General features: G+C 46.7%; 15 protein-coding genes and 1 long non-coding RNA gene across 35 annotated transcripts; 7 read left to right on the top strand and 9 right to left on the bottom strand.

Annotated features, from left to right (window-relative positions):
• Positions 1-1,310: 1,310 nt before the first annotated feature.
• Positions 1,311-124,110, top strand: TAOK3 (TAO kinase 3). Of its 6 annotated transcripts, none has more exons than XM_035099363.2 (21): positions 1,311-1,497; positions 33,871-33,981; positions 36,963-37,174; positions 41,101-41,172; positions 43,875-43,976; positions 45,675-45,720; positions 46,830-46,926; positions 48,892-49,005; positions 53,030-53,121; positions 56,588-56,681; positions 59,395-59,476; positions 60,853-61,020; positions 67,075-67,281; positions 79,618-79,752; positions 99,866-100,102; positions 104,645-104,773; positions 110,707-110,910; positions 117,137-117,376; positions 118,422-118,634; positions 120,612-120,794; positions 123,237-124,110. In XM_035099363.2, exons 3-21 carry the CDS (start codon positions 37,055-37,057, stop codon positions 123,396-123,398), a joined length of 2,697 nt encoding a protein of 898 aa, XP_034955254.1. In that variant the 5' UTR covers positions 1,311-1,497; positions 33,871-33,981; positions 36,963-37,054; the 3' UTR covers positions 123,399-124,110. The 6 variants fall into 6 exon arrangements, with proteins under 6 accessions (XP_034955254.1, XP_034955258.1, XP_060125968.1 ...); XM_060269985.1 differs by lacking the exon at positions 1,311-1,497 and adding an exon at positions 2,727-3,769; XM_035099365.2 differs by lacking the exon at positions 1,311-1,497 and adding an exon at positions 16,493-18,691.
• A 3,650-nt stretch (positions 124,111-127,760) lies between these two features.
• Positions 127,761-145,732, bottom strand: LOC118076506 (phosphatidylethanolamine-binding protein 1). Its single transcript, XM_035099311.2, has 4 exons — positions 145,500-145,732; positions 134,611-134,720; positions 134,132-134,232; positions 127,761-128,636 (listed from the first exon to the last, which is right to left on the bottom strand). Exons 1-4 carry the CDS (start codon positions 145,632-145,634, stop codon positions 128,419-128,421), a joined length of 564 nt encoding a protein of 187 aa, XP_034955202.1. The 5' UTR covers positions 145,635-145,732; the 3' UTR covers positions 127,761-128,418.
• A 4,828-nt stretch (positions 145,733-150,560) lies between these two features.
• DTX1 (deltex E3 ubiquitin ligase 1) lies at positions 150,561-204,556 on the top strand. 2 transcript variants are annotated; one of them, XM_035099297.2, is made up of 10 exons: positions 150,561-150,645; positions 151,475-152,747; positions 178,029-178,710; positions 189,363-189,424; positions 192,807-192,968; positions 193,567-193,628; positions 195,057-195,215; positions 195,935-196,096; positions 197,232-197,321; positions 198,775-204,556. In XM_035099297.2, the coding sequence occupies exons 2-10, from the start codon at positions 152,489-152,491 to the stop codon at positions 198,997-198,999; spliced, it is 1,863 nt and encodes a 620-aa protein (XP_034955188.1). In that variant the 5' UTR covers positions 150,561-150,645; positions 151,475-152,488; the 3' UTR covers positions 199,000-204,556. The 2 variants fall into 2 exon arrangements, with proteins under 2 accessions (XP_034955188.1, XP_034955189.1); XM_035099298.2 differs by lacking the exon at positions 150,561-150,645 and adding an exon at positions 150,958-151,045.
• A 7,754-nt stretch (positions 204,557-212,310) lies between these two features.
• RASAL1 (RAS protein activator like 1) lies at positions 212,311-274,801 on the bottom strand. Of its 3 annotated transcripts, XM_060269282.1 has the most exons (21): positions 274,401-274,801; positions 262,913-262,969; positions 258,405-258,518; positions 255,200-255,261; positions 253,735-253,864; positions 250,188-250,269; positions 248,302-248,439; positions 246,183-246,271; positions 243,508-243,625; positions 242,133-242,289; positions 241,632-241,696; positions 238,725-238,837; positions 234,983-235,175; positions 233,853-233,990; positions 232,564-232,708; positions 230,883-231,058; positions 228,577-228,714; positions 225,717-225,852; positions 224,907-225,027; positions 219,267-219,331; positions 215,133-215,594 (listed from the first exon to the last, which is right to left on the bottom strand). In XM_060269282.1, exons 1-21 carry the CDS (start codon positions 274,463-274,465, stop codon positions 215,458-215,460), a joined length of 2,439 nt encoding a protein of 812 aa, XP_060125265.1. In that variant the 5' UTR covers positions 274,466-274,801; the 3' UTR covers positions 215,133-215,457. The 3 variants fall into 3 exon arrangements, with proteins under 3 accessions (XP_060125264.1, XP_060125265.1, XP_060125263.1); XM_060269281.1 differs by lacking the exons at positions 262,913-262,969; positions 274,401-274,801 and adding an exon at positions 212,311-213,008 and having other exon boundaries at positions 215,458-215,594; positions 258,405-258,992; XM_060269280.1 differs by lacking the exons at positions 262,913-262,969; positions 274,401-274,801 and having other exon boundaries at positions 258,405-258,992.
• Positions 274,802-279,590: 4,789 nt separating this feature from the next.
• CFAP73 (cilia and flagella associated protein 73) lies at positions 279,591-292,072 on the top strand. 3 transcript variants are annotated; one of them, XM_060269979.1, is made up of 8 exons: positions 279,591-279,799; positions 280,900-281,005; positions 282,358-282,462; positions 282,567-282,767; positions 285,742-285,963; positions 287,399-287,557; positions 289,352-289,489; positions 292,006-292,069. In XM_060269979.1, the coding sequence occupies exons 1-8, from the start codon at positions 279,741-279,743 to the stop codon at positions 292,021-292,023; spliced, it is 1,008 nt and encodes a 335-aa protein (XP_060125962.1). In that variant the 5' UTR covers positions 279,591-279,740; the 3' UTR covers positions 292,024-292,069. The 3 variants fall into 3 exon arrangements, with proteins under 3 accessions (XP_060125962.1, XP_060125963.1, XP_034954415.1); XM_060269980.1 differs by lacking the exon at positions 289,352-289,489 and having other exon boundaries at positions 292,006-292,072; XM_035098524.2 differs by lacking the exon at positions 292,006-292,069 and having other exon boundaries at positions 289,352-290,011.
• On the bottom strand, positions 291,974-317,598 carry DDX54 (DEAD-box helicase 54). Its single transcript, XM_035098505.2, has 20 exons — positions 317,458-317,598; positions 316,802-316,928; positions 316,485-316,555; positions 315,504-315,692; positions 313,552-313,601; positions 312,344-312,385; positions 310,763-310,858; positions 308,917-309,038; positions 307,353-307,414; positions 305,786-305,917; positions 304,502-304,712; positions 303,979-304,113; positions 302,404-302,625; positions 302,198-302,271; positions 301,849-302,049; positions 299,584-299,726; positions 296,893-297,006; positions 294,261-294,365; positions 293,116-293,213; positions 291,974-292,319 (listed from the first exon to the last, which is right to left on the bottom strand). Exons 1-20 carry the CDS (start codon positions 317,533-317,535, stop codon positions 292,078-292,080), a joined length of 2,514 nt encoding a protein of 837 aa, XP_034954396.1. The 5' UTR covers positions 317,536-317,598; the 3' UTR covers positions 291,974-292,077.
• A 1,321-nt stretch (positions 317,599-318,919) lies between these two features.
• RITA1 (RBPJ interacting and tubulin associated 1) lies at positions 318,920-324,610 on the top strand. 3 transcript variants are annotated; one of them, XM_035098509.2, is made up of 3 exons: positions 318,920-319,209; positions 321,164-321,554; positions 322,736-324,610. In XM_035098509.2, exons 2-3 carry the CDS (start codon positions 321,268-321,270, stop codon positions 323,268-323,270), a joined length of 822 nt encoding a protein of 273 aa, XP_034954400.1. In that variant the 5' UTR covers positions 318,920-319,209; positions 321,164-321,267; the 3' UTR covers positions 323,271-324,610. The 3 variants fall into 3 exon arrangements, with proteins under 3 accessions (XP_034954400.1, XP_034954397.1, XP_060125436.1); XM_035098506.2 differs by having other exon boundaries at positions 321,193-321,554; XM_060269453.1 differs by having other exon boundaries at positions 318,920-321,554.
• A 32-nt stretch (positions 324,611-324,642) lies between these two features.
• On the bottom strand, positions 324,643-332,951 carry IQCD (IQ motif containing D). Its single transcript, XM_035098411.2, has 5 exons — positions 332,764-332,951; positions 329,433-330,221; positions 327,857-328,090; positions 326,014-326,085; positions 324,643-325,049 (listed from the first exon to the last, which is right to left on the bottom strand). The coding sequence occupies exons 2-5, from the start codon at positions 330,114-330,116 to the stop codon at positions 324,780-324,782; spliced, it is 1,260 nt and encodes a 419-aa protein (XP_034954302.1). The 5' UTR covers positions 330,117-330,221; positions 332,764-332,951; the 3' UTR covers positions 324,643-324,779.
• Positions 332,952-333,934: 983 nt separating this feature from the next.
• TPCN1 (two pore segment channel 1) lies at positions 333,935-389,368 on the top strand. 6 transcript variants are annotated; one of them, XM_035098071.2, is made up of 28 exons: positions 333,935-334,126; positions 335,768-336,224; positions 346,416-346,540; positions 349,973-350,149; positions 351,284-351,397; positions 353,644-353,774; positions 354,808-354,896; positions 356,279-356,313; positions 356,723-356,781; positions 357,356-357,455; positions 360,304-360,420; positions 361,877-362,001; positions 364,451-364,499; positions 365,134-365,197; positions 367,383-367,427; positions 369,164-369,220; positions 369,333-369,383; positions 372,780-372,852; positions 373,697-373,804; positions 374,695-374,766; positions 375,545-375,634; positions 378,028-378,143; positions 380,337-380,383; positions 383,256-383,324; positions 384,428-384,512; positions 385,301-385,437; positions 387,377-387,457; positions 388,697-389,368. In XM_035098071.2, the coding sequence occupies exons 2-28, from the start codon at positions 336,128-336,130 to the stop codon at positions 388,817-388,819; spliced, it is 2,436 nt and encodes an 811-aa protein (XP_034953962.1). In that variant the 5' UTR covers positions 333,935-334,126; positions 335,768-336,127; the 3' UTR covers positions 388,820-389,368. The 6 variants fall into 6 exon arrangements, with proteins under 6 accessions (XP_034953962.1, XP_060125620.1, XP_060125619.1 ...); XM_060269637.1 differs by lacking the exon at positions 333,935-334,126 and adding an exon at positions 334,159-334,989; XM_060269636.1 differs by lacking the exon at positions 333,935-334,126 and adding an exon at positions 334,159-334,976.
• Positions 389,369-392,817: 3,449 nt separating this feature from the next.
• SLC8B1 (solute carrier family 8 member B1) lies at positions 392,818-428,464 on the bottom strand. 2 transcript variants are annotated; one of them, XM_060269640.1, is made up of 16 exons: positions 428,389-428,464; positions 422,745-423,179; positions 419,364-419,516; positions 417,400-417,452; positions 416,739-416,797; positions 415,303-415,407; positions 414,821-414,988; positions 412,539-412,646; positions 411,867-411,923; positions 410,638-410,768; positions 408,721-408,862; positions 407,031-407,152; positions 405,625-405,778; positions 403,734-403,814; positions 402,247-402,311; positions 392,818-401,740 (listed from the first exon to the last, which is right to left on the bottom strand). In XM_060269640.1, the coding sequence occupies exons 2-16, from the start codon at positions 422,904-422,906 to the stop codon at positions 401,543-401,545; spliced, it is 1,758 nt and encodes a 585-aa protein (XP_060125623.1). In that variant the 5' UTR covers positions 422,907-423,179; positions 428,389-428,464; the 3' UTR covers positions 392,818-401,542. The 2 variants fall into 2 exon arrangements, with proteins under 2 accessions (XP_060125623.1, XP_060125625.1); XM_060269642.1 differs by lacking the exon at positions 428,389-428,464 and adding an exon at positions 424,859-425,281.
• Positions 428,465-436,615: 8,151 nt separating this feature from the next.
• On the top strand, positions 436,616-461,953 carry PLBD2 (phospholipase B domain containing 2). 2 transcript variants are annotated; one of them, XM_035098403.2, is made up of 12 exons: positions 436,616-436,871; positions 438,667-438,760; positions 439,814-439,972; positions 441,811-441,911; positions 445,845-446,059; positions 448,221-448,315; positions 449,615-449,775; positions 451,138-451,233; positions 453,860-453,931; positions 455,657-455,809; positions 456,676-456,838; positions 460,161-461,953. In XM_035098403.2, the coding sequence occupies exons 1-12, from the start codon at positions 436,669-436,671 to the stop codon at positions 460,326-460,328; spliced, it is 1,680 nt and encodes a 559-aa protein (XP_034954294.2). In that variant the 5' UTR covers positions 436,616-436,668; the 3' UTR covers positions 460,329-461,953. The 2 variants fall into 2 exon arrangements, with proteins under 2 accessions (XP_034954294.2, XP_060125261.1); XM_060269278.1 differs by having other exon boundaries at positions 436,747-436,875.
• A 2,220-nt stretch (positions 461,954-464,173) lies between these two features.
• On the bottom strand, positions 464,174-472,577 carry LOC118075967 (L-serine dehydratase/L-threonine deaminase-like). Its single transcript, XM_035098404.2, has 9 exons — positions 472,519-472,577; positions 471,230-471,556; positions 470,396-470,557; positions 469,349-469,388; positions 467,831-467,967; positions 467,594-467,685; positions 467,021-467,251; positions 465,758-465,882; positions 464,174-464,535 (listed from the first exon to the last, which is right to left on the bottom strand). Exons 3-9 carry the CDS (start codon positions 470,546-470,548, stop codon positions 464,234-464,236), a joined length of 1,080 nt encoding a protein of 359 aa, XP_034954295.2. The 5' UTR covers positions 470,549-470,557; positions 471,230-471,556; positions 472,519-472,577; the 3' UTR covers positions 464,174-464,233.
• Positions 472,578-477,073: 4,496 nt separating this feature from the next.
• LOC118076200 (L-serine dehydratase/L-threonine deaminase) lies at positions 477,074-486,435 on the bottom strand. The gene is made up of 7 exons (XM_035098824.2): positions 486,283-486,435; positions 484,752-484,791; positions 483,319-483,455; positions 483,116-483,207; positions 480,442-480,672; positions 478,868-478,992; positions 477,074-477,369 (listed from the first exon to the last, which is right to left on the bottom strand). The coding sequence occupies exons 1-7, from the start codon at positions 486,433-486,435 to the stop codon at positions 477,074-477,076; spliced, it is 1,074 nt and encodes a 357-aa protein (XP_034954715.1).
• An 11,306-nt stretch (positions 486,436-497,741) lies between these two features.
• Positions 497,742-515,678, top strand: LOC118076381 (serine dehydratase-like). Its single transcript, XM_035099092.2, has 8 exons — positions 497,742-497,944; positions 501,665-501,853; positions 503,150-503,189; positions 504,748-504,887; positions 505,882-505,970; positions 508,080-508,307; positions 511,174-511,298; positions 513,619-515,678. The coding sequence occupies exons 2-8, from the start codon at positions 501,674-501,676 to the stop codon at positions 513,810-513,812; spliced, it is 996 nt and encodes a 331-aa protein (XP_034954983.1). The 5' UTR covers positions 497,742-497,944; positions 501,665-501,673; the 3' UTR covers positions 513,813-515,678.
• LOC132591318 (uncharacterized) lies at positions 508,301-513,725 on the bottom strand. The gene is made up of 3 exons (XR_009556905.1): positions 513,589-513,725; positions 511,148-512,473; positions 508,301-510,310 (listed from the first exon to the last, which is right to left on the bottom strand). It is a non-coding gene; the product is annotated as an uncharacterized LOC132591318 (long non-coding RNA).
• A 20,184-nt stretch (positions 515,679-535,862) lies between the features above and the next one.
• Positions 535,863-554,340, bottom strand: LHX5 (LIM homeobox 5). The gene is made up of 5 exons (XM_035098715.1): positions 554,168-554,340; positions 550,840-551,063; positions 547,477-547,754; positions 542,184-542,349; positions 535,863-536,221 (listed from the first exon to the last, which is right to left on the bottom strand). The coding sequence occupies exons 1-5, from the start codon at positions 554,338-554,340 to the stop codon at positions 535,863-535,865; spliced, it is 1,200 nt and encodes a 399-aa protein (XP_034954606.1).
• Between the last annotated feature and the right edge of the window lie 16,974 nt (positions 554,341-571,314).

Below are 571,314 nucleotides of genomic sequence, written 5' to 3' on the forward strand. Positions count from 1 at the left end.
AGACAGGAAGCTAGAATTAAGTCACATTCTGAAGAGCTAACACACGTTACAAAAAATACATGAAGTTTATCCTCTTCTAGCCCAGGAACTATTTATTTATATTATTTCCTATATCATTTTATTGCAAGAAGAAAACCTCACAGCAAGTTTGCAGGGAACTTTTAAGAGTAGTGAAAAGTGATACTTAAGTCCTAGGAGGTTTGCAGCCTAGTGTGTCAGTATTTAATTAGAGCCAGTGTGGTGTAGTGGTTAAAGTGTTGGGCTAAATAAAACCTGGAAGGACAGGTTTCAAATCCCGCTCAGCCATGAAATTTACTTGGTGACCTTGGGCTAGTCACTAGCTCTTGCTCTAGTCTACCTCGCGGGGCTGTTGTGATGATAAAATAAGGCGGAGAAGAACCATGTACTCCACCTTGAGCTCCCTGGAGGAAACTGGGATGGATATACATATACAGCACATATACATAGCCTGTTCGGATTGAAGAGCTTTCCATCTGTTCAATATATGATTTCTATTCCGGTGGGGAGTTTCCCGTCCACAAAGTGTAGGATCATGGCAATGAAAATAATGAATAGAGTTGGGGCAATAACACAACCCTGTTTAACACCTGATCCCACTGTGAATGGTTCACTTTGAGAGCCATTGTTATCTGCAATTGTTGCTGTCATATTATCATGGAGGAGCCGAATGATGTTTACAAATTTATCTGGGCAGCCAACTTTCAGAAGGACAGTCCACAGGACATTACGATTTACAGTGTCGAAAGCCTTAGGTCAATAAACGCCATATACAGGGGTTGGTTTTGCTCTCTGCATTTTTCATGAAGCTGTCCAGCGGTGAAAATCATGTCCACTGTCCCCCTAGAAGGCCGAAAACCGTTTTGGGATTCAGGAAGGGTCACCTCGGATATTGTTACCAGAGGGTTTTCTAAGATCCTTGCAAGAATTTTGCCGGCCGCAGCTAATTGAGAGATGCCTCGATAGTTTCCACAATCAGTTCTGTCACTTTTTTAAAAAGAGATTGATAATCTTACTCGGCTACGAGTGATCGCCAAAAAAGAAGACATATACATATGCATACACATATATACAGTATATTATAAATAAATCCTAAACCAGTTCAATTCTTCCCAGCCCATCCTGAACCTCCTCTCAAACGCAACCAACCGCTATTGCCCGTCCCACGGGAAAGAACTTTCCATTCCCCTCTACTGGAATGCGGAAGTGCGTTCCGGATCCTCATTGGCCCTGCGCCGGCCCTACTCCGCCCCCTTCCCCGCCCCCACGAGGAGGGTAGGCCGAACGAGCCGACGGCCGACGACGTTAGCCCGACGACAGCGAAGGCGACGAGGCCAGGCTCACCCCGAGGTCGGCCAGCCTGCGAAGTCGAGCGCCGAGGCGATCGAACGCGGTTGGCCGCGCCTGACGAGAGGAGCAGGAACCGCACCTCAGGCGGAGAAGCGGTGACGGCAGCGGCGGCAGCAGGAGCCGAGCGAGGTGGGTTCAAGCGCGCCGGTCGCCCCGTCCCTTTCTCTTCCCTCCCCCACCCGCTCAGGCTGGGGTTGGCTCAGCGGGGGTTGCCGGGGCCGGAGGGCGCCGAAGAACTTTTCCGCGTCCGGAGGAGTCGGGCTCTCTTGACCGGGGAGAGCTGCTGATTTCCCCTCAGGCGTCGGTGGCAGCGGGCGGGGAGGAAGCCTGAGGGGGCGAGGAAGAGAGTCGGGCGTGGAGAAGAAGCTTAGGGGGAGGAGAAGCGCTCCCCGGGGGAAGGGGGGACCCCGCACCTCTTTCTCTCCCCTTCCTCCCCCCCTCACTATCGGGGAGGAAAATCTTCCGAGGGGGTGGAAGTGAAGGCAGCAGCAGCAGCGGAGAACCGGACTCTGAGGGGAGTTTAGAAAAGAAGCGCTTCGAGAGCGGGAAAGGAGGCAGCTGTGGAGAAACGACGTGGAGGGAGGGGGAAGCGACGGAGATTGGGGGGGGGAGTGTCAGGTGGAAAAAGCGGGCGCAAAAAAGTTCTGTGGTCCCTCCCCATATGTTATTTTTATTTACTTATTTATTTATTTATATTCCCCTTCTCCAGTAAAGGGGGGTTGGAGAGCAGCTGGAGGGGAAGGATATATGGGGTGGGACCCCAGGATGATTTTTTGCATAGGAGCCAACTGCTAGGGGCTGAGGTCGCTTTACACACACACCCCGCTAAAATATTTGACCCCCCCCCAAGTTAATGGGCATTGTCATTCAAATGGTGTGTGTGTGTGCCATGTCCTGTGATCAATTATGCAGGGCAGGGCTTACCTGCCCCCCAACCAATATTTTATTCAGGTTGGCTCACCTGGTGTGGAGTGTGGGGTGTGTGGAGGGCCAGAGGGTGATGGTAGGGGGAAGAGGGCCAGAAGGGAAGATGGCAAATGAGAAGACAGGAAGGAAGGGGAGGCGGATAGCCAGAGACTTGAATGGGGGAAGTTGTGCATGAGGGGTGGGAGAATAAGGGGAACATTTGGTGGGGGAGAAATTGGGAAGGGTATGTGCGGGGTGGGACCCTAGGACTTTGGGGAGGGGAATCAGAGGGACAAATGATCTGAGGGCAGGGTGGGGTGCTAGGATGGGGAAGGCAGGGAGGAGAGAGGCCCACAGGGGACACTGGTGGGAGAATAAGTTGGGAAACACAAAAGAGGGAGAGAGAAATGACAGGGTGTATGTGAGGTGGGAAGGTGTATGTGAGGTGGATTTATGAGCAATTGGAGGGGAAAGCAGGCCAGCGGGGAGGGTGACATTGGAGAGAGGAAGGCTGCAAAGGCAGGAGGGACAGACACACACTATTGGGAGTTAGGAGATGTGATCAAGTGGGAGAATGCAAAAGGAGCAAGTTGGAGGAAGGCAACGAGAGACATGGGTTGGGGGGGGGTCAGTGCTTTCTTGTAGAAAAAGAGGTGCCAGTACTCACCATGAAGTTGTTACATTAAGTGCCACACTTTTAACCAGTGTTTTTCATTTAGAAAAAAGGTGCTGGTGCTACATACCCTTGTACCCCCAGAAAAACAACAACACTGGTGCAGGTCATAAGTGGGGTGGGACATGGGGGTGGTATGAGTTGTTAGAGGGAAGAAGGGAGCATATGTGAACACCATCAGCTGAAAAGGAAAGTGTCACTGGAGAGGGTGGGAGAAGAGAGGAGGAATTGTGTGATTGGGAGAGAGATAATGGTAGGGAAAACAAGTTTGGGGATGAGAGAGTACTAAGAGAAGGAAAGAGTCTGGAGGAGAAACAACATCTTCCTCATTATTGTTAAATTGGTTGCCTGCCTTTCACCAACAAGTTACAGGGCGGGTTACAACAATTTAAAATTCAAATAATTAAAACGGAGTATAGTCACAGGAATAGAGTGGGACCTGAAAACACATGTCTCAGGTGTCAAATGCCAGCACAGAGAAGTGTGCCATCAACCTTCATTGATAGGTGTATAGTGAAGAAACCAGATGCACCTCTGTGGGGAGGGAATTCCACAATTTTGCAGCTGCCATAGAGAAGGTCATTAAGGTCAGCTGTCCTTTGGGAAGACTATTTGAAAGGTGGCTGAGAAATAATTTGAAATATAAGTATGATTTTAAAAATGATAATAATGAAAGGAAATCTTCTCCCAATACAGTAGGGTGAGAAAATGTCAGGTGATAGAGGAACCTGTTGGAAGGTTGAGAGGAGATACAGGTTGGAAGGAAGTTGAAGAGAAGGAAGTTGAAGAGAAGAGAGACAGAAAGGGATGAAAAGTGGATGGGTATGTATGTGAGATGGACCTGCAGGTGGGATGAAAGAGGGTTAAAGAATTTGGAGGGGAGTGTGCCAGATAGAAGTCCTCCTTAATGCTGTAGGAATGGAGGTAATGTCAGGTGAAAGGGAAACCTGGGGGGGGATGAGGGGTGGGTGGGTCAGTGATAGAGCACATGCTTCACATGCAGAAGGTTTCAGGTTCAAGCCCCAGCATCTCCAGGTTGGGCTGGGAAGGGGTCTCTGCCCAAAGCCCTGGAGAGCTGCTATCAGCCAGTGTGGACACTGCTGAGCCAGGTGGACTGATAGCCAGACTCCATAAGGCAGCTTCCTAGAGCAGGGTTTCCCAAACTTGTAGTCCAAAAACAGCTGGAAACCCAACTCCCATCATTCTTAGATAGCAGGACCAGTGGTCAGGGATGACACGAATTGTAATCCAAAAACAGCTGGAGACACAAGCCTGCCCTGGAAGTAGATGTGGGGACTTTCTACTTTCTCCCTGGTAACAGTGTCAGATGAGAAGGGCATGAGGTGGAAGAAGGAGTTGAGGAGAGGCAGAGGTAGGGAGAGATGTGTGTACTTGGACCTTGCTTGAAGAAAAACAAAAGAAGGGAGGAGGGCAATTTAGGAGATGTAACAATATGTATGCCTTCAACAGTGAGACAGCCCATTATGAGGGGTCCTCGGTGCAAAAGAGAAGGGTTGGTTAAGGGGGCAACCCCCAGTGCAAGAAGGGGTGAAGAAACAAAGAGTGTTGAATAGCTTCAGAAGAGGGAGCGAAATGTGAGGAGTCAGGGATGGGCGGAGTGGTGTCAGGTGTGAAGGGAGCCCAAAAATAGTTTGAGGGCAGATGTAGCTTTGGCAGCAACAATGTAAGTGTGGCAACTCGGTGTGGGGTGCAGATGAGAGGAAATAATTTTTTGGGGGGGGGCAGTGTGAGGGAGCAGCCAAGCAGGAGTAACAGCTTGGGGAGAGGTGGAAAGCTGTACATGAGTATGCAACAAGCCTGTTTAAGGTGTGTTTGTGTTAGATGACATCTTGGATCCTGTGAATCAGCTGTGAAAGGTTGCAGGAGCAAATTGATATGTAGTTAACATCAAAACACCCACGTTACATAGCTAACTTGGAGTATAACATTAGGTAAAGATGTAAACTACTTATACTTGTGGGCGTGGAATGACACTGTGAAGTTTGGATAAGAAGGATGAAGGAAGGGCAGCAGTGACACGGTGTGTGGAGAGTTAGAGAGTGAAAGAAGTTGTGCTCAGTTGCAGGGAACTGGTGCTCTACAGGGAGGGGAGGTACTGTATTGACAGTAAAGCAAATCTGGGTTAGTTACCTTAGTTAGTGGTGGTCAGTGAGAGATGTAAACCATGGGTGTGCAGTTTGTTTTAAAAGCTTTGGCCATGAGAGCAGTTTTCATGCCATAGCTTAACTTTAGTCTGGAGGTAAAAGTGGTAATGCAGTGAGTTTCCGATGGGTTGAAGGTATATTGCAGCTTTACTAAGTACCATGCTCATCTCTTTAAACATAGACCTAGAAATGCTCTTGCAGAAGGAAAGTAGGGCTTGTTTATTTACATGCTACTCCCATCACTTGTAGCCTGTATACCGTACTATTACAAAGTACAGTGGTGCTTCGCTAGACGAATTTAATTCGTTCCACGGGTCTTTTCTTATAACGAAAAATTCGTCTAGCGAATCCCATAGGAATGCATTGAATTTTTTTTTTGCCCATAGGAACGCATTAATTGAATTTCAATGCATTCCTATGGGAAACCGTGATTCACTAGACAAATTTTTCGTAAAACGAATTCGTCTAGTGAGGCAACCTCCACTAGAAAAAACCTTTCGTTAAGCGGAAATTTCATTAAGCAGGGCATTCGTTAAGCGAGGCACCACTGTACCTGTTTTGTGTTGCATTAGAAGTATGGCAAGTAATTAAAGCATCAGGACTTTAATCCCATGTATTTACTTTTCTATATTGGCTTCATTTCATAAGAAGACAGATTATTCTAGAACTAACTCTGTGGTCATTTCCCTGTGTATTAGTGAGGCTCCATTTCAGCTGTCCACATTTTTGTTCAAATAATTCTGTGTATGGCTCTTCGGCCATCCTGCTTTGTTGCTAGCACTTCCTCCTTTTCTTGGTGCTATGTATTATGATCACTTAATATTGGATACAGCTATTTATTTCTTAGGTTTCCCCCTCCCTTTTGATCCTGGAATAGTTTGCTAGTAATCCATAGGCAACTGGTTGTATAACAACTTGTGTTTAGACTTCCATGATTTGCAGTGGAAGGAATGTGGTTGCATGTAGACGACATCAAAACTGGGATTCCTGTAGATAACTCTTTTTTTTTTTTTGCTTTAACTGTCCAAACTATTTCTGTGACAAAGCCTTGATGAAAGAGTATAGTGAGGATAAAAAATGGCAGCTTGGGGGAGTTGCAGTATGACCTCCTGAGGCTTCCTATTTGGTCCTTGGCATAGCTTGTAAGAATCCCCCTTTCATTACTCACTTTGCCCACTTCTGCCACCGTACACAAGCAAATAACACTTCAAACTCCTCGTTCCTAATGGTAACAACCCCTATGGCATTATATTTTTACCTTTGCTGAAAATTGCCCTGGACTCCTTCTGAAGAAAGGGCAATTAAATGCATGTTCCTTAGGTGTCTACATAAAATGTAGGCAAAATGCAGTCCAAGTGTCAGCTGTTCAGTAATCCATGGTTAATGGTATATCAGGAATGCAGAGATTGCTACCACATTTCTCCTTTTCTATCTTGCAAGTGGGAACAGCTAACCGTAACCCCAAGGTTTGTGACTTGTTTTGCTAAAACAAACTATGATGGGAAAACGAAGAACAAACTTTAGCTTCACACTGTGGTTTGTTTGCAGCAAACCATGGCCCCCCTGTTAGAATTTAATGGCAAGCCAGGGTCATAGTTAGTTGGTTGCACTAGAGGAGGACTACAGTGGGAACCATTTACACAGGCATCCACTAACTCTGGCTTATTTTCACATGTGAATGCAGCCGGTGACAGTGTCTTTTGTACTTCAGCTGCTCACTCCTGTGCCAAAATCCAATGAAAAGGGAGTGAGTAGAGCAATTGGGCACTAGGAAATGAACTCTGCCAAAGTTTTGCTCTTGAATTGGGGAGGAAGAGGTCAAAGAGCTCTCTGATTGTGGCTTGGTGAAAGTGGAAGTGAGCAGTAGTTAGAGCCGGTGTTACTGTCCTTCAAGAACTTTTCAAAATATAGCAATAGTTATGCTGACCAAGGAAGTACAGGGTTCTGTGAATGGTCATTCTAACCAACTTTTATTGGGCTTCACCATAGCTTTTGGTTTGCCATATATTGCTCTTATAAATTGCAGATGTTATTATTTTCCAAAATACCCATGCATTTTTACTTACCGTAGTCTTCTAATAAATTAGCTGCATGGGTGCTGCCCCCAAATAGGGGAATGGGCATTTGATATTGGATTGTGTAGTGGCTGAACTTTCCTCCTATTTAAAAAGAAATTAGCTGATTGGAATTGACAAGTTATCTAGACAAATGGGTGCAATTTGCCCAAAGTAGACTGGGTTGCAGGATCTCGTAATGAACTGTGAAAGGCAGAACAGTGACTGGGAAGAACTTTCCTATGTTTCCTCATTTATGAAATGACTGCCTACTTTGCAGCAACTCTTAAATAGTGTAGGGTCTTTAAATGGGTAGTCTACTGATAATGCAAAAGCGCTGAGTTACAGTTATGTGTATGGTTGATTACCGTATATTCCTGCATATAAGACGACCCCCAACTTTTCCAGTTAAAATATAAAGTTTGGGATATACTCGCCGTATAATAAATACGACCCAGCGTATAAGACGACCCCTGACTTTTGAGAAGATTTTGCTGGGTTAAAAAGTAGTCTTATATGCAGTAGTCTTATACAGTATGTCTATGCTTGATAAGAAAACGTGCAGGCAGATGTTCTCATGAAGTTACTCTTTGCATCACTTCGTTTCTTCATTGCAGCGGCACAGCCAGCATTTCATCTATAGATTTATAATCATTTGTTCTTAGCTGGCAAATGAGCAGCACAGAGACTTTTCATCCAGTACAGTAGGGCACAGTTTTCCAACGTGCTCGCAACTGCAACAGCTTACGGTTTCTAACAAGTCCTAGATTACAAACACCAAGTATCCTGTTCCTTTAAAAAGAGCTAAAAGCTGGCTCATTGTGGTAGCTGAGATTATGAACTACCAAGTCTCTCTCTTCTCAAATCATGCTCACCTTGCGCATGAGCTAGTCACTAGGTGGCCACAAGAAAACCCTGTCATTCAGGCTCATTTCCCTCTATAGGAATGATAATACTGTCTGCTTTATCTGAGCAGTTCTTTCAAGAGACCTGTCCTATTTTTTAGCACATATGTTCCTCCCTGTGCTTAGGTCATGATGGCCCAACTTTTCATACCAAGTGGGCCGCAAGAGAACTTTGACACAGAACTTGTTCCACATCAGGGGGCAGGAGGAGCAAGGCCAAAATTTGACGCCCCCACCATCAACTCTCGGTCTGGGGCTGGGAGAGGGTGTCAAATGTTGCTGAGGGTCTCCAAAAAAAGAAAGGCTTCCCTCAGACTGCTCATTGGACCACCCTGTCATATGTCATTGAATGAAGCCTTGCTTTTTGTTACTAAGGTAGGATCACAGAGGATATCACAACAAGAAGGCCTTCTCATTTGTTGACCCTGAGCTGCACCTTCCACTTGCAGGCATCCCATTGCTAACCAGTTTCCTTTTCTCCTAGGCATTTGTGCTTATAACTGGATTAAATTTATGCTGTTGTTCTGATGTTTTGAGTGTGTGCAGACTCACTGTTTTTAGGTTCTTTTTAATCATTGTGTTTACTTTACTTTTATTTCGGTAGGCTTGAAGTGCTTCTTAGTTTGAAAGGTGACACTTGTCTTTATAAATCCTGAAATGTACTATATAGATGCTAGATTTTTAATCTAATCAATGTTTATTGTGTTGGCAGAATTGATCCTGAATTGTCCATGTGCCATTTAAGTGCACCAAGACCCTATTGTATGTTTCAGTATTGAAAACTGTGGCTACCATTGCATTGAAATCTGAAGGGTATTGGTTAGTGTTGGAACACTGGAGTTGAATTAACTTTCATGCCTTCCTTTTTGTGTGTGTGAAGGAAGTTGTCTATAATGGGGAAAGAAGAGTGATAGAAACTATGCACAAGTTTGCATGAATGAGATAAAAATCCTTAAAATTTGTATGTGTATAGACCACTTCCTGTGTGTGGCTACAGAACAGTATTTTGGGGTAGTGTGAAGGTGGATTCTTTAGTTTATCCCTTTGCAGTTATGTAAGTAATAAGGACTGTGCTTCAGTTCAGGAAATATAAAAGGTTTCTTCCTTTTTTTTCTTTAAAGAAGGAAGCATCTGTGTGAGCGAGCTGATGTTCATGATGGCTTTTAGTTGCTTCTGTATCTGAACTTGTGTAACTGGTAGTGACTTGTGATGGGAGAGTAGAAGAGGAAGGGAAATGGAAGTCATGTGACTGGCAAATAGCTGCTGGCTGCTTGAGAACCTATGGAGGGAGGTTGGTGAAGAGCTGGTTGAGTCAGGCCCATAGTTGGAACTGTTTTGATTGGAAGCAATTTTTGCACTAATTTACCAGAAAGGATAAACTTACATGCACATTAGCAGTCCAATATGTGTTATTTAAATTTGAAAAAAATAATAATTTTTGGAAAATGCAAATTGCAAAAATGCCCAATGCTTCCAGAACAGTGGTGGATAAGAACAGTTGTAATTCTTACTGTGAGTAATTCGGTAGACTGCTTACTGCATGTCTCTCCTCGTATCTTTTCCTTTTAACCCTTGTACTCCTAATTGCTGTTTTTAAAAAGAGAGGAATATGTAATATCCCCAAGCTTAGAGTCAGGCCTTCACCTCATCTCTTGATTCCCTACCATACGGCGGCTACTTTGAGTTTGGGGGTTGTATACTGTCAGTTCCACAGTTGGAGCAGTAGTTTCAAGAGGGTTGCATAAATATTCAACAGTATTACAGGATCTTGTCATAAGTGTCTCATCTTATTACAGGAACCTCTTGTCATGGAAGTGTCTCATCTTAGTTTTAGGATTAAAATATGAAAGGCTATTTTCTACCACCTCCTTGTTGCCCATCTTTTGAGGGAAGACTGTACACTTGTGGTGCAGGGAGAGAGGAAATAATCTTCATGAGCAATATACTGACAACACCACATTCTTTTTGCTTGCTTGATGGTATGATCAGGGTGATCAGCCATGATTGTTGGAAACCAGCCATTGTGGGTCAACAGTCACAGATTTTTAAAATGCTTTTTTGTGGCCTCTGTCCGAGAGGGTGGTTGCATATGACTGAAATCTAAGTACTGTAGGGATGAGTTTAAGAAACAGCCTTCTAAGCTCATGATTAAAAAGAAAACAAACACTTGAGTTGGATCCTTAGCTAGGCCTTGATCAAACCAGAGCCCTCATACTCCTTACCATTCACAGTGATTAATGTTGTGCATTTCTATTCACCAATTAAACAGGTCAGGTGATATTCCCTGAGACTTAATAGAATCATAGAATTGTAGAGTTGGAAGGCATCACAAGGGTCATCTAGTCTAACCCCCTGAAATACAGGATTCTTTTGCCCAATGTGGAACTTGAACCCACAACCTTGAGATTAAGAGTCTTGTGCTCTACCAACTGAGCTATCCAGTTCCTCTGTGTTTATGCGGGAAGGTGGGTGGAGCATGGCTATGTTTTGCTCCTGCTTACTCCACCCCTGACTGACCCAAAACTTGTACTCTCTGCTGCTTAGTAGCTCCTGGCTCAGTTGCATCTTAAACAGAATGGAGTTATTCATCCTTACCAAAAAGCTGTTCATCATTGCCATTTTAAAATGACATAGATGTACATGAAGCACCCCCACACATAAATTTGGAGAGGTTGGCTGGGCAGAGGCTTGCTGCAGCTCATGGCTTCATTGATAGTCAGACAGGAGGTGAGGGAATCTGGTCAGTAGTAAGTCACTCACCAAGGCTTGTCAGTGCCAAGTAGGGGATGGGCAAGGGCAAGGCTAAAGTTCCTAGCTTATTCCAGAGAACCCAGCAGCTGAGTCCCCTTATAGATCATCCATGGAACAAGCTTCATCCAGAAGTTTTTATAGGGGTCAGGAATGATTGTTTGACCTGCTCTTGCCTTATTACCCAAAAGAGGCTCAAGTTCAGAGACAGTAGTGGCAAAATGCTTGTAATATTCATCATTCTTATGCTCCGTGCCTGAGCATATTTACGTACTTACACATAAGGATTAGATCTGTTTTTAAGATGTTTTGTTGCTCTCTTATAACCAAAGTGAAAATCTTCTTTATTATTGAAATTGCTTCTTAACAGAAGGATGACTGTGGTACTAAAACATTTAGTGAAAGGTTTTGTGACAGGGTGGAGCTCTACCACTGACTCTTGGGATTGGGCTGCCTTCCTGGTTTGCACATGGGTGCAGTGTTCATGTGCTTGTATTTCTAACAGGGTGAGCTCACACTGTGTGCATGAAGAATTCATTACTCAACTTGTAGAGGTAGGGAAATGTCAGATTTAATGTAGAAGGGCTTACAAAACACTTTTGGCAGAGCCATAATGGAAAGCTTTCAAACTGGAAAAAGGCAGCCTTAGTACTGTACAAATTCCCTTTTAACCTGTTAGTTTTTAGATATGCTCTCTAGTTTAACAAATCCAGAAAATATTTTAAAAACCTGCAGTTGTATATTGTGTCCCTTAGAGTGTGTTCATACCACCCAGTTTTCTTTCCAGGAATAAGTGGTCATGCTCTTTTCATCCCTTCTCATCTCATAGCATTCTGCTATTGGTTTTTGTGGGTGGACATTTTGCACCACTAAAGGAAAAAAAATATACCTATAACTACTACTGGAAAACACATTGTTTATTGCAGATTGCTCTTTAGGGCTGATTCCAATGCTGTATGTTTTGAAGTGAATCTTTAGGCGCAATAGCTGGTCTTAATACTTCAAGGTATCTTCCATAGAAAGATAACTTCAGCTACACCCACAAAAAGCAGCAGGTGAGTTATTTGTGAGCAAGTGCCCTAGCCTGATGTGTGAAGCAGAAAACTGGGTTGTTAACTCCCGACTAATTATGAATAAATAAAGTTATGAATAAATAAAAACCCAGTGCATTAAAATGAACTCATCACAGCAATCTGCATGAAAAGCTGCTGCAGATCTTTTAACTGGGAAGGGCTTTGGTTCAAGTACCAGCCTGGGGTCTGGATATGGCTCTTCAATAGATTTCTCAGCATACTTCCTAAGCTTTAATTCCCATGAATCTTTAGGGAAATCTATAGCAGTTCAATTAGTAAGTTCGGGGGCCCCTTTAGTTTAGGGGGGAAAGTGATCAAGGTGGCAATGGCAAGGTGGTGTGTAAAATTATTCATGGTATGGCAAAGGTGGAAAGGGAGAAGTCGTGCCTTTCATTATACCCTCCCTTCAAAGAGTACATGCTCTGCATATTTCTCCTCCAACACAAGATGGTTGTAAGTTTCTTTCGACAAGATAAAGTGACTAACAACATTAATGGATGACGATGACGACACCACCACCACCTACACAGCAACACTGTGAGATAAGTCAGGCTAAGAAAGAGCAACTGGCCCAAGGTCATGACCGGAGATTTATACCTAGGTTTCTGCAGTTCTATACATGTAACCACTAAGGTAAAAGGTAAAGATAAAGGACCCCTGGACAGTTAAGTCCAGTCAAATGTGGCTATGGGGTGCGGCACTCATCTCACTTTTCAGGCCAAGGGAGCGAGCGTTTGTCTACAGACAGCTTTCCAGGTCATGTGGCTAGCATGACTAACCCTCTTCTGGCTCAATGGGACACTGTGACAAGTGCCAGAATGCACCGGAAACACCATGTAACCACTAGGCCGCACTGATCTATTTTCCTTATGTGTTTAACCTTAAGGGTTCACACACCTGCTTTCTAGTGTTGCCACGCTTTCTCAGAGCTGCAAAGGGGGCCCGGGTTCAGATCTCCACTCAACCATGTCACATACTGTGTGACCTTGGGACAAATACTGTCTCTCAGCCTAGCCTACCTTGTAGGACTATGAGTATAAAGAAGAGGGGGCAGAACTAAGTACACTGCCGTGAGCTGATTGGAGAAATTGTATTATTATTTAAACCATTTCTATCTGTCTCTATGGTGGTTTTATGTGGGGGTGTTGCTGTTAGTTTTGCAGTGTTTCAAGATAGATTCACAGTAGTGTAGTCAGTGCTGAATCATCCTGACGTGATGCACTCTCTGTACATAATACAATAAAATATATACTGGGGGTGGGTAGGGGGTTATTGATGTTGTTTGTTACTGTGTTACATTTCTTTCTGTTTTTGTATTGTAAACTGCCCTGTGATCCTCAGATGAAGGGCATTATAGAAATTTAATAAATACAGAAATGTAGGCCAGTGAGTGTGGTTCTGTTGCAAAAGAAAATCAACATGGAGCCGTGTTTTGATTTTATATCGTAGGAAAATATATTTCATGTATGACATCCAGAGAACTGTGGTTATGAGCCAGTCTAGAAACACCATTAATAAACATACCATAAACAAACCATAAATAAAAAGAAATTTTCTTGTATTCTTAAATGAGTTTAAGTAGAAAGCTTTAATAGACTTTTTGCTGCATTTATCAGACAGAGAGCAACAAAACTGGCACGAAGCAGCCTGAGAAGATTTTTCCATTTATTTGTACTTCTGACATGTTTAATCTGCTTATGTGGAGATGAACGATGGCTCTCATTTGGCAAAGGTGTGGTTGCAATGTACTGAAAGCTAGTTTGGAATTTTATGCTGTACCTAAAACACTGTTTCATGGCTTACTGGTACAGCACATGTTTTGTATGCATCAAACCACTTCCAATTAAAATTACCTTGGGTAATTTTAGGGTGGGGAAACATCTCTTAGGCAAGAGATGAAGAACTTGTGGCCCTCCCCAAGTTGTTGGACTGCAATACTCATCAGCCCTAGCAGGCATGGTCAATGGACTACTGCAATGCGCTCTACGTGGGGCTACCTTTGAAGGTGACCTGGAAACTGCAATTAATGCAGAATGTGGCAGCTAGACTGGTGACTGGGAGTGGCCACCGAGACCATATAACACTGGTCCTAAGAGACCTACATTGGCTCCCAGTACGTTTCTGAGCACAATTCAAAGTGTTGGTGCTGACCTTTAAAGCCCTAAACGGCCTCGGTCCTGTATACCTGAAGGAGTGTCTCCACCCCCATTGTTTAGCCCGGACACTGAGATCCAGCGCCGAGGGCCTTCTGGCGGTTCCCTAACTGCGAGAAGCAAAGCTACAGGGAACCAGGCAGAGGACCTTTTCGGTAGTGGTGCCCGCCCTGTGGAACGCCCTCCCATCGGAGGTCAAGGAGATAAACAACTACCTGAAAATGCCTAAAGGCAGCCCTGTTTAAGGAAGTTTTTAATCTGTGATATTTTAATGTATTTTGCTATTTGTTGGAAGCCCCCCAGAGTGGTGGGGGAAACCCAGCCAGATGGGCGGGGTATAAATTAATAATAATAATAATAATAATGTTCAGAAATGATGGGAATTGTAGTCCAGCAGCTTCTGAAGGACCTCAGGTTCCACATCCCTCTCTAAATCTTGGAAAACAGCTTCCAATCAGAGGAAAATGGTATTAGGCTGGACTGATCTGAGTCAAGTTTTTAATTGGTGCATGAACAACCTGGTGTGCAGTTTCCTTGATACCCAAAAGCAAGTAGTTGATTCCCCTGTATTCTTGGCTAAAATTTATTTCCCAACTGTTCTGAATGGATTATTCATTTATCAGAGGTGATCTACCTCAAGGCAATTTGAGGTGGCTTACTTAGGTAGTGGTTTTTTTTGTGGGAAGCAGTGGGGGATGCACAGAACTGACCCGTAATGCTGCACAATCGCATATACTGGGAAGTTTTTACCTCCTCCTCCTCCTTTGGCGATCACTCATAGCCGAGTAAGATTGTCTTCCATGAAAACAGTCTTAACAGTCAGTCCGTTAGTGATTGTGGAGGCCAATTCTGTATCCACAGTTCCTTCCACAGTGGGGACATAGGTTTCCAGGTAGGAGTTGATCACGGTGAGGATTTACCAAACGTACCTTCCTCTTAGCTAATTTCTTCTTTTCACCCTGAGTCTGTGCTTCAAAGTCTATGACACCTTTGGAAAATGCCATTCTCCAATTGGCGCACTCACAGGCCAGTGTTTCCCAGTTATCAGTGCCAATACAGTACTACATTTTTTTTTAGATTTGCCTTGAGAGCATCTTTAAACCTCTTTTCTGGTCCACTATGTTTCGCTTTCCATTCTTAAGTTGGTAATAGAGTAGTTGCCTTCGAACTGACCTGTAATGCGGCACAATCACATCTACCGCATCTTATGGTATCTACAGCTGCATTGAAATGAATAGGAGCTGCAGAAGAACTCTGAATGTTTGTTTCAAAGGCCATTCAATAAAACACTGAAAGCATTCTTCTTTGTTCTCGTAAGCTTAGATATTAGGTCAACTTGGTCACAGCATTAATTACCCTCTTGCAAATAAGTACACAAAATACTGCACACTTTTTTTTGCTAGCTAGCTAGCTTACATTTGTGTATTAAGACGAGGCAGGATGGTTTAGAAAACAGCTTTAGGCTGCAGTTTTATTCAGTGTTGCTTGCTTGTTCCTAGTCTTCTGAATTTTATTATTCTTTGAAGTTTTAGTTATTTGATTATTTGAATAATTGTCATGATACATTTTAGCTGAATTGGTTATTTATGATTCTGTAATAATTTTTTTGAACCACATGATGGGACATACTTTGTTTTCAAGCCTTGCTTCCAGGACAGGGTGACTATTGACTGTTTCAAGTGTATTCATTTGTAAGGTGGTTTCTTTCTGTACACAGACTTTGGCAAATATAGAGAGAGGAGTGACATTTTTATCTTTAAGCCTCTGGAACTAGTGCCCTCCAGATGTTGTAGAGACTACAGCTTCCCATCAGCCCTGGCCTGCATGATCAATAGTGGTGGGAGTTTTAGTCCAACAACATCTAGAAGGCACCAGGTTAGGGAAGGCAGATGTATATTGTATAATCTAAGAGCTGAAAATATATACTGTACAGTAGAATCATAGAATCATAGAATCATAGAGTTGGAAGAGACCACAAGGGCCATCCAGTCCAACCCCCTGCCAAGCAGGAAACACCATCAAAGCATTCCTGACAGATGGCTGTCAAGCCTCTGCTTAAAGACCTCCAAAGAAGGAGACTCCACCACACTCCTTGGCAGCAAATTCCACTGCCGAACAGCTCTTACTGTCAGGAAGTTCTTCCTAATGTTTAGGTGGAATTTTCTTTCTTGTAGTTTGAATCCGTTGCTCCGTGTCCGCTTCTCTGGAGCAGCAGAAAACAACCTTTCTCCCTCCTCTATATGACATCCTTTTATATATTTGAACATGGTTATCATATCACCCCTTAACCTTCTCTTCTCCAGGCTAAACATACCCAGCTCCCTAAGCCGTTCCTCATAAGGCATCGTTTCCAGGCCTTTGACCATTTTGGTTGCCCTCTTCTGGACACGTTCCAGCTTATCAGTATCCTTCTTGAACTGTGGTGCCCAGAACTGGACACAGTACTCCAGGTGAGGTCTGACCAGAGCAGAATACAGTGGTACTATTACTTCCCTTGATCTAGATGCTATACTCCTATTGATGCAGCCCAGAATTGCATTGGCTTTTTTAGCTGCTGCATCACACTGCTGACTCATGTCAAGTTTGTGGTCTACCAAGACTCCTAGATCCTTTTCACATGTAGTTCCTAAAAGGCACAAATTCCTAAAAGTAGTTCCTAAAAGGCACAAATTCTGCTTCTCGCATACTAGGGATGGATGTGGATGGTCTAAAAAAAAATACAAAAACATACGCCTTCAAATATGCGAAAAATGGATTGCAAAGATGCTGCAAACTCCAATAGCATAAGGGCCTCCTCTGTCCTTTATGAATCCCCCTTTCTCTAGTCTCTAAGCCAGGCATCCCCAAACTGTGGCCCTCCAGATGTTTTGGCCTACAACTCCCATGATCCCTAGCTAACAGGGCCAGTGGTCGGGGTAGATGGGAATTGTAGTCCAAAACATCTGGAGGGCTGAAGTTTGGGGATGCCTGGTCTAAGCACTTCCAGCAAATTGTTCTCACCTCTGCAGGTGGTTTCTTTGCCAGGGCTTGTCTAAAGTAAGGTTACCAGATGTCCCCGTTTTCCGGGGACAGTCCCCAGATTTACAAATCAGTCCCCATACAAAATCCATGGTCCCCAAACTCATTGAAAAAAATCTGGTAACCTTAGTCTAAAGGGCAATAAAGACTGAACCTTGGCCTGGTGTCCATGAAGTATATTTCAAAAGTACTCCTTTCTCAACATTCACACAGGCATACCCATTACCTTCTTCACTACACTTACCTAGTTGGTTTCTTGTTCCCGGTTCTTCAGAGCTGCATGAGCAAATCTGAGCTATAAAAAGAACTTTATATGCCCCTGCATACCAAAATAAGCTACCCAGGTGGCACACTCACGCTGCTAGGAAACTGCTTGCTATGAGATTCCCCAGCATACTTTTTGACCCTTTTCTTGTGTTGGTGAAAGGCAGTCTCACTTGTGGTAGCCAAAGAGCTCATTTTATCAGATACACACACACACACCCCAGTTATTTTGCATATTTGTTGGCAAAGATTGGTGCGCAAAAGGAGACTTGGGTCACATCTACTCCATACATTTAACACACACTGCTTTCCCCGAAGAATCCTGAGTACTGTAGTTTGTTAAGTGTTCTGGAAATGGTAGGTTTGTGAGGGGTGAACCCCAGCTTCCAAGATTCTTTGGGGGAATCCATGTATCATGTGGATGTGACCTTCATGCAAAAAGAAAAGCATCAGGCTGATCTGATGCCAGGGCATCTCAAAGGCAACAGCCTCCCAATGCTGTGGATGTGTCATTCAGAGTGGTTCACATTTGTTTGGGGGTGCTATTGCCCATTGGTTCTCTCCCTTTGCAGATGTCCTCTGGGGTCTCACCAGTATAGCGGTTAAAGTGTTGTGTGTTGGAATAGAACTGAGTTTGAATCCTTGCTCAGCCATGGTGATGGCTGAAAGGTGCAAAGAGGGAACAGGGAAGCTGACATCGAGGCAGTCCTAGAATTGTAGGGTTGAAAGAGACCCAAAGGATCATTGAGTTCAAACGCCTGCAATGCAGGAATCCTGCCCACAAGCATCCATGGGTGGACTCAAACCACCAACCTTCTGGTTGACTCAGAAGTCCATAATCTAATCTGTTCATTTCTTTTACATCAAAGAGTCTGATAAATGAAATCTAAAGATCAATTTGGGTTTAGGTTTACTCTTTCAAAAGTTCCATAGCTTTTTCTCGTTTTACAAGAGAGTTTACCACATAGGGCAAACATGCCACAAAGGCCTAAGTTTGGCTTTTTAATGTTGCGTTATAGGATGAAGCATACTTGGGGGAAATGAAGTGTTTCTGCCCAGCTACATACAGTGGGAATTGCAGCCGGCTGGTTATTTTTAGCATCTGGAGTTATCTCATTGCAAGCATGAGTCTTTGTGGTTGCAGATGCTTGGAGTGCATGGGGGTGGCTGGTTTTTTCCCTCCCCCTTGCTGGTTCTCTTTGTGCCACTCAGATCTTGTAAAGCAGAGCGATTACTTAGAGATGGCTGGGCAGGAGTGAGGGCTTTACATTCTTCTGCAGAATGAGAATGATGTGGACTTCCTGTGTTACTTTACAATTTTTTTGAGGGGGGTGTTGTTCAATGAATTCTCCCTCTGAGAACAGGTAAGTCTCTCGTGCAATGACTGAGATATTGCTTATGATGTGTATCTTTGCTGTATGGTAAATAAATGTGATGCAAGTATAGCTACTGTTACTTCCTGCATAGGAACGACTCAGTTCCTGCAGTCACCCCCTATTTTGTCTTTCTTCCAGTTTTGACACATACCTGCTCTGTTTTATAGCAAGGAAATACAAAATTGGGCCACTTTCTTTTGGGGCTTACAGGATCTGAATTGTATCAAGGAATATGGTTTTAGTGGTGCTCAGGTTTGTTTTCTTAAAAAAATTAGCCAAGTTTCTAGCCCCCATGATTTTGAAAAGACATGCTTTGAAAGCATTTGGGCTGCTCAAAGGTTATACTTTTCAAGGAGGCAGCACTGCTGCCTGCCTCTCTCGCCTAAATATTGTATTTGCAGCTTTTTATTTTAGGACAAATCTTGCTAACAAACTAAATTTCTCCAGATGTTCCAATTTATTGCATAACCCATTTTTCATACCTTGTATTGGTTCTTTTCTGGACTTAATACGAGTGCAAATACTTGAGTTGTGTTGATCCACTATTTGGGTGTTATATCTCTGGACAGATATGTCTTTAAAGATCAGATGCCACAGTCCAACAGTGGGAGAGGGCTTGTGGACTTCCTGGAGGTATCTGGCTGGCCACCGTTGGCAACAGGATGCCAGACTATATTGGCCCTTGATCAGCAGAGCTGTTGCGGTCTCATGCGTGTTTAGTTGCAATATGTGAACAAAACTGTGTTCCAAACATCCCTCCCAGTTGCTAAAGCTATGTGTGGCTTTTGTGTGCCACACAGAGGGGAGAAGATACTGCTTCTTTCATTTCTGCAAGATGTGTATCCAGAGCTTCCTGTTGCCATGCTCACAGGGCATGCTCTGTATTTGCAGGATCCATGCACTCCCATACTGTGTCTGTTTCTTTTTACTGGCCCAGAGAATCTCTGCTGTCTTTCTCTGGGAGTTGGAACACTTCAATTTTGCAAAATGAATCTTGGAAAGTTTCTGTAGTCTTCAAAAAATTGCAGTATAATCACTTTCTCCTTCTAGATATTAACAATACAGCAAACGTAACTCTTATAAATAAGTTTGCTAGTGTTTAGTAACAATTTGTATAACCATAGTGTTCAGGCAAATTTTGGGAAGACATTGCTCTTGACTGCTAGCAAAGTAGTTCCAAGCTAGGACACATTGACTTTTTCCTAGAAGTATCCTAAAATGGGTCTGGATAAGCTAAATGGCAGCAAGGTTTGAGTTGGTACTTCTAATGTCCAGAATGGGGCAACATTTGATCAGGGCCAAAGTGTGTGTGTGTGTGTGTGTGTGTGTGTGTGTGTGTGTGAGAGAGAGAGAGAGAGAGAGAGAGAGAGAGAGAGAGAGAGAGAGAGAGAGAGAGAGAGAGAGAATATACCTTCAGAGATCCTGCAGTGCCAGTCATATGGATCTGAGATAGGATTGTTATATGTGACTCTTTAGGAAAACCATTATGCTATAGTAAACAGAGCATGTCTTATGGTGGTGATTCAATTGCTTTGAAGCAAAACTTCCACTGAAGAGAACTGCTGGTTTCCCCCCTTTTCCTGTTACCAGGGATCTCAAAATCCCTCTGTGCTTCATGCATACATATTTTTCTCTCTTTCTTTAAAATAATTAGTAAATATATAAGATTTTTATTTGAACCATTTTTATCCCACTCTTTAGCCAAAAGGCTTCCGAAGTGACTTACGCAACAGTGGAATGAGGAAATGTTTTAGTCCCTTCAGTAATGTTACCCATGGCAGAGCAGGCTGAGACTGAGAGGGTACCTGAACCCAAAGCTGCTGCATTATAAGTGTGGCCACTTATATCTCACTTAAAAATACAGCACTGCCCCTCGGCTTATGAAAGTAGGGGAACATCTACGGGTCCAGCAAGGTTGTCAATCTCAGCATTCATCCCATGATTTGTGTACAAAGATCTTTCCAGTGGATTTCAGGGTAGAATTGTTGGTGAAAGATCCAAGCCATTTCATAGTCTGTCAATGGAGTTGGCATGTATAGAAACATACAGGATGTGGTGGTCAAAATTCCAAGGACTCAAAGGGGATATACTGTAAAACCATTGGTCCATCTAGCTCAGTATTGCCTATAATCACTGCCAGCATCTCTCATGATTTTCAGACCAGAGAGTTTTCCAGCCCTTCCTGGAGATGCCAGGGATTTAACCTGTAACCTTTTTCATGCAGAGCTTGTGCTTTGTCACTCTCCAATGGATCCACCAATATAGATTCAAATAAACCCATTTGGGAATATTAATGATGATGCTTTAGGATTAACATAAATAAAGGAGGGTGGATCAGAATGATAGACATGAAGGTTAGGGAAATAAAATTAACTTTCTGGATGGACAAATGTAAGTTGGCAAAGGGTGTGCACTGGTTTTAGTCTCCATAGGAATCTTCTCAAGAGCCTGCAAAAATAAGCAGTAGGTAATTAAGAGATCTCATAAAACACATGGGGCGCAAAAGTGCATTCATTTTGCCGAGCCCTGTAATGATGGCTTCAGGGCCTGCCATCTGCTCATATTTGTGGCGGTAATTTGCAAAAGCATGTCCAAACTGGGTTTCACTAAATCTTTCATAGTGGTCAGTATTCCTAAGAACTTGATTTTCTGCAGTTGCTTTCTAAAAGACATAGGCTTGTTTTGTGGCAAGATGTTCGTGCACCTGTCCATCCTGTTTTCTGAGGTGGTGGGGTGGGTAGGGGCAAATGTTGGATTATTTAAAACAACTAAGCATCTGGAGGGCACTAGGTTGGTGAAGAGTGGCCTAGGATAAAGTACTACTCAGCTGGCTCCATTTATGCTGTTATGGTCAAGGGCATCATGGAATCTAGTACTGTATTACCCTTAGAGGCCGAATGCTTTATTTGCTCTGTGACGGGCTGTTTTTCCAAGCAGATGCTTCCAGAGAGCTGTCTGCACTAACCTCGGGTCTTTTTCCTCAGCGGTTATAGTGAATTGTAAAGTTCAGCAGTGTGCATGAGTAGCTTTCATTAATTCTCCCTATGTATGCACTATATTACATTTGTCAAGAAGAAATTCCTAGCACTGTGCTCTCAATTCTCCCAGCTGTCAGTTTTTGTTCTTCCTCACAATTTTCTGTAATGCTTCCTAGTGTTTCCTCCTTCTTCGTCACACGTATATTGGTTTTGTTTCCCAGAGATGGATGGCTGCAGACAGGTTTTTCAGCACTCCTGTCTTGAAATTTCGGGGAATATTTGTGTTAAAAATATAATCGGTTTCTTAACTAACAGCCATGCTGCTTCTAAAGAATCATGGGAGTTGTAGTTTGAAATACTGCAGAGCGTTCTACTTCAGAGACCATACCCTAGAGAACTTCAATTCCCAGAGGGCCTTGGGAAATAGGGCATGCCTTTTGAACCAAATTCTGTGGCGTGGAGATGCCCCGTACTGCAGCACTAGGGATTTAATTGGATGCCTCATACATAACAAATGCACACACTTTTAACCCACACTCAGCTGTGTGTATTTTATCCTTCTCAATACAGCATTCATCATATGCTTTATTATACCACATCCTTTTGTGCTTGCTTGACCAAATCTATATATGAAGATACTGGAATGCTATATTAAAATACTGTTAGCAGCTTAGCCTATGGGGCAGGGGTGAAAAATTCAACATTATTTTGAAGTTATATAGTATATTTAAAGGTTGGTTCTTTAGTCACTTTTTCCTTATCACCAATTATTTAATGGACACTTGATCAGAAAGTTATCCACTTCTGGACTCCAAACTGGATTTTTAAGCTACGGTCCATGGAAGAACAATACATTAAGATCTGGTTTTGCTGTCCATCTTAGTAGTTTATCTTTCCTCTTGCTATTGGACTTTAAATATGCAAAATGCTAGCAGCCTTTAAAAATACAACATCAAGACTCTGGATATTAAAAGATTGCCCTGAAATCTCAAACGAATACTGGTTCTCACTTACATTCTCTAAAATTGCAGCTTATTTGTCAATTGTGATTCCTACCTAAAGCAAAATTCTAAGTAAATGTGTGTGTACCTGCTTGTGTGAATTTAGGGGGAAGGATAAAAGCTTTGATGAAATGAGCAAAATGATTCATGGTGCATCCAGATACAGTGGTGCCTTGCTTAACGAATGCCCTGCTTAACGAAATTTCCGCTTAACGAAAGGATTTTTCGAGCGGAGGTTGCCTCGCTAGACGAATTCGTTTTACGAAAAATTCGTCTAGCGAATCGTGGTTTCCCATAGGAATGCATTGAAATTCAATTAATGCGTTCCTATAGGCAAACAAAAAACAAAAAAAAACACCAATGCCTTCCTATGGGATTCCCTAGACGAATTTTTCGTTATAAGAAAAGACCCGTGGAACGAATTAAATTCGTCTAGCGAGGCACCACTGTACCTCTAATTGGGGTGATGGCTCTGCTCTGCCTCCACAGTTAGAGGCAGCAATGCTTCTGAATACCAGTTGCTAGAAACAACAGGAGGGGCAAGTGCTCTTGTGCTCAAACTTCCTTGTAGACTTCCCATTGGGGCTTCTGGGCCATTGACCTGATCCAGCAGGCTCTTCTTATGTTCTTATGTGATGTATAGGACCAGAAAACAAGGTGCATTGGCATTAGTAAGAGTAAGCTGGTTATCTGAGGAGGCTACAAATGCTGGGGGCGGGCGGGCAGAGAGAGGAGGTGAATGTTGAGGGACAGAGCTGTGTGTCCCACATGGCCTGCCCCATACCCCCAAAGCTATCCTGCTATCCTTGGCTGTAGTGAAGGATGCAGCCCTGTTACCAGTGTTGAAGTAGGATTCAACTGCCAGTCAGCTTTCTGTTCATTGTACAGGAGGCACCCTGTTGCCCTTTGACTGAGGCAGGAAAATGTCTTGGCCTGGTCATAAGGCATTTTATAGATTTTTCAGCATTAATACAATATCATTTTTACAACAAGACAGGTGGTGGTGGTGTTTCCATTAGTCCCTTTTTACCTAAACGAAATATCCCAGAGAGACTTGCAAGATAACAGATAAAACAATCAGAACCAGACAGTTTAAAACAGTGTATGATGCAAAATACCTAAAATGCTCAGCCGACAGCATAATAGCACCCACCCCACTAAAAGATGTGCATGACCTTAGAGGCCAGGTTAGCCACCCAAGGCCTATATAGTATTATATTTAACTGAAGATGGAATCAGTACCTCAGCCAATGCATTGCTGACCTCAAGGCTGGATTACTGTAGTGCGCTGTATGTGGGACTTCTCTGGAGTCTGGTTTGGAAGCTCCAGGTGGTGCAGAATGCAGCGGCCAGGCTGCTGTTGGAAGCTTCTGGCTGAGGACATGCGGCGTCATTGTTAAAACAGTTGCACTGGCGTTCACTTACGTACTACCAAGCCAGGTTGAAGGCTATTGTATTAATTTAGTTCTAGGGTTCAGGGATTGCCGTAACCCTTTTATCCCAGTTTGGTCACCAATATCATCTGTTTTCTGGTTTTTATTGCTGTAAACTGCTTTGATGTCTTTTAAAAATGACACATAAATAAATATAAATAAATGGTATCTGCAGAGTGCCCTCTGCTGCAGAGCACATTGATCCATTGGGTGGGTAGGGGATGAGGCTTTTTTTTTTTTTTTTAAAATGTATCCTAGTAACTTACGTTTATGTAACTTAAAGTGAGGCTTAGTTTTTCTACCTTGTTTTGCTCATTTGGTTGCTGTATCTGCCCGTTCTCTCTTCCTACCCCCACCCCCAATTAATTCACATTAAAAGCAAGGATCCACAGTTGTGTGCTAATTGTATTGTTGATGCCATAAGTCCCCCCCCCCCAAACAAACTATCCAAAATGATAATGGAAAGGATCATAACGGAGAACTCTCCACTTTGTGCCGATAATACTGCATAACCACCACACCCTTAAGGCTCAGCCAGAGAATGCAGGCTCTGGGAGAAGAAGAATGAATAAATTGCCTGTTAACAATAATTTACTTTCCAGCTCCACATTCTTCTCTGCTTGTGTATATATGCCATTTAGCATTCTGTTTAAAATCCCCAGTGGGGATAGGGAATGAGGTTTCAGAAGTAGTGCTGCTCTTGTCTGTGCCCTGGTACACACTTTCCCCATTAAAGAAATAGGGCTGGGCTGGCATTCTGACCCCTTTTTTTGGTTTGCCATGGAACATTAGGGGATTGCCTTAGCTAGTCTCCTACTCTTAGGATTTCGCTTTCCTCTCCCTGCTTGTCTTCTATTTCGTGAAGTGAGGCATGGCAACGATGAGTCATAGGAAAGATGATAAAGTAAATATGGTGTTCCGACCCTCTGTGCTGGTCATATACCCCAGTGAGCACTTAGAAGTGTGACTAATCTATGTGGGCATTCACTGTGGGTTTGGGAAAGCCAGGAAAGCTTACCTGTATTCAGAACACAACTCCATGCACTAATTGATACATTAGATATTAAATTAACCTGTTTATTTGTGTGTAAAATATGTAGGCCTGGAATAGTACAACGATAAGGAAATGTTTCCCAACTGTCCTGTGGAGCGTGAAGAGTTAGCTCATCACATGGGACTGATGATCTTTGTTTCCAGCTGCCAAAAAGCATGTACACAAAAATTAATGCTTTCCTGATATTTCCAATGTAAGTAATTATGGAAGGTGCCACAGATGTGGCTGGAGGTCCCCCCCCCATAAAGTTTGGGCCTGTACTTGCACCTCTTGTCAGAAAGAAAGTGATGCCTGATTTGAAAATATTAGAAGTAACCCAGTGTTGCTTTAGAACCTGCTACCGATAGTTTCATTGTAATGGGACTATTTATATATGATCTTAACTTGAGCTAAATCTTCATTATAGGCAATGACAGTGTCCTTTTTAAAAATGGGGCAGAAACTTCTCAGTATAACTTGAAAATGCCCTTTTGTAATATTTAATTTATTTTTGTAAATAGTATAGGTGTTTAGACACATTTTAGCATTTGGTTTATTTTTAAATATTTTTATTGAAGAAAACTTTCTTTAAACAATACAAATTACCAATCACATAGCCAATTACAATTTCTCCCCTTTTCCCCCTCCCATCCCTCCCTCTCCCACCCTCTAAGGATTTCCTTCAGCTCCCCTCTCTTTGTTTGTACATATTGTTTTGTGCGAGTTATAAAATTGTACATATCATTACCTTATCTATCATATGTTCTACTAATGAATTGTGGATATTTGTTCAAAACCTGCCAAGGAGTCAAAATCCTTTTGTTGTCTTTTTAAATAGTTTGTAAAAAGTTCCCATCCTTCTTTGAAGTCAAGGTTGTCCTTCTCACATAGTTTGCATGCCATCTTTGCCAACTCCGCATAACTCATAAGTTTTTCTTGTCTTTGTTCTGTCGTTGGGATTTCCTCATTCTTCCATCTTTGTGCTAACAAGACTGTTGCCACTGTTGTAGCATACATAAATAAGTTTTTTATTTTCCTTGGCAGGTCTTGTCCTAGAATCCCTAACAAAAATGCTTCTGATTGTTGTTGTTGTTTTACAAATGTCATTTTAAACATCTTTTTCAATTCATTATATATCGTCTCCCAGAATTTTTTAACTTCTCTACATTCCCACCACATAGGATATAAAGAACCTTCTTTTTGTTTACATTTCCAACATATGTTTGATCCGGTTTTATACATTTTTGCCATTTTAACTGGTGTAATATACCATCTATATGTCATTTTCATGTAGTTTTCCTTCAAAAGAGAACAACCAGTTTCAAATTTCAAATTCACCTTCCACAATTTTTTCCCAATCCTCAAATTGTATGTTGTGTCCTATATCTTGCGCCCATTTAATCATGACTGATTTGACCTCTTTGTCTTTCGTTTCACATTCTAGCAGAATATTGTATGCTTTCTTCAATAGTTTCACCACTTCTACCGGTATAATCTGGAGATTGTATAGTTAAACGCTTTTTTAAAATCCTCCTTGAACATCTCATTTAACTGTAATGCAGCCATCTCTGAAAATGTTCTTTAATTTCTTCATAGTCTTTTAATTTCCATTTTCCTTCTTGGTCTTCCAATAGATCTCTATATGTAAGCCACTTTCCCTTTTTGCCAAGCAGTTTGAGTAACGAAGCTTCTATTGGTGATAACCACCAAGGTGTTTTTTTGTTCTATTAAATCATTACAATGGTACCTCGGTTTGCGGCTGCAATCCGTTCGGTGGAGGCTTTCACTTGTTGAGGCGTTTGCTCGCTGAAGGCACGCTTTTGTGCGTGCGCGAAGCGCCGATAGAGTGTTTCTGTGTGCGCTGCGCAGATCGCTTCTGCGCATTCGACGCTGCGGAACCCTGATGTAAACACTTCTGGGTCCACAGTGTTCGCTCATCGAAGCATTTGTAAACGGAGGTAGTCGTAAACTGAGGTTCCACTGTATACCTTTCCCAAACTCTCATTAATGATTTCCTAATTATATGGTTATAAAATCATCTATGTACTCTCCCTTTCCCATACCATAGGTATGCATGCCATCCATATCTATTGTCATATCTTTCCAAATCTAATGCTTCTTCCTTTTCCAGTTTTATCCAGTCTCTAATCGAAACCAAACATGCAGCCTCATAATATAATTTTAAGGTCTGGGAGGGTGAAGCCTCCTCTTTCTTTTGTATCTGTAAGTATCTTATGTTTAATCCTTGGCCTCCCCCCCCCCCCGACAAATTTGGAAATATCATTTTGCCATCTTTTGAGGCAATCATCCTTAACCATTACTGTGACTGTCTGAAAAAGAAAGAGCATTTTCGGCAGCACATTCATTTTTATTGCCACAATTCTTCCTAATAGAGAAAGGTTCATTCTACTCTATATTTCTAAATTCCTTTTTATCTCACACCATACTTTTTCATAATTATCTTTATACACATTTATATTTCTTGTTTTTAACCAAATCCCTAGATATTTTACTTTTTATGGATTTCTATCTCAATGGTTTATTTTAATTCATACTTTGAGTGCTTGCTTATTACAAACACACAAAAGAAGCTCAAAAAGCAAAGGTTGCCATGTTGGTCCACAACAACAACAACAACAACAACAACAACAACAAATGCAATAGCCACATTAGAGCAATAACTTTCTTTCTTTTCTTTTTTAAAAGACCAAAATAGTGTGTAAGCTTTCAAGTCCTCCAGAACCCTTCATCAGGCTACATGGAGAAAACAGAGAAATAGGGGAGAGGGAAATTGGCTGACATTGAAGTGTTACAATATTATGACAATGTCACCTGAATTTGGCAGAGGTTTAAAGTTGTTTTCTTTTCAAAATGGGCGTTATTTTTCCCTGCATGCTCTGTATGATAGCTTTTGTTTCATTAGCCGCAGTCTTTGGTCTAAGGAAGTAAAGCAAACAGAGGTCGACACAGGCTAACATTGATAGTTTCTTTGTTTGGTTATTCAAATAAGGTAGGCTGGCATTATAAGTTTCAGCTAGAGCTGATTCTCATCATGCTCTCAACTGCTGTACCAGTGTCAGTGAGGCCAACCCTATCTTGGTTTGTTTTTAAGACTTAGACTTTCAGAATGGTCTTGGAACCTACCCATTTAATGGTTGCTACCGTAAGTAGCGGATGGTGCTGTGGTCTAAACCACAGAGCCTAGGGCTTGCCAATCAGAAGGTTAGCGGTTCGAATCCGCGCAATGGGGTGAGCTCCTGTTGCTCGGTCCCTGCTCCTGCCAACCTAGCAGTTCGAAAGCACATCAAAGTGCAAGTAGATAAATAGGTACCGGTCCGGCGAGAAGGTAAACGGCGTTTCCGTGCGCTGCTCTGGTTTGCCAGAAGCAGCTTAGTCATGCTGGCCATATGACCCGGAAGCTGTACGCCAGCTCCCTCAGCCAATAAAGCGAGATAAGTGCCGCAACCCCAGAGTCGTCCACGACTGGGACCTAATGGTCAGGGGTCCCTTTACCTTTAAGTAGCAACAACCACCAGTAGCTGAAGCAGATTTCATTTTTATCCAACCCAATAACAGCAGAAAGGAGGGTGGGAAAGTATGAAATGGCTTAATTTGAAATCCATTTCTAGTCTACCACTCCTTAAGGCCCCCAGTGCACAACCTTTCCCACAACAAACAATATTTTGGCACCATCCAACTAAAGTTAAGCATTTAGTTCCATTGATTTCCCCCTCCCTTCCATTAGAGACAAGGGGACAAAAGGGCTCTTAAGTTTGACTGGATTGTGTACCTATAAAATACACTCACTGTGGAGAAGGAAATAGATGGATAAGATTGTCATGGCCTTGTTTTAATACTGTAACTATTGAATGTAGTACAGAAGTTCCTTAAGACTTCTTGAAAAGAAACCAGTTTCTGAAAAAACTGCCTTTTTTTGCAAGGTATCCTTCCCATTCATTTAACTGTCCCTGCCTTCAATGATAGAAATATGAGAAACTTTCCAAATAAATGTGTTTTTCAGTGACCTTCTACTGGGTGTAACTCTTTCACACTTGACTCATCTATGAGTCTCTTTTTTACTCTTAGCTTGCAATTCAAAGTGACTTAACAGTTGTAGATATTCCACTAATACATAGATATTCCAGTAATACGTGCATAAGAAGTAAATTGGCAAAATATATCTTGGGAAAGGATCCCAATGTTCTCTTGCAGATATTAACAGGATCATTTGTTGGAGGGTGGGAGTCATGTTCCGATGAGGTGCTGCACTGGAGAAAACGACTGCAAACTTGTGATGCAGTATTAATGATTCCTAAATACAACTTGGCCTTGAAATCTTTACATGTTCATGGGGTGATAAGAGAGAATCTCTGGGAAAAATAGAAGGAATACCCTCCACCTCATCACATACTTCATTGCAGGATTTATATTTCTGATTGGTGGAGTTCATCTTTCCCTTTGAGTAGTGGATGGATCTCAACCTGCATTCTGGGCAACACTGGGGTTCCTCAGGTGGCTATCAAGGATTTCTCAATAAGAATATTGCTCATGGCCAAATTCCCCTCTGGAGACAGCTTCCCCTCCAATGTGTGTCAACAAGGTAGTGTTTTGGGTGTTCTGTGGTATGCTCCCAGTAGCTAACCAAAATTTTGTGCTCACTATTGATTTTTTGCCCTCCAAGTTAGGAGGAACTCCCACTGTCATTTCACATTCAGAAAGCATATTTTTACCCTTCAAGTATTATTTTTAAAAGATTTTTAGAACAATGTACAAAACAGAAATAAAAGATGGATTATAACTAAAATAAGTGATAAGCAACACCTGTATATGTCTTCTAAGGCATGTCATGTCAACACAATGAACTACTGCCACTAGCTGTGAGGATAGAACAGGATTTTTTTAGAATGGACCACTTGATAATAAACCAATCAGGTTTCCGTTTAGTTAACAAATTGGCCATGTCCTTGCTTTGTTTGAAGTAGGCTCTGAATCACCTTTGAAGTATTGGCTCTTCTGATCAGAATATTCATGCATTGCAGGGGGTTGGACTAGATGATCCTTGAGAGTCCCTTGCAACTCTTATGATTCAATGAATATTTGTTACCGGAAAGAACACAAGGGAAGTGCCATATTGCAGTGATCAGCAACCATTTTGGGCCCGTGGGTCCATTTTCAAACTGGATAAACTGTCTTGGGCATTACATACCCCACAACTTATTCTATTGGCTACAAGAAAATGCTTCTTTCAAACCTGATTTCAGCAGGCCGATTTTGAATTGGTTAATTTGATGGCTTTGTTTTAATTTTAAATGGGATACTTTATCATATTGAATGCTTTTGAGAACTGCTAGGCTGAAAAGCAAGGGTACAGATTGAAATGATAAATATTGCAGCCTTCAAAACTAAGGACTTATCTTAAAGTAGAAGATGCTGATAACTAGAAACAGGGTTGGTTTTTTTGTACTGCATTTTTCTACCAGGAGACCTGTCCAACCCCAAAATTATGTTTCTCTTGAGAAAAACATCATATCCCACCCTTCAAATGCATCTGCGTCACTCAGAGCAGCTTTACAACAATCACAACTTAAAAAATCCCTTTAAAAAAAAAATCAGCCAAAAATGGATATAGGCTTCGCAGATAGACTATCATCTGAGAATGCTTTTATGACATAAGAATAATCTGTCTGGCAAGGTAGTCTCTTGCCATAATAGGAAAACTTTTACCAGCCAGCAAAAAAGCTTAAGAGGGCCAAGTGCATCTTGTCAGGTATTCCACGATTTTGGCTTGGCCACTGAAAAAGCCGTTTCTCCTGCAATTTGCAAGGTGTTTATAGTCAGGAAAATGCTCTGCAAGTGTCTTTTCTGTGGGTGGGTTGAATATGCTGCTTTCATACCATGCAAGTGTGTACTATTCTTCAGCCTGCCCTGATCCCACTGCTGATTCAAATGGCTGATGAGTATTGGTCTGATCCATGAATAGCTGTCATCTTCTAGGGAGGGTAGGGGCTATGTTGAAGGGAACATTTCTGAGTTTCCTGAATGCACTATGGTTGTGTGCTACAGCGCTGAGCCAGGAGTGTGGGCAGCTGCCATCTGTGGATGCATCCTTAGTCATGCTGTCAGATGCTTTGCAGTCTTCAAACAATTGTCCTTCAATAGACATAACAACAGCAGCATTATTTGGCTGGGGCAAGGCTTTACATGGAAACAGATGCTCAGGTTTATTATGGGCCAGTAAATTAAAAATTGCAAATCAGCAGTAAGTGTAAGGATACTGATAATAAGTAGCATTTTAGAGTGTTTGAAGTGCTTCGTGTGTATTCAGCAATTTTCAGAACAGCCCTGACCTGAAAGGTGTGGTCCCCTTTTGCAAGTGGAAAATTGAAGCTGAGAGAATAGCAGCTTGCTGAAGCTGGCAAGTGAGTTTGTTGCTGAAAAATATTTGGCTCTCAGTAGTTTGGAATTGTCACTGGAAGGGCTTTTTCATATGTTACAGCTGAGTGGGCATTTTGTGTATTCACCAGTACCGTGTGAAAGAGGCGCTTGCCTTTATTGCACTAGTACACAGTTGGCACCTTCTCCCAGTGACAAAAAGGCTTGTTAACAGGACACTCTGCATGTGTGCATGGTTCAAGTTAATTGTGGAATATGAAGCCCTGCAAGTAGGTAAAGTCTCTTGCAGGTACTTTAGCTCCCCCAACCTGTCTCCTGCTAACCACTCTCTTAGCACCCACATCTGTGATTATTTTCTTTCATTGAAAAAGACAATTTAACTCAAATATAGCCTCAGTTATATCTCCATGCCAGACAGAAAATAGTGCCCAAAAGCATTTTCTACCCTGCCTCTCTTATTCAACAAATATTCGGATCAGCTTACAAAAGAAAGAAGCTCATAACTTACATTAAGCCTTGTTTACTTACTAGACCTTACAAGTCCATCCATAACTGCTCATTTTCACTGCTGCTGATGTGCAAAGCAGCCAGGGATTGATGTCCAACTGGCCAGGGATTGTTGGAGACAAAACTATTATCTGTCACACTGCTGGATGTCAGCGGAGTTGACGCCTTGGGTAAAGGAATGCCGCAACAAATAAATTTTTAAGTGTTTGTCTGTTGTGCAAAATTACCTAAATAACAGAGCCCTGAGGACCCAAAAGAGAAGACTTGGAGGGCTGCATTTGTCCCCTGGAACTGAGGTTCCTCAATCATTGTGATGATCAGCTGATAAGACCTTCCTGTCCGTGATGCAGCCTATGGTTAGTGACCAGTAGAGGGAGGGCCTCTTCTGTGGTGGTGCTGGAAGTATGGAAACTCCTTCCCTCTGAGCTTAGATGAGTATCTGCATAATAATAATAATAATTTTTATTTATACCCCGCCCTCCCCTGCCAAAGCCGGGCTCAGAGCGGCTAACACCAAATATAAAACAACTGATTAAAATAAAACTCAAACAACAAGACTACATACATCAAAATTAAGTTAAAAATTAAAAATGCAGCCTCATAAAAGGGAAAAAGAAAGGGAGATTGGGGGAGGGAATCAGATTGGCTCCAGGCCAAATGCCAGGTGGAACAACTGTGTCTTACAGGCCCTGCGGAAAGAAATCAGGTCCCACAGGGCCCTGGTCTCAGGAGACAGAGCATTCCACCAGGTTGGGGCCAGTGTTGAGAAGGCCCTGGTTCTAGTAGAGGCTAATCTGATTTACTTCGGGCCCAGGACCTCTAAAGTATTGTGGTGTTTATGGACCTTAAGCTCTTCCATGGGGCATACCAGGAGAGACGGTCCCGTAAGTACGAGGGTCCTATGCTGTAAAGGGCTTTAAAGGTCAAAACCAGCACCTTAAATCTGACCCTGTACTCCACCGGGAGCCCATGCAGTTGGAAAAGCACTGGGTGGATATGCTCCCATGGCAGGGACCGTGTGAGGAGCCTCCCTGCAGCATTCTTTAAAAGCACACACACTTGTGTGCCTAGGCCTTGATCTCGATAAGTTGTTTTAACTCTGCCCTAGTCTTTCAGTTGCATTTTCTCCCTGTATTTTTATGTTTTGATAAGTATTTTAATATTGTTGTACCCTGTCTATAGACTCAACGTGGGACATAGTGGTGGGCAGGTGTATGCAGAGGCTTTAGCTAGAAGGGGAAATAATAATAATATAATAATTTATTATTTATACCCCGCCCATCTGGCTGGGTTCCCCCAGCCACTCTGGGCAGCTTCCAACAAAATATTAAAATACACAAATCCACCAAACATTAAAAGCTTCCCTAAACAGTGCCATTTTCAGTAATATTGTTTTCAGGGCTCCTTTTTAATGTTCTTTATCTATGTAAGTACAGTACATATAGTTCTCACATGGAGGCCAGCAAAATAGTTTTTGTTGAAAATATGTGTAGGCTTGGAGGCTTGAGGTTACTATATTCTTCAGTGCTGTGAAGGCCAGCCCCTCCCTCCAGGCTCCTGCTTCACTGTTAACAGGAAGGTAAGTAATTGCTGCCTTGTGTTTTGATGACAGGTGAGGATAAAGTTTTGCCTTGTTTTCTGGAAGATGTGTCAGTTGAGACCCAAAGAGTGGGAGGGCAAATATCAGGGAAATGGTTAATTGGCACCAGCTGCAATTGGGTCAAAAATGGTCTGGGAGCCAGCTCTGCAGACCAGGAACTGCTCATTTGTAGAATGTATTTATCTGTTTTAATTATGTACTTCTGTTTCCCACACTCCTCAGGTTGGAAGGCAAGAGTATATAGAGCCCAGAGACACAACAGAAAAGGAGACCTAGCGTTTCTACTGAAATGAGCCGGGACCATAGAGTATGCTTATTGCTATAGTTACCCAGGTATGCTGAATTGCCTCTTTTGCAACCTATCTCTGTGATAGACCCTAAGATCTGGACACTTCCTCAGTCCCCTAGCTCCATAATGGATGAGACTGACAATGCTGCATGTTTAAAAATAACGAGACCATCTGTGACCAAAAATCATAAATTTTACAGACCCTACAACTGCCATCCATCCAACTTCTAGGCTCAAAATGTTTTATAATATAAATTGTCTTTAGATCCCCACCCCCCGGTTGCCCTCATTTTCCATACATGTTCAAAACTCTTGTTCAAAACTGGCAGCTAGAAATCAAAGGGTTCTGAGCAACCTGCTGGATTTTCCAGAATAAATATGGTTTGTATTGCTTGCTTTGTTTCAATTTTCTTTGTTATTTAATTTTATTAGCTGCTTAGATTTTCACTATGGAGCAGTGCAGAAATATAATGAATAAATAGTAATTAAATGGGTACAGCTGTAAACAAGTGTACTTTACAAAAAAATATTATTATTTTACGCCTGATAGACAATACAGTACAGGGTAGAGAGCAGTGTGATATTCTGGAAAGATAGTATAATATGGTTGTGTTAGTATAATATGGTTGTTAGTATAATATGGTTGTGGCAACAGTAATCCGGTGGGGGGGATGTTTATCTGTTGTTTGTGCAATAGGCTTGTTTAGAATGAAGTTAATGGTACAAGTACATAGCAGTGTTTTTCAGTTAAGTTTCCCGTCAGTCCAACCCTAGAAGAGTCACCTGCCATATGCCGTTCTTAGTAGTGGTTCCCATCTCAGTCAAGCTAGCATTATTTGTTGTCTCATACAAAAGTTCTCACGGCGACATATACCGTGGCTGCTTGGGTTGTGAACATGATCCGTGCGGGAGGCAATTCGGCACTTCTGCGCATGCACAAAGCGCGAATTAGCGTTTCTGCGCACGTGCAGAAACCCGGAAGTAACCCATTCCGGTACTTCTGGGTTCAGCGCGGAGCACAACCCAAAAAGACGCAACCTGAAGCGGCTGTAACCCAAGGTATGACTGTAGACTGTTAAAAACAACCATCAAGTTTAACAATAAACAGCAGAGCTCCAAAATATATAACAGAAACAGCAATAAGCATGACTTTCACATTTCCTCAAATGGCTGGAATAAATTATACATAACCCAGCACCAAAAGGGTGGTAATGTTAGCGCCATGAAGGCCCCATCCTTTTAACACTGCATCCATGTATCCCATGAGACACCCTAACAAAACATGGTAGAAGAGGGATCTAGATGGTTCTGGTTTTCTGTAACCGCACAGTGAAAAGTGGATAATTTATTATTACTGTTACTAAATTGCTAGATGACTTGCAATGGCTCTGCAAGGCTTTCTGGCTTTCAGTTGTTTGTTACAAAAAGACATTTCTCTTCTTTTCTAGGCTTTCAGAAGTACAGGTGTATATTTGTGCATTTTCAGGTCATCCCCAGTATGTAGCTTATGAGGTGCTGTAGGTAAGGCGCTTCTCCCTGAGCCACCATTTTGCATAGCTTCACAGCAACCATTTTGCACCTAGCTAGTTGGTGGCCCGACTGCAAAACCATTTCAGTAAAAGCTGAAGTACCAGTAGATCTTGATGTCTGCTTACCCCTTTGGTAGAGGATGGCCAGATGGTAGGACCATGATAAAGAAAAGGGGTGGTGGCAGCCTCAGTGAGGGGGCAGGGGGAAGACACAGAGGGGTTGTGTGCCCCACAGACCCACTATCTGTCTTTTTAATGTATATAATTTGCCCTGTCTTTGGGGCTTTGGAGCACTTGTCAGCAACTTATATTCATCACTTTCCCCAAAGTGTGTTTGTTTTCCTAAGTGCCTGGCCAGTTTACCTGGCTTTAGAAACTTATCCTTCCTGGAGTTTCTGATTCAAATGCTTATCAGATTTATACCAGGTTAGTTGCCCCAGTTCAGTGGTGTGATCTCACTTTGCCCAGCTCTAATTAAGCCTTTTTTAAAATCCTTGTATCCTGCAGTCTTTTAAAATGTTGATTGGTTCCGTGTCCCAAGGTGGAAGGATTACAATCCTTCTTCCCCGCAACCCTGATCTTTTTTTGTTTGTTAACTTATACACTTGTAAGGAGGAAAAAAACACTTCCCTAACATTTTAAGAGATTCTGCACAGTAGCAGTGGGGTTCTCCCCCCCCCCCCCTAAGCACATGTGTCTTAAGGACTTGCTGTTTGAGTGGCACTTGGACTATTATTAATAGAGGATTATATCATGAAAAGGTTTGTTTGGAAATAAAACAACCCCATCTTCTACAAAATATGCTTTTTAAACCACAAGAGCACTACTTGGAGCAGCAACAGAAATATTTAAGGCCAGGGGAGTGGACATTTGAATATCCTCATTCCTTCCACTTTTTCAGTCACCACTGCTGCTGGATAGAGCCATGAACCAGCTGCCTAAGAGGAAGTGCCCTAATTTCAGACACAAAACTTGGGGGAGGGGGGCTATTTTCCCATGTGGTCACTGTGGAACATTTATAAAAGCCACAGTTGGGAACAGGGTGTCTCCGTCATTGCTGCCTTCCCCACCCCAAAAAACACCTTTGTATGGGTGGAGTTGTTTTTATTAAGCTGCCATGAAGGCCTGTTTTCAGGCAGGAAAGCAGGATACAAATATTTCAGATTTAAATAAACAAACCGAATGCTCTTAGAAACATCTGTTTAACAGTTAAACAGAACTGCCCAGGGATGGGGAACCTACGGCTCTCCAGAGATTGTTTGACTCCAACTCCCATCAGCCACAGCCATTGCTGCCGATAGTCAAGGATGATAGCAGTTGGGAGTCCAACAATGTGTGGAGTGCCACAGGTTCCCCATCCTTGTCTTTGGGGAACATGGAGAAATTATGTCCTTAAAAGTTGCTTTCTCAAATCTGCAGAGAAGGCACCTGAGTTAAACAAATTTAAATACTTCCAGTGATTTCAGTTGTCTACAAATTTCCTCCCCGCCCCCCAGGTTCTGAATTGTTACCTACGGACTCCATTGTCAATGAGGGAAGAAACTGACTGGGAACTGGAGGTGGGAACAAGGTCCTAATACTCTTCACCATGCGCAAAGGGGTGCCAAAAGACCCAGATGCAGCTGACTTGTTCTACAAAGATGATCCTCAGGAACTATTTGTGGGTTTACATGAAATTGGACATGGAAGTTTTGGAGCAGTTTACTTTGTAAGTAGCTTTTGCTTAATATCCTATTCTCTGTGAAACAAAGTAAAGATCTCTTTTCATAGCAATAAGCATGTTTCACTTGAGGAAAAGGGTTTTTCTTCATAGTCAAAGCTATTTATACCCTTCTCCACAATCCCAAAATGTCATCCATTATGCAAATAAAGAAAATGTATACAGTTTTATTTCTAGGTTTTATTGTTGCTTGTTTGCTTTGCTGTTTTTTTATACATACACAAATGTGTGTGGGTGTAATATGATTTTGGCAGTAACTCAATGGCTATATAATACGCAGCCTTGGCCAATATGCACATGGGAACTCTGGCCTCTGCTTCTCTGTTGCAGAGTGATGGATCCCATTCACAAGGGAGAAATGGTGTATGGAGGTGTACGCTTAACCTTAAAAGTAGAGAAGGAAAAGCAGGGAGACTGTGGTGCATGGAAGGAGGATTTAGCAGATAACACACCTTCCATTTCTCACCTGTACAACTACTTCCTCTTGCTGATTCACCATAGGGAAGCATTTAATAAGGAATTCCAGGACCCATGTTTGTTGCCAGGCTTACAGCTTGGCGCTTGAGCCACTGAGTTTACAAAATATTCCAGATGGCCACCCAAAAAGCAGACAAGAGCAGCATCTCCATCTGACCGAAAGATACCTTGGCTTCTGATGATGAGTCCTCATGAAGGATGAACACAAATTTACACTGTGTGTGTGTGTGTGTGTGTGTGTGTGTGTGTGTGTGTGTGATCTCCTAATTGCAAATAAGAAGTGTGGGCTATCTGGTGAGTTCCTGGCAGAGATTAGATTTGGATTAGGGACCTCACTGAGCTCCTCATTTAAGTAATAAAAATAAATACAAATATTATTAAAACAGAGGTGGCTAACCTGTGGCCCCCTCAGGTGTTTTTGGACTATTATGCCATGGTACATCTGCATCAGCACAACCTGGATGCCTTCATCTGCCCTAGCTGGAACAAAACATGTCTCTCCCGTATCAGTCTCCACAGCCACAGCAGGCGCTGTAACTCCGAAGTGTTTGACCTCATCCCTAAAGGTACACTCTTCCATTGTCTCCTGAGACAGACGGATGCCAACCGTTGCCTTCAGTCCCTCAGCCAGCATGATTAATTGATGGGAGTTGTGGCCCTTCGAACACTTTTGAACTACAAGCTAGCTACCTCTGCTTTTAAAGAGAGCTACGCATCACAACGCAGTCTGTTTTGTATGCTTCCAGATGCAAAAGATGGCTGCTTATGTGCTATCTAATGAAGCTGACCCAGTTTTATAAATGAAGTAGATTGAACTTATTAGTTTCTCTCTGTTACGGCAGTGATGTAGCATTCCTTGAAAACGAGGCAGTTCCACTTAAAGCAGCCTGCCGCACAGCATTACTTACAGTCTGTCTGAGCCTGTTATTTAACTGCAAGATGTCTCAGGCTGTGGATTAGTCCTTCAAGGAAAGTAGAGAGAGCCCTGCTGCTTTAATCATTTAAAGCTCCACCAGACAACACCATGGAAGAGTGTTCTGCGGGGAGCAATTCTCCTCCTCCCAGCCAAGGAGATCACACCAAGCGGTCTATAGCCACACCTTTGTCAGCTTCTTCTGGAGCTAGGCACTGCTTATTTTAAGCAGCCGGTGTGGAAAAAGAAACACCAGATGTTACTGGCATTGCAGAAAGTACTTTGGGAGGCTGTCAACTAAAGCTTCATTTTTTTTATTAGCAGAATAATACAGAACCACTGACTCACTTGAACCAATAAATAGCACTTTTGAAACATAAGCTGTTAACTTTCCAACGTTCTGTTTTATTTGAATTTCTGCTTGACGGCATAGGATGGGTGTCAACTAAGAATTGCAGCAAGACTCATTTTCATTTTCTTTAATTAAATCATCTTCCTGTCCCTTTTTAATAACACCACCCCCAACATTTGGTGTGCTGAGAATATTGAACTGAGGACAGCAAGGCTCTCTATCCACATTAAAGGTTGCCAGCAGGAAGAGCCACAGGCTCGCTGTCCAGTGTAACAGTGCAACTGTGCAGAATGAGGTAGTGCTGCCTCAGTGGCTCTTGGCTGGCGATGCAGGATGCCTTTCACCTGACCCTAAAAAAGCCTGGGATTCTTACCTGTCTGTTCATTCTGAGCAACGTTTCATTGGCGGAGACCAAGAATTACATAGAGTTAAGAGAGAGCAGTGAGGTTGCCCGCTTTGCTGATAACACCAAAGTATTCGGGGTGGTAAAAACAAAAATACCATAGGATTGTGAAGAACTCTGAAAGAACCTCTCCAAAAGCAGGTAATAAAATGGCAAAGACAGTTCAGTGAAATGGTGAGGGAAGTGAGCAAAAAAGAAAGAAAGAAGAAGTCCTGTCTTCATATATTCATTGATGGGATCTGAGCTGGCAGTGACTGACCAGTAAAGGGATCTTGGGGTCATGGTGGATAGCACAATAAAATGATTGATCCAGAGCACCACAGCTTTGAAAAAAGGTGAATTCTGTGCTGGGGATAATTAGGAAAGGGGTCAAATAAAAAACAGTTGGAGTTGTAATATCTCTGTTCAGATCTGTGGTGTGACAGCACATGTGATGCTGTGTACAGTTGTAGATGTTGTAAAGTGAGCAAAGGTGCAGAAAAGGGTAACCAAAATGATCAGAGGTCTGGAACAACTCCCCTGTAAGGAAAACTGGCAACTGCTTTCTGTTATTATTTGGAATGTTAAAAAAATGCAGTGTAGACAAAGTGGATAGCTTTTCTTTCTTGTAATAGCAAAACCTGGGGTCATCCAATGATGCTGAATGTTTAATGATTTAAGACAAACAGAAGGAGCACTTTGCATGGTGCATAGTTAAGCTGTGGAATCTGCTGTGGAATTCAGAGTCACAAATATGTGGGGGCTACCAACTTGGTTGGCTTTAAAGGGGGTTAGACAAATCCATGGTGGATGACACCATCAGTAGCTGTGAGTTGTGATGGCACCATGCCTCTGAGGACCAGTTGCTGGGGGATAATAGCTGGAGAGGTTCTTTCCTCCTTTTATGCTTCCCAGAGGCATCCAGCTAGCCATTGTTAGAAACAAGATGCTGCTTGGCATGCCAGTCTGTTTGCCCTACTTCCTACTGCCAACTCTGATGCCGCCCAACAACTTAACCCCAGTTTCCAAGAGGTTTCTGCAGCACTATGGAAGGGTGTCAGGGCTGGCACAGAGTTTGTCGAGTCTTCGCAGGGAAGGGTGTTTCACAACTGCTGGAAAAACTTTTGAGCATTGTCCTTACCCTTCAGATGACATAACCAAGAATGTTCATTTTAGCTGATCTTAATTATTGGAGCACAAGAGAGGATGGCGTGGTCTTTGTGGATTTGAGGGCAAACTGCTGACTCTTGAACAGCGTCTAGCCTACCGTGGAATGTCAAATGTTTGTGCAGGAAATGGTACTGACCATGCCAAAAGCAACGGGTGAGAGACATGTGCCACTTCTCAAGCCTGCTACTGCCCATCCTTGCACAGTGGCACAGAGGGGTATGGGTCTGCTGCCACTTGTGCTTCCCCACCCAACGAAGCAGCTTAGTGATAGAGTGTATGGTCCTTCTCAAGGTTGTTCTAAGGCTACATGGGAGAGAACAGTAGGAGATGTCAAGGTTAATATTTCAGTACTGTTTGAAAGATGCTGGGCTTTGGCAAGTGGTACTGCCATCTGCATTGATTCTGTGGAATGCCATTCAGGAGGCTGATAGTTTAGCAGACCTGTGCAGAATCTTGTGTTGCTGACACCTAGCATGACTCCTAATGCAGTACTAACAATTCTTTGTGATGAAGTGTCTCTCCTTGATCAATTGGCTTCGTTGAGTTTAGGGGGGGGGAATGAGTAAAAAGTCTTACCTCTTTATTTCTTTCTCCTCCTTTACCCCCCCCCCAATTTCCAGGCCACCAACGCCCGCACGAATGAGGTGGTGGCAATCAAGAAGATGTCCTACAGTGGGAAGCAAACAAATGAGGTAAAAAGGACAAAAACAACTCTGCAAATGCCTCTGTGTTACAACAGCGAAGCAGGCTGTTCCGTTGTGTGTTGCTGTGGGTTTTTAAAAATCAATTCATATTTTTAATGCCAAATTAGGCTTTGGAGTGGTTTACAAATATGCTACCTACTTCTACAGAAAGACACTTTGAAAATAAAATAAAACTGGACCAGCATTTACTTGTTAATAAAGTGAAGTGGGAATGTAGACCACGCAGGGAAACTGTAGCATGCCAGGTGTTGTTTGACTGCAGGTCCCATCAGCCCCAGCCAGCATGGCCAGTGGTCAGAGATGATCAAAGTTGTAGTCCAGCAGCTTTTGGAGGGCCACAGATTCCGCTTTTCCTCAGTGTAAGCTACTTGCAACACTAGAAATTTGAAAGTGTACTAAACGAGTGTACTAAGCTAGAAATCTCTGGAGACCTTCATGTGAAGGTTTGAAAGCCACTCCTTCCTTACTTTTCCACACCACCTAGCAATGCAACTCCTACTCTACTCAGCACTTGTATGGTGTTCCCCATCACCTTCATTATATTACGCTATTATCCTGCTATTCCTTCTGTAAGCTCAGAGTAGACTTTCCAGGTTCTCCCCACTTCCCCCAATTGTGGCTAGGGTTGCCAGACTCAATAGAGGAAAGGACTTCTGTGCCTTTAATTGCCCTGCTCTCTTTTGAGTCTGGAAACCTTAAAGAGAAACCAGCAGACCCTTTGTTTAATTTCCAAGCAAAGGGTCTGCTGATTTCTCTTTAAGGTTTCCAGACTCAAAAGAGAGCAGGGCAATTAAAGGCACAGAGGTCCTGTCCTCTATTGAGTCTGGCAACCCTAATTGTGGCTAGGGTCGCTGAAACATGGTAACTAGCACTAGATCACCTGGTTTACTTCATAGCTCAAGGGGGATTTGAATCTGGGTCTCCCTGGTCATAGTCCAACACTTCACAGCACAACCTCTTTTACTCCTGGGCTCTCTTCCATCCGGTCTCCTCAAGTTCCCTGATCTCTACTACCATGTAATTGCTCGTCCACCTAGATCCTGCATGCAGGTTTCCTTCAGCCTTATGTAAGCTGCTGTGCAGATCTCCAACATTCCCACCCAGAAATTGGAATTTCTGTCACCATTCTGTGGTACTTCTGCACCTTTTGAGTCGCGTTTGGTTTAACTTACTTTCATTTTGGTGCTTAATATTGCACATTGAGATGTGCTTTCAGGACTCTCCCTATTCCTATGACAGTAATTTGTTTTTTGACTGTTTTTAATACTGAATATTGGTGAAGGGTGGGCAATAAATTTAATAACAGCAATAATACTGTTCCTCAGTCCAGTGATTTAATTTTGTTCGTTTGTTCTTACATCTTGCCCTTTCTCTCTTAAGCAGGTTGCGGCCATAAAACAATACTAAACAAATCTAAAAATCAAATTAAAAAACTTAAAAATGTACAATGAAATATTCTATGTATAACAGCCAGCAATATTTATACATGTTTCATGTTACACTATGTTTCAAAGGCCTGTTGACACCTGAATGATACCAGTATGGGGAACAACTAGATCCTTGTAAAAAGGGAATTTCTACTAGCCAACTCCTCAAATTCAGTAGTCATGTAATGTAATAAAATGCTCCTAAGTGCCCATCCATTCTTGTGACCAAAGCAGGCAATAAATAATAATAGTAATAGTAATAGTAATAATAATAATAATAATAATAATAATAATAATAATAATAATAATTTATTTATACCTCACCCATCTGTCTGGGTTTCCCCAGTCTCTCTGGGCGGCTTCCAACAGAAAAATAAAACACAGTAATCTATTAAACATTAAAAGCCTCCCTGAACAGGGCTGCCTTCAGATGTCTTCTAAAAGTCTGGTAGTTGTTTTCCTCTTTGACATCTGTTGGGAGGGCGTTCCACAGGGCGGGTGCCACCACTGAGAAGGGCCTCTGCCTAGTTCCCTGCAACTTGGCTTCTCGCAACGAGTATTCAGAACCACACAACTTGTATAACATTATTTAGATTTTTGCTAAACCTCTAAATATACAGTATCATGTATCTTTGCTTAATGTGCATATTTTGTTTTGACTGCAGTATTTGCATGACTTAATCTGATTGCCCTCTAGTAACTATTAGCCTTGCAAAGAGGCCACTTGGCCTGTACATCTTCAGCAGATGCACGCTTACAAACTTTTGTTTCAACTTACCATACTTGTGTTGCTAACAAACAAACGAGGGGTGGGGAGCTGAGGTTCTTAGAAATCCAAGTTCTTCCCAGGTGTAGAACTCCATGTGAAATTGCCTCTGATTCCAGCTCACCTTGGAGATGTTCTTATTTTGCTATATGGAGAAATTATTATTTCATTATTTATTCAAACCCTTTATACCTCTCCCTTCAGCCAAAAAGGCTCTAGGGTGGTTTGCAGATTAAGAAAATCAAGACAGTCCATGCCCTCAAGCTTATCAAATTAAAAAGGAAAGGGAAAGGGGGATTGAAAGAAAGGGAGGAGGAAATAAGCAATTTTGGGTACTTAGTCCTTTGTTACAAGTTCTTCCAGTGGATGGCTGGGATCAAACAGTTCAAGGAGAGCAGGAACCAACAGTTGCTCATCTGTCACATTCTCTTTCCCCCTCTTTTCTCAAGTTTGATCTAAAGACTGAGTTTCTTCTTTTTTTTAAAAAAAAAAAACAGAAATGGCAGGATATTATCAAGGAAGTCAGATTTCTACGACAGCTGAAGCACCCCAACACCATAGAATACAAGGGTTGTTACTTGAAAGAAAACACTGCCTGGGTGAGTGAAAGCTTTGCTTGGATTTCACGTCCTATGGGCTGTGAAGAAGCTGTTTTTCCCTGGATGCAATGCTGAATTGTTTCAATCATCCCACACTGCCACTTATTCTTTAAAGGCCTGATCCCAACATTGTTATATTGAATGGAAACTGAAAATGTTTACAGTTATTGGGGGTTCGCAGCTGGGTTGCCTTGTCTTGGCGCACTGTTTGTGCTGCTGCTTAAGGACAGACATGTGTTTCTAAATACAATGGTTGCTCATTAGAGAACTAGGACCAGCCTCATGGATGCTCCGAGGACCTCCAGAGTGCTTAGGAAGGCTTGCCTGCCCTTAATGCTTTGTATCATCATAGCATATGCAAACTATTGTTACACACCACCCCAATGTCTGAGTGGAGAGATACTCCCGTGGATCCAATGCTTAGTCAGGGTTCAGTTTCTTTGAAAGAAAGGCAGCATAGTCTGTAATGTCTTTAGAACATATGGCTTTTATTTACACACCTACGTACAACCTGAGCATTGGGGGGGGGGGCGCCCCTCATAGCATTAACACCAGATCTCACTTCTCCATTAGTCACAGCTTCTGTGATTCTATGTCTCTCTTCCCCAGCTTCCACCTTACTCTAGCCTAGCCCCAGTTTGGCCTATTGTTCTCCATCACTTAACTATAGCTATTACAACCTAGCTCAATCTTTTCGATGTTGATCAGGGTACTTAAGTTGCTAATTAAAGTAATTGTCTTACAAAGTTCAGCAACCTATTCCACTAGATTCTAACCCTCACTGGATGCAGGATCCCCAAAACTGGAATGGACTTAGGGCATCATCCAGACCGATGCCCACCTCCTATATGTTTACATATAGCAAACAAAAAACAAACAAAAAGCAGCTGTTGTGAATTGCCTAGGGAGGGATTTCTTTCTCTGGGGGCCAGATTAAATGGCCCTCAAGTCACGTGGTCCTCTGACCTGTCAGTACCACTTTAGGCTACAGGTGAGGTGGTGCACATTTGAATGTTCTATGTGGATGGAAAGATTTCAGCACATAGAAATACAACATGTGGGGGAGAAGGCAAAACTGAAGCTTTTTGACAGCATGTGTATTGGGGGGAACACTCAAATATGGAGCATTCTCTGTGCAGCCTCATAGTACAATACTCATATGCTTTCTGCTAACTGTATAATCAATTCCTAATTCCTGCCTTGCTCCCACTGTGTGTTGACCCCATAATCCCCCAGTAATGGTAAATAAATTGTCGTGTTCTGTTGTCTTCACCTACTTGAAGCCTGATACAGTACTGTACATGGGATTGGGGGGGGGAGTTGGCTACTGTAGCCATTGCATACCAAAATTAACATGTATATCTTGGAACAGCTCTCAGTCTTGCTAAACTTTGGTCAAAAACTGGAACTCTCGGTTTTCTGGGTCACTGCAAACTCTTGGCGTAATACATTGCAAACTTAAAGTTGTTTTAAACCATTTTAGCTGTCATGGCTTTTGCCCAAACAATCCTGGGAATTGTAGCTTGAGGAAATTGCTGTGCTGAGACTTCATATGAAAAACATTACCTTGCACAAAACATTTCCCAGGCTCCACAGTCCTCAGTGTAGATACACGCCTTACACTATGCTCTTATATTGCTTGGTGAATTATCATTCCTTCTCTATTTTAATGGCTGCATTTATTTCTGTTTCTTGCAGTTAGTAATGGAGTACTGCTTAGGATCTGCTTCAGATTTGTTGGAAGGTAAGCCTTGAAATATTCCTACCATGCTTCTTTGACAGCACAGCTTTGCTTTTAGTGGTGGCAGTTACCTACCCTACAGAGCATTTCATAGGTGATTCACAGTTCAGTCTAATTCTTTCCTGTTTAATATATGGGTGGTATCTATCACGTGTGATGCATCACATCTGACTGGCTGTTGCTTTTCAGTATTCCAATATTAGGATCACAATCCTGGGTCTGCATGCAGTTGGGTTAAAGTAAGCCAAGTATGTCAATCCATCACTTGTATTCTCATTTCCTCGATTCTTGGTTAGGAATTTACTGTGGTGGAAGGCAAATTCAAAACTGGAGAGAGGTGAGCCTGGGCACCAGCTACGGAGAGGAGGAAGGATTACAAGCCCTGTTCTCCCTCCTTCCTGTGGCCTGCTTCCAAATTCCATTGTCACATATCCTGCACATCCATAGGCATACTTTGTCTCTTAGACTGGCAGCCAGGAAGCCAAATAGCACCATTCAATAGGCCAGATTTAGCCCAGGAGCCACTAACTCTTATCCTAGGTAGGTGTGCTTGCACATTTTAATTTCTTAAGTAACTACAGTTGCAAGAAAATCGTATGGAGAAAATCACTCTGGTTTTCTACCCTGATCTCTTTCTTTCTTGCAGTGGAGATAAATATGTAAAGGTGTACAAAATATGATGACGGAAACATGTGAAGGGAGGGTGAAGCAAAGTGCATTTCATTTCTACACCTGGGTGGGTTTCGAGGAAAAAGCTTGATGGAAGAGATATGGCACAACATTAGTGTTCTAGGAGGGAGTTCCAGGCATAAGGAGCATCAGGGAGAATGGGTGGAGTTGTTTCAGAAACAGTTTTGGCAACTGAGGCTGGTAGAGTCAGAGGAGAGATGATTGTAAGCAGGAAGATAATGGCAGGGGGATAGGAGATGTCTGTTTTTCAGTTGCTTCTGCTTTGATCACCATCTCAGGTATTTGTCCTCCTGCTTAGAAGAGGGTTTTTGTTTGTGTTGACCCTATTGCTCTGCTAGCAATAGTATAGACAGTGCTTCCTACCCTAGCATTGCATAAAACTCATTTTTGTCCAATTTCTCTCCCCCCACCCCACCCTCCAGTTCACAAGAAGCCACTTCAGGAAGTGGAGATTGCTGCCATTACCGATGGTGCCTTGCAGGGGCTGGCCTACCTGCATTCTCATTTTAAGATACATAGGTAAAAGCATGCAGTTCTTTTCCTTTTTAAAAATGTATCACTACTTTTCTTTGCTTTGATTCATCTGATTGGGGGAAGTGGTATTCAGACTGGTTCAAATGGGTTTGTTTGCCTCCTTCCCTAACAAAGGATTGTACTCACTATCTGGGAGCACGTATAGATACAGGTTTTGTCTTTGGATACCCAAGAGGTATCTGTAGCATGAAGCACCTTTCATAAGCTAAGGTTGGTGTGCCAGCGGTGACCCCTCCTGGCCAAAGAAAGGCAACTGCTGGTGTTTGATCACTGGTAACATTCGGAGCAGACTACCACTTTGCCTTATATAGCTTTGAAAGCTACTCCAGTTGGTCCAAAATACGGCTGCTGACTGGGGCCAGCTGAATTGGGAATGCATCTTGGCAATTCCTTAGTAACTTTCATAGGCCACTGATTCACCTCCAAGGTTTAAAGCCCTATACGGCTTGGGACATAGATATCTAAAGGGCCACTTGCTCTTACGCAAATCTGCTCGAAGTTAAAGTCGTCTTCCAAGCCCCTTCTCTTTGTGGACCCACCTTCAGTTGTTAAGTAGTTGGCACCAGGAAGAGGGCTGCCTTGTTTGTAGTGCTCTACGTATGAATGTTTTCCCTGGGACTGGCCCTCATATCATTCTTGCACATTGCAAAGTCCTGATTTACCAGGGCCCTTCACAATGTATTACATTATTTTTATAATATTTTTTCCTGCCCTTCACCATAAGGTCCCAGTGCAGATTACAAGGACAGAATATGTGATTTCCAAAAAACCCCACACCCAGTTAAAACCATAATAATAATAATAATAATAATAATAATAATAATAATAATAATAATAATAAAGCACATAGAACTGCTCACAATGGAGCAGAACAACATAAATTCAGTAAAATATTGCTTTAGATGTGTTTTTTTGCTAGCGATGTATTTTTATTTTTTCTTGTTCTCATTTGTTCATTGTAAACTTTCTGAGAGTTGTGAAACTGAAGGGCAGGGTACAATTTCTTTTCTTTTTTTTAAAGGGGGCTTATAATATTGTGGGAAATAATAATAATAATGGTATAGTTAGCAGACTACAAAGTTATTATGCAAAAGGAAATGTGACTCACAGATTTATTTATTTTTGCTGGATATATAGAGACATGTATTATTTTATGTAAGTTGAGAAAACCTAACCCAACAAGGTGATTTGTTCCAGAATTTATAGAATCAAAACGAAAAAGTAATTTTAATAACATATTGAGGATTGTGTTCACTACATCAGAGGTAGCCAACATGGTACCCTTCAGATGTTGTTAGACTCCAGCTATTATTCCCATCAAGAGTGGCCAATGATCAGAGCTTATGGGAGACCTGCAACATCTGGAGGGCAACACATTGGTACTACTTGTAGCCTGATTTCGTTGTGAGCTGATGGCATCTTGCTAACTGATGTTTGCAGAGGCCTTGCACTATACATGTAATACATAAATTGTCAATACGAATAGAATTGAACCCATAGATTAGTAGAAATGCCTCATCCAACAGGGCCCAATTTTGATTTCCCCTCCTCTTTCCTCTTTAATGTTCTGTCACCTATCAAACTAATCTCAGCCTAAACTCTTCCATGCTAGAAGATGTGGTAATCCATCTGTTCTCATAGAACCAAAGAGTTTTCCTCTCATGCAGCTTACTCTATTTGCTCGTGTCCAGACTCGGCCTACGATGAACTGCTTAAGAAGAAAACTTGGCTGCAGCTCTGCCAGTTACTTGTACTAAGACATCATTGGGGTTGCCTATTACCTGTATCTCACCTTGGCACCAAAGCTTCAATAAAGGAAGAGTATCCTTGGGTTTGGGGGCTGGATGAGAAGCACTGAAAACAGACCTCCAAGCTGCAGGGTGTTTATTTCATATTAAACAGAAACCCTCTTTGAAACAATGATTGTGGTTTCCTTCTTCTATTCAAAAGGGATATTAAAGCAGGAAACATTCTCCTAACTGAGCCAGGTCAGGTGAAGCTAGCTGATTTTGGGTCCGCATCCATAGCCTCTCCTGCCAATTCCTTTGTGGGGACACCTTACTGGTAAGTGAAACTGGAGTGAAACTTTCTGTTTAGTCTTTCGTGGGATGCTTTATATGTGAGTGAGACTGTGTATTCAAACACACAGACAGACACAAACACACACACACACACACTGATCCAGTTTGTAACTACAATTCTGACCATTTAGATAAATCTATCCCCCCCCCCCAAAAAAAAACTATACCATACAATGTGCTACTCAATTTTGAGTTGATGGGGAAATGCATTTTCAGGGAGAAGCACAGCAGCTGTTTCAAACAATGAGCACAGGGGGAATAACACTCACGCAGTTGTCACTGGCTCTTACAGGTGTTGCAAGACTACAGGTGTCTGCAGTACTATTGAAGCCACTTCCTCCACAATAGTGAAATCAGTACCTTTATGATCACCCTTATTATCTCATACATGGGAAAATCTCCCAGAAATTTCTCCAGCACAAATTTCATTGCTTACAGTGCTGCTGGTTCACATCTACCAGCTTTGACCTTCCAATGGATGGTGCCCTCCACTTGCCCTTTGCTTGTACCCACTCTTCTGCTCTTAGTGGCAGCTAAATCTACAACCTGGAACTACAGCATTGCCTTTCTTTGTAGGGTTTCCTCTGTGTGGGAAAGGCTCTGCTGCTCCAGGCTCCATCTGCCCATGAGGCAGCTTCTGTGAGTTGAGAGCAAGGCCTTTTGGCTGTAGCACCAGAGTGATTGGACTCAATCCTGCCAGATCAAAATCAGACACTGGGGACCTGCCAGGTGTTGGATGATGTGAGCAACAGTCCAACAACATCTGGAGGGCCATGGTGTCCCTATCTCTGTTTTGGGTGGTAGGCTTTTCTGGCCTAAATCTTCTGAAATAGGCTCTCTCTGCTTTTTGAATGTTCTAAATTTACAGGATATCAAAACTGTTTTGGGTGCTTGGAAGAGGAAATAAGGGGTTAAATGTATAATAAACATTAGTATGTTCAAAATGCTCCATATGCTGCCGTGGCCCAGTATCTTCATCTCCAAAGTGTAGATGCTAAGAGAGGCTAAGAGTGGCTTGCCCCAACTCGGTCCTGGACACACTGACCAGATGCTTGGAGGCTGTGGCTGGATGGCTTCGTGGGAGCCGTCTGAAATTAAATCATTCGAAGACAGAGGTCCTCTGGCTGGGTCGGGATGGCATAGGGTTGGGGGGCCAACTCCCTTCTCTTGCGGAGGCTCAGTTAGTGCCAGTGCCTTCCATTAAGAGTTTGGGTGTAATCCTTGACACCTCCCTTTACATGGAGGCGCAGGTTGCAGCAACGGTCAAGGCGACATTTTTCCATCTTCGCCACATCAAGCAGTTGGTCCCTTACCTTTCCCGCCCCACCCTGGCCGCAGTGATCCATGCGACGGTCACCTCCAGGCTTGACTACTGTAACTCACTCTATGCGGGGCTGCCCTTGAAGCTGTCCCAGAAACTCCAGCGTGTGCAGAATGCTGCAGCAAGGCTCCTCACAGGGTCCTTGCCATGGGAGCATATTCACCCAGGGCTCTGCCAGCTGCACTGGCTCCCGGTGGAGTATCAGGTCAGGTTTAAGGTGCTGGTTTTGACCTTTAAAGCCCTATGTGGCCTAGGACCCTCATACTTATGGGACCGTCTCTCCTGGGATGTCCCGCAGAGGATCCTAAGGTCCATGAATAATAATAGCTTAAGGGTCCCGGGCCCTAAAGATGCCGGATTATCTTCCGCCAGGGCTTTTTCAGTGATGGCTCCGACCTGGTGGAATGCTCTGTCCCACGAGACCAGGGCCCTGCAGGACTTGATCTCCTTCCACAGGGCCTATAAGACAGAGCTATTCCGCCTGGCCTTCAATTTGAATTAGCCTGATCCTCCATTCCCTTTTCCCTTTCCTTTTTCTATGAAGAAACACTTCTGGGACCCCACATTTAAACTCTTTACTGGTCTCCTTGCTGGCCCTAGCAGGACCAACTTGGCCAGTTAGCCCTGGCGATCACTTGATATTTACTAAACTGGGTTTCCCCCCCCCCAAAAAAAGAAAGACACTGAATTTTATTGACATGGATACTACATTTATGTTGTATTTTATGCTGTTTTTAAGCTGCCTTAAGTTGCTTTTAATCAATGTTTATATTTGCTGTTAGCCGCCCTGAGCCCGGTTTTCAAATCGGGAAGGGCGGGGTATAAATAAAATTATTATTATTATTATTATTATTATTATTATTATTATTATTATTGCCTAAAGCAATAACAGCTAAGCCTAACTATGGTTTAAAGGTGAAATTCCAGTATGCTGGTGCACGGGGAGAAAACCATGTCTGCTTTGCTCCTTCTCCGCTCTGTTGTTGTTGTTTAGTCGTGTCCGACTCTTCGTGACCCAATTCCTGTGCTCCTATAATACCAATAATTAAGCCGTGTTTTGGCTTACTGTTATGCTTGAATCCAGCCTCATGGTTTGGAGAGACACAAACAAACCATGAGCTGTAAGCAAAGTTTCTTATTGGTTTACAGATCCTGGTTTGTTTGGAGAGAGACAAACCATGAGCCCAGGCACAGATGTAGCACTAAGCCAAACCATAGCTTACTTCCTGATAGCATAGGAACAAGGGAGAAGCGAAACAGCTGCAATTTTCTCCTCGTGCACCTGCATGCCACACGGTAATCTTCTAAGTCGTAGTTAAGCCCAACAGTGGTTTCAGGTGACATGGAAATGAGGCAACTCACAGTTACATGAGCAGCTCCACTTGGCTGGGGACCGTCAGAGTTGGGCTTTCCTTGTCCCTTGGAATGTGTCCAGGTCAGTGCCAGATTTACGTATAAACTAAACAAGCTATAGCTTAGGGCCCCACTCTCTTGGGGCCCCCAAAAAAATTTAAAGGAGAAAAATACTGGATGTGGATTTTAAGCTAGAGCTTAATAATTATTTCACTATTAATATACTTCTTAATTGTATTTCAGTACAATTACTTTGATAAAATACGTATTTTGTTATGTGCAAAAGGCTTTGGATACCTATTAGGTCCATAAATTACCATATAGCATATATTCAAAACAAAAACCAGCGACAATTTGTTGTTGACAAAGGACAGCTGGACATATAAAGGGCCCCATTCCCTTCAGTAGCTTAGGGCCTCATCAAACCTAAATCCGGCCCTGGTCCAGGTGACTTTCTGCTCTCCATCTCTTGCTTTGTTAATTGCCTGCAAAACTAGAATCTAACCAAGGACACCTCTTGCATGGACAAATATTAAGCAACTCCTTGGTGAGCTGCTGTGGACACGCAGAAACAGATGGGGTCCAAGCACAACATGAAGCTGTGTTTGGGTTGGGGGCACATAGACTGCAGGAGCTCTATGTGTGCATTCTATGTGTATGTGTATGTATGTGTGTATGTGTGTATGTATGTATGTATGTATGTATGTATGTATGTATGTATGTATGTATGTGTTCCCTCTCCAAAGCCAGCAGTGTAGTTGTGTTCCTAGTGTGGATTTCCCTGCTGTCTTGCCTTGTTACCCCCCCTTTTTTATCTTAGACCCCGCCTTTCCCCACTGTGCTCCAGATCCCCTTGTTTCTTTCATAGCTGCACTCCCAGGCTGAGCATCTCCAGGAAAACACTGTTGGTGTATCAATGAGAAAACTCACCGTCTCTGGTGAGACTGAAATTGATGCCTTAGGACCCTTTCAGCCCCTGCTGGCTGACTCCAGGTACAATGCCACTGAGGTTGGTGTGGGTCGCCCATCTGCCAGCATGTTGCAGACTCATTAGGTTGTCCTTTTTCTTTCTCCTTTGTTTTGCTCTGCTCATACTCCCTTAACCATCACCTCTGGAGGAAGTTTATTTTTTCTCTAAGCAGGCTAGTGTTATTCCCCCCCCCCCCCCAGCATGGCTTAGTTTTGCTCCATGCTGATTATTTTACGTTCCGGGGCTGTTGTGCTGGTGATGATAACTTGGAGGGTGTGTGGGGAATTGTACACCCCCCTTGTGGTGTGTTTTTTTTTACTTTTGTGTTGCATAATCTGCACTCTTTGTATCCTTGCATGGTAGGATGGCCCCTGAAGTAATCCTAGCTATGGATGAAGGACAGTATGATGGAAAGGTAGATGTTTGGTCCCTTGGAATCACATGCATAGAGTTAGGTGAGTAACATGGCCACATTCTCCATATCTTCAACCTCTCTGGTACCTTGTAAAGATTCTCATCACCAAATGAAACAGGCAGCCTATTTCTTCCACACTTCGATTCAGTAGGGTTTCCAGGAGTCAGATTCAGCCCATGGGCTCTCAAGTGGCTATGATTATACTATGATTATACTGTGGCATTTCTGTTGTTCCTGGGGGTGTGGAGACTAAGACAGGGATATAATGCTAGTCATTTTGCTACAGTAGCCAGAGCAAACAAAGTGAGTTCTGAACCATGGAAATTGTAATTGGGGGCAACATGGCTTCTGCATTCACACTGTGGGCACATGTACTTTGATGCCAGTTGTAGAACTTAGCATCTTGAGTAACTCTGCTTACTTTCTGTGCACTCAATATCCAGTCCATGGTAAATTCTTAGAAGCTGGAGAAGGATCTTAAAAAGACTTGTAGCAGTTATCATTAGAGGCTGGAGCTTTGGGGAAGCTGCAGAGCCGCTTGCCTCCTCCCCATGCTTTGTAAATTATACCAAATATGCTAATTTACTTCCTTTGTACAATTTAGGTTTGCTTGTTGCATTGTGCAGATTGTCTGGCTGCAAAATTTATGGGTTGCTTGGTTAGCTAATTATTGCAAATCTCTCTCGATCCTGACTATGAACAGGAAAAAACCAAATATAAGCAGGCATATAAACAGGATTTTCGCCAAACTTTTAGGGTCATCAGCCCAGTCCTATGGAATGCTCTTCCAATAGGGATTCATCAGGCGCCATGCATTTTAACCTTTAAAGGTTTGTTGAAAACTTCTCTATGCTGCCAGGCTTAAGCAAACAATTGAGATAAAACATTTTCTGTAATTGTATGACTTCAAATCTTTACATGGTTTTTATAGCATAGATATTTGTTGCAAACAAACACTTAGTTGTGCGCTAAGTCAGGAGAGATGTATCAGGACCATGTGTGTGCTGCCATTGGTGTGGGCACACAGCATACTTTGTTCACCATTAATTTGCTGGAAACCACCCAGGGTGGCTGGGGCAACCCAGTCAGATGGGTGGCATTATTATTATTATTTTATGTATATTACAGTCAGTAGACCACAAATAAAATAAAAACATTCAGTACACCGGAATCTCAAAGCAAAACACACAACTTACTCTTTGTAGAACTTCAGTTTCTCTTTATACAACCCCACCAAGCAAATATATATACCTTATGGCTTAAGAAGAGCTTATTTGTTTTATTGGTTAAAACAAAAATATACCTTACCTTTCAACTTGAAAAAATTCCACAGTGAGGTTCCAAAAATGAAGGCTACCAAAAAACACAATTCAGTAAAGCAAAGCAAAATTTCACAACCTACAACAATGTAATGACAATCAGGAGGAGTATTAGAAGAGACCGAAATAAAACTGCAGTATCACAAGCACCTAGGAAAGTAAAAATAAGAATAATGTATTGATGCCTGAAAACATTCCTTTTGGAATTCCTGTGTTATGTGTAGGGCTTCTTTTGAGAACTGACTTCAGTTGGCGCAGAATATGGCTATGGGACTGCTAAATTGGATAGGCCCCTCTGAACCTATGATGCCAGCATTTTATCAGCTTCTCTCACTCTCCCAGTCTGTTTCTGGGAGTCCAATTCTAACTGCTGCCTTTGACCTTTTAAGGCCTTTCACAGCAGAACCTGAAGGTATCTGAAGGATTGCCTCTTCCCACGTGTACCTACTGGGACTGTGAAATCCATAATCCAAGGACCTTCTTGAGGTGCCTGCACTAAGTGGGGGCAGTGGGCAGCTATGAATGAAAGGGTCTTTTCTATAGAGGCACCTCAGCTGTGGAATGTCTCCCGCAGAGAGAGGCCCATCTGGACCTGATTTATTTATTTATTTGGCACCAAATGCTTCTTTATTTTCCCATATCTTTTAAGTCTAATGGTTCCTATGGCCCTTAAACCTCAGAGCTCAAAACAGGATTTTCTTTTTCAGTTCTTTATTTTTGTCCTTTTTTTTTACTTGAGGTTGTTTTAACATTTGCATCTCATTTTATTCTATGAAGTGTTCATTTTTATTGTAGTCCTTAATTTGTTCATACTCTGCTGCGTTTTTATAGGGAGGCCCCTGTGTCTGTCTATAAAAATAAAATAAAAGAAGAAACAAGAATTGGGGAGAAGGAATTCCACAGGCCCACACGGTGCTGCTGTAAAAAAGGCCCTGTCCCAGGTTGCTGCCTTCTTGGCTTTGAAAGACAGGCACACCTGGAGTAGGGCCTCAAAGGGTTGCGTGGGCAATACTTAGTGAAATCTCAGCAGCAAATGTGCTAGCAGGGGAACATGAGTGGTACTATCAGTAGACAGGAGTCCCAGCATGGTTTATATCTGTGACTGATGGAAGCCCAATAAATAAATTATATACCGTACTTTTCCGTGTATACAAGGTTTTTTTTTTACTCTAAAATTATGTTCAAAAACTTGCCTCGTCTTATACATGGATAGTGAATGGGGTGGGCGGGTGATTGGCTGCAGTTATAAGCAGGAGCTGCTAGAAATGATGCTTTGGATTGGCTGCTGCTGCTCTAATTGGGTTGGTGATTGGCTTCTGCAGCAAGCACTGCTGTTGATTGGTTGTCGCTGCTGTGATTGGCGGCAGCTGTTCTGGGACGGGCGTGATTGCCAGCGGACAGCTTTTCTCACTTGGGTAAGATTTTTTTTGCTGGGGAAGGGTCCGTTTGCGATTGGCTGTCACTGTGGCAAATGGGTGATTGTCAGCTGCTGGTGATTTTTAGCATCAATGCTGCATGTGAGTGATTTTTGGCAATCTCCCCCCCGCCCCCAGCTGTAAAACTCTGGGCAATCATCTGCAAAAAAGCTCAACAACTCTGAGCCACCCCCCCCCCATTTTCTTAAATTTGAGTCGCCCAAAATAGGGGGGTGTCTTATAGATGGGGGTGTCTTATAGACGGAAAAGTATGGTAAATTAAGGAATTGTATGCATCTAGCATCTATACAGATCACAGAATTAAATTTCACTTGATATATTTTTTAAAGGATTACCTCGGTACAATTTCTTAAACTAAGGATAGAGGCTAAAAAAACCTTGCTATCCCCATTACTGTAGAGTCTGGACAATACACCGATGGGCTAATTTTCATCCGCTTGGTTGCAGAATGCCCCTAGTAGAAGCCTTCCCACTCCTCACTTTTAAAATATATATATAGTTTTTCCAGTATATAACAATTTCAAAAAAAATATACAAAAACAAAATCCCTGCTCTGCCTTCCAGAACAGATCAATCTAGTTAAATCTGCCCCCAAGTCCAATCTGTGATTTTGGTAGTTGCCATTTTTTCAGGGCTATCAGTAAAAATGTTCATGAAAGTATGCAGTATTTCAACACAATTGTCTTCCTCGACATGTGGGGACTTGTGTACTCTATTTTTTTCTCACTACTTCCTTTCCCTCTCGTTGCAGCGGAACGGAAACCACCCCTTTTCAATATGAATGCTATGAGTGCCTTATATCACATAGCCCAGAACGACTCCCCTACCCTACAGTCAAATGAATGGTAAGAGATGCCATCTGCAGTCTACTCCTGATTTTGAAGATTCTTACTTACTTATTCATTCGTTTATTTAGAGCACATGTACCCTACTCCTTAGCCAAAAAGGCTCCCAGCGTGACTTAACAATTAAAACAAGGCAGTCCCTGCCCCTGCAGGTTTACAATCTGGAAGAGCATGACACACAAGGGGAAAGGGATAGGGAGGAAGAGTGGGATGGGGAGAGATCAAACTCGGGCACTGTTTCTTAAACAGTTGTTCTTATAATAACCAGCTTGCAGGGCCAGGATTCAGCAAATCTGATGGCATTAGCCCTACTTCCCAACTCGCCTGCTAAGGCAGTTTGATGGAATGGCTTCTTCCCAAGTGAAGCTTGAGAGAGGGGAGGCCTGATGAAGCTGGCTTGTCATAGCAGAGCTGATGGAGTGAGCTCTGCTCCCCATCTTTCCCATTGGTGGAATGGCTGCTCCCAAATTCTTGGTACTCCAGCCACCATTTCTACTGGTTTGAAAGATGAGATCCTGTTCCTGCCTGGTATGTGACAATGAACACGAGCCAGTGGATAAAAGTGTTGATGAGGATGCGGAGGAAACACGGCTTGGTGTCTTCACATTTTATGTGCCAGTCATGCTTGCCTCAAATTGATGTTTCCTGCAGCAAATGCGTGGATCATGAATGACAGAATCATATATTAAAATTCCAGTCTATGTTTGTGCACGGGCTGAGGAGCCCCCAGAAAACTATATTCTGTCCAGTGGAGGCTGGTCCATTAGGGTGAATGGATCACTGCCTGTCATTTGCTACACAATTCTTTTAACTGGAGACCACACAGATGGAACCAGGACCTTCTGTGGGGATGGCGTGTGCTGTACCACTCAGCTGTGCTGCATCCCTGTGGGCCACACCTTTTGTTCATTTTACATGTTGACTGTAAGAAATAGTGCACCCGTAGCAAATTCAAATTGCCACTTCTTTCAATTGAAGGAGAAAATGCAAATATGATAATCCACAATATATATGTATGCTAACCCCTAGCCCAGAGGCCTGTTTCACCCCGCTCAAGGCAGCAGCAAAAAAGATCAAGGAAATTAAGGAAGACCCAGTGCTGAGGTGGACAGAGCCCTGATAAGGATGTAAATTGCCTCCTCCTTGGTCATCAGAGTGATGGATCAGCTATGGCAGGGGTCAGCAACCTAAGGCCCATGGGCCGGAAGCGAACCACGGAGGTCGTTTGACCAGCCCACGAGCCGCCCCCAAACCAAGCTACCCACTCTCTCTCGTGCTGCGCTAAACCGGCACAGCGCGGTGCGGGGACTCGCTTCCGCGGCGCCGAAAACCGCATCTCTGCAGATGCAGACACCAAAAATTGCGAGTGCACGCGCTCATGCATGTGCAATCCGCCCCACAGAGGGATCTCCGGGGGACCAATCCAGCCCAGGCAAGATAAACCTTGCTGACCCCTGAGCTATGGGGTGGGAGCTGTGTGTGTTTGTGGTCACACCACCTTCTGGCCTTGGGCTGAAAAAAGCTTAGCCATCCCAGTTAAACTTAAAAAATAACAACACACACACATTACAACAAAGAGTAAAAGACATATAATCATATATTATAATTTGTTCCAGAACATTGCAAATGTTGTCCATTTTCCAGGAAATGTACTTGCCTGTTGTTCGTGATGCGTCTTCGTGTAATTGTCAGTTACAGTGAAACGTCTTGTGCTCAAAGTTCTGCCTTTCCATTCTGAAACCGAATGAGTGTTTCCAAATAACTTGCCATGCAATTGCTGCACATAGTGTGGAGTGTCTCTCCGGGAATATTTGGCCCTCTATCTTAATACTAATAAAAATTTGTACAGCAAGCTGAATGCATCTGAAATGAATACCATGCTGTGAATCAGATTGGCGTGTTTGGTCAGTTACTGCCTTTATTCGACAGCTTTTAAATATACAGGTAGGTAGCCGTGTTGGTATGACATAGTCGAAACAGAATAAAAAAAAATTCCTTCCAGTAGCACCTTAGAGACCAACTAAGTTTGTCAGTGGTATGAGCTTTTGTGTGCATCTGAAGAAGTGTGCATGCACATGAAAGTTCATACCAATGACAAACTTAGTGGGTCTCTAAGGTGCTACTGGAAGGAATTTATTTTTTTTAGCTTTTAAAGATCTGTGTGCTATCAATATTGTGACCTCATCTTGTGCTTGGGAGAGGTCAGGTAGCAGGGTCTTAATACAAGAGCTTCTACTTGAGGCTGATGCTTCAGTTGCACCATGTGCTCGGCAAGCTTCCCCACGGTGGCTATTCTGTGCAGCAGCTATAACATTGGAAAGCCACTCAGGCTACCGAAAACCGCGCTGGAGACTGTGCGCTTTTAAATTGGCATTTGGAAGGAAACTTTTTCCTGTACTATTCAAGACTTCAGCATACAGTTCATTTTTTCGTTCAAAAGCCCCATGAGAGAGATTAGATTAGGCTGACGGTTGTTTGCCAGCAACTGCCCACTAAAACCTCCTGGCTGCCCAGTGATTTAAACCTGTGTTCCTCACACCTGAAATCCAGTATTCCTTTTATTTGTTGCACCACACTTGACTGTACTGAGTAAAACTTGTGGTCTGGGGAGTGATGGCGGGGTGACAGGCTTTGATGGCTTTCTTTGTCTTGCTTTCCCCTTACCTCCCCAAATCTAAATTTATTCTCGTGTCTTCTCTGTTCCTATACTCAGGACGAACTCTTTTAGGGGATTTGTTGATTACTGCTTGCAGAAAATACCTCAGGAAAGACCATCGTCGGCAGAACTATTGCGGGTAACTTTTCGGATTTCTGTTAGGCTGCATGTGAACTTTCTGTAGTGTGAAGGGGGAAATTAAGGACAGTTTCCGTGTGGCTTGATTTGGGTCTGGTAGGTGCTGTGCAGGAAAACGCCCAACTTGCATATTCAGGATTCCTTTGGTGTAGCCTTCCTCAGCCTGACGCCCGCCATTTGTTTTGGATTACAACTTCCGTCCCCCTGACCATTATTACCTGGGCTAATTGGAAATGCGTTCCAAAACATATGGAGGGCACCAAGTTGGGGGGGTGAGTTGTTTTAGAGAGGACCTGCCTTCTCGCTTAACCCTCAAGTGCGCCCCCAAAAACACTTTAAAAAAAAAAAAAAGAGTCAGTTTTGCTGCAGGTATAAACCCATCATAAAATGTACTCTCTTATGCAATAGTTGGATCTCTTCCCTCAATCCAGTAGGATGCTGCAACTACCAATAAACAGGCTGAAGTTGTTTAAGGTTGGAGATGAGTTTAGAGCAGGCATCCCCAAACTTCGGCCCTCCAGATGTTTTGGACTAAAATTCCCATCATCCCTGACCACTGGTCCTGTTAGCTAGGGATCATGGGAGTTGTAGGCCAAAACATCCGGAGGGCCGCAGTTTGGGGATGCCTGGTTTAGAGGGAGAGAAGGCAGATATGTGCCATGGTGCTTGAGATGAGTTGCAGGTGAGGGTAGATTGGAGGACTGAAGGGGGTGACTTAAAGGGTCCAGCATATCCACTTTACTGCTCAGTAGCAAAGTGTGTCCCCAATCAGCACTACATGGTTGTGGATCCACTCTGCTTAGCTGAAATCCCTGGTTGTCATTTAACCTAATATGCCAGTGGTGCTGTAAAGGGCTGTCATGAAGGGTGGTCTATTGGAGCTGATTGGTCTCCAATTAGTATGTCTTAATGATACTCACTGTAAGTGGGCTGGGAAAGGTCATAGTGGCAATTGAGAAATTCTGGGAATTATTTGTGCCTCTTTGGGGAGCTTTTCCTTTCTTCTTATTTTATTTTACAACCACTTCCTTTTTGAAAACACAGGGGAAAAACACTATTATTTATTTCTGGAATTCAGGTGTGCAGGAAAGCTCACCATAATGCCTTCTACCCTGTACACACTTTTTTTAAAAATATGGGGTATCACTTTATTTTATTTTTACAGGAACTTTATTTTTCAACCACAGTTAGTCACTCCAACTTAATGTTCTTAACTGAAATATTAAAAGGTGACCTTCGCAATGTGCACAATTTTTATTTTTATTTAAGTTTAATTTATTTATTTTTAAATTTTTATCTTGCTGAGAACACGTGTGCCGTTTTTGTGGGGTTTTACCTTTTCTGACCTAGAGTGCTTCTGTCTCCTTCTAAAACCAGCATGAGTTTGTTCGCTGTGAGCGACCGCCACGGGTTCTAATAGACTTGATTCAAAGAACGAAGGACGCAGTGCGAGAACTGGATAACCTTCAGTACCGGAAAATGAAGAAAATCCTTTTCCAAGAGGCCCACAATGGCCCTCTGAATGAGTCTCAGGAAGAGGAGGAGGTATCAAGTTTATCTTTCCCGGTGATTTGTAATAATGACTCCTGTACCACACATGGCCCTCCCCAACCCCCTTTTCACAAGCATGACTTGCTGAATTTTGTTGTGAACAGGAATCAATTGTATCTTATTTCTGGGCCATGATATTTTCCTCTTGGTTTCTGAAATTAAGTGTCTGAAGAGGGTGGTGTATGCTGCCAGGTCTATGGAAACAGAATAATTTGAAGTCTCACCCATTAGTCTGAGGAGGTAGCAGACCCCCAAAGCACCTTTATTCTCAACAAAGGATTGCCCACCTTTCTATTCTGCTCTAAAGTACATGAGACATAGGGTCAACTCCGTCTGAATGTGTTAACTTTATTGAGAAAACTAAGCAAGAGCAAGGCAGGCTACAGTGTATATCGAAGGATGGGTCCAACAGACTGATAAGTAGATTGATAACTCTGTAGATGAGACTGGAAGTTGGTTAAGTGGGAAAGATCCAATGAAGACATATCATGTCTCTGCTAAACTGTCAGACGCTATAATGCTTCTCAACACCAGTTGTTGGATGTCGCAGGAGGGGAGAGTCCTGTTGTGCTTGAGGGCTTCCCATGGGGACTTCTGGTTTGCGACTGTGAGAACGGGATGTTGCACCAGATGGACCACTGGCCTGATCTAGTGGTTTCTTATGCCCTTAAACTGGTCAGGCCATGCACAAAAGTATGGCGAGAGCTCCTCAGCTCCATCTGGTGTTTGAGTCACCACAGGCCCATTGTCCTAATCTTACTGGACTCGCTGTATTTTGAGGCAATGGCCCCTGCTTGCCTACCATAGGACAGAATGTGGGGGACCTTAGACCTGGTGGCTGAATGCAGTCCTCATCTTATTGGCCCTTGGAACTATTTCCTAGACCCACACCCCTCACCATCTCTTTGCTGCATCTTTGTCTGACTAGAATGTGTCCTTGAACTATGATGATACTTCTTTTGCACCTGGGTGGAGAAAGGTATATGTAAAAAGCCTCAGGTTTTTGTGTGGCTAGGATGTAGCCTGTTGTCAGAGTCACTTCTGTTGCTCTGCTCACTTTTCTGCTCTGGCATGCAGCGCCTGGAAGGTTGCCCATGAGCCAGCGCAACCCTCAGGGTGAAACATGTGCCTGGCCCTTGTCTGTAGAACAAAAAAGGGCAACTGTTAGCCTATGGACTGCTTCTGCTCCCTTCTCATGGAAGAAAAGGAGACTCTGAAGTAATCTGCCCATTTTCCAGTGCTAAGAGTTTCTCCAGACTGGGGGAGAAGTGGCTGTCAAATTCTTTAGACTGTGAGAGGCTAGGTTTTTCTGAGGCTGAGCCCACTTGGGAGAGGAGGTGATGTTATAACCTTGGGCCTCCTGACTCCCCAGCTGAAGAAACAGGCCATTGCTGCTATTGAATAAAAGTACCTCTGCTCTCAAAGAACTTCTGAAATCTAGTAAGAAGGATGAGTCCCCAAAGTAGAGGAATTGGGCAAAAACAATCATTCAGTACAAGCAGTGTTGCTACTTGATTCCAGGGGTGCTTTCAACAATGATGGGAGCTTTGTGCGTGTTTGTGAATTGTTAAGTTACTTTCATGGCCTAAATTTGAAAAGGCAGAAGTTTAAAAGTTGGATATGCAATAGTAGGAGCATTTTAACTTGGCCCAGCACAGAATTAAACACCTTCTAAAACGAAAGTTTTAGGGAGTTGATAAGGCTCTTCGGAAGCCTATACAGTACTAGGGAAGTTTAACCTTAGGCCATTTAATTATCAAGACAGCGGTCCTGAGTATAGAAGTAAATTTTGCCATACAGCATTTAATGGTCAGGCTCTGTTTATAAAGTCAGCACCAAAGCAAGCAAGCCACGGCCTAATGTTTATATTTTTTATAAAAAAAAATTTGGAGCATTTCTAAACTGCTTACCATTTTAAAATCTTCCAGGCTGTGTATAATATAAAAACAAAATGCATTAAAACAAAAATGCAGCCTTAAAATCAATAAAACAGTATAAAAACATCAGAGCAAGTAAAAGGAGATTCAGGGGAATTTGTGCACATAAATTGGGACCCAAATCTTAGGGGTCAGGGAAATCCTGAGCAAAATGATAAGCCTTTACAAGATGTCTGAAACAACTGATGGCAGCTGCTTTGCATATGACAGAGGAAAGAGCACTGCATAGTAGAGGAATGGCAGCAGAATATGCCTGTTTGCAGGTCACCACCCTGTGATATTCTGTAGGGTGTGATACCATGAGTAGAATTTCTCAGAAGATCTAAGAGATCTTACAGGTCTATATATACAGGGGTAGACGGTCTCGCAGGTAACTGAAACCTAAATGCGCTGAGGCATACAAAACCTAGACAGATGTGGTGCCAATGTGGAAAACGTATAAAAAACAATTGTTTCCCATTACAGGTGAAACTGTCAGCAAACTTATTACCGTGCTGTGATTAAGTTAGGCATGGTTACTACTATCCATTTATATGCTTGCTGCCAAAACTACACTTGCAGGCTTGTTTGTGGGGCAGGGGGTTGGACCAAGACTCTCTTAGTAACCACTAGATATATATTTTTCTAGTTCTCAGCCCAACGTATAGGTGCTTTGCTTGTGAGCAGGCACCTTCTCTGTCCCCACTTCTCCCTCCCCCCAAAAGATCCTGAAACATAGAACTACAACACTGAAAGGCACTCGGTGGACCAACTAACTATGCACCATCACCAGGTTGTATACCTAAACCATCTCCAATAGGTGCTGGGCCAGTCTTTTCTTGAAAACATTAAAGGAAACAAACTCTGTAGTCTTTTATGAAGAATATGGATGGAGACGGTGGGTCAGTCAGTCTTAATGCTTGCTCATAATATTTGGTCACTCATTGATGATGAGCAACAGTAGCAGGAACTTGTGAATCACTTCCACCCCCCTGAAAGCTCCCAATTCCATGGTCTCCTACACAGCCAGACGCAACCCAGCCCTCAAGAAGTTTCATGTTGTCACTGAAATCTGGCTACAATCAGAGCATTTCTTTCCAGATCATTAATCTACTGGGAGACAACACTTTCCCCCATCCCCTATAACACTGGAGATGTCATTTGTTTGCATTGCGTCAGGAGGATTATGATGAGACGAAGGGTTAAACTCTCCTTACTACATTGTAGTCCTGATCCTGATCGAGCTTTCCGTGGCTGCTGCTTTAGCAAAGAGAAAAACAAGCATGCAGTTGCTTAATTACATGTTTTAATGTAACGTGTGGTTTGGTCCTCAGGAAAAGGCCAGCGAAGGTGTTCAGTTCAAGCATTCAAACTCAAGAGTGGCCTACAAACTCAATTCATGTCAGCGGTAGGGAACTTCAGGCATGCGGACTGAATGCAGCCCTCAAGACAGCTCTGGCTGCCTCTTGTCACTCCCCAGTTTATACCTCACTCCACACCCTCAACCGCTTTTGCCTGGCTGGTACAGTATGTGTCCCTGAACTGTGATCCTGCCTCTTGCTTAATAGGATGGAGGGGAGTGGTCTATGGGCAGAATCCTCTGGCTCTTGCTCTTGTACGGCCGGAGCATCACCTGTGGTTCAAAGAAAAGACTCTTGGCCATTTCTCTGACAAAAGGTTGCCAGTGAGCAAATGCACCCCTCAGACTGAAAAGGGCTTCCTTCCCTCCCTAGATTTATATTGCACATGGCAGGGACGTAGAGAGGGCTGAAGTGGTAGAAGGCAGATTGCGGAGAAGCATCAATAAACCATTGTCTTATTACGAGTTGCCCTCACCCAAGACATACCTTTGGAATGGTCCAAACATTATTGATCTTCAGGCCTCCAAACAATATCTGTGTGCTGCACATGAAATTGAGCGTTACTGGGCATGTCAGAGCACCCCAGTGCAGTCAGTACACATGTGACTGTTTCAGCTGTACAAGTCTAATTTTCCCCCCTAAGGCTGCATAACGACTTAAAACTGTTGACGCTCTTCAGATAATATATTTGTGAGTTAACATTTTTCCCAGGGCTCTGTAAATATTGGAGGAAATGCTCCCATCTGTGACCACCGCTTCCTCCCCACCCTGTGGCACATGATGTGCAGAATCTTAAAGGTATATATATATATATATATATATATAGGGGGTGAACTTTCTGAAATTTGCAGGAAGGGAACTTCTGCAAAAAAATATGTTGAAAAAATGACAATTATGTGCTTAGCAGGAAATGGAAAGCTAAGGTTGCCTGTGTGCATTTTCTTTAAAATATAATTTCCTTTAGACCTGTAACTTTTTTTTTGTACTTTTATGCATTGTTTTCTCTGTTACAGGCTCGCACATGCCAGCTCTTTAAGAAACACACACCCAGATTTCATGTAGGGCTGCTCTAAGTATTCACCAGTTCCAGTACTAGTACTGAAACCAGCAGTTTCTGCAGAGTAGATTCCTCACTCCCAAGAAAATGAGATTGCGTGAACATTCACCTTTCTCTGTACCCCCTTGCTTTCCCCCCAATTTTGTTGAGTTCTGTTTCTCCTTGCGGGTATTCACCCACCCCTGGATTAAATACAGGTATATATCACAGTGCTACTACATGTGATGATTAAGGCGATGGATTTTAGTAAATAAAACCTGCAGGTTTGGTTCCCTGATGGCAGGGAATTGGAGGCAATTGAAAATGAAGGTAAGCTAGGACAATTTCTGAAAATATGCAACTGTTTGGCAAAGAGTGCTTAAACTAATGCAAAGTGGGGTTTTTGGCACTACAAGAATCTTAAATTTACAAATGAAATCTGGAATCTTAGATTTCCAAATGAAATAAATAAACTAGCTCACTAATCATCATATGTCAAGTAAGGTAGGTACTTTTAGGATCAGAGTTGTAGTTTTCCCTTCGTTTTTTTCTCCCAGAAAAATTGGGGGGGGGGGAACCAAGGTGGTGAATCCAGAGAAAGATTCCTGCCAGCATCCTCTTTTCTGCTTTAGACCCTGCATCCCAGATCTCTGAAACCAATAAAGGTTAGGCCTCACCATTGGGATTTTTCAAATGGTAGACAAGTACAAGAATGAAAAACTGGGAGCACTGTTCATTTAAAGCCCATAGCAAATTGCTATGATACTGCAGCTTGAAATATGAAGAGTTATGTCCTCACTGCCAGTTCTTGACTTTGTTGGTCGGTACTCAATACTGTGACCTATTTGTTATTTGATGCTGTTTGAGGATACCTTATATGCAAACATCTGTATTTAACAAAAGAGGGGCATCCTACCAAGTTGTTCCTATTTGGTAGCAATGATTGTTAGGTCCAGTGTTTTCCATCTCATCTCATCTCATTCCATTCCAACCCTTACCTTTCCCCTTCCTCCATTTTATTAGTGTTTTAAAAAACAGTAACAATAACTTGCATGCCTACATATTCGCTATGTAGACCTATTTCCAACTTCCAATTATGCATGCATTTGCCCTCTGCAATCTCTTAGGAAAAGGATTTCCTCACCATTGCCTTTTCTTTTAGGTCTTGCCCATGCTTGTATGCACAAATTTAACCATGTATATCAGGGGTGCACATTTGTGCACATGCTTTTACAGACTTGATCAGACCTCCCCACCATGCACAGTGTTGAAAGAACAAACTAGGAAGGCCATCTGTGCTTTTAGACTCCACTGTGTAGAACCTACAGGGATGACAAGGCAGCATTCTTGGGGCACAACAAGGCCACAGTGCATTAAGAAATAAAAGCCTGAGGTTTTCAGTTCAGGTGTGGCAGTGACACAGCTTTGCTTTGGGGTAACTGCACTGTGCGGTGGCGTAGCCACAAGACTTTTTAAAAAGAGCAAGAATGACAAAAAGATTCAGTGGGCGGGAAAGATTTTCTGGAAAGTGTGTATTAGGAAGGGTACCTCCTCTGTGCAAACTGCCTCAATGCCACCATCACATCTGATGAGAGAGAGAAATTACTAATGAAATATGAAAACAATCCTTCCTGCACACTTGCCACTGAAGAAGTGTGTGTTGGAGTCTTTCCTCCTTTGGTGCATATACTTCTCTCTCTCTTTTTTTTTAACCCTCCTGCCCCTTGTCTTATAGGAGAGTGAGCATGGGACAAACCTGAATAGGAAGATGGACAGTCTGGGCAGCAACCACTCTATCCCCAGCATGTCTGTGGGCACAGGCAGTCAGAACAGCAGTGTCAACAGCATACAGGAGGTCATGGATGAGAGCAGCTCTGAGCTGGTCATGATGCATGACGACGAGAGCACCATTAATTCCACTTCCTCTGTTGTGCACAAGAAGGTATGTTCGCTGGTGCTCTCTCTCCCCAGTCTCAGGCAATCTCTGCTTTATTGCTCTTGCTGCTTCAGGTCTGTGAAGGTACTATAAGTTAACTGGCAGCGTGTTTCTCAAAGAGCTGAAGGGAGGAGGTTCTGTGCCCTTTGCAGGATTTAGGGCCGCTCCCAGTGTTTTCTGAAACACATTTTTTGAAAGTGCGTGTATCATAGTGCCCAGAAAATGAATGGAGGCTCGCATTTTTTTTGTAGTGTTTGGAAAGTGAAACACACGTGTAAGATGCGAGTACCTTTAAAAAAAAGTTAATCCTCTTAAGATGGTAGTGAGGAGATACCTCTGAGACAAAGAATTGACTTGTCCTTTTAAGAAAATTCTGTTTAATCTCTTCCCCTGCTTTTGCACCTCGGCACTGCATGTATACCTTTGTCCTTGCCTATAACTCCACCACCACCACCACCACCTTGTGTTCTAAACATCTGTCTTCCCCCAAGTGGTTTGCATGTTGGTTGAAATGGTCACATCCACCAAACTAATCTGATAACTTCAGTAACTTCCACCCAAATCCAGACCTGCGCTTGGATTTCCCCCTCAACAGGTTAACCGTGAACTGGGTCACTCCCAGAAGGTATGTTCTTGGAGGGCTAAAATATGCATGCTTGCTTCTCCTGTTTTCCTACATTACTATACACATTGTCACCTGGTCTCACTTGGCCATCGGAAACGATATATTCAGGAGCCTGTGACCCAAGGCAAAAAGAAGGCGTTAGCATTGAGACTTCCATTGGAATAATATTTTTAGACTCGCTCAGCAGCAATTGCAACTGCACAGTGGTGAAATGAAGACGGTGTGCCTCTCTTCCTCTTTGAAAGAGTTTGAAAATTGTCTGTTGTCAGGTGATGCATCTATAAATCCTGGCACGGTAGCCATGCAGCCCACTTTTGGGCCCAAGCGGATAAGGAGACAAAGGGAAAGGCACTGCATGCAGGAACAGAAGGACAGAAGACCTTAAGTGTACACTGAAGATAACTTATTGCCCATTTGCAGATATTGCAGCCCTACCTTAGAGGCCCCTCTGATTCAGTACTTCCGAAGAGAAACCCAAACTCTTAAACATAATATTTTGAGATGGTTTAAAAGATGCTTCTGTTTCTGTTTGAAAGTGCAAAAATGGTGTCTCCCTTGTGGAAGAGTTTTAATACTTCAGTAGACATACATTGACACAGTAGACATACATTGTCTTCTGTGCACCCTTAAGAAGGAAAGGAAGAGCAGCACAGAAGAACCTGCAGCACCACAAAACTTAAGTGCATTACAATAATGGTCCTAATCCAGAAACAGTCAGAGATACCATAACCCATTGATTTAACTGAGAGTTGAGCATCTTTGGTTGGCCCTGCTTGTCCATTTGCCTGCTGAAAGTTTGCAAAGTAGAACAGAATACAAGCATTTAATGAAATTTGAATTAATAACGTTAACACCTTTTTAAAGAAGGGAGACAGGAAAGAAAATTATACCTGAGGGACAGTCAGACATCTGAAGAAGGAAGATTAGTAATTTGTGAATTCAGTTGTCTTCATATAGACTAGGAATGTGCCTGTTCCAGTCATGGAGAAAGCTCTTGATAAATTTGCTCACCAAAGACTTTTGAGTAACCTTAGCAGTCATGGAATAAGAAGAGAGATCCTTTTCATGGAACATTAGATCTTTAGGAAACCAAAAGCAGAGAGTAGGAAAAAAATTATATTTCTCCCAGATCTACATTGGGACCTGTCCTATTTCACATGTTCATAAGTGATCTTATGAAGTGCTTGGCAGGGGGTTGGACTGGATGGCCCTTGTGGTCTCTTCCAACTCTATGATTCTATGATCTGGAGATAGGCTGAGCAGCAAGATAGCCAAGTCTACTAATGATAACCAAAATTGTCCAGCACAGTTAAAATAAATTGTGAGGAAGTCTGAAACGATTTTTCCATATTGGGTGAATGGGCACTAAAATGGCAAGTGCATTTCATTGTAAAGTGAAACACATTACAAAAAACCCACCCCAAACTCACATATACACTGATGTAATCCAAACCAGAGCAAGACCTAGGACTCACTGTGCACCAGTTGTGGAAAAGGCGAGTTCAATTCTAGGGGTCATTAAGAAAGGGATTGAAAATAAAACTGTCAGTATTTCATTACCATTGCACAAATCTGTATTGTGACCACACTTGGTATATTGTCAATAGTTCTGGTCACCTCAGCTCAAAAAAGATATTGTAGAGCTGCAGAAGGTTCAGAAAAGGGCGACTCAGATGATCAAGGGGCAGGGCCAGTTCCCCTGTGAGGAAAGGTTGCAACATTTGGTAATTCATAGTTCAGAGAAAATGGGAGTAAATGCATAGGTGAGGTTCTTCCTGGTTATGATCAGTCCACATCACCCAAGAAATTTAAATTTGAGACAAATGGAGTCTGAGATTGCCCTGACTATTAAACAGCAAGGGAGACATTTCTACATCAGAATGCCAGTTTAGGCTTACCTCCGTTCTCCAATCCCTTTCCCTTACACTGAATCTGCCTTTTCACTGCTACAACACACTGAGCTGACATTTCTGGTGGGTTTTCTGCTCTGTCTCAAGATCTCTTTGGTGCCAGACCAATTTAGACTTAATCAGAGGTGCTTTGTTCTTGATTATATATGTGTGTATATGTGTGTACATAAAACCACACAGCATCAGTAAAGAATGGTGCGGTATAAATTGCTGCTTACCCCCTTTCAAAACACACACACACACACACACACAAACACAAACGTAGGACACACACAGGTAAGACACACACAGCCCAGCTTGCTTGCTTGCTTGCTGTGTGCTGATTTTAAATGGAAAATGTTGAGGTTTTATAGGAGTGCACATCTTCTCACATCTGAAATAGGTTTGGTACCTAGCTTAGTTGTTTGGGACTTGATGGCAAACTCTGTTCCTCTTAAGCTTAGGCTGAGACAAGGTTGGATGCAAGCAAGGTTAGAGCAAGGCAAGGTAGAATAAATGATAGAGCACCTGTTTTGTATACACAAGGCCAGGTTAACATCTTGTTGTCCTGAGGCACCACTGTTCTGAAACCGGAGAGCCACTACCAGTCAGTAGGCTACACTGAGCTAGATGGGCCAGGGGTCTGACTAGATAGGATGCAGCTCCCCATGTTTCAAAAGTAAAGGTATGGCAGTAGAAAGGTGAAGGAAAGAAGTGTGGCCACAGAACAGGTGCAGCAAGGCGGAGACTGACCCAGGAACTTTTTAAAAGTTTGCACCATCTGAGCAGCTAACACTGAAATGCTGGAATGTAAAATGGTTGGGGAACAGACCTCCCTCTTTCCACAAAGCCTCCTAACTGCTTAGGCATCAGCTTTAGCTGTATACCTTATCGAGTGGCAGATGACAGCTTGAACTTTGCTCCCTCTCATAGCAATTGGAGATTTAGAATCAAGATGCTCTCTGTCAGTGCTTTGGCATCCAAGGGGTCTGTGCTGTTTTCCTGAAGCTCGCATGAGCGGCATCAAGGAATAGTTGCCAAAGCTAGTTAAACCCACTACCTGAGATCCCAGTTTCTCATCCCCCTAGGGCTCAGGATTGCTCCATGGAAGAGAGTCAAGTAGATATAAAGACAACCATTCTGAGAAGAAGCCTAGAGGATATAGGACTTAGGGTGGTTCCATAAATGTTCCTATCAGAAGGCTGTGTGAGAGAGATGTATTCATGATTTTGTTTCTTTGTGAAATCCAGGCTGAACAGAGGCAACAATCTTCTGGTGCTTCTGGTGAGGTCTTGTAATATTTACTCCCTTCACTTTGGCCTCCTCTGCCCACTCACCCCACCCCAATCGTGCATGAGCCGGGGGGAAAGACGTATATGCCCTTCAGTCCTTAAGGGTGCTTATTTATTCTGGGGAAAATATCCCATTCTTGAACATGCAGGCTTCCTTGTTCGGTTTAGAGGTGACGGCTCAGTATCGTACAATGACATTTGTCTATTAAGAGCGGAAATGGTACAAAAGAACGTAGGTATTGTAGAATTGCATATTAAAGAAAAGCAGCAAGACTGAATTCATGTTCACATTCCCAAATAAACTTTAAGATACTAGAAAATAAGGAAAAGGAATGACCATGTGGGAAAGGTAGAAAATTATAAGTATCTAGGAACAATAATTAAAAATATCTAGAAACAATCACAAAATGCAGCCAAATAACCAAAGAATATATTAATTATCAGAGCCAATGTATGCCTAAATAAGACAATGTCATCAAGGATCACTCAAGCAAATTGGAAATGCCAGCTTTATTATTGTACAACTGTTCAACCAGTCTTCCAGTACAAATGTGAATTCTGGACACACAGGTTTTAAAGGCTATTTTGAAAGTGCTAAGGAAAACATTTTATGAAGCAAAAGAGCCATCTGGAGAAGAAGACATAATGAACAGTTTGTGGAATTCATATGCAAGGTAAGACCATAAGGAAGCGAAATGGCAGAACACGATGTGGACCTGTGAGAAGAAGGTACTTTTCATCATGGAAGAATAGGGTAGCACAAGACTCCAGAGTCTCTTGACACCAGCAATGCAGAAAGCAACAAACTGACCTGGAATGAATGGGTGCAAATTCTGTGAGCTGGAAAGAGTTTGTGCCAAGGTGAGAGGAGATGTAAGGTTGGTCATCGGGTGCCTTTGAGGTTTGTGAGCCCAGAAGAGAAACCACCACCCAATATGTATCAGTCCTTTCAATCCACATGTCTATGGCATAGGGGTTGCCTTTCCAATGGTGTCAGCAATTTCCTTCCTCCTGAGGCTTTCCAAGCTTCTAAATGTGTTATTTTGTTAGAAGGAAATCAGTAGAGTGGCCAGAGCATGGGCAGCCAACTTGCACAACCAGTGCAAACTTATCATTCCATATAGGAAATTATTTCAAAGGCAGATTCAACTACAACACCACAAATTAGTTTATATAAGGAACAGAAGATACCCTGCATTAAAGGGTTTATTGTGTCAGAAAAGGTGCCTTGCAGTCCCAACCCTGAAGTAGTGTACTCTTTCCAGTGGGAAAAAAACCAAACAGATGAAGGTATTTTAGAGCCTCATACCTTTGACTAATGGTCTTCAAAAGATAGTTACAACTCAGGTTTTGGGGCCGGTTTTGAACCCTGTCCAAAAAAGCGTGTCATACCACTACTGTACAAGCTCTCATTTTCATTCACTTGTGACTGGAGAAATAACATCTACACTGCAAGGATATTAAATGTGGAGATACACGTTAGCACACCACCCACCGAGCCTCTTGTTCAGCAACTTGTGGATGTGTTGAACAGGTATTTGAGGCAGTCCTTTGACACAGGTGTGTTAGTGGATGCTGCCAGAATGTATTAATCTGCTGGACCTTAGAAGGAGAACCTACTAATAGTACATGCACATTTGATGAGAACGTACTTCCTGAGTCTGTAGCAGGGATGGGGAACCTGCCGCCCTCCAGTGCTGGGCTCCATCTTTTATCATGCTCACCTAGTATGGTAAGGGATGATGGGAGTGCAGTCAAACAACACCTGAAGAGCCACAGGTTCTCCAGGTCCCCTGCTCTAGAATAAGTCTTCAACTTCACTTGCAGACTACTTTGTGGACAGCTATCACATCAGGGAACTCTTAGTCCAACTAAGCCTGCTTTGCTTATTCTGTAGTTCCGTCCACCTGCAGAATAATATGAGCAGAAGTCTCTGTCCCAAGGATATCACAGAGTCTAAATTTAGACTCTGGTGTTGGCGAGGCGGACAGGAGGAAGCAGCTTAGGGTATCAAGGGATGAATATGGCCAAATACAGTTACTGTGTGGTTAGCCCACATCCCCAACTGAAACGAAGCCTGAGGAATTGAGTTAAATGCTTCATAAATGAGAGCAACAGATGGTCTATGGTTGGTTGCATAGGGATATAGTTTACTTGGAAGAAACAAGCAAAGGGCTAAACTTTCACATATCTGTTTGGGAAGGGGTGCATTAAATAGCCATGGGGCCCAATTTGATTTGACACCATGGTGGGGAGTTGTGGTTAATCCTTCTCTTCCACCCTGCCTCAAAATAAAAATTCCCTCCCACAACAAATGGCTTCTGCGGAGAGGGGGTGTTTTTGAGGAGAACTACAGCATATGGGGTAAAGGGTTAAACTGCCCCCCCATGTGCATCACTCCTAATTGTAGTTGCCCCCATTCACAGCTACCATTTAACACCCTCCCCCTTTAAAAAAACACACACCAATGCACACACTTACAGATATACGAAATGTACTTGTGAATGTTGCATATTGCCCAGTTTGGTTTTATGTCTGATTAAAAATGGAAGATTACTTTTATTTATTTTTTAAGTCTCACTTGGAGCCAGTGTATAGCTTTCAGCTAGCTTAGAGTGAAAATAACCGGTTAGAGAAGGAAGAAGAAAGGGATCTAAATGTGGGCTTGATAAATAATCAAGTTGTCATAGGCTATTGGTTATTAGCATTTGGGTCAGGTTAGGGGGAAGCAACTTGCATCTCTCGAGTTGCAAGGGGTTTGGGTGGTGCAACAGAGGAAGCTGAATTACTGGATCCAGTTGAAAAACCAGAAAGCGTAGAGCTAACAAAAGTCTAGTAAATGAGTTACTTGCATGCTCACGAATAAAGTGTTCAAAGTTGTTTGTTTGTTTGTTTGTTTGTTGGAAGCCGCCCAGAGTGGCTGGGGAAACCCAGCCAGATGGGCGGGGTATAAATAATAAATTATTATTATTTAATTTATTTCTGTCCCACGCTTCCCAAAGGAGCCCAGGGCAGTGAATTATGTGTCACCTGATAGAACTGTTTGTGGAGGGGGTGGGCTGTGTTTGTGAACAGTATCATTCATGGAGGGTATCTATGCCCTGGACTCCTTTGGGAGGAAAGGAGGGATATAAATTAAATAAATAATAGGTCCCTGTCCTGGATTACCCAGACCTCTTTCTGAGGCAGGAGGCTCTTCTGTGGGCGCAGGAGTACAAGGCAGAACAAGGGACAGGTTCTGTGACAAGTTCAGACTTGCTGAGCAAGGAGCTATAATCAGCAACTGCATCTTTTCTAGCCCCTGAAGTCCCATGTAAGCTTGTGCTCGAGGGCACGGTTAGTGGCCACCTTGTGGTGTAGGTTTGCTAAACTCCAAGGCAGAGCTCTGCCTCCTTATATCACTGCTACTTTTCAGCTAGGGGATGGGACTTGAGCAGTCAGTGACTTGCTTGACTTCTTGGGTGATTGGTTAAGCAGGGTGCTACTGAAACAAAGGTTCCATTACCTAGGTCGCCTTACCGAGAGCTCTCCCAGGTTCTCCTGAACATGGCTATTTTCACCTTTTTTGGAACTTGTTTCCTAGTGTGACCTGTTGCCTGTTAACCATTGCTAGATGCCATTGCCATTCCAGACCCATTCTGGTCTTGCTCAGCTCCCAACAGGTTCTGAACCCAACAGCTTCAAGACAATTAGTGAGCACAGACCATGGAACTGGAAACAGCTTTTGTTAGCCATGGTTAGAATTCGTTGGTAAGATAGAATTATGTTTATATGAACAGGAGGATTGTTAGGGAAGGGAGGTGTTAGAACATTTGATTTGCATGCACATGTTCAACCTCTGCCATCTCCAGTAGGGTTGGGAGAGACTCCTGTCTGAAATCCTCAGGAGGTGCTGCCAGTCAGAGTCGATAATACTTAGCTGTCTGTCTCGGCATAGCTGTGTCCCCTCCTGCCCACACATATATATTGATGGTTAAAAATTACCAATGTTCTAGGAGGCTCCCAGACACATGTAGAGTTCTGCAGAAGGATAGGGATACTCAATGAGATACTATATGCTTGCATTTTGAAGCAGCCCTTACATTTTGAACCTTGCATCAAGGATTGGGGCTAAAGTCTCTGAACAAAAAAAAATCAATGTAGGCATGAAGGATCTTTTTGATGATAGGCTTGTTATGGGCTTCCAGTCTCTGGCATGGTTATACTATCATGGGATAGAGATTTATTTATTTATTTGCCCACTGGGATCATAACAATTTTTTCTTGAAGTTAAATATTTAATCTTGATACATGATTAGAAGCTAGTTTCATTTAAGTTAATGCAACCATTATCCTCCTCCAATAAAATGCAGATTTGGCCTCTCAAACTTTGGCCAAATACTGTTTTCCTTTATCCTTAACAAATTGGGGTGTGGGTTGCGCTCTGTGATGGAGCATATACATCATATGCAGAGGGTCCTAAGTTCAAACCCTGACATCTCCAGTTAGGGCAGGAGGGAGAGCCTTTGCCAGGCATTGCAGACAAATGCTGTGTTGGATGGACCAGTGGTCTATGTCTCAGTATAGTGCAGCTTACTGTGGTCCTACCAATAAATCCCACATGCATAAAACTTACCTGCCAGTGGTGAAGATGTAGAATAAAGCCAACTTCAATCAAGTAGCCTTTGTAGGTTGCTTATTTCTCGCACAAGTGAACCCGTCCATCACACCAGTGGATGAAGTTTGCACATCCACGTAAGAGGAATCTTTTGCATGATAATGGATATGAAGTTGGAGTCCCTGCTCAGCCTCCAAATACAGTTGATGAGATTTTCCAAGTTCCTTTGAATTTTAATGTGTACCTTAAAAAAAATTATTTATTTATTTTTTACAAAATTTCCTTGTTTGGAAAGCAGCCCTGTTTAGTTCAAATTATAGTTCCTCAAAAAAGTTGCTGCTTATACATTCGAGTTACGTGCCAGATGCATCTTACCCTATTTGTATTAACAGCTATGGTCTGAAAGATGCACTTCATCACTTGTCAGTCAAGGAGAATCTTGGTCAGTTTTTCCTAGGATAAACATTGCATCCTTCCTGCAAGCATAGACTCTTCCGCACTAGAAAACCATAAAGTGGCAATGTTGGACACATCGTGAGTCAATTCCTCTTGCTGGAAATGGGAATCCTTCCTCAAGCTTCCTTATTCAAAGAACTGGTTGTACTTGGATATGCTGAAGAAGCTACCCGGATAGTATTCCAGCCATGTTTGTGTAACTTGCTGTTAAGCAACCTCCACTGATGATGCTTCTGCACCACCTTAGGACTTCTCATTTAGTGATCCGCTACACTTACAGAGCTAAGAAAAAAGAGCAGAAAATGGAAGAGGTCCTCCTGGATACAGCCTCTAGAAAAGGTTCTGCAGACAATAACAATTATAACAACCACACAGTGTTATTTTCATCCCGTACAAACACACTGGCCTGTTGATTGGCTGTGTTTGCAATTCAGGCAGATAGGAAACAATGGCTTTAAACCATTATCAGTGAGTTTCAAGGATGTGCTCGCTCGACTTCTGAACATCTCTCCTGCATAGTCCAATGAAGAGACCTTACTCCTTCCTGTATTTATGTCCCGCAAGCATCCTCACAAGAGCCATTTAGACTTACGTGGATGGACAGCAGACTTGCCCTTGTTCCATCCCGTTGGCTTTTTTGAATGTTATACAGAACTTAAATCCGATGACAAGTCTCCTGGGAAATGGTAAGAGGTCCTGATCCTTGTTCATGTGCCCCATGTCAATTAGGAGGGACGGGGAAACGGGAGCAGACCCACATGCGACAAGTGCTCTGTCTGATACCATTTTGCTTCCGATTCACGGTTAATTTGGAATTGAAACACGATGGAACTGCCCTGGTAACTTCTGGGTGGTTTTGTTAGGACAGCCTTCTCCACCCTGCTACCCTCGAGAAGTTGCTGGGCTCCCAGCTCTCATCAGCCCTTGCCAGCATTGCCAAAATCTGGTGGTGGTTATGGAAGTTGCAGTCCAAAACATCTGGCAAGCACCAGGTTGGGGGTACAGGTTGATTCTCAAAGTCTGGAGCATGCATAATTAGGGTTGCACTTACTCGGAAGGTACAAAAGAGATATTTAGTACAGACTGATTTGGAACGGGGTCCACATGGATGTGAGAAGAAGGAGGAGAAATGCAAGTATATGCTGAAAGGGATGGGGAAGAAGTGACAGACAGAGCCTTCTGGATATAGCAAAGCATTCGCTAACCCATTAACACTGGCAATTAATTGCGTTCCTTTACAAAAAGCCAGCTCTGTCTACGACCATTTCTCTGTTTTGAAGATCAGTCTTTAGGACCTGGATGACTTGCCCAGAGTGCCTCTGGGGCCTTGCTTACATGACACATCAACATGCAGTAATACTTCTTGAATGTCCATTGCCCAGTGATTTGGTGGGGGTGTTCCAATTCTTATTGCTTTATATAGCATCAACACTATGTAATAAATGAAAATGGTCATTCGGAACATGTTTAGATTCAGGAGGATAATCGGGACCTGGAGTAACTTGAAAGAGTCACCAGATCCTGGTAGCAAGTAGAGTGGGTTTTTCATGCCGTTCTGAATTAATCGCCTGTGGTTTGCTTGCTTGATCTTGAAGGGGGCATACCCTAGCACAATCAGTCTCTGATCACACCTAAAAATAAGAGGAGAGCCAGTTCTTTTGATGGAGCTTACTGATCCATAGGAAGCTGTGGGTGACCCATGCTGGTTAGCAAGGGTATGTGGCCAAACTCCCTTGAAGTACTGCGTGTGCATGTAGGGCAGGCAGAGTAATACCCCTGAAGTAGCATCCTGATTCTTGCTTTTAAAAATAAATAGTCTTAGGACTTATGGGCTGCCTTAAACCTGGTCTCCAGTCGGTGCCCTGGTTCTGTATTATTTGTTATGTTCATTAGAACCAATTCCTTGGTTTTACAGTCCCTTTGCACATAATAAGAATGAAAATCCAGTGGCACTGACTTCCGACTTCTGAAAAAGCGGAAAGTTCATTTTATACTTTTCTGGATGCCACTGGAAATGGGATGTCTGTCTAGATGGGCTTGGTCTTATTTCTGTTGGGCCTTCCAGATGTTGTTGGACTCCAGCTTCCGTCAACTCTGGCCAGTGGTCAGAGATGATGGGAGTCCGAACCCGACAACATCTCGAGGGCCACAGGTTCTCCACCCTTGCTTTCGGGTTCTTAGTATGCCACACCCTGCTTCTTGGAGCTACTCTAGATGGCAGGATGAATCCAACCAGACTTCTTCCTTACTGAAAAATGTTGGGGGGGGGGGAAATTAGAGTTTCGCTAGCTTGGAGGCTGGCAGCTTAAAAGTAGCCTTTTCTTTATTCTAAATTGCAATAACAGGGTTCTCTTTTTAGTGGTCTGTTTAAATCTGGGCATATATAATAATTTATAAGTAGTAGATGATAATATATAGCCTGAAATGACACAGTGTGTAGGCCACTGATTTATTCCCATTATGCAGACGAGTTACTGAGGCCGAGAGGTAGCACAGCACTGAAGGCCATCCAACATAGTCCACAGATGATCTGAAATTCAAACTCCCATGTCCCAGATCCAAGACACAGACATTTGCCACTGGAAGAAGAATGCAATTTCTCAAATGACATATGCATCCATTTTATTTATTTATTTATTTATTTATTTATTTATTTATTTATTTATTTATTTATTTAAAAATGTGTGAGGCAGTATGACACTTAAAACACGAATTCTGGCCATCGTGTCATTGTTTCCTGAAGCTCTGGGTCACAGGAGAGAAGAAAAAACTTAGCAAAGATCATTTGTATTAAACTGTGTTCTGTCTCTTTAAATGTAAAAAAAAAAAATCCTTTCCAAGGCTATGGAGAGAAAATGCTAGAACCGTGCACGATCATGACTAGAAAGCAGGATCCCTGAGTGGTCACAGAGTCTTTCCAGCACAAGACACACAGAGAGAGGCTGGTCTCATCCATCCTGCATCTATTTAGACAGAAATGCTTCTTCTTCAGAGCAGATAGCAAGTCCAGAGGAAAATCCAGGCTGGAAAAGGGAATGTGGCAGATCCTTGCTTCTGTGTTCAAAGGGAGCAGCAGCAGCACCACCAGCAGCAGCAGCAGCATCTTTGCTAGCCATGGAAACCATGTTTTTAAAGGGATTATTTGGGTGCAGTGTTTTAAGCAAGCCCTTCTGAGGACTCTGACTGCTCTGCAGCGCTTTGTGTTTTTGATTCTCTTTTTTGCACATATGTAATTCTGGAGGTTAAAAAAAAAATCTGCCAGGGATTCAGAAGGCATCCCACTAGCGATCAGCTGACATTCCTAACTGAAGGCTGCAATGTGTTGCTTATTCATTTTGTACTGTGAGAGCTGCAGGGACTAGCAGAGAGCCAAACTATGCATTTCAAACAGCAGGGCTTGTGCAAAAAGAGGGGTGAAAGAGAGGCAGCCGGCGAAGAAAGAGCACAACTGGACTTTCTCCTTGTTTTCATCCATTTCTGCAGGATCATGTATTCATAAGGGATGAGGTGGGCCACGGGGAGCGCAGGCCTGAGCTGCGGCCTACCCACTCAGTCCAGAATCGGGCCCTCCACTACCGGAACCGAGAACGCTTTGCCACAATCAAATCAGCATCTTTGGTAAGCAGCCACCACACCCCTTGCCCTGCTATCCTTTTTTTTTCCTCCCCTCCTCGTTCTGATGTGACTGTGTCAGTCTGGGGAAGGGGTCAAGAATTCTCTCCCAACGCCCTCTTTCTCTCTCTCTCTCTCTTTTTCTATCTTTTTGTTGGCATAGCAACTAGATATTGAGGGAGAGAGAGAGGTGGGTTTTTTATTTATTTAAAGAAAAAAAATCCTTTGCAGAATATTTTGAAAATATCTCTTAGCAATTTGGGATTTATTTGCAGCAGCTTGAAATTTAAACGTGGCTTTTGGAAGGAAGAGGTGCTTTTCTTTCTTTTCTTTTTTCCCTCTGATTGGTTTGTTCCAAATTGCATCCATTTTTGTTGAGTATAATTTCTGTCTGTCTGGGAGGAGGAGGAGGAGGGGTGGGGGGTGGGGAACGACTGAGTGACTGGAGATATTGATGATTATAATTTTAATGAGTGCTGATGGTTTGACCAGTGGAAGGAACCACTGCCGCCTCTCATGGCGAATTGCTTAGCTGTTTGCATTCATTCATTCTCATTCATTCATTTTACGGCTAACTGCATTGTTCCCATTTGACACTATAAAGGACCGGGCAACTCCTATAAAATGACAGAGGGCTGGGTTTTTTCCCCTCTTTTCCCTTCTTTCTTTTTTACTGAAGGGTGCAAGAAAAAGCAGGCAAGAGGAGATGGTGGCGGTGGTTCAGCCAGCATTTGTACTATTGCAAATGTGATTGCTAGTGATGTCTTTGTAGTAGCGAAAGGGGTGTGTGCTTGTAGAGAGTGAGGTCTCTGCCTCCTCCCCCATCCTTTCCTTTTCACACACACACACACTCCCTCTCTCCCTATAACACACACACACAGCTGGAAATTGGCAGCAGTATCCCAAGAGTGGATGGAGGAGGGGTTGTGATGCTTCACAAACCAGAAACGATCTCCTACATGTAAAATGATAGAAATATTTGGTATTTCGGCCAAATCAGTATTAGAGGTCACATGGGCAGAGAGATTTACAGGGTGCCCAGCATTTGGCCGTTGCATTTGCTGCCTGCCATTATGACATCATCCTGAGCCAGCCCAGAAATTACAATGGATAACCCTCCCCCCCCCCGCTTTTTTTTTGTCTTGCCTCGTAGCTGAATGATTTTTCTCCTTTGCCATTTCCCTGAGTCCTCTCCATAGCACATTTGCCCCCTCCCTCATGCTCCCCCTCGCTCCGATCTTCAGGACACATCAAAAGTGGTTCTTTTTAGCTCTAGACAATGGTGGTTTGAGAACGAATTTGCAGTGGTAGAGGCTTCATATCTCCCCCACCCCTTGTGCTGAAGCAGTCGAGTTTGAATTATTGCTCATGCTCACTGCTGGCATGGATCTCAGGAGGGGTGTGTGTGTGTGTGTGTGTGTGTGTGTGTGTGTGTGTGTGTGGTTCCCCCACCCCAGTGTGGCAAGGGAAACTGCTCCCTCCGGATCTTACAGGTTGACCCGATTGTACGGGCATGGAAGGATCGTCTTCAGGGCGGCAACATGCCTCACGCCTCATCCAAGCGGAGGCCTTGGGTGTTCTCTCCTTTGGTAGCGAATCTTGTGGCATCTAATTATACCAGTGCATCCCTTGCCTTGTAGAAATGGATACAGTCCTGTTGTAACTTAGCGCAGTCATTCAGTTCCCTCATTCTCAATCTCTTGCTAAAATACTACTCAGTCCAAAGCATGACTCTTTGGGGCGGAGGGAATTCTGATGCTAGCGGTATATCAGTATCTCACGAATTTCACTTTTGCATATCCGTGTCTAAAATGTGGCGGATGTCAAGACTGACAACCCCAAATGCAACAGTCCAAAAATCTCCCAAGATGACACTAGTAAAAGTTGGCAGTTGCCGAAATACGTTTTGCCAGCATTCGCTAGTATAGGTCCTCAATGTGGGGACCTATTTTGGGAATTCACAACACCCATTTGTTCACAAGTGAGTGTTGGCTTTCGCCAAATCTTGCCCCCTCCCATTGCAGCTCATAAACGGTCAAGTACCACACTAATCATTAAGCAGTAGTTACAACCCCTGGGAGACCTGGAGGAGCATTACTATGACCCATGGTACCTGTCTGCCAAGAGGGGTAAGGGAATAGTATGATACACAGAACCAGCTACCACTCGTGTTTTCCCTCTGGCTCCTCCTGTGTCTGCCATTGGTGTATCCAGTTATCACCACTGGTAAACTTACAATGCCCCCCCTCCCTTTTACTCCTTGAAAGTAAAGGCATGGCCAAGGAAAATGAAATCTCACCAGTATTCTTTCCCCCTCATTCTTGCCACCAGTGGTGTTTTAAATGCATGCAAAAGTTGTACCTGCTACAAAATGTTCCAGTGTATTCTCACCATCTAACAGGAGTGCTCCTGTTCAGGATTGGCCATTTAATCAGCCATGCCCACATCCAGAATATTATAAGCTGCAAGGGGATGAAACAAGCTGTTTTGTACACCACCACTCCAGGTTTTCCCTTCCCTTCCTCTCCACCCTGCTTTTGACACTCAACAGTCCATGGTTCCTGGAGAACACTGAGTATTGTCAGTCCCAACTAGGGTGCTATTTGGGAATTGGGGGTTACCTGTTTTGTTTTTAGGGTTGCATCCAATATTAGCCTTACTCTGTGCAGACCTATTGAAATTAATGGATATGACTAACTCAGGCCCATTAATTTCTGTGCTTTGAGTAATACTAAGTTGAATACAACCCTCAATGCTTTGGAGATACTTCTAGGTTTCCCCACCAATACCCTGCATGTTGGTCCCACCCTCTCAGTTCTCAATGGCCACCTTTTGTCTCCCAGTCCTGTCAGCACTCATCGACTGAGTTTGCTGTTAAAGGAGAAGGGAGTATAAACTAGCCAGGAAAGCAGAACTAAACCTGAGCTGGGAGAAACAAAGGGAAATGCCACATCTCCACTTAAGAACAGAAGAAGAGCCTGCTGGATCAGGCCAGTGGCTCATCTAGTCCAACATCCTGTTCTCACAGTTGCCAAACATGCCGCTTTGGAAACCCACAAGAGGACCCAAGCACAAGAGCAGTTTCCCCTCCTGTGGTTTCCAGCCACTGGCATTCAGATGCATTGCTGCCTCATACCATGGAGGCAAAGCATAGTCACCATGGAGGCAAAGCATAGTCACCATGGCTAGCAGCCCTTGATAGCCTTCTTCTCCATGACTTCGCCCAATCCTCTCTTAAAGCCATCCAGGTTGGTGGCCATCACTGCCTCCAGTGAGAGCGAGTTCCGTAGTCTTAACTATGTGCTGGTGAAAAATACACTTCTTTCATCTGTCCCGAGCCTTCAACATTCAGCTTCATTCAAGGTCCACAAGTTCTAGTGTTATGAGACAAGGAGAAAAACTTCGTGCCGTGCATAGTTTTGTAAACTTCCATCATGTCCCCTCTTTCTTGCCTTTTATCTGTGCTTAAAAATACCCCCCTGCAAATTCCCACTTTGAGAACCAATAACCCAGTCCAGTAGCCATCGCCTTCCCAAGTGCCAGGGACTGGCAGGATGCCCTCGAGTGTGTACTGGGGGGAATGGGGCTGGAGTCTGACTCAGGAGTGGGGGGAGTGGTCTGCGGGGACCCGTACCAGCCAGGAGGCAAGAATCAGAGGCAGGAGGAGGAAGAGGCAAGCCAGGCAAGTGAAGTGCCGGGTGCTTCCCCTGCACCACAGTCTCCCAGAACCAGGAGATCATTGAAGCAACAAGAGCAGAAACAGCTTCCATGCAGGCATAGTCTCTGGCTATGTACCCACAGCCCATAGGGCGAAGGTACATCAACTGGTGGAGGGGGAGTGGTCCCCAGTTGTTGCAACTGCTCCTTAAAGCACATTCCTGGGAATAGCTACCTAGACACTAGATTGGTTTGCATAGGTTTCCAGAGCTGTAGAAGCAAGTGTTATGTTTGACCATGAAGAGTTAACTCTCTGTGGTATGCATTCCTTGGCTGGGAAGTGCCCTTGACACCAAGGTTTCCGATTGGAGGCTCCCTCCCTGAGATTGAGTCTTGGCAAATGCAATATAACATGCAAGCACTGTTTTTATCTAGCTGCACTATGTGGCTCCTCCTCCTCCTTCATGGAGCCCTCTATTGTCTTGCATGTCCTGCACCAGATAGAGCAGGAGTGGGGAACCTTGGGTCCTATAGGTGTTGCTGAACTACAGCTCCCATCAGCCACAGCAAGCATGGCCAATGGGCAAGCATGATGGAAGTTGCAGTTCAGCAACATCTGAGCACCAAAGGTGCCCCACACCAGAGCTCTAACTAATTTCCAGTTATAACCTGCCATATCCTAAAACCGTGGGGCAACTTGCAAACGTTTTAACACTGCCTTCTATTTAGATTACGCCACCCCTTTCTTATCCTTCCTTTCTCATTCCTTTAACTTGGTGTGTATGTGTGTGTGTGTGTTTTAACATTAAAAAAACATTATTGGAAATGGTGTCACAGACATGAAGAAATCACCACCGTTTTGAATACAAACTGAGGTTTCCTGGCTTGTCATTAGCTGGTAGAGAAATGGGGTGTGTGGATCTAGTAGTAGTATATGAACATTTTGACATTTGTATTCATGTCATCAGTGCAAATGCATCTTAAATATAAGGACTGGCAAGCAGCAGCATGTCTTCAGTCTACAGTGCTGGATTCTATCCAAGCTACCTGCTTAGAGGCTAACTGCCCAATGATGACACATAGGTACCCCTCAGAGCACATTGGCCAGGTAGAATCTGCTGTATACACACTGGGCAAAGGACCTGCCAGCTGCTTCTCTCCCCCTTCAGTTGCATGATTACCTGAGAGGCCTCTCTGTGTCAGGCCCATTCCCAATGAGAGGGTTTTCAGTTGGCCATGCAAGACACGAAGCTGCCCTTCCATGGCATGATGAGGTTGTGTTGGGGCCTCAGTGTCACCCACGGGCAGCCAGTTCACCACCTCTTATTCTGACCCTTCCAGAGCCAGATGAACCTCTGTTCACATACAAGGCAGGCAACCTATAACATATTAGCCACCTGTGCATCTCCTGGGGCAGTACTGGATGTGTAGCTTCACAACTCCACGAAGAAGGTCTCGTGCTTAGCTGTAGTCATGGTAGGGTAGGCCTTGACCTTTTAACAATTCTATGGGCATTTTGATTATTGGCTTCTCGCCCTTAACCGCATTTCAGGGATTTAGCTGAGGTTCCCTCCATGCCCAAGGTAGTGGGGAGACTACACAATGTTCATAAAAGGTACCGTTAACCTTCAGGCTGCCTCAACTGACCATGGCCAGTTCTGTAGCCATGTATTGGTTCACTGGGGGTTAGATTTGCGGCAGCATGGAACTTTGCTTAGCTGCAACTTAATCCTGTGCTCTTCATGGCTAAGTCAGACTGAGTACGTATTTGGAGAGTGACCAGAATGTGAGAAGAGTCCAGACATAACACACACACACACACACACACACACACACACACACACACACACATACATACATACTTGATTGCCCAAGGCTGCTTCTGGGAAAATGTGGGTGGAAGGCCAATCAGGTGTATTCAACACCACCCGAGTTTAACCAGTGTGTCAAATTTCTGGAGTGGTGTCTCTAACTTCTGGGATTTCCCTTCTGTCTTATTTCCACGTGCATTATTAACTTGTGTCATTCCTTAGCTGTATGTTTCTGTTCCGTCACTTTGCGGGCGGGGGGGGGGGATGCAAAAAAAAAAGTGGCATGAAAAAAGCCCACATGTTCTGCTTTCATAAAGGGAGCATTGCACAAGCAGCAGGGAACAAGGACATAGAATCATAGAATTGTAGACTTGGAAGGGACTCCAAGGGTCATCATCTTGGTTGCCCTTCTCTGCACACGTTCCAGCTTGTCAATATCCTCCTTAAATTGTGGTGCCTGCATGTGTGTCTAGATGACATACCTACCAGCCTAGATGGCTTCAAAAGAGGATTTGTCGAATTCATGGAGGAGAGGGCTATTGGTGGCTACTAGACACAGTGGCTGTGCTCTGCTTCCACAGTTAGAGGCAGCAATGCTTCCGTACACCAGTTGCTGGAAACCCCAGGTGGGGCAAAGAGTGCTGTTGTTCTCAGGCCCTGCTTGTGGGCTTCCCATAGGGGGTAGACTCATAGAATTGTAGAATTGGAAGGGACCCCGATGATCATCTGGTCCAGCCTCCTGCAATGCAGGAATCTCGACTAAAGCATCCATGACAGATGTTCACCCAACCTCTGCTTAAGGGGCCATTGGCTTGATCCAGCAATTTCTTATGGTCTTGGGGTCATCAACTGTGCACACACACACAAATACAGGTCTGTGCATCATTTAATACAGTATATAATTATCTAGAGCAGAGGTTTTCAATCTTTTTGAGTCCACGGCTCCCTTGACCAACTACATTCTTTTTTTTGGCACCCCTGTGGGGCTCAGGATCCCAGTTTTGTCACCCCTTGCATGCAATGCTGGCAGCCTCCCACCCTTTTTCAAACACCCTTCCTTGTGGAGCATTCCCTCAGCCTCCTCTCCCCTGCTGCTGCTCCCTCCCCTGGTCGCTGAGCTGCCCCCGCCCCAAAGAGATTCGCCTGTGGAGCTTGTAGCCAGGGCTGCTGCAATAAATAGCTATGCAAGCCTTTGAGAGGCAATGAGATGTGAGGGCATCAGTGGAGGGAGGGGAGGAAAGAGGGACAGAGGCCAGTGCTGCCCATGGCACCCCTGACCATCATTCAAGGTGCCCCAGGGTGCCACAGCACACTGGTTGAAAACCACTAATCTAGAGGCCAGGCCAAGCCAGGCAGTGTGCTCAGAGCCATAGGCTGGGACAGGACTGCAACACCAACCCCCAGTACTTGTTTGATGTCCCTTTCATGCGAATAACATGTGAAAGAGGCTAAAATTGCATGGCAAGGAGGTACAAATCTTTAACACCCCAATCTCTCCAGTGCTAGAATAGTGTCTCCCAATTGTCTTCTGCCTTGATGGGGGTGTATCGGACACTCCCATTCTTTGTCATCGTTCCTTCTAATACCAACCTTTGCTTAGCACCATGCCCATTGGGAGTGTATAAAGGGCTGCATACTCAGGGCAATCCCCAAGTATGATTTATATATATATATATATATATATATATATATATATATATATATATATATATATATGGTTTCAAGAGAGACTGATGTTAAGTGGCTTCCAAGATCTATAGAAGGCACGGAACATAGTTGGCTGCGTGCTGCTTATCAGCCCCCGCTCCCATGCAGGCTGCGGCTGATGGAAGTTGTAGTCCCAAAGATCTGGGTGGGGAAAGCAGATCTATGCATTTAGAATAAACTGCTGAGGATGTCAGCTGCGGGGGCGGGGATGGAAGAAGGGAATTGGCTTGTTTTAACTCATCACAGCTTACAGCTTAGGGTATCCTCCCCCAAATTGGTGCCCTCTAGATAGTGCCTGGCGTGCTATGGTCCATGGGGTCACGAAGAGTCGGACACGACTAAACGACTAAACAACAAAGATAGCTAACATCATATATCCTTTTAAATGTGTTGGGGGAGAAGGGTTTTTGGTTTGGTTTGTTCTTGTTTTTATAATGTATTTTTTTGTCTTTATATATTTTTTATGCTATGACCCACCCTGAGATCTATGGATAAAGGGTGGTATACACATTTTATAAATATAATGATGGTGTTTTGGACTACACCTCCTGTCATCCCAGACCATTGGGCAAGATGGGATGTGTAGTCCAGAGCATCTGGGGAAGACTAACTTAGGGGATTAATAATAATAATAGTAATAACAATTCCCCAGCCACTCCTGGGCATACATACCATGAGGATCTCATCACCCCACATTTCCTTTTCCTACTACTGGTATCTAGAAACATCCCTCCATACCAGCACTGTATAGCACAAGTGGGGATGGAAGAATCTTATCCATTTGGGATTCTCCCAGTTTCTCATTTTTCCAGTCTCAAGTTCAGTTTACCACACCCCATTTCCACTTCAGTTTGCATGTTTTTTTCATAGTCTGTACAAAAAATCCTGCGCCTCTTTCTTTGCAGTTTTGCGCAATGCATACATTTTTTGCAAGCAAATTTCCCCAATATATTTTTGTATGTTATTTTCACCAATGCATGCTTTTTTCTTTTTGCCCTTTTTCCTAATGGACACATTTTTTTGGGTGGAGAACTGCATTGCAAGTGTGATTTTCAAAGAATAGCTTCACATACTGGTTTGGTGAGGGATGGTGCAAAATGAATTGCTCCCACATCCCTAAGAACAGGTGGGGAGAGATTTGAGGATGTTGGGGGGGGGGATGAGTACTGAAGTGCTTCCCCCCCCCTTATGTTCTTCTTGAAACCTTCCCCTCCCCCTTTCTGGAAGCATTACAAGGCTCTTATTCTGAGCTAGTTGGAGCCCTGAACAGGAGCTCTCCTATTAGAGATGAGGAATACATTGCACTGTGTTCTTGTCCCTTCTAATAGAGAATTTGGCAGCCTCGTGTCTAGTCAGTTTTGGAAGTAAAATCCCCACCCCACCCACAAGTGTCCTTCCCCCCCCCAAAAAAAGCCCCCAACTCCTCCAGCCCATGGACAGTGCTGCAAAGGTTCTGTTCCCCATGTCTCTATTCTGAACCCCACCCGTGGCCTTAAACAAGCAGTTTTCAGACTGAATCCCATCCCAGCTGAATAACAATTCAAGCTCCCCATGAGCCATCTCCAATGAGCTACCACCCTACATTAGCCACCCATGGGAGACGGGGTGGGGAGGTAAAAACCTTTTAGTAGCCCCTGTGAAAATGTCTGCCCACACTGGACCTACTCAGACCACTTATTGCTCTTCCAGGAGCTGATGGTGAGAACTCATTGCTCTGGGTTTCTCCTCCCTTGCTCTTGCAGTGTTAATTCCCTTTGCTCTGCAGTTTTGCTACAGCTTTAGCCACTCCCAATTTAGTTTCTGTTTCGTTGGCTTTTTGGCTCTTTGCATTGTGAAAGGAGCTCTGTTGCAAAGGTCCCACTACTGTATCTGGTTTGTGCACAGGCGATCAAGGTAGGGACCCTGGCAACCACCAGAACAAGATGCCACCATTAAATCAAGGCATGGGTAAGGTTCCATGTTCAGTTCCCTGCATCTCCGCTTAAAGGGTTGTGTGCGATCAGCGCTGAAAGAGATCTCTGTCTGGGACCCTGGAAAGGGTGGACAGTGCTGAATGGGAGGCACTATTAGGTCTGGCTCCGTAAAAAGGGAGCTCCTTGTATTGTTTGGCTTCAAAAAGCCCCGTGTTCTTTTAAAGCTCTGGCCCAGCCATTCCTCTTCTCTCTCCATGAATCATTCTTTCACTTCTTTCCATATTAGGTTTTAAAATCCATTCCTGCTGTTCCCTTAGGGACATCAATGATGATAGCAGTATCATAGTAAAGTTTAAATGAGGTATTTGTGTCTGTCCTCACAAAAGAGGTCACCAAAGGAGGGAGAGAGAGAGAGAGACTCCTATCTGAACTAACCACCTCAGAGTCTGTAAGCGATGTGTGTCCAAGAGAAAGAGTTTGTTTGGGCAAATTCATTGCGCTGTTCCTGGGATCACGACAGCAGTACACACTTATACAGTGTGAGAGTGTTTTCAAAGCCCTGTAACATAGGTCAGTATTAGTACCCCCTCGTTGTAGGTGGGGAGCTGAAGCAGAGAGAATTCCTTGCCCGGAGCCCACCTGGCAGAGCTGAGATGCAGAAGAAGGGCTTCCTGATTCAGGTCACACACTTACTGTGGCTTTCCTTAAAGAATCCCGGGAACTGTAGTTTGTTAAGGGTGCTGACCTCGCAGGGCTACTGTTCCCAGCACTCTTACCAAACTACAGTTTCCAGGATTCTCCATGATGCTTAAAGTGATATGAAAGCGCTTTAAATGTCCAGTGTGGGTGTGACCTCAGCTCAGTCTCTTAACCACTACGCTAGACCTCTTCACCATCAGCTGCCATGTAACACTGAATCCTAAGGAAACCCAGGGTGCGAAGTGACTGACGGATAGGTAATATTGCTGTAAAAGTAATCCTGTGATTGGAGACTGGAAGAAAGGTCATGTGGGGTAGGTGTAATAGCTTGGTGATCCTGACCGGAGTTCTAGGCAAATTTTAGTAGGCACTATAATTAACCACGTGGTCTTGCAAAACTCAGCATGCTTTGGGTGTGCCCGCCACCTCAGTAAGGAGAGGTTTCTCAGCCATTTTCAGCTTGGGCCTTTCTTCTAAATTTGCCCCACTTTCTGTCCTTGCCCCCTCAACTAGTTCTACCTAGTGTGTCCTGGCAGGAAGCATGGAAACATCATCATGGGTGTGTCCCGCTGCTGTGCATAACTATCTACGTACCAGGGCAAAGTCAGGTGCAAAGGGAGGTCCTCTGGATAAAAGATCAGCTCTTACCAACTGCCCAATGTCTGTCCTGCTCACTCTGCAGTTGAACTCAGCAGGGAGTGGCAAAAGAGACTTAATGCTCCCAATAGTTCTGGCCATTAAAATCCCTTGAGGTAGCCTCTTGTGCAAGTCCCCTGTGTGGGAAAGGTCATGGGTTTCCTGGTGCTTAGTTGCTCTGCCTGGGGCTTTGGTGGAGAGGTTGACTAGCAACGAATAGGGCTTGCAGTGAGGGAGAGAGAGCCCCATTGGAGGCTCCTTGTGTGGGACTGGAAAGGGAGGTGGGAGGCAGGAGACTGCCTAGCAGCAGGGGAGACTGTTGACAAGACCCTCTACTTGTTTGGAGGTTCAGGCAGGTGAAATTTGGAGGACCCACTTTACCCAGGAAGGTGAATAGGCTTAGTGGTTGAGCACCTGCCTTGCATGCAGAAGGTCCCAGGTTCAATCCCCAGCAGGTAGGGCTGAGAATGTCCCCCATCCAGCAGCAACTGTCCAGGGTTTCAGTCAGGGTAGGCAATACTAACACACATGGACCACCAATCTGACTTAGAATAAGGCCGCTTTCAGTGTTCCTATGTAAGGAATGAAACATTCATTCATTGCTTTTTCATTCATTCCCATACAAAGACCCACTTGTACTCTTAGCCCTGTCAAAAATCTTTATCCCATTGATCGCAGCTTCACATGTTCCATTGGGCTGGGAACGATCCTCTGCCCCAAACCCTCTGCCCCAGTGCGAGCAGAAAACACTGAGCTAGATGGACCAGTCATCTGTCTTGGCATGAGGCGCCTCTGTGCTCCTTGGGGTGATGCTGATGGGCTTGGCAGCTGCTTGGTTTTCAGCTGTCATTCTAGAGTTCCATCGTTTTCATGCTCGCCCCACCCTCCACAATCCTTGCAGATCTCTCACAGCTTCTCAATGGGGTTCTGCTCCACAATTTGAGAGCAGCTTGATTTAGTGCCTTTAAGCAAGTACTATCTTTTGTTTCCTGGAAAGGCACAGATCCCAGGTAAGGATCCTCTGCTGAGGAAACTGCCCTCTCCTTGCTCCTCCAGTTCCTCTGCTGGTGAGCAGAGGCACCAGAGAACTGATGGACCATGGGATCATCTCCCCTCGACTTATCTCCATACCCAGGGCTGCCTTCTTTGACTTTTCTCTGTGAATGTTGCTGAGCAGCCTTGCTACCCAGAGAGTCAGTAAACACTGTTGGGATCTGAGATGAAATTAGCAACGGGGAGACTTGCCCGACTCCCATCCTTTAATTAATCTAAAAATGCTGGATTAATTAAAAGGATGTCTCAAAATTAATCCACTGATTTCCTGGGCTAATTGAAGAGTGGTAAGGCCAGCAGGCCCCACTGCATGCCCCATGATGGCACTGAGCTCATGAATTAGTCTCAAGACCTCTGCGCACCCCTCCCAGCATGAGTCAGGTGTGCCTCTTCCCCCTGTGCTGTACTGCTTGCTGGAGGCTGGAATAGCAGTGGGTGGGGCCCAGTGTGCACCAGGAAGCGCACATGATGTGCTGAGGCCTCAGGTACTCCCACAGATCCCTTTTGACCCCTCCCTCATCCAGCATACATAGCACAATGAGGGAGGCCTTGTGTGTGCCAAAAACATGGCCTCAGGGGCCCTTGGATGTGTCTGTGTGTGAGTGATGCACCCGGAGTGGCAACACATCATGCAAACTACAACTCCCTGTTATGCCAGATGGCTTCGATGCATCATCAGTGTGTGGGAGCATCTGAGGCCATTGCGTATCATGTTTCCCTCCTGGTGCATGTTGGACCTTTACTGCCAATGCTGCTCACCCTCCAATAAGTGCAAATCTGATCCATTCTGGGTGGGGGTGAGGTGCACAGAGGCTGCAGGTTCCCTTAGCATGTACATTGATGTCATTTGGGTGTGCTGTGGCGCCTAGGGACTTTCCCAGTCATCAGTTGATAAAGATGGCTAGCCAGCAGTAAACCCAGCAAAGACTTGAGAGAGTTTATAGGGTTTGTTTTTTTAATAAAAAAAACCTTGAATATGCATTGCTGGTGTGATGCAGTGGCACAGAAGACCAGTGCTATTTTAGGTTATGTTAATAGGAGCATTTTTCCCTCCAGACTTGGAAAGTAATAACAAGACCTTACTCAGCACCGCATACACCTCATCTGGAGTAATGCGTTCAGTTTAAGGAGGGTATACAAATGGGTAACAGATTTGGAGAGGGGCACTGATGATGATAAAGGCTCTGGAATGCACATCCTTTGAGGACAGGCTTGAAGGAACTAAGCACACAAAACTTAAGAGTCCTGATTAATAGTGGCTGAAGCGTTGTGTCTAGGAGAGTCTTGGTGGGTCCAGTTTAAATTTGTGCTTTTCTTTAAGGCAGGTCCTGCTCTTCTGATGTTGGACTCCAGCTCCCATCAGCTGCAGCAACTGGAGGGTGCCATATTGGCTACCTCTGGTCTAAGGTCCAGTTGTCCAGAAGGTGTTTAGGGGTTGAACGAGAGTTTCAAGCCAGAGAATAAGCAAGGACAAGGAGACGTGGTCATGACCTTGGTTGTGAATGATAGCCAGGACTCAGGCACAGGAGGAGGATAAACTGGCTGGAAGGGAAGTAGCCCAAGCTGTCAAGGGGCTTGAACCTAGACCCAGAGTCCATCACCACATTAGAGCCCCTTCAACCAGATCCCTCAAACCGGGACTCCCAGACAACATCCCCCGAGCCAGCTTGCTTTGAGGAGCTGGTCCCCTTACACCAGGGACCTCACGCTCCCCAGGACCTGCTCAGTACATCAGATAAAGGACAAGGGAGAAGCTCACTGAGTGGCAATGGGGTGCTCCAGACCAGAGAGCTTAGAGGTGGTAGCCTGGCCCAAATAAAAGGCCTCAGTTGAGATACAGTCCTATTTAGGCATTTATTTACAAATGTGGGAAGGAGCCAGCAGGAACTCCAGAGCCAGCCTTGCCTCCTTGATGCAAAACAAGAGCAGTAGCATTGTCCTCCAGCCTGCTTGTGGCCAGATTACAGTGGTGCCTCGCTTAACGAATGCCCTGCTTAACGAAATTTCCGCTTAACGAAAGGATTTTTCGAGCGGAGGTTGCCTCGCTAGACGAATTCGTTTTATGAAAAATTCGTCTAGCGAATCATGGTTTCCCATAGGAATGCATTGAAATTCAATTAATGCGTTCCTATGGGCAAAAAAAAATCAAAAAAAAATTCAATGCATTCCTATGGGATTCGCTAGACGAATTTTTCGTTATAAGAAAAGACCCGTGGAATGAATTAAATTCGTCTAGCGAAGCACCACTGTAATCTGAACGGAGCCATTTCCATAAACATGGGATTTCCTCCACAGGCACAGGAACCCTAGCCAATCTGGGTTGCAGTGGAGGAAATCCCACACACATTGAAGCATCTCTCTTCAGATTGAACCCACATATTGCCTGGTGGCATGTGTGCCATCCATGAGAGGGTGAGGCTGCCTCTACACACCCTTCACACATCCATAAGCGAATGCCTGGGTAGGGATATGCTCCCTGAGCAGATTGTGGGCTCGGAGCTATCCAAGGTCCTGCAGCTTCAGATCAACCCTTTCTGTGGCCTGCCAGAGTGGGCCACTCTCAGGTGTACATGCCACTTGTGGCTAGGGCAGGATGAAAATGATCGTTGCCTAGGAAATGCTTCATCTTAAGCAGGAAGCCTTTATTAACCTTTTCTGTTGTGAAGAGCTTGCTACCAGCCCGGTGGATGGAACCAGTACAGTATATGGGGATCCTATGCTGTCTAGCACAGGGGTTGGGTACCTTTTTCATCTCCAGGGCCATGTTCCATTCCTGGCAACCTTCTTGGGGGACCACAGATCAGTGGCATGCAGGGCCAGAGGCAAGAGTGGCCAGAGCAACAACTGTGAATTTCCCCTTTGTCCAGTAGGATAGTTTCTAGGCACACTTCCACACCCTTCTTATTTCCTCCATCCAGGCAAGCAAGAGACATGATCAGAGTTGAAAGACACATTCCAGCCAGCCCAAATGTGTTTAAGGGAGGTGCAAAGCAGAACCAGGGGGCGTGGCCTGTGAAAAGGTCCGAGGGCAATGCTTGGGAAGCACCGTGCAAAATCATTTTGTGAGCTCTGTGCTTGGCACTGTGTAGGGCTGGCAAAAGTCCTGTGCAGATTGGTTCTCCAGTGCCAGCCTACCAGCTAGCTGTCAGGCACTCAGGGAGCAGCTCACAACAGGGCTTTGCGGCCACTGCCAGTTTGCCGTGCTTGCAAAGACCCAGCCACACCCTGCCTTTACCTGCCTCACACCCAGCATCATATATGACAGGCATCCCCAAACTTCGGCCCTCCAGATGTTTTGGACTACAATTCCCATCTTCCCCGACCACTGGTCCTGTTAGCTAGGGATCGTGGGAGTTGTAGGCCAAAACATCTGGAGGGCTGCAGTTTGGGGGTGCCTGATATATGACATCAATTATAGCGCAGGTGGGCGTGGCTCGCCTAAAACAGGGAGGCCTGCAGACCCATGGGCTGGAAATGCTTTAGGGGCTGGAGATGTAAGATTACAAAATCTTTTAGAAAATATTCCAAGGGTGGATTTTGGAAGTCTTAGAAAAGGACCTGGAAAAAGTGCAAACGAAGTAATATTTTTTTAAAAAAGGAAGTGAAGCCCTATGTGACTTTTAAGGTAGCTCCATTTCTTCACAAGAGCATTTCTCTCCATTCCAGTGGTGTTGTACACAAATTTCCCAGAGGATCATGACTGTCATAAATTAGAATGTACTCCCTGGACTCACTGTCACTGTGGGAAGACCAGTTTGCAAGGCACTAATAAACTAATAAAAGTGTAGGTTTGATCAGTCCATCCTGGGGTGAAACAGTCCTCAGGCTGCTGCCATTCTGAGACCACACCACAACTTACTACATTTTTAACCTTCCTGCCATGTTACGTAGGCATAGCCTACGCTTTTAACCTGCCATGCATGTTATGCTCCAGCAGAGTGTGTTATGCTTGGATCTGGAAAATCTCTGGTATGGACTCACCGAGTAGCCTTGGGCACATGGCAATTAGTTCTTGGCTTGGGTCAAGCCCCAGGCACCTGAGTCCCAGGACCTATGGCAGAAATATCCAGTCTTGACTGGGTCAAAGTCAGGCATGTTGTACAAAACAGGCAGGGGTCAAGTTAATGAGCCCTACACAAGTATCGGAGTCATCCAAGGTATTAGTCATGGACAGGAAGCAATAGCTTTGGCAGTGTCATCCCATTAGAGCTGAACTGCTCAGACCAAGGGAGCCAACACTTCACAGGACCTGACTGGCCAGAATTGACACTTGGACAGTACGCAGTCTCGCTGGCACTGCAGCCTAAATAGCTGAAGTTCAATCTACCAGGTTGCTAGGGGCACAGAAGACAAGACATCAGCTGGCTGCAGGTAGCAGCAGTGGAGCACACACTGAGTGCCTTGCATCTTATCACTGTCTCTCAGCCTCAATTTTCCAGGGGTAAAAATGGGAACATGAATGGCTTCTAGAGAATATCCACAAGGAATATTGTCAGTGCCACATGCAGTATTAGGAAAACTTATGTTAAAAATATACCTGCAAACTTTGAATGGGTAGATTAATACATTTAGGCTTCATTTAATGAATTGGTGAGAGGAAATTTTAGTTGCTGGTGCTGAGAGTTCAGAACACATGTTTATTTTTAGTAATGCACACTTCTTACTACAGCCAAGGATGAGAAATTAAAAATGATTGAAGTGCCCTTTCCTTTTAAAAAAGGGTGGTAACTGTTGATATCACTCTAAAAGTTATCTCACACTTTTTCACTCTCCTACAAAGTGCAAGTTAGTAACAGTGCACATTTACTTAAATTTAATTGGTTTAAAAAAAGAGAGAGTGACTATCAATAAATTGAGAATCCATTATAAAAGTAATACAAAATAAATGCAGTAGTATCAATAGTAGTATCTGGCCAGGTCTTCAAGCCATAGTCATTTCAGTACCAGCTGAACTGCAAAACAGTTTGAAACCCACCCCACACCCACCCCCCATGTCACAGCCTTCAAAAAGGACTTGTTTATCTTGGCTATTAGGCAGTTGGTGAGATAAGAGTTTAGAGCTGGAGGAAGAAAGACTTCCTGTGTATTTAAAGGGCAAAGAATGTGCACAGGTGTCCATAAGCTTTTTTTTTTTTTAGTATGAAGCGAATAAATAGGTGGGTGAGCTTGAAATGAGCCTGTTTTGCAGACTGAACATTAGCAGTTATAGGGACTTACTCTGCATGGCTCCCTAGATTGTTTCCTTAGCCTCTTCCAGTGCTTCTCAGTATTGGGCCATAGCAGCCTTCTGCAACCTTGACTCCTTGGGTGTTAGTTTGTCCAAAAATGCCATCATCCCTGACCATTGGTACCCAACAACGTCAGAGGACCCAAGGTTAAAGAAGGCTGGGCTCTGGGGTGGGTGTATGCCGGAAAATAAGGGCCTCATGAGCCTGCCGCCCCCCGCATTAGGATCATCCAGACAGAACCACCTCCAGGTTCCACCAGCCATGAGGATTAACAAAAGGGTGTGTGAATCCTATTTCCAAGGAGACTTATTGAGTGCTGAGGTCTTTTCTGCAGCAGCTGGAGTCCTTTGCATGTGCCCGGGCCATTTTAAGCATCTCTTTAGACTTACAACTTGCAGTTTTAATTCTCTTTAAAGCCACAACATTTTAGCTGCTCTACTGTTTAAATGACCATATTGTTTTGTTCATTTTTATTGTTCTAATGTTGAGCTAAATTGTTTTGTTAGCCACTCTGGGCATCCTTCGGACTGGAAGAGCGTGATGCAAATATTCCAAATAAGGAAACTGTTGTGGCTTTGGGGGTTTAGACACCATTTTGGATTTCACTAAGTGTGTGGGCAGGGGGTTGCAGGACTCATGGTATGCTTCCAGGTGCCCTGTTATTCAGGAGTATATTGAAGGGTGAAATGTGTATTTTGAAAACACTTACTGTAACTATAGCAATGACAGATCCAGGGATTTGGCCAAGGATATAGCTGCTCCCTGGAAATAATCATATGTAGTCTGAAATATAGGGGAGGGAGGAACTTCCACTCCCAACTTCCTGAAGGATTGGTGCCTTTTATTTGTGGGGAGCAACATCTCCATAGGAAGACCAAAAGCATTTTAACTCTCTTCCTTTTCCTCCCTCTGATCACTTTTTCATGACCCCTCTCAGATGTATGATGGCCAAATCTGTTGGGTATACTTCAGTTCCTACCCTTGCTCTTGCCTCCATCCCTTCTCTGCAGATTTTAATTTTTTATCCACTTTACATTAAATTGATATGCCTGCTTTCGGTGGGCTGAGTTATACCTGCAAAGTTAAAGAAGCTATTGAGTGCACCCCTAACTAAATTGAAATTGGCTCATAGTAGGCCACTCTTTTAAAATTCTCTCTCTGGGGGAACAGAGTTGGCATACCTGGTTGGATAGCGGTACAGACATGGTTCAGAAGAAGCCGTAGTCAAACCCTCCAGCTTTCTTCAGCCTCTTGAGTTGTTTACACATTCAGCAGGTGTGTTGGAAAAGCCAGTAACCTCTGGCTCCTACAAGGTTTTGGGCACGTTTCATTTCATTCCCCCCAAAAGAAGTGATCATGTAAACAGAAATCTGAGAGGTGTAATTCACAGTTTCACAGAAACCAACCATATCCTGCACATGAACCAAGGTCGGTCCTGCTAGAAGTATGTTCAGCCCACAAGTTTGTCTTTGGTGCCAGAGCTGAGCTCAGTCCTTTCTTGGTTTTCTGCAGTTTCCTTCATTTCAGCAGGATAAAGGGGGTGGGGGTGCTTTTTGTTGGTTGCTGTTGCAAATCATCAGTAAATCCTGATCTACCTCCTGCTCATTCCTGCCACGCAGTTTCCTAACATTATGGCTGCTGTAACCCCAACTAGTGACCTTGAGGAAGGTGTTGTATCCATGAGCCTGGCTAGCAACCAATGCTGACCTAGAAAATGTAGGATTGGAGTGATCAAAGCAACCCTTAGGACCTGAAACCCCATCTAGTGCTGAGCAGAGGACATAATGCAGAGTAGAATGACCCCAAATCTTCTTCCATTTCATAAGGACTTAAGATACCAAAGGTCCAGAACACTTGCAAAGACAGCTGTTGAGAAGATGTGTCACCAGTTATTCAAGGTCCTCTCTTCTCACTCACTGTAGAGGAGGCAAAAATGCTGAACAAGTGCTAGACTCCAGGCCAAATCCCTACCACCTTAAGAGATCCACTCTTCATTAAGGGTGTGTGGCTTAAGGACCTGCACAATGAAACAGAGTTCAGGCTAGATCCACTTTAGAGGTTGTTGCTACAAGTGTTCTACTTGGGAGCTATCCCTAGTCTTGCAGATAAGGGTGCCCAAGTCTTCCATTTGCTTTCCCTGTCAAGACAAGGACAATGCACACTTACACAGCAGAAGCACTGAAGAAAAGTGGGATGCGATTCTGAGTAGGATAGCAATGTAAATTGTCCACTGTAGAAAAAGCCCACAGGCCAATGAAAACCAGAGTTCCACAAATCTCATGGAAACTGGGCACTGGAGAAGATAGAGGACTAAAAGTAGCAAGGAAGAGGCATTGCACATGCCAGAGTGTAAATAGCAGTGACCTGAAGTCCTCTGATTGTTCTGACCTAAGATATGAGTGTGAAACATTTTGGCCGATGGTACGACTGTCAGTTTTAGCCCATCAGAAATTTAGGAAGGTTTTGTTTCTTCTCTTTGTAAGGTTCCCCTCTCAAACAGGTCCTGGGAAAGTCATACTCAGCCCTAGCCCAGGAGTGGAGGAAGAATATTTTCATCATTAGTCAAGTAATGGTGGAAGAGCAGACATTTTGAGATCAGGGCAGGAGCTCTTGGATTTTCAAACGTCTGTGTGTGGAGCTGAATGCACCTGGGTCTTGAGTTTGGTCTGAAATGTCATCCGTCTTGACATCATTCTGGGCTGCCAATGGAGACTTGTTGGCATCTCCTGGTAGCTCACAGTGGTTCTATCTCTCCTGAAATCATATTGAAGATAACATATTTCAAATTGTATAGAGGGAGGTTCCTGGGTCATGTCCTTGACCTGTCATGGTTGCACCTGCTTCCCCAATTGTCAACTAAAGAGGCAAAAGATGGGTGCGGATGAGCAACATCTGCAACAATGGAATTTGGCAACAAGCCGTTTGGAAAATGTGTGTGTGATTGTTTTGGCCCAACCAACTCCCTTGTCAAAACAGCTCTCTGACAAAGCTAGTTGCTTACCAGTAACAGAGGCTTCAAGGCCCAATCCTTTTCACCTTGGTTGGGTTTATACAACATGTGGTGGACTCTCCTTCAATGGAGGCTTTCAAATAGAGGTTGGATAGCCATCTGTCAATGATTCTTTAGCTGTGGTTCTTGCTTTTCTGGGGGTTGGACCAGATGACCCTGTGGTCCCTTCCAACTCTATGATTCTGTGGTTCTACAACATTGTAAAAAGTCTTTCCATTTGCAGCCACCTCTCTGAATAAATCGCTATCTGCTTTGCTTCTGGGCTACTTGAATCGTCTGGAATATCTGATATGGTCTTGCAAGCATGGGGTGTCGTCAGTGTTTTAGAGCACTTCTGGGCTACCTCCCCTGTCAAGCCGAAGATAATAGATGTGTGTCCATTTTTGTCTCCTTTGGTGGCCTTAGGTTACAAGGCAGATCCATGAGCATGAGCAGGAGAACGAGTTGCGGGAACAGATGTCAGGTTATAAGCGGATGCGGCGCCAGCACCAGAAGCAGCTGATCGCCCTGGAGAACAAGCTGAAGGCTGAAATGGACGAGCACCGCCTCAAGCTGCAGAAAGAGGTGGAAACTCATGCCAACAACTCGTCCATTGAGCTGGAGAAACTGGCCAAGAAGCAAGTGGCCGTCATAGAAAAGGAGGTGAGTCAGGGCATTCTAAAAACGTGTGGGGTTTTGTTTGTTTTTTGGAGGGTGCAGAAGACTGGGTGCAGATATATAATGTCAGTGATAATCTTGCAGGATGTGATGGCAGTGGATTTATTGGATTTATTAAGTTCTTCTTACAACAGTCAGTCATAAAATGATCTACAAGTGCGAAATATAGTGACACAGCAGAAACTACGCAAACACATTAAAAAAAACCAGTCAGAATAAAAACACCCAATCATTGGTGCTCCCCAAATGTCATCTTTTTCAGTGGCAGGCAAAGTTGGCACCAGGCAGTCCTCCCACGGGGGAAAGCGTTCCATAAACGTAGAATTGTAGTCTGCACCACTTTAGATTGAGTAGAGGTGGTGTCATATGTTTGCACACTGGCGAAGGAAGGGGAGTGCGGGGGGAGCGCACCGCCCCTGGCAGCACGATCCCAGTAGGGTGCCATCGTGGTTACTCCCCGCCCACCTGCAATGGGTGCCCCGCCCCTGCAGGCGGCGTGCCCCGCCCCCAGGATGTGCGTCACCCCCCCCCAGACACGCGTCAGCCCTGCCCCCCCTGCTCTCCGCCCCCCCCCCCCAGTGCTGGAACATGAAGCTCCGCCACTGTGTTTGCATAATCCCTAGTGTAGGAGGCTCTCTGGGTACAGCAAGCAAGCATATTAGGCAGATTTGGCTGTGTTAAGTCAGCAATGTGCTTTTCAATGTGTTTTTTCTACATCAGGACATTAAAAAATATCACACTCATGCATATTTCCATACTGAAATGGCATGGTCCAGAATTCTTCCACCTCAGAGGGAAGTTTCAAGTGGGCTGCCACTAGGCTCTGTCCTGGGCCTGATTTTCCCAGCATTTGAAATGAACCCTTATCACATCTGCAGATGATTCAGAACCGGGAGGGCTAGCCAAAACCTTAGAAGACAGAAATAATATTCAAAATAATAGAAGAGGGTTAAAATTTAAAGATAGGGACAGAATTCAACAGAAACAAATGCAAAGTTCTACATTTCAGAAAATAATAATAATAATAATAATAATCCTATATAATAATGTCCATGTTGTCCCTGCGTCCAGATGTCCCGTGTGTCCCTGGGTCACTGCGCATGTGCCCCAGGGATACAGGGATTGGACAGCAGAGACTGCGCGCGCGCACTCTCCCCCCACTCTGCCTCCTCCAACCGCCGCTCCCGCCGGGGTGGAGGCCGGCGAAGGCCTCCTCACAACCCTCCCTGGCCGTGAGGAGCGGCGGTTGGAGGAGGCGGGGGGGGAGAGTGCGCGCGTCCTTCCTGTCGGCGGCTGGGGGAGAGGAAGGAAGGAGGAGAAAGCGCCGCTTTCTCCTCCTCCGTTCCTGTCCCCCTGCCGCCGACAGCAAGGACGGGTCCCAGGGTTCGGAGAAGCGCTGCGCAAGCGCTTCTCCGAACCCTGGGATGTCTGCTTCCTGTCGGCGGCTGCGGGAGAGGAACGGAGAAGGAGAAAGCAGCGCTTTCTCCTCCTCCGTTCCTGTCCCCCTGCCGCCGACAGCAATGACAGGTCCCAGGGTTCGGAGAAGCGCTGCGCAAGCGCTTCTCCGAACCCTGGGATGTCTGCTTCCTGTCGGCGGCTGCGGGAGAGGAACGGAGAAGGAGAAAGCAGCGCTTTCTCCTCCTCCGTTCCTGTCCCCCTGCCGCCGACAGCAAGGACGGGTCCCAGGGTTCGGAGAAGCGCTGCGCAAGCGCTTCTCCGAACCCTGGGATGTCTGCTTCCTGTCGGCGGCTGCGGGAGAGGAACAGAGAAGGAGAAAGCAGCGCTTTCTCCTCCTCCGTTCCTGTCCCCCTGCCGCCGACAGCAAGGACGGGTCCCAGGGTTCGGAGAAGCGCTGCGCAAGCGCTTCTCCGAACCCTGGGATGTCTGCTTCCTGTCGGCGGCTGCGGGAGAGGAACGGAGAAGGAGAAAGCAGCGCTTTCTCCTCCTCCGTTCCTGTCCCCCTGCCGCCGACAGCAAGGACGGGTCCCAGGGTTCGGAGAAGCGCTGCGCAAGCGCTTCTCCGAACCCTGGGATATCTGCTTCCTGTCGGCGGCTGCGGGAGAGGAACGGAGAAGGAAAAAGCAGCGCTTTCTCCTCCTCCGTTCCTGTCCCCCTGCCGCCGACAGCAAGGACAGGTCCCAGGGTTCGGAGAAGCGCTGCGCAAGCGCTTCTCCGAACCCCAGGATTCTAGCGCCCGTTATTGAACGGGCTGAAAACCACTAGTAATAATAATAATAATAGCAGCAGAAGAAGAAGCAGTGTAGAATAGAGGATGCCAGGCTTGGCAAGTAATATGTGTGAAAAGGACCTCAGGATTGCTGTCTATAGCAAGCTGAACATGGATCAGCTCTGGGATGTGGCTTCCAAAAAGGCAAATATGATTTTAGTTTGCCTTAATAGAACCAAATCACGATAAGCATTAGTTCTGCTTTATTCTACACTCGGATCTCATGTGGAGTATTGTGTCTAGTTCTGGGTGCCACATATTAAGAAGGATATAGCCAAATTAGAACAATTTAAGAGGAGTACAGTGAACATAATCAGCCATATGGGAAACAAGACCTATGGGGGAAGGTTAAAGGAACAATATATGGAGAAAGCTGAGCGGGGGAACATGATGGCAATTTTTGAACACCCCAAGACACAGTTGTACATCAGGCTGCAAAGGCATAGGGTTGTATCCAATGCTAGTCCAACTCAGAATAAACCCATTGAAATTAATGGACATAACTGTTTATCTGTTTATCACATTTATACCCTACCTTTCATTCAGGAGTTCAAGGGTTTACAAAGGTTTCCCTCCTCCCCATTTTATCCTCACCACAAACCTCTGAGTTAGGTTAGGCTAAGAGGCAGGGACCCGTTTCGCTTCTACATTTTATAGCATTTATTTGTATTAGTATTCTAAAATTGTAAACTGCCTTGTGTGCCTTGGCAGAAAGCTGGCCTATAAAAGCAAAAATCAATCAAATTGGCAAAAATCAATCAAATTGGCAAAAATGTCTGGGAAAACTCGGGTGTATGGCAACCCATGTCAAAAGTGTTTATTTTTCCCTTAAAAATGGCTCAATTGTTTTGGAGAATTTGCAGAAAAAGCTCAACAACTCGGCCAAAAAAGCTCAACAACTTTTGTGCCTGGATTTTCACTTTTTCTAATATGGCAACCGTACCAGAGATTAGCTATGTGATGCATGCAGACTTTATTTTAATCTGTCCTGAATATTTCAATTACTATACAGTGGTACCTCGGTTTACAACCACAATTGGTTCCGGAAGTCTGTTCATAAACTGAAGCATACTTAAACTGAAGCGAACTTTCCCATTGAAAGTAATTGAAAGTGGATTAATCCGTTCCAGACGATGAAAAACACCCCCTAAAGCAGCAATTTAACTCGGTTTTTACTGTCTACCAAGACCATTGATACATAAAATGAAGGCAATAATCAATGTACTGCACTATAAAATAATTAAGACAGTATTGTAGATAAAAAAAATTAACATTTATTTTCCTTACCTAACTTTGGGGCTGGGAAGCTACCTGCTGGGCATCCTGTGGGGCAGTTTTGGAGACGGTGGGCAACCATGGCTAGGAAGGGGGACGCCACTGCCTCTCCTTACGGTGAGTGAGGCGAGGGGTGCTCGGGTGGCGGCGGGAGCAAGCGGTGGCGGCAACGACAACGCAGCACGGGCAGAGTGAGGGGCGGGCGCCGCGATGCAGCCCAGTCCGGGCCGGCTCCTCCAGGCCCATCCTCTTTCTTTCTCTGGGCCTTCGCGAAGACATCGGAGCGCTTCCGTGGCTGCATCCCAGTTGAGGACGCTCCGATGCCTCCGCGGAGGCCGGGCCTTCGCGAAGGCATCGGAGTGTCCGCCACTGGGCCGCAGCCACGGAAGCGCTCCGATGCCTTTGTGGAGGCCCAGAGCAAAGACCCGTCCTCCGCGAAGGCATCAGAGCGCTTCCGTGGCTACGTCCCAGTCGCGGACGCTCCGATGCCTCTGCGGAGGCGCTCTGATGTCTTCGCGGAGGCCCAGAGAGAGAAAGAGGATGGGCCTGGAGGAGCCGGCCTGGACTGGGCTGCATCACGGCGCCCACCCCTCACTCTGCCCGCACTGCATTGCCGTCGCCGGCACCGCTGCTTGCTCCCGTCGCCACCCGAGCACCCCTCACCTCACTCACCGTAAGGAGAGGCAGCGATGTCCCCCTTCCCCCGGCCTCCATGAAGGCATCAGAGCACTTCCGTGGCTGCGGCCCAGTCGTGGACGCTCCGATGCCTTCGCAGAGGCCTCCACAGGCCTCGGAAACCTTGGGTTACTTACTTCCGGGTTACAATTGTTCGTAATCTGAAAATTCGTAACCCAAGGTGTTCATAAACCGAGGTTCCACTGTATAGCAGTGCAAAGGATATGGGAGAAAAAGGACAACACAGCTAAAAACTTGCCTAAGATGTTAACAGTGCCTTCTCTTCCTTCCTTCCTTCCTTCCTTCCTTCCTTCCTTCCTTCCTTCCTTCCTTCCTTCCTTTCCATCCAGGCAAAGTCAGCAGCAGCAGATGAGAAGAAATTCCAGCAGCAGATTATGACTCAGCAGAAGAGAGATCTGACCAATTTCTTAGAAAGTCAGAAGAAGCAATACAAGATTTGCAAGGAAAAGATAAAAGAGGCAAGCAAAACTTTTCTGGCGTTTTATTCTGGGCCAGTAAGAAGCATGCACTGGATAGCAATGTCGTGAAAGAATTTTGAAGCTATTTCAGTAGTTTGCTCATAATAACGCAGGGCTGGACTGAGCTTCCCCAATAAATAACCTGATGGATTGTTCATTGCTTGGGCTAGGCAGTATATTAAATAAAATAACAAGAAGAAGTGAAATGCCACATGTTTTAAATAACTCCATGCTTCCTAAGCCAAGTCACCAGTGCTTCTTGATAGCGAGAGGTTTTCACAACTTCTGAAATATGCTTAAGCTAGGATTTGGTGAGTCCATTGAGAAAGGAGAGCTCGTTATATGCGGAGCAGCTGTGTCTTCCTGGGCACCCTTGAGGTGTGAACCTCAAGCACAGATAGTGGCACTTAAATATACTATGGATGGTATCTAATGCTAATCCTACGCAGAGTAGATCCATTGAACTTAATGGCTATGAGTAGTTTAGGTCTATTCATTTCACTGGATCAATTCTGTGTCAAACTTAGTTGGATACAGCCCTATATAGTTAAGGCAATTCTACAATAACAACAAAAGTCTTCAGGACAGAAAGTTCACCCCTCAAGAAATTCTAGTTCTCCAAAATGAGGCGAAACAAAGAAGAGGCAGAGGCTCAAAAGGGCTTTGTTCCCTTCCTACCCATGTCAGAGGCAAGTTGCTCATTAGGAGTTCTCCATGGTGCTGAATCCATCACTATACCTTGTTGTGTGGACTCCTCTGCAGGACCAGAATAAAACAGGGAGTTTGTAGGGAAGCAAGGAGATTAAACCTCCCCCGTGTTAGCTCTGTTTCACATGCATACAGATACACACACCTGATTGGAGATTACAGCTCAGCAGCAGGCGAGAAGGAGTGTGTTCCTCTGCCAGGTTGCCCAAGGAGGAAGAGAGCCATTGCTTCCTCTGTGAGCAACTCACTGCATTTCTGTGCTGTGCCACTCAGAGACTCCTTACTCAGCACACAGCAAGGAGGCCAAGTAAACTGCCCATAGAAGAAGAAACCACTTTCATACTGTGGGTTCAGAAAAGGGAACCCCTTTCTCAGTATGGAAGCCAGGCAAAATGAGAGTGCAAACGGTGTGTGTGCATGAAATGTTTGTGTGTGCCTTGGCCCTTCCCACCAACAGCATGTGCTACATGACCCCTTTCACACATACATACAGTGGTGCCTCGCTTAACGAATGCCCTGCTTAACAAAATTTCCGCTTAACGAAAGGATTTTTCGAGCGGAGGTTGCATCGCTAGACGAATTCATTTTACGAAAAATTCGTCTAGCAAATCACGTTTTCCATAGGAATGCATTGAAATTCAATTAATGCGTTCCTATGGGCAAAATTTTTTTTAAAAAAATTCAATGCATTCCTATGGGATTCGCTAGACGAATTTTTCATTATAAGAAAAGACCCGTGGAACGAATTAAATTCGTCTAGCGAGGCACCACTGTACATACATACATACATCAATCATTTTATTTGTGTTCCACCTTTCCACAGTTAAAACTACGCTCCAAAAGGCTTGCAATATGCCAAAAAATGCAGAATTTGAAACGCAACAAAAGTAGTCATAAGCAATAAATAAAACATCCAGAGGTACACAACCAAATGGAACAATTTCTGCATAAAATCATAATAAAGAAAGATACAAAAATAGTATCAATAACACACACACACCAACAAAAAAAACCCTAAATGACAACCCTGTCCAAGAGACTTTACCCAAGGGAATGCAGTCTTCTGGGGTGGGGGGTGGGGTGATTCTCCATACTTGCTATATGGGTTAAGCAAATTAAGCTAACATTCAGAGCATCTCCTATATTTGCCTGATTTATTCTCCTTCTGTTACTAATTGAGAGGTGCTAGGAGCTGTAAAGGGCAGTGAAGTCTTGTTTCCTTCAAGAATTCCAAGACTTCACTGAGTGTTGCCCATAAACTTTCAAGCATATCCGTACAATCAGGAGGCCTAATATCTTGCTTTACGTGGTGGTGGTGGTGGGGATTATGTTGCCTAGGAAGAAGTAGGAATGGAAATGGGGGGAAATGTATTGAGGTTGCGGTGGTGGATAAATCTAAGATGGCTGCCTCTGGGTGCTTGCACATCATCAGCAAGAATCCTGACCAGGCTGGGCAAAGATGGAAAACACAGGAAGTAAGATGAGGCAAGGTAAAAAATAAAGAAGAACCTTATTGAGCTTCGCAACCCAGTTTGCTTACACCTTCCACTGTGCAATGATTGGGGCTTACCATTCCATGAAAAACTTGTCTTTAGCGGGACAAGATTTGATTAGCAAAAGAGGCTCCTTACCCTGCAGTGACGTGTCAGTGTGGCTTCCACTCATAATGCCAACCTTAGCAGTGGGTGGCCTGAGGCCACTGCATGCTCTCTGTCCAAAATACTCATCTGGTACACTTGGCTTTATGAATGTACGGAAGTTCCTCTGGTGTCTTAATTATCCCATATCCTTGAGGCATTGCTAGATATAATTCGGATTGACTTGAGTGCCCAGTTAAAGTGAAGTCCGCATAATGCTGCCCTTTAAATGAACTTTTGGTGTTCATTTACATCCATGGAAGGAGCTCCCATCCAGTCTAAAGAGTAACCACGGTGCACACCTAAATGGAGCTCCTGTTAGGATTAAATTTATTTCCTGGTTTAAATGCTGTTCTTCCCTGGGATCCCTTGCAAATGTTTCTCTTAGAGAGAAATGTCCCAAACAGCTCACCTTTGGGAGTTACTCATTGGTTCAAAAAAAAGCCCCTTGTTCAGGGTTTAAAGTTCTTCAATTCCCAATACACTCAACACCACTTACATGATGGAAATGGTACAATTTTTGCATATAGGTTATAATGTGTAATGAACCTCCAGTTGTTTAAATTACTCTGGTTAGTACATGCTAGGACTATGAACATAGGCATGTTATAAATTATATGTAGGAAATAGAAAACGTCATCCCTCATATGGGTTTGGCCACCTGCAAAGCAATCCTTGGGTCTATTAAAGGACAACACAGATAGGTCAGCCTACTGCAACTTATCTATCACAGTGGAAAGGGATACCTGAGGGTTGTACTAGATCAGGCATCCCCAAACTTCGGCCCTCCAGATGTTTTGGACTACAATTCCCATCTTCCTCGACCACTGGTCCTGTTAGCTAGGGATCATGGGAGTTGTAGGCCAAAACATCTGGAGGGCTGCAGTTTGGGGATGCCTGTACTAGATAGAAGAGCAAAGCTTCACAGAGTCCTTGGTCCTTGACAGTCAAACTATAAAGTCCTCATTTTCCCTGAAGGGGGTAGTTAAGGGCTTCTGTTTAGGGAAGTTTTTACTGTTTGAAGTTTTATTCTGTTTAATATTCTGCTGGGAGCCGCCCAGAGTGGCTGTGGAAACCCAGCCAGATGGGCGGGCTATAAAAATATTATTATTATTATTATTATTAATAATAATAATAATAATTCTGCACACACACCTAATTTTAGTGCTCACCTAAAAATGCCACATGTGAATATGTCAAACTGTATTTAGAAACAAGTGTACCATACAAAATACTATCTTTCAGATAGAACTGGGACTCTGTGCTCTGAAATCACTGCAAACTTTTTTTTATTAAAAAAAACTTCCTTAAAAAACCCTGCTTCACTAAATACCTGCAGCTAAAGAGCTTTTAGGATAATTGCATTAACTTCCTAAGCTGCACTGCTTTTTTCCCCTTTGTGGTTCCCCTGCACGAGTCTATTTTAGGTGCCTGTCATAAAATGCATATATTGTGCAGGCTCAAAACTACTTCAGTCATCCAGCCTCTAGATGAAGTTACTGTTCTGTAGCTGAGGAAATCAAAATCATGAGAGAAAGTTTTCATTAAGAGTCACAGGGAACCCTTAGCAGTGATGGACTTTTTAATTCCACATCCCACTTAATACTGATCTTAAACACACACAGAAAGAGAAACAGCTCCTGTTCTCCAGATTATTAAATGCGGAGCAGCTACCATGCCTGAGTCCTGTATTCACAACTCCTAAAATAGATTATAACTGAGATACGCCACCACCCACTTGAAATGCACACATATGAGCCAGACCCCTGGCAATGACCCATGGGCCCCAGAAATAAACAGCTTTGAAAGTTGTAATACATAGTGAAGTGACATTTGCCATGTCTCCTGCACCACTCCCAATTCAAACTTTCGAGACAAGGTTCAAAGTTCACCTCTGCCATTAATTCACTGAGTGGCTATTGGCAAATCACTTTGCCTCTCAGGCTCAAGAGCTCTTCTGCAACATGGACGTTGCAGTACCTTATGGGGATGTCCTAAAGGTTTCTAAAACAATGTCTATCAAATGTTCCTCTGGGGGTCCCATGCATCCTATCTCTGATAGAGGGAGCCTGAATAGAGGCAGCTAACAAAGTTAGCGTTGGCCATAGTCATGAATGAAATGCTGGCTTTGTAGGTTCAGGTGAAGGAAACAGCTGCACAGCACTCAGCTTCTTCTGCCAAACCAAGGAGATGTCCCCCTTTTCCGGTTGAGGTGCCTCATTCCACGAGGTGTTGGGGCATAATTTTGTTTAGTTGCGAGCTCAGCGGTGTCTGTGTCTTGTCTGCGGCCAAGGAAAAACTGAAGATGGGGCAGGAATTTTCTGGGGCAAGACGTAGACATTTCTCGTGTCCTTTTGGGATTTTAAAGAAAATGATAGAGTTGTTAAGGAGTAATAATAATAATAATAATAATAATAATAATAATAATAATAATAAATTATTTCTACCCCGCCCATCCGGCTGGGTTTTCCTAGCCACTCTGGGCGGCTTCGAACAAAGATTAAAATACATTAAAATGTCACACATTTAAAACTTCCCTAAACAGGGCTGCCTTCAGAAACGCAGAGGCTTTGGCATATTTTTAATGTATTTTATGTATGTATGTAATGTATTTTAATCTTTGTTTGAAGCCGCCCAGAGTGGTGGGGGAAACCCAGCCAGATGGGCGGGGTATAAATAATAAATAATAATAAAAATTTCAGCAGCTGATCACCCAACCTTGGGGGCATGTGGCAGCGGCAGGAAAAGGGCTTAGAACCGCTGCATGCGCCACCTCCCAGTTACAAGCTTCCACATGCAGAGTTCATCTTTTGGCACATGTCTCCTTCACACTTAAGTCTCTTGAATAGGCACGTAGAGCTCCAGTGCAGGAAATCCTTGGCTATTATACTGGCCGATTAAGCCTTTTGTTTCTCTGGCACCAAAGCCTGGTTGAAGTCTAGTTTGTGCAACCGTTTTCTGAGATGGAAACGTTGCCGCATTATAATAACCCCACATAAACCCCAATTTTCAAAGTGATACCTTTTGTGTCCCTCCACAACTTTCCAAGTGGCCTAAGATTAGAATCGAACGTTCGGAGAGTCCTTTTTTGTTGTTGTTGTTGCCAGGAGGCCTGACCTGTTTTCCTTTACTTTGCACTCTTCGCTTCCAACATCTATCAGTTTTATACCACTTTAACTGTCATGGCTTCCCTCTGGGAATTGCAGTTCGGTAAAGGAGAGCCCCATTTCATGTCAAAGATTACTAATTTTGGATTCTGGACTCTTGATTCTAGCCTGGTTTGTGAGCTTTAAGTCATTCTCCCTCCCTCCCTCCCTCCCCACCCCCCTTCTCATCTTTGGAGCTCCTGTATGTTTTGTATAAACTGCTTAGCTCCCAGCAGGGGCATCTTGAGGGGTAATGGGCTTTAAAACCCTTTTGGAAGGGGATTCAAAGGAGGACCCTGTGTTTGCCGTTAAGCTCGTACAGATGGTAGTAAAGGGGGGGAGGAAAGGCATTGCATTTTTTTGTTTTGTTTTTTTTACCCCCTCCCCATCATGAAGCCAACAAATGACTTTGTTTCTTGGCCTTTCCTCTGTGCACGTCCAGGAGATGAACGAGGATCACAGCACACCGAAGAAGGAGAAGCAAGAGAGGATTTCCAAACACAAAGAGAACCTGCAGCACACACAGGCTGAAGAGGAGGCTCATCTTCTCAGCCAGCAGAGACTCTACTATGACAAAAACTGCCGTTTCTTCAAGCGAAAAACCATGATCAGGAGGCACGAGTTGGAGCAGCAGAACATTCGGGAGGTACCACCTCTTGCTTTCCTCTCCTCTTCGCCACCCCCCTTTCCCACCCTGCCCCAATATACCCAGGGAAAATATAAGATGAATACAGACAACTACTAGCAACTGGTCAGTATGCCATGCTGTTCATGTAACCAACCTGGGAAGCCTGCTGCCTGTATTGTCCTGACAAGAGCTGAATCTTCCCACACTCGTGCAACGAGGATGTAGTATCTGGGTCAGAAATTTATTATTGTTTTATTATGGTTTATTACGTTTATATACCGCCCTTCAGCATAAGATCTCAGGGCAGTTCAGAGAATAAAATACAGGGTAAAAACATAAGTAAAACAAAACAGCAAAGCAATAACCTCCCCCGCTTTCCCATAGACACATTTAAATCAGCCAAAGGCCTGGTTAAAGAGGAACATTTTCGCCTGGCATCTAAAGTATAGGTAAAGTCCAGTCAGAGGCTACTATGGGGTGTGGTGCTCATCTCGCTTTTCAGGCCGAGGGAGCCAGTGTTTGTCCTCAGACAGCTTTCTGGGTCATGTGGCCAGCATGAGTAAACTGCGTCTGGAGTGATGGGACACCGGGACAAGTGCCAGAGCACATGAAAATGCTGTTTACCTTTCCGCTACAGCGGTACCTATTTATCTACTTGCACTGGTATGCTTTCAAACTGCTAGGTTGGCAGGAGCTGGGACAGAGCAATGGGAGTTCACTCCATCATGCGGATTCGAACCTCCGACCTTCTGATCGGCAAGCCCAAGAGACTCAGTGGTTTAGACCACAGCGCCACCCAAGTCCCTAAAGATATATAATCAAGGCACCAGGCGAACCTCCATAGGGAGAGCATTCCACAAACAGGCACTACAGAGAAGGCCTGTTCACGCTTTGCCACCCTCTGGACCTCACGTGGAGGAGGTGCACAAAGAAGGACCTCAGATGATGAACGCAGAGTCTGGAAGTGCTTAATTTAATTTTACTTTTCCATATCAATTATATCCAATGGGCAACATAAGATCATGTGGTACAGCACCAGAAGAGCCTGTTGGATCGGGCCAGTGGCCCATTGGACCAGCATCCTGTTCTCACAGTAGCCAACCAGATGGGAAACCAGTAAGCGGAACTAGAATACACGAGCACTCTCCGCTCCTGAGGCTTCCTGGCAACTTGTTTTTAGAAGCATTGCTGCCTCCAGCCATGAAGGCAGAGCATAAGCATCATAGCTAGTCGCCATTGATAGCCGCCTTCTCCATGAATTTGCTCAGTCCTCTTTTAAAGTCATCCAAGTTGGTGGCCTTCCTTGCCTCCTGTAGGAGCAAAGCTGGGGCTACACCAGAATCGGCACACGTGGCTTTCAGAAGAGGAACAGCTCTGTGTGTCTGTGTTGCAGAGAGGAAAACTTTTGGTTAGCAGTAGAGCACATGCTTTGCCTGCATAAGGTCCCAAGTTCAATCCTTACCATCTCCAGATGGGGCTGGGAAGGGCCTCTTCCAGAAACCCTAGAGAATCACTGCCAGTCAGAGTAGACAATACTACTCTAGCTGAACCACTGATCTGACCCTGTTTGGCATCTCTGTCCAACATACCAACAATTTCAGTTAATCTGTAACCCACTCAGCTCCTGGCAAGAGACACACTTAGATCTTTTATGTAAGAATGGTGGTCCTTCTGCTAGGGTATAAACATGGATAGTTTGATGCTGCATCTTTGCATCTCAGTTCATGGCAAAAGTTTCTGTAATTTGCATCCTTCCCTCCACCCCACTTCTGATTCTGTCTCGATGCTTGCAATCACCTTGTCCTCGATACCATATGTCAATACTCTTGACCACTTGGGAGGTCCATACAAACAGCTTGTTCACTATAAATGGTTACATGCACACTGTGGTAAGTTATTACATGGTGACAGATCCTCTGTATTCATTCATTGCTTCCCTCTTTTGCTCTCTTCACATTGCAGGGCGGCAGAAGCTCACAACTGCAGGTGTTAGTGGCAATACGCTTGCAAGTGTGAGATATCCTACGTGCTCCCAACTTGCTTCACTCATCCATCCGACCCCAGCTCTCTCATGATGGCCATTTGTCATTGCAGAGTCTGCCTAGGAGAAGGCTACAGCCTGTCCTATACATTCAACAGAATGAGGTGGTAGAGTGGACTGTATATCAGAACAGATAGAAGATCCTATCTCAACAGTTCTGCCATTGTGGTGTGTGTGTTTTTTTTAATCCTGCAAATAAGCAGAAACCTAGCACATCAGAGGTTCCTCTGTAGTCTGCATGCTATTGTGCAAACAAACAAAAATCACTCGCAGGGAATTTTTGCTTCTTTTCTTATGGAAAGCATTAACAATATGTGACACATGCACCCTTAGATCTGCATTTTGAGGTTGTGTGATCCTTTCTGCCACCTTATTCTGCTGCGTGAGTGGACTAAGCCTAACCAATCCAATACATGCATGCACCTTTGAGAAAGCCCTTATTGAATTCAGCTGGGCTTACTTCTCAGTAGAAATGTGTGCTATACCTAGTGAAGGGTTTTTGAGGCAAGAGGGTGAGCCAGGAGGTGGTAGAATCACCTGGCCCAAGTTCTCAGGACAGCCTTAGGGTGGCCGTGTGTCCTGCATTACAGAAGACAGCCATTTATTTGCTTGTTGCATTTGTATCCCACCTTTGCCTCCAAGAAGCTAAAGGTGGCCTATATGGTTCTCTCCCTCATCATCTGATCCCCACTGCGATTATTATGATTATTTTACTATTAGACTGTCTGTCGGTATGCTTTCCACTATGTTTTTATCATTGATGTTTTGTAATGCGTTTCTAATGTTGTACACCACCCTGAGATCTTTTGATAAAGGGCTGTATATAAATTGAATTAACAACAACAGCAACAACAACCCTGTGAGGTAGGTTAGGCTAAGAGGCAGGGACTGGCCCAAGGTCACCCTGTGAGCTTCATGGCCAAGTAGAGATTCGAACCCTGATCCCAGGGTTCTACCCAGGCTCTACTTCAACACTCTAAATGATTACATGACGTTGGCCACCCGGTCCAGGTCTGGCTTAAAGATAAATAACCATAAAGAGAGAGTGCAGGAGAGGTCTTGAAGTTGCCCATCCACAATTAGGAACTGGAGAACAGACTGGAGAGGCACACAAGTCACATTCTTCCCTACAATGTTAGGGTATAATCTATTTCTATATAAACCATAGTGATTATTTGTAAATCTGCAACTATCCATTTATGCAAATATTATGCAAGCATAAATCCTTTTTACTCATCCTTTTTTGGCAGTATGTAAGAGGCCACCCTTGTCTAAGGTTGCCATATGCCTGGATTTTTTCGGACATAGCCGGTATTCAGTCCCCTTAAGCAGCGTCCGAGCAGAAATTGCTGAAATGTCTGGGAAAGCTCAACAATTTTGGCCAAAAACAGCTCAACAACTTTTGTGTCCGGATTTTCACTTTTTGAAATATGGCAACCCTACCCTAGTCAGCTTTGAACTTGCTAGTTGGACTTTAGCATGGGAGTCCCTCTCAAGTCTGTTAGTATCATTCAGAAAATAATTTTTGTCCTACCTTACAGGGTTGTTGCATGGATCATTGGAGATGACATAGTCAAAATGCTTGCAGCACTTAGGGAAGAGGACCAGAATGTGTAGGCGTGGAAAGATTCCAGCCTGACTATGTACAAGGGCATAAAGGGCAAATATTTCATCCATATTTATCACTAAATCAAGAATACAACATTACCAGATTTGTATCAAAACATGCAAACCACTTTAATCTCTGGTAAAAAAAAAAAAGTCACTTATCTGTATTGAATTATCATTTTAAGCGTGCATCTTTTTGAGTATTATTTGTGTATTCTGAATTTGCACCTAGCATCACAACTTAACGTTCCACTTCTTAACTGTTTAGCTGGTTTACCGGTAGTGCTGTATGTCTGGAGATCTCAACTTCACAATATTACCAGCATGTACTGGCTTATAAAATTCTGGAAGTTTAGGTGGTGTTGTGCAATAATTAAGATGCACTAATTTATTAACCCAAAGCATGAAAGTGTCTTTTTGGATTCTAGAGAAATGGAAGCTGTTTGCTTCATCTTGTAAATGTTCTGACACCATGAAGCTGTTCTAATTTGAAACAGGCTTACTCGTGTTTCACTATCAAATGATGAAACAGTAGGAGTCAGGTTGTATGTACACCGCAATACCAGTTCCACAGAAGAAAAGACATAAAGTAAAATGTAGATGCAGAATTAACCTTCCTGTAAGTGTCTAACCTTGCACTTAAAAAGAAACAGCAAATTTCTGCAGAAATATGCTTGGAAGCACATGGTGACACCTCAGGAGACAGAAAGCTGGCTAAATAAGATTTCCTATGTCTGGGGGAAGGGAAGCTATTTGCTCCTCAACGTGATGACTAGCAAAATCAGAATTATAAAATGCAAACTATACCATGCAAAATCATGTCCCCCCCCCCCAGTTTCCATATTTTTTCCAGCTTTAATGGTTGCACAGTTTTTACCTTTTAAGATATCACTCACAAAGCCCATATTCAGCTCCTAGCATATTGCATAGGAAGAACTTCCTAAAAATGTGAGCTTGTTTGGCAGTGCAACAGACTACCTCGGAAGGTGGTGGATTTTCCTTCATCGGAATTTTTGAACAGGTTGGATGGCCATCTGTCAGGGAATCCTGTATTGCAAAGTTTTGGGCAAGATTACTCTTTGAGCTCCCTTTCCAACTCTACTATTCTATTATCTGAATTTGAAGGGCCAATGCTTGCTAAATACTACAGTATCTTTTTGCTCGGCACATTCCAAATGGGATCCTGTGGCAGTGATCTGGGACCAAATCATGATTTCCCCACCCTGTCTCTCCATCTTTGGTTCATCAGCAGAATAACCGCATGGAGCTCTGCTTTCGCACTAGCTGCTTATAAGATTGGGAGCAGCCGGCTGGATTTCTGCTCCTTTATATGAGGAATATCTTCACAGGATTGTAAAACCGATGCCAGGGACAGAATTACTAGAGCTGTCAGTTGTCAGAACCTTTGGGCGAAGAGGGGTCATTCTGGGTAACAGATTTGGCTGTGTCACTATGGCACACCTAGCAATTAGGATTCATTCAAAGGAAATGAACTGAAGAAGTAGGATGCAAACACCCGCTCTCAGCATGTTTGTTTGAACTTGAATCTTTGGAAGGGGAGGGATTTGCATAATGGATTTGGGCAGGGAATGATGGAATGAAAACAAGGGTGTGTGGTGGATATGCAGGTATGTTGAGTGCATGTCCATTGAAACTTTTGTCAGCAGCTCTTCTCTGTTACTCAGGGAACTGAGAAGCAGGCTAAAGATGTGGCTGGGTGTGGCCTGGGGTTCCCTTTAGAGAGTGATGACTGATGGACTAAAGGTTAGAAATACTAGGGTGGAGAATGCTCTTTTATGTATCAACACACACACATGAACAAAGGTTCTGGAATAGCCCCGAAAGTGGAATGGCACATTTCTGTAAAAAAATAAAATAAAATGCCATTGATGGCTACGTGGAACATTAATACTGGCTCGCAGGTCTCTTAAATGGTTTTTTCACCTTGTATAGTTAAAAAGAAAAAGGAAGCCAGGTTGGATTTTCTTCAGTGAAAAGTGTCCAAATTGACAGGTTACAGGTTACTCCCGGTTCATGTTACTCCCGGTTGCCACCTACTGGCCAGTTTGCAGAAGTCCACAACAGGCATCATGGAGAGAAGGAGCAGGTTTGCTTTGGGACCCTCTTGCAAGCCCCCAACAAAGCAGGTTGGAAGTAGGTGCAGCAGAGCCAGCGAGCGCATTTCCTCACGCAATGTGAAATAAACACAGCAAGTTCACACACTGGCTTTGGTCTCTTTCAAGAAGGAGTAGGTACGTTCATGGAGGAGAAGCAGGTCTGTCAGTGGCTCTTAGCACAAGGAACTTCTCAATGCAAGCTGCATGGGGCAAACAGGAAGGGAAAGCCAGCAATCGCATACCTTACTTGTGAGTTCCCCAAAGTGTCTGTCTGACTACTATCGGAAATGAAGGAATACATGGACCTTAGCTCAGCCCAACAAAACATTTTGCAAGTCTCCCGAGAGCCCTGCCCTGGACACTAGGGTAGGCTGTCGGTCAAAAACATTGCTTGCTTTTTTTTTTACTACGCATGAGAAATTGGGGTTTGCTGCCTCGCTTAGGATTGCACCTGACCCCTTCCCCTTATGCTACGCAGGAACTGAACAAGAAGAGAACGCAGAAAGAGATGGAGCACGCCATGCTAATCCGGCACGACGAGTCGACGCGCGAGCTAGAATACAGGCAGCTGCACATGTTGCAGAAGCTACGTATGGACTTGATCCGGCTGCAGCACCAGACGGAGCTTGAGAACCAGCTGGAGTACAACAAGCGGCGGGAGCGGGAGCTGCACAGGAAGCATGTCATGGAACTGCGGCAGCAGCCCAAAAACCTGAAGGTTAGTAACTAGGCAAGGGCTGCGGTCTAGCTGGGATATAGGGAGAAGCGGTGCAAAGTCAACTGCTTGACCTTAGCCACCCCCTGCGTTCTTAATTCCATATGTGTGTGGCAGGGATGGGGAATCTGGTCTCCCAGATGTCCTTGGACTACGGTTCCTATAATCTCTTACAGTTGGGGAAATGTGAGTCCAGCCACCTCTGAAGTGCTATAGGTTCCCCATCCCTGGTATTTGGTGCTCTTAGCACATTTGTGCCACTATTTTGGCACCTGTCCATATATTCATTCAGCAGAGAAAGAATTCTCGGTAGTGGCACCCACCCTGTGGAATGCCCTCCCACCAGAGGTCAAAGAGAACAACAATTAGCAGACCTTCAGAAGGCATCTCAAGGCAGCCCTGTTTAGGGAGGGAAGCTTTTAATGTTTGATGGATTTCTGTATTTTAATATTTTGTTGGAAGCCACCCAGAGTGGCTGGGGGAACCCAGGCAGATGGGTGGGGTATAAATAACTTATTATTATTATTATTCGTTCACTTACAGTTACCTTCCATCCTAGGAGCCAACTCCTAGGGAGCGAGGTCCTTTCGCCCCCCAAAAAAATATTTGAAGCCCCCCCCCCAAGTTAATGGGCATTGTCTTTCAAATGATGTGCATGGGCCATTTCATGCGATCAATTATGTGTTTACCTGCCCCCCAGATATTTTATTAAGTTGGCACCCCTGCCTTCCATGGGATCTGGTAACTGCTCTTCTCCATGTAAAAGGGAAAAAGCAGGTAATTATCTCACACACAAAATAGCAAATAGCTGAAATGATGAGACACAGGTTGGAGACAGGCAATAGTTTCATGGAGAAAGCAGCTTGCGAGAGAGGCGTGGTTCTCTCGAGCACAATTTGCCCATTATAGGGATGTTACATTTTCTTTAATGTAAAGCTTCTGCATGAATATCATAGCGTTCTTAAATAACGTGTTGGGTTATGCAGATAACGTCGATGTTTAAATAGCCAAGTGTAACCTCACCCGGAGTTGTTGCCTTCCATTGCAGGCCATGGAAATGCAGATCAAGAAGCAGTTCCAGGACACTTGCAAAGTGCAAACCAAGCAGTATAAAGCACTCAAGAACCACCAGCTGGAAGTGACTCCAAAGAGTGAGCACAAAACTATTCTGAAAGGCCTGAAGGACGAGCAGACAAGGAAGCTTGCCATCCTGGCTGAGCAGTACGAGCAGAGCATCAATGAGATGATGGCATCGCAAGCGGTGAGGGCAGCTCTGGGCTCCATACCACACACACACAAAAACCCCTCAATTGGTTCCATATTAACTAGGGTGGCCATGTGTCCTCTTTTTCCAGGACACGTCCTCCTTTTCAAGGTAAAGTTTCCGTCTGGGTGGATTTTTTGAAAATTTGCCAGAATGTCTCTGGCTATACTTTCTGGATGAGACATAGTCATAACTGGATGTTGAAGGCTTGTTTTCCTCTTCACTTCTCCTGCCCCCCCCCTCAGCAGTATATCACAGCTTCTATAGCCTACATATAGTAGGGGTATTTAAAATGAGATTCATCATAGCGTCCTCTTTTTTGCTCTTCAAAATATTAACAAGCACTGGGGATCACCTTACCTGTGGTGAGAACTGATGGCGGTTTGCTGTTGTTTTTAGTAATATTTGCTTATTCTTCTTCTTTCCTTTTCCTTAGTTTTATTTCATTTCCCCTCCTTTCCCCCCTCTTTTCCCTTTTCCTGGTTTTATTTTCAAATTAATTTAAAACAAAAACAACAACTAAACAGCATGTGCAATCCTCGTCAAGCCTGTTTGTAGCAGGTTTACACACCAATAAAATCTTTTCAGATTGTATACATTGGTATGTGCACGTGTGAAGTTTAAAGCCCCAGTTGCACACAGCTGTAATATCCAGATACATTCAGGATAACCAAGCCCTGAGGAATAGCTCAGTGGGTAAAGCATGGGACTCTTAACCTCAGGGTTGTGGGTTTGAGTCTCACATTGGGTGAAAGATTCCTGCATTGCAGGGGGTTGGATTAGATGACCCTTGAGGTCCCTCCCAACTCTGTGATTCTCTGAAACAAGCGTAAATGGATTTGGTGGTGGAGGTGATGAGGGAAACACCTTTTGGCTGAGCTCATGGCATACCTTGGAGTGTTCAGAAACACTTTTAAGTTCTGGGAGAATAAAGCAGGTGCCAAGAAATGTTGATGACAGGCTGTGAGCTGGTGTAGTAGCATAGTGGCTGAGATACTGAGCTGCCAACCAGGAGGTTCCCAGTGTGAATCTTAGCTCTTGCCATGACCTCACCAGGTGACCTTAGGCAAGTCACACACTCTCAACCTCATCCCCTCCCCATCTGCAGTATGGGAGATTTAAAAAAAGACCAGCTTGCTTTTGTGGCCGCTGTAAGGATTGCCGCTAGATAAGGTGTGTGATGCACTTTGCAGTGGCTATAGATGCAGGAGAAGCTGTGTGGGCAGGATAGCCAAAGGAGAGCTGTGAGAAGGTGGCAGAAGCCTGGCAGAAAGGCAGGGAAAGGAGATTGGGAGCGGTGAAAGCCCAGGTGTAATGGGCATGTTTGAAACTCCATGCAAGGTGAAAGGAATGAGAAGCAAAGAGTATGTGTATGAAAGAAACAGGAGTGCTGAGCAGCAAAGGATTCTGGGTGTTGGGACTGGAGCCACAATGATCGGATGAGGCGGGACTGAGTCTGCCAGTGGCTCCCCTGACGTTGTTGGGCTCCACCTCCCATCAGACCCTGACAGCACAGCAAAAGTTAAGAGTTGACGGGAGGTGCAGTCCAGCAGCTTATGGAGGGCTACAGGCTCCCCACCTGTGGTCTATATACAGTGGAAGAGAAAGGGGTGAAAGGAGACGGTAGGAGAGAGACATGGTGCAGACCTCATTCAGAGGGGCAGAAGGGATTTGTGGGCCAATGGCAGGAAGGGAGCTTTAGAGTCTCAAGGCAGTGGGCCCAACCTTAACTTTACTTCCTCAGGTTACAGTACACAGTTAAGACTTCTATGCTCACCATTTCAATCAGAATTTTTTTGCATTTTCTCCTCCTTTGAGGCATGCATCTTCACGGCCTGCCTAAACAACTGTTCTTGTTCTTGTTGTTGTTGTTGTTGTGTATTTGCTGTTGTGCCCAACCCTAGAGCAGATTTGACCAGCAAGTGCCCTTAACTTTGTAAATGATTTTGTTGGTGTGTTTTTTTACACCCCCAGCTGCGGCTAGATGAGGCTCAGGAAGCGGAATGCCAGGCCCTGCGGTTGCAGCTTCAGCAAGAGATGGAGCTGCTGAATGCCTATCAGAGCAAAATCAAGATGCAGACGGAAGCACAGCATGAGCGGGAACTCCAGAAGCTGGAGCAGAGGGTGTCGTTACGCAGGGCACATCTTGAGCAAAAGGTATGGCAGGGGTTGGGCCGTTGCCAAAAAAACCAGGAAAGAAAGAACTGCTGGGGAGGTGGAGTTGTGCATACTGTCCAGATGCATCCCGTGCTCTGAGGTTAACCTTTTGTATTCCTGGTAGCAACAATGCATTACATTTCCCTAAGTAGCAGGATCCTAGCAGGATCAGTTCCTTGTGAAGAGAATACAGGAGCCTTAACAATTACTCCCGGCGGTATTTTTAAAATTTATTAGTCACCTTTTTTTTTGCCACAGCAACTCAAAGCAACTTACAATGTACACATACATAGATTAAAATCAGCATTTAAAAAGTCTAAAATTCAATTATATATATATATATTTTGTTTCAAAAACAAAACCATAGAGCCAAAGGCTTGCCAATCAAAAGGTCGGCGGTTTGAATCCCCGCGACGGGGTGAGCTCCCATTGCTCGGTCCCAGCTCCTGCCAACCTACGGTAGCAGTTCAAAAGCACGTCAAAGTGCAAGTAGATAAATAGGTACCGCTCCGGCGGGAAGGTAAACGGCGTTTCCGTGTGCTGCTCTGGTTCGGCAGAAGTGGCTTTGTCATGCTGGCCACATGACCTGGAAGCTATACGCCGGCTCCCTCGGCCAATAACGCGAGATGAGCGCCACAACCCCAGAGTCTGTCACGACTGGACCTAATGGTCAGGGGTCCCTTTACCTTTACTTTACCCATGCAAAAAAAAAAAGCCATCAGTGTTTAACAGCTGAAAATCTGATTAAAACGGAACATGCTTGCCTGACACCTAAAGATATGTAGCAGTGGCACCAGGCAAGCATCCCTGGGGAGAGCATTCCACAAGCAGGGAGCCACCGCGGAAAAGGCCCGTTCTTGTGTTGCCACCCTCCAGACCGCCCATGCTTTCATAGTATCTGCATCCTAGCAGATTGAATACAGAGGGGCAGGCAGACAGGCCCCTTGGCAGGCATCTTCACAACAGCATTGCTTTGCCAAGCTGTCTTCTGCCCAGTCAGATAAATCAGAAACTGTAAATTGTTTCCTCTCTGGCCTCCAGACCAGTGGTAATAATAAGCACTGCATAATGGGCACTTTAATAACTGAGATGAGGAAGGAATTTCCTATATTGTTGCTTTTGTCGTGTTGGGGGCGGAAGGAATATTCCAAACCGACTCCGTAGTTGGCATCTTCGGGTTTAGGAATGGATCCACCGTTTCAATCATTTATGAATGCTGTGAGTAAATAGTTAATGTCTGAACCAACTCTAGTAGGAATAGATGGATAGATTCCTGATCAGATGCCCCATGAGCTTAACTGAACACCAGCCACAGAAAAGGAATAGCGCTGCTGATGCTTATTTGTCATTTGCTGGAATGCACCAGGGAATCAGATTTCCTGACTGCTAGACGCATCGGTCTGTGTCGTTGCCAGAGGTGTGTTCTAATGGAAAGTCCACCTGCTCCACTGTATTAAGACTGCCACCAGAGGTTTCCCCAAATGCAGTGGCTTTTTTGCCCAGCAGGCCAGATCTTTCATCACCTGCACAAGCCAGCTTTGACTGGTGGGCGGGGTCACCCACCTGTCAGCCAGCTGACATCATGACACCAGGTAATTGGCAGTCCCACCTACCGTGAAGTCTATCTGCAGGGTAGGGCAAAGCTGCATGCAGCAGGATTGAACCCTCTCCGCTCATCAGCTGGTGAGTGGGAGGGTTCAGGTGTCTAGGCTACAGCCATCTGCTTTGCCGGCCGGGACCCTGCAGGGAATGCACTGGTGAAGCAGTACCAAACTCTCTGCTCACCTAGAAGTGTTACTGGATGGGGGAGTTGCTGAAAGCAAGCACAGAGACACATATTAACTGGGTGGCTCAGTCGGTAGCGCTTGAGACTCTTAATCTCAAGGTTGTGGGTCTGAGCCCAGTGTTGGGCAAAATATTCCTGTATTAAGAACAAGGATAGCTCAGTTGGTTCGAGCGTGGTGCTGATAATGCCAAGGTCGCAGGTTCGATCCTCATATGGGACAACTGCATACAGTATTCATTCCTGCATTGCAGAGGGTTGGACCAGTTGATTCTCAGGGTCCCTTCCAACTCTATGATTCTGTGATCCCCTCCACAAATGGTTCTCCCCTCCCACAGCTATATTGCAGTTTCAGAGTCCCGGGGAGGCGGGAGGGGTTCATTTAAAAAAACTACCATGGGAGGAATTGGAAAAGGAGAAATCACTAAGGAAAGGACTCAGCATCCCTTTTCCACTCACCTGTTTCTGCTGCAAGCACACACACAAACACCCCGATCACTTCCCAGTAGCATTCCAGGAGAAATGGAGGGGTAGGAAATCCTCTTGTCTAGATCTGTTCCTCAAACGTTTGGGATTCTGACAACCTGGGCTTCACTCTGCCACTGTGTTACGAGGAACTTGCTTTAAAGCCCTCCCCCCCCCCCCTTGTGCCATTTCAGATTGAAGAGGAGCTGGCGGCCCTGCAGAAGGAACGCAGCGAGAGGATAAAGTTTCTGTTGGAAAGGCAAGAGCGAGAGATTGAAACTTTTGACATGGAGAGCCTACGGATGGGCTTTGGAAATTTGGTCACGTTAGAATTTCCTAAGGAGGACTACAGATGAGATTAAATTTCTTTTGCCATTAAAAAAACAAAAATGCAAACAAAAAATATCTCAAATCCCAACATTCCCCCCCCATGTTAACGGGTGTGCTCTCTCTCTTTCTGTCTCTCTTACTGACATCATGTCGGACTTAGTGCCTGTATATTCTTACTCCATCAGGGGCCCCCCCTTCCCGCCAAGTGTCACGTTCCAGAGCAGGACCATTGCTCCGCAGTCTCTCTTGAATCTCATAGTGTCTCACACAGTATTGATGTCTCTGTGCAATGATTTTTTTTATTATTATTATTAAAAAAAATGTTTCAATGAAAACTTTTGGAGACAATTCTAACGAATCAAAACAAAAAGTGGATGTATGTTTGCTTTTCAGCAATCACTCATATTTTTTTGCCACCTTACCAATGAAAATTCAAGCAAAAAACAAAAACAAAAAACCAAGGAAGGAAAAATTAAAAGGAGTCAAATTCCCAGGGGGAGAGAGATGGGTATCGCAGCCTTACCTTAATCAGCTGCTGCATAACGTTTTTGAGTTTTTAATTTTATTATTAATTATTTCTTTTTTTGGTATTTATTCATCAGGAATAACTAAATGAAAAAAAATAATAATAAAAAAATTTTATTAAGAGATTGAGAAATTTGATACATTTTACAGAAAATATGAATTCTGAAATTGTGCTGTACATATCAGTGGTGGACATATTACTACTTTGGGGGCGGGGGGGAAGGGGAGGGGGGTTGGGGAAAGAGGGAGAGCGTGATTTTTTTGAAAAAGGGTCAGGCCAGGCCATGTGGGTTTTTTTGGCCGTTGGTCTTTGGCACATTCTTGATTGTATCATAATCATTTTCTGCTGTAGCAGAGGATGTGAATACACTTAAAAAAAAAAAAAAACTAAGGAGCCCAGAGAATCCCAGGAGCACAAATTGGGCCTTGTCAAATTGTGTATTTTGTGTATAGAAGGAAATTTAAGGAGAAATTTACTTATTTTCATATTGTATTTTAACTGTTTCTCTGATCAGAAGTTTTTTTACTACCTGATGACTTGTTCCCCCCCTCCAACCCCCCACCCACCCACCCACCCACACTCCAGGCCACGCCGACACCCCCCACCCCACCCCTCCAAAACCCTCCACCCTGCCTCTTTTCCAAGTCAATCTTTGGAGTTTAACACTGTCTCTCATTCTCACATCACCTTAAATCTTTCCTCCTCCTCCTCCACACCCCTCCCTGCGACCCACCCACAACTCCCATCTTTGGTTCCCCTCCCTCCCTCCCTCCCCTCTCCCTGTCCCCGATAATCTTGGTCATAAATATTGCATTATTCACACTTTCAAACTGTGTATTTTCTTACAATAAAAAAGGTTAAAAAAAAGGCTTTACTTCTTTTGCATGCACTTTAACAAAAAAAATACTAGACGGAAAAAAGCAAAAAAAAAAAGAGAAAACCTTTTTCAGGTTCTCAAAGGGAAGAGCATGATATAACTGTCAGAGCTTTTAATTATATTTGTAAATAAAAGTGTTGCTCACGAAGCTTTGCTGTCTCATTGTAGCAGGGGAAGCAGCTCTTTGCCCTGCGCTACCCCCTACCCACCCCATCTCTGGTCAGCCATGGAAGAGACTCACGTGTGGCTTTCCAGCTCTCGTTTTTTACATCCAGCAACAGGAGAGCCTTTTAGCAGCAAACGCCGGCCAATCAGATCCTCTGCTTTTGGGCTGGATGCCGCGACAACTCAAAAGAACCATTTTGACCGAGTCCCTCCCCCTCAGATGTTGCGGGGGGGGGGGCAAGAGGAGCAGAGGAAATATTGTGTAAAGAGGCTTCTGTCGTGTCTTGCACAGGTGACTTTACTGGTGCTCAGAAACACACCTGAAACTTGTAAGGCGAAGAGAAATGTAGCATACATTGTTCCAATACGGCCTTTCCCAGGCTTGAGGGCAGGGAGCCATCCTTCCAGTCCGCAGCCGAAACCGGCTGTGGACAGCGTTCATTGGCTGGTTCCTGTGATGTCACCAGGAGAACACCTATCCCAAGCCCCACATGGATTTGATTTTAGAAAGTATTTCTAGTGCGGATTATTTCGGCAAAGGGCGATTTGATAGATGGGTGGGCATGCATGTGATGAAAGAAAATGAGAAAACGAGCTGCTCGCCTGAAGAATGGGAGGAGGGCCCAGGCTGATAGCTGAATCAGGAATCAGCAATCATTGCCAAAAGGATCATGGGGTTTGGTGGACCACAAGCTTAACATGAGTCAACAGTGTGATGCAGCAGAAAGAAAGAAAGAAGCTAATGCAATTCTAGGCTGCATTAACAGACATCTAGCATCCAGAATAGTACCACTCTATACTGCCTTGGTCAGCCCACACCTGGAATACTGTGTCCAGTTCTGGGCACCACAGTTTAAGAAACCTGTGCAGAGGAGGGAGACCAAGATGATCAAGAGTCTGGAAACCAAGCCTAATGACGAACGGTTGAAGGAGCTGGGGTATGTTAAGCTTGGAAAAAACTGAGAGGTGATATGAGAGGCATCTTCAAATACCTGGAAGATGGAGCAAGCTTGTTTTCTGCTGCTCCAGAACAGATGACCCCCAAACCAATGGATTCAAAGGACAAGGAGGAAGATTCCGACTAAATGTTAGCAACAACACTCTGGTGGTGAGAGCTGTTTGACAGTGGAGCACACCACCTGGGTCCCAGAAGGCTTTTAAATGGGTTGGATGTACATCTGTCATGGATGCTTAAGCTGCGATTCCTGCATTGCAGGGGGCTGGACTAGATGACTCCTGGGGTCCCTTCTAACTCAAGATTCTATGAAATTGCTAAGCTGGACTCACACCACAGTCAAGGAACCAGCTGGGACTTCTTACTACACCTGCCTGCACTCTTAAGGGCTCTAAAGGGAATTTGCTGAGGAGGGGGAGGGGCTGTCTTGGACCCATCAACATTCTTAATATTTTTTTTATTAAAAAAAACCACACACACCCTTTTTTGTGCTTTTGTTGACTGCCTTATCTCTTTGCTCATCCATTTCTGTTTTTACCCATCCACCCAAAGGGATCCCAGGAGCAACTCTGAAGGTTTCAAGGCTGGCACGGTTCTCCTTTTCTCTGCTCTTCTTCTTGGCCTCCGAGCAATATTTAGGGAACTTCTTAGCAGAGAAACCCTCCTTTCGGCGGCCGGGGGGGGGCACCCCATCGCCGCCAGGAGCCACTAGTCCTGCCAAGAACCAGGTACGGTCCAGAGATCAGTGGAGGCTGGGGCATGAGACAGTTCATGTTGCCCCTTCCTGCACTGTCCCAGAGGTAGATAATCTTCTTGCAGCATGAGGGCCACATTCCTTTTCCAGCAACTTTCCAGGGGCCGCATGCCTAGGGTAGGCAGGTCCGAAGGCAAAATGGGTGGAGCAATTAAAGTAAATCTTGCTTTTATACAGTAAGCTAGCACCCAAACACCCTTCTCTATTCCCCATCTAGGCAAGCAAGACACATTCCAGCTAGGCAGGAACAATGAGGGTGAGGACAAGACCAATGGTATGTGTGGCTTGGGGGTGTATGTGTTCTGGGGGCCAGAGAAAGGAGCATGGAGGGTCAGATGTGACCTCTAGGTCTGAGGTTCTACAACCCTGTTCTGGCCAAAGTTGCCCATACTGTGTGCCATAGCTGCCAAGTTTTCCATTTTCTCGCGAGGAAGCCTATTCAGCATAAGGGAAAATCCCTTAAAAAAAGGGATAACTTGGCAGCTATGCTGTGTGCTCTGAGCTAACCCATGTTGCTCCTGCAACCCACTTCCAATAATAATAATGATGATGATGATGGTGATAATTTATTACTTTTACCCCGCCCAACTGGCCGGATCTCCCCAGCCACTCTGGGCAACTCCCAACAGAATATTAAAAGCATGCTAAAATATCAAACATTTAAAACTTCCCTAATCAGGGTTGCCTTCAGATGTCTTCTAAAAGTCAGATAGTTGTTTATTTCCTTGACATCTGATGGGAGGGCATTCCGCAGGGTGGCGCCACTACCGAGAAGGCCCTCTTGTCTGGTTCCCTGTAACCTCGCTTCTCGCAGTGAGGGAACCACCAGAAGGCCCTCAGAGCTGGACCTCAGTGTCCGGGCTGAACAATGGGGTGGAGACGCTCCTTCAGGTATATTGGGCCAAGGCCATTTAGGGCTTTAAAGGTCAGCACCAACACTTTGAATTGTGCTCGGAAACGTACTGGGAGCCAATGTAGGTCTTTCAGGACCGGTGTTATATGGTCTAGGCAGCCACTCCCAGTCACCAGTCTAGCTGCCGCATTCTGGATTAGTTGTAGTTTCTGGGTCACCTTCAAAGGTAGCCCCACGTAGAGCGCATTGCAGTAGTTCAAGCGGGAGATAACTAGTGCATGCACCACTCTGGTGAGACAGTCCATGGGCAGGTGGAGCTGGTATAAGGTTACCAGACATCCCCATTTCCCGGGGACAGTCCCCGGCTTTACAAATCAGTCCCCATACAAAATCCATTGAAGTTGAAAAGTGTCCCCGGATTCATTGGGAAAAAAATCTGGTAACCTTAAGCTGGTAGACAGCTGCCCTGGACACAGAATTGACCTGCACTTCCATGGACAGCTGTGAGTCCAAAATGACTCCCAGGCTGCACACCTGGTCCTTCAGGGGCACAGTTACGCCATTCAGGACCAGGGAGTCCTCCACGCCAGTCAGCCCCCTGTCCCCCAAAGACAGTACTTCTGTCTTGTCAGGATTCAACCTCAATCTGTTCTTTCAATGCATGGGGAAGTCAGGACAAGGATTTTTTTTGGTTGCTTTTATTATACAGCACCTGAAAAGGGCTTGCCAAGTTAAGGGCAAACTGCCACAAATCTCCCTGTGCTCATTGGATTGCATTCTACTCAAGAGTAGACCCACTGAAGTCAATAGATTAGAATCACGCCCACTGTTTTCAGCGAGAGTGTTCCAAGTAGGGCTTAATGTTAGATACCACCCTCTTTTTTTTACTCTGTTGCAATGAGATTCACATGGCAGGCTATTTGACGCCAAGCTGCTCGTAGATCTTTGGCACATGGCTGTCCCACTCAGCCTGGTAGCACATGCCTGCCACAGGTGCACCCAATCCGTACTTCTTGCGGAAGGACGAGGCTCGGAACTTCTCGCGCTTGGCAGCGGTAAGTTTATTCAGGATGGGCTCGTCGCAGGTCAGTCGCTGCGGCTGCTCGTAGACCAGCCACACATAGCGGTGAAGTCCTACGATGGCCAAGGATATAATGCAAAGATTATGGTACGGCTGTCAAAACTGTGTGTTGTTTTTTCTCAATACAGAAAAGCAACCCTTTTTGACTTTTTTTTTTAAAAGAAATGACTATGAAAATGTTCATCTTATTTACATTAACCTCCTTCTCAACTGGCTTCATGCACATTGCTCTCATTCTCAACTGGCTTCTTGACCACTGCCCTCATTCTCAATTGGCTTCTTGACCACTGCCCTCATTCTTAACTGGCTCCATTTGCTCCCATGTAGCAACATTGGTTAGCCAAATCCGATTGACCACACAGAGTACAGAGATCTGAGTCTACTCACTGCTGGAATGGCCGGGATTGCCCATTTGAGTACTTCCCGGGGGGGGGGGGAGATGACAGCCAAGAGAGGAGAGGAAGAGAATAGAATGGAGGCAGCAGGAGATGGGGAAAAGATAAGTCAAAAACGGCAGGAAAAAGAATAGCTTGGGATGGGAGGGAGCAGAAAAACATCCAGAGAGGAACAAGGTAAGTAGTTACTTCCTTTTAAGTTCCTTCACTTCATATTGCAGTTCATTTTTGTTTTAACAATTCTAACACGGTAACAATCAAGAGATTGTTGAAATGCCATCTCCTGTACAGTATAAGAAGGTGTTGTAGAACTAGAAAACGGCAACTGGAAAGGGACGAGTGTTCCAAAACTTTTGACTGGGCAGTGCTGCTTAGTGGTTAGAGCTCTAGAGTGCTAGACCTGGGAGAGACCAGGGTTCAAACCCCACTCAGCCATGAAGCTCACTGGGTGACTTTGGGCCAACCACTGCCTCTCACAGGGTTCTTGTGGGCGCCAGGATGGGGAGTTGTAAACTGAAAAAGATCTGGAGGCCACCAGGTTGGCGGGAGCTGGTTAATGGATCAGCCCGGCCCAGCAAGTCAGTTCTGCTGGTGCAGCAGCCAGAAATAAATCCAGAAGGGTGTGTCATAAGGAGACGAGACCTTGCCTCTCCCACACTGACTTAAGCCCTCTGAATGTACCATTTAAGCTCCACTATGGGTGTGGAAATTTTTGTTACCTGGCTCCCCTAGGCTGTGCTTGACACATGAGTTAATCCTTTGCACAAAGGGGGCATTCAATCTGCAAGGAAACTCAAGTCAAGGCACTTTCCATCTGAGGGCCTGGCAGCCTGATCCTCAGGCATTTGCAGAGTTCACAGTGCTTTACTCACAGGGTGTGGCGGAAAAGTTTGTTTTGCTGGGCAGGTTGGGTCCCCAAGTACCGTATTTTTCACTCCATAAGACACACTTTTTTCCTCCTGGAAAGTAAGAGGAAATGTCTGTGCGTCTTATGGAGCGAATGGAGCCACTCATCAGCTGATTGCAAGAGATCGGGGAGGGAGATAAGGGAGCTAGCTCCCTGCCCAGGCCTCAATAGTTGTCTGCAGAGGGAGGCTGCTTGTTTCCCCAGAGACATGTGACTGGCTGATTAGATTATCTGTCTGGAAACTGTAGAAATGGGTCCCTTTCCTTTCCTGGAGAAGCTGCAGAACTGTGAGTTGAACCCCATAAAAGCAGGATTTTTTCCCCTTTGCAAGGTAAGCTGCACAACTTTGAGCTGATCCTCAAAAAAAATGGAGCTTTCCCCCTTTGCAAAAGAAGCTTCCTCAAATATTTAATTGGGGGGGGGGCAAAGGCACCTAGGCCTCTAGGAGTTGGCTGCTATGCCTAGGACAATTCAAGAAAGCAAAATATTTTTTCTCTTGTTTTCCTACTCTAAAAACTAGGTGCGTCCTATGGAGCGAAAAATACGGGTTTGTTTTTTCCTGCCAGCAAACAGTTAATGAACGGAAGCTTCTGATTGGTTGGGGTTCCAGGAGAGGGAGTTGAAAAGGAGTAGGTTGGGATTGAGGTTGGGAGATAGGGATTGAGAGGGAAGAGTTTTGGTTCTGGATAAAAACATCCACTCTGAGGAATATATCAAAAGCTAGAGAAAGGAGTCTCGTGAGCTTAGTGTGAAGAACAGTGTGTGGTGTCCTGTGAGAGTAATAGGCCAGGAATTAACTGGGAGGCTGAGGCTGAGCCAGGAGAAGTAGAAGCTGGAAATATACAGTCTACTTAGGTCTCATTCCAGTCAGGAGGGGAGAGATTCTGCTACAAAAGAGAAGACTCCCAAACTGTTAAGAGGGGTCTGTTACTTGGAGTACCTCAGGAGTAGGGTTGTCTAAGGGGTGTGTAACTGACAGGGAGTACCACCTTGTTTAAGAACCAAAGCACAGTGGTACCTCTACTTACGAATTTAATGCGTTCCGGACGCACATTCGTAAGTCAGAAAAATTTGTAAGTCGAATCCCATAGGAATGCATTGGGAGAAAAAATTCGTAAGTCGAAGCAACCCTATCTAAAAATTCGTAAGTAGAAAAAAATCCTATCTAAACCGCATCCAAGATGGCGGACGGAGCTCCGTAAGTAGAAACATTCGTAAGTAGAGTTATTCGTAAGTAGAGGTACCACTGTATTAAGCGACAACAGCTGTGCAACAACTGAGAAAGAACTGAAGTGAAATAACATAATCTGAAGTATCCTATGTTTTATTCACTTGTGTCATAAACTTCCCTTTGCTAAATAAAATCTCTCTTGTTTATTTGATCAAATCCTGCCTGAGACTCCAAATTATTAAGTTTTTCCTCACACAAGTCCCCCACAAGATAATCTGGGGTAGTTTGTGGGAATTGGTGTTCTGAGGGCAGGCCCAACGGCGCCAGGGGGGAAAGTGCCATTGCGCCGCACCATACAGGGCGGCTCAGAATCCAAATTAGTCCTGCACCTAAAGTTTATCTAGGTTTTAAAAAACAAACAAACAAACAATTCTTCCACTCTTGTGGACTTCTAATGGAGATGGATGCTGGAAGAATTGGGATAGATAAAAGGAAGGACTTCTTCATGCATTGCATGGTTAAGCTGTGGAGCTCACTGCCACAAGAGGCAGCAATGGCCACCAACCAAGATGTTTTTAAAAGAGGATTGGACAAATTGACAAATTCATGGAGGAGAGGGCTTTCAAAGGCTACCAGCCACGATGGAGCTGCTGTGCCGATACCATTGGAGTCGGCACTGCTTCTCAGCACCAATTGCTGGAAACCACAGGAGGGCGGGGGAGGACTCTTTTCCTTGCATCGTGCTTGAAGGTTTCCCATTATGGCATCTGGTTGGCCACTGTGAGAACAGGATGTTGGACTAGATGGGCCATTGGCCTGATCCAGCAGCCTCTTCTCACATTCTTAGGCTCTTAATGGCTGTGTTGCAGATTAAACTGACAGGAATGTATGGGAGCTGCCTGATCCCAACTCAGATCACCGGTCCATTGATCGAGCTGAAGTACTACTTCATGCAGCACACAGGCAAACTGTGGAACTCACTGCCACAAGAGGCAGTGATGGTCCCCCAACTTGGGCTGCCTTGAAAGTGCCTTCCCAGAGAGAGGCGGAGGTGTGCCTTTTAAAAACGGCCAAGCATACCTGCCAAGTTGCTGTCAGAGAAATAAGGGACCGGGCTGGAAATAGCAGACCGGAAGTAGCGCTGCCGCCATTTTGGAACTGGGCGGAGCATGCTCAGAAGTGACTTTTGATGCTGCTTTGCCCAGTTCCAAAATGGCCGCCGCGCCAGAATAAACCAGGAAAAAACAAAAAAAATCCGTTTTTCAGCTAGGAACAGCTGGAAAAACGGGTATTTCCCGGGGAAAACGGGAGACTTAGCAGCTATGCGCCCAAGGCTTTAACATTTGTTTCTTAAGAAGAAACACTCCCAGCCATTTACTCCAGTTAAAAAGCCAAGAATCTGTCAAGGAGGAAAGAAATGCCTCACCTCTCCACACACATCAAATCATGTTTGAACGGCACTTGGCATCTAGTCCAATCAAACTTCACACTGCTAATCTCTCAGAAGGAAAAACAATCAACCCATCTAAAAGCAAATAATGTACTCTGTATTTGATTTCTGGGTTCCTGGCCCAGGGTGAAGTCCCTACTTGTCTTGGAACAAACCAGCCCTTTGCTCAGTCTCTTAGGCAAGGCAATCACCTTCTTCCAAACCCTCAAAGTTTAAGGTAGAGAATCCACGCAGGTTTCCAAGACGGTGCCCCCCACCCACCCAAGATGATTTTAGAAGTCACTTCCCCTCAGTTTCAGCAGGGGGCAGCCTTTCTGGCTGGTAGGTGTGTATACATCAGATTTGGACAAATGCTGGATCAAAACTCAGCTGAATGTCAGCAAAATGGGAAAGTTTCTCCCCAGATTTGTCACATAGGGAAAATGCCAAAGATGTGACTTTTTAAACTGTCAATCAGTAGGAACAATTTTACCAGGGCTCTCCAATCACAGTGCCTTGACGGGCTTTTGAAGTAACATATCACCTTGTTCTTGTCTGTTCTGGGCTGCTTGCTAGTGCTGTAACAGGTGCTTACTTTGAAAATGCAAGACTTTCAAGCCCTTCTGCCTCTCTGCCTTAGGCCTGCACACTCACTCCTGTCAAATCAGCCTAAAGAAGTCCAGAAGGCCACATTTGGCCCCTGAAGCTAAGGTTCTCACCTAGTGCCAAGGTTAGGGGTCATAGCTGCCAAGTTTTCCCTTTTCTCGCGAGGAAGCCTATTCAGCATAAGGGAATTTCCCTTAAAAAAAGGGAGAACTTGGCAGCTATGTTAGGGGTGGGGAACCTTTGGCCCACAGGCCAAACTTGGCGCACCACGGGTTCAAATTTGGCCCATGGGGCTGTTTTCCCCAATCTACAGCCACCTGCCTTGGACTTGGGATTTGAGGTGTGCTAGTGGTAGCTATAGGGACCCAGGTGGCACTGTGGGATAAACCACAGAGTCTAGGGCTTGCTGATCAGAAGGTCGGCGGTTCGAATCCCTGCAACGGGGTGAGCTCCTGTTGCTCGGTCCCAGCTCCTGCCCACCTAGCAGTTTGAAAGCACATCAAAGTGCAAGTAGATAAATAGGGACCGCTCTGGCGGGAAGGTAAATGGCGTTTCCGTGCGCTGCTCTGCTTCGCCAGAAACAGCTTTGTCATGCTGGCCACATGACCCGGAAGCTGTCTGCGGACAAACGCCGGCTCCCTCGGCCTATAGAGCGAGATGAGCGCCGCAACCCCAGAGTCAGACACGACTGGACCTGATGGTCAGAGGCCCCTTTACCTTTACCTTTAGGGGTAGCTATGGGGTTGATAATACACAATCAGAGAGCCCTAAAGCATCCTCTGGCTCTACTGTCAATCAGCTGGTGAGTGGTAATGCCACAACCATGAGGCATTGGGGTTCTTTGCAAGCCCAGCAAGTCCCAAGTCTGGGACTTCAAAGCACCCAACTGTCTGTGACATCAGGTGTTTGGCAGGTGGGCACCCTTGCCCACCTGTCAAATTTGGCCCGCAAAGCTAGAATCTGATAAAGGTCTGGCCTGCAGAGCAATTTTTTTATTTAAAAAAAAAAGTTTGCCCACCCCTCCACAGTGGTTTGCCTACCTGTTCCCTTGGCAGGCGCAGATCCAATATAATCCGACAAAATGCACCCGCTGCCAATGTCGTTGCCTTGCATGTTGGTCACCAGGAAATGGTGCCACTCTCTAGAGGAGGAAAAAGAGCAGGAGAGGAAACTTCAGAATTCAACATCCAAACCAAGTGTTCCACATTAATCCTCCATGGTTTCCCTATTTGGTAAAATCCACCACCTAACTCAGCAGCGCAGCATGTACTTTTCAGCTGAAAAGCAGTGTACAAGTGCTCTAATAACTAAAAGATGCTAAGAACAGAGGAAGCTGCCAAAGTCAGACCAATTGATCCATCTAGCTCAGTATTGCCCCACCACTGAGCTATGGTCTTTCCCTGTGTGGCTGCACAGTTATTCCACCCTCCCGGGATGATGACCATTGAAAACATGCATACTTCTATAAAGACAGGAGCAGGCCAAAGGGAGAGGATGTCCCTTTTGTGGTCTCTCTCACCTGAGTTTCGGATCCACCCTGCTGGGAACATCCAGGTCTGTGAGAATCAAGGTGTAGAGTTTTTGCGGGTCGCAGCCCTCCCAGTCAATGGATGTGGGACAGTTCTGGACCTGTTCAGTTTTAAGGGAAATTGGAAACCAGTGCACATCTCTGGGAATAGGTGTTGCACGATGGCAAGGCCTCACTCCTGTTAGCAATCGCGCTGCAGCATTCTCTGCTGACTGCAGCTTCCGGGTCAGCTGCATAGCTGCCAAGTTCCGGCCTGAGAAATAAGGGACTGGACCGGAAGTAGCAGACCGGAAGTAGCGCTGCTGCCATTTTGGAACTGGGCGGAGCATGCTCAGAAGCTACTTTTGATGCTGCTCTGCCCTGTTCCAAAATGGCTGTCGCACCAGAAGTCACGCTGCAGCCATTTTGGAACTGGGCAAAGCAGCATCAAAAGTCGCTTCTGAGCATGCTCCGCCCAGTTCCAAAATGGCCGCCATGCCAGAATAAACCGGGGGGAAAACAAAAACAATCCGTTTTTTCGGATGGGAACAGCTGGAAAAACGGGGGTTTCCCGGGGAATACGGGAGACTTGGCAGCTATGGTCAGCTGATTGGCACTGGAAGCCTGTCTCCGAATGAGATTGCTGCAACCTCTGATCAGCTGATTGGCACTGACAAAAAACTACCAAAGTTGGACCTGGTTAGGGATCTGACCCACCGGCAGCATCCAGTCCCCCAACCCTGTGCTTAAAGGGAGACCCCCCCCCAAGTTACAAAGAAGCAGAAAGACGAAATGCGAAAGAGGCTGATATAAATCAAAAAGGTTCTGCTTTGCTCTGCAGGCAAGAAGGACCTGCAAGCAAGGACTCGATTTGGTAATGCAATCCAGATGGCTCCGTCAAGTGGTCCAAGCCACAGGGAGCAGGGAAGGGGGAAGAAACTGTCCAGAGTCAATGCAGGAGGGATGTTCTTCCCATACTCCAAACAAAGCAGTAATTGGAAGCAGTCACGCAAGTGAGGCTTGCTTACAACTCTCTCATTTCATTCGCCTTTCCCTCCACCTGGTTTATGAGTCTTACTGGATCAAATCCATCCAGCGTCCTGTTTTCCATAGCAACGAGTCAACTGCTTCTAGGAAACTTGCAAGGACAATTAGAAAAAAGGACTATGGAAGACCACTCCCAAGATATGACTGCAGCAGCGAGGCTACTATATGCACAAAGATGGAAAGATATAGCCCTACCCACTTCAACTCCCATCAGCCCCACCAAGCACAGCCTTTTTGGACTACAACTCCGATGATAGCTGGCTTTTAGTTAGGGCTACCATGCGTCTGGATTTTCCCGGACATTACCAGGATTTCAAAGGTGAAATTGGGACACCTTGTTGCCCACTGTAAGAACAGGATGCTGGATTAGATGGGCGACTGGCCTGATCCAGAAGGGCTCTTCTTATACTCCATTGTTTTTCGGAATGTTTATTATCGCCCCAAGGAAGGAATGTCTTGTTTCCAAACTGCATCAGGTAACAACAAAATATTTTGAATGCCTTCAGAACTTTTTATCTCCACTTTATTTCAACTGAATAAAGGACCATTGTGGGGGGGGGGGTGTTAAAGAACATTTTAAATAAAAATGTTTTGTGTACAAAAAAAGAGAGAAAAGAAAAGAGATTTACAAATGAGCCAGCATGTAGAAATGAAGCATAGTGGAAAGTTAATTCAGAACATCTGATGTATTTTTGTGTTTCAGAAAAATAAAAGATTTTAATAAAACACAACGGCTCCAAATGGCACAAAAATAAAGAAAATATTTTACCCTGCAGCTAGGAAAGGGGGGTGGAGAAGAATGTTGATGCTGATTTTATATATATGACACTCAGATACAAAAAGAGAGAGAAAGAAAAGGAACTGCTAAAGTTAAGCACACTCAAACTTGTTTACGGTGTAAAATAGTGCTGGGTTGATACAGAATTTTCCATGGATGCCAAGTTTAAATAGTGGCTTGTGTTATGTTGGCTTGTGCCCTGAACATTTGACTCCACCCCCATAATTCCACACAGAGGCAAATGCCTCACAGTCCATCATTATTGGATAGCCCCCTGAGCGATTGTTCATCCCCAGCCAATCACAGCACTCAGAAGTAGCCCCTCATTTGAATGCCTGCCGGTATATAAGAGGAGTGCTGGCTGGAAGTCACCAGCATTTGCAGGTGGGGCAGTTGAGCTGGAGAGGACGAACCAGCAAGAGGCCATGGCTGGCACCAAAAGGGGTAGAAAGAGCCAGCAAAGCAGAGCCCAGAAGATCCTGAACAGACGAGGGAAGCTACCTCAGAAACCCAGGAGGAACGTTTGCATTATCAGGTTCCCGAGAAGCAGCTACTTAACATCATGCCCTCTCCTGTCCTGGTATTTCAACCGGAAGATGCGGGACGACATCCTTTCCTTACAGAAGGCCAAAGCCGCCTTGAGCCCCTGCATAGCAGATGTCCACCACAAGATGTCCCTGCGGCTGGTCAAGCAGCGGAATCAGCAGCACCACCCTTGTTCCTGCGCGAACTTCCTCCACTCCACTCTCAGGCAAGTGGCGAGCAAGAAGCGAGCCAAGTGGGTGGCGCCAGCTTCCCCCAGGAAACGCCAACGTTACTCCGACGAGGAGATTTTCTACAAGTTGGCAAAGCCCTGCAAATCGAAAGACCAGGACTCATCGCCCGCCAACCCAGGGGCGGCAGAGAACATGGCTCCAGGGGTACCTCAGCCAACGGCAAATGAGCTCCAGGAGGTATCGAGCTAGACCAACATCTTCCTCGCTCTTCTCAGGACAGCAAGCAGGCCTGACAAGAAAACCGAAGGGAGAAGAGGGAGGCAAATATATATATTACATAAGCCACTGGCCTGCTCAAAAGATCCTAGGGAACTGAAGGGGCGTGTCACCACCCACATTCCGATCCTGTCCTGGAGCCATTTTTTGCAGAACTAATAGATTTATCAATGCCTGCAGGAGGAGAAAAGAAGATATTTGAGCCATCGGATAAATAACAAAGTCACCTGGAAAAAGGCCCGCATCTCTGAACCTACCCCTTGAACGAATAATTATTCCTTTCCTCGCTAACAAGAAACAGACAGAAATTGGCTACCGCTTGAAGGAAAATGAAAAGGGATTTGTCATTGTATCCAAAGTGTGTTTCCCGCCCCCCCTCAGGAAGTTCATCCTGGAGTAATAATAAAACTGGATCTTTTGAAACGTATACGGTACTTTGTGTCCTGAACTTGTTAGACACATACACGCAATTATTACTTATGATGATTCAATTAGCCTTCATGCAGTTTCCACGGGGTGGTATATGATATAAAGCAGGCACGTCCAACAGGTAGATCGTGATCTACCAGTAGATCACTGGACATCTGTGGTAGATCACTGGTAGATCAGTGGCTCCCCCCAAAGAAGCTGAACAACTTTGGCTCCTTTAAAAACAGCTCAACATTTTGGCCCTTCACCGCCCAAAAATCCTCCCTAAAAGAAGCTCAACAAGTTTGACTTGAACCCCCCCATAACAGGGCTTTCCTTCCTAAAAAAAAAAGCTCAAAAACTTTGACCTGAACACCCAAAAAATGGACTTCCCTCTTCCCTAAAAAAGGTTCAACAACTTTGACCTGAACCCCGCAAAAGGGGGTAGATTACTGCTAGTCTTTAACTCTGTGGGTAGACTGCAGTCTCTTGGGAGTTGGCCACCCCTGATATAAAGCAACACCAATAAAAATACGTATTTTTAAATATATTTTTTAAGATAAATCCTATCGGAGAAGAACAATCTCAAGAACTCAAAAAGTGGTACACCCTGAGAAATTTTTTGTTTTGTTTTAAGCTTCATTTATGATTTCAGGCCAGTGGGATAACTCTAGGCAAGACTTCCTAACCCAGAAATGTTCAGGTGATTTTATTTTTGGGAGGGGAGGGGAGATCCTTATAAGGAAAGGTTAAAACATTTGTGTCTTTTGAGGGAGAAAGGCCAGGAAAGACTGATTGGGTGACGTGATGGAGGCATAAAATATTATGCTTGGGGGAGGTATTGTGACTCCCAATTGTTCAACCATAGCAACAGCAAAACAACCCCCCCCCAGTGGAGACTTATTTGGTGAATGGGGCACTGGCCCACCAACCTCAGACAGCCCCACCTGCCTGCCTTCTAGCCTAGGGAGCAACCCTGGCTTTCAGCTTCCTCCTTTGATTTGAAGCACCACGGAGTCCACTTGAAACAAACATGGCTTCCCTCAAAGAATTCTGGGAGTTGCAGTTTGTTAAGGGTGCTGAGAGATGTTCGGAGACCCCTTGTATCCCCTCTGAGAGCTACAATCCCCAGAGTCCCCTGTGAGGAAGGGCTGGTTGTTAAAACACTGCCAGTTGTGTGGTTTGAATGTGGCCTTGGTCTCAGTGCCGCCCTGCAAGAACATTAGAAGAGGCTGCTGGATCCCATTGCTACCAAGGAGTGTGGTGGAGTCTCCTTCTTTGGAGGTATTTAAGCAGAGGCTTGACAGGCATATGTCAAGAATGCTTTGATGGTGTTTCCTGCTTGGCAGGGGGTTGGACTGGATGGCCCTTGTGGTCTCTTCCAACTCTACGATTCTAGTCCAGCAACCCGTTCTCATTGATAGCCTTCTCCTTCTTGTGGAACTCAGCAGGGAAGAGGATGGGGACAAAGCTAGAATTAATTGGCACTGCCTGTGATTAGTTCTGGCTCCCCCACTGTTTGGCTCCCAGCCGTCTGCCCTACCAGTCCCCCAATGGGAACCAGTCAGGATTACTGGAGATTGCTTCTTGCCCTGCCTTGTCCCCTCCTTTCCCACAATGGCCAGTAAGCGAAGAAAAGGAGTTGCCAAAGACTCCCTCAAAACCAGGTCCAGCCCTAAATGGTAGCTGCTGGGTCTTAGTGAGCAGAAGTGATCTTGGACTCTTACATCCACCTAAGGGGAGCCATCCTCAATCAGGATGATGACCTATTTTAGCCCAGCACAGCAGCAGCACCCCACCCCCCTTGTGATTCCCAGCAACTGGTATTCACAGGCGTACTGCCTCCGACAGTGGAGGGAGAACGTAGCCATCATGTCTAGTGGTCACTGATAGCCTTTTCTTCCTTATGCCCCACCCAACCCAGTTGCTCCTCAGCATTCCACAAGGAAACCCACGTGTTCCAAAAGATCCAGATTTATTAGTATTTCAAGAATTCCTGGGGTGAGGAGGGAGCACCCTGAACAACAACAATCCTTTTGTTCGCATAGCAGTGTGAGCCGATTTCTGTTTGCCTCTTGCTGGCGAGGGAGAGAGGCGCATGTCCTTTCAGAGCGTGGGCTCACAGATGTCAAGCCCCCTGCCATGTTCTTCGATGACCATGCCATGGCTCAAAAAAACTTTCCCAGTGCCCCCTACTGAGGCAGAGATAAACAGCCTAAAAAAAAAAATCAATTAAAAAAATCAGGATTGGAATATGGGTGCAGGTGGTCTCCCTTTAAGTTCTTGGATCTTTCAACACAGGGTTCTTATTTTTAAAAATTATAGTTATTATTCCCTTCTTCCTCTCTTCTCCTCTGGATCATTTCCCAGGCCTGTTTGCTGTTCCGAGAAGGAGGAGAGGGGTGTCTGTCTCTAGCTTACGGTCTCTTGAAGTCCGCTCTCCGCGGACTGGGCTATCCCAGCAGCCGAGTTCTCTATCCCCACGTCATTGTCACCGCTCTCCTCTCCCGATTCTTCTGCTCTGGAGGGTTTCGCCAAGCGGTAGAAAATCTCCTCATCCGAGTAACGCCGCCGCTTCTTGGGGAGGGAGGGGGCCACCCACTTGGCGCGCTTCTTGCTCGCTATCTCCCTCAGGGCGGCCTGCAGGAAGTCAGGGCAGCGGCGAGGGCCCGGCGGGCACTTCCTGGGCTGGCGGCTCCGAAGGATCATCGGCCGGCTGGAGCGCAGGGAATATCTGGCCCCGTGTGAAAGGTTGCTGCCGCCCCGCATCCACCTATTGAAACACCAGGACATCAGCGGGCACTTCATCCGGTAGCCTCGCCTCGGGAACCGGACAATGCAGATGTTCCTCCTGGGCTTGGGCAGAACTCTCTTTCTCCTGGCCGGTGTCTTCTGTGGCCTGCTAGGCCGGCGGCTCAACACCCGTCTCCGCTCTCTGCTCCGCCTCCATTCATAGCTCCTCCTCCTTTTTTCCGGGCGACGCCTCCTCGGCCAGCTCCTCCTCCTGTTCCTCATGGAGTAGGAGACCCTGTACGTTTTAAGAGCTGCCATGTCTTCCTTCCCCGCTCTTGCTCAGCTTTCTGCACGTTGCAAATGCTAGTGACCTCATCCAAGCCGTGCTCTTATATACCGGCAAGCATTCAAATGAGGGGCCGGCTCTGAGCCCTGTGATTGGCCAGGGGGGGACAATAGCCTGGGGGGCTACCCAATAATGCCAGACTGTGAAACGTTTGCTATTGTATGCAATGATAGGGATCGATGATGTAGTGGGATTATTATTATTTTTAAGTGCAGGAAGTTCAGTAGGAAAGGCCCCCATTGGCTACTACTTCTTCACAGAGCACATCATTAAACTATGAAACTCTCTCCCACAGGAGGTGCTGGTGGTGGCCACCAGCTTGGGTGGTTTTGAAAAAGAATCGGACAAGATCATGCAGGAAAAGGCTATTATTGATGGACAATGGCTATGCTGAGTGTTAGAAACTCAGATAGATAAGCTAGGCGTCAGATGGCTCCTCAGGCCATAGGCGTCAACTTCCGGATAAGAAAATAAGGGAAAATAAGAGATCAGCGGCGGCGCGCCACCGGAAGTCGCTTCTGCGCATGTCCAGACATGTGCAGAAGTGACTTCCGGTGGCGGCTATGCCCGATTTCCGGTGCCCAGACATGGGTAGAGCGGCACGAGAAATTGGTACTGCGCATGCACAGTAGTGACTTCCAGTGCCGAGCTGCCCGTGTCCACATGTCTGGGCACCAGAAATCGCTTCTGCGCATGCTCGTGCATGTGCAGAGGCGATTTCCGAAGCCAAGTGAGCGAGCAGCCAGCTGGGAGCCAAGACATGGCTATTGGCGCCGGCAGAAGCTGCTAATCCAGGGGATTTACGGAATATTTTTCAATTCGGGAGACCAGTGGGAAACGGAATTAAATCCGGGGGTTTCCCGTGAAAAACAGGAGACTTGGCAGCTATGCCTCAGACCAAGGTTGCAGTCGCCAAAAAAGGAATGTCTAGTTGCCATTTGGGGGCAAGATAGCTCTGTAGTCTTATTTTCCCAAGGATGGACTGACTGAGATTGATTATCAGTTATACATCCGACTAGATCAGACGACAGCCTTGAGCTTGGTTAAGAATTTTTAGAACTTAGAAAAGTCACTTGTTCCAGGAGAGTCCATGTATACATTGACCTATCCCATGGGTAGGCAAACTAAGGCCTGGGGGCCGGATCCGGTCCAATCACCTTCTAAATCCAGGTGGCGGACGGTCTGGGAATCAGCGTGTTTTTACATGTGACCTTTTATTTAAAATGCATCTCTGGGTTATTTGTGGGGCCTGCCTGGTGTTTTTACATGAGTAGAATGAGTGCTTTTATTTAAAATGCATCTCTGGGTTATTTGTGGGGCATAGGAATTCGTTCATTCCCCCCCCCAATATATATATATATATAGTTCGGCCCCCCACAAGGTCTGAGGGACAGTGGAGCAGCCCCCTGCTGAAAAAAGTTTGCTGACCCCTGGCCTATCCAGGGGTCTATCTTTATCTTAATGGTGACCCGGACCATTCATAACGTAAGAATATTATCCACAACTGCGAGCAGGGCAATGGGGTGGAGACAAGCTACAAGAAGTAACTATAATGTTGTTCACGGCTCCAGCTTAGGCTGCACAGAAAAAGCATTTCAGTTCCTGAAATTCATTCTGATTGTACAGATAAAATATCACGGATATGCGAGTTTCTCAAATGCATCTGGTTAGCTACTCTGAGAACTGGATGCTGGATTAGATGGGCCACAGGCCTGATCCAGCAGGCTTTTCTTATATTCTAATGTTCACTGGGCCCCACGAGGAGAGTCTTTAAATGCAGACAACTCTGTGTCTGTGTGTGTGTGTGAGAGAGAGAGAGAGAGCGCGCACAAGTTGGATATATAGATTATGTTCCATTAGGGATGCGCAAATCTGTCAATTTCAGTTTCTCTCCATTTCCAATCTTCCAGTTCTCCACGCATCCAGTTCAGTTTGCAATTTTTTTCTTTAGATAAAAACAGTCCTCATGAAAATTTATCAGCATTTTAGTGCATTTTTTTCGTAATGCCCTCATTTTTCTGTGCAGATTTGACTAAGATACACATTTTTACAAAGCAATCTGTATGCTGTTTTCACAAACACATTCGTTTTAAGACACACTTTCCCTCTTTGCTTAAGCATGTTTGGGTCACATTTCTTGGCTGGAGAACAGCACTGGAAAGTTTGGAGAAGTATGAATGTCAAAGGATGGCTGTGTTGAAGTTTGTGAAAGGTTTCAGAAAGTGCAAATTATGAGCTCGAGTCAATTCTGGAACTCCGGACATATTTCTGGGCTCCTAGTTATTCTGTTCTGAACGTTAGCAAGGAAGGTGGGAAGAGCAATTTTGAATGCACCAACATATAAAATCTCCCTGCATGTAGAAAGCAAGCAGAGCAGGGAGAGAGAGAGAAAAGAAAGGAAAGCAGAAAGGAAAAGAAGACTATAAGACTGTGGATGTTTTGTGGCAGAGATTATTGAGTTGTATACCGGCAAATTTAGGCTGCACTATTAAGATGAATTTGGCAATCATGCACAACAAACTCGGTAACACACACACCCAAAAAACCCACCCCAGACTTTTTGAGGTCAGAAAATTGATAGGGAAGTATGCAGGCAAGTGTAAGATAACAATGGCTTGGAGTGATTTCATGGAACCTCTGGGCAAACAAATCATAAGGGTGGATTTGTGGGCTGTGAGACCCCTTCACCCATGCTACCCCACACTTCCTTCTCCCAATATATGGACATTGGATTCTTATCTCATTATGTATACATAATAAAGCTATCTTTAGCCATCTCACCCCTTGCTTTTTCCTGTAAGACAAATTGCAGTCGTTAACAGTCATCAACGAGTTTCCACACCATTCCCACTATCCTTCTGAATAATACCCCTCCCCACCCTCACACTATATATATAAGGGTCTGGAGACTTCTGTTTCAGCGTATCTGAGGAAGTGTGCATGCACACGAAAGCTCATAATAAACTTAGTTGGTCTCTAAGGTGCTACTGGAAGAAAAACATTTTTTATTTTGTTTCCAATACTGTCTATGGAGTTTCTCTTTGCTTTGAAAATCTGAATAGTGGAGCCTCCTTGATTGCATAGGTATAGGGAATCTCTGGATCTAAGGAGGAGAAATTGTGGGACACTTGGAGGAGGACACTGCATGGGCAAGGAGGAATGAAAGGAGGCAGGAGGGGTTCGCAATCCAGCCCCTTTGTGGAAAACAAAACACAAGACGTCTGGACGGATGCTCAATAAACGAGTTGTCTAGAAGAGCCCAGAGAGATAGATAGGTACATGGGACAATAAACGAAAAGGAAAAGGAGGGAGGGCAGATGAGAAAGAGAGAGAGAAATGGAGGGAGGGAGGGAGGGAGGGAGGAATAGTTTAGAACAGGGTGGATTTGATTTAAATCAAATCGATTTAAATCACAATTTAAATCACTAGTCAGTAAGACTCATTCTTGCTAGTATAATCTTAATATTCACAACCAGATGAAGGTTTCATTTTTGGAATAATAAATTTTCAGAGTAGTTTTTACAGTTATATCAAAAATTACTGATTTTGTTATACAGTGGTACCTCGGTTTATGAACACAATTGGTTCCGGAAGTCTGTTCATGAACTGAAGCGTTCATAAACTGAAGCGAACTTTCCCATTGAAAGTAATGGAAAGTGGATTAATCCGTTCCAGATGGTCCGCAGGGTACTTAAACTGAAGCGTTCATAAACTGAAGCGAACTTTCCCATTGAAAGTAATGGAAAATGAATTAATCCGTTCCATATGGGTCTGCGGTGTTCATAAACCGAAAATTCATAAACCGAGGTGTTCATAAACCGAGGTTCCACTGTACTATTAGAAATACATTGACATAATTATGAAATAATTGTAAGGTTTAATAAGTTAACTGTTTATATTTGGACAACTTTTCTGCCATACTTTATTGGAAGGAGAAAAATAATCATTTCCTTGATAAAAAATTATTTAACTAAAACAATAACATTGTAGCGTATGTATCCATGTTTGTTAACTGATGTGGTTAAACGATTAAAAAAGCACCCTTAGACCCTTTAGCATACATGAAAAACTTAAAATAAATCCTTATTTCCTGATGAATAGCCTTTGGACTATAATGTAACTTCAATAGAAAACTCTCTTTAGAAAGATTTTTCCTCCAAAAACATTTTATTTTAAAAGTCCAATTTAAATTAAAAAATAACCGATTTACATTTTTTTAAAAAATCTGATTTAAAAAAAAATAATCATTGACTTTTATCCACCATGGTTTAGAAGAGAGATAGAAAAGGCAGATGAGGGAAGGAAGATAGAGTGGTTAGAGTGTCAGACCCAGGAGTCCCCAGTTCAAATCTCCACTCGGCCATGGATTCTTTGGTTGAGATTCCTGCATTGAAGGGAGGTGATGACCCCCCCCCGCCCCGTTCCTTTCTATGAGAAGCTCACTGGGTGACCTACCTCGCAGGGTTGCTGTGTAGGGAGAACCACGTACCCCACCCTGAGCTCCTTTGGACGTGGACGCCACAAAGAAAGGAAGCCAACCCGGGTTTTTGCCTTGCTCCCCGAGAAGAATCCTGAACCCGCCTCGGAGCCCTTTTACCTGGGTTGGGGTGAGCTCCTGGCCCAGCTCCCGGAGCTCCACAGCCCCATAGCGGACCCGCAGCGGGCGCGCCGGCTTCTCGTCCGCCTCGGCAAGGCTCAGGGGCCCGTCCCACGCGCTCAGCGACTGCGGCATCCTCGGGGCGGAGACCAGAACGGAGGCTGGAAAGCTGTGCGCGCGGCCACCGGGAATCTCCGACGCTTCTGCTACGTCCCAGGCGCGGCTCTGGGGCCCGGAGGCTCCAGCTGGAGAGGCGGAGGGAGGGGCAAGGCGGCGCCCAGCCCCACCGATCTCAGCCTCGGCGCCTCCGCCTTGGTCCGCCTGCACAACTGGGTCACGCCCCGACGGCAGGAGCCGCCAGTGTCCCTCCGCGCAGCCCTCGATTATATATCCATCTCAGTTCTGCAGCAGACCCGTTGAAGTTTTTAAGGGAACTCAGTTAATCCGGTCTGTTAGTTCCAATGGGTCTACTCCGAGGAGTAGAGGCAGCCCTCTGCATGCAGTACAACTGCGTCCCATGGGCGTAGCCGGGATTTATGTTAGATGGGGCAGGATGCCATCATGCTCTCTTGCTCTGTCTAGCAAATTCGGAGTGACATGTCTCAACAACAGTTGCTTACAGTACAGTGGTACCTCGGTTTAAGTACACAATTGGTTCGGGAAGTCTATACTTAACCTGAAGCGTACTTAACCTGAAGCGAACTTTCCCATTGAAAGTAATGGAAAGTGGATTAATCCGTTTCAGACAGGTCCGCGGAGTACTTAAACTGAAAGTACTCAAACCGAGGCGTACTTAAACCGAGGTATGACTGTACTTGCTTTATGGCCAGGGCACACCGGCGAGATGACCGCATGGGAGAGACTTTGGAAAGTAGATTTGTAATTTACTGACTTCATGTTATATGCCTTGAGAGAAAGCTTAGTTAATGAAAATGATGTATAACCCCGTATAAACTAGCGTTCGTTGGTTAAAAGGCTGCTGGTGAATTACCTCTAAATTCTTTAATGGGTTGCCTGCCTCAAACAAGTTTGGAGCAGGATCACTCCTTGCATTGATCTCATGTGAGCAGCAGAGGGAGCTCTGAAGCCACGATTGTTTCCTTGGCATTCCTAGAAATGGTTAGCTGGAGGCAGAAGCTCTTCATTACTTGCGTAATATTATTATTAATCTGTTACAGGAAAAGCTTTATTCTGCTTATTGCATTCTGAGAATCCAGAAGAAGTCTCCAGACACCTCCAACCTCCTTTTCTGGGTGGATTTCCCTCCTTCCGCTCGGCATCAAATGTTGACTTGCTCATCTCTGTTATGTTATACTTTTTTCATAAAGCCAGTTTGCGAATTTACTTTCCTTATTATTTGATTTACTTTTCTAGAAGAGAAAGGAGAAGAGAAAAGAGCCTTACGTCTGCCTGACCTTGATGGACATCAGGGAAGCTTTAAATCCAGGGTGGAGAATCTGTAACTGTGCCCCCCCCCAAGTTGCTGGACTACAACTCCCATCATCCCTGACTGTTGGTTGTGGGTGATGGGTGTTGTAGTCCAGCAACATATGGTGGTCCACATAGTAGCCATTCCTTGTTATTGACTGATGGCTTGCATTTCTAGTAAATTGTTTCCTAAGGAGCTCAGTACATGGTTCTCCCATGGGCGTAGCCAGGATTTGCCCCCCCTTGATTATGCCCATGTCTCCACCTGTTTTATCCTCACAACGTCTCTATGAGGTAGGTTAGGCTGAGAAGCAGTGACAGGCCCGAGGTCACCCACAGACCTTCCTGGATGAGTGAGGATTTGAACTCTGGCCTCCCAGGTTCTAGTCCAGGGCGCTAACCACTGAGCCCCTATTGCCTCTTTGGAACAAAAGAAACAGTTTGCGCATCCTGGTTTTAAAATGAAATGTGCTGAGCGTGTGCAGTTCAGCATGTTTAATTTAATTAAATCACAATACCATCGTGACCACAGAAATGGCGTTTGCTTCTGATACCCTGATGCTTAAACACATTTATTTGGGAACCAGCAAATTCGGGAAGTTTTTAATGTCTGATGTTTTATTGTATTTTTAATATTTTGCTGGAAGCCGCCCAGAGTGGCTGGGGAAACCCAGCCAGATAGGCGGGGTATAAATAAATAAATTGTTGTTGTTGTTGTTGTTGTTGTTGTTGTTGTTGTTGTTGTTATAGCACTGTTTTGTTGCAGGGGCTTTCCACTCGTGGCTCCCCATCTGTGGAATGCTTTCTGCAGTGACGCCTACCTGGAACCTTCACTGACATCTATTTGGTGATGGGTAAAGAGTTACCTCTCTCCACCCACCACTTCTGGGTGCCCTTGAGATGATGTCTGCAATTAATGTGCTGCCCAAACTTCCTGTGACCAGGTGGTGGTGGCGGCTTGGTTTTCTTTTGTTGTTTTGCGTGCATGGCACAAATTATTCCTGAACACATGAACCTATGATTACATTGCAGATGTTTTGTACAAATTATTTAAGTGGTATCATATATTTTTGCTTATGCCTTTAAATGGGTTGGCTTTGGGTAACAAGTGTCTAAGAAGTCCATTATTATTATTATTATTATTATTATTATTATTATTATTATGGCTTTTCTTCAGCCAGAACTCACTGGAACTCAGTTCCAGCCCCTCTCAGGAAGGCAGCATTGCCATTCTAAGAGAACAAGGGAGGCATTCATGGTGAGTTCCGGCCCCTCTTTCTCTAGAAAAGTAGCACTGATGATGATGATATTTTTATCCTAAGTTGTTGTTGTTGTTGTTGTTGTTGTTGTTGTTGTTGTTGTTGTTGTTGTGTTGTTGTTTAGTCGTTTAGTCGTGTCCGACTCTTCATGACCCCATGGACCAGAGCACGCCAGGCACTCCTGTCTTCCACTGCCTCCCACAGTTTGGTCAAACTCATGTTGGTAGCTTTGAGAACACTGTCCAATCATCTCGTCCTCTGTCGTCCCCTTCTCCTTGTGCCCTCAATCTTTCCCAGCATCAGGTGGCCAAAGTATTGGAGCCTCAGCTTCACGATCTGTCCTTCCAGTGAGCACTCAGGGCAGATTTCCTTCAGAATGGATAGGCTTGATCTTCTTGCAGTCCATGGGACTCTCAAGAGTCTCCTCCAGCACCATAATTCAAAAGCATCAATTCTTCGGCGATCAGCCTTCTTTATGGTCCAGCTCTCACTTCCATACATCACTACTGGGAAAACCATAGCTTTAACTATACGGACCTTTGTCACCAAGGTGATGTCTCTGCTTTTTAAGATGCTGTCTAGGTTTGTAATTGCTTTTCTCCCAAGAAGCAGGCGTCTTTTAATTTCATGACTTCTGTCACCATCTGCAGTGATCATGGAACCCAAGAAAGTAAAATCTCACACTGCCTCCATTTCTTCCCCTTCTGTTTGCCAGGAGGTGATAGGACCAGTGGCCATGATCTTGTGTTTTTTTTTATGTTGAGCTTCAGACCATATTTTGCGCTCTCCTCTTTCACCCTCATTAAAAGGTTCTTTAATTCCTCCTCACTTTCTGCCATCAAGGTTGTGTCATCAGCATATCTGAGGTTGTTGATATTTCTTCCAGCAATCTTAATTCCGGTTTGGGATTCGTCCAGTCCAGCCTTTCGCATGATGTATTCTGCATATAAATTTAATAAGCAGGGTTTATCCTAAGTAAACACGTGCAATTCCGGCCACTTATCTCTGTCTATAAGATATTTATTTTTAAATCCGAAAGGGTGAACATAGCCAGCAACCTCTGTGGACACACCAGCCCAACTGCTGCCGGTGGGCCTGTTTGAACATAGGAACAATAGTAAAATAAAAAAATTCCTTCAGTAGCACCTTAAAGACCAACTAAGTTTTTATTTTGGTATGAGCTTTCGTGTGCATGCACACTTCTTCAGATACCTTCTATCTACCTTCTATCTGAAGAAGTGTGCATGCACACGAAAGCTCATACCAAAATAAAAACTTAGTTGGTCTTTAAGGTGCTACTGAAGGAATTTTTTTATTTTACTTCGACCCAGACCAACACGGCTACCTACCTGTAATAGGAACAATAGAGCATTGAAAGCTGCAACTCTTATGTCAGGGACGTGGGTTAGGGGAAAAGATTCCTGCATTGCAGGGGGTTGGACTAGATGATCCTCAGGGTCCCTTCCAACCCTACAATTCCATGATCTCAGAGCCTTGTCTACTTTGACTGGCAGCAGCTCTCCAGGGTTTCTGCCAAGGGTCTCTCCCAGCCCTACCTGGAGATGCTGGGGATCAAGCCCAAAACCTCCTGCATGACGAGCTACTGCCCTGCACTGTGTCGACCCCATGGTCCATCTAGCTCAGTGTCGACCCCTTGGTCCATCCAGCTCAGTATTTCCTACACTGACTGGCAGCGGCTCTCCAGGATTCAGACAAGGGCAACATTCCTAGCTCTGGTGAGGAATGAACCTGGGACCTTCTGCATGCAAAGCAGATGCTCTACCTACTAAGCTAAGGCGCTTCCCCCAACCATCATTCCGTGACCCTCCAGTTGCTATTGGACTCCAACTCCCAGCAGCAGCAGCCAACAGGGCCATGAGGCAGGGGTGATGGGAGTTGGAGTCCAGCAGAAGGAAGGGGCCACGGATACCCCATTCCTGGGGTAGGAGCCTTTAGAACAGGCATCCCCAAACTGTGGCCCTCCAGATGTTTTGGGACTACAATTCTCATCATCCCTAGCTAACAGGACCAGTGGTCAGGGATGGTGGGAATTGTAGTTCCAAAACATCTGGAGGGCCGAGTTTGGGGGTGCCTGCTTTAGAAGAAAACCCAAATTCTCCCATTCGACCCCGCAAGCCTCCGGCTCGCTCCCGGGGCTGTTCGTTTGGCGGAGGGCGAGAACCGCAGCGGGAGCGCTCTGTGCATGTCCAGAGGCGCTCTTGGCGCTTTTCTTTCACAGGTCCCGGCGCTTGTTTGAAACCTGGCCTGGATCCAGACAAGGTGGGAGGAGGAGAGAGAGGGAGGGAGAAAGAGAGAGAGAGGGGGGGGGGAGAGGACCGGCTGGCTGCGGTTTCTGGCCGCCTCCGTGGGAGGGGCGAGGGATTCCCCCCTCCCCTCCCCTCCGCTCGTTCCCACGGCTGCATCCAGCCTGCGCCATCCGGAGCTGGTCGCGGTACTAGGTAGGTGGGGTGGCGGGGTGAGGGACGCGCTCCCACCTGGAGGACAGGTGGCGGGGTGGGGTCTCTGCGGCAGGACGAGGCAGACCCCCCCCCGGCTGCTAAAAGCGATCTGCCCACCCTTTTTCTCTCCCCCCCGCCTCTAAAAAACCTCCTATTGACACACACACTCTCCAACAAACGAGGCGTTTTTACGCTTGGAACCGGGAGGGGAGGGGTGAATGGAGCTGTGGGGAGAGGGGAGGAGGCGATTTCGCGGCGGTGTGTACAGCAGCTGATTGGGCCCCTCTTGGTCTTCCCCCCCATCGTTCTCTCACCAGCACCCCCTCCAGCAGCGATCGGCTGCCCCCCCTCCCCAAATTCTCCTTTGTGTCTGTCTGGCTCTTAGAATTTCACCAGCCAGGTAAGAAACAGCTGGGAGTCTTTTCTTCTCTTTGTCGCCCCCTCCCCGTCCGCATCTTGATGCATTTTGGGGTACCTCGCCCCCACCCCCGCCTGTCTGATGTGGGCAGATTAGCAAGCGGTGTGTGTGGGGGGGGGAGAGAGACCAGGAGATAGCATTCAGGAAGCCTCCCCCAACCACCCAAGATCTTTCTACCAGGCAAGACAATGGGCAGGTTTGGTTTATAAAGGGGGGGGTTGGGGGGGTGCCAGACTGGCAGATAGACTGGCAGACCCAGCCACCTACTAGACAGATCATAGTGGCAGGAGAGGAGGTGCCACCACTGTTACCCGCTTGCCATAGGAAAGGGGGGGGCGTCGCTCGAGAGAGGAGAGTTTCCTCTTGACGTGCATTCATCATCCTAATTGTGGTTCCTTTTCCCCATTCCAGGCTGGCTCCCTCCAGTCCTTGCATCAAAGGACCAGACTCAGCTGCAGAAAACAAGGATGACACAGCCTGGGTGGGTGGCGGGGGCGACCCCCGAAAGCCGGCGGGCTCTCCCCTGCCTTCTGCTCTGCTGCAGCCCTCTGGTCTAAAGCAAGCGGCCTTTTGACCTGGGTCAGCAGCCCTCGCTGAGAGGGTGAGGGATTCTGCCACAGCCTGGCCGGAGGTTGGATCTGGCCCCATTCCCTGCGGAAAGCTTGGCCCTCCGAGGCCACAGGATCCTACGCGAAGGGTCAGTCTCCTGTCCCCGTTTCTGCACTGGGGGCACCTAGCGCTGAGCCGTGGAAGACCAGGTCAGACTGTGGGAAGTGTTGAGGAGATCTCAGGGGATGGAAGCGAGCTGGGCCGCCTGAAAACAAGACCAGGAAGGAGAAAACGGGAGGAGAGTCTGCTGAGGCCTTGAAGGGAAAGGTTGGAGCTCTTCATTCCACCAGAGGAGGTCTTCAGTCACCAGGCTGAAGGTACACAAGGCGAATATTAAGAGTGATCTTCAGGGCACCTGGCTGTAGGCGAAGCTCAGAGGCCTTCGCTCTGCCTGACCAAAAGCACACAGAAAATTCATAGGCTTCCCCAATAATTTGGGAGACGTGCATTCATTGATAGCGGCCTCTATCGCCATCCTCAGTGGTGGCCTAAACATCTCAGCTGGTCTGCTGTTGTTGCCATTTGGGACGGCTGAAACATTGCTCCTCATTGCCACATAGTCAGACGTGCCGCAAAGCCCCTGACAAGACTGGCTCGCCCTGAAGAAAAGGTCACAAGCTCTCATCCTGCAAGCAGTGCATCTCTTGCTCTGCATTCCTCAACCCCGGGTGACCTGGCTGTGGGAGGAGATGCAGCCTTCAGAACTGGGGATCGCACTCTGAGCCCCGCAGGTGTTCCCAAACCAATGAGGGGGAGGGCGCCCGGCTGGTGACCCCCCCGCCTGCCTCTCATGCCAGGCCGGCAGGGTCGGGCACCATGGCGCAACCTGGCACAGGGACCCTTCTCTTGGCGAACGGGTGGTGCTTCCCTCCCAATAATGTGGCCCGCGTCGTGGTTTGGGAGTGGCTGAACGAGCATGGGCGCTGGCGGCCCTACACGGCGGCAGTGTGCCACCACATCGAGAACGTCCTGAAGGAAGATGCCCGGGGGAGCGTCGTCTTGGGGCAGGTGGATGCCCAGCTGTCTCCGTACATTATCGACCTGCAGTCGATGCACCAGTTCCGTCAGGACACAGGTAAGGCGTCAAGTCACGCTGCGAAATGATGGGAGCGAAATGATGACCTTGGGGGGGGGCTGATGATGTCCTGGGTCTGCACTGGGTAGAAACAAGTGGCAACGCTTTTAATCATAGAATTGTTGAGTCGGAAGGGGACCCCCAAGGGTCATCCAGTCCAACCCCCTTGGATAGCCACCCAAGCTGTGTTTGAAAACCTCCAACACAGTCCGCCGCCTTCTGAGGTAGTCAGTTTCACCGTTGAACAGCTCCTCCCTTCAGAAAGTTCCCTCCAATGTTTAGTCAGAATCTCCTTTCTTGTCATTTTAATCTGGTGGTTCAGGCCTGGAGCAGCAGAAAGCAAGCTTCCACCATCCTCCACGTGACAAGCCCTTGAGATATTTGAAGATAGCTATCCTATCTCCTCTTCTCCAGGCTAAACATACCCAACTCCCTCAAACTATTCCTTGTAAGGCTTGGTTTCCAGACCCTTTGATCATCTTGCTGCTGCTGCCCCCTCCCCCCCACATGTTCCAGCTTGTCAATATCCTCCTTAAATTGTGGCACCCAGGAATGGACACAGGATTCCAGGTAGGATCTGAGCAAGACAGAATAGAATATACTATGACTTCCCTTGACCTGGACACTATACTGCTGTTGATGCCGCCAAGAGCTGAAGAAGCGCTTTCTCTCCCCCCCCCCCTGGCTGCATCACACAGTTGCCTCTGGGTTGACCGCTTTCTAACGCAAGTGGAATCTATAAATATCTGTCAATTGCATAGAAAAGCAGCACATTGGATACAGGTCTATGCTGGACCCCAATTCCCTGATGTGCTAGATTTCTACATGCATGGAGGTGGAAACCCCCCCCCCCTGCACACACACACGCAATCCAGTTTGGAAACATTCGAACATTTGGGCTTCCCTTTGCAATCTGGAAGTGATAGAGTCTAAGTCAAGCTTCTGTTTCTTGATTCTACTGATTTTATAAATTGGTCCAGAGGTTCAAAGGTGGAAGCTGCTCTGGAAACAACTTGGGCTGCTAACATCACCAAGAATGATGTGTATGTGTGTAATATTTCAGGCTTATTGGGTTTGCCTTGGGTTTTTTTTTTACTAGAACAACCCCCCTCCCCCCCCCCAAAACCCACTACCAATCAGAGTGAAATGCAAAAGGCAGACACATACCCTCCAACATTTCTCTGATGAAAATAGGGATGTCTTATTCAATAATAATAATAATAATAATAATAATAATGTTTACACCCGAACCGTCTTGACTGGGTTGCCCCAGCCACTCTGGGCGGCTTCCAAAATATATAAAAACACAGTAACACATTTTAAAAAAATCTTCCGTATAGAAGGCTGCCTTCAGATGTCTTCTAAAAGATGTCTAGTATTTACTTATCTCCTTGGCTTGGGAGTCACATATCTCTGTACCTTCCAACATTTCTCCAGTGAAAATAGGAGTGTGCTTAGGAAAAGCGGGACATTCCAGGATCAAATCAGAAACCGGGACGGCCTCTGTCCCTGAAAAATAGGGACACTTGGAGGGTCTGCCTGAGAGGGTTAGAATGAAAATGCAGAAGGAGGTGCCTCCGGTCACATTCTTGGCCTGAGGGATTTATTTTCGGGGATGAGCTGAGCCCAGAGTCCTTTCTTCATTTCAGCTGCCTCCTTTAGGCAGGGGGAAGTTGTTGCCTTATTGCCGCTGTTGAACAGTGGAGAGTCAGAAGCGCCTGCTCTCTCAAGGGGCTGTGTTGGCTACAAACCTGGATGGCTTTAAAAGAGGACTGGGTGAACTCAAGGAGGGGGCTCTGAACAGCCGCTAGCCACAATGACTCTGCTGCCACTGTCAGATGCGGCGAATGCCAGAAAAAGCAAATGGGGAGCATTGTTCTTATGCTCAAATCCTGCTTGCATCTGGTTGGCCACTGTGAGAACGGGGTGCTGGACAAGACGGGCCCATGGTCAGATCCAGAGGGCCTCTTCTGATGTCCGTTATGACCTGCAAATATATCCTGATTTACTTTCTCTTCACCCCTGCTTGCCACACAGGAGTTGATCTGAAGTGGGCTTCTTGTTTTTAAACGCAGCTCTCTAATCTTTTTCTAAGCACCTCAAACGTTTCCGGGTGGGTAATGAACTCAGGGGAAATTGAACTGGTGTGGGGGGGGCAGTGATCTGGCTACTGGATAGGATATTAATTGGGGGGAATAAATTATTTTGAGATTGCTGGAGATTACTAGGAGCGTCATGGCTGAGAAGGGCAGCGGAATTTATTTGGAGCAAGGGATTCCGTTAGGGAATTCACTCGGGGTAAATAAATTGCAGAGGAGCTGATCTAAGATGGCTGGCAAACTAATTGGAGATTTTATCTGGGGCAGTTTGGACGGCTTGCCTTTGGTGACATTTAACATTCTACATTTGCATAGATATGCATTAGCATATGCAAACTTTATGGCTTGCATTGTTGGTGTGTAGCTCCAGAGTCTTATTTTCAGTGCCAGGGCCCAGAGAGTGCAGAGTATTAAAATGCAAGTAAATGAAATAAATAAAAGGCAGGAGCGCCTCTGGGGAAAGACAGAGTGCTTTTTGCTTACTGCTGAAGATGTGCCTTGAGTCTCCATGTGTCTGAGATGAGCTCTAAGGGTGAAGAGCAAGGGTAGGTAATATTTCCAGCCCGAGGGCCACATCCCTTTCTGGGCAACCTCCTGGGGGCCACGTGGCGTGGTGGGTAGAGCCAGAGGCAAAAGTGGGTGGAGCAATGGATCTAAATGCTGCTTTTGTATACAGTAGGCTAATTTCTGCACATGCTCACACACATCCCTGCCCACCCTTTATCGAGCAAGAGGAATAGCTCTTTTCAAGTTTTCCCTTTTCTCACGAGGAAGCCTATTCAGCATCAGGGAATTTCCATTTTAAAAAGGGAGAACTTAACAGCTATGGCAAGAGGCCTGGTCAGAGTCAAAGGACACATTCCAGCCAGGCAGAAACACTTGAGGAGGATGTGAAGCAGGGCTGGTGAGGGGCGTGGCCTGGGAGGAGGGGCGGGGCCTGGGGAGAGTGCAAAGGGCCTGATAGAGAGAGCTACATTTGGTCCCTGGACATGAAGATCCTCATTCATGGTGCAGAGGCAAAACCAAACCAACCAATTTCATCCAGAGCCGAGCTCCAGCATATGCATATTCAGTAATGTTTCTGTATAACAGTTGCTGGAAACCTCAGAGGAGGGGAGAGGGCTCTTGTGCTCAGGTCCTGCAAACACCTGGTTGGCCACTGTGAGAAAAGGATGTTGGACTAGATGGGCCACTGGCCTCACCCAGCAGGGCACTTTGTGTGTTCTTATGCACCACTGAGCCAGCATTCGAAATTTGCCAGGCGCATTTTGCACCCGGCTATCGGCCACTTGTGACCAAGCGAAGATGACTGGGTGCCGGGATGGGGCCTGACATCTCCACTCTTTCGAGGTGCATGCCTGGGGATCCTTGGATCTTGACTCTTTCCACACGCTAGCAACACATCCTGTAGAGAATTCTATTGTTACAGTCTGCAAAATCAGAATGAATTTCAGGAACCAAAAGGTTGTGTTGAAAGAAATAGGATTTTCGAGCCATCTGGGCCCAAAATGGCAACTAGGCGTTCTGTTTCAGCGACTGCAACTAAGGAGTCATTTGGCACCTAGCTTATATACAGTGGTACCTCGACTTACGAATGACTCGACAACTGAATTTTTCGACTTACGAATGGGGCAAATGGCTGCACGCTTACGAATTTCTCGACACCCGAACGGAAATCGCGGCGGTTTTAGATAGGGTTTTTTCGACTTACGAATTTTTAGATGGGGTTGCTTCGACTTACGAAATTTCCCGTTTCCAATGCATTTCTATGGGAAATCGTGTTTCCAATGGAGCTTTTCGACTTACGAATTTTTCGACCTACGAAGGTGCCTTCGGAACGGATTAAATTTGTAAGTCGAGGCACCACTGTATCTGAGTTTCTAACACTGCACTGAACCTTTGTGCTTTTGTTTTTTGAGTGTAGTACTAGGAGGGGAGCAACCCAAATCTTTCATTCAGCCAGAAGCTCCCTGGGAGACCTTGGGCAAGTCTCTCTCTCTCTCTCTCTCTCTCTCTCTCTCTCTCTCTCTCTCTCTCTCTCACACACACACACATCTGTCTAGTTAAAGCTATGGTTTTCCGTATGGAAGTGAGAGCAGGACCATAAAGAAGGCTGATCGCCGAAGAATTGATGCTTTTGAATTATGGTGCTGGAGGAGACTCTTGAGAGTCCCATGGACTGCAAGAAGATCAAACCTATCCATTCTGAAGGAAATCAGCCCTGAGTGCTCACTGGAAGGACAGATCCTGAAGCTGAGGCTCCAATACTTTGGCCATCTCATGAGAAGAAAAGACTCCCTGGAAAAGACCCTGATGTTGGGAAAGATGGAGGGCACTAGGAGAAGGGGACGACAGAGGACGAGATGGTTGGACAGTGTTCTCGAAGCTACCAACACTGCGGAGGGCAGTGGAAGACAGGAGTGCCTGGCATGCTCTGGTCCATGGGGTCACGAAGAGTCGGACACGACTAAACGACTAAACGACAATTCCCTCTCTCTTCCTGACCTACCTCTCAGGCTTGTTGCGAGAATAATGGTTGGTGGGAGAAAACTGTAGCTCTTGCCTTTTGCTCCCTGGAGGAAGAGTTGGGGCAAAAATGATACAAATCAAAGGCCTCGTGATCTGGCATTTGTTCACCACTCCCTTCCCCCTCCCCTCCCACAGTTGAGCCAAATCAACAGAGGCGTTTGTTTTCCTTTTGCCTCCCAGGTGCTGCGGAGATCCAAAGGGACCTGGGTGTGTCATCTCCTGAGCCTCCAGGGAAGGCCTTTTGATACCTTAGCCTAGAGACAGCCAGCTTGTTTTTTTATATAGACAATAGGAGGCAGCGCAATAAGGAAATCCGCTTATTGATAAGGACCTGCCAAGCCAGTTGCCCCTATTCTTGCACTTAGGCCACTATACAGGTGAAACTCAGAAAATTAGAATATCGTCAAAAAGTGCATTTATTCCAGTAATGCAACTTTTTATTTTTTATTTTTATTTTAATTTTTACAAATGCTTTCTTTTGGAAATTCCACAGTAATAAAACAAATAGTTACAATAATACAAAAATAAACATCGCTATTACATTTCATTAATCACATTCCATTTATAATTGACCCGCCTAAAGACAAATAATTACAATTACAACAAATAAAGGCTTGACATATCTTGCTTTGCATGTCATGCATCTATCTCATATATTGGTTTCACCTTTTAAGTTGCATTACTCAAATAAATGCACTTTTCGACGATATTCTAATTTTCCGAGTTTCACCTGTATTCTGAAGCCACACAAAACAGTTGCCTTGCTGCCGCTCAGCAGAGTTAGGCTGGATGGGAGGAGATCTCCTGGGATCTCCTTGTACGAGTTCATCTTTGAGGCAGATGGTGGTTGGACAAGACCTGGGAGTCATACCATACCCTCCAACATTTCTCCAATGAAAATAGGGGTGTTATAAGAAAAACTGCTCCCTTTCCCTTATGGGGTATTCCAGAGCCTATATAGACTCCTTGAGGGTTTCCTATTGGTAGGAGGAAACAGCAGAGGCCGACCAGAATATATTGAGAAGCAAAGCAGCTAGTAAGCCTGATCTTTATTGAACTGTTGCAACAGGGTCCCCACTCCCCACATGCAGGAGGGAGGAGAACCCTGAACAATGGTGCGCAAGCCCTTATATAGATTCTTGAAATTGCCCACCCTTATATAGATTCTTGAAATTGCCCACCCTGGGCAGCCTGGCCATTCTTTCGTGATGGTTAATGCTTTAGTTCCTGAGTCCAGGTCACAGGCTCACCCTATTCATACACAAAAACGCCCTTAAGACATAGGATTTGCAACCAAAAAGACAATGAGAAGGCTTTCCCCATTTACCTCCCTTACTGTAGAGGAATATTTGAGGTCATTGGGAGAGTCAAAATGGCTATTTCAGACACATGGTTCATATATTTAGATAATGTGTGCATTTATGAATGCTCTATATTTGAGACCTTAAAAATCTTATAACAGGTTCAAATCCACTCTCAGCCAGGAAACTCACTGTGGGACTTTGAGCCAGTCATTTCATAGAAGCCTAGAACTGTAGAGTGGGAAGTAAGGCTGCCATATGCCCAGATTTCCCTGGACATTACTGGGATTTCAAAGGCGGAAGTGACTCTTTGTCCTGGATCTTAGGCAAGTCAATCAAAAAGTGTGGGGTTTTTGGCATTTCTGTAACAGCTTTTGGGGGGTCTTCCTAAAAAAAAAGTTCAACAACTTTCGGGGTGTCCTGGTTTTTCACTTTTTGAAATATGGCAACCCTAGTGGTTAGGGTCCTCCAAGGGTCATCCAGTCCAACCCACTGCAATGCAGGAATCACAGCTAAAGGAGCCCTGATGGATGGCCACCTAACCTCTGTTTAAAAGCCTCCAACAGAGGCCGCCACTTTCCAAGGGAGTTCGTTCAAACCACTCTCAATGTTGGAAAGTTTTTACTTAATGTTTAGTCGGAATCGCCTCCTTGTAATCTGAATCCATAGGTTCAAAGTCCTTTGCTCTGGAGGAGCAGAAAACAAGCTTGCTCCATCTTTTGTGAGACACCCTTCTTATCAGCCTAAGCTACCTCTCAGGGTTGTTGTTGGGGCAACTGAACCTGTCTCATCTTTCCCATGTTGTTCAGTTGTCCACATTTCCACATCAGTTTGTGGTTGTTTCAAAAGCTCTCATGAAAATTCACCAGCATTTTAGTGTTGTGTCCCCCCCCCCCTTTATCACTTCCAACATTCAGCTTCCTTTGACATCCACAAGTTCTAGGGCTATGACAGAGGGAGAAAAACAGACCCTCCAAGTGTCCCTATTTTCCAGAGACACCCCACAGAAGCCATCTCAGTTTTTTGATTTGATTCCAGAAGGTCCAGCTTTTCTGTAAAGGTAAAGGGACCAGGACCCCTGACCATTAGGTCCAGTCGTGACCGACTCTGGGGTTGCGGCGCTCATCTCGCGTTATTGGCCGAGGGAGCCGGCATACAGCTTCCAGGCCATGTGGCCAGCATGACTAAGCCGCTTCTGATGAACCAGAGCAGCACACGGAAACACCGTTTACCTTCCCGCCAGAGCGGTACCTATTTATCTACTTTCACTTTGATGTGCTTTCGAACTGCTAGGTTGGTAGGAGCAGGGACCGCGCAATGGGAGATCACCCTGTCGCGGGGATCTGAACCGCCAACCTTCTGGTCGGCAAGCCCTAAGCTGTGTGGTTTAACCCACAGCGCCACCCGCGTTCTTAGGACATCCCATTTCCATTGGATAAATCTCGGAGGGTATGGAGTTATGCAACCCCCGAGCCAGGGAGATAAGTAACCATGCAACCTTTAGAAGACATCTGAAGGCAGCCCTAGATAGCTTTATGATGTTTTTATGTGTGTTGGAAGCTGCCCAGAGTATGAGTATTATGATTATTATGGAATAGGACGTCCCCACTTTCATCGGAGAAATGTTGGAGGGTATGCGAATTCTGCACCACTCAAAGTTTCCAAACCATCCTCGGAGGCAGCCCTGCGTATGACACATTGTGGTAATCTATCCTCAAGGTTACCAGAGCATAGATGGCAGAAGTTAGGCTATCCCTGTCCAGATAGGGGCGCAGCTGGGCCACCAGCCGAAGATGATGGAAGGTACTCTTCTGCCACCAAGGCCACCTGAGCCTCGAGGGACAGCAATGGACCCAGGAGTTACCCCCAAGCTATGTGCCCGCTCCTTCAAAGGGAGTGTGACCCCATCCGAAGCAGGCAACCTCCCATCCGTAAGGCAGCTTCCCTATGTTCTTATCAAGTTACTCCACACCCAGAACATAACAAGAGCCTGCTGGTTCAGGCCCATGGCCCATCTAGTCTGGCATTCCATTATTACAGCAGCCACTGTAGGAAACCTGCCAGCAGGACCTGGGGGCAAGAGCCCTCTCCCCTCCTTGTGCCTTCCAGCAGCTGGAATTCCAAAGCATTTCGGACTCCCGACTGTCGAGGCAGAGCATGGCCATCGTGGCTAGTGGCCAACAACAGCCCTCTCCTCCTGAAATATACTCGGAGTCGAGAGTGAATTTCATGCTCTTTATTCAGCTCGTAGTCATCAAGGAGAAGAAGAGAAGAATGCCCTTTTCCCAAAACCATCTGCTTATATACATTATTTACACAATGGGCTTTGCGTGATTGGCTACTTCAGGGCTACACCTGTGGGCCAATCAGTTTGTGGATTGACTTCTGCCAGCAGCCTGATTGGCTGCTCCTGCAGGCCAATCAGGTTGCGGATTCACTTCTACCTGGAGTTGGATTGGGTGGCTCCTGCGGACCAATCAGACTGCTGATTCTGGATCCTATTGTTCTATGATTCAGCTCAGTACGTAACACCTCCGTTATTTTTTCCAGTCTCTTTTAAAGCCCTCTATCTAGGGCTAGGCAGCTGCGGCCACTGCCTCCTGCAGGAGGGAGTTCCGCAGTTTAACGGTGCGCTGCATGGAAAGCTCCTTTCTTTTCCCTGCCCTGAATCTTCTAACATTCCACTTCACTGGACGGGTTCTGAAAGAGGGAGAGGAAAACTTTTCTCTGTCTACTTTCCTTACGCTACGCATCATTTTAAACATTAACGGAGGGCAAGCTTCCTTGGCAGACTACTCGCCCGTTATCACTAATCAATATGTTGGGTGTGCTCCAGGGCGAAGTGTCAGTTCAGGTGGCAGAATGGAGAGGCCTAGCAGGTTTGGCCAGGAAGCCCCCGAAAGGCATCATCTGTGTCAGGAGTTTGTTGTCATCCCCCCGCATGTATTTCCCAGCATGGGTGGAGGGAAGGTTAAGGATGGTGTTGTCAGCAATGCCCCTTTGTCATATACTTAACAGCCTGGTCCTGCTGCTCTCCATGCCTTGAGGCTTCATGTCTGCAGCGGGGAGCTGTCTTAGTTTGTGGGCACGATTTAGAACCCTGGTGCTCCTCTAGACTAGGGTTTGGGGGGGCAGCCTACCTCACAGGGTTGTTGTGAGGATTGGTCGAGGTAGGGGGGAAACCAAGCGCGTATCGCTTTTGAGCTCCTTGGAGAAAAAGTGTGATGCAAGCATAACAAAGAACCGAAATTCAAAATTGTTTGTGTCTTAGTTGAGCAGCTATCTATCAGATGTCAAGGAGATAAAGAACTACACAACTTTTAGAAGACATCTGAAGGCAGCCCCGTATCAGGAGACGCTCTGTCTCCTGAGACCAGGGCCCTGCGGGACCTGATTTCTTTCCACAGGGCCTGTAAGACAAGAGTTGTTCCGCTGGCTTTTGGCCTGGAGCCAACCTGATCCCCTCCCCCATTTTCCTTTCCCCCTTTCCTTCTGTATGAGGCTGCATTTTAATTTTAATTTTAATGTTTATTTAATTTTGTTATGTTGCAATTCAATCAGCTGTTTTATATCAGCTGCCCTGAGCCCGGCCTTGGCTGAGGAGGGCGGGGTATAAATAAAACTTATTATTATTATTATTATTATTATTATCAGGGATTTTTAAAAAATATTTGATGTTTTATATGTGTTCAAAGCCCCCCAAAGTGGCTGGGGCAAGCCAGCCAGATGGGCAGGGTATAAATATGCTGCTTGTTGTTGTTGCTGCTGCTGCTGTTATCCACGCTCACCAAAACACAGTTATCCTTCAAAATTTGCCCTTCTCTGAATTTTGCGGTGCAGTTCTCCAACCGAAAAATGTTTGCCAAAAATGCATATATTGGGGATGGGAGAAGAAGAATGCCTAAAAACAAATATGTTAGTGAAAGTAACATACCAAATATATATATATATAGAGAGAGAGAGAGAGAGAGAGGTAAAGGTAAAGGGGCCCCTGACCATCAGGTCCATTCGTGTCCGACTCTGGGGTTGTGGCGCTCATCTCGCTCTATAGGCCGAGGAAGCCAGTGTTTGTCCGCAGACAGCTTCCGGGTCATGTGGCCAGCATGACAAAGCTGCTTCTGGCGAACCAGAGCAGCACACGGAAACACTGTTTACCTTCCCGCCGGAGCGGTCCCTATTTATATACTTGCACTTTGATGTGCTTTCGAACTGCTAGGTGGGCAGGAGCTGGGACCGAGCAACGGGAGCTCATCCTGTTGCGGGGATTCGAACCGCCTACCTTCTGATCAGCAAGCCCTAGACTCTGTTGTTTAACCCACTGCGCCACCTGGGTACACACACACACACACACACACACACACACACATATATATATATAATATCTTGCATTAGGGGAAAGTGGCTTGTAAATTTGGAAAGCGTCACCGAAATGAAGGGAGTTCAAACATGCCCAGATGTTGCTGCCTTTGATTCTGACCTGTTCATCTCCCCAGGGTATCTCAATTACACGGCCTCATTAAGTTCCTTCCTCCTGAGGCTGCAGGGAGATTCTCCTGGATCTGTGTGTGTTTCTCGCTCTGTCCCTTTCTCTCTGCGGAAAGCTCCGTGCTCCTCCACCCAAGCTTTGAATGGAGGTGCTACATCGAAATAACAAATAGTAATCCATCAGTCAGTGTGGGCCAGTCTACTGGGTTAATATGAAGGAGCCAGGAGGGAAGAATTGATGGTGAACAACCCCATCGTGAAACAGATGGAGGGTCTTGAAGATGGGAGAGGGCTCTTGCAGGCTTCCCTTTGAGGCATCTAGGTGGATATTCCTCCTGACCCAGCAAGGCTAAGGCGTTCTTCCTTCTGGAAGCAGAACTGGTTAAACAGTAGGAGAAAGTTACCAGCGGTAAGAACTCCCAGCTACCCTAGTTGGAGGCATTGTGTCTCTGAATAGCAGTAATCTCAAGTGGGGAAAGTTGGCTGCTGGACTAGGTGAGCCTTGGGCCTGATCCGGGAGAGCTGCCCTTATGTTCTCATTCATCATTCTCTCCTTGAGGAGCTTTAAAATGGGATTAGACAAATTCGTGGAGGATAAGGTGATCAAGAGGAGAAAAGTACTAATGGTAAGAGCGTCTCCACCCCCATCGTTCAGCCCGGACACTGAGGTCCAGCTCCGAGGGCCTTCTGGCTCACTGCGAGAAGTGAAGTTACAGGGAATCAGGCAGAGGGCCTTCTTAGAAGTGGTGAACACCCATCCAAAGTCTTCTAAAAGTTGCATCGTTATTTATCTCCTCGACACCAGAAGACAGCCCTGTATAGGGAAGCCTTTTAATGTGCAATGTTTTGTTATGTTTTTATATCTGTTGGAAGCCGCCCAGAGTGGCTGGGGCAATCCCAGGCAGTTGGGCGGGGTACAAATAATAAAATGATGGTGGTGGTGATGACCAGCTCCCATGGCTATGTTCTACCACCCTTGTTGGACGCATTATGCTTCTGAATACCAGTTGCTGGAAACCACAGGAAGGCGAGAATGGCTGTTGTGCACGGGCCATACTTTAAGGCTTTGCAGAAGTACCCGTATTTTTCGCTCCACAAGACGCACTTTTTTCCTCCTAAAAAGTAAGGGGAAATGTCTGTGCGCCTTATGGAGTGGATGTGTGGTTCCTGGAGCCGAATTGCCCAGGGGCAAAAAGCATATCGTGCTTTCCCCCCCTTTTTTTAAAAAAGAAAGAGCTAAAGGCTAACAAGAGGGAAAGAGGGGTGTTGAAAAGAAGTCGCTCAGCAGCTGATTGCAAGAGATAGGGAGGGAGATAAGGGAAGCTAGCTCCCTTCCCGGCCACGCCCCCTTGCCCAGGCCTCCGTTGTTGAATGTTCTGCAGAGGGAGGCTGCAACATGTGACTGGCTGATTGGATTATCTGGCTGATTAGATTATCAGAAGCTGCAGAACTGTGAGTTGAACAGGATTTTTTCCCTTTGCAAAGTAAACTCAACAACTTTGAGCTGATCCTTTAAAAAATGGGCCTTTTCCTCTTTGCAAAAAGAAGCTGCACAACTGTGAGCTGATCCCCCCAAAAACGGAGCTTTCCCCTTTCCTCCTCTGAAAACTAAGTGCGTCTTATGGAGCGAAAAATACGCTCCATAAATATCTGGTTGGCCACTAAGAGAACAGAATCCTGGACTCAATGGACCACTAGCCTGATTCAGCCAGACTCTTCTTATGTTCTTAAGAACCTGGTTTTTTCTTCTACCCACCCCTAGCTTTTGCCAGACAGGAGTTTGCCATTGGCCTGACCCAGCAGGGCTCTCCTTATGTTCTTAGGTGGGGAAATGGCCAAATTTGTCTAAAGCAGCCTTCTCCAAGCTCATAGACTTAAAGAATGGTAGACTTGGAAGGAACCCTGAGAGGCCCACCATTCCTGCAATGCAGGAATATGCAGCTGTCCCATACGGGGATCAAACCTGCAACCTTGGCATTATCAGTGCCCCCCTCTAACAAACTGAGCTATCCTGTCAGTAGCTGAAGCTCTCCAGATCTTTTGGACTGATGGGGGTTGGAGTCCAAAACGTTTGGAGGACCCAGCTTGGGAAAGGCTGGTCTAAGACAAGTGGGGAGGGGAGCGGACCTGTGGAGCTGCAGATGCTGTTGGACTCCAACTCTCATCAACACCAGCCAGTATGGCCCAACAGTCATGGGATGCTAGGAGTTGTAGTCGGGCAACATTAGGAGGGCCCCAGGTTCCCCAGTGTAGAAGGAAGGAAATTCTGCTCGAACGGAGCTCCCCACCTTCGGGCAGTCAGAACTTTTTATTTTTCCATTTTGCTGCAATTTGGAACTTGGCCACTTGCGAAGGAAAAGCAGCCAGCTCCCTTTCTGATCTGCAGTATTCCTTCCTGGCTCATAACACCTTGGACTGGTTTTGAAATTTGGACAAATGAGTTCACTCTGCTGTTTGGGATGAGGGTTTTGCATTTTACGCATCGTTTTCAAACGACTGCCATAATTGTTTTTTCTCTTAAAGGGTGCAGAGTTGTTGCAAAAGCTTTTGGGCTAGGCGGCCAGGTACGGTATGTAAAAAAATGAGAAATTGTTAAGAGGTGAGCAGTACAATGTAATAAATACATAAATAATCTTTAAAAAGCTGTTAGGTTCCTGCAAACTGCAACCCAAAGCACTATTTAGGATTTAGCATTGCTAAATTGGACTAGATCAGGGTTTCCCAAACCCGGGCCTCCAGCTGTTTTTGGGCTACAACTCCCATCATCCCAAGCTAGCAGGACCAGCGGTCAGGGATGATGGGAATCGTAGTCCAAAAAGCAGCTGGAGACCCCCAAGTTTGGGAAACCCTGGACTAGACAAGATGTTTCCTATCCAATGCAGCCGGAGTTGCTTCTGAGGACCCATGTGGAGGTGTGGCTTGGGTGAATGGGTGTGGCCTTGTGTGGGCGTAGCCTGTGGAGAGGGGCGTGGCCTGGGAAGAGTCTCCAGGTCTGAATATCGAAGCATTCTCTTCCTGCGGGGCTGAAGCTTTAGATCCCTGATCTTGAAGATCCCAGACTGCACAATCCCGTTAATCGATGCCTCCCAGCTGCCCTCGCAAAACTGTGGTTATGTCCACACCAAACCTTTAAAGTTCATAGCTTCCCCAAAAGAATCCTGGGAACCGTAGTTTGATATGGGTGCTGGGGAAGATAGTTCAGTTTGGGGTGAACTACAGTTCCCAGATGGGTGCTGGGGGTGATAGCTCAGTGGGGGGGAAACTACAGTTCCCATAATTCTTTGGGGGGGGAACAGTGTCCATTAGATGTGCATTAAGTGCTTGGTGCAGATGTGAAGTTGATTGGGCAATTGCCCTTGCTGCCCTCTTTTTCTCTGCCTTACTAGAGTTTAGCGAGAAATCGATGGGGTTTAAAGTTGGATAAATGCCCTGGCAGTTTGACGGGGCGTTTTCCAGTGTGCTGAGTTAATCTTTTGTCTCCGGGAGGATCCAAGCACAAGAGCACTCTCACCTGCTGTGGCTTCCAGCAACTGGTATTACTGCCTCCAACAGGGGACTGTGGGTTCATTGTGGGACTTACTCCCAGGTAAACGTGCCTCTAATTAGAGCCTCAGCTAAAATCAGCCTCACGAAGGACTGAATGGCAACATCACCGGTAGCATTCTTATCAGCCAGTGTTGTGGTAGTGTTGTGCAGTGGTCAACGGACCCGGGTTCGGATCCCCCCCTGCCAGCCATTGCAGAACCTTAGACCAGTTGGTACCTTACATGGTGGTTGTGGTGATGAAATGAAGGAGAGGGGAACATGCCTTGAACTCCTTGGAGGGGAAAAGGAGAGAGAAAATGTCCAAAGCAAAAACAGCATTGATCAGGATTTCATCAAATCGTAGAGTTGGAAGGGACCCTGAGGGTCATCTAGCCCAACCCCCGGTGATATAGGAATCTCAGCTGTGGCGAAAGAAAGCAATTCAGGAGTTTGGGGGCTCCCTTCAAAAAAAAAAGAAACCCCAAACTTATTTAAGGCCATGGGAAGGGGATATGGTGCCCTCCCTCTCCACCAACTTTTAGGGCAGGATATTGGAGCTGAGGGCGAGGCTGGGGATCATGCGAGGCTCTCTGCATGCGGCTGCCGGCACGGCGGGGAACGGATCTGGTGCGAGGAGAGTTGCAAGCAGGCACCTGAGTGCTGCATCGCCTCGGCTGCCAATATTGCAGGGGCTGCTGGCACGCTCCCTCCGAGCTTGGCTGGGAGGACTGGGTCACCGGAGGAAGCTGCCAAGGGCTTGTTTTCAACCTGATGTTCTTCTGGATTCCATCCTGAGCTCAAGTTCCAAAGGGAGATCACAGGATTTTAGAGCCTGAAGGGGGCTAACAGAACTCACCTAGTCCACCCCCACCCCTCCCACACACACCTTGCTCTATGCAGGATCTACAATGTGGGATGCAGATTTACAGCGTCCCTGAAAGGAGGTTATCCAGCCTTTGTTCAAAAGACGTGCAGGAAAGGAGAGCCCCAACACGTCCTGAGCCAGGCAGTACCGCTGTCCAACCACCCTTTGTCATTACCGGTAGTTTATTCCCATTATTTTCAGTTCTTCATATTGTTTTAATTTAAAGTCCACCATGGAGTTATTTCTATAATTCTTTATGCATTTGTCCCCCCCCCCCGTAAAATAGATATCCATGCCAACCATAAATTTTTTCCCAGCCCTCCAATTCCAAGATTTCAGTATTTTTTAATAGCATCCACTCTTTCAGCCAACTCCAGCCCTCCGCTTCAAAATATCTTCTTAAATTTCTTTCTTTTAGAGCAGGCTTCCTCAAACTCGGCCCTCCAGATGTTTTGAGACTACAATTCCCATCATCCCTGACCACTGGATCATGGGAGTTGTAGGCCAAAAACATCTGGCGGGCTGAGTTTGAGGAAGCCTGTTTTAGAGCACAAATCTAAGTCATTCTCCCATTCCCCCACCCCAGAACACCAACAAAGGACTTAAAACAGCTGATTTTGTTTTTTGTTTTTTTAAAAACTATTTAAAAAAAACTAATTTAGGAAATAGTTTAAAATGTTGCAACGAACAAGCAAAGCAGGCCATAACATTAATCTTTTGGGAAAGCTCCTGCAAATGTGCTGAAGAGATTTTGCTAATCCACTGCAGTCTGTGACCTATGCAAATGAATTGTTTGACATAATTTTCCTCTGCTTTGCTGATTAGGACAAAACACAGAGAGCTATTGAGGACACCAAAGCCCAACCCTCTAGAAATGTGTTAACTTCATTACATTTATATCCCACCTTATCTTTAGGAGTTGAAGGCGACATAACATGGTTATTTGCTGGACACTGCAATCTTTATCTTCACATCAACCTTATAGGGTAGGCTAGATGAGTTGTCTTTGACTTTTTTCTCCAGATGTGGAGCCCACTTTTAACTGAGGGATGTAAGAAGGCAGCGATTTCCCCAAAGCCCTGAGTTTGTCAAAATCAGCACTGTTTCCCTTTTGCTGCAGTTCAGTTTCTGCCAATGACTATATTGGCTGCTATTTAACATGACCTAAGTAATTCCTTGCGGGACCCAGGTGGCGCTGTGGTTAAACCACTGAGCCTAGGGCTTGCTGATCAGAAGGTAGACGGTTCGAATCCCCGCAACAGGATGAGCTCCCGTTGCTTGGTCCCAGCTCCTGCCAACCTAGCAGTTCGAAAGCACCTCAAAATGCAAGTAGATAAATAGGAACCGCTATAGCGGGAAGGTAAACGGCGTTTCCATGTGCTGCTCTGGTTTGCCAGAAGCGGCTTTGTCATGCTGGCCACATGACCTGGAAGCTATACGCCGGCTCCCTCGGCCAATAATGTAGGATGAGCGCGCAACCCCTTTACCTTTTTAAGTAATTCCTTACATATCTAACATTACCTGAGTTCATTTCAATGTAAAGTAACTGCCCAAACAATGTAAAAAGAAGGGCATTAATTTTGCATTGTTTGTGGACTGAAAAACAACAAGAGCCAGAGGTTGTGTAGTGGTTTAGAGTGCTGGACCTGGGAGACCAGCGTTCAATTTATTATTATTAGTAGTAGTACCCCACCTTTCTGACTGGGTTGCCCCAGGCACACAGCCATGAAATGCTCACTGGGTGCCCTTGGGCCAGTCAGTCTCTTTCAGGCATACTTTTGCAATCCATAAGGACTAGAAACTTGCTTTTTTTAAAAAAATGAAAGAGAGCGGAGGTCCCTGAATTCCATAACTAGAGCTGGACACTTTCACCCACTGTAACCTCGACCATAAGTACCTACTTGCTCCAGAATGTGGCCTGAAAGAATCGTCCACAAAAACCCTTGTGATGACGGATAATCTGGTTACAAGGGTCACCTCCAGACCGAAGAATCTCTCCTGGTGGCCCCGATGTGCATTTGCCTCGTAGGCCATCTACCTTCCCAGGTCTTCCTCCTCCTCCTCCTCTTCTTCCTCCTGAGGAGCGCTGCCTCAGCAAAACAGGCTGCTGCCTGATTCAATTCCTCCCCTTGTGCTAGGCAGGCTCAGAAGGCAGCTGATTAATTGCCGTAATTATGGTAATTAATTGGGCTGGACACACGGGCAGGGAGAGCTTTTTGCCGGAATGTGGACGCTGAGTTGTGCGGAGGTGGAGCAGAGCAATGTTCAGGCCAGGAGGAGGTTGTATATGTGAGCTGAGCTTTGTGATACCCCCCCCCCCCAAAAAAAACGATAAGACTGGCACTTTTTCGGGTGCCAAAAGTGTGGGGGAAAGCACCTTTTTCAGATGCCAGCTCGTTGCTTCCATTGTTTAGGGCAAAACAGGAGAAGCAGAAGGAGACATTGAGCAAATAAAACTACCAATAGGCTCCCAGACTTTTTCTTTCCCCCCCTATTTCTCTTTTAATTTGTATGCCGCGTTTCTATATTACTGCATGCAAGGCGGTTTGCAACAGCAAAATATACATCGAAGCTCACACACCTCATAATAATCCGACCCAGTACAAAAATAATAATAATCATAATGAAACGTAGCTTTAAAACAAACAACTTATATCAAATAAAGTAATGAAGATAATGGTACACAATGGAGTTAACTCTCGAAATATCAGCAAATAAAAATTAACCAGGAATTCACTCTTAACACGTGCAATAAATAGTTAGTACACTGTAATCAGTAAAGATAGCAGCAAGTCACAATGTATAAAGTGCCATGATACATGCAAACCGTGTAAAAGGATCAAATTGAGAAACAAAGGCACACAGCTTACGAAATTATTTATAATTTGCAAATAATTCTGCATGCAAAGCAGGCACTCTGCCACTGAGCTACAGCACATCTGATTGGAACATACTGGTCCATCCAGCTCAGTATTGCCTGCACTGACTGGCAGCAGCTCTCCAGGGTTTCAGACAGAGGGTGTTTTCCAGAGACCCTGGACTCAACTACTGTACACTGGTCTATTATAACTTTAAAAATGTTTTATAAAAATGTGGCGCCAGAGGGCGCTGTAGAGCAGTGATACATTACCAGTGGTGAATTGCATTGAGAGCTATATACTGTATTTTATAGCGTTTTTCATATCAATGTAGATCCAGCCCGTATCTGGAGAAGCCAGAGATTTCTTGGATTCAAGCAGGTGCTATTTCGTTTACCTTAAAAGTAAAGCAAGATTCTAGTCCTCAGTGTTCTGAATAAAGGGTGAATTAAACAGGAACATAGGAAGCTGCATTATTCTGAGTCAGACCATTGGTCCATCTAGTTCTCTACATTGACTGGCAGCAGCTCTCCAGGGTTTCAGACAATAGTCTTTTCCTGGAGATGCTGGGGATTGAACCTGCAACTGTCTGCATGCAAACCAGGTGCTCCATATCTGAGCTGTAGCTAGCAGTGGGTGAATCTGCCCATTTTGGTTTCTCTACTTTTTCTATTCTTCCAATCTTAAATTCCATTCTCCCCATTTCCACATCAGTTTGTGACTCACAATTCCCAGAGTGATTTAACAATGAGCCCCTCCTCACAGAGAGCTTTCTAGGTCTGTGAGAGGAATAAGGCAGGCATCCCCAAACTTCGGCCCTCCAGATGTTTTAGACCAGTGGTCCTCAACCTCGGCCCTCCAGATGTTTTGCGACTACAATTCCCATCGTCCCTGACCACTGGTCCTGCTAGCTAGGGATCATGGGAGTTGTAGGCCAAAAACATCTGGAGGCCCAAGGTTGAGGACCGCTGTTTTAGACTACAATTCCCATCATCCCTAACCACTGGTCCTCTTAGCTAGGGATCATGGGAGTTGTGGGCCAAAACATCTGGAGGGCCGCAGTTTGGGGATGCCTGGAATAAGGGATCTCCTAATAAATCTCAGCACCTTTAACAAATTACAGCTCCCAGAATTCTACGGGGGAAGCCATGGCTGTTTAAAGTGGTATCACAGCACTTCAAATGTGTTGTGTGAACATGGCCTAGGTGGGCCCTGAATCAAACTGCTTCCTCTCAGCCTAACCCCCATCTTTTATCTGCAAATAGGGATAGTAACGCTGGTCTACCTTGCAGGGTTGTTGGGAATGTTTTAAAGATGCAACATATGGGAATGTGCATCTCAGAGTGCTATATCAATGCTATTAGTGTACAAAGTGATTTATTGCACTTGACCGCTGAACAGTGGCATTTGCACAAAGCATTACGTTCCTCGCCAAAGATTTACTGGTTTTTAAGCAAACTTATTCTCACGGAACGATAGGCTTGGCAGTCGTGAACAGGAAGGGCTCACGGCAGACTTTCTGTTAGCAAGACCAGTGATGACTCAGACCCAGGTTATGTCAACAACAAAATGAGGCCAGCTAGCAAAAACGAAGCAAACTCCATTTCATGTGTCAGCAACACCAATGATTTTGTTCCCCTCACAAGGATCCTGCGGAGGAATATTGCTTGAGAGCTTGTGAGAGAACCTAGACCAGGCATCCCCAAACTGTGGCCCTCCAGATGTTTTGGCCTACAACTCCCATGATCCCTAGCTAACAGGACCAGTGGTCAGGGATGATGGGAATTGTAGTCCAAAACATCTGGAGGGCCAAAGTTTGGGGGTGCCTGACCTAGACCCTCCAAGTGTCCCTATTTTCCAGGGACAGCCCCCGGATTTACAAAAGCCATCGCAGTCGAATCAATCTGCCATACCCTCCAACATTTCTCGAATGAAAATAGGGATGTTATAAGAAAAACTGCTCCCTTTCCCTTATGGGGTATTCCAGAGCCCGTATATGAGTCCTTAAGTGGGCTCCCTATCAGTCGGAGAAAATAACAGAGGCCAACCAGAGAATATTGAGAAGCAAAGCGGCTAGTAAGCCTGATCTTTATTGAACTGTTGCAACAGGGTCCCCACTCCCCACACGCAGGAGGGAGGCGAACCCTGAACAATGATGTGCAAGCCCTTATATAGACTTTTGTAATTGTCCACCCTGCAGCCCATAACCCCCCCCCCAAAAAAACATACATACATCACAAAAGGAGGTGGTCTACAGCAGAAATCCTGTCTGCCAGGATACCTGATAATGGTCACTGACTGCATTACCTGGGCAGCCTATCCATTCTTTTGTGATGGTTAATATTTTAGTTCCTGAGTCCGTGTCACAGGCTCACCCTATTCACATACAAATACTCCCTTAAGACAGGATTTGCAAGCAAAAAGACAATGGGAAGGCTTTCCCTATTTGCCTCCCTTACTGTAGTAGAGGAATATCTGGGGTCATTGGGAGAGTCAAGATGGCTTCAGGATTGTTCTCCCATCCTATTTCAGACACATGGTTCATATATTTAGATATGTGTGCATTTATGAATATTTATTCTACTTTTGAGACCTTAAAATTCTTATAGAGGGGATATCCCGTTTCATAATGATTATTTTTTTTACTATTTATACCCCACACATCTTATTGGGTTGCTCCAGCCACTCTGGGCAGCTTCCCACATATAAAAGCATAATAAAACATTAAAGATAAAAACAACAACTTCCCTATACAGGATTGCCTTCAGATGGTTTGGGGATTGGATAACTCCACACCCTCCAACATTTCTCCAATGAAAATAGGGACGTCCAAAGGAAAAGCGGGACATTCCGGGATCAAATAAGAAACCGGGAGGGCTTCTCTAAATCAGGGACGTCCCTGGAAAATAGGGACAATTGGAGGGTCTGTTTTTCTCCCTCTCTCATAGCCCTAGAACTTCTGGATGTCCAAGGAAGCTGAATGCTGGAAGATTTAGGATTGATAAAAGACAGCCCTTCTTCATGCAAAATTTAGTTAAACTATGGAACTCGCTTCCACAGGAGGCAGTGATGGCCCCCAGCGTGGATGGCTTTAAAGGAAGATCAGACAAATTCAAGGAGGAGACAGGGCTATTCCAGGACTGTCCCTGGAAAATAAGGACACTTGGAGGGTATGTACAAGGCACCTCCCTGCACTCACAAGCCAGGCCAAAAGGGGAGGCAGTGAGGAGGGCTTGCTGGCGCCCCCTTGCGGCCTGTTCCAGGAAGACACCCACTCGCCCTTGTTGCACCTCTGGCGGGCGGCTTCCTCTTCAGCAGTGCTGCAAGGCAAGAGCGCCAGGAGCCCTGCCAAGCCGGCCCTCGCTGAAAGCAAACACCACGGAAACCGCTGGCGTACGGCCGTTTAGCTTTATGAGTCTCCGGGGAGGGATGCATAGTTAACGTAACACTTCAAACATAATTATTGATTGCGCACACAGCCTGCTGTTCTGGCTGCAGCATCAGCAAGCAGAAGGGAGAGACGAGATAAGCTGGGCAAAGAGGGCTGGCTGTGTGTGTGTGTGTGTGTGTGTGTGTGTGTGTGTGTGTGTGTGTTGGTGCCCTATTACATGGTGCCCTGGTGGGTTTCAGGCATGCAGGTGACTCTTCCATCCCTTATCTGGCCCATCTAGCTCAGTACTGACTACACTGACTGGCAGCAGCATTCCATGGCTTCAGGCAGCGCTCTGTCCCCAAGTGTTCCCACTAGCGCCTTGTGCCTTGTACCCTTTCCTACGAGGACAGCGCTGCTGCGCTCAGGTCCTAATTCGCTAGATGGGCCTTTGGCCTGATCCAGCACGGCTCGCCTTATATTCCTATTTAGGGCCGCAGATCTTGGCTAAGCAATAAGAGACGCTTCCTAATGATGAGAGTGACTATCCATCTGTGTTCTCTGTCCACTGTCAGAGGCAGCATGCATCTGCATACCAGTTGCTAGCATTCACAAGAGGGGAGAGTTGCTTTTGCACTCAGCTCCTGCTTGCAGGTTCCCACAGAGACAGGCCCGTGCGTCCATTTAGGCGGACTAGGCCATTGCCTAGGGCGCAAAAATGGAGGGGGCGCTGCAGAGCCTGCCCCGCAAAACCCCCGCGCCACCGCCGCCCTCCCAAGGCGTGCGCTCGCGCTCCTCCCGCCTACGGAGGGGACGGCGAGAGCTCCCCAGCGGCGGCGGTAGTGGCGGCAAGCACCTGCAGCTGAAGCCTTCAGCTATGGGCGCTGCTGCCGCCACCGCTGCCACTTGCTCGCCGAGGAGCCCCCAGCGTCCCCTCCACAGGCGGGAGGAGCGTGAGCCAAAAGGAGAGCTCAGTGCCCTCCCGCCCACGGAGGGGACGCTGTGAGCTCCCCAGTGGCTGCAGTGAGCAACCGGCGGCAGCGCCTGCAGCTGAAGCCTTCAGCTATGGGCGCTGCTGCCGCCGCCGCTCTCTCGCTGCTGCAGCTGCCCCTGCTGAGGAGCTCAAAGCGTCCCCTCCACAGGCGGGAGGGCACCGAGCTCCCCCCTTGGCCCGCGCTCCTCCCGCCAATGGAGGGGACGCAGGGGCATCAGCGGTGTGCATGTGTGCGTGCATGCGCCCGGGGGCGCCAGAAGGTGTTTTGCTTAGGGTGCAAAAAGCCCTAGCACCGCGCCTGCACAGAGAGATGTGCTTATGCTATGTTCTGCTTCCACTGTAGACGGCAGTATGCCTCTGAAGGCCAGTTGCTGGCATTTATTATTATTATTATTATTATTATTATTATTATTATTATTATTAGGAGGGACGTGGGTGATGTTGTGGTCTAAACCACTGAGCCTAGGGCTTGCCGATCGGAAGGTCAGCGGTTCGAATCCCCACAACAGGGTGAGCTCCCGTTGTTTGGTCCCAGCTCCTGCCAACCCAGCAGTTCGAAAGTACATCAAAGTGGAAGTAGATAAATAGGTACCACTACAGCGGGAAGGCAAACGGCATTTCCATGTGCTGCTCTGGTTCACCAGAAGCGGCTTAGTCATGCAGGAAAAACTGCGGACAAACGTCAGCTCCCTTGGCCAGTAAAGCGAGATGAGCGCCGCAACCCCAGAGTTGTTCGCGACTGCACTGAACTGTCAGGGGTTCTTTACCTTTTATTATTATTATTAAATTTCTATCCCACCTTCCCTCCAAGGAGCTCCAGGTGGCGTACGTGGTTCTCGCCACTCAACCATTTTGCCCTTACAACAACTCTGTGAGGTAGGTGAAGCTGATAGGGTCTGGCCCAAGCCTCCCAGTGGGGCTCTGTGAAGATTTGAACTTTGGTCCTCAACGCTCTAACCACTAGGGCACACTGGCTCTCAATCACAACTGGGGAGAGCGTTCGGGTCCAAGGAACTGGGAGAAGATGGTCCAGTTATTGTCTCCTGTCAATCTGGATCGTATTCCTGAAAGAATCCACCTCCTCCACTCAGTTGCCCATCACTGTCTCCAGATAGGCCAGTGTCCAGTATCGTGTTTCTTCTATAAGACACCGTCTTATATTTATTTTTCCTCAAAAACAACAACACGGCTTATTTTCAAGGGATGTCTTTTTTAAAATTATTATGTATGGTGCAGTTTAACCTACAAGGTTAAACTGCCTATCACTATGGCTTATTTTCGGGGTATGGCTTATTTTCAGGGGTATGGCTTATTTTCGGGGTATGGCTTATTTTAGGAGAAACACGGTATATGTGTGCGGATATATGGCTCATGAAGTGAGGCTGCCCAGCACCTTTTCTGAAATCAATTAATCCTGCCATATCTGACCTTTATCTGAACTGGAATATCCCTTTTCCCAAGCGTGTTAGCTCTGTTCACAGGGTGAAAAGGGGAGAAGGAAAAATTCTTTCCCTAACAGAAAAAGAAAAAAACTCCAGCTGTGTGTCCTCAAATGGAATCTGCTTGGTGGTGATGGATACAAAACGGAAAAGGGATCAAACAGGGGTGGGGGTGACATCAGCTGGGAACACCCAGAGAGAAAGCAGAGGCTGCTCCCGGGTCTGTTGGGTCCATGGAAAAGGTGAACAGGAAGACGCAGACTTGCCCCAGGCTGTCAGGAGGGCTTCCTGATCATCCAGGGGAAAACGGAGCAAGAACAATGGCTGGGCTGGACAGCAGGCCGGGCTGCGGAGCAGAATCGTGTGACTAAATGCGGCCCGGTCCAAATTGGCTGAGCAGCTTGTGTTGAGAGGGAGGACATATTTGGGATGGGTGGAACCTGACGCAGCACAATTAGCGCTTGCCTTAGCACCACAGTGCCAATAACTCTGGGAGTGATGCAGGTAGCAAAGATATGCCCACAATGCATTGCCAGAAAACGGGAAGGTGTTAAAAGCAGCCCTAGCAAGACCTTCCTTGCTAGCAAGAAGCAAATCAAAAAAGGGCCGTGGATCTACAATCGATGCAAGGAAATAAGATGAAACTACAGTTGCATGATGCCCTCCAACATTTCTCCCAGGTCAATAGTTTTCATGCCCCATCCTCATGGCCTGGGAAGAGCCATAGGCTGGTGGCAGAGCATCTGATTTTCATGCAGAATGTAGGTCCCGGGTTCAACAGGAATCTTAAATCCCCATAGCAAGATGGTTCAGCTTGCACCTTTACCAGCTGCTCTGGTAAAACAATGCTGTTTCCAAGATGGCTTTAAAACAAAACAAAACCAAAACCTAGAACCCCCAAAAATCTACCAATCAGAGTGAAGTGCAAAAGGCAGACACATACTCTCCAAAGCTTCTCTGATGAAAATAGGGATGTCCTATTTAATAATAATAATAATAATAATAATAATAATAATAATAATAATAATACCCCACCCATCTTACTGGGTTGTCCCAGCCACTCTGGGCGACTTCCAACATATATAAAACCTTAATACAACATTAAACATTAAAAAAAAAACTTTCCTATACAGGGCTGCCTTCACATGTCTTCTAAAGGTTGTGTAGCTACTTATCTCCTTGGCTCGGGGACCACATAACTCCATACCCTCTAAATTTTCTCCAGTGAAAACAGGGGCATCCTAAGGAAAACCGGGACATTCCAGGATCAAATCAGAAACCAGGACACAAACTGTAAATCTGAGACAGTCCCTGGAAAACAGGGTAATTTTCTTCTCAGTTAAATGTTTATGAAAATAAAGTTCCTTGGAATATGAAGAGTCTGGACACTGTATAGTCTTTAAAAAGACACTATCAATCACCTAGAAGAGTTATTTAGCTTCCTAGCTGTAAGCTACTCTGCTACTTTGCATAACATCAGCATCAGGGCCTTCTCGGTAGTGGCACCCACCCTGTGGAATGCCCTCCCACCAGAGGACAAAGAGAACAACAATTACCAGACCTTTAGAAGGCATCTCAAGGCAGCCCTGTTTAGGGAAGCTTTTAATGTTTGATTTCTGTATTTTAATGTTTTGTTGGAAGCCGCCCAGAGTGGCTGGGGGAACCCGGCCAGATGGGCAGGGTATAAATAAATTATTATTATTATTATTATTATTATTATTATTATTATTATTATTAATTTTATATATACGTAACACATGAAACTGCGATTCCCCGCCTCTCATCCACCCCTTCTTTCTCCTTTGTTCTCTCCCAGGGACAATGCGCCCGGTGCGAAGGAACTTTTACGACCCCTCCTCTGCCCCCGGCAAGGGGGTTGTGTGGGAATGGGAAAATGACAACAACTCCTGGACACCGTACGACATGGACATCTGCATCACCATCCAGAACGCTTACGAGAAGCAGCACCCGTGGCTGGACCTGTCCTCGCTGGGCTTTTGCTACCTGATCTACTTCAACAGCATGTCTCAGGTGAACCGCCAGACGCAAAGGAAACGCCGTCTAAGGAGGCGCATGGACTTGGCTTATCCTCTCACCATCGGCTCCATCCCCAAGTCCCAATCTTGGCCCGTGGGGACCAATTCTGGGCACCCTTGTTCGTGCCAGCAGTGCCTGCTGGTCAACAGCACCCGGGCAGCCTCCAATGCCATCCTGGCCTCTCAGCGCAGGAAGGTGTATTCCGGGAATGGGAACGGATCGCTGGCCGTCCGGCAGAGCAATACGTTCAACGGAACAGCGATGTGGTCGCTGGGCACGGTGCAAGCCAACGGGACGGGCAAGATCGAGCAGGTCCGTCCCGGCAACGGGATGCAAGTGGCTACTTTTTCCCGGAGCCAGAGCGCGCCCAGCCACACCCAGCTCCCCGGCCAAAACAACCTGAACAGGCCCAGTACGCAGCGCGTGGCCATCTTGAGTACTCGGGCTTCCATCCCACCAGGGTAAGTAGCCGGAAAGTATTTGCCACTTCCCCCTTTTAATTTTTTTTAAAAAAACCTATAATGAATATTTAGGACTAGGTTCTTTGACCTAATGCAATAACAATGGGTAAATACGGAGAAGGGTGGATTGGTCAGAGACGGTGTGCTCCACCTCATACAAGTGAAATGTAAAAGCACCGTGAACAATTGCTGCAACAGAATAACAAACGAGTGGTGACCTTTCAAAGTACAGTACTTCACTACTCCAGTTAATATGCAGCAACTGGGGAGGTACCTAATGGTTAGAGCAGGCATCCCCAAACTGCGGCCCTCCAGATGTTTTGGCCTACAACTCCCACGATCCCTAGCTAACAGGACCAGTGGTCAGGGAAGATGGGAATTGTAGTTCAAAACATCTGGAGGGCCGAAGTTTGGAGATGCCTGGGTTAGAGCATCTGCTTTGCATGCAGAAGATGGCAGATTCAATCCCTGGCATCTCCAGGCCTAGGACTGGGAGAAAGATCTTTGCCTGCAATTTTAGCCACACGGCTTCCAATGTTCCTACCAATTGCTGTTATTAACAACAGTAACATTCTGGACTAGGGTTAGTAACTAACCTGCCTGTCTTGCACTTTCATGAAAAATCATTGCCATCCAATCATCGTTGTTGTTGTTGTTGTTGTTGTCTAACTTGTTGCCCAAAGGTTTCATGTTGTTGTTGTTGTTGTTTAGTCATTTAGTCGTGTCCGACTCTTCGTGACCTCATGGACCATAGCACGCCAGGCACTCCTGTCTTGCACTGCCTCCCGCAGTTTGGTCAAACTCATGTTCGTAGCTTCGAGAACACTTTCCAACCATCTCGTCCTCTGTCATCCCCTTCTCCTTGTGCCCTCAATCTTTCCCAACATCAGGGTCTTTTCCAAGGATTCTTCTCTTCTCATGAGGTGGCCAAAGTATTGGAGCCTCAGCTTCACGATCTGTCCTTCCAATGAGCACTCAGGGCTGATTTCCTTAAGAATGGACAGGTTTGATCTTCTTGCAGTCCATGGGACTCTCAAGAGTCTCCTCCAGCACCATAATTCAAAAGCATCAATTCTTCGGCGGTCAGCCTTCTTTATGGTCCAGCTCTCACTTTCATACATCACTACTGGGAAAACCATAGCTTTAACTATACGGACCTTTGTAGGCAAGGTGATGTCTCTGCTTTTTAAGATGCTGTCTAGGTTTGTCATTGCTTTTCTCCCATAGTGACTTGCAACACATTTATAAGCATCTAGCTCACCGGGTGATCTTTCGGCCAGTTTCTGCCTCTCAGCCAAGCCTACCTCACTGGGTTGTAGTGGGGATAAAATTGGGAAGGGAGAGAACTGTGTATGCTGCCTGAACTTCTTGGAGGAAATTAGTTATTATTAATTGAATTTATATGCTGCCCTATACCCGGAGGTCTCAGGGCAGTTCACAGAATAAAATCAAAATGTAAAACCACAAAAGAAATAATCAAAATAAAAACAGCTACCCAATAACCCCCAATCCCCCCCCAAACCCCCCACATTTTAAAAGGACATGGGATCCTCACAACATTTCACGTAAGACAATCAACAAACCTGGACAGGAGCCACTCATTGGGAGTTGAGATACAAACACAACAACAACAACAACAACAACAACAATGTAACATAAACATAAATACCTTATGTCATTTAAAAATTCATGCAGAACATTTATCATTCATAAATATATATATACAGTACACACACACACACACACACACACACACACACACACACACACATTTTGGATTGCCATTTTTATCCAACGCTATCCCTACTCAGGACCCACTGGAATTAGCAGGCATGTCAAACTTTGGTCCATTCATTTTGGTAGGCTTACTCTTGAGTAGGAGTAGGACAAGCACTGGGGTTTTCAGGTTAAAGAGTCGCCCTGTCTGCCTCTCAGAGCCCCACACAACCACCCTCCGCTCCTCCCCATCTTTGTCCAGCTGGCCAGTGTTGACATAAACAAACAAAACAAAACAGGGGAAGAAGAGGCCTCTGAATAACAGCTGCCCACCCAAGTCGCAAAAGGAGACCATCGCACATGATTCCTGCGCTGTGGAGTTGGGTGCTCTCCGCCTCCCCTGCTATGGTGCTCAGGGGGGCGGAAGCTGACGTTGCCCGCGGTTGCCCAGGCACCTCGGCAGGCACACTGAGCAGCAATGTGCCAGCTCTTTCCCCCTCCAGAGCGAAGGAGGCTTTGGCCAGAGGAAAGCGGCCTTGTGTTGCCACGGCAACCAGGTGGCAGCGCTGCGGATTCACTAAGAATAATTGGAGCCTCTGGGGCAGCACCGGGGAAAGGAGGGGGGGCAGGCTCTTTCCTCTCTGCTGCTCCCTCCTATCGTTTGGTGTCTCTGCCCTTTATTCACCGCTTCTCTTTCTGCCTAGGAAGACTTAGAGAGGCCACATTCGCACCCTGCGCTGAAAGCATCACTTTAAACAGTCACGGCTTCCACCAAAGGAGTCTGGGAGTCGTGCTTTGCTAACGTTGCGGAGAGCTGTGGGGAGAACTTCCCCCTATTTCCCTCACAGAGCTACAATTCCTGGAATGGTTCCCGGAAAGAGGGATTCTTAAATCAATCTCTCTTTCCAAGGAACTCTGGGAATCGTAGCTCTGGGAGGGGAATGGCGGTGTCTCCTAAAAACTCTCAGCACCCTTAGCAAACTACAGCTCCCAGAATTCTGCGAGTTAAGAATGTGTGTTAAGCACGGCTTTTTTCCTGCCATTTTTTTAAAAAAAACTATGCCAACATTGCACTCCGAGGCCGGTTAATCTCACCATTTGAAGTCTCCAAGGAAATGAGTCCATTTCTTTCACCTCAAAATGCTCTAAAATAGGGTAACCTATCGCGGTCGAAACTGACTTGCTGTGATTCTGCCAGGGGTTAATAAAAAAAACTCAGGGTCGATAGGGGCCTGGGGTAGAAGAGGCATAGTGTGAAAAAATAATAATTAGGAACAATGAACTTATGAAATCAAAGCCAAGGGCATGCACAGAGCGTACTTCCTTTGCCAAGGAGGACCCCCTATTTTGTTTGTTTTTTTGGACGTTTTATGATTCTTAGTCATGTTGATCGATGACAAATGAACTTGATTATACATTTCTATTTCTTATTCCACTTACATTCCTAAGAATCTGGGCTGGTGACAGCTTGACAAGCTCACTGAAGGGTCAATGGACACAGAAATTTGGGGAAAACCTGATTTGAAAGACTTATTTAGTCCTGGGGTAGAGAACACCAGACCTTTCTAGCTAGTCCTCTGGACACTCCCCACAAGGCTGTGCCCCCTCCCTGGCCACACACCATCTCCCCCATTTCTTACCAGCCCTCCCAATTTAAGCTTTTCAGGGAGGGGGCATGAAAGAGCTGCATATCACAGCCCCCTGCGGGCCCACGAGTCAGTAGCAGAATTAAAATGGCCACATGGGCTGCAAACACCTTTGCAGCGGATCTCAGTCACACCCAGGAGCAGCCAACAAAACCATCTGTGTACTGAGCTGCAGTTACAGTTTGCATGAGCTTCCTTCCTCCTCATGAGTTTGCATTTTATTTCCTTTTTCTTTTACTTCTGGGGTACAGTAGTTTCTCGCACATCAGGGAAGAGAGCCTCCTTACCTGCGGAGTTTGAGATGCCCACGGACAGGTAGGGTGGTCCTGTAAATGGCTCTTCTAGTCAGGGACCAGGCAGGTTAAACTTTGTATGTGCTAAACCCCAGGCTGTCAAACGATAGGGCCGGGGACCTCTGGTTCCTTTTGGCGAAAAGAGAATGTGTGGGTTGGGGAAGCTGCCTTAAACTGAGTCAGACCATTGGTCCATCTTGTCTTAACTTACTGGAAGAGGGTTTCCTGCAGGGGACATTCCCAACCTGCAGATGGCAGGGGTTGAACCCGGGACCTTCTGCTTAATGCTTTCTGCTTAATGCTGAGTTTACTGCTGGATTAATCTGAAGAGATACGTCAAGGGTTCAAGCTTGCCCTTTCACCCACTGACTGCACCCTCATCCCAGGTGTGTGGCTGAGCTTTCACAGGAGCAGTTGCAAAATGCACTCTGCACCTGCTCTTAAAACATTCTGTTCTTTAGCAGGGTGCTTCATAGGCAAATCAGGGCCAGTAAACGGCTGCCAAATTTGCAAGAGGTGGTTTGAATTTCCGCTGCTTGTCCATCTTAGTGATAGGTAAAGGTAAAGGGGCCCCTGACCATCAGGTCCAGTCGTGTCCGACTCTGGGGTTGCGGCGCTCATCTCGCTTTATAGGCCGAGGGAGCCAGCGTTTGTCCGCAGACAGCTTCCGGGTCATATGGCCAGCATGACAAAGCTGCTTCTGGCGAACCAGAGCAGCTCACGGAAACACTGTTCACCTTCCCGCCGGAGCGGTCCCTGTTTATCTACTTGCACTTTGATGTGCTTTCGAACTGCTAGGTGGGCAGGAGCTGGGACCGAGCAACGGGAGCTCACCCCATTGCAGGGATTCGAACCGCCGACCTTCTGATCAGCAAGCCCTAGACTCTGTGGTTTAACCCACAGCGCCACCTGGGTCCCATCTTAGTGATAGAGCGAGCAGCAATTGCAGAATCAAGAGTGGTTGATGGTGTGAGTTTCAGCCTTGCCACTAAGGGATTTGAGACTCCAGACTTTGGCCACACTCCCACCATTCATTTAAATCACTATGGTGCCACTTTAAATACCGTAGTCGTGGCTTCCCCCCCCAAAAAAAATATGGGAGCTGTAGTTTGCTACAGGTGCTGTTAAAGGTAAAGGGACCCCTGACCATTAGGTCCAGTCGTGACCGACTCTGGGGTTGCGGCGCTCATCTCGCGTTATTGGCCGACATAGCTGCCAAGTTTTCCCTTTTCTCGCGAGGAAGCCTATTCAGCATAAGGGAAAATCCCTTTAAAAAAAGGGATAACTTGGCAGCTATGTTGGCCGAGGGAGCCGGCATACAGCTTCCAGGTCATGTGGCCAGCATGACAACGCCGCTTCTGGCGAACCAAAGCAGTGCACGGAAACACCGTTTACTTTCCCGCCGGAGCGGTACCTATTTATCTACTTGTACTTTGATGTGCTTTCGAACTGCTAGGTTGGCAGGAGCTGGGACCAAGCAACGGGAGCTCACCCTGTCGCGGGGATTTGAACCGCCGACCTTCTGATCGGCAAGCCCTAGGCTCTGTGGTTTAACCCACAACAGAGAAGCTACTATTTTCAGAGTGGTTTAACAGCCAGTCCCTCTTCCCAGAGAACTCTGGGAATTGTAATTCTGTGATGTGACCACACAACCTCATGGAGGAGGGGAGGGTCCCACTGCGATTACAAAGATCAGAGCTGCCCTTCAGATGCTGTGGGACTCCAATCAGCTCCCAACATCCTTGACCATTGACCATGCTGGCTGGCAGGGTCACTGGATCTCCCCACAGAGAGAGGGGGGAGGGAGGGGAGGGAGGAATACACATCATTTCCTCTTTCTCTGTAATGCCCTGACTTTGTTTACTCTGCATGAGCTTCTATCCTGCTGATTTGGGAGTGTTTAACTCCAAGACACAGAAATGCTATACTAGATATACAGCAGAGAGTGTGGAAACAGAAACAGCCCATGATTGTCCTGTTATTAGAGTTATTATAAACATTTGTCAACAGCGCTTCAAAATGGAACGTCAACTCCAGGGCACTCACGTTTCTGAGCGTGAGTTCGGGGAGGGGCCGTAGCTCAGCAGCTGTGCGCAGGCTCTGCACGCAGAATATCTCAGATTCTGAGTGAAGGGAAGGGCCACCCTTCCTAAGTGGTACCCTGGAGCACGGGACAAGTTGCTAAATACCAACGTGGCTTTGAACCAGAAAGTCTGGCCCTCCAGGCCTCTCTCTTTGGCCCTTGTAACTCTCCCCTGGCCACGCCTCCTCTCCCCTGGCCACGCCTCTCACTGTCCCTGCTTTGCATTCTGAGCGTTTTTGCCTAGAGCTGCAGAAGGAGTCCACAAACTCTAAGAATACCTCCTGCATCTCAGGATGCAGGATGCAGGATGCAGAGCTGGGGGTGTGAGCATGTGTAGAAACTAGCGCCTATTGCACAAAGGCAAACATTGCTTCTCTTTTAGCCCTGGCCCTGGCCACCACTGGCATGTGGGCCTCAGAAGGGAGGGGCTGTTGGCTGGGCAGCTGCTTTGTGTGCAGAAGTCCACCGATTCAGTCCCTGACAGCTCCAGCTAAAGCATTCGAGACCTGGTCTTAAGACTCTGGAGAGTAGCTGGCAGTCAGAGAAGGCTGGCCTGGTGCAAGGCATCCTCCTGCATTTTGCATGCATATAACCCCTGCTTGAGGCAAAATGGATCTGGTGATTAATTAGAGACATGCCCCAGAAAACCAAGTGCATCAATAGGTGTCAAAGGAGCCTGTGCTCCAGTAGAGCACTCTACCTGGTGGTATATTCCTATGTGAGCCTTGAAGACTACAGGCAAGTGACATAAATAGCTCTCCTTATAGGATTACCCCAGACAAGGCAACATTCTGGGACTGGGCTATAAGCTGGCACACATCACGGGACTACATTTAACCTAAGACTATGCAGCTGACAACAAGCGAGATACGTAGCAAGAAGTGGAAAGTCACGTAGGACTCGTGGCTGCAAATTTCTTCTGAGAAGTTGGAATGTTCATGAACTTTCCTTGACCCTCTCAGCCACTGAGCCAGTAGTCTGGATTCTAAATACTAATAGTCATTAGCAATGCAGATCTATCTGTCTGTCTATCTATCTATCTATCTATCTATCTATCTATCTATCTATCTATCTATCTATCTATCATCTACCTGTATTTATCTCAGATTTGTATATATGTGGTAAAAGCAGAAAGCAACTTTTAAAGCAGATACGTAGGGCACGATCTGTTCCCAGTTAAGCACTTCCAAGGCCAATTTATTTTGGAGCAGGTGAGACTTATGCAAGTGCCTAAACCACTGCCACACTATTCGAATCAGTGGGACTGGCATGTAGCAGAATTGTTGCCTATAGCCAGAAAAGGCTCAACCTTTTTTGCCGTCTGCTCTCCTAGCTCCACCCACCTGTGAAAAACCACCCCATCCTCGTAATCTCCATCCATTATCAGCGGTTGGCCTCCCCCCCCCAACATCCACCCACTGATGCGTTCCAAAGCCTTGAAGCCACTGACAGAAGAGATGCGCTGTTCTGTCACTTTCAGAAGGAGATTATGCTCCTTCCTTAAACCGACTGACCTGCTGGTCTCCTAATCCCAACCTAGAGGGGACGCCCAGCCTGTTTTCTTTCTCAGAGGGGTGGAGAGACAGCCGTAGGAAGGAGCCATGAAGACCAAGCTGGCAATCAGGTGAGTTTGGATGCAGCGTGTAGATGTGGGTTCAAATCCCGCCATAGCCAATTGGCAGAACTTCTTTGGATGCAGGAAGCCCCCGGTTCAATCTCTGGATAACTTTCCCCCATACATTCCTCCTCAGTAATGACACTCCTCAGCTGGGCACTGTTGAGAGTCCAGACATGCACATAGTCTATACTATAAACCAGGCTTTTAGGGTTTCAGCTCCAGCCCTCTAGAATCTGTTACTGGGTAAAATTAGACAGAAATCCAGTATAATGATATTTAGGTGCCAACAGAAGATGCCTTTTGTTTAAGAAGGCTTTCCCTGAAGTGAGACAACCCCTAGGAATGGTTCTACGGTATTTGTGTTTGTAGGAATGGTTTTAGTTGTTTTTAGAATTTGTTTCCTTTCTCTGTGTGTGTTTTATTTTTGTGCATCACTTCAATGGCCACCGTGAAGCGGCTTACAAATTTGTGAGATAAATAAAATCCTCAGAGGGCTGGGAAAATATTTTTTAAACCTATTTATCTACTTGCACTCTGCCGTGCTTTCGAGCTGCTAGGGTAGCAGGAGATGGGACAGAGCAATGGGAGCTCACCCCGTTGTGGGGATTCGAACCGTCGACCTTCTGATTGGCAAGCCCAAGAGGCTCAGTGGTTTAGACCACAGCGCCACCCGCGTCCCTACTGCTGGGAAAAGACCCCTGTCTGAATCCCTGGGGAGCCTCTGGAAGTCAGTGTTGAGCAATACTGAGCTAGATCGAAATCAGGATTGAAATCTTGTTGGCCAGCCAAATGCCAGTTATGGCCAAGACAACAAGCAAGCAAAGATAGTCAGAACAGCATGGACCAATGGTCTGACTCTGTGTAATAGACTCCTCATGTGACAGGGGAAGGGCCCCAGAACAGTGGTAGAGCATCTGCTTTGCACAGGTTCTGGGTTCCAATGGCATCTCTGGGTATGGGAACGGCTCCTTGCTTGAAATCCTGAAGACAGACAGGTGAAAGACAGGTAGAAGCTGGCAGAGGCACCTGTCTTAAACTGCAGTCCATGTGAGCAGGACTGAGCCAAATGAGCCTATGGTCTGTGCTCCTATGTCCCTCTTTAATGCAGCCTTTTTTAAAAGAAGAAGAAGCACAAGGACTAGAATCTTAATGTTTGCTTAGGGGATTTGCATGCAGGAGACCCCAAATTCAATCCCTGTCATCTCCGAGGGATGCTACCAGTCAGTGTAGACAATGCTGAGCTAAAGAAACCTCTGATTAAGGCAGTCTTCTGCGTTCCTGTCATGTTGACAAGGTCTGTCACTGAACGGTCTTCATCCCAATGTTTATTTGCCTCCTCCCATTTCCTTTGCAAGTTTATCACAGCAGGGACATCCCTCTGGATTAACCTTCATGCGGTAATTCTAGAGGAGGCATCAGCACTAAAATTGGTCCCCTGAGGAGTTAGCAGTTATCTCCGCCCCCCGAAATATTGAAATATCAGCTGAGCCATATGCTCACCAAGTGCCCATAGGTGACTCATCTGCCACCCACCTTTAATAAGACAACCCTTCGATAAGATAGGTCTCTAAGGGTTACTGATGAACTGTTTGTTATATGGAGCGCTTTGGTTTCTTCAATCCTTGGACTCCAAAATGTAGTTGTCTGTGCAGGAAATACTGCCAGCGATCAGAAATGAGTCCTGTAATGAAATGTCACCAGGAACAGCTGTAGCTCACAGGGGGAGAGCATCTGCTTTTGTGTGCAGAAGGTTCCAGGTTCAATTCCCAATGTCATCTCTAGGTAGGGCTGGGAGAGTTCCTGCCTGGGAAACTTCTGCCTGTCAGTGTAGAAACAAAGATTCCCAAACTTTTATTTTTTACCCCTATGCAGGGCTCAAGGCAGTATCATCTATACTTCAAGTTCAAGCCATCAGTTGATTTAGATCTCTTGTTTAAAAAAGAAAGAAAAACATATTTCCCCCCTTGGCCCATAAGATTGGACCCTATTATTGTTTATTTTCAGTTCTTTTGTACTGGTGTTTTACTGTCTTATGTTCGTTTTCATTAATTAGTTTGTTTGAATGATATTATTTATTACTTTTATATTGCTATTTTATGTTGATATTTTGAACATTTCAAGTGGAAGTTTTTGAAAATTTCAAGTGGATATTTGTGAAATTTTCAGGCAGATATTTGTGAAAATTTCAAGTGGTTTGGAAATGTTTAAATAAATGAAAGCAAGAAAAAGTATGCCTCCCCCTTCAGAATTTTTGTTTTATTCATTTGCAAATACAGTGTACCTCGCAAGACGAATGCCCTGCAAGACGAATTTCTCGCAAGACGGATGCGTCTTGCGATCTGATGGTGACTCGCAAGACGAATTCATTTTGCGAAAAATCCGTCTTGCGAATCGCGGTTTCCCATAGGAATGCATTGAAATTTAATTAATGCATTCCTATGGGGGGGGAAGCACCCTGAAGCGCCGCATCTGCGCACGCGCGTGACGCAACGCAACGCAACACTTCTGCATATGCGCAAAGGCCAATTTAGCACTTCTGCGCATGCACGCAGGTTACAGACACGCCGAACCCGGAAGTAACCCATTCCAGAACTTCCAGGTTCGGCGCGTCCGTAACCTGAAAGGACGCAACCCGCAGTGGACGTATCATGAGGTATGGCTGCATTATTGTTGTTTGAATTCAAATGCATGTTGTAAATAAATAAATACCGTAATAGAATCATTGAACTAAAATGTTGGAAAGGACCTGAAGGGTCAACCAGTCTGTAAGGGGGAGGGATTACAGAGAACCCCCCCCTTCATCAGAAGCAGCCCGTCTCCAAGCAGTCATGAGAGCGAGGGGTCTGAAGAGGTGAGTCAGGAAGCGGAGAAGGAGTGCCAGGGCTCTGGCAGCACCAGAGAGCCCCTGTTCCATAGGCAGGAAGAGAAAGGGGCGGAAAGAGTGGACAGGAGTAGGGCAGACAGAAGACCAGTACCTCTGATGCCGGAACTGAGAAAGAGAAGGAAAGGGAAGCGCTTCTCAGTTCCGAGGCTTTTATGCTGGTCAAAAACACGGAAGAGTTTAGTGCAGGAATCTGACTCGAGCGGGTAGACAAGAAATGAGCAATCCGTTACACTGTAAATAATTTGCACCAATAAAAACGTCTGAAAGACAAGCATGTGGACGGTCGTTACTCAAGAGTAGTCACAACAAAACCTGACACAGTCCAACCCCCTGCACTGCAGGAATGTAAGCAGTTGCTGTTTCAGAGAAGTCTGATCATGCCAATCCATTCTCCTGTGTTTTTCTCATGCAGAGTTCCTGCCCTTCCAGTCAAGAACCTGAATGGGACTGGCCCGGTACACCCTGCCCTGGCAGGTAAGAGCAGCAGGGACGGTCCTCAGCCTACCTTGATATGTGGGGTGTTGGTGAATGTTTTCAGTTTACCGCTGGTTTTAATCTTTTGAAGGTTTTCAATCAGTGGCTCCCAAAGTGGATGGTACCACTTCCCGGGGGGGAGGGGGCAGTGGGATGACCTGGAAGGTGCTAAGAGGCTTTGGGGGGGCGGGGGCGCTGGAGGCGTCAATGACTACCTGACCTTGAAAAGCTGGTATCCCTGGATCAAGTTCATCAGTTTTGTCGAATTGATTCCACTAAATGGTTTTCATTGGAATTTGGATGAATGTGCCATTCATTGTTACTGTCCTGAATTTTATTTAGAAATGGGAAGGCCTGGGAAAAAACCCAGAAAAATGGGGGGGCACACCAGGTTCCCCCCCAGTTTTTTTCCAAAGCCATTTTTTTCTGGTTAAAAAAGAACCAAAAACCACAGTTTGATATAGTTTGAATATTCTATTTAAACCCCCCCCCCATTTTTTCAGGAAAAACTGTTTTTGGAAAAAACAACTGTTTTTGTTTTCAAAATTTTCCAGTTTTTTTCCAGGCCTTCCCATCTTTAATTTTATTGTGTTGTTATTTTCCTTAACGGGTAATGCAAACCGCTATCCCAAAGAATACCCTTTTTATAGGGTTGGGGGGCACTGGGGCCGGTGGTCTGAAAACGTTTTGGGAACCACTGTTTAAAATGGTGGTCTTTAACTGATTTTTAAAATGATTTTATGGTTTCACTTCTTGCGCAAACAGCTTTGAAGGGAAGAGGAGGTCTCCTAACAACTTTCAGCACCCTTAACCAAACTACCGTTCCCAAGGTTCTCTGGGGGAGGCCATGTTCCTTTTCATGTGCTTTATCTATAGGGTGTGAATGTGGCCTCTGAGGACTTTAATCAGCTTTGCTGGGGTTGAGGGGAGTTGTAGCCCAAACTATCTGGAGAGCACAAGATGGCAGGAGGCTGGTAAATACACAGCCTTGTCTAGGAATTCCTTCCCCATTCAGCCTTGTTTCACCTGTGCGCTCTCTCTCTCTCTCTCTCTCTCTCTCTCTCTCTCTCTCTCTCTCTCTCTCTCTCTCTCTCTCTCTCCCCCTGGGCTTATCCTGCTCCTTCCAGGAAGAGGACTCTTCTTGGTGTCCAAGCATTGTTGTCCTTGTTGTTTGCCCTGAGCTTTCCTCTCGAAAACCTGTTCTTTACAGCGGAATCAGAGCAAACGCCAATTCAGCTTTTCCATGAATTGACATTTGCTCCAATTCAGCTTTTTCATGGGGAAAGCTCCAGAGCAGTGATGGGCAAACTTTTGAGCTTGGAGTGTCAAAATTCGCCAAAAAACCGAGCATAACTCAGGTGGTGTGTCACTTCAAGAAAAAAACCATAATTTCGCGATATTTATAGTTTAAATAACAAAAATGTATAATTGTAATATATAACTGTATTTAATAAACCAAAAACTAATTATTTAACCAAACCAAATCAAAAAACCCTTATTTATCACAAAGTGCCCAGAGTTGTTTAGCTTTTGGGGGGGAGCTGCTGACCAAAGTCTTGGAGGGTTTTTTTGGGGGGGTGCCCCAAAGCTGCTGCGCTTTTGGGGGGGGGAAGAGAACAGAAATAAATGATGGATAATACCTTCGCTGGAACTAACACACAGCACCGACATAGTCTGCCAAAGCGCCAAAAAACCAGCACAGAACGGGTTAAAAAACGAACGCTGTTATACCCAATCATAGTCTGCCAAAGCGCCAGAAAAAAACAACACAGAAAGGGTTAAAAAACCAATCTCTGGCTACCAGCAGAAACAACAACAACAAAAAGGATCCAGGTTTTAACAGCGGAGACAAGCTGTAGCGGAGACAAGCTGTAGGAGGAGTGGGAGAACATATGGGGGGGGGACAACAACAGTGCGAATTGAAGGCTACATACGACAAAGATGTTAAATCACGAGGAATTAACACTCAAATAACCAAATTTGAAAAAGAAATACTGCTTAACGATGATAAGATCATAGCCAAAGTATACAAGTGGTTAGGTGATAAAGAGCAGGAAGAAGAAAAAAAAGGGAAATGGCTGACAAAATGGGAACAAGATCTAGGTTACGAAATACCACATGAAAATTGGAAAAAAATTTGGTCAAAAGATATAAATTTTACTGCTTGTTATACGTTAAGAGAGAATTATATAAAGATGCACTATAGGTGGTATATGGTCCCGGAAAAATTGGCCAAGATAAATAAATCTTTAAGTAACAAATGTTGGAGATGTAACGCAGCTCCTGGCAGTCTATTTCACATATGGTGGACATGCCCGACGGTTAAAAATTTTTGGGAAGTAATCCATGAGGAAAGCACAAAATTACTAAAAATTTCATTTGTAAAAAAAGCAGAAATGTATTTACTAGGTATCTTGAATAACAATATACCGAGTGAAAAAAAAAGTATTTTCTTGTACGCCTCAACGGCTGCAAGATTGTTAATAGCTAGCAACTGGAAGAGTACCAATATTCCATCTAAAGGACAATGGGTTGATAAAGTGTGTGAGTATTTAGAGCTGGCTTAACTAACGGACATAATTCATCAAAAACCCAAAAATAAAGTTAGAAAACAATGGGAATGTTTAAACGAGTATTTGGGGAAATATGGCAAGGGGACCAAAATTCGGTTGTGCCTTGAATGATCTTGTCGGATACGAGAACTGTAACTAGACGGTTTGTGAACTGATTATTTGATATTATTTGATATAATTATGATATTTACAAAAAGACAGGCTACATATTATGAATGTAACTGTACGAAGAAGCGGTGGAAGTTGTGACCTACCTTAGTGGACATTAGGTAATGTCCGCATCTCATCCTCTTCCTTCTTTTTCTTTACTTCTTTGTATTCTGCTTTTTTAAAAAAAAAACTTTTTTCTACTTTTTTCTCATTTTACTCCATTTACTTTTTTCCTTTTTTTCTTTTCTTCTCTTTTTTCCCTTTTTCTTTCCCTTTCTCTTGCAAATTCTATTATTTTTTGTGATGATATTATGTTTAGATTATATAAATGTAATGTGTGTTATCTGTTACTGCTTTTAATCGTGTAAATCAATAAAGGTTCTTTTAATAATAATAATAATAATAATAATAAAAAAAAACAGTGCACAGGCAAACACAGGGCTCTCCCCCCTCGGCAGATTTACACCAAAGCTTCCTGGATGGGCCAGGGCCTCCGTGGCTCCGCCCAGCAGGAAGCTTCGGCGTATCTGCCGAAGGGGGCGGGGAGCGCCATGTGCACATGCGGGAGTCAGCCGTGACTTGCTAGAGGGGTCCGTGCCTGGAAAGAGCGAATGATAAGACTTCTCTCTCTTTCTCTCACTTTTCCTTCTCTGGCCCAGGGATGACAGGCATCTTGATGTGTGCGGCGGGCCTGCCTGTCTGCCTCACTCGAGCGCCAAAACCCATCCTGCACCCACCACCTGTCAATAAGAGTGACATGAAGCCGGTGCCCGGAATCACTGGGATCTGCCGGAAGACCAAGAAAAAACATCTGAAAAAAAGTGAGCGAGTTTCTCTGCACCTCTCAATGAGGCCCTTGCCCCATATCTGACTGATACCACAGATACCTAAATTCAGGGCCAGGACCGGGGTCAGTATCCAACCTTTGTGGCCAGGCCCCAAGCCTGTGGGTCTGGGCGTCACCGGCCATTGTAAAGGTCTGGTTTGCACAGGGTGCTCAACCATGGTTTGTTGAAGCACACACCTCACGGGCGACCAGGGAAACCATGGCTTGTTTCTCCCAAATTTGGTTTGTTCTCCAACTGCTCTTGCCTCATGACATTGTAGTTTGGTGAGTGCCTGGCGTGAGATGACCAATATAAATAAAAAAAAAATAAAAAATGGAGTGAGGTGACCAAACAAACCATGGTTAAGTGCTGGGTTCACATGGAATGCCAAGTCATGGTTAAAGCAAACCATGGTTTATTGAGGCAGGAAATGAATCATAGTTAAGGCGCTGGCCAAAGTTTGCATGTTGGGGATAGAAATGTAATTGCATCAAGGAGATAGAAATGTAATACTGTAGCATTTTTTCTTATAAGAAAGGAAGGCTATATAATAGAGAATGATCTAGTTCCAGTGCTCTTTTATTCTGTACAGGCAAGAACCCTGAAGATGTAGTGAGACGTTACATCCAGAAGGTGAAGAACCCCCCAGATGAGGTGAGCTAGCCGCTATCACTCAGTCTAATCTACTTCATGGGGAATCCAGTTATGTCACACTAAACTAAGGTTACCAGACGTCCCCATTCCCCGGGGACGGTCCCCGGATTTACAGATCAGTCCCCTACCATCTATTTAGTAGGAAGTTGAAAAGTGTCCCCGGATTCATTGGAAAAAAAATCTGGTAACCTTACACTAAACTCCTTAGAAGAATACAAAATGTAAGAATAAAGACCCTGGGCAAAGGGCAAGCTAAGATCCCAGAGAGATGCCTATGTACTGTAATTTTCCCCCCTGATCCGAGTGGAGAGGGGTCTGGAAGCTAAACTATATTAAGAAATGGCTGGAAGATCTGGGTGTGTTTGACCTGGAAAAAGAGGTGACGAAGGGGTGACATGGAAACTATCTTGAAATAGCTGAAGCAGTGGTGTAGCGTGTGTTGCCAGCACCCGGGGCCACGTGGAGGGATGGGTGAGTGAGAGGTAAATGGATGAAGTACGCATTCAACTGCCTAATGGCATCCACATCACCCAAGAGATCACAGCCGCAGAGATAAGAAAAGAAGGGTTATTCTGGAGAGGCGGCTTCCTGGTTCGCACGGAGAAGTCATTTTCAAAGGAGCTCAGTGACGGAAGAGCACAGCTGTGTTGAGGCAGCGCCGGGTGTTGAAATTTTGCACCCCTCACAATTTTTGCACCTGGGGCAACTGCCCCTGTGCCCCTTGCCCAAATGCTACACCACTGAGCTGAAGGGTTTGTCATGCAGAAGATGGAGCAGGCGAGCTCCAGAGGGGTAGGATTGGAACAAATGGGTGGAAATGGCAAGGAAAGCAGATTTCAGCGAAACATTGGTGACTGTGGAACACAGGTGTCGGGTGCCCCTTCCCTGGAAGTATTCATGCTGAAGCTGTGCCTGCAAAAATAAGGAGCGGAAAGAGAGGGGTGCCCCCTGGCCTCTTTCAAAATTGGAGAAAGCCCTAGAACCAGCTTTCTCCCCTGTGTTTACCACTCAACAGTCTTCGAAACTCCCATTGTTCTAGGCGCATTTGTTGACAGGGAATTTCATTAGGGCGAGCAGTTTCTGAGCTCTGGGTGCAATACTGTGCCTAAGATTTCAGATTAAAACTCCCGAGTGGAAGGAAAGGAGGACCTTTTCCTGCCTCCCCACTTCCATCTACTCTCTGAAGACTGGAGAAGAATATTAGGGGTGGGTGGGCAGGGGAAGAACTAGACCGTGTGAAAAAGGAATGTAATATTTTAGCTGCAGTTCATTCGTTTGCAGCGTCGTATTCCTGTCATTAAAAAAGCGTGCCTAGACATTCCGTTGTAGCGCCCATAACCTGGGTTTAAGCTGCCATTTAGCTCCTCGCTTTCCTATCTTGGTTTCTAAGCCTGCCACTCATGTCCCCAATTTGTCTCTCTCCAACAGGACTGCACCATCTGCATGGAGCGGCTGGTGTCCTCATCGGGCTACGAGGGGATCCTCAGGCACAAGGGGGCCAAACCGGAGCTGGTGGGAAAGCTGGGGAAATGTGGGCACCTTTACCACCTCCTCTGCCTGGTTGCCATGTACAACAATGGCAATAAGGTGAGAGACCAGAGGCGACTGGATGGTTGGGTGAAAGGCATGGATGGGAATGGTCTTCTCTCTCCCAACACACCTTTCTCTCATTTTAAGCCACACAATTTTCAAGTCCTGTTTTCTGCAATAAATAATAATACAGTCGTACCTCGGAAGTCGAACGGAATCCGTTCCAGAAGTCCATTCGACTTCCAAAATGTTCGGAAACCAAAGTGTGGCTTCCGATTGGCTGCAGGAAGCTCCTGCAGCCAATCAGAAACCACGGAAGTCCCGTCGGACGTTCAGGTTCCAAAGAACGATTGCAAACCGGAACACTCACTTCCAGGTTTGCGGTCTGCGGGAGCCAAAACGTCCGATTACCAAGGTGTTTGGGATCCAAGGTACGTCTGTAAAGAAATAAAGGTAGGGTTGCCACCTTTGGTCAGGCAAAATATGGGACAAGTTGGTGGGGGAACTGGGGGGCTAACAATTACTTTACTAGGTGCAAAAATGACAAGGGGTTGTTTCCAATGCTGGTCATACTCAGAGTAGACCCAATGAAACGCATGGATCTAAGTTAGCAATGCACGTCAATTTCAATGACTCACATCCTCCCCACCTGCTGAATTTCTGCCTGTCAGAAGAATGGTAAATGTAGAAAGTTTTAAGCAACCTGAAGAACGAGCTTCTTCTACATCTGCCTGTTCCTCTTTCTCCTCCCACCCTGTCTTCCTTTCGCCTGTCAGGATGGCAGTCTGCAATGCCCCACTTGCAAGGCCATCTATGGGGAGAAGACCGGGACTCAGCCCCCTGGGAAGATGGAGTTCCACATTATTCCACACTCGCTCCCTGGCTACGTGGACTGCAAAACCATCCGCATCGTCTATGACATTCCTGCAGGGATCCAGGTGAGAAGGATGGGGAGGGAGAAAGAGGAAGGGAGAGGAAGGGTTGTGGTTGTTGATTCTTATCTATCTATCTATCATCTATCTATCTATCTATCTATCTATCTATCTATCTATCTATCTATCTATTTTATTAAATTTATACGCTGCTTGGTTTGTTTGTTTTTTAAAAAAGGACCCAACAACCTCAAAACAGTTTACAGAAAAGATAAAACAATAAAAACTACCAACAACAATAATTTAAGATGTTGGAAAAGTTAAAATAACAATAGACTAAAAGCAGACAAAAACTCACATGGACTTTCTAAACATCAGGGCAGGCTAGTCGACACAAAAAATGTTTTTATCGGGAGCTGAAAAAAAGTGCAGCGGAGGCACCTGCCTGACATCAAGAGGCAGGGAGTTCCAAAGTGTACGAAGTTCTTATAAATGCCGGACAGGTAATCTGTGGCAGCTGTAACAATGGCACTTCCGCCGATCGAAGCAGTCGAATAGGCACCTACGGAGTGAGGCGATTTCGCAGGTAAACTGGTTCCGAGTTGTTAAGTGCTTTATATAGTAAGAGGTACACTTTGAGCTTGACACAGTAGCAAATTGGCAGGCCGCTGTGTTGATAGCAATTGTGCTGCAGCAATCTGCACTGCAGCTTCCAGATCAAATGCAAAGGAAGCTGCACACAGAGTGCATTGCAGTATGCAGTAATCCAGTGTTTGATTTACCGGTATTAGTTGCAAAATACAAAACCTCTCTAGGCAACTTACATATATTTTTACACACACACACACACACACACACACACACACACACACACACACACCCCATATTGGCCTGAATATAAGCCGCCCCTGAATATAAGCCGCACCTTTAAAATTCTGCAGCCATTCACACCCGTTCCGTTTTACCGTATGTCTGTTTCAGCAGCAATATGATAAAAGCCCATTTTTGTAAGGCCGCGAATTTAAGCTGCACTTTAACTTTTCACAGTCAGAATTTTTGGGGGTGTGTGTGCTTATTTTGGGGCCAATACGGCATATTTAATGAACTTTTCACAATATACCCAGGGGCAGGAAAGCCATGTTGCCCTGGCCCCGTGACCTTTGCTGGCGCAACATGTAAATGAGACCTCTTGCTTCACCAGGGTCCGGAGCATCCAAATCCTGGGAAGAAGTTTACTGCAAGAGGCTTCCCTCGCCACTGCTACCTTCCTGACAACGAGAAAGGCAGAAAGGTAGGCAGCTGAATTTCCACTGGGCTCTGGGTGGGGCCTTCAATACAGAGGAGAACATTTCCAAGCTTCCCCTCAAAATCCAACTTAGCCGAACGCCGAGTTTCTGGCATCTTCGAAGACCCCTTTGGAGCCAAAGCCCGAAAACCTGCCCTTGCTTTTTAAAGCCTGTTTCTGAAGCCATGAGGACTAGATGCTTGCCCGTTTTGTTTTAAAAGGCCTGGATCCTCAGGGTACCTCGTTTCGAAACCAGCCGAGTCATAGATCTTTGTTCCAAAGCCGTGCTCTTCGGAAAGCAGCAATGTGAGGAAATGGTTGAAAAGGCACTGGTTTGCAGGATCCCCCGATCCAGCTGCTACATAAAGGTGGCGGAAAGGATGCTTGCAACTTGGAGTGATGCTTTTAGTGTCAGGCAGTAGTTTGGCCTTCAACTAGCTACACCAATCATTTTTGGGGTGGGCCGCCTCTTGTTTTCTAATGGGGTTTTTATTCCCTACCTGTGAAATAGCGGGTGGGCACCTAGCTTTGCATGCAGAACGTCCCAGGTTCAACCCCTGGTATCTCCAGGTAGGGCTGGGAGAAACTCCTGTCTGAAACACTGGAGAGCCACTGTTGCTCAGAGTAGGCGGTGCTGAGCTAGATCTACCAATGGCCTGATACAGCTCTTTTTTTTCCCAGCCTCTGCCATGTCAGGGTTGGGGTGTATGCCAGGGATAAAGAGAAGGGTCATTGGTTCAGGAGCTGGTTCATGCCAAGCTGGCTCAGTGCCAGTTGTTGTTGTTTGGGGGCTCAGGAAAAAGGTATCAGAACTGCACTCAAAGCCCTGGTTTGACTCAGTTTATTTATTTATTTATCCATTTATTTATTTATTATCCCTGCGCACCTTTTACTGTAATCTGTCTATTGTTTAATCATGGTATCCTAAATTCATGCTGCTTTACAAGCGTCATTGTATTCCTGCCAATGATTTCAACTGTTTGCAGTGGTTTCTCAAATACCGTACTTTTCCATGTATATGACAATGTTTTCTCTTTAAAAATCATGCTAAAAACTGGGGGTCGTCTTATACATGGGTAGTGTGTAGGGTGGGGTTTGATTAGCTGCTGCCGTGGCTGTCAGCCGCTACTGTGCATGTTATTGGTTGCTGCGTCAATGGGTGGTTGTCAGACTCTGCCGGCGATGGGATAGACAGGAGGCAGATTTTGCGACAGGTGTTGGTGAGCCATTTTTGGCAACTCCCCCCATTTTCTTAAATTTGAGTCCCCCAAAATAGGGGTCGTCTTATACATGGGGCGTCTTATAGACAGAAAAGTACGGTATGTTAGAAAGTTATTCCAGTCTTTTAACTTCCTGGTTTCTGATCTTTCCCGTCAGTCTTGCTATTTCTGCATATTCCATCTGCTTGCTCTGCCCTGCTTTGGCTCAGTTTAAGTAAGCCAGCTTTCTTATGTTCCAGGTCTTGAAACTCCTGATTGTGGCCTGGGAACGCCAGCTGATCTTCACCATTGGGACATCCAACACAACAGGCGAATCCGACACGGTGGTGTGGAACGAGATCCACCACAAGACCGAATTTGGGTCCAACCTCACCGGCCACGGCTACCCCGACCCAAACTACCTGGACAACGTCCTGGCAGAACTGATGGCCCAGGGGGTCTTGGAAGCCAACCTGAAGGACTGAAGAGGCATCGCGGCTGCTCTCTGCCGGCCACACTTTTGCCATGGGCGTTGCGTGGAAGCACGAACACTGCCTGAGTCCGTCCGTCCGTCTGCGTATGTGTGTGCGTGTCTCTGTTGATCAGCTCTCAACCAGCATATCGGGATAAGCCTGGTCTTCAAGACCTCTGATGTTGCCTGTCTTCACTTCTCCAACCTGGGTCTTCAGCCGGGTCTTCACTTCTTCTGATGTTGCCGGTCTTCACCTCTCCAACCAGGTCTTCAGCCTGGCCTTCACATCTCATGTTGCTTCTGCTGTCTTGACTATGGACGATCTCCACACAGCGGTGGTGCCAGACATGGCCAAAGGAAACGCCAAAGGGGCGCTCCTCTCCCTCCAGAACCGAGGACTGTCTAGATCGTTCCTAAGTTTCCCCAGTGGAGGAAGACCACCCGAAACTGTGCAAGTGAGCAACTGAAGCAACCTGCTCTTCTTTTTCTTTTATATATGATACATACATACATAACACAAACCCCTATATATTCTAGGCAGTCTGCAATATTCCTCTTGTCCTGACTGTGTTTGCACATTACACCATCCTATGCTACATATCTGCCGCTCTGTAACAGGATAGCAAGTGTAATAGAGGAGATATATGAAGCCAAGTGTGGGAAGTGTTGGTCCTCCTGCCTGCCCCCTCCCGGGAAAACTCTTGATTCTTGATTCTTTCTGCATTGGTGACTCATTTTGCCTCATAGCTGCCAAGTACCCCGTTTACTCCCGTTTTTCTCCTGCCGGTGGCCATTTTTTTCCTTTCTGATTTGCCCTTCTATGGGCACAAAAAATGGCCACCGCCGGCTTCAAAAGTTGCATCTACGCATGGCCGGAAGTGCATAGATGCGACTTCCTGTGTTGGCGGCGGCCATTTTGGTGCCCATAGATGGGTGGGCCGACACCAGAAGTTGCGTCGACACACTTCCTGTCATGCGTAGAAGCTACTTCTGAAGCCGGCAGTGGCCATTTTTGGTGCCCATAGAAGGGCAAAGCGACACCGGAAGTTACATCGACGCAACTTCCGGTGTCACATGGCTGCCGGTCCCGGATTCTGCAGTCCGGGACTTGGAAGGTAAGTTTTGCCTATGTGATGCGTTTGCCACTTTGCCAGGAGGCAGGAGGCAGTAGGAAGGAATTCTGGCTTGGGAAGCCATGGGCTGTTGTATCCACCTAAGCCCTACTCAGGGTAAACCCATCGAAATCAATGGACCTCAGTTAGCCCGGTTCGTTCATTTCTGCGGGTCTGCGCCGTGTAGGACCTAGGATGGGCTACAAGCCTAGGATGGCCAAAGAGAGGTGTGACATCTTAATGACGGGCACGGCAGTGTTCCTCACCTCCGCTTTGCAAATTGCCTTACACACATGAGCATGCTGGTCTTTACGGCCAGGACCTGGAGAGTTTACAGCCTAAAGCAAAGGTTGAGACGCTGCCGCCTCCCATTCCATCAACTTTCCGCTAGCATTCAGGGCAAAACCCTCTCAATCTCGGTTTGCTGGCCTTCACCTCTCCAGCTGGGTCTTCACATCTCATGTTCCTTTGGCTGCCTTTGCTGCCCAGCAATGTTTCTGAATCCCAGTAGCTGGAAACCACGGGATTGTGTTCAAATCCTGCTTGCTGGTTTCCCACAGACATATGGTTGGCCCGTGTGAGAACAGGATGCTGGACTAGATAGGCCGTTGGCCGGATCCAGCAGGCTCTTCCTTTCAACTGGATCTGATTTCAAGCACTGGCAACGGGCCATCGAAGCTGGTTTGGAGATGAGGCCATGTAGTGCTCCGTACTTCTAAGAGCTTGCTGCTGCTGCTGCTGCTGCTGCTGCTCTCCACCCCGCCCACCACAGCATTTGCTGACTAAGGCAGGTGGCTCCCTCTGCCTAAGGTTAGGGCTGGACCTGTTGCTCTCATTCCATGCTATGGGATGCCGTCCCCCTAAAAGTTGCTGGAAACCACAGGGGGAAGGAGAGTCCTCTTGTGCTTGGATCCTGCTTGCTGGTTTCCTACAGGCATCTGGTGGTAGAGAAGAGGATGCTAGACTAGAGGGGGCCCCTATGGCCTGATCTAGCAGGCATTTCTTATGGTCTTAGGATGGTCTTTGCGAGGGCAAAGAGGGAGTCTTGCACTTCAGATTCTCCTTCAGATTCTGATTTGGGCACATTGGCCTTAACCTCAGAGAGGGGGGGGAGGGAATATGGCAGAGGTGTATGAAACAATGCATTCTGTGGGGGGGGGAATGGCTTTAGAGAAGGCTTTCCCCGCTCTCTCATAATACTAGAACCCAGGGCCAGCCAATGAGGCAGAATGTCGGGAGGTGCAAGATGAAGTCACACCCTGCAGAGCAAAAACTCTGGAATTGGCTGTCGCAGGAGATCACACGGTCTGCCGTTTTGGACAGCATTAGAAGGGGATTAGACAAAATGATGGAGGGTAAAGGCTATCAATTGTGACTCATCAGTGACACGGGGCACATTAGTCCAGCAATTTTTAAAAAATGTTGCCTTAATCAGAAGAGATAGTTACCGACACACACAAACAAACTCAAACCCGTCCTAAGATTGCAAACTTGGGGTTTTTTTAGTTTATAAAAAAATGTGATGTTTGTGCAGGAATGTGATAGGTGAAGCTGAATATTGGAATATTTAGGACAGATGAAGTGACTTCTTTACAGACTGGGGAACTTGCTCCCACAGGAGGCAGTGATGGGCACGCACTTGGATGGCTGCCTTCACCCAAATTTACTGTTCCTCTTCCAGGATCCACCTCTGCACAGTTTAGGGTGCGCCTGGTTTGACCAGCAGCCCTCAAGTGTTGAGCCTTGCCTGGACAGCCCCCACAGTTCCTACCACGCCCCTGAGCTCCTGTTGCCTTAATATGACCAGCGGAAAGGAGAACTGTGGGCACCTCTGGCTTCTCCAGCCTCACCAAGTCATTGAGGAGAGAAGCTGCCTTCTCATTCCCACTCCTTGCCACCATTAAGACATGAGTGGGGGAATCTCTTTCAGACTGAGGGCCGCGTTCCTTTCAGGGAAAGCTTCCAGGGGTCACATGCTAGTGTCGGGTAGGGCCAGAGGCAAGAGGCTGGTTTCTGCATACACCCTTCTCTATCCTCCATGGAGGAGGCAAGAGGCACGATCAGTTCAGGGGCATGTTCCCAGCCAGGGAAAAGCATCCAAGGGGGTATGTGAATCAGGGCCAGTGAGTGGTGTGGCCTAGGAAGAGTCCGGAGGGCCAGACAGCCTGGATAGCTAGTTGGTTAGAGAGTGGTGCTGATAACGCCGAGGTTGCAGGTTCGATCCCTGTGTGGGGCAGCTGCTTACTCCTGCATTGCAGGTGGTTGATGATCTTCAGGGTCCCTTTCAACTCTGAAATTCTCTGGTTCTAGGGTAAGAGATGCAAGGTGGGCCACATTTGGCCTGACGTTCCCCACGCCAGCCTTAGGACAGTGCTTAAGAGCACAGTGATCCTTTCGCATATGGGATCTTAAGGTATCTGACGCACAGAAGGGGGAATTGTGGCTGGTGCCCCTTCTCCTCACCCCACCCTCCAAGTACCACTCAGGCCCCTCCACCACCCCATACCCAAGTCCCCCAACTTAACTGCTTTTTCTGCAGATCCAGCAGGAATGGGAGGTGGACGACATGCCCTTCAGGGCTGGATTTACCCATAAGCTCCATCGTCTGCAGAGAGTAATGTCCCTGCTGTCTGGATTTTGCCCAGGCACAGTGCGTGCCCATCTCCCTCGAAACTCATTTCACATCCCTGGTGCTCATAACTCATGTCTGCCCTTTGTTGAAAGACGAGGAAGAGGGAGCAGCGGCTGGCGTTTTGGGTTTTTCTTTATATAAAAAAAATAATCATTTCCCCCTTTGCAAAGGCAGGTTTCTGCTGCAGTGATAAAATCAGCAGGGAACGGATCCAGCTTTTTGCATTGAAATCCTGCCAAAGTTATCTCTCACCTCATTAGGCAGCACATCCTTCCCCAACCTGGGCCCTCCAGAAGTTGTGTGCTGCAGTTCTTATCAACCCCAACCCAATATGGCCGTAAGACGCCAGCGGCTGATGGGAGTTGTACTTCAAGAGGGCTTTGCTAAGTGGGGCTGATGGGAGTTATAATAATAATAATAATTTATTATTTATACCCCGCCCATCTGGCTGGGTTTCCCCAGCCACTCTGGGCGGCTTCCAACCGAATATTAAAAACAGTACAGCATCAATCATTAAAAACTTCCCTAAACAGGGCCGCCTTCAGTTGTCTTCTAAAAGTAAAATAATTGCTTATTGCCTTGACATCTGCTGGGAGGGCGTTCCACAGGGCGGGTGCCACTACCGAGAAGGCCCTCTGTCTGGTTCCCTGCAACCTCACTTCTCGCAATGAGGAAACCGCCAGAAGGCCCTCGGTGCTGGATCTCAGTGTCCGGGCTGAATGATGGGGGTGGAGACGCTCCTTCAGGTATACAGGACCAATGTTGGAGTCCAAACATCTGGCTGACTCAAGGTTGGCCAAAGCTGATGCAGCAAGTTTGATTGTCCAGCTATCAGTGTTGGGACTTTGCTACATTAGTCAAGAAACAGCGTTTTGAATGCGTTATAAACATGCAACGCCAGCAGGGCCGGCTCTAGGTAGAGCCCCGGTGGTGCGGTGTGCTAGGGCGCCGGGCTGGTAGGTGGGGCGCTGCGCGGCAAAGCCGCGCGGAAACCATGCTGCACCCTGCGAGGGCGGGGGCGCCGGAGCGATCTCAGCGCCAGGGCGCCCGACCTGCTCGAGACTGCCTGAACGCCAGATGGCACCAGAGAGCAAAACAAATTTCTAAGCGATTTTCCATAGCGTTTTTTTCCTTTTGATATAACGATTTAATTTCTTACTTTTTGTAGCTCCCCCCCCCCCCTGTGTGTAGATCCACCCTTGGTAAAAAGGCATATATTTGTGAAAATGTGATACAAGAATGCTTCAAACTGGGGAACATGGCTTGCAAAGAATGTGTCCATTAGCACTAAAATTCAGGTGAAATTTCATGAGGGATTTTTTTTTCCAAACGGATGAGGGCGTTGGGTATGTTTAGACTGAGAGGTGAAATGAGAGCCATCTTCAAATATCTGAAGGGCTGCCCCATGGAAGATGGAGCAAGCTTTCTCCCCCCCCCCACTCCAGACTGTAGGACCTGAACCCAGTCGACTCAAGTTACCAGATTCTGACTGAATGATAGGAAGGACTTTCTGATGATAAGAGCCATCTGACAGTGGAATGTACTCCCTCTGAAGACGGTGGACTCTCCTTCATTGTGTGTGTGGGGTGTTAAACAGAGGTTGGATAGCCATCTGTCAAGAATTCCTTAGCTGTGATTCCTGCATTGCAGGGGGGTTGGAGTAGATTGCCGTCGGGCATCCTTTCGTAGCTGCCATGTCTCCCGTATTCCCCGGGAAATCCCCATTTTTCCAGCTGTTTCTAGCTGAAAAAAACGGATTTTTTTTGTTTTCCCCCGGTTTATTCTGGCGCGGCGGCCATTTTGGAACTGGGCGGAGCATGCTCAGAAGCGACTTTTGATGCTGCTCTGCCCAGTTCCAAAATGGCTGCAGTGCGACTTCTGGCGCGGTGGCCATTTTGGAACTGGGCAAAGCAGCATCAAAAGTCACTTCTGAGCATGCTCCGCTCAGTTCCAAAATGGGGGCAGCGCTACTTCCAGTCTGCTACTTCCGCCCGGTCCCTTATTTCTCCGACAGCAACTTGGCAGGTATGCATCCTTTTCAACCCTACGATTCTATGATGCAGATTGTGGAGGCTGGACTTAACAACTGGAAAAATGAGAAACCAAGAAAAAACAACCAAAATGGACAGATTTGTCAATCCCTGAACGGGAGATTCCCAGAATTTACACCCCATTTGCCAGTCTGGGGCAAGAAAGCATAGGGGCAAGTCTGGGGCAAGAAACCATTTCATCCTCTGTTCATTGCAGGCAGGGTTGTTTCCGTTCTGCTGCAGTTTGTTTTCTTCTCAAAGATACATTATTCATCTCACTGTCACCTGCAGCAAAAATAATGTAACTTAAGATAATTTAAGTAATCAGTTTGCATTAATTACATTGTTATTGCATTGTTGTACCACATTCATTTTAATGCAAGGGGAACTTAATGCATTTTTTGTGGGGGGGGGTAACCAATTATGTATCATTTACAAACTGAAGGCAACAACAGCCAACAACCAGTTGACTGATTTCCGTTCTGGATACAGGACCAAAAAAGCAAACATAATCAAATTCTTCATTTCCGTCGGAATTTTCCAACATCCCTAGTTGCAACTCAGACATTTGGGCTGCATCTTTAAACACACACACACACACACACACACACACACACACACACACACACACACACACACAACTCAGTGCCGTTTTCTCTGCTGTTCTTTTGCTGCTCCTGCTGGGCTCTGCACCTGGAGTGATTATTCCACTCCACGTCAAAATTGCCGCCTCCGGCGCTGTGACAACCCCCCACCTTGACCCAGCCGGTCTCATTTGGTGTATGAGAATCAGCACGGCTTGATGATTATTATATTATTGTTATTACTGTTAGTATTGAAGTCTCAAGGTGACTCGCAAATGGAGGAAAGGTACAATGTATGTTAAAACAAGGTGAGCACTAAAAAGTGGTCCTCCGTCAATTCCCAAGCATCGACCCCGCACAACATCAAAACGATCATACGAAAACATCTGTCTGAAATAATCCCAGGGCAGCGAGGATTAAAAGTAACCACCAGATGTCCAGGAGAACAGGGGAAGTCTTTGCCCGGTGCCAGGAGTACCTTAGAGTCAGCACCAGGCGTCTCTCCCTGGGGAGAACATCCCATAAATCAACCCCACTCACCCTCCAGGCAAGCAAGAGGCATGACCAGAATTCCTGGAGACACATTCCAGGCAAAAGAACTCAAGGAGGGAACAGAGCAGGGCTCATGGGAGGTGTGGCCTGGAGGCAAGGGGTGTGGCCTTGGAAGTAGGCGTGGCTAGGGAGACCTCAGATGATGGTGGCAGGTTGGTTCCTACGGGAAGAGTTGTTGCATGAGGTATATGAACCAGAGGTTAGCATTATGCTCTTTCTCTTCAACCCTCCTTTTCTTGGCTAATAGCAAGAGTTTGAGCCTGGTTTGCAAGAGTGTTTCTGAGGATGTGCCAAGTGCCTTTCTCCTCCCAACTGTGCCACCACAACTTCCCTAGACAAAACCACACATGGCCATGGCTAGATTGGAAGGGCATCCAGGCCACGTCCCTATCAAGGGTACATCTCCTTGGAAATGGCATCTGTGTGATGCTCCTTAAGCCAGATCAAAAGGGTGAAGAAACTCCTCCGTACTGTTCTTCTCTTCTCCCTGCTTCCCTAACAGTTAGGATCCAGTTTATTGCCGGAAGCAGTGGCAGTGTTGTCTTCTAAACCAGCAGAGACCAGAAGGCACCCAGGCAAAGGACGCTTGCTCCTATGCCAGCCTGAAAGACTTCTTCTGCTACTTACCAAGCAGCCCAAAAATGTGCGCCAGCCTCACTACTGAACCTGTCAACAGATGAGTGAGCAAGCTCACTGAGTGACACAGAACTCCTCATTACAAGCTCAGTTTGTGCAGGCTTATTCTCGATCCTCCCTTCATCCAAACGAGCATCACCAGAATCCCAGTTCGTTCCATAGATCACGTAACTCAGTTAGTTACAGCATGGTGCTGATGATGGCAACGTCAGAAGTTCGATCCCTGTCCAGGACAGCTCCATATTCCGGCACTGCAGGGGACTAGATGATTCTTTGGGGGGGGGGTCCCTTCTATGATTCTGTGTTCAAGGATGCTTTATAGCCTGGCAAAGCCACTTGCCCAGGGGTGGGGGGAGTAGGGCTGGTGAGGGGTGTGGCCTGTGGAGAAGGGGTGTGGCTGGGAAAGGGGGTGTGGCCTGTGGAGAAGGAGTGTGGCTAGAAAGGGATGTGTTGCCTGTGGAGAAGGGGTGTGGCTGGGAAAGGGGGTGTGGCCTGTGGAGAAGGGGTGTGGCTGGGAAAGGCAGTGTGGTCTGTAGAGAAGGAGTGTGGCTAGAAAGGGGTGTGTAGCCTGTGGAGAAGGAGTGGCTGGGAAAGGGGGTGTGGCCTGTGGAGGAGTGTGTCTAGAAAGGGGTGTGTTGCCTGTGGAGAAGGGGTGTGGCTGGGAAAGGGGTGTGGCCTGTGGAGAAGGGGTGTGGCTGGGAAAGGCAGTGTGGTCTGTAGAGGAGTGTGGCTAGAAAGGGGTGTGTAGCCTGTGGAGAAGGAGTGGCTGGGAAAGGGGGTGTGGCCTGTGGAGGAGTGTGTCTAGAAAGGGGTGTGTTGCCTGTGGAGAAGGGGTGTGGCTGGGAAAGGGGGTGTGGCTTGTGGAGAAAGGGGTGTGGCCTGTGAAGAGTCCCAAGGGCCCAACAGAAAGGTCTGTCGGGAGTTTCTCACCTGGTCCCTAAGTCTGAGATTTGCCACTGTGTCCTATGGTTTGAATGCACATATGATCTGAAGCACATTAATAGCGGGGGCACGGGGGATCTATGGCCCTGTCAACGACTGCAAACACCCACCAATCCCAGCCAGCATGGTTGATGCTCAAGGATGATGGGAATGGCTAGTACTGACAGCATCTAGAGGGCCACTGGTGCCCCCACCGCTGGGTTATTGGGTGGAGGAGAGTCAGGTCTCAACAGCCTCACATGGGACAAGCGTGAGAGGTTGCATTTCTGAGCATGTCTCACTCTGGAAGGGCCTGCTGGGCGGCGGGGAGGAAAGTTGCCATGTCAATGGCATGGTCAGCAGAGGTTCCTGTCTGGAGATCCCAAAGGGCTTTTGTAATTTCCTTGGTGTCTTTCTCTGTTCATGCTCAGCATGTGTTGATGTCTTTACAAATTTATGCAGTAAATGTGGAATCCAAATGCTATCTCTGTGTTGCATTCTTTCCTCTCCAGACGAAAGCACCTTGCTCGATAGGGACTTGGCTATGTTCGGCGCACGTTAACTGTCAGGGACTGGCTGGGTGAGGAAGAGTTGTGGGTGCTGCCCGCCCTGGAGTGACACAGAAGATGACTTAGGCCCTGGATCATGGTGGTGGGACACTGGGGAGGGGCAGTCTGGGGGAAGCGATGGGCTGGGAAGCAAGCACACTGCCTTGCCCCTGTGATTGAGAGGGCTGGTGTAGATGTGCTTTTGAAACACACACACACACACACACACACACACACACAGCCACTTCCTTGTCCCATTTTTAATTTGAAATGGACAGTTTTAAACTGCTCAGAGAGCAACAACATTTAGAAACAAATAATAAAACACTTAAATATACCTAGTTCAGTTATTTACATAGACGTTTGTTTGTTTGTTTGTTTGTTTGTTTGTTTGTTTAAAAAGGAGGCACTGGCTTCAAAACAACATTTAATTAATTTTTTTGCTGCCTTGGGTGTCAAGATCCCAGCAGTTCAACCAGCTTTCCATTGATAAGATCTGATTTTCAAATTTGCTTGTGTGTGAAAGGACCAGAGCCAGCTCCAGGTTCGATGGAGCCCCCAGCAAAAGGGGGTGAAGTCCCTCCCTCATGATATCACACACCCACACCCGTCCCTATGGGCTTGCGTCATGACAACAGATGAGAAGCCACCCGCCATTTAAATTCCCCATGATGCAATGCTCTGGAGGGATGCTACATTGGGTGCTCAGGGCATTGTGGGAAAATACAAAATGGCGGCAAGCTCCCTAATCACTGCTGCCATTAGTCTGCAGCCAAGGGAATGGGCAGATGAGAGAGACAAATAACAGCCTCAGCAAACCCTCATGAGTTGCCTGGACCACAGCAGCTGCCTGAGGATGCTAGACCACCATTGCTGGAAGGGAAAAGGGGCAAATACTACATTGTCATTGATTCACATTTACAGTCTTCTCTTCTTCTAAGGAGCTCTTCTTAAGCCTCACGACAGCCCTGTGAGGTAGGCCAGGCTGACTGGCCAGTCCAAGGTCCATCATCTTCACAGCACAGAGTGCACAACCACCAACATTTCTCTGATAAAAATAGGGATGCCCTATTCCACAACAACAACAACAACAACAACAACAACAACAACAACAACAACTTTATTGTTCATACCCCACCCATCTGACTGAGTTGCCCCAGCCACTCTGGGCAGCTTCCAACATATATAAAAACATAATAAAACATTAAACATTTTAAAACTCCCGTATACAGGGCTGCCTTCAGATGTTGTTTAAGGTTGTATAGTTACTCATCTCTTTTGGTTGGGGGTCACATAACTCCATAACCTCCAACATTTCTCCAGTGAAAATAGGAGCATCCTAAGGAAAAGTGGGACATTCTGGGATCAAATCAGAAACTGGGACTTCTGTAAATCCCTGGGGAAAAGGAACACTTGAAGGGTCTGAGAGTGATAGGGTCTGGAACCCAGGTTTCCCTCTCTGGGCTCAATGGTTGGGGGAACCACATGACAAGCAAGCCTTGTGCCTTTTGCCATGGCAGCACACATTTGGGTTTCCTGCTATAGAGGGGAAGGGTGCAGGACCCAGAGTTGAAGACTTAGAAGGCCTTGCCATAGCTTGCTGGCTTGCTCTCGAAGAAGAAGAAGAAGAAGAAGAAGAGTTTGGATTTGATATCCCGCTTTATCACTACCCGAAGGAGTCTCAAAGTGGCTAACAATCTCCTTTCCCTTCCTCCCCCACCACAAACACTCTGTGAGGTGAGTGAGGCTGAGAGACTTCAGAGAAGTGTGACTAGCCCGAGGTCACCCAGCAGCTGCATGTGAAGGAACGGGGGGGGGGGGATGCAAACCCGGTTCACCAGATTACAAGTCCACCGTTCTTAACCACTACACCACACTGGCTCTCTAAGCAGTTCAACCACAGCTGGCTAGCTGAAAGTTGCTGGAAACCACAGGAGAAGCTCTTGTGCTCAGATCTTGTTCGCCAGTCCCCCAATTTGGGCCTTTGGTTGAGAACAGGAAGCTGGACCAAGTGGCCTGATCCAGCAGGGTCTCCTTAGGTTCTGGACTGGATAAGAAATGCCCGGAGGTTCCCAGAAGATCTCCATCTGGTCAGGAAGCAGGGAGAAGGGGAAATAATCTCCCAGGGCTTAAAGATTCCCCACCTACCCAAGGGAGACTGTGCCACAGATGCTTTGGTGCAAGGCATGATTTATGGGGCCATTTAGCGCTGCTGCGCCATCAGCTTTTGGCAAGGCGTCCCTGGAGAGCTGGGCTTTGCGGCTTTTCCAGCACTCAGAAACGTGGTTTGTGAAGCTACCGTGTTTCCCCTATTTTAAGACGTAGTCATTATATAAGCCATAGCAGGATTTTAAGCGTTTAGGAAATAAAAGCCATACCCTGAAAATAAGCCATACCTCCGAGGAGCGAGACCGCTGAGTGCCCCAGCCAGCCAGCGGGACCCAGCACGCTGGCCGCGGCAAGAGTATAGAAAAGCAGTGCCCCGAGCCTCTGGGAGCCGGCAAGAGCAGGAGGCGGCTTGCCAGGTCGGCATCCAGCAGTGCGCGCGGAGCACCCCGAGCCTCTGCGAGCAAGCCGCCGGTTCCAGTGGCGGGGCGGCAGGCCGCCTCGGGCAGGCAAAAAAAGAGAGGCCAGGCTGCTGGCTCGGGCGCGCGGAGCACCCCGAGCCTCTGAGAGCCAGCAGGACGAGGAGGAGGCTTGCCGGGTCGTCGCCCAGCAGCGCGCGCGGAGCGCCCCAAGCCTCTGAGAGCCAGCAGGACGAGGAGGAGGCTTGCCGGGTCGTCGCCCAGCAGCGCGCGCGGAGCACCCCGAGCCTCTGAGAGCCAGCAGGACGAGGAGGAGGCTTGCCGGGTAGTCGCCCAGCAGCGCGCGCGGAGCGCCCCGAGCCTCTGAGAGCCAGCAGGACGAGGAGGAGGCTTGCCTCTGGGATTGTTGTTGCTGCTGCTGGCTGCCGGAGGCGCGGGGCGCTCCGCGCGCGCTGCTGGGCAACGACCCGGCAAGCCTCCTCCTCGTCCTGTTGGCTCTCAGAGGCTCGGGGCGCTCCGCGCGCGCTGCTGGGCGACGACCCGGCAAGCCTCCTCCTCGTCCTGCTGGCTCTCAGAGGCTCGGGGCGCTCCGCGCGCGCTGCTGGGCGACGACCCGGCAAGCCTCCTCCTCGTCCTGCTGGCTCTCAGAGGCTCGGGGCGCTCCGCGCGCGCTGCTGGGCGACGACCCGGCAAGCCTCCTCTTCGTCCTGCTGGCTCTCAGAGGCTCGGGGCGCTCCGCGCGCGCTGCTGGGCGACGACCCGGCGAGCCTCCTCCTCGTCCTGCTGGCTCTCAGAGGCTCGGGGTGCTCCGCGCGCCCGAGCCAGCAGCCTGGCCTCTCTTTTTTTGCCTGCCCGAGGCGGCCTGCCGCCCCGCCACTGGAACCGGCGGCTGCAGAGCGGAGCGCTCCGCAGCGCCAGGCGGAGCACAGCGGCCTGGCCTCTTTTTTTTCTTTTTTGCCTGCCGCCCCGCCACCGGAACCGGCAGCTGCAAAGAGGAGCGCTCCGCAGCGCCGAGGGCTCGGAGCGCCCTGCAGCGCTGGGCGGAGTGCAGCGGCCTGGCCTCTTTGGTTTGGGTTTTTTGCCTGCCGCCCTGCCACCGGAACCGGCAGCTGCAGAGAGGAGCGCTCCGCAGCGCCGGACGAAGCATTGAGCCAGCGGCCTGCTGCCTTGGTGCCTGGACCCAGCTGCTGCTGCAGCGCCGCACAGAGTGCCCAGCAGCACCCCAGCCAGCTGCCTGGCCCCTCCGAGGAGGCCTTAAGGTACAAGACATCCCCTGAAAATAAGACACCGTGTGTTTTTTTGAGTAAAAAAAAGAATAAGACGGTGTCTTAAAAAGGGGGAAACACGGTATTATCTCTCTGCACTCGCAGCAAGCCAGGAGCCTGGTCGGACGGCCTTCCCCACTCCCCACTGCCCCAAATATCACTCCAGTGGCAAGGAGGGGCTGTGTGAGCCTTGTGCCACATTGCAAATGTAATGCCCCACCTGATGGCTCCCCTAGTGCAAGCAAACACCTGCTTCCGGTGGCCTGTCCTAAGCCTGCCCTCAACTCTCTGGGGGGGAAACCTATTTCTGGTCCTTTCACTAGACTGCCCCTGTGTGAGTCACATCTGCCTGCATTTACAGTAAAAACAGGCGTAATGTTTTCAGAGAGGTGGGAGGGCTGTCATCGCTGCCCTCAAAACACAGACATTTCTCTCCAGCCCAGGAGAAGGTGGGGGACAAAAACCGTTGAACAGGCAGGTTTTCAGTGAGATTCAGGCTGAATCAAGCTATCGGGGGGGGGGCTGGAGATCATTGGAAGAGCATCCGCTTTGAGCGCAGAAGGTCCCAGGTTCAATCCCTAGCATCTCTAGGTAGAGGTGGGAGTAACCCCCTGTCTGAAACTCTGGAGAGCTGCTGCCAGTCCATGTAGACAATACTGAGCCAGATGGACCAATGGCCTGATTCAGTATGGGACAACTTCCGACGTTGCTAAACCAGCAGAAAAGGAAAAAAAATAAATGGAGGGGAGTAACAAAAAAGAGAGGGTTGTATCCAAGATACCACTAAGGGCAGATTCATACTGTAATGTTTAATGGACTGGAAGTGCTATATTTCCCAGCACCCTTCACAAACTTCAGTTCCCAGGATTCTGCAAGGGAAGCGACGCACTTCCCATCTGCTGTGGATGCACTTTAAATGCTTGATGTGGATTCTGCTCTGAGTTTGTCACTTAGCGTGTTCTGGTAGCGAAACACTGCTGCGCAAGAGAAAGATGAAGCTGTTTGCTGCACAATAGATTGTGCGGTCTGTTGCCCAGAGAGTTTCCGCTAACGAAAGCTGCTGTGTTGGATGCTGTGAAACTTTAAAACTTGGGCTCGTGGGCAGAAACACCAGACAGAGCCCAGAGAGGAAAAGATCTCTTCCAAAACTGTGCAAAGAAATAACCATGTCTCACCTGCAATGCATCTCAAGGTGTTCCCTGGCCTCCCAGAACCACCTGCCACCACAAGAAATAGGGTTAGTTAACTGCATTTTGTAATCTGCGCATCTCTCTCTCTTTGTGGGGGGGACAGGTAGTGCTGTTTTCATTTCCCATATATTCAAACCAGCGGCAACCAGTGCCCCTTGGCACTGGAGGTCCAACAGTAGGTGGCGTCGGAGCCAATGACAGGCAGGGCCAGTTTAATTATAACTTTGTCCACATCCTCCTCCCTGTTGAGCCTTGCAAGGGATAACCGGTGGCAGCCAACATCTTTCCCTGGACTGGGTGTAAGGAAGAAGCCAGGCGGGTAGGAGGCTTGCCAAGGGCAGGCTGAGTTTGGCAAGGCTGTGCCCCATTCTCTCCAAAGGACCGCCCACCCCTTCTGAATCTGAGATTCTCCAACAGAATGCTTAAGTTATTTAAGGCTGAATCCTTATCTAACAAGACATCACGGTGTTTGAAACACTAGTGTTTGGCTGTACACCAACTAGCTTGTTCTGAATCCACCGGATCAAAGGAGTTCTTGCTGTTCTCAAACTGACAGTCCTGGGCTGTTTGCTTGCTGCAACCGTGTGATCAAATGCAAAGGGGTACTCAATGCTAAACTAACATATGTTCTACAGGCGCTGGGGAATCATAGGCTGAACGTTCGCAGTTTCCACAAAAGCTTTAACAGGGCGAGGAAGAGGCACACCTGCGGCGGGAGAAACTTTCTTGCACCGCAAGAGTTTGGCTGAGAAACCAGGAGATGTGATCAGAAGGACAGTTGTTGTATTCCACACACACCGCTCCTAGCACTGTGGCAAATCGCTAGGGCATGGCCCCAATCCACAGTGAGGCACAGTTGCACACCAACAGGGGGGGGCACACACTGGGGGCAAGGAACCTGCCTCCTGTGCTACGAAAGAAACTGCCAATTCTGCGCTGGGAATAGATTCTGCGATCTCAGTTATACAAAAATGCTCACAATATCACCTATTCCCACAGAACATATTCTCCAATGTGCTTTTCTAAAATTAATTTCCCACAATTTATGGCAAATCAGCTATGTGAAGAGGAGGAGGAGGAGGAGGAGGAGGAGGAGGAGGAGGAGGAGGAGGAGGAGTAGTAGTTTGGATTTGATATCCCGCTTTATCACTACCCGAAGGAGTCTCAAAGCAGCTAACATTCTCCTTTCCCTTCCTCCCCCACCACAAACACTCTGTGAGGTTAGTGGGGCTGAGAGACTTCAGAGAAGTGTGACTAGCCCAAAGTCACCCAGCAGCTGCATGTGGAGGAGCGGAGACGTGAACCCGGTTCCCCAGATTATGAGTCTACCGCTCTTAACCACTACACCACACTGGCTCTCATGCCCACCAAAAGTGAGATGCAGCCAAACACCTCCTTGACTTCTACGGTTTTGGTGGCCATTGCCTATGGGTTTTCAAGCCTAACCGTAAGGGATAGAAACTTGGTAAGGATTGGGGAATGTTACTGGAGTCCCAACTCCTATCGTCCCTCACTATGGGTCATGCCTACTAGAACTGGGAGTCCAACAACCTATGAGAGCCACAGGTTCCTCATCCCTTTTATAAACACCCAACGGCTGAATTTTTCCAGGATGCTGTGCCCACAATCCGTGCTTCTACAGATTTGTAACACACACACACACACACAAAACCACTGGCCTAAGTGTGCCCCCTTTGTAAGGAGAAAGTGCTCCAAGAGAGGACACTTCAGGAATTACTTGTACATCTCACAGATTCACGCAAGTGCCATCAAGGTGCTGTTGAACTACAACTTCTACCGTCACAGACCATTGGCAATGCTGGTTGGAGCTGATGGGAGTTGGAGTCCAACATCCGAAGGGCATCATGTTGGATATAGACATAGCTGCCAAGTCTCCCGTATTCCCCGGGAAACCCCCGTTTTTCCGGCTGTTCCCAGCCGAAAAAACGGATTTTTTTTTGTTTTTCCCCAGTTTATTCTGGCGCGGCGGCCATTTTGGAACTGGGCGGAGCATGCTCAGAAGCGACTTTTGATGGTGCTTTGCCCAGTTCCAAAATGGCTGCAGCGCGACTTCTGGTGCGGCGGCCATTTTTGAACAGGGCAGAGCACCATCAAAAGTCGCTTCTGAGCATGCTCCGCCCAGTTCCAAAATGGCGGCAGCGCTACTTCCGGTCTGCTACTTCCGGTCCAGTCCCTTATTTCTCAGGCCGGAACTTGGCAGGTATGGATATAGAGCGTAGACTGGGTGCAGCCAGGAGGAGATCAAAGACATTTCTCCATCCTTTCTCTGTCTGTTTGTCTGTCTGCCTGACCCCTCTCTCTCCACAACCAACCCAACTTGCCTCCCAAGCCCCAACTCTGCATCCAAAGCCATCCAACTTGCAAGGCAGGCAATGGATCCCAGCGCCCCCTCCCCGTTACTTATGTAAACACACCATTACAATACGGAACAAACATGGGGTGCGTGCGTTCCCACCTAAGGGTGGTGGGGAACCAGGTCGGTTGCTGCCTTTGCTTCCTCTTCGTGGCGCTCAAAGGCATCGTGGGCCTCCTGCAGATCCTGAATGACTTCTAAGAGTTGGGCAGTGGCTGCCATCCTCCGGCCGCTTGCATCTGGGGGTGGGGCCAGAGAGGTGGAGGAGAAAGCGAGAGAAGATGCGGAAGATTATTTGTGGCCTTGGAGGTACATATGCTCCTTTGGGCATCCTCTCCCATCAACTGTCAACAGAGGGCAGCCATTCCACCAGGCTGCCTTGGCAGGAGAGATGGGAAACAGGTCTTGTTTCATCGACCCCACCAGGCACCTCCTGCCCCTGAATTGCACCAGCTGGTGATTGTAGGAACAGCTGTTTAGAAATGAGTGCCTGAGGTTTTAAAATATACTTTCCTCTTCCTTCCCTGTCCCTTTTTCCTTGTGTGCTGTGTTGTGGTTGTGTGAGCCTGCATGGGCGGGGTTTGTCTTGTTCTGACTGCACATAAGCCACTCTGAGGAACAGGGTACCCATGCTCTAAACAAATGAATGAATAATCTTCCAGAGTCCTGAGGGATCTGGCCACCAACAGGTCATTGCCACAGTAGCCTTGTTTTGTGAAGATGTAAAAGTAGCATTTACTTACATAATCTAGTTCTTGAAGCAGCCATTTCAGTAGCAAAAATGAAGGCAGGTTCATAACTACTATCTAAGTCACAAAAGTTAAGCTCAAAAATGGTGTCTGAGCTACACAGCTCAGACATGCCTATGAGGTCAGCTTGGATGGAAGCACAATGAAGAAAGAGAAGACTGCCTGGGCAGGAAGGAAGTATGTAGTGTTACAGCTTCCTGCTAAGGCAGACAAAGGAAGTGATCTCACAGAGTTCTCTCTAGCATATTTTACAGAAAAGCTCTGTGAGCTTCAGCCCCTTCATGTGCCTATCTGGCAAAACATGAATTGTTGGTTTCACTGCAATGATGTCCCACAAATCCCACACACACAGTGTGCTGGGAACCGCAAGGGATGAGAGGGCTCTTGTGCTCGGGGTCTGAGTGGCCACTGGGAGAACAGGAAGCTGGACTAGATGAGCCCCTGGGCTGATCCAGCAGGCTCTGCTTATGTCCTTATGGTGGGGCAGAGCCCCCATTCACCTTTGTGGACCAGTCTCCATCGGCAATAGTCAATCCACTGCCACAATACGTCAATCTGAGCCTGGTCAAACGGACAGAACCTGGACGGAGAATGGTGAAACTCAAGATTCAACCGAAGACGCTGTAGATTCAGACGCAGAAGGCTTCATCTAAGAGCCCACTGGGGATGGGAAGTGGCCTACATGGCCTTTGGCTCTCAGCACAGGAGCTGCATCCTGCTGGGCTCCTCTAGGAACTGCCAAGTCTTGTTAAACTTCAGAGAAGCCCCCATCCCATTGGCCCATCGTCAAGACTTTCATCTGGAGGCTCCCACCGTCCCTCCTTACTACCTCAAGGAAGCTTTGCTTTCCAGCCTCCTGAACATTGGCCAACCATCCAGGAGATTGAATCGTTCACACTTGATTAAGGACGCACAGAGCCCCTCATTGTCATGCGATGGCAGAGCAGAAGAGACCTCGGCATTCCCATGGACCCAGGAGACCCACTGGGGAGGGCCAAGGGAACACCAAGCTGAGAGTTTAGAATTTGTAAGTTGGGCACACAACAAAGCGTAAAGCTAGCCCCCACACTCCAGCACGGATTGGCCGAGCTGCTGTGATATCACTCGGCTTTTCCAAATGGGGAGGGGGGAGAGAAGATCCGGCAACAAAAGGCTGGCGAACAGCAGCTTTTGTGAGGGGAGCGAAAGGTCAATTTGCTGGGAGTTCATCAACATGCCTCTTTTTGCTGGTAGCACAATGGTCCTCGAAACTATGAGGCAATTCCTTCCCATGAGGGAGGTGCTGCAAGATCTCTGGCAGAGGGAGCATAAAGATCTACGGAGAAAGGAGATCCTGAAGCTGCAAACTGCAGTTTGTTGAGAGTGCTGAGAGTTGTTAGGAGACACCCCCCCCCCCAAGAACTACAATTCCCAGAGTTCCTTGAGAAGAACGATTCATTGTTAAAACAATTTTGGGGATTGTAGTTCTGTGAGAGAAATAAGGGGTCTCCTAACACTCTTCATCTTGGGAAGGAACCAAATGGAAGCCCTTGGAAAAACTCTCCCAGAACTACATAGTCCAGGCATCCCCAAACTTTGGCCCTCCAGATTTTTTGGACTACAATTACCATCTTCCCCAACCACTGGCCCTGTTAGCTAGGGATCATGGGAGTTGTAGGCCAAAACATCTGGAGGGCCGCAGTTTGGAGATGCCTGACATAGAGCATGTGCTACCTCAGCAAGGATCATGTCAGTGCGTCTTTGCTAAGTAACACCTCCACTCACCCCCTTGGCTAGCTGACTAGCAGAGTTAACCCTTAAGTTGCACTTGTATGATCTCCACTGATCTCAGTTAAGGATTCTGATGACTGTTAGTGAACTGAGAAGGCAGTAAATTTAGGAGGCCTTTGTTTCAAGCATAGTGATGCTGGCAGCCAATGAGCACCAGGCATCCTCTGCTGAGGACCACGGAGGCAAACAGGACAGTTGGAGAGAGACAGAGGCAGAGAGAATGCTAGCTGCGGTAGTGAGACTTGCCAGCAACTCGCAGCATCGTTATTACTCATTTCCTGCTGCTATTCAAGGCAGCTCACAGTTTTACATAACAGGCAGGATACAACAGGGAATAGGAAAAGGGAAATAAGCAGAATTTGGGACCTGGAGCTGCTGACATAGGCTGCTCTGGGAGGGGAGCATCCAAATGGCAGCGGGTCCCAGGGATGCTGACAGAGGAGGTTTCACTGCCTCATCTCTCCCCTCTGAGGCAGCCAGGTGGACACCAATTGGATCAGACCCTCTACCCAAGGGGCTGCCCACCTTTTTAGGCCTGGAGGAACATTTGGAATTTCGAGGGAGTTTTGTGGAAAGCCCATAGAGCTGAAGGAGGACCTGAGATAGAGTGTCCCTCTTCCAACTTCCTCCTTCAGCTCTATGGGCTTTTTCAATGGGGAAAGGAGGTAACTATGCTAACCAGCTTGTGACCAAGGGGGCAGTGAGTGGGGTGGGTCTCATAGGCTTTGTGGGCATAAGGAGAAGACCAGAAGAGTGCCACTGTGCCCAAGGGCACCATGTTGGAAACAGCTGCTCGCTTGCTCTTCCTCTGGAGGAACCTTCTAAAAGCACGTTTTTTAAATCACTACGCTGAGCGCAATAGCAAAAACAGGGACATGAAATCTGGTAAGGGTATCAAATTCCACTTCCCCACTTCTGCTCACACAAAAGCCGGCAACATTTAGTGACAACACCCCTCCCCCCCCAAAAAAAAATGTCATGGGAACTGTTTGTTATTTTATTTTAAAGGATTTTAAGCAACGCTGTTTAACCAGAAAGGCTCTCTCAGGACGATGAGTCATAAGTCAGCCCCTGTCCTCAGGCTTACAGTGCTGTGACCCAAAAGGCAAAAGGGAGGAGGAGGGAGGAGGAAAAAGGCAAACTCAGGCTTAAAGTTCTTGTAATGACCATAGAAGATGAAACGAGCAAAATCCAGGCCCTATGGCGATGGATGGAAGGTAGTTCCAGAATAATCAAAGGCTACACAACGAAGCCTCACAGGCTGAGCCGCATCGCACACATCATGCAAGCATAAGCACAATGCCAGGAAGTCAACGCCTGGATTCGGAGGCAGAATTACAGGTTTCCGACTCCACTTACATCTCTGACAACAGAAGAGGAACAGACACCTACCTTTCCGGGCCCCGCTGCTTTGCTCCTCTGTGGCCCCCGTGCTTGAAAACTCCAGGTATTTCTCCCTAGGGAAAGGCAGGAATAATTTGAAACAGGGCTGCAAGCTAATTGATCGGCGCAATCGAACTCCCAAGGGCTGCAACCCAATACACTACAGGCAGGGAGGCTTCTTCAGCCAGAGGCATAGCTGCCAAGTTATCCCTTTTTAAAAGGGATTTTCCCTTATGCTGAATAGGCTTCCTCGCGAGAAAAGTGAAAACTTGGCAGCTATGGCCAGAGGGCCGCATTCCATTCTGGGCAACCTTCTGAGGGCCACATGCCACAGGTGGGCGGAGACAGAGGCAAAAGTGGGTGGAGCAATGGATGTAAATTTTATCCCTGTAGAGTAGGCTAGTTTCTATACACACTCACATACCCTTTTCTATCCCTCCATGCAGGCAAGCAAGAGGCTTCATCAGAGTTCAAGGGCACAAAAAACACTCAAGGAGAGTACGAGGCAGGGCTGGTAAGGGGTGTGGCCTGGTGAAGGGGCGTGGTCTTGTGAAGGGGTGTGGCCAAGCATCAGATAAAGAGAAGATGAATTGACTCTTGAGCTCAAGGTTCCCTTTCTTGCTATTTACACTTCCCAGGGAGCCAATATCATTGAAGGCAATGGGGCTTACTTCTGAGAAAACATGCATAGTACAGTGGTGCCTCGCTTAACGAATGCCCTGCTTAACGAGATTTCCGCTTAACGAAATGTTTTTTCTAGCGGAGGTTGCCTCGCTAGACGAATTCATTTTACGAAAAATTCGTCTAGCGAATCGCGGTTTCCCATAGGAAGGCATTGGAATTCAATTAATGCGTTCCTATGAGCAAAAAAAAATTTCAAAAAAATTCAATGCATTCCTATGGGATTCATTAGACGAATTTTTCGTTATAAGAAAAGACCCGTGGAACGAATTAAATTCGTCTAGCAAGGCACCACTGTACTGTATTTTCAATCTTTAAATTGCAGGCTTTGAAAAGCAAGCCAACATGCAACAATTCTGCCCCCAAAGAAGCCCCAAGTGTCTGTTTATTAAAGCTGATTTGTTTAAGTTGATTTTTTTATATAAATAAGTGAAAAAATATATTAAAAATTGGGGGGAGCATGCTAGTTCTGTTTCCACGGGAAATAATAGTTACCAACTCTAAGAACCACCTTCACTTAAGGTAAAGGGACAAGGCATTCACACAAAGGAAACCCCTTTTTTAAAAAAGAAAGAAAGAAAGAAAGAAAGAAAGAAAGAAAGAAAGAAAGAAAGAAAGAAAGAAAGAAAGAAAGAAAGAAAGAAAGAAATACTCTATTTCTTTATAACAATTTTGCATTGGGAAATGTGCTGAAGGCCCAGCCATCAGATCTGGCAGCAGGAAGCCATCCGCTACGCTCGCTTCTCTAGCAGATCGATGCTATCAATCACGCGGCTCTTTCAGATGGGAGCCACGTCACAACAGGCGCAACAACGGGAGAGTGAAGCAGCAATCAAAAGCTCCATCACTCATAGCCCAGAAGGCCCGGGCCCTCCGATTATCCATTACAGTTTTTACTTGAATTGACAAGACAAGTAATTAAACTCGAGAACCAGAGGAAATTGCCGTTCATTCTACAGCCTGCGCATGTTCCTCCCTTAACAGGGTGTGGGATGTTACTTCGTGGGGAGAGATGACCACAAGCTTTGCATTATGTTTTGCAATGCCGGAGGTTGGATACCTGCCATCTCTTGCTAAAACGGAGATAGGGACATAAGGAGAGACCTTCTGGATCAGACCAGTGGCCTACCTGGTCTAGCATGCGCCAGTAGCGGTTTAGCCATGCTCAGTGCTTTTTTTTCTGGGGGGAACGCAGTGGTACGCATACCCCTAAACATTTTGTGAATCTTTGTACTTTTGTCCATTTGCTGTACAGTGGTACCTTGGTTCTCAAACTTAATCCATTCTGGAAGTCCGTTCCAAAACCAAAGCATTCCAAAACCAAGGTGTGTTTTTCCATAGAAAGTAATGCAAAATGAATTAATCCATTCCAGACTATTAAAGACAACCCCTAAAGCAGCAGTTCAACATGAATTTTATTATCTAACAAGACCACTGATCCATAAAATGAAAGCAATAAACAATGTACTGCAGTCACACAATCAATCAGTAGCTGAACTGGGTTCCACACTGTCACTAAAACAAAACAAAAGCCGCAAAAACGCAAAATAAATAGCAAAAACAGACAGATCTCAGCATAACACTCAAAAAGGGATGTGTGGCACTCAAAACAGAAGTGTGGCACTCAAAACGGAGCACGTTTGGCTTCCAAAAAATGTTCGCAAACCGGAACACTTACTTCCAGGTTTGCAGTGTTTGGGTTCCAAGTTGTTTGAGTACTAAGGCATTTGAGAACCAAGGTACCACTGTATTTATTTCCCCCGATTTGAACTATAAAATGGTGATTTTTCTTGAGTCAAAATGAGAGTACCCCTAAACATTAAAAGGTAAAGGGGCCCCTGACCATCAGGTCCAGTTGAGTCCGACTCTGGGGTTGCGGCGCTCATCCCGCTCTATAGGCCAAGGGAGCCGGCATTTGTCCGCAGACAGCTGCTTCTGGCGAACCAGAGCAGCGCACGGAAATGCCGTTTACCTTCCCGCTGGAGCGGTCCCTATTTATCTACTTGCACTTTGATGTGCTTTCGAACTGCTAGGTGGGCAGGAGCTAGGACCAAACAACGGGAGCTCACCCCGTTGCAGGGATTCGAACCGCCGACCTTCTGATCAGCAAGCCCTAGACTCTGTGGTTTAACCCACAGCGCCACCTGGGTCCCTAACATTTTTTTTAAAGAAAAAAGCACTGGTCATGCTGGCCACATGACCCGGAAAGATGTCTGTGGAGAAATGCCAGCTCCCTTGGCCTGAGCACTGTACTCCATAGTAGCTTCACCATCCAGGGGTCCTTCACCTCTACCTCTCAGCGTGGCCAACCAGATGCCCCAACGAAAAGCCCACAAGCAGGGCCTGAACACCAGAGCCCTCTCCCCGCCTGGGGCTTCCAGTGTGGCTGTCACTCTTAGCTGGATGTCCCAGGCGTTTGGCATGGATTATGATGAATTTGCTGTTTCTTTTTAACTAGGTTATTGTACGGCATTTACCATAGTGTATTCCCACCAATACCACCCCAATTTTATGCTATGCTCTTACAATCTGTAATGTCATTTAAAGACTGCTAACGCTTAACAAATTAATGATAATGAGTTCACACTTTTCTGGATTTTGGCTCAGAAATGTGGAGACCTAAACTTAATGAGAAATCCAGAACTATTGAAACTGGCAGGCTGACACAGCCCTAGCCAAGATTAGTCCAGGATCAGATCCCATGCATTAAAGCCAACAGTGAGCAAATAAATTTTGAACCATTTGGTGGTCAAACACTGAGCCATCACTGGCTCCCTGACATCTTTAACTGGAGCTGGTTTGGGTTGAATTTGGAACCTTCTTAGTACAAAGAATGTGCTCAGCTATAGAGCAGTGATGTTTTCCTCAGGCTTGAGGCCCCCTATGTGGTCTGTGATGGGATCTTGACCCTTATGATTTTTAAGAGCCAAATTGCCCCATCTTCCTCTTAGAAAATTGAAGAATGGCTGATGTTGATAGCAATGAAAATTCCTTAATGAAGAGGGGGGCCTCTGGTGGGAACATCTGGTATTGCATGCCTTTCTTTGGCTCCCTTAGGGTATATCTGACACGTTTATTGGCATCAGGAAGGCAGCTTCATAGAATCATAGAATTGTAGAGTTAGAAGTGACCCTGAGGATCATCTAGTCCAACCCCATGCAATGCAGGAATATGCAGCTGTCCCCCACAGGGATCAAACCTGCAACCTTGCCGTTATTTGCACCACTGTCTAACCAACTGAGCTATCCTCTTACGTCCTCCCATTTGGTTTGTGGGCTCTTTGAGTTGTAGACCCATTCAAATTAATGGTTAGAACATGGCAATTTAAGGAGGCTTGCTGTTTTGACTTCTGGTAGAGTTCAGTCAGTAGAGAATTGAGACTCTTTAATCTCAGGGTCGTGGGTTTGAATCCCACGTTGGGCAAAAGCTTGCTGTATGGCATGGGGCTGGACTAGATCAGAGGTAGGCAACCTAAAGCCCGTGGGCCGGATGCAGCCCAATCGTCTTCTAAATCCAGCCCACGGACAGTCCGGGAATCAGCGTGTTTTTACATGAGTAGAATGTGTGCTTTTATTTAAAATGCATCTCGGGGTTATTTCTGGGGCATAGGAATTCGTTCATTTTTTTCTTCAAAATATAGTCCGGCCCATGGCACGGTCTGAGGGATGGTAGACCTGCCCATGGCTGGAAAAGGTTGCTGACCCCTGGACTAGATGGCCCTTGTGGTCCCTTCCAACTCTACAATTCTATTATTTTATTATTATTATTAAAGGTTTTCTTGATTTCCAGAAATATATGCAATGTCTCTCATAACATTTTTACAAATCAGTTTCATTTGTTGAGACATTGGGAGGAAAGAGGGGGATAGACGTAGATGGGGGGAATTCTATTATTCTAAGGCTTTCTTCATATGCAGAATTCATCATGTGAAAGGCTGTACTGGATGGATCCCAAGCCGGAATTAAGATTGCTGGTAGAAATATCAACAACCTCAGATATGCTGATGACACAACCTTGATGGCAGAAAGTGAGAAGGAATTAAAGAACCTTTTAATGAGGGTGAAAGAGGAGAGCGCAAAATATGGTCTGAAGCTCAACATCAAAAAAAATAAGATCATGGCCACTGGTCCCATCACCTCCTGGCAAATAGAAGGGGAAGAAATGGAGGCAGTGAGAGATTTTACTTTTCTGGGCTCCTTGATCACTGCAGATGGTGACAGCAGTCACGAAATTAAAAGACGCCTGCTTCTTGGGAGAAAAGCAATGACAAACCTAGACAGCATCTTAAAAAGCAGAGACATCACCTTGCCGACAAAGGTCCGTATAGTTAAAGCTATGGTTTCCCCAAGAGTGATGTATGGAAGTGAGAGCTGGACCATAAAGAAGGCTGATCACTGAAGAATTGATGCTTTTGAATTATGGTGCTGGAGGAGACTCTTGAGAGTCCCATGGACTGCTAGAAGATCAAACCTATCCATTCTTAAGGAAATCAGCCCTGAGTGCTCCCTGGAAGGACAGATCCTGAAGCTGAGGCTACAATACTTTGGCCTCCTCATGAGAAGAGAAGACTCCCTGGAAAAGACCCTGATGCTGGGAAAGATGGAGGGCACTAGGAGAAGGGGACGACAGAGGACGAGATGGTTGGACAGTGTTCTCGAAGCTACGAACATGAGTTTGACCAAGCTGCGGGAGGCAGTGGAATACAGGAGTGCCTGGCGTGCTCTGGTCCATGGGGTCACAAAGAGTCGGACACGACTAAATGACTAAACAACAACAACAGGATTTCCTATGACGGCAAAGGGTTGGGCCTAACTATGATCTCATGATAAAGAGCTGATACCACAAAAAGTAGACTTTTGGCTACGTGTCCTTTTCTCGTCACCACGTAGAACTAGCCCTATGCCTCCCCCATTACCACGACTGCCACTGCCACCAGCACGACCACCAAAGGCATCGCCTTGCACACACCTGAGCTTGTCTCTCCCCAAGAGAAGCTGCCGGTACACCATCTGCGCCTCTGTGTCTGCGTTCAGTGGGTCGCTCCAGTCACCGAGGGTCACCGCCGAGTGCGTGCGGCTGCAGCCCCGAACTGTAACCAAACCACAAACCACAAGGGAAGCTGTGAGTGGCTGCACAGTGCAGGGTCTGATCTGAGCTTGGGAGACTCACTTGTCCCGAAAGGATATTGGGGTGGGGGGGAGTCCTTTAAAATAAGGCTGGATCTGCCAAAATACTGAGGACCCGGCCTCTGCTCAAGGGTGCTGAGTATCTGACCCCAGGCCTGGTGGTGGGGTGCTCATTGGGCAGATGCCATGGAGCCCAACAGCAGGGGGCGTCAGAGCGAGTGAGAGGTTGGAGAAGCCAACTGATTCTAGTTTTACCTCCAACCTCCTCCTGCTGAGTATTCCAATGGGCAACACTGAGAATGATCTGACAGTCAGCGCCCCTCCCTGGGCTGGTTGTACGGAAGAGGGGCAGGCAAATGGGAGCTGGCCAATGGCAGCCTAGGTTGGTGGGGCAGTGCCCTCTTTGCCCTAACTGTCCATGCCTGGAAAGAAAGCAGGCCTTGAGAAGTGGGGTGGGGAGGGAGAGGGGACAATTCCTAGGGACGGAGGCTCCATCTCAATTGCACAGCAAACAAAGCTTGGTTGAAATCAGATTTTTTTAAAAAAGAAAAAACCCTAATTGCACAAAGAGGGTGGCTCTGCGTTAGCCTTGCTAAGGTGCCTTTGATGCCCCCAGGCCTGCATACATGAGCACAGGGGTGGGCTAAGTTACCGGCACGGTCGGTCTGTAAACAGCAGGTCCAGCGGCTGCCGCGGAAGGCACCCGGGTGGCAAAAGGGCAGCAGGCACTCATTGGAGACCATCACTTTGCGGATAGCTGAGAGCCACTGGTTGAGCTCGTTGATGTTCTGCCGGAGGAAAAGAGAGCACTGGTCAGTAGGTGGCGCCATTTCCCCTCACTCATTTATTTGCCGCTGGTATTCTTGATTGCATTTCCCCGGTAAGGGCTGTAGCTCGGGGGCAAAGTGACTGCCTGGCCCCACGTTCGATCTTCAACAGCATCTCTCTGTAGGGTTGGGAATGTCCCTCACAGAGTCAGTGTGGACAATAATTCAACTAGATGGACCAAGGGTCCAGTATATAAGAAAGCCTTCTCTGATAAGGGAAAGGTCTCAGTGGTTAGAGCATGTGTTTTCCATGCAGAAGGTCCCAGATTCAATCCCCGGCATCTCCAAGTAGAAGCCTGCCTGGAAACCCAGAAAGTCACTGCCAGTCAGTGCAGGTAACACTGAATTAGATGGACTAGGGATGAGGTAGCTTTCTACTTGTTATGTACTGAGCTGAATCCTAGAACAACAGGATCCAGAATGCAACAGTCTGATTGGTCCACAGGAGCCACCCAATCCAGCTCCAGGTGGAAGTGAATCAGCAACCTGATTGGCCTGCAGGAGCAGCCAATCAGGCTGCTGGCAGAAGTGAATCCGCAACCTGATTGGCATACAGGTGCGGCCCTGAAGTAGCCAATCACGCAAGGCCCATTGTGTAAATAATGTATATAAGCAGATATTTTGGGGAGAGAGCTATTCTTCTCCTCTTCTTCTGTTGCTACTACAAGCCGAATAAAGAGCATGAAATTCACTCTCGACTCTGCGTATATTTCACTAGTGCTTCGTGTTTCTACGTTCAAACATGCCTGGCAGCAGCACCTAGCCTGCCATGGGTATCCCAGTGCCCACTGAGGCGGCTGGCGCTGTTCAGAGTCACAACCTTTTCTGTATGCAGGAAAAAGCTGTCAGCCAGTACAAAATGGGCCCTGTAATGAAATTTAACAGAGAAGGATCATAGTGCCGTGCTATAACGTCTGCTTCACAAGTGGAAGGTTCCGGGTTGATACCCTGGAGAGCTGCTACCAGCCAGTATCAGCAATAGTAATAATAACCATAATTTTATTATTTGTACCCTGCCCATCTGAGTGGGTTGCCCCAGCCACTCCTGAGCTCGATGGACTTTCTATTTTTATATTATAGAAGCTTATACTTCACCTTCCCTGCTCCCCAAAATGCTTACAAAAACCAATGTGGTGCAGCAGTTAGTGTTTATCTAGGGCCTGGGGGAGCAGAGTTCGAATCCCTACTGAAGCTCACTGGGTGACCTTGGGAGAGGAGGGAGAAAGGTTGTTTTCTGCTGCTCCAGAGAAGCGGACACGGAGCAATGGATTCAAACTACAAAAAAGAAGATTCCACCTAAACATTAGGAAGAACTTCCTGACAGTAAGAGCTGTTCGGCAGTGGAATTGGCTACCAAGGAGTGTGGTGGAGTCTCCTTCTTTGGAGGTCTTTAAGCAGAGGCTTGACAGGCATATGTCAAGAATGCTTTGATGGTGTTTCCTGCTTGGCAGGTGGTTGGACTGGATGGCCCTTGTGGTCTCTTCCAACTCTATGATTCTATGACTCTCAGCCTAGCCGACCTCACAGGGTTGTTGTGGGGATTAAATGAGGAAGGGAGAGCCATGTGCGCTACCTCGAGATCCTTGCAGTAAAAAAAGGTGACATACAAATGCAATCAGTTAATCTGTACAAAATTAAGAATAAACTATAGGAAAACATGGATGGCAACAAACTCCTAACGCAAGAATCGTAAGTTCATAGCAGGCCAAGATGCGCAATGAAAACTCCATCAGTTTTATTTGCTACTCTCCTTTGTTGGTAATTCTTCCTGTATCCATAGTTGGGCTTGTAATACTCTCGCTGCTATAGTTGCATGGAAATACAAATTTTTGTCCTGTCTATTAATTTCTGGACCTACAATGTCAAGAAAATGTTTTTGCGTAGAGTATGCAGAACTGGCAAAGTTGACTGGGAGAATCTGGAACCAGAAAGACCAGCACTTCCTTAAGGATTGGAAGAAATATATGACTTATTTGAAAGACAACTGCATTAATGTAATATCGCTTGTAGGTTTACAAGAAGTTTTGTAAGGAGGACTATATAAATTATTGTAAAATGATCTAGGAAGGAAATACCGGTAATTAGGAAATGAAGTTTAAAAGCATTAATTATAATAATAAAATGCAAAATCAGATAGCAAATTTGAAAATCACTAGACAGGATTGATGGAAATCTCAGGCTATAATAGCCAAAATGAGGGTGATGTGATGTTTTGTTTGGAAAACATACGCAAAAATTAATAAAAATTATTTTATTTTATTTTTTTTTAAAAAGGAAAACAAGATGAGCAATGAAAAGGGAATTTCTAAAGAAAAAGAGCAGCGATCACATTCTCAAAGCCAGATTAACGATGGTCGCATCCACATCCTACCTTGCACTGGATGTACATATATAGCAACAAACCCCTAATGCAAGAATCGTAAGTTCATAGCAGGCCAAGAAGAGTCATGCAAAGGGAATTCCTAAAGAAAAAGAGCAGCCATCACATTCTCAAAGCCAGATTAACGATGGTCGCATCCACATCCTACCTAGCACTGGATGTACATATATAGCAACAAACCCCTAATGCAAGAATCGTAAGTTCATAGCAGGCCAAGAGGAGCCATGCAAAGGGAATTCCTAAAGAAAAAGAGCAGCCATCACATTCTCAAAGCCAGATTAACGATGGTCGCATCCATACCCTACCTTGCATTGGATGTACATGGTGGACAGCTGCCCTCCATTGTCCCGTGTTGTGATCTGCATCATGTGAGACTGCTGGAAGGCATTCTCATCCACACGTTCCACGGCACAGATCTCCTGGACGGGGATGGATGTCCGAACCTGACCATGGGGGAAGAAACCCAACACACAGCCCTGTTCGTCAAGGGGGAAACACAGCTCTCGATTCTCCAGCCCTTCCTCAAGAAGCATTTTGCCAATTTACGGGCACCACCCCAGCCAACATGGTGAACTGGCCCATCTGATTCAGCATCCTGCCCTCACAATGGCCAGCCTGCGGGAAACCAGCAAGCAGGATTCAAGCACAAGAGCCCTCTCCCCTCCTGTGGTTTCCAGCAGCTGATATTCAGAAGCATTATTTCCTTTGACCATTGGGCCAGAGGATAACCATCATTAGCCTTCTTCTCCATGAATTTGTTGCATCCTCTTAAAGCCAGCTAGGGTTGATGGCCATCCCTGCCTCCTGTGGCAGTGAGTTCCATAGTTCGACTGTGGCTGAAGAAGTCCTTTCTTTGCTCTGTCCTGGATCTCCTGGGACATTGGATGTCTGCGATTTCCAGTTGTTATGAGAGTGGGAGAAAAACTTTTCTCTCCTCTTTCTCCACCCCATGCATCATTTTACCAGCCTCTCTACCAGGTCACCTCTTACTTGCCTTAACAAAAATGCAAAATCATTAACAAAAATGCAAAATGCAAAATCATCATTTAACTAACCTTTGCCAAAGCATATTAAAAACGCTTGTAGATGCAAAGCAGAGTTTGACGTGGACTTGCAAACTCTTGACAAAACTTACCGTGTCTAGAGTTACACAATTGAGCCAACTCTTAATACTGAGCACATTTCGCTCCAAATACAGGATTTTAAAACAGCTCTTTCCTTACAATGCTATCTATGATCTTTGGCGAGGAGCCAGGAGCACTTTCTGCTACCTGAAATTGCTCCTGGAAGTCCTTTGAAGGAACCGGGCCTTTCAGAACAGCTGAGGTCCTCTCAACGGACTGTGAGTTTAACTCCTGTGGCAGTTAAAAGAGGCTTGAGATCAGCTCACAACTCAGTGTACCTTCCAACATTTCTCCAGTGAAAATAGAGACATCCTAAGGAAAAGTGGGACATTCTGGGATCAAATCAGAAACCAGGACAGCTTCTGCCAATCTGGGACTGTCCCTGGGAAATAATGGACACTTGGAGGGTCTGCAGTTTTAAGTTTTAAGGAATGTGTTCCAGGCAATGATGGGGCTCTTTGGGTCTGAAGCCCAATTTTAGCTCTCTAGGCCTCTCTAATAATAATAATAATAATAAAATTTTATTTATACCCCGCCCTCCCCAGTTAAAACCAGGCTCAGGGTGGCTAACACCAATAAAATTACAATAAGACATAAAAGAAAAGAAAACAATTAATTAAAATACAGATTAAAATACAATATTAAAATTTAAAATTTTGATTTAAAATTTAAAATGCAGCTTCATTTTAAGTAGTCTCTCAGGCCACACCCCTTATCCACAAGCCACACCCCTCAATGGCCATTATATACAACCCCTTCGAGTGCTTTTGCCTGGGCAGGATGTGTCCTTGAACTCTGTTCATGCCTCTTGCTTGCCTGGGCAGAGAACAGTGTCTGTGTAGAAGAACTAGACCACTGTACAAAAGCAAACATGACCTCATTGCTCCACCCACTTTTGCCTTTGGTCCCACTCATTTTGGAATGTGGCCCTTGGGATGTTGCCTGGAAGGGGATGCGGCCCCTGGGCTGGAAAATGTTCGTCACTCCTGGCCAATGTGCAGCTCCTGAGAGGTCCTGAGAAGCAATGTCTCCTTGAGCAAAAGCTGTCTATTACATATTCCATGGTCTGTGTTTGCCTGAGCCTGGACAAAGGATTCTGAGCTCCTGTGTTCTGATTCGACATATGATATCCAACCACTGAACATTTCAGGATTTGGGCCTCTGCCATTGGCCCTTAAACTCTGAGTTATGATTCGCAGCTTGGAAGTTTAGACAGCCAATCACGTTGGGAGTGGGAGTGGCCTACTGGTCCAGGCTTTCAGAAATATATATAAGCAGTTGCTTTGCCCCTGTTGTTCAGTTCTGTTGGTTGAATAAAGGTTCTTGCTGTTATCACTCTTGCCTCGTGAGAACCCACCTGCACTTCACTGTCCTTTGATTCTTTGCTTTGTTGTGGATAAGACACACCTTTGAACGGCCTGCCACCCTGATTTTTGCGTTCTCCTTGTGTCCTCCGCCCTCTGCCCGCCCCGGGGAAAGGTGCCCACCTGCCACTCCGGAGATTTGGAATACGAAAGGCTCTCGTTGCTCAGCCAGAAGTAGCGTTTTTTGAAGGTGAACCGCGAGACCAAGTGGAGGCCCTCAGCCTTGCGCTTGTTGAGGTAGCCCTCCTTGATGGTGGCCGAGGGGTGGAAGAGTGTCCAGGGCTTCTTCTCACTTGCTCCTGGAGAAAAAGAAAGCACACTGACTTCTCAGATGCTGCAAAAGCCTTGGAACCCTGTGAACATCCCTCCCGTTATTGCTTTGGCCAGGGCTAAAAACCACCCCAAGACTCCTATATACATGCATGCAAATTGTACAGGGCCGGCCCTAACATTAGGCACATTGAGGCAGTGGCCTCTGGTGGCAAATGCTGGAGAGGAGTCCCCTGGCTGAAACTCCTGAGCTCCCGGTCTAGAGATTGAAGAAGACATCATTTTCTGTTCCAACTTTACCTCTAAGAAGGGAATAGGGGTCCCCAAAGTAACCCGGGAGCCGTAGTTTATTGGTGCTGACCTTTAAAGCCCTAAACCAGGCACCCCCAAACTGCGGCCCTCCAGATGTTTTGGCCTACAACTCCCATGATCCCTAGTTAACAGGACCAGTGGTCAGGGATGATGGTAATTGTAGTCCAAAACATCTGGAGGGCCGAAGTTTGGGGATGCCTGCCCTAAACAGCCTCGGCCCAGTATACCTGAAGGAGCATCTCCATTCCCATCGCTCAGCCTGGACACTGAGGTCCAGCTCCGAGGGCCTTCTGGCGGTTCCCTCACAGCAAGAAGTGAGGTTACAGGGAACCAGGCAGAGGGCCTTCTCGGTAGTGGCACCTGCCCTGTGGAACACCCTACAATCAGATGTCAAGGAAATAAACAAGTACAGTGGTGCCTCGCTTAATGAATGCCCTGCTTAACGAAATTTCCGCTTAACGAAAGGTTTTTTCTAGCGGAGGTTGCCTCGCTAGACAAATGCGTTTTACGAAAAAAATTCATCTAGCGAATCGCGGTTTCCCATAGGAATGCATTGAAATTCAATTAATGCGTTCCTATGGGCAAAAAAAAATTCAATGCATTCCTATGGGATTCGCTAGACGAATTTTTCGTTATAAGAAAAGACCTGTGGAACGAATTAAATTCGTCTAGCGAGGCACCACTGTACCTGACTTTTAGAAGACATCTGAAGGCAGCCCTGTTTAGGGAAGTTTTTAATGTTTGACATTTTATTGTGCTTTTAATTTTGCTGGGAGCTGCCCAGAGTGGCTGGGGAAACCCAGCCAGATGGGCGGGGTATAAATAATGTTGTTGTTGTTGTTGTTGTTGTTGTTGTTGTTGTTGTTGTTGTTGTTACAGTCATATCCCGGGTTACGACCGCTTCAGGTTGTGCGTTTTCGGGTTGCGCACCGTGCTGAACCTGGAAGTCCTGGAACGGGTTACTTCCGGGTTTTGGCGCTCACACATGCGAAAAAGCACTAAATCGCGCTTTGCGCATGCGCAGAAGCGCCGGATCACGACCCACACATGCGCAGATGCGGCGCTGTGGGTTGCGAATGCTGCGGGTTGCGAACGTGCCTCCCACAGAGATCCACTGTATGATCATTATTCTTACTTTTATTATTTGATGCAAGCAGAATCAAATTCCCACCCCTAACCTCAGTCCCAGCTTCCTGGATACCCACGGTGCATTGGAGCTCACCGTTCTCGCAGTCCACGTCGATGAGCCAGTCCAGGAACTCCTTGACATGCCCAATGCTAGACAGGATGAAGGGATGCAAAGGCTCCATCCATTGCTCCTTGCCGTGACCCAGCTGAAGCCCCAGGTTTCCAATGCTCTGCACTGCCTGCCGGGGGCGGGGGGAGAGAAATAGGCAAAGAGGTGACTCCAGGGGAAGGGAAGGACCAGTTCGTAAAAGCCTAGTGGGAAAAGTCTCTAAAGCTTGGCCTGCTGTGTCTTCAGAAATGATCAAGGGGAAGACTCCCATGTAAAGAAAGGGCACTGCATTTAGGAATTTTTAGTTTAGATAAAAAGCAAGTATGAAGTGGCATGATATCTTGGTGGATCTTACGCCGATCCTCCCGCAGCAGACACCCTGCAAGACTGTGCAGCCCAGTGCATTGGTTCAGGAACAGAACTTTTAGGAACAGTAACTTGAGTTCCAGTTGCTTTTATTATATACAGCAGAACAAAACCAAAAGCAAAGTATTTACAAGTTACCATACACAGCTCTCTCATCTAACACACACCAACTATCTCCAGACTCTCTCAAAACTCCCCAACAACTTTCAGGGAACTTTCATCCAATCACAGCCTGTTGCCAGGCCTCTAGGTTGCTGGGGCAAACTTTAGTCCAGCCAATTTGACTGCTTGCCAGCTTTCTAATTGCTTCTCCAAAGCTGCCTTACTTTCTCAGACTTTAACACGATAGAGGTTTATAAAATTATGCACGGCATGGAGACAAGGGGTGGGTTTCCCTCCTCTCTCGTAACACCGGAACTTGTGGGCATCAAACGGAGCTGAATGTTGGAAGATTCAGAAGAGAGAAAAGAAAGTCTTTTCTTCACGCAGTACATAGTTAAACAAAGGAACTTGTTCCCACATAAGGCAGTGATGCATACCTTCCAACATTTAACCAATGAAAGTAGAAGGTTCTGTCCAACATTTCTCCAATGAAAATAGATGTCCTATTCCATCCCCTCCAACATTTCTCCAATGAAAATGCTGTCCTAAGGAAAAGTGGGACATTTCAGGATGGAATCAGAAAGCAGGGCGGCTTCTGTAAATCCAGGACTATCCCTGGAAAATAGGGGCACTTGGAGGGTCTGTTGATGGCTAACAACCATGATGGTCAGAGGCAGCAATGCTTCTGAGTACCAGTTACTGGAACCCCCAGGATGGGAGAAAGGCTCTTGTGCTCGGATCCTGCTTGCAGGCTTCCCATTGGGGCATCTGGTTGGCCCCTGTGAGAGCAGGATGCTGACTGTTACCTTGGCCAAGAGCAGGAGGGTCCGGCTGGTCTGGGTGTCTGCATGCTGGTCTCGGAGGTTGAACAACTTGGGGGTCAGGATGGCCGGAGCAAAGAAGCGGAGGAAGAGGAACCCACTGATGGCAATGTATTTGGCATCCTGAAAGGAAAACAACGACACCCAGCGTGGGTCACATCCATAAGTTAGAATTGATCACAATTATATATATATATATATATATATATATATATATATATATATATATATATATATAAAGTTCTCCATTGCCAAACAGCCATTGCTAAAGCACACCCAGGGCAGTCTCGAGCAGGTCGGGCGCCCTGGCGCTGAGGGGCGGAGATCGCTCTGGCGCCCCCGCCCTAGCACACCGGGCCACCGGGAGTCTACCTAGAGCCCGCCGTGAGCACACCACACACCCAAACTAAACTTTGGGTTGCATCGAAGGGTTCCCTGCAAAGAAGGATTGATTGTTGAACTAATCTGAGAATTGTAGCTCTGTGAATGGGGTCTCTTAACAAATCTCAGCACCCTTAACAAACTACAGCTCCCTTAATTCTTTGGGAGAAGCCATAACTGTTTAAAATGTTATCATAGTACATTCGTACCTTGGAAGTCAAACGGAATCCGTTCCGGGAGTCCATTCGACTTCCAAAGCATTCGACCTCCAAATCACAGCTTCTGATTGGCTGCAGGAAGCTCCTGCAGCAAATCGGAAGCTGTGGAATTCCCTTCAGATGTTTGCCTTGCAAAACAACGTTCAAAAACCGGAACTTCCAGGTCACTTCCGGGTTTCGATCGTTCAGGAGCCCAAACATTTGAGAACTAGGCTGTTCAAAAACCAAGGTACGACTGTACTTTAAATGTAATGGTGTGAATGTGGCCAAGGATGTGCTTACAGAAAACACAAAGGGACGGGGAATCACTTTTCTGAAGGGGCCCTGAGTTGTATCAGCCTATCATTGGGTCCAGCGCCACCTACTGTTGACCTCCCTAACTGTTGCTTAACCAATCCCAGTAGAAGCAGCTTGGATCGCAGAATGCAAAGTTCCTTGGAAGTATGGATGATAAATGACCTCGTCAAGACTTGCTGTTCGGCAGAGGGAGTGGTTATGGAATAGAAAATGTCACACCTGATTCTCTGCCTCTGGGAAGTGGTCATCCACTCGCTTGTGCAGCTGTTTGAAAGCCACTCGCATGATGGGGGGACACTTCTCCGCAGAGCTCACGATGGACTCCACAATGTCACCCAGGTATCCCGTCAGCACTTCCAGGCTACTTTCTCGGATCTGGGCCTCGGACAGGGAGCTTTTGAAAGAGATCCGCCTGAGAGGAATGGAAAATGTTGACATGCACGAGAGCCCTTTGACCCACATAACTCAACCACCACACAGTGCTGCCCCCTGCCGATTGTTACAAGCTCCTAACACAGAGAAGATATTGAAACTGAGCTCAGTCACTCACTGGAGCAGCTTTTTGGTATGTGTATGGCTTGTGAATTTGCCTAGAGATTAGACTACCTGCTGCAATCGCCCACAGAGATGTTTGCAGAGTAAGAAAATACCAGCTCCATCTGGTTCACCAGCTATGGCTGTCCCTGGACTTGCCACTGTAACTATATATGGTCCCTTACTCGGCTTGTTTTAACCCACTGCAAACCCCTCTCAGCAAGCTGGGTTCCACCCAAACTTCCCTGCTTTTCAGCAGTCAGACCCTCAGCAAATCCACGTTGAGCATCCCTGCCAATGTCACACTCTGGCAGCATCCCGGAGATGGTGTTGCCTAGCAACCTGCACAGAGAGCATCTCTCCCAGGAAGGCTTCTATCTCTAGAGCAGCCGGAATCCTTTCCGTAAGCCAGCCCCACATCCTCAGTGCTAATGTCCTATTAGCCATTTCAGCAGAAATACCCTCCGTCTGTATGACGCTCTTCTGCAGGCACGGCTGAGGTTGCCGTCCGTCACATAACACAAGCATAGTGTACAAATATGTCAGCTGTTAACACTTGCCACACCACAGCGGCCTTATCGCATGATTATCTGTTGTTGTTCTTATCTACATCCCACCTTTCCCCCAGACCGAGACTCAAGGCAGCTTACCCAAATGAAGACAACACAGATAAAATACAGAAGGCTAAAACACGTACAAAAGATAATTGGGGGGGAAAGTAATTAAACTATAGAATTAAAACAAGATAAAAGCAGATTGATTAAAATACAGCACGCTACTGTTTAAAAGCTGGTCCTTTTTTTCCTTTTTTTTTAAAGCAAGCCAGTGATTTCACAAAAGCCTGTTGGAATAAAACAGTCTTCACCTGTTGGCAGAAGGACAGCAAGAAGGGAGCCAGTCTGGCTTCTCAAGGGAGGGAGTTCCAAAGTCTGGGAGCAGCCACCAAGAAGGCCCTCTCCTATCTCCCCACCAAGTGTGCCTGTGAGGGTGGCAGGACTCAGAGAAGGGCCTTCCCCAAAGATCTCAGAGCCTGGGTAGGTCCGTATGAGAGAATAGTCTTTCGGATAGCTTGGGGGTAGCTTAGTACTTTTCTCAAAAACCCTTAAACTGTATGAAGCACCCACAAATCAACATTTAGAGAAAACATTACCGGTGGTATCTACCCTCAGCGATATGGCTAAGATTAAATATATATGTGTCGTCCAGTTCAGAAATGTCTGCAATGTTTAATGCAGCTAAATTCAGAGAGAAGATCATAGGAAGAGTGACAGGTAGGTAGCTGTGCTGGTCTGACGTAGTCGAAACAAAATAAAAAAATTCCTTCCAGTAGCACCTTAGAGACCAACTAAGTTTGCCATTGGTATGAGCTTTCATATGCATCTGAAGTTGGTCTCTAAGGTGCTACTGGAAGGAATCTTTTTATAAGAAGAGTGAAGTGGAGGTGGGTGCTCACGAGACAAGACACAGTGATAACAGCAAGAACCTTTATTGAACTAACAGAACTGGACAACAGGGGCAAAGCAACTGCTTATATACATTTCTGAAGGCCTGGGCCACTCCCACTCCCAACGTGATTGGCTGTCTAAACTTCCAAGCTGCGAATCATAACTCAGAGTTTAAGGGCCAATGGCAGAGGCCCAAATCCTGAAATGTTCTGTGATTGGATATCATGTATCGAATCAGAACACAGGAGCTCAGAATCCTTTGTCCAGACTCAAACTCAGACCACTGAATACATAACAAATTATCCCTGCTATCTCGGTGGGCAACATTCTGACAAATTATTGTTGCATGCCACCCCAATCTCTGAGGCGGGCGAGATTCCACGAGTTCCTGATGCTTACCTAGGGTTTGGTTTGCTGGGAATGATGGACGGTAGAGATTGTGGGTTTTGTGGGCTATCAACAATGTGATGCAGTCGCAAAACAGCTAACATGATTCTAGGCTGCATCAACAGAAGTATAGTGTCCATATCAAGGGAAACCATCGTCCCACTCTGTTTTGCCTTGGTCAGACCACACCTCGAATACTGTGTGCAATTCTGGGCACCACAATTTAAGAAGGATGTTGCCAAGCTGGAACGTAATCAGAGGAGGGTGACCAAGATGATCAAGGGCTGGAAACCAAGCCTTACAATGAGGGGTTGAAGGAGCTGGGTATGTTTAGCCTGGAAAAGAGGAGGCTGAGAGGAGATATGATAGCCATCTTCAATTATCTCAAGGGTTGTCACATGGAAGAGGGAACAAGCTTGTTTTCTCCTGCTCTGGAGGGTAGGACTCAAACCAATGGCTTCAAGTTCCAAAAAAGAAGATTCTAACTAAACATACGGAAAAACTTTATGACAGTAAGAGCTGTTTGTCAGTGGAAGAGTCTCCCTTGGGAGATTATGGACTCGCCTTCCTTGGAGGTTTTTCAGCAGAGGTTGGATGGCCATCTGTCATGGATGTTTTAGCTGAGATCCCTGCAATGCAGCGGGTTGGACTAGATCAGTGTTTCCCAACCAGTGTGCCTCCAGATGTTTTGGGACTACAACTCCCATCATTCCTGACCACTGGTCTTGCTAGCTAGGGATGATGGGAGTTGTAGTCCCAAAACATCTGGAGGCACACTGGTTGGGAAACACTGGACTAGATGACCCTTGGGTCCCTTCCAACACTAAGATTCTATATACAACCTGAGCCTACGATGGAAGGGCTCACAGCATAAACACCCCAAGAAGATATTGCTTCTCCCGTAACCACAGCCTTGCATCCCAGCAGAAATGAGGCATGGCTTTGTCTCTCAGCTGCGCGGCCTGCCTCTAGCTTCTAGCCATCTCTCACCCACAACTCATTTCTGGCATTTGACCTTCTAACAGCTGGGAGGGGGGCACCCTTTGATTTCTAGCACAGAGCCACTTCCTTTGTTACCTTAACGGCCCATACTTAAGGGACCATTATGGCTCATTCAACCATTGAACCCTTGCTGCATGCAGGAATTAGAAGGGTCTCAGGCATGCAGCCCTAACAGCCCCCCCCCCCTCCAACCCACAACATTATTTTTGGAGTCATAAATCACCTGCCAGGCAAGCTCTCTTGCTTCTGCTTTAATTAGCACTGTTGGGTGAGGAAAAAACTGCCACCTGCGAATGACACGCGTACCGACGCACCACTGTTTTTTAATCATTTTCTCGCCACGTTTGGCACCCTACCCCCCCCCCCCCCATTTCTCAGCAGACGGCCTCGCCTCTCCTACAGTCTTGTTCTGAATGTCACAATGATGTGCTCTTCCCACTCCTCCTCTCCCCGAACTCTTCCCATTCCAGCTGTCCCTCTCAAGGAATCCTTGAGCTGAGAACTAGTACCTGAGTTCCTTTCCTCCTCCCTCCCAGCCGCTTTTCCTTTTCTGCCCTTTGCAAAACACACCTCAGCTCCCCTCTTCCCCTTACCTGGTTCGGCTTGGCTCAATCTTGCAGGGATCCAACTCCACGTACTTCTTCTCCTCGAAGATTCGGTTGATGATGGCCTTCAGCACCTCGTGGAGGTAAGGCATCCCGACCACCTGATGCGTCACAGAGAGTTAGGATTAGGTGGGAAAGAAGAAAGGGGGGGGGGAATACGTTTTCCAAAACTCACATCCAGGTGGAAAGAAAAAAATGACTAAAAACTTCTCATTGGTGCTGAAATGTTCAAAGGGTATATGCAAACTTGTATACTGGATATACATAGAATCATAGAGTTGGAAGAGACCACAAGGGCCATCCAGTCCAACCCCCTGCCAAGCAGGAAACAGCATCAAAGCATTGTTGACATATGGTTCCGGTTTCCGCCGGCAGGAATGGCGGACCTGTTTTCCATCCCTCTGACCTTCGTAAGGAATTTGGCGGTTGCTAGGGGAGTAAATGGCAACCCCCTACCCTCTCCGGGGGTTACGGAGAGGGGCCGCTGGCCCGCGATGCCCCCTGACCCACTCCGACTGTTTATGGAGTGGGGGGAGCTTGGGCTGAAAAGCACTTACGAGGGCCAGGACTCCCGGACGCTAATCTGCATGGCGGGGATTTCCATGGTTAAAGAAGATAATTAGGCTTAAATCTATGGACATACTTCAGAAGGAGGGGAAGAAGCGCTGTTTACTGCTGAGAAATCTATGCTGCTGAGGGAGAGGAGTCAAAGGCTGTATATCATCTGGAAGAAGGATTGATGGGGACGGAGCGATAAGGGAATTGAGTTTTTTTTATTTTTCTTCATATGAGTTACTTCATACCTTCCCAGACGCGATGTCCTGGCTTGTTTGGAGTAAAGAGAAGCAAAAGACTGTGTGAGTTGAACTTTATAAACTGTTGTTACTGAGCATATTTTTTAAAGATGTGGAGTTGCCGGTGAGAAAAGCCCCCCCCCCCTAGTCGGACGGAAGGAGTCCTGGACGCGTTCGGAGGATTTATGAGCTGTGACGCACTTTGAATTGGAGCAGTGACCTGAAGCTAAGTTCAGCTAAGTTCAGCTATAGGGCAAGGAGATCCATTAATTTACCAAGAGTTTATGGTTTGATGTTTGGGTCTTCTGCCTGGAAAAGCTGTAAATTTTATAAAGATCGTTAATCTTCATGGCTATGAGAGAAAACGAAAGTGATTTGAGCTTTTTAAGATGGCGCTGCTTCGACGCAACAGGGAGCTCCAGACTAAGAAGATTTATGGGGAGGCTGGACTGATTAACCCACACAGGAGAAAGAACATTTGTGAAACCTTGTTTGATATTTATCTCAGCAGCTGGGAAACAATCGGTTGAAAGTGGAAAACATCTATGTGACTGTAAGGGGAAGACCTGGATTATTATGAACTTGGAGGACGATTTGAACTTTAGAAAAAAGACGGCAGTGGACGGTTGCGAGGAATCCCCAATTTCTTGAAGCATGGGAACCCAAATAAAAAATTCTTTAGACGATTTGGCATAACATTCGGTTTGATTGATATATATATGTGTATAATTTGAAATAATGAATGTGATATAATTGGTTTTAATTGGAAAATTAATAAAAATATATTTGAAAAAAAAAGCATTGTTGACATATGGCTTTCAAGCCTCTGCTTAAAGACCTCCAAAGAAGGAGACTCCACCACACTCCTTGGTAGCAAATTCCACTGCCGAACAGCTCTTACTGTCAGGAAGTTCTTCCTAATGTCTAGGTGGAATCTTCTTTCTTGTAGTTTGAATCCATTGTTCCGTGTCCGCTTCTCTGGAGCAGCAGAAAACAATCTTTCTGTTTAACTCTACATGTTAACTCACATGGTTTACCCCAAAGAATGCAGAGATTTCTTTTGTTATTAATAGTCAAAGATCCCACATCTTTTGCCATAGGAACTGCAGTTCCCAGGGCATAGTCAGAGGTTCCCCTTCACTTGCCATGGGAACTCTACAATTCTATGATTACCGTATTTTTCCATGTATAAGCCGAGGGTTCCCCCCCCCTTAGAATTTAATCAAAAATTGGGGGTCGTCTTATACATGGAACACAGGCATCTGGGAGGATATATATATATATATATATATATATATATATATATATATATATATATAGCAAATGTCCTGGATTTGGACTTGAGTGGGCCGGAGTGTGCATTTGGTGGGGCGATCAGGGGGTTGCAGCAATCGCCCCAAGAAAGCTCACCGCTGATCGTTCAGATTTTCACTTCTGTTTTAGGTTTAGGTAACCCTAAAATATTGTTTTCTTCATTCTGGATTTAAAAAAAATAAGGGTCTTCTTATTCATGGAGACATCTTATAGACAGAAAAATATGGTATTCTATTATTATAATTACATTGTAATGAGAGGGAGATATATTTGCTTGTTCTTTTTTTTAATGGGAAAGATGCCTTGAATCCCAGACTGGGGGGAAAGGCTAGGGGTGTGTGTGTGTGTGTGTGTGTGTGTGTGTGTGTGTGTGTGTGTGTCTAAATACACGCTGATTTGTGCAACGCAACACACCGCCGACACTTCTCCCTTTTCCTTTCAGCAAGTGCTGGCCAAAAAAAAAGAAGAGAAAAGGGGGTTTGTCCTGTTTGCTGTGAAAATATTTTCTTTTTCTTTCCGCTGCAAAGGGTGGTTCATCTCATTTCATGGCAGGTGTTTTGCCCCCCCCCCGCCTCCCCCCCCTCAAAATGGCATCATTCGCACCCGAAACCAAACCCCATGTAAATGTGGCACATGTTGCAGATTTGTTTATTTAGCACCACCCCAGCAACTCAGGGACAGCCCCTTCTGTTTCACACAAACTCACACACAGAGTGCAGAGGGGGGAGGGAGGGAGATGGAACCCAGCAATACCCACCTGCTGGTTCCTCCTCTGCTATTTACTCACCTTCATGAACTGTTCCATGGATTTAGAAGCCAAGGAGTTGGAACGGAAGAGGGTGTTTGGATCCGCTGAAAGAACACAGAGAGGGTTTGCCAGCCCCGCTTCCAATTAGCACCACGAGTGAGAAAATCTACCTGCGAATGACGCTGGCTCCCCTACATTAATGCGTCGGATTTTTCTCACGCCATCTGCTATCCTGCCCACTGGCCAACTCCGCAGAAGCAGTCTGCTCCGGGTCCGGGTCCCAAACCGAACTCTTTAGGTACGACCCCCAGAATTGCTGCTTCCAAGCGTCGCGCTCTGCAACCTTAAGGGCTAGAAACTTGCTCGTATCGAAGAATGAAAGCCAAGGTTTTCAGAAACCCAGATTCTCTCTTTTTGCTGTGGAATTGCAGGGCTCACACCCAGCCCTAGGCGCCCACCTGGTCCTGCTGCCACAATCCTGGGCAACCAACCTCAAACGGCGCACAGACACACAACGTGACATATGAAGGAACTACTTACCAGTTCTCGAAACCTCACGGAGGTTCACATAGTCCAAGAAAGGCACCACCAAGCCTTGGCCAAGGAAGATCTTGACTAATTTGGTGGCTACGTCCTGGCGACTCTCCAACGAGCAGACCTCCTCCAGCAGGGCTAAGGGTGTGACATCCTCCTTCTCCTGTAGTGAAGCAGAACATCTGCAAATGGCATACATATATATGTGTGTGTATGTATTTAAAACAGGTGTGGGGGACCTTTTTTCAGCCCGAGGGCCACATTTGCTTATTTGCAACCTTCCAAGGGCCACATGCCTGCAATGGTAGAAATTCAGATATATAAGTTAGGCCCAAATGGCTTTTTAAACCAGGGATACAGTCAGGGAGTGGCCACTGAGACTATATAACACAAGTCCTGAAAGACCTACATTGGTTCCCAGTACGTTTCCAAGCACAAGTCAAAGTGTTGGTGCTGACCTTTAAAGCCCTAAACGGCCTCAGCCCAGTATACCTGAAGGAGCGTTTTCACCCCCATCGTTCAGCCTGGACATTTAGGTCCACCTCTGAGGGCCTTCTGACAGTTCCCTCACAACTAGAAGTGAAATTACAGGGAACCAGGCAGAGGGCCTTCTCGGTGGTGGCGCCCACCCTGTGGAATGCTCTCCCATTAGATGTCAAGGAAATAAACAACTATCTGACTTTTAGAAGACATCTGAAGGCAACCCTATTTAGGGATGTTTTTCATGTTTGATGTTTCATTGTGTTTTTAATATTCTGTTGGGAGCCAGAGTGGGCGGAGTATAAATAAATTATCAGCAGCAGCACCACCACCACCACCAAATGCAACCCCTGAGCCAAAGAGATAAGTAATTATACAACCTTTAGAAGATATCTGAAGGCAGCCCTGCATAGGGAAGTTTCTTAACGTTTAATGTTTTATTATGTTTTTATATACGTTGGAAGCCGCTCAGAGTAGCTGCGGCAACCCAGTCAAACAGAGTGTTGTTGTTGTTGTTGTTGAATAGGATATCCCTATTTTCATAGGAAAATTGTTGGAGGGTATGAATGACTAGTTGCTGTCTGGGGGTCACACAGCTTGAAAGTCGTATTTTTCAATAAGACTTTTCGGTTCCTGAAATTCATTCTGATTGTGCAGATAAAATACGGTAGAATTCTACAGGGTGTGTTGGTAGCGTGTGAAATCATTTCAAGGTCCAAGGATCTCCACCTCCAGATGGTGGAGATGTCAAGTGACAACCCCCCCCCCAAATTTCCTCCAGTGGAACAACCCAACCCCCCCACCTTTGCACCTATTTATTCCACCTGCCTTGACTGTGCCTCTTTTTAACCCCGTATCTCTCTCATGCACAAAAAATGAGGGTAAACCACCAAGTGCCCACCTCTGCTGGGCACATGACAGACTCCACCAGGAGGTCTATGAGTGGCTGGTAGTATCGGGAGGGCAGGATCCGATCCTCGGCGAGTCGCACCCGCAGTCTCAGCGCCCCCAGCTTCCCCCTGCAAGCAGAGAGCACAATCTACACCAGGAGGCTTAGATTGATCAGAATCGATTATACACTTCCGGAGTTCACGCGAAATACATGACTTTTGGTAAACGAGCCGCTGTAGACGCTAGAGGGCTGTGAAAATTTGTGTCCCTTGTTCTTTAAACTCGTCTACCCATGTACTATCTGAAAACAAAGGGGCGCACTGGCATTATTGAAATATATTGGCATTATTTTCCAGCTCCCCTACCCCACCCTTGTTAAATTATCTGCACTGGCTGCTCACCAGCAAAGAAAACCCACCCTGAGCAATTTACAGAGCCCTGGGCAACTTAGGGTCAGGGTACCCAGGTGGCACTGTGGTTAAACCACAGAGCCTAGGGCTTGCTGATCAGAAGGTCGGCGGTTCGAATCCCTGCAACGGGGTGAGCTCCCGTTGCTTGGTCCCAGCCCCTAATGGTCAGGGGTCCCCTTTACCTTTACCTTTACCTTTACCTTTACCTTAGGGGAAGTCTAACTCATCTGTGGGTGAGGCTCATTTGGCAGCAACAAGAAGTCGAGCTTTTAGTGGCAACAACCCAGCCGTGTGGAATATCCTGCCAATAGGGATCGAGCAGGCTCCTTCTGTGCCAAATTTTGTACGCCTGCGGAATTCCCCCCCCCCTGTGCCGCCAGGCCTACGCAGGCAATTAGGAAGCCATCTTTCCATAACGGTTAGCTGATTGCCTGTGGTTTCAAATTTGTATGCGTTTTTAATATACAATGGTACGAACGACTCGACATCTGAATTTTTCAACTTGCGAGTGGGGCAAATGGCCGCACGCTTACGAATTTCTCAACATCCGAACGGAAACTGCGGCGGTTTTAGATAGGGTTTTTTCGACTTACGAATTTTTAGATGGGGTTGCTTCGACTTACGAATTGTTCCGTTTCCAATGGCGCTTTTCGGCTTACGAATTTTTCGACCTACGAAGGTGCCTTCGGAACTGATTGAATTCGTAAGTCGAGGCCCCACTGTACAGAGATATCGTTGTAAACGGCTTTGACATTTTTTTTTAAAAAAAACGATATAGCGGTATTTAAATAACTTTATAAACAAAATAAATGCATTTAAATTTTAAAACGCAACATTGAAAGCGAAAATAAATTTAGATTTAAAAACGCAACATTGGGAAGCAGTTGAAAATAAATTTAATTTTTAAAAACACAATATTAAAAGCAGCTTAAAACCAATTACAACCACAACTCTAAGGTGGGTCCATCTATTTCACCATCCTGTTCTCACAGTGGCCAGCCAGGTGAGCTCCCATCCACCTTGGACTACGATGCTCCCCCTGAGCCCTGAGTACCACAGCTCAACTTCTGCCCACCCGAGATCCTGCTGTTCACCTCTGGCCCCTCAGCCTGACAACTTGTCAGTAGACCCCAAACCCGATCCCCTGGGCACCTGGCCACGCCGAGTCCTGACATACTTGTCAGTTTGCATGTCTTAGTACAGAAAGTATTGATCTGATGTGTAGAGGTCTTTCCTATTCTACTTAATTCGAGAAGCTTCTGGGTGGAAGCTTCTCTGTGTGAAAGAAGCAAGCAGAAGGTTCATGATGCCTGGGTTATTCCTTCAGAGAAGCTGAGTACAGCTGCCTTAAACTGGTTCTGTTATCTCTTTCTGTCAAGGTAATGTGCACTACTCTATAAAAGTATCTCTCTGTTGCGTATTGAGTCAAAGGATTTTATATCTCTATTAGTATTGTCTGTATTTGCATTAGGGTAAAGTAACTGCCTTTTGGTTCCAGAAGGTACAGCTACTATTTGGTTCATTTAAGCTGCTGTATTTGGATCCTCTGTCTTATTGGTTTCCTCCAAAAGGCAGCACTGTGATTGCCTGATATTGTTCCCTCCAAAATGTATTCCTTTCTAGCTAGTCCCCTGTCCCTATAAATGTAGCTTTCCTCTCCTCAAAGCCCAGTCTTGTTTGCTTCAATAAAGAAGTGTTACTAGAGAACTGTCTCCAGCATATTATGTCAAGAGAGCTGAAATCACAAACCCCACGTCACAACACTCTCTATCTCTCTTTCCTTCTATCTATCTTTCTTTCCTTCTGGTGTGGCATTCTGTACATAGTATGCTTAGTGTTAAGGTTTGGACTTATTATAAGTCATTGTAAGTTTAAGTTAAGTCAGCTGAAACTGGATTTCTTATGGACTGTGCCTATCCTGAATGAATTGGATTTGTGACCATTATGCTCATTTGCCTTCAAGCTCTGCTGGATGAAATCTGGTCTATTTTTTGGGAGTATCGGGTCCACTTCCGGGTGGGGCTGGGTTGTGGTCTGGGCTCCTAGCCACTCCCCTCAGCATTGGGGCGGGGCGGCGTCCCGTGTCACTCCCGGGGAGACCCCGGCCACATCAGGTTGCCAGGCAGCCAATCAGGTCGCTTGGGGTGTGTGGCCAGGGATGATTTAAGTTTTTACTCTGCTAACTATACATTGGGAATCTACTCTGGATCAATACTGAATAGAATTCCACGGCAATACTATGACCCAAGAAGGCCAGAAGAGCTCCCACATTTACCCTGCGTCTCCCTCTGTGCTGGTGAAAGGCAGCAGGCGGTACCAGCCTTTGGGAGGGGCCTTCTGCAAGGCATCCAACGGGAACTCAACCTGCATGGATCAGAGAAAGTGACAGGTCAGTGCAGAGGTAGAGGAGTGCTGGAAGTGCAACAGCAGGGATCATTCTGTTTGCCACTCGAGGGTTAATTCAGGTAGGGCTAAAGGCTGGAATGTGCCTCTTGCTTGCAGGGATGGAGGGCAGTGAGATGTGTATGAGCCTGTGTAGAAACTGTTAGGATTTGATAGTACAGTGATACCTCTACTTACGAATAACTCTACTTACGAATGTTTCTACTTACGAACGGAGCTCCGTCCGCCATCTTGGATGCGGTTTAGATAGGATTTTTTCTACTCACGAATTTTTAGATAGGGTTGCTTCGACTTACAAATTTTTCTCCCAATGCATTCCTATGGGATTCGACTTACAATTTTTTTCTACTTACGAATGTGTGTTCGGAACGCATTTAAATTCGTAAGTAGGGGTACCACTGTAGATTCTGTTCCACCTTAAGAAGGGACAGGCTTGGAAGAGGATGTTGAATGTGTCACATGATGTAGACTTCTGTTTGTTGTGCTCTTGTAGTGCCTTACTTGCTCTTGCTATGCTGAGGAAGAAAGACACGTTTGGTCTTGCTTCTGAGATGCTCCGTAATAAACGCTTGTAAATATGCAAGAACTTCTCTCTGTGTCTTATCTGCTGCAAACCACGCTAGCGCTGGATGAACTCTGCAGATGACGTGTCCAGGTTCCGAGAGCCTGGATCGTGTTCCAGCTGGCTACACCGTAGAACAGAGGTGAGGGGCTCGCCAGCCCAGATGCCTGTGGTGTTATGCCAACAGAAACTACCCTCCTGTGCAAAGGTAAACTTCACATGTCTTGCTCTGCCCACCTTTGCCTCTGGCCCCGCCCACCGCTTGTAGGTGGCCCCCAGGAGGTTGCACAGAAAGGAATGTGGACCTCAAGCCTAATATCTTCCCCATGCCCGATTTAGTTCCTCAAGTTATAGTTCGACCCTAGATAGCTCAGTTGGTCCGAGCATGGTGCTGATAATGCCAAGGTTGCAGGTTTGATCCCCGTAAGGGACAGCTGCCTATTCTTGCATTGCAGGGGTTAAACCAGATGAGCCTTAGAGTCCCTTCCAACTCTACAATTCTTTGACCCCTGTCAAAGCAGCAGCCGCAACCCCTCATGTGAGATGTAACATCACTGAAGCAGTCAAATACAACATTTCCTGTTTGCCCAGAGTGGACACATGGGGAAATGTTGCTCCAGCTTGGAGGACTTCCTGTCACACCTGGTCTGGAGCATCCTCCCCCTGCGTGTGACCAGGTAGGTGGGCGTGACCCTGGCAGACCCTAAAAAAAGGGCTAGTCACGCAGACATCTTCCTCTTTTCGCCTTATTCCATTTTTCCTTTTGGATTCTTCTGCTGGCTCTTAGCCAGCAGCACATGGCTCATCCTTACAGAGGATGGAAGACACAAGGTAGAAAGTACCTGTAACTACAGTGGTACCTCAGGTTACAAACACTTCGGGTAAGAGACGCCGCTAACCTGGAAGTAGCACCTCAGGTTAAGAACTTTACCTCAGGATGAGAACAGAAATTGTACGGTGGCGGGAGACCCCATGAGCTAAAGTGGTATCTCAGGTTAAGAACGGTTTCAGATTAAGAATAGACTTCCGGAACATATTCAGTTTGTAACCAGAGGTACCACTGTACAAGATTAAAGGCTGCCTTCAGGACCATACTGTGAACTGAATGTAAGTAAACTTTACCATTACTTTAAAAAAGATGACTGTTGTGTCATTGTTGTTTTTAAGAGGGAAATAAAGGGGAATTTTACCAGGAACAATCCAATCTGGACAAGTCAGACCGGATTGCTCAACTCAAATGATTCTTACGAATCCATCAACTAGCTTCCAGCAATGTGCAAGGGAATGTGCTGTGCTACTAGCTCAGTAGCGTGCCTGAGGAAGGATAATATTTAATCAATATCTCCCCTCCTACTATTCACATTCCCACACCTCAGAGCTTGCATAAGAGGGACCCAGGCCAGGCCAGCCTCCTGTGCCCACCACTCACCCGTCCCAGGAAGTCATTCTTGCCCACCATGTCCCAATCCCACACTTCTACGATCAGCGGGGTTTCACCAGCGGTCCCCTCCTCCAGGACAAACTCGAGCAGCTCATCCCAGCGTGGGAAGCGAGTTTTCTTGATGATCTGCGGAGGCAGAAGAATGCATAAACGCAAGTGGACAGATGCCCCGTTGTAATGGTGTTCTTGCGGCTACTCTCGAGTAAGGACGCCCAAGTCCGTGCTTGTCTCTAAAGGTTTTGTTGTGCATAGTATTTACAGTGCAGAGATAGCAGAAAACATGACCTCCTAGTCACTTGCAGAATCCGGGAGTGGACGTTTCCTGTTGCGTGACCAGCATAAGAGTTTGGGCACCCCGAAACGCCTCCTCCCGACCTTATGTTTAGTGCCGCGCCTTAATTCGGGCACCGGAAGGGGCTGCCTGTTCCCCTCCACCTCTTGGTCAAGGAGGCACAAAGGCTCTCCAAAATCACTGAGCCTTGCCACCTCCATAAGCTGCTGCTCTCACTGGGCGAAGAGCTGGTCAACAGATGGGGGGAGGTCCCCTGTAGGGAGGTCCCCTGACACCCGTTTAAGAGCAAACTGTGTTTAAACACCCCCACGATCACTCCTGCCGCCTTGCCCACGGTGAGACACACGCCCGTATGTGCACAGCCACGTGGAGTGAGTCAGCTTGCGGCGTAGCGGTTAGATTGCCAGACTAGGATCTTGGAGACCAGAGTTCAAATCCTCCACTCAACTAATAAAGCTCATTGGGTGATCCTGGGCCAGCTGCTATCTTTCAGGCTAACCTACCTCACAGGGTTGTCGTTAAGAGAAAAGAGGTGGGGGGGGGACCCTGTTCCTAGAGGATGTGCATGTCAAAGACCTGTTAGTATTTCTGCACCAGGATTCCAGCCAGGGCTGTCTTAAGCGCCCCTGGCACCGTGGTGCGACGGATCCCTTCGGCGCCCCCCGCCCCGTTTCCCAGCGCGGCAGGCGGGCAGGCACAGCGCAGTTGCCGTGGGTGCAGCTTGCGACGCCACTCTGGCAGGCTGGCGCCGTGGTGCCCTGCGCCACCCAGCTTGGCCGTAGGGCCAGCCCTGATTCCAGCAGGGTGCCTGTCTCCAGCATCTTATAGTCACCCAATCAGCACAAAAGGGGGCCTTGTTTGAGCCTTTGAGAAGAAGCCTTCTTCTCACCTTTTGTGCTGATGGGAGCCAATCAGAATTAAAGGAAGACAGTCAGTCACTGAGGATTGGCTTCTAGGGTTGTTCTGGATAAGGGGCTCCGGAAGAAGACCAAGGAGGAGTTGTTCTGCCTGTTCCAAAGCTAAGCATTTGGAAACACAAGGAGCTTCAGTTTCAAGAGAAAGGTGTGCAAGTTATGTTATGTACAGTGGAACACGATGGAAAACGCAGCTGAAGACACCCCGAAATTTTTTTTGGAGCACCCCAAATCATTTGCATAGGTATGTGCACAGAAAATAGTGGATCCAGCTGCATCCATCTCCATGAAATTCATTTATATTATGGGAAATTACTTTGCAAAAAAATGTGTGTGCAATGCATTGGGCAAAATTGCACCAAAAAATGTGTATATCAGGAGAAATTCATACTAATATGCTGGTGAATTTTCATGAGAGTTGAAAAAAACAAAACTTCTACACACAAGCTAATGCAAAAACATGAAGAACTAAGACAGGAAAAATGAGAGAGAAACTGAAAATGGATACGATTCCCCAGTCCTCACTTCCTGTTCAGACTCAGACTTTCCCTGGGACACAATAGCCTCTCTGGGCTATTGACTCCAGTTCTTATTCCCCAGGTCTTGGATTCAAATCCTACCATACAGCTCGGTTCTGACACTTCAAACGCATCAGGGGCTATACTTACAGCTGTTTCGAGGACCTGCCCATTCCACAGGACACGGGCAAAGGGGTCTGAGGTGCCAGAGGTGTCCCGCGGAGCGAGGTCTCTATGTGGAGGAAGATGGCAGACGGATATCAGGAAGCATATTTCAATAGGGTTTTATTTCTTTATTTTTAATTTAACAAAAATGATATGCAGCTTCATCAACAAAACAAAAACTTTTTAAAGGGGGCTCGCTGCCGAGGTTGACAAAGGAAGGCCTTTCCTGGCAGCGGAGGGTTCATTTCAGCCTTAGGTGTGTGTGTGTGTGGCTGTCTTCTAACAGCGAACTCGAACTCGGGTGCTGAGTGATGATGGCTACGTAGCCAAAACAGGGCTACTGAGAAACCAGAGTAAGGTATCAACAGATTTGGGGGAACCTCAAGATTTGCAGAAGTGGAGAAGATATTGGCAAGGTAAGGGGGCAAAACCACCCCAGTGGTTGTCTGAGTATGCAAAAATTGCCACAAAATTTCTTCCCCCTGAGCATGTACAGAGTGCCATTCCCCTTCACCACTGACCAACTCCAACCTGTGCCAAACACACCTAGAACTCAGGCAAGAGGCTTCCTTCCAGTGCAGGAGTCATTTCGCTTTGCAAAGAAGTATTCCCTGTACCTGCATTCTGAGGACCGTGTCAGTTCAAAATGAAACAGAGATGTCTTTTGGCAACAGGACTTATGATGCTATTACACTCACACCACTGCCAGTCCCTTATGCCTTGACTGCAGCCACTCATTCCATTCCTTTTCCCAGTCACCCCTATGATCCACCCATTTCCTATTGGCTAATCGGTTGCCTAGGTTCCCAGTTGAGCATCCAGGAGAGAAGGATGGTTTTTCATGGTCTCCGACCACCCGTTCCTTTTCCCTAACCCTCTCAGTTCCTACGCACTGAACCCTTCAGCAGCATCACACTTGCAAAGCGGAGTATTGAGAGAAAGGTAGCAATCTCATCCAGAATAGTATCTCTTGCACTTATTTAGTACTGTATGTGGTGTAGCGGTTAGAGTGCTGGTCCAAGACACGAGAGACCAGGGTTCGAATCCATAGCTCAGTGGTTTAAATGTATGGGGTGGAAGTAGCCCTGGAGAGACTCCTGAGGGCCAGGCAGAGAAAAGTGGGGAGAGCTGCATTTGGCCCCCCCAGGCCTGGGGCTTGCCATTTGTGAACATCAAAACTGGGACCTCGCTGCATCTTCCTGAGGACTAGCACCTTGACTCGAAAAGCAAAACCTTCTAAAATGGCACAAACCACCACAAGGGCTACCATTTTGTTATCCATCCCAGATAAATATCCATCCTGGCTAAATATCTGAAAGAAGCATTTTGTCACAGAAAATCAAAAGCCTCACCCGAAAAGAAAATTCACCCTAGACAACATTTTTTAAATAAATAAATAAAAAAATCAAGATAAATGTGAGCTGTCCCTCAACCCACCACCCACCCACCCCTCCACTCCTGCCAAATCTTTTCACAGCCCCAGTGTTCATTTTTATTATGATTATTCATAAGGTGTTAATTATCTCACTTTCTAATGGATTGGGAGGCAGCCAAGAGTGCAGGAAGATTCGCACTCGCTTTCAGCAGCCACAACACCTTTTTTTTACAGCCACCTTTCTTTTTCTCACTGGGAGAGGGGGAAGTGAGGAAAGTGCACACCTCCGAGCACTCTTCTAGCTTTTCAACTTTTTAATTTTTAAAAATCTAGCATATATCATCAAAAAAAAAAGATGTTCCACAACAGCCCCCCAGACATTTTCCAAATCTGTTGCTTTTGGGTTGCATCCAGTATACCACTAAGTTAAAGTTATATATTCATTTCAAAATGCACAAGCAAGTTACCGGTAACATTTTTGCATGTTCCCCACCCCCACCCCCACCCAAAATATCCTGGGAACCGTAGCTCTGTGAAGGGCAAGCTACTGTTCCCTCAGGTTTCTTTGGAGAGATGTCATGACTGTTCAAATTCCTACTGAGCCATGAAGCTCACTGGGTGATCACTGTCTCTCAGCCTAACCCTACCTCACAGGGTTGTTGTGGGGTTTAAATGAAGAGGGAGAGAACCATTCATGCCACCTTGAGCTAAGGGAGGGAAACAGAGGCACAGTTTAAATTGAAGCCAAAAGCATTCTAAACAGCAGTTTTAGTTGCCTTCCACCCCGTGAACTCGGGGTGACCAGGAACGATACTCTTCAGCCACCAAATAACCTGGGCCGACAGGAATGTATTCAAATCCATCCTGAGTGTTAGGAAGGATGGAGACAGGGTGCAGCTTGCTAAAGAGGACATTCCACAAGTGAGGAGCCCCCACTGAGAAGGCCCTGCCGTGGGTCAGCAGCAAGCAGGCAGCACCAACAGGGCTTCATCTGCCAGTCATAGGGTACAAGATGATTGATATTGAGGAAGGCGCTCTCTGAAGTATAATAGGGCTTAGTTTAAATGTAAGGTGTGGATGTGACAACAGAGGCCTTCCATGCAAGCAGTCGCTCTCAAGGAGGACATGACACAGGGCCTGTGAAGGGTATATATCCAGAAAATAATCCCCAGTGCACTCATACACACACACACACACACACACACACACACACACACACACACACACACACACCGGTACCTCGACATACGAATGCCTCAACTTCCGAAGGTTCCGATTTCCGAACTCCGCTAACCCGGAAGTATTTTCGCCGCATGTGCATTCTGCCCATTCGCAGAAGTTGTGCACACGCAAAGCCGCAAAATCGTGCTTTGCGCATGCGCAAAATAGACGCTTCGACTTCCGGAGGATTTGACTTTCGAAGAGCACCGCGGAACAGATCGCCTTCGTAAGTCGAGGTACCACTGTGTATATATATAGAGAGAGTGTGTGTGTGTTTTCTATTTTACAATTTAAAGTACTCATTTTTACATCCTTAAGATATCAATGACTTCCCTTCTTCTCTTTCCATGGTTCATTTTACATATCATAAGTCCCTGCATATTTTACAGAAACTATACCATTCAGTATTCCAGTATTACATCCATCAAAACTTATTTACACTGTTGAATTTATCTTAAGCGTTTTTAGCTCCAAACAGTTACTTCCCATATATTCAATAAACGTTTTCTCTTCTTCTCTAAACATATGTTCTTCTTGTTCTCTTATTCTACTTGTTAAGTTGACATATTCTGTCAACTTAAATTGCCACTCTTCTTTAGTTGGGACCTCGCTCGTTTTCCATTTTGGGGCTAGCAAAACACAGGCCGCAAGTAGTAGCATACATAAATAACCTTTTTTGACATCTGGGAATTTCAGTCTGAATTATCCCCAATTTTTTGTTGTTGTTGTTGTTGCTGCTGTTGTTTGGAAAGTACTTTTAAACATTTCCCCCCCAATTAATTATGGATCATTTCCCAAAACTCTTTTACCCTTTTCCAAGTCCACCACACATGAAAGAACATTCCCTCAACCTCTTTGCTTTGCCTTGAGATGCACTCTTGAGGTAGAAAGGAGAGGGGGGGAGGAGGACACACAGAGAGCAAACCCTTCTTCTACCTGGCTTCAATGACATGGCAACACAGCACCCTCTTGTGGGATTCCTCCACCACCTGAAGCTCCACCGAGATCTCCCCCTGCACCTCCTCGTTGGGATCCACAGGGCTCAGGTTGATCCAGCTGTCAATTCCTGCATTGGAGGAAGAGAGAGAGAGATTGGGAAACACAGCAGAAGTTTGCAGAAGGACCTTTCCATATGAAAATTGTTGACGGTTTTGGCAGATAGTTTAGGGATTTTTCTGTTAACAACAACAACTGCTTGTTTGTTTGTTGACAACAATGTTTGTTTGTTTGTTTGTTTGCTTGCTTGCTTGCTTGCTTGCCGCCCATCTGACTGGGATGCCCCAGCCCCTCTGGGCAGCTCCCAACAAAAAATAGTAGGAAACACAATACAACATCACACATATAAAAACTTCCCTGAACAGGGCTGCCTTCAGGTGTCTTTTAAAAATCACATCGCTGTTTATCTGTTGTTTACAAAGCTGCAACATTTGGTGCTAGATGCCGATGTCGTTGCTGAGGGTGCCCTGGCCTGGATGAAGCATTCAGACCGTGGTGGTGGGGGTGTCCCACTGATCACACTCTAGGAACTTCCGTTTATAGATTGTCCCAAGCAAAAGCTAGTCTCTCCAGTCAAAAAGCATCACTCCACTTTTAACATTAAGGGGTACTTGGTTGTAGGCAGAACTGCTCTACTGCAGTAACTTCCATTTTTTGGGGGGGGGGCGACACACCTGGGAACAGGAGAACCTCGACTTAATCCCAGCCTGCCCTAATGGAACCTGCTTTTTAACATTGTTGTTTCTAACACTGTTGCACAAAGGATTTTGACAGGTGGGTTGGACAATCCGCTTGCCAATCATCTCACACCATATCTGTAACGGACAGGTGGGCTGTCCCGCCCACCTGTCAAAGTTGGCCTATGGGGGGTTGGGTACAGATAAGGAGCAAAAATGGTTCCCCACCCCTGCACTATTAATTTTTTTATTGTGATTCCGCCCGATCCAGTTCTGACCGCTGCTCCTTTAAGCATCTACACAAGAGGGAGCTGCAACAAAATGTTACGGTGTAGAATGCTGCTGTTCACTGTTCCAGTCACTATGCCCTCCTTCAGTTCATCTCCCCCCTTCCAAATGATCAGCTAGGATTCTGTGCTAGCCACTGAACACATTCACTCCTTTTTTGGGTGTTTTGAGAAAGGGAATTTTATTTATTTATTTGTACTCCCCTGAGCTTGCTGGTGCAGTTTCGCTTACATAAGCACTGACACTCAGCCCCAGAACATTGAAATTATAGGGGACCCCAGAGCTTCTCAAGCAGAGGAGCTTGAGATCCTGAGTCAGGCCTCCTCAAGCTAGCAATTTTGGAATGGGAAGCAGCTGGATGGTAGGTTTCCTGCCCCCGCCCCCCACCCCCGCAGCCATTGGTCACCCTTCCCACTAGGGTGCCCACCGCCGCCACCTACCCCGAGAGTGAGACGAGATGAAGTCTTTGGTGAGGGAGATTTTGCCAATGGCATCATCATGCCTGCAAGGAGACAAAGAACAGAAATGGTACAAGACAGGACTGAAAGAGGAGCACGGGAAGCTGCCTTAGAATCATAGAATCATAGATTTGGAAGAGACCACAAGGGCCATCCAGTCCAACCCCCTGCCAAGCAGGAAACACCATCAAAGCATTCTTGACATATGGCTGTCAAGCCTCTGCTTAAAGACCTCCAAAGAAGGAGACTCCACCACACTCCTTGGCAGCAAATTCCACTGCTGAACAGCTCTTACTGTCAGGAAGTTCTTCCTAATGTTTAGGTGGAAGCTTCTTTCTTGTAGTTTGAATCCATTGCTCCGTGTCCGCTTCTCTGGAGCAGCAGAAAACAACCTTTCACCCTCCTCTATATGACATCCTTTTATATATTTGAACATGGCTATATTAACCTCTTCTCTTACCTCGCAGGGTTGTTGCGGAGTTTGTGCAACCCTGATTTTTAAGCAAATCACTTGCCCTTCCCAGACTAATTTGCAGAGTGGAACGGTTACCCTTCCATCTTTGCACTCCTCTGAAATCTGCAATGCAATATCGGGCAGATAGATATATCCTACGCAGACACTCATATCTAAAAATGGGGGGGGGAGAGGTTTAACATACAAAAATGCCTCTCTCTTTTTTGGTTGTGGGGGGAATACATTCAAAAATAATGTGTTGTATCCACTGTAGTGCTACGTACCTCATCCCACCAGTGGAAAAATTCATGTCTGCAGAATGGAACTTCCCCTTGTATGCCTTCCCCAGATCTGCCCCACAGAGGGAACCCCTAGGAGAGGTGTAAAGGGCCTATGGGGGGCGGGGAGGAAAATGGGGAAAGTTCCATTGTGCAAGGTTAAATCCTAGCGCCGACCAAACAAGTTATCTGGATACTGCCCAATGGGGAGGGGAAATGCAGATTTTTGTCGCGGAAACAAGGCTTTTGAAAAGACGAACTCAAAGCAGGTGTTGGGAGGAAACAGGTGGATTCACCTGTTCCTAGTAACCTTCTCATGCAATACATCTTCTTCTCCAGGAGGCGGCCCACAGGAAAAAGCCAATTCTCTCAAGAGCATCGCAAAGCCCTGTAGAAGCAGATGAAGGCAGAGGGTCTCCACTCCAGAGAAAGCTTTGTATCCCATTGAGCCCATCCAAGAGCGTTTGAAGGATGTCAAGGTAGGCAGCTCCCGGTCTCGCCCCCAGATCCACCACAGCAGGGGTGGGTTAATCAGTCAGTTTGGGGGTTCTGTCCATTTTTCATTTCGCCAACCTTAAATCCAGTTCTTTGCATTTCTGCATCAGTGTGCAATTTAATTTTTTTAAGGTTTCAATGAAAATTCACCAGCACTTTCATGCAAATTTCCCCCATTGTTCTCATTTAGATGTGCTATTTCTCCTTTTTTGCAACCAAACTTCCCATAATATTGTTTAATGGTTCTTGCATTGGTTTCAAAGCAAACAGAAATGGTCAACACCCCACCCCCAATATAATGCATTTCGTATGTTACCCTTCACTCCAGCAAATGTACTTCTGTGTACCGTACACACAACTTGACTGGAGAATAAATCCTTGAGCCAGAACCTGCAGTACTGTCCAGGGTCCTGAACCTTCCCTGTTCCTGATCAACACCAGCTAACATCCTTAGCTTGTGCAGTCTCACCTGAGCCATTGCCTCGCTGGGCTGACGGGAACCTTGGTGGATCAGGAAAGCTACCAGCGGCTACTAGTCATGCTGGCTAGACATAGCCTCCAAGGACTCTATGTAGGCTACACCCAATCCCTAGCCACGCCCCCCATCGGACCAGCATCGCCCTGCCCTTGTGCATTTTTGCCTAGCCAGAAATGTGTCCTCAAACTCTTGACAATGATACTTGCCTGCCTGGGTGGAGGACAGAGAGGGGCAGGTGAGTGTGGCAAGAAAGTAGCCTACTATACAAAGGTAAATTTTGCGGTCCCGCCCACTTTTCGCACTGGCCCCGCCCACCACCAGCATGTGGCCCCAAGAAGGTTTCCCCCAAGTGGAATGTGGCCCTTGCACTAAGTTAATCAGAGTTAAACCATTCCGGTTCTTGGGGGGGGGGTTTCACGTGAGCTACATTTAGCAACCGATTTTATTGTTTGTTTGCTTGTTTATTGTAATTATATCTCACCTTTCTCTCCAAGGAGCTCAGGGTTGGCAGATATGGCTCTCCCCCTCCTGTGAGGTGGGTCAGGCGGAGAGACAACACCCAGCCCAAGGTCACCCAGTGAGCTTCATGGCTTAAGTAAAGATTTGTTTCCCCCCCACAAAAAAAATTCCTAGTCTGACCTAACTACCGCACCACACTGGCTTTCAAATTTGCTACCCAAAATGAGAGCTCTTCAAGTTTTCTGCAGGTTCAGGCTGCAAATATTAACTAAGCAGCACAACTTCCATCTTACACAATAGGATTATCCTCCAAACAACAAGTCCCCCCTTCCCAGAACACGCGTCTGTGTCATCTCCATTGACACAGAAACAGTTATGCTTACAAGATAATGCAAGAAGAGAATAACCTCATGGCCTGGCGGTCAGTCTTGTGTCCTGGGCCTTAAAATCCAGTAAGGTATTGCGCAGGAATGGGAAAAAATTTGAGTCATTTCATGCCATTCAGTTTAAGCTGTTTAGTCGTTTAGTCGTGTCCAACTCTTCGTGACCCCATGGACCAGAGTGCGCCAGGCACTCCTGTCTTCCACTGCCTTCGTCAAACTCATGAACGTAGCTTCGAAAACACTGTCCAACCATCTCATCCTCTGTCATCCCCTTCTCCTTGTGCCCTCAATCTTTCCCAGCATCAGGGTCTTTTCCAGGGAGTCTTCTCTTCTCATGAGGTGGCCAAAGTATTGGAGCGTCAGCTTCAGGATCTGTCCTTCCAGTGAGCACTCCGGGCTGATTTCCTTCAGAATAGATAGGTTTGATCTTCTTGCAGTCCATGGGACTCTCAGGAGTCTCCTCCAGCACCATAATTCAAAAGCATTCAAAAGCATCAATTCTTCGGCGATCAGCCTTCTTCATGGTCCAGCTCTCACTTCCATACATCACTACTGGGTCCTACCTCCTCAAAATACAATGGTCTTCTGCATACACGTCCCATTACAGCCCACCTTCTCTGGTGCCCATTCCCCTACTTACCCAATGGTGTCTTCGTCCAGAACATAGAAGGAGAGGTTGTGGAACCCCATTGGAAGGTGCAGAGTATATTCCTCCCCCCAGAAAGGGTTGAGGTTCTTCCACACTGTGGCAGTTCTGCAGAGAGGAAGCAAAGAAGAGGTCAACACTGGATGCGTGGCAGTCTTTTGAGGTGTCAGAAACTCAGGTGTATATATAGCGTGGGGGACGTTTGTCCCTCCAGAGGTTGCAGAACTCGTAACTCCCATCATCCCAGACCACTGGCCATGTTTGCTGGGGCTGATGGGAGTTGTAGTTCAGCAACATCAGGAGGGCTAAAGTTCGCCCATGCCTGATATTTATATGTATGTACCCACTTTATTTTTGTGGCTGCAGGTTATTTTTAATCTTGTGATCTAATGTTGTAACACACCCTGGGACCTTGGGGTGAAGGGTGAGTGATTATTATTATTTCATTTGTTGCTGTTATTAATTAATCAACCTTCCTCAAGAGAGCCCAGAATGATATACATAAAGCCTATGCGCAAAATGTGTATATAAGATTTATATACTGCCCTTTCACTGTGGAAGGATGTGTGGATCCTGTGGAATTGGCCTCCACAGTCACTTACGGTACAGACTCACTGTTAAAACTGTGTTTATGGGGGACAATCTTACTCGGCTACAAGTGATAGAAGAAGAAGAAGAAGAAGAAGAAGAAGAAGAAGAAGAAGAAGAAGAAGAAGAAGAAGAAGAAGGGGACTGCCATTCACAGGGCAGTTCACAGAATAGGTAAAGGTAAAGGGACCCCTGACCATTAGGTCCAATCGTGGATGACTCTGGGGTTGCGGTGCGCATCTTGCTTTACTGGCTGAGGGAGCCAGCATACAGCTTCCGGGTCATGTGGCCAGCATGACTAAGCTGCTTTCTGGCGAACCAGAGCAGCGCACGGAAATGCTGTTTACCTTCCCGCTGGAGCGGTACCTATTTATCTACTTGCACTATGACGTGCTTTCGAACTGCTAGGTTGGCAGGAGCAGGGACCAAGCAACGGGAGCTCACCCCGTCGCGGGGATTCGAACTGCCGACCTTCTGATCGGCAAGCCCTAGGCTCTGTCGTTTAACCCACAGCGCCACCCGCTGTAAATAAGAAAAACAAAACAGCAAAACAATACCCACCCCCACAGACAGGCGGTAGAATATGAATCAGCCAAAGGCCTGGTTGAAGAGGAAGGTTTTTACCTGGTGATTAGAATTATATAAGGAAAGGTGCCAGGCGAACCTCCCTGGGGAGAGCATTCCACAAACAGGGAGCCACTACAGAGAAGCCCTGTTCTTGTGTTGCTGACATCTGGACCTCACGTGGAGGAGGCGCACAAAGAAGGGCATCAAATGATGATCACAGAGTCTGGGACGGCTTATACAGCAAAAACACAGCAAAACAGCGCTAAAACCATGCGCCAAAGAAGAGCTCTGCTGGATCATGTCAAAGGGGACCCATCGAGTCCAGCATCCTGTTCTCACAGTGGCCAACCAGGTGCTTTAATAGGAAGCCTGCAAATGGCACCTGAGCTCAACAATTCTCTCCTCGCCTATAATTCCTACCAACTGGTATTCAGATGCATACTGCCTCCAACAGTGGGTGGAGAACATAGTCGCAGCGGCTAGTAACCACAGACAGCCTCTTCCTCCACGAAATGGTCCAATCCTCTTCTAAAGGCATCCGAGTTGGAGGCCAATCGCTACACCTTGTGTGGGTACAAGTTCCGTAGTTTAGCTATGCGCTGTGTGGAGCAGGTCTGTCCTGTATCTTTCAACATTTAGGGTGGCCCCAAAGTTCTAGTATTCTAACAGTGGGAGAAAAACCTTCTCCCTATGTCCATTTTATCCACGCCGTGTGTCATTTTATACACCTAATTGTATACAGGAAGCATTGCCAGATCATCTGTTTGTAATTTCCCATGTTTCCCCTCGTTCTTATTCACTTATTTTTAGAGCTAACCAGGGAACACTTTGTTGGAGAGGGAGGTCAAGTCAGGAGTCTGCCCAGAAGGAACATTGGTGCTTCTCAACTTCTATGCAACACATCGTTAACTTATGGAACTCCCTCCCACAGGAGGCAGTGATGACCACCAACTTGGATGACTTTGAAAGAGGACTGGACAAATTTGCAGAGCAGAAGCCCATCAGTGGCTATGAGAAGAGCATGCTGGACTAGCTGGGCCATTGGCCTGATCCAGTAGGCTATTGATTGATTGATTGATTGATTGAATTTATATCCCACCTTTTCTCTAAGGAGCTCTTTTAATCCCCACAACTGCCCTGTGAGGTAGGTTAGGCTGAGAGGCAGTGATTGACTCAAGGTCACACCCAGTGAACTTCATGGCTGAGTGGGGATTCGAACCCTGGTCTCCCAGGTCGTCCTAGTCCAATACTCTAACCACTGCACCACCTTGGTTTTCTCTTATTCTTCTGTTTGTATGTCCTTTTGTCTCTCCCCCCCCCCCAGCACAGCCAGGGACAGCAGCCTCCCGGAGTCACTGCCTCTTCCCAGCCTGGTTAATCGTTCACCATCCTAAGGAACAAATCTTTACAGAGCTATGTTCCTCTGTCTTCAAGCCACTTATAATGTTGTCAGTTTGCTCCTGATCAAATATTTGAGGAGGGATAAGATGAGAAGGGTGTGTCAAGACTGGAGGGATCAGACAGCCTGAGGCTCTCTGAGGCTCTTGCCAGGAAGACAAGCACAGGGTTCCTTAATACCTCTGGCCACCAGGCAATGTCAAATGGCTGACAAGCTGTCAATCATGCTAACATTTCTCCAATGAAAATAGGGACGTCCTAATCCAGGGGTTACCAAACTAAGGCCCGGGGGCCAGATGCTGCCCAATCGCCTTCTAAATCCGGCCCGCGGACGGTCCAGGAATTGGCATGTTTTTACATGAGTAGAATGTGTCCTTTTATTTTCAATGCATCTCTGGGTTATTTGTGGGCCCTGCCTGGTGTTTTTACATGAGTAGAATGTGTCCTTTATTTAAAATGAATCTCTGGGTTATTTGTGGGGCATAGGAATTTGTTCATTTTTTTCCCTTCAAAATATAGTCCGGCTTCCCACAAGGCCTGAGGGACCGTGGACTGGCCCCCTGCTGAAAAAGTTTGCTGACCCCTGTGGACCTAATCCATAATGATAATTTTACTAGTTATACCCCACACATCTTACTGGGTTGCCCCAGCCACTCTGGGCAGCTTACAAAATATATAAAAACATAATGAAACATATTTTTTATAATAAAAAAACCTTCCCTATCCAGGGCTGCCTTCAGACGGCTCGGTGAGTCGGATAACTCCATACCCTCCAACATTTCTCCAATGAAAATAGGGACGTCCTAAGGAAAAGCAGGACATTCCGGGATCAAGTCAGAAATGGGGAGGCTTCTTTAAATCTGGGGTGTCCCTGGAAAACAGGGACACTTGGAGGGTCTGCTAACCTCCCTGCCCACGAACCAGGAGGAAGCCTTGCTAAATGGCCAACATCATCTAAACTCACTGCAAACAGAGCTAACAAAATCTAGATGGGCCATCAGCCTGATACAGCAGGCTCATTTTAGGTGGGATAACAAGGGTTTTTTTTCAGCTGGAACTCAGTTCCAGCACCTCTCAGGTGGGTGCCATTGACATTAAAAGTGAACAAGGAGATTGCCAGCCTTTCTTTTTCTAGAAAAATAGTACTGGGGATAACCCTTGCTTTGATGCAATGTTATCTAGTCTCCCTGCAGACAACGTTATCTAGTCTCCCTTGAAGTGCTACCTGCTCCCCTAGCTATGTGCAGGTCCAAAGAGGCCTTAAAATAACATAAGCAATAAGCCCAACTGAGATTCCTGGCCTCCTGCTCTCAAACCAGAAGGGCCAACACTAAGCTGCGGAAAACCTCGTGGCGGATTAACATTCCTTGTGGATTTTAGCGCTCACCTTTTAACGGCACATCTGAATCTTTCTGTTGGCAACCAGGCACCAGATCTGGCTGAATTGCCCAGGACAGCCCCTTGTTTTTGTTAATCCCCATGGAAAGGAGTTTAATTTTCGGCTCAGGGTTTAAGTGGGATGTGTCTTCGACAAAGCCTGGATAAATCTTAGAACAAGAAGAGTCCTAAGAACATCTGAACCAAAATTTCCTATAGTGCAGTCCTCTAATAAAACCAACAATGACCAGCCAGATATTTCTGGGAAGCCTGCTATTTGTGCCCAGCGTGTGGCATGTAAGAGCTATACTGCCTTCGAACATGGAGGTACTATTTTGCTGCCGTGAATAACCCCAATCCTCTTCCACGAATATTTCTGATCCTGAGGCTTGAGATACTGAGTTCAATGATTCAGAAAAGGGCAACCCAAATTGTCAAGGGGATGGAGGGAACAACTCTCCTATGAGGAAAGCTGGCAGTGTTTATGGACGTTTTGGGGGAAATCTCTAAATCTGGGAAATCTTTAAAACTGGAGAGATGTGGGCGTTCCAGTCCTCTCGGCCTCTGCTTACCTTGCCACGACCTCGTTGTCAACCTTGATGATGCAATAAGGGTCACTGGTGCCAGACCTTTGGGAGAGAGCAAAGCAGAAACATGGATGAGAATTAAACTCCCCCCACACCAATGCAAATAATAAATAATAATAATAATAATAAATTGCTGGTTGGGGGCATCACTGGTTTCGAAAATGCCCCAATAGCCATGGGTGGCAGTAGTACTGGTGCCCACTTAAAATCCTGATGGGATTTACCTACAGAGGAGAGCAGGAATTTGAGGGAGGGGGTCTTTTTTAGCCTAAGGGTCGCATTCCATTCTGGGCAACCTTCGGGTGGGAAAACAATCCGGGAGCCCCAGTCCCTATGAGAAGAAGTCCCAGCAAAAGAAGAATGGCTACAAAAACTTGTGGGATATGCAGAAATGGTGAAACTTACTGGAAAAATAAGAAATCAAGGTAACAAAGTTTTTTTTATAAAAGAGTGGAAACGGTTTATTGAATATTTACAAGCAAACTGTAAACAGGTAAGAACATTGGCAGGATTATTGTAATAGCCTGCAGTTTTATAAGAGTATATATTTAAAGGAGACGAACAAAGAAGCAAATTAAGTGAATTTGGATACGCAGAAAATATTACAAAATAAATTTAAGGAACCGTAGAAAGAGGGGGAAGGGAGGCAAGTTTTGAAATGTTAAAGTGATTGTAAATTGATTGAAATGTATGAAACTGAAAAGCATATATAAAATATTTTAAAAGCATCTCTGTGGAAGCCAGCAGCTGTGTGAGGGTTCCTGGTTTGCGGCCCCTCAAAATTGTGTACCCGTTGGCCCTGCCCCTCCACACTATGCCCCTAAGCTGGTGGGCAGAGAGATCGAAGGGACAGATGGATTCAAGAGCATAAGCAGAGCTCTGCTGGATCAGGCCAATGGCCCATCTAGTCCAGCATCCTGTTCTCACAGTGGCCAAGCAGATGCTCAAGTAGCAGCTGAGCACAAGGCCACACTCCCCTCCTGCGGTTTCCAACAGCTGCTATTCAGAAGCATCACTGCTTCCAGCAGGCCGTGCAGGCAGAACAACAGCCACCATGGCTAGCGGCCGTTTATTTATTTAAAAAGTCTTTCTAAACCACTTCATAAGTTTGAAAACCCCTCTAAGCAGCATGTGCTCTGTACAATGCAAAGAACCAATATCCGTTAACGCGCAAATACAGCCGTAGAGTCAATAAAAGAGCATAAAAGCAAATAAAAAGAATGAATTCAGAGGATTTGCGCATATAAATCAGAGCCTAATCTTATGGGTCATGAAAAGTCCAAGCCAAATAGATAAGTGTCTGACGCAACTGCTGGTTGCTACCGGTACTTGACACAGGGCAGAGGGAAGGCGATTCCACAGGATCGAGCAACCCGGAAGACCCACTCATTTTGGACCCGGGATGTTGAAAATAAAACTGCCAGTATCATAATGTCTTTATACAGATCTGCAGTGCAGCCACATTTGGAATACTGTGTGTACAGCTCTAGTTATCTCCCGCTGCATCTGGTACGCAGGCTGAGACCCTACCTGCCGCAGACTGTCTCGCCAGAGTGGTGCATGCTCTAGTTATCTCCCGCTTGGATTACTGCAACGCGCTCTACGTGGGGCTACCTTTGAAGGCGAACCGGAAACTACATCTAATCTAGAACACGGCAGCTAAATTGGTGACTGGCAGTGGCTGCCGAGACCATATAACACCGGTCTTGAAAGACCTACATTGGCTCCCAGTACGTTTCCAAGCACAATTCAAAGTATTGGGGCTGACATTTAAAGCCCTAAATGGCCTCAGTATACCTGAAGGAGCGTCTCCACCCCCATCGTTTGGCCCAGACACTGAGGTCCAGCGCCGAGGGCCTTCTGGCGGTTCCCTCACTGCGAGAAATGAGGTTACAGGGAACCAGATAAGAGGGTCTTCTCGGTGGCGGCACCCGCCCTGTGGAATGCCCCCCCCCATCAGATGTCAAGGAAATAAACAACTATCTGGCTTTTAGAAGACATCTGAAGGCAGCCCTGTTTCGGGAAGTTTTTAATGTTTGGTGTTTTATCGTGTTCTTAATATTCTGTTGGGAGCCGCCCAGAGTGGCTGGGGAGACCTGGCCATATGGGCAGGGTATAAGCACGCAAATATAAGCCGCACCTTTAAAATTGGAGTGAAAAAAAGAAAAAATACCTGAATAAAACCCACTCCCTTCCTCGCTGCTCCAGGCTGCATACCTGGGGGGGGAGAGCTGTGCGTTCCTGGAGGCCTTTCCCCTTCCTCACTCTCTCCCTTCTAGGCCTTGGGGGAGAGGACAGGGGATTACGCATGGGGCCGGCGCTGCTTTGCCGCTCTCCTTGTGCTGTTTGCCCCACGCTCCTGGCTGCATACCATAAGGTCGCGAATATAAGCCACACTTTAATTTTTCATGGTCGGAATTTTTTTTGGAGGGGGGAAGTGAGGCTTATATTCAGGCCAATACGATATTACAGTTCTGGTCGCCTCGCCTCAAAACGGAGTTGGAAAAGGTTTGGAAAAGGGCAACCAAAGCAATCGAGGGATGGAAAGACTCCTGAATGAGAAAAGGTGCAGCATTTGGGGGACTTTTTAAGGTGAGCAAGAAGTGACATGGCAGAGGCTTATAAAATTAAGTGCTGCATGGGGGTGGGGAATAGATGAGAGAAAACCATTTCTCCCTCCCTCATAACACTAGAACTCGTGGACGTCCAATTAAGCTGAATGTTGGAAGATTCGGGACACATAAAAGGAAGTCTTTCTCCGTAGTTAAACTATGGAACTGGCTCCCACAAGTGGCAATGATGCCCACCAACCTAGGTAAAGGTAAAGGGACCCCTGATCATCAGGTCCAGTCGTGACCGACTCTGGGGTTGCGCGCTCATCTCGCATTATTGGCCGAGGGAGCCGGCGTATAGCTTCCAGGTCATGTGGCCAGCATGACAAAGCCACTTCTGGCGAACCAGAGCAGCACACGGAAACGCCGTTTACCTTCCCGCTGTAGCGGTTCCTATTTATCTACTTGCATTTTGACGTTCTTTCGAACTGCTACCGGTAGGTTGGCAGGAGCTGGGACCGAGCAACAGGAGCTCACCCCGTCACAGGGATTCGAACCACTGACCTTCTGATCAGCAAGCCCTAGGCTCAGTGGTTTAACCCACAGCGCCACCTGGGTCCTATACCCACCAACCTAGACAGCATTAAAAGAGGATTAGACAAATGCCTCTCGGCTATCAATGGCTACTACTCATGACGCCTGTGCTCTGCCTCCACAGTTGGATACAGTTACTATGCTTCTAAAGACCAGTTGCTGGAAAGCACAGGAGGAGAGAGGGCTCCTGTGTTTGAATCCTGCTTACGGGCTTTCCACAGGCAATTGGTTGGCCACTGTGAGAACAGGATGCTGGACTAGATGGGCCATTGGCCTGATCCAGCAGCCTCTTCTGATGTTCTTATGCTGGACCTGAAGCTGCAGCTTTAAATGCTTAATTCTGCCATTCATCTCTGGTGTTTTCTCATCTCTGGAGGTTTCCATTCCTGCAGTTTTTCTTTCTTTGTTTTTAAATTCAGCGCAAGTCACCCAGAAGCTAAGGAGCTACAAATCGGAGAAATGCAAAATGCCCCTCTCTTCCCAGCCTTGCTGCCGCATGCATGGCTGAGTTCTCATCGGCTGCCATCGCAGCGCAACATATCATTATGGCCAACCTCTCCGCCCCCTCTATTATTTATAGATTAATATCAGCCTGGATTGTAACTTGATAACTAATAATAGTAACTTAATTCAGCCTCCTGAACTCTAAGGGGTTAGGCAAGATCGCGGCTCTAAAAGAGGATTGTAGCTTAGAAAATAATAATAATAATAATAATAATAATAATAATAATAATAATAATAATAATATCCAACTAAGGCCTACTCAGAGTAGACCCACTGGAAACAATGGACTGAAGTGAGCTGAGTTCATTACCCTCTGAATAAGATGAATGTTGGATATACAACCCAATCATACTGCGAATACATATTTGCATTTTCTGGTTGCAGTCCTCGCAACATCCCAGTCATGTTAGCGGGTGTCATTATTTCCCCATATTGAAAGGAGGAGGGGGCTGGGCTGAGGTTGAGAGGGACATTTTGCCCCAGGATCCCAGCAGGCTTGTGGTAGTTGCAATATTTGAACCAGGGACTCCCTGCCTTGGCAATGCTGTTTCTTTGCCACTACAAAAGAACATCTCGAGTGTTTGGCTGTTCTAGGGCAGTGGTTCCCAACAGGTGGTCCGGGGACCCCCAGGGGTCCGTGAGCTATGCCAGAGGGGTCCGCAAGATGCTATTAGAATAAAAAATATATTAAATATATTTTGTATGATAACAGATTTTTTGTTTTGGCCGCTTCCTGCAAGAGCAGAGTCTAGCGCAAAACTAGAATTAGATAGAGGCAGTAGTTCTGCTGTATGCCGTTAGGTGGCGCTTTACAAACACTACTGTTTTGCAAAGAGGCAGCGCGCGCATTCTACTAACGCTCACCTCCCCAAGATGCTTTGCGCGCGTTGGCTTCATTTGTGCGCTACTGCGCAGGTACCCTGTCTTCTCCATTCCCCTCCCTCCTCCCTGGCGCGCGCTGCCTCTTTGCAAAACAGTAGTGTTTGTAAACAAAGCGTTGTTTTTCGCGGAAGCTACAGTTCGCGTAGTTAAAAATGGACCATTGGTTAAAAAGTGGTTCGTTAAAACGACAAAGGCCTACAGATGAAGAGGAAGATAATGCATTTGATGTTCAAGCAAGTAAGTCAGTGACTCTCGAACCGATCTTGTCAGTGTCCATTGAACCTAAATCGTAACTGTAAAAAACGTATAAATATAAAATATAAAAAGACTCTTAATTTGGCTCTCACTTTTTAATTTTAGGATTAGGAATTAATGGGGGTCCTTGTCACAATAGCGGCTCGATGAGGGGTCCTCGAGAAAATTTTGTTGGGAACCCCTGTTCTAGGGAGCTGGTGCCATTTCAATGGTTGGTCCTTTAAAGCAGCAGTGGGAAACCCAATTTCCCCCCTCTCTTGTTGAGAGTTGATTTCCTCAGTGGTATTCTGTTAGGGGAATGCAGACCCACAGCGAATGGGACAGTGGCCAGAAGTGGGCAGAGCCAAAAGTGGACTACTACCACTTTCTTTCTTTCTTTCTTTCTTTCTTTCTTTCTTTCTTTCTTTCTTTCTTTCTTTCTTTCTTTCTTTCTTTCTCACTCACTCTCACCTGACACATTCTGTCTCTCTGACACCCCCCTTCCCTCTCTCCCCCTCTCTGTGACACCCCTTTCATCCTGTTCTTCTCTTTCTCTCTCTCCCTATCCCAAGAGGAGCCAACTCTTAGGAGCCAAGGTTGCCAGATTTACGTATAAGCTAAACAAGCTATAGCTTAGGTCCCCACTCTCTTACGCCCCCCCCCAAAATTAAAGGGAAATAAAAACTGGATGTACATTTCCAAAATATAAGATAAAAAACAAATAAAACAAAACCTACATACAGCAACCGTGTTTTGTGTTGTGTAGGCTCCTATGATGTAAGTCATGGGCCCTGCCTGCTAGCCTGCTCCCTAAAATATCGCTGGTTTGCTCGTTTCTATATACTGTATAGTGTGCCTACATTCTGCATGGACCGGACATATAAAGGGCACCATTACCTTCAGTAGCTTAGGGCCTCATCAAACCTAAATCTGGCCCTGGATCCCTTTGCCCACCCCCCCACCCCCGGTAAAATATTTGAAGGGGCTGCCCCCACCCCAAAGTGGATAGGCATTGCCATTCAAATGGTGTGTACACGCTGTCATGTGATCAATTATGCAGGGCGGTGCTTACCTGGGACCATATTTTATTCCAGTTGGCAACCCTGCCTCACTCCCACTCTTTCTGACACCCCTTTTCTCTCTCTCTTCCCCTTTGCCTCCGACACACCCTTCTTTCTCCACCTCACCTTCTGTCCAGTAAAAGCCCTGCTGAATCAGGCCAAAGCGGGGGGGGGGGGTGCCTCCATCTAATTCAGCATCCTGTTCTCACAGTGGCCAAGCAGACCCGCCCACCCCTCCCACCCCGGGAAGCCCACAAGCAACAGCCACTATCCCTGTTGGCAGCTCCCAGCAACTCCTTTACAGAGGCTTCCTGCAGGTTACCAGAGGCCTGAGCCAGCTAGTCGCACAGGCAGGGGCCTTTTGAAATTCACCGGAGGGCCGCATGTTGCCGATCTCTGCTTTGAAGAGGAATCCTTTGTTTCCTCCTCCCCTGAAATCTTGTTAGCTAGACTCTTGAAGCAAGCAACTCAAGGAGATGTCACTACATCCATGGAAACAGCAAAATGCCACAAGCCCGACTCACAGCAGTTTTCTACTTAGCTAGCTGGCTTGGCGGGAGAACGCAAGAGTGTGTGTCTCTGTGTGTTTGTCTCTGTGTGTGACGGCACACAAGCCCTGTTCCCCCCCCCCCCCGCCAACCCAAGATCTGGGTTCAGATCCTGTCCTTAAAAACAGAACTACTTTGAAAAACAACTCAAATGCTGAGACTGATATACAGTAGTCACATTCGGAACACACATTTAAAGCATGTGGCTTTCCCTCCAAAGTCCTGGGAACTGTAGTTTAGTTGTATTATTTTAGTTTAAAACAACACATCATTAAAAGCAGTCATGTGGTGTATTTTAGTTTGATGTTTTGTTTATTGTATTTGCAAATCTTATTCATTTTAAAAAAAGATTTTTATATACACCATTTTCGACTATGGTAAAACCCCTAAGGGTTTTATGAGAAGTATTAAAATTATCAATAAAAAAAACCCCAGTTAAAAACATTTAAAGAGAATGAAAAGGAACAGTCGACATGTTGACATCTGTATGTCTGGACAGGCTTTGCCTAAACGGAAAGGTTTTAAGCGGGCTCTGAAAAAGGGTGCACCAAAGACACCTGCTTGATGTCAAGAGGCAGGGAGTTCCAAAGTATAGCTGCTGCCACACTCAGAGATCAATCGAGTGGCATCTGGAATGTGGCATCTGGAACTGTGCCAGTTTTGCAGGTGCAAACTGTCGAGTGGATGCATAGATATGGGGTAAGGTGCTCCCCCAAGTTTGCTGGTCCCAATCCATTTACTGCCCCCCTTCCGCTGGCGCAACAATTCCCAGTGTCCATAACAAACCGCAAACGGCTTATACATAAAGCCAAACCATAGTTTCACACAAATGAGCAAACACTCCTCCTGGTTCCCTGTTTGCTATTGTACCCGAAGCTAAGCCATGGTGTGCCTTAGAGTTACATCAAAACCCACATTCGTGCCCTGAAAGATGGGTTCGAGATGCATTTGATAAAGAGATTTTTTATCTTTATTAATAGCTGCTGAGAAACCTCTTGCTTTGCAAGCAGAAAGTCCCAGGTTCTGTCCTTGGCGTCTCCAGCTACAAGTCCTGCCTGAAACCCTGGAAAGCAGCTGCCAGTCAGTGCAGACAACGCTGAGCTAGCTGGACCAACAGTCCAATTCAGTATAAAACAGCTCCCTATGGTCCTATATCACAGAGGCAAGAAAGAAGGCTAAGCCTGCAACTCTGTACGCACTTACGCACTAACTTGGGAATAAGTCCCACTGATGTCCATGGGGCTTACTTCTTACCGTAGTAGACACATAACATGCCTCTTGACAGGGATAGCCTAACTACTGTTGTCTATGCTCTGGTACCTTCAAGCTTAGATTACTGCAATGTAGGGCTGCCTCTGAAGATGGTTCAGAAACTTCAGCTAGTGCAGAATTCAGCGGCCATGTTGCTCACCGGAGCAAGACGGTTTGAGCATGTTACACCGATCCTGGTCCGACTACACTGGCTACCAATTAGTTTCCGGGCCCAATTCAAAGTGCTGGTTTTGACCTATAAAGCCTTAAACAGCTCAGGACCGCAATACCTCAAGGACCACATCTTTCCATATGAACCCCTACATGGACCCTGAGATCATCTTCCAAGGCCCTCCTTCGTGTGCCTCCTCCTCGAGAGGTCTGAAGGGTTGCAACACGAGAACGGGGCCTTCTCTGCAGTGGCTCCCCGTCTGTGGAATGCTCTCCCCAGGGAAGTTTGCCTGGTGCCTTCATTACACACCTTTATGTTGTGATCTTTTTTTTGAACCGCCCTGAGACCTCCGGGTATAGGGCAGTATATAAAGTCAAATAATAATAATAATAATAATAATAATAATAATAATAATATGATGATGATGATGATGATGTTTACTCAAGCACTGGTCTCCATGTGTTCAACGGGGCATGGTAAACAGACACAGGATTGACCCTTCGGTAATGACCCTTTGGTGGCAACAGGGAACCTGCCAAGCAGTGTTTGAATCTGTGCTGAAGCTGGCACAGAAGCATGGACTTGTAGAGTGTTGGAAGGGACCCCCAAGGGTCATCTAGTCCAACCCCCTCCAATGCAGGATTGGTGGGCAGCTGCCAAAGCTGCTCCGCTTCACACCCTTAAAAGTACAGAATTGAGGAAAGGTTGTGGCTCAGAGGTAGGGCAAACTGTTTTGCATGCAAGAACATCCCAGGTTCAATCCCCGGCATGTCCAGCTTGAGCTGGGAGAGGCTCCCTGTGTGAAATGCTGAAGAGCTGCTGCCAGTCAGTGTAGACAATATTGAGCTAGATGGACCCATGATCTAATTGGACTTCATATCAGGTGGCCGTAGTGACAGCTGCCAATCTGGGATGGCTTCCAAAGGGGATTAGACAAATTCATAAGGTCTATCAGTTGCCTTGTATGACATCCGACTTTTGGTCCATCTAGTCCAGAATTGTCAGCACTGACTGGCAGTAGCTTTCCAGGGTTTCAGATAAGGAGTCTGTCCCAGCCTTACCTGTAGACACCAGGGTAGGCTGTGGCTGTTCCCTGGAGACATAGGAACACAGAAAGCTGCCTTATGCTGAGGAAGACCTCTGGTCCATCTAGCTCAGCATTACCTACACTGACTGGCAGCAGCACTCCAGAGTTTCAGGCAGGAACTCTCTCCCAGCCCTACCTGGGAGATTGGGGATTGAACCTGGGACCTTCTGCATGCAAAGCAGATACTCTAACCACTCAGGTATGCCACCTTCCCTGTCACAGGAGGCTTTCTTATACTGATCCAAATCTCTGGTCCATCTAGTTCAATGCTGTCTGCACTGACTGGAAGCATCTCTCCCGATTTCTGAACAGGGTTTTCTCTCAGTGCTACCCAGAGGTGCCAGGAATTGAACTCAGGACGTTCAGCATGCAAGGCAGATGCCTCCGAATGACAACCCTTCCTCTTGCCATATTGCAGTCCTTAACTAGTGTTGCTTTTACTATTCTTGCTCCAGTAACTTTTCTTAAAGCTTAAAAACATCGTAAGCAAGGGGGGGGAAAGCTTCCCATATTCCCCCATCTATCTTCTAATGGTAGAGTTGACTGCCATTTCGTTTGAATGTGGTTTGTTTTGGGGGTGGGGGTGGAAACTATCTACTTTAATAATAAACTAAATCCCTCCAATTATGCGTTAATGTTATTGTTATTTCTGCACTTTTGGAAATGTATTAACTTATTTTGCAAGAATTATATCCCATTTGAGAGTAATGAAGCAGTTTAGGGGAAGAAAAAAACAGTATGACCATACAGTATGACTGTACAGAACAATCGCAAATTTGCAGAGGAAAATATCCTTTTGAATTATATACCCAAGACATGGAATCTAAGAAAGGGACAATTTGAATGGACTCTTACTATGGCAAAAGACTGTATTGATGAACTGGAAAAATAAAAATCCATCTTCAATGGATTGAAGATAAGTACAAACTCTCTACACATAAACAAGTTGTGTACAAACGTAGACTTGCCATGGACAAATTTAACAATATTTGGAATTCATTTTTATAAATACCGTATTAGATTAAGGTCTGATTAACTACAATAACAAGTTTCCCCCCTTTTTGGTAATGTACACAATATCTTTTTTTCTGTTTTGTTTGGGTACTATTTCTTGTTTTTCCTTTTTTGTGTCTTACTCTGTGCCCTTGTAAGTTTGTACTTTTTATCTCTCAATAAAGAATATGAAAAAAATTATCGGCATTAAAAAAACAGTTTAAAACAACTATTTTAAACATTCTTTTTTAAAAAAATAAATAAATTAAAATCACACCCAAACTCAGAGCAACCTCCTTAATATATACCTTATATACAGAATCAAACCCATTGGTCCATCTAAGTCAGTACTACATTGACTGGCAGCCGTTTCAGGCAGGGGACACTCCCAGCTGTTTCGTGGAGATGCCACTGGGACCTTCTGCAAGCCAAGCAGGTTCCACCCCTGAGCTAATAATGCGCTTCCCTTAAGGCATAGGAATGCAGGCAGAAAGCTGCCTTTTACTGAATGAGACCCTTGATCCATCTAGCTCAACACTGCCTACACTGACTGGCAGTGACTCTCCACAGTTTCAGGCAGAGGGACTCCCTCCCAGCCCTAGCCTGGAGATGGCTTGAATTGAACTTGGTGCCTTCTGCACGCAGAGCAGCAGCCGCTCTGTCAATATCAGCATGATGGAAGAAAGCCACCGACAGGACAGCTCAGCTGCTTAGTGCTGATGATGCCAAAGTTGCAGGTTCGATCCCCGTCAGGGGTACCTGTATTATATTCTTGCATTTAAGGGGGTTGACATGAGGACCCTTCCAACTCTACGAGTCTATGACGTTCCTCGGTTTGCTGAGGGACAGGAGGCTGGAGAGGGTCCGGGTTCGCATCTCGCCTGCTGGATCCCCCGGAAGCCCTCCGCTCCCTCCCCTCGAGGAGCTGCAGGAGAGAGACCTTCGCTGTGACCCAGCAGCGGGGCTCGGCTTACGCTCCCGAGCGGTCGCCACCTGCCTCCCCGCGCCCACGCAGTGAGCGAGAGCAGAAGGAACTTCCCACCCCACCCCCACTGCCACCACCTACTCAGCCTTCTGGAGTCGTGGGGATCGGGGACCACAAACTGGGGGGACGCGGCGTGGGGGGGAGTGGGCGATGGCCAGGAGGAAGCGGTTCACTGAAGTGAGCTTGCCAACACCTCCACCCCGCCCGAAAAATAAACTGGAGTTTGCCCCGGCAGTGCTGCCGTCGGGGGGGCAAGACAGCCGTGGCCCTCCAAGACAACCAGTGCCCTCCAACAACAGCCGGTCATGGAATCATAGAAGGGATCCCCAAGGGTCCTCTAGTCCAACCCCCTGCAGAGCAGGTCCAGAAGAGGCGCTTGCTAGCCCTGCCGCCCTCTAGGACCGTCGCGGTTGGGTGGGGAGGGAGAAGAGCCAGGCGACGGCAAAAAACCCCACTGTGGGGGGGGGAAACAAAAAGAGGCGTCGTCTAGTCGGGTCCGCGCAGTCCACGGCGCAGCGGAAACGGACCTCGGCTTCGGACGGCAGGCGGGGGCCGTCCGGAGGGATTTAGCGGGGAGAGGAGGGGGTCTCCACGGCGCGGACTCACTCACACGTCCTTGGCCGGCAAGTCCCTTCCTTCCACCACGCGGAAGTGCAGCGACGTGTTCTTGGCCATGCCGAGGCCGGCGGAGGCGCGCTGGCGGCGGCCGCTGCAGCAGCGCTCACTGACGGTCCGCGGGCTGCATGGAGCGCCGATCCTCGACGGCCGTCCAGCCGCAGCAGCCGCGCCGCGCCTGTCTTTGATCCCTCCCGGATTGCAAGGCGAAGAGGCTTTTCCCAGTCGGCAGAAAAGCCTCCTCCTCCTCCTCCTCCTCCTCCTACAGAAGCCAACCAGCCAGGCAAGACGGGAGAGAGAGGCAGGCAGGCTGGGGAACCGGTCCGGCCAGGTGGCGATCTCCTTCTCCGCGGAGTTCAGCAGGCGAGAGCGCCCGCCTGTCGAGCTGGCTGCCTTCGCTCCCCTTGTTAAATGCCAGGCGCTCCTCGGCTGCCTCGGCTGCGGCTACAGGTGGCCGGGCGGAAGAGTGTGAAGCTGGCGCGCCTCCTAGAGGCCGAAAAGGGAAGCGGCGGAGCTCCGTTCCGTTGGTTGTTGGGGGTGGGGGCGTTTGTTCCTTTGCTACGGTAATAATAATAATAATAATAATAATAATAATAATAATAATAATAATAATAATAATAATAATAATAATAATAATAATAATAATAATAATAATAATAATAATAATAATAATAATAGTCAGCAACGTTTTCCGGAGTGTTAAGAAACTGCCCTGCTGGATCTGATCTCCCAGCCCCAGTGTTCTGCTTCCAGCAGGGGAAAGCCGGCTGCCCCCCAGCCATGGACTAGGACTGGCGTGAAAGCAAAACACAGAGAAATAGAAAACTCCTTCATTTTTTTTGTTTTTTTAAGGCAGGGCTCAGGCATCCCATCAACCCCCAACCGAAAAAGGCCAGATTAGAAGCCAAAGGACAGAAAAGAAACAGTTTTGCTTGGAGCTTAAAGATAAGTAATGATGGACGCCAGGCAGGCCTCCGTGAAAAGAGCATTCCTCAAGAAGGGGGCCACCACTGAAAAGGCCTTTGTGTCGCTGTCCTGAGGATCCTTCCACACGGTGCTATTTTTCTAGAAAAAGAGGTGCTGGAACTCACCGTGAACGCCTCCCTTGTTCTCTTATAATGGCAATGGTGCACACCTGAGAGGTGCCGGTAGGAACTGAGTTCTGGCTGAAAAAACTCCCTGCTCCCATCATAGAGGATGTTCACAGAGAAGGCCTTCAGACGATGATCACAGGGTCCAAGTTAGAGGCTGCTGCTGTAATGTGTCGCCAGAGGGGCTGCCCTTGAAAAAGCTAGATCCGAACTGTTATGAGGAACTACATGCCGCAGACCAGTCAGGGTAGTGAAAGCGGCATTGGCTACCAGTTCGTTTCCGAGCTTAATTCAAGGTGCTGGTTGTGGCCTTTAAAGCCCCGAACTGGGGTTTGGGGAAAACCTGAGCTTCTCCAGATGTTGTTGGATTAGAACTCCCATCATCCCCTGACCATTGACCATGGTGGTTGGGGCTGATGGGAGCTGGAGTCCAATAACATCTGAAGGGTGGCAGGTTCCCCATCCCTGCTCAGCTAAGCATCCTGGACCTGGACATAGGTGTCAGAAGTATGTCAGCAACAAACAAACAAACACCGGTGAAGTTAACTCTTTAATTCAAAGAAACCAAAACAGTGCAGCCCCAGTGATGACAGCAACTCTAGTGGAAGGCGGGATATCAAGTCCAAACTCTCCTAAGCGTATAATAGATTAGAAGTAGTGGAAGCGAGGGAGATAAAATTGAGGTTATAGATAATACAACGGTATGAAAAAAGTACTGTTAGAAGTCAATAATAATTCAATTAAGAAGTAAATAAGGTAATATTAAAGTAATAATTAGAAATTATATAAGATTTAGAGTTTACTACAGATGATATGTAAAGAATCGCAGAAGGAGGAGGAATGAGGAAGTCAATAGATTGGTAATAAGGGTTATAAGTTAGAATTTTTGGTTTTTGTATTTTTTGTATTTTCTTTTTTGTATTGAAATTTTTGTATTTTGTATTTTCTTTTTGTGTTTTGTATGTTTTGTTGTCTGAGAAAATCTTTAATAAATATATTATTTTTAAAAAAAATCAAGTCCAAACTCTCCTGCTCCTCCTCCTCCTCCTCCTCCTTCCTCCCTGTAGGTCTTGCCCCAATGAGGCAGTTGTGGTTCCCCTCCCAGCAGTCTAAGGCTCCCTTTTCTTGTCTCTCTTTGCTCCCTGGCTCCTAGGGAAGTCTGCCTCATCTCTGTCTCTTGGTCCCTGTCCCCTCCTGTCTCTGATTCTAGACTGCTCTCTTCCCCAGCATCTTCCTGCTCACTAAACCCTGTTGCCTCTTCAACTTCCGACATCTCCTCCTCCCCGGCCGCTCCCTCTTCTCCCTCTGACCACTAATAGTCATTCCACCAGCGCTCCCCAGGCTCTGAGCCTCCTTCCCCTGGGGGTTCCTCAGCTGGTGACCCCCACCACTCTCGTGCATCCAGACAGTCCGTGAAAAATCGGTTTTCCAATGACTTCGGCCAACAGACATTCAGTGTTCTGGGTCTGCTAAGAATTCTCAATGCTCACTAGTCTGCTTTGGGGGCAGTGTCCCCCTGGTTAACTGGTTCCCCCCTAACATTTTGTATGGCTGTTGCACTAGCGCAAGGGCAAGAGGAATGGTGTTGCAATATGAAATCTAGTGTTGCACTAGATTTCATATTGCAACAACATTCCTCTTGTCCTTGCGCTAGTGCAACAGCCATACAAAACATTAGGAGGAAACCTAACCAGTGGAAGTGTGTTGCACAACCAGTTATGCAACAGGGAATATCTAGGGGACAGCAATCTGATGTGCAACCGCCCATCTGCCTTCTCTTGCACAAGCCATTCTCCTAGTGCAACTAGTACACCATTAACAGACTTAAACTTAGTAGTATGTTACATTCCTTTGATTATTAGTATTATTTTTAATAGATTAGGTCTATGCATGAGGTCTAATGGACTGTAAATTGTGATATTTTCTCCTATAGCTGTTGTTCTCTTGACTTATATCAGAACTGGCGAATCCCAGCCAGGTGTAGGGACCAAATGCAGCTCTCCAGGGACTCTAAGAGCCATGTATCCCCACAAGCCACACCCCTCCCCAGCCCTCGTCTGCTCTCTGGAGTGCCATCGGTCTGGCTGGACTCTGGAGTGTCTCCTGGAACTGTGATAATGGCTTTTGCTTGCCTAGATGAAGGGTGGAGAGATGGTGTGTGTGTGTGCGTGTGTGTGTGTGTGTGTGTGTAAACCTCTGGCTTTTGTGTGGCTGGAATACAGCTGGCTCCAGAAAGGTGCCATGTCTGAAGGGCAGCTCCATTAGTAGAGCGTGAGACTCTTAATCTCAAGGTTGAGGGTGCAAGCTCCACTTTGGGTGAAAGATTCCTGCTTTGCAGGGGGTTGGACTAGATGACCCTTGGGGGTACCCTTCCAACTCTACAATTCTATGATTGTAGAATTGCAATCATAGAATTGTAGAATTGCAATCATAGAATGATTGTAGAATTGCAATCATAGAATTATTGCCTGTGGCTCGGTTCCCACCAGTCCTGGCATGTCTCCCCCAAACGGTTGCCCATGGGGGGGGGGGAAATGTGGCCCTTCTGCTGACTTCCTTCACAAAACCATTTTGCTACAAAAAGAAGATGTGAAGAGTTAAATTGCCCTTGCTTCCCTTCCAACTCTGCGTTTGGCCCTGAGATCTTTTGCAGGAGAAGGAATTGAAAGGACAAACATCCTGTTTTCTTCCTGGGCCCCGGAATCCATTTCTCACTCATCATTAGTGGCATTCTTAATTGCAGTGCGTGGGTGAGAAACTTTAGAAGACGCACTCAGGCTTGAGACTTGTGTCTAACAGGAGACTTATTAATTTCTGACAGGATCCAGCCGACCTGGATCTCTCTGCTGGGTTTCTCTCCCAATTATCTCTGCTTTCAAAAGTCTGGTGCAAAAAATATTTTGATTATTATTTTGGATTTTATTTTATTTTATTTTTAAAAAATCACCCTACCTGAAGTGGGAGTAGCCCAGATAATAGCAACCTGCCTTTTCCAAACTATTTTAAGTTACTTAATGAACGTATTGATCACACCACTAGACTGATCAAAAAAAAGGACATATGCTTACTGTTACAGTAAGCAAATCATTCTAATCTAAGTCTTATACTGAGTCAGACCCATGGTTCATATAGCTCAGTATTGTCTACACAGACTGGCAGTAGCTCTCCAAAGGTTTTCAGACACTTCCCCAGCCTAACTGGAAATACTGGGGATTGAACTTGCAACTTGAACCTCGACTTCTGCATGCAAAGCAGATACTCTGACCTCTGAGCCACAGCCGTTCTCCTACATTCTGCGCTATAAACATTTTGCACGCTTTACATTTCCCTAACGATTCCCAAAGGAATATGAGGAGCTTCAGTTTCTTGTGTGTCAATTTTAAAGCACCCGCACCGCCCGCCATAGCTGCCAAGTTTTCCCTTTTCTCGCGAGGAAGCCTATTCAGCATAATGGAAAATCCCTTTAAAAATGGGATAACTTGGCAGCTATGCCGCCCGCCCCCCCCCCCCCGAATCCTGAGAACTGTAGTTTTCAAGTTTGCTGGGAAGGATAGCTCTGTGAGGGATAAACTACAGTTCCCATGATTCTTTGGAGGGTGTGTGTGCTTTAGGTGAACAGTGTGTATTTAACATCCAGAATTCCCTCCAGGTGCTTGTTTTATTTCACCAGATTTATACACCGCTGCATTGGGGGTGGGGACGGACCTCAAAGCCGTTTTGAAATGCTACCAAACTACAACTCCCAGCACCCCTAGCTATTGGCCACACTTGCTGAGGCTGATGGGAGCTGTAGTTCTGCAGGCCAAAAGGCCCTCCATCCCTGCTCAAGAGCGAAGATGTTAAAATGAAGCCAGTTTGGGCAGCAGTGCAGAAACCCCACCCCCACACATTTATAATAGAAAAATAAATGAATAGATGAATAGATGTTTAAAAAGTGTAATGCATAATGGGGGGTGGGGAGAGACTGCGAGAAAGGCACGCCTTCTTTCGCTCTTCAGCTGTTTTACTATGTTGCACAAGGGAGGAAAAAAAGACTTCCACGCGCAGCTCAGCTCTGGCGGACGCGTCGCCATGGCAACAGAACGTTGTGCTGGCCGTCTCCTTAGCAACGGGCAGCTGGGGCTAGCGCTGCTCCGGCAATTTAAAAAAAAAGTCTGCTTCACCTATTATTGTTTTGTTCCTCTTCTTTCGCGGGCTGCAAATTCGGCCGCAGGAGAGGAAAGGGAGGCTTCGGACGAGTGGCGATGGCTTCGGATTTGGAGGAGAGAGTGCGCGCGGCTTTCCTAGACAAACTGCAGATGTTGTAAGTGGGGGTTGTTCGGTTTTTGGGGGGGGCGGGCGGGGAAGGGTCAAAGAGAGAAGGGGACACGGGCTTGGAGACTGTCTGTACTGACTGTACAGTAGCGGGCGGAGGTTCCGCAAGGGTTAAAAGAAAGGGCCTTAGCTCAGCGGTAGAGCAACGCGCTTTGCTAGTGCAAAAAGTCCCAGGACGCAGGATCGATTCCCAAGTGCATCTCCAAGTGGGGCATTGAAATAATCATGGGCGTAGCCAAGGGGGAGGGGCAGGGGGAAGCTGCCTCCCCCCAAAAAAATCAGGAAGAAATAATACAAATCAATACAAATCTGAGGTTTTGCCCCCCCTCCCCTGACAAAAGCTTGCACCCCCAACAAAAATCCTGCCTATGTCCATGGAAAGAATCCCCTCTAAAAAAAACCTTGTAGACTAGGGGTGACATGGGTGTATATCACCTCTGTACTGTACCACTTTAACAAGCAGGGCTTCGCTCAAATAATGATGGGAACTGAAGTTAAGGGTGCTGAGAGTTATTTGGAGATCCTCACTATTCCCCTCACAGAGCTACAATTTCCAGAAAGATTTGGAATAAATCTGCCTTCCCAGGAAGCTTTGGAACTGTAGCTTTGTGTGTGTGTGTGTGTGTGTGTGTGTGTGTGTGTGTGTGTGTGTCACAGCATCCTTAACAAACCACAGTTCTCAGGATTCTCTGGGGGAAGCCATGACTGTTTAAGTTCCATAGGGCATTAAGTGTATAAAGTGAATGTGGCCTACAACTTGGACAGATGATAATAAAATTATTATTATTATTATTATTATTATTATTATTATTATTATTTATTGTTATTTATACCCCACCCATCTGGCTGGGTTTCCCCAGCCACTCTGGGCTGCTCCCAACAGAATATTACAACCACAATAAAACATCAAACATTAAAAACCTCCCTAAGCGGAGCTGCCTTCAGATGTCTTCTTAAAGTCATTGCAGCCTGCTGGATATGAAGCAGCAGATGCAGCGGTGTGATGCTAGACTAGCCTGTCTCCCTCGATGCATTTCCCAGAGGAGGTTTGGACGGGGCTTTAGACACCCTTCTGTGTGTTTGTTTCAGGAAAATTCCTGAAAGAGAAGAGGACTTTTTGCCCTCTGCTTGCTGTCTGCTGGAGAAACAAAGGGAACTGGCAGAGGTGGAACAAGCTCTGTTGGCCCAGAAAGAGGTAATGCAAACTCTTTGGAGAACCACCCCAAACCATCTCTTGGACCAAATGGTGGCCGGTGTGCCAGTTGGGAAGAAGGCAGGGAGTCCAACAGTAGATGGCGCCACAGCCACTGACAGGCAGGTCTGACTGATCCTATTTTGTCCTCCTCCTCCTCCTCCTCCTCCTCCTCCTCCTCCTCCTCCTCCTCCTCCTCCTCCTCCTCCTCCTCCTCCTCCTCTCTGCTGAGTTCTAGAAGGGCAACACAGAGATGGAGGAGGAGGAGGAAGATGACAGCCAGGGATAACTTTTGGACTAGTTGTAAGAAAGAAGGTAGTCAGGGGAGGGGGCTGATGAGGTTAGTGAGGCAGTTCCTCCTTCACCTCATCAACCAGTCCTCACTGTTTGGCTTCATATAAGAAAGACCTACATCAGGCATAGGCAAACGTGGCCCTCCAGACGTTTTGGGACTATAACTCCCATCATCCCTGACCACCGGTCCTGTTAGCTAGGGATGATGGGAGTTGTAGTCCCAAAACATCTGGAGGGCCGAGTTTGCCTATGCCTGTCTTAGACTTTGGAACAAACATAGAAACCTGCCTTATACCAAGACATGCCACTGGTCCATGTACCTCAGTGTGGTCTACACCTTACCTTCCAAGTCCCGGACTGCAGAATCCGGGACCGGCAGCCGTGTGACACCGGAAGTTGCGTCGACGTAACTTCCGGTGTCGTTTTGCCCTTCTATCACCAAAAATGGCCACCGCCAGCTTCAAAAGTCGCTTCTACGCATGTCAGGAAGTGCGTCGACGCAACTTCCGGTGTCGCTCTGCCCATCTATGGGCACCAAAAATGGCTGCCGCCAACACCGGAAGTCACGTCTATGCACTTCCAGACATGCGTAGATGCAAACTTTGAAGCCAGGGGTGGCCATTTCTTGTGCCCATAGAAGGGCAAATCAGAAAGAAAAAAAATGGCCGCTGGCAGGAGGAAATAACGGAGAAAAACGGGAGACGAAGTGATATGGGGGACCACCGGGAAAAGCTAAGTAAAAACGGGGGTTTCCCAGGGGAAACAGGGTACTTGGCAGCTATGGTCTACACTGATCGGCAGCCCTCGATGAGGGTGGTTTTCCAACCAACTGCAGCTCCACGCGATGGTGTTATTGTTTAGCTTGAATGCGTCCAGTTTGCTAACTACGACAACAATGCAGGGAACTTTGAGAAATGTTTTGCTGTAACCAAGATAAATTACATCCAAAGCATTCCCACCGTCCACTGAAGTAGTAACCCAATAAGAAAAAGAGAAAGAGAAAGAGAAAACTCACTTGCCTGACTCCTCCCTGACTGACATTCCTTTGCCCCCCTTCCAAGGAATTCCAGTTGAAAATGGAAGAGCTGCAGCAACGACGGAAGGAACTGGAGCTCAAAGAGGGCCAGCTCAAAAAGTCCATTTTAAAGTTTGACAAGTTCCTGAAGGTCTGTAAGCGCTCAGGGGATGAGTTAGGTGGTGGTATGGCCGGCAGGGATGCAGCTAGGCCTCTCTGTGTGACTCTCACGACCCGTAGGCCCATCTCCCGTAGGACAATGATGCCAAGCGGAGCCGGGCTCTGCGGAAGGCCGGCGAGGAGAAGCAACAAGCGGCCCAGAGAGTGGCGGAAGCTGAGCGCCTCAAGGAGGAAATTGCACACCTGCTGGCCGTGAAGGACAAGCTGCAGTGGCAGCTGGAGAGACACAAGGCCTTCCCGGAGTATCTGCAGAAGGTTCTGGAAAAGACGGAGCAGGTGAGAGGGTGGGGAGATGAGAGGGCGGGAACCTGAGAGGAGGCACTAGGAGGACCCGCCCCCAAAACCCTCCCTGTGTGAGGTTTCTGGCACAAGTCAAGGCCTTCAGCCAGAACATAGGAAGCTGTGCTATACTGTATTGGATCCATTGGTTCATCTAGCTCAGTATTGCGTGCACTAACTGTGGGAATGTTAGGAACGTGGATCAGGATATATTATTAGATAAATCCTATCCAAGCATGTGTTATCAAGCTTCCAATATCAGCAGAGTGACATTCCCCTTTTGTGCGCAGCAAAATGTGAGCGTTTAGGTTTGTTAAAACCTGTACAACAATGTTATACTTCCTGGGAAATCCCCTTTATCCCTCTTAAAAGAAAAGACACGACACAGTGCTCTTTAAAAAGTAAAAAGAGTTTATTTACAGTACATCCTGAGTTAACAGCATAATCCCAGAAAGGCAGGCTTGCTTAGAAAAGTTACATTTATGTACATTTAGTAAAGTAAGGCTCCATTTGGTCTCTCTCTTGGCAGGAAGCCGAGAGAGACTCTTAACGCTAAGATGTTGCTTCTCTGAAGTGTGTGGTCCAAGAGAGGGAAATGGCTACTGGCCAGTGAATTTATCTGCCACCTTTCCCATCTCATTTGCATGTGTGGAGGAACAGGAAACTGACCTGGTCAGGTGTTCCTCCATGTGGTCCTCCATGTGGACACTCTGGAAACTGTTGTGACTTGTCTGCCCCAGTATTCTATCCCACACTAACTGGCAGCAGCTGCCCAAGTCATACCTAGAGTTGCCAGGGATTGAACCTGGGACCTTCTGCATGCAAGGTAAATGCTCTACGACTGAGCTGTGGCCATCATGACATAGGTTGCTGTCTTTTACCAAGTCAGAACATTGCCTGCACTGTATTGTCTGTGCTGAATGGCAGCTGTTCTCCATGATTTCAGACATCCCCGGCTCTACCTGGAGATGCTGGGGATTGAATCTGGGGCCTTCTGCACACAAAGCAATGTCGTACCTCGGAAGTCAAACGGAATCCGTTCCGGAAATCCGATCGAATTCTGAAACTAAGGTGCGGCTTCCAATTGGCTGCAGGAAGCTCCTGCAATCAATCAGAAGCCGCGTCAGACGTTTCGGCTTCCAAAGAACGTTTGCAAACTGGAACGCTCACTTCCGGGTTTGTGGCGTTTGGGAGCCAAAACGTTCAACTCACAAGGCATTCGGGATCCAGGGTGCAACTGTAGTTCTGTTTACATTTTTATCCCAACCTCCCTGCAAATGCAAGCTAGCAGACATGATTTCTCTCCCCTTGCTTCTCATGACAGTCCTACAAAGTAGGTTAGACTGAGATACAGGGATTGGCCCAAGGTTGCTCAGGAAGCTTTTTTTATAAAAAAAAAACACACAAAACACAACAACCTAGAACTCCCCTGTGCAAATTCAACAGTCTCCCTGCACCACATGGGCAAGGGTGGGGGCCCAGGTAATCCAGGTGGGGCTTCTGATTGGCCAATCGGAAGCTGTGGAAGGCCCATCGGATGTTTGGCTTCTGAAAGAACATTTGAAAATCGGAACACTCACTTCCGTTTTTTGATTGTCCGAGAGCTGGAACATTTGACTCCCAAGGCGTTCGGGAGTCGAGGTACAACTGTACTGATCACCAGCTTCTCTCTGTGGAACCGGGAGGGGGCCCCATGTCCTTTGCCTCAGACGGCAAAATGTCTTGGGCCAGCCTTGAGCTTGAAATACATATCTAGTTTAAAACCCTACTGCATCAGAACACATGAAGGTGCCTCATACCAAATCAGACCATTGGCCCATCTAGTTCAGTATTGTCCACACAAGCGGGCAGCAGCTCTCCTGAAGTCTTCCTAGAGACGCCAGGGCTGGAACTTCATGGCTTGTGATGGGTCCAGGGCAGAGCCTGGTGCAAAAACTGCCTACCCATCTGAGGCAGGTAAGTCTTCAGCTTACCTGATATGGCAGGCCCCGGGACCCTTCCACATTCCTTATTGTCTCCTGGGTCAAATTTTAGATTGTATGCTCATCAGGGCAGGGACCTCTCCTCTTAGGAACATGGAGGCTGCCTTCTACCACGTCAAACTGTTTCATCTATCTAGCCTGGAGGTTCCCAAACTTATTTGGACCCCTGCCCCCTTTTCAGAAAAAAATATTACTCACTGCCACCCCTGGGAATCTAGCTTCTTTAAGCGAAAAAACAGAAAGATGCTCTGGAGTGAGGAATTTGTGTTCTTGTATGTATCTATATTTTTACCTGTGTCCTGTAACATAGTAAAGAAATACGTTGTAAGACACCTTGAAGCTTGAAATTATAAAATTATTTATTAAAATCAACCATAGTTACATTCGGATTACACACAGAAAATTAAGGTAACAAAGGATAAAGGTAAAGGGACCCCTGATCATTAGGTCCAGTCGTGACCGACTCTGGGGCTGTGGTGCTCATCTCGCTTTATTGGCCAAGGGAGCCGGCGTACAGCTTCCAGGTCATGTGGCCATCATGACTAAGCCGCTTCTGGCGAACCAGAGCAGCACACGGAAATGCCGTTTACCTTCCCGCTTGGAGCGGTACCTATTTATCTACTTGCACTTTGACGTGCTTTCAAACTGCTAGGTTGGCAGGAGCTGGGACCAAGCAACGGGGGCTCACCCCGTCGCAGGGATTCGAACTGCCGACTTTGTGATAGGCAAGCCCTAGTCTTTGTGATTTAACCCACAGCGCCACCTGTGTCCCTTAACAAAGGATAATATTAAAATAAAAATTATGATCCACTTCTGCGAGCTTCCCCCGTCCACCCCCTGGAAAAAGGCTTGATGCTGGGATAGCCAACATGGTTACCCTGCCCGTTGGACTCCGACTCCCATCAGCCTCAGCCAAGCAATGTCAGGGATAATGGGAGTTGTAGTCCTGCATGGTGACTGTTTACTCTCCATCCTCTTATCCATCCCAGTTTCAGGGCATCCCAGAGCTGATTGCCCGGTTCCAGGCTCTGATGGCCACACAGGCCACGTTGGCCCAGAGGGAGCTCGTTGGCCGGGAAGCCGTGGAGGAGGAGCGTGCCCGCCTGCAACGCTACACGGAGGAAAGCAGCAACCAGATATTGCAGCAAAACAACCGGGTGGCGGAACTGCAGGCGCAGCTGGAGCAAGCCCAGACCAGGGTCCTGGAACTGGTAAGACGACGGGATCCAGGATAAATGGTCGAAAACCTTTCTATTCCATCAGAGATCGGCAGGCAATCCTAGGGCTGAGTTTCCCCGGATACGTCCGAGAATCGCACAGAAATAATGGCATTCAAGCGGGTTTTGGCAGAATTGGCAAAATGTCCGGGGAAAACCCTACGTCAAGTTGGGTTGTTGTTTTTATTTTTAAAAAAATTCTTTAAAAATCAAAGTAAAGCCCCAAATCATTTTTTAAGGGGGGGAGATGTCCCCCCCCAAAAAGCTGAACAACTCTGTCCCTGATATTTTGGGGACATGGCATCCCTAGGCAATGTAGAATTCATCTTCCCATAATAGCTAACTGATTCCTAGAATTTTATGCATATGGGGATGTTGGGGGTGGGGGTGGGGTGGGGTGGGGTAGTAACTCTGGTGGGGGACACATTGTGCTCCTTCTGGGGTAGTTTGCTCCCACCCTGCACTCAGAAACTCTGTGCATGAAAGTAATGTGGCCATTTGGGTAGAGCGGTTAGAGCAGGCATCCCCAAACCGCGGCCCTCCAGATGTTTTTGGCCTACAACTCCCATGATCCCTAGCTAACAGGACCAGTGGTCGGGGAAGATGGGAATTGTAGTCCAAAACATCTGGAGGGCCGAAGTCTGCGGGTGCCTGGGTTAGAGGGTCAGACTAGAACCTGTGAGATAGCCGGTTTCAAATCCCCAGCCATGAAACTCACTGGGCCAGTCAAGGCCCCTCAGCCTAACCACAGAGTTGTTGTGGGGATTAAAATGAGGAAAGGGAAAACCAAGCATGCTGGCTTGAGCTCCTTATAGAGAAAAAGGTGTGTGGGGGAGAACGGAAAAAAACAAATACACAAAGCCTAGGCACACGCAGGGTAGATGTGGGGTGCCTTTGGCCCTCCAGATGTTTTGCTGAACTACAGCTCCCACAATCCCTGCTCATGGCATACCAGCCAAGTTGCTGTCGGATAAATAAGGGACCGGCCGGAAGTAGCAGACCGGAAGTAGCTCTGCCGCCATTTTGGAAATGGGCGGAGCATGCTCAGAAGTGACTTTTGATGCTGCTTTGCCCAGTTCCAAAATGGCCGCCGCGCCAGAAGCCGCACTGCACCCATTTTGGAACTGGGCAGAGCAGCATCAAAAGTCACTTCTGAGCATGCTCCGCCCAGTTCCAAAATGGCCACCGCGCCAGAATAAACCGGGGGGAAACAAAAAAAACAAACCGTTTTTTCAGCTAGGAACAGCTGGAAAAACGGGGATTTCCCGGGGAATACGGGAGACTTGGCAGCTATGGCTCATGGGCCATGCTTGCTGGGGCTAATGGGAGTCGTAGTTCAGCAACACCCGCAGGGCCAAAGGTTCCTCACACATGCATGAAAGAGGCGAGAGGTGCCCCTAACTCTCTTTTCTTGTCGTGCCCGCTGCAGGAGTCTAGCTGGGTTTGCATCCAAAACACCGCTGCCGACAAGACGTTGGAGCTTGGGCGGATCAAGCTGGCAGCTTTGAACCTCTTCCAGATGGTTGCAAAGCAGAGGAAGCTGCCAGCCGACGTGCCTATGGAAGACACGGCAGCCCAACTCGATGTGGTCAGTAGGAAGGCACAAGTGCCCCCCCCCCTTTTAAGCAGCTCCTTGGGAGCTTTGCAAGCAGTGAGCAGCTAACAGGGCCCCAGAAAGGTCCATGAGCTCAGACACCAATCTTGGGCCCTCTGAGGTTGATGGGCCTGGACTGCTGCTGTTTTAAATTCCCACTCTGTCCTTGAACGCCCGACACTGTGCCTGCTCTGTTGGCAGTTTAAAATGGCAGCTTTCCAGCTGCCTGAGCCTTTGGTCTGATTCAGCAGCGCTCTTCATTCGCTCCTTTCCTCTTTAATTTCCTTCTTTACCCCGCCCTCTGTTCCTTACCCCAAAAAACCCAAAGTCTTCCCCAAGAATTACCAGGCTTCCCCAAACTAAGGCCCGGGGGCTGGATGCGGCCCGTGAGGCTCTTTTATGTGGCCCCCAGCGACCCCCGCTGTTAACGGTGTGGCGCGGCGCGGCACGGCTGCCCACTTCCAGGTCGCTGGAGCATCAGTAATAGCTTGTGTGCATGCGCAAGCGTCATTTCCTGAGCACTTCCGGGCCGGAGGAGGCCCATGCACATGCGCACAAGCTATTTCCAGTGTTCTGGCAACCCGGACGTGTGCCAGAAATCACGTGTGTGCATGCGTATGGGCGTGCGCTCCCGCGTGCTCCGGCCTGCAGCACAATCGGCGCTAATGGCACTGGCCCTCGGGTGACGTAAGTTTGGGGGCCCCTGAATGAGACCAAAAGAGGTCTTGTTTGTATGAATCTCCTTCAGAATGGGGTGGGGGGTAGGGGATGGCATTTACCACCCTTCACAAAAAAACCTGCTCCCTCAGCATGGCAATAGGGTTTGTCAGCAGGGGACAGGATTTATTCAAATTATTCCATTTCACTTATTCATTTCACAAAAATTGATATCTCAGTTGATTTTTTAAAAAAAGAACCCCAGAAACCCACCCTCAGAGTGGTTTACAAAAAGGATAAAACAACAAAATGGGCAGTATATACACATTTAAACAACAACTATGTAAAACATTTAAAAATAATTGACGATAAGCTAAACAAACAAACAAAGCTAGTTTAAAACGCTTGCTGGCGTTCTACGTGTCTGGATACGCTTGCCTAACCAAAAATATTTATAGCAGAGTATAGCGAAGCACCTGCCTGATGTCAAAAGGCAGGGAGTTCCCAAGTTGGGATGCTGCCGCACTAAGGTATCGATTTATTATGATGTGCAATCTGCAGAATCATGTCAGGTGGGTGTCGGGTGGGTGCATAAGGAGCAAGGCGATCCCACGAGTAAACTGGTTCCAAGCTGTTAAGGGTTGCTTTTATGAATAGCAAATGCCTTGACGTTGGCCTGGCAGAAAATTTGCCAAATTTCGTCTATTGTTAAGACGTTCCAAAGGTCTTTCCATTATTCCTATTTGTTCTTATTGATAATTTTATTCTTTTATCTCTTTAGTAAACCACTTTGAGTTTGTTTTTTGCTTTACAATCACGAAATACCGTGTTATATTTATTTTTCCTCCAAAAAAAAAAAAAAACCCCAACCAAAAACACTATGGCTTATTTTCAGGGGGTGTCTTATTTTCCTCCTCCTCCTCCTCCTCCTCCTCCTCCTCCTGCCGCAGCCGGCATTGCTGCTGTGCCTATCACTATGTCTTATTTTCAGGGTATGGCTTATACTCCTTGAATGCTTAAAAATCCTGCTATGGCTTATTTTATGACTACGTCTTAAAATAGGGGAAACAGGGTAAATGTTTGCCGCTGACTGAATCTTTTTACGAATCTCTGTTGCTCCGATGCCACCAGGTCAAGCTTTGTGTCATGGACTTGAACGACATCCTGGCCAACTTCCGCAAAGGGGATCCCACGCCAGTCCCTCAGCCAGAACCAACACCAGCATCTCGCTCTGAGACAGACCCCAGCCAACCACCTCGACCACCTGGGGCGAGTTTATTATCATCACCATCGAATTTATTACCAGCCCTTCAACCAGCAGGTCCCAGGGCAGGTCCCAGCCCTTTAAAATTCAGAATTAAGAAAAGTTAAAACAGGTCCCTACAGGACTAAGGTGGGCCCTGAAACCTCAGATCTTGGGTGCCTTCGGCATCTGCCAAAAGCTCTGCAGTGCCAGGCACCCCCAAACTGCGGCCCTCCAGATGTTTGGGCCTACAACTCCCATGATCCCTAGCTAACAGAACCAGTGGTCGGGGAAGATGGGAATTGTAGTCCAAAACATCTGGAGGGCCGAGGTTTTGGGATGCCTGTGCTAGGCGCACCTTTGTGAGGGAGGGAGTTCCACAACTTAGGGGCTGCCACGGAGAATGTGCTCAGTGGCCATTGAATCCTGATGTTTTCTGGGGGTGGGGAGAACCAGGGCCGGCCCTACGGCCAGGCTGGGTGGCGCAGGGTGCCCGCCCGCCAGGGGGGCGCTGCGCAGCTGTGCCCGCCTGCCCGCTGCGGAGCTGCGCCCTGGCAGCCACACTGTGCCCGCCGCGCAGCTCCGCCTGCCGTGCTGGGAAACAGGGCAGGGGCGCTGGAGGGATCTGTTGCACCACGGTGCCAGGGCCTTGGGGAGAACCTAAAATGAAGGGGGAATGTAGCTGAGTGGTCAGACTCCTGAGCAAGGGACAGCTTGACACAATTCCTATTTGCTTAATTTTTACGTCTGTTGCCTTGAGGCCCCCTGCTCCAAACACCAGGACAGAAGCACTAGCATTATAACCAGGAAAACCGATGCGCTCTTCCCCGTGTCTAAATTCTCCCTTATAGTTCTAATCAGAGTAACCCCCCTAGTCTGTCCCCAACGTTCTCTGTCCACTGGCACGAGGAGCTATTGCAGCAGCAGGCGGGTGAGTGCTAATGTTGTGCAACGGACGAACCACGCAGAGCAACTGTGCTGGTGGGAGCTCGCTGTACAATGGATTGCGTAACCCGTTGCTCAAGCCAAATTGCCCATCCTCTTGCTTAGGCAGTCTCCGTTCTGTTGGCACAAAACCATTTCGCCAGCAGAGAAAAAGTATAAAGCTAGGAGACTTTAATGTGGCGCTACATTGGAGACAACCCATTGACATTAACAGACGCCAGATGGCGAGCTCCATCAATTCCAACAGGTGCGTTCGAAGTGGGACTACGATAAAAAGGTAAAGGACCCCTGGGTGATTAAGTCCAGTCAAAGGTGACTATAGGGTTGCGGCGCTCATCCTGCTTTTCAGGCCGAGGGAGCAGGCATTTGTCCAGACAGCTTTCCGGGTCATGTGGCCAGCATGACTAAGCTGCTTCTGTGGCACAACGGGACACCGTGATGGAAGCCAGAGCGCACGGAAACACAGTTTACCTTGACGTCGCAGCAGTACCTATTTATCTACTTGCACCGGTGTGCTTTCGAACTGCTGCATTGGCAGGAGCAGGGACAGAGCAATGGGAGCTCACCCTGTTGCGGGGATTCGAAACGCCAACCTTTTGATTGGCAAGCCCAAGAGGCTCAACGGTTTAGACCACAGTGCCACCTGCGTTCCGCAACAGGTGTGTTATGTATTAAGTTAACTGCAGTATTCCTTCTGGCCACCATGGCTGCAGTTCTTACCCTGCCCACTGTGGCTGCAGTTCTCACTCAGGTCCACAACATGCAAATGAAGGATTGAGAGTGCTGTTCACGGATTGGGTAGCTAGGGGAAGTTTGTTACTGAGTACTATATAAGCCAGTCGGCTAAGCTGCTGTTCAGTCTGGACTCAGAGCTAGAATAAAGAGCTGGTTGTTTTGAGAGCTGTGTCTAAATCCTTCCTACCCACTATTCTACAAGGTGCATTCCGAGTGGAACTAAACATATACAGGATGAGGTGAGAGCTTCAAAGCTCTCTTTGAGCTGGGTCTGCTTGCGGGGAGAAGGTGCGCCAAACCCGGGAGGCTACGGATGCTCGTGCTGGGTGTCACATATGCACCCCAGAGCTGGTACACTGAGCAGGCCTTCCCCCCTGCCCCTGAGCAAGGCGGAGAGCTTAAAAGCTCTTTCCTCTTCAGGTAGCCCCAAACGGACCCCAGTGCGAACAGAGCTTTTAAGCTCTCTTCCTTACACAGATCTAACTTGTGCCGTTCCATCTGGGTGCATGGTTGAAATTGCACAGGTTAAATGCACATCAGATGCAGCCCACTGTCTCCACTTTGATAATTTTTCAGTGGTGATTTTTTTATTTTGGCTCAGTAACTGACGGAGAACAGGTGAGGGTTTGGGGGCGACCCGCAGGATAAATGTTCAGCCCAGCCCAGGTTCAAATTCAGGGCAGCAGCTGTGGGTACAGCAGAGGAAAGTTTGGGGGTGGAAGATGGCATCGATCCAAACCGATTAACATAAAAGGTAGGAGGGAGAGAGGAACGCTCGTAGAAGCTTGGTAAAAGGAGGCTTTCTCCGACACAGGAAGTGGAAATGCCAGGAAAATTAAAGGGTGCTTTTCATCTTTCCCAGAGTTTACACAGCAAATAAATGACGGTCGTCGCCAGAGCTCTCGGAAGCCAACCCCCCTGGCTTTGCCCCCGCCTACATCCTCTTCCGCATCTTGCCCTTCTTGGCTGCCCCGCGCCCAAAGGCTGTCCGGCGCATCTCTTGCACCCGCTGCCGGTTGCGTGACTTCAGGCGCTTCAAGCTGCCGCTCTGCAGGAAGCGATGTTTGGCTGCCTTCTTCCGTTGCCTCAAGATCTGCTGCTTGGTTTTCAGCTCTGAGCGGACCTTCCCCTGCTGGGGGCCGCGGCTGCCGTGGGAAGACGGGGCAGGGTGGGCACCTTCAGAGGGAATCACAAGTGTGTGCATTATTATTCCATTGAAATACAGTAAGAAAGCAAGACCAGGCGTGTGTGTTACGTTCCGCTCACTGTAGCTGTGGAGTGGCCGCCAAGACCATATAACAGTGGTCCTGAAAGACCTACATTGGCTCCAAGTACGTTTCCGAGCCCAATTCAAAGTGTTGGCGCTGACCTTTAAAGTCCTAAATGGCCTCAGCTCAGTATACCTCAAGGAGCGTCTCCACTCCCATCGTTCAGCCCGGACACTGAGGTCCAGCGCTGACGGCCTTCTGCCGGTTCTCTCACAACGAGAAGTGAAGTTACAGGGAACCAGGCAGAGGGCCTTCTCAATGGTGGTGCCCACCCTGTGGAATTCTCTCCCATCAGATGTCAAGGAAATAAACAACTATCTGATTTTTAGAAGACATCTGAAGGCAGCCCTTATTATTTGGTCCACAAGCTGCTGTTAGGATTCCCAGAAGACTTGAAAGCTTGAAGAACTACCCTGCCTCAAACTTGTTTCTCCAGATGCCAACACGACAACCTCTCCAAAGAGCAAAATGTTTTGACTTCCACCTATAAAAAAGGGCCTATTTTCCACCTGCTGCCAAAAAGGTGAAGGAAATACCGTCCATAATGCCTTTTCTTTAGGGATGCTGAAATAGATTCTTAAGTTGTAAGAGGGAGCCAAGGGAAACCACACAGACACACAATTCCCTTTGACTTGTGCACCGCTTCAGGGGGAGCCAGGGGAAACCACTCATAGACCATGTCCCCTCCCTGGGGAAACACTCACCCCTGCCTTTCCGCTTCTTCCCGGCTCTGCGCTCTCCTTCCGGATCTGAGTCCGAATCCTGATCGTCTATCTTGTTCTTCTTTTTCCATTTGTCGTAGCTGGGGTACACGAGGTCAGGAAACCACACAATCAATACTCTTTCCAAGCAGCGTTCCAATATGGACCGTGGGCTTCTCACCAGGCTCCCTTTCTCCCCGACCTCATCAAAAGAGTAGATGGCTCTCCAGTGTGTGCTGGAGGAGCTCAAGAGGGCAACCACTCTTTGGGCAAGTCTCGTGGGAAGCTGCCAAACTTTTCTCGACATTAAGAAGCTTCTCCTCTCATTCGACTGAAATCTACCCTGCTATAATCTACCATGTTTCCCAGAAAATAAGACACTGTCTTATATCCTCAAGAAGACACGCTATGGCTTATTTTCTAGGGGGGGGGGGGTCCTTATTCCAGCGGGAAGGGCTCTGTGCGGCGCGGCATGGCTGAGGGCAGCGAGCTGTTGCTGGGAGGCGCCGCGTCCATGTCTTATTTTCGGGATATGGCTTATATTGCGGAAATGCATAGCAATCCTGCTATGGCTTATTTTCAGGGAAACACAGTGGTACCTCATGTTGAGAACGGGATCCGTTCCGGCGGCCTGTTCGCAACATGAAAAGGCCGCAACATGAAGTGCCGCATCTGCGCACATGCGTGATGCAATGCAGCGCTTTCTGCGCATGTCACGGCTGCGCCGAACCCGGAAGTAACCCGTCCCGGGACTTCTGGGTTCGGCGCATCTGTAACCTGAAAAGACGCAACATGTACACAGACATATCCTGAGGTATGACTGTACAGAACAAGCCGCTGCCCTCTTTGATATGACAGCGCTTTGGGTTCCGAAGAAGAGTACTATCGCCTCCTGTCCTCAATCATCTGTTCTCCGGGCTCATTTCCGTTATCCCCAAAGCAACAACTACGTGGCCCCTATCTGTTCGCCCTCTCCACCCTTCTGTACGACACAGGAACTCTATAAAAAGCTGCCTTATACTGATTCAGGCCATTGGTCACTCTAGCTCAGTGTTGTCTTCACCGACTGGCAGCAGCTGCCCAGGATTTCAGACATGGATCCTGGCCCTGGGCATGCGAAGGATGGACCTGTCATCTCGGAAGGATACAGGTTGCCTTTGTAGGAGCTGTTGATGTAGGCCCCACTTTCCGTTCGGATCTTCTTCTTATTCTCCTGGCCCGTCTGCCCCACAAACCTCTTCCTTTTCCGATCCCTGGAGAGGAGGAGACACACACATACAAAAAAAAATAGAGCAAAATGCTCTCCCCAAGGAGGTTCGGCCAGCACCTTCATTATACAATGGTACCTTGGTTTGCGAACGCAATCCGTTCTGCGGAGGCGTTCGCTCGCCGAGGCATTTGCTCGCCGATAGAGCACTTCTGCGCACACACACGCTGCGCAGATCACGTCTGCGCATCTGACGCCGCGGAACCCGGATGTAAACACTTCCGGGTCCGCGGCGTTCGTAAACGGAGGTAGGCGTAAACCAAGGTTCCACTATACACTTTTAGGCGCCAGGCGAAAACGTTCCTCTTCAACCAGGCCTTTGGCCAATCGACATCTGATGCCCTTTAAATTGTGGGGAAGGAGCTGGTGGGGGGGGGAGCAGATTTTACTGGATTGTGTTGTTGTTCTTGTTTTTATTATGTATTTTGTGCTTTCATCTTGTACATTTGTGTTGTGAGCCACCCCAAGATCTACAGGTGAACAGCGGTATACAGATTTAATTAAAATCTATCACCACCCATTGGTTGAACTGATGGAAAGTCTCTTAGGGCAGGAACATCCTCAAGATGTCACTGGGATTCCAACTCCCAGCAGCCTCAGCGGGTGTTGGGAGGGCAATTGCAACATCTGAAGGGTCCCCACCCCTTGCTTTCAGGTCCCACCCCTGTCATTCAAAGGAGTGAACTTTGGAACTGCTCACCCCTTTGAAACAAAAATTTGTACTTGCAAATTAAAAAAGAAGAAGGGGAATTTTAAAAAAGAAAATAACTATCTATGAATAATACTAAGAGAAAATAAGAAGCCACCATCAATTTGCATTATGGATACACTAACTATCAGTTAACGTGCCTCTTAAGCTAGGCCCCATTCATACCATTAATTGAAAGCGGTGGAATACCACTCTAAACAGTCATGGCTTCCCCCTAAAGAACTGTGGGAGCTGTTTGTTCAGGGTGCAGTGTGTGCTTAGGCCGTCACAATCCTGGCTACAAACGCAAAATGGCACACAAGCTGCTTCAGAGCAACCTAGCAAAGGCTGACTGGAAACCCAGGCTAATGTTTTATTTATCAACAGATGGCCTTGTGTGTCCCCCCCCCCCAAACAGCCCACCAAATTTATTATTAGCAGCTCATTGTGGGAAGTATAAGAAGATGCTTGTTGTTAATCAAGAGCTTTCACTGAAGTAATAGGTTACCGTTAAAGGTTATCCGCCCATGCCAAACCTTGGAAACCTAACGATGATAAACGATAAAACCATTCGAGGTCATTTGAGAATAGTGATGATTGCGCATGCGCGCGCACACACACACACACATTGTGATGTCCTTGCTGCTATATAGCACCAATTTCACTGTAGAGATTACCAAATGAGATCCGAGACAAGAAGGGGCATTATGGGGATTTATCCTCTTCAGGATTCCACTGTCGCAGCCAGCCAGGCCCTTATCCAGAATACTCCATTACACACACACGTTAAAAACCCTGTTTCCCCCACCCTACCTTCCGAACAACCAGACGTTTTCCGTAAGCAAATGGAGTCCTCAAGTAAGCTGTTTTGTCAGGATCTTACGGAGAATAAGCTCCCTGTACAGCACAGCTCCCACTCCAAGCTGTGTCTGGAGTCCCATTTGAAAATCTAAGGAACTGTTGTAGGCACCACAAAATACCCCTCTCGTGGCACAGAAACTGGCCGTGCTCAGAATCGCCACCGCTCTCCTCCCCACAAACAGGCAGAATACCTACATTTCTCCGCCCCCCAAGAGCCAGTATGGTGTAGTGCAGGCAACCCCCCCAAACTGCGGCCCTCCAGATGTTTTGGCCTACAACTCCCATGATCCCTAGCTAACAGGACCAGTGGTCAGGGATGATGGGAATTGTAGTCCAAAACATATGGAGGGCCGAAGTTTGGGGATGCCTGGTGTAGTGGTTAGAGTGTCGGACTAGGACCCTGGGAGAGCAGGGTTTGAATCCCCCACTCAGCCATGAAGCTCACTGGGTGACCTTGGGATCGTCATCTCTCAGCCTAACCTACCTCACAGGGACGTTGTTGTGAGCATAATTTTTTTTTTGGGGGGGGAGAAGTATGTAGGCTACTTTGAGCTCCCCAGAGGGAAAGGTGGGATATAAATGAAATCAATAAAAAAGGTAAGACTAAAAAAAAAAACCCAAACAAACAAGCAAACCTCCATACCCAACCCCTGCACCACCACATTCAATGTGGGAGGGAAAGGCATCAAATGTGTGTGTCTGAAGAGATGAAGGAATGTTTCTAGAACGTTCTAGGATGATTGATTTGGTTTTCAGTTGTGGGTGCATTTTCCACCCTGGGCTTCTTTGGGGGTGGGGGTGGGGAGAGACATAAATTCACCATACACAAATTCAGTCCATCAAATATCAATATTAGGAGCCCTCCGTTGATGAAAAAGGTTTTTGAACGGTTACATTTCTGCCACCCTTACAAAAACAAAACAGCACAGCCACGCAAACCCCTTTGATTACGAGCCCTACTCACCATTTCAAGAGCTGCTTGCTGTTGCTCATGTTCCGATTCTCGTCACCCATCAGGTCGAGGACGGCTCCGGAAGCCTGTTGCTCGAACGCCGTGCCTTCCCCACCGATGCACAACCTGGGCATTGAGAGGAGGCCGAGGTCAGGAAGGGAAGCCACCAGTTGTACCCTGGGTCAAAGCACTCGCCCGTTCGCCTCAAAGCTGTCTGCTCCGACTGCCAGGGGCTCTCTAGGGTCCCAGGTGGAGACAGGTCTCTCCCCATCACCTGGAGCCTTTTAACGGGAGAGGGCAGGGGGCGAACCTACGACCTTCTGTAGCCGAAGGAGGTCTTCTGCTTGGGAGAAGAGCCGCAGCTCGGCAGTAGAGCACCTGCTTTGAATGCAGAAGCCCAGAGGTTCAATCTCTGGCATCTCCAGGTAAGGACAGGGAAAGGCTCCCCTGTTTGAAACCTTGGGCAGCAGCCCAGTCTGTGTAGACCAGGCACCCCCAAACTGCGGCCCTCCAGATGTTTCAGCCTACAACTCCCATGATCCCTAGCTAACAGGACCAGTGGTCGGGGATGATGGGAATTGTAGTCCAAAACATCTGGAGGGCCGAAGTTTGGGGGTGCCTGGTGTAGACAATACCAAGCTCAGTATAGAGAGACAGCATCCTGTGAGAACACAAGCAGAGCAGAGCCCTGCAGGATCAGGCCAATGGCCCATCTAGTCCAGCATCCTGTTCTCACACCAGCCAGGCCAGATGTCCAAATGGGAAACTTGCAAGCAAGACTCCAGCACAAGAGATAACCAGGCACACTTTTCTCTATCCCTTTTCTGCACGCTATGCATAATTTGTATTCTATCGCCTCTTAACTCTCCTGGTCTCTAATCCTTCCCTATATTCTGATGCTTTACCACTGAGCTAGGACCCTTCAGACTGGAGACTACACTAGTGGCAAAAATTGTAGAAACCTTTTGGGGAAAGTGTATTTCTGAGGTTTGATGGCTCCTAACACCACTTTTTTTATTTTGAGTAATACCATAAAATTATACAGTATATCACGGGTGTCAAACTCAAGGCCCGGGGGCCAAATCCGGCCCGCCAGCCCTCGTCATGTGGCCCGCCGAGCGCCCCAGCCAGCAGGACCCAGCAGCGGGACCTTGCTGCTGAAGCGTCGCGCCGACAAAGCACCGACAAACAGCTGGGGCCGGGGGGGAGGTTAGAAAGGCGGCCAGAGCAGGAGAAGGAGGAGGTAGCTTGCCGGGTCAGCGCCCGGCAGCGCCGCACGGAGAGTCCCGAGCCTCTGCGACACAGCAGTGCTCTGTAGCACTTTGAATCCTCCTCCTCCTGCCACGGCTCGGCGCCTGGAAACAGCTGCTGCTGCTGCTGCTGCTGCTGCTGAATCACAGACAAAGCACCCAGCAGCGCCGTGTGGAGGATTCAAAGTGCTACAGAGCACTGCTGCGTCCCAGAGGCTCGGCACTCTCCGTACGGTGCTGCCGGGCACCGACCCGACAAGCCGCCTCCTCCTCCTCTTGCCTCATCTCCTCCTCCTCCTGCCGCGGCTCAGCCTCTTGAACGTGAGCTCAGCAGCGGCTCAGCCTCATGAACGTGCAACTCTGAGGCTTTACGCACGTCTGCTAAAATGGACACCCGCTGCCTCACGCTGCACGGGAAATGCTTTTTGCCCCTGGGTCCCTTCGCGCTCTTTTCTGGCGCTGAATCAAGGCGGCGACCCCCCCCTTCCCTTTCTTTCTTCCTCTCTCTCGTTCTTATTCTTTCTTTCCTTCTCCTTCCTTCCTTCTTTATCTCTGTCTTCTCTCCGTCTTTCTTTTTCTTTCCTTCTTTATTCCCTTCCTTCTTTCCTACTCTTCTTTCTCTCCCCTCTTTCCTTCCTCTCTCCCTCCTGCTCCCTGTTTTCTTTCTTCCTTCCTTCCTTCCTTCCTTCCTTCCTTCCTTCCTTCCTTCCTTCCTTCCTTCCTTCCTTCCTTCCTTCCTTTCGTCCTTCCCATCTTTCTTCCTCTCCCTCATTCTTATTCTTTCTTTCCCTCTCTACTTCCTTCCTTCTTTCTCCCTTTCCGTCTTCTCTCCCTCTTTCTTTTTCTTTCCTTCTTTATTCCCTTCCTCATTTCCTACTCTTCTTTCTCTCCCCTCTTTCCTTCCTTCCTCTCTCCCTCCCACTCCCTCTTTTCTTCCTTCCTTCCTCCCTCCCTCCCCTCCCATTTGAAAATCTACTTGCCATTATTCTGACTATGTTTCTGCTTTCAGAGCTAGTTATTACTTACATTATTAAATTATTACAAAAAAACAGTAATAATTGAATGCAGTGACAATAATTTATGATAATAAAGAGTGGACACATAGTCCTACAGATACAACCGGCCCTTTGAGGGTGACCAAACTGCTGATGCGGCCCCCGATGAATTTGAGTTTGACACCCCTGCAGTATATCAATGGAAAGATAATTTAATGAAGAATGTAATGCAACAAAATTTGTTCAATTATCTGTATTCTATCAAAAATTACAGCCAAATAACCAGAAAAAGGAAGCGCAACTTGCTTAAGTTGATATGCAGCAGATTTCCTTCATTTGAATGTAGCCAGGGAGCATGAGTGTTTAGAGAGCCGATCAGGTTTTATGAGCCACCAAACCTCGGAAAGACACTTTCCCACAATTTTGGCCACTAGTGTTCTCCCACTGCTGCCACCTACCCTCGTTCGCTCTCAAAGTCCTTCGGCCGGTATGGGATGTAGAACTCTCCTTCCTGCTGCATCGCCAGCCTCTGCTTCTTCCCGTTCTCCTTTCCATCCAGGGGCTGCTTCCGCTTCCTTCCCACCACGCTGGAGAAAACATCCTGGGTGTGTGTGAAAATGTTAAGAACGGTTAGCAACCCTCGATATTCAGGAAGGCCAGTTCCACTGGGTTCATGGTTCTCTGTGGTTCTGCATGACAGTGGTACCTCAGGTTAAGAACTTAATTTGTTCCGGAGGTCCGTTCTTAACCTGAAACTGTTCTTAACCTGAAGCACCACTTTAGCTAATGGGGCCTCCTGCTGCCGCTGCGACACCACAGTACGATTTCTATTTCTGGGTTAGCGGAGTTTGTAACCTGAAGTGTTTGTAACCTGAGGTACCACTGCTTTTCTCAAGCACACCACCAGGGGTGCCAACTATAGGGGACAAAGGGGCTTCGGCCCCCTCAATATTTTGGGACAGGGGTCCGAGCCCCCTCCCCCATATTGAGAGGGCCGTCATCCCCCGTCTCCAACAGGCGAGTGCTCGTGTGCTGCACAGAAGGCAAAGATCACCCTCTGCGCTTGAGAGGAACACAAACACATCTCCCAGCAGCTTACAAAACTCTCCAGCTGCTACGAACATTGAGGACTAGAACCATGATGCTTCTTGATGGGCTGTACTGACCAATTAATGTTTTTGGATTTCATGTTTTTAATATTTTACTATAAACTCCCAGTACGTTTCCGAGCACAATTCAAAGTGTTGGTACTGACCTATAAAGCCCTAAACGGCCTCAGCTCAGTATACCTGAAGGAGCGTCTCCACCCCCATCATTCAGCCCAGACACTGAGATCCAGCACCGAGGGCCTTCTGGAGGTTCCCTTGCTGCAAGAAGTGAGGTTACAGGGAACCAGACAGAGGGCCTACTCGGTAGCGGCACCCGCCCTGTGGAATGCCCTCCCAGCAGATGTCAAGGCAATAAGCAACTATTTTACTTTTAGAAGACAACTGAAGGCGGCCCTGTTTAGGGAAGTTTTTAATGTTTGATGCTGTACTGTTTTTAATATTCGGTTGGAAGCCGCCCAGAGTGGCTGGGGAAACCCAGCCAAATGGGAGGGGTATAAATAATAATAATAATAATAATAATAATAATAATAATAATAATAATAATAATAATATAAACTTCCCTTGTCTCCTCTAAGGGGTGGGAAAGGGGTTGTTTTGTCCTGTTAAAATTGTGTTAATAATAAAAACCTTTAAAAATAATTTTCAAAAGTCAACGTCTGGGGGAGACTCTTATTTCCAACCACTGGAGGAGGAGGTGGTGGCGATGATGATGGTGGGACTGTCACTATCTTAAAGTAGCTCTCAGACCCTCACCATGTTCAGCAGATTAGCATTAAGGTTCAGAGGTTACGGAACCCAGTTTTTCCTACTGTGCAAATTTATTTCAAAAATTTATATACTGCTGACCACAAGCTCGGATCCTGGTGGATATAACCCACGCATCCAAGCCTTGGGAGACCACTAACAGCAGCTCCCCCAATGACCTCCATGATCTGGCATGGATTTAAGGAATATGGAGGTCCCTCAGGTGTCCTGGACCAGAGTTTTAAGGGCCTTGAAAAAGGATGCAGGAACCCTGAACCTGTCCCAGCAGCTTATGGGCAGCCAGTGCAGATTTTGGGGTGCCAGTCATGTGCTGGCAATATGTCTCTCCACACCAGTAGTCCAGCGTTGTGCTCCAGTTGGACCCTCCAGAACAGGCGTCCAAGGGCAGCCACACTCCGGCGCATTGCAAGGAGCATTGCAAGGATACGGGTTCCCCACATACCTGCCAAGTTGCTGTCCGAGAAATAAGGGACCGGGCCGGAAGTAGCAGACCGGAAGTAGCGCTGCCGCCATTTTGGAACTGGGTGGAGCATGCTCAGAAGTGACTTTTGATGCTGCTTTGCCCAGTTCCAAAAGTCGCACTGCAGCCAGAAGTCGCACTGCAGCCATTTTGGAACTGGGCAGAGCAGCATCAAAAGTCACTTCTGAGCATGCTCCACCCAGTTTCAAAATGGCCGCCGCGCCAGAATAAACCGGGGAAAAACAAAAAAAATCCGTTTTTGCAGCTAGGAACAGCTGGAAAAACGGGGATTTCCCGGGGAATACGGGAGACTTGGCAGCTATGGTTCCCCAGTGAAAAGTCTGTCCTGAAGCAGAGAGGAAGCCCACCAGCCCCGACCGCATCCCTACCTGAATGTGTTCCTCCTCTTCCTCTGGGTCTTGCTCTGTGGTCGCCGGCGCAGCAAGACGTTGAACCTTCTCCGCCGCCAAGGAGAGCCTCTCCTGCTGCTTCCGCTGGTGCCGGTCAATGAGCTGGCGGTCCCGGTTACGTTTGGCCCGCATGACGTCGCAGGCCAGAGTCTTGTTGGTGGCGTTGATTTCGAAGATGGTCTAGAAACAGCAGTAGGGAAGGGGGGGTGGCGACGTTCGTCAGGGCAAAGCAGAAACGAACCCTGGCCTGGCGCCCGGGCAGGTGCCAGGGCTCCCTTAATGCCAAGAGGCACATGGTCTGCTGCTAGGGGTCGCTCGAGACACTCACCGCCTTGGAACGGTAACTTTTGATGCTGTCCACAAATTTCAGCCGCTCCATCTCTTCCCCCTCAAAGCGAAGACCTTCCGGGACACAAAGCAGGGAGGGAGAGGTTACCCCCGTGTGGTTGAGCAGCAGAAGACTAGGAACGGGGCAACTCAGCCAGATGGGCAGGGTATGAATAATAAAATTATTATTTTTAATAAGCCACTCACTGAACAAGGGGTGGATGCCCAGCAGGCTGAAGTCCATTTCCTTGACCCTCTTGATGGACTCGGGCGACGGAGCAGGCCGCGACTTCAGGTACTGCTTCTGGGCATTGTCAGAGACTCGCCGGAGGCTCTGCAGTTCCAGCGAGCGCTCATGGTCTGTCTGAAGCAGGCTCTCTTCATCGTCGATGATGCTCTGGGGGACACGGCCAAAGATGCCGTCTGTGTCTGAAAGGGGGAGGGGAGAGAAAGAGAAGCAGTCAGGGAGCTGTTTCAGGGCCCCTGACAGAGCAATGGGTGGCTACCATAGAAGGGCCTTCTTGGTGGTGGTGCCACAGCTGTGGAATACCATTTCCGCAAGTATTGATATCACTGGAGGGGAGGGGGAGGGAAACTTTTTTTTTTTACCACCACAAAATTTTATGCATACATCCTGCTGTTTTCGTGTAGCATGTAACCAAAAATGTAATGCAAGGGTATAATAAGGTTGTTCATCAAGTGCAGGAGTCGTAAAGGAGAAAAATAGGGTATAAAATTGGGAGGGGAGAGGAGAAAGTGGCAAGACCAGTTCCGGTTGTGTTAGTTCCAGACAAGGCTTTGGAGAGGAAAAGGTTCTCTCCCACTTTCATAATACTAGAAACTCAGACTTGCAACAAATGTTGGAAGATTCAGGACAGGTAAAAGACAGGTAAACTTCTTCCTGCAAGGCTAAAACTCTCTCCCAAAATGATGACCACCAACCTGGATGGCTTTGAAAGAGCATTAGACAAATTTGTGGAGGAGAGGACTTTTGATGATGGCTACTAACCACGAAGGCTATGCTCTCCCCCCTCCACGGTCAAGGGCAGCAATGCTTCTGAATAGCAGTTGCTGAAACAGCAGGCAGGGAAAGCGCTCTTGGATTCAGGTCCTGCTGCTTGCAGGATTTTCCCCAGGCATCTGGGTGGCCACTGTGAGAATAGGATTCTGGACTAGATGGGCCACTGACGTGATCCAGCAGGCTTTTGTAACCTTGGGACTAGGTTATCTAAGAGACCACCTCGCCCCATATATCTATGCCCAGGAACTGCTTTCCTTAGTTGGGACACTGCTGAGAGTACCGTATGCCCCAGTGGTGTGCTCAGTTTGTGCTGGAAACCAGGCTTTTAGTGTTGCAGCTCCAGCCCTCTGGAATGAGCTTCCCACAGAAATCAAGAAGGCGCCCCAACATCACGATATTGAGGAGTCTACTGAAGACTTTTTAAAAAGAATGTGACCTAGTCATTTATGAAATATTAATTGCACAGCTGTAAGGATGCTTCTACTGTTTTTAGAATTTGTAGAAGCGCTTTCAGTTGTTCGGAGAATTTGCATTGGGTCTCCTTTTAACTGTTGTATACTGCTTTGATGGCCCCAGGCAGTAAAGAGATTTATAAATTTGCAAAATGTAACAGAATAAAACATGCACCGTATTGGATGATAGCCCTGTAAGCAGTTGCGGCAGCAACCTTCTTTGACCACTCTATTATACTTGCAATAAAGAAAAATCAATTCCCGAGGGCACGCCTGCTAATTATTGCCATCTAACGAGGGCAGACCTACCTGTAGGCTTCTCGTGAGGGTTGGCAAGGACGAGGGGCCGGCCTAGGAAGAGGTGCAAGTCAAAAACATAGGGGGTCTCATCCGGCGCTACCAGGGAGTAAGCTGTACCACTTCTCCCCGCTCGGGCCACTCTGCCTGGAGAGAACAAAACAGAGAAGAGAAATGTTGGATGGCACAAAAGGTTTGTTTAATCTGTCTTTTAAGCTTGTATCTCCGACCAGTGCTGTAAAAAAGAGTGACCATTTGGGCAAAGCTGAATAGCTATAGAGCCACATGTGTTGCAGTCAAAGGGTCCCAGTCCCTATGCAATTTGACAAATGCTTCCAGTTCCTGGTTGACAGTAGCCAATGGGGGGGGCACTCATAAAAGGCCATGCAAGGTGTATGCTTTGCTATCCAAGCTGCTGTTCCTCCTCTGCACCCAGGCTCTTAAGATCCTGGCCTAGATGAACCAGAAGTCAGAGCCGACTTAAGGCGGCTTTCACAAGTTAAGCTGCGCAAGGTGCCGGACCTCAAGAACTCACCGACACGGTGCAGGAAGAGCTTGGCCTTGGCTGGGAAGCTGTAGTTGACCACATTGTCCAGGAGAGGGATGTCGATGCCCCGGGCAGCCAAGTCGGTGACGATCAGCACCGAGCATTTGCCGTGGATAAACTTGCCCACATTGATCTTCCGCGCTGTCTGGTCCAGGGAGCTGTAGACATGCGTGCAGTTCACACCCTGGGCTGTCAACAGCTGCAGGAGCATCAGTGAGAGGAAGCAAACTGAAGGTCGGCAAGTGAGGAGAAATCAAAAGTATCACTCAAGTTCCCCAGGTGTCCATGGGGTACAGGACAGGACTGAATTGGGAATGGACCTTTAGAACTTCTCCACCCTTTTCTTTAAAAACCCAGCAAGTTTCTAGTCCTCATCGTTTCGAAGAAAATTCATTTTGCTGCCGTGATTCTGTGTTTTTAATAGATATTTTGCATGTACAGTGGTACCTTGCAATATGAAATTAATTCATTCTGTGAGTCACTTCGTATAGTGAAATTTTCATCTTGTGAAGCACGGTTTACCATTTACCCGGTCTACCCATTTAATTAATGCGTTCCTATTCGTCTTGCGAAGCGCGGCCATAGGAAACTTTGTCTTGCGAGATGCCTTGCGCAACGCAAAACGCTTTCGTCTTGCGAGTTTTTCGTTGCACGAGGCATTCGTCTTGCGGGGTACCACTGTACATACAATAAGCCTACAACTTAGGCGGGGGCTATGTACTGGGGATTGCGCCTAAAGCCAAAATCGTGTGTAGTCAAAACACCTTGGTTTCAATGATGGGCGACGATTGCCAAAGTCATTTTTCCTGAAACCCCATTCCTTTTCTATTCTCCCCCCCCCCCTTTTTTTGCCAGGTGCCTAAAGTGCATGTGTGTAAGTTGTGGGCCTATTGTGTCCAGATAGTTTTAATTTTATTAGTGTTTAATAACTTTTCAATGACTTTTCCCCCTAAGTTTTGACTTGTTTCTTTTTTATCTGTAAGCCGCCTTGAGTCTGGGAAAAAGGTGAGACATGACGACGACAACAACAACAAGCCATTCTTGTCCAGTGTAGACAATCCAACTTTTTAAAGGAAACCTTAAAAACATAACCATCAAATATGACTGGGGTTATGTGGAGACTCAGCCCCATGTCAGTCCTGTTTAATAGAGGATAATATGCCTACCGATCTGAAATCATTAGTAAGGATCTTGCTGACAGCAGCAACAATTGTGTGAATCGCCATGTGAATGGCCTAACCCTAACCCACCCAAGCTCAAAAAGCTGCATACCTCTTTCAGGTATTCTGTATGATGTTTCGTGGCCACAAAGACAATCGTCTGGTCCTGCGGTCTTACGACCGTCCTCAGCAAGTACAACAGGAGGGCTGGCTTGTCATCAGCACGCACGTGATAGAAAGAAAGCTGTGAGGATGGGATGGGTTAGGTGTTTAATTATCAGTGTCGGTGCCTGCTGAGTTTTCTCCCAGCTTGGAAGGGCCTAGCCCAGTCTTCGCCTATCTTACACCCTCCACCAAATAAGACATTTTTGAGAACTGGAGGATGACAGATTGGCTGAACCAGGGGCTTTTTTCCCCCAGCCAGAACTCACCGAAACTCACTCAAAGTCAACCTAATCTGGTGTAAGGCAGCTTTTTATGCCTCCTTGCAGCTTAGGATATAGATACACACCCACCCACACCCACACCCCTGTTGCACCTGCTCACCAACCCCCACTTACCCACTGCTTGCCAGCCCCTCCACCCTGCCCCATTACATTTCCCCAAAACCCACCATCTCCTCACAGCTAATTCAAGCCCCTGTACAGTCATACCTCGGTTTAAGTACACTTTGGTTTGAGTACTTTCAGTTTAAGTACTCCGCGGACCCATCTGGAACGGATTAATCCACTTTCCATTACTTTCAATGGGAAAGTTTGCTTCAGGTTAACTACTCCGCCGGACTGTCTGGAACGGATTAATCCACTTTCCATTACAGTGGTACCTCGACTTACGAGTGCCTCGACCTCCGAAGGTTTCGACTTCCGGAATCCGCTTACCCGGAAGTATTTTCGCTGCGTGTGAGATCTGCGCATGCGCAAAGCACAAAATCGCAATCTGCGCAAAATGGATGCTTCGACTTCCGAAGTTCCCGACTTACGAAGAGCGCCGCGGAACGGATCGCCTTCGTAAGTCGAGGTACCACTGTACTTTCAATGGGAAAGTTCGCTTCAGGTTAAGTACAGACTTCCGGAACCAATTGTGTACTTAAACTGAGGTACCACTGTATATCTTCTGTGCTCCTCCACCCCTGCTTTATTCAGACCTCCACTGTTGTTTAAAGCCACCATTTAAAAACCTGTCTTCTCATTTGTTCCCTACACACACAAACACACACACGCAAACCCCGAACCCCGAACCCAAGGATGAAAACTGGTGTTTGTTTTACAAGTGCCAAACAATGTTCAAGCTGCCCAAAATAATAAGGATCCGTCAGTACGGCAAAGCCTGCATTTTTGGAAGTCTCTGCCCATTGGTACTGGGGGCAGACGCACAAAACTATACCTTCCTCTCCATCCTCCATTCAGGCAAGGGAGGAGCAATATTAAGGGCACACTCCAGCCAAGCAAAAAATACCCAAGAGAGCTCTCAAGGGCCGCAGTTGGTCACTGGGCCAGAGGTTTCCCCACCCCTGAGTTAGCAGAACCACCAATTTGGCTCAAACAGACTAGAGGAGCAGCAACAGGGAAGCCACACGAATGAACACATGTGCCCCGCTCTCCAAATTCAGCAGATCCCAATGCCAAACTCCCCCCCTTCCCCAAACCGCCCCTTCCAAGATATCCCTGCTTCCTGGTTACCTTGAGCTGCTCGCTCAGCTTGGATTCCACATCCAATCGGATCAACACAGGCTCTGTAAGACCTGTAGAAAGGAAGTTTGGGCAGAGGAGAGGGAATATGATGCTACATCTCGCTCTGGATTTTCCAGATGCTCTCAGCAGGGTGGTTTTGATTTAAATCAAATCGATTTAAATCACTAGTCTGCAAGACTTGATTTAAATCTTCTTCTTCTTTTTTTTTTTTTACAGAAAGACTCATTCTTGCTGGTATAATCTTAATACAGTGGTACCTTGACTTCAGGGACCCAGGTGGCGCTGTGGGTTAAACCACAGAGTCTAGGGCTTGCCAATCAGAAGGTCGGCGGTTCGAATCCCTGCAACGGGGTGAGCTCCCGTTGCTCGGTCCCAGCTCCTGCCCACCTAGCAGTTCGAAAGCACATCAAAGTGCAAGTAGATAAATAGGGACCGCTCCGGCGGGAAGGTAAACGGCGTTTCCGAGTGCTGCTCTGGTTCGCCAGAAGCAGCTTTGTCATGCTGGCCACATGACCCGGAAGCTGTCTGCGGACAAACGGCGGCTCCCTCGGCCTATAGAGCGAGATGAGCGCCGCAACCCCAGAGTCGGACACGACTGGACCTGATGGTCAGGGGCCCCCTTACCCTGACTTACGAACGTCTTGACAACCGAATTTTTCGACTTACGAATGGGGGTAATGGCCGCTCGCTTACGAATGTCTCGACATCCGGAAAAAAACCGTGGCAGTTTTAGATAGGGATTTTTCGACTTACGAATTTTTAGATAGGGTTGCTTCGACTTACGAATTTTCCTGTTTCCAATGCATTCCTATGGGAAATCGTGTTTCCAATGGCATTTTTTGACTTGCGAATTCTTCGAGTTACGGAACGAATTAAATTCGTAAGTCAAGGCACCACTGTATTTACAACCAGACAAAGGTTTCATTTTTGGAATAATAAATTTTCAGAGTAGTTTTTACAGTTATATAAAAAATGACTGATTTGGTTATACTATTAGAAATACATAGACCAATAATTATGAAATTATTGTGAGGTTTAATAAGTTAACTGTTTAGATTTGGATAACTTTTCTGCTGTACTTTATTGGAAGAAGAAAAATAATCATTTCCTTAATAACAATTTAAACAATAATGTAACTTAAACAGAAAACTATCTTTCTGTTTTTTTTAAAAAAAATCTGATTTAAAGAAAAAAATCTGATTTAAAGAAAAAAGAATTGATTTTTATTATTGTTATTATTATTTAAATTGATTTTTATCCACCCTGGCTTCATCTCACTCTGGAATGAGGATAAAGATATTTCCCAGATGCTCTCAGCAATCTAGATCAATGGGACTGGAGAATATATTTAAAAGGATTCTCCGACCACTAAAAACAGTCATGAATCCCAGGAAAAGCCGTTTGCTAAGGGTGCTAAGAGACCTCCCCCATTCCCGTCACAGAGCTATGGTTCCCAGAGTGGTTTCACAGTCAATCCCTCTTTCCGGGGAACTGTGAGATTGGGCCTTCCGGTACGCAAAGACAGCACCTGAGACCAGGTCCGTCTCCTTACCGGCTCGAGCAAACTCCACGAGAAGTTTTGGCAGGGTGGCAGAGAAGAGAACGGTCTGGCGGTTCTCGGGCAGCCTCGAGATGATCTCCTGCAGCTGCTCTGCAAAGCCCATCTCAAAGAGCCTGGCAAGGTAAGGGGGAAAAAGCATTTTGAAGAGACACTTAAAGCAAACAGGAGAAGAACAAGCTGTAGGGCAGAGGATCTGAAAAAATATAGCAAGCAAATGCCTGGCTACAGACGTGGTACAGCCCTCCAGATACACATGGTACAGACCCCTCCCCAGAACTGTAGTACTTCAGAGCACCCATTGAGAATCCTTTTTTTAAAAAAACAAAGTGTTCTTCTGTTATATATTTTGGGAAATTGTTTGCTATGTATTTATTGATCAAAGTATTTCTACATCTTCCTCTCACAAAACACTAGGGCAGTTTACAGCAACATTAAGACAGATTTTTTTTGGGGGGGGTGTGGCGCCACTCTGGAAAAAGTTGTTGATTTCCTATACAAAGATGGTTGAAGAACAGGGACAGGGTTGGGATGAGAAGCTATAAGAATATCTTGCAAACCGAAGTTTCATTTTTAAAAAGCCACACACTACGGAAGGAATTTGACGGCAACACATACATCTCACGAGGACAAAGGGCACTTCATTAGAAAGAAAACCTATATAGTTTTAAAGGGTAGCCTTCATCAACTCTCCAGATATTTTGGACTACAACTCCCATAAACCCCAGCCAGCTAATCTTGGAATCTGAATTATTTTGGCTCAAAAATTCCTTTTCCACACAGGGGGTACACACACCACCAAGAAAACTGAAAAGCCAAAACTGCCCACAGAAACACGGCTGTCACTAGGCTCCTCTTCCCTAAATGGAAGAACCAAGCAATATAGATCAGAGGCAGGATATCTGCTTTGCATGCAGAAGGTCCCAGGTTCAATCCCCAGCATCTCTAGGCAGGACTAGCAGAAACCCTGCTCCGATATTCTTAATAGCTCAGTCAGTAGAGTGTGAGACTCTTGATCTCAGGGCTGTAAGTTCGAGCCCCACGTTGGGCAAAAAGTTTGCAAGGGGTTGGGCTAGATGACCCTCGTGGTCCCTTCCAACTCTACAAATCCAGGAGAGTTGCTGCCTATCACTGTGGACAATATTGAGCTAGATCAGGGGCCCCCAGACTTACCCGGCTTTGGGCCAGTGCCCGCCGCGTCGATCGCGCGGCAGGCCGGAGGGCGGGGGAGTGCACGCACACACTTACTGTCGCGGTGGCGCGCTTCCAGGTCGGAAAAAATCACCGAAAATCGTTTGTGCGCATGCGTATGGGCCTCCCCTGACCCGGAATTGCACCGGAAATGACCTCTTCTGGGTCGGGAGAGGCCCATACGCATGCGCACAAACGATTTTCGGCGATTTCCCCCCGATCTGGAATTGCGCCGACCGCGCTGCGTGCCGTTAGAGCAGGCGGCGGCAGCGGGCGGTGGGGGTCGTCGCGGGCCGGATTGGGAGGCCAATTGGGCCGCATCTGGCCCGCGGACCGTAGTCTGGGGACCCCTGAGCTAGATGGACCAGGAGGCTGACTCAGTATAAGGGAAGTTCAGTGGTTAGAGCATCTGCCTTGCATGCAGAGGATCCTTAGTTCTGTGCCCAATGGCATCTCCGGGTAAAACTGGGAAACGTTTCCTGTCCTAAATCCTGGACAGCCACTGCCAATCAGAGTAGACGATATTGACCTAGATGGATCGAAGGCCTGTCTCAGCAGAAGCTGGCTTCCTACATTCCTGTTTCCAAATGCTGTGGCCTGATCGCCTGCCCGGAAAAATAGGCCCTCCCCCAAGTGGCCAGGAACTCACCTGTCTGCTTCGTCAAAGACCACATATTCCACACTCTGCAGCTTGAGCTTCATCTCCATGGCCACATGCATCAGTCGGCCAGGAGTTGCAATAATTCTGCGGGAGGCAAGCAAAGGACACAGTGGTTGCTTGGGGCAAGGGGAGGGCACAGCCGTCAGCTGCCTACCTGTGAGGGATCCACTGAGCCACAAAGGGCCAGCTCTCACTGAAGTTATCAGCGTGCCTTGACTGCACAAGTTCAGGATGCACGTCAGTGTTAGAAATTAGCCAGGCGCGTTTTGCTACTGGCGCGGGTCGAATGGCGACCACGTGGAGGTCTCTGGGTGCCGACATCTGAATCCGGCTGGCCCCACCAGCTTGCTTAAGCAGGTCAGCAGAAGAGCTCATTTACTGAATTTATAGTCTGCCTTTTTCTCCAAGGAGTACAGGTGAAACTCGGAAAATTAGAATATTGTCGAAAAGTGCATTTATTTCAGTAACGCAACTTAAAAGGTGAAACCAATATATGAGATAGATGCATGACATGCAAAGCAAGATGTGTCAAGCCTTTATTTGTTGTAATTGTAATTATTTGTCGTTAGGCGGGTCAATTATAAATGGAATGCAATTAATGAAATGGAATAGCGATGTTTATTTTTGTATTATAGTAACTATTTGTTTTATTACTGTGGAATTTCCAAAAGAAAGCATTTGCAAAAATTAAAATAAAAAATAATAAGTTGCATTACTGAAATAAATGCACTTTCGACAATATTCTAATTTTCCGAATTTCACCTGTAAATGAGTCACCCCCCTCCTCAGTTAAGCCCTATAATGACCCTGTGAGGCAGGGTTAAGAGCCTGTGACTGACTCCACGGTCGCCCAGCAAGGCTCAAGACTGAGAGGGGATTTGAACCCTGATCTCCCAGGTCCTAGTGCAGTGATAGCGAACCTATGACACGCGTGTCAAACGTGACACGCAGAGCCCTCCCTGCTGGCACGCGCCCCATCGGCCCATTCGCGCTGTTGTTGTTGCCCCATTTGTTCTCCTGCTCCTCCTACAGCTTGTCTCCGCTACAGCTTGTCTCCACTGTTAAAACCCGGATCCTTTGTTGTTGTTGTTAACCTTTCTGTGCTGTTTTTTTTCTGGCGCTTTGGCAGACTATGATTGGGTGTAACAGCGTGTAAGAGCAAATGTGCCTGCACAATGTCGATAAGAAGGGAATTCTGCAGGGTTTGGTTACAAGTTCAAAAAAATACTGCATTGTACCTGTGCCTGCCCGGCAGATCGAAATGGGCTGATACAAAACCTTGTTATGGGAGAGGCATCAGGATGAATGAAAGGGGCACTCAGGAGGCCTGTCAAAACAAGCCCCTTGTTTCCTAGTCACCAGCCCAAGATATTAGACTTACACAATGCTTTTTTTCCTTTAAAAAATGTTTAGGGGTGTACTCTCATTTTGACTCCAGAAAAATCACCATTTTATAGTTCAAATCGGGAAAAATAAATTCAGTGAATGGACAAAAGTACGAAGATTCACAAAATGTTTAGGGGTATGTGTGCCCCTGCATCTCCCCAGAAAAAAAAGCACTGGACTTACATATCAGGGTTTTCATGCAGAGCTGCAAACTGGTCTTCCATCCTGAAAGAAAGGAGAGGCGGATGGCAAATTTAGTTTTAGAGAAAGCAGGAAAACCTCCCTGTGCCACCCCCCTTTTGTGCCTAACCTTGGCTGCCACACTGAGATCTTACGTCACATCTTTTTTAAAAAAAATAAATAAATATTTTTTTATTACATATAGCAATATGTTAGAAAGGACAATGGCTTGCCTACTTAACACCATATGGTCCACAACTTCAGAAACAAAATGTATTGCTGCAACGGCACTTTTAAGCATCAACACTGGATATTAATTTTTATTTATTTAGATTTCCTAGTCAGCAATCAACTTTACGGAAGGCTCACTCCCTGGAGAGGCAGGGGGATGAGTTACAATGCTGAATCAGATGGACCACAAGGCCACAGTCACGCCATATGTTTAAAGCATATGATACTACTTTAAACAGTCATTACTTCCCTCCCTCCAAGGATTCTGGGAGTTGTAGTTTGCTCAGGCTGAGTGTCAGTAAAGGTAAAGGGACCCCTGACCGTTAGGTCCAGTCACGAACGAATCTGGGCTTGGGGCGCTCAGCTTGCTCTATAGGCCGAGGGAGCTGGCGTTTGACCGCAGACAGTTTCCGGGTCATGTGGCCAGCATGACTAAGCCGCTTCTGGTGAACCAGAGCAGCGCACGGAAACACTGTTTACCTTCCCACCAGAGTGGTACCTATTTATCTACTTGCACTTTGACGTGCTTTTGAACTGCTAGGTGGGCAGGAGCTGGGACCGAACAATGGGAGATCACCCCGTCGTGGGGATTCAAACCGCCGACCTTCTGATCGGCAAGCCCTAGGCTCAGTGGTTTAGACCACAGCACCCCCCACATCCCCTCTGAGTGTCATTAGGAAACTCTTATTCCCCTTCCCAGAGCTACAATTCCCACAATGGTTTAACAATCAATCCTTCTACTCTGGGGACTGTAGTTCTGTGTAAGGGAATAGGGGACCTCTTAACTACTCAGCACCCATAATGAACTACAGTTCCCAGGATTCCTCGGGGGAAGCCGTGAATGTTTCAAGTGGCATTATAGCGCTTCAAACATATGTTGTGAATGTGGCCTTGGTTCTTCAACAACGTGACTGCCTGCGAGGCTTAAACATGGGGCAGGTCAAAAATCTTTGTGTGTGTGTTTTTAATGTCAAACTTACTTGTCTCCTCCAAGGATCAGGGCTGTTTTCAGGCCTGTGTATCGGCCAAGCTGTAGTGGGAGGGGAAAAGAGTTTTTAAAAACCCAGTCAAAATCTTGCATTTCGTCCCAAGATATCCTCCCAGCTCTCTAATAACCAAAAGAAAGCCAGGGACTTGATGAGCCTAATACTTGAACAGGCCCACTTTCGCTTGACCCCAAGCCCTCTGAGGAATCCTGCTAAACTCGCAACAAAATCCTGTGGCGGTATGTTCCTCTGGTCAATTGCACATTGTCCATAGATCTCTGCAGCCTCAGAGGGCTTCACCGGCTGCATCCAGACATCAGGCTTATAGCATTCATTTTGCTGGTTCTACTGCATGAACTTCTCCCCTGTCTTCTAACCCTTTTGCACTGCAGCACCTGATGAGTTATAGAACTGCGGCTTTTCGGTTAATATACCGCCATGTAGTGCTAGAGTTTTAAACAACAAAGACTGCAGTCAAATTTAGTATAATTTAAAAATTTAGTATAATTAGGCATAATTGGAATGTTTCCTTTAATTGGAATTGTATAATTAATTTGGATTTGTGATATAAAGTGTAATTGGGAATAATTTCAATGTGATTTGATGTTGTTTAATTGGAAAACCTAATAAAAATTATTTACAAAAAAAAAAACCCCACAAAGACTGGAATAACGGCTCCATTTTTTTTTTAATGAAACTGCAACTCGAAAAAACTCCTACAATTTCCCAAGCGAACAGGGTTGCAAGCAGATTTTTTTTCCTGGGAAACAACATGGATATGAACATTCATTTTACATTAGTATTTTTATTATTTATTAAATTTCTACACCACTCTTCATCCGAGGATCCCAGGGCAGTTAACAATATAAAAACGCAAAAATAAATAGCATAGTAACAACCAAAAACAACAACCCCCAAAACCACCTGTAAGAGAGAGAGGGCTTGCAGAGAGCAGCCCACTCTGCTTACTTCTTCCAGCTGGGAGAGCAGCAGCGAGAGCAGCAAGTCTGGGAGGGAAAACCAGGAACAGGAAGTGGTAAAGAAGGGTCCAGGGCTCTGCAGAGTCCTGGAGGCTCAGCTCCAGGCTGGGAGCAGGGAAGCAGGGGCGGAGCTAGCTTCAGCAGGGGCTGGAAGGTAGAACGGCACCTCAGGAGCCTGGTTTGGGACCACGGAGGACCCGTAGAGCAAGGAAGAGGGGCGTTTGGATGCCCAGTCTTAAAAGGGGGGGGTCAGAGCCCACGAGATGCCATTGCGGGCTTCTGCCCCATGCAGAGCAGACATGATTTGTGACTTCTCACCACTGTATATAGCATGCACAATAAAACTCTGAAAATCCAGAGGATGTGTGGAGTGCTTACTCGGGAGTAGCCAACACCCTTCTGTGACACCACCATTTAAAAGACCTTAGACTGGCTAATTAGCCAAAGGCCTGGGAGAAGAGGAATGTTTTTGCCTGGTTCGTAACTATATGTGGGAATTAACAAGTAAGCAACTGTGGGGGGAATGCAGTAAAGCATTGCCTAAATGCAGCTAGTACAAAGGCTTCTAAGCAGGCACCCCCAAACGTTGGCCCTCCAGATGTTTTGGACTACAATTCCCATCTTCCCTGACCACTGGTCCTGTTAGCTAGGGATCATGGGAGTTGTAGGCCAAAACATCTGGAGGGCCGCAGTTTGGGGATGCCTGCTTCTAAGCAACCAAAACGGTTTCTGCCACTCTTGAGTCCCATCTGAACGACATCAAGCAACACGAAGGCTAATAATATATTGACAATATATTCATCTAACACTATCAAACTGTTTCAAAATTCATAAACAGAAGACATGTAATATGTGCAGGGAGTCACAAAGAAAGAAGAGTCAGGTAACTATTCCATAAGCAGAATGCTTAAAAGGCTTTGAAGACTCTCGAGTCCCAGCCATCCCTCCCCCCCATCTTTGGATTACCTCCTTGGTAAACTTGAGGGTCTGCAAGGCAAGTTCTCTGGTCGGAGAGAGGATAAGAGCCCGTGCGCCAGTCTTGGCACTGTGCAGCTTCAGCTTCTCAAACATGGGAATGAGGAAACAGGCCGTCTTTCCGCTGCCCGTCCTCGCCATCGCCACCACATCCTTGCCGTCCAGGATCACGGGGATGGTCTGCAAAACAAAGCCGATTCAAGAGTGGAGGGCAGGGGAAATCGAACGACAGCAGCAAACCTGAAGTCAGGGGCTGTGCGAACGGCGGCTCTCCAAGAGGATGAGGAATCTCCTCACATCCCTCAGAACCCTTAACTGCAATGCAAAATTCGGAGGGGGCCTAGGAAACACAAAACCAAGTTTACATGCAAAATGTCATGAAGATAATGATGAAAAAACAACTTGATTGTCCCCCATATTGCAGGTTTTGGGCTGAGGGGAAGGAGACCTAGAGAGAGAGAGATCTGAATAAAATTTCATAATATTGTAGAGTTGGAAGGCGGAGCAAGCTTTTTTTTCTCCTGCTCCATAGGATAGGACTTGCACCAATGAGTTCATGTTGTAATAAAGGAAATTCTAACTAAATAATAATAATAATATTTATACCCCACCCATCTAGCTGGGTTGCCCCTAAATATCAGGAAAAACTTTCTGATAGTAAGAGCTGTTTTGACAGCAGATTGGCCTCCCTTGGAGGGAAGTGGACTCTCCTTCATTGAAGGTTTTTAAACAGAGGTTGGATAGCCATTTGTCACAGATGCTTTAGTTGACATTCCTGCATTGTAGGGGGTTGGGAGTAGATGACCTTTGGGGACCTTTCATAAAATCATAGAATTGTAGGGTTGGAAGTGACCCTGAGGGTCATCTGGTCCAACCCCCTGCAATGCATGAACAGCATATTTCTAAAGCAAAAATGAAGAGACTGGCTTAGACTTGATGTCCGATCCAGCACAGCATTTCCTGGGTCCTCACCTTCCTCTGGATGGGAGTCGGTATTTTGTACCCTTTCTTCATGATTCCTTTGAACACAGGGTAGCCCAGACCTAAGGGAGAAAACAGTTAACTGAGATTCACCATTATTTTAAAATCTGGAGCGTAGGGCAGGGAGGACGCTGGACCAGATGGGTCTGATCCAGAACCCACGACCCATACAAAAACCTTAAAAAGACCAACCCACCTAGGAGAGTGGAGGGCACTTTGCTGAGCGCCGCCTCAAACCTTGGTCTGGCCCCTGCTAGTATACAAGAACAGCCGATTTTGTAACATTAAAAAAGCTCTCCCTCACTCACCCATGGACTGAAAGCCCCCTGATTTCTTCTTTTTCTTGTTCTGGGCCCGAACCATTTCCTGGGTGTCTAGCTCGACATCAGAAGTGCAATCCGATGCCGGAAAAGCTGGAACCGGCATCTCATAGTCCTTTGAACCACACCAAAAAAGAAAGAGAGAGAGTTAGAATACAGAGCAGCAACAGGAAGAACCAACGCCGAGTGGGCTATAACCCAGAGTTTTCTCCGCCCTGTATTATCCTCACAACAACCCAGTGAGGTAGGTTAGGCTGAAGAGCTGTTTTGTTTGTTTCTGGCAAAGAGTTGCTTTGCAATTTTCTTACCATTCGCGTCCCAACTTCTTCTCAAAGGATGGCTCTGCCTCGCCTTATTTCATCCTCACAACAACCATGCGAGGCAGGCTAGACTGAGTGGGGATTTGAACCCATGGCCTACCAGGTCTTAGTCCGACACTCTAGCCCAAGCATGGCCAAACTTGACCCTCCAGCTGTTTTGGGACTACAGCTCCCATCATCCCTAGCTTACAGGACCAGTGGTCAGGGATGATGGGAATTGTAGGGCCAAGTTTGGCCATGCCTGCTAGCCACTATACTGGCCCCAGGCTCCCGATCCTTGCCTAAAGCCCCGGAACCTGTGAAGGGAGGGTCTCTCCCGCTTACCTGCTGCTCGTCCAGGTCCCGATCCTTGCACCGCCGCTGCCTTTTCCTCCGCCGCCCCGTGGCCTGGGCAGGAGCCATGGGAGAAGCGCCGCAAACAACCTCCCGGCCGAAGAAGTTACTCCGGATCCAGGAAGGCAGGGAGCCACGTGCGTCGAATGGGCGGGGCCCCGGTGATCGGAGGCGGGACATCCATTAAACCCCGCCTCTTTTCCATAGCAAGCGCTCCAGGAGTGGCTGGCTTTTCTCTGCCACTCACGGCTTGGAGGTCAGGCTCTTTAGAGATAAAAAGGGTAGATCAGCTGATTCCGTGTCTTGAGGAAGAACCTCCGGGTTAAGTTAGAGCGCCGCGTTTATTTGTTAGTTTTAAACGCAAGAATTTGATGAAATGGGCTCTGGCCCATGAAAGCTTTCGCCATAATAAAGTGTCAGGGCAGATCCACACCGTATATTGAAAGTACATGGAAGATCCTGCACACATTTAAAGAGCATGCCTTCCTTTATTTTATTTTATTTTATCAAAGCATATATGACCCCCAGCATGGGAACTGTAGTTTTCACCTCACGGAGCTAGAATTTCAGCACCCTTAACGAACGACAGTCCCCATAATTCTTTAGGAGAAGTCAGGCGCTTTAAATATGCGTTAGATGCGCTTTAAATGCCCACTGTGGTCTTTATGAATCAGATACGCAAAACTTTATTGTTTGCTTTTCTGCAACAGACCAAGGCTGCAAATCCTAATCCCGTTTACCCATGAGTAAGCCCATACTGAATTCACTAGGGATTACTTCTGAGTAGACACGGATGGTTGAGACTGCAGTGTTAAGACGGCTACTCATCTGCAAACTTCACGCTGCGGAAGTGAGAGGTGGTACTCATAGAAATCAATGGAGGGTTGCTCACGATAGCCCTGGAAAGGTGTTGGCATTGCACTTTAGACCTGAGGCTGAGGCTGCTCAAAATCCTGCCCAACGTTGCAGCCAAGGCCAATATCTGTAGAGACTGATTTCCTCCTAGCCCAAACCCAGCGAGCATTGCATTTATAAGGCTTCTTTCAGCACTATTGGTCTGTATGTATTAATATTGCAGGTTAACTTAAAAATAAAAAAAATAAAATTCCACGTTTCAGAAGACAGGAGAAAAACTGGGAACTCCTGATGGTACTGCTACAAGAAAGTGGAGGGGAAGGCGGCAAATCCTGTCCAATTACACATGCCCATCAAACTCTAAAGCCCTACATTTCTCCGGGGATTTTTATGCGACGTTTTTCCTTCCTGTCTAAAAGAGGTGGGTGTCTTGAGCAAGCGGAAGCCGCTTTAGATTGTGAGTCAATCGATTCATTCTCCTCTTGGAAGTCCCTGTCCCCTCCGTAAAATGGTTTCGCCCAGTCCGCTTCTCCCCCCCCCGCAAGGAGGCACAGTCTCCACAGTTTTCATTTTACATTTGGGGTTCCGAAGTGAAACTCGTAAGTACTGGAGTCTGGAGAGGAAGCATATTGGTGATGAGAGGCGATTACATGAATCAATATTTTGAGGCGGAATGAAAGGCAGTTTCTCGCTGCAGTGCTTTGAAATAATATTTCTACACCAACGGTGGTTGGGCTCTACGTTTGCGTTTCTGGCTGCGAATGGGAACCGGAAAGGAAAGGTCCGTATTGACCTCTTTGCTCAGGCATTTCTTTGGTTGTTTGATGTGCTGGGGTCCGGGGAGAAGAAAGGAACGGCAAGCAGAACGAGGAGGAAAGCTGCAAATCCGTAAGTCTAGGAGGGGAAGCGACCAGGTTTGCGGGGCTCGTGCCCGGTTGCAGAAATGTGCATTCTTTCATGCAAATTGCTGCTTCGTCTTCCGCAACTGCATTTTGCATTCAGAGCGGGCTGTGATACTTGCGTCTCCCAGGGAAGCGAGATCCAAACAACGCAGACAGCAGAGGGCAGTTAGACTGCTCGATCCTATGTCTGCTTCTCGGAAAGCAAGCCCCGCTTGATTTTGACGGAGCATACCGTACTTCCAAGCGTGAGTGACTTGGGAGTCTTCTGCTGGAAGATTCAGGGCAGATGAAAGAAAACCCCTATTCAGGCAGTGCAGAGTTAAACTACGGAACTCCCTCCCACAGGAGGCAGTGATGGTCACCAACTTGGATGGCTTTAAAAGAGGATTGGACACCCCCACATATATTAAGTAAAATAGAAACATCGTCACCTGACCTCCCCATCTCCCCCCCATCTACTTCCGTCCCCCTCTTTCTTCCCAATGTCTCAACAAATGAAACCGATTTGTAAAAATGTTACGAGAGAGATTGCATATATTTCTGTAAATCAAGAAAACCTTTAATAATAATAATAATAATAATAATAATAATAATAATAAAGAAGACACCTGAAAACCGGATTGGACAAAATTTGACGAGAGAAGGCTATTGATGGAAACTGGGCAATGCTACTAGCAGTGCTTCCAAATACTGTACCAATTGCTATGAAACCCAGAAAGGATGAGTTGATCCCACTTGTGGGTTTCCCATAGAGGCATCTACTTGTGGCCGCTGTGAGAACAGGATGCAGGATGCTGGACTAGATGGGCCATCCACATAGCTGTCAAGTTATCCCTTTTTTTAAGGGATTTTCCCTTATGCTGAATAGGCTTCCTCGCGAGAAAAGGGAAAACTTGGCAGCTATGGCCATCCATCGGCCTGATCCAGCCGGCTCTTCTTAGGTTCAGTGTAGTGTAGTAGTTAAAGCGTGTCAGACTAGGACCTGGGAGACTGGGGTTCAAATCCCTGCTCAGCCGCAAAACCTGGGTGGGTCACAGTCTTCTCCGTCTAACCTACCTCATAGGGTTGTGGGGATTAATCAGGAGGAACACAACTGTGTTCTACCACTTTGACCTCCTTGGAGGAAAGGTGGGGTACAGAAGAATAAGCACAACAAATCTCTGCCGAAAACTCATTCTAAGCAACTCTTCATATCAAGTCGGAGGGTTGAATTTGAACTGGCCTGTTAAATTTCTGCCTCTTGCGAGACTTTTAAGGAGCCTTTTAGCTCGCAAGGTGTAATTTGTGTCTAAATCCTACAAGTCCTCTCTATTTTGGCCCTCAGGACTTTCCCCAGGCCACATCCTGCATTTGCCCTGGTTGAAACTGTGTCCTCCAACTCTGATCAGGCCACTTTTTTGCCTGGATGGATGATTAAGAGGTGAGCTAGCCTATTGACATTGACATCCATTGCCCCAACCCATTTTTGGCTCTGGCCCTGCCCACCACTGCCATGCGGCCCCTGGAAGTTCAGGGATATTTATTTATTGCAAGTTGTGTGTCCTTGTTTCTCAATTTGATCCTTTTACATGGTTTTGCACGTCGTGTGGTATTTTATGCATTGTGACTCGCCATCATTTTTATTGAGTTTAGTAATTATTTGTTGTAAGCTGTTTAATTACTATTTGCTGATATTTAATTTTACCATTTACTAATATACTCTAACGGATTATCGGAATATTGCTTTATTTGATATAAGCTTATTTTAAAGTTATTGTGACTTTCTTTTTGGTATTGGTCCAGATTGCTATTACGGGTGAGATCTTTGCTGTCAATTTTCTTGTTTGTTCAGCTTGTGAACCGCTTGTGTATTGTAATATAGAAAGGCGATATACAAATTAAAAGTGAAATGAAATGCCAAGATGGCGAAATGTGTCCTCACTTCTGCTCTACCCTTTCAGTCTGCCTTGTGAATTCTTGCTTCATTCAGATCTTGCTTATGAGCCTCTAAGTCTCCTGCAATCCTGGATGGCAGGGCCTGACCCTGCGTGGCTTAACCGGATCCATGAAGGCATCTGCTGAGCTGGGGATCCAGCCCTGCCAGTTCCAACGCAGTGGGAGGAGAGGCTACAGGGTCACAGCCAAAGCCTCCTACGTGGACGAGTCGCTTTTCGGCAGCCCTGCAGGACGACTGAACGCCAGAGCAGAGTTTGACCCACCGTGGGTGTGTAAGAACGCTAGTTCTCCGCGACCCCTTTTGTGGAGTCCCAAGACGACACAATGGGAGGTGGACACCAGCCCCTCGACAGCCGCTCCGCCCACCAGCACTCCGAGAAAGGGAAATAAATACAGGTAGGGGAGGTTTTGAAGCTCTGACAGCCAGCAAAAGTGAGATTGCCCTAGCAGGTTATTAATGTATTTATATCCTGCCTTTCCTCCAAGGAGCACAACCTGGCACAAGAACAGTTGTGTCCGCCCCCTTATTTTACCCTCCCAACAATTGGCGGGGCAGGCCTATTTTCTTCAGCCTTGGGCCCCCAGATGTCCGTGATGGAATGTCAGAGCCAGTAGTGGTGTAGCAGTTAGTGGTGTCAGACAAGAACCTGGGAGATCAGGGTTCGAATCCCCCCACTCGGCCAGGAAGCTCACTAGGTGTGTGATCTTGGGCCAGTTAGGGTCTCAGCCTAACCTGCTTGGCAGGGTTGTTGTGGGGAACTAAATGAGGAGTGGGTGGGGATAAAAATGCAATAAAGCTCCTGGGATAAAAATGCAATAAATAAGTAACAATCGCCCCATCATCCCTGACCATTGAGGGTAATGGGAGTTAGTAGAGCAACACCTGGAAAACCAAGGTTGAAGAATGCTGGGTTAGGCTGAGAGACTGTGGCTGGCTCAAGGTCATGCAATACTGCAAAAAAGAAAAGGGGGAAAAAGACTATGCCCTGATGTCGTCCCCCCCCCCCCAATTTAATAAATGAGTAATTTATCTTAAGATTTGTCCCGATATTGACTTATGAGGCCCTTGTTTGTGTGCCTCCTCCATGAGGGTTGCAAAACCAGAATGGGTCTTTTCTGCAGTGGCTCCCCGTTTGTGGAATGCTCTCCCCAGGGAGGTTCCCCTGGCGCCTTCATTATACACCTTTAGGTGATAGGCAAAAACGTTCCTCTTTAAACCAGGCCTTTGGCTGATTGACATCCAATGCTCTTTAAAAATGTGTTGGGGAGGGAGGGATTATTGGGTTATTCTTGTTCTTTGTTTTTCTTTTATTACGGTATTTATTTTGTGTTTTTATATTGTGATTTTATGTTGTGAACCGCCCTGAGACTTACGGGTTTAGGGCACTATACTACTACTACTACTACTACTACTACTACTACTACTATTAATACCCCACCCATCTGGCTGGGTTGCCCCAGCCACACTTTATGCATGGTAATAACTTTGTGGTGCTTAGAATGATTTCTCTAGGTGTGGCTCCTGTTGGCAGTAAGCATCTCTCTCTCTTTCTCTCCCCCCTCATCTCTAAATGAAGGCTAAAAAGTCACACCCCATCCTACTGCGATGAGACCCTGTTTGGGCCAAAGCCAGGGGGTCGGGAGCAGGCGACTCCCTGGATGATGAAGGGGGAAGTGGCTAAGCTCCGCCCTTTGCTTTTGACTCCGCCTTCTGCTGTGAGGGACCAGCCAGTCCTTTCCCCTCGTCCGAAGGACACGCCGCTGACAGCCTTCCATCGGGAGACACCGGACACCCAGGGCAAAGAGGCATTTGGAACCTGGCGTGGAGGAGAAAGTTCTGCTTTGGGGCACCCCGAGAACCGCTTAGATGCAGACACCCGGGACTTTCTGGGGCGGGCGCCCCGCCAGCCTGTTATCCAGCTGTATAAAACTTCTGAGGGTTCCCAGGCCTACCTAAGCAAGCCAAGGACAAGTATGGAGCAGGATCACCAATGCTCAGGGGCTTCCCCAAGGTCTCTGCCTAGACCACGTTCCAATAATTTGTCCGGGTTGTCATCTGCCAGGGTCATAAAAGCTACAAGCTCATGTAAGCCCAGGCCGCCTTGGAAATAAATAAATTAAAAGATTGCTGTTTTCACATGTTCTGCATGCAAAATGACCACCAAATGGGCAGTGCTCTTTGCCCACGTTCCATGGGCTAGCTAGCCATAACAGTCTTTGCCTGTTCCTTTGGTGCACGAGATGGGTTGGGTGCTGAGAGTGGTTGTGACAGTCCTTCATTCGTAGGTTTCAAGGTGGTTCACAATTTAAAATATTAACAAAACAGTAAATGACTGCTTATATCAGTCATATACTGATAAGAATAATCCCAAAGGAGCCCAGGGCAGTATAACTGTTCAAAACAGGAACAGTGTTTTTTGGCCTGGGTAAACAGGAATGCTCTTAAATTTCTCCTGAAAGTTAGTAATAAGGAAGACAGACACACCTCACCAGGAAGAGTATTCTACAAATGGGGAAGTGCCACTGAAAAGGCCCTGCCATGGATCAAAAGGGGATGATGGGAGTTGTAGTCCAGCAGCTTCTGGAGGACACCATGTTGGCCAAGGAGACTGGTTCAGATCCCTGCCTCATGCATGTTGGTTACTGGGGTGACCTCAGGCAGATCCGTGTTTCTGTCCAACTTGTTCTGGGAATAAAAAGCTGAACTTCTTGGAGAGGTGAAAAGGGTATGAATGAAGAAATAAGAGGAGATAAGAGAGAAGTTTTTTTTCATCCCAAGGACCACATTTGCTTCTGGGGGGGACCACATGCCAGGGGTGGGCAGGGCCACCAAAAGTGGGTGGAGCAATGAAAGCAAATTTTACTTTTTACAGTGGCCTAGTTTCTACATGCACTCACACACACCCTCTCTTCCATCCATGCAAGCAGGAGGCATATCCCAGAGTTCAAGGAGACGGAACAGTGGTACCTCGGGTTACAGACACTTCAGGTTACAGACTCTGCTAACCCAGAAATAGCACCTCGGGTTAAGAACTTTGCTTCAGTATGAGAATAGAAATCGCGTGGTGGCAGTGCAGCGGCAGTGGGAGGCCCCATTAGCTAAGGTGGTACCTCAAATTAAGAACCATTTCAGGTTAAGAACGGACCTCTGGAACGAATTAAGTTCTTAACCCGAGGTACCACTGTACAGTCAGGCAAAAACACTTGGGAGTGCAAAGCAGGGACCCTAACAAATGCGGCTTGGGGAAGATTCCTGCATTGCAGGGGATTGGACTAAATGATCATTGGAGGCCCCTTCCAACTCAACAATTCTAAGATTTCTCTGGGCCAGAGAGAGACCCTGGCTGGGCCTTGGGTTCCCCACCCCTGAAATATGAGTTTTGCCCCTGCAATTCTTGAGCACGGTTAGAACAAGTTCTGTGCAAAGCAGCCCCTGCAGTTTCCTTTCAAACCTAGAGAAAGGAGAGAACAGCTCTTTCACAACTTTGCCTATTTGGCTGATAGCATTTATTGAGGAACGACAAACCTCCCTAGGGAGTGCTAAATACCCATTTTGGACGATCTGGAATGGACTTGGCTGCCTGTGACTGGGGACGGGGCAGGGCAGGAAGAGGTGAAGGCTCACTTCCTCCTCCTCCCTTTGCCCTTCTTCTTCCTCTTGGACCGTAGCAGCGATCTCACCAGGTACCCCTTCCACAAGGCTTGGATGAGGGTGGCGGCTCGGACCAGGATGGCCAGCTCCTTCTCGGCCTTCGCTTTCTGCTCCGCCTTCACCCTCCTCTCCTCCTTGATCTGGCTGTATTCCTGATCCAGCAGCGCAAACTTCTCTCTCAGCTCTGCCAGCTGTTCCTTCTCTACCACATAGACCACGTCAATCTCCTCGATCTCCTCCTGGGGATGGACAAAGGCCTGGCATTTAAGCAACTGCCTCAACATCTAACGGAACTGATCTTTGACATATTCTGCACCAATTCAGACATATTGTGAGCTATAGGAGGCGGCAGCATGTGATGCCCCTTGCAGCAAAGTGTCTTGTGGTGCCTTAAAGATGATGGCCCCCTCTGCACTATGCTTTGAAGGCAGTCATAGGTGGTGCCCACGGCAGGTTCTCAGATTCTCAATTCATGGAGACCTCTCCTTTAAGTTGCTACAAGATTCTTGAATTGTGAACCAAGAAAGAGACGGGAGACCAGTGGTTCTGCCCACCGACCTGTTCTCTCACAAGCCTAAATAGGGCAAAGAGTTTTTAAAGCCCCTCTTACCCAGTGTGAGCAGCAGAAAGGGCCTTGGCAAACCTCCCTTCTTTTGTAGCCTGAGCGTGCTCCCTAGCAAGTTGCCAATGACGCATTGGCGCAATAAGACCCTGTATTTGGTTTCTATGTTAGCCATCAATGAAAAATCTACGGTACTTAAGTCGCGGACAGACAACATGGTGCCCTCCAGATGTTGTGGACTACAAATCCCATCATCCTTGACCATGCTGGAGTCCAAAACATCTTTGAGGGCACCATACTTTTTTTTTTTTGCACACCTGTACAAGCTCACATTCCGGCTTGAAAAGAAAACATGAACTGAAGGATGCTTTTGTTGTGGTCCAATTAACCAAACCAGCAATGCCAGACCAGCTGGCTGAGCAATTCTAAATAATTTGTGAGGCGGACGGAACAGCTCGGTTTCCTAGGTAATGTTGCAACCATGGAGGTAGGAAAAGGAACCCAGCTGATGTAAGGAAAGTGGGAGAGTTATCCTACATCAGTGCCCTGGGAAGTTTTGCTGCTTAACGTTTGTGAAATGACCTCTTATAGGCAAAAAGAATTGGCAGAGAAAAGGCTCAGACTTTGGTTGACAACAGTACCTGCTTTTCTAGCATCTCAATATCATACTTCTGGACCCAGTTCTCTATTTCCATCTCCACTTTGAATTTTTTCTAGAATAAATAAGAGAAGAAAATCATTTCCAAAATTTCAGGGTTAAGCTGGGGCGGCTGGCTATACTAGTCGATGACATTTCCATTGAAGGCAACCAACAGTCTCTGGAGAGCTTTAAGTGTACAGATATTCTGGGCCTGGTAACACTGTCAGCTGGTTCACACTTTGGCACCATGAGACTGCGTGAAATTGCAGGCTCCTGGGGATGAGCTCAGCTCACAATTACTTGGCTCCCCACCCCCAACCTTTTGAGGGCCACAGTTTACTACGGTGAGTAAACCAAGGTTTGGCTTAGCATGTTGTCTGAGCAGCAACTCATGGTTTTAAAGCTCCCTCCTCAGTTACAACTTGTGATTAGTGAGGAAAGAGCTATGATTCTGAGTTTGGACAACGCACTCAGTCAAACTCAGCACATTTATGTAGCCTTGCTAAGTCAAGTAAGTGGCTGGCTCCAGTTGCATAGTCATTTAGCTATAAAGACTGCAACCAGCTGAGCATATTAACCTGGGATAGGTGCTGTTTATCCCATTTATATGCACCAGAGATGCCCATCTTCTGTACACTTGTGGTTTCCATTCTAGAGCCAGCAGCAGGCCATGGCTGGGTCTTTTCTGGCATGAACTGACTCCTGCAAGACTTCTCTAGAGCCAGAAATGGTTTCGCAGTTGAAGTGTTCATGTAGGTGCACAAAACCCAATGTGTTCTGAAAATGCATGAAGGCCTCCCCAAGGAAAGCTCTTAAAAAAAAAACTTGTTAAGCCTAGCCACCTTCAGAGTAAATCGACTTGTTCAATAGGTAGAGTTTAAATGCACAACAATCCTTTCCAGTCATAAAGAAATTGTTGTCCTTTAAGTTTGGCTGGGAGACAATTTAAAAATTGGAAAGTATTCTTAATTCAGATACTGAGTGCCGCCACCCCTGGAAGAATGTACAGTAGACCAGTTTGATAACATTGGTTGCAATGGAGGAAGGGGATTGGCCCAGGTGGCTGTTTGATTCCAGCTCTATCCCAGGCTTGCACTTCTAAGCCACCGTGGCCAAATCAGTCCACTAGATGTATGCTACAACCTGCCATGTGTTAGAATCAGGGATGTCCAACCAGTAGATTGCAATCTACCAGTAGATCCCAGCTGCTCCTGGTAGATCGTGGGATCCTTATCGTGTACAAAAAGTTAATGGGGGAAAGCTAAATACTGCACAAACCTCCCCCCCCCCCAAAGCTCAACTCCTCTGGGCACTTCCCTCTTAAAAAAAGCTCAGCAACTCTGGGCAATCCACCCACCCCACGCACACTCCTCCTTCCAATTTCAATGGGTAGATCACTGCCAGTTTTTTTAAATATATATATTGGGAGTAGATCACAGTTTCTTGGGAGTCGGACAAGCTTGTACTAGATGATGCCCTTTCTTCCAGCATCACTTGGAAACACCATCTCTATATTAACTACAGAGGAGCTCATTTTCTAGGGCCGGGTTCCCCAAAGTTGGGTCCCCGGCAGATTTCGGACTGTGTTCCCCATCATCCCTGACCACTGGTCCTGCTAGCTAGGGATGATGGGAGTTGTAAACTAAAAGTAGCTGGAGACCCAGGTTTGGAAAACCCTGGTCTAGTGCAGTTTTTGCCAACCTGGTCTCCTGGTTGGACCATGTTTGGACTGTGATTCCCAGCTGCATTAGCTGGGGCTCATGGGACTTGCAGTCCAAGATATCTGGAGGGCATTGGGCTGTTGTTCTAGTAAGAATGCTTAGACTGGCAGCACCTCTGCTTACCTTCCGGAGATTAAGTTCAGACTCCCGGTCCTCCAAAATGAGGGCATTTAGTGCAGCTCTGAGCTGATTCAGCTCCTGCTGCAACTTGGCACACTTGCCCTGAGACCCACGTAGCTCCGTCTTCTGCGCCTTATCCGCTTCTGCTCGGGTGCGCAGGATTTGGTTTTCGGAGACCTTGGAGATGTTGTACAAGTGGGTTTTGAGGTCCTTGATTGTGGCGTTCTTCCTGGAGATCTGAATGGCACCAAGATGGGTCAGAAGGACTTTGCAATCCAATGCACAAACACCAATTCATTTCAAATGACAACACAAGTCAAGAGAACAATTTAAAATAATGCTGCTGAGGATCTGGGAAGTAGAGACCGGACATGGCTGAAGCCTGCTGGAAGTAACGTGGAGGGCCTTTTTGGTATCGGCACCCCAACTATGGAGAACCTCCCTAAAGAGGCTCCCTCAGTGCCTTCTCTATGTCTTTCTGGCAGCTCTTTATTCACTCAGGCTGTGTTTTAAATCTGTTTTATTTCCTTGACTTTAATTAGGATATATTGTATTATTATTGATGGGCAGCTGCATAAGTTTTAAGAAATCCTCAGTATCAACCAATGGCACCTCCAGCCTTTATTATACTGGAGCTGTCTACCGATCCTATAGCTTTTGCAAAAGGCACAGCTGAAAGCAGAAACTGGGAGATAACTCCTGTTCTAACAGTTAAGAGGTAGGTAGCCTGTCTGACGTAGTCGAAACAAAAAATAAAAAAAATTCCTTCCAGTAGCACCTTAGAGACCAACTAAGTTTGTCATTGGTATGAGCTTTTGTGTGCATGCACACTTCTGTTTCAGTGTATCTGAAGAAGTGTGCATGCACACGAAAGCTCATACCAATGACAAACTTAGTTGGTCTCTAAGACAGCTGCTGGAAGGATTTTTTTAAATATTTTTTAAAAAATTGTCCTGTTCTAGCAGTGGGTGTTAGAACAGCGACACGGGTGGTGCTGTGGGTTAAACCACAGAGCCTAGGGCTTGCTGACCAGAAGGTCGTGGTTCAAATCCCTGCGACAGGGTGAGCTCCTGTTGCTTGGTCCCAGCTCCTGCCAACCTAGCAGTTGGAAAGCACGTCAAAGTGCAATTAGATAAATAGGTAGTGCTACAGCGGGAAGGAAAATGGTGTTTCCGTGTGCTGCTCTGATTCGCCAGAAGCGGCTTTGTCATGCTGGCCACATGACCTGGAAGCTGTGCGCCGGCTCCCTCAGCCAATAATGCGAGATGAGCTCCGCAACCCCAGAGTCGGTCATGACTGGACCTAATGGTCGGGGGTCCCTTTACCTTTAATAGTGGGTAGCCAATGTGGTACTCTACAGAAGTCGCTGGTCTACAATTCCCATCATCCCTCACTACTGGCCATGCTAGAGCAGCTGGGAGTTGTAGTCCAAGAACATCTTTTTTCTCCTGCCAGCAGTCTTTCTGGTTGTGTGAAATTTTGCAATTCTTTTGATACAATTTTGGGCTGGATGAATGCTCGATTGTCTGGACCAGTCAAATCCCCAACTGCCTGCCCCACTGCTGCCACCCCATTGTACCTCATCATCACGACTCTTGATCTCCGCTGCCAGTTCCTCCTCCAAAGCTGCAATCATCTCCGTGTTTTTCTGGTCTCGCTGGTTTATTTCATGTATAAACCGATTTTTTTCTCTTTCTTCTGACGGGGTAGTCAGAAGCTTCTCAAGCAGGAACCCCCTGAGCTCCACAAGGCCTTTAATGAACTGTGAGACAGCCAGCTGCCTGAAATTGGCAATATCATGTATTGCCTGATAAGCTAAGGGATGAGCAAAAAACAGGCGTACAATATTTCGGACAGAAGACCTTAAGCCTTGTATGTGCAAGATGAGGTAGCCACTTGGTTCCTCAGTGTCACTGAGCCACCCCCTGGCAGTGCCCCTTTGCAAAACGCCTTCCTCTTCAAGGCGGGTGAGCGTAGCCTCCATAACGTTTGAAAGCCGCAGGTGTTCCTTAAGAGCCCCTGTAAGTTCAGGTCCCAACACTGCACTCATATCCTCAAGGTTCCTGATGATGTAAGAGAATGCGCTGACCAGCTCCACCTTAAATATGGTATCGTCCATCACAGATATAATCCTCTTGGTCTCAACAGTGGATAGCTTTGACCGACCAGGCTCTAGGATCTTCAGGGGTATTCTAAGATTCACCTTTCTGGTCAGGTTGGCATCTGATGGAAGGCTGGACAGTTGGACTACTTGGGTTGCCATGTTTTCAGCCAGGTATCCTCACAGGGTGCGCTTTCACATCCACAAGTAGCTTTAGTCTTCAGTACCAAATAAGCAGGTGCTCCAGCGCATCCGACGCGTCAATATCTGTGAGCAAATGGACTATAAAAAAACCCGCACATGCACACTTTGGTCCCAGAATCACAGATACAGAATACTGTATATTCCTGCGTATAAGACTACTTTTTAACCCAGGAAAATCTTCTCAAAAGTCGGGGGGGGGTCATCTTATACGCCAGGTCATATTTCTTATATGGCGAGTATATCCCAAACTCTATATTTTAACTGGAAAAGTTGGGGGTCGTCTTATATGCTGGAATATACGGTATATAAAAAAGAGACTTGACTCTAGGGCTGGATGATATCTGGTTTTCAACATCGTGATATATCTCCAGCTAAACATTGCAATATGTTGATATATCACAATGTATGGAGCTATGTAGAGGAATTGGCTGGCTTCACGGTTTTTCCCGCATCGTGACTGTTGCACAGCACACACAAACACACATCAAGATTCACAATATATTGCCAGGTCAAAAATTATGAAACTGATATCATGATATGGACTTCAAACTGGTTTTGGATGATATATCGCCCAGCCCTAACACACATCATGATGCATGATATATTGCTAGGTCAAAAATTATGAAACTCAATACGGACTTCAAACCAGTTTTGGACAATATATTGATATATCGCCTAGCTCTGCTTGACGCCAGGGTGGATAAAAATCAATGATTTTTTTTAAAAAATAAAAAAACAGATTTTTTTTGATTTAAATCAGATTTTTTTTAAAATAAAATGCTTTTTGAGGAAAATATATTACCATCCAAAGGTTATTCCATCATGAAATAAAGATTAGTTTTTTTAATTATGTAGAATAAGGTTGCATATGTTTAATTTTTGGGGTAAATAAATTCCATTAATCCATTCACAATGTCATGCTCTTCCAGAGGTTTTTGTAAGATTATTGGGCAGTTTCTCTGCCTACAAGATATTATCACAGATACTTGGTTTACTTTTTGAATTTGACTCAACAGAGATCACATGCCTCTTCTTCACAGCAAAAATGTTATAACATGAACAGAGTTGAGAAAAAGACATTAATCCTATTGTTCTACAAACCTATGAATACAGAAACAACCCCTTCAATGCTAAGTTTCAAGAAGTTCAGTGAATAGAATAGAAACAATATTTTTCTGATTGTTTGGAGTGGACAGTATTTAATTTTTTCATGTGTAGGCTGGGCTGACAGTCTAAGTTTCTTAAAATATATATATATATTGTTTTTGTTTAGCCAAATTAGTTAACAAACATGGATGTTTGTTTAAGCAAATAACATATGCTGTAATGTTATTGTTTCAGTTGAATAAATCTATTTAAATTGTTATTATTAAGGTAATGATTATTTTTCTCCTTCCTAAGTACAACAGTAAAGTTGTCCAAATATGAATGACTAACCTATTAAACTGGGGATAAAAAACTAATATGAAAAGTTGTTATTCTAAAAATCTTCATCTACTTGCATATTAAAGTTATACCAGCAAGAATTAGTCTTTATGTAGAAAACTATGATTTAAATCAATTTGATTTAAATCAAATCCACCCTGCTTGACGCCAAAAAGGAATTGCTTCCATGATTGCAGGAGAAGCAAAACCTATTTGCCATTTGTGGTCCTCACACAACCCAGAACAGAATAATAAGGAAATATGGTGCTTTATATGCCCTAGAACAGACAACTTAGAAGGGGATAAGTGATGAGAGAAACTGAAGAATGGGAAAGCAGAAGAGCTGTAATAGGTAAAGGGATGGTTTATGGTCCATGAGAGGTGAAAAAACGTTTAACTCAGGCTTTACCCTCAGCCAGCCCCAGCCCCCTTGCTGGCCTTCTTACTTAAAACTAGTTCAGCTCAGTGGTATGGCATCTGTTTTCCTGGGGTGCCACACCCCAAACTTCTCTACTGAGTCGCTACTGAAACAAAGCCAAAGTAACTGCTTAATTCATCTCTCGCTCCTTCCTTTCTCTTCATGCTTCTGGGGCTCATCACACACAAAACCCCCCCAAAACCTAGCCCTATACAAATTATTTATTCTGAAGTCCCACAGGGTCCAGGTAGTCTGATGCATAAAAGGATAAGCCTTCTCTTGCTGTTGCTCTCCAGCCCCAAGAACTGGTGCTATACTGCTGCCGAACATGGAGGTTTCATCACAGCTAATAACCCCTAACAGACCTCTCTCCATAGATTTGTCTAATCCTCTTTTGAAATCATTAAAGCTTGTATATATTGTCACAGCGCACAGCAGCTACCCAGTTCCACACCTTAACTTTCTTTCCCACATGTATATATATATACATTGTTGTTTTTCTCTGGTCAGCACACTCAAGGCAGCTCCCAGTTGCAACCTCCTCCAAGCAACAACCCTGCCAGGGAGGTTAGGCTAAGAGATACAGAGAGCTTCCTAAATTTATGCATGTTGCTTATTAAGTTTGTACAGATGCCCATCCATAGATTTCAAAGAAAGAGAATAGTTAAATGTAAAACATAACCTATAATAACAACAATATAATATGCAGTACACAATATAATAATCTATTATTAAAACAATTTAGACTTTCCTTAAACTCACCCCAAAACAAGTCTTGCACCCCCCACCCCCAAAACAGGTCACTGCTACCACCGCCTCCTTTTTTTAAACAAGGCCCAGCTTGCCTGTTGCTTGGCAACTCCAATTAGCGTGGTGGTGGGAGAAGCCACCAATCACATTCTCCGACGCTTCTTTGCCTATCGTTGGCATCATATAAAAGGGATGTCCAATAGCAGTGCGGAAACTATAAAATGAGAGTATTCTGAGCCCGCCCCCAACCCTCCTTCGACATTCCACTCGCTACCAAGGGGTCATAGACGCAATAAAGCCGCGTTTTACGGTTCAGATTCCTTCTTAACCATAGAGGTGAAAATTTCTAGAACGACACACATACGCTTGACTTGAGCGTCCATGGGTGGAAAAAAATTGAGGCTTATCTCTATGGTAACAACTTTACTTCGAAGGAAGTTCGATTTTACAACGGAAGTGCCCTAAAGACGGCGCTGGTGGCTCTCAAATTTTCCCTGACTGTATGCCATAGAAAAATTCCTTCAGTAGCACCTTAAAGACCAACTAAGTTTTTATTTTGGTATGAGCTTTCGTGTGCATGCACACTTCTTCAACTTAGTTGGTCTTTAAGGTGCTACTGAAGGAATTTTTTTATTTTACTTCGATCCAGACCAACACGGCTACCTACCTGTAACCATGTATGCCATAGACTTAGAGACTTTGGAAGCAACCAGTTCAAAGATTGGGCAAAGGACACTACGCAGGTTGGGGCAGAGCAACTCCCCTGCTTAGTCTTCACAGGGTGGAAACAAAATAAAAAAATTCCTTCAGTAGCACCTTTTATTTTTTTATTTTGCTTCGACAGGGTGGAAAGTTTGCTTTGGGTGCTCCTTGCCACTCATATGGTGACGTTCAACATTTGAAGACCGAAAGTTTTAAAGTTTGTGTCTTACCTCTATACCAGCTCCTTAAGAACTCAGGGGTGGGTCAATAGGGCTATCTTTCGCCTATCACAGAAGAGCTCGGTTGGGTTTTGCGCACGCGTGTAGGGCGGAGCTAAAAAGTTTACTGACGTAAAGCGGATGGTTCGTGCACACTGGTTGTTTTTCCTTGTAGAAGGCATGGGCGAGGGATATAGAGGTAAACCATCATAAAGTACATAAACAACTTCCGGTTTCTTCTTATATCCCGCCCTATGACGATCGGGGCAGCAGTTCTATCTAGACGGAACCTGCAATCCTGTAAAACACTCACTTGGGAGTAAGCACCAGTGAAACCAATGGTGTCTTCTTCCGAGTTGACATCGCAGTGCCCGGCACGTGAAGTTAGCCTTACTGCACTTACGTAGGATGCTGCCTTTTATTATTATCATTACTGTACTGTATTCTAGATTCAGGTAGGTAGCCGTGTTGGTCTGACGCAGTCGAAATAAATAAAAAAAATTATCCAGTAGAACCTTAGAGACCAACTAAGTTTGTTATTGTTATTATTGTTGTTATTATTGAGTCAGACCATTGATCCCTCTTGCTCCCAGCCATTTCCGGAGACGCCAGGGATTGAACCCGATGCCTTCTGCATGCAAAGCAAATGCTTTGCCACCGAGCTACTGCAAGGAAGATGGTCCATCAAAGAAATAACACAAAAAATATATAATCATTGATAATGCTAACCTTTACTTGAACTTTTCTTATTTTAACCCATGTGCAACTGTACTCACTCCACGTGCCTATTTTAGAGTTTTGTTTCCCACCTCTGTTGTTATAATTGCTCTCTCTGTTTTATATTCATTATAAGATGATTCTTTTTAAGCTTGCAACTTTCATAAAGCAAAGGCACCACGAGAAAAACAAAACAAAAATTAGGGCAATTAGGAAGGTGTTCCTCTCTCCCCGCAGTTTCATATGGCGTGTTTTATTTTATTTGCGTAGTTTTATGTGCGTGTGTCGCTATCTTTAAAAGAGTGGTATTCAGGCTTGAGGGGCCGCCTTGAGGCCAGGTGAGGGGCAGCAGCGACAAGGGAGGGAAGGGGGCGGTTTCAGACAACAATCGTGTCCCGTGTCGTCCCCCCAATACTCCCGCCTTCCAAAAAGGCTGTGGCCGGCCTAGGAATTGCTTCCGCCGGTAGCAAGAAGTAGGACAGCGGGGAGGAGGAAGGGAAAGAGCCCCTTCCCCTCCAGCAGCCTCGCAGGCAAGGAAGGCTGAGCCGCATTATGCTCTGTAAAAGTTCGGACCTTCCATAATTGATAGTAAGAATAAATGGTAATCATATAGTTGGGGGAGGGGCGGGACAGAATGGCTTATATACTAAACGGGGCTTAGAGGTTGGAGTTGAAGTGATGGCGACACGATCCAGGTGTTAAGTGCCGAAGGCTGGGCAGCACTCTGCCCATGCCTAGAGGCGTTCTTCTTTATTAAGAGGGTATCGTCTGGCAGGTAAAGGTAAAAAATAGCCTCTTAAGAAGCAATTCCGTTTTGGGGTGCAAAATTTGAACAGTGGCTACAAAGAATGGCTTTTAACATCTGGTTAAGGGAGGAGGGGGTTGAGGGGGTGCAAAATCGAAACCCAACAGTGCTGGCGAGAAGGGTACCCCCCCTCAAAACCCCAGCCCAGCAACAACAACAACAACAACAACAACAGCCCACCTTTTACTGTTTTAAAAGTAAAGGGTCTTATAGAAGCGTGCAAAACAAAAGACCCCTGCGCTTTTATTAAACTGGATTAAGGGGGAAGGAGGGGATCTCGTTGCAAAACCGAGCGAGCCCTGAAAACAGGGTGGGCGGAAACATTTCCGAGAGCAAGATAGTCCAGCTGCAAATTGCGAGAGGCCTCCCCCCTCTTTCCCTTCCCCAAGTTTTGAAACGGATCGCCCTGTTTTTTGCACGCAGCGATGGATCACCGAGGCGCTGTTCAAAAGAGAGGCAGGCGCCTGGCGATGCTGGCTGGCCCCAGGCCGGCTAAAGAAGAGCAACATCTCTCTGGTTCGCCTCCGCTCGGCCTCCGCTCACTCTCTCCCCGCCTCCCTCCCTTTCCCTCCAGGGATGATCCTCCTCCTAAGTCGGAAGGGCTGCTGAGGTCAGAGACAGACGCCAGCTGAGTTTGGGACGCAGCAGCGACAGCGAAGGCGGTTTTGCGCGGAAAGTGAATGACGGCGCAAGTCGTCAGCTGACGCTTCTTTTGCAACAGTAGCACCCTCTCTGCCCAAAAAGCCAGGCAGGCAGGGTACCTGGTGGGGGCTCCATGATGCGGGCCAGGGTTCCGCCGAGATGGGTGCCGTTTCCTCCACGCGCCCGGGACAGTCCCAGGTCCGCAAGATGCGCCTGATCTTGGACGAAGTGGCGACGGGACCCGGGGTTTAAAGGGATATCCTGGAGCAAAGCAAAAGTCTTTTTTGGGGGGATGGCTGTGAATCCGGAAGATGACGACGTCCCCCTCATTCTCACCTTGGATGAGGGCAGAAGTCAGGGTCCCGAACCGGAGGGGCTACCCAGCGAAAGTAAGTTCAACTCTCTTCTTTCATTTGTTTGCTGTCCAGTTTGCATCTCCTGCAGTGAGGCCAGCCTCGCGCGTCCTTTGGCAGCTGCGTACACACGCCATACTTTTTTAAAGCCCATTTTCTCCACCAAAGGATCCTGGGAACTGTGGTTTCTCCACCTTCGGAGCTACAATTCCCAGCCCCCTTGACAAACTACAGTTCCTGCCGACCTCTCAAAAGAATTATGAAGGCTCACAGCAATACATATCAAGATAAAATCAGAAATCAGGTATGTACATGCACAAAAGGGGGAAAAACGGCGCAAGATGAGATTGGCTGGAAGCACTAAAGGGTGGGGGGAGGGTTGGTGGTGGTAGGGAGAATATATGTTTGTATCTAAGTCAATTTTGTATTTTAGTTAAGTTTGTATTTCAGCTAACCTTAATTCAGTTTTGAATATTTTATTTTAATGTTTTGTTTATTATTTGGTTATTGATTGCAAATTTTGCAACAATTTGTTTTAGAATTTTTGTAAATTTTTGTGAACTGCTAATAAAGATAGTTTTCCAGCTTAAAAAAAAAGACAAACTACAGTTCCCTGGAAGCTTTGGTTGCCACGGCGAAGCATAACTTTAAAAGTATGGTGTGTACACAGCTTAGTGGTAGGGCAGACATGTTGACAAGTTGCTATTTTTTAAAATGAAGCTTTATAACAAGATTTTGCTGAGATCTCGGGATGCAAGTGCAACCGAAAACAATTTGAGCAAGGGCAAATAAAAATTAGAACATGCAGAACCACGCTAATGATGAGCAGAACTGATGTTTCCTTATGAGTTAAAAGCCTGGGCAGGTGGGGGGGGGGAGGAATTATTGGCCCCTTGGCTCGTGTGTAACAGACTAGGTGCCAGGTGAACAGTTCTGCAGAGCGTGTTCCAAATTCAAGGCACTGCTGCAAGAAAGGCCCTTTCCCCAATGGCGTACAATCTTTTGATGGGGGCACCCAAAGGCCCATAGCTCCATGGTGGAACATCTGCTTACTCCGTGGAGGCTGGTCCTTTAAAGCAAATGGGAAACAGCCCCACCAGCCTCAGTTTGCCTTCAGGCAGCCCTCACCTTCCTGCCTTCTTACAACCAGTCAAGGGGGTGGTTTTGCCTGCCATTACCGGTAGTTGCTCTGGCTCCACTCATTGTTAGTTCCACTGCCTTCTACCTTTCTAGCCTCCATTGTCTGCTTTGCATTCAGAATTCTGGTGCCAGCTTCAATCCCTGGTGTCTCCGGGTAGGGATCGGAAGGGGATCCAAGTCAAAAACCCTGGAGAGATGCAGCCAGTCAGTGTAGACCAGACATCCCCAAACTTTGGCCCTCCAGATGTTTTGGACTACAATTCCCATCATCCCTGACCACTGGTCCTGTTAGCTAGGGATCATGGGAGTTGTAGGCCAAAACATCTGGAGGGCGGCAGTTTGGGGATGCCTGGTGTAGATAGTACAGTGGTCCCTTGGTTCTCAAACTTAATCTGTTCCGGAAGTCCATTCCAAAACCAAAACGTTCCAAAACCAAGGTGCGCTTTTCCGTAGAAAGTAATGCAAAACGAATTAATCCATTCCAGACTTTTAAAAACAACCACCAAAACAGCAATTTAACATGAATTTTATTATCTAACGGGACCATTGATCCATAAAACGAAAGCAATAATCAGTGTATTGTGCTATAAAATAAATAAGACAGTATTGTAGATGATAAAAATAAAAATTATTATTTTTCCTTACCTGCACTGATGATAGTCATTGTTTGGATGGGGGGCTTTTATCCATTTCTGCAGTCACACAATCAATCAATCAATCAATCAATCAGTAGCTGAACTGGGTTCCACACAGTCGCAAAAACAAATTCACCGAAAAAGCCTCAAAGACAAAAACGCAAAATAAATATCAAAAACAAAAGCGCCAAACTTAATCAGTTCCAGAAGCCCATTTGACTTCCGAAATGTTTGAAAACCAAGGCGTGGCTTCTGATTGGTGCAGGCGCCCTGGAAACAATAGCCGACAGCCGCATCAGATGTTCAGCTTGAAAACCGGAACACTTACTTCCGGGTTTTTGGAGCTTGAGACCAAGGTGTTTGAGAACCAAGGTACCACTGTACTGAGTTAGATGGCCAAAGCTTTGTGTCTTCCTGTGCTATGCCTAGATTGGCCACTGATGGCGAGCTGCCTAATGGGGAGGTCCATAGAGTAGTGGCTGCATGCTTACCGTTTTTTTGTGTACATGTGTCAGGGAGTCATAGCAAGTGAATCCCAATTTCACATTGGCATGAGCCTGCACAATAGATAGGTTTGTGCGTGCTCCTTACATATTCAGCTTCCAGAATCTTTATATTCTGCCTTTTGATGGAATTGATCTTCCAGGCAGCTGACTCTTGTGCTCGAGTCCTGCTTGCAGGTTTCCCACAACCATCTGCTTGGCCACTGTTGAGAGCCGGATGCTGGACTAGATGGGCCATTGGCCTGATGCAATAGCTCTTCCTATGTTCTTAGATTGCAATAATGTGTATAGATACCCATAGACAGATCCCACACTTGCACCATCCAGCCATAGTTAGTTCCATGGCTGATGGGTGGGGTCAGAATGTTCAAACTCTCTGGGTTGGAAACTCAGATATATATAAGCTAGGTGCCAAATGCTCCTTAAACCAGGGTTACAGCCGCCAAAACAGAATGCCGAGTTGCCCTTTGGGGCTCACAAGCCGTATTTTTCAGCACGACTTCTGGGTTCCTGAAATTCATTCTGATTGAGCAGATAAAATATCACGGACAGAATTCTACAGGATGTGTTGCTAAGTGTGTGAAAACAGGCAAGGCCCGAGGATTTCTGTATTTTAATGTGATTTCTGTATTTTAATGTTTGATGGATTTCTGTATTTTAGAATTTCTGTTTTGTTGGAAGCCGCCCAGAGTGGCTGGGGGAACCCGGCCAGATGGGCGGGGTATAAATAATAAATTATTATATTATTATAAGGACCCACAGGCATGCACCTCCAGATGGTGGAGACGTCTGGTGCCATCCTGTTGTCCAGGCATCTTCACTTGGTCACAAGTGGCCGGTAGCCAGGTGCAAAATGGGCCTGGCACCTGGTGAATTTCGAACATTGCTCTGTAGTCCCTGGGCAACTGTCAATTTTAGCTGGGTGCTCTTTCTAGAGGGGTGTAGGGGGGTTAATAAGCTTGTTGCGTCTTGATTCGTTACTGGCAGATGGATTAGGCTGATCTCCCCCTTGCTGAAAAGCTGCAAACCTCTCTTCCCTCTCTTCCCCAGCCCTTCATTCAGCAGAGAACCTCTTTTGACCTAAAGTTTCACTTCCAGTTGGGCAAGATGCCGTTCGACTTGTAGTGCAATGAAATACTTTTTGCTGGTGTAGTCCCATTAGGTACAGTGAGAATCCCTGGGGTACCTGGACTGAATTGGGGTTTTCTATTCTGCGTGAGATAGTTAATTAGAATTGGAGGTTAATTTCAAATGTACCCAGACACTGGAATGCATTTTAGTGGATAATGTGGGCAAACTGTAGTGTGAGCTTTGGCTCGCTTGCTGGAGTTATCTGTCCGCTTTGCAGTGGCCGTAACCACTTCCTGTAGGAGCCAGTCCCTGTGGGTTCTTGTGCTAATATGCCTGCTTCAACCTCAATATAGTAATAAAAATAAAACAGGGCATTGTGTCCTGCTTTAACTACCTGGGACTTAGGGAGGAAAGTATTTGCGAATATTAATTTTGCTTGGGGACGCGAGGTGGTCATTGTAAAATTGATCCTTGGTCTTGGGTCTTCAGGGTTCGTTCCATGCTCACTGCAGGGACGTGGGTGGCGCTGTGGTCTAAACCACTGAGCCTCTTGGGCTTGCCGATCGGAAGGTTGGCGGTTCGAATCCCCATGGCGGGGTGAGCTCCCGTTGTTCTGTCCCAGCTTCTGCCAACCTAGCAGTTTGAAAGCATGCCAGTGCAAGTAGATAAATAGGTACCACTGCGGCGGGAAGGTCAACGGCATTTCCGTGCAATCTGGCTTCCATCACAGTGTTCCGTTGCGCCAGAAGCGGTTTAGTCCTGCTGGCCACATGACCCAGAAAGCTGTCTGTGGACAAGCGCCGGCTCCCTCGGTCTGAAAGTGAGATGAGCGCCGCAACCCCAGTCGCCTTTGACTGGACTTAACCGTCTGGGAGTCCTTTACCTTTTTTACCTTTTTACCATGCTCACTGTGATGAATGAAGGAGTCTACTTTTCTAGGAGGGACACAAAATGTAAACATAGTCCAGTGTGTGGCAAGTACCTGAGGGCCTTGGAGCAGTTGGTTGCAGTTAAGATAGGAACCAGCTGATGTTGCTGTCAACAGATACCTTTGCTTATCAGGCCTATTAGCAGCGAGCGGGGCCTAGACATGCCGAGGATCCAGGTCCAGAAGAAACACAGGGACATGATTGCAGGAAGGGTAGCAATAAATTCTCAGTAGCATTCTCAATAGGGATTGTATGCAGAAGAGACCAGTGGAGCAATGTTTTGTAAGAAAAGAATGGATCTTGGAAATGATGAAGAGTAAGGTGAGATGTGGAAAAGACTGAATATGGAAGAAGAGGGAAATAAGAAAACTATCTTCCCCTCCCTTCTAAAGCTGTAGACGTGGGAAACTAGGAATACAATTGCAAGTGTGTGTTTGAGGTGGGAAGTTTTGAGAGGCAAGAAAACACTGGAAGGACCTTGGCTCCATTGCACGTCCCCCTTAAATTTAAACAATGTGAGGGAAGCATTTAATATTTTACAAATATTCCAGTAAATGCTTCTCTGTAATGTAACATGTAAACCAATATGAACGGAGTCCAAGAGAGGAGGAGGAGGAGAAGGAGAAGGAGAAGGAGAAGGAGAAGGAGAAGGAGAAGGAGAAGAAGGAAGGAAGGAAGGAAGGAAGGAAGGAAGGAAGGAAGGAAGGGAGAAAGAAAGAAAGAAAGAAAGAAAGAAAGAAAGAAAGAAAGAAAGAAAGAAAGAAAGAAAGAAAGAAAGAAAGAAAGAAAGAAAGAAATTCCAGGGACCAGCCTGGATTATCCCCTCCTGGCTAACTTCCCAAAGGTACACCTAATATTAGCTTTTGTTCAGACTACCAGCTGGTTTTTAGAAGTATTCACCACACATGCAAACACGAAAGAGTGAGGTGTGGATTCTAAGCACCAAGGCTTCCCAAACTAATTTCATGTCCTCCCTGTTCAAAAAGCACAGAAATGCAGTGTTCTGGCTCATAAGCTCGACTTGGAAGGAGCTTGCGCTTGGAACCCCTCAGGCACTGAAAGTGGAAGGAAAAAAGAGAAGGCAGCAGCAATCAGCCACAGAGAACCACTGGACAGATGTTTCTGTTTGGTTTTTATACAATACTACGTATGGAACTGGGATGGGCAAAATGAGATTTCAAGGCAGGGGGGCTACCAGCAGCAGGATAAATCTTCTGCCTGCGCTTCCTTGGGCAAAGGAGTTTCTTACGAGCATCAGAGTGACTAAGGCAACTAAATCCAGCAGGCCCATGTTTTGCTTTCATGCTGGCCAAACCCATCGTTTCTCTCTCTCTCTTTTTTAAAAAATAAATAAATCCAAAATGCCCTGAAAACTGACAAGAAGCAGAAATATGGCAATCAAATCTTGCCAAACGGATGTGTTCCCTGGGAGGCCATGAAAATCTAATCTCTGTTTGTTTTCCAGCCGTTGTTCCGCTCTGTGCGTCAAATGTTCCGAGTCAGCGTCAACGAGCGAAAAGCAGCCAGACGCAGTAAAAAAAGCAACAACACACGTTGTCATCTCAGAACTGCAGTTTGAATGTCTCCTAGTGCTTTGGAAACCTTTTATCGCCTCACAACCACCTGTTCCCGCAACGCGGAGCAGTTTAACGGCCGTAATATTAACATTGCTACCCGCCCATCCCTCCGTGCAAAACAGAAAAGGGAAAATTCCTTTTCTTTTTCATTTTCAACTATAGCAATGGAATGCACTGAAGTATAGTGTTTTGAAAGCGCCCAAGTCAGGCTGCCTCTGCGTGCAAGGATCCTTTTTCAAGTATCCTGGATAAAATTATCAAGGACAGCTGAATATGAATTTTGGCCTGCTGTATGAAAGCAACAGCCTATCTAGTCATACCAGTGTTAGAAACTCAAGATATATAAGCTTTGTTGTTGTTGTTTAGTCGTTTAGTCGTGTCCGACTCTTCGTGACCCCATGGACCAGAGCACGCCAGGCACTCCTGTCTTGCACTGCCTCCCGCAGTTTGGTCAAACTCATGTTCGTAGCTTCGAGAACACTGTCCAACCATCTTGTCCTCTGTCGTCCCCTTCTCCTAGTGCCCTCAATCTTTCCCAACATCAGGGTCTTTTCCAAGGATTCTTCTCTTCTCATGAGGTGGCCAAAGTATTGGAGCCTCAGCTTCACGATCTGTCCTTCCAGGGAGCACTCAGGGCTGATTTCCTTAAGAATGGATAGGTTTGATCTTCTTGCAGTCCATGGGACTCTCAAGAGTCTCCTCCAGCACCATAATTCAAAAGCATCAATTCTTCGGCGATCAGCCTTCTTTATGGTCCAGCTCTCACTTCCATACATCACTACAGTACTGGGAAAACCATAGCTTTAACTATACGGACCTTTGTCGGCAAGGTGATGTCTCTGCTTTTTAAGATGCTGTCTAGGTTTGTCATTGCTTTTCTCCCAAGAAGCAGGCGTCTTTTAATTTCGTGACTGCTGTCACCATATAAGCTAGGAACCAAATAGCTTCTTAAACCAAGGTCACGGTCAACAAAATGGAATGTCTAGTAGCCATTGGGGGGCAAGATGGCTCTAAAAGCAGGCACCCCCAAACTTCCGCCCTCCAGATGTTTTGGACTACAATTCCCATCTTCCCCAACCACTGGTCCTGTTAGCTAGGGATCATGGGAGTTGTAGGCCAAAACATCTGGAGGGCCGCAGTTTGGGGATGCCTGCTCTGAAGTCTTATTTTTCAAATGATTGACTGACTGTGATTGATTCGCAGTTGAATATCTGGCTAGTTTAGATGATAGACTTGAGCTAGGTTAGAACTTTGGAAGCTCAAAGAAGAAAAGCCAGTTGATCCTGTCCACATATCTATTGGCCTATTATTCTAACCTCTTTTCTTTTTTAATGGTGACACAGACCATTCATAATGTAGGGATATTCTTCACAACTGTGAGCAGGGCAGTGAGGTAGAGTAAATGAAGACAAGCTACAACAATTAACGATAATGTTCTTCACTGTTCCTGCTTAGGCTGCACAGGAAAAGCATTTTGGGTTCCTGTGTGGAGAAGGGCTTTCTTTCACGCATTGGCGTTGTACTGCATATTAAAGTCTTACTTCATAGACCTATAAATGCAACACATGTGCTGAATCACCAGGGAGTTTTCGCCTTTTCAAAGAAGCAGGTGTGTAGAGTTTTAAGTGGCTTGCTGTACTAGAATTTAAACTAGGCCGACAATAAATGAAATAAAAAATAAACTTGCAAGGGAATCAAGTTCTCTGTATTTGCAAACATCCCCACAGAGAGATGTGCCTTGGAAGTGTACCGTAGCTGGGATAGATCTTTATAGTGATGTTTGATTGAGTAAATGAGCTGGGAATTCCGTATAAACAACATCAGCATCTTCATGAATTTAAAAGGTAAAGGACCCCTGACAGTTAAGTCCAGTCGCAAACGACTCTGGGGTTGCAGCGCTCATCTCGCTTTACAGGCCGAGGGAGCCGGCGTTTGTCCACAGACAGTTTTTATGGGTCATGTGGCCAGCATGACTAATCCACTTCTGGTCCAACGGAACACCGAAACCAGAGCAGCGCACGGAAACGCCGTTTACCTTGCTGCCGGAGCGGTACCTGTTTATCTACTTGCACTTTTTGGCGTGCTTTCGAACTGCTAGGTTGGCAGGAGCTGGGACTGAGCAACGGGAGCTTACCCCGTTGCGGGGATTCGAACCGCCGACCTTCTGATCAGCAAGCCCAAGAGGCTCAGTGGTTTAGACCATATGAATTTAGGACAGAGGAAAAAACTGGGAGGTCTTGGATTAATACCTCAAGAGGTGCAAACTGTTTGAAAATATCTATATATATTGCTACCTTTTGGTGTCTGCCTCCCTGAAAGTTTAAATTCTGAAAGATGCCACGGGAGTTTTCCAAAATAAATCACTGTGTTGTGGTTCTGTCAGCCAAACAACAGCTTTCAAACAGGTCGATCTGCTTCTGTCAGCTTGTCTTTCCTCTGTGTGTGTTCAGAAGAAGAAATCCTGACTTTGCAGTGCCGGAGACGAGCAAGCCTGTTGCGTGATCTCTTTTTGACAGACCCGCCCAAGCTTGGCCCATTTAGTACAGGGTGGAGAGAGAGAGAGAGAGAGAGAGAGAGAGAGAGAGAGAGAGAGAGAGAGAGAGAGAGAGAGAGAGAGAGAAAGAAAGTGAATGTGTATGCTGGACAGAATCGATTGCATTTGGAAGACAGGAACTATTATATTTTCCCTTTGGCAATCATTTCTGCATAGGTTTGAAGAATTCCTGCTTACTTTGGCGCCAAATTCTTACAGCGAGCTACAAGTACTCCCCATCTGTTTGCATGTATTTTCACTTGCTGCTATTCAGCAAGGCTTGGTTCTCCTCGTGGTTTTGTCTTTCCTGCTCCTCTTTGGCAACTGCTTTGGGGCTTTTTTTACAATACCTAAGTTGATCAAAGATTGTTCTGCCTATTTATAAAAGGCAGAAGTCTTAACTGGGAGCGATGATGTATCAGAAAGTCTCAAAACACAATTGGGAAAGGCTGGAGGTGTCTGTGCAGGGACTGATAAAGAAGCCGTGCCCAGTGACATGATAATTTTGTCTTTGTCCTCCACCTCTTACTCCATCTCGTGCTCCATCATATGGACGGTTTATTTTATTGTAGTATTTGAATTTATTGCACGGTCTATGTGGCTAGGCGCCGAGACCTAAATTGGGAACGGTGCATGTAACGTTTTGTTTGAATCTCAAAGGCAGGGGTTTGTTCAGCCTGTTAGCCAGCTGAAGCTCGTGAGTTAGTAAACATTTGCTTTTCCCTTCCTTTTTTTTATGACGGCATATGGAAGCTGTTCCTATCTAGAGGCCTGCCAGAACGGCTTCCAACACTCAGATGAATGGAGATGCTTGCATCCCTCAACTATCATTCCGCAGGCCTGGCGTAAGCGAGACAGCTGGCTTGGATGGACCTCTTGGGATAAGTCACAGGGGCGTGGAGTCAGCGTTGCCATCTGTGCGACGGATCGACCCCTGTTTCCTCGCAGCTTCTCTCTCTGTGTTCCACAAACTTTGCAAGGCTTTAGCTCGGGGGTGGGAAATGGTTTTTTTTGTTTTGTTTGGGGGAGATGTGGCCCAGAGGCAAAAGTGGGCAGAAGAATGTGTGTCAATTTCACATTTGTACATTAGGCTGGTACACACACACACACACACACACACACACACACACACACACACACACGTTTCCTCCACCTTGGCTAGCAAGCCGCATTGTCAGTGTTCAAGGATGCAGGCTGGTGTCATTGTGGATGCCTTTATAAAAAGTGAATGAATGAAGATTGGCAATTCCACCTAATAATAATAATTTATTTGTTAGCTTGCTTGCTTGCTGCCCATCTGACTGGGTTTTCAGATGTCTTCTAAAAGTCAAATAGCTGTATCTCCTTGACATCTGATGGTAGGGCATTACACAGGGAGGGAGCCACGACCGAGAAGGCCCTCTGCCTGGTTCCCTGTAACCTCACTTCTCGCAGTGAGGGGACCACCAGAAGGCCCTCAGAGCTGGACCTCCGTGTCCGGGCTGAACAATGTAGGTGGAGACGCTCCTTCGGGTATACCGTGTTTCTCATATTATAAGACATGTCTTATATTTATTTTTTCCTCAAAAAAACACACTATGGCTTATTTTCAAGGGATGTCTTATTTTTTTCCTCCTCCTGCTGCTGCGGCCAGCATTGCTGCTGCGCCTATCACTATGTCTTATTTTCGGGGTATGGCTTATATTCCTTGAATGCTTAAAAATCCTGCTATGGCTTATTTTATGGGTATGTCTTAAAATATGAGAAACAGGGTACTGGCCCAAAGCCGTTTAAGCCCTATTAGGCTTAAAGCGTGACAATAAAGAGACCTTTCCCCTCTCTTTCCCCCTTTTGACCCAGATGGAGGCAACTATGACTTGGTCAGCGACACGTCCAGCCCAGCCGCTGGGGACTGCCACCCTCGACCGAGCTGCGGAGGACAAAATTGGGAAATGAACTACCAGGAGTCGGCAATTTACCTCCAGGTGGGCCCTTTTCTTTGCATTACCTGGCAGAGAAAGGCGAGGGTGTGAAATAAGAGGGTGTATGGCTGGCAAACTGAATTCCTTGAAGCACTCCGGATTCCAGCCACTTTCAGTGGTCCTCACTGAACCTGCTTGCTGTTTGTTCCCCCCCCCCTTGCTCCTTATTCCTGTCCCTGCAAGGAAAACGTGATGTTGCATTTGTCACTTGGACGTAATAACATTATTAGAGAGTTGTATCCAATAATGTAGGGACCCAGGTGGCGCTGTGGGTTAAACCACAGAGCCTAGGGCTTGCCGATCAGAAGGTCGGCGGTTCGAATCCCCGCGACGGGGTGAGCTCCCGTTGCTCGGTCCCAGCTCCTGCCCAACTAGCAGTTCGAAAGCACATCAAAGTGCAAGTAGATAAATAGGGACCGCTCCGACGGGAGGGTAAACGGCGTTTCCGTGTGCTGCTCTGGTTCGCCAGAAGCAGCTTTGTCATGCTGGGCACATGACCCAGAAGCTTTCTGCGGACAAACGGTGGCTCCCTCGGCCAATAATGCGAGATGAGCGCCGCAACCCCAGAGTCGGACACGACTGGACCTGATGGTCAAGGGCCCTTTTAACTTTATCCAATAATGTAATAACATTATTAGAGAGTTCCCTTTTTTTTGCCCCGTAGATCTGCACCACTGTGCAAGCTAAGGAAGATCTTCGCGGCCTAAAAACATGCCCAAATTATGCTGGTTTGGGCTGGCAGAACCCAGGCATTATCTTCAGTGGTGGGTAAAGATAAACACAGTGGATAAGACAGATAAAAGAGAGAACTGTACTTTTCTGTGTATAAGACGCCCCCCTTGTATAAGATGCCCCCTTTTTTTGGGGGGGGGACTCCAAATTGAGAAAATGGGGGGGGGAATTGCCCAGAGTTGTTGAGCTTTTTAAAGGGGGGCATTGCCAAGACTTGTTTTTTTGGGGGGGAGGGGGTTGCCGAAAATCGCTCACCCGCGGGACCAACACAGCCAATCACACGCACACCGACAAAGCGACCAATCGTCTGCATGCTCGCCGACATCAAGCGCCAGTCGCCCACCCAATTGCCGCATCAGCCTATAGCCTGTGGAACTTGCCGCAACAACCAATCACCCGCCAAAACGCCCAGGGAAATCTACGGCTCGCGGCAGCCGCCCAATCGCCCTTCCGACCTCAACACTATCCATGTTTAAGACAACCACAATTTTTGAGCTTAATTTCTCAAGAAAATAACCTAGTCTTACACATGGAAAAATACGGTACTCTTGTCCCCATGGGCCATCCAAAATGCAAATCCTGAAAGTCAGATCAGAGCGCAAGAACCCTCTCCCCTCTTGCGGTTTCCAGCAACTGGTATTCGTTTGCATTAGTCCCTCCAACTGTGGAGGCAGAACAATTGTCATCATGGCTGGTAGCTATCGATAGTCTTATCTCCCACCCCCAGTCATCTTTTAAAACAATCCAATCTGGTGGCTGTCACTGCCTCCTGTGGAAGTGAGTTTCATAGTTCGACTATGCACTGCGTGAAGTATTTTCTTTTTCTCTTTTTTAAAACAAGTATTTATTTGTTTTTTCAACTTAAAATCTTACAGAGGTATATCAAACATAACATTGACTAACTTACTTCCTATTTTCCTAACTTAAAATACAACGCCACACAACGCGTGGCCGGATCAGCTAGTAAATAATAAAAAACAAGATTCCAAGGAATCTCCTGGACTTCCATCCTCCCCCATGTGGGTTCTATTATTAAGCACTTTCTCCCGCATAATAATAATAATAATAATAATAATTATACCCCACTCTGGGCAGCTTCCAACAAAATATTAAAAATGCATTAAGACATCAGTCATTAAAAACTTCCCTAAACAGGGCTGCCTTCAGATGTCTTCTAAACATGAGATAGTTGTTTATTTCTTTGACATCTGATGGGTGTTCCACAGGGTGGGCGCCACCACCAAGAAGGCCCTCTGCCTGGTTCCCTGTAACTTTGCTTCTCACAGTGAGGAAACCATCAGAAGGTGCTGGATCTCAGTGTCTGGGCTAAACGAAGGGGGTGGAGACGCTCCTTCAGGTATACTGGGCTGAGGCCGTTTAGGGCTTTAAAGGTCAGCACCAACACTTTTGTGCTCGGAAACATACTGGGAGCCAATGTAGGTCTTCAGGACCGGTGTTAATGTGGTCTCGGCAGCTGCTCTCAGCCATCAGTCTTCTATGATAATCCAAACCCTTTACTTCTTCCATTATGTCCAGAATCAACCTTAAACTACAAGTGCTATTCCAATCCGACTATCGATTTTAACTGTTTACAGTGGTCTTTAAGATACCGTAAGTTATAAATTTCCCCCATTCCTTATTAAAATTTTGGTCTTCCTGATTTCTGACTCTTCCGGTCATTTAAGTCATTTCAGCATAGTCCATTAACTTCATCTGCCATTCTTCTCTGGTAGGAATTTTATCTTCTTTCCATTTCTGGGCCAGTAACATCTGTGCAGCTGTGGTCGCATACATAAATAGTTTTTTTTTCTGCTCCTCTGGGATTTCGGCACCTAGAATTCCTTAAAGGAAGGCTTCAGGCTTTTTAACAAAAGTTATTTTCAACTTCTTCTTTTTTTGCAACTCATTGTATATCATTTCCCAAAATCCCTTTACCACCTTACAATTCCATCACATATGACCAAAGGTGCCTTCTTTTTCTTTACATTTCCAGCATACATTTGAGCATGTTTTATACATAAAAGAAGTATTTTCTTTTATCTGGCCTGAATCTGCCAACGTCCACCTTCACGGGCTGTCTACAAGTTCTAGCATTACGAGATAAGGAGAAAAGCTTTTCTTTGTTCGCTTCACAAAGTGGTCTGCCGAGACCCTCATGTGAACCACCGTGAAGTGCAAATATATAAATGTATATGCGCCAACAGCCTTCACATATACAAGGAGTTTCAAAAATGTGTACAAAATCTCATGCTCGAGGTCTTAAAAGTCCAGTATAAAGTGCAATAATCAAGTCCGATAGTAAAGTGCTATGATGTATCATGCGTTCTTATCTCTTCCCATGCGTTCTTATCTCATCCGACGGGTGGCCAGCTTCTTCCCCGTTTCACAGGAATGGTTTCCTTAGGGGGCGGACTGGACATTTAAGACCTCGGGCATGAGATTTTGTACACATTTTTGAAACTCCTTGTATATATGAAGGTTGTTGGTGCATATACATGTATATATTTGCACTTCACGGTGGTTTACCTTTTCATTGTTTTGCTAACATTACCGTATTGTCTGTTTGTTGCTGCTAAGACCCTCATGCGGGCCCTCATGTGGAAGAAAGGTTTTGGGAACAGCTGACTTACATACCACACTGGGCTTGCTGCCTCTAGCGTATTTATATGTGTGTGGATTTTGTTGATTAAAACCCTAAATCAGGAAGGAGAAAACAACGACAAATTCTTCACGCACCCCAAGGATGCCAAAGCGCTCTCTGCCTACCTCTTTGTACACAACCATCCCTTCTACCTAATGGAGCTGACCACAGCGTTGATGCTCTTGATGCTTTCCCTCTGTGAGGCGCCTGCGGTCCCTATGCTTCGCCTCGGCATCTATGTAAGTATCTTCAGAATCGGGCGGAGGGGAAGGGCTTTAGCGGACGTGGGCAGGAAATTGAAGATTGGCTATGCAATGCAGTTGATGGGCCAATGCAGCCGCTGGTGGAATCTAGACACATTAAAAAAATGTGAAGATGCTTTTTTTTTAAAAAAAAACAAAAACACCCACGTTTTGAAAAAAAAAATATTGAATTTGCCATAACTCACCGTTGCCGCCTAGTGTCACATTTGTGTAATGCACTTTACACCACACTTAAAACATTTTTATTTGCAGCTGTATAGCTGAGTCTGTCCTGTCTGCATCTTCGAACCATGTTTATTTGTAAAATTTGGGTGATATACAGGGGTACAGTGTAACTAAAGGGCCTTGTGTTCCCAAATGCTTAGCTCCAGAGCATAGAGAGCAACTCCTTCTTGATGTTCATCCGGCACACCTTCTCCAGAGTGACCCTAGAAGCCCATCCTCTGTGGCCGACTCACCTCCTTTCTAATTATTATAAGCCTCCCATCTGCCAACAGCTGCTGTTTGAATAAAAAAAATATGGCGTGTTAAATGCGTGACAACATTTAACAACAACAATACCCCACTCACCCGACTGGGTTGCCCCAGCCACTCTGTGTGGCTCCCAGCATAATATAAAAACACGGTGAGACATCAAACATTAAAAACATCCTGATACAGGGCTCCTTTTAGTTGTCTTTGGAAATTCATGTAGTTCTTTATCTCCTTGACATCTGGTCGGAGAGCAGTCCACAGGGTGGGTGCCACTACCGAGAAGGCCCTCTGCCTGCTTCCCTGTAACTTCACTTCTCACAGTGAGGGAACCACCAGAAGGCCCTCGGAGCTGGACCTCAGTGTCTGGGCTCAATGACGGGAGTAGAGATGCTCCTTCAGGTGTACAGGGTTGCATTTAACATTGTGTATAGTTTGGTCTTTTAAAATGGAAAGGATCATTTTGCTAATCTATACCCATGTTTTCCAGTTCTGGTGGTGGGGGTGGGGAAGAGGAACAGATTTCCACAGAATGATGGATTCCTACTTGAGTACTAGGTTTTAACGAATTTAAATTGGTGAAAGAACAAAGCCAGTTTGTTGAACTGATGATGTTGTTCTTTGCCTGCCTGGTTACAGATCCACGCGACCTTGGAGCTGCTTGCCCTGACTGTCGTGGTGTTTGAGCTCTCTATGAAGATGAGATGGCTGGGCCTGCACACCTACATTCGACACAAAAGGACCATGGTCAAGGTAGACTGCTGGTAACCTTCTCACCTAACTGATCTGCACTGTTGCAGGAACCAGAGTGCAACCTCTACAACATTTATTTTTTACTCAAAAGCAAATCCCACTCTTCCCCCACCTTATCTTTTAATTTAAACAATTTATCGCCTTCTAAACCAGTATCTCGGTTAAACACGAGAGTAAGAAATACCTTTACAGTAGTACCTCGGTTTAAGTACACAATTGGTTCCGGAAGTCTGTACTCAACCTGAAGCGTACTTAACCTGAAGCGGACTTTCCCATTGAAAGTAATGGAAAGTGGATTAATCCGTTCCAGACGGGTCCGCGGAGTACTTAAACTGAAAGTACTCAAACCGAAGCGTACTTAAACCGAGGTATGAATGTAAAACAAGACTAAAACCCCAACAGTGATAAAGACCCATTCATCCAGCTTGAAAAGCCTGTTGGAACAAAAAAATTTCTTCAACTGTTTCTGGAAAGTGCAGCTAGCGAGAGCTTGTTGTGTGGGAATGTTCAGGGTGGCAGGAGAGGATATATTGTTTATTAATATCCTTCGTAACTTGCGCTAGCAAGTTCCTTTACTTAGCAGAGTTTACATTCCCCTTTACACAGCAGAAAACCTGTTGAAAACTCGTGTGAGTTTCTTAAGACAATACACAATTCAATCTGGTTTGCCCAGATTGAAATGCGTTCTAATATTTTCCTGGTAAGACCCCTTGAATCCCTCCTAAAAGAATAAAGACACTACAGTCTTATTCATAAGCAATAAAAAGAAAATTTACTCACGATCAGGCAGAGCACAGTGTGATCCCTGAAGGCAGGCTGAAGGCTTAAAGTTTACAAACTTATACAAACAGGTTTACCCCATCTGTGGGTTGACCTAGTGACTGCAGTTAGCAGTCTGGGAAGTTCGCAGGATGAAAGGAAGATGGAAAAGAGATATTGGCAGTGTAACTTGGCCTTTTAACAGGTCTGAAAAGGTCACGCCCACCCACTAGTCACATGCAAGGAAGGATGCTCCAGGCCAGGAGGAACAGGAAGTTTCGACTGGTTGGACCAAACATTCCCTTGCACGTCCACTCTAGCAAAACAAGGAATGCTGTATTTGACTGCTCCCAGTGGATTACATCCCACATGTTGTATCTCGATAGGAATACTGTTCCTGTAGCCTGGATCTGTTCTGGCAGTTGCTTCTGAGCTATGTGGTTTGGCAATTTGGGGAGGGATGTGTGTGTGTTGGCAATATGTCCCATGACCCGTCCTTCTGAATCTTGGCTTATCTGAACTAGCCATTTGCACCTGCAGCTCTTTCTCTTCCTACAGATGTTGATGGGTTACTCCGCAGAGCAAAAGGTGGTTTGCGATTACGATTATCAGTCTTAGGTCCAAGCCTTATACTGTCATTTTTGTGGACTCTTGTTGCCGTGCATACCCACCCTCCCAAACCACTGCAACCTTACTTTTGGCCAATTATTTTCAATATATGCTACTTTCTCTATGACTTTGTTTATTGCTGGATCAGAAGAACATGGGACTATGCCTTCTACTGAGCCAGACTGTTGGTCCACCTAGCTCAAATGTTGTCTACACTGACTGGCAGCTGCTCTCCAGGTTTCCAGACAGGGAGTCTCTCCCAGCCCTATCTAACAATGCCAGGGATCGAACCTGGAACCTTGAGACGCTGACCTTTCCACAATTACGTAGGGTCTTTGTTGGACTTAGGTTTCAACAGATGCCTTCAGTGTACTTAGAGGGGAGAAACCTTGGAATAGCTCCTATGGAATGGAAATGCACTTATGAGTGTAATCAGGTTAAGAATATCATGCATTTTTTGTTGATTTGCGCACATATACGGTGCCCAGAGAATTTTTTTAATCTCCTATTCTTAATTGGTTCTCAGACCGATCCCGCCAGGAAGTGATAGTTGAACTCTTCGCTGATAAATACCCACAAATTATGCATCTGGTAGCCAAATTTTCTCTGGCAGCTGAGAAGCTTCGCTCCAGTTACGTTAATGCGTTGTAATTCAAAAATATTATGTTACAGTTTTTTATGCTGTAGACTTTTACTCTGTAGACGTTCTAGGTTATATGTGTGTTTTCGGAACCCACCCTATTCCTGCGATACTCATTTGTTTAAACCTTTTTTTTATTATTTTGAACTTTGACTTGTTATAGCCCGGCATGGGACCTGCTAGTGAAGGGCAGGTAATAAATTTTATTGCCACCATCTCTTGTCTTGTTTCCTTGCAGAGCTGTGTTCTATTGCTGCAGTTTATAGAGGCAATCGTGGTGTTGGTGCGTCAGACATCCCATGTCCGGATCACGAGGGCCTTGAGATGCATCTTTCTAGTGGACTGCCGCTACTGTGGAGCTGTCAGAAGGTAATGGGCTGGCTGGCCTCCATTGAACTCTGTGTACAGGGCCGGCCCCAAGGCAAGTCTGGGTGGTGCAATGCGCCAGGGCGCTGTGCCGTGCCCGCGGCAGCTGTGCTGAGCCCGCCAGACAGCCCGGCCACCCTCCCGCTCGCCCTGCTCCTTGCCTCCCTCCCGCCGCCGCCGCGGGTTCGAGTCCTGGCCTCAGCCTGGCGGGTCAGGTCGGGGGCATGAAGAGGACAAGAGGCCGGGCGCTGCGCTGCGTGGCACCGCCCCCCCAGCAGACGCCTCCGTCCCGGAGGACAACCAGGCAGCCCGGCCCACCCGCTGCGGCGCCCCTGAGCCCGGCCCACCCTCAGCGCCTGCCCCGCCCAGGCCATGTCCCTCCTCTGCGTCCGCGTTGAGTTGGGGCGGCGGCGGAGGGACCTTTGCGCCACGGCGCTCGATGTGGTTAAGACGGGCCTGTCTGTGTAGCACTCCTGGCTAGGATTGGGTGTAGAGATGGGAAGACCTGGAAAAAGACCGGAAAAATGGGGGGGGGGACAGGTTTCTCCCCGTTTTTTTCCATTCCCCCCCCCAGCCTTTTCCCCCCGAAAAATTGAAAAAAACTCAGTTTGATATAGTTTGAACATTCCACACACCCACACCCAACTTTTCTGGAAAAAACTGCTTTGGGGGAAAAAGGGGAAAACTGCCCCCCACCAATTTTTCCAGCCCCCCCCCCCGGCCTTCCCATAATCTGGTTTTCAGCATCACAGTGTATCCCCAGCTAAACACCACGATGTACCAATATTTCACGATGTCTGAAATAAGGATGGAGCTATGTAGAGGCGCAAAGGGAAAAACCAAGGGTTCTGCAGACATTGTTGAACTACAACTCCCACTCTCCCTATTTGCTGTGCGGAATTGGTGCTGATGAGTGTCAGAGTCCAACCACATCTGGAGGCACCCCATTGGCTGCCCTTGTCTTACAAGCATGGAAAGGAATATTAAGGAAGAACGTTTTGCTTTGAGCCAACTGCTGACTCAGCTTTCATTTCAGGAACCTGCGGCAAATTTTCCAGTCTCTTCCTCCATTCATTGACATCCTCTTGCTGCTGCTTTTCTTCATGGTCATCTTTGCTATCCTTGGTATGTACCTTGAAGAGTTATCTGTTCACGAGCAGTTTCACCCTCGCAGATGTTTTCAGCAAAGAAGGCAGCACTGTGTTAGAAAGGCACAGGCTGCCAAGCAAATAGCGTCTTTGCCAAGGTGAAAACAGGTTTGGGGATGGTGACAGAAGATGGTGTAAGAGGCTGAAGCGAAGGAGCACAGGTCAGCAAACAGATAACAGTGTTGTTGTTTTTAAAACATTCTAGAACAGTTAAACAGTCTAAAAACCATTACCTTTAAAAGCATCTAAAAACAGTTTCAGATAAAAACATTCTAAAACCAATTACAGTTAAAAGCAGGCTTCCATCCAACGATTTTGGGGTGGCCAGTGACGGTATTCTTGAGCCACCAAACGCCTGGGTAAACAGGCGTGTTTTCAAATTCCTCCTGAAGGTTAGTAATGATGGAGATGTGGGAATTTTCAGGGGGGGGGCAGCAGAGGATATATTGTTTATTAATATCCTTCCTAACTTGCGCTAGCAAGTTCCTTTCTGTAGCATAGTTACATTCCCCTTTTTACATGCACAGCAGATAGCTGGTTGCAGGCTCGTGTAAGCCTCTCACTATTATAGAGATAGATTGAACTGTACATTCCTGGTATGTTCCCTTGAACTTAAGATTGACGCAACAATCTTATTCAAAGTCAATAAAAGAAGTTTACTCACATCAGTTCACAGTTGGATTTCTGAAGGCAGACTTAGTTACAAATATGTACATGTGGATCTACCCCATTTGGGGGAATAATCCCAGTGTTTTTGCCAGCTGAGAGCTAGCAGAGCAGTCCTAGCTAGAAGCTGGTCAAACAAAGAAGGAAGTCAAAAAGGAGGAAGGGTGCTGCGTGACTTGTCCTTTTGTTACCTGGACAGGTTAGGTCATGCCCACCTTCCATCACTTGCAAAAGGAAGGATGCTGCAGCCAGGAGGAACAGGAAGTTTCGACTGGCTGGACCAAACATTCCCTTGCATGTCTTCTCTAGCATTACAAGGAATGTTGTACCTGACTGCCTCTCATGGATCGCAACCCACAGGAGTCAGGGCACCTCCCTGAGAAGGGCATTCCACAAGCCAAGGAACCCTGTCGTGGGTCTGCATGGGAAATAGATTCCGCAAAGTGTGTGCTGATTGGAAAGGACTCTCCTATTGTGGACCAGAACCAACCGGACCACCCTTCGTGGGTGGCAGTGACAACAAGGTGTCAAAATAAACTTACGCAGGCCAGCTAGATGAGATGCTAGGAGACTCGTTAAAGTGATGGTGCAACATTGCTTCTACTTGCCAGCTGGTTGAATGTCCAGTTTATGCCTTTTATCATTTTGATGCTTATTTCCCCCCCTCTTTCTCTTCTCCCCCTCCCCCCCCAGGCTTTTATTTGTTCTCTCCTAACAAGTCTGATCCTGTAAGTAAAGCGTCAATTCACGGGGCTCTTGAAGGTTTTCTCTTTGGGGGTTATTTGCAAAGCATGATGGGCAATGAGTAAATTGGCAACTGTCTGCGACTCTTGGCTGCAGCCTCCGTGGATGGGGAAGGGGCAGGGTTGCCATCCTGCCTGAGACTAGGTGGCAGCAGCTGTCGCTTTTGCGGCCAGAGGGTCTTCTAATTAGGGAAGGAAGCTCTCGCTGCTGCCCTTGCATTTTTGTAGGGGACTTCCCTGCAGTTTGTATTGGAAACAAACTCCATGGGGATTATTACAAACACAGCCTCTAAGGGAGCCCTTGGAAGCAATGTGTTGTTTTATGATGCAGGGCATGTTGTGCGACAACAATCAGCAGTAGTTCCGTCATCTCACAGATGTTCTTCTTCTGCAGTATTTCAGCACCTTAGAGAACAGCCTTGTGAATCTTTTCGTTCTACTGACTACAGCGAAGTAAGTTGCTTGAGCTTGAGAAATGTTTCTTAAGGCACATGTTATTTAAAGCACATGACTAACAGTTGTGCCCCCCCCCAAAAAAGAATCCTGGGAGCTGAACATTAGAATCCTGGGAGTTGAACATTCTTTTAAACCCATCCAAGTTGGTGACCATCACTACCTCCTGTGGCAGTGAGTTCCATAATTTAATTTTGCACTGTCTGAAGAGGGGGTTTCTTTTATCTGCCCTGAATCTTCCAGCAAACCATTCCCAAGTCACTCATGCTTGGGAATAAGCTCCATCAAAATAAGTCTTTTCTCTTATCCAACCTGAATCTTCCAATGCTCAGTTTGATTGGAAGTCCACAAGTTCTAACATTATGAGAGAGGGGAGAAAAACTTTTCTCTTCCCACTTTCTTCATGCTGTATATAATCCTACAAACTTCTGTCATATCACCTCTTACTCGCCTGCTCTCTAAACTAAAGGGTTGTTTGTTAAGCGTGCTGGGAATTGTAGCTCTGCAAGGGAACAAGCTACAGCTCCTGTGACTTACTGTGAATAAACTAGATTATCTCTCTTTTGGGTTGCAGTTTCCCAGATGTGATGATGCCCTCTTATGCCAGAAGCTCCTGGTCCTGTGTCTTTTTTATTGTGTATCTTTCCATTGAGCTGTACTTCATTATGAATTTGGTAAGTTGCTGCAGGCTCAGACCTTCTCATTTAGACGCTTCTTTGTCCATCACCCTTGAGCTTCCAGTTGGCCACTCTCTTTAGAACAGGGGCGAGGGACATTTTGGCCCAACTACAATTCTCATTTGCGCCTCCCCACACACCAAGCATGGCTAATGGTCAAGCATGATGGGTGTTGTAGTTCAGCAACTTCTTTAGAACAATTGTTCTTTCCAGGCTTTCTGTGATTTCTTGGTGCTTAATTGCAAAAGTCGGGGGCAGCCTTTGATCTCTGGAATAGCTGCAACTTCCAAAGGGGGAGCTGTGTTCATCTGCAAAAGCAAAAATGAGGGCAGTTTGTAGCATTGTAAAGGGACGCAGGTGGCGCTGTGGGTTAACCCACTGAGCCTAGGGCTTGCCAATCAGAAGGTCGGCGGTTCGAATCCCTGCGAAGGAGTGAGCTCCTGTTGCTTGGTCCCAGCTCCTGCCCACCTAGCAGTTCGAAAGCACGTCAAAGTGCAAGTAGATAAATAGGTACCGCTGCAGCGGGAAGGTAAACAGTGTTTCCGTGTGCTGCTCTGGTTTGCCAGAAGCGGCTTAGTCATGCTGGCCACATGACCTGGAAGCTATACGCTGGCTCCCTCAGCCAATAGAGCGAGATGAGCACCGGAACCCCAGAGTCGTTCACGACTGGACCTAACGGTCAGGGGTCCATCTACCTTTACCTTTAAAGATGAGCACACTTTGTTTTGCCTATGCTTTTGCGAACTAGATTTCCCTGTCATCAGAGAACACTTCCAAGTATCTAGTCCAGGAGGGGTTATGCTGAAATGAATATGCAAGCCTTGTATGGTGCCACAAGACTCTTTGTCATTTTCATGCATAAATGGGATGTATGGAATAGCTACTACTGGATTTTTGTTTTATGGATAGGCCCATTTCCTCATATTTTGATACTTTTTATTTCATGCAAATATCCCAACAAAGTCTGTCATGAGACACTGCTTATTTTTAAACTGTTATGATTTACCAGGTGCTCTCAGAATCCAGCATGCTTCCCTCCCTCCCTCCCTGGGATAAGGTGGCTTTCCATCATAGGGCTTCTCTGGGAGGTTCCCCTTCAAGTATTCTTCAGCCACCCAATTGCCTGGGTAAACAGGAGTGTTAAAAAAATTCCTCCTGTAAGCTAATAATGATAGAGACAGGTGCGATTCACTAGGGGGGAGCATTCGGCAACTGAGGAGCCAGCACTGAGAAGACCCTGCCAGGGTCAGCATGGGAAACTGATCCCACAAAGTGTGCGCTGATTGGCAAGGGCTCTCCAAGCTGCAGAGTTTCCCAGCCCTATCTGAGGATGCTGGAGGTTCAACCAGGAACATTCTGCATGCTAAGCATGTATTCCTCCACTATGATTTGACCCTTTCCATGATGGGCAAGGCTGCAGCTACAGAGGGAGGTATTTGAGACCCGCCAGTCCTCCTCTGAGCCTGCTACACCTCAAATTGGAGAACTTTCTTCAGTACAGATGGGGTTCCAAAGTTTGTCCCAAACAATGATGTGACCTCTCCCTGCAGCCAACCTCAAAGTGCCAACCTCAAAGTCACAAGGTGGATTTGATTTAAATCAAATCAATTTAAATCACGATTTAAATCACAGTCTAAATCACTAGTCAGTAAGACTTTATGTAAATCATTATTTTTTTTACAGAAGGACTCATTATTGCTGGTATAATCTTTAATATTTACAACCAGAGGAAGGTTTCATTTTTGGAATAATAAATTTTCAGAGTAGTTTTTTACAGTTATGTCAAAAAATACTGATTTGGTTATACTATTAGAAATACATTGACAGATAATTATGAAATTATTGTGAGGTTTAATAAGTTAACTGTTTATATTTGGACAACTTTTCTGCTGTACTTTATTGGAAGGAGAAAAACAATCATTTCCTTAATAACACTTTAAACAATTTATTTAACTAAAGCAGTAACATTATAGCATAGGGATCCATGTTTGTTAATGGATGTGGTTAAACGTTTGTTTGTTTTTTTAAAAAAGCTTAGACTGAATTTTAGCACACATGACTTAAAACAAATCCTTATTTCCTGATGGACTATAATGTAACTTAAATAGAAAACTATCTTTAGAAAGGTTTTTTCCTCCAAAAGCATTTTATTTTAAAAAATCCAATTTAAATAAAAATTTAAAAAATCTGGTTTTTTAAAATTATTTTTTTTAATTACTGATTTTTATCCACCCTGCTAGATAGATAGATAGATACTTTATTGTCATTGTACTTTAAATAGTACAACGAAATTGAATGCCCTCCCTTAAAAATAAAACAAAAACACAATTACCGTCATACGCATACAGTGGTACCTCGACTTACAAAGGCGATCTGTTTCGCAGCGCTCTTCGGAAGTCAAAAATTTCGTAAGTCCATTTTGCGCTTTGCGTATGCGCAGACCGCGTGTGCCACTTCTGCGCATGCGCAGACCGCGCACGCAGCGAAAATACTTCCGGGTTAGCGGACTTCGGAAGTCGAAACCTTCGTAAGTTGAGGCATTCGTAAGTCGAGGTACCACTGTACTGTACATACACATTCCCCTATTCTGTTACACTGTCTTTGTTTAAAGTTGTGGCTTCCAAAGTTTTTACAGTGTTGGAGGAGAAAGTCGCTTATTGTTTCCTTTTCCCTTTGTGTTGCTAACAGTGCTTCCTGTTCTGTTGATCAATGACTCGTTGCTGATTAATGGGGAAAAGTTCCTCCTAAAGGTGCTCTTTCCTCGCATTCTGGTGCTGCGTAGAACTTGACAGCTGCCAATTGCAGACTGTAGTTAGACTTCTCCTCCCCCTCCCTCTTCGTTTAGCTACTTGCCGTGGTGTTTGATACTTTCAATGATATCGAAAAGAAGAAGTTCAGATCACTGCTGCTTCACAAGCGCACAGCCATACAACACGCCTACCAGCTGCTTGTCAGCAAACAGGTATGTGGCTCTCTGCATGTTTGCACGTGTGTGCATGTGAACGAGGTAGCCCTTCTTTGTCCGTGGCAGCCAGCACTCTTGCTAAGTACCACTGCTTTTATCAGCTTTGAGTGTTCCAGGAATCTGGTGCTTTCAGTGGATCTGAAGCTCCAAGGTCTTCATGGATCTCAATATATACAGAAGGGTATATTTTACCCTGCTGATGATGCTCATCGACTCTTAAGGCTGACATCAAGGCAATATAATCAATAACAACAGTAACAATCAATAAATGATAAAATCAGAGCAGTTTTTAAAAGTATTTTTACAGCCAAGATTGCTTAAAAAATGCTTTTTTAATCCATCACACAAAAATCTGCCTCAAAATCCTGGCCTTCCAAAAAAATTATTTTTTAATCCATCGCAGAAAAATCTGCCTTAAAATCCTGGCCTTCCAAAACAAAAAAAGGTTGTCACATTGTGCAGCAAATGAAAATAAACTGATTAGAAGACCTGCAGGTGAATGTGCTGTTGATAGAAAAACTGTTGTAACTGGCATATCAATTGTGTTGCCAAAATATACAAACAGCCATTGGATTTCTTGCTAGATTTGGTTGCTTCGTGTGCACTTCTGCTGAGAGAGATGTCGGACACCAAAGAGGCAACAGGGTTTAGTGAGCAGGAAGAGTTGTTGGCAGAGAGCAATCCAGAATCAGAGGCTGGAGGGGAGGGAGGCCAAGAGGCAGAGATGAGGAAGGCTGCTAGAGAAGCCTGGGAGCAGGGGCATAGGAAGATAGGGGCGGTTGGGGCGGTGCGCCCCGAGCGACGCGATCCCAGGGGCGCTATCGCTGCTGCCCGCCCCGTCCCAAAACGCGCCCCACGTCACTGCGCACGGTGCGCCCCGCCTCCAAAACGTGCGCCCTGCCCCGCCCCCAGAACGCATGCCAAGTCACTGGGGGCAGCGCGCTGCTCTCCGCCCCCGGTGACGGAACATGAAGCTCCGCCGCTGCCTGGGAGTCTCCCCCTCCTGCTGCGACCAGCTTCCCTCTTCCCTGGTCTCCCAGAACCAAAAGAGGTATGAAGAGGGTGGAGCAAAGACAGGTAAGACTAAGGAGCCTCAGATTGTTTGGGAAGGAACTGGGGGAGGAGGAGACTTTGGGAGAAGTGGGAAGGCAGGGGACCTTTAGTCCTTGCAACTGCCTCATTGGGGCAAGAGCCACTGGGAAGTTTTACTGTGCTCAATAGGCCTAGCTCCCTGAGCTGCCTTGTTTCTTTGAATAGTTAACTTCACCAAAGATGTGCGAGTCCTTGTGGACCTGCTCCTGGCAACCGCTCCTGTCGCCCGACCTGATTCTGAACACATAGGGCATATCGACTTGCACATATTATCCTCGTTTCTTCCCCTGGCTGTAAAAGGAAGACAGATTGAGAAGTTTTGTGGGCAACTGACTTAGGGAAATCCTTTTCTCCCTTCTAGAGACCCTCTGGAATCTCCTTCAAGCAGTTTGATGGGCTGATGCGGTTTTATAAACCTCGGATGAGCGCTCGAGACCGTTACCTTACCTTCAAAGCACTGAATCAAAGCAATACCCCTTTAGTCAGGTGGGGACCCCTCTATTTGTGTCGGGTGGTAGGGGTGGGTAAAGGGGTGGGGAGTAACTGAGAACAGAAATGGATTCCATGAAGAATTAAAAGACCATCAAAACACTCCTAATTCTGAAACAAAGGATGGTGTTCAACTGAGCTTTACTTGGCCTGGTGGCAAATTGGCAAGGAGTGCAGGTTTCTGAGCAGTAATGTTAATATGCAGGTGGCTTATGCATTTACACAGTAGAAGCTTTCATTGAGGTAGGGGAGAACCTGGTTTTTGCAAAGTCTCTCTCCCCCCCCCCACCCCAAATAATATTTATTGATTTTCAAACATTTCAACACACACACAAAAAGCAAAAATAAAAATAAAACATAATCAAAAGAAAGAAAGGGGGGGAAAAGAATCAATTCTTACATTAACGTGACACTGTGGACTTCCTCGATTCCCCCCACACTGGGTCCATTTTAAAATCTAAATTAAGCAATTTCCCTTTATCATCTTAAATCATTCTAACGCAATTTTTCCATTATCTCACAACCAATTCTAATCTACACAAAGGGGAAAAAAACATCGACTACCTTTAACCTATAATTCATTAATTAATCCAAATCTAAATTTATTTTCTCATCCATCTCTAATTCCTCCTTTAGCCTCACAATTTATACCCCAAAAATTTTCCATACATTCAAATATTATTTCTTCTATCATAATAACCTTTGTTGTTGTTGTTGTTTAGTCGTTTAGTCGTGTCCGACTCTTCGTGACCCCATGGACCATAGCACGCCAGGCACTCCTGTCTTGCACTGCCTCCCGCAGTTTGGCCAAACTCATGTTCGTAGCTTCGAGAATACTGTCCAACCATCTCGTCCTCTGTCGTCCCCTTCTTGTGCCCTCCATCTTTCCCAACATCAGGGTCTTTTCCAGGGAGTCTTCTCTTCTCATGAGGTGGCCAAAGTATTGGAGCCTCAGCTTCACGATCTAATAACCTTTAACCACTTTTATCTAATTCTACCCTCCCTTCCCCTGGACTCCGGATTTCCCAGGTGCATCAACCAGCTCCATAAAACGTTCCAGTTTCGGACCATCTTAATCAGGCATCCCCAAACTGCGGCCCTCCAGTTGTTTTGGCCTACAACTCCCATGATCCCTAGCTAATGGGACCAATGGTTGGGGAAGATGGGAATTGTTGTCCAAAACATCTGGAGGGCCGAAGTTTGGGGATGCCTGATCTTACTCAGAAAATAACCCATTGTTGCTCCTCACCCTATTCCAGCGTTTCTCAACTGTTGTTCTGCGGCACACTAGTGTGCCGCGAGACGCTGGCTGGTGTGCCGCGATGTGCGGCGACGAGAAGGGCGATTTGCATTGTCACGTGCCTGGCGGCCGCCAATATACAGCACTGACGCGCCGGAAAGGAAGCCGGCCGGGTCACGACGCGGGGCAAGCGCAGCTCTCAACAGCCACCACCACGGGAGGATGGTTTTAGACAAACTTAAAGAAGCTGGCTGGATGAGCTCAACCTGAAACTTGCTGAGCAAAGGATTGTGCTGGCAGAGAAATCAGCGGCTTGTGAAGCCTTATTACAGGAGATTGCAACCAACACAGCAATTGGCAAGTGTTTCTTACAGTCATAATTATATAGTCAATATAGGGCGGCACAGAATTAAATTTTTTAACTTTTTAATGGTGGTGTGCCTCGTGATTTTTTTCATGGAACAAGTGTGCCTTGGCCCAAAAAAGGTTGAGAAACTGCCCTATTCCCACTCTTTCACCTGGTTTTTGCAAAGACTTAATGAAAACTTGAGGGAGCTTCAGCGAAGAACTCTCAGGTCTTTGGACTGGATAACTTAGTGAAGAAATAATAATAATAATAATAATAATAATAATAATAATAATACCCATCTAACTGGATTGCCCCAGCCACTCTGTGCAGCTTCCAACAAAATATTAAAAACACAATAAAACCTCAAACATTAAAAACTTCCCTGTACGGGGCTGCTTTCAGAGGTCTTCTTAAAGTCACATAGTTGTTTATCTGTTTCAGATAAACAACAACAAATGGAAGGGCGTTCTACAGGGTGGGTGCCACTACCGAGAAGGCCCTCTGCCTGGTTCCCTGTAACCTCACTTCTCACAGTGAGGGAACCACCAGAAGGCCCTGAGAGCTGGACCTCAGTGTCCGGGTAGAACGATGGGGGTGGAGACGCTCCTTCAGGCATAGCTGCCAAGTTTTCCCTTTTCTCGCGAGGAAGCCTATTCAGCATAATGGAAAATCCCTGGAAAAAAGGGATAACTTGGCAGCTATTGCCTTCAGGTATACTGGACCGAGGCCATTTAGGGCTTTAAAGGTCAGCACCAACACTTTGAATTGTGCTTGGAAACGTACTGCAATGTGATTTCACATGAGCGATGCCCTGGTTGTAAAATCCAACTCTTACAGAGGTCAATCTTCTCTTTCAGTCTAAAGGATATGTACAATTTCTATGAAGTTGTTGGTTTAAAATGGAAGGTAAGTGTTGTTGTTGTTGTTGTTGTTTATGGATGTGGGGTAGCTAAGGATGGGGGAGACATTCTATTCAGTTCGACTTTGAAGGTGAAACCTACCTTAATTGGTCTTCCTGAAACGCAAAACGCAGGCATCCTTTGAAATTCACACTTCTCTGAATTTCGCAGTGCCGAGTAAAACGTGTACAACAATGCATATACCAGAGTGAGGTGTGCACTGAAAATAAAATGCATGGTATTAAAAGGAATTGCTTTGCAAAAAAAAAGTGTACGTGAGGCAAAAATCGCCTGCAAACATGTATTTTAGGAGCAATTAACACCAAATTGCTGGTGAATTTTCACGAGGACTTTAAAAAAAAAACCCCATTGCAGACTGATGTGGAAATGATGGGAGCTGAAAAATGAGGAACCGAGAGAGACAGAAATTGACAGATTTGCCCATTCTTAGGAAAGGGGAAGGATGAGGGCATAGATTTATATGCTGTCAAAGAAGAGTTGTGTCGGTGGAGATAGCGGAAACTCGTGGAAGAGGCGTCTTGTGCAGTTTTGTTTTAGCTCTTGTTACTCCCAATAATGCTACTATGTGGAAACCAAGACATCTTAAATAAAGGTTGTTCTGTGGCCTGTTCCATTTCCAGGCTAAAAGGAACCGGGAGCATTGGTTTGATGATCTTCCACGGACAGCGTTCCTTATTTTTAAAGGTAAAGGCCTGGGGTTTCAGAGCCGGTGCAGCTAGAGTCTTGGACTAGGACTTGGGCCTCGAACCCCCACTCCGCCATGTTGAAGTGGGTGACCTTGGCCTAGCCACTCACTCTCAGCCTAACCTACCTCACAAGGTTGTTGTGAGGACAAAAAGAGGAGGGGGGAGAGCTATGTACGCCGCCTTGAGCACCTTGGAGGCAATGCGGAGAGATAAAAATGTTCTCATCCTACAGGGGAAGAGGAACTGGCAGGACTGGGTTCAAGCTAATAATAATAATAATAATAATAATAATAATAATAATAATAATAATAATTTATTAAAAATAATAATACCACACCCATCTGGCTGGGTTTCCCCAGCTACTCTGGGTGGCTTCCAACAAGAGATTAAAAATACATTAAAACATCAGTCATTAAAAACTTCCCTAAAGGCCTAAACAGGGCTGCCTTCAGATGTCTTCTAAAAGTCAGATACAGTGGAACCTCGGTTTACGAACACCTTGGTTTACGAATTTTCGGTTTACGAACTATCCTAACCCGGAAGTTAGTAAACCGAGGTGCCCGAGGCCTACTGAGCGTCCGTTGCCTTCGGGGAGGCCGGGTCTTCGCTCCGATGCCTCCTGGAGGCCCAGAGCGAAGGCTCGGCCTCCCCGAAGGCATCGGAGCGAAGGCCAAACCTCCCCGAAGACACCGGAGCGTCCGATACCTTCGGGGAGGCTGGGCCTTCGTTCTGATGCCTCCCAGAGACCGGGGAGCACTTTTGCGGCTGCAGCCCAGTCGCGGAAACGCTCCCCGCCTCCGCGAAGGCATCGGAGTGAAGCCCCAGCCTCCGGAAGGCATCGGAGCCGGGACTTCGTTCCGATGCCTCCCAGAGGCCGGGGAGCGCTTTCGCGTCTGCAGCCCAGTTGCGGAAACACTCCCCGGCCTCCGCGAAGGCATAGGAGCAAAGCGGCTTAATCCGTTCTAGACGAGGAAAAACACCCCCTAAAGCATCGGATTTATATGCTGTCAAAGAAGAGTTTTGGTGGAGATAGCGGAAACTCGTGGAAGAGGCGTCTTGTGCAGTTTTGTTTTAGCTCTTGTTACTCCCGATGGTTACTTTCCTCATCTAGAATGAATTAATCAACTTTCCATTACTTTCAATGGGAAAGTTCGCTTCGGTTTATGAACACTTCGGTTTATGAACAGACTTCTGGAACCAATTGTGTTCGTAAACCGAGGTTCCACTGTAGTTGTTTGTTTCCTTGACATCTGATGGGAGGGTGTTCCACAGGGCGGGCGCCACTACCGAGAAGGCCCTCTGCCTGCTTCCCTGTAACCTCATTCTTGCAGTGAGGGAACCGCCAAAAGGCGCTGGATCTCAGTGTCCGGGCAGAACGGTGGGAGTGGGGACGCTCCTTCAAGTATGCTGGGCCGAGGCCGTTTAGGGCTTTAAAGGTAAGCACCAACACTTTGAATTGTGCTCTGAAACTTACTGGGAGCCAATGTAGGTCTTTCAGGACTGGTGTTATATGGTCTTGGTGTCCGGTCCCAGTCACCAGTCTAGCTGCCGCATTCTGGATTAATTGCAGTTTCCGGGTCACCTTCAAAGGTAGCCCCATGGAGAGTGCGTTGCAGCAGTCCAAGCGGGAGATAACCAGAGCATGCACCACTCTGGCGAAACAGTCCGCGGGCAGGTAGGGTCTCAGCCTGTGTACCAGACGGAGCTGATAGACAGCTGCCCTGGACACAGAATTAACCTGCGCCTCCATGGACACCTGTGAGTCCAAAATGACTCCCAGGCTGCGCACCCGGTCCTTCAGTGGCACAGTTGCCCCATTCAGATGGATTCACACCCCAACTGTGAGTCAGTGCAGTTGATTTCCTCACCCAGCAGCTAGCATGCTCCCAAGTCTTTGTATGATTCCACTGTCTAGTGGGTTCCTGGATGCAGCCCCCAAATGTCCTAAGGATAAGCTCTGAGCCTTTTTGAATGTTCACTTCAGCTTGAGATGGCTTATGCCAGGTTTTCCCAAACTTGGGTCTCCAGCTGTCGTTGGACTACAACTCCCATCACCCCTAGCTCCCATCACCCCTAATTAAAAAAAGACTCTGTGGAAGGATGGAAAGTCATTGTGGGAAGGAAGGGTCTGAAATCAGGATTCTAAACATGTTTTCCCCTTAACACGTTCCTTCCTTCAACAGGCATTAATATACTTGTGAATTCCCGGGCCTTCCAGTATGCCATGTGTAAGTCTGATGCAAACTCTCTTCATTTCCCCCCATTAGCTGCCCAGAAACGGGGTGTTCTCCAAGAAAATCAAATATTCTAAACCTCCGGTAGCTTGTGGAGCTGTGTCCTTCAGATGCCACTAAGGGGTGTGGGAATGGTAATGCAATAAAATACAATATATAAGAAATAAGATGCATTTGAAAATCGTACAGCGTCTAGCGCAGTGCATTACCATTGTAATGACAGAGATAAAAATCACGAAGTGGCTCATGGGGGAAAATAGTTTGGGAACTACTGCTCCAGAGCTACAGGGCTAGTGAGAATCAGCTCAGCAAGTAGACGATCAGTAGAAGATCTTTTAAGAACTGGTGCCTGACTTCACTTGTTCGGAAAATTTCTTAACCACCTGTCGTCAAATTATTTCAGGGTGGTGTTTGCTGCACCTCTTCTCTCCTCCTCTCTTCTTCCTTTTGTGTCATGCTGTTTAGACTGTAAACCTTAGAGGGAAGGGTCTGCCTTGTTTTGTTATACAGTGGTACCTTGGTTCTCAAACTTAATCTGTTCCGGAAGTCTGTTCCAAAACCAAAGCGTTCCAAAACCAAGGCGCGCTTTCCCATAGAAAGTAATGCAAAATGGATTAATCCATTCTAGACTTTAAAAAAGCCCTAAAACAGCAATTTAACTTGAATTTTACTATCTAACGAGACCATTGATCCATAAAATGAAAGCAATAATCAATGTAAAGGTAAAGGGACCCCTGACCATTAGGTCCAGTCGCGGATGACTCTGGGGTCGCGGCGCTCATCTCGCTTTCTTGGCCAAGGGTGCCGGTGTACAGCTTCTGGGTCATGTAGCTAGCATGACTAAGCCGCTTCTGGCGAACCAGAGCAGCGCACGGAAATGCCGTTTACCTTCCCACCGGAGTGGTACCTACCATATTTATCTACTTGCACTTCATGCTTTCAAACTGCTAGGTTGGCAGGAGCAGGGACTGAGCAACAGGAGCTCACCCCGTCACAGGGATTCGAACCGCCGACCTTCTGATCGGCAAGCCCTAAACTCTGTGTTTTAACCCACAGCGCCACCCGCGCCAAGGGTACTGTACTATAAAATAAATAAGACAGCATTGTAGATGATAAAAATCAAAATTATTTTTTTTCTTACCTGCACTGATGATAGTCATTGTTTGGATTTCCACAGTCACACAATCAATCAATTGGATTTCCACAGTCACACAATCAATCAATCAATCAATCAGTAGCTGAACTGGGTTCCACACAGTCACAAAAACAAATTAACTGAAAAAGCCTCGAGATCAAAAATGCAAAATAAATAGCAAAAACAAAAGCGCCAAACTTAATCTGTTTTGGAAGTCCGTTGGACTTCCGAAATGTTCGAAAACCAAGGCGCAGCTTCTGATTGGTGCAGGTGCCCCGGAAACAACACCCGCAACCGCATTGGACGTTCGGCTTCTGAAAATTTTCCGAAAACCGGAACACTTACTTCCGGGTTTTCAGCATTTGGGAACCAAGGCGTTTGAGAATCAAGGTACCACTGTACTGATGTTATGTATGCTGCTCTGGGGTCCTTTGATGGGGGAGGGGCTGAAGCGCTTTTAAAAAAGCTTAAAAGCTAGGTTAAAAGTGCTTAAAACCAATCCAATTTTTGGTGACATCTTAGCTGAATCCATGTGTTTGGATGCTCTGTGCTGTGTCTGAAAGATGGGCTGATGGGGTTTTGTTGCGTTTTGTAGATACTCTGTTGGCAGTGAACGGCCTCTGGATCCTAGTGGAAACCTTTATGTTGCGAGGTATGAAATAATACAGCTCTCTTCTGTTTGCTAATCCTCGTGCCTATCAAGGTTTCAGTGCCCGCATCTGATATGGTGTTTTCCCTCCCTCCCTCCCTCTCTGCTTTTTCAGATGGGATCTTCTCACGAGATGTCCCTTGGAGTTACATTGTCTTCCTTACAAGTAAGTTTCGGCGCTCCCTGTTATGATCTCTGAATATACTCATTCAGAGTATATAATGCTATTCATTTAAAAAACAACAACCCCAGAGTGGCTTACAACAATTGTGCATAAAACCATAGAAGCAAAAGCCATATAAAAAAGTTAAAATCCACACGTAACCTTTCGCCCCACAAAGGTCCACACTCTAAAGCTCCTTTATTTTTGTCCCAGAGCTTTCCCCGCGAAAACGAGCTCTTTAAAGCTGAAGCACAACAAATGATAATTTGGGTTTCCTGCAGGTTTTTTGTTTGCTCTGATTCGGCTTTAAAGAGCAGGTTTTCACGGGAAAAGCTCTGGAGTAAAAACATAGTCCACACTCTAAAGCTCCTTTATTTTTGTCCCAGAGCTTTCCCCGCGAAAACGAGCTCTTTAAAGCTGAAGCACAACAAATGATAATTTGGGTTTCCTGCAGGTTTTTTGTTTGCTCTGATTCGGCTTTAAAGAGCGGGTTTTCATGGGAAAAGCTCTGGAGTAAAAACATAGTGATAGGACACAGAGTTTTAAACTGTTAACCATGCCTGGAAAGTACAGAGGGAAGGTAAGTGTGGATAAGCTGAAACTCTTAAGGAAAGATATACAGTGGTACCTTGGTTCTCAAACTGAATCCGTTCCAAAACCAAAGCATTCCAAAACCAAGGCGTACTTTCCCGTAGAAAGAACAGTAATGCAAAAAGGATTAATCCGTTCCAGACTTTTAAAAAGAACCCCTAAAACAGCAATTTAACATGAATTTTACAATCTAACGGCCAGTGATACATGAAATGAAAGCAATAATTTACTGTACATACTATAAAATAAGACAGTATTGTAGTTGATAAAAATTAAAATTATTACTTTTTTCTTGCCTGCACTGATGATAGTCATTGTGTGGATGGGGGGCTTTTATCAATTTTCGCAGTCACACAATCAATCAATCAATCAGTAGCTGAACTGTGTTCCACACAGTCACAAAAACAAATTAACCGAAAAAGCCTCAAAAACAAAAACGCAAAATAAATAGCAAAAACAAAAGTGCCAAACCTAATCTGTTCCGGAAGTCCGTTTGACTTCCAAAATGTTCAAAAACCAAGGCGCAGCTTCTGATTGGTGCAGGTGCCCCGGAAACAATATCCACAACCACATTGGACGTTCAGCTTCCGAAAAACGTTCGAAAACCAGAACACTTACTTCCAGGTTTTCGACGTTTGAGAACCAAGGCATTTGAGAACCAAGGTACCACTGTATTCTTATTTGCTCGCAATAGAAAATTTGATCATGGATTTCAAAATTGGAATGCGTACTGAAAGCAGTCATCAACCTTTATTGCTGTCTATCAACTTAAAGTTGGAAACTAAAATAACTAATTGTAACATCCTAGGACCTTGCCAATATAAACAAATGACCCAACTAAAATGGCCCCAGGAAATGAGTGTAGCAGTGGGGCAAAAACTGACAGCTAACTTGAGAAAACAGGTGCTATTAAATTTAAAGAACACTAATCCCCATAGGAACATTTTGAAAATCTGTAATGAAATTTTTCAAATCTTCGCAGAGCTTAACATTCCACCTAAAATCTGGTACCTAAATACAGCGCTAGCCCTTGGTTTGATGATGAATGCTTTCAACTTAAAATAAAATTGCGCCAAGCCTTCAAAAATAACCGTACTAAATTAGAACTGTCCTATTTAGATGAAAAAAGAAAATTTCGCCGTACTCTGGCCGAAAAGAAACAAAAATATACTACTCAAAAATGGTTACAATTATTCGACTCAATTCAAAGCAAAAGCAACAAAGCATTCTGGGTGCTAGTGTATGGAGGCCTGAAAACCGACAATTAAATTTTTCATCAATCACAGAATCTAAATGGTTGCAGTACTTTACATCCGTATTTAATGATCTTCATAGTGAATCAAAAGAAAACGAGGCCATAGATAATAAAATCAACAGACTGAAGGAGTGGCCAAGGGCAGAAGAGGAGGAAATCAGGGAGATAGTTAGAAGCTTTAAATCAGGGAAATCACCTGGGCCAGACGGTCTACCGATAGAATTATTTAAGACATACATAGACTGATGGGCAGAACCCTTACCTCAATTATTTACTCTCATTGATAAACATGGAATCATGTCTGAAATGTGGCTTAGATCAATAATTATTCCAATTCTTAAAAATGGCGATTTATTCCTAATTCCTCGCAATAGAAAAGTATTCAGCATGCGTTTAAAAGTTTGCATGGAAGGTTTCTGCTGAATCTCTTATTGGCGGAGCATGACATGATACTGGGTCAGTTATATGAAAGGCTTGGTTTCTTGTTGTTTTCCAATGAGCCTTTGCCAATTCGGGGAACAACCCAGCTTCTTAAGCCTGTTGTCTCAGTGGTGGTATCTGCATTGGTCAACAGATGGAGTTTGTTGCTTGAAGCTATTGAAGCAAAGCTCCTCTGGGGAAGGGCTGCAGCTCAGTGGTAGAGCATCTGCTTTGCATGCAGAAGGTCCCAAGTTCAATGCCCAGCATCTCCAGGAAGGACTAGGAAAGGACTTTTGCCCGAAAGTCTGGAGAACTGCTGCCAGTCAGTGTGGACAGTACCAAATAAGATGGACCCGGCTTGCATAGGGCAGTTTCTTATGGTCAAGTGGAGGGTTTTTCCTGCTTATACAGTGCTATTGTGTATGTGCTGGGAGCTGGCCAAAGTGGCTGGGGAAGCCCGGTCAGATGGGTGTAATAAAAATAAAATAATAATAATAATAATAATAATTTATTACGCTTTGTTAGAAGGTCCTTGTTAGAGGCCCAGCTCTTGATGTCCTTCTCTTCTGAGGAAAGGCAGGATAACTAGAATCATAGGATCATAGAATCATAGAGTTGGAAGAGACCACAAGGGCCATCCAGTCCAACCCCCTGCCAAGCAGGAAATGCCATCAAAGCATTCCTGACAGATGGCTGTCAAGCCTCTGCTTAAAGACCTCCAAAGAAGGAGACTCCACCACACTTCTTGGCAGCAAATCCCACTGTCGAACAGCTCTTACTGTCAGGAAGTTCTTCCTAATGTTTAGGTGGAATCTTCTTTCTTGTACAGTAGTTTGAATCCATTGCTCCGTGTCCGCTTCTCTGGAGCGGCAGTGTTTTCTAGGTTGTCAAGAAAACACTTCTAGATTAGTCTTTGGGAGAGGATGCTAAATGACAGCTCTCTGCTTTCACCGAGTCCTCGAAGAGCTTTTGGTCTCTAGATTCTTCCCATGTTGGCTGCTGGTCCACTTTCCCCTCAGACATGGGTTGCTTCCCTGAGCCAAGGAAGGTGTGTGTTGTTGAATTTAATGCCAAAGGTCACACCTGGTCTTTAGCCTGCATGTGATAGATATTATGTTCTCTTGTGTCCACAGTCTATGGGGTCGAAGTGCTCCTGAAGATCACTGGATTGGGGCCTGTTGAATACCTGTCATCTGGCTGGAACCTGTAAGTGTGTGTCGTCATTCTGCGTTTATATTTTATTGAGGTTAATGTAGTAATTGTTTTAAAAAAAAGAATAGAAAAAGGGGAAAGAAAATGTATAAAAATACCTTCTAAAAAGCAGAGGAAAACAGCAATAACAAAATAACATAAAATGTAATTTTATGAAACTAAACAGTTATATATGTAGATGAATAAACTGCCAGTAATTGTTTCGACAAATATGTACGTTTCAAATATCATGACATTTGTCCAGGCGCGGCTTCCGATTGGCTGCAGGAAGCTCCTGCAGCCAATCGGAAGCCGCAGAACCCACGTCGGACGTTCGGGTTCCAAAGAACGTTCGCAAACCGGAACACTCACTTCCGGGTTTGCGGCGTTTGGGAGCCAAAACGTTTGACTCGCAAGGCGTCTGGGATCCAAGGTACAAACTGTGTATAGTTTGTGCGTCAGAGACTAAAGCAGGGATAGGGAACCTCAGGCCTGAGGGAGGGGCTGGATGTGGCTCTTTGAGTCTCTCTATTTGGCCCTCGAGAATCTCTCCCAGGCCACACCCATCACACCCACTGCTTCACACCCTCCTTGAGCATTTTTGCCTGGGTAGAATGTTTGCGAACTCTGCTAATGTTGCCTTCCTTGCCTGAATGGGGTATAGAGTCCATAAACATTAGTTGCTGCACCCATTTTCCCTTCTGGCCCCACCCACCACCTGCCTGTTGCCCCTGGGGGGGGCGGGGGGGCGTTGCCTATAGCAGCTCTTGGACTGTAAAAAGGTTCTCCCCAGGGATACAGGCTTACAAGTTCATCCCTGAAGATGTTTCTTCTTTTTTTCCACCTCTCTCTTTTCCAGCTTTGATTTCTCTGTCACCTTGTTTGCATTCTTGGGTCTCCTGGCACTGGCGTTAAACATGGAGCCGTTCTACTTCATTGTAGTCCTGCGGCCTCTGCAGTTATTGAGGCGAGTAATTGGTTGAATATGTACAGAGGGAATGGCAAACCGAAGCACTGGAATGATTCATTGCTAACTGAGGTTTGATGAAGGCCTTGGCTGACGGGATGCCGAGAGGACAGTCTGGGGTCAGGAGAAAAGGGAGAGCGGTTGTATTATTGTTCATTTTAATTGCATATGGACCCCGTTGTTGCTTGCAAATGGTTTAGAAGCCATTTTGGCATGTAAGCGGTATAGAACAGAGAATGTTAATAATCATTTTGTGTCCCAGTTCTGGGCACCACAATTTAAGGAGGGTGTTGACAAGCTGGGACGTGGGCAGAGGAGGGTAACCATGATGATCAAGGGTCTGGAAACCAAGCCTTATGAGGAACGGTTGAAGGAGTTGGGTATGTTTAGCCAGGAAAAGAGGAGATTGAAAGGAGATATCCATCTTCAAATATCTCAAGGGCTGCCACATGTAAGAGGGAACAAGCTTGATTTCTCCTGCTCTGGAGGGTAGGACTTGAATCGATGGCTTCAAGTTGCAAGAAAGGAGATTCCGACTAAACATCAGGGAGAACTTTCTGACAGGAAGAGCTGTTCGGCAGTAGAACGGCCTCCCTTGGGAGGTTATGGATTCTCCTTCCTTGGAGGTTTTTAAGCAGAGATTGGATGGCCGTCTGTCAGGGATGCTTTAGCTGAGAATCCTGCATTACAGGGGGTGGGACAAGAGGAGCCTTGGGATACCTTCTGACTCCACAATTCTATGATTCTATATTGTAATAATTTGCATTGTGTCTTCCTTTCGTTGTCCTAGATTAGCAATGCATTTAAAGTCAGTCAGGCACCATGGGAAGGAAGCATCCTTCTGCAACTCATGCATGTTGCTGCCCGCTCCCTTTTTGTTGTTGTTGCAGGCTGTTTAAGCTGAAGAAACGCTACCGGAATGTCTTGGATACCATGTTTGAGCTGTTCCCCAGAATGGCCAGGTAACTTGAGAGCGGAAGGCACGGGAGACAGTGATGGCCACCAACTTGGATGGCTTTAAAAGAGGATGGGACAAATTCATGGAAGATAAGGCTATTATTGATGGCTACTAGCCATGATGGCTGCGCTCAAGAGGTAGTTATGGCCACAAACTTTACATTAGCTTTAAAAAAGATTCATGGAGGATTATGCTATCATAGGCTACTAGCCATGAGGGCTGTCTTCTGCCTCTGAATACCAGTTGCTCGAATCAGGTGTGAACTTGGGTCTCTTACTTTCAGGCTTCTGACTGGAGCATCTTGTTGACCATCTGAGAACAGGAAGATGGGCCTTTGGCTCTTTCTATGTTCTTAAAGACCACAATAAACAATGTCAACATACAAAAACTCACCAGGCCCTTCTGATGGCATGTGGCTCTAGGTCAGGCACCCCCAAACTTCGGCCCTCCAGATGTTTTGGACTACAGTTCCCATCTTCCCCGACCACTGGTCCTGTTAGCTAGGGATCGTGGGAGTTGTAGGCCAAAACATCTGGAGGGCCGCAGTTTGGGGATGCCTGCTCCAGGTAAAGAGGGCTGTGAAGCCTTTCTCATTGGCTCCCTCTTTTTCTCCTGGGATCCCTTCCATGTCTTGCGCGGTCGAGCTTTAGAGTCCTTGGGCTTCTCTGCTGAAGGCATGGGAACGGAGCAGATTCCCTTAGATCACAAAAAAACTCCCTAACAGAAAAGCCTAGCTGCCTATGATTTTAGCTTCGCTTAACCGTGGCTTTTTTCTCCTTTAGCCTAGGTTTAACATTGCTCATCTTCTATTACTGTTTCGCCATCATTGGCATGGAGTTCTTCTCAGGAAAGCTCTTCCCAAATTGCTGCAAGTGAGTACCCAGCTTTTTCCTTCTGTCTGGAAAGTATTTACTGTGCCCAGAGTTGGGAGCCTTAAAGAGTAAAAGATAAAGGGAATACCTGACCATTAGGTCCAGTCGTGACCGATTCTGGAGTTTACCTTGCTCTATTGGCCGAGGGAGCCAGCGTACAGCTTCTGGGTCATGTGGCCAGCATGACAAAGCTGCTTCTGGCAAACCAGAGCAGCACACGGAAATGCCATTTACCTTCCCGCTGTAGCGGTACCTATTTATCTACTTGCACTTTGATGTGCTTTCGAACTGCTAGGTTGGCAGGAGCTGGGACCGAGCAACGGGAGCTCACCCTGTCGCGGGGATTCAAACCGCAGACCTTCTGATCGGCAAGCCCTAGGCTCTGTGGTTTAACACACAGCGCCACCCACATCCCATACAGTATAAGGAAGTGGGGAGACATAGGTTCAAATTCTGCATGTTTACCTTGCAGGATTGTTTTGAGGATTCAAGTGGGCTGGGCAGGGCAGAGGCAGGTGGGTGGGTGGGTGGGTTGGAATGGGAATAATTCTATACACCACCCTGTGCTCTTTCTGGAAGAGGGTGATAAAAATGTCATGACTTGTCAATTTGTTTCTGGGCCCAATTCAAGATGCTCATGTTGGTGTTTAAAGCCCTAAACTTGGGCCCCAAATATCTGAAGACTGCCTCTTTCCCTGCAGAACCCATCAGGTGTTAAGATATGCAGAGAGGAGCCCTCTTGGTAGTTCCAACTGCCCCTGAAGTTCGGGGTGACGGGCCTTCTCTGTGGGAGCCCCTAAGCAGTAGAATTCCCTCCCCACTGAGGTCCTCCTGTCTCCTTCACTAAACAGCTTCCAGCCACTGCGGAAGGCGCACTGGCCTTCGACACCTGAGATGTGTGTTTTCAGGACCAGCCCTATTCCTGTGATTGTGATCTAACTCTTTTAAATTTTTAACTGTTGTAGGTCACTCTGACACCTGCTGGTGAACGGATCATCATCATCTGATGATAATGATATTAATAATAGTAGTCATCAGCACCACCGGTCCTTGAAGCCACTGAGTTGCGTTGACTCTTTAATAATAATAATAATAATAATAATAATAATAATAATAATAATAATTGCACCCCGCCCATCTGACTGGGCTGCTTACAGCATCACGGCCTTATGGATTCTGTTCTGGGACACAGAAACATTCTCCAGGCTACCCCCTCCCTCTCTGCTGTCTTGAATTACATTTGTAAAAAAAATAAAAGACCACCTCATCCCCTATATACCCGGCCAATTGCTGTGCTCAGTTGGAGAGGGCCTCCTGCAAGTACCATTGTATCAGGAGGTCCATTTTGTGTGATGTCATAAACAGGGCCCTTAGTGTGGTGGCACCTATTCTTTGGAATGCCCTCCCTTTGCATATCAGACGGGCACAGTCTCTTACTGTCTTTAGAAGATTTCCTCTTTTAACAAGCCTTCCAAATGGAGATTTTTTTTATCCCAGTGGGATTAGATGTGAGTCCCCTCCCAATAAGTGTGCACAATGGTTTTTTAAAATTGTGTTTATATAGGTGCTTGTTTTATATACCGTATTTTTCCGTGAAAAAGATGATACTTTCCCCATCAATATAGTAGGCTTATACATGGATAGCAGAGGGGGGATGGGCGATTGGTGGCAGCAGCCATCAGGAGACTGGCAGCGGCGATTTGGGGTGTGATTGGCTGCCGATTGGCTGCGGCTGCGGCAATTGTGCGGGATATTAACAGCAGCGGCAAGGCGTGTGTGCAATTGGCTGTGTTTGTGTTGGCAACACCCCCAAAAGCTCAACACCCCCCCCATTTTTGTTGCGGTCCCAAACAAATAGGGGTCGTCTTATACATGGGGCCGTGTTATACATGGAAATATACTGTAAGTTTTTATTGTATTGTGAAATTGCTTTGAAATGGGAAGCAATTCATAAATAAATGGATAAGGGTATATTTTCAAGCTACAGTGAGCCATTTTGTAATATTTATTATTGCTGTTATTATTTTTTTCAAACATTTTCACAATAATATTCATACCAAATTGTTTCAAGCTACTGGGAGCCATTTTGTAATATTTATTATTGCTGTTATTATTTTTTCAAACATTTTCACAATAATCTTCACACCAAATAGTTGCATTGTTTTATGAATTCACTTCCCACCCACACTTCCGCAGAGTTTTTACTCAGACCCTTTCTACTGCATTATATCTTTTATCTACTACACAAAGTTTCTCTGTTACCATCATTTTATCATTTTTATCCCCCGGCTTTTATCTCAAATCCTGCCTGCAATTTCATTTGACTATAGTATTTTTTATTTTATTTTTTTAAAAAGTTCACAAAAACATTCTGTACCTGCTTCTCCATTCAGCACCAGCACGGTGGCAGATTCCTATCGCTGGGTCAACCACACCGTGGGAAACAGGACGGTGATGGAAGAAGGCTACTACTATCTCAACAACTTCGACAATGTTTTGAACAGTTTTGGTAAGAGCACAAATCCAAGCGCCCTCTGCTGATGTAGCCAGGAAATGCCACTGGGGAATTTGGTAGGGACTTCTGCAAGAGACTAAAAATCAATGATTTAAAAAAATAAAATAAAATAAAATTATTTGTTTAAATCGGATTTTTTTATTTAAATCAGATTATTTTTATTTAAATCAGATTTTTAAAATAAAATGCATTTGGAGGATTTTTTTTTTCTAAATACAGTTTTCTGTTTAAGTTACATTATAGTCCAAAGACTATTCATCAGGAAATCTGTCAATGTATTTCTAATAGTATAACCAAATCAGTATTTTTTGATATAACTGTAAAAACTACTCTGAAAATTTATTATTCCAAAAATGAAACCTTCGTCTGGTTGTAAATATTAAGATTATACCAGCAAGAATGAGTCTTTCTGTAAAAAAAAATGATTTAAATAAAGTCTTACTGACTAGTGATTTAAATCATGATTTAAATCGATTTGATTTAAATCAAATTCACCCTGCCTGTGGCCTCGGTCCAGTATACCTGAAGGAGCGTCTCCACCCCCATCGTTCTGCCTGGAAACTGAGGTCCAGTACCGAGGGCCTTCTGGCGGTTCCCTCGTTGCGAGAAGCCAAGTTGCAGGGAACCAGGCAGAGGGCCTTCTCGGTGGTGGCGCCTGCCCTGTGGAACACCCTCCCACCAGATGTCAAAGAGAAAAACAGCTACCAGATTTTAATGTTTAATCAATTATTTTATTTTTCTGTTGGAAGCCGCCCAGAGTGGCTGGGGAAAGCCAGCCAGATGGGTGGGGTATAAATAATAAATTATTATTATTATTATTATTATTATTATTATTATTATTATTATTACAGATTGTGTTGGGCAGGCTTACGATTTTCCTTTGGCCTTCCCCACCACCAGCCTCCTTTTAAATAGGATAAACCATTACCAGCTCGGGATGGAGGGAGAATTTGTTTAGTGTGCTTTTTGCAGTGGATTGACCCAATCCAGCACTCCCAAGCTGAATTGCAGTTCAGAATGCAGCTCCAAGCAGGAGTGCAGATTTTATCTGGGTATCGTAAATCAGTCGCAGTTTGCAAAAAGCACATGAAAAAATAACATTTTTTATATAAAACAACGTGTGGAATTGGCTGCATATAACATTCTCCGTCTGCTTGCAGACAGGTGAGTTTTAATGTGGTGCAACAGAGGGATCCAGTGGAACAGTTGTGCTACTGGGAACTTGTTTTGCAGTGGATTGGACAAAGATGGCAGCAACCTGCTTATGTAGTCTCTTGTGCAAAGCGAATGACTTTCACATGGATACAACCCCTATTTTGAAAAAGTTCAAACTTCTCATAAAACAATGCAGACAAGATGCATATAATTTAAATGTAGATTTTCCATGCATTCTTAAAAATAATAATGCACAAAGTGGGATGGAGTAGACCTATGATTGAGCTTTGCTCGGTCCACTCCTGGTCTAGTCTTAGATTCCTTCTCCCATCAACTGTCCTGCCTAGGTCTGATGTGAATTGTAGTCTCAATACATCTGGAACACATCAGGTTGGAGAAGGCTAATCTACACAGATTACTTGGCAGCAGGAGTCTATACAGTCGTACCTTGGAAGTCAAACACCTTAGTTGTTGAACAAATCGGCTCCCGAACGTCGCAAACCCGGTTTGCGAACGTTTTTTGTGTTCCAGTTTCCGAACGTTTTTTGGAAGCCGAACATCCGATGCGGCTTCTGATTGGCTGCAGGAAGCTCCTGCAGCCAATCGGGAACCGCACCTTGGTTTTCTAACAGTTGGGGGAGTTGAACGGACTCCCGAAACGGATTAAATTCGAGAACCAAGGGACGACTGTACATGATTCCTGCAAAACAGGCCCGGCGTGGGAGTTGTTCAGAAACGTGGACCAGCTCCGTGATGGCTGCCCCTGTTGCTTTCCTTGATTGGATAGTGAGCCAGCCCCACATGGCCAATCAGAGATAATGACCTAGTGCTCAGTTCTCACCCAGGCAGTGAGCCCCGATTCACCACACGCAATTGGCTCACTTTCGCCCAAGAAGGTCCATTCGCAGGAAGTGACCCAGTGTTCCAGTTTCATGTAGCCCCCAAACTCAATACTACTGAGGGGGAACAGAGCCACAACAGTGACCATACAAGTGTTTGTTCTTCCCCTCTCTTTTCTTTTTCTTTTTGCAGTTACCCTGTTTGAGTTAACAGTCGTCAATGACTGGTACATCATCATGGTAAGTAGGTAGCACTCAGCTGCTCCCTGCCAGGAGCTTTCTTCTGTAATGATGTGGCTTGCGATTCCTTGGTGTCTGTGCTACTGCGCACTGGTTCATCACTAGCCATTTGATCATTGAGCATTGCAGGGAATATGCAAAACAAATGGGCACATGGAAGCAGTGCCTGATTTATGTATAAGCGAAACAAGCCTTAGCTTAGGGCCCCATTCCACTGAGCCTAGGGCTTGCTGATCAGAAGGTTGGCAGTTCGAATCCCTGTGACGGGGTGAGCTCCCGTTGCTTGGTCCCAGCTCCTGCCAACCTAGCAGTTCGAAAGCACGTCAAAATGCAAGTAGATAAATAGGAACCGCTACAGCGGGAAGGTAAACGGCGTTTCCATGTGCTGCTCTGGTTTGCCAGAAGTGGCTTTGTCATGCTGGCCACATGACCTGGAAGCTATACGCCGGCTCCCTCGGCCAATAATGCGAGATGAGCGTGCAACCCCAGAGTCGGTCACGACTGGACCTAATGGTCAGGGGTCCCTTTACCTTTTTATATATAGGGTGCCTACATTCTGCATGGATGGTTATGTGCAAATGGCTTTAGATACCTATTAGGTCCATAAATTACCATATAGCATATATTCAACACAAAAAACAGCGACCATTTGTTGCTGGCAAAGGACAGCTGGACATATAAAGGGCCCCATTACCTTCAGTAGCTTAGGGCCTCATCAAACCTAAATCCGGCCCTGCATGGAAGTGAAAAGTAGAGGGAGGGAGCGCAATATGATGCTGGTAGGAGTGCTAGACTAATGCTGGGAAGACCTGGGTTCAAACCTGCCACTCTCAAGCATAAGGTCCACTGGGCAAACTTGGGCAAGTGTCCCTTGGTTCAAGCAGAGTGTCATTGAGGGGTTGAAATGAGTGTGAGAAGAGAGGGATCCCACATACAGTCCACGGAGCTCCTTGAAGGAAGACTTGGAAAATTTAAAAAATCTCCTAAATGAAGATTTAGAAATGCCCTATTATTCATGAGAACGAAGGCTGATCAGCTGCCCGTCTCCCTGGGTTAAAACAAATGAAAAACATTGCTACCCAAGGGAGGAGTTAGGCTAGGGGAAGATTTTCAGCGGTTGAATGGAAGCTTGGAGGGGGAAAGAGAACTATGATTCAGGCTTTGGAACATAGCTTGTTTCCTTGTACCAAGTCATATATTGTATTCCTGTCAACCCCAGTACAGTGGTACCTTGGTTCCCAAATGGCTTAGTTGTCGAACAACTTGGCTCCCGAATGCTACAAACCCGGAAGTAAGTGTTCAGGTTTGTGAACGTTTTTTCGGAAGCCGAATGTCCGACGCGGCTTCTGCGGCTTCTGATTGAGTGCAGGAAGCTCCTGCAGCCAATCGGAAGCCGTGGCCTTGGTTTTCGAACGATTTCGAAACGATTCCCGGAATGGAAAACCAAGGTACCACTGTATTGTCTGCTTTGACTGGCAGAAGGTCGCCACCTGTTTCCTGATGTGTTGCTTTTTCAAAACGGGAGGTTCTGGCGATTGGACGACACACCACTGGTCTGTCTAGCTCAGCATTGTTTACAGTGGTTGGGAGCAGCTCTCCAGAATTTCGGGCGGGTTTCTCTCGGGTTTCTCTCTACCTGCCTGAAAATGCTGTTGGGAATTGATCCTGCATGCAAGGCGGATGGCTCTGCCACTGAGCTACAGCCATTCCTCTATGCTGCAGGTGCCTTGGCTAGCCCAGGTTTTTGAGTCAGGATAACTCTGGTAATTGGGTGTCTTCATTATAACACTGAGATATCAAGTAACATAAGGAACATGGGGAAGGGGCCTTTTTAGGGGGCCAGAAGGATGCTAGATTCAAACTTTATTTAGTATTGTCCCCTCTCAAGCTGTTCCTAAAAAGAGTTATCTGGGGTGGGTCTCTGTCTTGGCATGCTTTCCTGCCAAATATTTGTGACCCATGGAAGGCGGGGGCAGGAAGAAACTTAAACACGTATAGCAGAGTTTCCAAAAAATTGATCAGAGGCAATTGAACTTCATCCAGCAGAGCTTTACTGGCACTGAAGGCAAATGAGCATAATGGTCACAAATCCAATACAATCAGGATTGGCACCGTCCATAAAAATCCAGTTGCAGCACTTAAAATAAAACTTAGGTAAAGGTAAAGGGACCCCTGACCATTAGGTCCAGTCGTGACCGACTCTGGGGTTGCGGCGCTCATCTTGCGTTATTGGCCGAGGGAGCCGGCGTACAGCTTCCAGGTCATGTGGCCAGCATGACAAAGCCGCTTCTGGCGAATCAGAGCAGTGCACGGAAATGCCATTTACATTCCTGCCGGAGCGGTCCCTATTTATCTACTTGCAACTTTGATGTGCTTTTGAACTGCTAGGTTGGCAGGAGCTGGGACAGAGCAACGGGAGCTCACCGCGTCGTAGGGATTCGAGCCGCCGACCTTCTGATCAGCAAGCCCTAGACTCTGTGGTTTGACCCACAGCACCACCTGCATCCCAAAATAAAACTTACAGTAACTTATAATAAGACTTAACCTTAACACTAACCATACAGAACAGAACACCAGAACAAAGAGATAGAAAGAGAAAGTTGAGTGAGTGAGACCCAGGCTCCTCCTGGCCTGACTATTCTAGTCAGTACAGTACAACCTTGACAGAAACATAACAGAACCAGTTTAAACCAGCTGTACTCAGCTTCCCAGAGAAATAACCAAAACACCAGAAACCTTTTTCCGGCTTCTCCCACATAGAAATAAACCACCTAGAATCCTCCTGAACTACTCAGAATGGGAAAGCTCTCTGCACATCAGGTCAATACTTTCTGCACTAAGAAATTAAAACTGACAATATTTTCCTTTCCAGGAAGGGGTGACATCAGAGACTTCGCACTGGAGCCGCCTCTATTTCATGATTTTCTATATTGTGACCATGGTAAGCAGAGTTGCCAACTATGCTATTTTGTGAAGCAGTTCTGTGACTACAGCCTGTATGTGTGATGCAGGCGTGGGGCCTCCAGGCCATAGCTGCCAAGTCTCCCGTTTTCCCCGGGAAATCCCCGTTTTTCCAGCTGTTCCTAGCTGAAAAAACGGATTTTTTTTGTTTTTTCCCGGTTTATTCTGGCACGGCAGCCCTTTTGGAACTGGGCGGAGCATGCTCAAAAGCGACTTTTGAGGCTGCTCTGCCCAGTTCCAAAATGGCGGCAGCCATTTTGGAACTGGGCAAAGCAGCATCAAAAGTCACTTCTGAGCATGCTCCTCCCAGTTCCAAAATGGCGACAGTGTTACTTCCGGTCTGCTATTTCCGGCCCGGTCCCTTATTTCTCTGACAGCAACTTGGCAGGTATGCTCCAGGCTTTGTTGGACTCCAGCTCCCATCAGCCCCAGACAATGGTCAGGGATGATGGGCACCGTAGTCCAGCAAATTCAGCAGGTCCACATACTCCCTGCCCTGTTCTGTAGCCTTCAAAGTCACTCCCAAGGACCAGAAATATAGTTTGCCAGCAAAGTAGTCAGACTTTGCTTTTTGATGCATGGTCATCTGATGAAGGGTTGTAGCATCATTTCTGGTTGATCCTAGAGCAGGGTTCCCCAAACTTACGTATGTCTCCAGCTGTTTTTGGACTGCAACTCCCATAATTATTATTTAGAAGACATCTGAAGGCATCCCTGTTTCGGGAAGTTTTTAATGTTTGAAGTTTTATTCTGTTTTTAGTCCTCTGTTGGGAGCCACCGAGAGTGGCTGGGAAAACCCAGCCAGATTATTATTATTATTATTATTATTATTATTATTATTATTATTATTATCATCTCTGATTAGCAGGACCTTTGGGCAGGGATGGTGGGAACTTTAGTCCAAAAACAGCTGGAGACCCAAGTTTGGGAAACCGTGATCTAAAGCCTGGTTTGTTGCCAGAGCTCAGAGTGGGCTACATTGTGCTAACCCCCAATGGCTCAAGTCAGCTTGAGTAGAACAGCGAAATAAATAATTTGGATGAGCTGTTTTTGCATTGCGCTGACCTCTTCCTTCCCCCACAGGTGGTGATGACAATAATTGTAGCCTTTATATTGGAGGCGTTCGTGTTCCGTATGAACTATAGCCGGAAGAACCAAGATTCAGGAGGTCAGTGGGGTCACCTTTGAAACCTGTTTGTTTCCGTCCTTATTTATAATAATATTTACAGACCACCTCCCAGGCACCATATCAAAACGGTGCGCGCGCACACACACAAAATGTGTGAGTGAAAAAAGCATTTAAAAAACCTGTAGAAACCGTACAGAATAATCATAAAGAGGCTGGCTCATCCTAAGAGAGTGGAAACAAATGAACATAGAATCATAGACTTGTAGAGTTGAAAGGGGGACTCCAAGGTCCATCGTCCAACTGCCTACATTGCAGGAGTCACAGCAGGAATCAACTTTTTAAAAGCACCTTCAAAAGATTCTGTAAGTTAAAAGCAACAATGCCTGCTGAAAGATTGGGACTAGTGGCACTGAATGGGTGTAGCAGCACTTTTGAGCCATTTTATTTATTGATTGATCCAACAGCAGTCAGCCTTCTATAGGCCGCACGGGACAGGAAGGCAGGACTAGCCGTCGCCTGATGTCATCGTACATCATGTCCCCCAAATGTCAAGCCAAAATTCTTCAGCAATGAAGAGTCGCGTGCGGGTGCATTGTGAGCGAGCTCCCCCATTCTTCCTCTGCAGCCACGTCTTGAACTCCCCCCGCCCCCCGCTGGGCACTGTGTGATGACTTCGTGTGTGTGCCCTGGTGGGCGTGGCTTGCCCAAAATGGCCTGGTGGGCCAAGTCAAACAGGCTTGGGCAGGCCTGATTTTGCCTGAAGTTTCCTTGCCACTTCCCCCTTCCATTACCCAGACAAGCCTTGTCCTTGCCTTTCTCCTCTGCAGAAGACATGGGCATTGTTTTCGAGAGAGAAGTCTCTAAGGAAGAACTGACAGCTGTCGCAGAGCTATATGGAAGGAACTGCATTGCATCGGCTGCCAGCCAGCTGCTCAAGGTCATTTCCCAGATGGACAGGCACAGGGTGAGTAATGGGGGCTGGAATTCCAGCATCTTCTGTTCACCACTTTCCAGGTATCCTCTCTCACCTCGCCACCACTTGGCTGGTCTTGTTCAGAATGGTAAGGCTTAAGTCACTTCTGATTTAGAATGCTAGAGGGTATCCCTCTGTGGCCACTGGTCCTCAAAGAGGAAGGGAACGGAGCAATTCAGATTCCCCCTCCCCTTCACAGTGTGGTGTACTGGTTAAGAGTGGTAGACTCGTAATCTGGTGAACCGGGTTGGCTTCCCCACTCCTCCACATGCAGCTGCTGGGTGACCTTGGGCTAGTCACACTTCTTTGAAGTCTCAGCCCCACTCACCTCACAGAGTGTTTGTGGTGGGGGAGGAAGGGAAAGCAGAATGTTAGCCGCTTTGGGTAGTGATAAAGCGGGATATCAAATCCAAACTCTTATTTTTCTTCATCACATGTTGCATATTTTTCCAGCACACACTGGAATGCCACAAGAAGTATGTAGTAGATTTTTTCAAGAACCACACCATTGTGATGTTTATGGCAACTTCATTTGCCCTTGGCCATAGCAGTGGCTGCTTGGGAACCCACAAAAGTGGTGTCCCCAAGCCTATAAATTACACAGGATTATACAGAGAGGCATTCCCTCACCTTAGCTTTACCCAGGCATAGAAAGTAAGTCCCATTCTCAGAGGAAAATCATGCCTGCATAATACGGGCTAGATGCCTGATTCATCTAGAACAACTCACTCGACTCGAGGCTGAGTTTTTTCTCCACAAAAGTTCTCAACACCCTTTTTTTACAGTTGGAGTAAGCAGATTCTCCTAATAATATACTTTCAAGTACTTTTTTTGACATCGCCTCCAGCATTCAAAACTCACATTGTTCTAGGCTCATTTCGCGACAGGGAATTTCATTAGCGCGGGCAGTTTCTGAGCTCTGGGAGCAGTACTGTGCCTAAGATTTACAAGTAAAACTGCAGAGTGGAAGGAAAGGAGGACCTTTTCCTGCCTCCCCACTTCCAGCTACTCTCTGAAAACTGGAGAAGAGACCCTCTTAGGGGGTGAGTGGGCAGGGGAAGGACTAGACCATGTGAAGAAGGAACATAATATTTTAGCTGCAGTTCATTCATTTTCAGCATTGTAAAAAAACGCACCTAGACATTCCATTGTTGCGCCCATAACCTAGGTTTTGGGTGCCATTAGCCCCTAGCTTTCATATCTCAGTTTCGAACACTGATCGTTTCACATGTAGACTATCTATCAAGCATATATGTACAATAATTCCCACTACAGGCACCAGGTTCCCATAACTTCAGCTTCCTGACAAACACAGGTAGGAGTGTAATAATATTCATATCTTAACAGTGTGTACATGCCCCCCCAACACACACAGAGCTGCATAGGAAAAAAACAAAACCTGCCCCCCCCCCCCGTTGAAATGAACATAAATGAAATAAGTTTCATTTATTTGTATCTAGTCATCAGAAAATTCCAAAAATAACATTTAACAGAAGTGAAATAGCACAAGGTAACTTCAGTGGGAGTTAACTCCGATCTTAATAAGGTACAACATGGACAAGTTTAAATGCTGGATTTTCCCAAGCAAATCACAGCGATGTTTCCATTTAATAAAAAGGAAACCTTGTTCTTGTTTTAACTAAAATTAAAATTAAATGAATTTATGCAAATCTGAAGAAAATTGTGTAAGATGTAAATGCCCCTGGCTTTCAAGAGTTTATCTCCTCTTATCTGAAAGAAAGCCTGCAGTGGTCGCAGTTCTGCATTTGTCTTGAGTTCCCTGTAGATAAAGTTAAGAGATGTGCTCAGGTCTCTCTTGGTGGCGAGATCCCTGTGTGCTCCTAGCAGCACCCGTGTTCGCTACGATCCAACTCTGGCACCCTTCAGAGGCAGTTGCCTTCCTCTTACTGCTTCCCTTCCATCACTTTAGCAAACGTCCATGCTGTTCCTGGGGCGGCGGTCAAGGACCAAAAGCGATTTAAGCATGAGAATGTATGAGGAAGAGATACAGGTAAGATGTGCGAAACTGCTCTCATCCTAGTTATGGTTATGCAATGGTCCCTGTAGCTTGGTGGACTCAGGGATCTTCTCGGAGGTTCCGCCAGCCCTGTAGAACTGGCCAAATCAATACTGCCTAGGAGAGTGGGCAAGTTTCCCCAGCCTCATGCCTTTAAAGCAGAGGTGGGGACTCTCTGTCTTTGCCAGGTGCTGTTGGGGCTACACTTCCTTTCTATCTTCCCAGACCATTGGCTATGCTCGCTGTGGCTGATGGGAGTTGGAGTCTAGCCAGCTGTTTTTAATGTTGAAATGCGCCCTATATAATAATAGTAATTTATTATTTATACCCTGCCCATCTGGCTGGGTTTCCCCAGCCACTCTGGGCGGCTTCCAACAGAAATATTAAAATACACCAATTTCTTAAAGATTAAAAGCTTCCCTAAACAGGGCTGCCTTCAGATGTCGTCTAAAAGTCTGGTAGTTATTTTTCTTTTTGACATCTGGTGGGAGGGCGTTCCACAGGGCGGGCGCCACTACCGAGAAGGCCCCCTGCCTGGTTCCCTGCAACTTGGCTTCTCGCAGCGAGGGAACCGCCAGAAGGCCCTCGGCGCTGGACCTCAGTGTCCGGGCAGAACGATGGAGGCGGAGACGCTCCTTCAGGTATACTGGACTGAGGCCATTTGGGGCTTCAAAGGTCAGCACCAACACTTTGAATTGTGCTCAGAAATGTATTAGGACCGTAAGGTAAAGGATGGTCAATAAATGGCTCTCTCCATATGAACCTACCTGGACCCTCAGATCATATTCTGAGACCCTCCTTTGTGTGCCCTCCTTCATAAGAGGTCCAGAAGGTGGTAACACGAGAAGTGGTCTTTTCTGCAGTGGCTCCACACTTGTGGAATGCTCTCCCCAGGGAAGTTCAACTGGCACCCTCATTATACACTTTTAGGCGCCAGGAGAAGACATTCCTCTTTAACCAGGCCTTTGGCTGATTGACATACATTTTAACTGTGTTGTGGAAGGGGGGAATTATTGGTTTGTTTTTGTTCTTATTTTTATTATGTGTTTTGTGTAGTTTTTTGTTGTGATGTGCCTTGAGATGGTGATTATTATTATTATTAATAACAATGCTATTATTATTACAAACAGAATATTGGGTTCGTGCACAATTCATTGCAGACATTCACGATTTGAGGGCAGGCTGCGGGTGTGGGAAATGAAATGATCCCAGTATTGTTGCCTCTTCCCACAGGAGTGGTATGAGGAGCACTCCAGGAAAGAAGAGAGGCAGTTTCCCTGGCAGGAAGACGACCAGCCGCTCCATCAGCCCTTGCCGTTTCCAGGCCTCCGCCAGCGCTCTCAGACCATTAACTAAGCCCAGCTCACCTAAGCTGCTGCTTTGTCTGCTGTGCATTAACCGCCCCGTTTACTTACTTTGCAAAGTACGTCTCAAATTAATGCATAGCGTAGTCTGGCAGAAGGAGGTCTCCTGGCACTCTTGTGTAACAAGTGTTTCGGCTCTCCCTTTTGCAAAAGCTCATCCCTGTCTTTAAGGCATAACCAGAGTACTGCAAGGTGGCTGGGCATTATGCAAGGGACGGGGGGCTGGTTAACAGGGTAGCCATACTTCTGGGATTTGTCTAGTGTAAAGCAGCCAGGGGTTGATTGGGCTATCTTTCCCCAGTACAGCTGGATAAAATGGTCAGCTGGAGTTATACAATCAGGCTGCTTATACAATCAGGCTGCATCAGCAGTTCCATCAGCAGAAAAAAACAAAACACCACAATTTACTGCCACAGTTTGCCTGTCTGTAACTCTAGCTAGGCTGCCCAGTTTTCAGCAGGACTGCCCTTTTGAGGTTCAGTTCTGTCCTCATCATCTCCATAATGGTTCAATAAGCTGCTGTGGCTCTACAGCATTTTCCCTTCTCCAACAAGGTTTGTTCCCTTGTTGGGCACAAGTCCTCTACTCTCAAACTGGACGAAACCTGGAAACTGGTGAATGAAGGAATCCCACCACTGCAACTGGCAGAGGGGCTGCTCGTCGTGGTGGAAGCAGCTCAGCCTGTGGGCATGTGTTAAAAGTGTTGTAAAAAAAGCAATAACTTTGAAAGAAGGAAAACTGACCAAGGTGTAATTACTGCCGTCACTGCACAGCAGGGTCCAGGTTGATCCTCATCACTTGCTGCAATTTAAAAAATGAATAAATTTACCAGCTCCTTATTAGCCGTTGGGTCTGTCTGACAGCCTTCCACCACACAAGCAAGAGGTAAATAGAGATGCAGCAGAGTTCTCCTTTGGTTTGCAATATGAACATTTGACGACATGTAATGCTTGCCTCAGATATGACGGTGCTGTAGCCCTCCCAAATTCTTCTCCGGCTTAGAATGTTACTCTGAGCTGGAGAAGAATTCCATGCCTCCCACCTACCTACCTAAACTCTGTTGCTTATAAGGGGGGGGGGGAGGTCTTTCTCCCCATGAACTATTATTATTCCCAGCAGTACTGGGAAATGGAGCTTTCCTTCTCCTCTTGACTGTATGCCGTAGCAGCACATAATGAAGGCAGAGACAGAACTTCCTGCTGCAAGATAAACAAGTGTGAAGGTGCTTTTATTGGTCCAATTTTAACTTTAGTAGGCTCAGAATAAGCCAAGCTATTTCCCAGGTGTTGGTTTTTTTCCGGGATGTGTGTGTGTGATAAGAAGAAGAGGGCTTATTCAGAGCAAATCTGTGTTACCACTACAAGTGAGTAAAACAGCGGTGTTTGTGTTTGCAGAATCCCAGCTGACCCGATCTGTCTCAAAGACAGACGAGGAGCTTTCCCTACAGTGGTCAGGGAAGATGCTCCCTTGAGAGAGATTCTGTTGGCAGAACAAACCATTGGCCTCGCAGCACCTGCCTCTAGGCAGATTCTAAAACCCCAATAGTGGCCTGCTCAGGGAAGCCATGCCTGTTTAACTCAGTTCCAGCCTTCCTTAAGGAGAGAGCGGATATGTGCAGCAGTAGTACCAAGTGCTGCCTAAGATGCGGGTGAGAGTTCTTTCACGCACTGCAGAAAACATCAACCAGCAGTGATTGCTGCCCCTGCCTCTCTTTTTTTGGTGCATATAACTTACTTGCTGATGGAAAGCAAATTCCGACCTCGTGATGGTGAAATTGAAGTTTCGTGCCCCTTCATGGACCAGACCACTAACTAGCCCAAGGCTAGCCAGTGTGTCGGCCTCCAGATGTTGGTGAGCTCCATCAGCCTTGCATGGCCAGAGATGGTGGGAAATGGAGCCCATCCACAGATGGAGGGCGCCGTGTTGGCTACCCCTTGAACTAGCCTAAGGATCAAACCTGTGTGCAGCATATATCTGGGCCAACAGCCCCCCTCCACTGATTATAGACTCTTGGGGCCGCTATTCTTAAGAAGTGTTTCCCCCCTAACAGCTGTGTAGTTTCTGCTACTCTACAAAGCTGGAGTCTGAGGCTTTGAGGGAACCCAATTAGTCTCTGTAGAATATTGCTGCTGTGGTCTCAGAACCGAGACATGTTACCTGAGCTGTACTGCTAACTAACTGACCCGTAACTCAACTTGCACTGTATATGCCCCAGCCCCCAAACTCCTTACCAGAATAAGCTAGTGATAATTCCAGAAACTGCTTCTTGCAGGATGGAAGGAAACACAAACCTCAGCGGGTCTATCTTCTAACTTGTCTTTTTCTCCTTGGCTTCCTCCAACACTTAACTCCAAAGACAATCACTTGCAGGAACGTTAACACAATGGGAGGTTTTGTTCACTGTGAGTTTGTATGGGAAACTGTAATGATGATGTCTGAAACAGTGTTATAGAGATATTTACAGGCACATTTAATAAACCTTTTAAAGCGTTCCTTTCTTCTTTGTTTTCTGCATTTATTTGCAAAGGGCGTTGGGGGAGGTGAAACAGCTACTGAACTTCGGCGAAGACCAGGCCACTTCCTGTGGCAAGAGCGCTTCTTTTCAAAAAGTATGCAAGCCATAGGTAGAGCTTTCATGTTTTCACAACTGCACATGCCGTCTACTCAACATTTAGATACACAGGGAAGAAAAGGCTTCTTAGCACTTAGGTCTCTCTGTCTCCCTTCACCTTCCATCTGCTTACCCGTTCCTTCCACCGTTCCCCCTTTTCCTAAATTGAAGGTGGTTTTTGGTCATTGCCCCTATTTGTAAGCCAAAAGCAAGGGCTGTTCATTTCTTCTTTTGTACAGTAGTACTACTAAGCAAGCTTAGGCATTTTATGGAGAGTAACGCTTCCTCTACAGCAGGCACCCCCAAACTTCGGCTCTCCAGATGTTTTGGACTACAATTCCCATCCTCCCCTACCACTGGTCCTGTTAGCTAGGGATCATGGGAGTCGTAGGCCAAAACACCTGGAGGGCCGCAGTTTGGGGGTGCCTGCTCTACAGTGCTCATGCAGACCCCCCAAGTGTCCCTATTTTCCAGGGACAGTCCCGGATTTACAAAAGCCATCCTGGTTTCCGATTCCATTCCAGAATGTCCCATTTCCCCCTTAAGGACGTTCCTATTTTCATCAGAGAAATGGTGGAGGGTATGGAGTTATGCTATCCTTGAGCCAAGGAGATAAGTAACTAGGCAACCTTAAGAGCTAATCTGAATGCAGCCCTGTATAGTTTTATTACGTTTTTATATATGTTGGAAGCCACCCAGTGTGTCTGGAACAACCCAGTCAGATGGACAAGGCTTAAATAATAAAATTAGTGGTACCTTAGAGCAGTGTTTCTCAACCAGTGTGCCTCCAGATGTTTTGGGACTACAACTCCCATCATCCCTAGCTAGCAAGACCAGTGGTCAGGAATGATGGGAGTTGTAGTCCCAAAACATCTGGAGGCACACTGGTTGAGAAACACTGCCTTAGAGTTACAAACGCCTCAGGTTACAAACACTTCAAGTTACAAACTCCTCTAACCTGGAAGAGTTACCTCGAGTTGAGAACTTTGCCCCAGGATGAGAACAGAAATCATGTGCCGGCGTCGTAGCGGCAGCAAGAGGCCCCATTAGCGAAATCACACCTCTAGTTAAGAACCGTTTCAGGTTAAGAACGGACCTCCGGAACGAATTAAGTTCGTAACTAGAGGTACCACTGTACCGGTATTATTATGAAATAGGACATCCTTATTTTCATCAGAGAAATGTTGGCAGGTATGCTGATACACAACACACTATTGATGGTTTGCATACTCCTTGCACATAAATCCTCTTCCAGCATCGGAACTGTGGTAAAAGTAAGGTGCGTGGCCTGGACAAACTCCCAAGGACCGGACAGAGGTTTGATTCGGCCTCTAGCATTGAAGTCCCCAACCCCAGTGCAGCAATGAAGACAAGAAGAGTTAATTGTGTTTTGCCTTTATTAACATACCAGATGCTACGCTGTGCTGAGCAGAGAAAAGGGTTTAACAGGAAGGGAGAGTACTGCTGTTATTGGCACCTGATGCAAACACTTGATAAGTCTTAAGGCTGAAGGAGATTCCTTAGAAAAGTAAGCAACATTCAAGGAAGCACTGGCTACTTCCCTTCAAAAACCCTGGCTGCATATACTTTTGATGCACACAACTCACATCCATTTGGGTTCATGGTCCAGAAGTTAATTGCAGCAACTCTTGGCTTCGTATAACAACCCTAATCTCTAGCTCCCAGCACCAACAATTCATATAACAAAGCAATTTTTGCAGCCCACTCTCCCAAGGAGATTCCCTGAGCACAGCTTTCTCACAGCGGTAAGGGGAAGAACAAAAAGAGTTGGCCAAAATCTGCTTAGTTGCCTCCAGGAGGTTTTTGAAAACAAGCAAATAAGAATTGGCCACTCGAACTAGCCCCGTAGCGGCTTATATGCATTATTATTCATAGTGATGGCTCAGGGCGAGTTCTCTCTTCAGTGTTATCGTTCTGAGGTAGATTTGTTAAAGAGAGACTACACTTGTCCGAAGCTACACTTCACTACATAAGAGAGAGGTTTTAAACGTACGATCTCCCAAGCATAAAAGAAGTCTACCTCGCTCTGTTGTTTGGGATCCATTACAATTCGTGGTGAGGACATGTGACCTGAAACACAAGTTTGCTGTCGCTTAGCTTCCAACTTAGAAATGTGTCCTCACCTTATTTGCCATTTTGGGATACAGCAGATTGCAGTGGGGAATCAAACATTGGGTGGCAGAAAGCAGAACCACTGAAGTTAATGGACATACCTAACTTAGGTTGATTAATTTCAATGGGCCTACTCTGAGCAGGAACTTCACTGAATACAAACCTCCCACCAAAAGCAATAAATTGCATGGAAAGCAGCAATCAGGATTCCTTCGGGATTTCTACCACCATTGTTTCAGGATTCTCCCAGCTGACAGATTTAAGAGCCTTTATAGACACCGACATGAAAGCAGCAAACCCTTCCAGCTTTCTGTCGTTCAACTACAGGCTGCCATTTGCACCAGCTGGTACCCTGGAGCAGCTATCAGGGCTCCATCAGCATCTGTCCGCACTAATGTCTTCCCTGAGAAACCAGATGGGTAGGCAGCCATTTTAATTTCCCATGATGCTACACAGGGTGGGCATGGTAGGGACCCTATCGCAGAGCACTTTGCCAGCCCTGTAATGACTTTGCTTCTGGGTAACGGTTATATGTGATAATTTCTGCATAGGGTTTGCACAGACACCGAAGGCTTCCTTGGCAAAACTCCTCAGAACGGAGAATGGTTCTACTTGAAGGTGCACAGAGCTTAAGAGCACAGAACAACTGAGGTACAAAACGGTTGCTATAAAACAAATTGGCAATGCAAATCACAGGGGGAGGAAATATGATAAAAATACAGATGTCTTTGTTACAATAAAACCATAAACACTCCAGTAATAAATCCTTTGTGGTATACGTTTCGAATATGCCAAATACTTTCCCACCACAAACGTCTTCCATCAATGGTGTCATGTAAAACAAAGAAAATGGCAAATACCTAAAAACTAAAAAAAAAAAAAACACCTACCAGTCCAGGATAAACAAATAAGCAAACAAAACCCAACCTTGAGACTAATAGGTTTTGGTTCTTGCATACAAAACTTTAGAGGACAAAACACTTCAAAACTTCAATTGAAAACATCAATCTTGAAGAAAACTGTCAATTCTCAATAAGCCCTCATTATGATAATGCAAACTTCAGCCTGACCAAATGTCAGCATTAACTTGCAAAGTCTTGAGGTTAAATTTGAATCAAAGCCTACTGGTATCAGCTTGTCATTATTTATCCAAGACACACTAACATTTTTAAAAAGAGCTAAATCACATTTCTTTATTCATTTCCTCCCCAACCTTCACCCTAAGGTCCCAGGGAGGGTTACAATATTAAAACACAACTAAAAAAAACATATTTAAACAACTTGCAATCATAAAAATAAGGTGGATCCTAAAAGTAATTTAGTTTCCCTGATGCTATCTTAGGCCTTTGCAGACCTTTTGTTCTGAAATCTATTTGGCACATGTTGAAGAAGACTTCATAAGATTTGCCCTACTAAGTTCATTATTGGATGTTTTCTAAATATGATAAATTTTACTGTAATAAAGATTTGTGAATTTTATCTATTCTCCCCCTTAACTCCCAGAATCCTTTAAAAACAACAACAACCTAAATACATTTTAAAACATCTTTAAAATTGCTGACGTTTCATCAAGTGATAAAATTTGTAGTTTGCAGGTACACCAATGCAAGGAATAAATGCAGTGTGATACCAATAAGAGCTTATTCCCAATATTTGTCTATTGCAGATGTGGGGAACCTTTAGCTCTTCAGACACTGCTGAACTCATAGCTGTCAAGTTCTCCCTTTTTTTAAGGGAAATTCCCTTATGCTGAATAGGCTTCCTCGCGAGAAAAAGGAAAACTTGACAGCTATGCTGAACTATAGCTCCCATTAGCCCTGGCAAGCATGGTCATTGGGCTAGGGCAGGCACCCCCAAACTTCAGCCCTCCAGATGTTTTGGACTACAATTCCCATCATCCCTGACCACTGGTCCTGTTAGCTAGGGATCATGGGAGCTGTAGGCCAAAACATCTGGAGGGCCGTAGTTTAGGGATGCCTGGGCTAGGGGCTGATGGGAGTTGTAGTTCAGTGGTAGTTGGAGGATCACCATCTATTGTTTCTGGTTAGTAACATTTAAACCTAATACAGTAGTGACACTAGTGAGATGACTTCCTAGAGCGGGGATGGAGGAAACTGGTGGCCTTCCAGAGGCTGTTGGGACTTCAACTCCAATCAGGCCCTCACAGCACGACCAGCAGAGAGGGATGATGGGAGTTGAGGTCTAGAAACACCTGCAGGGTCCTCAGGTTCCTTCATCCCCATCACAGAGAAACACTTGGAAATGGATACAGTCATACCTTGGTTCTCAAACGGCTTTGTTGTCGAACAAATCGGCTCCCAAATGCCGAAAACCTGGAAGTAAGTGGTCCAGTTTTTGAACGCTTTTTGGAAGCCGAACATCTGCCGTGGCTTCCACTTGAGTGCCAGAAGCTAATGTGTTGGCAATTCAGAAAATTAACATGGATAAAAAGGGGTTAACATATGAGGAAATAGTGACTAAATCCAAAGAAGGATTCAAATTGAAGACATATGAACAAATAAAGGACAGGCTGGCAGGATGGATACAATATCACCAAATCAATGATTTGTTTATGAAGGACAGGAAGAATTTGGGCTTTGAAGAAAAGAAATCTAAATTTCAAATTGAACTTTTGGGAAGCAACCAAAAAACGTTGTCTAAAATGTATAACCTACTGCTAGATTGGCACACAATGGACGAGGCAGTGAAGGATTCAATGATAAAATGGGCAATTGATATTGGGCATAATATAGAAATGGAGGCATGGGAAAAACTGTGGCAGGAAAATTTAAAATTTACTGCCTGTACAGCCTTAAAGGAAAACGTTATGAAGATGACCTATCGCTGGTACTTAACCCCGGTCAAATTAGCCAAAATGTACAGACTGCATAATAAGGCTCGTTGGAAATGTAAAACAGCTAACGGAGAATTTTTTCATATGTGGTGGGGGTGTCCTAAGATAAAAAACTTTTGGGAAGCGGTTTATAATGAACTCAAAAAGATACTTAGGTACACCTTCAAGAAAAAACCTGAAGCCTTTTTATTGGAGCTGTTAGATAACGAAATTAAAAAAACTGACCAGCGATTTTTCTTGTATGCCACAGTGGCCGCGAGGCTACTAATCGCCCAAAAATGGAAGTTAGAAGAGGTACCCCAGATTACGGAATGGCAAACGAAGCTATTAGACTTGATGGAAATGGCTAAGCTAACTTATAGAATAAGGGATCAGGGTGACGTGAAATTCCATAGAGAATGGAGTAAGTTTGTAGAATATGCAAGAAAGAACTATAATGGAATGAAAACGTTGGCGGTAATGAGTTAAATTCTTCATTGTTGATTATCAAGAATAGTTGAAATACGCGAGAAGTGAGAACTAATATACCTGTTGGTGGGGTGGGGGGAAGTCCGAGCTGGAGACAGCTACGTATTGTTTGGACTAATATGTAATGTATAAGTTGCTGAAAATGGAAAATCAATAAAAATTTATTGGTTAAAAAAAAAAAATGAGTGCCAGAAGCTCCTGCAGCCAATCGGAAGCCGCACCTTGCTTTTCAAACAGTTTCGGGAGTCCAGAATGGAGAACCAAGGTATGACTGTATTCCCAAACCACAGGCCATAAATACCAATTGAATGCCAAGGAACATACTTATGAGTAAAATAGCAGAAGAGGAGCCTGCTGGATGAGACCAGTGCTATCTAGTATAGCATCATGTTCCCACAAGGGCCACCCAGATGTTCCAGTGGGAAACCAGCAGGCAGGACCAGAGCACGAAAACACTCTCTGTCCTGTGGTTTCCAGCAACTGGTATTCAGAAGCACCCAAAGTTAGCTGGATGGAGTCTGCTATTCAGTTTTCCTCTTGCCTTTGTGTTCCTGTGTTGCACAGCAGGACTCCCAAAGAGTTCTCAGACCCAGCAGTTAAAACACTGCCCATGTCCAGCTCCCCACCCCCAAAGAATCTCCTAGCTGTAACCATTGAGACATTCTCTGTGGTTGCCCCATTGTGTCACTCTTAACGAGGCAGGTTAAAACAAGGGAGTGGGAAAAGTTCTACTAGGTTTCCAAACACTGATGAATGAAACATTCTGAGATCGGATACCCGCAGACAGAATTGCCCAATGGAGAGAAACCAGCAGGGCCTCCCCCCCTTTTTTTTGAGGAACAACAGGACAGGGGAAAGCTTTTCGGGACGTCTTTGTCCAGACACACCGTCTGGGTGGATTAACCGAGCTGGCCACTGTGCAAGGCTCCCAGACTTCCAGTTGCTCAACACGGGTGCTGAAAAGCTTGTGTGATCCTGCGGAGCGTTGGTCAAGCACCAATCCCAAGTATAAAACTGCCTTGTCATTCCTCTGGTTCCCAGGATGAAACTGACCGGAAATTAGCAGTCAGTCAGGAAATCACATGCAGCAAGATGCAATTGTGCAAACTCAGCTTACAATTTTGTGGGCCCAGAATGAAACAAAATAAAACGGGTTTGCTGCAAAAAAGTGTGGGGGTGGGGAGTGACAATAACACAGCAGGCCACAACACACACAAGTTGTGCAGGTTGTGCAAGCATGCTCATGATGCGACAACTTCTGCAGCCTGTAGCTGTACGCTGGGCTATAGTCTTGAGTTCTCAAAGGGCATCATTTCCACCTCCCAAAAAATCCTCCAGAGAACAAAGCAGTTAATAGTGCAATCCTATCCACGTCTACATAGAAATAAGTCTTACTTCAATAGGGCTTGCTCCTAGGTAAAATAAGGTTAGGATGGCAGCCTTAATGATTCAGCCAGCTTTCTTCCCTGCTTTTCGAATGGAAATGATCCAAGGCTGGGATGTTGCAGGCGCCCCACCCCGCCCAGATATTCTTAAAGGAATGCCTCTGAGCACATTAAAAGATAATACAGGTGAAACTCGGAAAATTAGAATATCGTCAAAAAGTGCATTTATTTCAGTAATGCAACTTAAAAGGTGAAACCAATATATGAGATAGAATCATAGAGTTGGAAGAGACCACAAGGGCCATCCAGTCCAACCCCCTGCCAAGCAGGAAGCACCATCAAAGCATTCTTGACATATGGCTGTCAAGCCTCTACTTAAAGACCTCCAAAGAATGAGACTCCACCACACTTCTTGGCAGCAAATTCCACTGTCAAACAGCTCTTACTGTCAGGAAGTTCTTCCTAATGTTTAGGTGGAATCTTCTTTATTGTAGTTTGAATCCATTGCTCCGTGTCCGCTTCTCTGGAGCAGCAGAAAACAATTTTTCACCCTCCTCTATATGACATCCTTTTATATATTTGAACATGGCTATCATATCACCCCTTAACCTTCTCTTCTCCAGGCTAAACATACCCAGCTCCCTAAGCCGTTCCTCATAAGGCATTGTTTCCAGGCCTTTGACCATTTTGGTTGCCCTCTTCTGGAGATAGATGCATGACATGCAAAACAAGATATACCAAGCCTTTATTTGTTGTAATTGTAATTATTTGTCGTAAGGTGGGTCAACTATAAATGGAATGTAATTAATGAAATATAATAGCGATGTTTATTTTTGTGTTATTGTAACTATGTTTTATTGCTGTGGAATTTCCAACAGAAAGCATTTGTAAAAATTAGAAGAAAAATAAAAAATAATAAGTTGCATTACTGAAAGAAATGCACTTTTCAACGATATTCAAATTTTCTGAGTGTCACTTGTAAGCAGCTGCATCCAACACCAGTTCTACTGAAAGCAGCCCCATTGAAATGAATGGAGCTAAGTGAGTTCTGTTTGATGACTTCAATTGGTCTATTTCTGTGCAGAAGTAGCCTTGGATACCAAAGCCAAGAAGTTCCCTGGCACAATGGTGAAAGGGGGGGGGGAGGAGGCCAAGAATAAATATGTTTTCTGAAAGGCAGAAAAAGGCACCCAACATTCCTAGTGAGAGTTTTAGTGGAAACCAGAAATGACACACAAGGTGGGAGGCCAGTAACTTATAAGCATGGGAAGTGCCATAGCTATGGCACCCTTGCATGTAGAGCACATCGAGGGGTTTTTTTTTGGGAGGGGGGCAAAATACTGACCAAACCCATTTAGCAGACATTGACCACATTCACACCATTCATTTAAAACACTCTGATACCACTTTAAACAGTTATAGAGCCCCCCCCCGAATTTTTATTAAGGGTACTGAAAGTTTTTTTGGGGGGGGGGGGAGGCCCTTATTCCACTCCTAGAGCTACAATTCCTAAGCTTCCCTGTGAAGAGGAATTGACTGTTAAACCGCGCTCAGAATTGTTGCTCTGGGAGGGGAATAGAGGGTTCTCCTAAGAACTTTCGGCACTATTAACAAACTACAGCTCCCGGAATTCTTGGGGAAGCCATGACTGCTTAGAACTGCCACCATAGTGCTTTTAAATGTGTGGTGTGAATTCGGGTAACAAATGGGAGCATTTCTGCTGAATTCACTACAGCCTGGGATTGCTCCTGTTCCAGTCTCTAGTCCATTCCCATGTTTTCCATCCCACTTCCAAAAAACTCACAGCACTCAATGACCACCAATGACATTCAGTTGGGCTGCTTGGGGGATTTTCCCACACACACACACACACACACACACACTGAGGGTTTCTGTACCTGCCAATAGCTCCCCCTCTTGGACACAGATGCTCCTAGTAAGTACTGGCACTCACCAGTGGTGGACCTACATTTGGCCCCCCCCCAGAAGCCTGAACACTCATGGGGGCCCCTTCACAACCAGCAACGAGGCCTGGGTAACCACTGTTATCTCTTCAATGAGGTTGGTCCATGGCAGATCACCACATTAAAGGGGGGGGGAATACATTAACTACTAAATCTCAGTTTTGCTTAAAACTGCTGTACCCTTTCAACTTTACAACATCTGTGCTACCGACTCTCAAACTTTGGAACTGTTGAAATATATACAACAAAAAAATTAATCCATTTGAATTGGGCGACTCAAATTGGGTCTACTAGACCTAAAAATGTTAAGCAATGTGGACTAAAGTTGTTTCAGGGGCCCCTCTGGGATTAGGGGCCCTGGAGCTTAAGTTTCACTAGTTTCATAGTACAGTCGTACCATGGAAGTCGAACGGAACCTGTTCCGGAACTCCGTTCGACTTCCAAAACATTTGAAAACCGAAGCGTGGCTTCTGATTGGCTGCAGGAAGCTCCTGCAGCCAATTGGAAGCCCCGGAAGCCCCGTCAGATCTTTGGCTTCCAAACATAAGTTTGCAAACTGGAACACTCACTTCTGGGTTTGCGGCAATGAGGATCCAAAACGTTCAAGAACTAAGCTGTTCAAAAACCAAGGTATGACTGTAGATTTGCCCCTGGAACTCACTGCTGGATACTGGAAATAAAAAGGTGTTGTGTGCATGGTACTTTTAATGCAATATCTCTTAGTTGTATATTTGCAGTTTCCAACCGAAACTTGAGGAAACCAATAGCCACAAGCCGTACATACTGGCAGCAGTATGCCTTACCATCTTGCAACGCAGACAGGATCTAAAAATCACTCCTTGCAAAACCCATTCCCCCCAAAAACCTGACAATGTTCTTTTCTTTTAAAAAAGCTTTTGTTTAAAACCTAAATAATGCCTTTCCTTATAAGAAACGTTAATACTGATTGGGGGAACCAATGGCCTCTCCCCAAGGCCGAACGATCCCTGACTTATAAAATAGGTCTTTAAAAGCAGGTGGCACCCTCGTGCCTTGAAAGATCGCAGCAACCTAACAACAGCTTGCCTGGAGCTCTGCGTACGTTTCCGAGGTTTGAGTTGTGGTCTTGCTTCCCTCCAAGCAGCGGGTAACAGTCAAACCTGCCAACCAGGTCCCCCTTTGGGCACTCGCCGGGGTTGTGGGGTTGTTGCAAGGCACTGTCTCCAAGCACAGCACCTCGGTCGCAAGAGGGGGACGTTTGCAACCCCACCACCACTCCGCGATAACGTCAGGAGGAGGTCCACGATGAGAGATGTCTTCTTCAGATGGAGGCCAGCCGGATCACCCTAAACTCCGTCAGCAGCGCAACGGTCAAGAAGACCAGGTAGTAGACGATGAGGCAGCAGCCGTAGCCGGGCCCCAGATGGAAGCACTGAGCGGGCACGGAGAGGAAGGAGAAGATCAAGCTGAGGCCCAGCGCGCCGGCCAGGATCCACACCAGAAGGCCCTCGGATTCCAGCTGCAAAGGGGAGACCGGAAAAGGGGAGTGAGCACACCAGATGCCATGGAGGACAGGACTAGCCCTAACACAGGGCAGCCAGTGGGCAAGGGCTGTGGCTCAGTGGTAGAACATCTGCCTTGCACGCAGAAGGTCCCAGGTTCAAAGCCCGGCATCTCCAGGTTGAGCTGGGAAATACTTCCTTGTCTGGATTCCTGGAGAGATGCTGCCAGCCAGTGTAGACATTACTGGACCGACTCAGGGTAAAGCAAAAATGTTTACCCTCCAGATATTTTTGGACTACATCTCTCATCATCCCTGGACATGAACATGGCCAGCCTGGCTTCAGTTGTCTATGCTCTGGTGAAGTCTACTGCAATGCACTGTATTTAGGGCTGCCTTTGAACCATCAATCTTCCCTGACCATTGGCCATGCTGGCTGTGGGCTGATGGGAGTCTGACAGCATTTGGAGGGCCGCAGGTCCTCCCCACCCCCCCAGGAGAAATGGCAATGAGAATGTCTGTACCCTCACGACTAGCTTGCTGCTCGTCATCTGAAGGAGGCAACCGAGTCCAACACCAACAAGCATATCTGCCGGCAAAGTTCAGGAGACAATCTGGCCAGGAAAAGCAATCAATCAGTGACCGACTGCCCTCCCTCCCCTCCCCAGTCCCACAGAGGCAATGGGCCTAGCCAGCAAACCCAGGCCGAGAGCAAATTCACGCAAGGAGTGGATGAGAAATTGAGCCAGCTGGCTTCTCGCTGCTGGAAGCCCCAGGCACCGGTTTGTAACACAGAAAGCAAAATCCACTGACTTTCTCAGACGAAGACACACGGACGTAGGATCTACGTGCTGTCCAGGGCAGCTTCAATGGGGCCTCCCCATCCAGAGGCAGCATACATTTGCACAGGAGGCCGGGGGGTACTGCCTCCATTGTTTCACCCATGAGCTTCCCAGAGGGATATGGCTGATCAACAAGGTTAATAGGTCCAATGCAGCAAGACTTTTTGCGTGATAAGAGCGAGAAGCCTATAGAGCAGGCACCCCCAAACTGCGGCCCTCCAGATGTTTTGGCCTACAACTCCCATGATCCCTAGCTAACAGGACCAGTGGTCGGGGAAGATGGGAATTGTAGTCCAAAACATCTGGAGGGCCGAAGTTTGGGGATGCCTGCTATAGAGCCAAGAAGGATAAACCCTCTTTGGGCATTCCACTTGCGTACACAAGGGCAAAAAGGAGGAAACATGCAGAGTAGGTGTTGGGAATCTTTGGCCCACCAGATATCATTGGACTACAACTCCCATCACCCCTGTTCATGGGGGCCAATGGGAGTTGTAGTCCAGCAATATCGGAAGGGCAAAAAGTAGTTCTGTTATCTCTTCTGTGACAAGGTCATGTTGACTATAAGAAGAAGCCAGAAAGAGGCTGGGTTTCTCTTTCTCTTTCTACCTCCTGGTGTGGTGTTTTGTACATAGTATGCTAAGCCCACCTAGCAGTTTGAAAGCATATCAAAGTGCAAGTAGATAAATAGGGACCGCTCCGGCGGGAAGGTAAACGGCGTTTCCGTGCGCTGCTCTGGTTCGCCAGAAGCAGCTTTGTCATGCTGGCCACATGACCCAGAAGCTGTCTGCGGACAAACGCCGGCTCCCTCGGCCTATAGAGCGAGATGAGCACCGCAACCCCAGAGTCGGACACGACTGGACCTGATGGTCAGGGGCCCCTTTACCTTTACGCTAAGCGTTAAGTGTAAGTATTGTATTGTGAGTTTGTTAAGTCAAGTCTGCTGCAACTGGATTTCTTACGGACAGTGCCAATCCTGAATATATTGGATTCGTGACCATTATGCTCATTTGCCTTCAGTAGCAATAAAGCTCTGCTGGATGAAATATTAATTGCCTCTGGTCTATTGTTTGGGAATCCCGCAACGTGTTTTAAGTTTCCATTCTGCTAACTACACATTGGAGTTCTGCTCTGGATCAATACTGAATAGAGTTTCAATGGCACAAGGATACTGAAGATGATGCCACCAAAGCAGGCAGAAAAGGCCATGCGGGGGTATCCCTGCCGAGCCATCGTGAGGTCTGAGAAGGTGTCTGAAAGACAAGAAAGCGGGGAAAGAGGTGGGGAAGGAAACACATCAATATATATCAGTGTTTCTCAACCTTTTTTGGGCCAAGGCACACTTGTTCCATGAAAAAAATCACGAGGCACACCACCATTAAAAAAGTTTAAAAAATTAACTCTGTGTCGCCCTATATTGACTATATAATTATGACTGTTAGAAACACTTGCCAATTCGCCCCGCGTCGTGACCTAGCCGGCGTCCTTTCCGGCGGGTCAGTCTTGTTCATTGGCGGCCGCCAGGCACGTGACAGTGCAAATTGCCTTTCTCGTCGCCACACGTCGCGGCACACCAGCCAGCGTCTCGCGGCACACTAGTGTGCCGCGGAACAGCGGTTGAGAAACGCTGATATATATTAACTTTAGCTCCCACAGATTGGATTCGTTGAAGCAGGCTCATTTTGTGGGGAGGAAACAGTGTGGGGTGGGTGGGGGTGGAACTGAATGTTTTATCTAGCACAGCGTTTCCCAAACTTGGGTCTTCAGCTGTTTTTGGACTACAATTCCCATCATCCTTGACCACTGGGTCCTGCTAGCTAGGGATGAGTGCCTCATAGGCTTAGGAAACGGTTTTCAATCAGGCGAGTTTTTGCCAACTTAGCCTAGTATAGTCTACGCTGACTGGCAGCAGCTCTAACACAGCCTCGGTCAGAGGAAAGCCTTTTCCTGTCGCCCCCACTGTCTAACCCTTTTTAAGCTGGAGAGGCCGGGGGTTGAACCCGGGACCTTCTGCATGCAAAGCAGATGCCCTGCCACTGCACCACGGTGTTTTCCCCGTCAGAAAGCTGTGCTATACGTGTGGTCTTGTTTGTGGGGCTTCCCAAAGGCATCTGATTGGCCAACTGGGTGAAAAGGATGCTGAGACTGCATAGGCTGCTTGACTGATCTGTCATGCAGCCCATCATAAACAAAGCAGAGCTATTCTGAAGTGGTGATGGGTCACTAACTTAGGTTTCTTTTTTAAAATGAAATTTTAGTGCAGGGATTAGACAAAATCACAGAGGAAACAGGCTGTCAGGTATGTTTATATTTATATCCAACCTTTCCTCCAAGGAGCTCAAGGCATAATAATAATAATAATAATAATAATAATAATAGCTAATTCACAATTTAGTTCACAAAATGTATATACCACTTGAATTGAAAAACAAACGATGATTAGAAAGCAGTGAATATAAGAGGACTAGGCTTTCTGAGTCTGAAGTATGGGAAGTGAAATTTAAATTTGTATAATTCGGCAGAAGATTTGGATTAATTTTTTAATTGATATTTGTATAATTTGAAAATGGATTAGATGTTTAAATCTAATAAAATGTTTATTAAAAAAAGTAAAACAAACGAACAAATCCCAAAGCTGTTTTTTCCAAAAAGAAATTACTTATTATTATTAATTACCCCCACTCTTCAGCTCAAGGCCCGGTTAAAACAATTAAAGCACTAGGTTAAAACAGTTTAAAACAATTGACAATCACAAAAATAAGGCTGTTTTTAAGAATACACAGCTCAAAATTTCAAAAGCCAAGGTAAAGAGATGTGCGCCCCACCCCCCCTCCATTTTAGCCTAACCCCCACCCTGCAAGGTAGGTTTGTGACTGGCCTAAGGGGCACCCAGTTGCTGGGTATAAAACCAGCAGGAGGGGGCTATTATTCCTTTTTCCTGCTCCGGGGGCCTCCACTGCTTGTAAGTGACTGCGGGTCTGGTGGGCGGTGGGGCAGGATATAAATGCAACACATACATAAATGCCCAAAGTCCTCTTTCCTCACCAGCCCCAGAGCGCTCACCTCCAATGCTGTTCCCCCAGGCCAGCAGCGTCAGTCCCAAGACAGTGTTGCTCAGTCGGAAGATGACCCCCAAAGTCCTCAAGACGTTCACCACCTCTGTGGCAGCAGCGTTGATCCACAAGGCGCTGACCAGGAAGCCCAGGAAGGCAAATAACTGGTGTGGCATCAAGGGAAAAAGATCCGAGGGCGGGGGGCGGGGAAGTAGAGAACTATCAACAAGGGCCTTCACAAAGGGGGCAACAGACATCTCCTTGCCCCTTGGTTGTGTCTGGCTGTTAAATGGGCTGCTGTCATATACAGTACGTGACAGTAAACCTGCGTCGCCTGTTCTATTCTACCTGTAAACCCACAGAACATGTGGTACGGTAAGCCCAGAATTTACGTGGGGTTTATGTTCCAGAAGCGGCTTTGTCATGCTGGACACATGACCTGGAAGCTATACGCCGGCTCCCTCGGCCAATAATGCGAGATGAGCGCGCAGCCCCAGAGTTGGTCATGACTGGACCTAATGGTCAGGGGTCCCTTTACCTTTACCTTATGTTCCAGGGGTCATGCCTGAAGCCAAAATTGCATATACTGGCCCAGTATACCTGAAGGAGCGTCTCCACCCCCATCATTCAGGTCCAGCTCTCAGGGCCTTCTGGTGGTTCCCTCACTGTGAGAAGTGAGCTTACAGGGAACCAGGCAGAGGGCCTTCTCGGTAGTGGCGCCCACCCTGTGGAACGCCCTCCCATCAGATGTCAAGGATATAAACAACTCTCTGACTTTTAGAAGACATCTGAAGGCAGCCCTGTTTAGGGAAGTTTTTAATGTTTGATATTTTATGGTGTTTATAATCTGTTGGGAGTCGCTCAGAGTGGCTGGGGAAACCCAGCCAGGTGGGCGGGGGTATAATTATATTGTTGTTGTTGTTGTTGTTGTTGTTGTTGTTACCACCAAAACACATTGAGTTCAGTGGCGGGTGAGATTGCTAAAGTCCTAATTCCTGGATGCCTGCCCTCTTTCTCTTAAAATAATATTAAAAATTTTTTTGTCAAGCGTCTAAAAGCTGAATGCGCACAAATCAAATACACATAAGTTGTGGGCTTACTGTATCAAACTACAATTTACTCAGAGAAGACCCACTGAAATGAATGAACATGACAAGGGCCACATTTGTGCCAAGCATTTATGAAGCACTATGATGCCACCTTACACAATGATGGCTTCTCTCCCCCCCCCCCAACAATACTGGGAGATGCAGTTTGTTCAGGGTGCTGAGAGTTATTAGGAGAAACCACCACCCCTACCCCCCGCTCCACAGAGCTACAATTCCCAGAGTTCCCTGTGAAAAGGGACTGATTGCTAAACCGCTCTGGGTACAGGATGAAAAGGTTCACGGGAGAGATTTGAGCAACAGTGCTCACCCAGTGATATCGGGGTGCCTCTTCGTTCCTCGTAGTGCAGAAGACAATGACAGCCAATGCAGCCCCCAAGAGGACCACCAGGCCCCAAACTGGGAAGACCCCGTGGATCTTGTGAAACCCATCTGCAAGAGAGCAAGAGAATGGAGACACTAAGTTTGCCCTTCTTATACAGGATTCAACGGGGTTGATTCATAGAATCATAGAATCATAGAGTTGGAAGAGACCACAAGGGCCATCCAGTCCAACCCCCTGCCAAGCAGGAAACACCATCAAAGCATTCTTGACATATGGCTGTCAAGCCTCTGCTTAAAGACCTCCAAAGAAGGAGACTCCACCACACTCCTTGGTAGCAAATTCCACTGCCGAACAGCTCTTACTGTCAGGAAGTTCTTCCTAATGTTTAGGTGGAATCTTCTTTCTTGAAGTTTGAATCCATTGCTCCGTGTCCGCTTCTCTGGAGCAGCAGAAAACAATCTTTCTCCCTCCTCCATATGAATGATTCATTCCTGTACAGTGGTACCTCAGGTTACAGATGCTTCAGGTTACAGACTCCGCTAACCCAGAAATAGTACCTCGGGTTAAGAACTTTGCTTCAGGGTGAGAACAGAAATTGTGCTCTGGTGGCGCGGCAACAGCAGGAGGCCCCATTAGCTAAAGTGGTGCTTCAGGTTAAGAACAGTTTCAGGTTAAGAACGGACCTCCAGAACGAATTAAGTTCTTAACCTGAGGTACCACTGTAATTTGAAATGGATGGTGTTGACCAGGGGTCGGCAGACTTTTTCAGCAGGAGGCCGGTCTACTGTCCCTCAGACCTTGTGGACAAGCCCCGGTGGCTGCTTACCTGTGTCTTGTGACCGGCAGGGGCTGGTAGCGGCAGGACGATGAGCGGCGAGCAAAAGGGATCCGGAGAGGGTCAACAAAGCCCAAAATGAGCCTGCTTACAATGGCAGCTGCTCCAGCGCTAATGCTGCTGCTGGCACTAACAAAGCCTAGCCCCCTTCCTCTGGGCTCTAGGCAGGGCGGGGAGAAGCCAGGAGGGAGGGGTGCCGCCAAACGTGCGCGCTGGCGCCACCTGAACGATCAGATCCACACTGATCCACGCAGTGATTCCCAGACTGCCCATGGCCCGGATCCAGAAGGCAACTGGGCCAGATCCGGCCCCTGGGCCTTAGTCTGCCTAACCATGCTGTTAACGGAGTAACGATGGAGTAACGACAGGCATTCATACATCACTTCAAGTTGCCCAAAACGCCTTAGAAAGCCTTGTTCAAGCATTCTCTACAAATACAGTCCATACCTCGGTTTAAGTACGCCTCGGTTTGAGTATTTTCAGTTTAAGTACTCCGCGGACCTGTCTGGAACGGATTAATCCACTTTCCATTACTTTCAGTGGGAAAGTTCGCTTCAGGTTAAGTACACTTCAGGTTAAGTACGGACTTCCAGAACCAATTACACTCATACCTCGGGTTAAGTACGCTTCAGGTTGAGTACTCCGCAGACCCGTCTGGAACAGATTAATCCACTTTCCATTACTTTCAATGGGAAAGTTCGCTTCATGTTAAGTACGCTTCAGGTTAAGTACAGACTTCCGGAACCAATTGTGTTTGTAAACCGAGGTACCACTGCACATGAAGGGCAACAAGAGAATCAGAGGGGCACACTGTCCTTGGAAGGAAAGGCGGGCGCTTACATGTGCCGGACTTGAGCGTGAGAATGCAGACGAGGGGCCCAGTGATGAGGTGAAGGCAGTTCAAGGGCCGCCTCCAGTTCTGATCTTCCCTGTCAGGGTCCACAATGGGCACAGTCAGCAGCAGCACAAACTCCACTGGCAGCTGGGGAGGAGAGAGATTAGGGGGTGGGTGAAAGTGCTATAACATGTGGAGGCGATTGCCACATCCGCACGAACGGGCATATCAACAGCCGGGACTATCTGGTGCCTTTTTTTAAAATTCAAAATTGTTATTTAATTATTTTAAAAAATGTATACAACCACACACCCTGCCTGACTTGTTAAAAAACAACAACAAAGCAGTTTAAAAACAACAACGACTAAAACAATAAAACACTTAAAAGCAACAATTTAGTAAAACAACAACCGTTTAAACATTCAAAGAATTAAAATCAGCAAAAGGCAGGCTAAACCACATGTCAGCATTCTTGATAGCTAGATAGGCTTGCCTTGAAATGTTTTTTAGCAAGTGCCTGAAGGAGGCAAAAAGTAATGTTTTTTTAAACAATGTTTTTAATAATAATCATTCTGGGGGTACGCAGGGGTATGCATACCCCTAAACATTTTGTGAATCTTAGTTTGGCCTCATTCAGGGGCAGTATTTTAATATGAGTAGGAAAATGAGAGTACCCCTAAATATTTTTTTAGAGAAAAGCATGAAGAAGAAGAAGAAGAAGAAGAAGAAGAAGAAGAAGAAGAAGAAGAAGAAGAAGAAGAAGAAGAAGAAGAAGAAGAAGAAGAAGAAGAAGAAGAAGAAGAAGAAGAAGCCTGAGTTGTCCCAGCCATTCTGGGTGGCTCCCAACAAAATACTAAAAATACAACATCAACCATAAAAAAACTTCCCTGAAAAGGTCTGCTTTCAGATGTCTACCACAATAAAAAGTACTGTAGGGGGGGAAATACAAACATGATTTAAAATTCCTATGTATAGACCCAACTGTGGCCTAAGTAATATGTCACGCCTGGATTCGTACCCACTTCTGGGCTGGGGGCAAAGATGGAGGACTTGAGGAGTCCAAAAATATACTGAGCAGAGGACACAACCCCCATCAGCCCTTTCCAGCTACGGCCAAGAGACAGGGAAGGACCGCAGGTTCCTCCGTCTCTGGCCAAGGTTCCCACACGACTGGGAATCTTCCCATCAATGTCTAGACTGTTATTTTGTGCTGAGGTAACTTCTGTGCTGTTTCATGCATGTCACAAGGGACACGCAAAAGCCACCAGAAAAGTGAAGTGGCCGGGACACTGTCTGCGGACCCTTTACACCTCAGAGACCATGGGTGTGAAAGTTGGGTTTTAGGGGGCTGTTCACTGCCGCCAGCCATGAAGCAACCTTCTCCTCAGACAAGAGCTTCACACAGACTGGGGTGGGGAAGAGGGGAGAATCGTGGAAGTAGAAATGTCCCAGTGTGAGGGACATGAGGCTCAGGCCACATTCACACTATGGTACCACTTTAAACAGTCATGGCTTCCTCCAAAGGATTCTGGGAGCTGCTATTTGTCAAGGGTTTCTGGAGATTTTAACACTGCGAGGGGTAATGCTACAGTTCCCAGAATTCTTTGAGGGAAAGCGCGTATACTTCGGAGGTGCTTTAAACGTGGACGCCACATTCACACATCAAACATTTAAAGTGCCGTGATACCACTTTAAACATGGCTTCCCCCAAAGGATTCTGGGAGCTGTTGCTCGTTAGGTGGCCTGAGAGTTGTTAGCAGCTCTCCAAAGGGAATAGGGTGACTCCTTTTTGAGTTGTTTTGTTCGGCATTATTTTACATGTTTGTGCAAAGCCCGTTTCTGAATGCTAGTCACTGGCTGAAATAAATTGATGGAAAGTAAAAAAATAAAAATAAAATAAAAATGCATTTAACGAGAGTAACCTTGCAGCTCTTGAGCAGCCGCCAATAGCAGGGCTTCCTCCTCCACTTTCGGTAATCCAGAGGATTCAAGGCGTGTGTCAGAATCTGGAGGGTGCTCTCTTCCGAAGGCAGCAAAGGTCGGTATTCTTCCCCTACGCGCAGAGAGAGGGTAAAGTGAGATAGATAGAGCCGGCCCAGAAAGGAGAAATTGACAGAGCTGTCAGCCAATTGGAAAATGTTTGCAGGGAGGGTTGCACAGAAATATTTACGTGTGGAGAAGGTTGCAGAGCTATTAAAGCTGCTTCCCCCCCCCCAGTCACACCCATTCAACACACACCATGAGTTGTTCTATGCATAGGTGTCAAGTTTTCCCTTTTTTTGCGAGGAAGCCTATTCAGCATAAGGGAATTTCCCTTTTAAAAAGCGAGAACTTGACAGCTATGGTTCTATTGCATATGGTTGTAGAGCCCCAGTCAGGGTGCATGCACAGAACTCCTTCCGACACATGTTGAATGTGCAGGCACTGGGAGATTATTGGAACATGGGGCAAAGGGGAGAGTACACACTGCGCCGCCCCCCCAAATTCTTTCTATGCCTGGAGGGGTGTTTTATCACCCGCCTCTTGACCCATGAAATTTAAAGCAAAATTTGCGGACAGCCAAACACCTTAATATAGGCTGAGAAACAGCAACGAGCAAAGATGGTCCACAAGCGAAAACCATACTTTTAAAATAATACTAAAAAATAGACATTCATCTTTATCATTTTTTTGGCACCATCCCCTATTACAGTAACACACCAGAATAAAAAAGCTTCACACCGTAAGATAATGTTCTCTTAATACACAGGTCCCTTAATTATTAGCATATCCTCCAACCAATGCTCAACTAAAACAGTTAAAATCGTCAGTAGGGTTGGAATATCACTTGTTGTTTAAGGGTGAATTCTAGTTACAATGGAGATGTAAAAGATTTGGATCATCGCAAAAGATGCAGGAGGAAATGATTAATAATAGGACCCACAAAGAGGAGGATGGAAGACCAGGAGATTCCTTGGAATCTTGTTTTTATGGATCTATGTTTGATATATGATTAAAATTCTATTCTGAAAAATCAAATAATTTCATTTCTTTAATAAAAAAAAACCAGACTTAGTTTTGATCTTCTGATCAAAGGGTTGCGGCGCTTGTCGTAAGAGTTGGCGTGTTATCTTTTCAGCCTTCGGGAGACTCGGGCTCAAATGGGACTCACCGTATTCGCCTCCATTGGCGCTCGACGTGTCCCCATCTTCAGAGTCTGTTGGCAGCTCTGCAGCAAGACGAGGCGAGGAAAGAATAGTTACAGTGGTACCTTGGTTCTCAAACTTAATCTGTTCTGGAAGTCCATTCCAAAACCAAAGCGTTCCAAAACCAAGGCACGCTTTCCCATAGAAAGTAATGCAAAATGGATTAATCCGTTCTGGACTTTTAAAGACAACCCCTAAAACAGCAATTTAACATGAACTTTACTATCTAATCAGACCACTGATCCATAAAATGAAAGCAATAAACAATGTACTGCAGTCACACAATCAATCAATCAATCAATCAATCAGTAGCTGAACTGGGTTCCGCACAGTCACAAAAACAAAAGAGCCGCAAAACAAAAACGCAAAATTAATAGCAAAAACAAATCTCAGAGTAACACTCAAAACGGAAGTGTGGCACGCAAATTGGAAGTGTAACACTCTATAAACAGAGCACGTTCTGCTTCCGAAAAAAGTTCGCAAACTGGAACACTTACTTCCGGGTTTGCAGTGTTTGGGTTCCAAGTTGTTTGAGTACCAAGGCGTTTGAGAACCAAGGTACCACTGTATAAGGGTTAGGAGGGTCTGCATGCAAAGCAAGAGAAAGATCTCCTTACATATCCCTTTGCACCCCTCACCTGGCTCTGCGGGGCTGGAAGGACCCGGTCTCTCCCTCTGCTGCCTCTTGTGGAGCCACGTAGAGACGATGACCGTCAGGACGTAGAAGATGTAGAGACAGAGGTAACCTGCAGGGGGAGCCAGAACTTCACTACAGCCCATTTGCCCTGCTCATCCTGCACCACCACACAATTCAACACAAGCCCCTGTCTGCATACCCACTGTACCTTTAGAGCACATCCGAAGAACATCCTTTCCCTCAAAGAATTGTGGGCATTGAATTTTACCAAGCGGAGTAAGGGTAATCCACAGCAATCCTTAATAAACTACAGCACCCATAATTCTTTGAGGGAAATGAGGTGTTTTAAATGTAAAAAGGTAAAGGGGCCCCTGACCATCAGGTCCAGTCGTGTCCGACTCTGGGGTTGCGGCGCTCATCTCGCTCTATAGGCCGAGGGAGCCGGTGTTTGTCCGCAGACAGCTCTGGTTCGCCAGCATGACCAAGCCGCTTCTGGCGAACCAGAGCAGCACACGGAAACGCTGTTTACCTTCCCGCCGGAGCGGTCCCTATTTATCTACTTGCACTTTGAGGTGCTTTCGAACTGCTAGGTGGGCAGGAGCTGGGACCGAACAACGGGAGCTCACCCCATTGCAGGGATTCGAACCGCAGACCTTCTGATCAGCAAGCCCTAGACTCTGTGGTTTAACCCACAGCGCCACCTGGGCCCCTGTTTTAAATGTAGAGGTCCCCAATCCTACCCACATTTAAAGCCCTATGATACTACTTTGAACAGTCATGGCTTCCCCCCAAAAGAATCCTGGGAGCTGTAGTTTGTTTAGGGTGCCGAGACATTCCTATTACCCTCACAAAGCTACAATTCTCAAGAGTGGTTTAACAGTCAACCCTTCTTTCCAAGGGACCTCTGGGAATTGTAGCTCTGAGAGGGGAATAACTCTCAGCATGTGCAATGAACTACAGTTCTCAGCTGAGAGAGCAAGGCCAAATAATAGAATTGTAGAGTTGGAAGGGACCCAAACAGTCATCTTGTCCATTGCTCTTGCAATGCAGGAACCACTGCCAAAGAATCCCTGGCAGATGGCCATCCAACCTGTTTAAAATCCCTCAGTGAAGGAGAGTCCAAAACCTTCCAGGGTAGTTCATTCCACTGTTGGACAGCTCTTAGCATCAAAAAGTTCTTCCGAATGTTTAGTCAGAATCTCCCTTTGAATCCATTGGTTCAGATCCCACCCTTTGGAGCAGCAGAAAACCAGCTTGCTCTATCTTTCATTTGATAGGCCTTCAGATAGACAGCTATTAACTAATAATTAACAACAACAACAATTTTGTATACTGCCATAGATCTCAGGGCAGTTCACAACAAAAATCACAATATAAAAAACATCTCTCAGTCCTCTATTCTCTATGCTAAACATACCCAACTCCCTCAACTGTTCCTCATAAGGCTTGCTTTCCAGACCCTTGATCAGGTATCCCCAAACTGCGGCCCTCCAGATGTTTTGGCCTACAACTCCCATGATCCCTAGCGAACAGGACCAGTGGTCGGGGATGATGGGAATTGTAGTCCAAAACATCTGGAGGGCCGCAGTTTGGGGCTGCCTGCCCTTGATCATCTTGGTTGGCCTCCTCTGCGCACATCCCAGCTTGTCAATGTCCTTCTTAAACTGGTTACAGGTAGGTAGCCGTGTTGGTCTGGGTCGAAGTAAAATAAAAAAATTCCTTCAGTAGCACCTTAAGGACCAACTAAGTTTTTATTTTGGTATGAGCTTTCGTGTGCATGCACACAAGAAGTGTGCATGCACACGAAAGCTCATACCAAAATAAAAACTTAGTTGGTCTTTAAGGTGCTACTGAAGGAATTTTTTTATTTTACTTCTTAAACTGGGGTGCCCAGAACTGGACAGAGGAGTCCAGGTCAAGTCTGCCCAAAACAGACTAGGACTATTACTTCCCTTGGACACTAGGAACATGTTGATGCAAACTAGAATTGCCTTAGCTGCTTTTTGCTGCTGTATCACCCTGTTGACTCATGTTAAGCTTGTGGTCTATTAAGACCCCTAGATCCTTTTCGCATGTATTGCTGTCAAGCCAGGTGCTGCCCCACCCCTGGATCTGAGGCCCTCCAGATACGGTTGGACTCTGGTCATTTCCCGATTATCAGCCAGGCTGATGGGATGGCACCTGGAGAAAGCCACAGGTTCCCAAACGCCCTGGGACTTAAGAGGGACCTTTTGCCCGAGCTAGCACGGCACTCGCTTCCCTTGGCCCTCGATATATACTCACTCAGGGCCTCTGCCAGGCTGACCTCCTCAAAGTAGAGGGCCACGAAAGTGAGGAAGACAGCGACCATGTAGAAGATGGCATCCCTGAGGAACGGCCTGGAGGCCGCGGTGAACGGCCTCACCAGGGCTATGCCACCGGCTACGACGGTGGTGACAAAGATACCGGCACCTGGAGAAAAGGAAAGGAAGGGTAAGTTCCCACATAGCTGGAAGACTGGCAAGGCATGACTGCCAACCAATCAGGGAGCCACGATCAAGGGCCTGCTGTTAGCACAGAAAGCCCTGAACCACATAGGACCAGGATACTTGATAAGACAGCTTTCTGCCGCACAGACCCAGGCAATCTTTATGATCGCTGGACAAGGCCCTGCTGGTCATGCTATGACTGGCGGATTTCCATCCAGCGACGGCACAGAAGCAGGCCTTGCCCCGCCAACTAAGGCACATGGGGGTTTGCAGAGGGGAAACCCTGGCTACACGTACCGAACAGCGCTCCAACAGCTAAGCCCGCTGTCCGCGGGTCGGAGAAAGCCACGACGGCGCTGAAGACGTCGGGGGCGCCATTCCCAAAAGCCAGGAAGGTGACACCATGAAGGAAAGGGCTAAGGAAGAAATGGAGACAGCAGGCCCAAAGGAGGGAATTGGCCTCATTCCAGGGCGTTTGGATTTTGTGCGAGGCCAAAATTTGGCGCTGCCGCCACCTCTCGCCTTCTGATCAACTCAGTACACCAAATTTGCGATGCCCTTCTGCACCCAGTGCAGGGCTTTGCAGTTGATTAAAAAACCAACAACCTTCTAACAGATTAAACTTGGGGTGGGAAATCTCAGGCCAAGGGGGGCCCTTGGGACTATCCCAGTTACCGCAAGACCAGCCCTATTGTGTACCCCACCCTCCCTGCCAATGGATTTAGTGCCTGGCTGAAACTTTGGTGCCTGTTTGTCTGGTGAATGGAGAGGAACGGGCTGGCGTAGAAATCTCCTCCCTGGCTGGTATGCGGAATATGTACTGTAGAAAGGTTGGGAGCAGGCGTAGCCAGCATGGTCCCCTCTGGATGCTGTTGGGACTCCAGCTTCTGCTAGCATGGGCGTACCCAGCGAGGGGCGGGGGGGCAGCTGCCCCCCCCAGAAGCAAATTTTTTACCGTATTTTACGGACCATAACCCGCACTTTTCCCCTCCAAAAATTGAAGGGGAAAAGTCGCTGCGGGTTATGGAAATCAGGCTGTTTCTGCCCCCTCCGCAGCTGCAGCCAGCGACAGGAACGTGGGAGGAGCAGCTTGAGCGAGGGGGGGGGCGGGCGGATGGGAGCTCCATCCTTCCTTCCTCCCCCCCTCTATTTCTTTCTTTTTCTCTCTCTCTCCCTCCCTTCTCTCTCTCTCTCAACCCTTCCTTCCTTTCCTTCCTTCTCTCTCTCTCTCCCTCACCCACCCCTTCCTTCCTTCCCTCTCTCTTCCCCTCTCTTCCCCCCCCCCCCAGTTTTGATCCTGGGTACGCCCCTGTATTAGCCTCAGTCAGCATGGCCAATGGCCAGGGATGATGGGAGTTGCAGTGCAAAATAAAAAAACTACAGAGCACCATGTTAGCTACACCCTTGGGCTAAGGGTCCCACCTGATGCTCCGCCTTCTTTTTGCCTCTAGCCACACCCATCCCTGGCATGTGGCCCCTGGGAAGTTGCCCATTAGGGAGAATGTGCCCCCCTCCCCCGTGTGAAAAAAAGGATTCTTCCACCTCTGGATTAAACCACCGCGATCCATCCTGGGTGTGTGTGTGTGTTTCAATCCACCTTGTTCCCCCACCTGTTAGCATCAGACTACCCCCTGGGTTAGATAACAGGAGACTGAAAAGACCCCGTGAGATTCCGCACTATTCCACCCTTCTCTGGTGCCTCTGAGGACCCAGAACAAATTCACCAAAGGATACTGCAACATTGTGTGCTAGCTTCAGCTTGGTGGAGATGGCAGATAAGTTGGGGCAGAAGCTTAAAGGTGAAAGGAAAGAAAAAAAGGTTAAAAGTTTGATGCATTGCCGCCCCCATATGAAGAATATAGGAAGCTGGGTTTTTTTTCCAGAGTCCCATTATTGGTTCAGTATTGTCTACACTGCAAGATTTCAGACTGAGGTCTTTCCCAACCCAACCTGGAGACGCCAAGGGGAATGGACTTGCCACTGAGTCATGCTCCTTCGAAAAGGGGAGTTGCTCTTCAGGCGAGCAGAGTCAGGCCCAGTCCACATGAGCAGCAAACTACAGCTCCCAGGATTATTATTTTTTTACGGGGGGGGGGGGGAGAACCATGCTTGTTAACGTGGCAGAAGAGTACTTTTAAATGCACGGTGCAGGTAAGTCTTGGGACCATTTTTTAGCAGCATGCATATAATAATTTTTTTCTTCAATGAATGACAAACTGGAGAGGAAGTAGAGAGAACGGTTTCTGAATGACAGCATCCCATTTCCAAACAGCCTTATATCCTCTTATGGCGCTTCCCCACCCCCCCACCCCCCGTTTGAAGGCTAGGAAGCCACCTTTTAAAAACTTGGGGCGGAAGCAGAAGCGAGAGACGGCTGGCGTTTTTGTTACTTACAATTTCTCGGCTGTGACCCCAAGGATGACAAAGAGATAAACCAGCCACAGAGCCTGCAGGAAACCCAGAGACAATTCCAGTCGTGAAAAAGGGTGGGGGTGGGGGGGACTCCAAAACATTCTGTGGCTTGAACAAAATGTTTTTCAAAAAAAAAAAACCTGTACATAGTTCTGACAATCCAGAGTCTCAAGAAATAAACCTGCTACTGAACTTAAATGCTCTTAGTACTCAGCTGCACCCTAAATTCCCAGAACAGGTGCCAGTCTGTTCCCTTTATCTTATATTTAATTGCAGAATACTGCTTTAACTTGCTGCAGAACCAACAAGTTAACAACTTTTAAGGAGTGCAGGAAGCTGTTTTATACAGAGTCAGACCACCAGGGCATCTAGCTCAGGATTATCTGCTCTGACTAGCAGTGGCTCTCTGCCCTGTCCTACCTAGAGATGCCAGGAATTAAATCCGGGACCTTCTGCATGCAAAGCAGGTGTTCCAACGACTGAGCTGTGGTCCCTCCGCTTCATCATCACACACACACACACACACACACACACACACACACACACACACTCCACTTCATGGGGTAAAGGTAAAGGTAAAGGGACCCCTGACCATTAGGTCCAGTCGTGACAGACTCTGGGGTTGCGCCCTCATCTCGCATTATTGGCCGAGGGAGCCGGCGTATAGCTTCCAGGTCATGTGGCCAGCATGACAAAGCCGCTTCTGGTGAACCAGAGCAGCGCACGGAAACGCCGTTTACCTTCCCGCTGTAGCGGTTCCTATTTATCTACTTGCATTTTGACGTGCTTTCGAACTGCTAGGTTGGCAGGAGCTGGGACCAAGCAACGGGAGCTCACCCCGTCACAGGGATTCAAACCTTCTGATCAGCAAGCCCTAGGCTCAGTGGTTTAACCACAGCGCCACCTGGGTCCCTCCACTTCATGGGGGGAACCCCTCAAAGTGGTTAACAAAAAATAAAATAACTATTTAATAAAATGATAAAACTGAAAACTGGTCAAAACACACATTCTACATATCTTGGCAGGCTTGTCTAATTGTCATGCAACTGATTCATTATTAGCTCAAAGGGGTGGGTGGAGCACCCACCATGGGGGATGGGAATCCTGGTCAATAATAGTTCCCATTCATGATTAAATCGAATCATAGATTTGTAGAGATGGAAGGGACCCCAAGGATCATTTCATCCAACCCCCTGCAACACAGGATATATATTTTATGCGCAATGTGGGGCTTGAACTCCCAACCCTGAGATTAGGAGTCTCATGCTCTATCCTAATGTAGGGGAGCCACATATGCACCTTCTGGGGTGCGCAGGTGGGCAGGGACGGGGCTTGCACACTTTGCAGCCCCTTCACTTCCTCATTCAAAAATGCCCGAGGAGAACTCAGGTCAGATCCTGCAAATGCAAATCAGGCAATTTGCCTTGGGCCTAAACCCACAAGAGGAGATTCTCTGAAAAGATACCAAAATGCTAAAGTAGCAAGTTTCTCCTGCTCCACCTTCCTCACTCCTAAAGCTGCCCCTTGCCCTGACCCAGCAAACACCCTTAGCTGCAGCACCATCCCTTCCTGGTTCCTCCTCCTAGAAAAAGGGAGGTCCTCTTTCTAAAGCCCTTTCACGCCACTCATCTTCCCTCCGCCGCCGCTGCCCTGGTGCTCCTGTGGGGCAGAGAGTGGAGCAGACGAGCTCGCTCTGCCTACCCATGAGAAGTGGCCCCTGGGAAGGTAAGCGCAGCAGCTGGTGCTGGCCTCTTCTTCCAGCTCCCCCCCCCCGTGCCACTTCTCCAGCCTGCCACAAGGTCTGAGGGACAGTGGACCGGTCCACAGCTAAAAAAAATTGCCGACCCCTGTCCCAGACTCTGCAGTCAACCAGCAATGCAACTGGGGGAGCAGGGGCTCCTAAAATCCCTTCCCACCCACCCGGATTCCTCCACTTTGGTCCTTACATAGAGGGTCACTGCAAGAGGTTGGAGAGCAGCAGGGAAAACGCAGAAAACTCCGTTGAGGTAGTTGAGAAACCCGCCATCCATCTGGCAGTCTGGGTTGTTCCGGATGAAGAAGCAGCGTCGAGAGATGTTTTCCTTCCCCACCTCTCTGCACTGGGGGGACAAAAATAAAATAAATAAAATTAAGAGACCAGAAATCCCACCGTGGGGGTCCAGTTGCTGCCAGTCGTTTATTTACGGAGGGCCAACAAGGTGCAGTGGTTGGAGAGTCAGATTTTGGACCGGGGAGACCAGGTTTCCAATCCCCACTTGGCAGTGAGGCTAACTCGGCGACCCATCTCTGCCTCTCAAGTCTCCCTCACAGGATGCTGTGAGGATACAACAAGGGAGAGAGGTGGATGTATGCTGCCTTGAGCATGCGGGAGGAAAACGGGAAATGTAACTGTACAGATAAATAAAAGTTAAGACTGCTTTTAGAACTCCACACCCTATCTTGGTTAGGGCTAGAGATGTGAAGGCCCAGAAAAAAACCAGAAATTTTTTTGGGGGGGGGGGAATGGGTTTCCCCCGTTTTTTTCTCTGAAGCCTTTTTTGTTTCCCCCCCCGAAAAATTGAAAAAATAAAAAATAGATTATGGAATGTTTTCTTTTAACATGATGAATGAAATATTTTAAGAAAAGGGGTTCAAACATTTTATAAATCATTTTTAGAAAAATATGTATAGCATCAGATTATTCTGACTTCTGTGATGACAAGCAAGTCCTAGGTTACAAACTGAACTCTCCAATGCAAGAACAAGATACATTTCTTCCTTTAGGAGGTGCTGTTGTCACCAGAAAAAGAAAAAAAAGGTTTCAGTTTTGTTTTTGCATGCGTGTGGTATGCATTGGTTCTGTGAAAGGGTAGAGAAGCTTGTTTCAATCCGAGCAAACCTTCAGTTTTTCAAAGTCCATAATAACTGTGATAATGACAGACACAAGAGATGCAGAAGCAGAGACTGAAACCGATACTGATCATTACAGCTCAGAAAATTCTTCTGATTAAATTTCATGCCCATTCATTGAAACTTAGTGCCACTTCCTTCTTCAGTTCTTTTTATGAGAATGTTTTTTTAAATACTGTGGAGAGGAAATATGAATAACTGTTACTTCTGGATTTTTAAAAATTGTTTTGTGGAGGGTTTTTTTTTGTTCCACATAAACTAGTAAACAGTTCAGGAGATCGTTGCTCCATTTATTACAAATACAAATAAATATTATTTTAAAAGTAAATTCTGTTTGCAATAATTGTTTGGATACACTATATTTTTAATATGCTAGTTTGTGATAATTTTATGCCCATCAAAATTGTCCATAGTTATATTTTATGTTTCTAAAGTAACAGAATGACTTTCAATCCGGAAAAGAAAAAAGAAGTGCTAATGTAGCATTTTTTCAATTTTCCCAAAAATTTCCGCCCCCCCCCCCCCGAAAAAACTGGTTTTTCCCCCCCGAGCTTCAAAATTTCCGGAAAGTTTACATCTCTAGTTAGGGCATCTAACCCATGTTTAAACCTCAGCATCTCCAGGTATGGCTGGGGGAGAACCGTCTCCAGCCGCTGCCAGTTCGTGTAGATGGAGCAATGGTCTGCCTCGGTTATTGGAGCTTCCTACTGCATAGGGCTGTTGCTGTTTTGGGGATTAAGTGAGGAAGGGGAGAACTATATACAACATCTTAGGCTCCTTGGAGAAAAAGGTGGGATATCAATCAATCAAAAAATAATAATAATGAAAATTAAAAGGTCGATAGGAGGGCTTAAGACAAAGGGGAATCTGGATCTCCCTTATATAAGAAATCAATGGATCCTTTTGCCCTGCTTGGGAGAGGCTCTCGAGGAAGAAAATGACAGAAGTGCCAACCTCTCTTCCCCAAGCCTTTTGCACATTTCACAGGTGGGAGCGCCCTTGATTTGATAATTTTAGATAATTTGGGATCTTAAGAGGCTCTCCAGCCCAACCCTTCACTCAATGCCAGAGCTGTAAAAGAATGCAGGATGAAACTATAACAGGAAATAGGAACAGAGGGAAAGGTGTTGATGGCGACCACCAACAGCAGCTGCCGGTTAGGAAGTCAAGTTAGCATTCAGGCCCCTCAGTTTTGCAAAAGCTAAACCACAAACCTCCACCTCGGATTGATCCCAGGAGAGCACAGGAGGAGGAGCTGGCAAACCCCAGAACGCTGGCATGCTGTGTTCCTGGCTGCCCAGCCCCATTATGAGGCAGGCTGCTGCATTCTACACCAGCCGAAGCTTCCAAACAATCTCCAAGGGATGCCCACGTAATAGTGCAATCCAGTAGTTCAGCCCTGGGATCAAAAAGGACCACAGGGGTCTTCTTCAATGCAGTCCTTCTCATACCATCCCTGAGAAGGGTTACGGTAATACACATGCAGAAACACTCCCACCCCCCTGCTTGGCTCCGAGTAGAGAGGTCAGGAGTCAGGACTATTTCAGATCTGAAAGCAGCGCAAGATAAGGGTGGAGGGAGATCTATGGGGCAGGCCCTCCCGCTCCCAAGTGAAATAACCGGCTCTGCCACAAACAGGCATTCCTGGCTCCCTTCAGAAGCATTTTCACTGGCTGAGCAGCCTTGAGCTCAGCTAGGCGTCCGTGCTACGCAAGGGCCGAGCCCTGTTGCAGTCATAACACAATGGCAAGGAAGGCAATCTCCTTGGGATCTGGAAAATTCTGGGAGGCTTGCTGAAGAAACCCAAGTCACATTCACATCTTCCCCTTAAACCACGGTACTCAGGTAGCGGCTGTGGGTTAAACCACAGAGCCTAGGGCTTGCCGATCAGAAGGTTGGTGGTTCGAATCCCTGCGACGGGGTGAGCTCCCGTTGCTTGGTCCCAGCTCCTGCCAACCTAGCAGTTTGAAAGCACGTCAAAATGCAAGTAGATAAATAGGTACAGCTACAGCAGGAAGGTAAACGGCGTTTCCGTGTGCTGCTCTGGTTCGTCAGAAGCGGCTTGGTCATGCTGGCCACATGACCTGGAAGCTGTACGCCGGCTCCCTCGGCCAATAATGCGAGATGAGCGTGCAACCCCAGAGTCTGTCACGACTGGACCTAATGATCAGGGGTCCCTTTACCTTTACCTTTACTACCAGTGCTTTAAAGCTGCGGTTTCCCCCAAAGAATTATGGAAAGTTGTGCTGAGAGTTGTTAAGAGGCTATTCGCCCTCCCAGAACTACAATTCCTAGAGTGGTTTAACAATCAATGCCTCTTCCCAGGAAACTCTGATCCTTTTCACTGGAGACTCCCTGTGGGGGCAAGCAATTAATAAATGCAAATAGTCACCAAACAGCAATTTGGGTGGCTTCTTTCTGCTTCTTCGACTACTCACGTCCACAGCTTGTCCTGAGCTCAGGATCCTGTTGAGCTGCCCACTGGTGTCCAAGTGAAGAGAAGCTGAGATCTCGGTGTCCTCTAGGCTATTGGGATATCCTACTGCCTTGGCCCCCTCGGCTGCCATCCAGGCCACTCCAAAGAACCAAAAAGTCCACATGGCAGCTGGCCAAAAGTGTCTCCCACCAGAACTGATGAGGCCAGCCACCTTAGAAAGCGAGGATGTCCACAATTGGTCCACGCTTTACGGCATCACCTGTCCGGCAGCCGGGGGTGCGGAGAGAGGGGAGGGGAGTAAGAGAAGCCCCCCTGCTCCAACCAGCAGGAAATGTCACAAATTGCAGCCGTTGATGGAAATGGAGAAGTAGCCCCCTCTCCGTTCAGGCTGGAGAATTTTCTTGCAGCGGTTTCCCTTTGTGGAGAGCGCTGGGACCTGGGGAAAAGCAAACGGGGGGGGGGGGGGACCAAAACTTTAAAACTGGCAGATCAAACCACCGAAACGTCTGTCGCAACTACTAAGGGCAGAATCGATTTCATCACAGAAGGTGAAAAGCTAACCCCCCCCCTTTTTTTTTACATCACAGTGCGTCTTGTTTTTTAAAAAGAGATTCAAGCTCCTTTCTCAACCATCAGGGTGGAACACATATCAACATTTAAAAAAATGAATGAATTAAAAATTGGGGAGAAAAAGGAGAGGAAGAAAAAGAAATCATAGAAGGAAGACTCTTCTGAAGGGCTGTTTCCGAGGGTCAGGCACCTAGCTCAGCAGCTGGCCAGTTCCACTTCCCCCTGCACAACTTTCTCCCCCTGGAGCAAAGAGGCTGGAATTTGGAGGCTGTCAACAGAGGCTAAAAGGAACTGCCCCTCGCTACACACACTGCCATTCCCCTAATTATATCTTTATATGGATTTTAATTATAAGCTGCTTTCTGGTCTAATCCTCTGCTGAAAAGCAAGGCATAAATAACTCATCTATTTCATTTATTTTTTAGTAAATGTGCGTTTCAAAAGGAGCCAGGATGGCAAACACCTACACGATTAAAAAAGAAAAAAGTATCTGAAAGCTGTTAAAGGACACAGTAAAATATCTAAAACAAATTTACAAACAGATGTAAGCAAAGCAGGTGTCTGGATAGGACCTGCTGAAACAGGAAAGCTTTCAGCAGGTGTCCAATACAGTACGGTGATGGAGCCTGCCTAATGTCAATCGGCAGGGAGTTCCAAAGTGCAGGTGTTGCGGCATCAAAGGAAGGACTCCTTACAAGTAGTAACTGCCCTTTCTGTTCCATCACTGTGAATCCCGTTCCAACTGGTGCTTACAGGCTGTTTTAGCACGAAGCTTCTCCTCCGATGAATCAGGAGTCACCCTCTGGAGTAGGAAGGGTTAAAAAATGTTCTGCCCAAGGGCCGCATTCTCTTCTGGGCGACCTTCCAGGGGCCACATGCATGCAGTGGGCAGGGCCAGAGGCAAAAGTGGGAGGAGCAACAGATGTAAAGCAACATGGAAGGGGGCTTCTCAAAGAGGGTGAGGTTGGAAAGGGGTGTGGCCTGAGGAGAGAGAGGGGTGTGGCCTGCAGACAGTTCTGAGGGCCAGGTAATGAGGAAAAACCTATCCCTTCCCCTAAAAAAAAAAGATTCCAGTCCTCATCGTTCCTCATAAAAAGAGCTAGTTTAAAAAGGAACACAGGAGGTTGCATTGTCCCGAATCAGACCACCCAGCTCATCGCTACTGTGACATTTCACCCAGATGCAATCAAATTCTGTTGACACTAAAAAGCATATTTTCTTGGGGAATTCCTTTCACCGCCACCTAGCTAGCAAGGTCCAAATTAGCATGAAACCAGGTGGTGTGGAAGGAGAGTGACAGAGGTCACAAAGCCAAATGATCCTGGAAATTCTGGAGGGTTTCTTTTTAAGAGAGAGAGAGAGAGAGAGAGAGAGAGAGAGAGAGAGAGAGAGACAGAATCCTTATCAGCCACTTTGTTTTCCGGCTGGCCTGTTCCAAGATAACAAACAGAGGGGATTTGAAAACCTTTCCTCGTAAGAGGGAGTTCTGGGCATCAGTTCTCCTGTTCCTAACACTATTTATAAAGCACTGTCTTCTGCTCAGACCTGTTTACAGCCGGGGTGAGGATTCCAGTGTTTCGGGTACACCTTGGGTTTTATAGCAACTTCCTGAGTTGATGAATCACATCTGCTTTTTCTCCAGCTGGTCAATTGTATTTTTAGATAAAATGTGCAGATAGCTGAAACCTCAGTAGAAATGCTGGTTGTCGTTTTTCCCTGCTGAGGAATGAAGAAAATGCAGGATAACTTCCTAATGGCGGCTAACAGATTGAGATTGAATCCTGACAAGACAGAAGTACTGTTTGTGGGGGACAGGAGGCGGGCAGGTATGGAGGACTCCCTGGTCCTGAATGGGGTAACTGTGCCCCTGAAGGACCAGGTGTGCAGCCTGGGAGTCATTTTGGACTCACAGCTGTCCATGGAGGCGCAGGTCAACTCTGTGTCCAGGGCAGCTCTTTATCAGCTCCATCTGGTACGCAGGATGAGACCCTACCTGCCCGCAGACTGTCTCGCCAGAGTGGTGCATGCTCTAGTTCAGTGTTTCTCAACCTTTTTTGGGCCACGGCACACTTGTTCCGTGAAAAAAATCACGAGGCACACCACCATTAAAAAAGTTTAAAAATTTAACTCTGTGCCGCCCTATATTATAATTATGACTGTAAGAAACACTTGCCAAATATTGCTTTCCGGCGGGTCAGTGTTGGTTATTGGCGGCCGCCAGGCACGTGACAATGCAAATCGCCCTTCTCGTCGCCGCACACCAGCCAGCGTCTCGCGGCACACTAGTGTGCCGCGGAACAGCGGTTGAGAAACGCTGCTCTAGTTATCTCTCGCATAGACTACTGCAATGCGCTCTACGTGGGGCTACCTTTGAAGGTGACCCGGAAACTACAACTAATCCAGAATGCGGCAGCTAAGATTTGAGACAAAGAGTCTTCCCCTATTCATACCTGGAGATTGAACCCAGCACGTTCTACCTGCAAGGATGCTCTACCACTGAGCCAGGACTGTCTCCCTATATGTTAAGTTTTCAATGCAGCAGTTAACAAGGACTGGAGTAGGTAATGGGATAAAATGCACATGTGCAAAGTTTGATTTTGACAGTGTAGGTGTGATTGTGAGAGGGGAGAGAATCGGAATCACACGAAGCCTTTCAGGAAGTGGCCGAGGGGGGGGATTAACCACTTCCTCCCAGACTGCAGTCCTGATGAAAGTCTCCCCCAATGGACCAATGTGGGAAGAAAGGGTTAGCCCTCCCTTCCATCATTCTGCAGGGGCATTGCAGTTGCTATTTAACAACAACAACAACTTATTACTTATACCCTGCCCATCTGGCAGGGCCTCCCCAGCCACTTTGGGCTGCTCCCAACAGAATATTAAAAACATCAAACATTTGCCTAAACAGGGCTGCCTTCAGATGTCTTCTAAAAGTCAGAAAGTTGTTTATTTCCTTGACATCTAGTGGGAGGGCATTCCACAGGGCAGGTGCCACTACTGAGAAGGGCCCTCTGCCTGGTTCCCTGTAACCTCACTTCTTGCAGTGAGGGAACTGCCAGAAGGCCCTCAGAACTGGACCTCAGTGTCCGGGCTGAAAGATGGGGTGGAGACACTCCTTCAGGTATATTTAAATAACAAAAATCAGAAATAGGTCCCCCAAAATGCATGTTTCGGTTAATGGTGGGTCCTGGGCCTAAAAAAGGCTGGGGACTAGTGGGCTACAGCACCTAAATTACTAGAGGCAGAAGAGAAAACACCAGGTAAGAGGAAAGATAAGAGAGATATAAGAAATTGATCTTTCAGTGTAACAGCATCCACACTTTGGAACTCCCTGCCTATTGACACCAGGCCGGCACCTTCACTGTACTGCCTACTAAAAACATTTTTTATTCAGGCAAACCTATACTTGACATGTAGAATACATTTTAATCTGGTTTTTGGCTGATTGTTGCTTTAATTATTTTTTGAGTGTTTGAAAGAGATGTTTTAAACTCTCTCTCTCTCTCTCTCTCTCTCTCTCTCACCAATATTTTCATATTTTTTTGCAAACCGCTCCAGGGCATTATTGCACTCAAGTGGTATATCTTTTATTTTGCAAAATAAAAGAATGAAAATTATCTATCATTGCCTCTGAGACTAGAAGGACGATGCACCTTCACACCCACCAAACCCCCTTCAAGTTATACAGAACCCAGAGACATGAAAGTCAAAAATACAATCCTATGCAGCTTGCAAAGCTTGTATCATACCACTGGCTGGAAAAATACATCCATTCAGCGATGGGTCAGCAGCCTGAGTCCGCAGTAATGTAGGCTTCCCGACACAAAGGAAATGCATTATCTCTAAACACACCACATAATTCTTTTACGTAATTCACAATCACAGGACTTGGCGAGGTCCATTAGCTTTTAATGACTTAATGTTGCTGCGCTGCCACCATTTGCACCCGCTTTTAACATGCAAAAGGGGGGGGTCACCTGAACCCTTCTAATAATAGGCTAGTTCAGTCTTCCCCAAATTTGGTGTCTTCCAGAAGTCTTGGTATATGGACTCACCAGCCCCAGGCAAAAATAGGGAGTTATGGCCCAAAACGCCTGAGAGATGCCAATTTGGGGGGGCGGGGCGGGGGCGGGAAGGCTGCACAGCAGAGAAAAGCAAAAATGATCAATGGTAAGAGCATCCACCGCTGCCAGTCAGTGCAGACAATATTGAGCAGGGTGGATCTAAAGGGTGGATAAAGCAATTTCCTATAGTTTTTTGTCTCCTGGCAGCAGTAGTTCCCATCCACTGCCTAGGTTGCGAACTTTCTCCCCACCACCAAAATATCAAATACTCTGGCCTGGAATACCAGCTAAATTCCAACTGTACCTTTGGGGAGGAGAGAGGAAAGGTGGGCTACAAAACGAAAATAAATATAACGATCTGGCCACAATAGAACCTCCATGGGCGGAAGCAGTTTACCTCTTCCCAGTGCCAGATCCCAGGCACAGAGGGGGCATTCCCCTCCTGTTCCCCCCCCCCAAACAGGCAGGGCTAGTAGCAAACGACCCAGTGGCCTCTACTCTAGAGGAAGCATAACGGGATGAGGCCGTTGGTCTGATCTTGCAAACAAAGCCAAGTGCCATGCGCGCGCGTGCAATCTCCCACCCACCGTTTTCTTTTCAGTGCCCACCCGCGCCCATCTCCACGGTCCCGGAAGGCCAACAACACGCAACCTTAGGAAGTAAACAAACCCTGCCCCGATTCGGATCGGCACCCGTTTCTTCGGCTCTTGCCAAGAGGCGCGCCAGGCGGAGTCCTTCGCTCGCCGTCCTTTTCTCTCCCGCTCCGCCCGCCTGGCACGACGCGCGGGGCGCCTCCGACCTGAGCGCGCAAAAGAAGAGCGAAGAGGCGAGGAAGCGCCGCGCAGGATCGCGCACTCCGTCTCCACGCCAGAAGCTGCGAGCCTCAGCGAGCAAGATCCCCCGCTCCCGGGAGATCGCCCTGTGCAGCCGGGAGCGCAAAGGAGCTGCTTCCTTGCAAAAGCGCTTCCTGGCGCACCTGTGCGCTTCAAGCCACCGGCCTCCGCTGCAACTCACCGGCAGAAGCAGAGAGCCCACCCGCTCCAGCAGTGCCGCCGATCCCCTGCCTTTAACCGGCCAAACAAGCCGCAACTCCGCCCTCTCTCCCTCGCCAGCTAAGCCCTCCTTCCCTCGCCAGCGGCTTAAAGAGACAACTTGCCTTTCCCCCTTAAAGGCGAACAGCCGTATTTCGGTTGCGTTCAAAAATAAGGACCACGGGGGACGCCTAGCGCAGTCCGCTGCAAAGCAGGCCAATGTGGGGCTCGAAGACTCGAACTCAGGACCCTGAAACTGAGAGCCTCATGCTCTATCGACTATCCCAGCAGTCTTGTTGCAGCGCTTGGGCAGCCCCTATATCCTGTTTACTAAGATGTAATTTTCTCCGAGTTAAACGGGGCTGGCTAAAACTTAACTAGCCGTATTGACTCTGCGGGATTATTGCAATTATAAATATTATAATATTTAGTAATACTAATATAATAATTATTATAATAATTTAATTGTAATAATTGTTTTTGTTGTTCTTTCAATTTATTAGTCCCTTGCCAACATAAGAAATTTCAAGCAACTTGCACAATTTGAAGAGCATCGGGTGGACCACTGTGAGAACAGGAAGCCGGACTAGATAGGCCAAGTTGGGCTCAATCCGGTTTATATTGGCCAAGCAGCTCTTTCCCACAGAACATGGTCTCTCCCTGGCCCTGAAGATAAAGGCTCATACTGAATGGAGCTGTTAAATCATGGACGTAAAAGAAATGGCTTTCATATCACAGCTCCCCAAAGTGGTCAATATTGGCCCCCATGGAGTCAATGTACAAGGGATGAATAAAAAGCCTTGGGGTTGAAAGGGGACTGAGAAAGGCCTTCTCAGTGGTTGCTCCCAGAGTTTAGAGCTCCCTCTCTAAGGAAGTTGGACTGGCTCCCACTTTGTTGCCCTTCCTCCAACAGGTGAAGATTTGTTCCAACACGCTTTTGGGAACTGGTGCCGTGTTGGTTTTATTGTCATTACTGTCATACCTTGGTTGACAAACACCTTGAGACTCAAACGTTTTGGCTCCCGAATGCCGCAAACCCAAAAGTGAGTGTTCCGGTTTGCGAACGTTCTTTGGAACCTGAACGTCCGACGCAATCGGGTTCTGCGGCTTCCGATTGGCTACAGGAGCTTCCTGCAGCCAATTGGAAGCTGCGCCTTGGTTTCCAAACATTTTGAAAGTCGAACGGACTTCCGCAACGGTATCCGTTCGACTTTCGAGGTACGACTGTACAGTCATACCTCTGGTTACGTTCGCTGCGGGTTGCGTACATCACAGGTTATGAACATGCCAAACCCGGAAGTGCCGGAACAGGTTACTTCCGGGTTCGGCGATTCGCGCATGCGTAGATGTGCCGAATGACGTCATGCGCAGAAGCGCCGAATCGCGCGGTGAGCATGCGCAGATTCGGCGCTTCAGGTTGTGTACTGCTCTGGTTGCGAACGGGGCTCTGGAACGGATCCCGTTCGCATCCAGAGGTACCACTGTATTGGTATAGTTTTAATAGATTTTATATACTGTATGTATACAGTTTTATTTCTATCAATGTTTTTTAATTATATAAAGGGACCCAGGTGGCGCTGTGGTTAAACCACTGAGCCTAGGGCTTGCTGATCAGAAGGTCGGCGGTTCGAATCCCTGTGACGGGGTGAGCTCCCGTTGCTTGGTCCCAGCTCCTGCCAACCTAGCAGTTCGAAAGCACGTCAAAATGCAAATAGATAAATAGGAACCGCTACAGCGGGAAGGTAAACGGCGTTTCCATGTGCTGCTCTGGTTTGCCAGAAGCGGCTTTGTCATGCTGGCCACATGACCTGGAAGCTATACGCCGGCTCCCTCGGCCAATAATGCGAGATGAGCGCGCAACCCCAGAGTCGGTCACGACTGGACCTAATGGTCAGGGGTCCCTTTACCTTTACCTTTATATACTGTATGTATACAGTTTTATTTCTATCAATGTTTTTTAATTATGGCTTTTAGTTTTATCTGTAAACTGTCTTAAGTCCCATCAGGGAAAAAGGTGGGGTAATAATAATCCTATATAATAATGTCCATGTTGTCCCTGCGTCCAGATGTCCCGTGTGTCCCTGGGTCACTGCGCATGTGCCCCAGGGATACAGGGATTGGACAGCAGAGACTGCGCGCGCGCACTCTCCCCCCACTCTGCCTCCTCCAACCGCCGCTCCCGCCGGGGTGGAGGCCGGCGAAGGCCTCCTCACAACCCTCCCTGGCCGTGAGGAGCGGCGGTTGGAGGAGGCGGGGGGGGGGGGGAGAGTGCGCGCGTCCTTCCTGTCGGCGGCTGGGGGAGAGGAAGGAAGGAGGAGAAAGCGCCGCTTTCTCCTCCTCCGTTCCTGTCCCCCTGCCGCCGACAGCAAGGACGGGTCCCAGGGTTCGGAGAAGCGCTGCGCAAGCGCTTCTCCGAACCCTGGGATGTCTGCTTCCTGTCGGCGGCTGCGGGAGAGGAACGGAGAAGGAGAAAGCAGCGCTTTCTCCTCCTCCGTTCCTGTCCCCCTGCCGCCGACAGCAAGGACGGGTCCCAGGGTTCGGAGAAGCGCTGCGCAAGCGCTTCTCCGAACCATGGGATGTCTGCTTCCTGTCGGCGGCTGCGGGAGAGGAACGGAGGAGGAGAAAGCAGCGCTTTCTCCTCCTTCGTTCCTGTCCCCCTGCCGCCGATAGCAAGGACAGGTCCCAGGGTTCAGAGAAGCGCTGTGCAAGCGCTTCTCCGAACTCTGGGATGTCTGCTTCCTGTCGGTGGCTGCAGGAGAGGAACGGAGGAGGAGAAAGCAGCGCTTTCTCCTCCTTCGTTCCTGTCCCCCTGCCGCTGACAGCAAGGACAGGTCCCAGGGTTCGAAGAAGCGCTGCGCAAGCGCTTCTCCGAACCCTGGGAGTTCTGCTTCCTGTCGGCGGCTGCGGGAGAGGAACGGAGGAGGAGAAAGCAGCGCTTTCTCCTCCTCCGTTCCTGTCCCCCTGCCGCCGACAACAATGACAGGTCCCAGGGTTCGGAGAAGCGCTGTGCAAGCGCTTCTCCGAACCCTGGGAGGTGTCCTTGCTGTCGGCGGCTGCGGGAGAGGAACGGAGGAGGAGAAAGCAGCGCTTTCTCCTCCTCCGTTCCTGTCCCCTTGCCGCCGACAGCAATGACAGGTCCCAGGGTTCGGAGAAGCGCTGCGCAAGCGCTTCTCCGAACCCCAGGATGTTCTAGAGCCCGTTATTGAACGGGCTGAAATACACTAGTAATAATTATAATTATAAGGGTGAGAAGAAATTTACAAGACATAATACAAATAATAATAATTTGGAACCATTTTCACTTTACTTCCCTTTTTTATGTTTTACCATTCCTAGTAATGGTGACTGATGATTAACAAACATTGCTTATTTCTTGATTTTACTTCATTCACATTCCTAAGAATTTAGATGGGGAGTTCAATGTCAGCTTTGTGAGTCCATCAAAGTGGTGGATGAACTCAGACGTCGGGGGAAGCCCTGCTCTATATGATCCTTCAACTATATCCCACCAGTCTCTCCCACGCTACATTCCAACTGATAGGCCAAAAACTCTCTTGGGAGAGCAGGGACCCTGTTACCTGGGCTGGTGACATAACAGCCTTAAAGGGCTTAAAAGATCAACACGGCATCTTGTGAAATTGCCCCACCAGGATCACATGAGACCCACTAAACTCAGCCACCCACGTTCACATCGCCATGGCCTATCACAGTTCTGGAAAGCTGCAGACTTTTTATTTTTGCTGAAATAGACAAGGGCCCTTCAAAATTCAAGAGTCCTGTGTACTTTGGCAAGACAGGGGTCTCCGAGTGCAGGTCTCTTTTGGAAGCTGTACTGTTCGCTTGGGGCCACGTGGGGGGGGCACGGAGTTTCTCTCCGCAACAGCAAATCCGTCCTCCCCTGAACAAAAGTCACTCCTTTCCTGAAAGCATGAACTTTGGAGTCAAAACTGCTAACTATTTCTCTCTCTCTTATAGTTAACGTAGATTAGGGTGGGAATCAAGTCATTGGGAGGCATCCAAATCCTTGTTACTGCAAGGATTTACACTTATACAGCGGAAGCTCCCCCTTCACATAAGGACATGAGAGCCTGCTGGATCAGGCCATTGGCTCATCTAGTCCAGTATCCTGTTCTCACAGTGGCCACCCGGATGCCCCAAGGGGAAGTCTGCAAGCAGGAGCTACGGGCAAGATTGCTCTCCCCTCCTGCAGTTTCCAGCAACTGGTATTCAGAATAATAATAATAATAATAATAATAATAATAATAATAATAATAATAAATTAATTTTTATTTATACCCCGCCCTCCCAAGGACACCAACAAAACCACAACAAAGCGTTAAAAAAAAAGAAAAACAATTAGTTACAGTAAAATACAGGTTAAAATACAATTTAAATTTAATTTTTTTAAATGCAGCCTCATTTTAAAATGGCCCAAATCAAAACCATAAGGGAAGACAACATAGGGGTCAGACTGAGTCCAGGCCAAAGGCCAGGCGGAACAGCTCCGTCTTGCAGGCCCTGCAGAGAGATGTCAAATCCCGCAGGGCCCTAGTCTCCTGTGAGAGAGTGTTCCACCAAGTTGGGGCCAGTACTGAAAAGGCCCTGGCCCTAGTTGAGGCCAATCTAACCACCGTATGGCTTGGGATCTGCAAAATGTTGTTATTTGTGGACCTTAAGGTCCTCCGCGGGGCATACCAGGAGAGGCGGTCCCGTGGGTACAAGGGTCCTAAGCCGCATAGGGCTTTAAAGGTCAAAACCAGCACCTTAAATCTGATCCTGTACTCCACCGGGAGCCAGTGCAGCTGGTGAAGCAATTGCTGCCTTCAACTGTGGAGGCAGAACATAGCCATCATGGCTAGTAGACAGCCATGAATTTGCCTTAAAGCCATCTAGGTTGGTGGCCATCACTGTCTCCTATGGGAGTGAGTTCCATACAGCAGGAAAAGTTCTGTTGTGGGAGCAGAAATCCTTGAGCCAAGGGCATGAGCGACTTGGTGCAACTTTTGATACAGTAATATCCTAGCATATTGCAAGACATCAAATTTTATTCTAGTGTATCAATTCCAAATGGAATATGCACGCACACTTAAACATAGTTTTCCTACGATTGCCATATAAAAATTTGCTGTCTATATAAAAAGCATCACTCCAAAACAGGCTCTTGTTCACGAATATTTCAGTTGCTTTGTTAAACAATAAAAAGTCTGAAGAAGTCAATCAAGCATAGAAAAATAATAATCAAAACTTGCTGGTAAAAATAGGACCTACAGAGGAACCTTGGTTCTTGAACGCCTTGGTACTCAAACATTTCGGCTCCCGGACGCCAAATACCTGGAAGTAAGTGTTCCGGTTTTCTAACGTTTTTTCAGAAGCCGAACATCTGAAGTGGCTGTCAGCTATTGTTTCCGGGGCACCTGTGCCAATCAGAAGCCACACCTTGGTTTTCGAACGTTTTGGAAGTCGAACGGACTTCCGGAACAGATTATGTTCGAGAACCGAGGTACCGCTTTACCACTGTCCTGCTCCATGCTGCTTAAAGACACCATTTAAATTTCCCACAGTGCCTCTGGTGTAGGGTTTCTCCAAGGCATTATGGGAAATTTAAATGACAGCTCCAAGCCAGCCATCGCACTGCCTCAGCGCAAACCCAGCTTACCCTCTGCCAGCCCCACTTTGCATCGGAGATGTAGTTTGTCAAAGATGCATTTCCCACTCCCAGAGCTACCATTGCCAGAGGGGTTTAACAACCAATCCCTCTTTCCTAGGGAGCTCTTAAGTGGATGGTGTGAATGTGTCCTAAGTCTCACTTGTTGCCCTTTTTGAACTCAGCAGGGCGGACGATGGGGTCAAAAACAGGATTGGCTGGCTCTACTTGTCCCTGGCTCTGGCACTCCCTCCTGCTGGGCCTCCCACCCTTCTGCTTCATCAGTTCCAATGGTCATCAGCCAACTTGGGTCAGGGAGTCCAGTAGATCCCCCTCAGACAGCCTTAATCCCCAAAGTCTGAATTCTCTCAAAATAATCCAGGAGAAATGAACTGAGATGGGAAAAATATGTTAGGCACAAGGCAAGAATGCTTGTTCCTGGGCAGGGATTTAATCACTTAAATTCAGAGCCCCCTCTTTATAGAAGGGTTCTCCAAAAGCCATCTAGTCTCAGTGAATTTGGGGGAAGGCTGCAGCTCAGTGGTTAGAGCATCTGCTCTGCCTGTCTGAAATCCTGGAGAGACACTGCCAGTCAGTGTAGAGTTGATAATAAGGAACTAGGTCAGAGTTTCCCAAACTTGGGTCTCCAGCTGTCTTTTGGACTACAACTCCCATCATCCCTAGCTAGTAGGACCAGTGTTCAGGGATGATGGGAACTGTAGTCCACAAAAAAAAAAGCTGGAGGCACAAGTTTGGGAAACTTTGAACTAGATGGGCCAATGGCCCGACCCAGTATATGGAAGCATCCTATGATGACAAAGGAAGCACAGTAGAGCAGTGGTTGGAGCCAGGGCCGGATTTACATATAAGCTAAACAAGCTATAGCTTAGGGCCCCACTTGAGGCCCCCAAAAAATTTAAAGGAAAAAACAACCTGGATGTACATTTCCAAAATATAAGATAAAAAACAAATAAAATTAAATCTACATACAGCAACAGTGTTTTGTGTCGCGTAGGCTCCTATGATGTACATATTTTGGTATGTGCAAATGGCTTTAGGTACATATTTTGTTATGTGCAAATGGCTATTAGGTCCATAAATTACCATATAGCATATAGTCAACACAAAAAACAGCGACAATTTGTTGTTGACAAAGGACAGCTGGACATATAAAAAGGGCCTCATTACCTTCAGTAGCTTAGGGCCTCATCAAACCTAAATCCGGCCCTGGTTAGAGCACCTGCTTTGCACGCAGAGGGCCCCGGGTTCAATCTCCAGGAAAATGCCCGGGAGCTAAAAGATGAACTTACGAAAAATACCATAATAAAGTGGGCATCAGATATCGGCAGACCAATTATGACAAACCAATGGGATAATCTATGGAAATTTGACTCTAAATTCACAGCTTGTACAACAATTAAAGAGAATATTCTAAAGATGTTTTATAGATGGCACATGACCCCAGATAAGATCGCGAAATATTACAAAACGGGAGAGGGGAAATGCTGGAAATGTCAGGATAAAATTGGGAGTTTCTATCACTGTTGGTGGACATGCCCAAAAGTGGAGGAATTTTGGAACCAGATATATGAAAAACTAAAAAAACTTCTAAAATGTACATTTTAAAAAAAACCCGAAACCCTCCTCTTAAGTATGACCCCACCAGACATACCAAAAGATAGAGTAAATATCCTGCTGTACGCATGTGCAGCGGCAAGGGTATTAATTGCGTCAAAATGGAAAGGAGCTAGCTTACCAACGATTCAGGAATGGCAAGAAAAGTTAATTGAATATTTAAAAATGGCAAAATTAACGGCAATAATCAGACATGTTCCGAGGCAAAAAAATAATAGGCGAATGGAAGTATGTTCAAGATTACTTGGAGAGAGAAGACATAGAGGTTAATTTAGTGAGATGCTTAGATTAGAACTTAAAAGGAGAAAATAAAATAAACCTAAAGTGAAAGATTGATATGGAACAGATCAGGAGGAACAGCAAGAAGGAGAGAAGAAACAAAGGAACGCGTATTGTAAATAACAGGAAGTGATTTTTATTTTCTTTTTTTCCTTTTTTTCTATTTTATTCTGTTGTAGCTTTGTATATGTTTTTTCTTGTTTTTTACAAATTTACTTTGTATATAATTTGATTATTTTTCACTACTTTTTGTCCCTTTTTTCTTGTTATGTATGTTTTTAAAAAATTGAATAAAGATTTGAGATGAAAAAAACAAAAAGGAAAACGCCCGGGTGTGGAACCCTGACTAACCGCTGCCGGTCAGTGCGGGTAATACCAAGCTGACTCAGAACGAAGGCAGCTTCCTGCGCGGGACTCCCAGGTTCAGCGGCCACAACCTTAAGCTCACCAAGTGCCGAAGTTTCCACTCAACTCACCTTGGGACGTGAGTACGCAGGCGGCCGGGCGAAGGGACGCGCGCTCGGATCCTTCGCCATCGCGGGCCTGGGGCTCCCCCCTGGGGCCGTCGCGGGGACAGCGCGCCGGTCGCGGCGAGGGGCCGTCTCTCCTTGGCGCTCCTCCTCCTCCGGCTGCATCAGCGGTTCACGTGGGACTTCTTGGACGCGCCTCCGTCCTGGGCCGGTGGGGACTTCCCTCGATCCGGCCATGGCGCGCCTCGCGCTCTTGCTGACCCTGATCCTGCCCGGTATCGCGCAGCAGCCTCCCTTCTTCCCCGCCGCCGGCTCCGAACCGACCCGCAGCTGCTCCGTGGTGCTGGACCCCGTCTCCGGACAGCTGAAGACCGTGACTGGCTGGGTCCCCGCGGCCGTCGCCTGGGCTAACCTGACCGAGGGCATCCGAGAGACCGGGTAGGTAGGTAGGCGGGTGGGCAGGCAGGCAGGTGGGTGTCCGCACTGCAGCGGGTCAAATCGGTCCCCGGGGCAAGGCTGCGATCCTAGCCGGGTTTCCTTTTTTTTGTTGGGACCACGCCCTGTTGGGCGAAGTCGGGCTTACTTTCGAGTAAACAGGCTGCTAGGACTGCCTTGCAAGGCGCGAGTGTTGTGATGAGCAGGGCCAGAGGAAGGAAGGGGTTTGCTTCCGAGTAAACGTGCATTGCAAGCGCCCGATTCTCGTGCACGTTTATACCGGGTGCTAGCTCAAATGAACACCGGGTGTTGTTGTTTTTTCATTGGAGGGGGTTACTTCCGAGTAAACGCGCAAAGGGATCGCGTTGCAAAAGCGCGCAGACCCGGAGTAGGTGCAAAATGAAGGCAGTGGGGTTTAAGTTCGTGCGTGCCACCCTGCGCTGCAAAAAGCGGTGCCTTCGGGGCAGGACTCCAGGGCCGCGTTTGGTAGAATGAGCAGGAGGGCGCCACAAACGCGAAAGGGACGGATTGCGACATTTTAAAGTAAACAATCACAAGACTCGGGGAGGGACATAAGAACATGAAGTCCAGAGTCTTAAGTAAGTTATCTGCAGCATTTATTTAAAAGCAGGACGCAGCAGGGAGGAGTGAGGTCTGCTGACTACTGAGAAACTCTTATGGGGTGTGCTGGCACGCATTGATTACCTCGAATTTGACACTACATACTGTACCTATAAACACCCACACCGATTCAATACAGGGCCAGTTGTGTTACAATTAAGATTAAGAATCCTCTATTCAACATACTCTTCAGTCTCCATTAATATACTATATAATAATGGACTAATTTTTCCAAACCATTTAGTATGTAGTTGGAACTGTTCTACCAGATCCCTGGCTATTTTTTAAAACTGTTGTTTGCTAAGGTCTCAGAGTTGTTAGGAGACACCCACACACCCACACCATCTCCCCCCTTCCCTTCGCAGAACTACAATTACCAGAGTTCCCTGGGAATATGAATTGAGTGCCAAACCATTCTGGTTAAATTTTAGTAGTTTATGTCAGCCTGAGGGCCACATTCACTTCTGGGGAGCCTTCCAGGGGCCGTGTGCTGGAGGCAGAAGCGGGCACAGCACACTCACACACCCGCTTCTATTCAGGCAATCAAGAGCCATGAACAGATTTCAAGGACACATACCAGGTGGGCAAAACAAAACACTCCAGGAGAGGTTGTGAAGCAAATCTGGGAAGCGATGGTGCAGCCGGGGGGGGGGGGAGAGAAGGTGTGTTTGTGAAGAGGGTATGACCTGGGGACAGTCCCAAGGGCCAGTTAGAGATTCCTGGAGGGCAGGATTTGGCTCCCCCAGGCCTGAAATTCTTTCACACTAAAGTTTACGGGATGGGTCTTGAGTTTACATTTGACTTTTCCACACTCAGCAAGCTTGACAGCTGATGACCGAGTCATTGAGTTGGTAGGAAGCCTTCATACTGAGGACTAGAACAGACGTCCTCAACCTTGGCCCTCCAGACGTTTTTGGCCTACAACTCCCATGATCCCTAGCTAGCAGGAACAGTGGTCGGGGATGATGGGAATTGTAGTCTCAAAACATCTGGAGGGCCGAGGTTGAGGAAGCCTGGACCAGAAGCTTGAAGCTGATTTGAAATGTGACAGAGGAGCTCATTTAAGGACTCAAGCAGAAGGGTGCTATATAGTGCAAGGAGGGGAAACTTGACAGATGGATTCCTTCGCTGGTCTTCTCAATACTTTTTATCCTCTCTCTTTCTGTCTCACTTATAGTTGGTCCTCCCTGGAACTAACCACCAATGAGAAGTATAATGACAGCCTCCAGGCCTACGCGGCAGGGCTGGCGGAAGCAGCTGTGTCTCAGGAGGTAAGTGTTGGCGTACGGCCTCCACCCTCCATGTTTTCCAGCTTTATTGAAGACCATTATCCCATCACTTCAGCTCTCTCAGGACAAAACCATTTGAAGCATGGATTAACCTAGAAATTCACCTTCCATGATGGCACTTATGGAGGGTGAATACTTATGCAGTGGTCTCTGACACGTGCAAGGTGCAGGACTCGAAAGCCATTGTTACATGTTACCTGGAGCAGCAAGGAGCTACCCCCTGCCTGTTCTGAATGAACTTGAAAGATTCAGGAAGGGCTTCCAAACTTCCACTGAATATAGAAGGTTTTACTTGGAGTAGAGAGGTTGAAATTAACATACAGTACCTAACTTAAGTTATATGTCCCAATCCTGGCCAGCGAGGGTGAATTGAACATAGGAAGCTTCCTTACACTGAGTCAGACCATTCATCAATTATTATTATTATTATTATTATTATTATTATTTATATCCCGCCCATCTGGCTCGGTTTCCTCAGTCACTCTGGGCGACTCCCAACAGAATATTAAAAATACCAAACATTAAAAACTTCCCTAAACAGGGCTGCCTTCAGATGTCTTCTAAAAGCCAGATGTCAAAGAGATAAATAACTACCTGACATTTAGAAGACATCTGAATGGGAAGTTTTTAACGTGTGACATTTTAATGTATTTTAAATTTTGTTGGAAGCCGCCCAGAGTGGCTGGGGAAACCCAGCCAGATGGGCGGGTTACTAATAATAAATTGTTGTTGTGTTGTTGTTTTTTGTTTATTTCCTTGACAGTTGATGGGAGGGCATGACACAGGGCAGGCACCACTTCCGAGAAGGCCCTCTGCCTGGTTCCTTGTTCAATATCCAGCTCAGTGTTGTCTACACTGACTGGCAGCAGATCTCCAGGGCTTCAGGCAGGATGGCATTCCCAGCCGTACCTGGAGATCCCATTGGGGATTGAACCTGGGACCTTCTGCATGCAAAGCAGGCGCCCTACCGCTGAGCTGCAACTGCCTCTCGCTCTGGATCTAGCTGAGCTGCCTTAAATTTTTGTGCCTTTGCAGCTCATCTACATGCACTGGATGAACACAATGGTGGGCTACTGTGGGCCATTCAAGTACCAGACCGACTACTGCCAGAAGCTGAAGAAATTCATCGAAGCCAACCTCGCCTGGATGATGCAGCTGATGGAGGCAGCGGGCGATTCTGAATATTGGCACCAGGTGCGGTATTCTGTTCTGAGGCTGGGGTGCCACCCGCGTCGTGCCTTTAAATCGGTATCATTCCGCTTTATAAACAGGCACGGCTTCCCCCAAAGCACCCTGGGAACTGTAGTTTGTTAAAGAGCGCTGAGAATTGTTAGGAGATCCACATACCCCATTACCCTCACTGGGCTTCAATTCCCTTCATTCCCTGGGGATTGATTGTTAAACCGCAGTACAGTGGTACCTAGGTTCACGAACTTAATCCGTTCTGGAAGTCCGTTCTTAAACCAAAGCGTTCTTCAACCAAGGCGTGCTTTCCCATAGCAGCCAGGAACTCAATTTGCAAATGGAACACACTCAACATGTTCTGCTTCCAAGGCAAAGTTCATAAACTAAGCTGTTCTTAAACCAAGGTACCACTGTAAAGGAAAACGAAAACATGCTGGCAAAAGCATGTCAGTTTGTGATACTGTTTTGCAAAAGCAGGCACTGTGTGATGAAAACCACGAATCAGAAAGAGGGGAGGGGGTTGACTGGTGGTGTCAAGGCCCACTTGTGGGTGGAACTGGGTAGTGAACCTTTAAACAACAAGCCGGATTTAAAAACGCAACTTAACTTTCACAAGGATATAATAGAACTAAGATGTTGTGGTGGTGTGAATTAAGATATTGTGGTGGTGTGTTTTTACAAGCATTGTATGTGACTATATCATAAGCACAAATGCCTCTTAACAAAAACTAACTTACTAGGTTGCCAAATGCGCAAGTTGGCCCTTGTGCTTCTGCTTATTAGGGTTGCCAACCTACTAAAACAGGCATCCCCAAGCTGCGGCCCTCCAGATGTTTTGCCCTACAACTCCCATGATCCCAAGCTAACAGGACCAGTGGTTGGGGAAGATGGGAATTGTAGTCCAAAACATCTGGGGGGCCGAAGTTTGGGGGGTGCCTGTACTAAAACTATGCTTAAAGATGCAAGGTGGCGTTTTAATCGTGACATTGGGAGAAGGCTCTAGTGCAGGCATCCCCATCAAACTGCGGCCCTCCAGATGTTTTGGCCTACAACTCCCATGTTCCCTAGCTAACAGGACCAGTGGTCGGGGAAGATGGGAATTGTAGTCCAAAACATCTGGAGGGCCGAAGTTTGGGGGTGCCTGTACTAAAACTATGCTTAAAGATGCAAGGTGGCGTTTTAATCGTGACATTGGGAGAAGGCTCTAGTGCAGGCATCCCCAAACTGCGGCCCTCCAGATGTTTTGGACTACAACTCCTATGATCCCTAGCTAACAGGTCGAGTGGTCGGGGAGGATGGGAATTGTAGTCCAAAACATCTGGAGGGCCGAAGTTTGGGGATGCCTGCTCTAGTGGAGCCCATATGACATGCATAGCACGCAAATAACCCTAACTAGGGCCCCCAGAACTCTGGATAATTGTGCTCTTTGCACCTCACGGCAAAAGTCCCTTTTTTGTATGCTGCAAGAGAAGAAAAGGTCCTACCAGCTACGAGAGGAGTCTTCTGGTCCTTCCAGTGCCGGAAAAACCAGTCGCTTAGCCACTATAAAGCACACCGTATCCAGCTGCAGTGGCTCTCCTTCAAGTCCCAAGACACTGGGATATAATACCTTTTAATAACATGAACATTAATGGTTGCTATTTTTGTTCCATTTCATCTTGTGCAATTGTTGGAATGAATTAATATTCAGTCTGCAAGCTGGTGGGTTCATTGCCTTCCATATGGCAGCGTAATTGCTGTTAGCTCTCCCCCCACAAGGACCAAACTACGTCCGGGATTGTTTCTTGGCTGCCTTTAATGTTTGACTCTGTGAGTGATTCCTGTGTGTTCTCCATCAAAATGCCCAGGTACGCCTCGCCCTGCTGCAGCTGAAGGGCCTTGAGGATGGCTATAACGGCCGGGTGGCCTTCCCAATTGGCAAGTTCTCCATCGCACCCTTTGGCTTTCTGTAAGTCTTCTGTTCTTTTGCGCATGTGAGAAAATGCGGGAGTGGAGACATTTCACGGGTGCCTGGATTCTGCACAGGACTGACAATGACACATGGTGTTTAAGCCTGGGGGCGTCAACCTTTTGGCGCCCATATTTAAACTGTCCTAGGCACCGTGGACATATCACTAGCGTGCACACATGCACTCACAACAGTTGCACGAAACACACCCACTCCACAGACACAAGTACACACATGAAGTCCTACCGCCATTGGCTACACTCAGTGGGGTTTTTTTTGCTAATTTGGAAGCCTTTTTTAAAAAAAACTGCAGCTGAGGAATACAGTGGAACCTCGGTTTATGAACACCTCGGTTTACGAATTTTCAGTTTATGAACGCCGCGGACCCATCTGGAACGGATTAATCCACTTTCCATTACTTTCAATGGGAAAGTTCGCTTCAGTTTATGAACGCTTCAATTTATGAACAGACTTCTGGAACCAATTACACTCATGCTTTGGGTTAAGTACGCTTCAGGTTGAGTACTCCGCGGACCCGTCTGGAACGGATTAATCCACTTTCCATTACTTTCAATGGGAAAGTTCGCTTCAGTTTATGAACGGACTTCCGGAGCCAATTGTGTTCATAAACCGAGGTACCACTGTATTTGAGTTTGTTCCTGTATAATGCATGACGTGTTTCTTTTTCGTTTTATTGGCTAGGAATAATTTTAAGCCGCTATTCCTCATTAAGAAGCAGCTAGAGTGTAAGGAATGGAACCATTTGGGTTGTTAGGGTTTAAGTCTTGTTTTTAAATTCATTTGTTGCCTTTGGGGTTTTTAACTGTTTCTAATTATCTGATATGTAAATCTCCTTGCGACGAGGGTTGAGAAAGGGGTTGGTAAATTAATTATAATAATAATTGTTAATAATAAAATAGGCATAGGGAAAAAAGACACAGGCACACCGTGTGACCTTTTATTTCTTCTTTGGCGATCACTCGTAGCCGAGTAAGATTGTCTTCCATGAACACGGTTTTAACAGTGAGTCCGTAAGTGACTGCGGAGGCCAATTCTGAATCCACACGTTCTTCCACTGTGGAGACATAGGTTTCTGGATGGGAGTTGATAATGGTGAGGGTTTGCCAAGCGTGCCTTCCTCTTAGCCCGTTTCTCCCTTTCGTCCGGAGTTTGAGTGTCTTCAAAGCCCATGACGCCTTTGGTAAAGGCTGTTCTCCAATTGGAGCGCTCGCAGGCCAGTGTTTCCCAGTTGTCGATGTTTATACTACATTTTTAAAGATTTGCCTTGAGAGAGTCTTTAAACCTCTTGTGTTGACCTGGTGCATGACGCGTTCCATTTTTAAGTTCGGAATAGAGTAGTTGCTTTGGAAGACGATCATCGGGCATCTGCACAACACGACCACCTGACCTAGCTTCCTGCTCTCATTGGGAAGCCTGCCAGCAGGATCTGAGCGCAACTGCCTCTCTCCCTACTTAACAATTCCCAGTACAGTGGAAAGCTGTTTAAGAACAGCTTGGCTTATGAACAACTTGGATTGAGGATGCTGCAAGCCCGGAAGTAGGTGCTTTGGCTTGTGAACTTTGCCTTGGAAGTAGAACATGTTCCGCTTCCTGTTGAGTGTGTTCCATTTGTAAATTGAGTCCCCCGCCGCTATGGGAAAGCACGCCATGGTTTAAGAACGGACTTCCGGATCGGATTAAGTTTGTAAACCCAAGGTACCACTGTATTTGGATGTTGTTGGACTACAACTCCCATCATCCCTGGCCATTGGCCATGCTGGCCGAGGCTGCCTATTTTCCAAAAAGAACTACCTTGCTGGATGAGAACAAAGGCCCATCTAGTCCAGAATCCCGGTCTCTTCAGCCCCTTTTCCCAAGATCCTCTGCAGCACATGGGAGTTTCGTCCCTCGGCTGATGCGCTGCTGTTCCATCCCAATGCGGTACTTAGATTGCGACCTAATCTTAAAGAATATAAGAAAACCCCTGCTGCATCAAGCCAAAAGGACCATCTGCTCCAGCATCCTATTTTTTACGGATGCCCCAATGGGAAAGCCCAAAAGCAGGACATGAAAACACCAACATGCCCTTGCTTGTGGTTCCCAGCTACCAACATTCAGGGACATTTACTGCGTCTGGCAGTGGAGGTTAGAAAAGCATTGTCTCCCTGGTGTGAGCCAGATGAGTTTTGTGAGCTTCAGTCTCTTGGGCTGAGGGTTGTCTGTTGGGCTCATAGCTTATCTCTCCTAAGATAAGGAGGCAAGCTTGTTGCAGACACCACAGAGTCCGAGGGGAACTCCTCCACCTTCCCCCACAAATGCAAAGGTTTCCAGGAATCTTGAGTCTGCATCGAAAGCCGGGTCAGAGTGGGGTTGGGCAGCTGTGTAGCAAAGGTTTTTTTAATTCCCAGGAGGCAGAGTGAGGTGGAGGTCAGGTAAAGCTCACAGAATCATACAGTTGGAAGAGACCACAAGGGCCATCCAGTCCAACCCCCTGCCAAGCAGGAAACACCATCAAAACATTCCTGACAGATGGCTGTCAAGCCTCCGCTTAAAGACCTCCAAAGAAGGAGACTCCACCACACTCCTTGGCAGCAAATTCCACTGTCGAACAGCTCTTATTGTCAGAATGGTTCTTCCTAATGTTTGAAGCCGTTCCTCCCTAAGCCGTTCCTCATAAGGCATTGTTTCCAGGCCTTTGACCATTTTGGTTGCCATCCTCTGGACACGTTCCAGCTTGTCAATATCCTTCTTGAACTGTGGTGCCCAGAACTGGACACAGTATTCCAGGTGAGGTCTGACCAAAGCGGAATACAGTGGTACTATTACTTCCCTTGATCTAGATGCTATACTCCTATTGATGCAGCCCAGAATTGCATTGGCTTTTTTAGCTGCTGCATCACACTGTTTACTCATGTCAAGTTTGTGGTCTACCAAGACTCCTAGATCCTTTTCACATGTACTGCTCTCAAGCCAGGTGTCACCCATCCTGTATTTATGCCTTTCATTTTATTTTGCCCAAGTGTAGTACCTTACATTTCTCCCTGTTAAAATTCATCTTGTTTGCTTTGGCCCAGTTGTCTAATCTGTTAAGGTCATTTTGAAGTGTGATCCTGTCCCCTGGGGTATTAGCCACGTCTGCAAACTTGCTCAGGATGCCCTCAAGCCCATCATCCAAGTCATTGATAAAGATGTTGAATAAGGAGACAAGCAAAGTTGAGCAATGAATTCCCCTTTCTAAGATCCCTGCCTAAGCTTTAAAATACAGTGGTACCTCTGGTTGTGCACAGGATCCATTCCGGAGCTCCGGCTGGATCCCGAGGTGTGCGTATCCGGAAGTGCTACTTCTGCACATGCAAGCGGTGCGGTTTAGCGCTTCTGTGCATGCGCATGCGGCAAAACCCAGAAAAATACTTCCGGGTTTGCCGCGTACGTATCCCAAAGGATACGTAACCGGAGGTGAACATAAGTAGAGGTACCACTGTACACGGTTTGAGTGTGGGATGCCCCACCTTAATAATAATCGCTCCTGGAAGAGGCAATGATGGCAACCATCTTAGATGACTTTAAAAGAGGATTTAACCTGCCCTCAGGTCTTATGGTAAAGGGCAGGTAAGAAATCTAATATATAATCAATATCATACTTTGGAACTCCTTGCATATTGACATAAGGCAGGCATGTTAATTTTAGGCACCTCTTTTAGTTCATCCTATACAGAGGAGTAGAACCTTGACATGTGATTTAGTCTGGTTTTTAGCTTATCATTGGTTTTAATTATTTTTTTGAATTCTAAAAAGCATGGTTTTTTAAAGTATTCTTTTTGTAAAACATGTTGAGGTTATTAATTCTTTTTTTTTAAAAAAACCAAGCAGCGTATACATTTTGTGAAATAAATAACAACTAAAAAGCATCGCCATGTGAATCGCCTCTGCTAGTTTGTTCCAGTTGGGGGGCGATTTGGAAGACCTGGAATCGGCCTTCAACAAATCTGGAAACCACCGGGTCCTTGGCTCTGGGTCCTGCTCAGCATTCATCAAGCTGTTGCCTGGTAACCAGGATCTCCTTGTCTCCCACGACACCTGGAATATGTACCAGTCCATGCTACGCATCCTCAAGAAGTATACTTTGCCGTTCCGGACTTCAGCCCACAGTGAGTAGCAGGAAAAGGATGTGGGGTGGAGCAAGGGACCTTTGACCTCCAGATGTTATTGGACTGCGGTGCTCATTAGCCCCAGTCAGCATAGCCAGTGGTGAGAGATGATCCAGCAGGCTTTACAAAGGTCTTTCCTTTTCTTTTTTCTTTTGACAAAGCAATAATCATAAATAAATAAGAATAAAAATGTGCAGCCCACCACCGAGACTATTCCATTGTAACTATCCAGCCACCCAAAATTTCAACACCTCTTGCGATGGTTTGACCCCTTTCCATTTTAATAGTACAAATTCTACAAAACCCCTCCATATCTCCTCAAAATCATTTCTCTTGCATATTCCCCGTCTTACCTTAATGGCACATGTTGATTTATCACAGGCTTCCTCAAACTTGGCCCTCCAGATGTTTTGAGACTACAATTCCCATCATCCCTGACCACTGGTCCCGCCAGCTAGGGATCATGGGAGTTGTAGGCCAAAAACATCTGGAGGGCTGAGTTTGAGGAAGACTGATTTATCGTTTAATAGCTATATCCCACACCTCTTTATACCATTCTTCCATTTTATATTCTGCTTGCCCCTTTGACTTCCTAGCTATCATAATAATTCATGCAGCTGTCAATCAATTTGTGAGCAAGTCCTTCATAGCCTGCGAACCTTCCACCCCATCGTAAATTGATAATAATGCTACCTCTGGACTTTCGGTCCAGCTTTAACCCAGTGATTTCTGTTATCTCCTTTAACACCCTTTGCCAGAAAAATTGTACATATTTACACCCCCACCACATGTGAAGATAATTCCCGGTTTCCTGGCATCCCCTCCAACTTAACACTAAATATTTCTTGTTTATTTGATTTAATCCGACTGTTGTTAAATACTGTTATAAGAAAAAACTGCTCCTTTTCCCTTATGGGGTATCCTTGAGCCCATATAGAGTCCTTAAGTAGATTCCCTATTGGTAGGAGAAAATAACAGAGGCCAACCAGAGAATATTGAGAAGCAAAACAGCTAATAAGCCTGATCTTTATTAAACTGTTTCAACAGGGTCCCCCACTCACCCCACGCAGGGAGGGAGGAGAGGAACCCCCGAACAATGGTGTGCAAGCCCTTATATAGACTTTTGAAATTGCCCACCCTGTAGCTCAAGACCACCCCCCAAAACATCACACATACATCACAGAAGGAGACCGTCTCCAACAAAAATACAAAAATCCTGTTTGTCACGATACCTGATAATGGCCACTGATTGCTCTACCTGGGCAGCCTGGCCATTCTTTTGTGATGGTAAATATTCAGTTCCTGAATCCAGGTCATAGGCTCACCCTATTCATACACAAACACACCCTTGAGACAGGATTTGTGAGCAAAGAGACAATGGGGAGGTTTTCCCCATTTGCCTCCCATACTGCAGAGGAGTATTTGAGGTCACTGGGGAAGTAAAAATGGCTCCAGGGTTGCTCTCCTGTACAATTTCAGACACGTGGTTTATATACCACAGAGCCTAGGGCTTGCCAATCAGAAGGTCGGCGGTTCGAATCCCCGTGACGGGGTGAGCTCCTGTTACTCGGTCCCAGCTCCTACCAACCTAGCAGTTCGAAAGCACATCAAAGTGCAAGTAGATACAGTGGTACCTCGGTTTACAAACACAATTGGTTCTGGAAGTCTGTACTTAACCTGAAGCAAACTTTCCCATTGAAAGTAATGGAAAGTGGATTAATCTGTTCCAGACGGGTCCGCAGAGTACTTAAACTGAAAATACTCAAACCGAGGCGTACTTAAACCGAGGTATGACTGTAAATAGGTAACCGCTACATCAGTAAGGTAAACGGCGTTTCCGTGTGCTGCTCTGGTTCGCCAGAAGCGGCTTTGTCATGCTGGCCACATGACCCGGAAGCTGTACGCCGGCTCCCTCGGCCAATAAAGTGAGATGAGCGCCGCAACCCCAGAGTCGGTCACGACTGGACCTAATGATCAGGGGTCCCTTTACCTTTACCTATTTTATATTTTGGACCTTAGAGTACTTATAACATTACTATCTCCAAAGTAATTTATAATTTTCTTTTATTCTTATAAGAATCGAAGGTCTTTACTGGAGTGGGGAGGGGGGGTGTCTGTTGCCAGGGAAGTGCTGATGGCTGCTTGCAATTGGGCTCCCCAGGTGACAGCTTGATCCCCGGGTATGTCCAGTCTTTCTCCTCCTACCCAGGCGCCATCTTCTCTGGTGATGACTTCTACATCTTGAGTAGCGGCTTGGTGAGTGGCCCCTGTCTCTTCCACTGCTGTCCTAGATAGGGAGTTATTTAACCTTGCAACCAGCATGCAGAACCTTCCTCTGCTGCAGATGTCATCCAAGATGGGTTCAAACTGAAGCCTCTGGAGACTTGGCTGGATATACAGTGGTGCCTCGCAAGACGAATTTAATTCGTTCCGTGAGAATGCATTGAAATTTCTTTTTTTGCCCATAGGAACACATGAATTAAAATTCAATGCATTCCTATGGGAAACCGCGATTCGCAAGACGAATTTTTCGCAAAACAAATTCGTCTTGTGAGTCACCATCAGATCGCAAGACGCATGCGTCTTGCGAAAAATTCGTCTTGCAGGGCATTCGTCTTGTGAGGTACCACTGTAGCTAGTAGCATGCAGAATAGCAGGTCCTGCACTCAGGCCAAACACGATTCAGTAGGAATATAGAAAGCTGCCTTATATTGATTCTGGCTCAGTATTGTCTACACAGACTGGCAGCAGCTTTCCAGGATTTCAGACAGGGAGTCTTTCCTAGGCCCAATGCTAGAGATAGAACCAGGGACACAACCCCCACTTCCAGATCCCAGGTCGAGAATCCAATTGGTGCTACTGGGACAGTCATAGAATTGCAGAGTTGGAAGGGACCCTGAGGATCATTTCATCCGACCCCCTGCAATGCAGGAATATGCAGCTGCCCATTACGGGGATCGAACCTGCAACCCTGGCATTATCAGCACTATGCTTTAACCAACTGAGCTATCATTGGCCCTGTTGAAGGACACAGAGGCTGCCTTGATAACCTTTGAAAATTCCTCCCGTTTGGGAAAACATCAAGCAAATTGCTTTATTTCTGCGCTTTTAGAAATCACTGAAATCCTTCAGATAATCTCATAGGAACACAGGAAACTGTATTGTATGTACAGGGTCAGACCCATTGGTCCATTTGGCTCTGTATCATCAACACATTGGCTGGCAGTGGCTCCCCAGGGTTTCGGACAGGGTCTTCTCCCGGCCTTATTTGGAGATGCCATAGGGCAGCCTTTCTCAACCTTGGGTCCCAAGTTGTTGTTGGCCTACAACTCCCATCATTCCTAGCTCGCAGGACCCGTGTTCAGGGATGATGGGAGTTGTAGTCCAACAACATCTGGGGAGATTGAGAGGCTGAGAAAGGCTGGCGTACGGGTTGAACCTGGCACATTCTGCGTGCAAAGCAGGTGTCCTCCCGCCGAGCTAGGACACTTCCCTCCATCGGACAACCTGGGGTTCCCAGATGCAAGGCTTGCTCAGGGCCTTTCCCCTCTGCAGGTATCCCTGGAAACCACCATTGGGAACAGCAACAGCAGCCTGTGGACGTTCATTCAGCCCGAGGAGAGCGTCTTAGAGTGGCTGCGCAACATCGTGGCCAACCGGCTGGCAACAAGTGGGATGGAGTGGGCGGCCATTTTCCAGAAGTTCAACAGCGGCACGTGAGTGGAGGGGCCGTAGCTCCATAGGTAGAGCACAGGCCCTGCATGCAGAAGTTCCTGGGTTCAATCCCCAATGGCGTCTCCAGTTTGACGGGATCAGGTAGAAGCTGGCGTTGTTAAAGTTGCGAAACAACGAAGCACGGGACAGAGCAATGGAGATATTTCTGAAACTGCAATGGGATATCAGCTCCACCCAAGGCGTGACGGAGAATAGCAACAACCGGGGGAAAGATAGACATAACATTTTACAAGGACAGGAAGAAACACCACGGACAGAATAATTGCCACACACAGGAAGAACAAGGGGCCTCACTTGTATTTCTATAAATCATTAACACGAATAGAAGTTATTAATATTGCAGTTGTTGCGTAAGGGATTATTATTTTGACCGGAATGTAATTTAAATTACAGTGGTGCCTCGCTAGACGAACGCCCTGTAAGATGAATTTTTCGCTTAATGAAAGGATTTTTCGAGCGGAGGTTGCCTCACTAGACGAATTCGTTTTACGAAAAATTCATCTAGCGAATCACGGTTTCCCATAGGAATGCATTGAAATTCAATTAATGCGTTCCTATGGGCAAAATAATAATAATAAAATTTTTTAATGCATTCCTAGGGGATTTGCTAGACGGATTTTTCATTATAAGAATTGACCCGTGGAAAGAATTCGTCTAGCGAGGCACCGCTGTACCAGTAATAAGATTTTGGAACGCAGAAATAAAGAGAAACATCAAACCATTGATTCTAGCACGTGGGGGGGCACCTAAATTATATAATTTGATATTTGAATGATAGGTATTAGTAATTGTATTATAATTTGGAATTGTTGCAATGAGGCTATTGGATGGTAATCGAAAATTAATAAAAATTATTATAAGAGAAAGAGAGAAGACGCTGGTGGGAGTAGCTCTTTGCTGCCCAAGATCCAGTTAGGCTATGGCAGGCATCCCCAAACTTCGGCCCTCCAGATGTTTTGGACTACAATTCCCATCTTCCCCGACCACTGGTCCTGTTAGATAGGGATCATGGGAGTTGTAGGCCAAAACATCTGGAGGGCTGAAGTTTGGGGATGCCTGCCATAGCCTAACTGGATCTTGGGCAGCAAAGAGCTACTCCCACCAGCATCTTCTCTCTTTCTCTTATAATAATTTTTATTAATTTTCGATTACCATCCAATAGCCTCATTGCAACAATTCCAAATTATAATACAATTATAATTCTGTTTGCAGACAGAAGATGTGGATTAGGCTGAAAGGGAGCAGCTTGATTCAAGGGCCCCTAGGCCACTTTCACACCGCTCTTAATTCAAAAAGCATTGTGCGCATGCTAGGCACTCACCTGTTCTGCTTCTTTGCCACAGGTACAATAACCAGTGGATGATCGTGGATTACAAATCTTTCGTCCCGGGGAAGGCCAGCCTCCAGAAGGGCGTCCTCACGGTGCTGGAGCAGATCCCGTAAGTGCTCCAAACTGTACCTTCTGGGCAAGCAGGGATGCCCAGCTCTCGCCCTCATCTCCACACACCTTTAAATATTGCGCTTTCCCTGCTTAATAGCGGCCAGGTTTACCTATAACACTGAGCCCAGCATCTTGGCTTACTGAGCTAGGATTAGTGCAAGCAGCTGTGAACCATGACGCTGTAAGGGGGCGGAGTTACAGAGAACAGACCCCCATCATAAAGTCCAGCTCCTCAACCAGTCAGAGCTCCAGCAGCGGAGCTGCACCCAAGAGCCGCAACTGCAGCCTAGAGCTCCTATACAGGAAATGGCCAGCGCAGGAGCATCGGACAGGTGCCCTTTTCCCCCCAACGCCTGATTTGAGGCGTGCCAGCTCCCGTAGGAGCAAGGGGCGGCGCTTTGGGGTCCCCAAACTACTTTGCTGGGCGCGTAGCCGGAAAGCGCCATTGCACTGTAAATAAGTATGCACCAATAAAAGTCTTAAAGACACGACGGTGTGGCGCGTCGTTACTCGAGGGTAGCCACCAGCATCCCTGACAGACACTATAATATTATTTAGTCTTGCTTTGGTTTTATAGCCCACACTTTGTCACAAAGCAGAGGAGAAAAAAAACATAGCTCGGTGACAGAGCATCTGCTTTGAATGCAGAAGGTCCCTGTTTCAATTCCCAGCGTCTCCAGGTAGGGCTTTCAAGGGACCTGCTGCTAGTCAGCGGCTGAAGCTGATGCTAGTCAGGGCAGACAGGTAAAGGTAAAGGACCCCTGGACGGTTAAGTCCAGTCAAAGGCGACTATGGGGTTGTGGTGCTCATCTCACTTTCAGGCCAAAGGAGCTGGCGTTTGTCTACAGACAGCTTTCCGGGTCATGTGGCCAACATGACTAAACCGCTTCTGGTGCAACGGGACACCGTGACGGAAACCAGAGCGCACGGAAATGCTGTTTACCTTCCCGCCTGAGCGGTACCTATTTATCTACTTGCACTGGTGTGTTTTCAAACGGCTAGGTTGGCAGGAGATGGGACAGAGCAACAGGAGCTCACTTCGTGGCGGGGATTCGAACTGCCGACCTTCTGATCGCCAAGCCCAAGAGGCTCGGTGGTTTAGACCACAGTGCCACCCGTGTCCCTCAGGGCAGACAATACTAGACAGGGCAATCGTTTGATTCACTGTTACTAGGTAGCCGTGTTGGTCTGATGTAGTAAAAAAAAAAAATCCTTCCAGTAGCACCTTAGAGACCAACTAAGTTTGTCATAGGTATGAGCTTTCGTGTGGATGCACACTTCTTCAGATACACTGAAACAGAAGTCACCAGACCCTTATGTATAGTCAGTGGTAAACCTGTTGATGACTGTTAACGACTGTTAACGACTGCAATTGGTCTTGCAGGAAAAAGCAAGGGCTGAGGTGCTAAAGAAAGCTTGATCATGTATAATGAGATAAGAATCCAGTGTCCTTATTCAGACCAGGTCTCTCCATGGTTTTAAGCTTGGTAATGAGTTGGAATTCAGCAACTTCTCTTTCCAGTCTGTTTCTGAAATTTTTCTGTAATAAAACAGCTACTTTGAGATCTTGTATAGAATGTCCTGGGAGATTGAAGTGTTCTCCTACTGGTTTCTCTGTCTTGTGATTCCTGATGTCAGTTTTATGGCGCTGTGGTAAAGCCACTGAGCCTAGGGCTTGCTGATCAGAAGGTCGGCGGTTCGAATCCCTGTGACGGGGTGAGCTCCCGTTGCTCGGTCCCAGCTCCTGCCAACCTAGCAGTTCGAAAGCACGTCAAAATGCAAGTAGATAAATAGGAACCGCTACAGCGGGAAGGTAAACGGCGTTTCCATGTGCTGCTCTGGTTTGCCAGAAGCGGCTTTGTCATGCTGGCCACATGACCTGGAAGCTATACGCCGGCTCCCTCGGCCAATAATGCGAGATGAGCGCGCAACCCCAGAGTCGGTCACGACTGGACCTAATGGTCAGGGGTCCCTTTACCTTTATCCTTTGGCGTAGGGTTTGGCCTGTTTGTCCAATATAGAGAGCTGAAGGGCACCGTTGGCATTTGATGGCATACACAATGTTAGAAGACATTGTTAGAAGACAACAGGTTTGCCACTCCTATCAGCCAATCACCCATTCCCACCACCCTTCTGAGTAATACCCCTCCCCACCCTCTGACTATACATAAGGGTCTGGTGACTTTTGTTTCAGTGTATCTGAAGAAGTGTGCATGCACATGAAAGCTCATACCTATGACAAACTTAGTTGGTCTCTAAGGTGCTACTGGAAGGAATTTATTTTTTATTTTTTTGTTACTAGACAGTTTACTATTTAATTCAGCTATTTAATTTGGCATTAGCTCAATGGTTCCAGCACTTGCTTTGAATGCAGAGAGCCTTAGGTCAATCCCCAGCGGCGTCTCCCGATAGGCGAGACCCCCTTCCTGAAATCCTGGAGAGCCTCTGCCTATCATTGCAGGCAATACTGAACTAGATGGACCAGTGATTTGACTTGGTACAAGGCAGCTTCCCACTGCACCTGGGAGGAGATGAGAGCTTTGCGGGGTCTTCCCAGCACTGAGACTTGAGTGCCTGACTCCCCCCCCCCCGACCTCAAAATAATAATATTTTGGTCTTTCCAGGGGGATGGTGGTTTTTGACGACAAGACGGAACTGCTCTACCAAGAAGGCTACTGGGCGAGCTACAATGTGCCGTAAGGATTTCATTTCACTTTTAATTAGTATACCGCCTTTCTCTGGTGCTACACACGAGGCAGTTTATAGCAGCAAAATGTAGAACAAGGAACACACACATTATCATAATCTCCCCCCCTTTCCCCCCCCTTTGATAACCATTTATTGATTTTACAAAAATAACGGAATGGAAAAGGAAAAAAATCATAATCGGATTAAACCATAATTTTTGGGTCGACTTCCCTTCACTCCTCCTCTTGGTTCCATTGTAATATACTTATTTATGCATGTCCATAAAACCTTATATACTTAACAATCCAATTTTAAAACCACCTTCATCTTATTACAAGTGACTTTTAAAAGTTAAACTAATGTAAAAATCTGTACACAAAGCTTTAAAAATATGCATTGAACAGTTGCCCTTTTTTGTAATAATTTGTCCTGCATAGTTCAGTAATTTATTTTGCCGGTCTTCTTCTTTATCTTCTTTGGCTGAGGCTTCTTCCTTCCATAGGGGCTGGCTGGTCTTGGCCTGGTATCCAGTCTTGCATATCAGAACAAAGTCTTTCACTCAAACAATCCATCAATATCATAACTTCAGGTTTTTTTTAAACAACAATCATTTCCCACATTTTCTTCAAATCTGTATACGTCTTTTCCCAGGTCTTTTTGATAACTTTACATTGCCACCACATAAGGTAGCATCTTAAACCTTTTGCCCTCCCTTCTTGTTTCTTCTCTAGCACAGTCAAAGCCTCCCCGATCATTTCACACGGGGTACCATCTTTCATAATCTGATCCCATACAAAAAGTCATAATAATACATAACTTTAAAATGGAACAACTTACATCAAATGAAGTTGTTGTTGTCTAGTCGTTTGGTCGTGTCCGACTCTTCGTGACCCCATGGACCAGAGCACGCCAGGCACTCCTGTCTTCCACTGCCTCCCACAGTTTGGTCAAACTCATGTTGGTAGCTTCGAGAACACTGTCCAACCATCTCGTCCTCTGTCGTCCCCTTCTCCTTGTGCCCCAAATCTTTCCCAACATCAGGGTCTTTTCCAGGGAGTCTTCTCTTCTCATGAGGTGGCCAAAGTATTGGAGCCTCAGCTTCAGGATCTGTCCTTCCAGTGAGCACTCAGGGCGGATTTCCTTCAGAATGGATAGGTTTGATCTTCTTGCATTCCACGGGACTCTCAAGAGTCTCCTCCAGCACCATAATTCAAAAGCATCAATTCTTTGGCGATCAGCCTTCTTTATGGTCCAGCTCTCACTTCCATACATCACTACTGGGAAAACCATAGCTTTAACTATACTGACCTTTGTCGGCAAGGTGGTGTCTCTGCTTTTTAAGATGCTGTCTAGGTTTGTAATATTCAATAATCTGTTAGAATATAATGTCGTGCCACTGAAAAACCTTCCTTCGGGAGCTAAGTGACAACCTCTGGATTGAGCCGCGATCTAGTCCGACACCAGACAATGTGTTCTAGTGCCAAACTAGGACTTGGAGAAACCTGAACTCAGATCCCCACTTGGCTGTGAAGCTCACTGGGTGACCTCGGGCCAGTTGCTTCCTCTCTCAGCCTAACCTACCTTGCAGGGTTGTTGTGAGGATTAAATGGGGGGGGAGAGAGAGAACTACGTGTGCCACCTTCAACTCCTTGGAGGAAAAGCAGGCTGTAAATGCAACAAATAAATAATAGACTCCCCCCGGCACTGCTCCATGGCTTTTTCTCCACACCCAGGTATTTTAAAGAAATCTTCAATACCAGCGGCATTCCTCAGCTGGTTCAGAAATATGGCGACTGGTTCACCTATGAGAAGAATCCCCGAGCCCAGATATTCCGGCGCAACCAGACGCTGGTCCGGGACCTGGGCTCAATGATCCAGCTCATGAGGTAAGACGTCAGCCCATGCTGCCCCCTGCAGGCTGGGAGTTGCATGAACAAAGAATGGATACTACAGTGGTACCTCGGCAAAGTGCCGCGGAACCTGGATGTAAACACTTCCGGGTCCGTGCTATTTGTAAACGGAGGCGTTCGTAAACGGAGGTAGGCGTAAACCGAGGTTCCACTGTACACCCCTTTCTCCTTGCTGTTGAAACAGGGTTGGGTTGCAAGCTGGACATCACATTTTTTGGAGCAAGGCATGAATTGGAGAAAACGTTGACTTAGAAATTGGATTGGGTGTTCACCGGCTCGTGTGAAACACTCCCTGGTTGAGATGGAGAAGATCTTTGCTCATTATTTTGTTGGAAAGCCAGGATAATTGATGACTCCTTGGTCTGTCAACTGGAGGAGTTAATAAGGAGAATGAGCAATACAATCAAGCAGAGGCTGGGTACTTTTTTCTTTTTCTTGCACAGGGTTCCCGCTTCATGCTAGTGGTATATAGATGGTCACCCTTCTTTACAAGATGGCTTGCGTTTCCAATTAAAAGCGAAAGGTTGCGTTTCAGTTGGCCTGAAGGCCTTTTGTCCAAACTCCCTGTGTTTTGCAAATTGAGTATCTTCCAAAACCATCCAGGCCCTAGGCGATCTCTGATCCTAATGAATTTGGTATAATTCCACCTGCTCCATCTCCTTTAGAGGTCTCTGTGTGTATATGGACCAACATAGGGGCCAACATTTTTGGGCTCTCCTTGGGTGAGTAGCTAAGAGGACCATCACAGTGAGCCCTTGCATGTCTGTATGCCCACTATGCCATCGCTTGAAGCCCTGACTGTTCTGTCCCCATTCACATCCTCCCTGTGCTTCTCCATGCAGGTACAACAACTTCCCGAAGGACCCACTGTCCCGGTGCCAAAGCTGTGATCCGCCACAGAATGGCGAAAACGCCATTGCTGCCCGCTCAGACCTGAACCCTGCTAATGGCACCTACCCCTTTGGGGCCCTGCATCAGAGGCCACACGGAGGCACCGATATGAAGGTATGGGGTTAAGAATATCATAACATCAAAAGAGCCTGTTGGATCAGGCCGATGGTCCCATCTAGTCCAGCATCCTCTTCTCACAGTTGACGTAGAAATTTTTTATTTTAATCATGTTTCAATATTAATTCCACTTAACCTTGATGATGATGATATTGATTGTGGTACGGAGGCTGTACTTCTCAGGATAGAGCAGGGCTGTGTAGAATTATTAAAACAGCAGAGAGCATTATTGGCTGCTCACTCACCACCTTAGAACAAATCTACACCACCAGGTGCCATAGAAAAGCACTAGACATATCAAGAGATCCAATGCACCCTGGTCACCATTTCTTTGAGCTCCTGCCATCGGGACGGAGATATAGAACAATGCAGGCAAGAACGAGCCGTCTGTTTCTTCTCTAGAGCAATTTTGGCCTTAAATGGAAAGACTGCACTTTGAAGTCATCTTATTTTACTTGTTATTTTGTATTATATTTACTGTTTTTAATTAGGTTTCGTAATTTTGGATTATGCGGAATGCTTTATCTGAGTGGATGTAGCAACCGAGTAATTTCGTTGTTCCCGCAAGGGGACAATGACAATAAAGATATCTTAATCTTATCTTAATCTTAAGCAAACAATAATTTTAATAACAACAGCAGCAGCAGCAGCAACAAAACAACAACAACACTATATTATTTATACCCCACCCATCTGTCTGGGTTTCCCCAGCCACTCTGGGCGGCCCACAACAGAATATTAAAAATACGATAAAACATCAAACATTGAATATCTTCCCTAAAAAGGGCTGCCTTCAGATGTCTTCTAAAAGTCAGATAGTAGTTTATTTCCTTGACGTCCACAGGGCGGGCACCACTGCCAAGAAGGTCCTCTGCCTGGTTCCCTGTAACCCAGGCATCCCCAAACTGCGGCCCTCCAGATGTTTTGGACTACAACTCCCATCAGCCCTAGCTAACAGGACCAGTGGTCAGGGATGATGGGAATTGTAGTCCAAAACATCTGGAGGGCCAAAGTTTGGGGATGCCTGCTGTAACCTCACTTCTCGCAGTGAGGGAACCGCCAGAAGGGCCCTCGGAGAGAATATATTAGGCTTGGTTTTGTGTGCCTGCATTTTTATGACTCCTCCGCTGCATTCCTTTCCTATCTGACCCCGGAAATTGGCACAACTGGTCCTTCGGGATGTTTTGCTATGTCTATGTTTCGCGTTAGCACCAGGGTGAAGCCGAGCATCTCCTTGAGATGTTCCAGGGACACAGATGGGAGAGGAATGTCAATGGCCCCCACTGAAGGCTCAGTTGCTAAGACGACTGAGGTTAAAGTGTGATAGTTAGGGCCAAATGGTTTGGGGGCACCCCAAGGTAATTGCAGGGGAGCCAGTTTTAAACAGCTATTCTTTGATAGCTATTTCCATTGCAAATGTAACAGCAAGGAAAAAATAATGTCTGCTCATGTTCACAGTAAGAATAAACCATGAATTCTGATTTAAACATTTAGATTAGATTTCTTTATTGTCATTGTGTAATTACAATGAAATTGGATGCCATCCCATAAAATCAAAAACAAGAAACAAAACAAAAAACACATTTTCAGCCACACATGCACATGCCTACACAACTCTTCAGGTCAATTATTTAGTTACAGGATTTCAGATGGATACAGCTTTTGGGTAGAAACTGTTTTGTAGTCAATTTGTTCTTGATTTAATTGTTAATGGAATATTAATGGAAGCAGGACAGATAAAAGAAAGTGCTTCTTTTCACAGTGGGAAATGTTGTGGGTAGCAGGAAAGGATAGATTGATTAAATATTATCCTTCCTAACTCATGCTAGTGAGTTTATTCATACAACAATGTACATTCCCCTCTTTACATAGCAGAAAACTAGTTGGTAAATTCGTTAGAATCTCTTAACTTAAGCAATCCAATCTGGCTTTGTTCAGATTGGGTTTGGCTGCTGGTAAGTCTCCTTTTGTCCCTCCTAAAGAGAATAAAGATTAAGAGGCTTCTTTTAAAAGTAATAAGAAGTTTACTCACATTTAGTTCACAGTTGGGTCCCTGAAGGCAGGCTTTAGCTTAGAGTTACAGGAAAGGGTTTGAGTTCATCCCGTATGGAAATGAGCTGGTGGCTGAGAGCCAGCAGACAGCAAAAATATCAAGAGAGCATGGCATCAAGAGGAAGAAGAGGAAGGTGGCTGCGTGACTGGCCCTTTTGCTAGTTCTGGAAGGGCCACACCCACCTACCTGGTCACATGCAAAGGAAGGATGCTCCCGACCAGGTGTAACAGGAAGTTCAGCTGGCTGGACCAACCTTCCCCTGCCTGCAAACAGGAAATGTTGTACTTGACTGTTTATGTTACACCCCACAAGTGCGTAGGTAAACTATGGGACTTCCTGGCACAGGAGGCAGTGAGGACCACCAACCTTAAAAGATGACAAATGCATGAAGGATAAGGCGATCGGTGGCTGCTAGCCGTTATGGCAGGGCTATGCCTCCACAGTTGGAGACAGTAATGTTTTTTTTTTAATGCTGCTTGCTGGAAACCGCAGGAGGGGAATGTGCTGCTGTTGTGCTTAGGTTCTGCATGTGGGCTTGTTGGGGCATTTGGTTGGCCACTGTGAGAACGGGATGCTGGACTAGATGGGTCATTGGCCCGATCCACCAGGCTCTTCTTAGGCTCTCAAACAGTCCCTGTGCCACATCTGATTCCAAACAAGAGTGATGATGATCAGATAAATGAACGAAAGGGCAAAGAGACTTTCACACCATTGAGGAATGTACTGGTGGGTGTTAATTCTTCAAACCTTGAAGTAATTTTGCAGCCATAAGGATCTACTGTCACTTTCTGTCCGTTAGTCCCCACCACACAAGGATATAATTGTAAAAACGCATGTAAAATATAATTCACTAGCAGTCTAATGCCCAGGGTTGCTTCGGAATTCCAAGAAAACAAAAACAAAAAAAACCCAGGGTAGTTTTGACATATGCAGTTGAAATCGGGGGAGTTTTGAAAGGTTCGATCCACCATCTTGATTCAAAATGACATCCAATTCTACCCAAACATAAACGAAGACCTGCTCCTTGATTTCAGGAGCCATCTTGTACACTTTGGTTAAAATCAGTAAGAGTTCTGAAAGGTTCAGGTCCACCATTTTGATTCAAGATGGTGTCGGATTGTATCCCAAACGTAGGCAGAATCCTGCTCCTTCATCTGAGGAACCATCCTGCCAGAATTGGTTTTCAAGTGGTCGGAGGCAGCAATTTTGGGGAACACTAGCACAGGTCATTGCATCCGTGACACTGCCTCACCTTCCTTTTGCCAGGTCACTTCCTTTGCGATGGCCAAGAACTACAGTTTCATTGCCACCAGCGGGCCAACCTGGGACAACCTACCTCCTTTCCAATGGACCTCCTCTCCCTACCGCAATCTGATACATATGGGCCATCCTGACCTCTGGAAATTCTCGCCCATCCAGGTCCGCTGGGACTGATGCCCCACGGGCTGTGTGTGTTGGTGTGTCAAACTCTTCCCATCATGCTCGACACGACCCCAGCTGGTGCTGTGGGCCCTTGTGGGTGAGCGGGTCGCTTTTCTCGAAAGGGTAAAGGTGCTTTATAATGAATGGATACAATCGGGGCTATTCATATACTGTGATTCCACAGACACGGGGGGAAAGCGCTGGATTTGGCTGCCTGCAAATCCAAACTTTCTGTTTGTTTGCTTGTTTGCTTTTCAAAATTTCTAGTCCTTATGGACGCAACAATAAGCCTTGAAAGAGTCCAGCCAAATGCCTGCTTCCAGCTCATTAAGCCAGATGGGTGGCTGAATTAAGATTGCTGGTGCTCAGGAGTAAAGTGAATTACTGGGGGTGGGGGGAGAAGAGGGAGGGGTGTGTGAAATCCGCAAGCCTCAGCTGCTGAACCCTACTCCCCCCCCCCCCAGTTTAGCCAAATCGCACTTCCCCCTAAAACAGCCTAAAAATAAGAGTTAAGGGGGTTATCACAAAAAAGTAAAAGGGGGGCATTCTTCCACCTCCTACCCCTCCATTAATTACGCCATGCATAATTCCTTGCTCCCAGTCACCAGTCTAGCTGCCGCATTCTGGATTAGTTGCAGTTTCCGGGTCACCTTCAAAGGTAGCCCCACGCAGAGCGCATTGCAGTAGTCCAAGCGGGAGATAACTAGAGCATGCACCACTCTGGGAATGTTGGGGAAATGGTATAAACCACTCCAGAAGTGGTTTTTATGTCATGTGGAAGCTGGAAAATAATGCAGGAATTAACATTTAGGGGAATGTCAGAAAAATACAATCCCCCGTTGTGTGAATGCAGCCTATGGGTACAGAGACCTCCCTACATATAAAGCACAGAGTTGGTATTTTCTCTGCATGGGCATCGGGGGGGGGGGGAGGCTGTTCAGCACGCAGTGCAACATGGGAGCAGAAAGTGCTGACGCGGAAGAAAGTGGATCTGGAACTACTGACAGAACACAGGGTGATCTTCTGCAGAGAACTGCAGGGATCTCCACCTCTCCAGCTGTTTAACCATAGCAACAACCAAACAACGCCTTCCTCCCCTAAATATATTGCTCAATTGAAGAAAGCTTGGAGCAACTAGGAGTTGAGTTTTTGTGTGGAAGGACTGTGTGCTCAGTTCTGTGTAGATGCTCCAAAAAAAGACTTCCGGGGCTCAAATTTATACCCCCCCCAGTCTCTGTCTTTTGCACTAAGTCTCCAGTTGGTGGTTTAGAAAGGGGGGGGAGGAGGTGTCTATTTAAACAAAGCTTGCCCACCCCCTGCTTGAGCCAATGTGGGCTTTATATTCTAATTACACTACAAGCATGAAAAACGCGAGGGGAAACCCAAAACAGCAATTTGCCTTCAATGCTTAGGAGTTTCAAGGGACGTCTTTCCTCTCCTCTTTTCCCCCCTTTATACATGAGCCAAAAAGGATATGAATCTGTTGGTAGAATAAACTCTGTCCCTGTGGATCAGGGTATACGAGTGTATTGGTCAGTCATATGAAGGGAATTCGGTCTTGCCTTGTATGATCAAAAGTTATTTTTATGATTTACGTATTTTATTTTTGGTCTTAATAAATATCAACACTAACTTGACACCCCATGTTCTGCTTCAAGGTCTTTGATATTTTCCCAGAGGAAATAAGGCAGGAATTGTTTGAAATCACCAGTTAGGTGTATACAGTCACATCCCCTCTATCACACACACACATGCGCACACACACTTCTCTCTCCCACATACCCTTGCTTCCCTCTTTCGCGCACACATTTTACCTGTTTCTATCACTCACACACCTTAAGGCCAGTGTCATCTCAGGTTATGCTGGCAGAAACAGGTGCACCAATCACTTCTCAGCAACCATAGTGATAACACATGAAGAGGAGAGAAGGAGGGGATGGAGACTCCCTCAGGGCAACACATAACCGGGGGTGGGGGGTTGGACGGAGGAGAGGAGGGAAATCACAGGGGTAAGTGGGGGGGTTAGGGGGAGGAGAGGGGGGAAATCACAGGGATAAGCCAGGGGTGGGGGGAAGAGGAGGCATAATAGGTCATGGATCAGGACAGAGTTGGGGGATTCACAGGGATGAGGGAGGGGGAGGGGGGGAAATCACAGGGATAAGCCGGGGGGGGGTGAGGGGAGGAGTGGGGGAATCACAGGGATACGTCATGGATCGGCACAGGGTAGGGGAAATCACACAAATAAATCACACAAATAAATCACTAGGGCCAGCTAGTATTGAATAAAAAGCCGCTGGTAATAACTTTTCCTTGTCCATTCATTACAACCGGCCATGGGGTTTGGTTCCTCGGCTGCCTGACACTGACTGGGGAACTGACTTCAGTCCTGGTTTCCTAGGAGAATGTTTAGAAAAATGCTGAAGTGGTGCTGTGAAGAATTCCAGGGCAGCAAGAGCCATGCAAACCCTCCCAATCTCTTTGGATTATTGCTGTCCAAGCTTTTTTTCAAAAAGGGCCAGTTTTGATGAAGTCAAGGGCTGTGAGGGCCGACCAAAGTTGTTAACCTTCTTTTAGGATTGAAGTTGAGCTTTTAAAAAGGATTTTACCCCAGGAAATGAACTGCCACATGGGCCAGATTAAACTGACCAGTGGGCTGGATTAGGCCCCCCGAAACAAATTTTGGACGTGCCTGCTTTATGGAGATAATCTGTTGCTGGGGGCCAAGGGGGGATGATATTTGTCAGGACTATGGTAGGGGACAAGAGGGCTAATCCCTTTCTACTGAAATTTATCCCCCACTTTTAAGCAGCTGTTTACCATTTTAAAAACCACCCACAGAACTTTATTGTCATTACTATATTATTATTATTTGGGGGGGAATTATATGCCACTTTATTGGATAAGAAGTTCTCCAAGGTGGTTTACTGGTTAAAACTACACCAGCTGTTATAGAACAGCACTCCCAGAGAATAACAGTTCAAATAATAAATCGTGTAAGATATAAATCGTTGAGAGAAAAAGATCCCCACAGCTGAACGTCGTTGCCTTTCTAGAAGCCACCTGAATTGGCTTTCTAAAAAGACTGCAGAGCAAGCTGAAAGGCAAGCCAGAAGTTAGGGTTAAAAGGTACGAGGGCAAGACACTGAGAAAGCCAGAAGTCATTGTGGAAAGAAACTAGGACAGGCACCCCCAAACTGCGGCCCTCCAGATGTTTTGGCCTACAACTCCCATGATCCCTAGCTAACAGGACCAGTGGTCGGGGAAGATGGGAATTGTAGTCCAAAACATCTGGAGGGCTGAAGTTTGGGGATGCCTGAACTAGGAGGTAGCATCAAGGACAAAGGACAAACCAGGAGGCAGGAATAAGCCAGAAGTTGGGGCTGAAGGTCAAACCAGGAGGTGGAATTCAGAAGCAAACGATGCTGCAATAAACTAGAGCTGAGGAAGACTTCTCAAAACTGCATTGCACGGGAAGCCCTCTTTATGCCCTTAGCTCAGTTGACAGATCATGAGACTCTTAATCTCAGGTTTGTGGCTTCGAGCCCCACATTGGGCAAAAGATTCCTGCATCGCAGGTGGTTTGACTAGATGACCCGCATAGCCCCCTTCCAACTCTACAGTTTATGATTCCATGCCACTCTTTCCTATTCAGCCCACACACAGCCAAAATGTGCAGAGGCCAAAATGTGCAGTTCGGCAACTCGCCACAAGGGGCACAGAAACCCAAACGGCCTCCTAGCAATCTAGCGATGCCTTCTGCGATCTAGCACTCTCGGATATCTACTGGCGATTTAACCAAATCCCGAGGCGCCAAGGCATATTTGCAACCCAGTTTTCCCATCCGCCCACTCCTCTGCTCCCACCCCGGGGTGACACAGAGCTCGGGGAGAGCAGGGTGGGTGAAGCAGCCGTAGGTTTTAATGAGCACACGCCCCCATGGATTTTTGGAGCGTAGCCGCAAAAAGGTTGCATGGATTGTTAAATGTTGCCAATGCAAGCTCACACTCCAAGAGATCACCCATTCCGTTATCCGCGGACACCTGCTCCTTCAAGCGCTCCAGTTCCTCCATGGTGATGTTGTTGCCACCGCACACAATGATGACGATGGATTCCAGCTCGCTGGGGAGTTTACCATCCTTTTGCAGCATTTTGATCACCTCGCTGTAGACGGCTGCCAAGGATGCCCCACACGCCGGCTCCACCAGCATCCTCTCGTCGTCTGCAGGCAAAAGGGTCATTTAAGTTCTCTAGATGATGAATCATAGCATTCTAGAGCTGGGAGGGACCCTGAGATCATCGGATCCAGTCCTCTGTAATGCAGGAATATGCAGCTATCCAATACAGTAAGGGGATCAAACCTGCAACCTCGGCGTTGTCAGCACCATGCTCTAACCAACACTGCTGTTTCTCCTTGCCTTTAAGGCAGGCATCCCCAAACTACGGCCCTCCAGATGTTTTGGACTACAATTCCCATCATCCCTGACCACTGGTCCTGTTAGCTAGAGATCATGGGAGTTGTAGGCCAAATCATCTGGAGGGCCGCAGTTGGGGGGGGGGCTGCTCTAAGGCATGCGTAATCAGTAAAAAAAATAAAAATGTAAAGGCATAGCTGTCAAGTTTCCCCTTTTCTCACGAGGAAGCCTATTCAGCATAAGGGAATTTCCCTTTAAAAAAGGGGAGAACTTGACAGCTATGGGTAAAGGACTCTTGACAGTTAAGTCCAGTCGTGAACAATTCTGGGGTTGTGGCGCTCATCTTGCTTTACTGGCCGAGGGAGCCAGTTTGTCCGCAGTCAGTTTTTCTGGGTTATGTGGCCAGCATGACTAAGCCGCTTCTGGCGAAACCAAAGCAGCGCACGGAAACACCGTTTACCTTCCCGCCGGAGCGGTACCTATTTATCTACTTGCACTTTGACGTGCTTTCGAACTGCTTGGTTGGCAGGAGCTGGGGCAGAGCAACGGGAGCTCACCCCGTCGCGAGGATTCGAACCGCCAACCTTCCGATTGGCAAGCCCTAGGCTCAGTGGTTTAGACCACAGCGCCACCCGCGTAATCAGTCGTAGAAGTAACTCATGCTGTGCATTTGAAGCGCAATATACCACTTGATCCTCAAAAGAGGATTGGACAAATAAGAGGATTGGACAAATCAATGACTACTAGAATTGTACAGTTGGAAGGGACACAAAGGCTCATCTCGTGGAATCCCCTGCAATGCAATACAGTTCTGCACAAATTCATAATAGCACTTGGAGCAGCAAGAGCCAATGTGGCGCCTTGTAGAGTTTATTTGACTCCAGCACCCATCAGCCCCAGCCAGTATGGCCTATGGTCAGAGAAGATGGGAACTCTAGTTCACTATATAATTGCACTGACTATCCAGATGTGGAGAACGAGTTCACAATTAGTGCATTAATACAGGATGGCTGTCCTGCGAATACATACCGAGAAACTTCGCGACGGCTGCCACTGCGTCACAGTCGTCGACAACCTGTGATATGACAGGGTGCTCTTGCGCCAGCTTCAAAGCTTCCTCTGCCACAGTAGCTGCCCCAAGCGTAGTAGCAACGCTGGACCCAGAACAGGAAAAGGAAGATCAGTGGGCTGGATTTTGCTTGTTGGATTTGGCTCAGGCGAACAATGTGTAATGACAATGAGGCCATTTTATTGATCTGTATTATTATTATTATTATTATTATTATTATTATTATTATTTCATATCCTTCCGTTCTTCCCCAATGAGCTCAACTCAAGGCGTTATATGTGTTTTTCCCTTTCCTCCTTGAATCCCCACAACAACCCTGTGAGGCAGGTTAGGCTAACAGCCAGCGACTGGAATCACCCACTGTGCTTCATGGTCAGGTGGAGATTTGAACCCTGCTGTCTGACACATTAGCCACTGCACTAGCTCCCAGTATTAAATTGTATTGTAATGATATAATAATAATAATAATAATAATAATAATAATAATAATAATAATAATTATTTATTTATACCCCACCCATCTGGCTGGGTTTCCCCACCCACTCTGGGCGGCTTCCAACAGAAATATTAGAATACTCTAATTTCTTAAAGATTAAAAGCTTCCCTATCAGGGCTGCCTTCAGATGTCCTCTAAAAGTCTGGTAGTTATTTTTCTTTTTGACATCTGGTGGGATGGCGTTCCACAGGGCGGGTGCCACTACCGAGAAGGCCCTCTGCCTGCTTCTCTGTAACTTGGCTTCTCGCAGCGAGGGAACCGCCAGAAGGCCCTTGGCACTGGATCTCAGTGTCTGGGCAGAATGATGGGGGTGGAGACGCTCCTTCAGGTATACTGGACCGAGGCCATTTAGGGCTTTAAAGGTCAGCACCAACACTTTGAATTGTGCTCGGAAACGTACTGGGAACCAATGCAGGTCTTTCCTCTGCCCTCTGTAAGCCCTCACCAGCCTGGCTATCAGCCACCTCCTCCTTCGTCTCAGCGTTGCTGCTTATATGCTTATAGAACTCCACAGGGAGGAGGATAGGGACAAAACTAGGAGAAGGTTGGCCCTGCCTGTCATTGGCTCTGGCGCCCCCTACTGTTGGGCTCCCTGCCTTCCGCCCTACCAGACCCAGTAGGCACCAGCCCACATGAGGTGTCACGCTACCAGTAGTGGCTTCTGCCCTGAGGTAAGGGGTAGTCTTTTACCCTCCTAGCCCCCCCACTAACTGTGTTGTGTGCTCACCTGGTAATTTCGGGCAGTGTCACCAGCTTCTTTTCTTCCAAGGAAGCATTCAGACTGTGGGCTCCGCGGGTCTCCATGGCGATGATGGGTACCTGGTCCCAGCCCACCTCACGGAGGCCCTGGATCACCCCACAGAGCATGCCGCCCCCTCCGACAGAGAGAACTATCGCTCCAGGTGTGGACTCGCCCATCTGCTCCTTCATCTCTGTGACCATGGTCTTGTGCCCTTCCCTGCAAAGCAGAGGGGACCCAGAACATCAAAACCAAAGGTCAGGGGTGGGAAAGAGAGAGTTGGGGGAGGGGGCGCTGACTCGTTTTTATTTGTGGGGAGGGGGAGAAATCTGGTCTGGTTTTTTCCTTTGCAGAAGTCCATTTTGGCAGGAACCCCTGCCATATTCCCTGCTTCCAGCGCACCAAGCCCCGGCTGAAATTCCGGGGCATTGTGGGGGGAAATAAAATAGCCATCGGGTGGCCAAAATGGCCGCACTTCGGTTCAGGTATTGCTTCAAAATGGCTAATCTGGTACTGAACTGGACTGAATTTCTCCACCGAAGGAGAAATTACACCACATACCAGATGAGAGGGTCATCGAACGGAGGCACGTAGGTCGAGTTACAGCATCTCTTTACCATTTCTTTGGCTGTGTTTTGGCATTCCTCCAGTGTCTAGAGGAAAGGAAGTCATGTTATTCGACTAGGATTCTAAGAAAGATTTATTGAATGATGACTGTGATTTTTAAAGGCTTCCAACGTTCGTTCTTCTGTGATAAGCCAGGGAAAGGGTTAAGGCTGATCTTCCTCCCAAACTTACCTGTTTGATGCATACCACGGCTCCCTCATCTTCCATTGCCTCCACAGTGAAAGCTGGCGTGCATTGGGGCACAAAGATGGTAGCCGGGATCCCCAACTCTCTTGCACAGTAGGCAGTTGCAAGGCCGGCATTCCCCGCTGGAAGAAAGCCCATTTGACACCACATGATGCTAGACTTCATGAGGGTTGTCCCCATTCCTCAGCCACCCAAGGCGTACAACACCTTATGTGTGTTTGAGCAAAAAACCAGAAATATAAAGAGACACAGAGCAACTGCATTTATAATAATACTAGTGTATTTCAGCCCGTTCAATAACGAGCGCTAGAATCCTGGGGTTCGGAGAAGCGCTTGCTCAGCGCTTCTCCAAACCCTGGGACCTGTCCTTGTTGTCGGCGGCAGGGGGGCAGGAACGGAGGAGGAGAAAATGCTGCTTTCTCCTCCTCCATTCCTCTCCCGCAGCCGCCAACAGCAAGGAGACATCCCAGGGTTCGGAGAAGCGCTTGCGCAGCGCTTCTCCGAACCCTGGGACCTGTCCTTGTTGTTGGTGGCAGGGGGGCAGGAACGGAGGAGGAGAAAGCGCTGCTTTCTCCTCCTCCGTTCCTCTCCCGCAGCCGCCGACAGGAAGGACGCGGGACACAAACTCCTACCTCGCCGCCGCTGCTTCGCGGCCTCCCGCCGCTCCTCTCACGGGCCAGGGAGGGTTGTGAGGGGGAGGCCTCCGCCGGCCTCCACCCTCGCTTCCCTGACGTGCCCTGCAGTGAGGCGGTGTCCGGCCGGGAGCGGCGATTGGAGGAGGCAGGGGGGGAGAGCGTGCGTGCGTGCGTGCGTTCCAAGTCTCTGGTCCAATCGCTGTGTCCCTGGGGTACATGCGCAGTAACCCAGGGACACACGGGAAAACTTGGACGCAGAGACACAGGGACTTTATTATATAGGATGAAGTCGGTCATGTCCATTAATTTCAATGGGGCTCTGAGGAGTATGACCAATTCTGGATATAATCTAGGGTGTCCTGCCTAAGGCCATCTAATTTGTGGGAGAGGAGAAATCTGAACTGGGGACTTTCTGATTTGCAGCTCAGCCTCTAAGCCACCATGTTGTTGTTGTTGTTGTTGTTGTTGATTAAATTTGTATACCACCCTATACCCGCAGGTCTCAGGGTGGTTCACAGTCTAAAATCACAACCTAAAAACACAAAATACATAATAAAAATAAGAACAACCCAATAATTCCCTGCACTGCTTCGGTTTCTCTCATTTTTCCAAACTTAAATTCAGCTCTCTCTATTTCCATGTTGGCTTGTGGAAACATTTTTTTTCAAATCCTAGCAAAAATTCACCAGCCTTTTAGTGTGATTTTTCCCCTAATGTACACATAAGAACATGAGACGAGCCTGCTGAATCAGGCTAGTAGCCCTTCCAGTCCAGCATCCTGTTCTCACATGCCCCAAAGGGAAGCTTCCACAAGCAGGATCCTCCCCAACCCTGGAACCCTGACAGTGTCCACAGAAAACCACATTACCTGAGGCAGAGACAAACTGCATGCAGTGTTTTCCGGCCCACTGTGAAAGCAGAAGAATAGGAATGTGTGAACAGGAGCCATCTTAACCCCACAACAAAAGCAACCCCACCACCCACTGTTCTTTCCAGGCAGGTTTGGACCAGATTCTGTCCTCTTGACCTCAAAATGAAACCTTTGCAGAATACTCAAAGAACAGCTCTTACTGTAAGGAAATTTTTTTCGTATGTTTGGTTGGAATCTCCTTTCTTGTAACTTGAAGCTGTTGGGGTTTGAGCCCTATCTTCTAGAGCAGGAGAGAACAAACTTGCTCCATCTTCCATGTGACAGCCCTTTAGTTATTTGGAGGTGGCTATGATATCTCCGTTTTTCCAGGCTAAACATACCTAGCTCCTACAAACATTCCTCATAAGGCTCCTAGACCCTTGATCACCCCAGTCACCCTCCTCTGCACACATTTCACCTTGTCAACATCCTTCTTAAATTGTGGCTCCCAGTACTGGACACAGTATTCCAGGTGTGGTCTGACCAAGGCAGACTAGAGTGCTGCTATTACATCCCTTGACCTGGACACTACACTTCTGTTGAATACTTCATGCCTGTTCACTGCCTGATTCAATTCTTCCCAGAAGGAGCCTTTCCCCCAAACAAAGATGGCAGCTGCCAGACTGAGCAGCAGCTTGCTTCAAGCTCGTTCCCTAAGCTGATTAAACAATATCCCTTATGTGCAATATCACTTCCCAGTAGAAGGTTCCCATTGTAGGAACACCAAAACTTGCCTTAACCTGAGCTACAGCCTCTCCTAGGGCAGTACAGGAAGCCAGCAGTAACCTTCGCCATTCTTTCTGGTCTTAAATGGGAATGTACCTTATAGTAAGCCGACAAGAGGCTCAGTGTTCCCTACACTGACTGGCAGCAGCTCTCTAGGGTTTTAGGCTGCCAGCCCCACCTGGACAGGCTGGGGATTGAACCGGGGGCCTTCTGCACTCAAGGCAGCTGCTCTGCCACTGAGCCATGAACCTTCCCCATATAGCGTTCTCCATTCCTTACCGATTTGCAGAAGTTCCCTATGCCCCGTATCTTAAAGGAGCAAGTGGGTTGGGTATTTTCGAGCTTCAGGTAGACCTTGGTACCAGCCAATTTGGAGAGGGGGCCGCTGACCCGCAGCGGAGTGACCACATGGAAGGGCTTGTCGGAGGCCATTGTGGAAAGCTGAGGGTAGAATGGGGATTAGGTACAGAATAAGCACAGTGGAAGAATAAGGGGGAAAAGACTGTTTTGCTTCCTCAAAACTTCATTTTGACTCTTTCTTCATGGGTATATAGTTGAAGTCCATTGATACAGTCTCAAACAGCCATGGCTGTGAGTGCTGTGATCTTAGAATCACAGTCCCATTCTATCTAAATCAATCAGGTTTCTAGTCCTCATGCTACATATACATTCTCGAAAGTGCAGGCAGTCATGCTTGCTGATGCGGTAAGCTGTCCTGCAACTGCAATGAGGCTTCACTGCTTAACTCCTTGTCCCTCTTTGTAATTGGCTGCTAGTGTGTGAATTGAGAAACTGAAGTTTCATTATTATTTTTAAAAAAGAAAACAGGCAGGTTCCTGGGCCCCAGGGCTAAAAACATATGTTTGAAAATGTGAGTACACTAATCCTTTATTAACTTTAATAAAGTTTCTTTATTTTATTGCATTAAAAACCAAACTCTCCCTGCAAGCGAATTTTCTGCCTTTACCTGAACCTCAATTATCCAACTCTCCCAAGGATCCAAATTTTCAGTGCAAGCGCCCTATACCTTGCTTATCTGGCGGCTAAAGGTGTGCATTACAATTGTCTAGCTCAGCCTAGCAGACCTCCAGTCAGACGATGAGGTGCACTTACTTGTCAAGGGTCTTAGAAGAGGCTTTGGAGCTTGGCTTGCAAAGTGGTCGGACGGCAGAGCTGGGTGCTTGCGGTGGTGTTTTGGAGGAAGTTGCTGGTGGACTCAGAGGGGGGCTCCTCCTCCTGGGGGTGGCTGCCTGGGTGCTGTGCTTATCTTCACGACTCTGGTCTCATTGGGGGAACGTTGGTTTCTCTTGGCCCCACTTTATAAGCCGGTGGTCTTGGCTTGTTTGTTGGCCACTTATGGGAGGCGTGGTGCACTCCCCACAACCACTGCCCTCGCCTCTGAGGTCATCTCCCTTCCTCTCCTCCAACCAGAGATCTGACCTAACAGAAAGGAGCAGAATCGATGCTTAAAAGAATGACAGCCAGAGGGGAAATGGGGAATAGCGGGGGGGGGGGACCTATTTCAGACAAGGCTAGCTGGTGGAGGAAGGAGGGAGGTGGGGGGACAGTCTGGGGTGGCTGCTTCAGACAAAGGGCCCCTTCGTTCAAATGGTCGAAAGCAGGCTCAAACCAGGTTGGCAGGCTGGGTCTGGAATGACGATGAGGCAGCGTTAGGAGTGAGCAGTGCCAGATTTAAAAGGTAATGGGACCCCTGACCATTACGTCCAGTCATGACTGACTCTGGGGTGGCGGCACTCCTCTCGCATTATTGGCTGAGAGAGCTTCTGGGTCATGTGGCCAGCATGACTAAACTGCTTCTGGCGAACCAGAGCAGCACATGGAAACACCGTTTACCTTCCCGCTTGGAGCGGTACCTATTTATCTACTTGCACTTTGAGGTGCTTTCGAACTGCTAGGTTGCCAGGAGCTGGGACCGAGCAATGGGAGTGCACCGCGTCGTGGGGATTCGAACCGTTAACCTTCTGATCGCCAAGCCCTAGGCTCACGTATAAGCTAAACAAGCTATAGCTTAGGGCCCCGCTCTCTTGGGGGCCCCCCAAAAAATTAAAGGAAATAACCTGGATATACATTTCCAAAATATGAAAAACAAATAAAACAAAACCTACATACAGCAACAGTGTTGCGTGTTGTATAGGCTCCTATGATGTAAAAAATGGGCCCCGCCTGCTAGCCTGCTCCCTAAAATGTCACTGGCTTGCTCATTTCTATATATAGGGTGACTACCTTCTGTATGGACTGGTTGCATGCCAACATGTGCAAATGGCTTTAGATACCTATTAGGTCCATAAATTACCATACAGCATATATTCAACACAAAAAACAGCGACAATTTGTTGTTGACAAAGGACAGGTGGACATATAAAGGACGAGGGCCCCATTACCTTCAGTAGCTTAGGGCCTCATCATAAATCCGGGCCTGGGAGTGAAGGGCAGGGAAATACATTGACCCCAGCAGATAGCTGTGTACACACCAGGCGTTGAAAGCAAATTCCCTCACACCCAAAGGATCCTGGGCACTGTAGTTTGTGAAGGTAGGGCGTTGCAGACAATGAAAGATTTGTTGCTTCATGATGCTGGTTTGCCTGTAAAATTCGGGGTGGGGCGGGGAGGCCATGCTGGCAGCATTCTATATTCATAATAGGCTGTGGTAAATAATACAGTGGTACCTCGACTTACGAATGCCTCGACAACCAAATTTTTCGACTTATGAATGGGGCAAATGGCCGCACGCGTATGAATTTCTCGACATCCGAACGGAAACTGCGGCGGTTTTAGATAGGGTTTTTTTGACTTACGAATTTTTAGATGGGGTTGCTTCGACTCACGAATTTTTCCGTTTCTAATGCATTCCTATGGGAAATCGCATTTCCAATGGCGCTTGTTGACTTACAAATTTTTTGACCTACGAAGGTGCCTTCGGAACAGATTAAATTAGTAAGTCGAGGCACCACAGTACTCCTATCTGCTCCATGGTAAAAAGCCTAGCTGCCTCCTGTTTGAGAACTTTTGGCAGGTATGCCTGGGTTAATATCCCCAATGCACAGAGAAAGAATGGGCAGCCCAAAGCTAGGAAACTGATTTTTGTGGGTTATCAGCTGGACTATAAAAGTTCCAGGTTTTCTCTTGGCAATGGAAAAGCGGTCCTGAGCCCGTGCTGTGTTCTCAGAGCAAAATAACTGGTCCAGAATCCATGCGAATTCTGAAGTAGTTTTGCCTCTCACTGAGCCAGGCCTAGAACCACAGGCCCAGCTGTTTCCACGGCAACCAACTGCAAAGTCCTGTGAAACAGGAGATGCTTTCTCCCAAAGCTGAAGGGGAGGAAGAGAGGGACAAGCAGTTACATAACTAAGACCATGAGTAGGCAAACTAAGGCCCGGGGCCTGGATCTGGCCCAATCGCCTTCTAAATCTGGCCCACAGACAGTCCAGGAATCAGCATGTTTTTACATGAGTAGAATGTGTCCTTTTATTTAAAATGCATCTCTGGGTTATTTGTGGGGCCTGCCTGGTGTTTTTACATGAGTAGAATGTGTCCTTTTATTTAAAATGTGTCTCTGGGTTATTTGTGGGGCCTGCCTGGTGTTTTTACATGAGTAGAATGTGTGCTTTTATTTAAAATGCGTCTCTGGGCTATTTGTGGGGCATAGGAATTCGTTCATTTTTCCCCCTTCAAAATATAGTCCCGCCTCCCCACAAGGTCTGAGGGACAGTGGACTGGCCCCCTGCTGAAACAAACAAACAAATTCAGGAGTTTGCCCAGCAGTTGGGGCAAGAGTTCCAGCTCAAAGATTTAGGAGCTACTATAAAGAGTAGCTATGCCACTCTGCCATTGGCAGTTTGTTGTACAGTGTTCTCGAAGCCACCAAAATGAGTCTGACCAAACTGCGGGAGGCAGTGGAAGACAGGAGTGCCTGGTGTGCTCTGGTCCATGGGGTAACGAAGAGTCGGACACGACTAAATGACTAAACAACAACAACAACAACAACAACTACATAAAGAGTTACCTGGGAGTTGAAGTACAGTACAAAGAGTAAGTGATGGGAGTTTTTCTGCTAAGCCAGAAAAGAAAACTACACAACTGTTACAATGTTTTGGAACGCAAAATTGTAAAGGCGTTCAAACTCCTATGGTGACATACTTTCAAAAAACAGAGAGTAATGTGGAGTTTGAACACCAGGAGCTATGCCAGTCTGCCATTGGCAGTTTGTTGTACAGTTCACAGTGGGTCCAGACCAGATGTAAGCAATGCTGTGGGTATTCTTAGCAGGTTACTGTAGTTTCAAAGCCAACCACAGCGGAGTGTTTCGCTATTTAAAAGCAACACAGGACTTCCGTATGAGGCTGCATTTTAATTTTAATGTTTATTTAATTTTGTTCTTATGTTGTAATTTAATCAGCTGTTTTATGTCTGGTGTGAGCCCGGCCTTGGCTGGGGAGGGCGGGGTATAAATATTATTATTATTATTATTATTATTATTATTATTATTATTATTTTATTACTGTTTAAAACTGTCATCCGCTGGGGTAGAGGAGTTACTGTGAGACTTTGGAAATGATGTACAGGCAAGAAGGTCTACTACTGGAATAGTAGTAGAATTTGGATGGTCTTTGGTGGGTTGGAAATCCCAGAAACGGGTTGGTATCTGTCTGTGTCTAAATCCAAAGCGGAATATGCTGCTCTGTCTGAATTGAGCAACAAGCTTCCCTATTTCATGCAGGTTCTTACTGATATGAATGTAGAATCCAAGCTACATGTGATAGTTTATGGTGGACAATCGGGCCTGCATTTTTATGGCAGGGCCTGGACAAAACATGTGGATATCAAATATAGACACATATTAGGGACAATGTGGAACAAGGATTAACGAAACTTGTATATTGTGTGTCAAGCCAGAACATCGCTAATGTAATGACAAAACCCAATAGCTTCGAAAGACAAAGAAATGATTGAAAAGTTGGGATTAGTGAAGCATACTGTATAAACACTTCGCACATGCTCTGATGCATGTTTTTTCTTAGAATTAAGAAGGGGTGTTGAGGTTCCTTTACTTGCTGTTCAGGAAAATCTGGTGTGTGTGCCTCCCTTATCTTGCACCTGCAGGTCTTGTGATTAGTGTTTGAAGGTGACTGCGACCTGGCAACCAGCCAAATAGGTCCCTGTGACCTGGCAACTGGCCAAGGGTGTGGTGATTCTTGGGTATATTAAGAGGGGGCTGCACATTGCCTCTCTGCTTTGCTGCAAGGAAGCTCTGCCAGATGCTGAACTCTGGGCTGTTTGTATGTTGTGAGTTGTACTTGCTTTGCATTTGATGCCTACACCTTCTACTAAGGCTCTAGTGGAAGCTTGTATATACTGTAGTGAAACTGCCTTAATGCTTTGGACCTGTCAGTAAAGGGCTGAGCTGACTGAAGAGTTGGGAGTCTGAATATCTTCTGGTGCAAAACTGCACTGCCACGAACCTACACACTTGGGGAGCTGCACACATTTGGCACATGCCATATGCCAATAGGTTTCTTGTGGACATCTGGCTGGCCAGCGTGAGGATGCAGGATGCTGGACTAGATGGGCCACAGGCCTGATCCAGCAGGACTTTTCTTACATTCTTAAGTCCCATGCTGGGAGGTGGGGCCCGGGAACAGCGTACAAACACAAGGTGGGATCTGAAACAAAATCTTGTATCCCTCCTCCCTTTCCCATTGAATCAGCTCACTGAGAACAGTTCACTAAGCCTTCTAATTGCTGGAATTTTAGCAGGTGTCAGCCAGACATATGCATATTTTGCACCTCCGTGAGGTCTGGGAACTTAAAACAACACAGATTCTCAGAAAGCCGGATTTCCATATGGTTTCCATAATCCTGTGGAATCACATCTATGCACAGTCCTGGTAAAATCATCAAACAGCCAGTTGGGCTGTTTCCAAGGCTTGGGGCACTTTATGAATTGGTGGGGCTTCTCCGTTGTGGTATTCGGTGGTGGTGGTGGTGGTCCCAAGTTTAGGAAACTCGTTGCTAAAGTCGAAGAGGCTTTCTTTAGGTTGATGAGCAAAGGCTGTAAGTTTGATTAATTACCTGGGAGGGGGGGCAGTGTTCCCTTGAAGGTCTGAACCGACAGTACGATCACCCAGAGGCTGTTCTTAGTGCATCTAGGAGAATAAGGCAGGAGCCCCTAGAGATTCCCAGTGTCTCTGGGCTTCAGGTGTCTGTTACTGCAAAGGAGATTCCAGAATCCCTTGGGTACTGGTTGGCTGGAGGGGAAAGGTCAAACTCCAGGGATTGTGACATCCACTGATACCAAGGCAACAGAGCCAGGCACACACAGGGGAGCCTGATCAGCAACCTAGGGGAGCACCTTGACCCCTCTAAGCCAGCTTTCATAGGAATATAGGAAGCTGCCTTATCCTGAATCAGACCATTGGTCCATTTTGCTCAGCATTGTCTACACTGTTTGGCAGCAGCTCTCCAGGGATTCGAGCAGGGAACATTCCCAACCCTACTGGGAGAATGGCACTGGGGATTAAACATGGGACCTTCTGCATGCAGAGCTGATACACCCCCGAGCTTATGGCCCTTTCACCTACCTAGATCATCGATCATAGAATCCAGCGGCACATAATTTTTATGAAATTATTTTACCTTAAAAAAAGGTAAAATAATTTCATAAAAATTATGTGCCGCTGGAGCGTAAAAGCGAACATACACGGCCTCAAAGTTCAGTGACCGGTCACAATGGGCAGCTGCCCAGAAACTCAAAGGCCTCCCACCTTCCCCTGGCAATGACCAGCCCTGGGATCTAGCGCTCTCAGATATTTGCTTGCGATCCAACCAAATCTAGAGGCACCAGGGCGTATGCAACCCAGTTTCCCCGTCCGCCCACTCCTCTGCTCCCACCCGACACAAAGCTTAGGGAAAGCAAGGTGGGTGAAGCAGCCGTGAGTTTTAATGACCACATGCCCCCGTGGATTTTTGGAGCGAAGCTGTGAATGACCCCTGGTTCCATTTTGCCAAAACGGCCTTGCACTCCACATATTCCTTCATTCTGTGGTTCATGCACAGTTCATCCTTCAGGCGATCCAGTTCCTCCAGGGTGATGTTGTTACCACCGCACACAATGATGACAATGGACTCCAGACAGCGGGGGAGTCTGCACTCCTTTTGCAGCGTTTTGATCAGCCCGCTGTAGATGGCTGCCAAGGTCGCTCCGCACGCCGGCTCCACCAGGATCTTCTCCGCATCTGCAGGCAAAAAGGGTCATTTAAGTTCTCTGGATGTTGAATTGTAGAGCTGGAAGGGACCCCGAGGAACATCTATCTGGTCCAACCCCTTGTAATGCAGGAATATGCAGCTGTCCCTTACGGGGCTCGAACCTGCAACCTTGGCATTATCAGCACCATGCTCTAAGCAACAGAGCTATTTCTCCTCGCCATGAAGGCATGAGTAATCAGTAGTAGAAATAATTCACACCATGTGTTTGAAGCGCAATATACCACTTGGTCCTCAAAAGAGGATTGGACAAATGAACAAATGAATGACTACATGCCACAATGACTTATGCTCTGCCTCCTCAGTCAGGGGAAGCAATGCTTCTGGATACCGATTGCTGGGAACCACAGAAGAGGAGACTGCTCTTGGGCTTGGGATCAGCTTGCTGGTTTCCCATTGGAGCATCTGGTTGGCCACTGTGAGAACAGGATGCTGGACTAGATGGGCCTTTGGTCTGATCCAGCAGCCTCTTCTTAATTTTCTATGTTCACTTTAAACCAGTGTTTCTCAACCTTTTTTGGGCCACGGCACACTTGTTCCGTGAAAAAAATCACGAGGCACACCACCATTAAAAAAGTTTAAAAAATTTAACTCTGTGCCGCCCTATATTGACTATAATTATGACTGTAAGAAACACTTGCCAATTGCTGTGTTGGTTGCAATCTCCTGTAATAAGGCTTCACAAGCCATCCGGCGGGTTAGTGATAAGTATTGGCGGCCGCCAGGCTCGTTTGCAACGAGCTTTGGGAAATAGGAGGAGAAATAATGCTTTCCGGCGGGTCAGCGCTGTCTATTGGTGGCTGCCAGGCACGTGACAATGCAAATCGCCCTTCTCGTCGCTGCACGTCGCGGCACACCAGCCAGCGTCTCGCGGCACACTAGTGTGCCGCGGAACAGCGGTTGAGAAACGCTGCTTTAAACAGTCATGACTTGGGATAGCTCAATTGATAAGAGTATGAGACTCTTAATCTCAAGATCATGGGTTTGAACCCCATGCTCGATTCCTGCATTGATTGGGGTTGGACTAGATGATCCTCATGGTCCCTTCCAACTCTACAATTCTTTGATTTCCCCAAAGAATCCTGGGAGCTGTAATTTGTTGTGGGTGCTGAGGGTTGTTAGGAGACCCTGTTCCCCTGCCAGTTCCTAGAGTGGTTTAACAAACAACCCTTCTTCCAAGGGAATTGTGAGTGGATGATACCAAATACATATGGCATTGATTCAATTTAATTATTTGCATTCTGCTTCTCCCAACGCCCGGGTTAATCTTGCATCAGCATTAAACCTTAGCAAACCTGTCAACAAATGCCATCATATCAAAAGCACAGTTGTATATGAATAAGGCAGAACAGACAAATTCAGCAGACTATTCGTATAGATCACAGACTCAATTGCATTGACTATCCAGACTTGGAGAACGAGTTCGTTGTTAGTGCATTAATACAGGATGAATGTCCTGCGAATACATACCCAAAAACCTTGGAATGCCTGCCACTGCCTCCGGGTCAGTGACGACCTGTGATATGACGCAGTGTTCCTGAGCCAGCTGCAAAGCTTCCTCTGCCACAGTAGCTGCCCCAAGAGTGGTAGCAACGCTAGACCCAGAACAGGAAAAGGAAGATCAGTGGGCTGGATTTTGTTTGTTGGGTTTGGCTCAGGTGAACAATGTGTAATGACAATGAGGCTATATTATGTTTATTTATCTATTATTATTATTATTTCATACCCCTCCGTTCTTCCCCAAGGACCTCAAGGCGGTGTATTTGTTTTTTCCTTTCCTCATTGAATCCCCACAACAACCCTGTGAGGCAGGTTAGGCGACTGACCTCATCCCGTGTGTTTCATGGTCAAGTGGGAATTTGAACTCTTCTGCCCCAGGTCCAAGTGTGACACTCTAACCACTGCACTAGCTCCCACTAGCTCTGCCCTCAGTCAGCCCTCGCTTGCTTGCTTTATTACAACCGACCAGGGAGTGGTCCTGGCTATCAGCCTTCTCCTGCATCTCAGCGTTGCTGCTTATAGAACTCCACAGGGAGGAGGATGGGGACAAAACTAGGAGAAGGTCGGCCCTGCCTGTCATTGGCTCTGGCGCCCCCTACTGTTGGGCTCCCTGTCTTCCACCGTACCAGACCCAGTGGACACCAGCCTGCATCCAGGGGCGTCGCAATGGGGGGGAGCAGCACAGGTTGCGGGGAAGAGTGCGGCGCCCCCTCGCTACTGTGGCGTCGGTGCGACCGCCATCGCGGAGGCCCCGATGTTTCTGGCCTCACCCCTCGCTTCTTCCTGGTGGGGCGGAGGCAAGGGGCGGGCTGCTGACGCCCCTCGCCATTCCGCCTCCACCTGAGTAGGAAGAAGACAAAGCTCGTGGCAAGCCGATACATAGCGCACTTTGTCTTCTTCCTACTCAGGAAGGCCTACGCCTGAATACCATAGCTGCCAAGTCTCCCGTTTTCCCCAGGAAATCCCCGTTTTTCCAGCTGTTCCTAGCAGAAAAAATGGATTTTTTTGTTTTTCCCTGGTTTATTCTGGCGCAGCGGCCATTTTGGAACTGGGTGGAGCATGCTCAGAAGTGACTTTTGATACTGCTCTGCCCAGTTCCAAAATGGCTGCAGTGCGACTTCTGGTGCGGCGGCCATTTTGGAACTGGGCAAAGCAGCATCAAAAGTTACTTCTGAGCATGCTCTGCCCAGTTCCAAAATGGCGACAGCGCTACTTCCGGTCTGCTATTTCCTGCCTGGTCCTTTATTTCTCTGACAGCAACTTGGCAGGTATGCTGAGTAGGAAGAAGCACATGCCGCGCTACGGAGCGGGTTGCCGACGGCGGTGCTCCAGCACCTGGATCCGAGGCGCCCGGCAACCCACTCCGTAGCGTGACATGTGCGTCAAGACACGTGACGCATGCGCGCGATGGATGCCCCGCCCCCTGGCAGGGTGCCTTCTGGATTGCCGCCCCGGGCAGCCAGAAGGCTAGCGACGCCGCTGCCCGCATCAGCTGTCACATCTTTTACGCTCCTAGCCCACCACCAAATGTGCTGTGTGCTCACCTGGTAATTTTAGGAAGTGTCACCAGCTCCCCTGCTTTCAAGGAAGCATGGAAGCTGTGAGCTCCCCAGGTCTCCATGGCGATGATGGGTACGTCGTCCCAGCCAACCTCGCGGAGGCCCTGGATCACACCGCACAGCATGCCGCCCCCTCCGACAGAGAGAACTATCACTCCAGGTTTGGACTCGCCCATCTGCTCCTTCATCTCTAAGACCATGGTCTTGTGCCCATCACTGAAAAGCAGAGGGGACCCAGAACATCAAAACCAAATGTCAGGGGTGGGAAAGAGAGAGTTGGGTGGGGGAGGGGGCGCTGAGAGAAGAGCGCATTCAAAATTTCTCATCATTTTTATTTGCGGGGAAGGGGAGAAATCTGGTCTTTTCCTTTGTTGCAGGAAATCCCTGCCATATTCCCTGTTCCCTGCCCCCCAGGCCCCAAGTTGAAATTCCGGGGCATTGTGGGAGGAGAAAAATGGCCACCAGGTGACCAAAATGGCCGCACTTCGGTTCAGGTATTACTTCAGAATTGCTAATTTGGTACTGTTTCAAAGCTGAATGGAGCTGAATTTCTCCACCATTCCAAGTGGCAGAGGGCAGAAAAGGAAGATTTCTGTCTCTTGTTTTTAAAAGCCCTCATCTTCTCTCTTCCCCTTCTTAATATTCCTCTTGTTTACAAAAGATGTGTGTCTCTTATTTAAAAAAACATTATTATTTCATTTTATTACCTGCCCTTCACCCTAAGGTCTCTGGGCAGGTTACAACAATATAAAACACATTAAAAACAAGGTTTAAATCTTTGAATTACAACAACAAAAAATCTAAGGTGGGTCCTGAAAATAGACCATGTTGGCCTGAATATAAGTCTCACTTTCCCCCCAAATTCCAACCGCAAAAAGTGTGGTTTATATTTGTGACCTTATGGTATGGAGCGTGGGGCAAACAAATGACCCTTAGGACCAGTCGTGACCAACTCTGGGGTTGCGGCGCTCATCTCGCATTATTGGCCGAGGAGCCGGCGTACAGCTTCCAGGTCATGTGGCCAGCATGACAAAGCCGCTTCTGGCGAACCAGAGCAGCGCACGGAAACACCGTTTACCTTCCCGCTTGGAGCGGTACCTATTTATCTACTTGCACTTTGACGTGCTTTTTTGAACTGCTAGGTTGGCAGGAGCAGGGACCGAGCAACGGGAGCTCACCCCGTTGCAGGGATTCGAACTGCCGACCTTCTGATCGGCAAGCTCTAGGCTCAGTGGTTTAACCCACAGCACCACCCCTCCCCCCAGTATGCAGCCAGGACCAGCAAGGAATAGAGCGGCTTATATTCAGGTATTTCTTTCTTTTTCTCCCCCCCCCCAATTTTAAAGGTGCGGCTTATATTTGGGTGCGGCTTATATTCAGCCCAGTACGGTACATTTCAAGTGTCAAAGGTCAGGGTAAAGACTATAAGGCGAGAAGAGCTTGCTGGATCAAGCCAATGGCCCATTTAGTCCAGCATCTTGTTCTCACAGCAGCCAACCAGATGACTGTGAAAAACCCACAAGTGGGACATGAGCTCAACAGCAGCTCTCCCTTCCTGTGGTTTCTTGCAACTTGTGTTCAGAAGCATTAATGCCTCTGGCCGTAGAGGAAGAGTGCATAGTAGCCACTGATAGGCTCCTCCTCTGTGGATTTCCCTGATCCCTTTGTCATTTCTACTGTTTCATATTTATATTTTATTGATAGTTTTGAAGTGAAGTAGAATGAAAAAGAGAAGAAAAGAAGATCTTTTTCTAAAAAATAAATGCAAAAGAAAGCAGAGGAAAACAATAACAACGAAATGACAGAAAAAATTAATTAAGGTAACAAAAATATACAGTGGAACCTCGGTTTATGAACACCTCGGTTTATGAATTTTCGGTTTATGAACATCGCGGACCCATCTGGAACGGATTAATTCATTTTCCATTACTTTCAATGGGAAAGTTCGCTTCAGTTTATGAACGCTTCAGTTTATGAACAGACTTCCGGAACCAATTACACCCATGCTTCAGTTTATGAACGCTTCAGTTTAAGTACTCCGCGGACCCATCTGGAACGGATTAATCCACTTTCCATTACTTTCAATGGGAAAGTTCGCTTCAGTTTATGAACGCTTCAGTTTAAGTACCCCGCGGACCGTCTGGAACAGATTAATCCACTTTCCATTACTTTCAATGGGAAAGTTCGCTTCAGTTTATGAACGCATCAGTTTATGAACAGACTTCCGGAACCAATTGTGTTCATAAACCGAGGTACCACTGTACTGTTCAGTGGTACTTTGGTTCTAGAACGCAATCCGTTCTGGAAGTCCGAGTTCCGAAACGTTCAAAAACCGGAAACTGAAAGTGGAAGCCTCAATATGGAAGCTGCGTTTCCTGTTCGACTTCTGAGGCGCGTTCGAAAACCGAGGCATTTACGTCTGGGTTTTCGGCCTTCGAGTTCCGAAATGTTTGACTACGGAGGCATTCGAAAACCAAGGTACCCCTGTATATGTAAGTCTAAAATCCCCCTTTTAAAGACATCTATGTAGCCATCGCTGCTTCCTGAGGGAGGGAGTTCCATAATTTAAGCACAATGTGAACAAGTCTTTTTTCCCCATCTGTCCCGAATCTTCCAAAACGGATGTCCGCTACCTCTCACTCACTCATATATCACATACCTGATGAGAGGGTCGCCGAAGGGAGGTACAAAGGTCCAATCAGCGTTTCTCTTTACCGCCTCCTGGGCTGTGCACTTGCATTGATCCAGCGTCTAGAGGAAAGGATGTCATGTTATTAGACTAGGATTCTAAGAAAGATTTGGTGCTGGGTTTTCTTAAGGCTTCCAACATTTTTTTCTCCTGGGATAACCTCCCAGACCTACCTGCCCACAGCAAACCGTGGCTCCCTCGTCTTTCATGCGCTCCACAGTGAAAGCTGGCGTGCATTGGGGCACAAAGATGGTAGCCGGGATCTCCAACAGTTTGGCACAGTAGGCAGTTGCAAGGCCGGCATTCCCCGCTGGAAGAAAGCCCATTTGACACCACATGATGCTAGACCTCATGAGGGTTGTCCCCATTCCTCAGCCACCCAAGGCGTACAACACCTTATGGATGTTTGAGCAAAAAAACCCCACAGAAATATAAAGAGACACAGAGCAACTGCATTTATAATAATATTAAGTCGGTCATGTCCATTAATTTCAATGGGGCTCGAGGAGTATGACTAATTCTGGATATAATCTAGGGCAGGCATCCCCAAACTTCGGCCCTCCAGATGTTTTGGACTACAATTCCCATCTTCCCTGACCACTGGTCCTGTTAGCTAGGGATCATGGGAGTTGTAGGCCAAAACATCTGGAGGGCCGCAGTTTGGGGATGCTTGATCTAGGGTGTCCTGCCTAAGGTCATCTAGTTTGTGGGAGAGGAGAAATCTGAACTGGGGAATTTCTGATTTGCAGCTCAGCCTCTAAGCCACCATGTTGTTGTTGTTGATTAAATTTGTATACCACCGTATACCCGCAGGTCTCAGGGTGGTTCACAGTCTAAAATCACAATCTAAAAACACAAAATACATAATAAAAATAAGAACAACCCAATAATTCCCTGCACTGCTTCGGTTTCTCTCATTTTTCCAAACTTAAATTCAGCTCTCTCTCTTTCCATGTTGGCTTGTGGAAACATTTTTTCAAATCCTAGCAAAAATTCACCAACCTTTTAGTGTGATTTCCCCCCTAATGTACCCATAAGAACATGAGACGAGCCTGATGAATCAGGCTGGCTAGTAACCCTTCCAGTCCAGCATCCTGTTCTCACAGTGGCCAACCAGATGCCTCAAAGGGAAACCCACAAGCAGGGTGCAGGCAATTGAGCCCTCTCCCCACCCGAGGTTTCCAGCAACTGGAATTCAGGCACATTACTACCTCTAACTGTGGACGCAGAGTACAGCCATTGTGGCTTCATTTGTTTTTGCAAAGCACTTTCGCCTAATGCATTTTTGTACTGTATATGTTATTTTCACTCACTCACACACAGACATGCATTTTTATGCCCGTTCCTTAAGAACTGCGTAGCAAAATTCAGAAAAGTGCAAATTCCAGAGGGCGGCTCTGGTTTTGTTCTCGTATTATTTTGGAAAGTGAAAGTGAATTTTGGAGATTCCCCTTTATATGCAAACCCAATTGCAGTTCTCCTCCATCCCTCGCCTCACCTTGCCATTCTCCAACGTGGAGCTACCTTGCAAGATTACTAACCTACAAAGCTGGCGAAGGCTTCCCCCCCTTGGAATCCTGACATTGTCCACAGAAAACTACATTACCTGAGGCACAGACAAACTGCTTGGTTCCTTTTTCGGCCATCTGTGAAAGCAGAAGAAGAGGAATGTGTGAACAGAAGCCATCTTAACCCATCAGCAAAAACAACCCTATCACCCACGGTTCTTTCCAGGCAGGTCTGGACCAGATTCTGCCCTTTGCAGAATGCCCAAAGAACTCTGCTAGATCAGAGCAAAGGCCCATCTAGTCCAACAACCTGCTTCGAACACTGACTAGGTCCCCAGGATTCCCCCAAGCATGCTATAAATCTGTTAGTTCTTCATGAAGATCTCAGCTTTTAAAGCCTCCATTTAAGTCAGTCAGTTGAGGGAGGGTGAGTCATGCATGTTTAGTGCCCGATTTGATTCTTCCCAGAAGGAGACTTTTTCCCAAACAAAGATGGCACCTGCCTAAATATACGGTAACTGATGTAATTGAATATTTAGAAATAAAATGAAAAGCAAGCAGCATTAATGTTTTTAGATGCAGAGAAAGCATTTGATAATGCCTCCTGGGACTTTATGTTTAAAGTGTTGGAATATATGAGCTATGGAGAAATTTTTATAAAAGGAATTAAGGCAATATATATAGAGCAGTCAGCAAAACTGATGGTAAATAGTGTGTTAACGGAGAACTGCAAAATAACCAAAGGAACTAGACAAGGCTGCCCGCTGTCACCTTTATTGTTTAGTTTTAGGGTTAGGGTTTTGGTGCAAAGAATAAGATGTAACCAAGAAATTAAAGGCATAAGGGTGGGACAAAGACAATATAAATTAAAAATATTTGCAGAAGATGTGGTGAAATCTGTAAATGAACCAATAGAGACAATTCCAAAAGCACTAGAAGAGATTAAAAAATATAGAGAAGTAGCAGGTCTTAAAATTAACAAAGATAAAATTGAGCTCCTGGTAAAAAATATGAATGATGAGAGGAAGAACACATTACAAGATATATCTGGCCTAAGGATTTGGGGTGGGGTGGGGAGTTAAATACCTAGGTGTATGGTTAACAGCAAAAAATGAAAATAAATTTATGGAACTGCAGGAAGACGGGGAGGGAAGTTGAGGTTTGAAATGTGAAATTATTGTCGAAAGGTTTATTTGCTCTAGATGAAAAATTAGAAAATAAATGGCACCAGCCAGGAGGAGGCTTCAAGCTTGTGGCAGTGAGTTCCCTAAGCTGATTAAAGAATATCCGTTATGTGCAATATTGCTTCCCACCAGAAGGTTCCCATCGTAGGAACACCAAAAGCTGCCTTAACCTGAGCTACAGCCTCTCCCAGGGCAGTACAGAAAACCAGCAGCAGCTTTCACCATTCTTTCCGGTCTTAAATGGGAATGTACCTTATAGTAAGCTGACAAAAGGCTCAGTGTTCCCTACACTGACTGGCAGCAACTCTCTAGGGTTTTTAGGCAGGAGTCGCTGCCAGCTCCACCTGGACAGGCTGGGCATTGAACCGGGGACCTTCTGCACTCAAGGCAGCTGCTCTGCCACTGAGCTACAAGCCTTCCCCATATAGTTTTCTCCGTTCCTTACCGCTTTGCAGAAGTTCCCTATGCCTCGTATCTTAAAGGAGCCAGTGGGTTGGGTATTTTCGAGCTTCAGGTAGACCTTGGTACCAGCCAATTTGGAGAGGTGGGGGCTGACCCGCAGCGGAGTGACCACGTGGAAGGGCTTGTCGGAGGCCATTGTGGAAAGCTGAGGGTAGAATGGGGATTAGGTACAGAATAAGCCCAGTGGAAGAATAAGGGGGGAAAGACTCAAGACGTCGTTTTGACTCTTTCTTCATGGCTATGTAGTTGAAGTCCATTGATACAGTCACAAACAGCCAAGGCTGTTAGTGCTGTGATCTTAGAATCTCAAATCTCATTCTATTTAAATAAATCAATGAATCAAGTTTCTAGTCCTCATGCTACAAATATATTCTCAAAAGTGCAGGCAAGTCAAGCTTGCTGATGGGGCAAGCTGTCCTGCGACTGCATTGAGGCTTCACTGCTTAACTCCTTGTCCCCTCTTTGTGATTGGCTGTTAGTGCTGCAAATTTAGAAATTGAAGTTTCATCGTTGTTTTTTTTAAAGAAAACAGGCAGGTTCCTGGGCCTCAAGGCTAAAACATATGTTTGAGTACAGTAATTCTGCTGCTTTATTTTATCGCCTTATGAAAAATCTTTAATAAAAGGCAGGAATGAGGAAGATTATGGCAAAAAGGGACATTGTGCAAATCATCCACTTGCATAATTTAGATACGTCTCAGAATTCATCCAAGATTTCGATAGGGTTTTACTTTTAATTTAAAGAAAAGTGTGTACAACCCTGCAGACAGACACCTCAACTCTCAGCCTACTGCTAGTGAATTGCTTTTTCGCACCCTTCTCTCTACCTGTTCTGCTCACCTTCACTTTGGCACTACCCATGTCTACTTCTGGGGTCCCTGTCAAGTTCATTTTGGGTGGGGGTGGGGGTGGTGGATACCGCAGGAGGGTAGGGAAAGGCCCTCCACTGCTCCCCCCTATCACCTCCTACCCGTATATAATGGTACCTCAAGTTACAAACACCTCAGGTTTCAAATCCTTCAGGTTACAAACTCTGCTAACCTGGAAGAATTACCTCAAGTTGAGAACTTTGCCCCAGGATGAGAACGGAAATCGTGTGCCAGCAGCGCAGCGGCAGCCAGAGGCCCCATTAGCGAAAGCACGCCTCTAGTTAAGAACTGTTTCAGGTTAAGAACGGACCTCCGGAACAAATTAAGTTCGTAACTAGAGGTACCATTAATAGGTGATGTGCCTGAAGTTTCCTATCTTAACAGATGGGTTTGCACACATGCATAGCTCTTTAAAGAAACCTGACATTTTACCCTTCACAGCTGTTCAGGCTTGGGGAGGGTGGGGAGCTGTGATCAGCCCCTTCCTTCCGTCCCTGCCAGACAGTGGATTTAGTTTGTCTTTCACATTTAAAAGGCTACAGACACATGCAGCTCTCTGGGTGCGTGTCGGTTTTCCGGGTTGCAGTTTGGCCACAGGATCCCGGCCATTACGGAGAAGAATTCAAGGCAACTTCAGCACACGGCCCAGGGATACTTCCGTTCTCATACGGTAGCTCTGGGAGTTCCCAGCTGGCTTCTCTAGTTCAGAAACGGACTTGCATAGCCAGGCTGAGAAACACCTCTGGTTGAAATCCTGGGAAGTTATTCTAGGCTTGAGAAAACAGCCCTGGGCAGAGGCTGTTGCCTTATATCAGGTCAGAGGATTTGCTCCTCTTGACCCAGTATTGTCCACTCTGACTGGCAGCATCATGGTCTTTCCCATCACTTAACCCTTTAAACAAGAGATGATAAGAGACTGAACCTGGAACTAGGAATGGGCAAATCTGTTCCTCCTGGTTTCTCATTTTTCCAGCCATAAGTTCAGCTCTCCACACTTTGCATTTTTTAAAAAGTCCTTATTAAAATTCACCAGCATTTAAGTGCAAATTTTCTCCTCATCTAAATATTTGTATACCATTTTACTTCATATGCATATATCTTTTTCTGCAGAGAAATGCCCCCCAATCTAAGGCATTTTGTATATTATTCCTCTAATACATGCATTAATAGGCACACTTTAGCATGTGCATTTGGAGACACATGATTTGGCTGAAGAACTGCATCACAAAATTCAGAGAAGTGACGAATTTCCACAGATGGCTGCGTTTCGGTTGGCATATTGTTTCAAAAAGAATGAATTAGATACATGTGCCTTTGGACGCAAACTGAACTGAATTTGTTCCTCTTTAATTTATTGCATTCATACCCTACCTTTTTTCTCCAAGGAGCTCAAGGGGTGCAGTGTACATAATGCTCCTTTTCCTCATTTGCCACAACAACCCTGAGAGGTAGATTTGGCTGAGAGGCAGGGACTGGCCCCAGATCACCCAGTAAGCTTCACGGCCAAGTAGGGATTTGAACCAAGATCCTCCAAGATCCTAGTCAGACACTCAAACCACTATGCCACACTGACTCTCCACTGGATAACCATCTTTCCCTAGGGCCCCATTGGGCTCCAAATCAACCCAAGGCAGTGCTTTAACTTTCCTGTCTGCAGCACTGCTAAGACCTCTGGGTATAGGGCAGTATATACAAACAGACTCTCCCTGCAAGTGAATTTCCCATCTTTACCTGAACCTCAATTATCCAACTCTCCCAAGGATCCAAATTTGCAGTGCCTATACCTTGCTTATCTGAAGGCTAAAGGTGTGCATTACATCATGACGCACATTGTCTAGCAGACCTCCAGTCAGACGGTGAGGTGCACTTACTTGTCGAGGGTCTTAGAAGAGGCTTTGGAGCTTGGCTTGCAAAGTGGTCGGACGGCAGAGCTGGGTGCTTGCGGTGGTGTTTTGGAGGAAGCTGCTGGTGGACTCAGAGGGGGGCTCCTCCTCCTGGGGGTGGCTGCCTGGGTGCTGTGCTTATCTTCACGACTCTGGTCTCATTGGGGGAACGGTGGTTTCTCTTGGCCCCACTTTATAAGCCGGTGGTCTTGGCTTGTTTGTTGGCCACTTATGGGAGGCGTGGTGCACTCCCCACAACCACTGCCCTCGCCTCTGAGGTCATCTCCCTTCCTCTCCTCCAACCAGAGATCCGACCTAAGGGAAAGGAGCAGAATCAATGCTTAAAAGGATGTCAGCCAGAGGGGGAAAGGAGAAGGGTGTGTGTGTGTGATTCGTTGCCAAAGGGGGAAAGCCTATTTCAGTCACTCCAATACCAAAAGAAGAGGAGCAAATGAGAGACAGACAAGGCTAGCTGGTGGAGGAAGGAGGGGGGTGGGGTGGGGGACAGTCTGGGGTGGCTGCTTCAGACAAAGGGCCCCTTCACTCAAACAGTCCAGAACCGGCTCAAACCAGGTTGGCGAGCTGGGTCTGGAATGACGACGAGGCAGTGTTAGGAGTGGAGGGGCAGGGAAACATATTGACCCCAGCAGATAGCTGTGTACACACCAGGCGTTGAAAGCAAATTCCCTCACACCCAAAGAATCCTGGGCACTGTACTGTAGTTTGTAAAGGCTGCTGGTGATGGTAGCTCTATGAGGAGGTCAACTACAATTACCAGGATTCGGGGTGTGTGTGTTCCAAGCTCCTAATTAGTAAGGGGCATTTTGCAAGATCAGCAGAATCAAGGGATGCAGCTTCTGCAGGTAGAGTGAACTATGAAAGGGGGCAAGGGAGAGAATTCACGAACACAGAAACACGGGGAGATGCCTTTTCCTGAGTTGGCGCATCCGGCTCAGTGCTGTCTACACTGAGTGGCAGAGGCTTCAGGCAGGGAGTCTCAGTTCTACCTGGAGATGGTGGGGATGGGAGCTTCTACATGCAAAGCAGATGCTCTGCCACTAAGCTATGGCCCTTCCTTTGGAAGCTGCCTTATTCGGAGCCAAGCCACTGATCCATCTGGTTCAGTATTGTCTACTCTGACCGGCAGGAGCTCCCCACGGTTTCAGACAGGAGATGCTGAGGATTGAACCTGGGACCCCCCCCCCCTGCATGTAATGCAGATGCTACCCCACTGAGCTGCGACCCTTTCTCTGTGACTCCCATCCCCATCCATAAACCAAGTGTGGTTTCTGTTCCAGACCCCAGGGGAGAATGGTCTCTTTGTTCACAGGGTGAACAGCATGACCCCCCCTCCCCAAAAGCCTCTTCTTCTGTTCATGCTCCATCCACTCACTGGCTGGGTCACCCGTTTTCCTTGGTTTCGGTGCTTCCCCTATGAAACAGCTATTGGCTGTTATGAGATATCTCCCAGAAACATGCAACCCCAGTCTCCAAGCAGTGAGAGATTCCAGCTCATGCTTAGAGTTACATTTGCTTAGAATGAAGGTAAGCAGTGACTGAGCTTTCTTTAGGAAATATGGTTCTATTTTCACTTGTTTACAACCTAAGCATAAGATGTTGCTGGGGGCAGGGCGGCTCACAACATTAGTACTCCAACAGATCTTGTGTCTATGTTCATTACAAGTTTGGATCCAGCACAGAGTGAGCAGGTCTTTGTCTCCAGCTTCCAGCCTGCTTCCATTTCCACTCTCTCACACTTTCACCAAGCAACTAGGTTGCTGGAGATGACGGAAGGAAGGCCCACCCATTTGTTCTATGGCCACCGAACAACTTCTCTGGTTCTGCTAACCATGGTGCTTTATTAGTCAGACATCGGATCAAATAATTGTAGAGTTGAAAGGGACCCTAGAGGCATCTAGTCCAACCCCCAGTCACGGCAAAAGAATCCCCGAGAGATGGCCATACAACATCTGCTTAAAAGCTTCCAGCAAAAGAGGTTCTGCCACCTTCCAAGGTCGCCCGCCCCACTGTCAAAGAGCTCTCAGTGTTGTGGGTTTGAGTCCCACGTTGAGCAAAATATTCCTGCATTGAGGGTTGTTGGACTAGATGACCCTTGTGGTCCCTCCTTCCAATTCTGCAAGTCTATGATTGTGCATCTCCTTGAGGTCTGGAACCTTAAAACTAAAACGGTAAGCACAGATTCTCAGAAAGCACCGGATTTTCATAGGGTTTCCATAATCCCGTGGAATCACGTCTACGCACAGCCCTGGTGGAATAATGGAACAGCCAGCTGCTGGCTGTTTGCAAGGCTGTAAACTAGGGGGTGCTTGTGGTGTTTGGTGGTGGTGGTGGTCCCAAGTTTAGGACATTCATTTCTAAAGTCCAAGAGGCTTTCTTTAGGTTGCTAGGCAAAGGCTGCAAACTTGAATTACCTGAGACGGGGCAGTGTCCCCCTTGGAGGTATAAACGGACCGTAAGATCACCCACAGGTTGTTCTTAGTGCATCCAGGAGAATAAGGCAGGAGCCCCTAGAGACTCCCAGTGTCGCTGGGCTTCAGGTGTCTGTTACTGCAAAGGAGATTCCAGAATCCCTTGGGTGCTGGTTGGCTGGAGGGGAAAGGTCAAACTCCAGGGATTGTGACATCCACTGATACCAAGGCAACAGAGCCAGGCACACACAGGGGAGCCTGATCAGAAATCTAGGGAGCACCTTGACCCCTCTAAGTCAGTTTTCATAGGAATATAGGAAGCTACCTTATAATGAATCAGACCATTGGTCTATTTTGCTCAGTATTGTCTCCAACGGAGCCAGTGTGGTGTAGTGGTTAAGAGCGGTAGACTTGTAATCTGGTGAACCAGGTTTGCGTCTCTGCTCCTCCACATGCAGCTGCTGGGTGACCTTGGGCTAGTCACACTTCTTTGAAGTCTCTCAGCCCCACTCACCTCACAGAGTGTTTGTTGTGGGGGAGGAAGGGAAAGTAGAATGTTAGCCACTTTGAGACTCCTTCGGGTAGTAATAAAGTGGGATATCAAATCCAAACTCCTCCTCCTCTTCTTCCACCCCCATCATCTAGCCCGGACACTAAGGTCCAGCTCCGAGGGCCTTCTGGTGGTTCCCTCCCTGCGAGAAGTGAGGTTACAGGGAACCAGGCAGAGGGCCTTCTCGGTGGTGGCACCCTCCTTGTGGAACACCCTCTCATTAGATGTCAATAAAAAAAATCTGACTTTTAGATGACATCTGCAGGCAGCCCTGTTTAGGGAAGTTTTTAATGTTTGATGTTTTATTGCAGGCATCCCCAAACTTCGGCCCTCCAGATGTTTTGGATACAATTCCCATCATTCCCGACCACTGGTCCTGTTAGCTAGGGATCATGGGAGTTGTAGGCCAAAACATCTGGAGGGCCGCAGTTTGGAGATGCCTGTTTTATTGTGTTTTAATATCCTGTTGGAAGCCGCCCAGAGTGGCTGGGGAGGTCTGGCCAGATGGTGGGGTATAAGTAATAAATTATTATTATTATTATTATTATTATTATTATTATTGGGAGCAGCTCTCTGTGGATTCAAACAGGGAACATTCCCAACCCCACTGGGAGATGACGCTGGGGATTAAACCTAGGGCATTATGCATGCAGAAGGTAACACCTTGAACTTGGCCTGGGAGCAAATTGGCAACCTCTGAGCACAAATGTTCTACTCTGAGAGGGTCTCTTATCAGCAATCATGCTGCAGCATTCTGCACCGTCAGCAGCTTCCAGGTCAAGCAGGAGGGAACAAAGAGCACTGCCTACAATGAAAGTTTCCCGCCCCCACAAACACTGGACACAATTGAGCATCTCAGGATAATTGGGTATCACGAGTTCTGTAGAGATGTCATGGAGGGGGTGGGAAGATTCCAAGGTGTGGTGGCGGTGTGGTGGGGGTGGGGAGATCAGGAAGCTGCAAGAGGAGGTGTGGAATTGAGGCCTCAGGAAATGTCAGAGTTGGAAGAGGGGGCCAGCAGTTGGGAGAGTCATGGGCTAGAACCTGGAGAATGTTCAGAGCTGTGTCCTGCCCCTGTGATGGTGGGGTGGTGGACACCTCTAGACAGGTTCCTCCTAAAGGGCCACTGCTGACCACCCTGAGGCCAGTCCCGCAAACCTCACAGGCCCAGCCGACTCTCAGAGAAGTGCACATTTTCCTGCCCAGAGCGGAAATGCCTGCCATTCTCAGCGCGGAAGCTTGTGCCTGCCCCTCTCTTCAAAAGGAAGAGGTTTGTGTGTGCAGCTTGTTAAATCAACACCTCAGCTACTGGAGCAATTCACTTCGTGCTGCTCAAATCTATGCATTAAAGAATCTGGTAGAAACAGAGATTTTTTAAAAAATAATAATAATAAATTTTAATTATTTTTCACAAAGTTCTTTACATCAACATATACGGTAGATTTCATCTTTATACATTGTACAGCTCATTCGGGCTTTGACTTCCCTCCTCCCTTAAGTAGGTACAGTAGTATGATTCACTTTACTCGCACATTTTGGAATTCTATCATTTCCCAAAAGTAAATGCTAGCTCACTAACAAAGATTATATCTATATTACATCAACATTGTAGGATCTAGTTTATACCAGTCAGAGTCTTTAAATTCTTATAGTTCTTCTTTGCATAGTCCAAAAATTTACTCCATTCTTCTCTGAATTTTGTGTCCTCCTGGTACCAGATTCTGCAGGTCAGGTTTGCCAACTCTAGATATTCCATCATCTTCACTCGCCATTCCGCAATTGTAGGTAATTCCATTGTTTTCCATCTCTGGGCTAATAATACTCTCGCTGCCACTGTGGCGTACATGAACAGTCTTTGATCTACTTTCCGGATTTCATTTCCCATCAGCCCTAACAAAAAGGCCTCGGAGTTTGCTACCTTTTTCGGCCATCTGTGAAAGCAAAAGAAGAGGAATGTGTGAACAGAAGCCATCTTAACCCCTCAGCAAAAACAACCCTATCACCCACAGTGATTTTGAATTCTTCATCCAACAGCGAGGCCCAGGACTATGAGTGCACCCTCATTTTATCCTTGACATTGGGGGATCCCGTCCCCAATGTCAGGGGTGGGGAGCCTTAGGCCCAAGAGTGAAATGTGGCTCTTAGTCTTGGGATTCTCATGAGGACACACCTCCAGCACCAGCAGGCGCGCCGGGTTCTGCCCAACATTGAGGGGCCTGGCGTGTGAGTGTGACATCACACACCTGGGTCACGTGGCACCACATGGTGGGAGGAGTCGCAACGGGGACTGGCGCAAGAAAGAGGATGGACTGCTGATGCAAATGGGCACCCTTTCTTCCACTTGGCAACACTGGAGCAAAGACTTCATTGCCCTTAGAAGCAGGGTCATTCCTTCCACATTCTTCTCAGACTGCAAGGGAGTTCCCTGCATTAGCCAAAAAGCGGCCGAAAGTAATTATGACCATCCTTTGTGTTGTTCCCTTTTGTCATTGGCCCTTTGGGTCCTCTTTTGATAAGAACATAATAAGAGCCTGCTGGATCAGGCCAGTGGCCCATATAGTCCAGGATCCTGTTCTCACAGTGACCAACCAAAGGCATGTGGGAAACTTGCAGGATCAGTGCCTGAGCACAAGAGCCCTCTCCCCTTCCTCTGAGGTTTCCAGCAACTGTTATTCAGAAGCATTGCTGCCTCTGAACGTGGAGGCAGAGCACAGCCATCGTAGCTTGTAGCCCTCAATAGCCCCCTCCTCCATGAATTTGTCCAATCCTCTTTTAAAGCCACCCACATTGGTGGCCATTGCTGCCTCCTGTGGGAAAGTGTTCCATAGAATCATAGAATCATAGAGTTGGAAGAGACCACAAGGGACATCCAGTCCAACCCCCTGCCAAGCAGGAAACACCATCAAAGCATTCCTGACAGATGGCTGTCAAGCCTCCGCTTAAAGACCTCCAAAGAAGGAGACTCCACCACACTCCTTGGCAGCAAATTCCACTGTCAAACAGCTCTTACTGTCAGGAAGTTATTCCTAATGTTTAGGTGGAATCTTCTTTCTTGCAGCTTGAATGCATGGCTCCGTGTCCGCTTCTCTGGAGCAGCAGAAAACAACCTTTCACCCTCTTCTATATGACATCCTTTTATATACAGTATTTGAACATGGCTATCATATCACCCCTTAACCTTCTCTTCTCCAGGCTAAACATACCCAGCTCCCTAAGCCATTCCTCATAAGGCATTGTTTCCAGGCCTTTGACCATTTTGGTTGCCCTTCTCTGGACACGTTCCAGCTTGTCAATATCCTTCTTGAACTGTAGTGCCCAGAACTGGACACAGTATTCCAGGTGAGGTCTGACTAGAGCGGAATACAGTGGTACTATTACTTCCCTTGATCTAGATCAGGCATCCCCAAACGGCGGCCCTCCAGATGTTTTGGCCTACAACTCCCATGATCCCTAGCTAACAGGACCAGTGGTCGGGGAAGATGGGAATTGTAGTCCAAAACATCTAGAGTGCCGCAGTTTGGGGATGCCTGATCTAGATGCTATACTCCTATTGATGCAGCCCAGAATTGCATTGGCTTTTTTAGCTGCTGCATCACACTGTTAACTCATGTCAAGTTTGTGGTCTACCAAGACTCCTAGATCCTTTTCACATGTACTGCTCTCAAGCAATAGTTTAACTATGTGCCGGAGGCCTGTCTTTTATCTGTCCTGATTCTTCCAACATTCAACTTTGTTGGACACCCACAAGTTCTAGTGCTTTGGGATAAGAACCTTCCTTTATCCAATTTCTCTGTGCCGTGCCTCATTTTATACACTACTATCGTGCCACCGTTTCCCCGCCTTTTCTCTAAACTAGGAAGTTTACCGTTCCTCATGTGGTGGGTCTTTGCATCCCCTAATCGTTTGGGCTCCCCTTTTCCGAGCCCCTTCTCATGACTCAGCTGATCTCCTTTACCCTGCTTCCCTCCCCTCCATAGCTGCCCCATCTAAGACCCAGGAGATAAGCAGGAGAGAGAGAGAGAGAGAGAGAGAGAGAGAGAGAGAGAGAGAGAGAGAGAGAGAGAGAGAGAGAGAGAGAGAGAGACATAATCAATATTGCTACTGTACTAAGTCCAGAAACGGAATGCAAATGATCAAGCCCTGTGCCTGTGATTCCGGAAAAGATTTCTCCCGGTTCTTTCCCTTTGAAAAGGCTTAATGAGACGGCAACAAGGAGAAGTCCTAAATCCGCATAATTGCTTTTGGATGGATTGCCTAAGAGAGTGCATCACATGGGCAATCAAAGCGGAACGTGACATTACACAACAGCCTGCCACTTGGCTGACCTGTGTGTGTGTGTGTGTGTGTGTGTGTGTGTGTGTGTGTGTGTATAACCCTTTCCAAATGTCTCAGGCTGGGTTGATAGCCCACTTTCTTTTCTTCATGCACATTTGATAGATGGATGTATTTGTTCAGAGCAGGGATGGGGGTCCTCTGGCCCACATCATGCCCACCTGCTTGTCATAGGTGATGTCAGGCGTGGGGTAAGGAGAGAGGCAGGAGCCTTAAAGTGTACTCCTGGTTGTGCCCTGGCAGGAGCTGGCTCTATCAACTGATGGGCAATAAAACTGAAACCTCAGGAACTTCGAAGCCTCCGAAAGCACCTTGAGCATTTTAAAGCATCTGCAAGCACTACATGGCACTTTTTCAAAAATAGCCTCACTCAGAGCACATCACAGTAGCCCAAGCAGGGTGCAACTAACACTTGTATCACAGCAGGTAAAGGTAAAAGGTAAAGGACCCCTGGACGGTTAAGTTCAATCAAAGGCGACTATGGGGTTGTGGCGCTCATCTCGCTTCAGGCTGAGGGAGCCGGTGTTTGTCCACAGACAGCTTTCTGGGTCATGTGTCCAGCAGGAAATAATAATAATAATAATAATAATAATAATAATAATAATAATAATAATAATATATTTCTACCCTGCCCTTCTGACTAAACCACTTCTGGTGCAACAGAACGCCATGGCGGACGCCAGAGAGCATGGAAACGGCATCTACTTTCCAGTCTCAGAAGTACCTGAGCATGCTTTTGAACTGCTAGGTTGGCAGGAGCTGGGACAGACCAACGGGAGCTCACCCCGTCGCGGGGATTCGAACCGCTGACCTTCCGATCGGCATGCCCAAGAGGCTCAGTGGTTTAGACCACAGTGCCACCCACGTCCCTAATATCACTATATAACTGATATATCGTGTGTGTGTGTGTGTGTGTGTGTGTGTGTGTGTGTGTGTGTATCACTGATATCATGTATCACTGCATGTTCTTATTAACTAAACAGTACTTTCCCCACCCCAGAAAATATTCTTACAGCATTAATGATTCCTGTGACTTCAAATTGCTGACTTGCAGTGGCTGTGGATGAACGCTGACATTGTAGGTGTGTGTGTATGTTAAATATTAAAAAGGTTCTCACTAGCCCCAGATCTGCTCAGATTCCAAGGCTCAAAGTGCTTTCCAAAGGGGATGGGATCAAGACTCACAGTGGCAAGTATGATAAATGACATGAGCGGTGCAAATTCTTGAAGGCCAAGCAAGAGATGACGATGTTCGATGTTGCCCTCTTTGGAAGAAAGCTGGGTGTGTGTGTGTGTGTCAATAAAGCTCTCAACCCCCCCCCCCCCGGCAATCCTAACAGTCATCATTCCCAGCCTTCTGAGGAGCAACTTTGCAACTCTGCAACTTTGCAACTCAAGACTGACGAGAGTCGGTTGCTAAGATTCCTTGAGCACATCCCCTTGGCACTCTTCCCGGTTCCCTCCTCCAAATAAACTTTGCTCAGCTCACACAGCTGAGGGTGGCAGGAACTTTCTGCGTGAGAAAAACTCCTCTGGAACGGGAGAGAGAAGCTCATTGTTTCCTGGGGAGTCCAGATTGAGAGGTACCTCTTCAGCGGTGGACGTGGCCTTTTGGGATGGATGTGGGAACGGGGGATCCTCATAGGCCGAATTTCTTATGTGGGCGGTGGGTGAGGGAAGAATAGCCCGTGCTTCTTGTTATTTGTGCACTGATGTGGCCAGAATTTTAAAACGGCTGGTTTTAGAGGAGAACTCATTCCCTGAGTTGGAAAACAAAAGATTTGCAGGGAAATGTTGTTTGGCTTGAAAAGGGAGTGCCAGGCAGATACTAAATGCTGTGGAAAGAATCAGGTTCTCCAAGGTCCAGGATATCAGATGAGGATAGACGTTCCAGGCTGCATATGAACTGTAAATTTTAAAGCACGTGACTTCCCCCAAAGAATCCTGGGAACTGTAGTTTGTTGTTGCCTTGTGGGAATTGTAGCTCTGTTTGGGGCGAGCTACGGTTCCCAGGATTCTTTGGAGGGGCAAGTAATGTGCTTGAAATGCATGGCTTGTACACTAGGGTGATGGATTTTCATTTTTTTCTCTCAAAAATTATTTCCTGTAGCACAAATGGATGAACCTTTGCATTTTAATGACTAAAATGAGGTATATTCCATTGAAATATTTAAAAAGGTTACGCACAAACTGTTTTTAATTTTTTTTGTATGCCGTTTTACCATTTCATAAAATTGTATTAACAGTTCTATATATATTTCATATCAAATTTGGACAAAATACCACATTCCACAATCATAGGGTATACAAATGTCACACCTGCGCAAGGTAAAAGCCCCTTTTTGGGACCTCAAAACTCAGCCAGCAGACCCTGCCGGACATGCTGGGAGAAGAACCTACAGGAGAGGTAGCAAAATATCGTCCTCTAGCAGCGTCTATACTGTTACTGCAGCTAAAAAAAGCTTCCTTGTGTGTTTGATGACCCTATATAATGTTGTATATATGTGACTCTAAAGCTTGGGTTCAATTTTATATCTGCTTACAGTGACTTCAAAAATGGTCAAAAAACTGATAAAAAATTTTTTAAATCATTTTGTGCATGAGGTTTTTTTTTAAATCAAATCTCTTTGAAAGTAAGATTTTATCTAATCTTTAATGAAAGCTCATCAAATTATGATACAGGGAAATGAGGTTGTAAAAAAGTCATCACCCTATGTACACAGTATGAGTCTAACTTTAGGTGATGACATGTCTGGCTTTTCAGAGGCCCCGTCCTCTACTTGCAAGAGTCCTTTGTTAGAAGGACTGTCCTGTCTGATCCAAGTCTGGTTTAAAGGTAGAGAACCCTTAGGAGGGAGATCAACCAGGGTGGACTAGTTTGAAGTCTCTCATCAATAGTTAGCCCCCCCCCCCAGGGCAACAAACTCATCACTCAGACACACAAGGCATCGATTTGGTCACAAGTCTTCCCCACTGTGGCGTGATGTATTGTTAAATTATAGCATTTACTTGAGAACGTAAGAAGGGCCTGCTGGATCAGGCCAATGGCTCATCTAGTCCAGCATCCTGTTCTCACAGTGGCCAAACGGATGCCTGTGGGAAACCTGTAAACAGCAAATGTGCACAAGAGGACTCTTCCCTCCTGTGGCTTCCAGCAATTGGCACTCAGAAGCAGGGCCGTCTTAAGTATATCCGGCGCCGTGGTGCTAAGATCCCTCCGCCCCCCCCCCGGTTTCCCAGAGTTGCTTACCTTTTTATGGCGCTGTCGGCAGCTTTGCGGGGCTGGAGGAGCCGGGCAGCGGCTGGAGGGTGGCTCCTCCGGCGGGGAAGAGGTGGAGACTCCGGGCGTAGCGCTGCTTCAGTGAGACATGCAAGGGCAGTGAGCTGATGCCAGGAGGCGCCCACCCAGCCTCCGTCTCTTCTCTGGCACCCTCCAGAACTTGCCCTGGTGCCCTGCGCCACTTGCCTCTATGGGCAAGACGCCCCTGCTCAGAAGCATTGCTGCCTCTGACCATGCAGGCAGAACAGAGCCACTCTTTTAAAGCTGTCCAAATTGGTGGCCCCGTCTAAATTTGCATCAGATGGTGTGCTTGCAGAGCGCAGGGACACAGGAAGCTGTCCTATGCAGATCCTGACTGTTGGTCCAGCTAGCTCAGTATTGTCTGCTCTGACTGGCAGTGGTTCTCCAGGGTTTCAGGAAGGGGGTCTCTCCTGGAGGTGCCCGGGATCAGGGCCGGCTCTAGGGATAGGCTGGGTGGTGCGGGGCGCCAAGGTGCCGGGTCAGCGGGGGGGGGGTGCTGCACGGCAAAGCCGCATGGAAGCTATGCTGCGCGCTGCGCCCACTAGGGCAGGGGCGCCAGAGCGATCTCCGCACCACGGCGCCCGACATGCTTGAGACGGCCCTGCCCGGGATTGAACCTGGGAACTTTCCCATCACTGTCTTTCATCTCCGTTGACAATGGAAGGCTGGTGGGCAAAAACGGTTCATTGCAGCAGCTGAGAAGCTTATGCAGCAACGCGCTTGGAGGAGGTGCAGGATATGAGAACCTTATGGCAACCTGGGAGCCTTTTATAACATTTAGTGTTAGACAAGGTTGCAATTTAATACCTCTGGAGTCCCAGAAGTCTTTTGGGAAAGATTTATTGCCACCGCTACTTTCATCACTATCTAAGGACACATGATCCATGCCATATATTTAAAGCACTATTAGGCTACTTTAACAGTCACAGAGAATCCTGGGAACTGTAGTTTATTGCAGGTCCTGGGAACTGTAAGGTCTGTGAGGTCAGCACCTGTAACAAACTACACTTCCCAGAATTCTTGGGTGGTGGTGGGGAGCCATGACTGTTAAAGAGTGCTTTAAATGTATTGCACGGATGTGACCTTGGTTACTTTCCTGCCTTTAGTAATCTAGATCAGGCATCCCCAAACTTCGGCCCTCCACATGTTTTGGACTACAATTCCCATCTTCCCCGCCCTTTGGTCCTGTTAGCTAGGGATCATGGGAGTTGTAGGCCAAAACATCTGGAGGGCCGCAGTTTGGAGATGCCTGTTTTATTGTGTTTTAATATCCCGTTGGAAGCCGCCCAGAGTGGCTGGGGAGGTCTGATCCAGGAGGGATCTTCCTTTGATCTTATGTTTGAAGGCCAGAGCAGTTTCAACAATGAGTCCAATTCACCAATGGTGTGGTGGGCTCTCCCTTGGTGGAGATTGTCACACAGTCAACTGTGCTTGGCAAACAACAACAACAACAACAACAACAACAACAACAACAACAACAACAATTTATTATTTATACTCCGCCCATCTGGCTGGGTTTCCCCAGCTACTCTGGGCGGCTTCCAACAGAATATTAAAAACACTGTAAAATTAAAAACATGATAAAACATAAAGCATTAAAAACTTCCCTAAACAGGGCTGCCTTCAGATGTCTTCTAAAAGTCAGATAGTTATTTATTTCCTTGACATCTGATGGGAGGGCATTCCACAGGGCGGGCACCACCACCAAGAAGGCCCTCTGCCTGGTTCCCTGTAACTTCGCTTCTCGCAGTGAAGGAACCGCCAGAAGGCCCTCGGTGCTGGACCTCAGTGTCCGGGCTGAACAATGGGGGTGGAGATGCTCCTTCAGGTATACTAGGTCGAGGCTGTTTAGGGCTTTAAAGGTCAGCACCAACACTTTGAATTGTGCTCGGAAATGAGCTGGGACCCAATGCACTAGCTCTTTTATTTATTTACATTGGCTCTTTTATTTCCAGCACCAAGCATTCCAGCTAACCTCCATCTCTCCACTTCTGTGTTTTAGGCAATCTCCATGACTGCAACGGGGGACCATTTTGGTGGCAGGGATGGAAGACCATTCCATGTTGTGACGCCTGTCCTGGAGAGCATCACCCTTTCCGAAGCTGCGGGCACCAAAGTCTATATGAAGATGGAGAATGTCCAACCCTCGGGTTCCTTCAAAATCCGGGGCATTGGCTACTTTTGCCAACAGGTGAGTGGTTGCCAAGTACCCTGGAAGTTCCTTTGTGGAAGAACAGCAGCTTGCACTATGGGCAGCTCCCCCAAACAAAACAGCTGTTCAAATTCTCACACAGCCATGAAGCTCACTGGGTGAACAACTCAGCCTAACCTATCCTTCCCGTGTTGTTGTGAGGATAAAATGGAGCAGTGTGTGTTGGCAGGTAGAGAACCACATGCCCCGCGTTGAACTCCTTGGAGGAAAGGTGGGATAAAAAGGTACGCTCTGGTCAGACCTCACCTGGAATACTGTGTCCAGTCCTGGGCACCACAGTTCAAGAAGGATATTGACAAGCTGGAACGTGTCCAGAGGAGGGCAACCAAAATAGTCAAAAGCCTGGAAACAATGCCTTATGAGGAACGGCTTAGGGAGCTGGGTATGTTTAGCCTGGAGAAGAGAAGGTTAAGGGGTGATATGATAGCCATGTTCAAATATATAAAAGGATGTCATATAGAAGAGGGTGAAAAGGTTGTTTTCTGCTGCTCTAGAGAAGCGGACATAGAGCAATGGATTCAAGCTACAAGAAAGAAGATTCCACCTAAACATTAGGAAGAACTTCCTGACAGTAAGAGCTGTTTGGCAGTGGAATTTGCTGCCAAGGAGTGTGGTGGAGTCTCCTTCTTTGGAGGTCTTTAAGCAGAGGCTTGACAGGCATATGTCAAGAATGCTTTGATGGTGTTTCCTGCTTGGCAGGGGGTTGGACCGGATGACCCTTGTGGTCTCTTCCAACTCTATGATTCTATGATTCTATACTAAATAAGCACAGAAATAAATAATAAACTATGTAAGAGAGTCACAAAGACTCTCATATCTGCTCAGGCAACACTGTTACAGGGCTTAATAACACACGGCACACTGTGTTCACTTGCAAGCTGATCTTCCAACCTGATGTATATTATCACAGTAACACAATGTCCTATCTGCATAACATAAATATAACATGCCAAAATAAAATAAAATAAAATAGACACATTTTTGGCTCAGAAATGGCAACATTCAGAAACAAGGGGAAGGGCGTTTAAGTCACCCAGGAGGACAAACTGGGCTCAGCCCTAGAATCACAGAAACTGTGGAGCTGTAAGGGACCCAAGGGTCATCTAGTCCAGCCCTCTGCTGTGCAGGAATCACTGCTGCCATTTAATCTAAATAGAGAGCTTCCTGTGGTTCTAATAACACTTTCCAAGTTTCCATATGGCGTTCTCCTCCAGATCAATGCATTCTCACACCTTCCCCTCTCTCAAACTGAATTCCCTCTCCTGTTCATTTCAGGTTGCCAAAAAGGGTTGTCAGCACCTGGTTTGTTCATCAGGTAAATAAATATCCCCGTGCCTTTTCGGTCCTTCTTTCAACTTCCAATGTTTCTCTAGTAATTGTCAGGGAAGCCCGAAGAACACCCTGCGTGTGACTTAGTTACTCCTCTTGACCTTGATTCAGTTTGTACGGTGTATTCAGAGGGCCGGCCCTGCCATTAGGCAAAATGAGATGACTCCAAACTCAGCTGGCAGGTGCAGATGTGGTGATGGTGGTGGCAAACCCCTGGCTATTCCTCCCAATCGCCCTGACCCATCTGCACTATACATGTAAGGCAGTATTACCTCACATTAAACAGCCATGGTTTCCCCCCCAAAGAATCCTGGGAACTGTAGTTTGTTAAGTGTGCTGAGAGTCGTTCGGAGGCCCATATTCCCCACCCAGAGCTAGTTTAACAGACAATCCCTCTTCCCAGAGAACTCTGGGAATTGCAGCTCTGTGAGAGGGATAGGGGTCTCATAACAATTCTTTAAAAACTACTGTTCCCATAATCCTTTGAGGGAAGCCATCACTATTCAAAGAGATATCTTATAACAGAAATCACTGGGTTAAAGCTGACTGAAAGTCCAGAGGTAGCATTATTATCAATTTACGATGGGGTGGAAGTTTTGCAGGCTATGAAGGACTTTCTCACAAATTGATTGACAGCTGCACAAATTATGATAGCTACCGTAGGAAGTCGAAGGGGCAAAGGGGCCCCTGACCATCAGGGGCCCCTGACCATCTGGGGTTGCAGCGCTCATCTCGCTCTATAGGCCGAGGGAGCCGACATTTGTCCGCAGACAGCTTCCAGGTCATGTGGTGAGCATGACAAAACTGCTTCTGGCGAACTAGAGCAGCGCACGGAAACACCGTTTACCTTCCCTGCCGGAGCAGTCCCTATTTATCTACTTGCACTTTGATGTGCTTTCGAACTGCTAGGTGGGCAGGAGCTGGGACCGAGCAACGGGAGCTCACCCTTTTGCAGGAATTCGAACGGCCAACCTTCTGATCAGCAAGCCCTAGACTCTGTGGTTTAACCCACAGCGCCACCTGGGTCCCTAGTCGAAGGGGCAAGCAGAATATAAAATGGAAGAATGGTATAAAGAGGTATGGGATATAGCTATTAAATGATAGATGAACATGTGCCATTAAGGTAAGATGGGGGATACGCAGGAGAAATGATTTCGAGGAGATATGGAAGGTGTTTGCAGAATTTGTCCTGTTAAAATGGAAAGGGGTCAAACCATGGCAAGCGGTGTCGAAATTTTGGGAGGTTGGATAGGTACAATGGAATAGTCTCGGTGGCGGGGCGCACATTTTTATTCTTATTTATTTATGGTTATTACTTTGTCAAAATAACATATATATAAAAATGAAAATAAAGAGGCATCTTAGTGTAAAATGGGGTCACCTTGGCATGACGAGGGGTGAGGGGTGGGGAGCAGTGTGTGTGTCACATGCCCCCTAAGCTAGTCTGGGGTCCTCGGGTACAGCATAGGCTGCTCTCCTATGGCCAGTTCTTCAACTTGGGTGGGAATGTTTTCCTCTTCCCTGCTGCTACCCATTCCTCGCAGGTGGCAACGCTGGACTTGCTGCAGCCTATGCTGCCCAGAAACTTGGCATACCTGCCACCATCATCGTCCACGGAAGTACTCCACTGTCGACGGTGAATAAGCTAAAGAAGTTTGGTGCAGAGGTGGAGATCTGTGGGAAGGTGAGTGGAGGAACGACTGCCGAACGCTTCTGAATCGCGGGTAAGGTTGGAGCAGGTCTGGCTGGTGCCACCGCCGGGCACACTTGGGCAGTTGCCGGTGCCCAAGCAGACTGGGAGGGCCCATCCCAGATGCCTAACCTGGTTGGCAGGGGGACCCAGTGAAGAAAAAAGCCCTCTAGGACAATTGCTGTGGGTCCCCTCATCCCCGGAGCTGGTGCTGAATTGGATAATCAAGGTCTCCTCTCAATTTCACTGGAGGTCTTCCTGTTTGTTTCTTTTTTCTTTTTAATTATTTTTTATTAAGATTTTCGAACATATAAACAAGAAAAAGAAAAAAAAGAAACAATGTTCTCCTAAAACATATATCCTCTTCAAACATCCAACTTTAAGAGAAAAAAGAAAAAGAAAAAAGAATAATTAACAATAAAAATAAGAATAAAGATCAACATTCCAATATCCTAATTTCATAATTCAATAATCGACCTCCACGAGCATCCTTTCTAACGGTTCAATACATCTCCAACTTCGCAGGTTCTAATCAAATTATTCAACTGTCCAACTTACATATCTAACCTATATAATTTTACACCCTTATTTCCTAACCTACAACCTACACAATTGCTTATAATCCTCTTCAAATATCAATTCTACAATATTTTTTAGAATAAATTCTAAATTTCTTCCACTCCTCTTCTCCTCTCCTCGGTCGCGTAGCCTTCCGGTCAGGTCAGCAAGTTCCATGTAGTCCAACATCTTCATCTGCCATTCCTCCACTGTAGGTATCTTCGGTGTCTTCCAGTACTTTGCTAGTAATACTCTCGCCGCAGTTGTGGCATACAAAAACAAATTCACATCTGTACTAGGCAATTCTTTTCCTACCATGCCCAATAGGAAGGATTCTGGTTTCTTAACAAAGGTGTTCTTCAACACTCTTTTCAGTTCATTTATAATTTGTAATGAACTGAAAAGGTCTTCCTGTTTCTTGTTCTGGCAGGTGTGGGATGATGCTGAAGAAAGAGCTAAGAGGCTGGCTGAAGCTGATGGCTGGGTCAAGATCCACCCTTTTGACCACCCATTGGTGTGGTAAGGTCCTTGGGAAGTAAATTTTGGGAGAAAATCCCCTTTGGGCGTCCAATAAAGAGTCTCACGCCAGATTCCTAATTAGTCACTTTATTCAGTACAGTGCTCCCTTGGTTCTCAAACTTAACCTGCTCCGGAAGTCCGTTCCAAAACCAAAGCTTTCCAAAACCAAGCGCACTTTCCCGTAGAAAGTAATGCAAGACGGATTAATCCATTCCAGACTTTTAAAAACAACCCTTAAAGCAGCAATTTAACCTGAATTTTACTATCTAACGAGACCACTGATCCATAAAAGGAAAGCAATAAACAATGTATCAGTAGCTCAACTGGGTTCCACGCAGTCACAAAAACAAAACAAATATGAGCCCCCAAAACAAAAATGCAAAATAAATAGCAAAAACAGACAGACCTCAGCGTAACACTCAAAACGGAAGTGTGGCACTCAAAACAGAATTGTGGCACTCAAAACAGAAATGGGCACTCACATCGGAAGTGTAACACTCACAAAGGAGCACATTCGGCTTCCGAAAAATGTTCGCAAACCAGAACACTTACTTCCGGGTTTGCAGTGTTTGGGTTCCAAGTTGTTTGAGTTCCAAGGTGTTTGAGAACCAAGGTACCACTGTAACATATTTCTGGACAGAGTCCAAAGGAGTCTGTGATAGCAGTCCCATTAGCACACACTCTACATAGGAATAAATACATCATATTGGCTGTTTATTCTCTAGTCTAGCCAGTCCCCTTCTGTCACCCCAGCACCTCATAATCTCTTCATCCAACCACAGTCCTTAAAAAAAAACTTTGCATAAAGAGCCCTCCTTGTGCCTTATTTGGACTTGATTTTCACTCTGTCAGATAGGTTCCTCCTAAACTAGTTCTTACCCATTTTGTATTTAGGATGCACTCTTGTGTACTTGAAACTGACCTCACCGATAATGTGTCTTGCAGAATTTCCACCTCAGAATCCATAAGTAGTTGTTGTGTACTGGGCACTCTGTCAAGTAGATAGGGCTCTCCACACCCATCTAACTCAAAAGTCCTTGTTGGGGACATAGAGTTGTGCCCTTTCCACCTACTGCTGGGGCCCAGTTGGTCCAATTTCCATTGGTTCCAAAACAAATGAGGAACAAACGGGTAGAAAGGGTCGTGCTTTATGTCCTTGCTGTTTGAGCTCATTCATTCTTCATTTCCCCTAAATGCTATATTTTGTTGTGATCAGCACCTTGGAGAGGGACATAGGGGCGAGATTCAGGACCATGGATAGCGATCCTTAAGCTGAGGTACAAGATACAAGTTGTCTCAGCACTGTCCTGGAACATCAGGAAGATTTTTATAGCCTGCCTCGGGCAGTGGATACTGGGGGACAGGGAGCAGTGACAAGGTGTCAGAGGATGGAACTGTGTGTGCCATGTGGATTCCACTGCACTCCCTTAAATCCGTTTCTGTCCTCAGGGATGCAGCAAGTGCCCTATGAAGCCTTTGGGACTTTTTAGTTTAAAGGAAAGGCAAGTAAGAGGCCAACATGATAGAAGACAGAAAGTGGATAGAGAATTTTTCTGCCTGTCTCATAACACTAGAACTCCTGGGCATCCAATGAAACTGAATGTTGGAAGAATCAGGACAGTACTTCTTTATGCAGAGCATAGTTAAGCTATGGAGCTGGCCACCACAGAGGCAGTGACGGCCACCAACTTGGATGGCTTTAAAAGAGGATTGGACCAATTAATGGAGAAGGCTATAAATGGGTGTTAGTGATGCTGGTATGCTTTGCCTCTACTGTCAGAGACAGTAATGCTTCTGAATATCAGTTGTTTGAAACCACAGGAGAGGAGAGTGTTCTTGTGCTCATATCTATCTTGTGGGATTCTCATAGACATCTGGTTGGCCACTCTGAGAACAGGATGCTGGACAAGATGGGCCATTGGCCTCATCCAGTAGGGTCCTCTTATGTTCTTAGATGTCCCATCGCCAAGTAAGATTTAGCTACCGGTCTAGTCAGCTTCTGCGTCCTCTTCTCCTTGCCTCCGGCAGCAAAATGTCTTGGGCTGTCCGTGGCTCAGAGCGTCCTTCCCACAAATGCCAGTCTCTCAAAGATGTCTCCTCTCCACACAGGAAGGGCCACAGCACTCTGATCAAGGAGCTGAGGGACTCGCTGGATTCCAAGCCAGGAGCTATTGTGCTCGCTGTGGGCGGAGGTGGGCTGCTCTGTGGGGTGGTGTCTGGTCTGCAAGAGGTGGGCTGGCAGGATGTGCCCGTCATCGCTGTGGAGACAAGAGGTGCTGACAGCTTCAACGCAGCCCTCAAAGCAGGACGGCTCGTCACTCTGCCTGACATAACCAGGTGAGTAGTGTGCACTGGAGATGGCAGCAACCCCAGTTTGAAGGAAAGAGCATTGATCTTGAGACAAAATGTTCTCCTTCTTTCTTCTCCTCCCTTAAAAAAAAAGTTTGGACCCTGAAATCTTCAGGGTTATCCTGAGCATGCTGATGCTTCCTTCTTGTTCCCCAGGGTCCCTGTTTTGGGTTCACCTGTTAGCACTCCCCACCTAAGTTTGCCATTAAAGGGACTTCCTCATCTCACTTCAGAGAGTTGGAAGGGGCCCTGATGTTCACCTAGTCTAGCCCCCTGCAATGCAGGAATATGCAGCTGTCCCGTACAGGGATCAAACCTGCAACCTTGGCATTCTTAGCACCATGCTCTAACCAACTAAGCTATCAAAACTAATCTCCCTCTTCTACCTCCTCCTATTTTTTTAGCTGTGGTACAAAAGGTAGGCTGGTTCCAATAAGTTGCCTTACTGAAGCAAAGCAGGATCTCGGTCTCTTCAGTGCCTCAATGGAGACCTCCTGGTAACTCTTGTTATACTGTCTAGAGCAGTGTTTCTCAACCTTTTTTGGGCCAAGGCACACTTGTTACATGAAAAAAATCACGAGGCACACCTGGAAGAAAGTTCCCCTCTGCCGCTCATTCCGGCGCCCCTAGAAGCAGCGGCTGCGGCTCCAGCGTGCTCGTCTCCGCTAGCCTGAAAGGGAGAGGGGCTTCGGAGGATCCACCACTTACGGAGCTTCCGGACGAACGGCGACAAGGACAGCTCCGTCGGAGGAGACGACGAGGCAGCGGAGCGCGCTGCCATCGCCGCCACCGCCCCACATTCAACCACCGCGCAGCAAGCGAGCGCGAACTTGCGAGAGGTGGGGTTGGGGAACAGAGTGGCGCCGGGCCATCTCGCGAGAGCAAGCGGCGAGAACAGTTGCCCGAAAGGAGCCCCTGGGAACTGTAGTCCTTTCTCTGGCTCCCTTTCCCTCAACGGTGTGCGGGGGTGGCAGAAGTGGAGCTTTCTCTCGTCAGCCAGGTTTGCGCTCTCGCGAGCCTTGAGCCGAGGCTTCTGGCTGGTGAGGGTTTGCCGTTCCCCGGGAAACAAGCCGCACGTCACGGCACACCAGCCAGCGTCTCGCGGCACAGTAGTGTGCCGCGGAACAGCAGTTGAGAAACGCTGGTCTAGAGTTCCATCCTGAAAAGGGTTGTTTGTTTGTTTGTTTGTTTGTTTGTAGCATTCATACCCAACTTTTCAGCCAAAAAGTCTCCCAGAATGTAGAATCACAGAGCTGTAACGTTGGAAGGGAGCACATGGGTCATCTAGTCCAACCCCTGCAATGCAGGAATCTTTTGCCCAACGTGGGGCTCGAACCCATGATCCCAAGTTTAAGAGTCTTGTGCTCTACCAACTGAGCTATATGACAATCAGTTAAAAGGAGACAGCTCTCTCTGCCCACAAGCTTACAATTAAAACAACAACAACCCACGTCACACAAGGGGAAGGGGGGCAGGCTGTGTGGAGAGGGGGCTGGAATCAAACTTGGGCAACAATTCTTGAACAGTTGTTATAATGCATGGGTAGGCAAACTAAGGCCCGGGGGCTGGATCCGGCCCAATCGCCTTCTTAATCTGGTCTGAGAATCAGCGTGTTTTTACATGAGTAGAATGTGTCCTTTTATTTAAAATGCATCGCTGGGTTATTTGTGGGGCATAGGAATTTGTTCATTATTATTTTTCAAAATATAGTCCTGCCTCCCACAAGGTATGAGGGACAGGGGACCGGCCCCCTGCTGTAAAAAGTTTGCTGATCCCTGTTATAATGAGCAACTGGTGCAGTTCAGGGGCAGGAGCTACCTGATGCAGCTGGTTTTTTGGTGAAGCTGATAGGATGAGCCCCACTTCCCACCTCTCCCACTGAGGCAGCCTGATGGGGATTGGAGTCCCAGTGGAGCTGGTCTGTCACCTCACAGGCGATGATGACGATGGTGGTGATGGCGATGATTTGTATGCCACTCATACCTGTAGGTCTTGGGGTGGTTACAACATAAAATCACAATATAAAAACACAAAACACATAACCAAAACAGAAACAGAAACAACCCAATAACCCCTCACCAACACATTTTTAAAGTTACAGGTAGGTAGCCATGTTGGTCTGAGTCGAAGCAAAATAAAAAAAATTCCTTCAGTAGCACCTTAAAGACCAACTAAGTTTTTATTTTGGTATGAGCTTTCGTGTGCATGCACACTTCTTCAGATACACTTGAAACAGAAGCAACCAGACCCTTATATATATTCAGAGGTTTACCACTCTTACAGCCCATCACCCATTCCCATCCCATCACCCCCCCCACCCTCTGAATATATATAAGGGTCTGGTTGCTTCTGTTTCAAGTGTATCTGAAGAAGTGTGCATGCACACGAAAGCTCATACCAAAACAAAAACTTAGTTGGTCTTTAAGGTGCTACTGAAGGAATTTTTTTTACATTTTTAAAGGACATTGGATGCCAATCAACCAAAGAGGGACATTTTTGCCTGGCAGGCACCTAAAACTGTATAATGAAGGCGCCAGGCAGACCTCCCTGGGGAGAGCATTCCACAAAGGGGGAGCCACTGCAGAAAAGACCTGTTCTCGTGGACTGCTCGTGGAGGCGGCACACACGAGGACGGGCTTCAGAAGGTGATCTCAGGGTCTGGGTAGTTTTTATTAAGGTTTTTTTTGTGATAGAATATGTACAAACAAATAAACAAGGGAAAGTACATATTGCGACTCCACTTTCAATTCATAGAGTCTCTCCCCCCCCAATGGATTAACTCATTACTCCTACCCTCCCGCCTTCCCTGGGTATGGGTGCAAACTTACCTTGCTATTTACTGTCGATTCTGCAGTGTGGCCATGTGCCTGGGAGCCAAGACAGTGGCACAGAGGGCTCTGGATTGTGCCCGCGAGTGTTGCATCATCTCTCATGTGCTAGATGATGTGGAAGCGGTGAAAGCCATTGAGCAGTTCCTGGGTGAGTTTTCAAAGGTGTGGCAAACAGTGATATCCCCCTGTGGTTCTGATGAAAATTGCCACCCCGAACAATTAATATTAACTTTATTTTATTTTTAAATCACTGACCACACTTGCATGCTCCACATTTAATGCAATGTTAACCCTGAAACACTGGAAGCATAGAGCTGTGGTGAAGGCAGGCAACTGATAGGCAGACAGCTCCCTCTAGTGGCTTGTAGGAGCTCTCGTTTTTATACTGCATCAGAGAATCTGTCAGTAGAGATCAGAGAGATAACTCATAGCTTCCCAAACCTTTTCAGGCCACTGTCCCTTTGCTTTCATAAACTCATCCCCAGTTCCCCCAACCTTTCCCTACAAAAAGGCATTATTCAGAACAGAATGAGTGGATATAACAATAAATAAAACCAACTAATAGATCCTCCTGGGATTTGGGATCAGTGCAACTGGTCAGGAGTTGCTGCTATTTATTTGGTTTTTCAGATTAAAATTTTACAGTCACATATTCAACATGCAACATAAAAACAAGATTCCATGGAATCTCCTGGACTTCCCTCCTCCCCTTTGTGAGTCCTATTGTTAATCATTTCCTCCTGCATCTTTTATGATAATCCAAATCTTTTACCTCTCTATTGTGTCCAAAATTCACCATTAAACTACAAGTGTCATTCCGATCCTACTAACAATTTTAACTGTTTGCGATGGTTTTTAAGATAAATTATACATTTCCCCCATTCCTTATTAAAATTTTGGTCTTCCTGGTTTCTGATTTTTCCGGTCATTTTAGCCATTTTGGCATAATTCAGCAACTTGATCTGCCATTCTTCTCTGGTTGGGACTTTATCTTTTTTCCCATCTCTGGGCCAACCACACAGCTGTGGTTGCAGACAAAAATACAGTGGTACCTGGACTTACGAAGGTGATCCGTTCCGTGGCGCTCTTCGTAAGTTGAAACCTTTGGATGTTGAAGCGTCCATTTTGCGCAAGCGCAAAGTGCGATTTTGTGCTTTGCGCCTGCGCAGACAGAGCATGCCGCTTCTGCACAGGCGTAGAACACACGCGTGGCGAAAATACTTCCGGGTTTGCTGACTTCGTAAGTCGAAACCTTCGTAAGTCGAGGCATTTGGAAGTCGAGGTACCACTGTAGTCTTTTCTGCTCCCTTGGGATTTCGGCACCTAGGATTAGAAAAGGTTATTTTGAACGTTTTTTTTTACTCATTATACAGTGGTGCCTTGCTTTATGAATGCCTCGCACAACGAAAAACTCACTAGACGAAAGAGTTTTGCATTGCGCGAGGCATTCATAAGACGACAAAATTTTCTATGACCGCCACTTCGTCTTACAAAGCGGCGGCCATAGAAAGCAACAAAGGAAGATCAGCTGTCAGCGCGGGAAGCTGACAGCTAATCTTCCTTTGCCTGGGGGGATGGAGCCGAAACGCGGCGGTGCGGCAGCTGCCCCTGCCTGTATTCCCCTTGGCTCGGGGAAGACAGGCGGGGGCAAGCAGCGCCCGCTGCGATTCAGCTCCGTCCCCCGGAGCCACCGCACTGCCGCGCAGCACCGGGGAAGACAGGCGGGAGGCGGCGGCGGGAGAAGCTCTTCCCCCGCCGCCGCTTCTCGCCGTGAAAAGCCAGCATGGGGTGCAGTTTCGGAGGTTTCTGAAGCTGCACCCCATACCAGAGAAGGCAGGCTTCTCTTCCCCCACCGCCGCTTCTCGCCGCGCACAGCCGGCATGGGGTGCAGTTTCGGAGACCTCCGAAACTGCGCTCCGTGTCAGGGGAGGCGGCAGCGGGAGAAGCTCTTCCCCCGCCGCCACCTCTTGCAGCGTAAAGCCAGCATGGAGTGCAACTTCGGAGGTCTCCGAAGCTGCACTCCATGTTGGGGGAGGCAGGCAAGGCGGTGGCTGGGAGAAGAGAGCTTCTCCCCCCGCCGCCTCGCACACAGCCGGCATCGGACGGGGCTTTGGAGACCTTCTCCGAAGCCCCGTCGCATGCTGCCGCCAGTCCCCCAGAGCCTATAGGAACGCATTGATTAAGTTTCAATGCATTCCTATGGGAATCTGGGACTCGCTAGACAAAAAATTCGTTACACGAATTGACCTGTGGAATGAATTAATTTCGTCTAGCGAGGCACCACTGTATATCATTTCCCAAAATTCTTACATTTCCACCACATATGCTAAAAGGTGCCTTCTTTTTCCTTACACTTCCAGCATACATTTGACCTTGTTTTATACATTTTTGCTAATTTACTGGGAGTTAAATACCAACGGCACATCATTTTCACTTACAGTACTCCCTTATTTCTCATCCCTTTCCAGATGACGAGCGCATGCTGGTGGAGCCTTCCTGTGCTGCCACCCTGGCTTTCCTCTACTCAGGCTACCTCCAGCAGCTGCAGGAAGAGGGGCGGCTGAGCCGGCAACTGGACTCCATTGTCGTTATCGTCTGCGGTGGGAGTGCCATCCATGCGGAGGAGCTCCGGGCCTTGAAGAATCAGCTGGGGATGAAGTGAAGGAGGGCAGCTCTTGACATGCTGGCAAATGAACCTATCGCTGGCCAGGATTTTTTTAGTGCACTTAGAGCAGGGGTGGGGAAGCAGCTTTTCCAGCCTGAAGGCCACCTTTCCCTCTGGGCAGCCTCCCAGGGGCCACGTGGCAGTGGGGGGGGGGCAGAGTCAAAATCGGGGAGAGCAAGGGATGAAAACTTTCCCTTTACACAGGGGGCTATTTTCTACACACACACACACACACCTCTCTATACTCCATCCATCCAGGCAGGCAAAAGGCATTATTAGTGCTCAAATGTATTTTCCACCCATGCAAGTATATTGGTTGATGTTCTTTCCTCTCCCAGAGCTACAATCCTTAGAGTTCCCTGTGAAGCGGGAGTTGTTTACCACACAAAGCAATAGGGGTCTTCCCACAATTCTTGGCATCCCTAATGAACTACAGTTCCCATTATTCTTTAGGGGCGGGGAAGCCCCGGCTGTTTAAAGGAGTATGGTCCTGCCATTATATGTATAGTGCAGACAAGCCTCTTGGGCTTGCTGATAGGAAGGTTGGTGGTTCAAATCCCTGTGATGGGGGTGAGCTCCCATTGCTCTGTCCCAGCTCCTGCCAACCTAGCAGTTCGAAAGCACACCAGTGCAAGTAGATAAATAGGTACCGCTGCGGCGGGAAGGTAAACGGCGTTTCCGTTTGCTGTGGTACTTGTCATGGTCCTTGTCACAGTCTGTGGACAAAAGCCGGCTCCCTTGGCCTGAAGCGAGATGAGCGCCACAACCCCATAGTCACCTTTGACTGGACTTGCCCGTCCAGGGGTCCTTTACCTTTTACCTTTACCTTTAGTGCAGACTCTTGAGAGGCAAAATCTACAAGCACCATTCTTTTCAATTCTCTGTGTAGGTTGAGAAACCAGCCAGCTCCCCTCTTTCAGTGTTGTAAGTCTCCCACTACCTACCCCACCATAAATCTTCCAGAGGATGCCTACGTGGTGTAGTGGTTAAGAGTGGTAGACTTGTAATCTGGGGAACCGGGTTCGTGTCTCCGCTCCTCCACATGCAGCTGCTGGGTGACCTTGGGCTAGTCACACTTCTCTGAAGTCTCTCAGCCCCACCCACCTCACAGGGTGTCTGTTGTGGGGGAGGAAGGGAAAGGAGATTGTTAGCCGCTTTGAGACTCCTTGAGGGTCTCAAAGCGGGATATCAAATCCAAACTCTTCTTCTACGTACAAATGACTCGAAATGGCAGATATTGGCTAAATCAGGCATCCCCAAACTTCGGCCCTCCAGATGTTTTGAACTACAATTCCCATCTTCCCCGACCATTGGTCCTATTAGCTAGGGATCATGGGAGCTGTAGGCCAAAACATCTGGAGGGCCGCAGTTTGGGGATGCCTGGGCTAAATGTTGCGGGGAGGCTTCCTAAGGTATAACTTTTTCAGCAGGGGGCCAGTCCATGTCCTTCAGACCTTGTGGGGGGCAGACTATATTTTTTTGGGGGGGGGGAATGAACAAATTTCTATGCCCCACAAATAACCCAGAGATGCATTTTAAATAAAAACACACTGAATCCCGGACCGCCCGCGGGCCAGATTTAGAAGGCGATTGAGCCAGATCCAGCCCCTGGGCCTTAGTTTGCCTATCCATGCTCAAGAGTCTGGGAAGCAATCTGTTAGAGTTGCTGTTGTGGCTTCTTGCGTCACAGACCCTGCAATGGGCTGGTGTGTGTGTGTGGACCAGCTGACCGCAGGGGTCCCTTCCATCTCGAGAATTATTTCATAAGCATATGATTCCAGCGACTTACCTCGCAGGGTTGGGGTGAGGATGAAGAAGGTGACCAGATGTTGTAGAAACCATCGCTGCAAATAAAAGCCAGCTACTTCTAATTTGTCCTGCATGTGACTTTGCAGGGGTGGGTGGGTGGGTAACAATTTCTTTTTGCATGGTTTGAACAGGTTATAGATCCACTCTCCACATGCAGCAAAATGAAGCACTGACTTTCTGGATCCCTTCAGATTGCATGAGTGTGGCAGGGTGGGGAGATTTGTCTGTGCTCCCCCTTGCCAAAGTGCCCTGCAAATTGTTGTTGTTAGAATTTATATACCACCCTATACCTTGAGGTCTCAGAACAGTTCACAGAACAAAACCAAAATATGAAAGCACAAAATATATAATCAAATAAAAAACAACAACGCAATAACCCAAACTGCTACTACCATTATCCTTATCAGGGCCGGCTCAACTATTAGGCAAAGTGAGGCATTAGCCTCAGGCAGCATATCCTGGTGGGCAGGGGACTGCAGTCCTCTGTTCCTCCTCAATCCCCTGCCCATTCTGTTCCATTGTGTGTGCCTTGCACCCCCTAAGCTAGCCTGCTGCCCTCAGGCATAGAGGTGGATGATGATCTCCCACTGCCAGTGCTGGAGTCCGAATCAGCTTCCAGTCCAGTGAATTTCTGTATTGGGGATTGGGGGGGGTGTCTTCTTGTGTGCCTCAGGCAGCAAAACATATTAGGCTGTCTCTTAGCACTACTATCTCTACTGCAACACATTAGAGGGGGGGATTCTCATCCAGGTGGCTGTGCTAACTTTCTGCATGAAAATGCCAAGGTTACAGTTTTGATGCTCATATGGGACAGCTACCTAGTCCTGCATTGCAGAGGGTTGGACTAGACAATCTTCAGAGTCCCTTCCAACTTTGTGATTCTAAGAATTTCCTAGCTGTGCTTCCTATTTCAAGGGCTTCCCTGAAGAGAAGGGCTGCAGCTCATTGGCAGAGCATCTGCCTTGCATGCAGAAAGTCCCAAGTTCAATCCCCAGCATCTCCTGTATGAAAACCCTGGAGAACTCCTGCCGGTCAGAGTAGACAATACTGGCCTGGCTCAGTATAAGGCAGCTTCCAAAGGAAGCTTAGTGTTGGAGCTTCTCTGCTTTGCATGCAGAAGTTCCCATTCCTGGCATCTCCAGATAGAACTGAGGCTCCCTGCCTGAAACCGCCTCTGCCAGTCAGTGTAGACCAGGGGTCAGCAACCTTTTTCAGCCGTGGTCCAGTCCACCGTTCCTCAGACCATGTCCCTCAGGCTGGACTATATTTTGAAAGGGGGGAAAAATGAACGAATTCCTATGCCCCACAAATAACCCAGAGGTGCATTTTAAATAAAAGCACACATTCTACTCATGTAAAAGCACGCTGATTCCTACACCGCCCGTGGGCCGGATTTAGAAGGCGATGGAGCCGCATCCAGCTCACGGCCCTTAGGTTGCTTACCCCTGGTGTAGACAGCACTGAACCAGATGAACTAACTAAGGAAAAGGCATCTCCCTGTGTTTCTGTGTTGATTAATTCTTTCCCTCTTTGTCTTTCATGGGGGAATTCACCTCTGCCCCTTTAGAAGCTGCATCCCTCGATTCTGCTGAGCCTATAAGGTGCCCCTTATTAGGAACTCCTGAAAAGCATCTCAGATTCAGGCAGCAGGGCTCCCCATTGTTCCAAGGAAAGCTTGGCCGGCTCCTCTTTACCCCCCCCCCCCACACACTTGCCTTCCGGATCTTTGCCTCCCTTGCATGGATCACAGCTTGCTCACTCTCACCTGTTTGCAAGCCCTCCATTGTGTAGGGGTGTGAAACTGATCTCCGAGCAGCAGCTGTGTCCTGTCGCATTTGGTGCAGAGCTCGTGGGGTGGCGGGCGGGCGGGTGTTGTTCCTCGTTGCGCCACGCTTGGCCAGGCAGGTGTCATTTTCACACAGGCTAGCAGGGAAAAGCACACAAAGTGCATGTGTGTGTGTTTGCGTGCAACAAGGGAGGAAGAACGTGCTGCATCCAAGGGTCAATCAGTCCATTTCGATTTCTCCACGTCTCCTATTTCCCCAGCCTTAAAATCAGTTCTCCACATTTGCACCTTAGGTTGCAATTTTTTCTTTTTTCTTTTTTAAAAAAAGGCCTTGCGGAAATACATCAAGCCTTTAGTGCAAATTTCTCCTGATAGTTGCATTTGTATGTGTAATGTTGCCGAATATGCACATTATTTTTATTTTTGCAAGGCAATTGCCCCTAAAATAATGGCAACAAGGATAACAGCAGCAACAGCAACAACTCACCCTTCACTCTAAGGTCCCAGTAATTACAGCAATAATGAATACAACACTGTATTCTGCTCTGGTGCCACTGTATTCTGCTCTGGTCAGACCTCACCTGGAGTACTGTGTCCATTTCTGGGCACCACAGTTCAAGAAGGATACTGACAAGCTGGAACGTGTCCAGAAGAGGGCAACCAAAATGGTCTAAGGCCTGGAAACGATGCCTTATGGGAGCTGGGTATGTTTAGCCTGGAGAAGAGAAGGTTAAGGGGTGATATGATAGCCATGTTCAAATACTGTATATAAAAGGATGTCATATAGAGGAGGGAGAAAGATTGTTTTCTGCTGCTCCAGAGAAGCGGACACAGAGCAATGGATTCAAACTTCAAGAAAGAAGATTCCACCTAAACATTAGGAAGAACTTCCTGACAGTAAGAGCTGTTCGGCAGTGGAATTTGCTACCAAGGAGTGTGGTGGAGTCTCCTTCTTTGGAGGTCTTTAAGCGGAGGCTTGACAGGCATATGTCAGGAATGCTTTGATGGTGTTTCCTGCTTGGCAGGGGGTTGGACTGGATGGCCCTTGTGGTCTCTTCCAACTCTATGATTCTATGATTCTATGACAAAATGATTAAAACACAGCTGCCAGTTTGTTCCCAGCCCCAGGCCTCAGCTACATTGGCAAAGCAAAAACACTTGTATATGCATTGTATACGCGTTATAACACTGTGACACCAGATGGCGCTGCGGAGTTCCATTTTTGCCAACCCGATATCTCATACAAAGTTTGAAACACGTTTAACTGAAACGCTTCTTTGATGTGTCTAGGTGCAGCCCTAGTTCAAGGTGCTCACATTGTCAGCGTTTAAAACCCCAAACCACTCAGGTCCCTAATATCTGAAAGACCCCCTTCTTCCCTTACAGACCCTCTCAAGTGCTGAGTTCAGCATTTCTCTAATGAAAATAGGGATGTCCCATTACGTAATGATAATTTACTATTTATACCCCACCCCTCTGACTGGGTTGCCCCAGCCGCTCTGGGCAGCTTCCAACATACAGTGGTACCTCAGGTTACAAACGCTTCAGGTTACAAACTCTGCTAACCTGGAAGTAGTTGCTCCAGGTTGCAAACTTTGCCCCAGGATGAGAATGGAAATCGCAGCGGGAGGCTGCATTAGCGTAAAACGTGCCTCAGGTTAAGAACGGTTTCGGGTTAAGAACGGACCTCCGGAACGAATTAAGTTCGTAACCCAAGGTAAAGGTAAAGGGACCCCTGACCATGAGGTCCAGTCGTGACCGACTCTGGGGTTGTGGTGCTCATCTCGCATTATTGGTCGGCGTACAGGAAGCCGTACAGGTCGGCGTACAGTTTCCAGGTCATGTGGCCAGCATGACAAAGTCGCTTCTGGCGAACCAGAGCAGCACGTGGGAAATGCCATTTACCTTCCCGTTGTAAAGGTAAAGGTAAAGGGGCCCCTGACCATCAGGTCCAGTCGTGTCCAACTCTGGGGTTGCGGCGCTCATCTCGCTCTATAGGCTGAGGGAGCCGGCATTTGTCCGCAGACAGCTTCCGGGTCATGTGGCCAGCATGACAAAGCTGCTTCTGACGAACCAGAGCAGCGCACGGAAACACCGTTTACCTTCCCGTCGGAGCGGTCCCTATTTATCTACTTGCACTTTGATGTGCTTTCGAACTGCTAGGTGGGCAGGAGCTGGGACCGAGCAATGGGAGCTCACCCCGTTGCAGGGATTCGAACCGCCGACCTTCTGATCAGCAAGCCCTCGACTCTGTGGTTTAACCCACAGCGCCACCTGGGACCCCCAGGAGCTGGGACAGAGCAACGGGAGCTCACCCCGTCGCGGGAATTCCCAAGGTACCACTGTACATTAAAACATAATAATACCTTAAACATTTTTTTAAAAAAACCTTCCCTATACAGGATTGCCTTCAGACGGCTTGGGGGTTGGATAACTCCATACCCTCCAACATTTCTCCAATGAAAATAGGGACATCCTATGGAAAAGTGGGACAAATCAGAAACCAGGACGGCATCTCTAAATCAGGGACATCCCTGGAAAATAGGGACACTTGGAAGGTCTGTTAGGGTGAAGAGCAATGTGTGTTTTTATGTGTGTGTTTAAAGCAACTTACAATGACAGAAATAAGATGGGACCAAAAATATACACTTCAAGTGTCAAAGGGGTGCATCTTCAGCTGAAATTTCTGTTTCCCCTAATATTCTGTTTTCCCTAATATTTGCGTTCATGTGCACACTTTGTTCTCAAAGCGTGTGATGCGCTACACTGGTGTGGCAGGAGAGGAGAGCAAGCGTAGCTGGAAGATTCAAGGTCAGTGAAAGAAACATATAGACATTTCAGTGTAGTATAATATAGTATCAAGTGTCACACACACACACACACACACACACACACACACACACACCATACTTTTCCGTGTATTAGACAAGGATTTTTTATTTAAAAATTATGTTAAAAATTGGGGGTCGTCTTATACAGTATATATATATATACACACACAACCAGAAACAGTATCCACACCTCTCTTCGAGAGCATTGACTATTCTCTTGCAGTTCTCTATGACATATTGTTGTCAACAGGGATTTTAAGTTCTGACAAATATGAAAGAGCAGAAAAGAGAAAGGCTTCTTGTGTCGATGAGGAGATGAGACTGTGTCTGTCTCCAGTTAGACCTAATATAAATGAGATTAACTGGGGAAAGCAAGTTCACGCCTCCCATTAAGTTTTTATAGATACTTAAGGTGCATGTGTAAGAGGCTCGTTTATAATTATATTTTGGGAACAATTTGTGCTCTTCGTTGTTGTACACAGGGCCGTCTTGAGCAGATCGCGCGCCTTGGTGCTGAGGGGCGGAGATCGCTCCGCCGCCCGCCCCGCCCTCGTAGGGTGTAATTGGTTTCCGCGCGGCAAAGCGCCCAGGCCAGCGCCCAGCTTACCAGCCCCCCGCCCTGGTGCACTGCGCCACCGGGGGTCTACGTAGAGCCGGGCCTGGTTGTACAGTGGAACCTCGGTTTATGAACACCTCGGTTTATGAATTTTCGGTTTACGAACGCCACGGACCCGTCTGGAACGGATTAATCCACTTTCCATTACTTTCAATGGGAAAGTTCGCTTCAGTTTATAAACGCTTCAGTTTATGAACAGACTTCCGGAACCAATTACACCCATGCTTCGGGTTAAGTACGCTTCAGGTTGAGTACTCCACGGACCCGTCTGGAACGGATTAATCCACTTTCCATTACTTTCAATGGGAAAGTTCGTTTCAGTTTATGAACGCTTCGGTTTAAGTACTCCGCGGACCGTCTGGAACAGATTAATCCACTTTCCATTACTTTCAATGGTAAAGTTCGCTTCAGTTTATGAACACTTCAGATTATGAACAGACTTCCGGAACCAATTGTGTTCATAAACTGAGGTACCACTGTATACTTTCTGGATGTCCCATGAGTATATTATAAAGTAGTTGGGTTCTGTGTTATAAACCAAGCACTGCTAGTTGTTGTTTCGTTTGGTTTTCCAATATATTTCTTATCAATAATATATAAAAAAGGTGTGGCACAAGCAAACGTTTGTTCTGAAAGTGTGACCCAGAGGGATAGGGAAAAAAGAGAATAATTGTCCTAGTTATAGTTTATGCAATTTTGTACACATTGCTTTGTTAGAGAACTGGATTTCAAAATTCAGGGAAGTTTGAATTTTGTTGTTTTGTTTTGCCTACTGCTTCCCCAATCCAGTTCAAGCCCTGATCCACCCCACTCTGATCCAGGATGATCCAGGGTAAAGCTGACCTAGATCAGAGCCCCAGACGGAATCAGGAGCCTTGCACAGTCTTTAATTAAGGTTTAAAATTCTAATAAAACCTGTGGGCGGCAGGTGGAGAGAAAAACAGGAGACTCAAGCAGACTCCCTGCCTGCGCATATCCTTCTCCCCTGCTCTCTTCTGCCCACTGTTTTGCCAGCCCCACATTGCCCCCAGGTAGCTCTGAGCCAACCCACGACAATTCAGGGCTGCTTCAACCTGCTGCAAGTCAAACCAAATTGGCCCATTTCAGTTCAGAATCTGGGATTCAGCCAGAGTGCCAGTGCACAGCCCTAGGTGAATATTATGTAAAGAGCGACAATGGATCTGCTACCAGATGCAGATAAAAAGGGTGGCTCTTGGTGATGTCAAAGATCAAGGGGCAAAAGGACCAAATCCTGTGCCAGGGAGAATTTGGATGGGTGAGTTGAGGGAACTGAGTTGAAGACAACTCAGGAGACAACAGTAGCGGAGGTGGGTCCATGCAGTGCTTTCCAAATGAGCCCGCCTTCCTATTTACTTAATGAAATTTCTATTTACATTTATTTCTATTTATTTAAATTGATGCGCTGTCCCAGCGGTTCTGCCAGCCCCCTGGCTCATGCACTGGTGCGAATATTATTATTGTTTATCCCCATCAATATTTATCCACAGTCAGATTGTTTTGACTGCAACTCTGCGCTTTAATTAGCAAGCGTGCCTTCTCGGGCTTGTTTCTTTGCTACTGTCTTCATGCATTATTGTCATAATTACTTTTAATTACGGCCTGTCCTCCGCCGCCGCCGGCTGTTGCGTTCGGTGCTGGGTCGTAAGGGAAGCACTCCAAACTCACACGCCTGCTTAGAACAAGCGGCGGAAAGCAAGAAGTCTTCCTTTTGCCAGGCATATACTCCCTGTTTACAGCTGTGAGGTGGTGGGCTGGCAGCTAATTTTAAACGTGGTTTGAAACATAGTATTGTAGTCCGACTTTCTTCTAGTGCTCAAGACTGTTCGCAATACTAATAAAATCACAGGTAAGGAGCCTTCTTCAGCCCAAGAGTCACATTCCTTCTAGGACAACCTTCCATGGACCACATGCCAGCAGTGGGTGGGACCAAAGGTAAAAGTAGGTGGAGCAACAAATGTAAATATTACCTTTGCACAGTATTTTTGTCTTTTTCATTGGATGTCAGGGACCGGCTGGATGAGGAGTGGCCTGAGGAGAGGGGGCGTGGCTAGGGAAAGGGTGTGGCCTGCAAACAGTGTGAGTATCAGTGGTGCTGTTATGGTTACCATGTTGAACTAGGACCAGGGTTCAAATCACCACTTGGCCATGGAGTTCACTGTGTGTCATGGCCTGTCAGCCTGACCTACCCTGGAAGTAGTGTCCGGTCAGAAATGGGGGGGGGATGTCCTGGATAATCCAGACATATGGCAAGCCATGTTGACAGTGTTGCTTTTTCCCGATATTCCTAAAATATATCAAAAATGGCAACAAATAAATAAATGGGGGGAGGGGTTTGCAAAGAAATCTCAACAACTTTGGGCAAAACTGGAAAAAGCTCAACAACTTTACCCCCCCCCCCAAAAAAAAAGAAAAAAAAGAAAAGAATGCTCAACAGCTTTCATGTCCTGATTTTCACTTTTTAAAATATGGCAATGCTAGCAGGTCCTCCTCCTTGGAGGAGAGGTGAGATGTAAAGGCAATAATAAACACTATTTGACAGGGCCGTCTTAAGCCCATCCAGCGCCCTGGCGCTAGGTCCCTCCAGCGCCCCCCTCCAGAGCCTCTCCAAGGGCCCGGGAGTGCCAAGCGGACCGCGGCAGCAGCGGGAGGCCACCTCCGAGGACTCCGCGTTGCGCCTCCTTCTCGTTTCCCCAGCGCTGGGTTCCGCTCAGTCAAGCTTCACCACCAGTGCGCGCACCGCGGGACTAGCAAGAGCTGCTTGGGCGCTGTGCGCGCGCTGGTGGCGAAGCTCGACTGATCGGAACCCAGCGCTGGGGAAACGAGAAGGAGGCGCAGTGCGGAGTCCTCAGAGAAGGAGCGCAGTCCTGGCCAGATCGCCAGAACCCTGCGCACACTTGGCGCCCTTCCAGCGCCCTCCAGCGCCCTCCAGCGCCCGCGCCGTGGTTCTCCGCGCCACTAGCCTCTATGGCTAGGACAGGCCTGCTAATTGATAATTTGATGTGCCAGACCAGGGGGAAGATGCCAAATAAAGGGAGAGGTGGTCTCTGAGATATGTGCACCCAGGGTTATAAAACAAGTGTGGGCAACCTATGGCCCTCTGGGTGCAGGCAGCCCTTTGTCCTAATGTCATGCAAGTGGCAAGGAGGGAGAACGAGTATCACAGAGAGAGAGAAAGAGGGTTCCCTGCCCATTTTGGGCCAACCACCAACCGCCTCTGTCAAATTACCCACAAATGAAGCCCCCCCCACTTTAAAGACAAAAGCCATCACCTTGAATTGGGCCTGGAAGCAAACTGCCAACCGGCGCAGCCACTGCTTTTGTGGTGAAATATAACATTGCCCTGTATGTTCTTCCTTCATTCCATACTAGCAGCAGCAGCTTCCAAGCAGTCTCCAAGGGCAGCCCTACTTGAAGTGCATTGCGGTGGTCAATCCGAGACGATGAAAGTGGCTGCAAGAACCGTGCAGGAGACCTTGCCTCTGCATCAGACAGAAAGGAGAAGGAGCTGCTCTGAGCTAGCATTGTTGTTCGAAGCATCCCGGGATCCAGGAGCACCCTTACAAGCTACGGGGCCTGCTGCAATGGGGCAGAAGCTACCACCCTGTATTGTGAACCAAGAAAGGATCAATGGGCCAGCCAATCACCCTCCCCCCAAGAAAGCCAAAGGCACAAGTGGCAGTCTCCATGTGCTGACAATAGCCTCTCTATGGGTGATCCTGGGAGAACGGCAAAGTCCCATTTAGGGACATTTTCTGCCTGCATCTTTGGGTTTTTCTTTTTTCTCCCCCCCCCCTTTGGTTCTTGATGAATTGCAGTGGCCAAAGCACCCCAGGAGATGTTTTCAGGAAGATGGAATCTCATAAATCAAAACTCTGGGCAATTCCACCCCCAGTTCCTAAAAAAGAAAAAGGCACTCCCAAGAAGGGTTGGGGGCTGTTGAACCCTATTACTCGAACTCCATTAATTATAAAGCAGTCAGCCGAACATAGTCTGGACCATTTTTTATCTTAAGTCTCAAAACTGATTACTTTCCGCCTTCTGCCACCCCTTCACCTTCGAAAGAATAAAGCAACACCAGACTTAGAAAAGGGAAAGAGTTGCCAAGGGGGGGGGGAAGCTCAGATCTTCGAGATTGGGTGAAAGCGTGTGACCGAGTCTTTTGGGACTGTACCATTTCAGAATGCAGGGGGGTGGGATGAGATTCCAGGTTTGATTGCTTCCCTCCACCCCTGTGTCAAAAACTCATTGAATATGGAAAACTAGGGTGTCAGGAGGACAGCTAGGCACAGGATCTTGAACCCCTGAATTGTCAGCTTTCAAATGGCAGGGTAGTTTTTGATGTGGGGGTAGTAGCGTAGGCAGCAATTTCAGAAGTGCAGCCTTCATGATAGCCACAGCAAACATCTGCTTCCAATATATTACAATATTCTAAGATTATACAATAATTTAATAATAATAATAATAATAATAATAATAATAATAATAATAGATGTGTTGCAATGTTCAGTGCAGATATTGAGGTGTTGCCTTTCAGCTAGATCTACTATTTTCTACGTTGTTTGTTGTTTGTTGTTGTTGTTGTTGTTATTGTTATATTTGTATTTATTTATTTACACCTTGCCCATTGGCTGGGTTTCCCCAGCCACTCTGGGTGGCTCCCATCATCATCATCACCATCATCATAGCGATAAAAAATGAAACTTTAAAAACTTCCCTGGCCTAAACAGGGCAGCCTTCAGATGTCTTCTAAAACTCAGCTAGTTGTTTATTTCCTTGACATCTGGTGGGAGGGCGTTCCACAGGGCGGATGCCACTACCGAGAAGGCGTACGTGGGCAAATGATTCAGAGTGCTCCAATATCTTATTTTGGAGTGACTTAAATTGTGTTTTCCATGACGTTCCATTGTACGAAACAGAACTTGCACACCATTCTCTTGAAACCAAAGCGCCTTGTGCTTTTCAGTGTTTCTAAATGCTCAGTGTTCTTCCAGTGTACCTTCTCTAGAGTGACCCTAGGAGCCGATCCTCAATGGCTGACTCACCTCCTTTCAACCTGATTGGCACCAGTCAGCACAAAGGGTGGGAAGATTTCTTCTCAGTGGCTAACCCCCCCCCCCACTTCCTTGCTTATTAGGCGGCTCTAATATGCTGGAGAAAGGGACCCTGCTGCAGAAATAGTAGCAGGTATTTGACACCCCCCCATTGACCCCATACCACTACACCATTGCATAGGGGAAAAGGGACTGCAGACTCTCAGTCCTCTGCCTGTAACCTGAAATGGAACTACTCAAGGGTTTATGTTTGGATATTTTTAGTTTAAATATAAAATAAAATAAAAATAAAACATGTATACAGGCCTTGGTCCTGTATACCTGAAGGAGCGTCTCCACCCCCATCGTTCAGCCCGGACACTAAGATCCAGCGCCGAGAGCCTTCTGGCGGTTCCCTCACTGCGAGAAGAAAAGCTACAGGGAACCAGGCAGAGGACCTTCTTGGTAGTGGCACCCATCCTGTGGAACGCCCTCCTGACATTTAGAAAATACCTAAAGGCAGCCCTGTTTAGGGAAGTTTTTAGTCTGTGATATTTTAATGTGTTTTGATGTGTGTTGGAAGCCGCCCAGAGTGGCGGGGGAGACCCGGCCAGGTGGGCGGGATATAAAAAAATTATTATTATTATTATTATTATTATTATTATTATTATTATTTATTAAATATGTTTAGTCTACACGTCTTCAGACTCTGTAGCTTCACAATAAACAAGTCTTGGTTCCCTCAGTTTTCGACCAACACTGCAACCCAGGGGTTGCCAGCATTGTCATTATTTATTATTAATTAAATTTGTATACTGCCCTTCATACATGTTCGATCCCTGTATGCGATGGCTGCATATTCCTGCATTGCAAGGGGTTGGATTAAATGATCCTCAGGATCCCTTCCAACTCTACAATTCTATGATTCTATCTCAGGGCGTTTCCCAGCACTGCACTTGTGAATCTCAAGGCGTCCTTGAGGTCTTCCCTTGGTGCCCACAAAGCCATCAGTCCTCCTCCCCACTCACTGCCCCTTTGATGGTGAGGTGGTGAGGGTAGTTAACCTTTTTTTTTCCTTGAAAGGTCCATTGAGCTGAAGAAGGAAGTTGAAAGAGTGCCGCTCTTTCCCACTTCCTCTTTCAGCTCTATGTGCTTTTCAAGACCCTGATTAATTCTACTGGATCTCACTTTTACACAGACACCGTATAGAAAAGGGAAGCTTATGTACTGGCCTGTTCTCACTTTCTTGGGGTGGAGTAGCAGAATCAAGGCTGGTGACTCCTGCTGAAACCCAGCCTTTCATAGCCTAGTGTCCTCCAGATATTTTGAACTAAACTGGACAGCGCTGACTGAGCTAGACTGATGGCTTGGGCCCAGTATAAAGCAATTTGTCATAGGGACAGAGTTAATATTCAAAACAGCAGCCAGGTTTTCATAAACCCAGTAGTTTACAATGCCACAGAGTGGGCTGGGCAGTTAACATTCCAATCAGGAGACTGGTTGCCCGATAATCCACTTAGGGAAAAGCAATTTGGTCTGTTTATTTCTTTTTACTGCAAGAGAGGAAAGTGAGGGGTTAGCGCTCCGGAATGGTCATGCATTTTCAATGTGAGTTGGGGGCTGATGTCCACCCTAGGTCTCATTTTTCTCTCTGGAAAAAAAAGAAGGAACATCAGCACATCATTCCTAGAAGCCTCCCTGCCACAGGAATATACCGGGTACCGGAGCAGGTTATTCCACCTTTGCCTATACTGACTGAAAGCAGCTGTCCAGAATTTAAGGGAAATCATCTTTCTCAGCCCTAGTGTCAGGAGCGAGCCAGCAATAAATCACACTGAGGAAGTGAAGTTTACTCTTTATTAGAAGAAACAAGGTCTCTTAGTTGTGCCAAGCCTATCAAGCACAGCAACTCTCTCGGTAGGTCTTGCCCCATGAGGCAGTTGTGGAGGCTGAAGGTCCCCACCTTCCCATAGCTGCCTAAGTCTGTTTCTCTCCCAGATCCTTCCCAAGCAATCTGAGATCATGCTGGCATGCCTGTCTTTGCTCCTCTCACTTCATACCTCCGCTAGACCTAGGAGATTAGGGGAGAGGGGAGCTTGTTGCAACAGGAGGGGGAGACACCCTGACTTCTTTAATAGCCTGACTTAACTCTGCCTCTTGGCCTCCCCCATCCCCCTGCATCAATTTCTGATTCTGGACCTCTCCTTGCCACACCCAGCTGGGGATTTATGTAGTCATTTATTTATTATTTTTTAAAGCTTGCCTTTCTCCTAAGTTGGGATTCAAGGCAGCTTCTAACATTTAAAGCAGGAGAGGCAGTGTGGTGTAGTGGTTAGAGCACTGAATTAAGGCCTGGGAGAGACCAGGGTTCACATCCCTTCACTTAGCCATGAAGCTTACTGGCTGTGGGCTTGGGCCAGTCGGGCGAAAAATAACACTCAGTGAGGTTGTGAAGCAGGACTGGTGAGGGGGTGTGGCCTGACGAGAGAAGGTGTGGCCAGGTGAAGAGTTTCAAGGGCCCAATCCAGCTTCTGGGGCTGAGATCCCCCATTTCTATCATAGATATGTACCGTACCTTACAGCAAATGTTCATCTCAGGCTCCACTTCAGGATTGCTGATGTTATTGTTGTTGTTTTGCGGAGGTCATATCTCTGGCCTCGTGCAAAGAGCAGTCAGGCAGCACAACGATCTGGATTCTGTTTGCTTTACCTACGGATCTGAAATACCGGTAGCAATGTTCCTTTAAAGCCATTTTCTGCAAGCCCACTGTTGCTCCACCTCAGCCAGAAAAACGCCATTGGCTCAACCCTAGTGGGGCCACAACCCCTGCTCAGGCCTAAGGCAGAGGTTTCCGAAATGTGTGCCTTGGGCGCATGCTTCCAACCTCCCCACGAGCCCTTTCCATCGGGACCTTCTGCGTCTCAAAGCAGAAGGTTCTGCCACTGAGCTATGGATCTTCCACTCATCCTAGAGGAGAACCAAGCACCTCACCCAGCATCCTGCTCTCACAGCGGCCAACCGGGTGTTAACAGGAAGGCACATAGTTGAATTACAGATGCAGTGCTGCAAGAAGAAGTGGTGATGGACACCAGCTTATCTTACCCATCTGAAGGAATCATAAGTGATGAGAGTTCTGTTACACGCAGGTGCTGCTTGTGGGCTTCCTAGAAGAGGCATCTGCTTGGCCGCTGTGAGAACAGGATGCTTGACTAGGTGCCTTTGGTCTTCTTATGGGGATCAGTCAACGTCATGGGAAGGCACGCTTGGCAAATCCACACCGTGATCAACTCCCACCCGGAAACCAATGTCCCCACTGTGGAAGGACGGGTGGATCCAGAATTGGCCTCCAACAGTCACTTACGGACCCATTGTTAAAACCGTGTTTATGGAAGACAATCTTACTCGGATACGAGTGATAGAAGAAGAAGAAGAAGAAGAAGAAGAAGAAGAAGAAGAAGAAGAAGAAGAAGAAGAAGAAGAATTGGTTGCCGCTAGTCATGATGGCTCTATATTAACTCCAGGAATGACCGGAGGCAACAGAGGCGGCCAGTTTGCTACTATGACTGTAAAGTAAAGGTAAAGGGACCCCTGACCATTAGGTCCAGTCGTGACCGACTCTGGGGTTGCGCGCTCATCTCGCATTATTGGCCGAGGGAGCCGGCGTATAGCTTCCAGGTCATGTGGCCAGCATGACAAAGCCGCTTCTGGCGAACCAGATCAGCACATGGAAACGCCGTTAACCTTCCCGCTGTAGCGGTTCCTATTTATCTACGTACTTGCATTTTGACGTGCTTTCAAACTGCTAGGTTGGCAGGAGCTGGGACCAAGCAACGGGAGCTCACCCCGTCACAGGGATTCGAACCGCCGACCTTCTGATCAGCAAGCCCTAGGCTCAGTGGTTTAACCACAGCGCCACCTGGGACTGTACAAAGCTCCTAACAGCTTCGGACCAGTTTACCTGCAAGATCACCTTTCCCCATACATGTCTTCTCAATTGCTTCGATCTGCAGAACAGGCACTGCTTCAGGTGCCATGAAATACTCCTTTTCAGGTTTGTAAGAAATGGATCTCCCCCCCCCCGCCCCCCCGATGTGGCATCACTGACCCTTTGGAACTCCCTGCCTATTGACGCCATGCAAGTACCTTCACTGTACTCTTTTCAGCATCTGCCAAAAATATTTGTTTGTTTAGGGGAAGCTATCCAGACACGCGGAACGTTGACATGTGCTTTTATCCGGGTTTAAGCTTATTGTTGATTTTAATTACTTTTGAATGTTTTAAATAACTGTTTTTAACTGGGGTTTTGTTTTTATAAAAAAATTATAATTTCATTGTTTTATTCTTGAGGTTCTTCTTCTTCTTCAGTAGAACATTATATAATTTTTTAATGAAATAAATAAATAAAACCTTGTCTCTGAATACCAGTTGCCAGGGATCACGAACTGGAAAGGCTATAATTCCTGTGTTTCAGTGGTTGGACTTGATGACTCTTGGGGTCCCTACAATTCTACCACTCTCAAGTCCTGCTTGTGGGTTTCCCAGAGGCCATCTGGTTGGCCTCTTGGTGTTGCCAAGACGGAGAACTCGTCAGGAAACAGGGTGGGAGCAAAACAGGAGATATTTGCTTCAGTGGACCAGCCTCCACACTTACATAAGGAGGTCTGAGCTAACCAGGCATCTTGTTTCAAAGGCCCTGTGTCAGCCTTGGAAAGCATAATTAAAAACAACCATGTTGCATTCCTCTTTCATTTCCCCCCCGCCCCAAGCTGTTACACAAGTCTCACTTATCCTCCTAGTTTTTGCCATTGCTGGTCTCTCTTTCTCCCGCCCACCTTTTCCTCCATCCTCTTTCTGGGGAAGAGAAGTGACAGTCACAACATCTATTATCACCACTGAGCTGGTAACTTGCTGATCGCTGTGTAAGATTAAAAACTGAAGGTTGCCCAAAAAAACAGAACACACTGCATCTGATTCGAACAAAGAAGACACATATTTGCACCCCAGCGCACAAATCTTTGCAACTCACTGCTGTAAGGCACAGTAACGGCTCACGGTATAAGCGCCACGGTGTATATGCATAGTGCCTTCTTTAATAATAATAATAATAATAATGTTATTTTTTATTAAGTATACATGGTGCCTTTTTAAAAAGCCTCTTAACATTCTGCGTCCTGGAAGTTCAAATTCTGCTCCAAGAAAAACTGAATTCTGCAAGATGTATAAATGACACAAACAGAGAAAATGTACAGGATGTTTCTCCTTTTATCCATTAATTTTTATTTTGCTGGTATTTGAGGGGGAAAGTAATTAGTTGCACTGGGTGGTGAACCCTTCAAGCTGCCCTGAGATAGGGCAGTATACAAATTTAATAAATTATTATTATTATTAGTGCCTTTTTTAGGGAGAAAAAGATGCCACGAAGTTACTGCAATCATGAAGTAAGTGCCACACTTTGAACATTTGTGGTGGTGTTGGTGCCAATACTGTGTACCCAGAAAAAAGCACCGACTATTATGATCATTTATTTAATTTGCATACGGCCCTTTACCTGTAGATCTCAGGGTGCTCCACACCCTAAAACCACAGTATGGAAAACACAAGATACTTTTGATCCCGCAGATTTGTGCAAAAGCCAGAAGACTGCACAATCAAATTAACAATTGCCCGACTTGTGCTTTTGCACACTTTCTGATGGGAGGGGGGGCGTTTCATTTTTAACCATGTATGTAATTATTTGCCTGGCATGCTCTGGTCCATGGGGTCACAAAGAGTCGGACACGACTAAACAACAACAATTATTTGCATACATGCATACATGCCCTGACTTAATGGGCATGACAGACTCAACAAATATGGGACAAACAACAATAGGGGTATGTGTGTGCCTATTGGACCAAAGTTGCTCTCAGATACAAAATCAAATGCGGATGAGTGTGGGTTACTAATCTGAAGGGCGGGAGAGTAGATTAACGACTAAATAGTCCTCAAATGTGGGTGAGCTGTATGCCTGAGATTAAGACACTTCCTAGAAAGTGGGACGGCCAGAAGAACATCAGAAGAGCCTGCAGGATCAGGGCAGTGGTCCATCTAGTCCAGTATCCTGTTCTCTCCATGGCCACCCAGATGCGCATGGGAAACTAGCAAGCAGGACCCAAGCAGAAAGGAACCTCCCCCCCCCCGCTCCTGCAATTTCTGGCAACTGATCAGCTGTTATCCTCTTGCTAAGACCCGTATCTTACAAATGTGGAGCTTGTCTCTTAAGGGGGACTCCCCCCACCCCTTAACAATTTGTTGGCAGGGTTAAAGCTGTCTGTTTAGGACTCATTCAGGAGCAAGGCTTTCACTCACACACTCCAAAGGTTAAAATAACATACCCAAAGTAGGAAGATCATTTATTTTCATTGCACTTATCGGGGATACATGTGTGTTTCGCATAGAAACATTGCAGACTGTATCCCTCTTGGGTCTGAGGCCTTAATGGTCTGCCAATTTACACACACACACACAAACACACACAAACACACACACACACTGCCACCTTTCTCATGTATATCTGAGCCGACTGAGGACACGCCAAGCATCTGACGAGATGGACTCTGGTCCATGAAAGCATCTGCCACAGTAAATCGGCTCGGCACCTTCAAGATGGCAAACACATTTCCTGGCATCTTATCTATCACCATTCCTTTCATCACTGTTCTTCAGGGCTGTGCACACAACCGCTTGTGTAGCTAAAACAGACGTCCCTATTTTCATGGGAGAAATGTTGGGCGGTATGATGCACATTATGTAGCTAAAACCCACACACAGGTTAAGAAACCAGAAGCGTTTTTACTTGGAATAGTCAGAGAGGAATTACCCCAAAAAGATATTACGTTTTTTCTGTATGCCACAACAGCTGAGAAGATTTTACTGGCTAAGAATTGGAAGAGTGAAGACCTACCTACAGTGGACGAATGGCAGATGAAGATGATTGAATTTATGGAACTGGCTGAATTGACCGGGAGACTTCGTGACCAGAGAGATGAGTCGGTGGAAGAAGATTGGAAGAAATTTAAAGTTTATTTAAGAAATAATTGCAATATTGGAAATGTTTAATATAAGATTTGGAAGTACAGGGAGGTTGTAGAGGAGGATTTGTAGAGGTATTGTAGTGTATTAAGATTTAGATCAGGCATCCCCAAACTTCGGCCCTCCAGATGTTTTGGACTACAATTCCCATCATCCCTGACCACTGGTCCTGTTAGCTAGGGATCATGGGAGTTGTAGGCCAAAACATCTGGAGGGCCGCAGTTTGGGGGTGCCTGATTTAGATACTGGATAAGTGTTAAATAAGAATTGAAATGTTGTTAAGGAATTAATAAGAGGTGAAATTAGTTAGTTAAGGTAAAAATAAGCTGATTGAAGTATGATATAGAAATTACTAAGGATGATATACAATGAAACGCAGCAAGGAGGGACATGAGGAAGTCAACAATGTCAGGACACATGAATGACAAATATGGTTGTTTTTCTTTCTTTTTTGTATTTTGTATTTTTTTCTTTTTTCTTTTTGTATTTTGTATTTTTGTGTTTTATGTGATTTTTTTGTATTGTTGTATTTTTGTGGTTTATATGTTTTTTCAGTTTTATAAAATCAATAAATATATTTGGAAAAAATATAATAAAACCCACACACAGGTTGAAGGTTATCAAGAGGGCATGGGAGGATGTCAAAATTTGCAGAAGTATATCTCCCCTCCCCCTCCCCCAACTGGGGAAAAGAAACTCTCAAATCAGCTCATTAGGAGGAGAACATGCTTGCTACTTAGGGAATACTGGTGTGTGGGGGGGTTTTTTTGGGGGGGGGAGCAGAAAACCAGGGAGGAAGATAATGGACTATCCTGCAGGAAGTCCTGGCTGACTTGACTGGGACCTTAGACAGGAGAATTCCATGCTGCAATATTTTATTGCAGCTCCCACAGGTCAGGTAGCCACCATCAACCTTTGCAGACACAAGGCCCGCCTTTAGCTACAACCTGTGCAATGAGGCCACTTCTATTTTAATTTTTTAACCAACAATCTATGCCCCTGTTTTTTGCTTTTTTAAAAAAGGATGACTGGATGCAAGAGAGGTCAAGGAAGAAATCTCAGTAAGGTTATCTTGTCATTCAGGAAAGAGAAAATCTACACCTCCTGGGATTTCTTCCAGCAGAGATGAGGAAGCCGTAGTCCTCCGAATGTAGACGAGCTACAGCTCCCAGCACCCCCAAGCAGAACCCACGCTGGCCGGACCTGATGGGATTTGGAGTCCAGTCACAGAGTCTCCATTCCTGAATGAGATACACCTTTGGCCTGTGTTGTCTGGGATGTTTTTAAATATTTGAAAACTGCCCCCATGTGCTAAATTGGCTCAAAGAAACCCCAAACTTGTTTTAGATAGAGCTACCGTATTTTTCCGTGTATAAGACTAGGTGTTCCCCCCCTAAAAAATAATGTCAAAAATGAGGAGGCGTCTTATACACGGATACATCTCACCCCATTTTCTTAAATATGAGTCCCCCAAAAACAGGGGGTGTCTTATACATGGGCCGTCTTATAAACAGAAAAACACAGTATCTTGTAATCAGGGACTGTACTCCTGTGAACATTTCTTCAGAAGTAAGTCCCTTTAAGTTTAAGATCTCTGGGGTTTACTCCCAATCTGCTGCCTATGTGTTAAAAATCGAGGCATTTCTCTCCCACTCTTTGAGGCAGATCCCCATCTTTTCATGATTACTCTGAGAAATGCAGCACCCATTAAGAACAATTGCAATTAACAGTAAATTTTTGCACTGAATAATAATGAGAATTATTCCAATTAATAATAATTGTTATTGTTATTGTTGTTCTTAACTGCATTAAATGATAACATAATTAGCAGTAGAATGAGAATCTTTCCAGTACTCCTACTTATGCTGTTACCTCCATTGCAAATTGACACTCCAGATGACTAAGGTACAATAAATAACCAATAAACACAAAAACATACTTTATTTGTTTCTTCTTTATACAAAATAAAGAAACTAGGAGCAAAAAACTATAATACATTCTTAAACAGGTGTGTTGCCTCCGAGGAAGGTTTAGACTGGATTGGCGTTTGCTAGCGGCATTCCAAAATTGGGTTTTTAAAAAACTTTTATTGGTAGTTGTGGTTATATTTCCGCCAAAATAATTATAATTATAATATAATAATATTAATAATAATAATAATTAAGAAAACAAAAAAACACCCTCCCCAAGTCCCTCTCAACGTATTTAAATAAGTCCTGCAAGTCGTTCCAGCACTTACCACGAGGGGGCGACGTGTCACCAATAAAACATTCCTCCTTTTCCGGAGATCTTTTCCAAAAGTCCTTTCTCCTGCCACCATCGAACACGCACAAAATAAACCTTTTAATTAAAATAAACTGGTTCTCTCTTTTTTCGGATTTAGGAAAAACAAAAACCCAAAACAACCCCAAAAAAACTCAAGACGCAATCCTGGACGGGGCTGGGACAGGTGTTGGTCGTTCTCTCCCCAACCTCTTTCTCACATCCTCCAGTCTGTGAAACAGGCGAGTCCAGCTTTGGTCCAACGAATGGGCGAGTTCCAGAGATTTCGCTGCGAGAGGTTCCTCGAACAAAGACGGCGAACCACCTCTGCGCGCTGCAACCGGGGTGGGTGGGTTGGTTTGTTGGTTGGCGGGCCCGCCAGCCGTGTCCAAGCGTCCCCACTGAGCCCACCCGGGGCCAGACAGCGGGCCGCGCGCGGTCCTTGAGCGGCCCCCGAGGGGGAGAGGAGGTCTGGCGAGGCGCGATTTGGCATCACGGTGGTGGCGCTTTTGGTAAACGGAGTTTCGCCCCGACGGAGCGGACGGAGCTGGACAAAAAAAGGGGGCTACTCTTTTTTTGGTCCGGTGAGGTCAGGCGCGCGCCCTCCGCCAGGGGTCGCTCTACCACACGGCCGTCTCGTTCAGCTCCTGGTTGGGGTGCGAGAGGGGCCCGCTGTAGCCGGACATGGAGAAAGGGGGGCTGGGCCCCCCGCTGAAGACCTCGCCCGGGATAGGGTGCAACGAGCCTGGCAGCCCGGGCTCCGGGCTGGGCGTGTCGGGGTGAGAGATCATATCCGTATACCTTTGGTTCTCGGAAGCGTGGTGCCCGGGGAGAGGGGGTTCCAGGGGTCCGAGCGGGGTGGAGCCGGCTCCCGAGGTCGGGATGTAGCTGGAATCGGCGGGGGACTGCGCCTGCGAGGGGGGGCCGTGCGGGAAGAAGTCGTAGTTGCCCCCAGGCCCGTAGTAGTCGCCTTGGTAATCTGAGCGGGGGGGGGGGAGGAAGGGAGGAGAGAGAGAGAGAGAGCGAGAGCAGGTGAGATAGGATCTAAAACAGGGCTGACGAGATCCTATAAGGAGAAAAACCCTCCTCCCCTCAGTTAATCATTTAAAAATCCCATTGATTGAGAGGTGGTGTGGTGCAATGGTTAGAGCTCTGGACCGAGGTTGGGGAGGCCCGGATTCAGCTCCTCACTCAGCCATCAGTGGGCGACCTGTGGCAAATCACTATTTCTCAACCTACCCTACCTCACAGGGTTGTTGTGAGGATAAACTTGAGGAGTGGGAAGACAGGGCAATGTCTGTGGAGGGAGGGATAAGCAAACAAACAAACAAAAGCAATAGATCAACATATCGATGCCAACGGGATTGGCAGCCCTGCGTTAGGAAGAGGACGACACCGGTGGCTTCCTGCCATTTCTTTCCTGGACGACCAGGGCAGGTGGGCAGCCGCGCCCACATAACTGCCTTGCCAGTTGAGACCATTGCGTGTCATGCAGCTCGGTGCTGCCCACAATGGCTGGCAGAGGCTCCTCTCCGGGGTTCCAGGCAGGGAATATTTCCCAGGATGGGACCTAGGACAAAAGCCGAGCTGCGGCCCTTCCGCAAGCATAGCCGGCCACTGACACCTTCCCATTTACGTCGAGGGGGGGAAGTCCTGCTTCGCGGGCAACCGAGTTCAAATATCAGCTCCGCCACTGAATCCAGCTCGACTCCTTTCCGGAGAAACACCTCGGAGAGGTAAAGCTGCAGGCCCGCGCATTGTTGGGAGCACTGCTGTTCTGCTCAGAAGCAAACCCCCTCTGTTCCACACCCCCGACCTCCCCCAAATAAGCAGAGGGAGGCTCACAAAGACCTATGCAGAGGCCAGGACAGTCGAGAAGAAATGAAGGACACAGAGGGGTCAAACGCCAGTCAGGATTCAAACTTAAAACTATCCACAGTGGGCCAGATGAAGGCCAGGCCAGGCCATAACCCCACAGAGAAGTGCAAAGATCATTAACAACCACGATTATTGCAAATAATAGAAATGTGGCATAGAAATATAATATTATTATTGGTAGTAGTACAATAACAGCATGGTATTTTATTTGCATGCATTATGAACAACAGCAAGAACAACAGCATGCTGTAATAATAATAATAATAATAATAATAATAATAATAATGATGATGATGATAATAATAATAATAATAATGGTATACTACTAATAATTTTATTATTTGTATAACATGGGTAATAACAACAACAATGTACTATAATAATAATAATAATAATAATAATAATAATAATAATAATAATAATAATAATAATAATAATAATATACTGCTACCACAGAAACCTAGGCGTGGACACGGCCTCCAGGCCAGAATCCCAGTTATAGCTCGATGCTGTACAGGTAAACTCAAAAGTTCCACTGAATGCAATAGCGCTCCCCCCCCAAAAAAAACCCCACAGTGAGTGGGTGTAGGATCGCAGCCTGGGCGCGCAAGTCGGTTGTGCCATTTCCCGCATGAGGATGAGGGTCTGTGATCAGCTACTGTGGGTCGGATCGGTGTGCGCGCGCACGGGGGGGGGCGGTTTGGGGTCACCGAAAACAACACACCGTGAATCTACGGAGATTATTCTTATATAAAGTGTGGGGTTTAAAAACAAGAAACAAGTAAATGCATTCAATAATAAATTAAAGAATAATTTTGGTGAGTTTTGTATTAATAATTGGGAGAAATTAATGGATGATGACACGACTATGAGCTGCTAGAGCTCAAAAACAAAACCTCCATCCCCAGAGGCAGCATACCTCGAAATAAATACGGCAGAAAGCGGACGGTGAAAAGCCAGCTGCTTCCCCCCTCCCCTTCAAAGCGCTTTGCTGGCGGGTTCCGCGGATGCGGGAAGCCAAAAACTGGATTTTTTTGGCCTGACGCATCAGGCAGGCGCCTCCACCCTCCAACTACCTACTACCGCCTGCCTAAACTGTCATGGAGCAGTTTAAAACGCCCCACAAACCTCTCCCGATTTTATGCTTCAGAAACAAACACCCCCGACGACACACTCAAGCGGTATAAAAGCATCCTCAAAGGACATCCGCCGCCCCTCCCGCATCGAATTCTATTCGATACGTCACAGCGTTCCAAACAGAACGTTCGTGGAGAAAGTAGCAGACACATCAAAGCCCGGAGCCGCATTAACGTTCGTTTGTTTATGGACTGCTATCAGATGCGCGCCTGATTCTATACGCCCCTTCCATACGCTCCGAGCCTGAAGAAAATGCGCGCAGCAGGGAAAGAGGGGCTTGTAACAATAGCAATAGCTTGTAACAATAGCAATATTTTTTTTTAAAAAAAATATTAATAATCTAAAATCTCCGGAAACTGGAGCTTCACATTCAAATTAGTTAATCTTTACTAGCAGGGACCCGGGTGGGAGGAGAAAAAAACTTCTCAAAATGCGGGTGGGACTTCAACGCAGAGTAAACGCGTTTAGGATTGGGCTGCAAATTTAGTTTCGGAAAACTAGGAGGAAGGAAGGGCAGAAGCAGTCGCTTTAAACGGGCTGGAGTTAATCAATTCTCTCCCCGCCTGCACCTTCCTCCCCAACCCCCATCATCCTCCGCCAGTGGCAGATAGGATGTTAATTCGATTAAAGATACACCCATTCCTCCAGGAGGAAAGGCTCACACAAGCCTAGAACAAAGGTGTTCAGACAGAGCCAAGCCCGCACGCTTATCCTCTAGAGGGGAAGAAGTTACATTATCTTGCCGCTCTAATTATTATTATTGCTTTTCATAATAATAATTTAAAAATTAATTCATCACTCGCCCTTCACCAGCAGGTCTCGGGGCCAGTTGCAACTATTTAAAATTCAGAATAAAAGACACAGTTGAGGACATTGATTCACAAGAACAGGGCGGGTTCTGGAAACACACACTAAAGTTTGCATGCACGCAAAAGCTCATAACAATGACAAACTTAGTTGGTCTCTAAGGTGCTGCTGGAAGGAATTTTTTTTTTGTTTCGACTACGTCAGACCAACACGGCTGCCTACCTGTAACTAAAGTGTCAAAGGCCACGGTCTTCAGCATTCAAGCAAAAAGCTGCGTAGTGAAGGCGCCAAAGTTACGCACCTCTCTGAGGAGGGCATTCCACAGCTTAGGAGCTGCCACAGAAAAAAAGGCTCTCATCCCGGAAGTATACGTTTATATTACGCACATTCACACAGACACTTTTTTCTCCATGAGAAGAGGGAATTCTCTGCACATAATTTGGCATAAACACACTCTCTCAGAAATAAAGGGAGAAACTTCTGGGAACAGCTAGAATTCGCCAGCGAACAGGGGTTTCTCTTAAAGAAGCCCGAAACACCCGCAGGGCACCACGTTGTAGCAGTGTATTTTAATATATATTATTTGACTTTACTTCTCATGCTAAATTCCCGGCGCACAGGCTGTTCCCGTTCCTCTCCAATGCTTAAATTGTGGCTTTATTAGTTTGCACGTTTTATTTATTTCTGACACCAGAATATAGTTCCATAGAATGTACATTTAATTATTTACTTAATTGTTTGATAACACCCGTGTATACATCTTCCTAGCAGCATCCTCGCGCGCGCAACCTACAACTATAGCGCTAAAGGGACGCGTGTAACACGCGAGCAAATCCTCTGCGGTGCTTATTGGAAAATATGTCCCGCTGTTTTCAAGTGAGTTTACTTCCCAAACCTGCCTAGCATCATTCCCGTCACTACCCGAACCCCCCCCCTGGCGATTTAAGGCGAGACGGAGCACACAGCCATACAAACGGCCTGAGGCCGAGGCCGACCAACTACAGTAAACTCAAGCATTGCCTGCACTAACTGACAGCGACTCTCCACGGTTTTAGACAAGGGATCTGGAGGTACCGTTTGGGATTGAACCTGGTGCCTTCTTCATGCCAGAAAGATGCTCTGCCACGGAGCTACAGCCCTTCCACGGGTACCAAACTGAATAAAATTTTGGGGGACCAGGCAAGTCCCGCCCTGCCTAATCGATCACGAAACACGGCGCGCGCACCATCTGAATGGCAATGCCTGTCAAGTTTGGAGAGCACAGCCCCCTAAAATATTTTATGGGGGCAAGGGATCTTGACCCCTAGGAGTTGGGTGAGCCCCTTTCCTGTCTTTGGAAGTGTTTGGGGGGGGAGGAAGAGTGCCAAATAACACCCCCTAGACGGAGTATAAGGAGCAGGAAGCCAGATAGACCTCGGAATCCTCGGAGAAATAGAGTTTCCAGTTTCCTTCCAGCCAGGCGACCCTTGCTCAAAGAAGTAAATAAATATTTTCCCTCCTGGGCTTTGGTTCCTTTTTGGGGGGGGTCGTTTTTTATCAGGTTTCGCCTTCAGGGAGCTGGAAGGTGACGGGGTGCGGGGAAGCGGCGGTGCCTGGAAGACAAATGTCCGGGGCCCTGGCCAGAGGCGGCGGCCGCCTTCCATACGCGCCTGGGGTTCGGCCGTAATTGGAACAAATGCCGTCTGAAAAGAGTACAAAGGCGAGGCAGCTGGAGCTTTGTTCGTCGCAGCGCAGGGCAAGGGAGCGCGGGGCGTCAAAGGGGTCGGGCACAGCCGGACCCTCCCGCACAAAGCTCCCTTTCTCGGGCGGGGCGGTGGCGGCAAGGAGGAGGAGATATCCAGGCAGGGACCACGCCTCCTCCCCGTCGAGGGAAACCGTCGGGGCGGAGGGAGAGGCTGGCCTGAAAAAAACGTCGGGGAAGCCGTTGGAAAGAAACCAGCTGGGGGAGGCGGGGGTAGGGGAACCAAGGGGGAGGGTAAGAAGAGGAACCAACAAGGGGGGGGCAACTATGGCGGAAGAGGAACTAAGAGGGGAGGAACAGCGGAGGGTGCAACCGCAGCAAAAAAGCAGGGGAATCAAAGCAACCGGCAGGCAGCCCTGGTTTCCGAGCGCCCTCGGATTTTCAGTGATTTTAGCGAAGCCAGGAAAAGAGCGGGGTAAAGAGATGGCAGGGGAAGAAAAGCGGAAGACAGGGAGAGGTGGAAAAGGAAGAATCTCTGTATGGAAGGGAGAGGAAGTAGATGAAAAACTACAAAAGACGGAGGGAAACGAAAGAAAGAAAATCTTACTCTGTCTCCCTCAGGAAGCAGGAGGTTGAGGTTCTAAAGAGGCTGGCTCCAAAGGGTTGGTCAAAGTTTTACTCAAAGTAGCCCCTGTTATTTGCTCCCGTGATTATTTATGCAGTATGTGTATTTATATACAGCTTCCTGAGCTTGTCAGAAAATGGCTTCTAAGCTGTTTACAAATGTAAACCCAATGATAAAGGTTATATCGGCCCAGTTAAAACGCACAATGAATGAAACCAGTTCATCAAACCATCCATAATCACAATATACAAGAGGACAAATTCATTAAAACAGCATAACCGTTAAACCGGTTGAAGCAACAATGAAAACTGTCAAACCAGGAGGTTGTGGCCAGGAGATCAAGGCTAGCTTGTCTGAGCTGGTGGGATGCCCAAAAGGGCTGGAGGCCGCCTCTCGCAATTTCAGCAGCGAGAGTATTGACTTCAAGTTAGTCCATAATAAACGCACGTTCACTCCGAAGTAAAATCTGGCTGTGTTCAAGACATTCAATCCCCATTTAAAACACAGCACTCAAGGAATCATGGGAATTGTAGTTCCTCACTCACAGACCTACTGTTTCCGGTACCCTGAGGAAGGAAAAAAAGCTCCCAGGGTCCTTTTGGGGAAAGTCATGTGCTTTAAATGTAACTAGTGTGAATCTGCATCAGGTAGGATGCCCAGGTAAATGTGCCTAGGATGGTGATCCTTGTTTGATTGGGATTAAAATATGCTTTGGGAACAAAACTCAGGAAAAAAAGTGATTGGATGAAAGGAAGGAAAAGTGCCCACCACGATTCCGCCCTCCCCCAATCCGAGAGGGGAAAACCTTCTTACCTCCGTAGTAAGTATAAGGGGTGGAGCCTAGCATTTCGGATTCATCCAAGCGGCCTCCCAGAGGGCGCATGCGTCGAGGACTTCTGAAGAAAGCGTGTCTTCGGGCTCCCAGCGCGCTCAGTTGTTTCATCCGTCGCTCCTTGGACCGTCGGTTCTGGAACCAAACCTGTGGGGGCACAGAAGGAGAGAGGCTACGGTGATGCCCTCTGGCCGGACTGAACCCCAGCAGACACCCAAAAGAACTAAACTCAATTCTCTCCTCTTAGGCAAAGACCACAAGAGGACCTGGATGGTCGCCAGATTCTGCACGCAGATTTGCAGGCGCAGACCACCCCCTGAAACAAATTGGTCCACTAGGAAAACAGTCGAAGTCGGCCTCCATGGTGGCAAGGCCAATTTGTATGGTAGCCCAAATTTTAGGTCTTTATGTGTGTATGCGTTTATCTCAGATTTTAATCTTTAAGCTGTTGTACAATGTTTTAAATGTATTTTTTTTATTCTTGTGAAAGTTGTCCCAGTTGTGCTTTTCGAGCTGCTCTTTGACCGTAATGAAATTATATATGTATGTATGTATGTATGTATGTATGCAACCAAAAGAAAGGCGGACGGATGGAGAGACAGGAAATTAGGATTTAATAAACACACCACACAATCAAACTCAAAATAAACATAAAGGGAAGAGAAGATGGAGAAGTAGGGAGGGGAGGAGAAAGTGGGGGAGGGCATGCAATGACAAAAAGACACCCCCCCCCCGTTTGCAGAAAAAAGTAAGGATTTTCTTTGTAGGTCCATAAAGAGGAAACCTGGTTTGGAGGACAGGGGTTCAGGATCTGCCCATGAATATAGTTGAGATTACTGCATTGCAGGGGGTTGGTCTAGATGGCCCTTGGGGTCCCTTCCAACTCTACAGTTCTATGACTTTAGGACACTGAAAAGTCCCTATGTATTACTGCACAAATAAATGATGTTATATTGCCATGGGCTGGTAGTAGAATGGGTACGCCCACTAATTTGTGGGATGAAAGGTTGGCTCGATGGCTCTGCTGCTATGACTGCTGTTTTGTGCCCTAATTAAGCACCAGTCTACTATAACATAGAAATGCCTGTAGTCATAACTACTAGGAGTAACAACTACTAGAAGTAGTGTGTGCAGTAAATGGTACAATTAGCAGTGTGGGAAAACCATCCAAACACATATTTAAACTCATCACTTTCCCTGCCTTAAAAAAAAGCATGTTGACCTAGAATATCTTAGAGATTTCCCACTGCATTTTTTTATACTTCTTGGTGGTGCTTGTATTGGTTTTGCACCAATATTCTAAAAAAAACCTGGTGCTTTAAAGTACTGTACCAGAATGGGACTTCCTTCCTTCCTATGCTACCCATAAGACTATCCCTGTTAGATGGGATCAAAGGTCCATTCAAATCATGTGGGCTGCAATTCCCATGATCCTTAGTCATGGGTCATACTGGCTGAGGCTGATGGGAGTTGGAGTCCCACCTAAAAGGCCACCATTTCCCCATCTTTAATCTAGAGCAGGCATCCCCAAACTTCAGCCCTCCAGATGTTTTGGACTACATTTCCCATCTTCCCCAACCACTGGTCCTGTTAGCTAGGGATCATGGGAGTTGTAGGCCAAAACATCTGGAGGGCCGCAGCTTGGGGATGCCTGATCTAGAGTATCCATTTAGATAGACCTTGCAGATGCTTTTGAGAATCAGATAAGCAGAACATGAAGACCACATCCTTCTCTTTTCCCTGGCCTCAGCAGCTGAACTTAAGAGGTATAGTGCCTCTGAACTTGGAAGCTCCACTGTCATTCTGTATTAAACTGCTCCAGAGAGAGAGAGCCCACACTTGCAAGATGCTCGGTCCTAGGCAGGGTGTTTCATTCAACATGGACAGGAGGAAAAGGCAGGGGGAACTAGAGGAATCTGATCTGTAAGCTGCCCAGAGTGGCTGGAGAACCCCAGCCACATGGGCAGCTTATAAATAAAATATAATACCGTACTACTACTAATAATAATAACAGGATTTGCTGAAGTAGACTCCAGGTGGCCTGATGCTACCGGACCACCCATTTGGAAGGGCACCTGCGGACGAGGACTGGGGCTGTACTGCATGGCATCATTGTAGCTTTGCAAACAAATATTGATCCCATGTTTCAAATCCACACTCCTTGAAAAACCCTATTTGCGGAGGAGTGGGGGCACGGCGTGGCTGTCCTTGCATTATTCCTTTTCAGCCTTGCCCTCTGAATTGAGGTAAACATCAAAGGATTGGATCCAGTGTAAACCCTACACAGAATAGATACATTTCCACAGGTCTACTTTGAGTAGGACTATCATTGGTTACAACCCATCCTTTCCATCTTGGAGGTCTCCCTCTCTACATTTCTGTGGCTAAATCCTGATGGCTGTATTTTTTATTCATACCTATATGATTTTATGACTTTTTCCCAGTCTTCTGCCCACTTATCCGGGAGTAAGCCCCACTGAACTCAATAGGATTTACTTATTAGTAGATATGGATCGTATTACACTGTTTCTTTAGTCAGTAAATTTTTTAACCCACTTTTCATAAGCTACCTTATGTGATGATATTCTAAAATTCATGACATTAATCCATATTGCCATCATAATGTATTGATAACTGGAGCCAAGTTGATGGATTTGAGGGCTGTATCCAGCTAAGTTAGACTAGAGCCATTGCAAATGATAGACTTAAATTAGCCATGTCCATTAAATTTCAACGGGTCTACTATTGATACAACTGACGGCCCTGTGGCTCCATTAATGTTAAATTTACAACTCGGGGTCTGCAAGTGACAGAGGTGGCAATTCTATATCCATGTTTACTTGCGAGTAAGTGAGCAAAGAGTCTGCAAATCCTATATTGTTTACTTGGAAGCAATGGAGATGGATTTACTTCTGAGGAAACAGTCATAAGTCAAGCAAGAGTCCCTGAATCTCGCCAGAGCTACTCATTGTTCTTTTGGCTTGCACCCCATCCCAATTTAAAACATAAGGCAATCATACAGGAGTGTGATAAAAATTGCTGAAATGCCCTACATAGGAATGCTACCAGCTACCACTGTTCCATTTTGAATTCCTTCAAATTCTGTGCACAATACAAATTATAACCAAAAACATGTAATATTAATTTGCTTTGCTTTCACTTGCCTCTATTTTATTGCAATATTGCATTTATGTAATGTTTCCCATTGTTTAAAATGGCTTATCAAATCCTGCCCTAGATGGCTTGCAATGCTGGAAATATTTCAAGCAGAACAGAGTTGTGTTAAACTGAGACATACTCAGCATAGAGCCATTGAAATAAAGGGGCATGACTAATCCAAGTCTATTTAATTAAAAGAAGAAGAAGAAGAAGAAGAAGAAGAAGAAGAAGAAGAAGAACGGAAGAAGTTTCAGTGGGTCTGCTCTGAGTATGACTTACTTGAACAGAACAAATAAATAGTAACTTTACAACAACATCATGACTGTCTTAACGCCAGCTCAAAACCATGCATGTTTACTCAAGAGGAAGTCCTACTGATTTCAGCAAGACTTAACTTCATAATTATTGGGCCCAGGATTGCAGTCTAACCTCCAACCTCATGGGGACAGTGTAAATTGCTGGAGGAAGGGCCATAGCTCTATGGTGGAGCATCTGCTTCTCTGGCAGAAGGTCCTGCTAGGTCTGGGTTGGGAATGTCTCCTTCCTGAAACCCTGGAGAGCTGCTGCCCAGTCAGTGAGGATATTGAACTAGATGCACCAAAGGCCCAACTAGGTATAGAAAGCACCTGTCTATGTGTTGATTTCAATGGGAGAGCACTAAACTGAGGGCTTCATTCTCCTGTTGAAATCAAGGGGACTAGTGAGTTAACTGAGCTGAGGCTCCGTTACTTTGGCCACCTCATGAGAAGGGAAGACTGCCTGGAAAAGACCCTGATGTTGGGAAAGATGGAGGGCACAAGGAGAAGGGGACGACAGAGGATGAGATGGTTGGACAGTGTTCTCGAAGCGGACGGGACTAATACTGTCTTTGCACTTTAAGGACCAAGGCCAGGCATCCCCAAACTTCAGCCCTCCAGATGTTTTGGACTACAATTTCCATCTTCCCCAACCACTGGTCCTGTTAGCTAGGGATCATGGGAGTTGTAGGCCAAAACATCTGGAGGGCCGCAGTTTGGGGATGCCTGACCAAGGCTGCAGTTCTCTTCACATTTACCCCAAAGTAAATCTCATTGAAATGACTAGGAAACGCTTCTGTGCAAACATGGATAGGGTTGGGGCTTTACAATTCTAGGCATGCATCCTTTTGAGGAAGCTTGATTGAGCATTCGAAGCACTTATTACATCAAAGTAAACATGAATAGGCCCCTACGTACACACATTCATTTTAAAGGGACTCGAGCATACATTTCCCCTTAACTGATTTTCAGCCAGGTCTGCTGGGGAGTAAATCCCATGAATTTGGTGGGGTTTACTTCCTCATGAAGTGTTCCTCAGGTTGGGCTTTCCTAGGCAGCTAGCATGGTGGGCATAGCTGCCAAGTTTTCCCTTTTCTCACGAGGAAGCCTATTCAGCATAAGGGAAAATCCCTTTAAAAAAGGGATAACTTGGCAGCTATGATGGTGGGACAATAGGAATAATGGGGTGTACGAAGTCCTTTTGATGAAGCATGAAATTTTTCCCCTTTCTACCAAAAAAGAGAGGGGGGTGTCACATAGCCTGCAACCAACCAACCAACAAAATAACCTATACTTTAGTACTACCCATCCGGATTTCCACTGTCCATAAAAACAAGTATTCCAATATTCCACACATAAGTAAATGAAGATTTCCCAAAACATTTCAGGATGGAGAACGAAGGTAAAATGATGGCCACCTTCTGGTAAAGAGGACAAAAAGCCTGAAGATTTCTGTGGCTCGACAGCTTCACCTTCCAACTTTCCTGATTTTTGCTGGGTGATGAGAGTGAGTGTGACATCATCTACAGCCCAGGTGACATCACATCACAGGAGACCCTTTGCCGATGTCAGTGGTGACAAGCTATGATACAATCTGCAACATGTAGAAGATCGCCCCCTTTCGGTAGACAAGGGTGCGTGGCTGGATATAGAGAACGCTGCATTCCAAAGAGCAGTGGCTCCATCATCTCTAAGGGCCCCCAAAATGCACAGAGATGAGCAAACCCATCTATGGTCTAGTGCAGAACAGGTACCAGCTGATCGTCCCATCGAAGCTCGGACTCAACAACCGGGCGCGGGGGGGCGGGGGTCCTCTTACCTGGATGACTCTCATGTTGAGTCCCGTTTCTTGAGCCAGCTGCTCCCGGATATGCCTGGTGGGCTTCGGAGTGGCAGCAAAAGCTGCTTTGAGGGTCTCCAGCTGCTTAGCCTTGATGGTGGTCCGGGGTCCCCTCCGCTTGGTCCCCGAGTTCTGCTCTTCATTCTCGTTGTTGGTGGTCTCTTTATCGGAGGAGGTGGAGTTGTCGGTCTCCTTTGTGTCGTCCTGCATCGGGTCCTGGATGTCTGGAGACAGACTTCGGTCGGTACAAGAGGACACTGGCAAGGAAAGGGGAGAGTGGGTGTCACTCTTTGGGAAGAGAGGATAAGCAGCTGCACGGGTCATTCTCTTCCCCAAAGGAATCACTTGGCAGGGCAGAGTTCATCCATCACCAGACTTAGGTATGGAAAGACCCCTGCCTCCTGCAAGGACTTTAAAAATATATATTTCACCATCAGCTTTCATCCTGTTTGGACCTAGGGTAGGAGAGAAGACAGGCCTGGAAAGGAAGGTGGACCTGTAAGACCAGGGTTCAAATCCCCACTCAAACCATGAAGCTCACAGGGCGACCACTGCCTCTCAGCCTATCCTACCTTGCAGGGTTGTTGTGAGAGCAGGGAGGAGAACTTTGCGCGCCACTTTGGGAAAGGAGGGTGACACAAACAATGAAATCTTACTAAGGAAGGAGCCACCGAGTACTGCTTTCAGAGAAAAGGCAGTTGTGGTTGGTCTCCCCCGAAAGAAATACTCAGAAGGTTAAAAGAAAAGACAGGAGGGAGAGGACACAGTCTGCCCTGAGGAGCACCGAGGATCCCAAAGGCGGAGGGAAACGCAATCAATTAATTGATTCATTAATGAATCAAACAAACAAACAAATAAAGCCGTCTGAAAAGCAGAGGCCAGCGGCGCTCCACCCCCACTCCTCGTGATCCATTTCCCCCCATTTTCTCCCCTAGATCTAACCCAACCTAAAGCACCTGGGTCCCGATCCTGAAGAAGAAGAAAAGTGGGAGGGATATGGGCAGGTCTGGATTTGGAAGGGGTGTTGCAGGACCATTGGGGCGGGGAAGAATCCCAGACTATGTGCTCTCTACATACCCCAATCAGAGACGCACGTTTCTGGGAAGGCGGTTCTGTTGGAGCTAAGGGGAGTTGACTTCTGAGCAAAGGGAAGCATGTCCCAGTTGCAGGAGTTGTGAAATAAAATGAGGTTCGTTTTTCAAAAACGTAACACCGTCAGCAACCTCTTCAGTACGTTGCCTTCTAATCTGCTGCTGCTGCTGCTACGGTATTTGCATTTATATCCCACCTTTCCGCCAAGGAGCTCGAGGTGGCCACATGGTTCTCCCTCCACAACAGCCCTGCGAGGTAGGTTAGTCTGAGAGGCAGTGACCGACCAAGGTCAGTCAGTGAGCTTCATGGCCGAGCGAAGATTCGAACCCTGATCTCCCAGGCCCAGCACATTAACCGCTACACTACACTCGCTTTCAACCTACTTTCAATAGGGTTTTTCTTGCCTCTCCGCTCTAAAAGTTCTAATTCTATTCCTGCTGAAGGGCCGTGGCTCATTGGTAGAACATTTGCCCTGCATGCAGAAGGGTGCTAGCTGCTTGAATTTCCGGGGTCTCCCGATACAGCTGAGACTATTTATTCCCCTGCCTGAATCGCTAGAAAGCCGCTGCCAGTCAGGGTAGACAATATAAGTCTGCTTCCTACGTTCCTGTGAGGTTTGCCTTGCTAAGCCAGGCCCCTCTTGGAGGCCCCACTCTCACCAATAACTTTCCCTGCTGGCCCTATTAATCGACGCCCACCCCGTCTAAAGAGAGAGAGGCCTTTCTGAATTTTGCTTTGGGCTTATTGATACCGCTGGAAGGAAGCAAAAGGGCTCTGGGAGGCGTTGGAGACACCTCCACTGGTCTCCCTAGAGGCGCCTGCCTGGACGCTCAGGAGACAACACCCGAGATTGGAGGGTCTTTGGTCCTATCCTTCCCAGCAAAAGCAGTTATTGTATTCCAACGAATGCAACGTGTCTCCAAGGGGTGATTGGACCGCCAGATGCCTCCCCCTCGACGGCTGCTGCAGAGAACCAGGGTCATTTACCCTCACAGATGGAAGTGGGAAGGCACTCGTAAACAGGGTGACTTCCAAATTCCCTCTTTTACAAAAACAAAACAAGGAAGGAAGGGGACAAATTCGACAGACCCCAAGCGATATTTTTCTGGGTAAAGCTTTAAGAGTAGACAAATACACGGCCTTCCTTCTCTCCTTCACTCTCCCTTGTTGCTAGCACACCCAGCCCTAATGCTGTGCAATCCATTTCAGCACCGACGGGTTAATTCCCGAAACAGAAAGAGCTGGAACTATGGTCTTCACTGCCGCGGCTCATTCTTCTGTCCCCCCCCCCCGCGAAAATCCTTCCTTCACTCTACTCGTCGCTCTTTTGTCTCCCTCCTGTCCCCGCTTCCCTTTGTCTAAAGTTAAACTGTAAGCTCCTCCAGGCAGAGACCCACCTCGCGCAGAAATCCTTCTGCACGGCGCCTGGTGGGATATAGAAAAGGACCTTCCAATAGGCGGAAGAAAGGCGCAATAGAAATGCAGCGTCGAAGGTCCTCAGAATCATTCTGAAGGTCTGGGTTGGGGGCTGCGCTTGTCCTCATCTGTCCCTTCTGACCCATCCATCTCCGCTCCCTTTGCTCGTACTCCGTCCAAAGTAGGTTTGCAAGCAACTCGGGGCAGGGACCTGCTGCGTTACAGCACAAGCCTCTGAGCCTTTGCTGGGAAATCAATTCCACCCAGTTCAAAGGCTCCTACTTCCCAAAGGAGTGTGGCTAGGTGTCCACACATCAGAAATCAATCAGCAAAAAATAAAATAATAACAACAGGAACAGCAAAATCACTAGGACCACTCACGGTCCTATTAAGAGCAGCAGTACAGTTGTTATAGGAGACCGCCCCTATCTAGCAGCAAATGCACGCTATCCAACTGCAGGCCGTTCGAGTTACTTTGGCAGCTGAGGCAAAAAGCAAAGGAACCTATGAAGCTGTCCGATACTGAATCAGACACAGATTGGTCCATGTATTGCCTCTGCACTGACCCACAGCTTTCCAGGCTTTAAGACAAGGCATCTCCTCCAGCTCTATATGGAGATGCCGGGGTCTGATCCCAGGAACTTCTGCACACAAAGCGGATCCTCTACCACTGAGCTAAGGCGCTTCTCTTCTTCCCTGGCGCGCGCGCACACACAGAGAGAAATCGCGAATCAAATAGCTAACAAAAGGCTGCTCTTTCCTGACACTCCATATCGGCTGCCAAAGGCGACTCCTTCCCCCTGCCCTAGGGTAGGGCCGGCTCCGTCGGCTCACCTGAGTTGAGACTGCCTTCTTTCAAGCTGGCCGAGCTCAAGTAATCGTCCTTGCAGACGAATTTGTTCTCGTCGATGATGTAAAGCTCCTCGCCCGTCGAGAGCTGCTTGTTACACACCATGCAAGTGAAACAGTTCAGGTGAAAGACTTTGCTCCGGGCTTTGCGCACCAGGTCCGACGGGGAGATGCCTTGCGCGCACCCGGCGCACTTGGTCCCAAACCTCCTGGATACAAAAGAGATAGCGTAAGAGGGGGGCGAGGGAAAGGTGGGGAGGTCAGAGAAAGAGAGGATGAGGACCCAATAAGGAAAGGAAATGAATCTTAGCGGGGAGCCGCTCTCCATGGTATTTTTGCGCGTTGGGAACTTCTAGACAGGAAGAGGCACGGTCTCCGACAGGCGGTCAGATCCTGGATCTCGGACCTTCCCGGTAGACGCTGCCAAAAATTTGGGGAGGGAGGGAACAGAAGGGTCATTTTATTGCCTGGCCCTGGAAAAGTTTTGGCGACGGGGAAGGAACAGGATCCGACCAACGCAATCTTTCCCGCCTCCAGTCCAGAGGAATTGGGCCATCGCGGCCGACTTTGCGCAGGAGAACCCCCGTCGGATCCAGTCCCGGGTGCTTGATCAACCTGAGGCCTGTAGCAGCACTCACTAGGTCCTTTTTTATTGTTTGTTGGCAGTCTGAGGTGCGTCCGCCCCCCCCCTCCCGCGTGTGTGTGATGCGTTGGACTGAATCGGGGCCACAGTGGAAAGACCCGAACTGGGGTCCTTAGATCTAGGCATTAGGAACCACCCCCTCGCCGTTGCAAAAAGCAAAGCGCGCGCGCTGCGTTAGGGGAAACGAAAGCTGTGGAAATGCTTTTAATTTTCCCTATTGCAACGAGTTGTGTGGGTAGCTGTTGAAATGTGAAATCGCCAGTTGAAATGTGGTCCAAAATGTGGTTGAAATGTGGTCCAAAAACCATAATCGAGGTCTCTGTATCGATGTGTCAGTGTGTCTGCCCCCGCATACACCTCGAATTTGGGGTATAGAGCGCGCAAGGCTCCAAGTCACCACCACCTCCTCCTTCGGTAGGCACCATTTTCTCCCCAGGATGGCCCACGGTGACGTTGATTTAGTGAAAACATTACAACCCATAAATCATTTTGGTGCGGTTATTTTGTATGGCGGTCGCCTCATCTGCACCTTATTAAAAAAAAATTTTTTTAAAACCGTTCAAGGGGTTTAAAGTTTTTTTAAAAGTGGGGTGGGGGAGGGAAGGGGCTGGAAAGTCTAAGAACTCGGAATGGCCATTACAGGCCGGTTTACATGTGCAAAGCCAGCTTAGCCTCCATTCATTCATATGCGTTTGCCTTGGGGGGCCCTATGCCCACAGAGCTGAAGTCACTTTGGCTCCCCCTCTCTCGCCCTACAGCACCGCACCTTCCCGTGCCTGCCATTTCCATACCTAAACAGATAGGCGCTTTACCTCCAATTAATGCCCGAAAACAAAAGGCTGGGGTGGATTTGCATTTGCAAAATGAGGGTTTATTTGTTGATTTTCATTTTCCCGAAGACAATAAGGAAGGGAGGTGGGGGGAGGAGTGAGAAATGCGGGTGGGCCACAGTCAAAGGAGGCGAAGATTTCCACCTCCTTCTCCGAAGGTTTTTGGCGGCGGGACAACACCTGAAAGCAACTGGCTTTTAAGATCTAGGGGGCTTTGAAAATATTATTGGATAAATAATAATAATAATAATAATAATAATAATAATAATAATAATAATAGGTGGGAAACTTGGACCCCTTTCCACTGGACGAAAAAATAATGTGCCTCTATGAATAGCCACAAAAATGGATTCGCCTAAATGTTTATATATCAGGAGGTGGGGGTGGCGAACAGGTACCGCTCCCCAAATACCCCCGAAACTGTCATCCTTTGCTTATATAGGCTGTAATTGCAGCCCCACTTACCTGGGAGTAAGCCCGGTTGAAATCAATAGGACTTTAACTTCTGCGCAGACAGCTGTAAATTGTGAAGGAGCCCGTTGAAATCAATCGGACTTACTCCCGAGTAGGGTCGGACTGCATATATTTAAGCCTCGGTTGCCCAGACTAACGGGGTGGAGGGGGGGCTGCTGGTTATATTTTCAAGGAAAATATAAAATCAAGGGGATTGCTTCGATTTGACATTGTTGGGGTGGGGAGGGGGGCGTTTGGACGTCCAGACGCAAGAACTTCAGGACCAGCTTCTGGGCCTCTGTCATGCTGACAAATATACCGTGCCGCCGGGAAATTCATGGGCTTTGGCGCGCCTAAGCCCACCTCGGAGCGCAGCCTCGATGTCAAAACAGCAGACATCCGTTTACTCGGAGGAAGGAAGCCCTAGTGAATTCAATGGGTGGGTGTTCTTCCTATGGAAAGCGTGCACATAATGATAGGCTGAATCCTCTTTCGACCCTTTCTCTGAAGGAAGGAGGCTCTCCTTGCCTGTGTCAAAATGGATATGGAGTACATATTCATTTTTATTTCAGTCTTTCCTGGGTAATTCGGATACCCCGATTTCCCGCCCTCTCGGATAAATCCATCGCTGATGGAGAGAGCAGGTTTTGACCTTGCTACTCCCCGCCCCATTTGCCAGTATTTTCCAATACCAAGCTATATAAAGACCTTTAAAATAACAATAATAATAATAAAAAATATCGCAGGACCCCCCCTTCCTTTCTGTCTTTGGGCTGAGTTTCTAAATCAAAGGATGCAAGCCTTTTCCTCTTACTCGGTAGTAAATCCTATTGCCCCCCCATGGGATTATCTTCCCTAGGAACCGAATTTAGGATGGCCCGATCCTATGCCCCTTTGTTCAGCAGCAAGCCTCCATTTCGATGGAACTTACTCCTGGGTAAAGGCCGCACGCCTAAAGAGCACGCTTGGCGATGCCTGGCTTAACCCCAAGGAAACAGCCATAGCGGGATCAGGCCTTTGTGTGGGGTGTGAGTGGGGGGCGTTGTTCAGAGTCAGGGCCCTTAGCGTCTATTTACACACTGGCTATACAGAACTAGCAACACTTTTTGGAGAGTCGAGAGAAGAGTAGAACCACAGTCCTGAAGGGGATGGACTATGGTGGGCAATTTTCCGGGGTGGGATGGGGGGGGGCTTCAGGGGCCGCACTTCTAAACTCAGAGGTGTCCCACTCCATTTAGTGGGGGCTCAGACCCTAAGGAAGTGGGGTTACGACTACAGCCCACATCATCCAGGAGGGACCATTGGGGTGTTGGTGGGGGGTGGGTTAGAAAAGAGAGGGGGGAGGCTTAAGGGTGGGGGAAGGAGATGGAGAGACGTCGCCCCTCACCTGAAAAAGTCGTTCTTACAGTAGAGCTTGCCTTCCCGGGAGAAACATTTCTCGGTCAGGTTGCATTTGCAATCGCAACACTGGACGCACTTGATGTGCCAGGCCCGGTCCAGGACGTTGAGCAAGAACCTGTCCAAGATCGGCCGCTCGCAGCCGGCACAGTGAACCATCATAGCCGCGGCCGGATGGGGGTGGTGGGGATTTCGCCGCGCCGCGCCCCGCTGCCAGCCCACCTCGCCTCTCCGCGCGCTCCCTCTCCGGCGCGCTTCTCGGTGCGCTCTCGCTCTCTCTACTTGCCGTCGGGGCAACGCGCTAGCTCCTCTCTCCGCCTCGGTCCGCCTGTAGGGCGCCGTCCGGGCAGGTCAGCAGCGACGCATCCTCGGCCCTGCAGGGAGCATCGACGGCAGCGGTGGTGGCGGCGGAGAGAGACGAGGCCCAGCAGGCCCGGCGCTTCCTCCCCTTCCGCGGTCCTCTCCGCCGGCGTGTGGATGGCTGCCCGGGACTTTGCTCCACTTTCATGCTGTTCCCATCGCCCAGCTTTGTCTCCCGGCTTTAGTAATTCGCGCATCCTTATTCAGATTTGGTGACGTCGGGCGCTACGTCGGATGGGCGGCGGCCAATGGCGAGCCGGTGGCCATGGCAACCTCTTAATTTATAGCATATCTAAATTGGCTCCAGCCTTGCGCTTGGCACAGAGGGGGAAAAAGAAGGCAGCCCTATTGTTGAGGGGCGAGATTTTCACCTGGCTTGCCGGGGTACTCTGTGAGTATTTTGCCTCCTCAGGAGCCTTGGGGAGGAGGGGGTGCTCGCGGATCGGGGCCCACGGGGGGCTGGAGGACGCGCGCGCGTGTGTGTGTGTATCGGTAGTTCGGTCCTGGGGAGACCCCCCTCCACCCCAAAAAACAAGCCAGCTTTAGCAATAAAAGGAGCCCTTTTATGCCCCGCTCTTGAGAAATCTCTAAAAAGGTGTCAGGATAGTTCTGCTCGCGGTTTCCTTTCGGGAGGGGGCTTGGGCAGCGAGCGGGCAGACGGCGTTACCTGTCTGAAAGAGTTGCGCGCGAGGATCTGGGCTGTAAAGTTTGTGTGAAATCGAGCCACTTATTCGGGAGTCTGTATGTAAAACTATTATATTTATTATGTTACTGATGACGAATCCACCCCGGCAGTAAAATGAAAAGGGACCGGTAATCCTCGGAATGCCCATCCTACCACGTTCTGCTCCGAGTAGACCCGTTGAAATGAACTGACTTGCGTTCGTTGTGCCCATTCTTCCGAGTGGGTCTACTCTGAGGAGGACTGGCATGCAACCCCTGAATTTTTCTCTCTTTCTCCCTCCCCCTCATTAATAATAGTAATAGTAATAGGGAAAATAAAACCTTTTGGGACCCCCCCTTCCTTTTATTCTCGGGAAATGGACTGGGAATCCTAGAATCTCCCCCTCCCAGTGAATAATACTAATGCGAATAATTATAGCAATAAAACTTTGCCAATTAGTCCAACCCCCGCAAGCCGCTGCCCTCCAATTCCAGGGTCTTGAAAATTGTCCAAGGAAGCAATTGCAGAGGCAGAAAATGAAAGGGATAAAATAATATTCGCCCGAAACGAGCGTTCGAATAGGATTTCCACCTAGACTCGAATGCGAAAGTTGCTACTCGGAGGCTGGGGGAGTGCGAAAAAGCGAGAGTGAATAGACCGCGTTATCTTTCGTGTTCCCATTTAACTTCTCCTGTGTGGATTGGATTTCTCCGAGCCTCCCTATCGGTGGGGCGCGCGGGGGGGGGGCTTACTTGGGAGTAAGGTCCGTTGAAACACCACATGGCCCAGTTAGGAAGGTTTGGGAGTGTGTTGGCAGGTTAGAAAATAAAATAAAATTCCTGATCTAGGAAGACTTTGGAAGTGCATGATCCAGGAGTGGGGGGGGGAGGAGGGGGTCGTTGGCCTCGTGCGCCTGTTGCCTAGGAATTTGGAGTGAAGGCTGGGCACCCCCCTTCTTTTTGTCATGCAAGGTGCACGGACAATAGGGGGGACAGGAGAGATTAACTTACAAGGTTCTCTCTCCTCCCCCAAACCATTCCTTGCTCTCTAGAAATGGGAGGGTTTGACAAGCCTCTCACAAAGCCACCGTGAATGGTCCGAGCCCCAAATACATAGTTAGTCATTTCATTAAGTCTGATAATGAAGAGAGAACTCTTCCCCCCACTCATTTGTACGACAACATTAGAAGTCTGGGTGGGTGGGGGAGCTGAGAAGCAGAGCCTCAAAGAAGAGCTGGGGGGGAGAGGGCAGAAACCCAAATAAATGCCCCTTCCTTCCTTTTCCCCAGAGCTCGCAGCTACACCTATAGATGCCATCTGAAAAGACAGAAAATGGGAATCGTTCGATCTTCCTAAAGAAAATCTACATATTTCCTCGACGTGAGCTCGGTGCGTTAGGAGGCCGGGCGGGGACTCAACGGGGATCCTTCCCACATCCTTACTCTAGGAAGACCCCCCCTTTTTCAAATCGAATCTAATTTTTCGGTTTTTGTTTTTTTTAAAAAAAACCCAAGCCACTTAATTTGTCTATTGGCCAATTTTTAATTTTGGAGGGGGGAGGGAGGAAGCGCGCTGGCTGGATAAGGCCCCTATTTTAAAATACGCGTCGGAGCAAGAGGGGAGGGGGAAGGGATGGCAAAGCTTCGGTGTGTGAGGGTCGTGTTTGTGTGTGTGTGTGTGTGTTTGTGAAGCCGGTGGCGAAGGGAATGTTAATGGCCCTTCCTGGACCCAACGCAGAAAATCTGTTCAAAACAAAGGACTGGTGTGTTGTCCTGTGAGTCCAGCAGCCAAGACTTTTGTTCCCAATGTGAGTGAGAGAGACCAGCTGTAGAACAAGGGAGACACTGGACTTTGACCGGTGTGGAGAGTTCTAAAAATGGAATGTTATTCAGTCTCGCAAACCTATTTTTTTATTATTAAAGCAGAAATCGTTTCCTGTCTTGACTATATGCAGTGAGATTTTAAAGAAGGGAAAGGGTTGCGTGTGAATGATTGTAAATTGAGAACCTCACCAGGTTTCCACCCGTTTGAAGGGGTTCTCTGTGTCCAAGGAAAGGTCTAAGAATCGTAGAGGTTTGTGGGTGGGGAAGTAAATTCGACTTAAAGCAGAGTACTTCGGTTTTAAGATTCTGGATTGTTTTCTTTGGGTCTCTGTGTCAGATAAGGCCACCCCCCCTCCCAATATTTAGCACGGTGCCGGAGGTCTTTGACAAACGTGGGTGTATTATTCCTAGCGAAATCTTTTCCAATCTAAACGGAAATTCAATTATATGTACCATCCAGACACATATATCACACACACACACACACACACGTGCACTTATCTCCATCCCTATTATTAACATACCGCTCACACAACTGCCATGTAAGAGGGGAGGTTAATCCGTATCCTACCTACTGACTATGTTGCTGGCATTTAATGTTGGCGTTAGTATCTCCCTTTCCCTTCTGGTCGCAAAATCTTTTTGAATCTTGAATCTTGAAGAGACTCGGAAACCCTCCCACGCAGAAACCCATGGCCTCGAGAAGCATTTGGAGGGCGGGGGGAGATCCGTGGATAAACACTCTAGATATTTGTTTCCTTCCAAACACAAGGCAAAACAAAGACCTTTAGGTACACATACATTTCCAAGGGCGCCCTGTGCGCCCGCCCTTGCAAATATTTTCTATTGGGTAAAATATATCAATAGGACTTGCATTTATCTGCAGATTGGTTTGGGGTTTTTTGTTTTTCTTTTAGGGAACGATTTTAAAAAAATTATTTCCAGTTTTAAAACTAGGTTTTTACCTGCGTAGGGAAAATCCGAGTCCCGCATATATACACGTATACAATACAGTATGTGGGGTTTTTTTTAGTGTGGTTTTGCCTGTGGCGAGTGTTTCCTTACCTATGCATAAAACCCCGAGGCGTTTATATTTATCACGCACCGCAGAAGTTTAGGTTGTTATGTACCAATAAACGAGGTGTGTGCTGAGCGCCGAGACAGGGTAGCGCGCAAGTTCACGCACACACTTCGCCATAAATCTATATGGAACGAAGGAAAAACGAGTAGAGAGCAAGACATCCAAACCCTGATGGTGTGTGAAAGAAGGGGCTTTGAACTGAAAAAGTCCGCAAGCCTGAAAATTAATGGACACCCCCTCCCCTCCCCCCAAAAGCTTTCAGGGATCATTTATAAAGCATTAGACTAGAGAAGTGTCCTCGAAGGTGGTTGAATCTGGATTCCAGTTTGTGCAACTTCAGTGCAATTCGGCATGAAGAACGTCCTACCTAGAGAGCCTTCCTTATACGCAGATATCAGTGGAAAGATACGCAGTTACTTGGTCATGCGTTTGTGAATGCGTAGAATACCCTGAACCGCATCTCCCGGCCACGTGCTTCCTTCCTCCTTTATCGTCTATAAAATATTTGATACATGTAGGGGTTCTTATCGTTTTCACCCAACCTTAGCAGCTGCTTCTTCCAATTTATTCTTTGGTGTTATGGGAAGGAGGTGGAGGAGGAAAAGAGCGGCGAACGGCAGCAACAACCACCTTGATTTCTTTTATTTATTGCCGCAATCCTAATCGCATTGCATTTACATTGAAATAAGTCCCGCTGGTTTACTTTGCGCTCCTTCCTTCAGCGTGGCTGGGATCGCAGCCACAGCGCAACGGAGGGGTCCTTCCTTTATGGCGCTAGCATCCCTCTCGAATATGTCTGGCCATATTAAACCCAATCCTCTCTCTCTCAGAAACGCGCACACGCACAAATCCTCCATCCCCTAACCGGACCCCCGGTCCTTCATCACTATCGGCTACTCAAAAATCTTCATGGGGGAGACGAAAGCCCCTCTCCCACCCAGCTACGGTTCCTTACACATCACCGGGCATTTATACATCAGAACTGATAATGCCCACAAATCGATAATTTCCCTCCCTATCAGCATCTGGGAAGAGGAGATAACTCTTTTCTCCCACCCTTTCAGTTCTTCCTCATCCAGGATAGAACAGGCTTTTCACCCCTCTTCCTCATTTTAATGCACTGGGAAGGAAAAGGTGTGTGTGTGTGTGTGTGTGTGTGTGTGTGAGAGAGAGAGAGAGAGAGATATGGAGATCTTTTCTCCTTCCATTCCCCGAACTATACTACATTGAAACCCACACCCCCATTCCACTCGCACAAATCTTCAGCTCTTTTTCACTCCTCTTGCACTTGGAAGAAAGAGGCGCGCGTGTATGTTTGTGTAAATTATATATACCTCCATTCCCCAAACTGTAATACATTAGAACCTCCCCTCTCCCCAATTCCATCCACACAAATCTTCAGCTTTTTCCATTGGAAAGAAGGGGTGTGTGTGAAAGAGAGAGGGGGGCGATCTTTTTGCTTCCGTTCCCCAAATTGTACTACATTAGAGCTCCCCCATAACCCCCCCGAAATCTCCAGCTCTTCCTCCATTCCTCCCCCGCTAGGCCTATTCCGGGGTCCCGAGCGCGCTGGAACAGATGGTTAGAAAGAATCAAACCCTACAGTCTCTCTCTCTCTCTCTCTCTCTCTCTCTCTCTCTCCATAGCTGCCAAGTTATCCCTTATTTTAAGGGATTTTCCCTTATGCTGAATAGGCTTCCTCGCGAGAAAAGGGAAAACTTGGCAGCTATGTCTCTCTCTCTCTCTCCTTAGTTCATAAAGCGACTGCGCGTTGGCAACTGCGGCGGTGACAGTAATAAGAGGCGCGCGCGCCGTTGATGGAATTTACTATATTAAAAAAAACAGAAAGGAAAAGAAAAGAAAGCAGCAAAGCGCCCCTTTGAAGAGAGTAAAGTGTATCAACATTACAGCGCAACAGACGGCGAAGGGATAAAGGAAACAGCGAAAAGACAAACAAGATAATCATCTGTTTCCAATCAGTTAAGCTCTGTAGAATTTGTAAGGCTGCACTCTGCATATCCCCCCTGAGTTTTGTAATTAATTACCTATCTGTTTGGCATTGCGACGGGTTTTTTTCTTTTGTTGATATTCCAAATTATTCCCCACTCCCCATCGCCCCCGCCAACCTTACAGGAGTGTTGTTTAAAAGACACACGGGGGGGGGAGGAAGGGAGGGGGAAAGACGTGGGCGTGCCTGTTAGTGGCTTCGGGAGCTCCAAGCTGTCTTTTATGAGGGATGGGGAACGCGTGGCCTTCCAGATATTGGGGACTCTAATTCCCAGTAGCCCCAGCGGCAGCAGCCAGGACCAGGGCCAATAGGTCCGGGATGATGGGAGTTGCACTTCTGCGGGGTCTGGTTCCCTAGTGCTGTTTGCTGCGTAGTCTAAAGCGCGTTTCCAGCAAAACCCTCAAAGGAATGTGTCTCTGTGTTGTGTTCAATCTTAGTCCTACTCAGAGTAGACCCGCTCAATTTAATAGACAAAAATGCCTTCGGCCCATTGATCTCAGTGGGTCTACTCTGAGTAGGAGTTAAAGCTAGACTGAAAGGCTCCCCCCCCCAAAAAAAAATCCAGCGCAGGCTTGTTTGTTTGCTTGCATGACGCTTTGCAGGGCGCAATAAAGCAGGTCTCTGCCCCCAAGGAACTTACAATCTAGAGAGAGAGAGAGAGAGAGAGAGAGAGAGAGAGAGAGAGAGAGAGAGAGAGAGAGAGAGAGAGAGAGAAGAGAAGAGAAGTATGACTCCGAAATCTGTAGAATGGGGCCTAATCTTTGACATTTTTCTCCTCGCTCCCCTGTATATGCACCCCGCCCTGCACTGAATTAACAGATCTCACAGCGTCCAGAGTTCTCCCAAGCAAACGTGCGCAGGGCCGCAATCCCCGGCAGGGTTAGTGTACACCGCTGTGTTCCACCGGCTTTTCTTTCTAAGCAGCCTCGATCAGGAAAATAAAGCCTTCACTTTCCATTTATTTTAGCTAGGGTGCATGTGTATGTGTGGGCGCTTGCTTGCTTTAAATCCCTCCCCTGTTCCAAAGGCGGGAGGGAGAGTCTCTAAATAAAAAATAAAATAAAAATTTAGATTGCATTTCCACACTACTTGGAAGCAAGTCCCAGGGAGTCCAAGCGGGGCTTTTTCCTTCCCAGGCTGGAGACAGCCTTAAAAATGATTAACCTTGGCAGGATCGTGTCTTTGATTCCTGCACACACACACACACACACACACACACACACACACACACACACTGTAGGTGTGGAATGGAATGTGCTTGTTTCTGCAAAAGGTGGCGAGGAGTTTTGAGAAAAGGGCAAGGGAAGAATGGGTTTGGCAACAATGAGAGTGTTGGGGTGCCTGTATGAATGACTTCTGATTTTCCTCATTAAAATCTCCTTCTGGAAAAATAAAAGAATATGTAGGGAAGGAAAAGATGTTGGAGGGAGAGGATTTTATATACATATAAGATTAAACAACCTCACCAAACCCAGCGAGGTTCTCGGGGCTTGTGGGCTGTGGGGCTCTTTCTGAGTGGCTGCGTTACAAATTGTAAATTTAAATTGCTCGCCGGATTCATTACTGCCTCCCTTTGATTTCAGTCAGCCGTGAAAAATTGTTACTGGTGTACCACTGCGAAAGTGTTTTGCCGCAAAGAGCAACAGCCCTAATCACCCAGCTTTCTCTCTCTTCCACAAAAGTGTAATTATTTTGTTTTGGGTGTAAATATAACCTACGGTACAAAAAGTCCAGCGGCGTCTGAATGCATTACGGAGCGCATTTAAAGGAGATCCGTCCGAAATTAATACCAAGGTTAAACTGGAAAGAGAAAGAGAGAGAAAGAAAGAAAAAAAAGAAAGCAGGCAGCTGGACAAGACACCATTTTTATAATTTTTTATAAATAAAAGGAGAATGCGAGCGGGGGAAAGAAAAAGAAAGAAAGCGAGAAAGGAATTTTTTTTAAATAAAATAAAATAAAACGTAAAATAAAGCTGAAAGGGGTTCATTCACACACTTTCACAAGCTTCCCTCCGCGAACAAAGAGGTGGAGAAGGAAATCCCCTCTCCAAAGCTGGGGGTTGAATCTCCTGCCGGGAGGCCCTTCGCGAAAGAATGGGCGCTTTACGCAAAAGGGGGTCTGGTCAGTTCCTTGCGCAGGAGACATTCCCACCAGCTTGCGCTCCGGAGACCTCACTCCAGGCTCTTCCTGGCTCTGAAACGAATGATAGGAGGCGACCCTCGCGTCTGTCGCCTCCGAAATAAATAATGCCCCCCCCTTTCCCTCCCTCCACCCCAGCTACAGACGTAATGCCCGGACTCGCTTTCTCTTAGGGACGCCCACCGGCGTGCGCAAAGAATCTTGGCGCCTGTTCAAGAATGTCATTTCTAATACACACCGGGGTTTGTAGGTGCTGGTTCAGACATGCATTTTAATCACATGGCGACTGCCAAAACCAACCAACCAACCGTGATGACTCGCGTGTGTGAATGAGCCTCCACGAATCCAGACCTCCAAATCTCATACTTTCCTTTCCCATCCCATGACAGCAAAGTCCACCGTTTCTGTTCCATTTTTACACACCGTTCACCAGCCCACACTTTTACCAAAACAGCGGCCACTTAGAAATTATTTCACAGCTTTTCGAAAGGAATCTCTAGTCAGCAGAGCTTGGAGAGAAATGGAGAGACTGTACCCGCTCGTGCGAACCGCTCATCAGCACCGGAAAGTGCTATAGAGTTGAGCTGGGAATAGGCTGGTGTAGAAATCTGAAGAACGTAATAGAATAAATAAAGAGAACAGTAAAATACAACAACAACAACAACAACAACAACAACAACAACAACAACGGCTTGGGGCATTGGATATCGAATTCTTAATGGATTTCGGGGAACGTAATTTCATAAGTAAACGTGATTTCATAGGTACACTCAGACACTACACGCCTCTGAACTCTGGAATCGTTTCTCTGTATATCTTAGGATCAGTTAATAAGGGTTTGCCGCGGAAGGTACACTGCGAAAGTTTGATCTATTTATTTATTTTTAAGCTGGAGGGGTATTTCCATTTACTCGCCTTGAGTATGGGCGCGTTTATGCATCCTGGTCCCGCTTCCCACGCGTTCCGCACACGTGCAGCTTGCGCGGGGTTACCTCGCGAGTTCTTGTGATTTCCCCACACTTCCCACGCCCGGGAATTGGGCTGGGATGCGTGGATCCAGTGAACTGCCCGTTCCGTCCACCTTTCCCCTCAAACTTCTAATTCCATCAAGCCTACTGGAAAGGGAGGGTGTGTGGGTGAGAGAGAGAGAGAGAGAGGGAGGGAGGCGCGCCTCGAGGAGCAGGCGGGCCGAGTTTATGGAACCCTGCTAATTAATTGTGTCATTAAAGAAGCATCGTCTACCCACCCAAGGAAAATAAAACTGGTAGCTTGGTATACGAGGAAGCGGTGCTAAAGAAGGAGCGCGCTCATTTCGTGTTCCTCCTCCGCTCCCACCCCACCCAACCCCTTCTCCAAATCCCCCCTCTCCCCCCTTCCTGCCCTCAATTCTTCTCTCTAAGCTGCACAGTCTCTCCGCAGTTGGCTTGGAAGGAAAGGAAGAGAGGGATGAAGAAAAAGAAAGGATACTCGAAGTCGGAGAAACTGCGTACCTGGAACAAGGACCCGCCGGGTGCCGTCGGACGGCAAGAAAGAACTGCAGAAAGGATCCCCCCAATCTCTCTCTTTCCTTTTTTTTAAGAGGAGAAGCGCAGCCTCGAACCCTAGCGGCTGCCCACCCACCCACGCCTCGAGGGGTTATAAAAAGCTAAGAAAAAGAGAGAAGCAGTAGAATCACGACTGATCTCAGACGAGACTTCTGTGATCGACGGATTGTTGCTCCGTTCGTCAGCCAGCCGAGGGGACCGGGGGAAAAGGAACCGGTCATGTGCAACACGCGGGGGGAAACTGTGCCCGCGTGTGCTGAGCGTGTCTCTGTGCGGCAGCCGCTACTGGCCACTAAAAATTAGAGGCGACCTTTTCCAGATCCGTCTCTGAAAAGAATCTGCTGTCGGGCTAGACGCGACTACGCTTCTCATCGCAGTAACGAAGTAGTGAACGTGCACGTGTGAATGTGCTGCTCCATATCAAAGATGGGGGAGAGAGGTTTCTGCACGGCAGGCAGAATGAGAGGGTAGACATCTGGACCCTGCCATTTCAGAATGTGTGTGAGAGAGAGAGCGAGAGAGCAGGAGTGATCTGTGTATCTTTGTGCGAGTTAAGAACGTTTCTTTTTAAAAACAACAACGTTTTGCATGAAATAAATTATCGTTATCAGGCTGTGCTAAATATTACTCTCAGATATGTTTATTACATGCAGATAGTTTAAAAAAACTTGTGCACCTTCATATCACACTTTTTGAAATGGCTCAGTCCAGGGATCTAGCTTCAGAAGTTTATCTCTTTCAACTTCAAACATAGTTCTAGTTACAGGTAGGTAGCCGTGCTGGTCTGCCGTAGTCGAAACAAAACAAAACACAACTAACTTTGTCATTGGTATGAGCTTTCGTGTGCAGGCACACTTCTGCATGCACATGAAAACTCCAACCAACCACAAACTTTGTTGGTCTCTAAGGTGCTACTGGAAGGAATTTTTTTTTTATTTTGTTTCAACTTCAAACATAGATCGGTTTTTCAGCTGGAACGTCCACGTGTCGCCAGACACAATGATTTTCCATGGAATTGGTTCACACCTTATCTGCCAGCAATCAAGCGATGTACAGAAACGTGTGAGCCAGCCTGACGGACAAGCATTCTGGGTTGGGTGGGATACAAGGTGAATCCGGTTCTGCTATAGATATTGGTCTCTACTTTGAGTATTGGTCTCTACTCCACACCATACATTTAAGGCACTATGACAACACTTTAAACAGCTTCACCCAAAGAATTATGGGAATTGTAGTTCGGTAAAGGTGCTGAGAGTTAAGAGACCCCTGAATTCCGCTCACAGAGTTACAGCTCCCAGAGTCCTTTACCTTTTTTAAAGAACCCCCCCCTCTTTCCCAGTGAACTCTGGGAATTGTGAGGGGGAAGATAAGGTCTCCTAACTACTTTCAGCACCCTTACAAGGCCACAACCTCCGAGGTTCTTTGTGGGAATCCATCACTCCTAGAATGGAATCCCAGTGCTTTAAACATATATAGCAGGTGCAACCTAAAGAATGTAAAATGCCAATGTTTTAAACCTCTATCACTGACTTTGGCAAGAGGGTGGGCTTGATTCCCACACTTTGCCCCTGCCTCCTTCTGGATGAGGTGGAGAGCCTGTGGATGCCATACCAGGGTTCATGATAAGCTTTGCACATTCATTGTCACAAGGTTGTGAGCCGGGCCTCATTTGCACAGAAGCAGCTGTGTCAGGGCTGAACCACTGCAATGCACTACTAGTGGGAACTTCTATGATGGAATGCTGCTCCACATGGGAACAAACAATGACAACATCCATGTAGGTAGAAAACTAGGGTCTAGGACAGGCACCCCCAAACTGCGGCCCTCCAGATGTTTTGGCCTACAACTCCCATGATCCCTAGCTAACAGGACCAGTGGTCAGGGATGATGGGAATTGTAGTACAAAACATCTGGAGGGCTGAAGTTTGCGGACGCCTGGTCTAGGAGAAAGATTTTGCTTGATCTATCCATTTTCTTTACTGAAAGATGTGGTGATGGTGGTTGGGAGCAGCATCAATAATGATAATAATAATAATTTTTCAGTTTAAAGTTTTACAATCGATTATCCAACAATCACCCTAAAAACAAGATTCTAAAGAATCTCCTGGACTTCCCTCCTTCCCTTTGTGGGTCCTTTGGTTAACCATCTCCTCCTACATCCAAATCTTTGACATCTCCATTATATCCAAAATTCAACATTAAACTACAAGTGTTATTCCAACTGGGAGGAGCATTTTGTTATGCTGGTAACCAGCAGTGCTGGTTAGCTCCCCCATTCTGAAGTGTCACAACCTGGGAACCTCAATGAGAACTAGACCCTTGTATGAAAGACGGAATGAGGTCAGTGTGCACATGAAATGGCTCATGTATGTTCTGTTACCCCTCCATCACAGAGGTGTGCTTTCCCTGTCCATCCCCTGACAGAGAAGGCAGCAAAGTGAATTATATATCCTACCTGGGAGTATTTTCCATTGAAATAAGCAACTTTTTTTATTTTTTAAAAATCTAAATAAATGCACCAGACGTTTGAAGCTCTGGAAACCAACCCATTTGACCTGGCAAACAGCACATACACATCCTAGGTGGAAACTGAATGTCAAGCATGTTGGGTTTCTTTTTAGTGATGGAGGTGGTGAAAATGTGGTTATGCTTCTGCACATGCTTGGAGACACCCTCAACCTCCTCATATCCCACAGTTAAACCTTGACATTACAAACACGTTCCGCTTCAAATTTGTATTTTGCTGGTTCCTATTGAATCACGGACACTTGGGAGGCTATGTAAATGGAACAGTCTGAAATTAGTGGTGTTAATGTTATACAGATGTTTAGAGGACACCCCCCCCCCACATTTCTCTTTGGATTGAAGGGAACTGGAAGCAGTACAAGCAGAGGCCCAACACTTCTGCTCCACGATAATCAACCTGCAAGAAATACCAAGCCCAGGTTCCCGACTCGCCATCACTGGAGCGCCTTAGAAAGTTCACAAACATTACTGAAAAGTAGGGGGAAGTAAGTCCCCCCCCCACTTCTCTCCTCTCCATCCAGTGTTCAGTAACACCAGGTGGGTAGTGTTAAGGGATCATAACTGGGCCCCATTATCCGAACTGGAGTGTGCACCTCAGACTGGAGAAGCAAGCCTTGACCCCAAAACCCTGGAGGGAAGGCACTGATTTTTATTGGATAATTCTGGCATAGAGCTTCCGACAGGGAGTGGGGAAGGCTCAAGTGCTTTCTCCCCCTCCCCATTCCCCAAGAGAGCTCTGTGGCACTCAGGTACTGTACTGGTTTCCCACAGGCATCTGGGTGGCCGTTGAGAACAGGATGCTGGACTAGATGGGCCATTGGCCTGATCCAGCAGCAAAGCTCTTCTTATGTTCTTAAGTGTTTCCCAAACTTGGGTCTCAAACTGTTGTTGGACTACAACTCCCATCATCCCTAGCTAGCGGGACCACTGGTCAGGGATGATGGGAATTGTAGTCCAAAGCCAGCCATAGGCTCATGTTTAGGAAACCCTGCATTCAACAAATTCATGAAGGATTTGGTTAACATTGGCTGCTTGTTATGATGGCTATTTCCCCCCCCCCCCCCCGCTGTGGTGGCCTGCTTGTAATTACAAGTGAAGATAGGTCCTGCTTGTGAGTTTCCCATAAGGCATCTGGTTGACCTCTGTGAGAACAGGATGCTGGACGATATGGGCCACTAACTGATCCAGCAGAGCTTTCCTTTTCCCTCAGAGGCCAAGCTCTCACTGCTTTAGGCAATCCCTGACCAGCAACATTTGAAAAGAATGCAGGCGGGACTGGATCCTGGGAAACAAACATAGGGTTTTTATCACACCTGATGAAGTTGTGTGCATCTACATAGTGTATACCTGTGAACCCATCAGAGGACCAGAACACCCACCCATTCGTTTTCCTGTGTAAAGTCAAGGAACCTTTCTATTAATTTCACTTGAGTCTTTCCAACTTCCCTCCCCCAATTGAACAGAGTTGTTCATATGGCCCCAGCACTTACTCTGATCACTTATGCTGCTAACCTCGATCTTCCTTCTTTAAAGCTGATCATTTGGTTTGGAGGACCATAAGTCTCAGGTCTCGCGGGAGTTGGCTTTTTGTGTGTGTAGGGGGCGGGGAGAAAAAGTAAATAGCCACAGGGCTTTTCTTTACCTTTGCTCGGATTATTTCCCAAACTTCCGGTTCCTTCTTCCGACGAAAGTCTATAGACGAATTCCAGCGCAGCAAAATAACCCGGACAAAGGAAGCGCTGAAGGAGCCCCTGAGTAATGCGGAAGCTCTCTCTCTCTCTCCCTCTCTCTCTCTCTCTCTCTCTCTCTCTCTCTCTCTCTCTCTCTGTATATATTACCACGATGTAGGAAGAGCTTTTCAGATAAAAATATAAATTGCAAGATGCCTCTCTGATCAGACCATTTGTACAGAAATAAATCTTCCCCAACACACACACACAATCACAAACTTTACTTGCAGAACTTAGTTTACACGTTCCGAAAAGAATAATTCTGTTACATTTTGTTTTAGTCTTAGAGATTCTTTCGACACTGTTCTCAGTGTGAGGCTTAACAGTATATTTTACTAAAATGTAGCCTTTCCAGCTAGAAATCCACAATACTCTATGTCTCTCTCGCTCCCCCTGACCCCTCCTGCTTCAAACTACATACTTGCTGAACCACACCCAGCTAAGCACTGCTAAAAACTCTGTGATCCTGAGGGGGGGGGGGGCACACAACTTCATTAACATATGCAAACAGTTTGTAACTCTCTCTATCCAAACCTTGTGGTTTGGTCCTAAGGGCTAAGGTCTAACTCAAGTCGCCATGTACACAAGCTTCATGGAAAAATACTTAAACATTCTTTACAGTGTTGGACACAAGTTAATTAGAATACGCAGCCTTTTATGTAATTTTAAACACAACGTCAACATTCTCTTCCCCTTCCTCTGTGTTTCAGACCATTGTGATCCCCGCCCCGCACCCTCTACATCTCATATTTTATAGATAGGGCCACTGCAAGAACTAGACGCTGTGTGACGGTGGTTACAAAAAACTGAATGGGTCAGTGTAGCGAACCTTGGCGCACATACAAAAGGCGACTATTAATTTTGTTGTTATAACTCTGCTGAACTCTGGCCTTCAACAAAGAGATCACTTATTAGTCAAAACCATCATTAAAAACGACAGCAAATACTCCTTAAAACACACTTCTCCTTTCAACTTTAGGTTGAATTTAAAGGGGCTTTTAAAACTCTGCTGAAAACGAAGTCCCCAAATCTGAAGTGGCGTCTCTCTCCAAAAGACCCCCGTTTTTTCTTTTTGTTTTTCTTTAGTTTTCCGAGAGAGGAAGGGTCATTCTTAATTGTAATGCAGAAGTGTCCAGGCTGTCGGCTACCTGGAAGTCTTCCATGACTCAGGGAGCCTCTAATTCTTGACCACAAGTGAAAAACACTGAGGATACCTAGAGATGCCTTAAACCCAGCTATGAAGATGAAGTTCTAGCCTGGTAGGGCTACGATTTCACCTTTCACGCTCTCTCTGTCTGACCAGGCTTGGAATATGACTGCTACACTACTGCTCCTCAAACAAGGGGAAAAGATCTCGCCACCCAAACCCTACCTAACAGCTTCTTGTTAGGGTGATTTTAACCACTTTTTATTTTAAATAATAAGGCTACAGGAAGGGACATACATTGGCAGAGATTGGTGAGAAGTCTGGACTTGCTGATTTCATTAAAGCCCCCCCCCCAATACCCAGTGCTTTTTTTCTGGGGGCACGCAGGGGTACGCATACCCCTAAACATTTTGTGAATCTAAGTTTGGCCTCATTGAGGGGCAGTATTTCAATATGAGTAGGAAAATGAGAGTACCCCTAAACATTTTTTTTAAAGCACTGCTAATACCTATCCAGCCCCCCTCTAATTCCAGCACCCTTAGTCAGATATCTTCTTACTTTAGCTGTGTCAGCTGATCCTCCATGTTTAGGAGTAGTGTACCTGCGACAAATATTTGCGGCGGCGTGGGGGGAGCAAAGAGGAGACGTGTCCGTTAAGTCCTGCTTCTAGCTTCTCTGAGGGCCTCCCGTCGGCCACTTCCGGAAACAAGAAAGGTGGGTGGACCGGATGGCGCCTTGACGTCACCCAGCATGGCTCTTTTTATTTCTAATGTTTAATACCTTAAAGTATTGTTGAGGCTCATTCAACCATCACACACAGATCATTGAACCCAAACAGCTATTTTAACGCCCAGGCTGCAAACTGGCAGCAGATAACCCCATATTGTTACAGGAACACAGGAGACGGCCTTTTATCGAGTCAGTCCATGGAGCTACCATATCTAGCTCAGCATCGCCTACACTGACTGGCAGCGGCTCTCCGGGGTTTCAGGCCTTTTTCAAAACCACCCTGGAGACGCTGGGGATTGAACCTGGGCATGCTCAAACCACTGAGCTTTAAGGCCTTCTGCTTCCCCAGCTGAAAAAAACACCAAACAAATTCAACAGCATCATCTTACAACCATCACGAAAAGCAAGATGGAGTCAGGGGTGCCAAGTTGAATAAAATAACTTTTTTTGGGGGGGGCAGGTAAGCCCCGCCCCACATAATCAATCACATGATGTGGCACACCGCACACGCACACTATTTGGATAGCAATGCCCATCGACCTGGGGGGCGCGGCGGCAGACAGACCCCTCCAATATTTTATGGGGCGGGGCCGAAGGGACCTCGGGTCCCTAGGAGCTGACTTCTAAGGATGGAGTAGATTTAAACAAACACCACCCGCTCCAAAAATCCCGAACGGAAGGGGGCCAATCGTACGTCATTGGGCCAAGAGTGTCAGAGACTTGTGGGGCCAACACCATTGGAGCCAACTTCTAGGAGCCAATATAAAATATATGAGCGGGCTGCCGCCCCCCCCCCAGTTGATGGGCATTCCCATTCAAATGGTGTGTGTGCATTGCGTTATGTGATCGATTGTGCAGGGCGGGGCTTACCTGGGCACCCACAATATTTTATTCAAATTGGCACCCGTGGCCACCACAGAAAAGGCTCTGCTGCGGGCATGCCAACCCTGTCACGCTGTAGCTGGAATGAAGGAAGGTGAGCAGTTTTCCCCCCATTCGTTCCGATGGGCCGTGGACTAGAAAAAAAATCTATCTGCCCATCTATCTATAACACACAAACTCGCTCTCTCTCACACACACATACGAGCTGATTCTGGCGAGCTAGGCGAATGGCCCATGGAACATTCTGAGTTGCCTGAGCTGGGTGTGAGTGGAGAAAACGGGAGCTGGGAGCGGTGGAGTGTAAGAGAAATCTCGTTCTTGTTCTCCCTGCCAGGCTCCCGCTAATGACTGCGTGTTGATCCTGCGCGGCGGTGCCCTCGTTTGCCTTTGTTTAGAAGGTGAGAAAAAGGGAAATCCGTGATCGACGACTCGCCGGCTCTCCAGCAGTAGGGGAGGGGGAGGGAGAGGGAAAGGCGGAGAGGGTTGGGCGAGCTAAGCAGTTG

Source organism: Zootoca vivipara, chromosome 17 (assembly GCF_963506605.1).
Source record: "Zootoca vivipara chromosome 17, rZooViv1.1, whole genome shotgun sequence".
In the NCBI taxonomy this organism is placed as follows: Eukaryota; Metazoa; Chordata; class Lepidosauria; order Squamata; family Lacertidae; genus Zootoca; species Zootoca vivipara.

Excerpts from the sequence above, each read along its gene's own strand:
- RITA1 (XM_060269453.1), top strand. The coding sequence starts at position 321,268 with ATGAAGGCATCTGCTGAGCTGGGGATCCAGCCCTGCCAGTTCCAACGC. Across the intron at positions 321,555-322,735 it reads AGAAAGGGAAATAAATACAG|GCTAAAAAGTCACACCCCAT; the intron begins GTAGGGGAGGTT and ends CTCTAAATGAAG.
- DTX1 (XM_035099297.2), top strand. The coding sequence starts at position 152,489 with ATGGCGCAACCTGGCACAGGGACCCTTCTCTTGGCGAACGGGTGGTGC. Across the intron at positions 178,711-189,362 it reads CGGGCTTCCATCCCACCAGG|AGTTCCTGCCCTTCCAGTCA; the intron begins GTAAGTAGCCGG and ends TTTCTCATGCAG. Across the intron at positions 197,322-198,774 it reads ACAACGAGAAAGGCAGAAAG|GTCTTGAAACTCCTGATTGT; the intron begins GTAGGCAGCTGA and ends CTTATGTTCCAG.
- PLBD2 (XM_035098403.2), top strand. The coding sequence starts at position 436,669 with ATGGCGCGCCTCGCGCTCTTGCTGACCCTGATCCTGCCCGGTATCGCG. Across the intron at positions 436,872-438,666 it reads GAGGGCATCCGAGAGACCGG|TTGGTCCTCCCTGGAACTAA; the intron begins GTAGGTAGGTAG and ends TCTCACTTATAG. Across the intron at positions 456,839-460,160 it reads ACGGAGGCACCGATATGAAG|GTCACTTCCTTTGCGATGGC; the intron begins GTATGGGGTTAA and ends TCCTTTTGCCAG.
- TPCN1 (XM_035098067.2), top strand. The coding sequence starts at position 345,313 with ATGACGGCATATGGAAGCTGTTCCTATCTAGAGGCCTGCCAGAACGGC. Across the intron at positions 360,421-361,876 it reads AGCTGCTTGTCAGCAAACAG|AGACCCTCTGGAATCTCCTT; the intron begins GTATGTGGCTCT and ends TCTCCCTTCTAG. Across the intron at positions 380,384-383,255 it reads ATGACTGGTACATCATCATG|GAAGGGGTGACATCAGAGAC; the intron begins GTAAGTAGGTAG and ends TTTCCTTTCCAG.
- LHX5 (XM_035098715.1), bottom strand. The coding sequence starts at position 554,340 with ATGATGGTTCACTGTGCCGGCTGCGAGCGGCCGATCTTGGACAGGTTC. Across the intron at positions 547,755-550,839 it reads AGAAGGCAGTCTCAACTCAG|TGTCCTCTTGTACCGACCGA; the intron begins GTGAGCCGACGG and ends TTTCCTTGCCAG. Across the intron at positions 536,222-542,183 it reads CCCTTATACTTACTACGGAG|ATTACCAAGGCGACTACTAC; the intron begins GTAAGAAGGTTT and ends CCCCCCGCTCAG.
- RASAL1 (XM_060269281.1), bottom strand. The coding sequence starts at position 258,652 with ATGATGGGAGTTACGAGTTCTGCAACCTCTGGAGGGACAAACGTCCCC. Across the intron at positions 248,440-250,187 it reads GGCAGGTCCTCGAAACAGCT|ATCATCAAGAAAACTCGCTT; the intron begins GTAAGTATAGCC and ends CTGCCTCCGCAG. Across the intron at positions 246,272-248,301 it reads AGAATGACTTCCTGGGACGG|GTTGAGTTCCCGTTGGATGC; the intron begins GTGAGTGGTGGG and ends TGATCCATGCAG.
- CFAP73 (XM_035098524.2), top strand. The coding sequence starts at position 279,741 with ATGGCTTCGGATTTGGAGGAGAGAGTGCGCGCGGCTTTCCTAGACAAA. Across the intron at positions 279,800-280,899 it reads CTAGACAAACTGCAGATGTT|GAAAATTCCTGAAAGAGAAG; the intron begins GTAAGTGGGGGT and ends TGTTTGTTTCAG. Across the intron at positions 285,964-287,398 it reads AGACCAGGGTCCTGGAACTG|GAGTCTAGCTGGGTTTGCAT; the intron begins GTAAGACGACGG and ends TGCCCGCTGCAG.
- LOC118076381 (XM_035099092.2), top strand. The coding sequence starts at position 501,674 with ATGACTGCAACGGGGGACCATTTTGGTGGCAGGGATGGAAGACCATTC. Across the intron at positions 503,190-504,747 it reads GCACCTGGTTTGTTCATCAG|GTGGCAACGCTGGACTTGCT; the intron begins GTAAATAAATAT and ends CATTCCTCGCAG. Across the intron at positions 504,888-505,881 it reads AGGTGGAGATCTGTGGGAAG|GTGTGGGATGATGCTGAAGA; the intron begins GTGAGTGGAGGA and ends TTGTTCTGGCAG.
- LOC118075967 (XM_035098404.2), bottom strand. The coding sequence starts at position 470,548 with ATGGCCTCCGACAAGCCCTTCCATGTGGTCACTCCGCTGCGGGTCAGC. Across the intron at positions 469,389-470,395 it reads TAGGGAACTTCTGCAAATCG|TGGGCCGGAAAACACTGCAT; the intron begins GTAAGGAATGGA and ends CTGCTTTCACAG. Across the intron at positions 465,883-467,020 it reads ACACTGCCCGAAATTACCAG|CGTTGCTACTACGCTTGGGG; the intron begins GTGAGCACACAA and ends TTCTGGGTCCAG.
- DDX54 (XM_035098505.2), bottom strand. The coding sequence starts at position 317,535 with ATGGCTCCTGCCCAGGCCACGGGGCGGCGGAGGAAAAGGCAGCGGCGG. Across the intron at positions 305,918-307,352 it reads AGCTGAGCGAGCAGCTCAAG|CTTTCTTTCTATCACGTGCG; the intron begins GTAACCAGGAAG and ends CCATCCTCACAG. Across the intron at positions 292,320-293,115 it reads GAAGAAGCGGAAAGGCAGGG|GTGCCCACCCTGCCCCGTCT; the intron begins GTGAGTGTTTCC and ends TTCCCTCTGAAG.
- LOC118076506 (XM_035099311.2), bottom strand. The coding sequence starts at position 145,634 with ATGCCGCAGTCGCTGAGCGCGTGGGACGGGCCCCTGAGCCTTGCCGAG. Across the intron at positions 134,721-145,499 it reads AGGAGCTCACCCCAACCCAG|GTCCAGAACTGTCCCACATC; the intron begins GTAAAAGGGCTC and ends AAAACTGAACAG. Across the intron at positions 128,637-134,131 it reads TGCGCCTGCCAAGGGAACAG|GACTTCACCGCTATGTGTGG; the intron begins GTAGGCAAACCA and ends TGGCCATCGTAG.
- IQCD (XM_035098411.2), bottom strand. The coding sequence starts at position 330,116 with ATGGCAACCCAAGTAGTCCAACTGTCCAGCCTTCCATCAGATGCCAAC. Across the intron at positions 328,091-329,432 it reads TCAAGAGTCGTGATGATGAG|ATCTCCAGGAAGAACGCCAC; the intron begins GTACAATGGGGT and ends GGTGCCATTCAG. Across the intron at positions 325,050-326,013 it reads TTGAGATGCTAGAAAAGCAG|GAGGAGATCGAGGAGATTGA; the intron begins GTACTGTTGTCA and ends GTCCATCCCCAG.
- LOC118076200 (XM_035098824.2), bottom strand. The coding sequence starts at position 486,435 with ATGGCCTCCGACAAGCCCTTCCACGTGGTCACTCCGCTGCGGGTCAGC. Across the intron at positions 480,673-483,115 it reads TTCGGCGACCCTCTCATCAG|TGATGGGCACAAGACCATGG; the intron begins GTATGTGATATA and ends TCTGCTTTTCAG. Across the intron at positions 478,993-480,441 it reads ACACTTCCTAAAATTACCAG|CGTTGCTACCACTCTTGGGG; the intron begins GTGAGCACACAG and ends TTCTGGGTCTAG.
- SLC8B1 (XM_060269640.1), bottom strand. The coding sequence starts at position 422,906 with ATGTGGACTTTTTGGTTCTTTGGAGTGGCCTGGATGGCAGCCGAGGGG. Across the intron at positions 419,517-422,744 it reads GCTCAGGACAAGCTGTGGAC|TGCAGAGAGGTGGGGAAGGA; the intron begins GTGAGTAGTCGA and ends TTGTCCCCCCAG. Across the intron at positions 405,779-407,030 it reads AGGCACCCCGATATCACTGG|TTATTTGCCTTCCTGGGCTT; the intron begins GTGAGCACTGTT and ends ATGCCACACCAG.
- TAOK3 (XM_035099363.2), top strand. The coding sequence starts at position 37,055 with ATGCGCAAAGGGGTGCCAAAAGACCCAGATGCAGCTGACTTGTTCTAC. Across the intron at positions 37,175-41,100 it reads GTTTTGGAGCAGTTTACTTT|GCCACCAACGCCCGCACGAA; the intron begins GTAAGTAGCTTT and ends CCCAATTTCCAG. Across the intron at positions 67,282-79,617 it reads CCTCTGTTGTGCACAAGAAG|GATCATGTATTCATAAGGGA; the intron begins GTATGTTCGCTG and ends CCATTTCTGCAG.